Genomic DNA, 576716 nt, shown 5'->3' on the forward strand with positions numbered 1-576716 from the left:
TGAGTATCGGAAAAATATAGGCCTTATATCTTCAATATGGGTAAACTTCAGTTTTTGGTTTTTGTAATACTTTATGTGATTTGAAGTTGGAAAGTTCTTGCTGTCAGCAGAAGTTACTGAGAAAAGAGCTCTTAAATAACCTTAAAATAGCACTTGAAATACCTTAAATTCTAAAGAACCAATTAAGCAAATCAATTTATAAAAAAATTGTTAATAAAATAACAATAAATTAATGAAATAAATGAAAATAAGTAATTATTCATAATATTATGAAAGAAAAAATCACTAATGATGAATCTTTTTTATGAATAAAAAATCCCTCCATATGTAACCCACTGTACTTGTTGCTAAATCCAGTTTGATTCAAATTCTTCATATTTTCTTTTGCCTTTGCGTTGCAGTCTTCAATTTTGGAAATTGTCATAAACAAAGTGAACAATTTTTCATGAGAAACTACATATTTATTGCCATTTTCATTTTCCATCTGCTGCATTTGCACAATCCCATTCCATTTTCTATTTTCCATGTTGCTGTTGCAAGTGCAATGTCAGGGCCAAACAAATGCACCGAAAAAAAGGGAATTTATTCGCGAATTTTGCCATTCGCCGGGCAAAATTTATGGTGCACATGCTAGAAACATAAAACTATTTATATTCAAATGTGTGTGTGTGCATTTAATTGTTGCCACTGTCAAGCACCTCGCCCAGGGTCACATTCGAATAGTTTGGCCTATGAGTTATGAGTGGGCTGACTTTTATGGCCCACTGTGCAGCCCAGTCCAGTCCAGACACCCCACTGTAGAACCGAATGTCTTAATGCAGGCATTGCTTATTTATTTATTTTCTTTATTGTTTTATATGCATAAATTATAAAGCGGGTAGCATAAAAAATGTGGGAACGAGAAGGCACCAAGACTAACACAAATCGAGCGCGTCAGAGTATTTTTGGTGTGGGCGAAGAAAAGTTTTCAGAGGCAGAGAGGTATCGGCAACGGCGAAAAATTGAAAAACATTTTTTCACCGTGCGAAAGTTCTTTGGTGCTTTTACTTTGACGTCGTTTCATAATGACGAAACGGCGAGCATTTAGTTTTAAAGCAGCTATAAACAAAGATCATCGGGAAGACAGCGGGAAATTTCAAGATATTTTCGTGCCCCCCGCTCAAGAAAGCCTGCAGTTAGACCAACAAATTCAAAACTAAGTAATTTGCATTTCGAAAGGGAAATAAATACTATAACATATGAGTTAGTTACGTAAACTATATAAGAAAAATTAAAAAAATTAAATATAGTAATTTGTAGAAGAATTATAAAATTGCTTAGATAAATGCTTTAACATCCTTAAAACAATTTATAAACGTCGTAGTTGTTATTAAGAAAAAATGCATGAACAATTACCATAACTATTCCAGTATTGTTATATTTTTTTTAATCCCAAAACAATGAATTATTATATTAAATCCATACGTATATTTTAATGCTAATTTTAAAAAACCTGTCCCCAAGGAGCCCAATTAAATTTCCAAAAAAGCTTCAAAAACAACAGCCGATTTCGCTGGCTGATTTCATAATCTGCGATAATTTATGTGATTACTTAAATGAGCAATGTTAGATCATGGAAAGATGTGAGAAAAAACTATGCCAAGAACATCTAATTGGTCCAAAACAGAAAAAAATAACGCTGAAACATTAAATTTGTCTACACTGCCAGTGAAAAGTATGCCTTCAGTTTTGTGGGTGGTTTAGCAACAGGTAGAGATCACACGCTTTCAGTAGGCACTGTTGGGCGACAACAAGCCACAAAATAGATTAAAAAAAACCTGAGAAAAAATAGGCAAATGGATGACTGACAACACGGAGCACAGCCGCTGCAATAAATAAATATTCAAATCGACTAATAATGTTACAAAATACACAAAAGATTTGTAAGAAAAATATGGGAAGATAAACGAATACTGAATACTCTTTGTGTTTATAGAAATGCTGATTATATTCTATAAAAAACAAGTAAACCAACTGCGGATACGCTTTATAATTTCTTAGATATATTATAATTCTTTTATTTTCATTGGGTTTAGTGAGTGGATAATTATTTCTTATCAACTTTCGGATTGCAACAAAGCCTTAGCATTTATTCTTGTATCAATATCAGTACATGTACCGAAGCAAGAGCTGAAGGAAAACTTATAATTCATAATAACTGCGGTTAGCAAGTATAAATAATAAAAAATATACAAATCCGAGATATTGACACCTTAACCGCCGTAGGCACGTAAAAAATATAACACTTAGGAATAAGTTATCCGAATACACTACATTGAATGTATTTCTTTTCAATCGACCTTACTTTAGAACTATACATATTTATTAACTAGTGTTTTGTTACTCTTTTAAACACTTTTTATCATTTTTTCCACAAATTAATAATTTTTTTGATAATTTAAAATGTGTAGTTTCAAAACTGAGGGACTAGTTGGCTAGATCTACTCGGCTGTTGATGCTGATCAAGAATATATGAACAAAGCATAAACCTTATTGGGATTGGGGTACCAAGCCAGACTCCAATTGGAAAAAGGGCGTCGCAGCAAAAAGAAGAAAATGAAACAACAAACTCGTCGAAACGCCGGCAAAACAAAGACGCGAAGCAGAAGCACAAAGCGGAGCAGCGAGAGGCGAATAAGAGGGGACAGCGAGCCAGCGAAAACTTTGCGAATCCCACGATAAATGATAATAAAACACACATAATGCCAGTCGTACACACATAAATGTACATAAATGCCATTAAATAAAAGGGGGCTGCATGAGAAATTCGTGCAGAGCTCCAAATTGCACTGAAAATATCACATTTGAGACGGGGAGCACACGCACATTACACACACGCACCCACACAATCGCGCATCCACAGCTATGTATATATTTAAACAATAAAACAGCATAAAAAATAGCAAAATTACCTCATTTGTGCCCACTGTTATTGTTGCTGCAGCTGCTGCACTTTTCGGGTTTTCCGCGACACGTGGACGGCCGACGATGCGTGTAATTGTTTATTGCACATTGGGGGACCGAACGGAGGCGGAAAAAGCACTTTAAACAATTAAATGTTGTTAAAATCGCCTTTTTTGTTGTATTTTATTTTCGTTCCGGCGTTGGTATCGATTACTGAAGACTTTTTTTTATCGAATAGTCGATTAAGTATTTTGATCTGGCACTTTTGGTCGCTCGTGCACTGACGATCTGGTACTTTTGGTCGCTCATGCACTGACGATCTGGCAACTCTGGTCGCTCGTGGCATGAGCAACCAGCGTTGCCAGACTTCGCGCGAACAAGCGACCAAAAGTGCCAGATCGTCAAGTCCCAGCGACCAAAAGTGCCAGACCTACATTTTGCTTTGATTCAGAGTGACCAAGCAGAAAATATAAAAAAATATCAACAAAAATGTCGCGATTTCGTTATTCGGGCAAAAAAATCAACAACTGCAACTAGGGTTGTCGAAATTTGAAAAAAATATCGTATCGATGATATTTTTTTTTTTTGGAAGAGATGATAATAATATTTAAAATATCAAAAAAAAATATCGATATATTTGAAATTTTTGATATTTTTTTGTTAAATAAAAAAACATGGTTTTTACTGCACAATTAGGGGATTCCTTTAACTGTCGACAATTTTTCTTGAATTTTCAAAGATTCTGCGATTCAACAGTTAAGGGAATACTCTAAATAAAAAGACGACAAGTTTCTGCATGTTTATTTCGCAAGTGCGACGACAAGTTTGATGAATTTCCACTCGTCTTAAACACTTTTTCGCAAAGCTTCGACTTCGCTGTGCCGTTTGTTATGTTTATGTAATTAGATTTTACATTCATATTCTTTTTTTTAAAGAAGTTTCCTTTTTCCATCGAAAGAAAAAGTATCAAAAAATATCATAAAAAAATATCGTGATTTCGATATTTGGGCAAAAAAAAATTACGATATAAATATATCATTTTCAGAAAAAAAATATCGATATATTGATATTTTGATATATTATCAACAACCCTAACTGCAACCCTGTGGAGACGCCGACTGGTAAAAAAAAAAAACGAAAAAAACGAGCACCGGAAAATCGGCGAGGAAAAGAAAGTAGCACTGAAAAGCGAGCCACAGGTAAACGAATCGGTCTGGCGAGGATTGGGTGACAAGCCGGCATAACCAAGAACAGTTGCAGACTCACTGAAAACGTGTCCCAGTCCGAGAAATAAGACGCGTCTGCGAACAAGATGTCGGACATCTCCAGCGAGGACCTGCGCCGCGAAATACAGTCGGTGCTAAAGGATGCCGACCTGTCCACCATCTCGGCCAAACGTGTGCGCGAGCAGGTGGAGGGGAAGCTGAACTGCTCGCTGCTGAACCGCAAGAAGGAGTTCGACAAGATCGTCATGGATGTGATCAACGAGCAGCAGGACGAGGAGGATGACGAGGACGACGACGGCAAGGATCCGGACGCCGATCCCGACGACGAGAGCGAGTCCAGCGAGGTGGAGAACAACAGCAGCAGCGAAGAGGAGGCCCAGAAGCAGAAGAAGAAGCCGGGTCCCAAGAAGCGGGGCCAGCCCATCAAGCACAAGACGGGTCCGAAGAAGAAGCGCAAGACCCTCAATGCCGACGATTCGGGAACGGAGAGCGATGCTGGCTCCGACTCCGACTACGAGGTGGTGAAGAAGCCGGCCGCCAAGAAGAAGGCCAAGTCTGCCGGCGGAACTACTGCCAGTGGCGCCGCCAGGAAGAGCACAGGCTTCACGCGCGCCTACAACCTGTCGCCGGAACTGAGCGCCCTCATGGGCGCCCCATCCCTGCCACGTCACGAGGTGGTCAAGAAGGTCTGGGCCATCATCAAGGAGCGGGATCTGTACGATCCGAAGAACAAGCAGTTCGCCATCTGTGACGACGAGCTGATGAAGGTGATGAAGATCCGCCGCTTCCGCACCTTCGGCATGTTGAAGCACCTCAAGCCGCACTTCCTCGACTAAGGCCCCACCCATCCTCTCCAGCCTACCAGCTCTCCAGATGCAAATACGCCACACACACTAGCTTAGTTTCCACCGCTGTCTGGCAAACTTTCGGCTCCGCTTAGATTCGTTTTTTCCACTTTTGGTTAAGACTTAGTTGGCATGTGTTTTTAGCATTAACCATTAATTAAGACGCGTCTACACAAGCATTTTTATGTAGTCTACGACATTTTAAGTAATCTAAAAAAAGAAAAGTTTATACAATTATCAAGAAAAAGAAGAACGACGACAAAAACGAAGAAATTAAGAGAAAGAAAGTAACGAATACAGAACGATTTGTATAATTTTTTGGTAACAAACAAACTCTCTTGTGTAGTTTACATTTAATAAAAGTATCAAAGAGAAAATATAACAAGTTTAAGGCAAAAATATTGATTAATAAAAAGAGAAATAGACGAGTGATGCATCTGAAATAAACTCGGTGAAAAAGGTTTCTAATTATTTTGGGGGGGAATTTTGGAATAACAAGTGAAAGAGCAATTCAAACACGTTGTATTCATCAAATAACATCCGTAAAATGAATACAAAAGCAAAATATACACATTCATTCTCTGGTTAAGTTTTATAAAAGCAAAATATACATTACACATGCTACGATCTTTAAGCTCAAAGCCCATCTATGATCTCGAAAGGTTTTTGCTCAATAAAGAATCTGTTTTTTTTATTGTTTTTGCGTTTCTCACAATTTTTCATACAAACATTTTTCACTTTTTTCTTTCTAATATACATATAAGGTGTGTATATGCAGTGTATATATATATATAATTCTCGATCTGATATATATGCCAGCGTGTATATAATTGAATAAATGGAATTACTTTGCACTGCATTTCAATCAACACTCCTCTTCGGACGAAACGAAAGGTGAAAAAGCGGGGAGCAGCATAAACGTTTAACAAATTAAGTACGTAAACAAATACAAGAGACTAAATATCGATCACTTGGCATAATTAGTACAGCTTGAAACTAGTTAATCCTGACATTATCCTGTTATTCAGTTGGATATTTCAACCAGAACTAATTAGGCAAGCGAACGAACTATCTAAAATAAATTCAACCAGCAATATAAAACATTTCAAGGGGTGTAAATTCTCAAGGGGCAAGATTAGTTAATAGTTAAGTAAGAGAGTCCAGGGGGGGTTAGTGAACAGAGACAATACTCCTGCGGCTAAAGCGAGTTCTAAATACTAGATATCGAAGACGTTGTTAAATGCTAACAAAAAAGCAACCAAGAATTCTGCTCGAGCTAAACTAAGCGATACAATGGTAATAGTAACTTTGTGTTCTCCTTCTCCTTATCATTTTGTGTGTTCCGTGTGTGTGTTTGTGTGTGTGTGTCAACAATTGTTTAAATAGTTTTACTTCTTCGCAAAGACAATACTTTCGTTGGCGTTGTTTGTTGTTCTTGTTCTTGTTGTTGCTTCTTCTCATAATTGCTGGTGTGTTATTGTCCGCATCTGCGCCTCTTGCCTCCCCTTTTTAGTAACGATAGTAGTTGGGCTTGAAAGGACCGGCCTTGTTTAGACCCATATACTTGGCCTGCTCGTCACTCAGCTCCGTGAGATGAGCATCGAAGGTGGGCAGGTGCAGGCTGGCCACATACTCGTCCATCTTCTTGGGCAGCAAGTAGACATCCGACTTGTATCGACCGGGCGGGGCATTAAAAAGTTCAATTAGGGCCAACGCCTGGGTGGCCGATGTGATGGACACGGCAAACGAAGGGATGCTGGAGCAGCTCAGGTTCACAAGCCTGCCCTCGGCCAGGAGGATAATGTACTTGCCCTCGGGCCAAATGATGTGATCCACTTGGGAGCGCACCTTCTCCCAGGTCAAATCCGGTGTGCGTAGACCGTTCACATCGATCTCCGTGTTGGAGTGACCCATGTTGCAGACAATACAGCCACTCTTCATCTTGTCCATGTGCTCGCGCACCACCACATTCTTGTTGCCCGTTGCCGTCACCACGATGTCCACGTTGCGGATGACCTCGTTCAGCTTCACCACACGGAAGCCGTCCATGCTGGCCTGCAGGGCGCAGATAGGATCGATCTCGGTGATGTACACAATGCAGCCCTAAAAGAATTGAGTTTTATATACAGAAAATTTGATGCAATTCCATTTAATTCTCACCTGTCCCTTCAAGGCCTGAGCACAGCCCTTGCCCACATCGCCGTAACCACAGACAACCACCTGCTTCCCGCCAAACATCACGTCCGTGGAGCGCTTCAAGCTGTCCAGAATGGACTCCTTGCAACTGTACAGGTTGTCGAACTTGGTCTTGGTCACCGAATCATTGACATTCATTGCCGGCACCGTCAGTTTGCCGGCCTTTGACAGCTGATAGAGTCTATGGACTCCAGTGACGCTCTCCTCCACAATGCCCTTCACCAGCTTAAACATGGTTGGGTACTTCTTCAGCATCAAATGCGTGGCATCGCCGCCGTCGTCCAGTATCATGTTGGGCTGCCAGTTTTCGGCATTTACGCAGCGATCGATGCACCACCAAAAGTCCTCCTCCGTTTCGCCGCGCCAGGCAAAGATTGGTATACCAGATTCGGCCAAAGCGGCGGCCACTTCATTCTGGAAATAATTTCGTATTATAAGTGGGATTTTATAATGCAAATTTAAGATTTTATTTGCGAATTTTTAAATTTTTTGGTAAATATTTTTTGTTTCTTTAATTTTTAATCATCTATTCAGCCAGTTTCTCTTTTATTATTTGTTTTTAGTGCCTAAGTAATATGCATACATTAATTTATCATTCTAAAACACTTTTATACCCGTGATTAAGTTGGTTTCTGACGCACAATTTATTTTTTAGCAACCTAAATCGATTTCTCATTGCCTTGAAGGTCATTATTAAATTTAGAACTATTATTGCTGAATACAAATTGATCTGAATGTTCAGAGAATCTAAAAGCTATATAATCTAGGGTATTATGGGGCTTATATGGGGTTGATAGGGTATATAGGGATCGGCAATACTACTAAAGTAGGTTATTAATACCTACAATTCGTCATTTAAAAACATAAAATTAAAGGTAAAATTTAAGAGAAACCATTTTATCGACAATATCGTCATTTTTCCGATTGATTTATCGATAAATCTGCCCATTCTCCGCTATATAAACGTATTTGGAAACATATATTTCCGAAATCTATTTCAAAAACCCTTGTTTCCTATAGAAAATGAACCAATTAAATATCTCAAGACTTGGAGTTTATCAATGCAGCAAGAAATCTTAAATAAATATGTCTTAGTATGTTGCAAAAGTCTATATATTTTTCTGATAAATCGAATCACGCAAATGCGGTGTAAACATGGGGTAATATCGGGCTTATATCTGGACTGATAGGGAATTGGGCTGCACCCTCGCTAAGCACGGCACTTGGCACTTGGCAGTGGGAACTCAGAGCTGATAAGCCTCCAGGTGATACAGGTGAATCAGCGTGACGGCCTGTCGGGGACGTTTGGCGATAAAAAAACCTGAGATGGATAGGGTGGAAAGAGTATGTGCCCTGGCACTTAGATCGCTTCATTAGAGGACCCATAAATTGCTTAGAGTCTCTCACTCTCTTAGCAGACTCGTGATAATTGCATCAGTTACGGAGCAGGAGCAGCGAATCGATGCTGGAAATGGAACTGCGGCTGCGGCGACCCAATTCAGGGCACATCAATTACTCAGCGATTGCCAAACACTTGAGCCGCAGGCGCTTAATTGATTAACATGGGCTTGATTGATCATTTGTTTGCGCCGCCGCCGCCACCGCCTGGCATGACAACAATTGCCTCCAAGCAGCCAGCAGCCAGATCAAGTGACCCAAACTCGAATATAAATATGAATTTAAATAGATTTAAATGGAATAGAAATGAGTACAAATCTTGGCTATCTGTTTTCGTGACGAATAATAAATGTAACTGTTTGTCGATTTACATTCAGCACATGACATTGCAAATTCATGAGCAGTAAATGAATTTCGGACCGAATTCCCATTTAAAACATCATAAAAAAATGTAAAATGTGACGTTTTAGAACTCACCTGTGTGGAATAGATGTTACAGGCGGCCCAGCGCACACTGGCACCCAGCTCCACGAGCGTCTCGATGAGCACAGCTGTCTGGGCATTGATGTGTGTGCATCCCACAATCTTGGCATCCTTCAATGGCTTGTCCTCGGCCGCTCGCTTCCTCAGCGCCATAATTCCCGGCATCTCCTGTTCCGCAATCTCGATTTCCCTGCGTCCGAAGGCATGCTGGGCGGCAATGTTCCTTACACAGAAATCGGAGCTGCCACGCGAGTTCTTTTGGACTTTTTCGCGTGGCGGCACATCGTCTCCATCCTCACTGCTGCCCGTGTAGCTGGCGGAGCTGAAGGAGTCCGTGGAGGAGGCACTTAGCGAGCGGCTCCGATAGCGACTGGTCTTCTTCAGAGCAGAGGATTGCTTGGTGGCTGGCGGTGGCACCACCACACTGGCATCCTGCGGAGCTGGTCCAGCCTGTTGTTGCTTGTCGCCGCCGCCAAAGCCGGGATCAACGACAACGGTGTCGGCTAGGTTGTTCATGGTTATGGTAGGGGAATATTTGCGGTTACTATTGAAACTCTTTTGTGCTTTGGTAAGTGCTGCTTTCCCTGATCTTTTCAAGCTCTTTTTGGTGCTGCTTTAGGTCCTTTTAGTTGGTCTCTTAGGGCGGGTGATATTTTAAACTAGTTGCTTTACTCAGCTCCTTCTTTCCCAATTCTCCTTCAATGGGTCCTGCAACCGCCGCAGATGTTATGTAAAGCCTGAAATCCAAGCAGGATATCTAGGATATGAACAGAAAAGGCGCTGTGACACTCCCAGGGATAAATCGAACCAACTTTCGCTGCCCAATCACGTGATATTCCGACGTTATGTCGCCGACAAATCGACGCTTTAATTGTTTTTAAGTTGGCTTCGGCTTCTCCTTTGTTTCACCTCTCCTCTGTTATTGTTCTTGTTGTTGTTGCTGCTCCGCCGCCGCTGCTGTTGCTGCTTCCTCTTCTTCGTACGTTTTTCGGTGCTGGTGGAAGGCAGTTTCCGGGATTGCGGGAGGTGGTTATTATAGGCTATGGCCGTCGTCGGATAGAGCTGGCGACGTTGTTGCGGGTGCGGGTGAGCCCAGGCGGCGATCCAATGGCCGATCGTTTATTGAAGTTGATTTTATCTGGAGAAAGAGAACTAAACGGAACCGAACTAGAGATGGAATAAAATCGATTGCACAAGAGATGTATCGATGGCTAAACTGTGCGATATCGAAAACACGATAGGATTTAAAAAATTGAATATTAAATAAAAAATAAATTAATTAACTAATTAATTAAATTATTAATTTTTTTAATTATTAAATTAAATTTAATTTAAAATTAAAAAAAATATATTTTTAAAAAACTTTGAAAAACATATAAAAATTTGTTTTTCTTTCGGTGATCAGGAATATATATGGTTATATGTTCAAAAATGACTCTTGATATATTAAACAAATTTAAAAATATTCGAAGTTTATTTACATGTTACTGTCATTGCAAAAAAATAGTTAACATATTCCCGCCTACATCCCCTCCCGCATGTAACCGCACAGCTCGTAGTCATCCGCCGTGGTAACCAAGCGCGCCTCCGTTGTCAGTCCCTCTTTGTAGGCCTCCCTCTTGTCCACCACCCGCGACAGTTCCTCCAGCGCGAGTGGTCCTTGCTTGGCATGTTTCTGTATAAAGTCCGCCACCAGTCGGCGGTCCACCACGGACATCTCCAGGCTGCGGCTCCAGGCAAGCAGGGCCAACGGACGCTCGGCACTGAGAGTCTGTGAGGGCGAGATCAAATGGCGATACAGGCAGCCGCTAACCATGTGCTGCAGCTCCGCCACTTGGCCGGGAGAGGCGCAGGGATGATGGAGCATCACAATGGCGCCCTCGGCCAGATTGCGCAGGTAACGTTGTGGCGGCAGATAGGAGTACACGCCATATTCAGCGGGCAAAGGACGATAGGGGCCACTGGAAATTCAATTCAAGATTCAAATTAAGGAAAGTGGATTCAAAGGAATACTAAGTTCGTTGGTTTACTTGGTGACTGGCAAATGGGTGTATTCGATTGACTCATTCATGCACTTTGCTGGCGGCAAATAGGCGCTGGGCAGAAAGTGCTCTGTGAGTAGGGCCTCTCTGGTCAAGTCCGGCTGGTACTGACTGCGATTGCTGCTGATGCACAGGTAATTCAGGCTATCCCGGATGTCATTCGGATCGTAATCCAGGCGAAGGTTACTCTGGAATATAAAAATAACCACCAAAATAAGTTTTATTTGGGGGAAATCCCTTATTTTATCACTCACCTTTCCATTATCGCAGATGATTTCATTAAGGGACTGAGTGTTCTCCTCGACGAGGGGCTTTTTGTGTACTTTGTGCGGCTCATTTGGACTTTGGGGAAAATATTTGCCTGTCCAGCTATCCTTTGGAGTGGTGCTGCCCTCCTGCGGCGCCACCTTAACCACATGCGGTTCTCCTGGCACATAGGGAAACCACTTGCCCGTCCAATTATCAGTAGGTAAAGTCGATGCCGTTGCCTGCACACGTTGCACATTCTGGGGGATGTGGGGCTCGCCGGGAGCATAGGGGAACCACTTGCCCTGCCAGTCGTCGTCCGTGCCCAGAGTTGGCTCCGGCATGTTAACATGCGACTTCTTGATGGACTTGGCCTCGCTGCAGGCCAAGCCAAGGCACAAAACGGCGAACAAAGTCAACAGAAACATGATAAATGTAAATAAAAGCCAAACAAAAGAGAAAAACAACCGAGAACAAAAATATAATTAAGAACTTTTCGTGCCAACAGCTGTTCTTAGACTTGGCGGGTTTACCAACACTGGGAACAACAGCTGCTCGAGGCCATTTGTTGCTGCAGGAGAGTGACCAGGTGGCAGCAACAGCTGTTTGGCCTGGAATAAGGAACAAGCATCGTCTGGTCACATTGGCCCAGCAACAAAAAAGAGAAAAACAAGACTTTTGGAACTGCGCTTTATTTATTCATTATTTTCACTATTTTGCAAAAATAATGCACATATATTGGCGCCAGCAGCCGCCACCAAGCAAAGAACACCCTAAAAAGTAAGTGGCGAGACCCGAATAGCGTTTAAACTGCGTTTATTTGCCACATTTCCGTGTTCCCTTAAAAGAAAACAATAACAAAGGTCTGGTGTTGTTATTGTTGCTGCTGCTGCTGCCCTCGCTGGAGAAATAAAGTAAAACGCACAAAGCGGAAAACCTTGGGATTGTGATCAGAGCATTGACCATGTCGTGGTTCAATCCCTGGGATGGCCTCAAGACCAAGATGTGTCGCTACCTCCTGCAGCGTTATTTGGGTCAATTTTTCGAGAATAACCTGAATTTGGAGCAGCTAAAGGTGGATCTCTACAATGGCAAGGCGGTGGTGGAGGATATATTCCTAAAAGTGGACGCTTTCAACGATCTCTTCGAGGATCAGGGCTGGGCCTTTGAGGTGGTATCGGGTCACATCGGCTGCCTGACCGTGGTCGTGCCCTGGAATGCCCTGATGACCAACGACAGCAGCCTGGAGATCTCCAACTTGACGATAACCCTGCGCCCTGTTACGCGACACCAGAGCGGCACCACGATGCTGGAATCCATGTGGTCATCGGTTAGCAGCTCCATGCAAATGGCCGAGGAGTGCATGAAGCAGGTGGATGACGATGTACCCTTCCTGAATCACAATAACGCCCTGATCGGGCTGGAGAAGTTCGCGGAGACCATTGACAATGTGCTGAATCGCATTCGCGCCAAGCTAACGAACACAACGCTAAATATTGAGTATCTGCTGCCTCGCTCGGACCGGAAACTGGTGCTCTCCGTCCAGGCCAGCCATGTGGAGTACAAGAATAAGACGGGCTACGAGATGATGTCCATGTCCACCTCCCAGAACACCGATACGGAGACGGAGACGCACGAGGAGGATCCCAATGGCAGCTTTAATGCCCTGCCCATGATAGCCAAGCACAATCTGGTGATCGAGGGACTGAGTCTGCACACCTCCGAGGTCCTGGACGTCTACCTGCCCACTCCCTACGAGCAGCTGTGCAAGATCGTTGAGCTGAAGGGCGCCCAGAACATACAGATCAATATCAAGCAGACGGAGAATATAGTGGGGCCCAAGGTGAGCCTAGAACTCAGCCTGGACGACATCTACTTTATGCTCACGCCCCGGCAGATACACCTGCTCGTGGAGCTCTCCAAGGGCTTTAATAGCGGCGGGCAGCAGGAGCGACCGAAGAAGGGACGCAGCCTCAAGTCAGCGCCGCCCAGTGAGTACCAACAGCAGCAGCAGCAGCCCACCAGGATGACGGGAATCCTTGGCCAGAATGCGGACTGGTCAACGGGTCTAACGGAGCCGGAACCTTCGGAATACTCGGGTGGCGGAAGCTTTGCCCCCCGCAGCGTTTACGCGCGTAGCAGAAAAATGAGTGAGTCCACCAACAGCATGCTCACATCCTGCACAAATACGCTGCAGCAGGAGCTGGGCTACACGGAAAAGTCCGGGGAGATACTCAAGTTCAAGGTGCAAATCTCCAAACTATATGGCGTGGCGCTGCACAATGATATTCTCATCCAGAATACCGCCCACATTGATAGCTGCAGCAGGGTCTTTGATCAGGCGAGCTACCAACGATATTCGGACACTGCCAGTGGTTTCTTTCGGGGCGCCCTCCTCGAGCATCACCTGCCCCTGGAGCAGCAGCATTATCTCCTCTTGCGCGCCGCTCCGATCATAGTGAGTGGCAGCCAGCAGCGTTACTTCCAGGAGCTCACATCGCGAACAACTCTGTCGGCGACGGCGGTGGATCTCTGCGAGATTCTGGATGAGGTCCGCGAGCACCTGCTGCTGTTCGATCGCCAGCGAAACTGCCCGGATGGCTATCACATCCGACCCGAGATCGTAATCACCCAGAGTTCCTCGTTTATGTTCAAGCAGAACCACAATCGTTGCACCAACAAAATCGAATGTATTCTGGATGAATGCACAGCGGAACTGGATATATCCATTTACGATCGACTGGGAGCCCTCTTTGGCAGTTCCCCCTTTGCCAGGGATTCGGAGGCAGTTGCTCCGGCTGAGGTTTATCCTGATTCTGATCCCAATCAAACGGAGTTGAGTGTAAAATGCGAGAATCTTCGCCTGCAGCTGCGTTTCCCAGTGGTAGATGGCAGGGCGGCCAATGATCCGCAAAAGATACCCTGGTGGCAGAAGAACGTACGTCAGGATTTCCTTGCCCTGGAATTCCGTTCGCTGGTGGTCAGCTTCAGGTCTCAGATCAGCATTGCTTCGGATGAACTGGAGGCGTATTACTGCGATGCGGAGAAGCAGAGTGCCGTGCATCTGCTGAGGTGCCAGCAGTCGAACAAGAAGAAGATCCAAATCGATGTGCTCCAGCTGAGGGAGAGCAGTGAAGCCGGAGCAAAGAAGCCACCGCGTAAGTCACCCTTTAGCTCAAAGTGTACCTTTGGTTATACGTCCCACGTGGAGGGTTTGGACAGTAGCTTGGACAAAACGGATTCCCTGTTGCCCGGGGAGACGGAGGAGATCAATGAATTTTGCGATAGCTGCACTCAAGCCTCCAAGCTGAAGATCTTCGCCTTCATTCCGCTGGTCAAGGTGGTGCTGGAGTCCAAGGAGATGTACGAGTTGATATACAATCGCCTGAATGGTGATCTCTTCATGTGGGAGCCACGTTCGCCGCACTACGAAATTAACCCAGAGGGGGAAACGGGAGAGGGTAGGCACTTGGAGGCTGAGCCGCAGCTGGAGGAGTTCCGGCGGAATCAACTTCTCAGTACCAGCGCCATGGAGAGCAGCATTTACTTTTCCATGGCGGCTTCTAATCCTCCTCCGCCGCCGCCTCCTGTGGCCAAGATTCCCAATGAAGCCTTCTCCTTCGAGCTATTTGTGGAGGAGGGTTCCCTGATCCTATTTTCTCACTTCCTGGATCCCGAGACCAATCAGCGGGCCAAGGAGTGCGGCAAGTTCCAGGTGAATCTCAAGGAACTGCGTCTCTTCACCGTCAATGGCCTGGATAACGATGCGAACAGAAGCTTCTTTTGCATACAGCTGGGCGAGATTGAGGCCCTGCATTGTGGCCACACTCGACAGGATCTAGACCTAGCTTGGAGTGATTTACCCGACAAGAACCTACTCCCCACCATCCACAATTTCCCCAAGACTCAGCAGGCAGGTGGCCGAAGGAGACTGGAGGTTCTGTCCGTGGTGGCCGAGATCAAGAAGCAACCGGAGCAGCGGATAAAGCGCATGAAGATGTCCTTTGGCATTACGGGAGCCATTCTGCAGCATCACTCGTGCCACTCGGAGCACAGTTGGCTGAATCAACTCATGGACTTCATGGACGTGGCTGACTTTCCCATCGAGGAGTACGAGCCCTTTGCCGTGGTCTCCGAGCTGCAGCTGCATGTTTGGAATTCCGGCATTGACTACCGGCCGAGATTCTTCCCCCAGCGAGCCTTCCTGGACCTGGGCTATTGCACGCTGAGCAGCAACATTATATCCTCCATGAGCGGCTGTACCCTGCGGCTCCTGGCCGAGGACTGTGTGCTCCAGTTGGGCTGGGTTGCGGCGTCCCAGGAGGCGATGATACCAGTGCTGAACCTTGGCCTACTCAACATATCCTTCAGGTTGAACGAGGAGGGCAAGGGACAGCCGCGGGTGGATTTGCGCTCCTCCATTCACGACATGCACATGATGACCTGCTACGACTCGGCCTCGGCTCTGGCCCAGCTAATAGCTTATGTGGCCAACGATAGGGACCTGACACCGCCGCCCGAGGAGCCCGTGCTGAATGAGGAAGCCGCACAAGCCGCAGAGCCCAAGTCGTTTGAAGATCAGGAAGTGAGCGATCAAACCCAAAACCATGTGAACAAACTAATGGCCGATGCTGTGATGGATGTGGAGTGCTCGCCCAATCCCAGGGTTACCAAGTCGCCAAACGGAGGAGAGGAGGGCATTGAGATCTTCTACTTCCCAGATGAGCCCAAGGAGAAGAGAAAATCGACGCCGGTGAAGCCGCAAAGCAAATCCCTGATGGTGGAGAGCCCCTCGGTGATTGGCGACATCTTGGACTTTGAGTCCAACGTCATCCTGCAGTCCTACTACGAACAGAGTCAGGTGCAGCAGTCGCAGGATAGTCTGGGTCTGGGGTCCGAGGTACAACTGGAGCTGGGATCACTGGGTAACGGTTCCCTTCTGATGGAGGAACGCGACTTTGATATTATCCACGACGAGGAGATCTCGCGCATGGACAAGTTCGGGGTCAAGCAAATCTACGTCTCCGAGGAGCCGCTCCAGATTGTGGACAATCACTTCTGCTTGCCCCACGAAAAGGTGGATTTGCTGCGTCCGCCGGCCAACTTCCCGGTGGCCGAAAGCAGTTATACCCTCTGCGAAATGACCTTCACCTGGCATCTTTATGGCGGAAGGGATTTCCCCGATGAATCGCCCAAAAAGTCAGGATCTACAACCGCCTCATCCAGTGGCTTTGGCATGTCTGATACGTACAAGTATGGCGTGTCCCAGGCACAGGATCAAGAGAAGCCGGAGAGAAAAAGCTCAAAGAGAGGATTGCCCAAGGAGCCCAAGGGCTCCAATCGCAATTTGGAGGTTCTGGTGGAGATTCAGCTGTCAAAGATTCGATTTTCCTACGAAACCTATCCCCTGACATCCATTTACTCCTCCCGTCAGGTGCTCCTGGTCTCAGAAATCGAGATCAGGGACCGGCTGCGCTCCTCGGACATCAACAAGTTTCTCTACCATCCCGCTGGCAACAATTTGTCCCACAAACCGGACGAGAATATGGTGATAGTAAAAGCTCTAAATGTGCGTCCCAATCCGCAGAAGAGCAGCGCCGAGGAGTGCTCCCTGCGCGTCTCCATTCTGCCCATCAAACTTAACATCGACCAGGATACGCTGCTCTTCCTCGAGGACTTCTTTTCGGGTATGTTCCGGAATTCCAGCAGCAGCAGCAGCTCCTCCAGTAAAGCGGGGGGCAGTGGCTCCTCCAATTCGACAGACATGCCAGTGATGTCAGTTAGCAAGCTGCCGGACGATCTAACCGACGAGCTGCCCGCCGAGTCCGAGGTCAAAGAGATGGTCGAACGAAATCTGAATGTGCTGATTGAGGAGAACAGCCTGGACACGGAGCTGGAGGAGGATCCGGCCACTGCTACGCCCGTGTTCTTCCGCGAGGTGATCTTCAGTCCTGCTTTGCCCATTTGCTTTGATTACCATGGCAGGCGAATAGAACTGTCGCGGGGACCCGTCACCGGACTCATTATGGGCTTGGCTCAGCTCCAGGGATCTGGGATCTGCCTGCGTGAGATCGTCAATCGTCGGGGCATCCTTGGCTGGAATAAGCTGTGCGAATTTCTGGCCAAGGAGTGGCTAAAGGACATCAAACGCAACCAGTTGCCCAACATCTTGAGCGGCATTGGGCCCACAAATGCAGTCCTGCAGCTCTTTCAGGGCGTCTACGATCTCTTCCGCCTGCCCATCGAGCAGTACAACAAGGATGGCCGAATCATTCGAGGCTTCCAGCTGGGAGCACAGAGTTTCACGGCTCGCACAGCACTGGCCGCCTTGGAGATCACCTCGAGGATCATACATTTGCTGCAATTCACAGCCGAGACCACCTTCGATATGCTCTCGGCGGGACCATCGCTGAAGAAGCGGAAGGGCGGCCGGCATGGCGGCAAGAGGCGGCGACAGGGACGACCCAAGGATCTGCGTGAGGGTGTGGCCAATGCCTACACCATAGTGAGGGAGGGCATCAACGATTCGGCCAACACACTCATCGAAGCGGCGATCACGGAGCACGACCAGAAGGGTTACAGCGGAGCTGTGGGCGCCGTGGTGCGCCAAATCCCTCAGCTTGTTGTCTGCCCCGCGGTGCTGGCCACCCAAGCCACCACCAATATTCTGGGCGGCGCCAAAAGCTCGCTGGTGCCGGAGGCCAAGCTGGAGGCCCGTGACAAGTGGAAGCAAGAAATCCACTAAAGGGGAGTTAGGTTTACAGTAGCTGTAGTTCACACGGGGCTAACAACACAATAACGTAATGTTTTCTATTGTTTTACTAACAATATTTTACATAAAATAATGTATGTACATAAGAGGAGGCACAAAGACGAGGAATGCCGAGTGATGATGATTCCGGAATGGGTGTGATTGAACTTATCCTTTCTATTAAGCCATATTTACAGTACATGAAAGTTATATTTTTTATTATTTTACCAAAATAAAAGTGTATATAAAAGAATGTATTTGCTTGGACAGGGGATTTTTTTATTCACTCCGGGGGAAAGCAGCAATAACATCTTATAAGGTTAAGGTACTTAATCGTTTTAAACTTTTTAAAACATTTTCTTTAATTATTTCTACTGGTACTCACTTTGAAATTTTTTTTTTAATTTTAAATATTTTCCTATTTTTAATTAAAATTTTTTTTTTTTTTAATTTGTTCCATGTTAATGCTACTCACTTTGAGCTTTTTTAATTTTAAATATTATTTTCGTTTATTAATATTATTTTTAGGTTTACAATTGGGCTTTTGACTTACAATTTAGATACAAAATCTGGACAAATTTTTTTTTTAAATATAAACGCCACTTGGGTACCTCAAAACATCTTATCCTTAAATGAATACATTATATTTTTTGATATCACAACATTCTGTGGACAGTTGGGACAGGCCACTCGGGAGATTTTCTAACTTCTCTGCCTCTAAATATTTTTCGATATAAAATTTAACACAAAATTGTTTAATTGTTGTGTAGTAAATGGATTTATTAAGCTAACTTTAGCCGTTTCGACACAACATTTTTTAAAAGGTGACCCTAAAATAACCATAATTAACTTTGAAAATTTTGAAAGGGTTACATTTAGAAAAATAGTAAAAAACTTTGCAGATAAATGTTCATCCTTCATAGTAAAAAAATATAATATACAGATTTGTTAATCTAGACAAAATCAAGCACAGAGAAGCTTTTCGAATACAATTTGATGCATTTTTGGCATAGTTATGATCGATTTTTTATTAAAAGCCATGAGATTCTATGGGAAACTCCAACGGTATACAAATTTAGCTTCCCGAAGTTTTCTTTCTTGTTTTGAAAATTATCTATAAATAGGGTATTTGGGGTGCAATTCATTCTTTTTAAATCTTAATGTATTTAAATGGCGCCAATAATACCTACAAATTAAAGGTGTTAAAAAATTCCGAAACTGTATTGCCAAAATGAACAGTATTATCAAAAACAAAGGACCTGGAATTATAGAGAATAGAAAAAACAATGCCACAAGAATTATTTTGAGAATCAATATTTCTTGATTTGAGATTGTATCAAGCGACCAAATGCTGGCCTGCTCCTTGAAGCTGTATCTGTTCAGGAGACGCTTGAACTCATAGAATAGCCTCTCCAGATGAGCGTTACGGAGTGGGTCCGAAACTGGCTCCATTTTGATCTGCAATTGTTTCTTTGCCTGATACCATGTCACCGTCAAATAGGCGCGTACGTTGACCGCATAGGCAGGATTTCCAGGTCTGGTCGTAGAGAACTTCCTCGATTGCTGCAGTTGGTGAGCTAGAAATGATTGACTCGCCATCGGGATAAAATTGCGACGACTCCAAGTGTCTACTTGGCCACTGATAAGCATCCGGCTGCTGCCCAGTTGATTCTCCTGTGATTCGATCTTCAAGCCGTACACTTCTGTCAGCACATCAATAATGGTGGCCAACTGGCAAGCGTGCCAGGTGAAAAACGTGGCCTCTTCTTTGTCAGTTTTCATTACTTCCCTGATTGGAAGTAAACCTTGGTAATCTTCTGTTGTGAGCTGGATAAAGGTAGTCATCGGAATGTGCGGAGCACTAGTATTTTGCATTGCATCAGGTACCCTTGTTGGCTGTCTGACTATTTGATTATCCGGAGTATATGTCAATTTTTCCGCTATTCCGAAGAACAGGTAGTCATAGAGCTTCTTCGGTTGCCATTTGAGATCCTTATCACTATATGCCTGAGCCGACAGCATTAGACATTGTCTAAAATAATCCAAATTTCTTTGACTGACAGACTTGGCCAGATTCAGGTTCAGCTCGAAAGGATCCTGAACGCAGATGTTTTTGCAATGCAGTTGAAAGGCAAGATGCTCATTCTCGTGTCTGTTCAGGCAACGTCCCAAAAATGGACTAACCACGAACTTACCAAAGTCGAAGGTAGTGTAATAACCAAAGAAATTATTAATTAACTGCTGGGTGGACATATCTTCGGGAATCCTTGGCGCCGGCTGCAGCTTGTATGCGAAATTATTGCCCTCATAAATGATCGGTGGACAGGTCGCCTGCATCTGCTGTACGGAGGGCAGTAGTTGATGCACCTGCAGGCTGAAGATGATCATGCTGACCAGGCAATGGCTGGTCAGGTGGTGACGTCCAATCAACTTTAGTTTCGTAGCCCAGATCTTCAAGAACAAAAATAGGTGGTGTAGCCGCCGATCGCATTTCAAAAGCTCGGCCACAAATCGAGAATTAAACACGCCATGTGAGTTGGACATATTGAGGTCCATTCTGAGACCAGTCGCATTATGAGCGCACCGGATGACAGGCACTCGGGCCTTGCGAATGGGAGTGACCCTCCAGAAGCACTTGGAGCGCCGAAGACGCTTTACCACGTCGTCGTAGAGGATGGGCGGGCTGGAGATGGGCCTCAAAAACAAATCAATGTCGCTCTCTGTGAAAACGGAAGATATCAGGCATTTTATTTATTTATTTTTTGTCAAAGAAGTCTAAGAACTCACCCTTCAGGGCCAATCCTGTCACCACCGATCCATACCTATAGATCTCGACTGTGCCCTGCAGCTCCTCTAGGACGCAGTGTTCCGCCATGTCGTGGCAGTATTTCCCATTTTCCAAATCAAAGGCGTAGAATTGCAGTACCGTGAGCAGGTGGCCACCAGGATCGGTTTCCTCGAGAGCCTTTAGCATGTCGTTTCGAGATTCTGAGGACATTACTATGACGTGGACTTGATGCACTTTCAGATGATCCGCTAATTCGCCAATATCGATGCCTTTTGTGATGCACTAATACACTGGGGAAAACGGGGCTAAAAACAAATGATTTTGTTTACATTAGTTGAAAATATAAAAAAAAAGATAATAATAATATGTACATATACATATGTATATGCAAGTCTAAAGTTAAAAAATAACAACTTTAAATTTAATTATAATTTTAAATAATTTAAAAGTTTCTGATATATTTGATATCGATATTCTTATCGATAGAAATATTTCGGGGCGAATGACAATCTGGCGCATGGTTTACGTAAAGGCCCGGTGATTTTTTTCTAATAAAATACATAATTAGAAAGATAAAGCTCAATATAAAGCTAATCCCAAGTGGATAACTATGTCCACTGGCCTGACACGTGTGTGGGAGCGCTTGCCCCTCAAAAAACAGGCGGCACAGAGCGGCATTCGTGTCTTCTCCCAGCAGCAGCCAGAAATCGAGGATGAAGAAGGTAAACAAATCCATATATGTAAATAAAAAAAATAAATAATAATGATTTCCCTGTCTTCCTAGAGTTCCGTGTTTTGAATCTGCGTACCGTAAAGCAGCAGTTCCAGCGACGACGGGAGGTCAGGCGCGATCCTGTGACCCCGCCGCGCACCAACCGCATGGCAGTGGACCAGGATTGGACGGCCGCATGGCCAGCACCCAGATCCTTCCATCCGGCCAGTGTGCCGCTGCCACTGCGCCAGGGCTTCACGGAACGCGGAGCAGCGGCACCCTCAAAGTTCGCCAATGCGGAGCTAATGAAAATCCCCAACTTTTTGCATTTGACGCCGCCCGCCATCCGTCAGCAGTGCGAGGCCATCAAGAAGTTCTGCAGTCCGTGGCCAAAGGGTCTGGAAACGGAGGCCAAGTGGCAGCGTCACTTTCCCGTCGAAGTCATCACCACGGACTACCTACAGAGCTTGCCCACCATCCGGAATTTGGAGGCGCGAAGGGTCACTATCTCGCTTAAACTCTCCGATCTTAAGTTCGATGCTCATGCCAGGGATAAGTTCCTGCGTCTCGTGGGCGATCGCTACAACAAGGACACGGACACCGTCACCTTTGTCACGGACAGGTGTCCGCTGAGGAAGCAGAACTATGACTATGCCATGTACTTGCTGACTGCCTGTTACCACGAATCCTTCGTCACCGAGCCCTGGGAGGCATCCAAATCGGAGGCCGACATGGAGGTCTACTTGTTCGAGCGCAATCAATCCAAGATCGCCGCCGAAGGCATCCTCAATTGGAGTGCCAAGGAGGGCGATAATAAGATTTCCCCGCCGCCCGCCTACGCGCAGTGTGTGGAGCAGTTGATCAACGAGGGCGAGAACGAGTACAATTTGGCCAAATACAAGGAGGAGGTCAAGAAAATGTTGAATGTTTAAGCATGAACCTTGAAGAGAACCAATAAAGCTTGAAGTTGTTAGTAATAAAGGTTTATTTTATGGTTTACCGGAAAGTGGTAAGAACAATTAATAGTTGGTATTTTCTAATTTACAATTTAACAAGTTAAAACAAATTTTAAAAATACTAAAGACGTTTTTCGTTCGTGGTGACTGTCTAAAACGAACAGCTGTTTGGCCACCACGGCGAACGGCATTAGAACAGCGCGCCTCCAAGAAGAAGCACCCACAGCAGCAAACAGAAAAAAAGAAAATAAAAAAACAAATTTCCGCGGACGTGGAAGCAAACTCTTGTTTTGCTATGTTAATTAGATTATTCAACCCAGACTATCTGAAGAGTTGAGCACAAAACAAACACTGCCACACGGACAGGTGAGAAAATCTCAAATACTCGGCCGCTAAAATCTACTTTTCTGATAAGAAACACACTCACCTGCCTTGGTGGTGACGTTTCCACCTGCTTAAAAACCCATAAAATTAGACAATTTCATAAACAATACATATTATAAGAAGTTATTTATGACATAAATAATCGCGATAAGGTCATGCCAACCGGAAGCTATTTAAGTGCTTGTTCCAACCAAAGTTTTTATCTCAACTTTCCAAATTGAAATGTCTCTCTTATCTTTGGGTTCTTTTTTTCTTGTTTTGTTGGTTTTGTTTTGTGCCATTTAAAGATATACACAGTGGGCACTCGGTACGGTGAACATGTGGAAAGTAATAATAAAGCATTTCATTTTTTATGAATTAGTTTTATTAAATAAAAACAATATATTAATATTAATGTTGCTAATTTATTTGATTTTATTATTATTATTTATTATTATTGTAAATTTAAGTTAACATCAAATAGTTTTTGTGTTTTTGAAATATATATTTATCATTTAAAGGCTTTACAACTTACTTAACATTTAATTTCCCATAAATACGTAAACCCAAATATACCCCACTGTACCCTGTATTTTGCAATATGCCTCTGAACTCACGTTTATTTATCTTTTTCTCTTTGACGTACATATTTCTAGATTTTTGCTGTCTCCGGGGGTAACCACGTCTGCAGCTGAGATACTGGAACCATTAGGCCACCAGAAACAGCTGGATAAACACCTGAGCTAATACACGAGGTCACCGCTATCAATTGTGAATTTTAGCTGCACTCCATGAGAGACCAGGGGAGTCGGAATTCGGACACGTAACCACGGATACCTCACGGATATCCATCCGACCAAGATGCGGCGACCCAATCTCAAATGGATTGTGAAGACGGCCCTCCTGGTGCTCGTCTCTCTCACGCTGTTCGTGCTTATCACCAGCTGGATCTCCTCCAGTCCGTACACCAACAAGGTGGTACATCATGGCGCAGAGCCTGAGCCGGAACACCACGGCGTGGAGCCTGTACCAGAGCCGGCTGCCCGTTCGGGTGATGTTCAGAAAGTGCCATTGCTGAAACCCAAGCAGCCAGAGGTTAAAAATGAACCCGAACCCGACTTTGAAGCTGAAGCAGAGCTGCAAAAGATCGATGAGCCCGAACCCGAGCAGGAGGAGGTGCACAATCCACAACCCGCGCAACAGCCAGAGAATGAAATACGGCAGGTGGCACCGCCCGCCGACGGGACGGTAAAGAAGGATTGGCACGATTACACGGCCATGGCCAGGGATGAGCAACGCGTGGGTTTAGGTGAGAAGGGAAAAAAGGCCAGTCTGGATGATGAATCGCAGCGCGATGTAGAGCATCGCATGTCCCTGGAAAATGGCTTCAATGCTTTGCTCTCCGATTCCATATCGGTCAACCGATCTGTGCCCGACATCCGTCACAAGCTGTGAGTATTTGTGAGGCATTAAATCACATTTTTACAGTAGCTTTGATAAGGTTTTAATTAAAATAGTCAGACTCTTCGTCTGAAGATTCTAAAAAGCTAAGAAATTTGGGTCTGAAAATTGGTTTTAGAGATTTTTCGAGTGAAAACCCTTCAAATTTTTATCAATATTTTTAGGTGTCGCAAAAAGGAGTATGTGGCGAAGCTGCCCACAGTCAGTGTGATTATAATTTTCTACAACGAATACCTAAGCGTCCTCATGCGATCCGTGCACAGTTTGATCAATCGTTCGCCGCCGGAGCTGCTCAAGGAGATCATACTGGTGGACGATCACAGTGATCGTGATTATTTGGGTCACGATCTGGAGGCCTATATCAAGGATCACTTCAGTATTGTGCGAATTGTGCGATTGCCAAGGCGCACAGGTTTGATCGGAGCCCGTTCGGAGGGAGCTAGAAATGCCACTGCCGAGGTTCTCATCTTTCTGGACTCCCATGTGGAGGCCAATTATAACTGGCTGCCACCGTTGCTGGAACCAATTGCTCTGAACAAACGCACGGCTGTGTGTCCCTTTATTGATGTGATTGCCCACGATACCTTCCAGTATCGGGCACAGGACGAGGGGGCACGCGGCGCCTTCGATTGGGAGTTCTTCTACAAGCGACTGCCTTTGCTAGACGAGGATCTGAAGCATCCAGCGGATCCTTTCAAGAGCCCTGTCATGGCTGGCGGTTTATTTGCCATATCCACGGAGTTCTTCTGGGAACTGGGTGGCTATGACGAGGGCCTGGACATTTGGGGCGGCGAGCAGTACGAGCTGAGCTTTAAGATTTGGATGTGCGGTGGCGAGATGTACGATGCCCCGTGCTCCCGCATCGGTCATATATACCGCGGTCCAAGGAATCATCAGCCAAGTCCACGAAAGGGCGACTATCTGCATAGGGTGAGTTTGATTTTTGTTTTTTGAAACTTATAATTAGCTGTAATATTTGGATATTTTAAATATTAGAAAAATGTATTTTTAATTTAAAATTTAAAATTCAAATTCCTTAATATATTCTTTAAATTTCACCTTTTCTCTTAACTTCCCTTTGCAGAACTACAAACGCGTGGCTGAGGTCTGGATGGATGAGTACAAGAACTACTTGTATAGCCATGGCGATGGTCTCTACGAGCGTGTAGATGCCGGTGATTTGACCGCCCAGAAGGCCATTCGGACCAAGCTTAAATGCAAATCCTTCAAGTGGTTCATGGAGGAGGTGGCCTTCGATTTGATGAAGACATACCCGCCCATAGATCCGCCAGCCTACGCACTGGGGGCCCTGCAGAATGTCGGAAATGAGAGGCTCTGCCTGGACACGATGGGCAGGAAGAAGCACAATCGCATGGGCATGTACGCCTGTGCCGATGATATAAGGACGCCGCAGAAGACACAGTTCTGGGAGCTGAGCTGGAAGCGAGATCTGCGACTGCGGCGGAAGAAGGAGTGTCTCGATGTCCAGATCTGGGATGCCAATGCGCCCATTTGGCTGTGGGAATGCCATGGCCAGGGAGGCAACCAATATTGGTACTACGACTATCACACGAAGCTGCTGAAGCACGGCACGGAGGGCAGGCGATGCCTGGAGCTGCTGCCCTTTACCCAGGAGGTGGTGGTCAACAAGTGCGATGCCGGCAATGTGTACATGCAGTGGAATTTTGGCTCGTTTAACAGATCGGCGCTGGATGACTACTCCAAGGAGCTGGTGCTCAAACTGTAGTCGCTGCACATGCAAAGCAGCGATTGGAATCACTTGCCATGTACTTAACGATGTTCGTGTAAATAATTAAAATAATTAAGATAGATTTAGAGGCTCTACTTGCCCCGATATACAATTTTCCACGACTCAAGCGCACATTCCGCATTGCCGCATTAAAGACTCTTCATATATATATTTTCATAAAAAATCGGATTATGTCTATGGTGTGCATATGCCACAAAGTCTACAATTATTTTAACTAACTTGTGGTGACTTCTAAAAGTTTTATTGGATTTAAAAGAAAGTAATATAGATTAAAAAACAAAAAAGCAATTCGATGTTTGCCTTGAAATTGTCACAAGTCTTTCGACTTGGATGTTTTTGTATTCTGACAAAATTGTTTTCATTAAAATGTAGAATTAATAAAATAATATAGACCTAGTTACTGTTTTATTGAACTTCTAGAGGTTGGAGTCCTTAATCGTTACAAAGTTCTATTACTGAAATGGACCTATGATATAAACTTAAAAAAAATATATTTTCGGTCATCATCAGCTTCCCAAAATTACCTTCGTTTCTTGTCTTGACCCATTTTTTGAATTACCAAAAAGAAAAAATGCAGTTGTGCGAGTTTAACTTTGTTTTTTGTTTTATTTAATATTAATATCTGTTTGCTTTCCATGCGCGTACTTTAAATAAATATAATTTATGTTTTGCTTTCTTCTCATCCATCATTCTGTATATACGTTCTGGGTTTTTTGTGTATCGTTTTACAATATGTATGTATGTATCATCGCTATATGGTATCTTCCGCTGATTCCGCACCCATCATGTTCCCCCATATCGGGAGTGCGTGCCTTATCTTTGTTCTCATTTCTGATTTCTGATTTCCACTTATTACTTATGCTGCTCGGCTTAATTGGGTTTTTGTTTGCTTTATCATATGCCAATATGTGTATGGTTTTACATACTATATATACTATATATATAGAAGTGTTTGCTGGGCGCCCCGCTAAACTCAAAAGTCGGGTGAGGTGTGTGTAACTTATAAATGGCAAAGGATTTGCTTTTATTTGAAAATGATAAAAAAGCATTTACAAACTATAATAGTTGCTGTTGGCTTGCATCGTAATCAGTTAATCAATTATCAATTATCATAATTTATATTAATATATATATATATATATTTATATAAACATTTAAATATTTATCAAAACATGTTTTTTCTTGTTGCTCAAAAGTCTTCTTCGCTGCCTTACATTTACATTACATTTACGTACAGTACGCACCCTACGCGTACAGTTTACATATACGATCTGACATGTCCTCGAAATTAAAAATCGTATTTATCAATAACCGTTTTCATTTTGCTTATCCTTGCTTTCCATCTCGTCTCCTCTCGTTTCTTTTGTTTTGTGCAAAATATATTTATATGTATAATGTTTGTTTCTTATGTTTTGTTTTTAGACTAATTTGATTTGAAATTCAGTTGCGCTGCCACATTTGCATTCTAATCGTTAATCGTTAATTGTATTTTACGTTTTTTGGATGGATGCAAATCATTCATTGAATTTTTTATACAACAATTACAAATTGGTTAGGCAAATAAGTTTAGTTTTAGTATTAGTTGTTGGTTGTTTAGTGCTTAATACTTGATTGGTTTCGAGTCTTTTTTGGGTTTTTTGCCTTTGAAACTAAATCTTTCAGAAATAATAATAACTAGAATAAACCCTTTTCTTTATTATGATTTTTTTTTCTTGCCTTCCATTTTGCTTAACATTTTTGGGCGCATAAATAAATATATAACTTTCGTTTGTGTGTGTGTGTGTATTTTTGCTTAAACTTAGTTTAAATTATTATTAAAGTTTTAAAAAATGTCTTGCTGCCTTACATTTCTTTCCATCTCCTTTCTTCCTTTTTATGGAGCTTGTGCCGCTCTCACGGTTTGTCTCTTTTCCTCAGGCTCAAAAATATCCTTTTCTCACACTCAATATCCTCTCAATTCTTCTCTAGTTGTAGTTCCTCTAGTTGCCCTGCTCTAACCCTCACCATTTCAAACTGCGCTTTCTTTTTCGTGGGAGTGAGTGAATGATCTGGTTTATAACGGTAAATCATCTAAGCTTATGCCAAATTTATCTCAAGTTTGAGTGCCAAAGAGCGCATTCAAGGAAAAGAGAAATTTGGAACACGCCCTCTCTTTCGTTGGATCAATTCAAATTCGATTGAGACTGTACTTGATTCGAAGGCAATCCCAAAGGACAGTCAAATTGTTGAATAGGAATAATGCAATTGAACTAAATTTTAAAAACTGTTGTAGTGTATTGTAAAAACGGCTTTTGGGTTTACCAACTATTTTCATTTGTTGTCTTGCGAAATTCTTTACGTTTTTCTAGTTGCGTTTTTTGTTTTGTTTAAAAAATGGTTTATTTGTACTTTTGGCAATGATCTTTCTTTTGTTTCAACTTTTCCACTAACTCTTAATATGATTTCTTTTTTCTTTCTTTTTAGTTTTGGTTTTTGTTTTTAGTAGTATTCGTTTTTGCTGTTGTTCTGTAGTTTTTTGTTTGCTCGTAGTGTTTTGTTTACTTTTTTGTTTGTAAAAAATAACTCATTTAACAGAAATCGTCTTAAGAAACTAAAGTTAATAGTTGATATTTAAACTAGCTGCATTTATCAGTTTAGAAACTTGTTATTTTTGAGTGATTTTAGCTGTGTTTTTGTAGAGAGATTTTAATTACTTTCTTTTTGTGGAATGGTGACAACTCTGGCCTGGCAGCGTCAACTGTACTTTTTCGACTGCAACTCCTTCTTATATTTTTTAGGGACTTTTCTATGTCTTCTCCTATGGCACACGAAATCAGATGCGTTTACAAAAATAATTAATTCTCCGGCCACCGTTTCATTTCTTTACTTTGAGTGAATATTCAGTCCTACAGCCCTGCTCCTAGTTTCCATTTCGATTAAAGTTTTGGCGATTTGGAATTCTGGAACAACTTTAATTACTTCTAATTTCTCTTTTTGGCTTTCAGTAGTTCTGAATAAAAGAAAGTCTTGTAAACCTCAAACATTGTTTAATCAAATTGAATAATTCGATTTCGAAAGTTACTGGGAAAGTATTTTCACCCTTTTTTTTTGTCGAAATTGAAAGCCAGAACAGGGCTGCTTTAGTGTGGATGCTTATGATTAGCGCTAACTCTCGGGAGGAGCTTCCCAGTTACCAGTAGTAGCCCCTCAGGCGTAGCAGATTCAGGTCTGCTGCTGCTGCGGCAGCTGCTGCTGCTGCTGTTGCTGCGGAATGGGCGCCGCTCCGGGACCAGTGGTGATGGGTGGCTGGACTGGCCCATTGCCAGGCGGACATGGCGGAGGGCCACCACCGTTGGGTGCGTTCGTGGACGAGGTCGGACTGCTATTGCCCTCCGGATAGGTCCCCGTAACCACGCACGGATGCATGGGGAACAGGGTCGTCCACGACGTAGTCGTCAGTGTTGGTGCGTGGAGGGCAACCTTCTCGTTTTTTGACTGCTCACTGGATTGCGATTGCGACTTCTTTGAGTCGGCGGCGCTTCCCTTCTTCTTTTTACTGCCGCTGGCGCCGTTCTTCATCTGCTGTCCATTGGCGGCGGACGTAGAGGATTCCTTTTTGACGACCGGCGAGGCCAGTTCATCCTGCATCATGGCATCCTCATCGAGATCGTCCAGATCCTCGCCAGCTGCCTTCTTTATCAATCGCTCGCGCTCCTCTTTGGCTTTGTTGTCCAGATCCGTGTTGATCTTCTTCACCCGCATCTTCTCCTCCCACTCGTCGATGCCATGACGCGATCTGTTGAGGTTGCGATGCTGGTAGAAGATGAGCGTCATCCGCGTGGGATGATGCCGATCTGGCCTACGCACCGCCGTCGTGGCATGCATCTCGTGCTTGGCACACTCGATCAGCACACTGCCATGGTTCAAAGCAATGGCCACGCCGCCCATCTGCGGATCCTGGAAGGCCTCGATGTTCTCATTGATCTCGGCCACCTCGCCGATGGGTTCGATCTTGCTGGTGTTGGTACTGCCAGGAGATCCGGCAGGCGGCGCTGTAGAGGCAGCTCCGGCAGGAGGAGCAACTGATCCCGCATCGCTGTTGGGCGCCTCACCCGCCGGCGTGGGTGTAACCACATTGTCGCCGCTGCTTTGGCCATTAGTCAAGTCGGGTAATATCGTCTGCGGGGCTTCCTGTTGCTGCTGCTGCACCTGTTGCTGCTGCTGCTGCTGAACCTGCTGCACCTGCTGCTGCTGCTGGTGATGCAGTGGAGCAGGTGCTGGTATACTGGGCTTTTGCAGACCCACACCAGCCGCTGGAGCCACGGCTCCTCCATGAGAGGCAATCAGCGAGCCCGCTCCGGCTCCTCCAGGAGCTCCTCCCGAGCCGCCATAGCCAGAGCCTGTGGTCTGATGATGCCCGTACATGTTCCAGTTGGGCGAAGGAGGCGGCGGCGTGGGCGGTGGCGTCTGCTGCGGATACATCCCGTAGGGTGAGTAGGCCTGGTGATGGTACCCATAATTGTAGTTCATGTTCTGGTAGGCATCGTAAGCGGAGTACGCCGAGTGCGGCGGCGGCGGTGGTGGCGGATACATCTGGTAGTTGTTGGGATACTGAGCCGTGTACTGGGCCGTGTAGTCGCTGGGCGGCGGCTTGGGCTTCACGAATCCCTCCTGTGGATGGTGATGCGAGGTGGTCAGCGGCGTCATGGCGCTCATCGGCTGCATGGCGGTCAAAGCGGTCAGCTTGCTTTCCGTCAGATTGGGATGATGTGAGGTGTGATGGTGATTCACCAGAGTGGTTGAGTCGGGATTCTCCTCTCCGCTGATTAGGCGGCTTTTGAGATCACCGGGAAGACCACCACCGGGCACTAGGGTGGCGCCAGGTCCCTGCTGCTGTTGCAGTTGCTGCTGAGCCTGCTGGAGTTGCTGCTGCTGTTGCTGCTGCTGCTGCTGCACCTCAGTGGCTACTCCACCTGGATTGCTTAGGTTTCCGGCGGGATTTCCTCCAACTAAAGTCTGATAGCTTGCAGAGCCATAGCCATTGCTGGTCTCCAGCTGCGTGGGTGTGACTGCAGAGGGAATGCTCGCGGGAAGGGCTCCTGGTGGGGCTCCCACTGAGGTTCCTCCTCCACCTGGAATTGCTGTTCCTCCAGGTGGTCCTCCTAGTTGTGGCTGTGCCGTTGGCGTTGTTGGTGTCAGTGGCGGCGCTGCACCTGCTCCGGCCACTCCCCCGGCAGCTCCCACCTGCGCCTGCATGCCCATGGGAGCATGTGGCGTTGGCCAGTTGCCGTAGTAGTTCCTGGAGTCGATGTAGGAGCCGGTCTGGTAGTCGTACGAGTAGGGTGAGTCCAGGACTGTGCTCGAGATCTGGTTGGACTGCAGTTGGGCGTCCGTAAAGGTGTCTATCATGGTGGCCATGTTCATGAGGCTCGAGTTCGAGCTCATCAGCTGGCCGGGTTGACCTGCCGTCTGGCCGCCATTGCTCTGAGGATTGGCATTGGGATTGGTGTTGGGATTGGGATTACCGGCATGAACCGGTGGCGTGCTAAAAGCACTGCCCGCCGGACTGGGATTGTTCGTCACTGGGGTCTGGCAGCGCGGCGAAGGCGTTGAGGGTGGCGCCGATCCCGGCGTGGAAGCACTGGAGTTATTCGACTGACTGGACTTGCCCTTGGCCTTGGCCTTGCCACTCGCTCCATTGGCCGCCACTCCCGTGTTGCCATTAGAGGTCTCCTTCTTGATGTGGGCTCCGCCCAGGGCTGGTGGACTGCTTTGCTGGCTGCTGCTGCTGTTGGCTTGCGTCTGCGACTGGGCACCATTGCTGGAGCTGCTCTGGCTGTTGCCATCGCCCACGGCATCCTGGTCACCGTCCGGCGGCGCTGCATCATCGCCATCCTTTCGCTTTTTGCCATGCCTTCGACAGGGTATCAGCGGGGTTGAACGCACTCGTACTTCGCAGGGGAATCTATTTAGGAAACACCAAGAAAAATTTATATATATTAGCCCAGTTCGGTAGTGACATCCTTGGAGCCTGCTGCTCAAAACTCAACGGTACACTCACTTGTCCAGCATTTGCACCGCTCCAGTGCGGTGCTTGTCCCTCTGCCCCTCCACACTCTCGAACTCATCCGTTCCATCCATCGTGTACAGAGGCAGGACATGGAATTGCTCATCGTCGGGCAGACGGGTATCCCGATTCCCTGGCTTTAGCAGCGCCACATGGACCGTACATCCATCCTGCATGTTGTGCAGATCGCGATGCGAGTGGGCACAGAAATCCAGGCAGGCTGTCACACCGGAAAAGGGTTTTCCAGGCTCCAAGCCCAGCCGACAGTCGGAGGCCTCGTGCTCGTACTTGGTCTGATTGTCGTAGGAGCGTGGACACACCTGCTTGAACACAGGCGCCAGCAGGGTGGCAATGAGGTTCATATGATCCTCGATGGCTGCCTCCTCGCTCTTCACCGACAGCCGGAACTTGCGCACCGTCTTGGAGCGGGCGTACTTGCAGCCATTGTAGTACATGGACCAGGAGCAGCCAAAGCTGTACGAGGCTCCAGATGATTCCGGATCGAGTCCTGGAATTAGTCATGAATTTAGAGATTATTTTATTATTTTAATGAGGGAGGAACTCACCTTGGCAGGCACAGGTGCGATTCTCATTCGTGGCGCATCTTCGCGTGGTGGGCAGTCCATACTTGTTGAGCTTAGGGATCAGATTTTTGTAGGCATTGTCCGCCTCCAGGCGTGGCATTCCATCCCAGGCCACCATGCAGACCACTATGTAGGCAGCTATGCATCTGTGAGGGGGAATAAGAATAATATTTAATATCATAATATATTTTGTAAATAACTTTAGAGAAAGCCTACCTGTGACCTGGTCGTTTCTTGACCACCACGAGAATCTTCTCTTCGAGATCAGCCCTTCGTATAACCCATTTCGCCACGGGACAACCCTGCGAGGTCTTCCCCTCCTTGCCCGTGTAGACAATCTTCTCTATTCGAAGCTGGCGACCCGTGAGGTTGCATCGCTCCTCGAACTCTCGTCGCAGTTCCATTAAGGAGGAAGCCGTGCCTGGAGAGAAATTTAAATAAAATAAGAGTAAGTTTGATTAAAATTATGTTGAAATAGTGTTTTTTTTCTGTTTACTTATAATGATTACGGTCCCTGCTTTTATTTACAAATTCCAAAAGGATAACTCACCAAGGTGCGTGTAGTAGGTACCCGGCTCTGGAGGATTCTTATCAGACTGGAAGCACTCGCACTCGGGTATCTCCGTCTTGTTGCCCTTCTCCAAACGATCCGTGGTATCAAACATGGGATTGATCTTCTCGTGTTTCACCACAATCTCCGGTATTTCGTCGGGCTTCTGCTTGCCCTTGATCTTTCCAACACCCACCACGGGCTTGAGGCCATTGCCATGGGTATCAATCAGCTCATCCTCATCAATCAGCTCCTCTTTGGGCTGGATACCCAAGCCCAGGCAGGTGCCATCCTTAAGATGCTCGGCTGTTGGAGGTCGCGTGCCCCCCTGGCGACAGCAGGAAAAACCATTATTTAATGGCTTTCCTTCGCTGCCCAAGTAGGCATAACCACCACCATGACCCAGCATGCCCATATCCTCCAGCTTGGGCTCCAACATGCCATGATGACCATGGAGATGCGGGGGAGCTCCATGCCCCAGGGCATAGCGGTGTGGTGGTATGGGATACGCCGGTATATCCTTCTCGTAGTTCGTGGGCAGTGGGATGATGCTATTGGTGTCCGGCTTGCGGTCCAGCTCCATCAGACTCTGACCATGGCCATGGATCTGATGGATCTGGGGCTGATTGCTTGGCGGTTTCGCTCTGCTTCCGTACGTGGAGTGCTGGTAGCCGGGCACAAAGTTCTGCTGGAAATTCTGCTGAAAGCTACTCGCCCCGGCGCCATAATAAGCGGAATTGTGATGGTAGCCAGCATAGTCCTGCTGACCATGACCATGGTGCTGCTGCACCGGCTGCCCCTGGCCATCGTTCTGGCAGAAGTCAGCGTATTGGATAAAGTTCTGGTAGTTACGCTCATAGCCCTCCATTTTGTTGGGCTGTCCCAGCAGACCCGGCTCCGTCTTGATGTAGTGCCCCTGGTAGTCCTGACCTGGCGGCACCGGACCGGCACTGTGTGGATGCGGCGGGTAGTGGGCACTGAGCGGCTTGAGCGACCCACCACCACCACCTCCGGGATCTGTGGAGTTTCGATCTCGATCTATTTCGGCCGCTGCTTCTGCTGCCGCCGCCGCTGCTGCCGCCGCTCGGCTGGCCTTGCTCCGGCTGCGTGATTTCTTAGGCGGCGCCACCACCGTCTGGATGGGATTCGTGGCGGGTGCGGGCAATGGTTGCGGCGGATCCGCTGCATGGCTGATGGTCGTGTGCTGTCCTGGCTGGTGTTGCTGCAGTTGCTGCAGCTCGGGATAGCCGCTCACAACGGATGGTTTCTTGAAGGAGTTACTGTGATGCGGCTTCCAGATGTGATCGCCACCACCTCCGATGGGCTCGGCAGAGGCCACTGCTCCACTAAGTGATTGCTGCTGTTGCACCTGCTGCTGTTGCTGCACTTGCTGCTGCTGCTGCTGTTGTTGTTGCTGCTGCAGGGGCAGTGGATGTGGATGGGTGGGCGTGACACTGCTCGGCCCATTGGCGCTCAGCGCCGCCTCGGGTCGGAGATGGTGGCTATACGATAAAAAATGACCGGTCTGCTGTTGCTGCTGCTGCTGCGGCACTTGCTGCTGCACTGACTGCTGCTGCTGCTGCAGATCCGGCGGTGGATCCTTGGGATCGCTCTTGCGCATGATCATGGACTTGATGCGAGTGTTGAGGTGCACCCGCTCGCCCTGAGGATAGCCCTCGCCCACCTGCTGCTGCTGCTGGGCATTCCAGTTCCAATCCTGCATTGGCGGCGAGGCAATATGCTGTTGTTGCTGCTGCTGGGATGGAGCCACATAAGGCTGAAGGCCATTGCCTGTGGGGGATTGATGCTGCTGCTGCTGCTGGAGGAGGCTGCTGCGGGTGGGCGACTGCGGCACTGCCTCCACCGAGGAGGCTGGCTGCGGCACTGCTATCGCTGGCGGAGCTGGTGTGGTGGTGCCACCGCTGACCGGGGCAGGATTGCTGGGATTTGAGTTACTGGTGTTGTTGTTGCTGGCGTTGGTGTTGCTGGCGCTGGAATTGCTGGTGGTTGTGTTGTTGGAACCGCTGAAATCGCCTGAATACCCGTTACAGTTGAGTGAGCGCGGCGGCACGCTGCTCACCCGCGGATATCCAGGCGTGTCGTTTCCCGACATCGTCTTGTTCAGTTCCGCTCCCAGATGTTGTTGCTGCTGCTGTTGTTGCTGCTGCTGCTGCTGTTGCTGCTGCGATGGCGGCACCGGAGCGGCAGTCACCTGGCCGGCATAGCTGGGCGCAAAACCCGCCACACTCTGGAGACCCACCTGGGGACCCGTGGACAGCTGCTGGCTCTGGAAGTCGTAGCGCTGCACGGGCGCCGCATACGGCGATCGTCCATAGTTGGGATCAAATCCCAGGCCCGACTGCACGTAGCCGTTCGAGGGATAGGCGTAGGATTGCGTCTGGAAGTCCAGTGAGTTCAGGGACGTGATGGCCGGTGTGTTCTGTGGTATCTGCTGTATGAACTGGTTCTGCCAGCCCTGCGACGGATCCGCCTGCCATGTGGGATAGAAGGCCATGGGTGCCTGAAAATATAGAGGAAAATAAAGGTAAATTTAATGAGGAAAATTTATAAATTTCTTTTAAAAAATGCTTTTCTCAGTTTATCACATAAATCAATCTAATATCAAAACTCCAGCTGTAATCTTCTCCCAAAAAACCTCTGTAATTTCCAATTTCCATCATGAAAATGGCTTTCTTGTTTAATTTCCATTAAAATTCCTTAATGATTTATGGCTACTTGAAAAAGCAACTCCTTCCTTTGGTGACTTATTACAGGTTTGTACAAATATTTGCCCATTAATTCCAGTCAGGTCTAGACGAGGCCGAGTCTGGGTTTTATTAGCCTTCCCCCAGCTAAGGCATTTCCTGCGATCCTTCATAAATAAACATTTCGACCATAAAAACAGTTCAAAAACAATGAATTATGAAGCCGAAAGCTGAAAGCCGAAAGCTGAGCTGCCCTTTCATAAATCATATTTTGTGTGTGCCCTAATTAGGCTCAGTCTAATTGGTGGGAAACTCACTCTCCACCCTCCGAGAGGAAGGTCCTGAGAGTTACAACTTCCGCGGCAGTTTTTGTACACAAAAACCCGGAGTGCCGGCAACTGTTGTTGTTGTTGTTAATTAACACGCCTCAAATTATGCTAGGAAAAATAAACAGGAAAGCCCCAAAAGAAGAGAGAAAATAAAATGAGGGGGAAAAAAACAAAATAAAACAAAGGCAGACTCAACCCGTTTTCATTTGCATTTTTACGAGCTATGCGCGCGACTCTCATAGGAAAAAAAAGTTATGAAAGTGAAAGCCGTATCGGTGGGGGTGAGTTTTGCAACAATAAAATCCGAAATAAAATACGAAAAATTAAAACACAAACAAACCAACAGCTCGTTGCGTTTAATAGGCAAGTTCAACCGCCTCGCCGATGGCTTCCTGTTTTTGCTGGAATTTCATCTATCCCTGTGTGTGCGCTCTACGCTCTGCGGTTTGGTTTTATTTTCAAAAAGCATTTAGCCAATCATTGATAAAAATCGACCAAATCTTTATGAATGAACGAGCGATATATATACATATATGTCGGAGATATCCGTTATTTAATTTAACCGTAGTCGAGCCAGCGAGTTCTGTTCGCCTGCGCAGTCAAATCGAATCTGTCATCACGCCACTTTTCCTGTGGCCCTTTCACCTTTTCTTACTTTTCACTCAGATGTCATTCCTAGACAATCTCAAGCTGTCTCTCTCATTCTCTCCTATTGTTGCGACAGACGAACAGACCTCACTCAGTAACACTCCTGTTACCGACTCAACTGTCATTGCGCCTGCGCGCCAGCGACACCTACAGGGCTACCAATACCTGAGCATGCCGAATAACTCTGTTGCCATAGCAACAAGCTTTCCAAATTTGCACTTAGCAACCAACTCGCCGACACGGCCATCCTGACAATTCACGCGTCCTCGCGTGACGTGTCTTCTAATAGCTCTAAACATAACTGTCATTTATCATTCTCTCTTTTTTCTCTCTTTGGTCTCAACTTAACATTTCATTTTATCTGTTTTATTCATGTCAAATAAGCTTTACTTTTATTTCTTCTCGCCACTTCATTCTCTTCTCGTACCAAATCTGTATCTTCTTTCTCTGCTCGTACCACAACTCTTACTCAACATCTCTTCATCAATTTATACTAGAGGTTTACGCCGATGGTTAAAGGCATCGGCGGCGGCGTAGAGGTCAAAATGACTCGGCGGCGGCGGCGTAGTAGTCAGAAAGAACCGGCGGCGGCGGCGCGTCAAATAAGGCAAAAAGGCCATTTTAATGAGTTATTTATTTTTTTTAAAGTTTTATAAAGAACAATGACACTGAAGGCCGCGCTGAAGCTGCGCCGATGCCGCACCAGCGGCGCGCCGCGGCGCGCCGTTATTTTCATAATTTGGCGGCGGCGCGTCAAATAAGGCAAAAATCGGCGGCGGCGGCGGCGTGGCGCGGCGGCGTATATGTCTAATTCTGACCATAGGAACAAAGTAGGCCCCGTTTCATGTGATCCGACACGGCCTTCCTGACAAATCACACGTCCTCGTGTGTTAACTTTAAATCACAGTATTCTAAAATTTCGGTACTCGTTACATTTTATTGTCAACAAACATTTCATTAATTTTCTAAACATAAGTATTGAGGCATTTAGACAAAATAAGCATCTTGGTTTCATGATAACATAACAAATTACATCTTCATTTTAATCATAATTTACAATTCAGACTTCTCTAATTACATAGCTTTATCAACTGGTGTATTTCCTTTTACACCCACTAGAGGTTTACGCCGATGGTTAAAGGCATCGGCGGCGGCGTAGAGGTCAAAATGACTCGGCGGCGGCGGCGTAGTAGTCAGAAAGAACCGGCGGCGGCGGCGCGTCAAATAAGGCAAAAAGGCCATTTTAATGAGTTATTTTTTTTTTTTTAAGTTTTATAAAGAACAATGACACTGAAGGCCGCGCTGAAGCTGCGCCGATGCCGCACCAGCGGCGCGCCGCGGCGCGCCGTTATTTTCATAATTTGGCGGCGGCGCGTCAAATAAGGCAAAAATCGGCGGCGGCGGCGGCGTGGCGCGGCGGCGTATATGTCTAATTTATACAGGCTCTTGCTGCACACTTTGCAACGCTCACACGCACCTCTTGCGTCACGGTCTCTCTGGACCCTCACAGCCTTATAAATGATTCCACCAACGAGTGCCTCAGTCGGCGATCTCTCGCTTACACTTCTAGTGTCTTCAAATGTTAGTTTGGCAGGATAACCTTTCGAAACCATAGAGTACAAGCTCTTTTCGTATTTCAAAAGGCTCCGCTTCACATATTCTGACCATAGGAATAAAGTAGGCCCCGTTTCATGTGATCCGACACGGCCTTCCTGACAAATCACACGTCCTCGTGTGTTAACTTTAAATCACAGTATTCTAAAATTTCGGTACTCGTTACATTTTATTGTCAACAAACATTTCATTAATTTTCTAAACATAAGTATTGAGGCATTTAGACAAAATAAGCATCTTGGTTTCATGATAACATAACAAATTACATCTTCATTTTAATCATAATTTACAATTCAGACTTCTCTAATTACATAGCTTTATCAACTGGTGTATTTCCTTTTACACCCACTAGAGGTTTACGCCGATGGTTAAAGGCATCGGCGGCGGCGTAGAGGTCAAAATGACTCGGCGGCGGCGGCGTAGTAGTCAGAAAGAACCGGCGGCGGCGGCGCGTCAAATAAGGCAAAAAGGCCATTTTAATGAGTTATTTTTTTTTTTTTTAAGTTTTATAAAGAACAATGACACTGAAGGCCGCGCTGAAGCTGCGCCGATGCCGCACCAGCGGCGCGCCGCGGCGCGCCGTTATTTTCATAATTTGGCGGCGGCGGGTCAAATAAGGCAGAAATCGGCGGCGGCGGCGGCTTGGCGCGGCGGCGTATATGTCTAACACCCACATACTGACCCCCGCCATAACAATTCCTTCTGTTATGGTGCGGTCTCCACTGACCCCCGCCATAACAATTCCTTCTGTTATGGTGCGGTCTCCACTGACCCCCGCCATAACAATTCCTTCTGTTATGGTGCGGTCTCCACTGACCCCCGCCATAACAATTCCTTCTGTTATGGTGCGGTCTTTATATCCCCTCTTGGGATTCCAAGGCATCAACCGTGCCATCCATATCATCATTCCCCACATGGGAATCAGACGCATCTCCACTTGAGTCGTCTAAATCTTTATCAATCAACGTGATTGCTTATTTGTCTATTTGGCAATGCCCTCAAAAACTCATGCGCATACTTATAAGTTCTTTTGCTTGTTAAGGATTTTAAAATGTACCGATTTCCATCTTCATTTCTTTATCTCTTTCTTTCTCCTCTCTCTCATTCGTAACAATTTCAATTTCCAATTTATCCATTTTAAGTTAATCTTGCCTTAACAAAATTGTGCTCTTACTTCCATAATTTTACCGAACCGGCATAACGTAACTTTAAATTTCTCTTTCTTTATACTTTTCTCTGTGTCATGTGGTGGTATCAAGCCCAAAGGGTGGGTCCGATTGGCATCTCTTAAGGGCTTGCATTGGTTGCACTACTAACTGTGCAGTTCGCCGCAAGTTGCACCCCGCCAAGAGCATCTTCCCATCACCTCTGCGGTCCTGGTATCCAGCCAGATGACTACTTTACAACTTTACACATGATACAATTTTCAACAATCTTTAAACTTAGTCATTTCCAACAATTCTGATAAATATTGCTGAGTCTATTTTTTCCAATCCAAACACATAACGGATTTATAACCTTGATTAATAACTATCCAACAAAATTTAAGGGACACTACTGGCAGATAACATTGCCTCACACCTCTCTGTATTCTTTAAAATCCCTCTTCGTAACTCAAGTTAATTTCAATTATTTTTAGTTGTTTATAAACTATACCAATAAATCCTGAATCCTGAAGTTGATCAGTCGGTCATTTGAGATTTCCATTCTAAGTTCAGACGTTTTTCTGTCAATTTATTTTTATTTATCGGAGTTAAATCAGTCATGTGAATTCTGGACACAAAAAGAATTCCACAATTGCCTTGCGCTTTCTCTTCCTCTACTCTATGATGCACTTCAGTTAATTTTTTTTTTTTTTTGTTTAGAAATGATTACATCTGCAATAAGTATAGACTACAAACTCTCATCTGAGCAAACAATGCCAAAAATGTCAGAATAATTGCACGCCAACCAATATTTCCAATTCATACAAAGGCTACTTGGACTCCACAAGACACATAGTTCTACCAATATATCCACCAACATAAGGGTCTCCATTAATTAGGTGTATTAGCATTGGACCATATCCACAAGAGCTTATATCTGTTTCAAATTTGATCAGATGTTTCGAACCCACAAATAACGATTACAGGCTCATTTGTAATAATATTAAAAACGTTCGTTCCAATTTCTGAATATCGTCATTTCACTTAAAGATACTTGAAGCCGAAGAATCTGTCTCATGATCTGAGAAAATCGAGGCACACGTTTTTGAAAATAAGGCACCAATTCAATAAATGGTCTTACGACGGTCTCTTAATTGCACCGATTAAAAGGACGGACCTTTAACGTAAGGATTTTCTAGGAATTGGGTCTGATTTCTCCACCGCACACCTCATAGCTCAGATACTGCGTAGTAGGTTCAAGAAACCCACATTTGGTAACGTTAAATGGCAACTCTGGTACAGTCAACACATTTAATACAACCTTCAGCCTTCGGAAAGCCTTTTCTTCCGAGTTTGCCATGATTAACATGCATCTATGTAAACTATCGCAAATAATCATGATAAATTCCAAACGCCTTAACAATTGCATGATGAAGGTAGAAGATGCACTCTTCAAACCAAACGGCACGGCAGACCAAACAGACGGCAACTCGTAATTTTTTTAAATTAATTATTTTTCAACAGAAACATTTTTCCTTCACAGGGTCTGACATAAGCGGCAAAGGCCACTGTCCGAAACCATTTTCGAATATTGCTTCCGATAGTCTAAGCACAACCTATCGTAGCACAGGGCTCGCCAATGGGAAGGCAGATGTGCAAACAACACTGCAATCAAACACATCTCTATTCCCATCTTTTAGCCAATTCAGCTCCCAAATCAAAGAATAATTGGAAAGGGCTCACCCGATACTGTCACTGTTGAATCACACAAATCAACTCGCTTCTACATGCAGCTGATGCTGCCGCTCGCAGCCGCTGATACCCATCTCGTGCACACAGATGCAATGTGACCACCGTTATCACGCCTGAAGTGCGTCACTCCAGCTCTCCGCACTTCAGCCGCAGTTCCGCCAGTGTGCTGTTGTTGTTGTCTTCCATTCTTCCCCAAATTTTCTGGCCGACACTGATGACACTTGCAACCGTCCGGCTCAACACGCGACCAGTGCATTTGACTGCCTATCACGACTCCGGTGTCTCGCACCACGCGGCTGCGCAAGCCTTCGATGCGCCACTGAATTTAATATCGACCGAAAATCACTTTATCAGAATGCCCGCGAGGCTATGGTGAATCCCACTTCTGATGTCGGAGATATCCGTTATTTAATTTAACCGTAGTCGAGCCAGCGAGTTCTGTTCGCCTGCGCAGTCAAATCGAATCTGTCATCACGCCACTTTTCCTGTGGCCCTTTCACCTTTTCTTACTTTTCACTCAGATGTCATTCCTAGACAATCTCAAGCTGTCTCTCTCATTCTCTCCTATTGTTGCGACAGACGAACAGACCTCACTCAGTAACACTCCTGTTACCGACTCAACTGTCATTGCGCCTGCGCGCCAGCGACACCTACAGGGCTACCAATACCTGAGCATGCCGAATAACTCTGTTGCCATAGCAACAAGCTTTCCAAATTTGCACTTAGCAACCAACTCGCCGACATATATATATTTCATACGCTCTCTATAATGTACGTGTGTGTGGGCACAGCTGCAGTTGATTGGGCCTCGGGCAACGTGACGTATACGCAACGTGGCTGAATGGATTTATGGGTTTGCCAGGCTGCCGGCTGCCGCTGCTGCTGTGTTTTGCATTTTGTATATTTTGTATTTTGCATTTTGCATTTTGCTTTCTGTTCTGGGGCTGCCTTGAAACGGAAAACGAAATGAAAACCAATTGATTGAACTAGCAGCGGGGAAAAAGGCTGCGAAGGTCAATGGCTTTTAATTGGAAAATCGAATGGAAATTGAAATTGAAACTGAAACTAAAGTGAGGCGGGGTTTTGTCACTGTTTGCTGGGATTGCGTCACTTAAAAGTTTATAAACAATTGGGAATTATGAATAATAATAAAATTAATAACAAAGTTCACAAGTTCTTCGAAAAAAATCAGTAAGAAAAATCTAAAAAAATATTTAAAAAGACTCACCATGGGCTGTTGCGGTTGATCCTTCATGGTTTGGATTTGTGCGGTTATCTGGTGCTGCTGCTGTGGCAAATGTTGCTGCTGCTGTGCGTGCTGTTGCTGCTGCTGCTGCTGCAAGTGTTGCTGCTGCTGAAAGTGCTGCTGTTGCTGCTGCGGCTGTTGGTACTGCTGATGTTGCTGCGACAGGAGTTGCTGCTGCGACAATAGTTGCTGGTGTTGCTGATATTGCTGCTGCTGCTGCTGATGCTGCAGATTGCCTGTTGCTGCTGCTGCTGCGGCTACGGATGGTGTATTTGGCGATTGCTGCGGCAACAGTGTTGCTGCCGGCACTGGACTTAGACGAGGCGATGTTGCTGATGCAGCGGCTGCATTCAGTTTGTTTGCTTTGGTGGAGTTTTTGCGGGCGCGTGACTGCTGGAAAAAAATAAATAAATTAATGAGATATTCTCCAGTTAGTTTTATTTGCCAAAAACTGCTATAAACTGCTGATAAAGTTGGCTAAAGTGGAATAAATTACTGACGCTATATAAAAAGTTTTTCCTTATACTCTAATGATTGCTCTCGTAATTGCATAGTTTAAAATATATATTTTTTAATTAAGGAAATTTTCTAGTGGCACAAATATTTTAATTGCCTCCTTCCCCTCTTATAGTCCCCCCCCCCCCCCCAACTGATCGCATAAATTATGCCCCGGCTTCGTTCACATAATTTCCAACTTGTTTTCAGTCTACGAACTCACGCCGGCAACATGTAAAATTTATGTTGCCCACGATTTATGCGCAATTTATTTGTGCAGCCAAAAACAACAACAAAAAGCAGCGAGGTTAAGGGGGGAGAATGTTGCAAAAATTCATAGGAGCAACAGCTGCGGTTGCTGCACTAAAATATGTGGCTCTCGCCATTAAAGGCTTTCAAAATTTATGTTCATAAAAGAATCGCGCTGGCTGTCGTTGCTTCTCGAGTTTTATTTTTGTGTTTTGGGCCAAGGGATGCAAAAAGTCTATGCAAAAATAGTTTTACGCTGCTCTTGGCAGGCAGGTCAATCGATAACGGTCATGTATATATGTATATATATTTTTTGCATAATACTAGAAAGTTTTTCACTCTGCGGCAAGCCTCAAACTATTTGTAAAAATGAGGAAACAAAGGAAGGAAGCCTTAAAAAAAATGTGGCAAGTAAACCACTTTTGCAATGAACTACAGTTTGTGGTTTTAAAAAATGTCAGAGAAAATTATTAATAAGGTAAACAAGTAATTAATATTATTTAACAAAGAAAAATAAGATTTCAAAGCAATTAAGCAATATTTTCTCATCTCAGTAACTTTATTCCTACAATTAATGAGGCAAAAGACAATATACACATAATTTTTGTGTAAACTTCAACTTTGAACTGATGGAAAAGGAATTACTTGGGCCTAACTGACTGGGTAAACATTTCTTGCAATAAATCAACAGACACAACACAACACACACTCCTTGGCAGCAAATACATATTTCTGGAAATATTTCTGCTAATTGCGAAAGGCACAAATCAAAAATGGAAGGGAACAGACAATAAATACAATTTGCATACAACAGAATGGCAAACAGTCAAAGCAAATCGTTTGTGCAAATTGGCTGCAATAAAGTGATTTATATTTTGCACATGTGTGAAATAATATTTGCCACCTTGGCAAAAGGGAATATCTCTGTATCCTGGGCATAATGCTATGCAAATAAATCCAACAATGCTAGCTATGTAGCTCCCTCCCTGCTCTCTCTTATCTCCGACACCAGGTGGCAAACGAAGCAGCCAAATAACTTGGACAAACACCGACTAGGGGGGATTTAACCCCTTTTCAGCTTTCTAAAAATATTTATATATTTGTATGTATGTATGGGTATTTGCATTGCAAACAAACGAGGGAAGGCAGGCAGGCAAACGCAGGTGCAAAATTAAAATAAATTTGCACGCAATTTCCAATTGAAAATTGCCAATTATTTTTGCTTACATTTCCCCAGTCCTTTATATATATATATCTTGTGATTTTTAAAGCAAACAAACTGAAAATAAATGCTTATACAGTTGTGTTCAGTGAGGTAGGAGCGATGGTTGGGGAATATATTTTATAGAGGGTTCTTAATTTTTGTAAGAAGGATTTTTTGTAAGAATTTTAAATATAAAATAGTTTTATTAAGAAATTAAATATTTAAAATAAAATCCCTACCCTCATATAAAATAAAACATAAATATTTTTCTGAAGCTTTAATCAAGTTTTTTAAATAGGAAATTTTTAATTCATTTAGGAAGAATTTTAAACTTATTTTAAAAAAATATCTACATTTTTTTAAATATATTTTAAAACATTGTTTTAGTTTAAATATTGATTTAGAGTATTTGTAAATTACAAAAGCATTTTAATATATTTTATAAAATGTAAAAAACATATATAATATTTTTGTATTCGTTCAAAAACATTATATTTCTTCTACCAAGTTCTTGTGATATATCCTTGGTTCCATTGTAATTCTAAAACCCACTGAGCACCTCATAAATATATGCATTGAAGTATTAATTAAAGTTTTGCAAACACACTGGCAAAAAAAAAAACATTTGCTTAGACCTCGACAAGCAAGCTAAAGGCAAACAAACACAGAAATAAACAAACATCGAGCAAATGAAAAATCGTAAAGAAAGTAAATAAAAATTATTTTCAGCACCGCCGGAGGGATATGGGATCTTTGGGTAAATGTTTTTCTAGTTTTTCCAGCTCGTGTGTGTATGTGTGTGTGTTTTAATGCATTTTCCCCACTAGTATTTACCCAGTTCATAAAAGTTAATTAAATTTTTATGATCGCCGTATTTGTTTCTTGGTAAAATAAATAAAACATGCCAAGATATACACTATATATATATAGACACGCACACGTATGGCCTGAGAGATAGTGCGAGATTAGTGAGTTGCAACAGAAACAACAAAAGCAACGGCCAATGGCCCTGAGTTCTTAGCTCCCCCCACCTCTTTTTTCTCTGAGTGTTGAAAAGAAAATTGCGCGCTGAGTAAACAGCAATTAGTTGTGTCTCTGTGTGCGTTTATCTCCCTGTGTGTGTGTGTTTTCTTTGGGCATGTGTGCGTTACATTGCCTTGATAAGCAGCAAACGAAGCGAAATAAGGTTAAGTAAAGGTAAAAACCTTGGTGAGGCACTTAAAAATGTATATAGTTTTTAAAGATAAAGATTATTTTGGGTTTTTCCTTAAAAAAGGTTTAAGAACAATTTTTTAGAGAGTTTTTTAGAAGAAACAGTGCTCGCTAATTATACTTTTAATACAAGGATTATTAATTTGTGGCGTTCTTATCTTGAAAATCGGTACCCAAACTAGTTTCAAGATTGTATTTGCCTTATTTATATATTTTAAAATATATTTTTTAAGAAAAATATTACGAAAACAAGTCCTAGTACCATTTTTTATTTATGGATATTTAGTACAATTTTTCTATAAATATTTTTAAGCCTAAAACTCTTAGATTAAAAATAATATTTTCCCGTAATTCTCTTGACTTTAATTGAAGCTAGAATATATATATATATAAATATTTTTTATGCTAATTCCTCTATAAAAACCCCACTAGTATTGTTGCCAGGCATAACTATTTTCCTATATCTCCTCCTCCACTATACCAGTCCCACTTTTACGCTGATAAGACCCATCATATAACACCTCTCTCTCCCCCTTGTCTCTGTGTGTTTTTATAGTGTGCTCATAAATTACACACATAACAAAGTATACAATATAAATTATTTACATGTCCCCAAAGTCAAAGTCTGCTGATAAGGCGGAGGGAACGAGAGGAATAAAAAACAAAAACAACCAAACGAATGAAAATAAGTAAGACAAGGTAGGAGGAAAAAAAAACGAGGCAGCGAAAATAAAGAAAATGCAGCGGGTATTGTAAATATTGTAAATAAATCAAATATTAGTTATCGTTTATTTCCCTACTCCACGAGCGATTGTGTGCGCCGTTTCTTATTTATTTTAAATGTTATCAGCAGGCTATTTATCTAGTGTCATGTTCGAACTTAAATTGGAAAAAACAAAACAAATAAATAGGAGGGGAAATTAATTAGAGTTTAGAAAGATATGTAAGAATATTAAAAAAGGTAAAATAGAAAGCGAATTAAAGCTTCCTAACTTGTTTTTATATTTTAAAATACATTAGAAATATTTATTTGTTCCTATTGAACCATTATTTAATGTGTTTAAATATTTACTTGCATACAAGTTAATTTTCAAATGAGTAAAACCAATTATCCTTCAAAGGAACCAATTTTCTTTTAATTGCATAATCCATTCAAAAGAGTCTCCTCTTTCTTTCTTTCTCTCACAAAAAGCTGATTAAATGTCTACAATTTCGAGTGGGGAACAGAAACATATCCCTTTTTGCAGGGTTAATGGCTAGCAATTAAAGCAAATCTTTATCGAGCACATTTCTGCTTATGCGGCAGAATATTTCATTTTGGACCTCTAGTAGACTTTAGCAAGCACCATTTGCTCTAACGGCAAATGCAATTTCTATGATTGCATCCAGACATTGCCTGCATTTTCCATTTTCCTGCCGGAGCGAAGCAAAGGTTTTCCCCATTCTTATGGTCGTTTTCCCTGTCTTGCTGCCTCTCGCCCACTCCCCTTTCGGTTGAAACACACCTTTGGGCTGCTCAAATATTTAACTTGTATTTCGTATTCATGCTAATTTTGCATTTTCCACAATTTTACCAAAAAACCCACTAGCTCCACCTTCCTCTTGTGTGTGCCCAGAATGTTTCTTCTGGCGGTCGTCGTTCGCCGTTCTCTCTTCCTGATGTCCTGCTTTATTCCATTCTATTATCCTGCAGCATTTTGGAATAGCTATGGCACTTTGCACAGTAAAAAGTTGGTGTAGTTTTCTTTATATTTTTCTTTTTAATTTTTTAAAGTTTTAGAATAGTTGTAGTCGTAGTTGTAGTTAGTTGTGGTAAAAATACTGCTAAAATATGATTAAGTTCATCTGTTTTATAACGAATAAACGCTTAAATTGCGCTATGATTCTCAACTGGTTCTAGCTACACCGGATACTACAGACAGTGATGCCATATTTTGAAAGCAGGTGTTTTTGCCAGGATCTTTGTGTGATTGTTACTTTTTTATAACATTTTTACCACACATACAATTTTAAATAATTTATCTTCATGCCTAACATTGTCTCTATTTTCTCGCAGTGCCTTTCTGCTGGTGGCTCTTGAGTTTCTGGCGGACTGTCTGGACCTACTATCTCCGCACACACCCGCACACCCGTATAAGTAATTGCAACTACTGCTGTATGTGTGTGAGTGTAGGTGTGTGTGTGTGCAGTGTGTGTTTGCTGTAATTGTACGTGTCGAGTGTGCGCCGTTGAGCAGGCTACACTTTATTTTCCTCTCTTTTTTCAGCTGTCTTGTTAGCATGTGTCGAGGGCTCCTCCATCTCACTCTCACCCAAGGGTGTATATGTGTGTGTGGTGTGCCTGCAGTGTGTGTGTGTGTTTTATTCAATTTAGCTTTCAATTAGGCTGCAATTGTTCGTCCGTTGCTTGAACAGTTGCATTCTTAAACAGCCTCGCCTCTGCAACGACGACAACGACAACGGCGGCAGCTTAACCAAAACCAAAATCGAAATAATCCAAAGGCCTGACATTTGCCCCCAAAGAAAATGCCCAACGACGGCTGACTAATTCAATTTACGCCCTCTGAATTATTAAATTCTCAGTTAGTCAATTGGTTGCTTTTCATCAAGCCAACATTGATTGCAGTCAGTAGTCACTCACTGCCACTCACTGACTCTGGCATCATCATCATCATTTTGATTGCATATTTGCGATAAATTAAATTGGAAAAGGCCAGTGGGAAAGAGTACATATAGAACTGGAGAGGCTTGAATGGGGAATTTATTTATAATCAGGGCTAGGTACTATTAGGGATTTGGTTAAGAGAAAGTAGGTACAAAATATAAAATGGAGTTACCAGTGAGAAAATATCCTTTATTTAAAGTTATCTTAATATTAATAGTGTCTCCGTTTTTAAATAAGTTTCTCAGATACTTTTGACTTAGTTTTTTTCTACTTAATTCTAAAAAATTTATAAAATTTTTTTAAAATAAGAACCCAAGCTTCTGATCTTCTTAAAAAATTTAATAATATAAAAATGATAGTACCTAGATCAGGTAACCCAATATATTAATAAGTACCCATTCATCACTGCGTTACAAAGCATTTTACTGGCTGGTAATCAATAGAGCAAATATTTGCAAAATCGCGTTTGGCAAAAGGGCCTGGGGGGAGTTCGAAAAATGTAAAAAAATGGAAATCAACAGACTTTACATCCCGAAAAAGTCATTTGGAAATGGATGGAAATGCTCGTTACATAATGCATTTCGTTGCGCTCCGCCCTCGCTTTTCTTCCTTTTTTTTTCAAGGAAACTTGTTTGGATGCTATGTGTGTGCCTTCTCTTTTCTTTTCCCCTCTATCTATCTCTGTCTGCTGTGCTCTGCTCATTTTTTTTTCTGCAGCGTCAGCTTCGTGCTGGCTTGTTTTTGTTTTAATTATTGCCAGGCATGCCATTAATTTTGGCATGTCGAGTCGTTAACGAATTCCTTGGCAGTTCTCTTTTTTTTCCGTTCCTTATTTATATTTTTATTTTTTTTCTGCTTTGCTCTCTGCTTTTTTCTTTGCTCTTATTTTACTTATTTTATTTTCTTTACATTTTGTTTTTTTCTTTGACACGCCATGGCATTCTTTATTCTATTGTTCTCTTTTTGGCTTTAATTTTCTGAGCCGTGTCTTTAATCTGTTTATAAGCTGGCGTCGCTAATTGTTGCATATTTTGTTTGTTATTCTTTTTAAAGAAAAATATAAGTAATTACTTATGCCAGCTTAAAGAGACTGCATTTTATTTTCTATTCCATGAGAGTCCTCGAAAGACTTTTGGCATCGCTCGTCGTCGTTGTCGTCGTCGTGACAAAAGTTAATTACAAAGTTTGCAGCGCGGAAACTGCCAAATGAACACGAACAAAGCGGAGCCCCGAAACGCAGATACTCGGTGGCATGCAACAGCAACTGCAGCAGCAGCAGCAGCAACATTGAATGCAACAGCAACTGCAACACATTGAAAACGATACAAATCCATAGGTACAGGGAGAGAAAATAATCAAATGATTGCTAATATAAAATTTAGTTAATTTTTGAAGACCTAAATGGGCTATAATATGGTAAAGGATTTAGGTTTCATCTCAAGGAATTATAAATATTTTTATAAGAAACTGATTTAGTTAAATTTAAGCTTTAAATGATACAGATTCTTATCTCGATCAGTAACATATATTTTTAAAATTTTAATATTTATTAATTTATATAAAAAAACATGATTTCCTGCTACTTTCTTTTCTTTTTAATTATTTCAAAAATTTCCCTCAGTGTTTTGAAGATATAGAGAATATCCAGCAACGTCACAGGCAGTTAGGCATTGTGGATATATGTATATTGTACTATATACACACACACATGGATAGGGAATTGGCACACACCACACACACACTCGCAAACACACATATTCGGGCCAAAACAAGTGACTGGATCGCATTGTACAATAGAAAGTTAGCACAGCTCGTTCAAACCCGGCTTTTTGAGACAGGAATGGGAAATGGAAAATGGAAAATCGTAATGGAAATGGGGACGGGTAAAGGGGATTGGAACCTCAACTTGTTGGATTCGCAGGGAAGATTGTCTACATCCGACAGTTGGACGACAGCCGAAAGCTTAACTTGAAAAAAGCGATCGCAGAAGTTGACACTAGTGTGAGAAATTTGTCATGATCCGGGTCTTAAAATGCTGTGAAAATGTATAAACTAGGTGGGAAATTCTTTAGAGAGAAGGGAAACAACAAGGGAATAAATATTGCAGAAAATAATTAAATGAAGTAGCAGTTTCATTCCACTTCATTTAATAATTTAGTACAATTATTTCCTACCCTAAAATATTCCGACATTACAAAGTTAATTTGAGCATAAAGACAAAAGCTTCTTATTATAATTACCCTTAGCTAACACACATTTGCAATTAGTTTTGCCCGAGAAAGTCTACAATTTATGGAAAATTGTCCTGTGTTCCTGTGTTCTTGTGACTTAAGAGGACTTCCGCTCAATTTACCTTAATATCTTCAACTATTGCCTTTGCCTGGGACAAGTACCTTACCACAACATTGGAAATGTCCGAAATTAACCATTATTATTTAGAATGGAAAACTCATTAAGTCGAATATTACAATTTATATGCCAAAGTGCCCTGCTGTTGGGCTTTAATTACTTTTGGCTTACAACGAAATGCGAAATACACGAAGTAGCCGAAAGTACTCAGAAGAGGCGTTGCTTTCGTTTGGCAGCTGCTGCAAAGTATAAACAATTATGCTAAAATGCAATATTTACGGCCTCGTCGACTGTTATGCTAATCACGTTGTTTATGCTGTGCGAGAGTGTGTGTGTGTGCCATGGCTGTTGTTCTGCGTGCTGCTGGTGTGTGCATTGTCGATTGTATTTGCATACAAATTGCAATGTAGATGAAGAAGCAGCAACAGCAGCAACAGCAATGCAGGAACAAGTCTCGCATAATTACAGGCAGAAACGACCAAGAAGGAGCTGATTTTTGCAGGCCAACATAAAATAAAAATATTTTCTCATTTTAGTCAGTTGTAATAATAGTGGTTAGCAGAGTTAAGCAATATTTTTGAAAGGTTTTAATTGACAAAAATAATGAATTTCTAATAAAATAAAAAATAAATCTGAACTAGTTAAAAATGTACAAAATAGGAGTAGAAAGAATATGGCTTTGTCACCAAAAAGCATGCAATGATATTTTATTTTAATTTTATTTACCTTAAGTTTTCTAAACTGAAAAACGTGTATTCTGTTTTTTTTGTTTTATTTTTAAGCAATTTTTTTTTAAAGAATTATTTGATATGAATTTAAATATATTTTGTGTAATTTTTTCGTCACCAAAAAGTATGCAATGATATTTTCATTCTTCATTTCTTCATTTCATTTCTTTTTGAAATAAAAGTTAGGGTTTCTATGCTCTGTTTATTTTTGGTTTCTTAAGTTTTTCTGCGAATTTAATTTAAACTAAAATACATTTCCCCAATTTCCCCTCTCCTGTCCTGATAAACAATTTTAATTGTGTATTGTCTGCGATAAGTAACTACCTCGGATTCATGTGATTGGAAAAAGTAAATTGAAGCCAACAAAACAGCAGCAAATGTAGCAGCAGCAGCAGCAACAACAGCAGCAGCAACATCAGGCAGTTGCTGTTGTTTCTGCCTCATCGCTTATTTATCCTTTTTAGCTGCACGCGATGATTTAATGCCTTGTGCCACTTCATTTTCAGGCTATGCTGGCCATATTTAAATTATTATTATGCCAGGCCATATAACAGACACAACAGCAGCAACAACAACAGCAGCAAAAACATAATTAAAAACTTGTCTTCAATTGCCATAAATTCACGTCAAAGAATCTCGTTGCAAAGTTGCCAAATAGTACAACAATTTCCGAGCTGGGCTGCTCCACTCTGCTTTCGTTATTATTATTACTATTTTTTTTAACAACAATCTCTTTGGCAGGCCGGCCTGAAAATTGAAGTCATTATTATAATACTAGTTTCTGTTATTTTTTCTATATATCTTTATTTTTTTTTCTTTTTTTTGTGTTGTTGTTGGCAGTAACCGTTTGTGCCGCATAAACTAAACTAGTTTTGTGGCTTGGCCGCGATTTGGCCAAGTGGAAATGTAAGTATTTGCAACAGTTTTTCCCCGCACCAGATTTCCCACTTTGGTTATTAGATCAACGTGGCTAAAGATAAAGCAAATATCTACCAGAGACTGAGTGTGAGTCATGATGAATGGGGAGGCTTTTAACTCTTTTTTGCTCGAACGGAAATGCCAAACTGGCAACTCAATTTGAGAGCCATCTTTAGGGGGTAAATAAAACTTAATTTTTGCACTTTTAGACAGCCATGAATCACTTTAATCTGATATTTACTTGTTTGCATATTGCGTATATTCATTTTTTTGTTGCCTTTGGCGAATGCTCATTTATTATTATATTTTGATGGGCTGCCAGCGTTTAGTCATTTAATGAGTAAATTGTTTTTGCAAATCAATTGAAAGTCAAATTAAGTGTTTTTCTAATGAATGGCACAGCGCAAATTTGCATATTTTATTCAATTAAATGGGATTTGCCTCAAAGTTGCTCCAGCCGGTCTACATAATATCGAATTTATGTTAGATAATTGCTTATAAGCCATAAACGTGTTCTATATGGCCATAAATTATACTTTAATTAGCTTGCTACCAATATATTTCTCAACTAACTGGGTTCAACTTAATTAAAATTAATTGTATTTAATTTATATTTTTTTTTCTATTGTTTCTGTATTGCAGTTTTCTGTATTGCTTGATTATAAATTACTCCAGCATTTGCTTTTTTATTATTTTATTGATAATTTACTTGATTTCCTTTATACATTATCTCTTGTTTTATTTCCTTATTTGTTTTTTTTTCGTTCAATTTGTCTTCATTTACTTTGCATTTTTGCACTTCCCTTCTGCACGATTATTGATTTACATTCGCTTTTACCCCACTCAACATTCATTTTGCACACCTGTGTGCCACGCCCCCTGCTGCCCACGTGCCTCCATTGCTCCCTCGGAAATTGGCAACGTCATCGGTTACCAAGTCGGGGAGAACAACAAAATAAACAACGAAATCAAAATAAATACATTTTTCCCTCGCTTTTTTTTTTGCTTGGCAACGCGAAATGATAAAAAAAAAAAACGCGAAAACAACTGACAGAACAAAATGAATTTGTTAAAAATAAAGCCACAAAAAATTAAGGCACTTGAAGAAAATATTGATGATTTTTTTAGAATTATATTTAAGGAATTTAGAAGATAATTTAAATTTCAAAAATTAATTGGTAAAAGTTCCTCTTAGCTTTGCCTTTTTTTCAGGTGGAAAATTTAAAATATTTTCAATTAATATACATTTTTATTTGTTTATTTAGTAATAAATAATTTAAAAAATAGTATCTACTAATATTTCTCTCTGTACTAATAACTAGATAGCCCCAAGTATAAAAAAACAAAGTAAGCAAATCTGATAAATATTTATAAGCTATTAAATATTGAATACAATTCAAGTCATTTCAAGTAATATATTTATCTAATTTTTTTCTATAAATTCTTATTATCAATTAATCAATATTTATTATTTTATTATTTATATATGTATATTATTCCCGTGTACAATTAATTTGCAAATAAAAAAAACTACCAAAAAGCGAACAGAAAAAAGAGCAAAAACGGCACGTGAGTCGGCGTATCAATAGCCAGGGGCCAAAACCCCTTCCTCACCGCACAATGGCCTTTGGCTAAGCAAATAAAAAAATAAAATACAAGAACTACACAAAAAAATACATTGAAAAAAAGGCAAAAAACACGAAGGTACATACATATATACGTTTGCAAGTGTTGATGAATGAGCTGTTTGGCTTGATGTTGCTGCAGTTGTGGCTGTCGTTGTTGCTGATGTGCGTTGTCGTTGTCAAGTGCATAACAACGATAACAATAACAAAAAAAAAAAAAAAAAAAAATACAAATACAAAAACAACAACAAATACTAAAAAAGAACTACAACCAAATGACTCAATTTACAATTGTAAAAAAAAAATACGCGTTGTAAATTGTAGAAAATGTCAACGACAACAGCGACGTCACAACACACACATTTTTTTTTGCTGCCTTGTTTTTTTTTATATTTTTTATGTGAATGTTAAATTTTGTTGCTTTTGTTGTTCTGTGTAGTTTAAAGTTTTGCTTGTCTGCCGCTCGAGCGCTGTGTGTGCTTTGCGTTTATTGAACTCACTCGGCGGCATGAGGTTAATTGACCTCGTGCTTAATGCAAAAATAAATATAATTTTTAAACAGCAGCAACAACAACAACGGAGTCAAATCGAGAAAAAGGGTCGCAGTTGCCAAGTGCGTGTGTGTGTGTGTAGTTTGTGTATAGTAAGAAGTTTAAAAAAAAGAAGGTAAAGAGCAAAGCAAACAAGTCAAAATGAAAACACGTTTAAAGTGTTTAACATACAAAACTGATATGCGTAAGTATGTGAGCAGTGATATGTATCTAGCAACCGCAAGAATATATACAGTATAGGGTATGAAAGGGGTTAATGGGGCAATGGGTTAAGCCTGGATTTGGAAGGAAAATTTAAAACTAAATATTAAAATTCTAATATTTACAAAAATCCATAGAAAAAGAATATGAAAATATTCTGAATTTATAAAAATATTTTATCAGGTAAAAAAATATGTTTAAGAAATTTCCAAATGATGGAATAGAATGTACTTCTTTTTAAGCCACAAAAAAAGGGTTTTTAATAATATTTTTTAGGTAAAAATATAGAAAAACTTTTTGTTTAACAATTTGTAATGGATTTTAAGAAGCTTATTATTTTTAAGTACAATTTTTAATACCAAATCTCAAAAGAAATATAATTAAATGCTTAATTTGCAAAATATTTTATAATTTACTAACTTTTGGTTTGTTTTTTAATTTAGAAAATATTACAAAAAATATTTAATTTTTGTACCCTGTTTAAAATCTATCAACACTTAATTTAATATTAAATGTATAGTTTTTATTTAATATTAAAGTCACCTCAAAGGGTTACCACTTCGTTGATCCCCCTCTAAAATAAAACTTAATGGCATTACTTTTGGGCCAAAAATTGGTTCCCTCCATCACTGAAATTGCATTTACATTGGACATAATAATCCTGTGGCACTCGAGTCTATTTTATATGCACGTCACACTGCCATCCACATGCTATATCCACCGAATGGTTATTTCAAAAATTTCATTAACTCTAAGTCTATGCAAATGAGCCACGAATCGATGTCGAAACCAATAATACACACACACGCACACACACTCGTCCCATCCACCTGCCACACCCAAAAAATCATTGAAGAATTTATTCTAAAAAAAGGCGAATAGCAGAGAATTATCTTGGATTATTTGCTTGTGCTCGTTTCGAGTACTCTCCCCGCCTTGTTTTTTCTTTATCTTTTTTATATATATATTCTTGGATGTTTGTTTTAAGCTAAAATAAAACAGTTGCCTACTTATGGTTCATTGAACTTTCTTAGAAACTTTCCGAAACTGAAATATGTATTTATGAATAATTTATAATTGAAATTTATGAGGCAATAAAAAATGTATAAAATATATAAGATCCTGAGGGGAATTCACTCTGATCTCATCAAGATTGCGATTTATTTCGATTTATTTCAATTCAATTTCAATTCCAATTAAATGTTACTTTATGGGACAATCAAGAGATTTTGCCATAATAAATCTAAATCATTTCTGTGAGTCAAGGAGAGTAATAATGCCATGCCATTGCCTGACATGCATAATTTATTTGCTAAGGTTAATGCCTTAAAAAATAAGCTCAGTAAAGTACAGAAAAAGTGAGTTGAAAATGCAAAACAGCTTTTAATTATGCATAATTATTTCGGTTAGTTGGACGTGGCTTCGAGTCTAATTAAACACAATTAAAATGGTTCTTTTCCCTCTGAATTGTACAATATGCAAATGAGGAAGCAGAGAAGAGGGGTTCAGTGACCGCCGAATATAAGTGAACTTTTGGCCAAGAATTTTTCATTGAGAGCTCTAGAGGGTTTCAAGTTTAAGAGGCGGATCAAGAGGCCCGATCATCCATTTATCCATTTAAGATTCAAGTGGAGCCCCCGAAATCCTGCTTTAAGACCCTCGGGGATTTCTCTTGTCACATTTTTGGGATTACATTTTGGGATTACTTCCAGCTTCTAAGCCAAACACACAGCTCTCGCTGCTGTGGCTTATCCCACGTCATTAAGTTACTTAATCACTGTATTTAATTTCCTTACGGCCAGGCTCATTATCTCGTCGAGAGTTACTGGAGAGTAAAGTGGAGTTGGTAGGGGCAGGGGAAACCCGGTGTGAGTTGGAGCGTACTAAGTACAAAAACGAAAAAAAAAATGTATAAATAAAAGAAAAAAGCCAGCGCATGAATCACTCATACTACCTCCGATTCGGCCAGCTGGTTTTGGCCTTTTCTCTCCTGTTTCTCTCTGTCTCTCACTTTACCTCACTTTATTTATTTTGCGGAAATGTTTTCCTTTCCTTAGAGCGTTTACACCAGAAACTCGTTTCGCTAATTGGCCCCAAAAACAAAGAGCTTGAAGAAGTAAAAAAAAATGCGAATAAATTGGCGACAGACATTAAGTGACTTGTCTTGTTAGCCCGATTCCGATTCCGATTCAGATTCAGATCCCCCCGATTTCTTACCAACCGGCTATTTAGGTTAAGCACAACATCGCAAATGTCCAGAACACTTACCTGCAAGGGAAAGCGAAAAAGTGTTAATTAGTAAAAGTCGTTGAAATCAATAAAAAGTGCTTATTAAATATTAAGGTTTAAATGCAATTGCTGCCGAGGGGAGAATGTAAGCGATAAGTGGCCTAAATTTAAACTATAAATTAAATTAAAATATTTTAAAAATATATGAGGTTAAGTATTCAGGTTTACATTTCGTTATAAATAATAATATAAATAAATATATTTGTAATTAATTTCTTGAGAATATTTTTCCTTATTTTAATTTGCATTGAGGTTGTTTATCATTTCTGAATGCAGGTCTCAATCTTCTTCAATCTCATTTTAAGACAAAGAGCTGATGTTTAATATTATATATACCAATATATATGAATGGTTTATACATATAACCATTCAGATAGAAAGCCTGTCCAGTACTTGTTCTGAAGGCCTACAAGTCGCAAATCGATGAACGTTTACATTAATTTTGTACGATAAGGATGTATATTTTAAGTTGTTAAATTATACAGTTAAACTAATTCTTATGTTCTAATTTCCCTGTTTCTTGTTTTGACTGTTATCTATTTAAAATATAGATTTTTTTCATAATTTTCTGATTAATTTTAGAAAGGCGGAGTTTCGGTTGAAGATAAAATTTTCATTATATTTATTATTATCGTTCAGAGAAAGTTAAGTTAAGAGCCAAGTTTGTACGTAAATACAGATTTTTTTTAATATATAAAGAAATGATATTTAATCAAAGGATAAAAAGAAAATAACCTTTGGTTAGAGGTTCGCCTGTCAGTAGTAAATTATTAAATATTAAGTATTTATTATTTTTGTTCAAAGAAGTTGAAGTAAGGAGAAATTTTGTATTTTTTAAGTACAACATTTTCAAATCGTTTCCTAGATATTACTATAAAATCCAACCCCGTGCTCCTGATCCCAAAAAATAACCTCCGGTTAAAAGGATTTATTAAATAATATAACATATATTGTCTTAATAAGAAAGATAATGCTCTCATTACTTCCTATAACTCCAAGAGTATCAATCATTTCTCTCCGTGTTTTAGATTTAACCTGGGGGCCCATATAGCCCTCGTAATTATACCAATTGATTGCAATTTATAGGAAAATACTCTTCGCAACACCGAAGGCCAGTGCCAGTGCCTCGGCTGGGGACAAAGGAGCGCAAGGAGCGCAATAAAATAACCTCGGGTTAGTGGTTATCCTTGAAATAGTACAATGCCTGCCATAGCCTCGGAGGCTGCGACGCCGGCTGCGACTGCGCTCTGCCAGCAAAGACGCTGCAGTGCGACAGAGATGGGGGAGTGCAGATTGAAAGAGACAGAGCGGGAAAAAGAGAGAGGCAGCATAAACAGGCTCCAGAAAGAGAGGGGGCGAGCAGCGACGACCATTAAAGAGGAACAAAAAATGAGAAGAAGACAAACTGCTTTCAGATTGAGAATCAGATTCTTTTCTTCTCGTGCTTCGTTTTTTTTTGTTTTTTTGTTTTTTGCTTCTTTGTTCGCTGCCAAGAAAAAAAAAACAGAGGAAAAAACAAAGAGAAAGAAACTGAGCAGCAACAACAAAACTCGATTAACTCGACATTAATTTTAATTCGACATTTGCCTGTTTCTGCTTCTTCCTTTACCTTACTTTTCTTTTTTTTTATTATTGTTTGCCTTAATTTTCTGTTTTTCTTATGTCCTCTTTTTAATGTTTGTTTGAGTTTTAAACCCCATTTTAGGTGGAATTTCTTTAGATTTTTTTTTCACTCCCTTTACACGAAAAGAAATTAAGTATTTATTTAGTATATTTAAATATTTTAAATATAATTTTCTTTATTTATGAAACAATTTTTTATAAAATCCTAAAGTCCTGTATATATAAATTTATTAAAACCTAATTTCTTAAATTTATATTTCCCATTTTCATTTTTAATTTTTCTCTCTGTAAAGGCAATTAAATTCGGGGTTTTTTGTTTTTAATTTGAACTTTTTCTTTTGGTGTCTCTTTTTTTTTATATTTTGTTTTTGCCTCGAGTGTCTGCCAAAATGCAAAGTGTTTTTTATTAAACGAGTTCTATTTCCGTTTTTGGTTGACTTTAACGATCCGATCATAAATCATTGGAGGGTTCTTCTGTGTTTCCACCTTTCAAATGAATGGATCTCTGTTCTTGGTTAGCAGATGCAATCAATGGAGTCGTAAAAACATATTTAAAAGCAATTCATATTTATATTAACGACTTCCCTTTTCAGAGGCCCAAAGGAAAGGAAGCCCATTCTAATAAAATCAATTGAGGGTTTCCAGAAGAGGGCTCATTATGACTATGATTAAGTCATTTATTTAAGGCCTGCAGGTTAAAAGAGGCTATAAATAATATAGAAAATATTTATAGAAGAGAGCTAAGGGGCTCTTATTATTTTTTTTTACTATTAACTAAAGTTAAGAGAAAATACCTAAAAGCCAATCGATCATCATTAAATATATTTCTAGCTTCTAAACATATTTTTTATAAAAAAAAGTGATATTTTTATAAGCTTCTTGGTTCAATAAAGCCCAATTAAATATACAAATTCAATTTAAATGACTGCCATAAATAAATTTTAATTACAAAAGAAATATTTTAGAGCCCAGGGAAACCCCCCTGAAGAATTTCCCATTAAAACACCTGGGATATTCCTCCCAAAAATTACCCCTCAACTCCAGCGGTATCTTCCCTCATATTTCACGATATTTTCGCCTTGGAACCCGAGACCATATCATACATCATATTACCAAATAGAGAACGCTTATCAGTAGAACAACAGTTGCCTTCAACAGAATGTTTTATGGCACCCTTCCCCTTATCAAAAAAAGAATAAAAAGAGCAGAGAGGGGGTTCTTGTTTTGTACAAAAATCTAGGGCAATTAATGTTTTCACTCAATTAGTTTGTTCAATGCCGATTTGAGAAGACATTTCATTAATTCCGCCTTGCTGGCAGCGGAAGTTGCCAATTACCAGCGTACAGTGTACATTGAATGAGTCACATAGTCACCGTCAGAATCGGATAAAGGTCTATAAGCTATATAAACAGCACACACACAAACAGAGAGAGGTTCTATATTCCAATTCCTAGCCAAAAAGGCAATTAACAATTGAGGGACGCATTGTTTATGGGGCCACGAAGTAAGGCATTTTCGTTTAATTAGATTTACTTTAATGTCTCGGAGCTTAAGGGCTCTACGAAGAGATGCAGAAGAGCTTGGGAATACGACTTCGAGGGCCATAAATAACGATAATGCCTATAATTGCCAACAATTCATTATTATGGTAAGATAATTTGATATAAATGGAGTCTACGTGACCCCGACACACAGCACAGCCTCGAATGGAGACTCCACTCCACTCTCATCCTCCCCATTAAACCTCGGATTGCACACATACACACAAAAAATGGGGAAAAAATACGTTAAAAGCAAAAAAGAAGAGGCTCCCAAGGTGTTGGGGTCTCTCCTCGAACCTGGCCCCAAACACTTGCCTCGAATCGTGGACACTTTTATGGCCACATTCGCCACTGCCGATGGGCGAATCAATTATTCCAGCATCATTTAACTGCAGTTTTTTTTTAGCAAAAGGAATTCTCTAATATTTTTATTGATTTTTTTTATGTCTTAATATGGTTAAATAATTAATTATGATTTTTTATGGGAAACTTTTTGAATGGGAATTATTTTATTTCTCTAGTAAAATTAGTAAAAAAGTAAAACCCTGAATATTAAATAACTATTTCAGGTTTTTTTACCCAGAAACTGCACTATATATACATATAAATTATAAACATTATCTCCTCTTTCATTTTATTATACAAAAATACCCCTAATTGTTTTTAAGAAAACATTTTCCTATATAATAATACCCCAACCTCAGCCAAATGAATGCTCTTTGGCTAATGGCATTTCCTGTTTCGATTTAGTTGCCAATCAAGCGATGACTTGAAACTTTTTCCATATGCACTTTTATACAATTTAATGCAATATAGGGTCTTTCCCCCCACCACATCCCTTCGTCTTCAGGGCTTAATTAGAGCTTGCGCTTTTATATCTCATTTCCTGTGTTTTACTAAGCGGCAACAAAAGAAAATTTCAATCAGCCAAGGCAGAAAAGATACAATAAGAAAATGTTAATCAAAGTATATAAAAATTGTCCATTTTTAAGGTGGCAAAGAAGTGAAAGGAAGGACCAGGTAAAAATATGAATATTAATAAATGTAAATGACAAACACACAAAATTATCAAATATCATAATGACAAGCATTAAAAAATGTATACAAATGTCCCAACAGAAATTGTTTTTTGGCAGTTTTGCAGTTTTAAAAATAAACAGAAAATGGCAGAAAATTAAATATGCAAAATAGGCAATTAAATAATAATAACCTTGGTTATTTTTTATAAGCAAATTAGAGAGGTAATAAATACTTTAAAATAGTGTATATATCTTGTCACTTTAATTTCAATTCCTAATTTAAGGGGTACTTTTATAGTCTTTACTTCATTTGCTTTGACACTTGAATTTAATTAAAATAAATGCAAATGAAGAAACCATAAAGTTGAAAGTTTATTTACATTGTTATTGCAATTTTGTGATTGTCACTTGAATTGTTGTTTGCCGTTGTTGTTACTGCGGTTGTTATTTATATTTTTTCTTTGCCTGCAGTTTTTCCTTGTGGGATTTGTATGTAGCTCTTTTGTTGTTAGTTTTTGTCTTTTTTTTTGACTTGCGAGTCCCCCATTGGCATTAAATGAAAATTTATTTCACTCGTTGTTGTAAATGTGAAAATTGTTTCTCATGTGGAAAACTATTTTTGCACCGAAACTAAAAGGAAGTGAGCGAAAGAAATGTGTCAATTAAATTTGAAGTCTGACAGCAGTTGGCCTGGGCCATTGACTACAAAGTCGATGTATCTAGTAGATGTATCTCTCACCATCTCTTGGCTAGTCAGCTTTCTTTGCCAATTTGCATTTTGCATTTCTTGTACGTCTCCAATTTGTTGGCCATATTTGTGGAAAATAAAATTAAACTGCAGTTTAAACAAAGCAAAAATTAAAAGCAAATATTGCCCAGCCAAAGACAGAGAGAAGGAGCGACACATTTACATATGCAAACATGACATAAAATGTTTCCCCACTGCCACGCCTCTTTTATGCACTTGGAGAAGATATATAGAGGTATATATATTCTATAAAATATATTATATATTTTAGATAAAAAATTATGTAAGTAGAACCTTCAATATATTTATTTTAAAATATTTTCTCAGCAGAAATAAAATTATTAAAAGTTTTAAAATTGAATCAAATGATATAATTTATATTCTGAATTACCTAATTTAAAACCCAATATTTTTTCTCGTTAATAACTTATTTAACATCACATTTTCCCCTTCATTTTTCTCTCTGCACATCTCCTTGGGTTCAGAGTGTCTTCGGTTGAGTTTTTGCCCCATGCCGTCTGAATCTTTGGGTCTTGCCTTGGACGCTCTGCAGGAATTTTAATAAACGAATGTCAATATTTGCCCAACATAAAGCAGAAAATACAACGAGCTACGGAATGGGGATCCACAATTGTGTAGTTGTAGTCGTCGGAGTGAAAGCTGGAGAGAGGGAGGAAAAGTGTGTGGAAAATCAACCAAGGCCCTCAGTTAGAATTTGTGTGTGTCTCTCTTCTCTCTACTGTGGTGTTTGCTTGAATTTTGTATATTTTTCAGCAGCTCCTTCGATTTTGGGCAATTCAATTAATCGACAATTGGAATGCAATTGCTGTCACAGGTGTTGGAATCGATAAGCTAAGCTAAAAATCGGACTTTGAATTGCCTACAGAGTGTATTTATTTGTTGGGAAAATGTTGTGCAGAGTTTAAAATGTAGAAGTCGTTTTAGGTTGGCCTATAAATTGAGGCAATCGTTTTTATTGTCTGTCATTTAGTGTGTTAATGAATGTATAGTTTAGTTTAGTTTCTAATTATTTTAATAGGAACGAAATGCTAGAAGACAAGACATTCTACCATCTATCTTCAAACTAAATTAGTTTTCTCCCCTTTCTAATTTGTTGCCAAAGCATAATTGTTGAGAAATGTGAATTCGATTTCAGGTAAATTGTTCTGCAATCCAGGAGTAACTATTCCCTGATAATCAACCTTTGCATAAGGTCCCGGAATAAGCAAACAAGTAAACAAATGCCAAGCAGTTGTGTTTCCATATCTGTGCATCCATCACAGGAGATACTATTGGTTGGGCGGGAAAAACACAGGAGAGAAGCGGGCAAAGAGTAAACATTTCTAGGTATAGATTACAAGGCAATCACCTAACACCTGAGCTAAGACTCTGATAAGGCACAAACTATCCATTCCGTTTTTACCTTTCCTATTTCCCCATTTGTCGATAAATGTTTCTAAATGCACAGGGAGAAAAATCATGAAAGAAGGGTTTTATATTTTCAAGAAATTAAGAACTTTTAGAGGGTAAAGTTATGAAGAAAATCTTGAATGTTTAAAATTTGTGGATTTTTAAGGAAAAATTTTTACCTAATATTTTGTTACAGGAAAATGTAGTTATTTGTTTATTAAAAAGCTGCTGAATTTATCAATAGTTTACTTTTTCTAGGAAAAACTTTTTTAAAAACTTGTTTAAATATTTGATAATAATTTTTATAGTAAATGAAAAGTTGTATCACCTCTAAAATATCTATATTTTGCAAAAGATTTACCTTTTTCCCGGAATTTTCGCTTTTAAACATTTCTTTTTTCAAGTGTAACCTTAGTAAAGTGTTTCCCATTTGGTATCTTTTTCTGCCTGCCGTTCACTGTCTCAAAAAAAAAGAAGAAAGAAACCCCATACAAACGCACTCGATAATCGTTAGCAGTTATCATGGTTTTTGGCACTACACGACAGCTAAAAAAACCTAAAAAAAACGATACGTACTCGTACGTATGTATATATACAAGATATAACCAAAGAAGTGCTTTGGCAACACTCCGGGGCCAAGAAAGGGCACTCGATCTCGGTTGCATCGTCTTCTTCCTGGCAGAAAAACACTTAACTATATGGTGTTTTTTTTTTCCTTGACGATTTTCGCTAGCAGAGCCGTTGCTGCTTTATCAATTTGACACATTGACGTTGAGCGCTGAAAGTGCATTAAAGTAGCTGGCAGGATGCATAAGATACAAAGTGTAACTCGAAAGCAAGTTTTCCACTTTTTCTAGATTTTCCCTCGAGGCGTTTTTTTTATTTTTTATTGACACCTGACCCGATTCACGGTCAAAACCGATGACAAATTGTGGATTCCGGGAAAAGAGAAGGGAGCAGGGAAGACGTTGCTGCGATGGAGATCTGCTTGTTAGCGCTTTTGGCATTGTTTGTGCACTATTCTTGTGCCTTTTTCCTAGCCTTATTTTTTCTTCTTTTCCTAGGCCACTCTTTTTCCCCTTTTTCTATACCTTTTCCTCCTTTTAAACCCCCTAGTTTAGTTGGCTTTTTTTGCTTTTGCACGCTTTTTTCGGTTTTTTAGCCAAGTCATGGAGCCGCATTTCTCACATCAAAAGTGGGGATCCAGGGCGACGGGGGGTTCCTTCAGTACTCAAGCCCAGACTAAAGTCTATGGGCGCAAAGAGCCCCCCAGACAGGATATGAAAAAGTGTCGGTGTATAATGGGCTAAAGTCGGAGGAGATATACACACACACAGCACAACAAAACAAATACACCAGAGTGCAAATAAAGATGGTAAAATGCACTTAAACTCAAGTGAACTCTGTCTCAGAAAAAAGGGGGTAACTGAATCTAAGAAGTTTCTTGGAATAAAAATTGGATTTAATTGAATATTCCCTGAACTCATTGACGAGCCAATTTGCCATGACTCACTATTATTCGAGGGTAATTTGTATGAGTTTTTATTTCTTTATAAAGTTTAGTTTATCGGCTATGCTATCTTAGGAAAGATAAAGAATATTTCCTTATCTGATTTATTGGTTTTGGTAATTTAAAAATGGGCATTACCAAGCTCTTTATAACCAGGAAAGAAAAAAATACAGGGTTATCTTTAGAAATTGATTCAATTTTTTTTATCTCTATGGTTTTTAATAAAGATTAGGTTATTTGTATTACTTATTTTTGAATATCTTATCTGATTTATTGATTACGAAACTTTTTATATACCCGATCAAGTTATGGTGAAATTAAATATCTTTAAAACTATAGCTTTATCTAGGGTGAAACCCCAATAAAGATTAAGGCTTAAAAATACTTGAACCTTAATTATTTAAGCTTTCTGCTGACATTTTTTTTAATGACAAGTATTAACCAAGTTTGGAGCTCTTAGTGGAGCATTAAGGCTGTGTCTCTATAAGGTCCACTGGGCCAAATTGTTGGCCATAATAACCAAAAGGCAGTGCAATAAATTTTAAATAATTACCTATTAAGGCTTTACTTTGCCCGTTGTCTGTTACGTGCACATGAATCATCCGTACTTGTATATATATATCCTGGTATACAGATATATATACAACTTGGGTTTGTGGCCATAATGGTCTCAAAGCAAAGAGGAAGAAACATGGGGAAAATGGTTGCTCGAAATTGCTGTAATTTATGATGATGTCCTAGATTACATTGCAAAATTGTTTTCTTTCGATTACAGTTGCAACAAATAGAGAGATATATATTTACAGATTTATATGCAAGCGTAGGCAGTAAAAAAAAAAATTAAATTAAATGTAAATATAGTAAACGTGTAGCATAAATCCATGCGTGACAGTTTTGTGCTCCCCCCTTCCACATAAACCTACTGCTAAACTGGTTGCGACAACTTTCTATATAGAGATAGAGATACTTAGATACATCTGGCCGCGGCTTCCTTGAGCTGAGCGAAAAGCGGACGAAAAAATTAAATGCAAAACTAAACCTAAATATTTGATCTAAACTATGCCAACCTGGTTTCGTTTCGAGAATACAAAAAAAGTTTCTATTATGTCTTGGGAACTTAAGCAGTTGATTTACGGCCTCGAGTAAGTACTTTCCACATGTGTGAGTGGGTTTATCTGCCAGAACCTTGATACACACACATATATATATAGTCTATATCGCATTATTTATGAGTTTGTTTGTGTGTGGGTCATATGCTCGACCGTCTCCCCTATCAGCTCATTACAATGATTTATATTCGGCATTAGATAAATGCTATTATATTGTGAAAGTTGTAAATGCCGCTGCCTAGTATATACTTGAGTATATTTTTGTATTTATCAAATTTCCCCTTTCTAAAATTAGTTTTCTGCAAAAATTGCGCAAATTTCTTTGCCAAGAAATACATCTTCAAATCTGCCAGAGAATTATAATGCGGAATGCAACAATTTCTGTCTGAATAATAGACACACAGAAAGGCAACATTGTTGGAATTGCTTTTGAATGCTAATTCAATACGCCAATGTCCTAATGAGCATTATTTAAAGGCTAAATGGCTTTGGTCAGCTGTCGTCTGCATATACATATATTTTCTTTGATTATTTTCAAGGAGTATTTATAGTTTGAGGCAAGGTTTTCTTGTATTTATTATACAATTAAATATATAATAAATAAAGGAAGGCAATAAACAAATTAGCAATCAATCAGAAATAATGACAAATCTAAGAAGAACAAGCTTTAGGTAAAAATATATTTAATTCTTAATTTTATATAATTATTTCTGATGTTCAAAGCTCATTTAAAAATATTTCCACTCAATCATTCCCATCTTAACAATTTTTCAAAATTAGTTATTTACAAAATTTCATCAATTTCGTGTACATTTCCTGCATTTTCTTTTATCCCAGACATGCAACAGCATTTTTTTCTCTCTGGCTGCTTGTTAACTGCAACTACAACATGCAGCTGCCTTTCTCACATTGGGATTTTTTTTTGTATTTTGTTTTTATTTCTCATTGGTTGGTGGTGTTGCCTCTAATGATCTGCACGATGTTAACTTTAATTTATGTATAAATTTAATTTAATGCCGGAAAAAATGCATAAAAAATGGCTATATTTTGTAATGAAAATTTGGCAAACAAGAAAAGTGGAGAGAAGGAAGCGAAAATAAAATAAAAAAACTTTTGTTCGTCTCCTCAAATGCCAGGCATTGTCATTGTTGGGGGTTTTCTTTTTTTCATTTTTTTCATTGATTGCTACTCTTAACTTTTACGTTATTTAGTTTATGTAATTTTCTTCGAGTTTCGTTTCATATTTGTTTGATCAATTTCGGTTTTTGTGTGTGTGTGTTAACTTTTTTGTGGTATTCAATTTGTTGATCAAACAACTTATTGTTTGTAAAAGTATTTATTTTGTTTTCTTTCCCTCGAATTTCACCCATTTAATTTGGTTTTCTGTTTGTGGTATTTGCTGAATGAAATTGTTTGGTCAGAGCTTGTTAATGCTTTATTGTTTGTCATTATTGTTTGCTTAATTTCTTTTATTTAAGTTAGCTAATTCGATTTAGGTAACTGAGTTATATAGAATATTTTTAATATTAAAACTATCTATCTGATTTATTACTTTACTTTCTAGCTTTTTTAATCCCAAAACCCTTTATAATTTCAAACATTAAATGGCGGCGGGAAATCTCTAACCGTAATAATCGCCCATTAATTCTCCTCAGACTGTGTATAATGAAGTAATTAAAATTAAAATTCGGAATGAGCGCACCTATTTATCCCACAGCCAATCAATTTAGATTACACACACATACAACATCCCAAGACTAGGGATTTATGGACCGTGGCCTTTAGGAAGGGGAATAAAAGAGATATCCCCTTCTCTCGGAGCAGCTGCAATACCTGAGATTAATGAGGGTAGAGGGGCCCCGAAGACAGTTGTCTGTATATATAAAAAAAGGGTTGATAAGGAATTTCATTTCGATTAGAACAACAAAAAATACACACCGCCCGAGGGGTTAGATAACCTTCGCTCTCTCGTGTCTTGAAATTCCTTTAAAAACCAGAGGGAAGAAATGTATATAGATATTAATGAGAGAATTCTTATAAAGACATGTGATTCTTGATTGCCAAAATTTGTTTTTACTCTCATAATTGTTGGCAGCTATGTATATACATATATATATTTTGTACAACGTACAAAAGTTGAGAAATTGCGTGTGTATGCAAAACTTTTACATGGATTTATAAGCTGGCAAAAGTTTTCCCCACTCAAAAGTTTCTTATGTGGAAAAAAATTTATGACAGTTTGGGAAAAGTTTTTTGTTCATTTTTTTTTCTCTCTTCAGAAGAACAAAAAAATTACTTAAAAAATGACAACGAAGAGAAGAAAGCATCACAAATTGAAGGCGTTTCGGTTCTTCTTCCAAACGGGGCGTGGCAGGGCAAGTACAAATACGGGAATGGTAGAAAAACTAAGGTAGAGAGAAAGCAACTTTTATGAATTGAATTGCATAAATCATGTGGGGAAAAGTTTTGTTCTCTCTGCTCAGAGATGAGATGAGAAATGGGGAGAGCAGAGCTGGTCTTGAGGATGCTCAAGGTAGCGCCTATTTCAGGCAAATAAATTCACAGAGACACGCGGAAATGCAAGGGAGGCGACCCGGGCGTATACTTGATATGGTAATTTATTATGTTTTTATTGCCTTTTGTTGCTGTTGTTGTGTGTGTGTGTGTGTCCGTTGTGTGCGATGAGCCAAAGCTGCAGCCCTTGCCTTTGCCTGGTCATTAATCTTTGTTATGCCACTCGTTCTCACACACACACATGTGAGCCTTACATTTCCCCCTTTTTGCAAAAAAGGAAAACCACTCACTATAAGTTATCCTTTTGCTTTTGTTTGCAACTTGAGTCGCGGCCAAAAATGCCGCCACGCATAAATACGAGTCTATTTAAGTTCTTTTATTTTGTATTCTTTTTTTTTTAAATTAAAAGAGGGGCATATCAGGCCCTTCAGACAGCTGATAAGGGTTTTCAGATAAATGGCAAAAATATTTAAATTGTGCCAAGAAAAATTGTAAATTTAATTCCATTAGCGTTTACCTTGTTTCTTTTTTTATGGGATTTTGCATAAGAATTAAGGTAGTAAATAGGTAAGGAAAGAAGTAAGGGAGATACGGGATGTATTATAACATATTAAATGAATTTTTTAAGCATTTTATAGAGATTCCTTTAAGATTCTTAGCAGAAAAATAAATAAAATAGAGCAAACCAAGCATAAAATTTGAAATTATATTCCTATAATTGCTAAAGAAAATATTTCTTGAAATATAAAATTTGTTTTTAAAAAAATATTTCATATTTTTCTATTTAAATCCTTTTCCTTTTGAAAATTAAATTTTTTTCATAAAGATTTTTGCTGTAATTTAATGAGTTTTTAATTATTTATAATAATTTCCTTATATCCACTCCCCAAAAACCAAATAGGGCATCCCTTAGTCGACACATTAAATACAAACATTACTTTCTTCCTGCTTTTGTTGTTGTATGCGTGTGTGTGTATGAGTGTGGCGCAAAAAAAAAAGAAAATTAAATTGCGCAGATAAATTTGCGCAACGCTAATAAATTAATATTTATGGTTGCCTGCCCTGCATAATTGTAATTCTGGCTTCTCTATCTCCCTTGCACGCTTAGCTCCACACAAAACGAGTATATGCTGTAATTTTCGCCATTTGAAAGCCTGTTTATTTCTGTTTAAATGTATTTCGTACTTTGTATCTTATATCTTGAATCTTGTACTTTGTATCTTTTACTTATTAAGGGGATTTGGTAAACTTTCTTTGGTATCTTTGAGGCTTACTTTTGTCTATAGAGTTGATTATACTTAGATTAAATTTCGATTTGCATAGCTTATAAACTTTCATAAGCTGTTTTCAAAACTTAAAAGTTATCATTTGAATTTGTTGCGTAATTTTATATTCTTTATTATATTCTATATATTTTGTTTTAGAGAAACATTGTATGTTGTCTCTCTGTGATTTATTAAACCCATTATATCACATAATTTGTTGTCTAGAATGCTGTTTTCTATGTGCAACTTGCAATTCTCGAGCTTGGTATCTTTGTATTTTTTTCTAGATTTATTTCATATTACTTTTTGCACATTTGGCTCTTGGCCATTGCAAAATTAGTGCAATCCAACATAGTAAATGTATCGCGACGATGCACATCATATAAATCTATATATAAACCATGCGATCTCGTTATTTTATCTCTTACGTTTGTTGCTTGTTTTTTCGCATTTTTCTTCCTCCTTTTTCGTAGTGTTTTTTATGTCGTGCCATTTCAGCGAAGCTCGGCAACAAAGCATAATAAAACTAATTGTCTGCGCTTCGCTCTCACACACAGATACTCAAACACACACACACATGCGACCTCATATTCGCAGATAGTTTCGCGAAAAAAGCAAGCGAGAGAGAAAGATGGAATGGGAGAAAAGGAGAGACCACATGTTTGCCATTCTGAGTGTTTCCTTCGTCTGGAGAATTCGCCAAAAGACATAAGAACAAAAAAAGAAACGTGCAAAAAAATAAGAAAAATTCACATCTCTGGCACAATATTTCTTTGCTTTCCCTTTGTTGTCGCACTTCATTTTCCTCTTTCTCTGTGGGTTCTGTTTTCCTTTTTGGTCTTTATGCCACTCGCCATTTTGTACCCCTTTTTACGCCCCCCAAAAAAGTGCACACAAAGTTTATTTGTATTTGCAAACTCCAACTTTGTGGCAATTTCTCTTCTCCGGGATTGGGAAATCTGATCTTCCACAACAAAAGTTCCTTTTTAGGAATTTATTTGAATTAAATTTAAAGAAATTTCAAAGAGATTAAGAGGATCTTCAATCTTCCTATTGAAAATAAGAAACATTGTTTCCCACTCGTAAAATATTTATTAATAAGAAAAAAACTATATAACAATTATCTTTATTGTCTACGGAAACTTTTCAACATTTATAACTTATAAAGTTTATAAGTAAACTTGTAAACTTTAAGTGGGTTTTCCATATAATTTCAGGTTACAAAACGTATCTGAACATTATTCGTTTTATCTGCCACAAATATAATTATATATTGGAAGTAACAAAGACCTCAAGGTTAGGAAATTAATGAGCAATTAAATTAATGGAAGTGAATAGAGTGGATTTCTTTACTTATTGAAGCGTAGATACTATTAAAGATATATCTAAAAACTCCTTTGAAATTTTATAAATAATATTTTTTATTCAATTATTTTAATAATAGTAAAAAAAAACTGCCTGCCAGTACTATCTAATTTACGAAATATTTCCCAACCATGTAATCCCCATTTCCCAACTTGTCTTTCCCCCGCCGCCCTTAGAAAATCCAATTTCCCGCTCTGTTGCGGCCATGTTGCAGCAACGCGCATTTTCGCGCGGTGCATGCCTCATCGACGTCATGCAATGTGCAGATACAAAGCTTCAAAGTAACACAAAGTGTATCTGGCGGGATCTGTGCCGCTCTTTTTTTTTTTTGGCCACTCGCTTTGCGAGCGGGAAACTTAATTAATTCATTAAAAATGTAGGAATTGCATGCTTTGGTCCGCTTTAAGTAAATGAATTATTAATGGCAACACCAAAAGGATGGGGCTAACGCTTCTCTATACTATATATATCTATATATCTAGATATTTCTAGTATATATTTATTCTTGAAAAGGTTCTCCCGGATGTCAGCACTCTTTTGTGGCGATTTTTGCAAGTGTAATTTTTTATTTTCTTGATTTCTTTTTCATTTATCTCTTGTCTTCGATTCAATTTCGTTTCGTTACGCTTTGATTTTAATGCAAAAAAGCTGTTGTTATTTCACTTCTTTGATTTGTTTGTTCACTCGAGTACATTTATTGATTATATCGTATCGCCGTCGTCGTCGTTGTCTCTGAGTGATTGAAGTTGCCCCATTCAGCGAGTCTGCCATGACAGACAGAATGTTATTTCCCAGATGTTGGTTAGTCAGCAGCAAAAGCAGCTGAAAAATCCGAGAAATCGAATATCGAAGTTCAGAAATCAGAGTCTCTGGTGGGATCACAACCTTCGACATCCCAGAAGAGCCGGGCTTTCGTTCGGGATTCGATTCGATCATCCACAAAAAACCATTGTCACGACCTGGCATGACTTTTGATATTCTCAGGGCAATGAATTTTGGGTTTAATTTCTTGATTTTTGATTAGTTTTAATTGGCTAAGTTTAAGTATATTCTGCTGAATAATTTTACAAAGAAATCAATAAATTTTCGGAATATATTTAGGAATATTTGTTAAGGCTGATATTCCATTTAGAAAATGTATTACTTTTTATTTCTGATTTAAGTAAAGTTAAGTTTCTTTCCTATTTATAATTACCTCACCCTCCACAAAAATTAAATAAATATTTTCCTTTCAGAAGAAGTTTTTCCCCGCGTCACTTCTTATTTTTCTGGTTATTATTATTATTTCTAGCAAGTTTTAATTAAAAAAGTTAAAATTAAATTCCTTGCTTCCATTCGATTCGAATTTCTCAACTATTTTCAAGGGTTGTTTGTCCTCGTTCCCTGCCCCTCGTCTCTTTGTTATTTCCTTTGCCACCTTTTAAGGGGTGGGAAATTCGATCAATAATAATCTACATAAGTTCACCTAAGTCCCAGAGAGGTAAAGGCTAAACATAAAAAAAATAATAATAATAAAGAACCAAAGAAAATCCCACCATGATTGATGCGAGTGTCGTGTATCGATTTGAAATCGGATTTTAATAACGTAAAATCGCAAAGCGAGATCACTTACTTTTTATCACGTTTTCTGTTTGTTAAAGCTGCTCGAGTATCATATATCTGGGTAGGGATATATATACATCTAGTAATGGTATATTTATATGGCAAGTCTAGGTTGGATTTAACGATTTGGATTTGCGTTTTGCGTTTGAGTTTTGCGATTCAATTTGATTCTTTTGCTCTTATCGGGTCTGCGTTCTTGAGTTATTAATATACTTTATTTTTATGGCTGTTGTTGTTGTTGTTGTTGTTTTGTTATTGTGTTTTGTTATTTTAGAAATAGATTGCACGGAATTATCAGATTTGTCGTTATTATTATTATTATTATCCTACTACGTATTCATTGAATATTTATATGTACGGTATAATTAAATTTTATTTATTGATCTTTTTTTGCTGCGGCAAAAAACACACAATTAAACAATTAAATTGTTTATGTTTGAATGCTATTTACACAATTATTATTATTTACTTTAGTGTTGTATTGTTGAACAATTTTTCTTGTTTTTTATTTCCCTTCATTTATTTATTGCTTTTGTTGTTGTCGCTGTTGTGGCCGCCGATGTTGTTGTGGTTTCTTCGTGCACTTGGAATGACATTTTGAATACGATTTCGAAGCGCGCGCAAATTAATTTGTATTTATTTCGATCTCCTCAGTGTGTGTGTCACTTGTATTATTTATTTCTACCTCTCCTTCTCCTTTCTTTTTCCTATTTCTATTATTTATTTTGTTGCCGCTATGTGGTTGATAACGAAATCACATTTTTCAATTGGCAACTGCCCCAAATTTCATTTAGTTGCTTGTGTTTGTTATCTCCCTTTATTCGTGCTCGAAACGGAAATAAACAATCAATTTTAGTTAAAGAATTTACGCGCACACACACACATACACTGCGATCAAATATGCATTATTTTCGGGCTGCCGGAATTCCCAATTTCCTTGAATAGATTTATTTATTTTATAATTTGTAAGCCCTCGTTTCTTGTATTTATCTTGCAGATACTCGCGTATCTTGTAGCTTGTTGTATCTTTGAGATGCACACACACAATGCACGCGGGGTGGCGAGGGGCGGCCGCTTTCGGGGGGTGGTGGTAACCGTTTGAGTAGCTGCTCTGCTCTGCTCTGAACCGGGGCGAGAAAAACACCGGGCAAAAACCGACGTTTCACGTTACGTCCTCGAGGAATCGCGTTTACAGAATGAATCTGAATCTGAACGTGGAGTGTAAGCAGCGTAAAAGATACAGATACGACGGCGACGGCGGCAGCGACGTTCGTCTTGCGCGACTGTGTGTGTGTGTGTTTGTGGGGTCTGTGGGAGAGCGCGGCGCGCGAGTGTGAGTGTGGAGAGAGCGCATGCGAGAGAGAAAGCCGAAGAGGGCAGCAACAAAAAACGTGTTTGCCGCCATTGTGGAGCTCTCTGCTGTCGCCCGCTCTCGCCGGCTGGCCACGACTGCGCTGCCGGCGTCAGCGTCAGCGTTAGCGTCTTCGTATTTCTATATATGTATGTGTGTGCTTGTGTTGCTACGGAAAAAAGGCAGTAAAAAATAACTGCGGTAAACCGAAAAAGGCACAAAAAAAAAGAGAAAAGGAGGAGTACGAAGAAGCCGAGCGGGGAACGACCGAAAAGAAAACAAAAACTGAAAACGAAAACGGGAGGGAAATTCCCAACACCCCCACGAAAAATTCTTTTCAATTTATTTCCCCCAAAAAAAAAAAAAGAAAATACTTCTTAAGATTAGTGATCTTTGCACCTTTGTTGCATATTTTTAGGCCACTTACTGCGCGCATTTCCCGTATCTTTTTTTGGCAAAAACATCGCGATAAAAGCTGATTACTCACCTGAAACGAAACGAAAGAAAAGCAGGAAAATGAGATCGATTAGATAAAGCCAGGAGAGGTAAATGGGAGGAAAATCAGGAGGTGAACATAGTAAATAAAATACAAGGGGAAATTTAAATCAAGATAGGCTGGAAACTTCCTTTGATGATGATTGGATTTCGGAGCTACAAATTGCCAAGGAATCAGGTTTCAAAGATATAAATTCCTATTTCACATACAAGTACATAAATTAGGTCTTGCAATAATTTTGACTCGAATATGAGGTGTATGTATTTCCTATTTAAAAGCCAATTTGTTTACATGAATACTGATAAAAACGATTTACTGTTTTGTAAATTCGTGAAAATCCAAGGGGATTTGCCTTTAACAAATTGTTATATTAATCAAATGGTTTATTTTCCTATTATTATTAGTTCTATTAGAGTTCATTTTCTTGAAATTAAATAAAAAACTTGCCAATTAATTGTTTAAAACTACCTAAAATTCAAAACTTCCTAGAAAACTAAATTAAAATAAATTAAATTGAAATAGAAAATTCATAGAAATTGTCCAATTATTTCCACAGAACATAGAATCCCAACTAACGTTCATTCCAATTGGCAAACTTTAGGTTCCCACCCGGAATCAAGATCGAGTGAGTTTGAATTAACGATGAAACTCCGAATGGGTCGGGTGTTTATCTATTGCCATTTATATTGATTTTGGTTTGGGATACATATACTATATATATCGTTATGGCAGCTGGGACGACAACGACGACGATGATCAAACTCAATTTAAATTGGTTTCCTTGAATTGCCATACCCCTTAACAGCTTGCAACTTCCCAGTTGCTCTTTGTCCCTTTCGTTTCTATCCCTACTTTTGTTTTGCTTTTGCTCTTTTGCCACGCAACTCGACTCATTTTGAAAAAAAAAAGGAAAACTTTAGCCGGCAATATTTCATGCCACCCATTAAGCCATGCCACCCACCCACAGCCCCCTCCTTGCTCTTCCTGTTGGCAATTTCCGCCCCTTCGCACAGATACAACAACAGTTGGGTTTAGAATAATAGTACGAAAGATAGTTTTAGTCAAACGAAATATAGTCAACTTGAAAAATATTTACACAAAATTAAGACATAATATTTACTTTTCCAATTAATAAATATAATTATATTTTACTTTAAAGGTATATTTTATTTGTTGTATATTATTTTTATTTAGAGCTAATATTTTGTTTGCTGCTGTCAGTTCCTTTATGTGCGTGGGGTAAAAAAGTGGCTTCATTACAAATTTCAATTTTGTTTTATTATTTTCTTTTTGCCTGCCTTTTGCACATTCTATTTATTATTATTATTATTATTATTATTATTTTGCAAAGTTAAACGGAAAAAGTTGAGGGCCTGGAAAATGCTTTCCCAGCAAGCACACACACACACACAGTCACAAAAGGCAGCTGTTGTCTTGCATTTATTTATTTTGACTTGGATTTTTGTTTTTCCCCACGCTGCCTTTGCATTTTCCTTTTCGGCTTGTGCATTTATTTTTCTTAATTTTTTTGTTGTTGATGCTTTTCCTTTGTGGTATTTTTGTGTTTAGTTTTTTCTGTTTGATTTTTGCCTTTGTTGTCTTCGCTGACGCTGCCTCATAAGTATTTTAGTTTGCTCCTAGCTTTTCCTTTTTTCGCAGTCTCCATTTTAGCTGGGCTGCGTTCTAACCTTCCGCTTCGCCGCCCCTTTTGGAGGAAACTCCCCCTAAACTCCCCTCAAACCGCCCTAAAATCCCTTTTTTTAAAACCCCCCTAAAACCTCTCGTTTGGGTCCATCTCCTCTTTTTCGGCCTGTGTCTACGCCTTTCACGAGCCGAGACTGCCAGAAATATCTACACTGGGAAAAAATATGACTATACATCTTCAAAAAAGAGAAGCCTTTTTCCGAAGGATCCATTCATATTATTTTTATTTCATCTGCTTTTTTTTCTGCAGTGCTGGCCACCATCATCGACCTCTTTTCTGCAGTTGCAAGCGAAGAGCGGTAAAAGGGGGGTAGTTGGGTGCTGAGGGGGTGGCAATTGAGGGGGAGTGGGTGTGTTTGGGGTATGCGCGTGTATGTGAGTGTTTTCAGCCGCAGCATATGCCGGCTTCTTCTGCTTCTTCCGCTCGCTGTCGCTGCGATTGCTTCTACTTATTCTCACTGCTGCTGCCTTGCTCTGCTGCGAGCAATAACAACAAAACTGCAACACTCACACACAGAGAGTGAAAGAGAGAAGCGAGCGGGAGAGCGAAAATAGCAATAAAAGCAGCAAAAGCAACAGCAACAGCAAGGGGGGCAACAACAATCGACAAGCCTTTGGGGTCATTATTCTCTTCGAGTCGCTGTCGCGTCGCTGCAATATCTGCTGCTCGATGTCTGTGTGTGCGTGTGTAGCCTTGGTGGTTGCTGTTGCACACACAAGCACAAGTTGGGGCGACTGCACACACACACTCACAAAGCTCTTTTACACTCTGGCCCTCTCTGTTGCTCTTGCAGCTTTTGTTGTTGTTATTGTTGTGCCTCTCCAAACAATGTAATAAAATTCAATTATTCTCGTGTGCGTCTTGCACTTTGTTTCGTCTTTTGTCTGCCCATGTGTGTGTCTGTGTGTTAGTCTCTCTGCACGTGTGCCAGTATGCGCGCATTTCGCGAATATCGCCGCAAAATGCCAAAAGCGAAAAGTACAGGCAGCAAGGCTCTTCTGGCTTTTCGGGGGAGCAGCAGCAACAACAACATGTCGCCTCTGCCTCCTGCGCCGCCAACGCACACACACACATGAAAGCAAATTGCACAAATACTACTGCAGGTCCGTGCTCTTGCACTTTCTTAGCTTGCACTGTGGGGTTCTTAAGCGATCAATTAGCTTAAGTTCGAGATCAATAAGTATAAAGGGGAAGAAATTTTCGCTCCATATTTATTCTTAAATATTTCTTTGATTTTTAATACATAAATTTTTAGTATGGTGTAATTGTATCTTAGAAAATTTTAATAAGGAATATAACAACAACAAAAAACAAGATCAAAGAATGAAGGATCACTAGATTGTGGCGCTACTGCTTATGTTAAATATTTCAGACATTCGCCAAAAAGTAGGCAATGCTTTGCAAAAGTGATATACCGGTTTTTATTAAGTATACGGGTTCACTTTTCTTCTATGGGTTCCTAAAGTTTTGTAAAATATCTGTCATAGGTTTTTATTTTATTATGGTTTTGTGGCCCTATTTCTTGAAAAATGTATTTTCCGCATATTGCCCCACCGTGCATTGTCGCCGAGCAGCTGCTTTTGCCTCATCTGCTCTTTCTCCTCCCTTTGCTGGTGCTGGCCCAGCTACTGCGCTGTCGCTGTCGTCGCAGTCGCTGCATTTTGGCGTTGGCGTTCTTTTTGCGCTTTGCCTTTTGGCTTTTCCTCCTCTTGCGCTGGCTACTCCTGGCTCGAATGCTCCTTCTACTTCTCCTTATCAACGTTCGCCTTCTCCACCTTGTCCCACCTTTCTATGTTTCTGTCTCTGTTGGTCTTCTTTGTTGTCTCGTCTGCATGCTGTTTCTGTTGTTGTTATTGTTGCTCATTTTGCATAAGCAGCATCATCTCTTGTCCATCCTGTTCCTTCTTTGCCGCCTACTCATCATTCGACTCCTTACTTGGTGCCCTTTATATTTGTGTTCTTCCTTGCTCCCATCTTCTTCTTTGCATTGCCAATTTTCTTATTTTGTTAATTTTGCCTTGCCCTTTTTGTTGTTGTTTTCGCTATTTGGGGACTTGCTTGCACTTCCCGCTTAGCCGCCTCTATCTCCACACCAGAAGAGTTAATGCAGCTGCTCTCTCTAAAGGGGGGCCGCCACTCTCTCTCTCTCTCTCTTGATGACCTGCGCATGCGTTGCATTGATTGTTTGTGTAATGTAAAACGCTGTAAGCCGCCGTCTCCCTTCTTCTTAATCGCCGCCCCCTTCTTTCAACCCGGCGATCCTTACTTTTTTGATTTTCCATCTCTTCCTTAAATTTCAAGGCTCTCTTCTGGCTTTTACCCTTTTTTTTTTTTTGGTGATTTGCTGGCCAACCTCAACATTCATCACTCCAAAAAGTTTAAATGACAAAACTAAAATAAAAGACAAAAAATAAAGAGAGAAAATAAAGAAAAGAAAACAAAGCAAATGCAAAACAGCTTGCAGGGCGTCGCTGCCGGCGCCGCTGTCGACGTTAACGTCGCTGTCGCTGGTTTCCATTTTGCCTGCAGCGTATTTTGTAAATTACATTTCCGGCAATAAATTTGCATACCTCTGGCATCTTCTAAATTGCTATCGTTTGTTAAAAGCGCCACCCGAATTTTCACTCAGTCACCCCCTTTTTTTGGTCGACCAAAGGCAGGGGGCGGGGACGAAGGCGATGGTGGGGTGCACCTTGCCACCCCCGCACAACAAACATTCCTTGGAAAATTCCTAACCTGAGCCGCACCTTCTTTTCAATGCGGAAAACCAAGAGGGATGAGTATACACACAGAGCGCAATAAATTGGGCGATATTTTATATAATAATCGATTAAGTCTTAAAAACTGAATATACAAGACTTTTAAGCCTTCATTTTAATAACAATTTCTTGGAGTATTTGGAGTAAAACAAATATTTATAAATTAAATAGGTATTTTCCTCTGTGCACATGTAATTGTACAAATGAATAGAAAATAAATGTAGGCAGGGTGAAAAGCAGGGCGAGAGGGTGGCAAAAACTGCGAGGGAATCAAATTGGGGGTTGGGGGTGCAGAAGAAGGCCTCCAGGGGTTGACTTCTTCTTATGGCTGCTCTTCTCCCTTTGTTCTGCCGAATTCAATATTGATTGTCCTGCAATTAGAAAAGTTTCTCGTAGCCGTGTCTCAGCTACATTGACTTTCACTGCTCAAGGATTTCGCTTTGGATATTGCAGCAGGATAACAAGAATGAGCCGCCAGAACTTTTGCTGCAAAACTACCCCGGCTACCGAAAGTCTGGCACTGGCACTGGCTCTGACTCTGGCTGTGGATTTTTCCCAACAACAGGTTGTTGCATTTCGAATACGTGACGACCCCAAATAGTTGGAGTTGCTGCCTCCTGCCTGCTGCTGCTGCTGCTGCTGTTACTGCTGCTGGTGTTGCTGCTTTGAACTTGCATTACACGTATCCTGGCACTGGCACAGCATAGAGAGAGAGAGAGAGAGAAAGAGAGGAGCAGGATCCAGAGGGGATTCGGATTCCAGCGCTTATATAGGTCGACAAACTTTTGCGGCACGCTTTCCTTGTTGTTGCTCTGCCGCTGCATAAAAATTCAAATTTCGCGTCTGGCCAAAGCCAAAGCCAAAGCAACAATGAGCCAAATGCAGCTTGAAGTAGTCGACTTGACCAATATCCAGGAAAAGTAGTAGGCTGGAGATAAAGTATTACCCAATATCAAAGAGTTTAAGATTAAAAGCTAGCTAAAATTATTATATTTCAAGGGAAGGAAAGAATTTAAAACGTTTCCCATAAATATTTGCAGAAATTATTTTTTTCTTGTTCCTAAAAGCCTGTCAAATGAGTCTGTTTCTAATATTCACAGTTTAAAATCTACTAAAAAAAACATCCTCACAGTCCCTGACTAAACTACTAATTCACCGCAGTTAAATAACCCAAAAGGGCATTGCATTTTCCCTCCGAGTGCCGGACAACCCTTTGCTGCTGCATTGCACATCCCTTTCGACGCACTGGACGACCAGACTGCCCCCGTGGTGTGACTGAAAATAAAAGTGCAAATGTCCTCGCCAGCCGGGAAATTGGACAAGGTTTTAGCGCGCGGGACAGACCCAGCGACGCCGGCAAAGAGCACTCGCACCACCAGTGTCGAGTGGAGTACGCCAGTTCCAGGTCAGGCAGTCAGGGAGTCGGGCATCCACACAGCCGAAGAGCCGGTTGCATTTCCAGAGCAGAGCCACACAAAAAAAAAGTAAGAAAAAAAAAACGCGTTGGCCCAAAAAACGTTTCTCTTTCGATGGCCGAACTTCTTTTTTATGGCTGCACCACGCGGCGTATGAGTGATGCTCTCCGGGTCCGCGTATATATGTATGTGTGAATGAATCTGTGGCACTGCACGCGTTGCATGCGAGTCAGTCTGTTCATTCATCGCTGGCCAGGCGAAATCAATCGGCAGGTGCTTTGTTTTGTGATTTCGCGGCCTTTCCACGCCTACTCTATTTTGCCACGCTTTTCCTGCCCCACACCGCCTCCCTTCCGCGAATTTTTGTTTGCTGATAGTTTTGACCTGGTTTCAACTCACGAGTTTGGTTGTTTTCATACCCGTTAGTCGTGCAAAACAGGGGTATATCTCTAGGGTATATATCGTAATACCAAACAGAATATTTCTATGAAAATTTATAAGGATTGCATACTTTTAGGCAGCTATTAAGTTGTTTTTAAATCTCTTACTGAAGCAGAATATTTTTTAAAATATTATTTAACATTAGAAACAATAAGAACCATCAGGTACATCCTAGTCGGGGCGTTGCCTTCGTGTTTTTGTGGCTATGCCGATTGCATGCGTAATTGATGGCCGGCCCAACAGCTGACATTTGTTTATGCCCGTCCGGCCAAAAGCAAACCAAACCAAAAAAATAAAGAGAAAAAAAAAAGAAATATGGTAAATGGGGAAAAAGGGAGCGTCAACCGCTTGGCGGGCGTCATGGAAACGGAGAGTACATGTGGCCAGGACACCTGGCGTGGCTGCCACCGCATTGCCGCACCGCCCACATGCATTCATTCATAACAATTTTGCCGCTGTCGCTTTTTTTATGTACAACTTTCAAGTTCATAATGTCAACCTTCGTACAAACTACACTACATACACACTTACACAGACAGACGGAGGGGGGACACACAGGGACAACGCACAGGGAAAACACGCCCGGGAAAAGCGGCTAACACAGACAGCGGAAAACGTTTAGCTGGCGGAGTTTGAGGTCCCAGAGTCCCAGACACGGGATCCCCGAGATTTCTTTGTGCCAAGGAGGGTTTCCCTTTTTTTTTTCCCAGCTCCATTCCTTGTCGCGCTGCGAGTCCTTTTTACTTTCGCACGCGCTGCCATGACGTTGCATCCACATCCTGGGCCCGTCTCCACTTTTCCTCTGATGAGAAACTTTATTATTTCTTCATGTTTTTTTTTTTTCGTTGTATTTTTCCTCCTCATTTGTGTGTTGCAACAATTGTGTTCCTGACTCTGCCCTGGATTTCGCCACTTTTCCTCGCTGTTTTCCCTTTGTTATGCAATTTCTTTTTTGGTGTGGCGACAAAATGGAAAACTTCTTGTCTACAACGGAAGCTGCCACTTAAAGACAAAAGTGACTAAGTTTTTGATACTTTTGTAGTCTTTTTACTAATTTTTTCTTGCCACTATAGTAGCTTTTTTCGCACTTATTTTTCCCTTTTTTTTGTGGTCTAATTTAAAATGGTTTTGTGATTCTGGGGCTGTTCTTTTTTTTTTTTTTGTGGTGTGTCTTAAGTGCTTTAAAAACTTGATATATGTTTTTCTCTATAATTCTTTAAGCGTTTCTTTAATTTAAATATTTAGTAATTAAATACCTAAATAATTATTAACCTTTTTATTTTCAATTTGTAAAATCTTCTTTAATTGTTTGTTTGTTCTTTTGACTTATTTTAAGGCTTTTCTCTATTTTTTTAAGCTTTTTAAATACCTTCCTTAAAACATTTTCCCCACAGAATTTTTATATTTTCCTTTCTGACTGTGAATAGACCTGCAAAGGTAATTAAACTACGCTGATTAACAAATTGCAATCGTTGAGGTTCATTGACATGGCCGCCCCGCTAAAAATAGAAATCAAAACAAGGCAACAACTTTTCGACGCGAATGAAAAGCGTTTCCTGGGAGACGCGCCCAGAAGGAAAAGCGCACGGGTAAAAAAAAATAATAGAAAAAAGAAGCAGCGAGGAAAATAACGAGGAAAACCCTGTGGAAGGCGAAAAAATCGATATGCCTCAGACATAGACAGCAGCAGCAGCAGCAGCCGCGTTGAAAGTTGGGGGTTGGAGTTGCCAACCAAGGGTAGCAAAATGTTGTGCAAACTCACGCGGTAGACACACACATACACCCATACAAATACTCCAAGCACACACACACTCGAAGCTCGTCATGTCATCGTCCCTTTTTGGCACTTACTTTCATCGGCATTTGCGCTTTGGCTTCCTCTTTTCGGCGTTACTTCCGCTTTTGGTTCTCTTCCGCTTTCCTTTCGGCTGGAATTTCCTTTGAGTTTGCGCTCAATTTTCGCTACTTTTGCGCTTCTTACACTGGGCAAAAAAGTTGGCATTGGAGTTGTGACTTAAAATGTAGCAACAACTTTTTTTATAGAATTCAACATTAAGCAAAGAAAAGGTTATATAATAGGTCCACAAATATATTAGGTTTTTAGTTGTTTATTTTAGATTTTTAAATTAAGTTTTTTTTTGCAAAGTGCTCGCTGATTTTGCGCCTTTGTCTCTTGTACTTCCGCTCTTGCCAATTTTTTTGCCCATTGATTTTCGTAGTAATTATTATCGGGGGGGTTGGGCTTGCAGGGGGGATCTGTGTGTGTGTGTGTGTAAGAGAGCCTTGTTTTTAGGTTTTTGTTTTTATCTAGGGGTCCCTTTTATTGCGCCTCAGTTCCTTCCTCTGCCTGGGCTCTCACCTCTTCCTCTTCCGGTATTTCCCCCGCACATTCCTGCGGCTTAAATTGCTCTTATTGTTCGGTGATGTTTTTTTTTTGTTTTTGTGATCCTTTGGGGGTGGATTTCTCCACATTACTTCCTTCACCGCCACCTTCCTTGGCCGCCATGGCGTATACGTTATTTTATTACATCAAATGTTTTACAGGCACTTTTGCCTGCGCTCTTCTTCTCGTCTCGCACTCTCTCCAATCGCGTGCTCTCGCTCTCTCTCTGTGGGGGCTTTCCTCAGCTCGCCTTTCTCTCTCGCAGGCGATGTCGCTGCCGCCGTTGACGTTGGCGTCGCGACGCTGCTGCCTCTGCCGGCGCCGATGTCCTGTCTGCTTCTTCTTCCTGTTCTTAATTGAAATTTGCGGCTTGCATCAATATTTGCTTTTTCCTTGTGTTTTCCACGTTATTAAAAACCTTGTGCAAGTTTTCTTTTTTTTGTTTTCTCTCTCTCTGTTGTTGCTGTCTTTGTTTTGCCGTACAATATTATATTGCAAGGATGGGAGAATATATGTGAGGAAAAGGTCCTTTTCCTTGCCCCCTGGAATATCTTCTCCCTTTCGTTTTGCGGCTTTGCCGATGTTCTCACTAATTTGTTTCGCTTGCGAGGGAATCAGTTTTATGCATTGAATATATCTCATTAAAGTTTTACGGATTTTGGTGCAAAAATTGATTAAGAAATAAGTTGCAGGATAAGTTGAAAGAATAGAGACGATATTTAAAGATAATAGAAGGGGATATCTTTGCAAAGGAAATGTTTTTCTTAAAGATTAATTTAAATCTTTAGGGACTTAAAATCATTTACAAAACTTCCTAATCGAGGCTTTAAGTATTATTTCAAAGGTTACCTAAGATATATATTTTTTCTTGAAATAAGTAAATCATTTTCTGCTTTGGGTAACGAAATTATTGATTTGATATGTTGGAATTATTGATTGATAAATAGTATTTATAATTAATTTATCTTGTAACTTTGTTGAATTCATATTCGAGACAACACAAAATTTTCTAAATAATTTCCAAAATACCCAAGTCAATTATAGAATATATTTCATGCATTCATTCAAAATATAATATGCATTCAGGGCCTTAACTAATACCGAAATGAGCCCAATCAAAGCCCTTGGCTTCATCGTACATCACGTTCAAATTGGATATGTTTTCACACATCACTGGATGGAGGTGGTGCCTAGGCTAGTGCAGGGGTAAATTTATATACGGAGCTGTCTGAAATTATGCCTAATTGAAAATGCATTTTAAAGCAGTTGCCGGGCGAGTGCATCGCCTCCTCCACAGTCGGGGGCACTCCGACAATGCCACGGCCAACGGAACTTCAGCTTCAGCTTCCTTCTGCAATAATTGCCATTCGCCCAGGACATCTCTCTTTCTCTCTCCTCCTGCAGACTCCAGAGCCGCCCTCGCTCCCCCGTTTGCCTGTCTGGCACTCGAGAGGAGCTGAAGGCTAAAAGCTGCAGGCTGAAGGCTGCCAGTGAAGGCCGCCTGCCGCACACTCCAACTTCGCTACTACACAGAGGAAAATAAGGATTATACGGCTTGAAATTTAAAGTAAATCTTGAAGAAAATTCAGGGTATTTATATACCAAGGATTACATATTTTAGTGACTACTAAAAGGGTTTAAAACAAGCGGGGAGTGGCATTTCCTTCACCATAAATAATATCCTTAATTAATCAACATCACCAGGCGAATCGATTTAGCTCACACAAAAGTAAAAAACAGTTTTTTAATGTTCAATGTTTAAAAACTATCCAAAACTTTTCTCTAGTGCACTTTTAGCTCTCGCATATGGCTGCTGCTGCATTTCTGCATGGGGGAATTTGCAACTGAAATGCATTAATCAATCATTCATTAAATCAATCAATCAATTTATGTATTCCTCGCGGTTTTCTTTCTTTTTTTTTTGTATTTTACTTCCCCCGTTCTCTTTGTCCTTTGGCCGCCGCTTTGTTGTTTAGCTTGAGAGCGTTTTGCCAGTTTTTGATTGATTGCCATTAATAACTCATTTTTTTCCTCGTGGCTTAGCTTTGTTTTCCCTTATTCTTTTTTTTCTTGTTTTTTCTTGCTTTTTGAAAATTTATTTGTTTTGCTTGGGAGCTGAGTCGGTTTTGATGAGTCTGGAAAACTATGGAGTTGTTTGGCATTCGTAATTGGACAGGGACCTTGGGGTTGTGATCCATGTGCATGTGGGAGTCGAAGAGTCCTAATCTATTTCTTGTTGAATTTAAAATATTTCCTTAAAATGGAGCTTTCTTCTTTGTATTTAAAGAATTTAAACCATTACAAAAATGTAAATTATATTTAATTTCAACAATATTCTCTGTCCTTTATTACCAATAAATTACTTATGGCCATAGCAACACTGCACATTTTCTTTACATTATATTAATGATTTATATATATAGGTATTTATTATATATATGCATAGCAATTTGCAACACTGTTCGATGGGTTCAGAAATTGGTAAATGCATTTTGCTACTTATTTGCATATTTGAGTGAACATTTTCTCTCTTACCCCTACCATATCTCTCTCTCCTGCCGCCTGATTGTGCTCTCCAGTGTTAAGGATGCGCAGAATATCCTGCGGCAACTTGCCACACAAGAAGGAGAAAGGGGTGGTAGGAGGAGTGCACAGGATTGCATGTAATAAAATGCATGGCAAATTGCATGCAACATGCCAAAGGAGTTGCTTTACACACAAATTTTAAAGGTTTTTAATGAGAAACAAAAACCTTAAGGTCAAAGGATATCTTAATGAAGCTTTTAAAAATATTTTTTAAATAAGATTTTGTATATATAAACTAAGGAACATTTTTAAAATAATTTCCCAAATATTAAAGAAATTAAATTGATCATTTCCCCATCTCTTTTATAGATTTTCAAGTCTTTTCAATTGGAAAAAAGTAAGAACTCCTTGGCAATTATCCAGCATTTACTTACGCCTCTCCTGCAATTGTTCAATTCGCATTTCGGAAAATGAAAGGAAACTCACCTGGAAAGAGAAGAAGCAATTAAGATAATGATTAGTCAAATGTAAGATATGGCCTGGCAGATGAAACTAATTTCGAACCGAGGGGGAGGAAATCGATTCCGGGGAGAAGAGGAATACAGCTCGCTGGAGCGACAGGTAGTTTAATTTATGTGAATGCCCGATGTGGCCACCCCAACCCCACTCCACCCACTCCTTTTTCATCTCCTTATATATATATATATTTATTTTTTCCTTGTGCATTTTCGCTTTTTGTTTTGCCCGCTCGCCTTGCCTGTTCCCTGCCATTATGCTGCGTCGTTTTAATGGCCAGCAAAAAAAAAAAAAGAAGCAAATAAAAAAATAAAAGAAAAAAATAAAGGAAAAAACGAGCAAGTCACGAGCTTCCAACAATGGCGATGCCGTCGGCAGCGGCAGAAGAACAAAAAAAAAAAAGGATAAAAGGCAAATAAATAAATAAATAAACATTTTGCCAGAGAGCCCGAAGAGCGGCACAAAAACAATTTCGTCTGCGAAGTTGCCCCAAAAGAAGAACAACAAAAATTATGCGCTCTAAAAATAAAATGCAAACCAAACCAAAGACTCAACTAAAAAAAAAAAGTATAACAACAAAAAATAAGGCAACAAAAAGAAGCAACAAAAATAAGGCAAAAAACGTGACCGCGCATTTTTCAATGTCAGACGAAAAAGGTTTTTCATTGCTCCGCTGATTACTTCAATTTTCAAGCTTTTTTAAGGGTCAGATCTTGTGTTATATAAGAGTCACCATATAGTTGTATTTCCTATTAAATGTATCATATATAAATATATAATATAAACCCAACCAAAAATGGGGTAAAATCCTTTTTTCAAATTTCTCATGTGTAAGGAAATTGTTGTTTGCGTTCGCTTGAATATTATTTTTTATATTTCTTTTTTTTTTTGCCATAAAGAATTTACGCTACATAAAATTTAATAATTTCATTTTTTATAGTCGCTTGGATCCTTGTGTGCATGTATGTGCCTGTGTGTGTATGTGTGAATTATAGCATACTTTTAGGCGTGTGCCAGGGCAGGCGCATTATTTCAGCTTTTATGGCTTACATAACGAGCCAAGCGGAAATAGAGAAAGAAAGGCCAAAAATATGTGTGTGTGTGTGAGTGAACACAAGATGATATTTTTGGGGCTGGTTTGGGGGGAGAAATGTAAGGAAAAATAGGGGAAAATTGGTTGCTGCGAGAAGCCGTGAATAGCTACTAAAGAAAGACCCCATTAAAATAATGTAGGTAAAGGTATATATGTATATTAAAATTATTTGAAAAACCAAGAGGGTTCTTGAAAAAGTTTATATGGAATGTTTGTGTAATATTTTAAATTGGTTTTTCTTTGTAACCATGAAAATAATAAAGGTATGGATAATGACTTGCTAAGATGAGTATTAAAATTTCTGTATAAACAAGAAAGGAAGCTAACTTCGGCACACCGAAGTTTGTATACCCTTGCAGATTGGTTTTGATGTTAATATTATAAATTTAAATGCTGAAAACACTCACAAAACAGAGTTTCATTACATTTTACTTATACTTATTATGTTTACAGTTTGACAGTTACAGTTGTACATTCCCAGCTTTACATTTTCTTCACATTTACAGATCGTTTATATGACAGCTATATGATATAGTTGTCCGATTTTCATAAAAATTTTACCAAAATTCTGAAATAATAAAAGAAGCTTATATAAGATAAGAATATGTTGAAAAACAACGAAGTTATAATTTTTTTCCTATTCTTTTTCCGATCGTTCCTATGGCAGCTATAAGATATAGTCGTCCGATTTTCATAAATTGTTTACCAAAATTCTGTAATAATATAAAATGGCTATATCTCAAAAATGATGCAAAAATATTGAAAAACAGCCAAGTTATAATTTTTTTTCTAAAAATTTATCGAACATTTGTATGGGAGCTATATGATATAGTCGTCCGATCCGGCCCGTTCCGACATATATAGCAGTGAGAGTATATAGAAGACTCTATGCAAAGTTTCATTCAGATAGCTTTAAAACTGAGGGACTAGTTTGCGTAGAAACAGACAGACGGACAGACGGACAGACGGACAGATGGACAGACGGACAGACGGACAGACGGACATGGCTAGATCGACTCGGCTGTTGATGCTGATCAAGAATATATATACTTTATAGGGTCGGAAACGTCTCCTTCACTGCGTTGCAAACTTCTGACTGAAATTATAATACCCTGCAAGGGTATAAAAATGGTAATTTAAGGTCTTTACTTGGGAATTTCTTGTAATCCCTTGAATGGTCTTTTCCTTGTAATTTCTAAATTTAATAAAGGAAACTGTAAAGCACTTTAAAATAATGAAGGTTGGAAAATGTAGCCTGAAAACTGAATAATGGAATTATTAAGTATAGCAAGACTTAAAGATTTTTTCAGCTAAGAGATTAAAAAGTAGATAGACCTTCAATTCTTTATAAGAAATATATTTAATAGTTTTAATTTATTGAATAAAATCTTTATAATAATAAAAAACCTTTTTTAATATAAACTGTTACCTTTAAATGTTAAAAACCTTCATATTAAATGCTTCTTAAATGTTTTAATTATGGTTTTCAGTATCTCTCCTTTGCTCTTCTCCTATTTGTAAATCTTTTAATATCTTAATGGATTCTTAAAAACTCAATTTCACAGTAAATAAATGCTGTATAAATGCTATAAATATATTTGTATTTCCCCCTGAGATCCAATTGCAACATCGCGAACATTTGCCATATTTTTTTTCCCAGAGCCCTTTCTGCCTCAAACATAATTTATCCAGCGCCTTTTTCGTATCGATTCTGTGGATATTTCTCATCTCGCACTTGGCTTTTCTCTTATATATTTTTTCGTGCTGCTCTTTTCGCGTTAATATTTCACTAATGGCATTGGCTGGCGAAATTGCATTACGCTCAAGTTGACTCATTTTAATTGAATTTTAACTTCAGTTCGAAATTGAATTACGTGCCATGGGGCCAAGATGAGGTGCGGGCGGGTTTGGGGGTGGTATTTTACCCGAGTTTGGTGAGTATCCACATGTGTGTGTGGGTGGAAAATGTTGGCTGTTACTAGTAATGAAAATTCATGGCGCGATCTGAGCGAGAACGAAAAGCGAGAAATTGCATTAAGTCAGTTGCCATCATTTTGGGCCAAAATGAAAGCTGTTTTTCGGTTCCCTCGGAATGGTTAAATGCAGCTAGCCAAAAATGTAGCAAAGTATTTTGCAGTCATTTACCATTTTGCCAACCCCCTGATTGCAACCATTTTCCATCAGCTTTTCCCCACGAGAGCTTAGCCGTAACTAAATGGCGCATTTCGTGCCAGAAAGTGACCAAATTCACTTTCCTTTCATTCTGGCGAAAAAAAATTTCATAATATTGCACTTAATTAAAAACATGCCCGTACACTCAACAAAAATAATATACAGTATTTTTTAAAAAATATACTATTTTTCGAGAAGATTTTATGAAAAATAAGAGAGGACTTTTTTTAAACTTTGTATATTTTCAGAAATATCCTGCCATACAAAAAAATGTTAATTTATTCTGCGTGTAATCATAAAAAAGCGCCGCACAAATATCAGACTTTAAGCCATGGTCCAGACCACACCAGACTGCCCTCGCCTCTGGCTCCTTGTTCCCTTCATTCTCTCTACCCTCTTCTTTTCGCGCTTTTAGCCTTTTTATTGTTTCCCTTTTTTTCATGCCGCGAGCCTGGTCAACTGGAAAAAAGGCAACAGCAATAACAGGCAACGCGGCGGACTGGTTCGTCGTCGTCGTCGTCCACCCATCTCCTGCCCCCCTTTTGGTCCCTCTTGTTTTCGCATTGCCGCGTCGCTAAAAAAAATTTTTGCTGTTTGATTTTGGACTTTGGCAAAATCCTTTCGCTTTCATCCATTTAAATAAGCGAGTGTGTGAGTGTGGGATGCGGAAGCCAGTGGAGTACTAAAAGCGGTGGAGTGGTAACTGCGACCAGACACAGACACAGTATTTGGCCAAAAGCCACACGGCGAAGGACACTAAAAATGGGCAAAAGTGAAATATGGCAGGCAGAATAGGATAGAGCTTTCATTTGGTTATATTTTTGATATTTTTTAATATAATTTGAACATGAAAAATTGTGTCTACTTCATTTTAAGATATTTGTTAACTCCAAACTGCGATAATGTGTCCAGGAATGTTGTCATTTTGTTAGGAAAATATATACAAAATTGTATAACTAAATTGTATGAACATTGAAAAGAGTTTGCTTGCTTAATTATTAATTTTTAATTATTTTTACCATCAAAATCTTTTCTTTTTCTGCCTCTAAAAATACCTTTAATTCCCGGGTCTAAAAACTCCACCTTTCCCGCCTCTGTCAACCCATTTTTTAATTGCCTGTCTCGGCTGAGTTTCTGCATTAATTTTTATATCAAAAAGTGAACAATAAAAGCAAAACAACAAAAACCTAAAGTAACAACAACAAAGGAAAAGAAACTAAAGAAACTAATTTTCCATTTCGTTTCTGACACCGACTGAGCCTGAAGATGGGAATCTTTTGGCGGCAGAGACTTTTGCCACTATTTTATTTATATGTGCCTCAAAATGCAAAAAGGGCAACGAGACGAGACGAGAAATGGCAACAAAAACACGAGGCAAAATGCGGCCATAAACAACAAATCATGCCAAGAAACAAAGCTGGGACAAGAGGGCCAAGGGAGGGGGATTACCAGACGGTCTAAAAATTCAACATAACCTCGAATGATTTATGGATGCCTGCGAATATTTAAAAGGTACAAGGCGAAATCCACACACACACACACAGAGAAAAAAACAAAAAAGGCAACACAAAATTGAGCTGGATTCTGGAAAAAACAAAGGGAATATACAAGCAACGAAGAGGAGAAGGGGTGGCAAGAGGATCTGCAGCATCTTTTTGCCTGTGGAGCTTAAGTGCATTTTGCAGCGAACAGAACAGAAAGGACATAAAAGCTCAAAAAGGGCATGCTACAACACCAGCACAGAAACGCAGCTAAGAAATGTGCGAAAAATTGAGAGAAAAAAAGGGGAGGGAATGTGAGCAACAGTGGTTTAAAAAATATATTTCAAAATTAATTAGGTAAGAAAATGTTATGGGTTTAATTTTAATTATATATTTTATAGTTTAATACTATAAAAATAATATATTTAAAAATACTATTTAAGGTTAAAGATACATATTCTTTACTTTGAAGATTGTATCTTAAATATTTAAAAGGAAAAAAATATCATATTAAAAATATTTCTATATTTTGTAGGTTTTCCCAGCAAATTGTACTGTTATATAGACAAAATATTTAATTAAAATATCTTGAAAATATTTATTAATATTTATTATAGATCCTTTATTATATCCTCTTAAAACCACTGTATCTGCAGGCGCAAAACTCTATAAAGGAATTCTGTTAAAAATTTACGACAAAAAGGCGTTAAGCTTGTTGTTGTGACTGTTGCTGCCAAAGGAGACAATGGACACATAAATTGCATTTTCACTTTTAATATTTTCCCGAAGCCAGGCTTTAATGAACACAGAACACAACAATTGTTTATACTCTATAAACTATACTCTTCAGTAAAAGAAAGTTTTTAAATTAAGTACAAAAAATCCTATCCTATAATTTGGCCTAAAATCGCAACTAGTTTCGTGTCTATTGATTGTATCCCCCTCGATTTTTGTTGCTGTACAATATTTTGCGCCTTAAGAACAAGTCAAACGAGTGCTGGGGGTCAGCTAGAGCTAAAGCCAGCATATCTCATGAGTTTGCTGCAAAAGTAACCCCAAGGCGCATTCTTTTTCCTTTATTTAATATGCATGCAATTGTTGTCTGTCTGTGCGAGTGCGAGTGCTATGAGAGGCTAAAAATATGTTTAAATCGCGCCCCGAGAGAGCCAAAAAGGCGAAAAAGTGGCCAGAAATGCTTGAAAACGGGTTTCTTTAGTTTGTTGCTGTTGCCGAGCCACAAGTTTCAAGGCAAGTTGCAGCTGGCCAACTTGCTCTTAGCTCTCTGGCTAGCTGGTTCTTGGCTCGCTTACATTTTGGCCGTGACCTTTGGCGCTGCCTTCGTTACCCTGGCATCGCATGGCATCGACTTCATTAAAGCCCGCATAAATATTAATTAAATGATAATCCCGCGTTACGCTGCATACTTTGTGGCGCCTAATGATCATTTTGGCCAGGTAAAAACTGGCTACAACAAAGGGCGGCGGCAACTGTTGATAATAATAATAAGCATGTTTATCTTTCTCAGCAACAGCGAGGGCGAAAATCGGAGCCAAAATCGAGAGGGAAATCCACACAAAAGCGTACAATTTATCAGGGTTTCTATGGAGCTCCGCGAGAAGCTTTCTTCCTTCTCGAAAAGCTCTAAAAAAAAAATAAAAAGAAATAAAGAAAAATCACGCAGGACTTGAAAAATAAAAGAAACGACGGCGAAGGCACAAGCAAATTGAATTTTCCCTGAGCAAAATTAAATTTTCCAAGGAAATTGAATTTTTTGATTAGTTTGCTTTTTGCATCTCCCTCCGACACACACAACACATACACACAACGGGCAGGCGGGGAAAACAAAAGTAAAAACTGAAAAGCGTAAGGAAAATGGCTGTAGCAGAAGACGAAGGAGCTGCCAGCAAGCTTTTGATTTAAAAGTAAAATGAAATTAAAAACACAAGCGAAAAGCCTTGCTCTAAATTTACAACATTTTGTGAAAAGAAAATTGTAATAAATATTTTGAGAATTATGTACGCAACTTTGTGAGAATGTATTTGGAAAGTAAAGAAAGTTTTTTAAATATTTTAAGTAGTTTTAGAGACAGGAAATATATACAGGATTTTATATTGGAATAAAATGAGTTTTCTAAATACCAAAAATAATTAAGAATACCTTAATTAAACTAAATTAAATTTTAAGAATTTTTAAGGTTACATTTAAGAAAAATTAAACCTTTTTCTGTGACACATTCGTTGCCTTTCTTTGGAATGCAAAAGAGTCTTTTAGTTTGTTTGCTCGTCTTTATCGAACTCAATGTTGATCTTTAGTGCTTGTGCTTTGTTTTTGACTTTGCTTGGTTTGTTTGTTTATTGAATAATTTGATTGCAAAAGTTGATTGCATTTGGAAATTGTGTTTTTTGGCCAAATAAATCAAGCTGCGATAATAAAAAAGGAAGGGCCCCTCACAGCGGGTGAAAAGGTAGAACACCGCAGTTTCTTATTCTTTTCTTTATTATTTTTTATTTTGTGCTTTTGCTCTCATTCTCTTTTTTAATGACGTTACGCCCGCTTCCTCTTTGGGGGCAACGAAGATGGAGAATATTTTTATTTAAACTTCTCGATCCATTTCAATTGAATTCCCCTTCTTTTTTTTTAAGTTTCTTTGGCTTGTGTTTCACGTTTTAATACCCGGGAGTTCAATGGGGTATATTGTATTACCGAAAAAAGAAGCATAAAAGCAGGTTTCTAAAATTCCAATCAAAATGGTAAAGGTTGTATAGTTATTAAAATATTAATAATACTTTTTATAATGTATAGAAATATTATAAATATTTGCGGATGTGAAACACAGCCCCCTAAGGTATGCACTATGTTTGTACCAGCAACCACCGGGTATCCAATAGTCGTAGCTTTCCTTTTCTTGTTTCAATTTCTCGTGTGTTGTTCCCCTTTATGTTTTTTTTTATTTTTATTATTTTCGTTGGCTGTGCACATCGAAGAAGTATTTTTAATTTTCTGCCTTTTGCACTTTTCTCAGCGTTTTTACCGGGCCATAAAAATCATAAAAATAAAACTTAAACTCGAATGAGCGAACGAACAGAAAGGAAAAGCAAAAAACAAGCCAAAGGAGAAGGAAAACGAAAATGGAAACGTGTACGAAATTTTGCGATTTTAATTAAATGATATGAAAATTGCAAGCAGTCGAAAAGGAGGAAGAACAAAAGCAAAAATAAAGGCGGTTTGAAGTGTGGGTTTTATTTCGGCTTGTATCTATATATGTGGGCGTAGGTGTGGCCGCGCCCAGTTCCTCTTCCTTTCTTAGAGGGGGAGTGGCTCCTTTGAGCGTGTTTCGTGTTTGGCAATTATCCCGAACTTTGTTTCTTTGGTTCTTTGCTCTTTTTGGCCCTTTTGCGACACTTGAACTGCATTGCGCGGCCTTAAAGCCAACACAGAGAGAGAGGAAATAATGGAACCCAGCATTGAATTATATGATGTACATATTGAAACCCATAAAAACATCCGACAATTCTGCAGCACAAAAAAAAAAAATATATATAAAATAAAAAACTGAAGAAGAAATCGTGGGGACGGCGGAGGTAAAGGGCTACATGCACAAGGAAAAACAAACAGACTCAGACTCACACAAACAGTTGGCAATATTAAAAATGTTGCTGTCTCTGTGGGTGCACTGAGAAAAAAAAATGTAGTAATAACTCTTAGAATTTAAAATTTGTTTTTAATATTTTAAAATTCTATTTGAGTTAAGCTTAAGTTTTAAGAGTGTTGGAGAGTTTTATAAGGAGAAATAATGCAAAACTCTGTTGGGTAAGGCTTACAAAATCCAAATATACACATTTCCAGGAGCACTTTTGGTGATTTTAATTTTTGAACATACTTTAAACAAATTTCTATAGCTTTTTTTATCTGTATCTTTGAGAAAAATAAAAATAATAATAACAATAATAATAATAATGTAAAATGGCGGGCAATGTATGCAGTTTGTGCTGTTTTTTTCGCCCATTTTTTGTTTGCTTTTCTCTTTGCTCTTCAGCTTCAATTCTTGCTCTTCTCGAATGCAATATATATTCTGCGTAGCGTTGATGTTGTTGCTGCTGTCGCTTTTATGGCTTTAGTTTCTTGTTGTTGCAATAACAACCAGCAGCAGCAGCAGCAGCAACAGCAACAGCAAAAACAGCAACAATATGTGGCAGCAATGTTTGCCACGTTTTAATGGAACATTAAGAGCAGCTTGCGCTCTTTAAAATAACCCCATCTATAACCCCATGCGTAGAACCCCCATAAAGCCGCCTCCCCCTTTGGTGGTAAAACCCCTTTCTAGAAGCCTCCCTTAAAGAACCCACAAAATGTTGCGCAGCTCGACAAAAGTTTGAAATTAAAAGCGAAAACTGTTTTATATCTGCTTTTGTGCTTGTTGGCCAAACCCACGTTTTGTGCAACAAGATGTTGCATTTAGCTGGAAATGTTTAATATTCCACTTGATGGTTAATTGTCTGTACAGCCAAGAGGAACTTGATATTCTGGGATAATGGTTATAGCTAAACTAAAAAGCTTTCTAAGCAGTTTCATGGCGTGTTAAGGTTCTTTAATGAAGGTAATAGAAGAGGTAGTTGTATGAAATAATGATGAATAGTTTTATTTATTAAAATAATAAATGTTTAATTAGGTAAAACTTAGATTTTTATATTTTAAAAAATATTGTTGCTATCTAAAAATATTTGAAAATTATTGAAATCATTTTAAAGCCTACCTAGAAGTATAAAATATTGTAAAAAAGGTATTAAACAGGTTTTCTGAATCCATATTTTATCAGTAAGTAAATAATTTTAAGTGATATTCTGTTTTTATGTAAAAATTCCAAACTTTTCCTCAATTTTACGATTTTAATCCTACCAAACATTTCCAAATAAATCTAATTTTTCATCCTCTTATTTACAACACTCAACACTCTTGCAATTGACAGAAAAAATGTAAGTAATCATTTTGCATCATTATTTGACAACTTCCGACATCCGGTTTTAATCAGAGATAGAGAGAGAGAGATAGAGGGAAATTGCAGCTAAAGTAACGCAAAGTAAAGTACAGAGAACCTAAATAAACATAAACTATGCCAGTTTTTATCAACGTTGCTAGGAACAAACATTATTTACTCGTAATATCTTTCTGCTGTGTGCGCTCTCTCCTCTCTCTCTCTTTCTACCCCAATATTGCTGTCTTTATTTGGCCTGAGCTCTTGTTAGTTTTGTGGCTGTCGTTGTGGACATTGTTGTTGTAGCTGCTGCTGTTATTGTTGTAAACTTTATGCATTAATTTTACATTTTCCTGGACCAACATTGCCTTCTCGGTCCGCATTTTCCCAAAAAAAAAAGAAACCCCATCCAGAGGTTTTATCTATGTATATCTTGTGTGTGTGTGTGTGTGTGTCTGTGTTTGCATTAACTCGCCACATGCAAAATTCACGTTTATTTATTATGACCCCCTCTGAAAGTCCCGTTGCCCCCGTCCCTGCCTTGCTGCTATGACATCACGCCCCCCTGAACTGCATCCTGCACTTGCAATAAAAAATTGTCCTGGAAACTAATAAAGCCGGGGAAAGTGTGGTAAGCAAGTTAAAAATCAAAATTAAATTATAGTTTTTGCGGGAAAAGTTTATAGATTTTTTTCTGGTTTTATAAATTGAAAAAATATTAAGAATTAAAGCCACAAAAGCTTTGAAACTTCTTGCTAGAAAATAGCCTTTATCCCAAAAGTATAAATTATTTAAATTTCCTTATAATTTATACAAAATCTCTATCAAATTTCTAATATTCAACTTTATTATTTTTTTCTCAGTGTCCCAAGCCTGCGGCAAAAATGTGCAGCCAAACATTTTGCGAGATTTCATATACATAAAAGTTATGTAATTATCAAAGTTTTAATGCACCTACAGCCGGAGATCTAAAAGGATGTGGATTCGTGAGGGGCGGCTGGCGATGGAGCGGAGAGTTTTGTGAACTCTGGAACACATATATCACTTAACTTATATCACATGTTTCATTTTCCCTGGATTTTTATTTTTTTTGTATTTTTGTATTTTAGTGCTGGGAATGGGTTTATGGTGCTGACCCTTTCTTTACTTCTTTTATGGATATTTTTCTTTGGCCAAACAAAAGTTTTTTCGGGAATTAGCTTTTGGGAATAGTTTTTGGAAGAGGAAATTGAAGTTGTCCTGGGAATGGGAAAATAAATGAGAGATTTTGATTGAAGGTAAAAGTTTTGAGAAAAAGAATTGTTTTGAAAAATATGATTTGTGTGTTCTAAGAATTCAGAAAAAGTTGGAGAGACTTTAGAAATGATATTTTGTTTAATGAAAATGTAAAATTCAGTCAAGATATTTCCTATATAATTATCTTTGCTGATTGTTTAATATATTTATCCCACAAAATAAAGTTTTAAAAGACAAAATAAAGCCTTTTAATTGGTATCATAAATGTTTAGAATTCCATAAAATATTCAGATTCCTTTGAGAGTACATAATTAGCCGCTCAATTTCCTCGACTTCGATTGCAGTTGGCATTTTCCTCAGCCTCATCTGCTTGATGCTTCCCGATGTTTTTCCTCGTCTTATCTCGTCTATAAATATATCTCATTTGCATAAAATTCTAATTTAACTGCTGCTTCTTCCTCTTACTTTTCCTTCTTATTCTTGCTATTTATTTTCTGCCAGGCAGCTTTTCCTCTCTCTCGCCCTGGCCAATGGCTCGGCTCCTACTTTCGGCCCGTTTTTATGATGCAATTTATTTTATTTTCTCTTCGGTTCGCTTTCCAGCAGAAATGTTTCCTTTTTTTCTTGTTATTTTTCTTGATTTCAACATGGTTAAGGGGAAGAAGTAGAAACAATTTTCGTTTATTTATTTTTGTTTTTCCTACTTCGTCTTATTGTTTTTCTTCTCTGAAGCTTCGCTTCGATTATTTTTCCTTCATTTCTTTTTGTTTATTTTGTTGTGAAGTTTTCCTGATGGTTGTTGGTGTTCTTGTTTTTGCTTTTTTTATTATTATAACCGTTGTTATTGCTGCCTTTTTGTATCTGTGGCGACACACACACACACACACACACAAGCTAAAATAACTTATATTTATATGTTTATTTTATAGTTTATTCATGCAAATTGCAATAAAAATTGCCTTTATTTTTACATTTTTATTCGCCTCAATTTTTAAAGCAATCATTGGGGGTTGTATATATAGATATATCTATATGTACAGACACGTAAGAAAATCAATAAACTTCCTCCGAGTTTTTCAGTTGTCTTCGTGGCTTGTTTTCTTCTCTTTTTAATTTCTTGTACGCGCAATTCGTATGAATTATTTATAAGCCTCGCGGAAAAAAATAACGAAGGAAAACCCCCCACCAATCGACATAAGCAACAATTTTTATGGCCCTGCCATACAGCATTATTTTCTTTTTATTTATATTTTTTATTATTAGCCGCTGCTGTAATTTCTGGCACAAAAAAAAAGTGGCCAGCAATTTTCTTTAATGCAAAATGCAGAAACCAGAAATAAAATAAACAGCTAAAAAATATTCCACCCATAAAATATGCAAAATATTCAAATTTTCCTTTTTTGAAGTGAATGGGAATTTTAAGCAAATGAAATGCGGCATATTCTTTTTTTTTTTTTTTTGGGTGGCTAAAAGGGTTGTTTGAAGGTCTTCTTGATGTTAATGTTAATGACAAAACGTTGGGCCAAAAAGTTGGCTTCAGGAAAATACAAAAAGCATTTGTTTATTCAGACTGCGGTTTGAGGGCTTCCTTCACCCTCCATAAAGAAAAATGATTAGAATCTTTACCAAGAACTCAGTCATGTATTAAAGAACATTTTAAATGGAGCAAATTCGCTGGCAAAATTTCAATATTTATGAGTCAGAAAATGCACAAGAAATGGGATGTCTTCATAGCGTTTAATTCGTTAAAAAAAATATTTGATATGATTTCTTTTGAAGAATTTGATTTATTTTGGTAGGAATTTGAATTTAAAAATCTTTTATATTCAATTGAATAATAATTCGAAATTTTACAAAAATTTAAGGGGTAGTAAATGTTTTTTTTTATATTTTTCAAATATTTTTTAAGGGGATTTTAATGAAATTCTGGGGAATTTGAACTCAATTCTTAGAAATATAATAAATAGGTAATAATAATAATAATATAGGAAATAAAATTCCATAAATTCTTTGAAAGAAGAGTACAATTTTCGAATAAAAAAATTACATTATATTTTAGTCTTTATGTCAGATAATTCCCTAAAATATCGCTATAATAAAACTTTACATTACGAATGTAATAACACACAACGCTCTCTTTAATTAACTTTAATGCTGTAATTTATTTTAAAATGTTAGTAATTTCCAGACTAAAAATGTAAAATCAACTCCTGAAAACCCCATCAATTGAGTAATAATTTTTAAGTAAACAGATTTATTTAACAGCCGCCTTTGGATGTTTTCTTAAAGAACTTGTCAATCTGGCGACCAGCACTGGGGGTTCCACCTCCCAGGCCACGCCTCCTTTTGGCATTATGGCCCTGTAATTTACTGCAATTTACTGAACGTTTTTCCTTGCACTTAACTCCACCGCGAAGGCCCCTCCCCCCGTCCTTTAGTCAACGCCCTTATTTGGACTGAAAAAGGACAGCTGCCTGCCTGCCTGCCGGTCGCCTTTTGCCGCTGCTCAATTATGAAAAATAATTTTTTAATATGTTTGTTTTCTGTTTTCTGTTGGTTCGGTGCTGTGGCATTTTTATTTTTAGTGAGGATTTTCGTTTAATGAATTTACTTTTGACATTTTTTTTATTTTTAATATTGTCTTTACATATATATTTGTATTTATTTTCGTGCATCGACGTCTTGTGTCTGCTGCTGCTGCTGGGGCTTCTCCTTTTCGTGTTGTTAAGCATATAAATTATTAATTTTAATTTTCTGCATGCATACTTCAGTGCACAGTCAGGACTTTCCAGCACACACACACACACTAGTAACTACTTCCTCCCATTCTCTTTTCCCCACCCATTTTCCTCGCCCATTTTTCCCCCCGTTCAGTTTTCCCTTGTCATCAGTGTTCTTTGTGTGTCTGGCAATTAATTTTAAATTGGGCGTGCATACGAAAAATATTCGTAGTTTTCTTTCCATTTTCCCAACACTTTGCACTTGTGTGTGTGTGTGTGTGTGTATGCGTAGCGGATAAAGTAGAAATAATTCAGCATTAAATGAATTTCTGTGGTGTTTTTATGCATTAATGCGATTTCGCCGGGAGGACTTTACATTTGGCCTCCATTGACTGTGAATAATGTTGGACACATTTTATTTTTGTTTTTTTTTTTTTCTTTTTATTGCTGTTGAAATGTAATTTAATTTCTGAAGATTAAAGCGGAAAAATGGGGAATATTTGGAGGTTTTTGTAATACATTTTGGGAAACTTTTAACTGGCAAGACTTTGGGTTTTTGAAAACAATATATTTTGAAAGGACTATTTAAGGACCTAAATATTTGTTGAACATTTTAAAAACACATTAGAAATATTTTTACTTTATTAAGTAAACTAATTATAGCCCAAATAAATTTTTCTTATTTTTTAAGAATTTCAATTACCTAAAAAAAATCTTACTACTTTCTCAGTTTAAAATATTTTCCCCCCAAGAACCTTGTACCACTATTTTAATTAGTCTTGCATTTATTTTCAAGTTTTCCCACGATTCATCTGCTGAAAGTAGATTTCTTGTGGGCCAAAGAAAAAGTTTTCCTTTTTATTTTTTTGTTTAAATGACTGGCTTACATTTGGTGCAAACCGCAAGACAAAAAACATCAGTGGTAAAACAATCGGCAAAAGTCCAGTAAGTTTCGTTTCGTTTCGTTTGTTGCTCCCTTATTTATGCGGATTTTCTTTGCTCTTTTTTTCTTGATCTTGTTGTTGTAAACTATTTTCCTGGTTTTTAATTTTTTGTTTTGCCACAAGTTCTCGTCGTCCAGTCCAGCCCCGGCAATAAAAATAATAACAACTACAGCAGAGAGGAATGCGTACAACGTACACTACACAACGTCGAACTTTAATTGCATAATTATGTGCAGTTTGCAATTTATCATTTTCATTTTTCCATGTTGTGCCTGGCTTTTTTCATCTTCTTCAACTTCAACTTCAGCTTTTTCCCTTTTTCTTGTTGCAGTTCGCTTGTCTGTAATTTATGTGTTCACTTCTCAGCTTTTTCAGCGTCTACTTTTTGCCTCGAATGCTTGGTTTTCTTGTTTTTTGTTTTTAAGTTTGCTTTGTGGCAGAAAAAGTTAAAAAAAAAAAGGTAGAAGAATTGGAGATCGAAGCTGGGAAGCAGCTGAAGAAAAATAAAATTTAATGCGGGACAAAAATGGGGAATACTTTTTTGTTTAGTTTGAATAGAGATCTTGGGGTTTGCTTTGTTATATTTTAAGAACACCTGCTTATTCTGCTTATTTTAATTGCCTTTGATTTCTTCTTAATTTCTTATTTAAGTTTCTTTTATTACCCTTTTGTTGTAATTGTTTAAAACTTTTAGCTCTTATTTCCCTTTTCTTAATTGTTTCTTGTCTGCCTTTAGTATTTCTCTATATTTGCAGATCATGCTGATATTGGCCTTGATGTTTAATTTATTTTTTTATGGCTCCACACCCTACCCTTTTGCTTTCCCTTCCAATATTGCCTCGTTTTTTTCGCAGTCACGCCCTTTTGGGTCGTGATCTCGGGGCGTGCATCTTTATCCTCATCTCCGACCGATTCCTGCGTGTGTTCGTGTTCGTTGCCTTTATTAATTATAATTTATGTTCGACTCGGGCAGGGATTATCAACGCTGAAGAATCGTTTGAAGTTTCCAGCAGAGCAACCAACCCTTGGACTTGGACTTGAACCGGGAGAGAGGGTGTGGGGGCGTGGGAACCGCATTGCTAATCAAGCAATTAGCGAATGCCATCAAATGTGCATTAGACAGCAGACGAGCCAGTCCAGACTAGACAGATTTCAGCCCCCCTGCCGCCTTTCTTCCGGAATTTTCAATGATGTCTATGACCGTTTTGGCAGCTTCGTCGAATTTTCGGAGCGACCAAGCGAGCGAGCGAGCGCCGCAGGACAAAGAGAGAGACTCGGACGGAATATTGAAAAACAAAGGAAATTAGTTGCGGTATGTATGTGTCTGCACAAAAAGTTGACTTCGCCACAAGACGCAGACGGGGCAAAATGGCGAGGCGAGGCGGAATGGCCGGCAAAAACGTACCACGTTCAACGGGTCGTATGAGCAATGCAGCCATTTTAAGGGTTGCAACTAATCGCAGACAAAAGCCAGTCTTCCTCAGTGGGTGTGTGTGTGTGTGTGAGTGAGTGTCTGTCTGGCAGACTTCACATGTGAGTAGAAGGCTAGATCCTGCACTTAGGAAAAAAATAGAGGTCTTTGAATAGATAGAGAAAATATTTCAATCCACCATTTATTATTTTTATATATTTTTAATAAGGTTTTAAGTATATTTTTTAATTTTTAAAAACCTTTAGTAAGCTTTGTAACTATTTTTTAAGGTATAAATTAGTTTAAATACACTTTGACTAACAAAAATGCCTTGGAGTCATGATATCTCCCTTAGATAAATCTATTTCCCTGGCTTAGAAAATACTTAAAAAATCGAAAAACCTTTTTCTTAATTTCTCAAGCCATATTTTCTTTAAGAAACATCTAATCCGAGTGTGCACATGTGTTTTCGGAGACCATGCACTTATTGGCCAACATCAAATGTGGTCGAGCAATTAGCCAAATGCCCGCCTAAGTAGGCAATGAAAAATTTAAAGCTACGCGGCAAATGCAAGGCGAGGGAGAGAGAGGGGAGAGTCCAAATAAATAAAAATAAAAGCAAATGAAATACGGAGAAAAGTAAAAATATCCATGGAATAATAACGGGGAAACAACCCCCAGGAGCGTACTTAATGCATGCCAAAATTAAAGCGAGCGACTGCCCCAACCCACCCCACCTCGCAAAAAACCACCCAACCTCAACACCACCAAAGCACCGAGCACTCAGACAGACACACACACAGATACACAAACACACACACACATACACACATGGGAGGGGTTGGCAAAGAGCAAGAGAGAGAGAGAGTTGGTTTATATAAGGCATTATAGACGCGCATTTGTGTTGGGGGTGGCAATTGAAAAGCTTTACTGCTCTGGCATTGCCATCGCCACCTCCATTTCCATCTACAACTTGCGGAATACCCTTTTTTTGGAAATTGGTTAGAAGAAAGGGTATGCTCAAATAGTAATGAATTATTTAAATATAAATATTTTTAAAATTAGTTTTCAACTGAAAGATAAGCAGTGAATAAAGTAAGGGGTAGTTTTCACTTTCCAAAACCTTAAAATGATTTTTTATAACCTTTCAAGTCTAAAAGAATATTTTAAATAGATTTTTAACCAATTTCTACACTTAAAAAAAACTCTTTTTTAAAATTCCCATAATACCCAACATAAAACTGAACCTCATTTGGTATCACAATGCCTCCTGGGTATCAATTGAGTTCAATTTTCTTGCCAGTGTTTTGCCTTCATTTTCTTTGCTTACTTTTTGTCCAATATAGCTATATATATGTATATATACATGTACAATATATATACGCATTCGCATATATATACATATATCTTGAACTGTACGTAGTGCTATGTATTCGGTTTTGTGTGTGCGAATATAGCTGCCATGCACATTTATCAAGTGTATATATAGAGGAGGAGGAAGCTGAATCCGAAGCTGCCATTATGTACGGACCATGAAGTTGGTGGAAAGCCATGCGAAATGCGGGGGAAAATGGGGTGTGGCTGGGTCGTAAGACACAAGAAGGCAGTAAACAAAAACAAAAACAAGAAAAAAATAGAAAACAAAAAAGAAGAACGACGGCACACACACAGAGAAGAAGAAATTAACGAGCAAACGATTTTTATGGCAGTATTTTGTGCCTTAAAGCGCTTAATGCGATTTATGTGTGTGTACCCGCCAGTGTTAGTTGAAAAATGTTTTTTAAAAATGACAAGCTTCGAAAGTTGAAGCAATTTATGTTCATTTTAAATTGAATTTCAAATTTATTGCAGCAATTTAGCCTTTGTAAGTCTCCTGCCTCTGTGTGCGTGTGTGTGTGTGTGTGTGCAGGAAACGGAAGTGCTCGGCTTTGTTGGCAACTGCCTCTGTGTATCTCCGTGTGCTTCTGTGTGTGCGTTAAAAGTTGTAAATTTCATTGTTGCCAGCAAAGAAAATTAATTACGCAAAAAGACAAGTCAAACAGAAAAATTAACGAAAATTGAACTTGCAAATTGAGTTGAAGTTTTTCCTTGGCAAAAGCTGAAGACACACACACACACTGGCATTTAAATTGCAGGAAATAAATCTAGAAAGCTCCAAGGATATTGGAAAAAAATAGTTTTGGAATTTATACACAAGTTTCTAAGTAAATTTAAGATAAATAAAATTAGACTTTAAATATAAAAAAATATTATTTATATATAATTTTTACGAATTTTTTGAGGCCTTAACATATAAAATAATATATAAATTTATTTATTATTTATTTATGACCTTTAAATATATTTAAATCTAAGACAGCATATAAATTTTAATATTTTCTAGCTCCCAGAATAAAGTTCCTATTTAATTTCTTGTAATTTCAAGACCTTTATTAGTTATATTTCTAACTAGATAAAATATAAATATATATTAATCTTTTTATAACCATTAACCAAACATGTATTCCTCACTTTTCCCAGTGCTGGAATTTTCCTCAACTAATTAAAAATGAAAATAAGAAAAATGGAAGCTAAGAAGCCGAGGAAAATGTCAAGCTAAATTCCGTTGAACTTTTTCTTTGCTGCCCGGGCCAGAAGGTCAATCAACTGTGCAGCCAAAAAGGAAACCTTTTCTACGGAGGACGACTTGTCAGACGCTCGGCAGACTTGTCTGGCCCGAAAAAGGGGATATCCCCGGGACGCCCAAAAAGGACATGCAAATGCCGCCCTCGAGCAACAGTTGATAAAAGGGCAACGCAACGGCAAAGGCAAAAGAGGAGAGAACACAAAGTTACGAGTCACAAAAGGTTGACGACACCGAAAAGGATGCGGATACGGATGCGGATGGCAAGGACCTTTTTTTTTAGGTTGACTGACTCAAGGATGTTTTGTGCCGGGTAACGAAAACAGCAACAGTGTCGGCAAAAGGGTCAAGTGGCAGCGCGTGGCGTGAAGGACGACGCAGGACGGCAGGACATCAACCCGGCGACGAAAAGGGTTAAATTAAGCCCATTGACCTTTTTATTATTAGACGAGGCAAGGCGTTTTGTATCCCTTTTCAGGGGGCGTTCTTTTTTATGGCCAAACAAGGCGACCTTGACCCAAAGCCGCAGCAGCGGCAGCAGCGACCTTGACATTGAACTGCCTGTCGTTGGTCTTCCCTGCTTTTCCACTTCCCTGGTCTGTTTTTTTTTTATTTATTTCTATTTTTTGTTGCTGTTGTGGCTGTATTTTTTTCCCTTGGCTTGGGTTTCAATGAAGGTGCCGCAGGCGTGTCCCGTTCGGTGGCAGTGGCAGTGGCAACGGCAACGACAGCAACTGTTGCAGGTTGCGTGGCTCGCTTTCAGCGCTTTCATTGTTCGACTTAAGACCCACACGGACTGCGAATGGCAATGGGATCCGGATCCCGGTCCCATTCGCCGTCTCTCATAAGCGGGGAGAAAATATAAGAAATAAAGACAGCCAAGTGGCAGAAGCGGCAGCAACCGCAGACAGGTTGCCTTTACTCTGCGGATGCCGGACGACGACAACGACGACGGGCTCACGTGCTGCGTGTGCCAAAAGTCGCCCTGTCGCCGGGGCTCCTCTTACAGTTTGGGACATCAGGCCAGGGACACTGAGAGAAATTTATTAAGGGGTATTTAGTTACATTTTCAAGGAGAGAAATAGGTTTTTCCTGGGAACAGAATGTTTGTTTCTATTTATTTTTCCCACTCAATCTTTGTATATTTTCTTTGCCTGCCTTATTCAAAGTTGTTTCTTAATAACCGTGGGATATTCATGGTTATTTTTTGCTGTGCAGCAAGTGTTGCTGCTGCTGCTGTGTCTGTTGCTGGTGTTGCTCGTTGCTCGTTGGTGCCTCCAATGCGGACAGTTGGACGACAAATTGTCTGACTGCCGCCTGCTGCTGCTGTTGCTGCTGCTTGTGGGTCTGTTTTTTACGAGCTGTTTTGTAAGCTCTCTTGTATCGCCATCGCACGTAGGAGTCCCAGTCCCAGTCGCAGTCCCAGTCCCAGTCCGGATCCCAGTCCCCCTTCGTGTGGATGTTGGCTGCTGCCTGTTGCTGCCGCTGTCACGGTTGGTGGTACTCTGTGCCACTGAGGTAGCATTCGCCAGCCGACTTGGCGCCGACATCTTGGCATTTACGATTATGTCTGCCGGGCTGCAGTGCAACTTCTGTACCGTCTTTTGGCCTTTTTTGAGCGATGGCCAGGCCAAGCGGCGGAGGTGTGGCCAAAGTCAAAGTCAAAGTCTTAAAGTGTCTTAAAGCCTTCGGTAAGAGGGGAACAAGTCGTTGAGCGGCTTTTCAGCAGGCGCCGCCTAATTAGACGCTAAGTGAAGTGAAGTGGCTCTGGTGTCGGCTCCCCTGGCAGTTGAAGTTGCAACTTGGAGCCATGCCGACCCCCTCTTGCGTGCCACAACCATGTCCAAACATTGTGACAGGCTGATTGCATCGCCGGCTTGCTGCCGCTGCCTTGCTGCCATGTGTTGACTAATTGCCACTGGCTATGGTCGTTGTACCGAGTGTACCCTGGTGGCCAGAGGATGGCCCCATTCCCAGCGAAACCAGAGTCGTGGGTGGTTCATTCATTGGCAACGACGGGGTTGTGTTTTTTGCAACAAAAAATGCAGCTGCTATGTGTCAAGACACCAGGCAACAGGGTTAAGGAAGGATTTAAAGTAATGAATTATTAAAATTGGAATAATCTGATGATTATTATGTATTTAAAGTTAAAAGTCTTAAAAATATAGAATGTTTTTCCTTTGAAAAGAAAAAGTTTGTATTAAATGATGCCAAAAAAGCACTATAATTTTTATAAATATAAAAACTGTTGCTTATAATACATAAATCTATGTGTAAAATATATTTTTAAAATTTTTGTAAGCTTGAAATATATTTTAGGTAAATATTTTCAAAGGTTTAGTAAATTTTGTAATTCCTAAAAATTATTAAATAATTTATAAAGTATTCATATTTATAACTATAAACTAAAATACCCGAAAAACAAGACTATATCCCTTACATATTTATATATTTCGATCTATAATCCCCACACCTTCTGTCTGTCAAAGAGAAAACCCTTATCCTGCAGCCTAGTGTTGGCTTTTGGATGACAAACTTCAGCCGCATTCTGTATAAATCCAATCTACTGTATGCAGATTTGCAGTCAAAAGAGGAAAATAAAGAAAAAAAAAAAAATTAAGGAAACGAACTTATGGAAGCCGAAATTTGTATACCTTCCAGTTTGTCTTAGGATCGTAGCATCGAATCAAAAATAGATCATAACTCTGTCAAAAAAGCACCAAATTTAGTTTGGAAAGTTTTGATATGATGGTTGTTGATGCTAATCAAGAATATATATGTTTTATGTGGTCGAAAATGACTCCTTCACTGCGTTGCAAACTTCTAACAAAAATTTTAATACCCTGCAAGGGCATAAAAAACAAGAAAAAAAGAGGAGAGGCAGGAGCAGGGAAAGTGCAACAAGTTGTTGTCGCTGTCATTGCCTTTTGGCCAAAGGACAGGGCCGCCGCCGACCCGGACTACAGAGTCCCTGGCCTGACATAGACTGGCGGACACGGGTCTGTGGCCGACTGTGGCCTGGAGCTGTGACTGCAACTGCGACTAGGCGAGGCGAGGTCATCAAAGCCAAAAACCCGACTCAACACAACGCGACCCAATCCGACCCGGCCAGAACTGAACAGCACTGAAACGGAGCTGAACAATGGCCAACTGGCTGGATGGCAGGCTGGCTGGCTGGCTGCTCTGGCCCAAAAAATGTTGGTAACTGCATGCAAACATGAACATGAAGGCCAACAGGTGCACAGGAAACAATAAGGGATAAGTCAATTTAGGGGGAAAATATATAACTTAATAATAAATATTTTTTTACAAATATTTTTAGATTACAAATAACTCCACTTGAAAAATATTCCTCGTTAAATTTTAGAGGTTCTGTAATGTTCATTTTATAAACCTTTTATCATACATTTTTTAAACGATATTATCAGTTATGTATACCAAATTATTTCCAGTGCATGGGATGCGATTGCCCATGGCCGCAATGCAGGCGTCAAAGTGTGCCGCCAGGGGAGTTTTTCAGCGAGAAAAGCGCGGATGGGGCCGAGGCTCGTAGGGAATTGGCGTGGAGAGTCATGCAGTTCAGAGTGGATGCCATGGATATGCCCCTGACCGTGGCAAGCTCGTCCTTGGCAAATCCCGTGCCGCAATGCCAATGGATTTTCCTTTACCCAGCTACGCTGTTAATTTCTCTCCTCTTCCTTCTTTTTTTATTTTTAGTTCCTGGCACTGCACCGCGACCTGAATTTTCCGCCCAAAAACAACAACAGCAACAAAAAATAGAGCAGTAGCCGTGTTTCTGTTGCCGTGTCCCGGGTTCTGTGTCCTCCGTGTCACTGGGCCACCAAATACCATCGAAAAAAAAAGAGAAAGAACCAACTTCAGTGCACTTCACTTTCCCCACTGAAGGGGAAAACTTTGCAAGTGTTGCAAGCACAGAGATTCTGGCGGAAAACTTGAAGGAAGGCTCCTGTGGAGCCCACCAACCCGAGGGGTTTTTCCTGCTTCATCGTCTTACCAGCCAGGAATCAGACACTCAGACACCCAGACAGCAACCTGTTGCGTGGCTGATTTTATGGCTAAAAGGAGCCACGCGTGATGCAGCTGGCTAAGAGGATGTGTCTTTTTATGGGTCGACAAGGAGTCCTCAAGTTCTATATGTGTGTGTGTGGCACAACAGGGAGTCACCCGCCTTCCCAGTGGTTGTGACAACATAATCAACGCCTCATTTGGCATGGCGAGTACCTCCTCAAGAGTCGCAGATGTTGCCACAAGTTTCGCTTGCCAAACAAATCGCTGGCAACGGATGAGAGAAGCCAGTGTGGGATGGCAGGCGTTCATGAAGTGACTTGAGTGATGAGCTAGATGGAGGAGCTAACACCAAAGGAAAGTGGAAAAGTGGAGTTTATTCCATTATTGAAGCAGAAGCTAACAGAGACTCATAAAGTGGGAGATTGCCTTGGCTTTTAGTCATAAATTAAATTTAATATGTAAATAGCTGGGTAATATTTTAATTTTCAGATAGAAAATCTCTTTAATAAGAAATATCTCCAAAAAATTCCACCAAATAATGACTAAGCATTCCTATCTCAACCTTCAGCTTCTAGAATTCCTGTTAAATCCCTGTCATATTTGTGGTTTTTGGGGAAGGTCTCTATAATAAAACCCTAGACCCTTTTGCCTATGTCATTCACTGTATTAAGTGGCATTCATTCACATTCACACAGAGTGTATTAGCTTGTGTCAAGTTTTTACGATGTCCCGACCTTGAAATCCCAATGACATCGAGCTGGGGATAGCTGGCGATGTGGAGACGTGGCCCTGACACGGAGCTGGGATGGCCTGCGTGCTGCTGAAAGGGAAATCCCCTCTGGCCGCATCCGCAAAAGGTCAAAGTCACTGGCAGCCGGTGGCAATTTCCCGGGTTTCCCTGGCTTTCCCAGACCCAAAACGCAAGACTCAAAAGGGCGGCGCGGAGACCGAGACCCAGTCTCTTGGCAACAATAAGTAGCTGCTTCTGCTGCTGCTGCTGGTCTCTGGCTCCTGGCTTTGACTCTGACTATGGGTCTGTCTCATGGCCTGGGTCTGGGTTCGCTTTGGCTCGGGTATCTGGCGCTGCTACGTGCGGCTTGTGGCTGCCACATCCTCTGGCATAACACAAGTGGCCTCGCCTGGCCTGGCCTTCCTTTGAGCAAGTCATCACGGCACCCGGCAGCAGGCAGCAGGCTGCCGGCACCAGTCACCAGTCACTGAGCAGGCACAACTTTGTCTGTTATTTTTCTCGTTTCTTTTTTTGCTGGCAGATTTTTATGGTGGTGACCCCCAGCTATGTATGTACGTGCGGTTGGTGGCCTGCGGCGGAGATTATGTCTGGATGTCTGGATGCCCTGGGTCTGGGGATGAGATTGGGACAGAGACTGGGTTTGGGTTGGCATCTCGGGGAAGCCGATGACGAACAATGCACAGGGAATAAATTTGAGAGGGAAAAGTAGGACTTTACCTGGGATAAATATTCATATATATTCATATATTCTTAAAATATATTTCTTTAAAAATTTATATAAACGGGAGAGCTTAAAAAATACCTTGAAATATATATCTGACTTTGTTTAATTTCATTTTAAATATTTTCCATAAAGTCTTAAGAAAATAAATCTCTATCCTTGAAATTCCACTCCTAATAAAATATTTAAATGTCCATTCAACCTAGTATTTCTCCCCAGTGTACCCCTGCCTTGGCAAAAACAAAGCAAGTGGCGACGGGCGTGATGACGTGGAAAATGTGGCTCTGGCATGTCGCGCGCACAAAAAAAAAGGGCAAGCCATGGGGTCCCGGTCCCTGTCGTTGGGGGTCTGGTCTTGGGGATCCGGAATACGGAATCTGGGGTTTGGGTTTCGCTTTCTGTAGCCGGGCTTGGGCTTGTGGGAAATCCCTCTCGGCCGCAGACAGACTGTCTGCGAGTGCCGTCGCGTGACTTAATTATTTCCCATGAATAAAATAAAATGCGGAGAGGGACGAGGACGAGAACGAGGCTGGCAATAAAGTCAAGTGGATGGTCGTCACTTACCCCAGTTGTTGGTGTCCCATTGCCGGCGGCGATACCTGTGGCGCTTCCCGCTCCATTGCCGGTGGCAGATGACTTTCCCTTGCCGCGGCCGCGCTTCGAGTCTGGGCGAACGGGCTGACCATCGGCTCCATAAACAATCTGAAAGGAAAAACCAGGAATTGAATACATTATATCAACTATTTTTAGTAAATGGCCTTAATTTAAGCTCTTGCCTTATTTATTTTTAAGCAAAAGAAACTGCGATCCTTGTTATTGTTTACGTTTTTAAACCGAATCGCATTAGAGAAAAAACCCCGAGCAAAAACACTTAGTTTATCTTTCACGAAATCTATCGACGCTTAACAATATATATCGACGCTTATCGATATATATATCGACGTGTATCGATAGGAACGGAAACGAACTGCTTTCTCCAACAAAGCCAAGACGCAAGCCACTAAAGTCAAACAGTCATCCGCTAGAGTACGCTGTATGTGTAGGTTCGTGTCCGCGCTGTAAAGCAGTGCGTACTCCAACTAGAATATGTTTCGAACTGCTTAGCCGAACTGCTTACGAACTGCTTACTTTTCACTGGGAAAAATATTTTTAATGTCCTTGGAAAACGTCAATTTTAAACCAAAATAATAATAATTTTTTATCTCTTGATCGCATAGCGCAAAAAGTATAAATGTTAAAATTTTCACAAAACTATGATTAATTTTATTTTACATTTACAAATCAAATAGATTTATAAAAGAAAGTTGTTTTTTAACCTTAAATTAACCTGTAATTAATATAAAAACAATTTAAGAATTACCCATTATTTTTTGAGGGAAAACCAAAAAAATTTTAAGACCCTTTATTAATAATAAAAGATGCTATACAAGTACAGATGCATTGCTAAAATATTCAAATCTGTATAAAAAAAATTCACATTCCAATGCTATCCCCAACCAAAAATTAGTTTTCTTCTCTTAAAATCACTGAACTGAGAAGAACTAAGACTAATGACATTTGTAGAGGTTAACTACAAGGAACCGGCTGCCATATTAAATTACTTTTCATCCATATGCTTCCCTGTCTATATAGATCGAACGAAATCCAAACCATAGATAATTCCAATAGGCATGAAAAAGGCTACCTCGAAAGTCGCTTCTTACTTATGTAAACCCAAAATCCCTAGTCTATTTCCGGCACAAAGTCATAAATATCATCAGAGCCGGAGTATGGAAGAGCCTGAGACTCGGTCTTGGGTCTCTCAGAAGAACCATTAATGCCAAGTGCTGGGAAAGTGAGTGAACGAACGGTAAAGTTGGAAAATTAAATGTGAAAATGTGGAAATTGAGGGTAGTTGCGTGTGTGTGCGCAGGCGTGCAGTGCCTGGCCCCAACAGTTTTCGCTAAAAATAGATCGAAAATGCTTGGGAAGAATGAGGCGAGGGAGGCAGAGAGACGACATATGGGCCCCAGTTCAAGATCGAGAAAACGCATCCAGACAGCTTCGCAGGAGTGCCTGTGGAATGCCCTTGTCTGCCTTGTGGCTGAGTCTTTTTGGCGGCTGATTGACAGCCGCGGCGACTTAACGGTAAATAAGCGACGCCATCACAGACACGGAGAGAAAATGAGGGTATTAAATGGGAGACTTAAAATACGCTTTAAATAATACTCGAAAATTATAAACAAAATATATAAATAAAATGTAGAAAATCTTAGGTATTTTTATATCTAAAAATATGGGTATTTCTGAAGAGTATCACCAGCCGACTAAATCTAGAAACTTTTTACTAGAATTTCTTTGAAAGTACAATATAAACAAAAAATCTCTCCATCTGTTCTCTTACTTTTTAATATATATCTTGAAAGTTGTTGTTGAAAGCTGTAGATGTTTAAGCCTTTTAAAATCTTGTTTTTCTTATTGCTTAATATTTTTCCCAGTGCCTGTACTTCTCCCCAAAAACCAAGCCATACCACACCATTTCCATTTCCATTCCCATTTCCATCTTCATCTCCATCGCCAGGCTGCATTTACATTGTTGGCACGCGCAGGCGCGCACACATGTTGCCAGAACGTCAACCTCTCTCTTGGGGGAGGATGGATGCAGATGGGGATGCGGATTGAGGATCCCAATCGGAATCGGGATCGGGGAACTGGTAACGAAATGCGTCTGCGTACAGGGCGTACTTTACAATTTTAGCATCCACCAGCAGCAGTTGTCATTTCGGAAGCAATTATTTTTAAAGGAGAGACCGAGTAGAAGTCACACAGTTGCAGTTGAGAGCGTGCCAGCCCCCCAATGATGAGGCAAAGGGACTGGGAAAAAAGATGGAGACAATGTCACTGGGGCCGGGGCCCTGGGATTACGAGATGGGGTTCTAAATTTAGTTGGGAGTCTTGAGAGCTCTTGAGGTGTTTTTTTGTTCTTCCCTTGAAACTGATACAAAGACAAGAGTGAAAAAGAGCATTGAGGTACAGTTGCGTTTGGAAGAGGCTTTGGTACAGTTGTGATTAGAAATGGAGGAAAAATGCACAAAAAAGGGGGTTTAAATGTGGAAAATACAGGAAAAGGAATAATTTTAGGAAAATTTTCGCAATGGCTGACTTTTAATATAATTTTATCAAGAATATTTACCTAAAGAAGCCGTAAAATCTGTGAAAACGGTTTTTGAGCAAACCAATTTTAAATTCTTTTAAAATTTACCCATCTTCATTATCACAATTAAGTTAATAACTCCAATTTATATTAACATAACCTACACTGTCTGCATATTAAGTCCACAAAACATCCTTCAAGGACCCCCTAGAAAAGCAACAGAAAGCCAGACAAACGACTTAAAGTTGCCCCCGACAAAACTCAAAGCAGAAGCCGCCGAAAAACAAGGCCAACGACCTATAAAAATGGGGCCAAAAGTAGGCAACCAAGAAAAAAACAACACAACAACAAAAAACCAAATAAAAACAGACAAGCAAAAACCCACAGACACATGCATAAAATCCGGCGATGAAAGCTTCCTTGGCAACAAAACATAAAAAATCGATGACAGTTTACGAGCCTCAAAAGAAACCTTCTTGAAATCAATTTTTTTGCTTTGTATTTTTTGTATTGTGACCAGCTTCCTGTGTTGAAAGGTTCCTCTGCAGCGCTGTTTTAATTCGATTCTACCATTAAGTGCAGTGGCAGGACTCCTGTTTTTCCACCGAACTGACTTTATTAGCGAGCTTTAACAATGCAAAACAGAAACAAAACAGAAGATAAAGCCAGACTAAAGCAAAATGTTGAAAGAGGCACAAAACGCATGTTGACTTAATTGGGGCTATTAGTTTTTTATTAAAAGGAAGCCCACAATGATGACTCTGGGGCAGGTGGCAGCTGCTGCGATGCCATAATGAGCCGATGCCGTCGGCTCTCTGCGTTTCTTGATTATTTATTTTGCGGGAGGGGATGCAGAGGAAGGCATCGGTTATTGGCAACAACGGGAGCCGAGTTCGAGTTCGGGAGCAACAGGTAGTGGGTAACCGCAGGCCACACGCACATTCAAAATGAGCCCAAAACGGAGGACTGACCTAGCCCAATTGGGTTTGTGGTAGGATCCGAAGTACTAGAAGCCAGCGGGGCATTTTCGCTTTTTATGACACAATTTTTGGGGGAGAAGCGAAGAAGAAGCAAAACAATAACAACAGGGAGCCACAGTAACAAGAGCAACCCCTCGGCACTTCCTCTACCCCTCCTAATGAGCCATAAAAAGTTCCCTTGCTACCTGTTGTCCCCTTGAGTGTGTGTGTGTTTTTGGGCGAGACTTTGGGCAACCCTTCGACGTCGTCAAGGCTGATGTATCAGCTGAGGCACCTACTTACATCGAACCCACAATGGGATTGCTCCACATTTGAGCTTACACTGAAGGGAAAATATGAGGACTAGGGTAAGGAAGTTGTCAGGGAATAAATGGGATTTTTAGTACGAAAACTTAAGGGTAGATAGAGTCCTTAAAAAAGGTTACAAATAAATTTAAATGCAGCCTGCCTCTTCCTATAATCCCCTTTATTTTCTGTATTTTTTCGCTTACTTTGATCCCATTTTTAGTAGGAAACCTTTAAGGTATTAAGAGTCCTTGAAATATTGTACAACCTTTTCCTAAAATCTTCTTCATTTTCAGCACTTTTCCTCTCAATTATTCAAAGCCATCTCAACCCCCCAAAAATTAAACTTTGTACCACTTAATGCCCTGGACGACAACAACCTTGACCTGTGCCAAAATAAAACCCTCCCTTCCCCCCTCGCTCTTAATTACAACCCTTTTGTGAGGCACACACTCTGAATTCGGTCCCAGGGAAAAGGCAAATCGATTTTCGTAGGCAAAACATTTCAAGGTTACACAGCAACAAACCCCTCCAAACCCAGCAGCCGAAAAATGTTTGCCACCTTAATCTCTGTTTATTTTGATTATCACTTTCGCTGGAGCAGGGGGGGGGGGGGACAAAGCTTCCGCTTCCGCTTCCTGATTAGCCCCGTCGGCGACCTTGAAGGTTGTCGAAAATACAGACTGGGGAAGTCGTCCTGTTGATGATTCACTGGGACCACGAGGGGGAGCCACATGGCCGCTTTGCTTTTTATGGCTTATATCCCATTTTGATTGCGGCTGTCAGACTTTTCTCCCGTCTCTTCCACATTCCTTCTTTTTTTTGGGGGTTGACTTTCTTGGCAATATGTATATGCGTATATGAGGGTGGGTTTTCGTTTCATTTGGCATTGTAATTGCAGCCACCCCTATGCCACACACATATAAATCAGTGTGTATATAAATAAAGAGGGTATATATGTACCTACACTTTCTCCGGGCAAAGAGATGCGTCATCCAACGATTTGTTACACGTAATTTAGATGCGAAATTTTCAATGTCAATCGTGAGAGAGAGAGGGGAAGACTTGGTGTGCGCCCCCTTGAGATGTAACCGTTTTGATATGTGCTAAAAAGCTCACTTCACAATTTCCACCAAGGTCAAGTTCAACGGGGGGAGCAGAGCGAAGAGAGCTCTTTATTGTTTGCATTGAGGTAGCGGAAAAGCGGAAAAGGCAGCCCACGAAATGAGTGATAAAAAAAAGGGGTAAAGCACAAACAAAGCGCAATTTGTGTTGCCTTGTGACACAATTCGAGGGTTTCAATGGGTTCAGCTTTTATTATTATTATAATTTCCCGTTCCGATTTCGATTCTTAATTCAAAGATGGGGGCGCATCGGAATCTTGAATGTTAATTGAGGGGATTTATGGTATTAGGTTAGCTTTTGGGAAGAGTGTAAGGAAGGAGCCTGGGAAAGCGGAAAGGAGTAGGAATTTTCGTGAGATTTACTGGGTTAAATATTTGTGGGAATTTAAAGGATACTTAGACAGATATCTAAACCAGATTTGCATTATTTTTTCATATTTAAATGTCCACAAATTATCGGCCAGAGTAATATTAAATCTACAAGAAGAGATGAAGCTATTCTGCATTAATACATGTGTAAAATATAATCTATAAGAACTTGCAGAGGTTTATCCATTTTTAAATAAACACCAAAACGCATTTTTAGCTAAATATATACAAATATTAAATTTTCTAAATTGAAAATAAAAATCATCCGAAAGAAGATAATTAAACAACGAATTCTTTGAATATTCATGGGGAATGCTTATTTAATTTCAATTATATTTTGTTTTTTAAGTATTAAAATATAATCAGACATCCAATAATCGAAGCCAAGATATCATATATAATATTTTAAAATATATCTTACGAGCTATTGTCAAGCATACGTTTTTCTCTGTTCATTTAAAAATTTATAGATTTCTTAATTAAATGCGGGTGCTCTCTGTATAACCCTAACAATCAAGAACAGCTGTGTAACTCAAACAAAAAAAAATATATATCCCATGAGAAAATACCGAAAAACAAGCCATTCAATTAGCTTGAATTTGGCTTTCGTGTTACTTTAGATGCATTAGCACTGGGAACAGGATCTGCAGGACCACTAACCGAGGATAATGAACTAGATAGTGGAAGTAGAAAAACCCAAGGGCTAATAATACAACAGAAAGTGAGCAAAAGCGAAGCGAAGGAGAAAAAGAATTAATTTGAAATTCCATTTCGTAGATTTAATTGAGTTGAAATCAAATTAAAAGCAATTTATTTTCAACCCTCATTGCGAATTTTTTTTGTTGCCTTTTCTTGTGTCTCCCTTTTCAACGCACGCACTATCATCGCACCACCCCCACTCCCTCACCCACTCACACTCCCTCTCCCTCCACTCTTCACTGCCTTTTTTCTTTTTTCTCAGTTTTTCCATCGTTTCTGGTCTTTTCTAAAAGTGCGTCGTGTGGTCCATGACAAAGCAAGGGATGGCTGGAGTTTCAGTGCAGAAGTAGAGAAAACAGAAAAAAAATGAAAGAATTCCGGACTCGTTTTTGGGGTTGCAAAAATTGTTCAAGCGCCTGCATTTGCCAAAAGGAAAATCAATAAAAATGTGCCGGTGCCAGGCAGAGAGAAAAAAAAACAGAAATCATCCTTTTATGCTCTATCCTTTATCCTCTATTCTCCGAGTCCTGCAGATCTATGACTCTGCTGCATTTTTTGGCATTGCATTAATTTATAATTCGTCGCGTGGCATCCGCTAAAATGATTTATGCAACTCGAATCGCAAATTAAAAAGCCATTGCCGAGTTGCATATTCAACAGCCAGGAGAGAGAGAGAGAGAGGCAAGGCGGGCTAGAAACTTTTTTTTTGCACCCACTGTGGACCAAACAAGAAATGCAAATAATGCGCTCCAGTTGACACACAGCTCCGTGAAGTGAGAAGAGGAGCGAGTGCTCCAAATTGCATTTGATGGAGCCACCGAGTTGGTCGTAGAGCCACTCCACGTCCAAATGCTGACCATTAAAATGCATTAAATGGGAGAAGAGAAGAAGAATTCTTTTTTGTAGGGTTTTAGGAAACTCTAAATACCCTTGTGATTGAGGAGGTTTAAGTATCCTGTCAATATTTGGGATAAGAAATATAAAGAAATTATTATTTTGTGGTTTTTGACACAATAAAATTGAAATAAAACCTAAAAGAGATGTTAAGGTTTTATGATTTGCTGTAAAATTTAAAAATATAAATATATATGCATATAAGGATATTTTTAAAAACAAATCTGAGACCCTAAATCTAAATAAAACTTAAGGAATTTATATTCTAGAAGCCTAAGAAGAGCCCTAAGTTAATTATTCTCTTTCATTCTGTGCCTGAAGATATAATTTTTATTCAATTTCCTTTTAAATATAAACTTAAATTCTTTTCCTGTTTACAAGACTTTAAAAAATATATAGATAATACTATTTATTCTATTAAACAATTAACCCAAAGCAAAACTCTCGTAACATGCTAAAACTGCTTTCAAAATTCTTTAAAATTTATAAAAAAAATAAAAAAGGGAATGAATAACTCCCTACTTAACATAATTAATACATTTTTGCAATTAAATCCCTCAGCTTCATAAATCCTAATAGAATTTAAGGACTCCTAAAGCGCGCAGGCAGGGCAAATAAATTGAAAATAAAATTCAACAACGCGCTTTGGCAGCAGCAGAAATGTTGTTTAATTTGGCAGCATCAGCAGCAGGAGCAGCAGCAGCATCAGCAGCAGCAGTTCGCACAAACTTTCGCAGCAGCAATCGCAGTGGCTGCTGCGGAAAATGGCAGTGGCAGTGGCAGCTGCTGCAGCAGCAGTTGCTGGTGGCGCAGTAAAAGTGGCTTTTGTACGTGCAATGACCTACCAACACATAAAAAATGCAACGCGAAGGCACGAATCGCGCTAAAATATGCAAAGGACGATGACGATGAAGAGGAGATGTGATGCCCAGGATGCCGGCAGGATGCCAGCAAAGATGTTGCCTTTGCCGCCTCATACCGAAGGCCCCCCAAGGCAAAAGTTTCCCTACAGCAGCAACAACTCCATTTGCAAGGACAAACTTGGGGTTCCTGGCAGGATTCTGGCAGGATTCTGGCAGGGTCCTGGCATCCAACTTCAATAATAGTCAAGTGCAGTGAAGCGTTTTGCCAACTGCAAACCTTCCTTTCCCCTGCGAGACAAAATCAAAGCCGAGGCTTCCTCCACAATTCTCTTCATTTTATTTGGCGTTTTCCTTCACTTTTTCTTTTCTTCTTTGGCGTTTTTTTATTTTTCTTTCTTTCTTTCGTTCTTTTTTTTTGCAACATCCTTTTGGCCAGCACGCATTTCCCTCACTTTACTTTAGAGTGAAATTTTCGCTTGCCACTTTCACACACAGAAATGCACTTGAAATAATAATTTACGCCTTAAACTCATTTCATTTTATTTGTTAAAAATATTTTAGGCTCAAAATTCTTCAATTCAAATTGTAAAAATCTATTTCCCAAATTGTTTTGTTAAAGAAACACTTTAGAATTCCAATATTTAATACCTTTTTAGGCTAAGAATAATTTATAAACAATTAAATTAATTTAAATTATACTTTTAAACACCCTTTTATCTTTTAATAACTATTTTTCGCAGTGCTCGAGTGTGTGTGAACTTTGCATTTACCCTTGGCAAGGACTTTCCTTTTGCAGCGAGTGGAAAGCCAACGAAAGCAAAAAGTTTTATTTGCACAGTTTTCTTTTTCTTAAACTTTTGTTGTGAAGAAACCCTCCAACCCCACGTTTTTGCACAGCTCAAACTGCTGGCTTGCAATTTGCTCAAACAAGTCTAAATATATATATTCTTATATACTTTCTTGTATATATATATGTACATATTTCCCTCGCAACAAAAGCTGCCGCCAAGGCGAAATATAAAGCGGGGAAAAACTGTAGCACGCTTTTGAGCGCTCGCTTAGAAAATTCCCTCCCACTTGCTGAAAACGAGGGGAAAATGCAAAATTTTTATAATTAACGGCGACAAAGTAGCACAGCAGATGCAGATGCATCGCCCAGCATCTCAAAAACATGGCGAACATGGCAAACATCGGCTGTGTTTATCAGAGCCAACAATCATCGGCGGCTGCTTGGGGTTAAAATGCCAAGGAACATTGCAACACTAGAGGGAATCTCTCACAAGTTTCTTGATTTCTCCCCATGTATATATATACATTTCTTTTTTATTTTTCCTAGAATATTTTTAGGGTGCCGACTTCTTCTTCTTCTGGCTTTTCCCCACAATTTTCCGCCTGTCAACTACGGGCTCCGCCAGCCTGTGAAATGCAAATATTTATACCCAACTACTTGAAAGCGCCGAGGGAAGAATGGCCTTACGCGCAAAAGTGCGTCATCCTTGGGCCACACAGTGAATATCAATTAAGTGCAACGGCTGCAACTCATTGACACTTTAGCAAATCAAAAAGGGCAAACAAGGATGTGGACTTAAATTAGCCGGTTTCAAGGGTTCACGCCGCTTTGATGTGCGTTTTAGGTTTAAGAATTTTTCAAAGGGAGATGTGTTTAAGGAGAAGTGCTTTATAAATAGTTGGGGTGAAGTTTTATGCTTTTAGAAATGTGATAAAAAGGATGCACTTGGAATTAATTATTGTTATCTTTGGCGGTGATGTGTGAAGAGCAAACAAGGAGCTAAAGAGCTCAAGAAGCTCTTCAGAAAGCTTCAAATTAGCTGTAATTTCTAGGGTAAAGAGTCTTGAAATATTTTATCCACATTTTATAAAGAAAAACTAAGCAGTTCCTGTTCCTTTAAATCAAGTACAATTATTTTCTAAAGTCTCTCTTTAAAGTTAATTTTAATGCTCCTTCACTGTAACCTCCTGAGTGGTGTGTATGTTCTTTAGAACATTTTAGAGACTGGGTAAATATGGAGTTCAGTGCGTTCAGAGCCAAGAAGCCATTGCAGTGCGTCTTTTCTTCTTTCTTCCATTTTGTTTTTCTCTTTCTTTTTTTTTCTTTGCACCCTTAGCTATGCTAGTTGTTGTTGTCCTGTACGCAATGTGCGTAAGGAGAAAGCTTGAGACCAGGAAGAAAGCTAGAAATGTGAAGAGTGAGCAGAGTGGTGGAGTGTATGCTGTAGCTGTATATTTGCACATGTTTCTTTGGCGTGTGCACATAAAGAAATTTATTAAAATATATTATTAATTAATAAAAAAATTAATAAAAACCTATTGGAGATTAAGATTAAGAATATCAAGAAATTAATTATGAAAAAAGTATAATCTTGAAATTGTTTTAACCACATTTTGAAATGAAAGAGTTCTTTCTTTTAAAGATAAAATTAATAAGATAAGATAATTAATAAGAAAATATTAACACAAGTAAAAAAATAAGAAAGGAAGCTAATTTGGGAAGCTGAAGTTTGTATATCCTTAGAGTTTGCAATTGGATCAGAAAAAGGAATCATAAATCTATCATAATTGAGTTCAAAAAGCAAGAATTGTAATTTGGAAAGACTTTCATGATATTTTTTAGATTAACAAAGCTGCATAATTAATCAAATTTAAACTTTTGTTAACTTTTAAAAATTTTTTTAAGTATTTCAACAAAAAAATCTACACATTCTAGTTCAGTAAGTCTTTGGATTTTATCTTTGATTAATTTTCAGCTTGTCCTTTTTTAAGATTTTTATTTATCAGGCTTCCCTTTTAAAAATCAAAGTTATTTATTTTATATTTTTAATATATATTGAAATTCTTCAATATACATTTAATTTACAAATTTATAAAATTTTTTTCTTAGTGCAACTGCTGTGCGTGTTGAGTTGGTTATTTTCCTTCCTCTTATTTTTTCCTATATTTTTTTTTTTGCATAAAAGCATGCGTGAGTGGGGTGTAGGTGTAGGTGGGTGTATGCGTGTGTGCGTGCATATTTATGCGTATTTGTTTGCATAGCTGATGAACAGCAACAGCAACAACAACAACAACAACACTTTATGAGTGCGTGCCAGCAGCATTTCCCCATAGATTTAACCCCCTTTTTTCGCAACCCCTTTGGCACTTCCTCCCCTCCTGATCTGCACTCCTCCTGATATCCTTTGGGGGCGCCATTGCAATTAGAAAACTTGCATTGCAACTTTTTTTTTTCCTCTTTAACATTTTTTTTTTTGCGGCAGCAACTTGTAATGCAATGCGCTAAATTGTTTGATATCACACGGACATACGCACACCCCAGGCGCGGGCTAAGTGCAAAGTCCTGCTAAAAGTTTAGCCAATGCACGGGAAAAATATGAAAAATAAATATGCATTTTTGAGATCCTAATGAGGCTTGAAATTTAAGGTGTTTTTCGAAATGTTTTTCATGTTAATTAATTGTGATTAAAAGGAATTTATAGAAGGAGGAGTATATTTTCAAGAGAACACAGCTAAGAAAGTATACAAAATAAGGTAAATCCTTAGATAGAATTTATAAATTGCTAAACAACTTAGAACAATTTGTGGTTGTTGTATTTCCCTTTTATTTAATTTCTTTGATATATTTTTTAAAATTTTAACGACTAACTATTTCATAACCTTTTTTCATTTTCTTAAAACAAACACGATTATTTTCAGGATTTTGGATTAAGCCAGGCTCAAACAAACCCTATCACCTATACTTTATTTCTAATATTAAGTAATATTCCCAGAGTCCCTGCTATTTTTAAGCACCTCCTTATCCCCATTTTTCCCTGTGTACTTGCCAGCTACGTGCTGTGAAATTCTTTTTAGCGCATTTCGTGTTGCACGTACCGCTTATTGTTGTTGCTGCTGCCACTGCTGCTGTTCCTGCTGATTCTGTAGAGTTTTTACTTTATTTTATTTATACATTTTTTTGTGTTGTTGCTAACGTTGTTGTTGTTGCTGTTGAAAAACATTTCTTTAATTTTTTTCTTTTTGCGTTTCTTTTGCTTCTCGCTGTCTTGACTGCAAACCACCCCCACACGTTTTAGGGGATGTTTATGCGCGGCAGGACTTTCGTACTTTCGTACTTTGGCAAATGACTTGACTTTGGTCAGAGAACTGAGACGAACTTTTAGTTGTTAGCTGCGGAGGCAGCAACAATGAGTCGTGGAAAAAAACCTGAAATTAAATTGATTTTTTCCACTCGCTGGCAGGGATAACAAAAACCCAAAAAAATTGCGCACACAATTCTCTCTGAGAGATCCCTGGCAACTCTTTTCCAGAAAACAATTTATTGTTTCAATTATATTTTTCAATTTGCGCCGACAAACAAAAGTCCGCCAAATGCAAAAAAGGCTCTCAGCTATAAATAAAATAAATAGCAAACGAACTGAAATTTGTTTTCTCACATATTTTTTCCATCTTTTTCCTGTTGTTGTTTGCCAGGTTTATGCGCGGAATGGAAATTTTCAAAGGAGGCGGAGTGGGGGCTTATATGAAAGTTATTGAAAGTAAACATGATAAAATAAACTCTGGCAAGCGAACAAAAAAATGTTATTCCACACTTTCTGTGTGTAATGCAGGCAAAATTGTCTCAAATAATATTTAAAGAAAATTAAATTGACTTTACGGCGGTTCCTTGTTGGAGGAGGAGGAGGAGGAGGGTTTACGGAGTCCTGAGTCCTGGCAAAGCGGGAGAAAGGAAGGAGCAAACAGAATGATAAGCAAAAATAATCAAAAATCGATTTGGCAAGTGCCTGCTACTCCCGCTTGTAACAATATGCCAGAGAGTTTTCCATTTCCCATTTCCCGAATTTCTCTGTGTGTGTGTATGTATGTTTGTTGTTGTCAAAATGCAATCATTCCATATATTTTGTTGTTGTTTCAGCTTGATAGGCACTTTGTAAGCAAAGCACAAGAAAATAAGCAAAATAAAGCAAAGCAAAAAGTGAAAAAATGAAAAAAAAGAACATCGAGCAACAACTTTCTCTGTGCGAAACATTTGGAAATTGAAATTGTAAGTCAGGCTTTTTGGCCTTACTTTTCATACATATATTTTGTGATTTTCTTCTCCTTTTTTTCTGTATTTTTTGATTCACTTGACTTAAACGGATTTAGAACGGAAAAAAGGGAATATCAGCTAACAGGAATGCGGCAGCAGAGAGCAGGAAGCGACAAAATTGGCAGGCAATACAGGAAATGTTCTACATTCATATTTTCAGGGATAACAAAAAATTGAGAAAAAATCAAGAACTCTAGATAATTTTCTTACAAGTATTTTTAAGGTAATATTAAATACAAAACTCTTTTTAAACCTTTCCTTTGTAAATAACCAATTAAAACTTATTATTTCCCCCCCACAAATCATTTAAGAAAGTCATACCTTCAGCTTAATTATTTAATAAATATATATAATTTCTCTACTCAATCGACTGTGATAATTACGTAAAGCTTCAACCCCGTTTAGTGCCCCATTTAGCTGACTTTTTCTAGCATTTTGTGCCAAAGGCCTTCTAGCAATTAGTAAGTTTTGTAACCTGCTGACCCTCTGAGTTAAGTATTCTCGCTTCGGTGTGTGTGTGTGTCTGTCCTGTGGCCTACGGCTGCATTTAACCCCTCGGAAACTGGACTAAATGACAACCGCTTCCTCGACTCCTCCCCTTTCCGACATGGCCCTCATTTTCCAGCCAGTTTTGTGCCTCCTGCTTGGGGTGCGAATTTGCTTAGTTTGTCGCGCAGTTAGGAATAAGCTGGAAAAAGCTGTGAAAAGGGTCCAACAGCAACGACGACGACGACGACGAGTCGGTCAAGCTGAAAAATGCACTGCAATTGCACCTTGCACACACACAGATACACATGAACAGCAGTTGTGCACTTAAAGAAAATATTCAAAAAGAATTTCTTTATTGAAGTTCCAAAGAAATATTATTATAAGATCGTTTTTGAGCATTTTCTTCAAGTTTTATATTAAAAATTATATAAATTTATGTTTTCTATTTAATTTCTAAATTATTTATATTTTTTTTAATGTAAATAACTATTTCTTTTCATGTACCATTTACCCCTTTTTGGCCATGCATCGCTGGTATTTAAATTGAGCCAGCGGGCAGTGAAAAGTACCGAGGGTTCCCGGGGCTTGGGACTGGGTGAAATGCACTTCAAAAATAGAAAAAAAGGGTTCCGTGGATTGCACGCTCCTAGGACTCTGCATGTGCAGTCGTATCCTTGATCTATTTGAGCTCTAACAGAGGTCTCTCTCTCTCTCTCTCTCTGGTTTTGTTTTCCCTGTTTTTCCGACTGGTTGCTGTGGCAATTAGCGCCAGAGTTCGGTCTCGGTGTCTCGGTGCTTTGTTGTTTGTTTATTAATAAACAATAACAGGAACAAATTGCTTAATTGCTACATTGCACCTGCCCAGGCCCCGCAAAAAAGGATCTTGACTTAATGCTTCAACAATCACCCACTCTCTGGGCCTCATTACGAAAATGGATTTGTTATCTCATTAAAGCGGACTGATTTTGCACTCATTAACGGGGGAATAAAGGTGTGAAATAGAGGTGGAAAGGGGGGAATTAAAATAGCAAACTAATATATAGAAATTAAATAAATTAATATCAATAAGTGTGGTATAAATTATTGTACATATTGATATGATATTGAATTCATTTTAAGAAAAATCAGAAAACCACTATCTAAACCTTTACATATATTTGTATTAATTTTAATTTATAAAACCTCATCAAAACGATATATTATATCGTTTCAAAAACCACATCTCTAGTTGCAAAATCGAGGGGGAAAATGTATTGCTATGCGGTAGTTTTGTCCTTTGACTCTTACAAGGATACTTGTGGACGTTTTTTTTCCCTCGCCTTGTTCGCATGCAAATTGTCATCAAGTATACGCAGCGTGTTCGCTGCGTAATTATATAGCATTAATTTGCATGCAACTTGTCTCGTTTACTCTCTCTCCCTGTCTCTTTTTTTTCACTATTTTCTCCTCGTTTTCTGTGCTTTAGTGCAATCAATGCAAATGTTTTGCCCGCTGCTGGCAAACTTAACAAGGATGTGAACATTTATTTATTAAAATTTAACAACGCTTTACGATCAGCACAGATTTATATAAATGTGTGCACACTGCTGCTGCGGCCTGGCTGATGATTGTCATCATCAGCAGCAGCAGCAGCAAAGAACCACCACCAAGCAGAGGCACTAGTCCAGCATCAGATCAACCCAACCAACCCAGTCCCAGACCATCCCATTCCCATACCCCTAACCATACCCATTCCATCATCATCCATCCACATGAGCAGCAAATCTGTTTCATAAATACACCAACAAAGGCATTCAATTGCGCAGACACAGACACACTCTCGAGCATTTTATTATTTAATTTATGCGGAGACAACAGAACAAAAAAAAAAAAATAAAAGTTGCTGCTGGTAAAAAAAAAGAGCACCAAAAACTACCACACAAAATCTGCCGGCGCACCGTCATAGATAAAAAGATACAATTGTATCTTTGTATCTGCAGTGTAAACAATGGAAATTGTGCAAGGCTAACGTCCTAATGTTCACATTAACTATTAAAAATTACAATTAAAGAGGAAGCTAGCCACAAATTGTAATCAGAAAGGGGAAGGATTTTGCTCAGAAAGGAAATTATTGGGTGTGAAAATCTTTTCTAAATAAAATTACCACTAAATAATATATATTTTAATGCCACAAATATAGTTTTTCTTGGAACTTTTCAGGGAGATTATTAAATAATTCCTTTCTTAACTTAAAAAACCTTGAATTATAATACTCTCTCTTAACATTTTAATATAAAAACTTGAAAGCCTTGTGAAATCCTATTAATGCAATTTAAGAATATCCCCCTTTATTAAACAGATTAAATGTAATTAAAAATATAAAATATTTATGTGTATATATTTACCCCATAATTATTTAAAAATAATTATTTAAAACCCCCATAAATGCAAATATAATTATATATGAATGTGTATACATACGGTTTTGGCTTTGGGTTCCTGCAAGTAGAAAAAAATATAGAAAAATGAAAATAAATCAACTGTAAATACAAATAAGCTCTGATGCATAAAATAATTAGCAATAATTACAAAATAAAATAAATCTGAGGGGCTGAAGCGGAGGTGGGGGTGCCAACCAAAAAATTACTCAATGCAAAAATGGAGGAGGCTGGCAGGGAATAAAACCCTATATATATGAACCATATACTATGTATATAGCGACTGGCGCGGGCTATCAAAAAATAAGCCCACTAATTGGCTGTCATGGCGGCAATTTGCGTGCCCAACATCATCAGCAGCAGCAGTGGCTGGAGGAGAACCCATTAAAATGATAAAAGCAAATGCAAAAATATTAAATTATGGTTTTTAAAGTTATGAATTAAATTCTGGCAATTAAAAGACGCACTCACACGCACACACAAATCCCGGCCTAAGCGGCTTAAAATACGAGTAAAATAATATAGAAAAATCATTTATCAATTCCATTTGTTGTTCGTGCCTGGTCCTTGTCTCAAAAGGACGATGCCTGCGTGCGTGCGTGCATGTGTGTATGGCAGAGGGCTTAAGTTTTACTCCAGGATCTGGCTTAGGATTCGATATATACAATGCGAACAGATGTGCAGGCAACCGAAATAGAGACTGAGAGGAGCTGCAGATGTACGACTACGAATGCGATTACTAGTTTGTGCTCCCTGCAACAGATGAATATGCAATCCTCCTCCGTGGAGGAAATAAAACAACGGGTGCTGCCAGGAATTTTCAATCCGATTTTGTGGCCAGGCCACTGGACACGAGCTGGGAGATACACAGGAATTAATAAGGAGATATTTTTTGGGATTTATTGATGAAAAGAAAATGTATCAGGAATCTCAAGCCTTGAAGCCATTTTAGTTTACTTTTCTTAAGAAAATAAATTAGTAACAATTGACATGATTTTCTTTCGGTGTAAATCCATCTGAAACCTAAAACAAAAACTTTATCTGGCCATCGACTGCTCACAGAGAGCATTGAACTCGCCAAACCCGAGCCCAAACTCAAACTGAATTTTGGTTGAGCAAATGGGAGGCATGCCTGGCAGCATCTTTTGGGAATTATCGAATGACAAACGCACGTATTGCTGCCTATAAATTGAATGATTGAAGACAAGGATGGGCTGAATACCAAACCAGGAACGAAAGAGATAGAGAGGGAGGACAACTTCCAGTCGTGTGCCTGGCCAAGAGCGACAATTAACCAAAAGACAACATATTTTTCAGTTTCAGTTTTTTGGCCCACAAAACAAAAAAAAAAAGAGGAAAAAGCAAGCAAAAGAGATAGCAAAAGGTGAAAGGGGAGGGCGGACACTGGCAGGATGAAAGAGGATGCCCAACTGCAACTGGATATCCCAGGAGCACGACCACGATGGCCGAGTATCAGATTGCACAACATAACATGCTCATAATGAAGACCAGCCGAGAGCATTATCGGCAACGTCATCATCATCATAGCCATCCTCATTGCCACCATGCAATGCAGTTGTGGCTCAAGTATCCTGTGTGTGTGTGTGTGTGTGTGAGTATTATCCTGTTTTCCTGGAGCAGGCAAGCCAACGTGCCAAAAACGTAGCACAAGGAGAAACACTTAATTAAAAACAGATTTATATTAAATCTTTAAAAGTTAAACTTAATGAAATTCTATATTTGAAATATCTGTAATTCAAATTTAATATGAAAAATTTAATCCTCTTAATTTTTATTAACATTTATTACCCATTTATTATTATTTCCTTCCAGTGCATTGGCCACCTTGGCAAGAGCCCTCGTGTTTACCCACTCTCCCACACTTTGTTTCTTGTGTGTTGTTTGCCGAGAGTGTGTCACGAGGGAGAGAGAGAGGAAGAGAGAAAGAGTGGCTTCCCGCAGGAGCAATGCACTCGTCCTGGCCCAAAGAAGGACCCCGGGATAAGGATACGGGGAGTGATTCGCCTGTGCTTATGAACATATGCATTTCGTATGCATGAGGCGAGAGAAACCTTTAAGTTGTTATGGCTTGGCTGTTAGTTTTTAGTGACTTCAGTGCATTTGGCTCAATGAAGTTGGACCGAGACGTGAAATGAAAATAAGAAAAATACGAGCAAGGAAGAGGACTCTTCTCTGAATAGCTTCCTTGGACAACCCAATGAAGTCAATCACTCAAACTCCCAGACTCCAAATGGACTTTCGGGGTTGATTCCAACCCAACTTTCCTTTCACTCCCAGACACTTTTAATATTTGCCTCGTCTTGTTGTTGATTTTCTTTTATTTGTAGAAAAAAAAATATATATATATATAAAAAAAAACGTGAAAAAAATGTTCAAATTTTAATGAGAAAATTCCTAAGAAAAACTGCATGTTTAAAGAAAGCCAGCCGAGGCTGAGGAAAGAAAAACCCCAGACAAATTGAGCAACACAGGAAATATCCTCTTAGATAGGCCTGTCCAGATATATTTTTTCTCTTTTTTCCCCCTCATTTTTTTTTTTTACTGAACGATGGAAAAACTGAGGTGGGAGTGAGTTTGCCCGGCAATTCAAATAGCCAACTTAATGACTGCGCCCGAAGGTCTTTTCAGCTGATTTGTGAAAGTAAAAAAACACTGAAAATTACTTACAAAAAAAAAAAATATTAAAAAGCCAGGAGGAGGGCCGAAACCCAACTTAAAGTTTAGCTTAAATAATGAGATATTTGCTCAAGAGATGAGAATACCCCAAGGTGCACTGATCCGAATTCAATGCGAAACTCAAGAATGAAATAATTCACCTTTGAAATTTATAGTCATCGAGTCTGGAATGAATCTCTGAATGAATCGAATGGAGGGACAGGACCAGCTGTGAAATTTAGCTGAGGAACAGAAGCAGAATTTACCAGTTAAAGCTAAAGAAAAAAACTAAAAGAAGGAAAGCCCGCGAAAACATTGTCATTATAAAGTCCAGGGACAAAGGCATAAATATATGAGTACATGAGTAATTTCATTTTTACACTAGACAGCAAGGGAAATTTTTTAGGGAAGTAGAAGATATTATTAAAAATTGAGAAACTAATCTTTTAATTTTTTTTTTTAATGATTCCTCTTGTTTAAAAGTGTTTTAAATATAATTCTTGTAACCTTGTAACCTAATCTACCCAAACTTTCTCATATATAAAACCCAAGTTTCCCTAAGCGATAATAACCCCTCGATAAAACCCAAACCCAGTGACATAGTGTCCCAGTGGCGCACAGCCAACATGTGAGGCAGTTGGACAATGAAAACCCTGATAATGATGTTGCGGATGGCGATGATAAAGCAAAGGAAGATATAAAACTAAAGCGTCAATTGTCCAGAAGGAGAGAGGGAGCTGTAGCTATGCTATCTTGACTCGTATCTTGTAGATACAACCCGTCCATATTGACATGTCAAACTGTTGCTGGCTCTCGTCTCGCGGTGAAACTGCGAAATTTACAACTTTATCTATGTGTGCCGTCTGTATTTTGTATGTTTTTTTTTCTGAAGCGGTAGAGCCGATCTCTGCGTGCCATTTTCTCGTTTGACGGCCTTTTGTGTAGCGCTCCTCTCGCTCCTGTCAACCTTAATTGTCCGCTCTCGTCCCCTCTCTTTCGCTCCGGACATATTCCTTCTCTTTCCAGGCTCATATATTCTCTTCTTTTTTTTTTGTTTCCTGTTTGCAGACCGCTGATCGCGAGAGACAGAGAGACACAACGCGGCGAGCACTCGCTTATTTATTTATCTCTGTCTGTCTGCAGATACAGATACAATATGGCATAGTATCTGTGTGTGCCGTCTTTGTTTGCTAGTATGTGTGTGTGTGTGTGTGTGCGATCAAAAGCCGCGTTTGTAACTTGTGAACATCTGCTCCTTTTATTGTTGTTTTCGTTGCCTCGTTTTCGTTATTATCGTTATTTTTATTGTTGTTCTTATTTTATATATATGGCATTTTCTGCATTTGGTCTTGGACGTCTGTATTTGTATTTGAAGAAATAATATTATATCGAAGCAATATGGTAGTGTCTCTGTCAATACGGGAAATAATCTAGAAATACCTCAAGTATTACGAGTGGGTTTTAAGATTTGGCAAACAGGAAAGGGAGAATTAGGACAAGGCCAGGGAAAATTATGTAGAAGAGTAAACAATATTATAAAATAAATATAAACAATCCTTGTATACATTTTACAGAGATTTTTGGTAAAATTTTTCGGATTATAGAAATAAATTCTGTTAAAATTAAGATCAAGACTTCCTTTAATTCCTCCAAAAATCCTTATAAAATCTATTTCAATCTCTTTGTTAATTAAAACCTCCTAAATTCCAATAGTTCCCCTAAAAATCTATAAAATTAAGATGCTTTTCTCAAGCATCCCCTGCTAGTATCTTTGGTTACTGATCACTTGAAACTCCTTAGTGGTCCTTGGGCCATTGAACTTGTACCCGAACTTCCACTTCACTTGGAAACCAAACCAATCCCGCAGATTCGAGTGACGACATGCAGCGCAATTTGAGAAGCAAGATGTGAGGTTCCGAGGTTCTAAAGGTTCGAGGTCCTCTTGTACACACACATGTGCAACCTGATTTCCTTTCCAAAAGGACACGCTCTGCCTGCGGCAGCGGCATCTTAAGTGATTTCGAAAAGGAGCTGTGAGTATCTGGAGGATGTGGATGCGCGGATGTCGGATCACTCAGCGCAGATACTCTCGAGTGCACCTCGTACGCAATGCCGGCACTTAGGCACACACACACACAGACATCCAAAAGCAGCTCCTCTCATTGTAGGTTACTAGTTAAATCGAGGCAGCTGGAGACGGGAAGAAAGAGCCTGTCTTGGCACTTGGCTGCGGAACATCTGTTGCGCTGACATAAATCCTGAGTGACTGACCGCTGGTGCGAAAGACCGCGAACGTGAACGTGAATGTGGATGCGAATTGCCCGCTGGCTCTCTCTGTTTCTTGAGAGGAGTTGGAGTAGCAAAACCAGTTTCATAAGATTTCCAGCTGCCCGTTTTGGCACAGTGGTTAAAATATTACCAAATATCCTGGGAAAAGCAACTATGCAGGTGAAAAGTATGACTAGAAAAAGAGCCTAGTTAAAAATAGATATCAAAGAATAAACTCTACTAAAAATCTCCTTAAATAAACCAATATATTCTACTTCATTTTCAGTAGTTCCTATTTTGATCCTTTTATAAGAAAATCACCTATTTTATCCCACAGTAACCTCCAATTTCATTGAGTAACTTCTGGCATCGCCCTGAATGAATCTGTGGGATACTCCACATGGCCACGCTTTTCGGTGGGAAGTAGTTCTGGGGACCTAACTTATCGTAAAAAAAAACTTGAACTCACCTTCTTCTCGGTGAGCTTCTCGCAGCGACGTTGCTTGCAGATCTGGTGGCTCTTGTCGTTCCTGCAGGGAGCACATTCGCCGCAATTGTCCTTGCGCTGGCATCCCACGCATTCGCCGCACCGCTTGCGCTTCTTCTTTGACTGAAAGAGAGAGCAGGAAGAGGAGTTGTTGTCGTTGGAGTGGTTGTGGTTGTGCGGATGTTGTTGTTGGTGTTGATGTTGGTTGGGGTGTTGGTGTAGTGGGTGGTGGGTGCATTGGTTGTGGACGGTGGTTGGCGGGGGCAGTGTGGGTGGCGGAAGATGGTGGCGACGACCGTAGTCCTGTTAATCGCAGCGGTTGCCAGTTCGCCCCCGTTTCGCTCGTTTATCGATGGGGTTGTTGAAAAAATGATATGAATATATCGATATCTTTAAAATTCTCAAAGGGTTCTAGGAGTTTTAGGCTTTACTTTATCAATCTTTATAATTTCAATTTTTTCAGTTAAAAGTTTCCAACAACCCCACCTGTGAGAGAGACACCTATACACCTACCTGCTTGTCACATCCACTGGCATTGGCATCGTTGCTATCCCCCATTCCCAGAGCACTCAACGGACTCTTGAAGTTGGCCGTGCTGGAGACGGCATCCACTTGGCCAGGATTGCTTGGGTCTACGTCCATGCCGCTGGCCTCGCTCTCGGCACTGGACTCCAGCGAATTGGGCCGCTGTTTCCGCCTTTCTTTCTTTCTGGCCTCCAGCCGTGCTATCGGCGACTGGAGCAGCTTCTCGGCCTTGACCGGTGTCGTGGTGGTGGGCGTGGGCTGGCTGGTGGTGTGCGGTGTGTGGCTGCCACTGCCACTGCCACCAGTCGCCGCCTGCGGATAGCTGGTGTTGCTATTATTTCCATCATACGACGTCGGCGTGTGCATGCCCATCGGTATGGGATGGTGTCCTGGCTGCTGCTGCTGCTGCAACGGATGGTGGATCAGGCCACCGCCTACGCCACTGTGGCTGAGATCAAAGTCCTCCTTCTTCAGCAGCATCTCAAAGTCGCTGCCTCCCGTTACCGATCCGGCGGCCTCCTTCTTCACGCCCAGCGGCGTAAAGCCCGGATAGAGCGGTATCTCTCCATAGGGATACCCAGTGCTGGTCCTGTGATGATGATGCGGATTGAGGGCATGATGGTGGGCAAAGGCATTCGGCGGCGGTGGTGCCGGAAAGCTGCCCGCCGATGGCGGCGTAATGCTGGCCTGCAAGCTCGAGAGTTGGGTCAACGGTGAGCCCACACTCATCATGCCCGGCGAGCTCACAGAAATGCTGGCCGGTGACATGGCCACCGTTTGCAGGGAACTCATAGTGGTGGGTCCAGTTGGGGGTCCTGGAACTGCTACTGGTCCTCCTGGCACAGCTCCTGGCACAGCTCCTATGGGCACTGGCATGGGTGTTCCATCGGGCAGCAGCTCATTGAAGCCATGGAATTGACTTTGGAACGAGGGCAGCTTGGAGAAGGGTTCAAAGCCGCTCTTCATCTGCTGTTGCTGGGGCTGCTGCTGCTGCTGTGGACCATTATCCTTGGACTCCATTTCCCAGGGACGCGTATAGCTACCGTTTGAATTGGAATTGGAGTTGTTGGTATTCGTATTGTTGGTGTTGTTGGCTTGACTTCCTACTGCGGCGGAGGCGGCGGAAAGGGCATTGGCATCGGTGTGCCGCTGCTGCTGCTGCTGCTGGCCAGGATTGCTGGCGGCAACGCTAGCATGGTTATTATTGCTGCCATTGCTGCTGCTGCCCAAGGGGGCTGGAACCGTAGGATTGCTGCTGCTGTCGTTGCTGTTGTTGCTGCTGCTGTTGTTGCTGGGATTGTTGTTGGAGCTACTGGTTGAGTTGCCGTTGGTGGCGGCCGCTGGCTGTTGCTGCTGCTGCTGCTGTTGCTGCTGCCTGGCATAGTAGTCCCAACGTTGCTGCTGTTCTTGTGAGTACTGCTGCTGCTGCTGGGAGTGTTGATGCTGCTGCTGCTGTTGATGGTATTGCTGCTGCTGTTGCTGCTGCTGCTGCTGGTGGTAATGATGTGTTGGATGATGGTGATATGGCGTTGTATAGTGCTGACTCAAGCTGCTCAATTGATTCAGATGCGTATTATGCAAACTGGAGACAGTGGCCTCCACCGATGTGGCCGTAACACCACTGGCTGCTCCGGTTGCCAAGTTGCCCACAGAGTCTACAGGAACGCCTGTGCTGCTGCTGCTGCTCTGGGCTAATATTGAAGACGCCATTTAAGCACGAGCTTAAGCATGGCTATGCAGTGTCCTTCTGTCCTCAGATCCTTAGCAATTTGTACTGTGTGAGAGAGTCGTCGTCCTTAATGGTTTTGTACACTTTTCGGTTCACTACTTATGCTGAGGTAGTTCTTCTATTTAAAATTCTTGTTCTTTTCTGGCTAAATGTCTCGACCTTAATTCGTTTTGTATAACTATGTGTATAAGTTGAAGCTACTCTTGTTTGTTTTTTTGAACTCACTGGCTTTGCTTGGGTGTACGTACGATTAATGCAAAATTTGATTATTATTTTGTAAAGTGCTTTTATTAAATTGGTATCTTTAATTTACTTTATTTCTTGTTCGTTTTTATTTGCTTTTAAAATTTGTAAGTTGTTTGTTTGTTGGTTGGTTTGAAAACTTGTAAGATTTGTTGGTTTAGGTATTTTGTACTTTACTTTTTTTTGTTTGTAAAACGGCAGCTATGCAAAAATTTGTATTCTTGATATTTGATTTAAATTTGTTTAGCAGACTTTATTTTTTATTATTAAAAATTCTTGTAAATTTGTAATTTGTAAAATTTGTATTTTGTATGCGTTGTTTGTTTGTTTGCTTTGTTGTTGTTCTTGTTGCTGTTGTTGGTATTTAGGTTTATTAATTACTTGCTGTTGATTATTTATGTTGCTTGCTTTTTTTGTATATAAATTGATTAAAGATTTTTGTACTCTGGTTTTTGCTTCGTTTCTCAATTGAATTCGCCGTTTTGCTTAATATGTTTTCGGATATAAAAATAGTTGCAGCTTTTGTTGAAATAATTTAAGTATTTTTTTGTTTGTATGTCTAGTAAATTGTACTTAAAGTGTAGGCTTAAAAATCTTTGTCTTCCGTTTGTTTGTTTGTTTTGGGTTCTTGGCTTAACAATTAATTAAACATTAGCGCGTTTAATAGTAATAATATTATTTATGTATATATTTCATATAAGTTGGTGTGTATTATAATTAATTCATTTTATGTTGATTCATTTTATGCTTTTTGTTTGTTTTGTTGGCTTAGTTTCAAATTTTGATTGTGGGCCGAAAGGGATTTAAAGGTTTTCCAAAGTATTTTCCGTTGTTTGTATCCTTATTCCTCAAATCCTTTGACTGAAAGCTGCAAGAGAAAAAAAAAAAACAAATTTGGTTAGTTGAATTGACAGAAAGAAGGTGTTTCTGGTGTTTCTGGGAGTTTCTTGGAAAGAAATATCCTGGCTAAAAAAGTTTCCTATTTCTTGGAGGCTCTGTTTTCCCGTGTTCCTGTTCTCCTTTTTTTGTATTTTTTTATATTTTCCTTTTCTTGCTCGCTCAGTCGCTTTAAACATCTACAAACTTCAACACATAATTATGGTCTTTGACTATATAATGAGCGGCCAAGTCAGCGAGGCAGGAAGCGGCAAAAAAACAGAAAATAATAAAAAACGAACAGCACAAAAAATGAGCTAAAGGACACTCACTTCTGGCTTTTTATTGCCGCTGTTTTTGTTGTTTTTTATTATTTTTTTTTTTTGCTTGTAAGTTATGCTGCCAAGTTGGTTTTGTTGTACACTCGCACACACACACACACACTCTTGTGAAAACACACTCGCAGCCGCGTATTTCAGTTGCCTTCAACGCCGTTGTCATTTTCTTGCCTTTTTCGCCATTTTTTAGCCCCACTGTTCTCTTGTATCTTTTTTTTTCTTATTTTTATTATTATTTTTTTCTGGCACAGGTGTACTTTTGGTTTCTTTCTTTTGTGTTGTTGTTGCCTTCCTCATTTTTGCCGTGCGCGTCCTTTGGCTTTTTGCATTTGGCCAGCGAACCTTTCGTTGCGCTTCAGAAAGTTCATTGGGCTCCGGTCTCTGGGCCTTTTCATCGTCGTCATCATGATGATGATGATTATAGCCAGCAAGATAATGGTGTTATATGCACTGGATGTGCCGCAAGCTGCACCAGTTTTCTGTTTTTTTTATGTATGTGTGCTTAGCAAGGAAAGTTGCATAAATGCAGGGCACTTGAGGTGTTAAAGTGAGTGCAAATTTGTTATTGATACGCTAAGGTAGGGTTTAAGGATTGTGAGGGAAGGAAAAGGTTACGGGAAATTGTTAAAAAAAATTTATAATTTATTTAATGAAATATTTTCCATGTAGAAATAATATTTATAATAATAATTTAATTAGAATCTATACTTAAAAGCATTAAATTAATTTTGGAAAAATTCTCATAACAAATTCGTATGTTTTACGAACTACTACATATTTTTTAGAGTTCCTGCAATTAAGTCTTTACTGATTTAGGTAATTTTCGATTACCTAAAAACTATTTTAATAGTTGAAATAATTATTAAAATAAATTTGCTTGCTTGATGAGATAAAAAACGTACTTTCATTCAATTTTCACTACTTTATTTACTCCAAAAAATAATTGTAATAACATTTCTTGTTTTAAAACCGAAACAGCATCTCCTAAAAATATTTTAATCACTGCTTAAAACATTAAATTTGACTCCAAAGTTGCCTCAGGGTCATTGGTGCCAGCGGGTGTAATTGTGGTTAAAATTCCCACCCATTTAAGTCGCAACCTTCATGATTTCCCACACCCACAAGATTGCAATTTGCTTTAGTTTTTTATATCTTCCGAACAATTCCACCCTCGAGCCTTGGAAATGGACCAACTTTTCACCCGATTTTGGTTGACAACAGCAGCAGCGAGTCTTCTTCGCGTGGCATTGCTCGGGGGTCTGCATTTCCTTGAGCTCCTCCCTAAGTTCCTTGAGGTTCGGTTCCCGGACTTAGTCTGCACATTGTTGCAGAACGACAATTAAAGTCTGATTATTTTGTCGACTGCAATTTGCGTGCTGCAATTGCCTTTACTCTCTCCTTCACTCCTTTTGCATTAGTTCTGCTTCTGCTTTTGCTTTTGCTTTTGCTTTGTTGCAAGTTGCAGTGCCTTCAATAAAAAACGGTAAAAGGCCAACGGCCAAGCGAGGCAACAAAAACCAGAGAAAAAAGAACCTGCAGCGGAAAAAAATAATAATAAAAAAAATATACGAAGAAGAAACACAAAATGTTGCAGCTGCCACAATTTGCTGCACTTTCCGTTTTATGCGATTCCGTTTCGCGTTTCCACTTCTTCTTCTTCTGGCCTTTCATCCTGTCCTGTTCTGCAGCTGTAACTGTTTCCCCTCCAACGTCATCTTCAGTCCTCTCTCCTTCCTCTTCCTTTTCCCTGGGAGAGTTACGAGTCTTACGCTTGACATGGCGCGATAAAGATCCCGATTCCGGACCCGATCCCGATCCCCATCGACCACTCGCGATTTGCCGAAATTGGGCCAAAGAGTTGGGAAAAATAATGGCAACATCTGCAGGCTGCAATTAGTGCTTCCTTTTCCTTGACCCAAGACAAATCGGGAATGCATCGGGAACATGTTGCAATATCATATGATATAGAGGTTTGTTAATATCAAATATTATTCTTTATATGTTGATTAGCTTAAAAACGTTTGCTGAACACGAACCTCACATAATAATCAGACTGTATCCTATTTTTCAGATCATTTCGATGGTTAGTTATTAGGATATGGATTTTTAAAGTTATCAACAAAATTATATCATCTTTAGACCTTCAAACTAATATATTATATAAAGTTTTATTAACCTCAGATATATTTTAGTTAAAAATCTTAAAAAAAAGATTTTATAAAATAAATCTAAAGAAGAGTTAAATTTTTCTCACTGTCTTTATACCGTTTCTCTGAGAGATGGACACTTCCTTCTCCTTAGCTTCGTTTCCGTTAACCCCCTTCAGTGATATAACACCAAAAATTATATAAATTATTTACCCAACCTTCTGGCCAATCGCATTTCAAAGTCCTTATCTTATCCAGCCTTATCTGGTTGAAGCTCTCAAACCAAGTTTCAATGTTATGCATGGTCTCTATAAACAGGGTTTTCTATTTCCAACTGCCCCAGTATGTCAGTATGTGTGTGTTCAAATAATATAAAAAAAAACATACAGAAATACAAAATAAATAAAAAAAAAACGCTGGAAAGCAGGAACAATGACCGCAATTCACTTAAATTTCTTGTTTGCTGCTTACGCTTACGCTAAATGCAGCACATTTTTGCAACATGTACGAACAATGTACATACAACATTCTTTATTTTTCGCATTTTGAATTTAGCAAATTAAACACGCAGCCCAGACGGAGGCACTACTCTGTATGTACTATATATGATGTGACGGAACAATGCGTCATTTTGGAGAGAACAAAGTTGCTTTCGCAGAATGAAAATGGTAGCAGTAGCAGGCGGCATAGAATCTAGGTGACTGCGAGGGCTGTTTTTTGGGTGTAAATAGCTCTATATACACACATATATAGAATATATATATAGCCAGGGGTAGGGAGTGGCAAATGCATGTGCGAAAAGCGGAGGAACAACAGAAACAAGAGCAGAAATCTGGCACAGGATCAGGGGTCTCAGGTGTTTTCCGAGGGAACAACCAAACCATCTACCTGGGCGCTATTTGACTTTGTATTTGTTTGAACTCCAGCCAGAGGAAGAGAGAGGAAATGGTAGAGAAAAGTGGAAAATATGAATGAAATTTAAGAGGAGTTTGTGGAATAACAAATGCCCTGGTTAGCTAGTCTTTATATTAAATTAAATCAGTTCAAATTCTTACAGATTAAAAACTTTTCAAATTACTAAATCAAATTATAAATCATGAGAAAATCTTTGTAAATATTTCAACAATTTCTCAACTTAAGTCTATAAAACACTTTAGAACTTCAATACCCCTTAACCCCAGGCTAGTGTTTCTGATAGCAAGTGCAGCCAACGACTGTTGAGCTGTGCAGAGCATGTTCCCCAGAATCCTGCTGGCATCCTGCAGGACTCTCTCCCCTTTTCCCACCCAACTGTCTGTCAAGCTGACGCTCCATTTGTGCAAATGAAGGGGCACTCCTCCCCCCTCGTACACATCCGCTTCAATGTAATATTTTAATACTTTATCTGAACATTCTGCGCTTGTTTACAACTTTTGCTGCTTTTCATATATGAGAATTGTTTAAAAAACAGTTGGACTAAATATTTATTAACATTTCTCCCTCTCAGTAGCATTTACTGCAACTATTTCGGTGCATAATAAGTTTGCATATTTATGCATGTTGTACAATTGCCAAATGCTTCTGCAACTGCCAAGTTAATGAATAAAATTCCTGTTTTGATGGGGTGGAATCATTTTGTTGGCTAACATTACATGGAAGAAGCCCTGCAAACCGGTTAGCGGGTGTGTGTGTGGGGGAAAATACTTTTATTTTATGTTAATACTTTGAACTTGCCGGCTGAAATTGCATTTCTTGTGAAGGTGGTTGAAGACGTACTTGATCAAATTGATATTGCTTGGGTTTTTAGGTGAGGAAGTGTTTTCAAAGACACCTGATAACCTGGTTAAGGAAAGTGGTAGAAAGGGAGGGGTTAAGAAGAGAAGTTTGAGGGAGAAATTAGAGGTAAATTTTGGGACAAAAGAATATGGAATTTATTAATAAACAAATATTTAATGTATTGAAAGTACCTTCTTTTCTTAGAAATCAAAATTGAAAGAGAAAATAGGGTCTTAATATTTTGTAGAAGTGTTAATAAAGGTTGAAGATATCTTAAACATTTTAATCATGAAAATCTATGATCAGTATATCTAAATATATTTTATTTTAGGCTAAATAACTTAAGAAACAAAGTATAAATAAATGTAGTTAATTATTTCTTATAAAGCCATCATATTTTAATATCTTTTTAAATACTCTTCCTGCATTAATTCGCTCCATATCTGTTTTCTGGTGTGTGTCACGTGTAAATTGAGTTGTGCCAAAGGGCTGGTGGGTATGGCATTTAGGGGACTGTGGGGCTGTGGGCTTGAGGGGGGCAGCAGGTGTGGATGAAATGAAACGTGCTGTGCGGCACAATGAAGCCATGCAAGGAGCCAAGTGAGTTGTATAGAGCTGGAAAGGGAAGTGGAAGCGGAGGAGGCGGTGGTGGTGGCAGTGGAAGTGGCAGCCTGCCTGTGCATACCCAGCTGAGTATTAACCGTGTATGCGATGACTACGGTTGAATGTACGGAGAAGGATAGGGCTACACACACTCGGTAGGGTACTTACTACCCAGCCTACTTTCGCTACCCGTGAGTGTGTTGAGATTTACGAGTTTGTCATTTACCTCGCATGCTTTCAAAGTCACGCACGTTACTGTTAACGAGGCGGGAAGGTTTTGGGGGGGCTTCCATGTTTGTCTGTTGTTTATTTTTCTCTAGGTCAAAGCCTTAATTTGCCTGCCCGTCCGCGTGTCCTTTACCTTACTCCTACTTGTATATGTTTCTCTCTTTTCCTCGTTTTTTGGCTTGTATTTCATGAATGAAAATGGTCGGCGAAAATGTAAACAAAAACCCAATGAGCATTCTGTGTTTAGTTCCTTGGATAAATATAGAATGTATCTGCTAAATTCATTGGGGGTAAAAGGCCGCCGCCGCTACTGTAGATGCTGCCAAAGTCATAAAATTGCAGGCGGCCGTCGACAAATTGCATCCAGCAGATACAGCTGCAGCCATGCAGCCCGAGATCCACAGATACAGATACATTAAGTCGCCGTTGAACTTGAACTTCTTACGCCGGCCTGCGCCTCAATTTGTTTGGTCTTATTATTTATCTTTCTTTAAATTCTCTCTTTATTGCCATGTCAAGGCAGTGCCAAGGAGTGGGATGTATCTGCAGTTGTACACTGGGCGGAAAAGTGATAAGGAATACCGAAGCCTAATAATGATAATAAGAAGAGTTTTAAGTAAATTCATTATAATTAAACCTATTCTTTTTCTAAACTCTCTCTATTCTCTAGTTAAGTACCTTATACTTTCTGTTCATTTCTCTCTCTGTATCCCTTGTATATGTATCTGTATCTGGCGGCCTCCCTTTTAGGTTCTTTTCTTTTCGCTTTCTGTTGTGCTTTGATTTCTTTTCTTTTTTTGCTTTTTGCTTGTTGTGTGCTGTTTTCTTTTTTTTTGGCGCTTCTGTTTCTGTTCCGAGCGCGCCAAAAAAGTATCTTGAAGATGTGCACTCGTGTTGCTGCCTTTGGCGTACGCACGTTACTGTTAGTTACGAGTATCTGAAGCCTGGCATCCGTATCTCTCAGCGACTGTATCTCTGTATCCGTATCTGCGGCCTTAGCTTTAGCTGTGCCTGTGCCTGTATGTCGCTGCTGCTGCTGTTTTCATTTGGCGGCACGTTTCCAGGGCCTGGGAATGGCATAACTCAACTCTTCAGATCCAGAACTTTGGCTCCCGCTCCCGCTGCTTTTTAATTTAAGTTGGCGGCAGAACGCGAAATGTATCTAGCAGTTCGAAGCTTCTGACAGCAACAGTTTGCGTTGTTTTTTCCGTTCTGTTGTCATTACTCATTTCGTGAAATGTTTTTGGGACACGCAGAAAAAACTAACTTACTTGAGAGTTATTGGGTTTTTGGAAGGGAATATATATAATAACCTTATAATTGGAACTAACATCTTCATTTTATATCAGACAACCTATCTAAACTAAATAAAATTTAAACAAAAATCAACCTTATTAAGTTTCTATAAATTCTTTAAAATAATCTCAATTTTCTTTCGGTGCCCCAAAAAAGAGATGAGCAAAAGTTTGTCTTGCGGCAGCGGTTTACTTATACGTCAAATTTATTGTTTTATTTCTGTTTGTTTGGCCTGCACTCCTTCGCTCATCAAATGGCGCACAAATAAAGCTGCTTAGCTGCCGAAATTGCCCGTTTAGATGGCTGTGAGACTTTCAGTTTTTCACCGGGGGCTCCCCTTTTGAGCCTGCACTTATTGTAATTTGATCCTCGGATGACCAATAACGAAACGAATCACAGTGGCAGCAATAGCAACAAATGTTATCTCGTTGTTTATGTGTTTACGTCTTTAAAAGTGTTTCCTGTGAGCCAAATAAAAACAAAATATAATGCAAATTACAATTGGAACTTTTGTTTTTTCTTGACAGAGGCCTAAGGTGAGTTGTATTGAAGGGAGATTTTTGTTTTTACTGAAGGGGAATATCTATTAGTTGAATAAGTTTAAAGTTTAGGGGTTTATAAATGGCTTACTTTCTTCTTTCTGTCTTTTTTTAACAAACTATTATACTGAATGGGATTCAATTTATTTTGTTCGTTTATTAGTTTCAGATTTTCTTAGAATATTGACAAAAGTTGTACCTATTAGGCTTTATTTTTTAAATTTAGTTGCAACAAATCTGTCAAGCTTGTAATATATTTAAAATTTTTTTAAAAAAGTAGCTGGTAATTGTTTAAGATCTCCCTTTCTATTTTTATTATTTCTAAAAATATTTTTTATAAGCCTTTCATCGCTTTCTTTCTTTGCTTATTTTTTTTTTATCAATTAAAAAATATCCTTGACAAACCTTTGTTGTTAATCCATATCCTTTTCGCTCTCCTCGAGCTCAGCTGCCTGTGGAAATTACTGAGGCTAAGTATTTCTGGCTATTGGAAATGCAGACCAGTAGTTTCCTTATCCATGCGAAGAAGACCCGTGTTACCGTTGGAAAAGCCGCGAAAAACCGCACGAAAACGAAAGTAGACAATAACAAGCCGCGTCGCGAAAAACGAAACGAAAGGGGAACGAAAATGCAAAGGAAACTCGAAACTCGAAACTGGATTTTCCGAACCGAGATGGAAATTGAAATTGCAATCGAAATCGAAACTTAGAACTCGGGCAGATGCAACATCTGCGTTAAATCTCGTTTTTATTTATAATTATTTTGTTGTGGTTTTCGATCTTGTTTACACTGGTCACATTTGGTAGATTATTAAACGAAACTGGGACAAGTTAGTTGGCGAGTCCTTGAACTCTCTGTAGATCACATCCGTGGGAAAGTGTGTGTTGACTTGCAATGGAAATTATATATAGTTGTAGTTAGTTTAGTTTAGCTAACTGAAAGACGCGCTCGGCAGTCGCACTTCGCACTCGCTTCTCAGCGCTCGAACATTTTATTTAGCGACGGCAGCGGTGCAAAGTTTTTGTTCGTAGGAAACTTTTCACCCGAAGGATACACAACAACTGACGACGCGAGCGGCAACAAACCAACCCCGATGTCGCCGCACAGCCGCACGCAACATCGAACTCGGGCGAACGCAGCATGTTTGTTGCTAGCGGGGTGTGTGTAAGTGTGTGTGGGGTTGGCTTTGCCATAAATATTATTTTAATTATTTTTAAATTAACAAAGATTTTAGATAGGAGGGTAAAGAATTTATTAAAAATATTATATTAAATATATTAATAGGATAATTGTAAGGATTGTAGCTGTAAAAATGGAAAATATATTTAATTTTAATATGGTTTTTACAATTATTTTTAAAGATTATTTGAAATTTATATTATTTAAAATATTTTTAAAGTACCAGTAATTTTAGTGAGGAAGGTGAATAATTTCTTTATAATATCTTAACGATAGTAATAGGATAGTAATATGGGCAAACCCCCTATTATAATAATTATTAAACAACAATTATAAATGTTGAACAAGTAAATAAATTATAGAGATTTATACAGTGAAAATCTCTATAATTTATTATTTTTAATTAATTAATTAATTAATATAAGCTGTTATTGTAGTGGAAAGCCATAAACCCGCATATACATATCCATTTTAATATCTTATTTATTTTATATATTTTTTTTGTTTATATTTAACAATTTTAATTTTACTTCCCATATATATATTAAATTTTTAAACAATATTAAAATTACTCTAAAATATATATCTTTTAGTATTCCCCAAGATATATTACCCTGATACCCTGTGGTTTGACGTTCGATCTCTCTTTTGCTGCTTTGCAACCTGCGATCTTGCTGCCTGCTGTTGGTGTTGCGGTTGCAGCCGGTTTGGCTCGAGTGTCCTGGCGCAACACACATACACACACACTGATGGATATCCACAGCTGCATGTCCTCTCTCTTTCATTAACACACACAAATGCAAGGAGCCAGAGACACGGATACGGTCATGCGGCGTTTGAAGTGCGCTTTTGTTGCTGTTGCTTCTCCGGTTGTAGTTGTTGCTGCTGCCGCGACTGCTGCTGCTGCTGCTGCGTCGCTGTACAGTTGTTGTTCCAATTAAAAAAAATTTTCTCTAGTTTCGCGCTCACAATGCGAACTTGCAATCTAAGTGCACTGAGAGCTAAATAAGAAAAATGTATATAAAATATAAAAATTCTCTGAGTTTTTGGTATTATGAAAAAGATATCTTAAAAATTATAGGTTTATTTAGTTTAAAAAACGTATTAATTTCTATATTAAGAAGACATTAAACTGTTGAAAGTTTAATTCAGAAAATGTTTTATAGGATTAAGTTTATATTTTTAAAAGATATTAGACATCCTTTAAGATAATTCAATGGAAGCAACTATTTCTTGAATGCAACTTTTTAGCTTAAAACTTAAAATACTTAAAATCCCTCTTAGCTTAAATTTTTTCAAGTGTTTCTGATATTTTCTGGTTGCTTTATTTTTTTGCTCAACGGTTGCTGTTGCTGCGGTGCTGTTGCTTTTGCCGCTGCCACAGCTTCTGCTCCTGCTGCTGTGCTCATTTTTATTTCGTTGCTGGACGCAGGACATGCAGCAGGACCTTGTGGCTGTGTTTCTGTGGGAGGTTGGGTGAGTGTGCCATATATCCTGGCATTGCACTGGCTGCTGCTGCTGCTGCTACTGCTGCTTTTGCTGTTGCGGGATTTTGGTACAATTTGCCTTCTATGTTTCCCCCTAGCCTCCCCCCCAGTGGGGGTGGCATCTCGTTGCTGTTGGCTCTATATGTCAGTTGATTTCATTTCACTTTTTTCTTTGCGGGCCTTTTGCAACCTCGTTTCATGCCAACTATTAGTCGAGTATCCTTTATTTTTGTATTCCTGCAACCGGCATTGTTCGGGCCGCGCGTTTGCACGTGGATGCGGGAAAAATCGCAAAAATCCTTAGCGGAAAATGGAAAACCTTGACGGGTTGCATTGTTGCCTGGCGCTGACAGAAAAAATAACAAAACAATAAGAGAAATACTGGCGCTATTTGCGTTTTGCGTAATGGAAATACATCCATCCATAGTGGGCTACGAAAACAAACCCCTATCCCTTGTGCGAGACACTGACCTGTCCCATTCGTGAAAAAATTCCCGGGAATTGAGCTGCAGGCGGGACAGGACAGGATAGGACCATCTGCACAAATAGAATTGACTTTGGGTTCCTAGATGGTCTTATGTTCGCGATCCATGGTCCTTGATACTAGAAAGCTGTCTCAAACTCACTTAACTGCGATTTCTCGTGTGCATTCTGCTCTTTTTTTTTTACTTTTTCACCTCTCTCTCTCTCTCTCTCTCTCTCAGTCTCCTTGCTTATTCGCTTTCTGCGTGTCCTTTGTGAGGACAGCAAAGGACATTCACATTGCAAGCAGCCACAATACAAAAGAAGGACGGCAAAGGAAACCAGAAATGTATCTGACAGTTGGTGCTGTTAAAGTATTTGAAAAATGAATAAAATGTGCACCAAAAATAGCAACAAAAAGATAAGAAATACACCAAGAAATTTAATAAAATTAATATTTAAATACACTTTAAATAAAAAGAGTTCCTTAATGATTTTTTGCTCTTATTATAATAGAAAAAAACAAGCGTAATAGTGAGGGGAATTTCTAAAGGACTTAATAACATTTTTAAATGTATCTTGTTTACTGTTTATATCCTTCCAGAATATTATATTTTCAGTCAGAATGCAGTGAAGGATTCATTTCCGACCCCATAAATCATATATATTCTTGGTAAGCTTCAACAGGAGAGTCTTTTTAGCCGCATTAGAAAGAAAACAATTTTTTTTTTAATTTTTTCAAAAATTGATAAGGGGTTACATCGTTAAAATGTTCAAAAATTGGAAATAATTTTGATTTTGTAAATTATTAAATTCGGTATGCAGATTTTTAAGCCCTATAAAAACTAACTCAGAACAGCTTTCCGAATTAAAATTAATGACTTTTGGCTGAGTTATGGTCATTTTTAAATTGAAATTTTACCAAAATTTATGGTAAAATTATGTATAAATATTTTAAATACATAAAAACGATAAAAATTTAACTAGAATCTGTTCAGCTGCTTCCTTTATTAATAGAAAAATTGTATTTTTATGTAAACTATTTTTAAATACCATGAAAAATAATTATCTTATTGAGAGGATACTAATTTGATTAAACTTTTCAGATTTATTTCCTTAAAAATAATTTTAAAGTAAGCTTAAACTTTAAACATAAAAGCCAGCTTTATTATTATTCAATTTTTTTTATATTTTGTTCAGTGTAACCAACTCTCCGATCGATTAAATTTACCCCTGCCCATTAAAATCAGAGCTCCTCTCCAAGGGCAAGGAGTAGTCAGAGAGAAAAGTAAAAAATCTGGCGCTGAAGTTGAATGCACCAGTGGATGCATCGCAGCAGAAAAAGCAAAAAGGACCAAGGTATCCTGCGGATGCTGCATCTTCTTCGCTTTGACTTTAATTTATTTCATTCCGCTTAAGATCTGCCAGTTGGCAGCTTCTTTCTTAGTATCTGCAGCCGAGGAGTATCTCCGCATCCGAGTATCTTTCGGCATCGAGTATCCGAGCATCCGAGTATCTGCGTATCTGCGTATCTGAAAGCGGCAAATGCACGTAATACGAGTAAAGCAAGCCAAATGCATTAACAGCAACAACAAGCTGCTAAGCACGCACATACAGCGTGCGAAAAAGAGAGGTGTATAGCTATGCACTGAGAGAAATTTGTAATTATTTGTGGTTATTATTAAGATTTTTGAGAATTTCGGATTTGATTCAAAATATACTTGCAACATTTACAGTTAAAAAAATAATTATAGATAAACCCAATTCATAAGAAACTATTTTCATTTTCAGACATTTTTCTACAATTCTTTTACATCCATTTTAAATATTCATAAATTCTTTATTATAACTTGCCTTACATTTCCTTGAAATTATAAATTAACTATATATTATAAAATTATTTAAAGTAAATATTTTAGGGCCGAAAAATATTTAAGAAAAAAAAGAAGCTTATGCTTTTAAAGATATAAATATATATTATATATACCTATTTATTATTTAATTATTAATTGGCTATAGAAATACAGTGAACTAAATTTTATCACCCATAAATTGCTAAAAATTCTTCTCAGTGCAGAATGAGAGGGATAGAGAGACCAATATACTCACATATTTATATATTTGTGCCATTACAGCCCTCGTCGTTGTTGTACGAGTTTTGAGTTTTCCGAAATCATGAAAGGAGCAGATGTTAAATTTTTATACACAACGCAGCGACGCTGGCAGCACTGCTGCTGCTGCTGCTGCATTGTGTGTGTGTGTGTGTGTTTGCTGTGTGGCTGTTCTTGTTGTTGTTTTTGTGCCTCATTCTGCAGCATGTAGCAGGCCATCTCTTTCACATCTCTCAGTTGCCAGGCAGCCGCCAATTGCTGCCCTCTCTTTCTGTTTGTTGGTCTTGGCAGAAAATTTCAGCTGCTCGATTTTTACGGGGGTTTTCAGGAGGTTCAAGGAGGAGAGAGGTGAATTTTTTTGGTCAGCAGGGGGCTAAGCAGGCAGGGGTGGGGGGATCAGGATCTGGACATTGACCGTCCTTAGAGGAGCCTGTGGATGGTTGTTGCAGCCTGAAAAGTTGAAAGTTTCCCCTAGGAGCCCACTTTGGGTTTGGTTCTATTTTGGAAAATTAATTTTTATAAATTTATTTGTTAAATAAGTTCAAATATTATATTAATATATAATTTACAATTTTACTTACTAAATTTTTTAGTTTTTATAAATTTAAATCCATCCAAGCCTCATTCGGTAACATATTCTCTTCATTTATGACTTTTCAATCCTTAAACTTTAATTGCAACAATTTATACCTTTTCAATTCCCTTTCCCTTACCTTCCTCATGTTTTGTTATTTTTTCTGATTTCTGTTTTGTGACTGCATTCTTACCTGATTTGTCAATGCCTTTTACCTGGTTCCTCGACTGCGTATTGGAACAATAGTTTTCCATTTCGTGATGCTAATCATTGCTAAAACTCTGCACAATACACCAATCCCCCTCTCTCTTTCTCGATCTCTTTCTCTCTGTCCCTCTTTCAAAATATCCTTCGGCAGGACACAAATTAACCCTCGACAGAGTCACGGGGTGTGAGATGAGTCTCAATAGAGAGCTCGGTGGGTGGGTTTCGGGGTTCCGTCCCACTGTGCCAGTTTGAATCGCTGGCAGCTGAATTTCTACAACAGGTACAAAGCACAGGACACAGGACGAGAACGAGGCTGTTGCTCCTTCGGCTTAATTGAGATTTTCGGCCAATGCTAACTCGGACTCGGACTCGGAACTCGAACTCTGACTTATCAATACATTTGTTATTTCTTTGCTTAGTTATGCAATGCGGTGGAATATTGCACAACCTGGCAGAAAATGTTCTCTATTTATTTATCATGTCACCTGGGACATACGTACATACATATATAGAGGAATTGCTTATGATATAACCAAAGCTGAGTTGTGGAGGGTTCTCCCAGCAACCTGAATTTCACGTGGCTATTCCTTCGAAATGGCAAAATAGCTAAGCTATATTTATTTACGATGTGCACTTATTAAAGTGCAAGGGGAGACCATCCACTGACCCCGATTTAAAAGCGTTTTTATAAAAAAGTAGAGCACTTTAAAGAAATAGGATTATATTGGTAGATCTTAAAGAGACAGAGAGCTGTTTAAGACTGTAAATGAAATGTTAAGTATTAGTTTCGGAATCTCTTAAGTTCTTTAAATCAAAGGATACTTTTGTATATTTCTGATTAATTTTTAAAAATATTTTGGAACCTATTTTAGTTTTATCTCTTTACTTATTTTTATAACTCAAAAATCTAAGAATTAGCCAAGAAAATACTTCACAAAATCCCAGAACTTCCTCTTCTTTCAAATCTATAAAAACCATAATTATTTGGTGACTTTGAAGCCTCAGCTGCTGCTGCTATGCCTTCCTATATCCTGTCACCAACTGCGGCCATCTGGAGCTGTTTTAGTGCCACACAAATATACATATGCCGGGGCATACATCATCGGGTTATAGCATCGACCATCAATGCATCCAGGCAAGGCTACTCCTGCTCCGTTTCCATATCCTCCGAGAACCGTTTCCCCCGCACAGAGGTCCTCGCATGAAGTGGCCCCCTTTTTTGAGCCGCGATTCCGTGCGCGTGACACCTGATGTTATTTTACGATTATTGTTTCTGGATTTATGGAACGCAATTGCATTTGCAGCAGGCAGCAGGCAGGTGTTGTTGCAGCAGCAACTCTAGCTGGAAATTCACATTTCGCAATTCCACAATTTCACAATTAAAAGTTGCGAATTGTCCTTTTGGGGCCAAAAAGGAATAACCATATTAATTAAAAACCACAAAATCCGATTTGCACTCTATGCCCGGGGGGCTCAATTAAATTGTTGTGTACAAAATATCTTCCTTTGCCGAGTGTCATTATGTGTGTTTACAATACTGTGGGAGATGGAAATGATGGCAGATGAGAATTGAGATTTATGGAATGATGATTGGCCTGGAATAACTTGATTTATAAATGGTCAAGCCTTGGTTTTAATTTATGTATTATAATTTAATTAAGTTAAAAGCGATGAAGTGCGATTTTAAGATAGATAAGAATGTGTGAATAATTGTCTAGGATAATTTATATATTTAAGAGGGGATTTATTGTGATTTAAATAATTAATAGTGTTAGCTAAGAGGATATTTTTAAGGGGAAAAAGCAGCTCTAAATAAAACTATTACTCTTTTAATTTAATTTAAATATTAATAACATTTTCTAGCTTATTTTAATGACTACTTACCCTTGATAAATACCTTGAAATACCCCTATTATCAACCTCTAAAAAATCAATTAAATTAAAACCAACTTTCATCTTGTAAGTTTTAAAGAAAACATCGTCTCTCGAATCATTGTTTATTTGATATACATTTTAATCGCTCGCACAGGGTAACGCTAGTTCCACTAAACAAAACTGAAAGGGATTTGCGTGGCATGAAATCCAATTTAGCATGCCTCACTCGATGTTTTCCGATTTAAATTACATTTTTAAGAACTACATTGTGTGTGTTTGTGTGTGTAACTACATGAGAGAGTGGTGTTGTTGTTGTGTGTGTGTGTGGTTTGTTGTGTTTTGTGGTGTGTTGTGTGTATCGTTTAGTTATCAGAAATGAATTTGCAAAAATCGCCAGCCGCTGACAGAGAGATGATGATGTCCTGTCCAGAGCGATAGGAGACTTCAAAAAGATAATATCCTGGACGAGACACATTTAATTGGCGGCTATCGTGCAGACACAGCAACTGGGAAACCAGAACGTGTCCGTGTACAGATTCTGCCCATTGCCCTGGAGCGCAATTAAGCGTTTTTGCACAAACTTCTGCTCGCATCTCGAGTTGTAGCCGTTGGGCAATTCGCACAGGTTCGAGCAGGTGTTCGAGCTGAAAGAAAGGTAAGAATGCAAACGGCATCGAATCGAGTCGAATCGAATTTCGAATTTCAGTAAGGTAAAATCAACAATTGCGGCGAATTTAGTTGTGGGCTGCCAACATAAATAAGGTGTTACGCACCCATCTGCGACTCCAAAAAAAAAAGTAAGGAGGGGAAACCCAAGATCCCGAGTCGCAGAAGGAGCAGAGTTGAAAGTTTAACGAACTCGTTAAAACGGGAATCGTACGTAATTGATAAGGAGTTGCTGGTTGAGCGGAAGCAACGGTACAATCACTGCACTGCGAGGATAGTAAGTTGACTTTAAAACTTCGAATTCTATTAAGAATCGATCGATCAATATTTCTTTTTCTAGATCTATTTTATATCCTTAAATATATTTCCTTTTTTATGAATTCCCAAAAAGTTCAACTTAATTTACTTGTTTTTTCTCCGTGTCCATCTGCTCCCAGCTGTTCTTTTTTGGCCAAGATTTATGCGCGCCTGCGTAGGTCCTCCATTTGGTTAAACAAATTGCGCCAAGTACCGGACTCAGTCCAACAAGTGGCAGCAACAGAGGGGTACAGGGGCAGAGCCAAAGGACAATTAGGGCAATGCGTTGACCCAGCCCAAAGGATCACAGGAAGCAGAGGAACCAGAAACGGGAACAGAAACAGAAACCCCTCCCCATTTGTGTTTGCTCTTTTTTTTTTTTGAAGAGTGTGGAAAGGTTTTTCGAGTAGCGCACGCATCGCATATAAATACAAAAAAATAAAAAGGGGAAGGACGCGTAAAACAGGAGGGGGACAAGGACATGGCCTAATGGCATCTCCAGCGCCCTGCTTCGGTATTTTTCTCTCTCTCATTTTCGGGGTGTGATAATTCGTTTAACCGCAATTATGACACCGAATAAACGGGCCTTAGTTCGACCTGCAACTACCCACGTGCCCACGAGAAGGAAGGAAATCCAGGCAGGGGAATTCCCCTAGTCACAAATATAAAAAAAAAAAAATAATAATATTGAAGGGGGAAACCTTCTCGTCGTCGTCAAACGTCCCGCTGCGAATTATTAACGCCGGAATGGGGTTGACGGAACACCTCGCCACTGATTACAAGTGCCGAAAGGCGACCCCGACCGGCCAGGGGTGTGTGTATTTCCACCGAAGGTTTCAAAATAATGAGTGGGAATGAAGCTACTTCAAGGACGCGCTGCACAAGTCAACCGGCTTATCCCCCTCTTCTAATGCTGCCAAATAATTAGAGTTATGATTTATGAAACGTGAAGAATAGAGAAAAAAAATAAATGATACAATGGCATACAAATTAGAGTGGACGTGGACTGCAAGGGGTGCAATCGAATTGAAAGTAAACTGGATTATTAGAAGTTCTAACACTTTTATTTGTGCAATGGAATTTATATATTTATAAATTTAAGCTGTAATTTATTTAAACCTTATTATTTTTAAACCAATTTTTTCGTTTAAAAAGGAAGTATTTTAAAATTCAATATTTAAAGGAAGAATCTAAGTGAAAATGGAACAATTATATATTGTATCTCTTGAAATGAAGATTAAAACTATTAAAAGAAAGGCCTAAGTTAAGGAATCTCTTTTCAAAATCCGTTAAAAATTTAAATAAGGTATGGAAGGTAAATTATAAAATATATTTCTTCTCGTAACTTAAGATTCTTCTTTGTTATATCAAAAATATTTCCTGTGAGGGTACTATTAATTTTACAAAGTCTTATTTAAAGTCGAATAATATTTTTTAGAATTTTTTTTTTATATTTCTAAATATTTGATTTAAATGGAAAAATGATAAAACAACACTTTTGAATTTACATCAATACATTTTACATCAATACAGTTTACATAAGGTTTGAGTCTAAACTAAGAATACATCAAGCAGTGAACTGCTTGTGTAAAATGTATATAAATATAGAATATACATACAAAATCTAGAACATAAAAAATTGTATGGAATTTAAAATCTTCCCTAATTATTTCAAAATAAATAATTCTACCAATTGGTAAATATTCCACTTAACAAATTGTCTACAAAAAATTATGAAAATTCAATAGAGCATCCCTTCCTAAACCATTTTCCTGATTAAGAATAAGCAATCCTGGCACCCTATAAATTTCTTAATTAAACCCAAGACTTGTGGTAATACTTACGCGCACAGCTCCGCCTTGACCATCTGGCGGGCAGTGTTCTGCTCATTGACCACGAACATCCAGTTGCCCCGACTGTTGAGGGCTGCCTGCGGCGTGATGAACTGCGACGTGGTCTGGCAGAGCGTGGAACGGCCGGGACTTTGGCGCTTGGTGCGCTTCTTCAGCTGGTTATAGGGATTGGGGGCATCCACGCTCACGATATCCAAGAGATCCATGTTGAGCGAGACGTCGCGCTTGCTTTGCACGTGCTCTTGAGCCTGATCCTGATCCTGATCAGGTTCCTCCTCCTCCTCCGCTTGCTCATCCTCCTGCTCTACCACTTCCTCCTCTACTTCTTCCTCACCGATCTGCCTCTGCTTTCGACTTAGATCCCTCACCAAACGCTTGAGCCAAAGTGTGGCATTGTACGGCGTGGATTTGCCACCTTGATTGAAGTACAAACCACCGGCGACAGAGGAGGAGGAGGTGCCTCCTGGGGGATTGTACCGACCATTTGGACGATGGCCTCCACCGGAGGAGGTGTACAAGAGATACCTGAGGGATTAAGGGGGTATCAGTAAACTATTTTATTATTTCTTTTGTTGCTTAATACTCACGTTGGTGCCTCCGTCGATGGACTGCTGACAAATAGAGAATTACCACCGCCACTTGGTCGCTGGGGACTGCCTCCAAATGGCGTCTGATAGCTGTAACCATTAAAGTCCTGACCATTGGGATCGCGTGGCGGGAATATGGACTTAGGATCGTAAAAGACGGGGGTGTCGTGCCACGCCACAGCCGCGAAATCCTCCCAGGTTTCATCCACCAAGAGAGTGGCTGCCTCATAGCCCCACTTGCGAACGAGGCTCTTGATGAGATACCTTAACAAGGGGAAATATATAATTAACAGTAAAGAGTTTTAAATAAAACGTGAAGGAAAATTCTGGGAAATATTCTATAAGCTGTAACAACATTTTAAAAAATAAAAAAATATATAACATAAAATGTTGTCCTTATTTTTCTAAGACCTCTTAATTTTGTAATTTGTTTAGATTTAATATTAATATTTGCAATATGACTCCCTTCCTTGCGTAACGAACTTCTAACTAAAATGATGATAATACCCTGCAAACGTATACCACAAATTTCGCAAATAATCCAATGAATATTCATGGCAAAGCAATAAAAATATATCTTAAATGATGAACGAAGAACTAATAATCAAATGGATATTCATTAAAACACCATAGAGATCACAATAAATGTTTATAGCCTAGCATTTATATTTATTTAAACAAAATAAAATGACGTTTTGTTATATTTATTAAATTTATGCATACATACAGTTATATTTATGCTAAAGGTATGAATTTATGGTTAATAAATATTATTAAAAAACTAAAATTTAAAGAATTTACATTTGTCTGTAGAAAATCGTTCTTGATTATCCCAATTATAAGAGATATTTACTATTTACTTTTACTTACTCTCTCAGCTTGTATCTCTTAATCACAGGTAGGAAAATGACCTGATTTTCCCTCTCAACTTTTTCTGCGTACGAAAAGGAAACAATGAGTGATGCAAGCCACGATGATTAACAAGCTGGGAAAGCGAATATCATGCACTTGTCTGCGCATCAGGGGACTTATGCAAGTCACACACCGACCGACTGACTGACTGACTGACAAGTGCCTGGAAATCGCCGTCATGGAAATGGTAATTGCGGTGTTGCTCAAGCCAAATCAAATATGAGTATCATAATTAATATGCGGCTTCGGGGCAGGCCAGAAAAAAGCCTCCGAATTGGTAGGTGCAGACATCGTAAATAATAAATTGGCAGTTCCGCCGAAATAATATTGTTTCGCTTATCAACGCGAATCGCATGCCCGTCACGTGCTGCCGTGAAAAACACAGGCAGAGAAAGGTGAGGAGGGCACACCTATGGTTAAAACCAGCTTTGGGCTTTCCCATATGATATCTTTTTTTTTGAGAATTATGCAACGCACAGAAATTCCAATGCAAGCCTTGTAATAAAAATGCCTATTTAATTGCCCCGACGGCGCCGAGGGCTTATCACAAGCCCATTCGCATTACCATTACCGCCCTAACGCACATTTTATTTAAATAAAAAAAAAAAGATTGAAGAAATTCTCTAAAAATAGCAGCCACAAAAACATGGCTAACCAGTCCAGCGAAGGCGGATGGTTGATAAACAAACAAACAAAACAACAAATTCGAGTGCCATCTTTGGGAGCACGTAAGACAAAAGATGCAGTTTGGAGCTCGATTTGGGGAAAATTAAATGCTCTTTTGTCAAAGAAAAATATAAATGTAATTTTTAAAGATATTTTAAAAATATTTAGGGTATTTTATATCAAGTAAGAGCTTGGGTATTAGGTTTTTTAAAGGGGTTTTCAGTGGGTTAAGGATAGCTTAAAATGTTTATAGAATTCTTTTAATGTTTCTTAAAATTGGAAATCATTTCTTTTTTAATTTAAAATATGTTTCTTAATTTTCTATATTATTGTTTTTAATGAAATTAAGTTAACCTCTGATATCACTCAATTAAAATACTGATAAAGCTAATGACTAAGTCCTTAATATTGCAATTATTTTGCCTTTATTAATTTCTCTTCATGGTTTAATTAATGATTCATTAATCAAACCGCATTTGGCCGAGCCCAGTACTTTATCACAGCCTGGCTATCATAATAATTACTGTTTGAATATAATAAAAATAAAATTGGTCATGCTTCTACATTTTCTAAATAATTTTATTTAGCTAAAAAAATTTACAAAAAATTTCTTTTAATAAAAACAAATATTTAAGACATCAAATTAATTTAATTTCTGGTATTTTTAATGTTAAAATTAATTTATAAAATATATAAGTTTATTAAAACTGCTCTGCAAAGTAAAAAATAACATATTCCATAACTTTTTTGCACTACTTTTAAATTTTTAAATATTTGTAGCTAAAAAACAAATAACAAACAAATATTCATATTTAAATCTTGAACAAATATTTAGGAATATCCGCAATACCCTAGCTCACGCGCCAAGTGCCGGTCTGGGCAACTTATGATGCCCCGAAGACACGATTATTCATTGGAGGCATTCATAAATATTCGAGAAGCACGCGGTCAGCCGTCGTCGTTGGATTTCTGAATTTTCGTATCTCTCGGCATCGTCGTCGCCAAAGTTTTGTTTGTGGTAGTAGTAGTAGTGGAGCCGGAGCCAAACACAAAGTGTCTTGAACTGTCAATTCAAGTTTATTGGGTCAAGGAATTCCCCCAGCTGGCTGAGAGTTGAGTGGCGAGAGCCAAGCATCGAGTATCTCAGTATCTGAGTATCTGAGTATCTCTGAGTAGCTCCGAGCATCATCGCGGAAGCAGCCACAATAGACACTCCACGCTATGCTAATGCGAACAAGTTTCGATTTCGATAGCGAATTCAGATTGAAGCCGAAATTGTCTCGTGGCCGAAACAAACATTTGTTTGAAATGCAGTCGAAGTCGAATGAAGTGGAAATTGATTGGACGGCTGATATTTTTGCAGCGGACTTGGTTTTTTTTTTGGTCTGCATAAACTCGACACCACAGATAAGCTAATAATGATGTTGTATTTTGGTTAGATTATCTTTGAAACTTTCAGGTATCTGGTCTTCATTAAATTCAATCATTTATAAATTATATTTGTGGGTATTTGGGAAACTCAAAGGTCTTTAAAAAGGTGGCAACATTATACTTCTATTGTTATACCAGGGTATTATAATACAATTTGCAGGGTATTATAATTTCAGTCAGAAGTTTGCAACGCAGTGAAGGAGACGTTTCCGACCCCATAAACCATATATATTCTTGATTAAATGATTTATTAACTGTAGAAAATCTTGCACAGAACAGTTTTCCGATTTAAAATAATTGCTCTTTTGGCCGAGTTATGATATTTTTAATCAGATTCTATAATATTTTATAATACAAATTAATATTTTTCTAAGTCAAGGAATCATTTCCGACCCCCATATATATTCTTAATCAGCATCAACAGGGGAATCTTTCTAGATATGTCCGGAAGAAATCGATTTTTTGGCCATTTTTGCGAAATTTGATAAGGGGTTACATCATTAAAATTAGCAAAAATGGCCAAAAATTTTGATTTCTTAAAATTTTAAATTTGGTATGCAGTTTTTTTAAATTAATAAAAACTAACCCAAAACTGCTTTCCGAATCGAAATTAATGCATTTTTGGCTTAGTTATGATATATTTTAATTGTTACCTGCAAGGGTATACAAACTTTGGCTGGCCAAAGTTAGCTTTCTTTCTTGTTTTAAATTGATATAAAAGAAAACTGAAATCTCTAGAGACTTTTGTGAAGCTCTATGAGTAGAACCCCTTGTTATATATTTTTATAAAATAATATGTAGTAATCACAGACCTCTTAAAACTTGAAATAATATAAACATTATTTCCTACTTACGTGGGATAATTATCAGCATGCTCGCAATATGTCTTTCCTGGCCTGGCACAGCTGGGAGTTTGGCCTGGTGGCGCCGGTAGAAATTGGCAAGGCGGCGCTCCGTATAGGCCGCATGGCGGGGGCGAGCTGTGTGCTGCTACTGTATAAGCTAATATCTGGGGAATACCATCGGTATTTTATGCTTCTTTAAATTTTAAGAAATAAATCAGTTAAAGTACTCACCACATAGGTAAGGAGAACGCGGTTACAACTAAAAGCGGGCGACCATTTAATACTCTTTGTCATTGTCAATTCATTCGCCGTCGATTTGCATTTGCATTCGACTCGCTTGCGATTCAGCAAATGTCTTTAATCTGAAAAGAAAGAGAAAGAGAAAGCCATTAATAACATTTTTTGGAAATCTTAAAACTAAGAATATGCCACCTAAAGATGCGTTTTTCAATTCCCTTAAAAAAAAACCTTATTTATTTCGTTTTTAAAATAATTTCCGAAGTAAAATTTTCCGCAAACAAACCGTCTCTCCGTTTAACATTGCATAATTAGTTTAAATAAAAACTACTAATAACTACTAATAAACAACTTATACTAGTGTCATTTTGACCAAAATACGTAAAAACAAATGGCAAGTGCTTAACACTTTTCACACCATTTCCACAGAGTGACACCCCTCAGAAAACAGAAAAAAACTAATTTTCCTGTTGGCTTTTCCGCGCACAGGAAATGTCCCAAGTGTTTGTTCGCCTGCCTTTATGACCCAAAACTCGACACGGAGTTCACTTGAGCTTATTGTTAAGCCAAACAATCGGTAACTAAAACAATAACATAAACACCAACCAACACGGCACCGACAGCAGACAATACACAAGGCAAACACAACACAGAAAACAGCTCGAACAACTGCCGTAAATAGCGAAAATAAATTGCCAAAAGTGAAAGTGACGAGCAGCCGCAAGACAACGACAACGAGATTAAGTATACGTAGATTAAGTATACGCCACCGCAGATAATGGACTGGTCACGCCCACAGCCACTGACGGGGGCGTTCTCAATTGGCAACCCGAGAGCTAGCTGTCGGCTAATGACAATATTTATAAACTCTAATGATTTATTAGCGTTCTTAAACCGGCTATCAACGGCCGGCAATCGGTTGAAAAAAAGTGGAACTTTCCCAGTTAATTTTTAGATGGATTTTTTGATATTGTTAAAATGTAAAGTACCTTTTTAAAATAATAATTTATTAATTTACAAAAAGTCTTTTTATAATATATTTATTATATATTACTTTAAATATAACATATAACTTTGGGAAGATTATTCATAAGCTCTAAATATTTTTAAACGTTTTTTATTGTGGTTTTAAGGTGTAGAAAATATATTGTGAAAATTTGTGCTTAATATAACAAATTAGTAGCAATTAAAGTAAAACCTTCCCATCATTTTCATTAACACTAATGACATATTAGCATTTCGAGCAAGCCTTTACAACGGATCAATCAACAAATGAGTATTTTATAACAATAAAATGGAACAAGTAATTAACATTAATCACAGGCAGAACTCTAAAAACAAAAATACTTTACTAAAGGTTATATATTTAATATGTAACCCTTACTATTAATATTTTAAAATATTTTAAGTTTATGTTCATGCATCAATGTATTATTTATAATTAAATTAAAAGCTTTCACATAACATTCCCACTGAATTTAAATAATTTAAAATTTTAATAAAGTGTTAAGCTAAATAATAAGCACTCATTAGAGGGAAAAAATCCCAAATATAATGCTCAATTGTGCTAATACTCTGCTGCTACAAGTGATCAAATCAAAAGCTGTCACACTCTCAATGGTAATAACCGGATTTCGTGTCAAGCTTTGCTTTAGTTTTTTATTATAAAAAATGTATAACACAATTATTTATAGAACAAACACCAGCCAGCAGCAACAACAATTCAACAATTAATAGCATGTCATTGGCGGCCAGTAAAAACAGCAAGTTGTTAAAAGAATTCTTAAGAATTTATGCTCATAGAAAAAAAAAAAGAAAAAAACACCTGCCACGAGCAACGATAGGATTTCCGGGATCACAGGCTCTTTTGGCCAGTTTCAAGCAAACAAATCAGTCAACAATCAAGCGCCAATGACAAAGTGTCTAGGTAAAGTACACAGAAAACAATTAGAGAGCTTGGATATAAAAAAATATATAGATGATTGATAGGTAAGTGCAGATCAAGTTATTATGCTGAGTATTATAAAGAAATAAGTAGATTATTGTTTGTGCAAAATATGAATAAGAGCACATATTAAAATTTAAAAAATAAGGTTCATTATTGAATTTCCTATTTGAGTTAAGTTTTCCAAGTTTTAAAATTGTTTGAAATTTTTTTAAATTAATAAAGGGTTTTAAAATTGGTTTTAAAATTGTTGGAAATTTTTAAAATTTATAAAAGGTTTTAAAATTGGTTTTAAAATTGTTTGAGTTGAAATTAGAAAGATTAAATAACATTTAAATTTAAGTAAAATATAGCTAAGTATGGATACTTCAGACCGACAAGAAAAATGTTTAAATTAAAACCACCTTCTAAAGCTTTGAAGAAATTAAAAATACCTAAAACATTTGTACCCTTTTTCCTTTTCAGTGCATGAAACACAGCTTAGTGTTTGGCTTTTGGCGATGCTGCTAATGGTGTCTTGCACATTGGCTACACCCACGTATTAATGGTATTTCCCCGACTGGGCCAAATGTTGCGCCAGGCGCGATCACCTCATAAATCATAAAATGTGGCCGAAAAAGAAGTTGGTAAAGTCGGAGACAGGCCAAAAGTCTTAGCAATCTTTTAGTGCGAGTGTGTTTTATGGTGTGTTTGGGGCCATTTGCACATGATTAGGCCGTTCGGGCCAAAAAAGTTAATGAAATTGTTAAAGATCTTGGCTTGGGCTAATCCATTGGCCGCGGCATCGTTTTTGGCCCGGTCCCCCAAATTGAGTGCTCAAAATCGCCGGGCCCTATTCAATTTATTTGAATGATTTGGCCACAAAAAAAAAAAAAAGTCATATAGCTATATTTAATTGATTATATGTTTGGGTCGTCTGAGTAATGATCGATTGTGGGATCTTTATCTTTGTCTCGTCGGGCAGCCAGACATTCTGCTCACTTATTCACGAGATTGGAACTACGAATCTGTTGGCTAATTGAAATATTTGCGGAATAAAAAAAAGCTGAACTTGAAATGCGGTTAATTAATTATGCGGCTAATTAAAATGTTTCCTTAATAATAAAATATAATACTTGAATGTTTTTAGAGGTTTTTATTCTTGGGAATTTACTTTTTTCTCAATTTTAATTTTTGATTTAAGCTCTTTATTCATGACTAAATGTAAAACAAAAGGCTAAAGAGTCTTAAAAATTGTTTAAAATAAATAAATTGAATTAGTTTGCCTTTTCTTAATGATTTCCTCTTTGTTTTTATAGGAATTTACCCTGATAACCATCCAAAAGCATCTCAGTTTGATATCAATTTAGTTAAGGAATAAAACAATAGATGCCAAATAGCTAATACAACTTCATTATAATTTTTTAAACATATATTTAATGCCTGCTGAGTTTAGCTGAGAAATTAAGCACGACTTTTCAAGGTTACTACCCATTTTTATATGCATTTTGTTTTTATTTTGTACCCAAAAGTGTTGTCTGCATTTTGTGGATTTTGTTTTGTGAGCGCCTTGATTTCATTTATCTTGGTTGGTTTCTTAACATTTCGGTTACAGACGGAAACATATATACATGAAGGTGGTATATATATCGATGTTATAATAAATCAGACCCGCTGCGATGACAGATTAATTAAATTTATTAATTTATGGCAGGCCAGCGAGAGTAGATTAAATTATTCGCTTTATTAATTACTCACCAGCTTTGTGTTTTGTCTGGCTTTAGCTTTTGTTTTAGCTTTCGGTTCACCATTAACTGAACTTTTTTGTCACTGCACTTGTTTGCCTTTTTATTTTGTATATTTATTTATTTTTGCTGAATTATTTTCTCTTTTGCTGTGTGTTTATTTTGGCCACACAATTCACTTGAAAATTCTACTAATTAAAAAACTTAACACGTACCGAAGAGCAACGCGGTGGATACAATTTCGGTTTCGGTTTTTGATTTTCGACTTCTTTTTTGTATATTTTGTATATTTTTTTTCTTTGTTCCGTTTCTCGCGTTAGCCAATGCTCACGGCAGCAGCTCGTAGCCAACTGAGCAGCGGTCTAAGCCAGGCTAGCCGAGCCGAGCTCTGGGCCCACAAGTGAGAGCTCTGCGAGCGTGTGTGTTTTAAAGTTAAAAAAAAATCCAAAATCGAAGCAAAGAGTAATGCCGGCTGAGGGCTAATCTCTCAATTTAAAACCGCGCTCAACTTTGAACTTTGTGTAGTGATTCATATAGCATAATATCACATCGGCTTGCGATTTTACCCCCGAATCAAGACCGGAAGTCGAGCGATGCGGGGCAGACAATGAGCCGGGCCTTATTTATTGACAACCTTTATTGTTTGTTTTACATTGTCGCCAATATGCGAAACTGCAATAAAGTGAATTTATTTAAATTGTTAATTTTTTGCCCGAGGCGGCGCGGTGCGGTGCTGTGCGGGTTTTGGCCCATAGAAACGATTCATTGTTCGGGGCGATGATTTTGGATTTTTATGGCCAATGAAGGTCATTTAACAGCTTTTATCTGTCTCAGATTTGTATTTTTTTGTGACGGCTGCCGTTGCCGTTGCTTTTTTTGGCCCAGACATTGGCATATTGGCAAGCAAGAGCAGGAAAAAAAAAGTCTTTTAATGGCCAAGACCACGCACAATTGTAGGAGTTACCTGCCAGCCTTTGCTGGCCATCTTTTGTCTCTGCTCGGAAGGCATTTAAATCAATTTATGTGCGTAGCCAAAGCTAAAGGGAAAAATATATAATATTTAAGCAGGGGGTAGATCTGTTAAGGTGTAGATTAATTCGCAAAGATATGGGATTGAAAAAATATTGTAAGAAATATTGTAAGAATTATAAAGATTTACGTAGGACTTTTCTAAGGTAATTTTGTTTGTTTTTAATATATTTTTGAGTACTTCAATAAGATAAATAGTTAAATTAGAAATTAATCAGAAGCTGGCCTATACAAAAAGTAAAGGTTATGATTCTAAAATATTAATAGGATTCTAAACTATATTTTTATTCTTATAATTTCAATAAACAACGATATTTTCAATTCAAAAAATTCCCATAAAAATCCAACAGCTTCCCTAACCCACATATAAAGGGTATCTTCCTAGTTCATTTCAAAAATCTCTGCCATTATTTATGTTCACAGCTGATTGCCAATAGGCAATGTCCCATAAAGCAAGAGCTTTGCACTCTCAAATCTTTCGAGGCGTTTTTTTGGGAATTTTATTCGTCGCCTTGCTGGTTTCTTCGTTTAATTTTGGTTTTTTTCTGTATTTGTTTTTGTTTGTTGGCCTTTTTGGATTACATTTTTTGTTTTTTTTTGCACAACTTTCACAAATACGACCTAGACCGCGAGACGGCCAGGAAAGTACGGGAAAACCCTTGGCCGAAATCACGCATTGGGAAGGGGAGCTCTTATCGAAAATGGTTTTTAATGCGTTTTTAAGTCAAATTAGTGACTTCATCAGTCGAACAGGCTCGCCAGAGATTCGCTGCGCCGCCGACTCGAGATTCACTTAAGCCGCTCATTAATCAAAACCTAAAACTCCCAAGGTGCCCACGTTTAGTTTATTTTTTTCTTTTCTCTCTTTTTATAACTAAAATCGAAGCGCACACTCCCGCCCCCCGGGCCATTTTAGGGCCTAAGCTGGGCTCTGCAATTGCGAAAGGGTTAATTAGAGGCTAGGCCTTTTTTTCGGCCCCATTGGATTGGCCAATGAAGCTGAAACCCAAAACTCAAGACCGAGAAATACAAACATAAAAATCTCTGTTACCCTGGGGCCAATTATGTCTCTCAACCGGTGTAATTTGACAGTCTTTTGGCCGATTAACCTGGAGAACATATATTTGTGCATATTTTGGGCGAAAGTGCCAAAAATTTGGTATAGTTTGGATTAAGTTTAGATTGTGGCACATAGCAACACTCGGGAAATTAATAAAGAAAAATTATAGCTTTGTAGTTTTTTAACATATTTGAATATACTTTTAGATATGATTCATTTTCAGAAACTACGGGTTGTATTGATTGAAACCCTATATAAAATTCAATAACTAACTACGAAGGTATTAAGACTTTGTCCTGTCGAAGCTTCCTTTCTTATTTTATAACAATTTTAAGGAGCTTTAATTTACAATTTTAAACTATTTTTTTGTGTTCTTTAAAGAAAGTGTTTGGTTTATTCAAGTATTAATTCATATCTTGTAAGCGAATCTATTTTCTGAACGACTCTTTTAAGAATAATAATTTTAATAAATGGGTTCAATTTATGATTAAATAATATAAATAATAAAATAAATAATAAAATCCTAAATTTAAGAAAACAACGCATTAAAAAACTAAAAATTAAAATGTAAAAGTTAAACCGCCTGATTCCAGTGTCATACCAACAAGCTTTTGTTAGCCAGAGATCAAAGATCAAAACCTTATGAACAACCTTATCAAAATTAAATTAAATTAAAAAAAATTATAACTCATATATTTCAAACATATATTCATAAACTCAGAGAAATACACATTTCTAAATATATATTAATTTTGTGTTTATCGCTAGAAAATTAAAATCACTTGCCAACACATTTGATACAGCCTAAAAGTGTGCTATTCGCCTCGAATTAAGTGCAGCCTATATTCAATATACAATTATTTATAAATAATACATAATATACATTCTTAAAACAAAACACTATTTACTTAACACTACCAAAACCATTATTTAAAACCCCTTTAAAGTTATTTAGAGCATACCTAACCTCCTCCTCAAAAATTTAAAACCTCTCAGATCCCACTAGCCCCGAAATCTTTTAACAGTTAATAAAAAAACATTCTGAATTATGTTTTCATATTTTTCCCCAAACTCTCGCCTTTCGCCTTGCCAACAACTATGTATAAAAGATCTGAAAACAATTCGGGCCGGGTGTTCTTTATGATTGTTTAGCCATAACAACGGCAGCAGCCTCCTCCTGTCACTTAGGGCATAATTTATATTCATGACTGGTCAAGGCGACGACGGCCAGCGAAATCCAGACTTTGGGAAACAGGCCAAGCAGGGCAGGAAGAAGTCTTTCAGCACACGTCGTCCTCTGGACCCATATGCTCTAGATTTGAGCTTCATAAACTGTTGTTCTCTTCTCTTTCGCTTAAACCAAATGGCCATAAATAATGAGGATTTAATAAGTTTGAATGGGTGTTAAACTAAACATTTTTTAAATTCCAAGGGTCCATAAAAAAGGAGGTTATGGGTGTCCTAAGGGATGCATTAGGGAAACTGTCTAGGCAGGGAAACTACGGCTGATTGCGTCATTTAAATTTAATTATCTTCTTTTTTAAGTTTTAACTTTATTATTATTATTAATTTATATTTTGTAATAAATGAAAGCAGAGGAAACCTGAATATAATAATATTTATACCCTTGCAGGGTATTATAATTTCAGTCAGAAGTTTGCAACGCAGTGAAGGAGACGTTTACGACCCAATAAACCATATATATTCTTGATCAACATCAACAGGGGAATCTTTCTAGATATGTCAGGAAGAAATCGATTTTTTGGCCATTTTTGCAAAATTTTATAAGGGGTTACATCATTAAAATTTGTAATTTTGATAAAAAATTGAATTTTAAACATTTTTAAATGAAGTATGCAGATTTATTACCTGTAAAAAATCTTGCACAGAACAGTTTTCCAATTTAAAATTAATGCTCTTTTGACCGAGTTATAATATTTTTAATTAAAAAAAAATCAAGAAGTTTTTTAATATAAACAAGAAAGGAAGCTAACTTCGGCACGCCGAAGTTTGTATACCCTTGCAGATATTATTTCATTACATTTTACCTATACTTATTATGTTTACAGTTTGACAGTTACAGTTTTACATTCACACCTTTACATATTCTCTACATCTACCGATCGCTCCTATGGCAGCTATATGATATAGTTGTCCGATTTTCATAAAATTTTTACCAATATTCTGAAATAATAAAAGAATCTCATATCTAAAAGTAGATAAGAATATGTTGAAAAACAACGAAGTTATAATTTTTTTCCTATTCATTTTCCGATCGTTCCTATGGCAGCTATCTTATTGCCGTCCGATTTTCATAAAATTTTTAAGTAAGCAGTTTTGTTAAGCTTGGAAAAAGCAACTCAGAACAGCTCATAACTCGGCCAAAAAGGCATGAAATTCAATTTGGAAAGCTGTTCTGAGTTGCCCTTTCTAAGCTTAACAAAATGAGGGTTTTTAATAAATTATAGGAATCTTTTTTTCTGAATTTTTAAATTTTTTTCTGAATTTTTAACATTTTTTTAAGATTTTTTACATTTTTTTAAATATTTTAACTGCCAAATTTGAGTTTGAATTTAACTGCCAAATTTGAATTTGAATTTAACGACGATCAGTTTCAGTGTGCCCAGGTGCAGTTGTAAAATAACACCTAAATTTGGATTCAAAAGGTTTGAGTCCCCGCTAACTTGCGGCGGCTCCTAAATGGTTTGAAACTTGGACCAAATTTACAATATGGTCACACTGGCACGTTTTTCGTGGCCCAAAGTTTTTATAACAGTTTATACCAGTTTTCAGTTGCTTGCTGCTGGTTTCTGTTCGCCTGTTACCCCAGTTTGGGAAACGGGCAAATTGCATGGAAATGTTCGAAAATTTGGATGGGCTGCTGTTGGGATGTTGTTGTAAAAAGGTTGTTGTTGCCATCAAGCTGTTGTTGTCGGCAACAAATAGGTATAAATGCATAAAATGAAATATAACAGTTTATGCCAATTATTATTTATGCCCAAATGTTTTTATAACAGTTTATACCAGTTTTCAGTTGCTTGCTGCTGGTTTCTGTTCGCCTGTTACCCCAGTTTCGAAAACGGCCAATTTGAATGAAAAGTTTTGTTCACTTCCATCAGTGATGCTCACTTCCATCAGTGATGCTCACTTCCATCAGTGATGCTCACTTCCATCAGTGATGCTCACTTCCATCAGTGATGCTCACTTCCATCAGTGATGCTCACTTCCATCAGTGATGCTCACTTCCATCAGTGATGCTCACTTCCATCAGTGATGCTCACTTCCATCAGTGATGCTCACTTCCATTAGTGATGCTCACTTCCATCAGTGATGCTCACTTCCATCAACAAATAGGTATAAATGCATAAAATGAAATATAACAGTTTATGCCAATTATTATTTATGCCCAAATGTTTTTATAACAGTTTATACCAGTTTTCAGTTGCTTGCTGCTGGTTTCTGTTCGCCTGTTACCCCAGTTTCGAAAACGGCCAATTTGAATGAAAAGTTTTGTTCACTTCCATCAGTGATGCTCACTTCCATCAGTGATGCTCACTTCCATCAGTGATGCTCACTTCCATCAGTGATGCTCACTTCCATCAGTGATGCTCACTTCCATCAGTGATGCTCACTTCCATCAGTGATGCTCACTTCCATCAGTGATGCTCACTTCCATCAGTGATGCTCACTTCCATCAGTGATGCTCACTTCCATTAGTGATGCTCACTTCCATCAGTGATGCTCACTTCCATCAGTGATGCTCATCTAGCTATATTGCAATATTGGGAGGCTATAAAACCGGGCTTAATGGCAGTGATGCTCATCTGGCTATATTGCAATATTGGGAGGCTATAAAATCAGACTTTGCATCAGTGATGCTCATGTAGCTATTTTGCAATATTGGGAGGCAATATATCAGGCGTAATAGCAGTGATGCCCATCTAGCTATATTTCTTTATTGGGACAAAATAGATAGATGAGCATCACTGATGCAAAGTCAGTTTCAGTGTGCCCAGGTGCATTTAAGCAACATTTTAGCCAAAAAATTTACAAGATGGTCACATCTGGTTTGAGTCTTCGCTTACTCCAAGATCAATGGTTCGAAACTTGGACTTTTTATAACAGTTTATACCAGTTTTTAGTTGCTTGCTGCTGATTTCTGTTCGCCTGTTACCCCAATTTGGGAAACGGGCAATTTGCATGGAAATGTTCGGAAATTTGGATGGGCTGCTGTAGGGATGTTGTTGTAAAAAGGTTGTTGTTGCCATCAAGTTGTTATTTTCGGCAACAAATAGGTATAAATGCATAAAATGAAATATAACAGTTTATACCAATTATTATTTTTGCCCAAATGTTTTTATAACAGTTTATACCAGTTTTCAGTTGCTTGCTGCTGGTTTCTGTTCGCCTATTACCCCAGTTTGGAAAGCGGTGAATTTCATGCGTTAACTCGGCCAAAAACGCAAAATTAAAAAATTAAAGCATACTTTTGGGGATTTCTATTAAAAACGTGGCATCTTTTAGGCATTCATCCCCGCCCAAAAGTATACCTTTATATTTTTTATCAAAGACTTAAAAATTCTGCCCAAAAAATGCCGCAAAAATTACCAAATAATATTTAAAAATGCCTAAAAGTATGCAATTTTTTTTACTATTTGATTTGAACCAGGAAAATAAAAGAAAAATTAGGAAAACGCCTTTTAAAGCGGCAATAAAACTAAAAAAATAATTAAAATACACTTATGAGGGTTTTTTATAAATTATAGGCATCTCACTAACTGCCAGTGATGATCATTTCATTGTTCTTATATAGGAAAAATAAAATAAAACAAAATAATATAAAATAATGTATTTTATTTTGGGTTCATTAACAAAGAATAAAATAAAGTATTTTAAAATTAAAATGTTGCTTGTTGTGTTCATTGCTGTTGTTGTAAAAGTAGCCGGCAGACCTGACTGGCGGTGCTTTCTCCTTATCCCTGATTCCTGATCCCTGTTCCTTGGTTCTTGTCCGGGGTGGGTGTCAGGTCTACTGCTACTGATGACTAGTAGCGATGGCGATGGCAATGACGATGGAAAGTCGGTAATTGAACAGAGAAAAATAGCAAATTAAAAACTAAAAAAGGCATAATTCTGTCAAAAATGCCTTAATTTGCATTCGGAAAGCGGTGTTATGTTAGTTTCTATAAGGTTAACAAATCTGCATACTTAGTTAGAAATTGAAAATTTTATCAAATTTTGAGAATTTTAATGATGTAACCCCTTATACAATTTTGAAAAAATTGATAAAAATTTTTTTTTTCCGGACATGGCCAGAAAGATGCGCCTGTTAATGCTGATCAAGAATATATGTGGTTTATGGGGTCGGAAATGACTCCTTCTATGCGTAATGAGCTGGAATAATATAAAATGGCTATATCTCAAAAATGATACAAAAATATTGAAAAACATATATGATATAGTCGTCCGATCCGGCCCGTTTCGACATATATAGCAGTGAGAGTATATAGAAGACTATATGCAAAGTTTTATTCAGATAGCTTTAAAACTGAGGGACTAGTTTGCGTAGAAACAGACAGACGGACAGACAGACAGACGGACAGACGGACATGGCTAGATCGACTCGGCTGTTGATGCTGATCAAGAATATATAAAAGGAAACGTCTCCTTCACTGCGTTGCAAACTTCTGACTGAAATTATAATACCCTGCAAGGGTATAAAAATCCGATTTTATAATACAAAATAATATTTTTCTAAGTCAAGGAATCATTTCCGACCCCATAAACCATATACATATGGGCATTTCCACAGAAAGGTCAACCGCGGCCAAAACACTAAAACTTCTGTAAAATGTTTTTTTTTCCAACATAGTAACATTAGGAAAAGGCCAATTGATTAAATTTGAAGGGCTTTATCATATTCTAAAACAAATTTCGAAATATTCGAATGCATATTCGCGCAAACACGATTTTTCATTATTTTGATGAAAAACATCATAAAAATGGGCCTGTTTTCTTTTGTTAATTACATCCAAACCGAGGCACTAACTGTTGACTTTTGTTTACTAACATCACTAGAAGAATGCAAACTGTCGAAATAAAATAGATATATGCTCTTCCAATTTACTTATAATAGTAAAAATTACATGCAAAGTATGATGAAACAAGAAAGGAAGCTAACTTCGGCACGCCGAAGTTTGTATACCCTTGCAGATATTATTTCATTGCATTTTATCTATACTTATTATGTTGAGAGTTAGACAGTTACAGTTTTACATTCCCAGTTTTACATTTTCCCTACACCTACCGATCAGTTTATATGGCAGCTATATGATATAGTTGTCAGATTTTCATGAAATTTATACCAAAATTCTGAACTAATAAAATAAGCTTATATCTCAGAGTAGATAAAAATAGTTTGAAAAACAACGAAGTTATAATTTTTTCTATTAATTTCCTGATCGTTCCTATGGCAGCTATATGATATAGTCGTCCGATTTTCATAAAATTTTTACCAAAATTCAGAAATAATATAAAATGGTCATATGTAAAAAATAGTGCACATATGTTGAAAAACAGCTAAGTTATATTTTTTTTCTAAAAATTTATCGAACATTTGTATGGCAGCTATATGATATAGTCGTCCGATCCGGCCCGTTCCGACATATATAGCAGTGAGAGCATATAGAAGACCATATGCAAAGTTTCATTCAGATAGCTTTAAAACTGAGGGACTAGTTTGCGTAGAAACAGACAGACGGACAGACAGACAGACGGACAGACGGACAGACGGACAGACGGACAGACGGACATGGCTAGATCGACTCGGCTGTTGATGCTGATCAAGAATATATATACTTTATAGGGTCGGAAACGTCTCCTTCACTGCGTTGCAAACTTCTGACTGAAATTATAATACCCTGCAAGGGTATAAAAACATGTCGCGTGCGAATATGATTAAAATTAAATAAAAAATAAACTACGCTATATTTCTGCTTGTAAATTAAAGCATATGAAAGTGACATTATTGCATTATATTTTAAAATTTGTTTCATTAAAATAGTCCCTGCCGTTTCGTTGAAATCAGTGTTTAAACAGCTCGCCGCGAAAGTGACTTCTGTTTTTGTCGCGTGCGAATCCTTCAGTTTTTTTTAATTTTCTTAAAATTGAGCAAACACTCAAAATCAACATTTGCACCAATTATAGTCCTAGGCAAGAGCTATAAGTTAACATTTATAAAAATAAAAAAAATTAAATGTACCACACTTTTTTTTTGATTTGAATGCGTACGAATGTCGCGTGCGACATTATGGAAATGCCCATATATTCTTGGTCAGCATCAACAGGGGAATCTTTCTAGATATGTCAGGAAGAAATCGATTTTTTGGCCATTTTTGCGAAATTTCATAAGGGGTTCATAAGGGGGTCATTCAAATTAGCAAAAATGGCCAAAAATTTTGATTTCTTAAAATTTTAAATTTGGTATGCAGTTTTTTTAAATTAATAAAAACTAACACAAAACTGCTCTCCGAATCGAAATTAATGCATTTTTGGCTTAGTTATGAAATTAAATTTTAATTGTTACCTGCAAGGGTATACAAACTTTGACTGGCCAAAGTTAGCTTTCTTTCTTGTTTCCTTTCATTTTACCCAGTTATTTTTCATCTTCATTGAATTCTAATATTTTTTGTTATATATTTTTATAAATTTGTTTGCCTTCACGCCACCCCCTTGTTGCGCAGCCCCTGATTCTGTTTTTGTGAAATGTTGAATTTGGCCATCAGCTGCTCTCATTTTCCACCACAGCACTGCCTTGCTCCTCTCTCGGCTGTGGAGAGAGCCCAGTCGTTAGCCTTCGGTTCGGTTCGGTTTTTGTTGAAACCTATAAATACAAGTGCAGGCAAGCCATTCGAAACAAATATTTAATTTTTTCAAAATTTCGACGTCACGGCCGGTACACTACAGATCCTTCGTTTCGATATACTTCGTGGCGTGAGTTTTGAACAGTGAAGTGAGGGAAATATAAAAGAATTTTAGACAGAAAAGATAAAATACAGCTAACCTGGAACATAAATCTCAATAAATGTACCAGAAATTATGATTTTGTAAACATATTATTGTTTTGTACACGTACTTGACACAATCAAACTAAAATTGAAATAGTCTTAACTCAAATTTGACTAGAAAAACGCTGAATTGGCATTCGTGGCCGCCTGCCAGCTGAGCTGCAGCGTGTGGTGGGTGCCGTGAGATCTCGTGTGTGGCACATGGCGTATACTTGATGCTCGTTTCGCGGCTCGTCTTGACTCGTTTCATTCGCCGTTCAGTTGGTGAGCTAGTCACTGAGTCAATTGGTCGGTCAGTCGGTCAGTCATCATCTTTAACAGCAACTCCATGGCTCGCTCGCCTTGGGAAAGTCGTGTGAAAAGTGCCAAAAACCAAATATACATAAGTGTGTGCGAGAAAAATCGTGAGAAAATGCCGAAAAGAAAAATAAAAGAAAATCAAATAAAAACCAATGAGGAAAAATTAAAAATTTCAAAAATAAATCAAGTGTGACAAGAGGAGAGATTTCGTTCGAGGAGAAAGCTGGCTAAAAGCGAATGCCAAAACGTATAATAATCTCGAAAGCCGAAAAATTCTAGTGACGCGCGTTCAAAAGTGCAGAAAATGTGTGGCCATCGCAGTCAATCAATTGATTTTTCTTCAGGCGAAAAGTTGCTAGACTCCACTTTCCACTTATTCCGTTTGCTTTCTCCCTTTCCCTTTTTCCCTTTTCCCTTTTCTTTTTTTTTTATTTTGGCGAATCCCAAATGGAGCGTAGGACATTAATAATGCTGTCGCAGCATTTCAAACGATTTGTATCGGCGAAACTAAGATAAACACAGGCCGGGGAGAGGCAACAAAACAAATTGCTGAACGGAAGCCCAAAAACCAGATCACAGCCCCGAAACGAAGCCCCGAAAAACAGGGTCACCCAGCATATTATGATTGACAATGGCCAAAAGCGAGGGGGTTGGTAGCAGCAGCTGAAAACCACGGCGGCAGCGACGGGGGTTGCTAGTTAGTTCAAATGGCGTCAGGCGGGAAAAGTCGGGAAAAGCGTCGGCAAAAGCCAGACAACAGACGCGGCGTCGCAATAATCATAAAAGCAATAACAACACCGCCGCCCAAGAAATCATAAATTCATGTGTCAGCGATTGGGCTTCTTTATTTTCCAGAGGGGATTATAAGCGCGCGTGCTGCCTCCAAGGGTACGATATTCTTCACCCTTGATTATTCATTCAGCAGCCTTAATTAGCCAAGTAGTTGGTTGTTGCAGTTCCTTGAATTATTTGGCAGCTTGGCCAATTAGCGCCCAGAAAACCCCCAAAAAATATGAGAAAATACCTATAAACCGAGACAGGTGCCGCCACTCGCACACAAGAACGCACACTGTCACGTTTTACACTTGACTAAGGTCAAAAGTTGTCTCTCCAAAAACAGATAGTCCCCTGAAAATGAGAAAAAGTGAGATCCCATCTGAACTTGATGCTGTCGCTGAGGCTGCCGACGCATCGCGAGGCTATGGGTGGCTATTTTTAACAAAAAAAGCACGCCCGCACGGCCAATAAATTTTCCCAGAAAATGAAAAACCAAAGAGAAACAACCAAAGAAAAAAAGAAAACAAAAAAACTAAAGAAAATTTCGACTATGCAATACCCGGTATTGATCTTAGATAAATTATGTTGCATACCTCTGGGGGGGTTTGCTTAGCCTGGCTTAGAAAATATATAACTTTCTTTAAACTTTAAAGAATGAAGTAGAAATTAATGTGCTGCTGCTTTTGAGTTTTTTAATTTAATTTTAAAATTATTGTTTATATATTTATCAAGTTAAAGGCCTGTGAAATAAGGTAGCATTTTCTCTACTAGATATATTTGTTTATTATAGTTCAAAATATATATTTATCCAACTAAATATACCCTTGATTTTCCTTATTTAATGAGTATAAAAACAAAATAAAAAGAAAAACAGAGAGACTGAAAGCTGAAACATATATGTAGGCCGAGACATTCATATTAATTAAACTTTGCAAGTAGGGAAGCTTCTTTGAAAACTTCAAAACTCATCTTTTTCCGGGGTTGGAAAGCGCAAGAGGGGGAAAAGCGCGAATGTAGTTGTCAAAACGCACGCACAATAAACAAACCGCACGGCAAAGAGAGAGAGCGACAGAAAAAGTGAGAGAGAGAGGAGGAAAACCCCAACATGGCAGAGACTTTTCCGAGAGAGCACTTTCCAAGGAGGCTTCCGTTTCGGTTTCGCTTTCGGGCTTTGGCTTTGCTTTTGGGCCTTCCAAAATAACACATTCCTCGTACAAAGGATTGGATTCGCATTGACATTGGAAGCCGCTCGTTTCTCGCTCGCTTTTCCTGCTCGCTCGCTCGAGTTTGGAGTTTCCCCGACGCTTTTCAGTTCGTGGCTAGACTTTGGAGCGTGCTGTGCTTGGAAAAAACTGTGTGCGTGAGCGGCGGAACAGCGGAGTCCCCAGAAAAGGCCCCCCCACACTCCCCCAAAACACACACGAACACACACACACATACGAACACACTTTTACACCGCATTTTCCACCAGGCCAAATGTGTAATAAAATCGAAACAATGGAACAGCAAACAAAACAACAGAAAATATAATACCGAATTGAAGTTCACGTTTGAATTGTGAGTGAAAGGGGGCCCCCAGAAAAAAGAGTATTCCCCCGCAGTGAAATAAGGCGTGTTCCATCCGTACAAATACAAATACAAAAAGAAAAGCAAGAAAGCAAAGAAAAAGTATAAAGGAAATGCCCAAAAGGCAGACAGATAGGCTGACGGAAAAGGAAAATCCGCACTAGGACTCGCGCATTACCATAATGCTAATGCTACCGGGAGTGGAATATAAGTTTCTAGTTTCCTCGAGCCAAATGTGTAATTCGAAAAAGTTTCCCCTTCTATTTTCTAGCGCGTGTGTCTGTGACAAATAATTTCCTAAGGTCACATAAATGAAAATTCCCCCTAATACAATTTGGAAAATGTAAAATATATAAATCTATTCCTAACGCTAAACAACAAATAAACACAAGATCAAAAACTTAATCGACGCTTAACCGAAAATCCTTAAAATCTAAACAAGCAAGTGAAAATAATACTCTTTAGTTGGTGAGTTTATGTGTAATTTTTGTAAATAAACATTAAGAAATTTAAAAGTGTTTAACTATAAATAAAATTCTATGAATTAAGCAAGCAGTTTCAAGGGTTTAGTTAAAATAGGAAAGGCTATTTATATAAATTATCAGACATTCTAGAAGCTTTGCTTTTTATTAGTAATACTTGTGCTTTCATTATGGTTTTAATATAAGAAGTTTTTGATTATATACATTTCAAGTATTTTTTAATAAAATTTAAAACCTTTTCTTAATAAAAAGTTTCCTGAAAACAAATTAATTATAAATCTATATTTTTGTAGTCCTTTTAGAAGAAGAATACAGCTCATTTGTGTTTTTAATTTGAGTTTTAACTTCAAATTCTTGTCTAAAAAAATATCTAAAAAATAAAATAATTATTAAATACTTAAAAACAAAAATCTTAAATACTTTTCCCACTATACTTCTACCTCAAAATCCTTTTATTTAGCATTTCAAATGAAAGGCTTCACATTGCTCTCCGATTTTCCTTATATTCCCAAGCCTAGGCCTTATGAAATTATGCTAATTCAATCGATATTTCGACTCGTGCCGCACTTTTGGCAACTTTACGAGTCAATTAGCGTTTGTAATTCGACATGCTACTTACACAGGTTCTCCTCAGCCTTTCCCTCTCTTTGGGTTGTGTGGGAAAAACCTCTTTCGTTGCGTTTCAATTCGATTGCGGTCGGGGTTTTTATCGGCAACAATTACCCAAGCTGAGCAAACACATTTCCAAAGTTGTCAAACGGCCTTAATGGCACCTAGGCGGGATCCTAGATAAGGAATAAAAATAATATAATACTCATGCTAGTTGACAGACAAGCCAATAATCAAGTGATGTGCCGCAAATATTGTGATAAGGCGGATGCCGCCGCCAACTTGGCTCCCCGAGAACTTTTTCCCCAAAAAAAAAAAAAAAAAAATTTATGGGCACCGACAATTGGTGGGCGGGTGACGAGGCGTGGCCGGGGCCCATAAAATATACTTAGTCCAAACATTGTTCGCAGGTGATAAAATTGCTTTGGATGTGTAAACAACAACAATGCACGCTTCTTAATGGTTTGCCAATTTTGGTTCCGTGTTCGCAAAGGCGTGGTCGTCCTCGTTGTCTTCGGCTGTTGGTTGCCTTTCCAAAGCAATTTTCGCCAAAAGCTAAAAAGGTTTTCCAAAGGGATTGACGGGATTGTTGAGTGAATTTTGTGCCCGAGTATAAGAATAACCTTTAAGGATTATGGATAAGCAGTAAGTGCACTCGACACCGTTAGTGTTATCCATAAATAAGCTTAAACTAAGTGGATAAATAGGTTACCATTCAATGATATTGGCTATTTGTATTTAAGGTTGTTTAGGTTTTAATAACTTAGGTTTTTAGTTTTTATAAAGTCTTTAAATCATTGTCTTCATTGTTTTCTGTGTACTAATGGACTCAGAAATCAGATAAATTCCTTCGCGCACACATTTTATAGTTTAGGTTTATAATAAAACTATTTTACTACCCAAGTGGAAAGCTCTCTCGTGCTCCCCTTCTCTCTCTCCATCTGACAGTTACTGGCTGAATGGACAAGTCCGTGCCATTCATTCGGCCAAAAAGTTGGTCATGAAGGTTGTCCATAAATTTGGTAACGGACTTCTCTTCGCGCTTGTACTTATTTATCTTTTGCACAGTTGCCAGTTAAAGGCTATGAATTGTGTTGGCTGTCCAAATAAATACCAGACCGTTGCATTCTGACATTTTTATGGCACAGGAAATGGAAAATATGTTCTGATGATGACTTTACAATTGTTGTAAAATGTATAAAATGCGGCTTACAATTTTGTAAAACTCCTTAAAAATTCATTGAAATTCATATATGTTTTCAGGCCATGTTTAAGTTATTTGTCAACTCATTGAACACAAATTGCATTCTTGCTGAAGTTGAATCTCACTCGGAAAAGTCGGAAAATAAGTTTGTGTTGCCCTTTATCCTCGGATTATTTGTTAATTTTCATGGCCCATTAGGCGGGGAAGTTTAGCTTTCATTAGAGTTTTCCAAGTGTTGACAATCTCTTATTTGGTCCATTAAAGTTGTTAACTGGATTTGTGGCCACCACAGAGTTGCCAAAGCATCCGCTTTAGATATGGTTTATTGCAGGCAGAGAAAGGCATGTACTTAAAGGAAAAAATAATGTACTATAAACTATGTAATGCAATGTGCTTAAAAGAAATCTATAAAATATGCAGTGCACTGAGCGAATGGTAAAAGTTGCATTTGTAGACTACCTTCTTGAAAAATAAACTTGGAAATTATAGGTATAATAAATTATATAAATTCAGTTTATTTTCATATTTATAAATTCAGTTTAGACAATTTACAATTATCGTTATTATTTCAATAACGTTTTTTTTTTTCCGAAAATGCTTTTGAAAATTATAAAAAAAACTCTTAAGATATTTAAAGACCTAAATCTATTCTCTTTTGTTCTACGTAGTTTGAATTCTCATAGAAAATTTAACAAATCCTAAAGTTTAACTTAAGTAAATTCTATATTATATTACTTATATATCTACATATACATTTTCCTTATAAATCTCTTCATAAATTTCTCCAAGTGCAGATAAATTGGCTATGGATAGGTTTCTTCTGCCTGCACATTAGTTATACCGGATGTGCTTTTTTCTCAGCCTGATGACGTGCATACGTCGAAGTTTTGGGCTTATCTCTCTGCCCCTCTCTACAATACGTACATATATATAAATTTTTGTAGACCTTCTTAGTCCCCTTCTGGAACCCCGTTTCAGCCGCCACTTGAGCGGAGTCAGCGAAGCGCGCTTCCATTCATGTTTGGGGGCACATAATCAATATTTGGCAAGCAGCCGAATCGCATATGACAAACAGCGACAGGCCGAGAAGTACACTACGCGATATATGTATATATGTATATATGCACCACGGATATCCAAGTGTTACGGGGATCGGGGATCGCGGGAATGGCCCATTGCCATCCCATCAGCAAAGTGCATCAGCCCATTGAATCCTGCCTGCCTGCCTGCCTGCGAGTGGGCTTTTGATGATTTACAAAAACGGATTTTGTTTTTGCCGAGCTCGATACCCTTTTGCATAAATAAGATTCGCTTAGAGTTGATTTACTGAGTAAATTTGCCATTGAGTATGCAATTGTAATGTAAAGTGAAGGAAAACTAGGGGAACTGGGTTAAGAAAGGGGTTTTTATTCAATGAAAAAGGGTAAGAAAGTATTAAAAATTACTGGGGAGAGTAGAAAATACTTAAGGCATGTTTATTTTGTAAATAAGCAATTTTTAAATATTTATTTATGATTATTTTAGCAAGATCTTTCTCGTGAATAGCGAATATAACTTGTATTTAAAGTCTAAAAATGGAAATAATAATGGTAAAGCGTTTCTCCTAAGGCTAAGAACTCCCTAATAATTTTCCAATTTTCCTAGTTAGAGTATTTTTGCATTTCCTATAGACTTTTCACCGCTTAATTCCGCTTTGGGCATTTCAAATCAACTTCTTGTCGGAGTCTCGCTGGTTGAGCTTTGTGCCTCCTTTGGGTCCCGCGGCGATAACAATCAATGGCAGCGACAGTCAGCGGGTCGCTAGCTTTAGATATTATTGCTCTGGCCGTAGTTTTTTGGCACACATGCAATGGAAATCCATTTTCAAACGCCCACCCACCACCATGACTTTCTCCAAAATAGAAAACGTGGGAGTTCAAAAGTCACCGCTTTGTGACATGAGCCGCAAAGTGCATTCTGCATTCGGCATTCAGCATTCTGCAGGTGCAAGATCCTAGCGTGGGCGTACCCAGGCGCTCTCTCAGACGACAAACACAATTGGATTTAAGGGAAAGCTGACGGCAGCAACATTTTTTTTTTTGGGGTAAAACGGAGAAAATCGCGGCGAAAAAGCAGCAGCAGCCTGAGCAGTCAAAACTTTTGGGCTTGTTGTCGTCGTTCCCCCCTTTTTCCACTGGGCCTTGTTTGTCAAGGCGGCAGAGCTGCCAAGAAAACGGCAGCGTGCCACAAATTTTCCCTTTCAATTGGACAACTAGAGCGGCAAGAGGGGTTCCAGAGAAGTAAACAATTGCACTGGAAATAAAAATGGCTTTTCAGCTTAATGTAAAAAGGGAATAATCAAGAATGTTTATAACCTTTAAAGTCAAAAAGTCTCCTAGTTGGAGTGTAAATAATAATAAATAAATATTTTCAAATGTAAACTAGTTATTCAAGAATTTTTCAAGTACTTTCCCTCAGCGTAGGCGAGTTTAGATCTCGTTTCCGTATATGGAGACTCCACTCCCGGGGCTGTCACAGACTTCTGGAGCCTTAGCTCCAATACCGTGCCGGGGGCCTTGTGCCTGCTGGATTATTTATTTATGTACTTCGAGTGGATTGCATTTGCCTGCGCGATGGAGATAGAGTGCCAATTGCTCACGCCTTAGGGATTCCGCTTCGATTTGGTGCGCAACGCGGCGTATACGCAATGCGATTAATCTTTGCCACGCTACAAGGGCCCCCCGAAAACGAGAACGGAACAAGAAAACGAAGCTCAGCTCATTAGCATGGAAGTGTTGGGCGTAATGTGGGCAAGAAACTGTGCAAGATTAATTGTGGGTCGTCGTGACTGTTCATCTCCGCCTTCGAGGAGAGGAGAGGAGATCTCAACCATTTTTCGGCCACTTTTGGCCTAAGTGCCAGCGCATTTATGCTAAATGGCCAGCAAAGAATTGTCTGCGGCAACAACTTGAAACTAATTGCCTCTTGACTTTGTGTCCATCTCCAGGCAACCCCTCTCTTGTTTAGCTTTTCCAACTTTTCCACCCACCACCCCACCCTCTATGCATAGTATCTCGTCCCGAGGTCGGTAATTGTTCATGGAGAACTGCACTTAAACACACAACATTACCGGGAATGTGTGGCAAAATGCTCAAATGCAATTGCTTTTGCGGTTGTGCCCCGATGTGCGATGTGGTACACCTCTAATGACACAGCAATGACCGCAGTGACTGTGAATGTTTACTGGAAAATAGATAAAAGGGGACAGCCAAGAAGAGGCCAGGGGAAAAGGCGAAGAGCAAAATAAGAGCAAAACTTTAATTACTTTAAAAGGTATTTTTAATGTGCACTATTTTCTGACATTTTCTGTGGGGTTTTTTAGTACAGTAAAGCAATCTGGGATATAGAAGAATTAAATAAGTAAAAGAGTTGATGATTTTTTTATATTTTCATTTTTTCTATAATTCATAAATATTGTAATCATCATAAACAGGAGAGTTTTCTACCTATATTTGAAAGGAAGCAAATGTTAAATATATATTAATATTTGTAATATATATTACACCGTTCCCTTAACTTACAAAGCTAATTAAATAAACTTTAACAATCCTTTCCAACTATTCTCCCTCCCAAAAAACCTAAATAATTAAAGACCAAAAAAGTAATTATCGCCATAATCAATCACCGCAAAACTTCCTCAAGCTAGTTTCATTTTGCGAAATTAAACTTATTTTCATGGAGTGTTGCTTCCTGAAATCTATCTGCTGCATCCCAGTTTTGCCCCAAGACCGACTTCAGCACCAATGGGACCACGCTTTTCCGCTTTTCTTGGCGGGTAATTGCAGCCAAGGAGGCAGGGGGGGAAAAGGATATGCCAAGGCTGTTGCAGCCACCATTAGCGTCATCAGCGTTGGAGCGAAATGATAATGAAACTTCATGATGGTGCCCGCAAGTGATAAGTACCTAAACATGACTCGAGTCTCTTTCTCTGTTACTCATACACTGGCATAATTCTTTTTTAATGGCGTTGAGATTCAATTAAGTGAGAAACCCTTTCTCTTGTCACTGCTGCAAATTAAATGAAAATTCTGCTTCTTGGGGCGTGCTCGGAAAAGTGGGCGTGTCGTCGTCGGCGGCGGCGGCGGCAGTCTTGCGTATGTTTGTGATATCTTAATAAAGTTAAAAGCGCTGGCGCTTTTTGTTCAAACTTGTTACTGTCATCTGCACACACACACACATGTACAAGGGCACAGTGAGAAAAACGATTGGGAAAACTCGAAGGGTGCAGAGTGGGGGGAAAATGGGGAAAAAGTCTAAGGAAGAGGCCATGGGGGTAATGGAAAAACTTTGTAGGATGGGGTTGGATGGAGGTACAGCCAGTGCCAGCAACATCTTAAAAAATAGGACAGATACGACATGAAAAAGCGGCACATTTTAGGATGAAGAAGGTTTTTCTAGGGAAATTATGATTTTAGATTTTTGAACCATGGAGATGGAAATGTTTTTAACATAGGAAAATGTAACAAAATAAATTTTAAAAATGTTTTTTTAGTGTCTCCAAATCATTTTGTTATTAATTCTAAGGCCAAAATCTATTTTAAAGTATTTTTAAATAAAACAACTTAAATCAATTATTTGTTGTTAAGGATTTTACATCTAAAAACTGTCAAAAATAAATATAAAAATCCTTAAATAATTTGTAATAAAATATATATTGAATTCTAGACAGCAAAGAAAAAGCTATACATTGGCTGCACTGTTTCGACTTGGTCTGTTTCGCAAAACTTTTTAGCCTTTTTGCTGGCGACATCCTGGCCTGCGCCAGATCAAAGACGCTCAAGGAAATTGAAAAATAAAATTTTACCCAGAACAGAAAGGAAAAAGCTGCCTTTATTTGGGGGTAAAGAAAAAACGGCGGCACAAATCTGTGAGGCTGAAACAAGGCTTAAATTTCGTGTTAAAAATCTTCATAGCCTTTGTCTGTCCCACTCTTGTGACCCATGTCTCCATTTCGCTTGCTCCCGCTGAGAAAATGGTCACGCGGGCCTTGTGTCGCTGCCATTTTATTTGTATCTTAACTTTACTTTTTTGTGTGTTGTGCGCCTTGTGTTGTGTTGTGTTGTGTTGTGTTGTGCCTCTCTCCCGCTGTGCAAAATGCTAAAGTTGCTGGGAAAGCGATGGAAATGTCTACGGCGGTTGGCTTTTTCTCGACGGTTCCTGCTTTATTTATGGCACAGCTGCAGCTGGTTTTCCTCCTGATTCGGTTTCTGTTGCACCCAGAGGATGTGCACCGTCATATGTGCCCAAAGGATACAGGTGGCACTGGCTAACAAGGAGGATAGAGAGAACAAACTGTAGGGATAGTTTCTGAGACTATATTTCCTAATGAAAACTACCTTTTTGTATAACTTTGGGTTGTAAATAATTAAAAATTCAATTGAAATTTAGATTTCCTAATCAAAACTACCTTTTCGTATAACTTTGGGTTATAAATAATTAAAAATTCCATTTAAATTAATTTGTATATTACTTATGCTTGACAAACTTTCCTTAAACGAAGTGTAATTACAAACTTTGTGGGAAATGCTCCTGTGTGTCTTCTCCTTCATGGTTTTTTAATAAGGTTCAGAGCTGGGAATTATTAAGCTTATAAATATTTAAGGTGGTAGTTTTTCTTCTATAATAATGTAAGCTGAAGATGTACTAAATGTACTAAAAAACGCATCTGTAAAAGCCAAGAAAATATTATATTTCTCATATCTTAGCTCCACTGCTCTCACAGTTGCTTTGCATACATATGACCTGGCTGCAAGTCTGTTAAAGCGGAATATATTGTTCCACTTTAACTGAAAAAACGACGTTGGCGGCGAGTGCTAAAAGGATGGAGCGCCACAGGACCTGGAGGTGACTCCTTGGGCCTGAGCAGCGCCAAGAAGTGACATCTGTATCTTGTATCTGGGCATATTTGCACTCAAGGTGCGCCAGAACCACGAATGCAGATACAAAAATACACAGACACACAGAGATACGAGAACAACACGGATGCTTCCTGTTGCTGGCAGCGCTTTTGGCCAGGAGGATTCCCAAGGAAAATACAAAAAAAAAAAAGAGAGATAGAAAGAGAATGAGAGAAAGAGCGGCGGGCAGGACACGAATAATTAATAGTGTCTGGGCTCGGTCAATGTGTGCTAACGATTCCAGTTGGCTGCCTGCAAAGGTAACTCGGGCTTTTCCCACACGCTCTCCACCTGTCTGTGTATAAAGGCACTCGAAAAAAATGCTAGCTCTAAAATTTAATAGATTTTAATAAAGGATGAGTAAGAACAAATGTCTTTAGCTTTATAATAAAATAAAATCCTCTATAAATCTATATTTTCTTTGATAGATTTTATATCTTATAAATTGTTCTATTTTTTTCTGATGCTTATACCATTTTTCTGTTAAGTGTACATGTGTCCTTTACTATTTAATGAGCACTCAGCCGCAGGTATCTGTGGGCGTGTTGGATGCGAATATTCCATTCCATCCAGCGGATTCTGCCAGTCACCTCTGGAGGAGCCAGAGGATGGCTTGGCCGAAGCCTTGCCTATTTTTAAGGCGCCTTGAGTGGAAAACTTGGCTGGTTTACGATGCCATCGCCGCCCCGCCCTTTGTAATTTTCTAATTTTACCTTTTGGGTGCATTTACGGCCGTGCGCTATAAATAACACAGGACGACTGACGGGAATCCTTTTCTTTTTTATTTTCTCTATGGAAGTTTTCGAATTAATTTCACTAAGAGCTTTGTCATTCTAGAAAAACCTAAAGATAAAGACAAGCCCCCTGCCGTAAATTGATTCAATATAGATTTCCTGCCGCGGCGGCGTCAGACAATGGCCAATAAAATGGGAAAATTGGAAAATCAACAAACGAATCAATAAAATCGAAAAGTTTATTTGATTTAAAAATATACAAATCAATTTTTACGAGCGCCTTCTGGCTCCCAGAAGTACTTATCGTAAAAATTATGAAATTATGTTTATAAGAGAGAGGGCAACAAGAGATCGTGAAATCATAAGATCATCATAAGTCGAGCGCATTCCACAATCGAGTGATTTTTCATCATGAAAAACTTCCGCCCAAAATTTGTATCTTCATTTGTTTGTTTGAACATTCAATCGTTGAACCGAAAGTATAAATATTAAAACTAAGATACATAAAACACAAGAGATTGCTCATAAATTGCTCTTGGCTCGTATTTATTTATGGCTTCATCATCATTAATCGATGTATACATTTGCCATTTCCTCAATATGCAAATGTGCGTTATGGCCAAATGGAAATGGAAAGTGGCTCGGGGAAATGGGAAAATTGACGCCACTAGACATAAGTTGGCTTAGCCGCAAAACAAGCTACGAGCGCCTTTAAGCCAAATCCCAAATGGCATTATGTCTAATAGGCCCACTACTGAAAAATCCAATTGAAATGGCTTAGCAGGAGCACTTAGCCGAGAGTGTCGTTAAATTTTCTACATATTTGCCAAGAGTTTTTGGTGAGGTTTATGCGGGGTTTTGAGTTTTAGGTTTGCTGTTGTTGAAGTTTTCAGGTTCTCTAAGAAATATTTTAGTATTTATTAACTATATTTTATGTCAAGTTTTCTCTCTTTGAAAGAGAGTTTACTGAACTCTTTTAAAAATTACAAATAAATATAATACAAACTTGTTTTAACTAAATCTTTACTAATTTCTAATTAAATATAAACCTTAGCCTTATTATTTAAATAATTAATTGATTAATTTTGTTGATGCCTTATTTTTTAATATTATAAACAAGATATTCTTGAATTTCTTACCGCACAAACCCTCTTCATTTAAATCTTAGGATCCTTATTTGCTCATCTACGAATTTGTTCGCCTTTCTGTCTGGCTGAGTTTGAGTGTGTATGTATGTGCTAGTGTGTCTATATGGGTGTGGCTTCTGTGTGTATGTGTTTGTGCATCTCACTCGAGAACTCTCGAGGCTTTAAGCTTCTCCCCATATAATCACACTCGACACAGTCATCAACAACATTGACGTACTCATCATTGCCGTCATTCGTGGCGCTTGAAAAAATCTTTCTCAAATTTTATGCTTTTATATTTTCACTTATTTTCTATTTGTGTGTGTGTTTTCTCTTTTTTTTTTTTTGTACTTTCTTTTTTTGGCACTTGAGAGGAGAGATTATCAAAAACTGTTTACTCGACTCGAGACTCGAGTGCGACGATGCCAGTTGGCAGCTCTCTTTCCTCGATTCTCCCCACTTTTTTTTTTGCCTCTGGATTTCAGCCACATGTCCTGACACTTTTTTTTTTGCTGCTGCTAACTTGCCACTGACAGACGCCCTTCATCGCCAGCTCTCTCCCCCCTTTGGACATAATTTCCATGAAATTGATTGACAATTGCCGCATTTTGTGGCACATTTGCAAAACAGTCGGCCGCCCGTGGCGCGTTGTATCGATTAGGCAGGATGCAGGATTGGACACACCGCTGAGTTCAGTAACTACCCTCTATCCAGTGGGTAAATTAGAGGTTTGAAGGGCCGGTCCTTGTTTTGAAGTTTAATTTGGAAAAAACATCAAACTAGAGAGGAATTTCCAAAACGCTTTTTGGGAAAGCTTAGAAACCTTCCATAGATTTTTCAAAGTTTTCTTACAGAATAAAATAACAATTATCACATCTTTTGTCTTAATTTACTCTCCCATTTTTTTCTCACATTCTCTAAGCCTTGTCCCGCGAGGATTCTCACAAATTTGTGCAATTTGCGACACAGCTGCAGCTGCAACTCAAGGGGATGTGCTGTGCCGCCAGATTGCAGCAGATTATCTCCGTCGAGTCCTGTCAAAGGACTCAGCCAGGCAAGAGGCCGAAACAATTACGAAAAGCGAGCGGCGACGGCATGTGTGAGTGTTCCTGAGCGCCATGCATGGGCATCCATGCGAGAACTGGCTGTTGCAAGGAACAGCTTGACTTTGGCCATTGTTGTCCGGGGCCCAGGGAATCCCGGCGACAAGTTGGGCGTGGATCCCAGGCATAACATCTTGATATTCGCATTGTAGCCCCGTTTCGACGCTTACAAAAAAAAAAAACAAGCATTTAATTGTGCAGTCGCCAGATGACAGATGCACTCCAAAGCAAACTCAACACAAAAACAAAAAAGCCAGGGGAATAGGGGAAAAGCAGAGAAAATGCAGAGTGAAGAGAATAAAATGGGTTGCATCAAATGGGAAATTCTTTGGCCATTGTAAACAAACTGAAATTGTTTGCGCTTCTCTTCTGTAGTTCCTTTTTTTCTGGAAAATTTGTTTCTGGTCCATTGAAGTTGCCTGATTGAGTCCCAAGAAACAGGGTGATGAGCAAGGAAATAATTAAGAATTACAATTAAAACTTAAATTAAAATAGTAAAGAATGTCTATATTATTTAATAAAATAAAGTTGATGAGAGAAAAACGTTTAAATAAATTACATTTAAATATCTTTCTCCCCAAAAACCCCTTAATAATTTAATAGCAATTTTAAGAGCTTATTCCATAAATACAATTTCTATTTTCCCATAAATTTCAAGTCTAAAAAAATATACAAAACACTTGTGCCAAAAAAAATCCGAGTCATTTCCTATCTAGTCCTAGGGCTTTTCGCATAAAAATAAACAAAACTAAGAACGGGAAATAATACAAGAAATATGTGGAAAAGGAGCTAAGCACTGGGAAGTTAAAACAAACAAATTCTGGGGACCGACTATGCGTGTGTCTTTGTCTGGCAGAGAATTTCCATTTATCAGGTGGTTTCCCAAAGGCCTAAAAATAGCATTTGTTTTCAATGAGACTTCGCTCGCTTGCTCGCTTGCTCACTGGCGGCCTCTCCATCGGTCGGGGCTATGTGGGCCACAAAAAAATTATATATATAGATATAGCCGGCTATTCCGATTCTCCTCTAGATGCAGTCTCTCTTGCTACGTGTGGATTTTATTTTTGATTTAGCGAAATTGAACAAAACGCTGCTGACCACCAAAATAAACTCTTACTCATGTTGTCGCCTTCGGTGCTTGTTTTTAATTATTTACAAGAATGTATAAATAATTTTCGTTGGCGGATTTTTTGATTTTTATTCCATGGCTGTCAACGCTGCGTATGCGCAATGCCCAAAAGTGCACTCGATTTTAACTTTTTGGCTTTTGTTATTGTTATTGCTTTGGGCCATTCACGCTCTAAGACTTTGAGTATAAACAATTCAGGCGAGTTTGTTTATGTACAAACACATCCACAAAGAAAAAGCCGGAGAGGCGTGAGTGTAGATAATTTTCCATAACGCAATGAGCAGTGTTTATGGATAACATATGCTACTTGGCCAAATCGGCTCTTCCGATATATATCCGCACTTGTGTACCCATATATTATTTTCCTTTCATTCTTTTTTCTTATAATTGTTTATTGCGATATACGGCTGGGCCTTTTGGCAAGCGCCCCGGATAAAAATTTCACTTTGCCAACTAGGAAAAGCTCACAATTTTCACATTTTCACAACAATAAAGCAGCAGAAATGCAACGATTCATTCTGGTCTGATTTGGTTTTCTTTTCAATGGCGTCATCAATTTAAAAATGTGTGCAGCTGATAAGGAAGCCGCCGGTGGAGGTGGGAAATGAGAGTGCCTGACTGCCGCGGTGAATTTCCTGCGGGGAGCACATTATTCCATGGCGCTGCGGGTAGGAAGGTCATTGTGTTTGCTGCAGTTGCAGTTTTATTTTTGGCCAGCACAACACCTACACTCGTCGGATTCCTTCCCTCTCTTGTGAATTTTTGCACTTTGCCGCATGCGTCTGCGAATTTATTTCCGTTTAGATTGTGTCATTTCGGTAATTTTGGCCCGCGTTGCGTATACGCAATGTGTGCAGGAAATTTGCACGTTGCTAAATGTGTACACGGTGAGAAAATTAAAAGGAAATTGCTATGTAGCATTTTGTCTAAATATTTTTAAAACCCATTTAAATTTTGAAGATATATTTAATATATCTAAAAATATTTAATTATGACAGAGCTATAAATTTTTTTTGAGTATCGTTTTCATATAACTTTCTATAGTTTTTGTTGCATTTTCTATTCTGCAAACTCAGCTTATTGGTTGGCAAATGCCGAGAATGATGGAAATGTGACTGGCACAGGTGAGAAGCTTATGAAATTCTCGTTAATGACACCTGCCAGCAGCAGCAGCAGCAGCAGCAGCAGTCATCTTGCCAACTGACACACCTGTTTAATGCACTGTTGGGGCTTTATTGATTTATGTTTGCCATTCAACCACTAATGACGTCATCAGCGGTTGCAATAAATGACAAATAGATGGAGTGACAGAAAGCATTCTTTGTGTAGGATGGAATGATAAGTACTTAAGCCATAAACTAATGATACAATTTATTTATTAAATAAAAGTATAAACTTATTTAATAAATATATTTAAAAAATATATAATGACCTAAGATTAAGTTTAAATTTAACTAAATAATAGAATAATATAAATAAAATGAAATAAGAAAATATTTCGCGTTATAATGGCTTCTTCCTTGAGCTTTATACTTCCTTTGATTTTATTTTATTTCAGGACCAAGTTCCTTGAAAATCCTTTGTTCTACAAAAGATAAACCCCTTCAGTCCCCATCCCCCCCTGATATCCATTCAGCGGACGCTGGGCAAAAACGCGTTTAAACATAAAAACTTAATTATGTGTCAAAAATTGTTGCCGGCTCGTTAACGCAGTGTTCAACATTGCGGCCACGGGCGTTTCATGTTTGTGCATACATTGACGCCCCTCCATTTCCCATTTTCCCACCCCAACCCCCCAGAATTTTCCGTATATGAGTGCGAGAAGGGGAAACCTGAAGCCTGGGCATGGAAATTGGCGAATGGGAAAACGGGAAAACGGGGAAACGACCGCAAACACAAACAAAATAAAGTGAAAAACAAAAAGCGCCAGCGAGGACAGGAAAACTGAAGAGAAAAAAGGGGGGAAAATCGAGAAGGAGATCGGAAAATACTAGGTAGACGGAGGGGGCTACGGTGTTTAAGGGATGTGCATGGCCAATAAAAAGTAGCTGTAAAATGGCATTTACGGCATCCAACTACACGAATTTATGGCCCTGTTTTTGCCCGGGTAATGCGCAATTAAAACTGCCAAGTGCATTACATTAAATTAAAATTAAAATTAAAAATGAAAATGCAATGACAACGAAAGACCCACTGTCCATGATAAATCGCAGCGACCCTGACAGATTCAAGTGACCAGAAAACAGGTCCTATATATTTCTTTTTATATATTTGTATACGGAATGTATCAAAAAATATAATTCAAACGGATTTCACTGTCACATTGCACAGCATTTATCTTACCAATTTAACGCATAAATTATGGGAATACATTATTGCAAATTAGCATTCCAAAGCAAAGTTTATATTAATTATTATAATTAGCTCACAGTGCTTAGTAATATTTGAGCAGCCCATAAATACTAGAGTTTATTCTGAATGCACTTTTAATGACTTTCATAATATTAATTAAAACTTTATACCAAAAGTAGCTTTGTATGGGGACTTTCGTTTTAATTATGGAAAAACACTTTTTTAGTTGTTGTTTCAGGTGTTTTTGTTTTCGTTCATGGGGGAAAGCTGTAAAGGGTAGAAAAACTAAAGGGAGAAAAACTATAATGAAATGGTTGAGTCATTTATTTTGATGAATCCATTAAAGGATAATGTGTGTATTTGTTACATAAATATTTTAATTAAACATGAAAATCTGTTATAAAAAAAAACGAAATGAAAGATGATATTAAGCTAGTCAATAAAATATTTATTCAATGCTCAAATGTGCAGAAAAAATTCTTTTAAAAATTTATAAAAATTGTATTATATGCAAAATAAATAATAAACGAGTCCTAATATTAATTTAAAGTTTTATAGGATACAAATTGCCTAATAATTGTATAAAAATTATTTGTTTAATTTATTGTATACCCCTTTCTTACACCCAAAATAAAATAAAAAAACTCAAATAAAATGTAATAAAACAATATTTGCTTTCTCAAGCAACATATTGCGCTTTCTATTTCCTATAACCCCCCCAAAAAAAAAATTTCCCATGGGCCCACGCTGCGTATGCGTTATTCATGCAATTCATTCATCTGCTGCTAGCATCAGCTGTTCGCTCATCGATTCGCCATAAACAATCGGAAGCGAGAGAGGAAAAACCAATTAAAATCATGCGTCGAAATGCACGACAACAACGACGACTTGCAGAGCTGGGAAATTGGGAGAAAATGCTGGGGAAAAATCGAGGCAGTGCGGGGACACAAATAGCCAGCATCGTCAGCTGGTCCATAAAGTATTTTGGCCTGCCTACGCGGCCATTAATGCTGTAAAAGCATTGCGACGACATAGAGATATGCAAAAAAAAAGAAAAGAAACAAGACTAGATACGAAAATAAAACTGAAATTGGTTCATTACTGGGGAGAATGGTCTCTCGGGGGTGGCGGCCACCTTGACGTTGCTGCTTGAACTCGAGCCAGAGAACTATTGAAGGGTGTTGCGAAGGCCTACAGAACGGGCCGGAACGGAACGGAACGGAACCGGCGGTGATTTGCACTTATTACTAATGGGAAAGTTTCCCATCCGTTTTCCCCCAAGAAACTGTTTCTTATGCTGGCCGCTTTTCCTAATCTATTTACACGTAAACAAATTACACGCTGCCGGCCTTGAACTGGACTCGAAGAGTGGCTATTTGCTTAATTAAATGACAGCTTTCAGTACGTCAAACCAAAGTTTTGATATTTTGTTACACATTTGTTTAGTTTTAAGGCTTTTGCAGAGGGTTAATATAAGGTTTAAGCTATTAAATAAATCTTGGCTTGTTTACTTACACCATTTTGATAAATGTGTACTAAACTCTTATAGCAAAAACCATTTGATAACATTGCAAATAGCCATACAATTTATTTGCCCATAAAAATGCAAAGGAATTCCTTCAATCGTCCGAAATTGTTTAATAATTTCGCTTTGTTTGAATAATTCCGTTGAACGATCATTACAAAGTGCTGAAAAATTCGTTGGAATTTGTTTCGGCGTCTGTTCGCACGATTCCGAATTGTTATTCGCAGTCTGTAGTAGCTGCCACTCGAGTGTGCCACGGAAATGTGATTGATTAGGAACGAATATCGCACATGAATCACTTTATTTTTTTTTTCAGAGAGAGCATTTGCATCTGGCGAAAAGTTGCGGAAAACTTTTTGCCCATGTGACTGCTACGTCATGAGTCTCGTCCCGGGTAGCCAGCCATTTCCATTGGTCCACCTCAGGCAGAACCCCTCCGGAACCCGGAAATTGTCCGCCACTTTTGACGGGACTTCAAAAGCCAAAAAGGAAGGCAGTTGGCTGGCAATGTCGAGGCGACTGTGGTGGGACTTAAATATTTGGCGCATTTATGTTGTCACTGCGGACAGACGGACATGTCACAGCCAACAACACACACACGCTGTGTACATTAAAAACAATTTTCAGTATCTAAATATTGGAGGGGACGTAGGTACATTCATTCTCCTTGGCAATTGGCCCAGATTTCTTTCGTATATCTTTTTTTTTTTTTGTGTTGGGGGAAAGGCGACAAGCCAAGGGCCTGGATATATCTGGAGCATCTTGTCCGCAATTAGGTGTGTCAGCTGCAATTAGAATTAATTTGGGGTAATGGGATAAGGTGAGTCACTGGGTGTTTGTTTAGATAAATATAGAGAAATATAGAGAAATGTTATAGAAATTTGTGTGGGATTTTATATACCCTTGCAGGGTTTTATAATTTTAGTCAGAAGCTTGAAATTTAGTGAAGGAGTCATTATCGACCCTATAAATCATATATATTCTTGATCAGCATTAACAGGCGAGTATTTCTAGCAATGTCTGCAACAAAAAGAACATTTCAAAATTTTTCGAAATTTTAAAAATTTGGGGGTTACATCGTTAAAATTGACAAAAATTTGAATTTTTTAAACTCTTAAATTTAGTATACAGATTTATAAATCTTACAAAAACTAGCTTAGAAAAGCTTTCCGGATTTTGACTGAGTAATGATATTTATAAACATAAAATTTCCTTAAAAAATTACCACAATATCGATTTAAACCCCTATAATGCACATATTTCAGGTATTCTTAAAAAGTTTGTTTACTTTCTTTAATTCCAAAGAAAGAATACTTTAAAGCAACAGTAAGTTAAAGTAAATTGGTTTCCCAAACATTATTTCATTGTTAAGTATTACCTCATTCCACTTATAAAAAAATATATATCCTAATAAACATAATGTGGTTTGGCGATTTAAAGAATTGCCTTTCATCCTCTCCTTAATGCTTTCTTTTCACCACTAAATCTGTCCGCGAATTTCCCACAAACTGGCAAGACTTGCTCTATTTAATTTGGCTAAAAGCCCATTGCCAAAAAGCAAAACCCGTCGGCTGTCCATTGAACCAAGAAGAAAAATAATGTGGAAAAAGGCAGATAAGTGAAATCAATCAAAGGGGAAATCGAGCTGAAAAGCAAAGTGTTAGGTTAATCAATAATTTTGCAAGCAATTCAAGAAAATAACAATAAATATATTTATTTTATCAGTATGCAAATATTTATTTTTTTATAAAGAGATTTGTTTTTACCATTAATTATCTTCTTGGTATTTATTTTTGATCTCTCTTTAAGTAATGACTTCCTTCATAAATTCGTAGTTTCCATTGATGTTTATGTTTATTTGGAAAATGTTTAAAATTTAGTTGTTATTATTGAAGAGTCTTATATTTTATTAGGCTAAGTATTGGCCTTCAAAATGGTAAACCAAATTATATTGTTTTATTTCTCTCTCTTTAATTTATATAGACTCTTAAGTAGTGACTTTTGGCCATCAAAATTGATTGGTTTCTTTCATTATTAACAAGAAAGGAAGCTAACTTCGGCACGCCGAAGTTTGTATACCCTTGCAGATATTATTTCATTACATTTCAACTATACTTATAATGTTTACAGTTTGACAGTTACAGTTTTACATTCACACCTTTACATTATCTCTACATCTACCGATCGCTCCTATGGCCGCTATATGATATAGTTGTCCGATTTTCATGAAATTTATACCAAAATTCTACAATAATAAAATAAGCTTATATCTCAGAGTAGATGAAAATACGTTGAAAAACAACGAAGTTATAATTTGTTTCCTATTAATTTCCCGATCGTTTCTATGGCAGCTATAAGATATAGTCGTCCGATTTTCATAAAATTTTTACCAAAATTCTGAAATAATATAAAATGGCCATATCTAAATGGTGCAAAATGTTAAAAAACAGCAAAGTTATAATTTTTTTTCGAAAAATTTATCGAACATTTGTATGGCAGCTATATGATATAGTCGTCCGATCCGGCCCGTTCCGACATATATAGCAGTGAGAGTATATAGAAGACTATATGCAAAGTTTCATTCAGATAGCTTTAAAACTGAGGGACTAGTTTGCGTAGAAACAGACAGACGGACAGACGGACAGACGGACAGACGGACAGATGGACAGACGGACAGACGGACAGACGGACATGGCTATATCGACTCGGCTGTTGATGCTGATCAAGAATATATATACTTTATAGGGTCGGAAACGTCTCCTTCACTGCGTTGCAAACTTCTGACTGAAATTATAATACCCTGCAAGGGTATAAAAAGCCAAAAGTGCTCTTCATTTCTGTCAACAGAACAACCTCTGACCCCGCGATATAAATTGTGGCCATATATTTCTATATATACTATATATATTTCTTGTTGCGGTAGTTTTTCGCTGATCTGTGGGCTCCAGTCAGTCCAGCGGTTTGTGCCAAAAATAGCAAAACGATATTAATTTTTGTTTGCTTTGTTTTGGTTTCGTTTTCGGGCAGGAAATGAGAATTGAATACAATAAAAATCATTCAATAGTATCACTCCGGCTGCCGCCATTGTTGTTCTTCGAATTAATAATAGATAACAATGAAGGGAAAAGCGGAAAAGCCGTGCCACCAACACACACACACCACACTCATATCACATATAATGGGAATAAACGAACAATGGACGAAATAAAAAGGCAGAAATAAAGAGGAGACAAGTGGATTATGAGGACCGGGGGCAGGACCTGAAATCCATCCCTGGTTTAATTAACTCTCAACGCCGAGAGACCGTGATTTTCCCTCGCTGCGCTGTTGTTTTTCCATTTCATTTCGGGACCGAAATAGTGAGTGTTGGTGGATGGTGGTCAGGGGTTCGTAATTTGAAGTTATGTGCGGTCTGATGTAACAACTTTCGTCGAGGTCCTGCGAGAAATTTCCATTTTCGCCGGGGAAGCATAACGAACTGGGCTTGCTCTTCTTTGGCAGTAAATCACAAGCAAAAGGTTTATATTTCTGTACAAAAGCTACAGACAAAGTTTTTGAAATTCCTGTAGCTTCAGGAGTTTCCCAGCAAGAAATTTCCATTTAAAGTGAGGATGGGAAAAGCAGCGGCAAGTCATAAACAAAAGGTATTAATCTTAGACAACAAAAGCCTCAAAGAAAAAGTCTTAAAATTCTTCTTTTAATACCTTTCAATTTTGTATTGAAGTTTCTATCTCAATTTTAGCGTAAAACAAACACTCTACCTTTTTAATAGATTTTTATCATTGAAAAAGGGATAGCTTTGCACAAAATACAAAAGGATAAGCCAAGGAAAATGTTTTTAAATTGTTTTAAATTATTATTATTTTCTATTAAATGTATAAAATAATCCTTGTTACCTTTTAAAGAGTTTAAAGAATTATAAAGTTATTTCTTTATATCAGCTAGTTTTCAGTTCAAAAGGTAACTCCTCTTTGGTAACTAATGAACTCCCATTTATTTCCTTCGCCAGGACAGTGTATAAATGACAGGTCATAGGTGGCAGGATGCGGAACGAGATTTAAGCCTCTCGCAATGCGGTTGAACGAGGCTTCTTGTTCCTTGTTGATGTCCTTGAATCAGACACTCGAATGGCAGTAACTTCCAACTTGAACGGGGTGGGGTGGCAACCGAAAGGTGCTGAGGCAATGGGCAGGTGGGCGGGTGATGATGGTGACCTCGCCTCGGCGACTGCACCTTCACCTGTCACACGGGGGCCAGAAAAACGAACTCGGGTGCACGAGCACCCAGCTGAGAAAATGAAAATGAACATGAAAAAGAGGCTCTGAGATTGCCAACTAACCAAGTTTCATGGCATTGGTCACAGCAGCAGCAGCAGCAATGGTAGACACAAACGAAGGAACATGGCCTTAGAAGCCACAACAATACACTGAAAAAAATGTTTATATACTGAAAAAATATATAGAATGTTAAAGTTATAGTTTACTTCAGGGAAAATATATTTAAAAAGTCAGCTTAGGAATAATGTTTCCAGAAAATCAATTTAAATCATTAAGATACAAATTTAAGAATCAATCTTCTTAATTTAATAGATTTCTATTAAAAAATACTGCATTTTTGTTTAGTGTAGTGTCCTGTAAAAACAGCAACAACCAGCTCTTGACGCTCAGAGTTGTATCCTGTTTCCAATTTTCATTCAGTATCCCACTTCCACGCGCACTTCGTGTGCTCCTCCATTTACTCACACACCACCCGCTGCCACCCACTTGGGCAGCCCCTTGTCGCCCACCCTCCACAACCCTCTTCCCTCCTCCACAAAACACACCAAAGTAGGTCGTCGCGTCGCGTCCTTGCAAAGGAGCAAAAGGAGCGAAGGCAGGCTCAAAAGGCGAACAAGGAGCAGCAGCAGCAGCAGCAGGCGAAAAATGAAGGAAAAACTTCACCTAACCTCATTACGAGGTCTCCTGCTACGCACACACACACACAGAGCACTCTGGGACTGTGGGTTATGACGTCATTGGTTCGGCTGTTTGCCTTCGCCTGCTCATTCGCCTGTAAAGGCTGCGCAGCGTTGGGGCGGCGGGCGCTGAGAATGTCAAAGGTTAACCACCAAAAAGAAGCCTGATTTCGCTTTCTACAAAAAAAAAATATATATAAATATTTAAAAAAAATCTGTGACTAGTAAAAAGTGTATTTAAAAAAAATACATACGTTTACGGCTATTAATTCACGGGCGGATCAAAGGATCTAAGTCGCCCAGAGCCAGTGAATGGAGCAGGCATCCTGGAAAGGACCTGCGCAGTGGGCCAAAACGAGAGAGCGAGTTATTCGGAGTCCGTCGGCTTTTGTATTTTCTGGAAGGACAACAAACGACAACAACAAATTGCAGTAAACAGTAGAAAAAGTAGCCAAAGCAACCGGAAAGGTGAGGAGCAGGGGGGATTAATGGGCGGTATAACAAGGATACCAAAGCGGGGGAGGCGGGGTAAAAGGGTAACATGCGTAGCGGCAACTGAGACATTGGAATTATTATTACATTTTACTTGCTTTTATTGCGTTTCAGCTGGGTCCCTGACAAGGTCCTTCCCTCTCCGTCAATTTGTTTTCGAATATTTTTTTTCTGGGGGCTTTCTTTTTTTGGTTAATATTATTTTTATGAGAGGGAAAAAACTGCCAGGACACTCCAGTCTCCGTCTCCTGCCAGCAGTAGATGACAAAATCGTCACTAATCCCATTTGAATTTCATTCAGCTGCCAAATGGATTTAATTTTAATTTCGTATTAGGCCAAGACAAATCCCTGCAATGGCTTTGAAGCTTTTAGCCAGCTTTCGGTAGCCGGAATTTAAATGCGTTCGCAGCTGATTTGCATGCAAATAAGCCCGGCATCCAATCTGAAATCTCATATACATACGACAACGACTACACATTCTATATATCCAAAGGTGTAGACTCTATCGCAAAATATGCGGGAATGTCATGGCTCATCGCTTTGTCGCTCAAATAAAATAGATAATTAACATATCTATGGGTTATGCGGGAATACTAGTAGTGGGTTTCGCAGAAGGGGGTTTCCCTAGCGATTGAGTCTCCGTTCGACTGTAACTAATTGAAGTTTATATATTTACATTTGGTTTTCATGGCATGAAAAATTCTCTAAATTTTTTACATATTCGGTTCAATTTAAAAGAAAATTGTTTGAACACGAACACCAAATGAAATCAAACACTGTGTGAATATATTAACTTTGGCGTTTGAAACCCATTTCATGACTGGCTGGCGTGTAATTTCCTCAGGGAAAATATATTGTTTTTTATATTGGCATTTAACATATATACATTTATTAGTGGATAAAGGTTTTTATAGAGAAATAAATAAATGGCATTGAAAAATGATTCAGTATTTGAGAAAAAAATTCAATATTTGGTTAAATTATTTCTTTGTGTTTTGTATTGTTTATATTATATTTATTTAAACACCAAAAACAAATTGAATCATGTGATTAAGTAAATTATTTATACATTTCTTAATAAATACTTTAATATATATACTTTAACGGTTATTTAAGAATATTTATAAAAGGAAATAGTATTATTCTCTCTCTTACTAACTCTCTCTCTTACGAACTTTAAAGGAAGCCTGAAAAAGCAAACATTTTTATATAAATATGTAAAATCTTTTCCTGAAATAAATATACAAATTATGATGCTAAATCACCTGTTTTTTAAACCTCACCTTCGTTTTGATGAACTTCCCCTAACTGACCTCAGCTCATCGGGCTTAAATTGCCATTTTCGCCAATATCAAGTAGCCGCCACTTGGGCCGCTGCCGCTTTTTAGGTTAGTCATCCGCTTTCCGCTTTCCGTTGGCGCTCGCTTGTTATTATTTTTATTTTTATTGTTATGAATTTCAATTTCGACTGTCTCAAGGACGTTGCACGAAATTAAAGAGCCGAAATATGCGCAACACTTTCGCGTCACTTGCGCACGTATAACGTTCTTTGTGTGGGTTTTTGGGTGATGTCCTTGCGAGCAACGCTGCGTATACGTGATGTGTGTTTTAAGCAATCCCTGGCTCTTCCGATTTCTGGGGTTTTTCAATTTCCTGTTGCTTCTTTCATGCATTAAGCTCCTTTTCGAAAACAGCATGATGAGAGCCCGACAACTAATCCGCAAAAGGTACATTTAATTTTTGGTGAATTAATATTCTGGGGGAAGTCCTTTAAAGACGCTGAAGCTCTGACCCGAGTTTGTGTCGGTGTCCTTGGCATTATATACAATTTGTACTTGCTTTTATGTGTATATTCTCCTTTTTGGATTTTTTCTTCCTTTGTTCGAGGCTTGCAGTTTCCCCGGCGGCAATGGCGGCAAGCTTTTCCGTTCTCCGTTGCGTGCTCTCGTTTTTCCAGATCAGTGCCTTGCCATATTTTCCTCTGGCATAATTGCAAGAAACGGAATCCTCTAAGTGCCAGGATATGGCAGGATGACTGAAGGATGAGTGTTGTCCTCGTCGTGCACTTGGCCAAATGCCAAGGGCCAAATTTGCAGATTGAGTGGCCGACTCACAACTGCCAAGGAAACAAATACCCGCACACTCTGCCTATTTTCCTATATTCATTTTTCTAATATTTTTGTAAACATCAGTTCGGCGATCTGTATTCCATGACGTCACCGAACGTCAGAACGAAGACGTAGAAGATGGTTTCGTATCTGTGCATCTGATGGATAAACAAATCGCCTGCGTGCGCTCATCGATTTTTATGAGTTCAAAGATTTACTTTCTGCCGCATTCCAGCACCGAAAATCCCTGCACCAAAAAAAAATCCAATGTGCATTCGCCTGCCAGAGGAAAACCAGAGTGAAAACCGGCAGAAAAACAAAGCCAAAAACCCATGCAAAAACAAAAGAGCAAAACAGAAATATTAATGGCGTCATTTGTCGAACAGAGAAAAAGACCCCCGAAGTGCTGGTGGGAGAGCGGAGGGTGGTGCTGTAGCAAAAATTTGTTGCTCGACAGGGAAATATACGGTAAAAATAACAAATAAAATGAAAATATTTGGTAGAACGAATGGGGGGCGGTGCTCTTTGAAGGACGCTTATTAAAAACAAAGAGGGGGAGCATGTTGAATACTTATAAAAACGTAGAGAAAATAGCGGAAATTACAGTATTTATTAGGGAATTAATCTTGGAGGAGAGGAGTTTATAAAACATGTTTTAAAATATGTTTAACTTTTACCATCTCATAAAACTATATTTATTTTTTAAAGGGTAATTTCCAATTCATAAATATTTTGGCATATTAAATATTTACTATGAACATTTTGTGGAATTTTTTCCGGATAGATAATTCCGCGGGAGATGATGATCCCCCCTGGTCAGTGCAATGTACCCCCCGGAAAGTACCAATTAATTTGCAATTAAAATGCTTTCAGCCTGAGATTATTCTAGAAATGTTTTAGTCGCATTTAAATTTAGACCAGAAAGTAGGCCCAAAAAAGAAATGTGTGTTTGTTGGGGTCAAAAGCCAAACACGTGCTCGAGCGAAAACATTTGACTTGGACTTTAATTGCAAAAAGGCACGCGAATCCTCGCCCACGAACTCCGTTGTTCCCGCCTCCAGGAACTCAATCTCAGTCGCAGCGGGTTCCGGCCAACTATTTTCGGATGCCCAATTAATCTCTGGCCAGCAGAAATTCACTGCGTGCGGCGTTGGTGGAATTTTAAGCGATTTGCTAGCCATTATTTATTATTTTTTGTGTTGTTTCTTACATGCTGACATGGCCAACAGAAATCAAATCGCGCTAAATATAGCACCAAAAAAAAGAAAACAAAAACCAAGAACTTGGCCAGCAATGAACTTACACGCTGGCAAGTGAGGTGAACCGGCGAATCATTTATCATTATCAGGGGACAGCGGACAGTTGAAACATTCATGAGATGGTTAATGCCACAGACTTGATAAATGTTTGGAGCCAAGGAATAAATAAATCCACAGGGCGAGAAGAGATCAGAGAGTTTCTAATAATAATTTATATTGGACATAGACTTTAAGGTTGGATTTTTTAAAGTCTGAAGAGTTTTTATATATATTTTATTTACTTTCATAAAACAGACTTTACGTTATATAACTATTTATTTATCGATCTAGCTAACTAAACTAAAAGTATAATGGAATTTCTGAAATCAGTAATAAATGTGTTTGTTTGGAACAAAATTGAAAGAATAATAAAGCCCTTTGCAATAGACCAATCGAAGACATTATCAATACTCGATTCGAATCCAAATGGCTTGCATTATTTAGGTGCCCTCCCCAGCAACGTCTATGACTTATTAGGCCAAACACGCACGGCTAACAGGTTGGCAGGTTCACTGAGAGGAAAATATGGGAAATTCTGCTAGGTTTAGTAAGAGAAAATAAGTTATGAAATTCAAAAATAAAGGGTGAAGAAAATAAGTTTTAGAATATTTAAATAAAGGATAAATATGAAAGGAATTCAAATAGGTTATTCATAATTTATTTATACAAAAAGTAATCTTAAAATTGAATCCAACTATAAATACATGAACTCAGAGATTCAAGAATAGTAAAGAAAAAATTCTTTATAAATCCCATTTTCCTTCCCAATACCTAAGCTAACACCACCTTTAATTTAGGTCAAAAGCATGCTTTTGCATATAATTTTTCAAGTGTACCCATTGAAGGGGTGTGCATTGGCCATAATCGAAAATCAATAGCACATATGAGTATGGGGTGTATGGTACATATTGCTGGTCAGGTAGACCGTTAGCGTTAACGCAAAACGGGCAATGGCCCAAAGTTGATTATGAATATTTGATGCGCTCCGTCGAACTGCGCAGTTGACAGGGCCAAAACAGAGCCACAGCCCGAGGAGGTATAACATAAAGGCCCAAACACAACAGCAACAAGCGGCGGGGACCTATTAAAGTGACGAACGCACTGCAGATATTAACCATGGAGTGGCGTGGCGTCGCTTCGCGGCAGACAGCAATTTGTGCCGTCGGGTTAATGACACCTTCCTTGCCAGGCACACCCCGTTGCCATCGATTTTGGTATCCAGGGATCCAGGGGATAAATTCAAGATGACGCCATGTCGGGCTGCAGGACCTTGGGACCATAAAGCCGCGTAATACCCAATAAAAGCAATTAAGTTAATACACGAATGCCCCGGAAAGTATGCTCTCTCTTTGGCTGTGCCAAGTGCAACAATTGAAGCACCCACACATTTATATATAAATATATGTACATGTGTATGCTTAAATGTTAGCCAAGGCCAAGTCAAGTTGGTCAAGAGGAAGAGCAAGAAGCAGCAGCAGAAGCAGCAGCAGCAGCTTGCATGCCAATGGCCAATAAGTCGCTGTGGCACGCAAAAGAAAAGCCCGAAAAGTCATGGAAAAGGGAGAGCAAAGCAAAGGCAGCGAACACAATTAGAGTAACTCGCTTAAATTTACAGAAAATGGAAAGTGTGCTGCCGAGACGTGAGTGTTAGTTCCACTAACTTTCCTTCAAGCGCCCCTCGCACATTTTCGTGGCCAAAATAAAATTAGGACAAGACACTGAAAGAAACAAGAAAGCTAAAAAGTCCAGTCATTATTTTAAGATTTAGATTATATTTTAAACCTTATCACTCGCTTATAGTCTGAACATTGTTCGTATAATTAAATGATCACATTTTTTCCTCAAGACTGACCTTGCTGTTGTGCATTCTTTCCCACTTTCCTTGCCTAAACTCTAAGCAAACTATTTGACATTTTCTCTCTGTGATGGCCGGCGGATGTGGCCTGTGGCCGGAAGTCAATGGCGTCGAATTGGGGAAGACCCGCCGGCGAAAGGAAGCCCGGCCACACACCAAGACACCGAGCATTTTCGCACGGACATCTAGTGTTGAGGTTGCCGCTGACGCACATTTCAAAGGGTCGCCCTTCGCGGCAATTGCAGAGCACTTAAAAATAAATGCACTTGACTTGCAAAATGCTTGCACCAAACAAAACAAAATGGCGCCCATAAATTTAGACAATGGCAATGGCGACGCTGTAGAAAGTCGGCAATAAATGTTTGCCACTCGCAAGCGTAACAACAATGGGAGAACACACTGTAACAACAATTGGCATAACAAGAGCTACGGGCTGGGCAACATTGACACGCTTTTTGTACATATTTGTATTGCCTTTCCCTCCTCAGGCGGCTTTAGTTGCCTTTAGTTTTCGCTTTGTTCTTATTTTTGTTTTTCGTCCTGGCCATTTCACTCAACCCCTTCGAGTTGCCCCCGGGGCGAAAGCAGGAAACATTCCGCCATGCAATATGCAAATGGAAAAGCTCGGAGTTCGCTGCTTTTAGCACTTAAGTGGATTTTTGGCATTTGATGCAATGTATCTTGTCCTGCGGGGGGTTTTTGGTTGCCAAAAAGGGGCAGGGGACGAAGGAATGGCAGTTTCTTTGAGCCGCAAGTTTGACTTAGTTGAGCGAGGCAAAGTGTCTTTAAATATTTTATAGATTTAAAGTTCAGGTTGAATTTCAACATTTAAACATTTAAACTTTAAGTTATATAAAAATCTTTAATATTTTATAATCAATTTTATATTTTTTATCAATTATAAATTCACTTACAAATGAAGTTAAATAACCCATCGATCATCACCTTCTCCTGCGTCAGATTTAAAATCTTCAATCAGTGCCTGAAAATACACCTCTCTCACCGACTTTGCTAATTATTTTCACTGATGTTTGGCCAACATTTTTCAATTAGCGTCAACAAAGCAAAGAAATCATTAATCACACATGTGCGCTGCCGCCTCCCTCAGACTTTTGGCTTTGTCATCAAATTTAGCCAAAGCAACTTTACAGAGTCGCCTTCTTTGTGTGTTTATAGTAACCCGAGAAGCGACGCCTGGTTGGGAAATGTCCGGGAAAAGTCAAGGCTCCGGCGGACGCCGATGGACAATGTCAAACAATTTGAGGGCAATTAAGTGGCCATTTTGTAATGTTGTGCATACGTGTTAGCAAATTATGTTTGCAGATTTATGGCCCCGCACTAAATGCTGTCTTTGGGGAGTGTGTGTGTGGGTGTGTGTGTGGGCGTTGTCATAAATTTTAGCAGCCATTATCTGGCCGAGTTTTTATGACAAGGCCAGAAGCAGTCAAAAGAAAATGTGCTCGCCTCGTCCTTGTCTTGTGACCAAGTTTTGCTGGAACAACGAAAAGGTCTCACCTCATTAAAATGGGAAATTAATTGCATTCTGCCACGGCGTTTTAGCCTCAAGGCAATTCAACAGGTTCCAAGGTGAAGTTGGCCACTTCACACACAAACACACACGCACACACACACACAACACTTGTACACATCCTGTGCCCGAGAATTAATTGTCGAGCTGCGGGGCTAACGTGTTGCATGCATTCCAAATAACAAAACAAAACAAACAGAATAAATAAAAATAAAAAACATAGCTCGCAGAACTATGAGTTTGCATGCAGTTTAGTTTCATTTTGCGCCAGAAATAATTGCAATACAAAAAAATAAAGAGAAAAACTTTTGCCTTTGGCTTCGCACGCGATTAAAATAAATGAGAAACTCAAGCAGCGCGAACAAAAGCTTTCAATTTGATCAAAAAATGTGGAATATCAACTGGAGTTGTACCTCGAAAAAATAAGCTATATAATAAAAAATATAATTACAATAATTTTATGGCAGAAATAATTTTTTTAGAATTTATTTGCATTGAAAATGGAATTTTCTCAAGTAAAAACCGTTCTTACAATTATTTTTACCTTGAAAAATATTTTAAAATATGAATTTAAGAAATATTTTCTAGGGAATTTATTTAATAAAACATAAAATATTTAAGATATTTTTAAAGAAATACATTTAAAATTTTTTTGGGTTAGTAGAAGTCAAATATAAATTTTCTATGAATTTATAATTGAATCCATTGTAAATCTTGGAAGAAAAAACTTTGTTACTTCCCTTTATTAAACCAAAATAAATTATTAAATGAATTTAATTATATTTTATTATAGATATCTAAAATATAATTCCTATACTAATTTCCCTGAAGTTCATCACACCCTTGGGGGCAAGAACTCCACCCATTAGCTACAAACTCGCCAGAAATGTTGTCAAAAATGTGAGTACTTGAGCTTTGGCATTGCCATTCTCCAATTATATAAGGCCAAAGTGCCCACTTGGAGCCAGGGGAGTCGGGGGGGTTGGGGCTAATAAACAACAATTTAGTCCGGCTAAAATGCAGCAAAACTATATGGTTTGAGCGTCATAATGCCATAACTATAACTCGTATAACTCTTAACCCATGACCCGTGGCACACGCGAGGCGAAAGGGCAGCGAGAGTGACAGGTGGCGCACAAATCTGCAATCTGCATGCGAATGGCTGGCAATGCGACTGCGACTGAATACCAAATGAAGACGTTATTCGGCTGAGGTCAGTTAACATTTCTTTCCCGGCGACTACGCATGGGGCAATCCATTTGAGAAATGCCCGGACCTTATTACTTGCCATTTCCGGCGGTTCGTAAAAATTCAAATTTGATTGCAATGCGGCAGAAAGTAGGAAAATCCAACTGAAAATCGGACTGAAAATCGTACTAAATCTGGGCAAAGGCCAACAAATAACAGGGCAGTGTGCTGGCTGACCCCAAAAATAGACGCATTTAAATGCAAAGGCACAGCCTTCGGCGATTGCAAATTAACGCTAATAAATAAAAGAGACGCGACCTCGATTTTCGCCGAAGGGGTAAGAATTCTCCAAACAAACGCAGTATTCATTTGCATATGCAATTATGCGATAATTGCCGCTGGCCCTAAAAAGTATGCTACGGCTCTGGCAAGAGGGTGAAAATGGGGGCTGGGAAACTTCCACCCGCTGATTGGGTTCCCTATCTTATCAGTTGTCCGCAACTATTGATTTATAGTCCCACTGATGGGGCGCACAGTGGGCGTGGCATTTCAAAATAGCGTGATTCAATAAGCGAGTTTCTGGGTAAGTGATTCATGGCGGTGACCTCGAAGTGATATTGGGAATAGTAATGAAGTGGGTGGGGTTTTTTTTTTTTAAGTACTTTTTTGGCAAAAAATATTTAAGTTAATTTTTTCTTATATATATCTTTGTACATATATATATAATTTATATAATGTATAAATCTATGTATATAATCTATAGAAAGTAATCTAGCTTTCCCTGTGTATCCCACTGTCCACCTGGAAAGCTTGATTACACGGCACGCATAATTAAGGTGCTCGGCATTTACGCAGCTTATCGACCATCGATATGCGGTCAGATATAATTGCTTTACCATAAGCAACTCTTACTGATATTGCTCTTCGTTTTCCCTATAAATTGCAGCTATTGCCCCCACAAAATGCTGCCAAACCACGCCTGAGCCTCAACCTCAACTCAACCTGAACCTGGGCCTTTCAACCACGAATCAAGGCCAGAACACAAACTGTGATCATAGACATAACAACGAGAATTGCCGCTGGAGCACTTGGCCCGAGAGAGTTCAATACCCAGAAGGACATCGTCACGACCACAAAGAACACAGTCAGTCCCGGAAGCCAGAAAGCCAAAAATGAGGGAGGCCGACAGGAGTACAAAGGACATAGCCAGCAGCCTGCCAGACCGCAATTGAAGGATTTATAGAGCCGCAGATATATATATAGATATATATAGAGACCGGGCCGGATAATCGGAATCAATTGCCCCGGCGATAGCAATCGGAGGAGCAGCAGCAGAGGACCAGAGCTGAGGAAAAGCGGAAAAGAGGGGCAGCACACACACCAACGGAGGCTGTAATGACGACAATTGACGCGATGTAGCGGTAAGTTCGAAAGACACTAAATTACACTAGAAGAAATAGGTTTTATAAGCCAAAAAATATTATACAAAATATTTTAAAATAGTAGAAGTTCCCCCTTATAATTTCTCTCTGTTCTGTTTGGCTTATAAATCTCTTTCTTTCTCGATTTTACAGCAGACTTATGGTCGGCGAACGCGACAGGGACCGTGAGGCGGTACGCTGGGCAACGGGTGAATCGACACCGCTCCAAACCAATAATGGAGTATTACAAATGGTCGGGCAATTGCAAGGTGGACAGGCTGCTGGCCAGCAACAGCAACAGCAGCAACAAGCGACTCAGCAACAGCAACTCTCGAAACAGCAGCAGCAGCAGCTTCAGCAACAGCTGCAGCAGCAACACAAGCACCAGCAGCTGCAGCAGCAGCAGCAGCATCAGGAGCAGCAGCAACTCCTGTATCAGCAGCATGCAGCTGCAACTAATGCAACCGACATGGGCGACAATCAGCCGTACTATGACACCAGCGGCAACGTCGACTGGGAGCGGGCAATGGGAGCCGCTGGAGCTGGTGCATATGGTGGCCTCGGCCTCGGATCTCTCCCAGCAGCTGGCGGCGGTGCTTATCACCTTGGGCCAGCTGGTGCCGCTGGTGCACGCCAGTTGGATTACGCTGATGGCGGCCACCTTGCTGGCCCATCCGCCGGAAATGCTGCAGGTCTTTCTGCGGGATCTACAGCGGGAGCGGGAGCAGCAACAGGATCAGGTGCAGGATCAGGAGCCACAGCAGGAGGAGCAGGAGGAGGAGGAGGAGGAGGAGCAACACCAGCAGCAGCAGGCAAGGAGGTTCGCTACGCCCCATTCCCAGTCGCATCGCCAACGCACTCGATTCCCACAACGTCACAGCAGATCGCTGGCAGCGTCGGTGGCGGGGGCGTCGGTGGCGGAGGCGGAGGTGAATCAATTTCAGGTGGCATGCCCACCCAGAGCCAGAGCCAGAGCCAGAGCCAGAGCCAGACCACCGGCGCCCTGCAGCGGACACATTCCAGATCCATGTCCTCCATACCGCCGCCCGAGCCATTCATGATAGCCCAGTCCAAGGCGGTGAACAGTCGCGTGTCCATCAATGTGGGCGGCGTCCGGCACGAGGTGCTGTGGCGGACGCTGGAGCGACTGCCCCACACGCGGCTCGGGCGGCTGAGGGAGTGCACCACCCACGAGGCCATCGTGGAGCTGTGCGACGACTACTCATTGGCCGACAACGAGTATTTCTTCGACCGCCATCCGAAAAGCTTCAGCTCCATCCTGAACTTCTATCGCACCGGCAAGCTGCACATCGTCGACGAGATGTGCGTGCTTGCGTTTAGCGATGATCTGGAGTATTGGGGCGTCGACGAGCTGTACCTGGAGTCCTGCTGCCAGCACAAGTACCATCAGCGCAAGGAGAACGTTCACGAGGAGATGCGCAAGGAGGCGGAGTCCCTGAGGCAGCGTGACGAGGAGGAGTTTGGCGAAGGTAAATGCGCCGAATACCAGAAGTATCTGTGGGAGCTGCTCGAGAAGCCCAACACCAGTTTCGCCGCCCGGGTAAGTCCAGTCGGTTGCCCCGACTTAAGGTATTATAGTGTCCTGTTACTCCAATATCCCAAAGAAAAAAAAATGATCCTAAAGATTCCCCACAACAGAGAAAAATTTGTAATTGCTTAAGAATTATAAAACTAATGTTCTGATACTTATTTAAATTTTGATAAATATAAATTTTTCTCTGTGTAATACCTTATTCCCCAAATCCAATTACCCAACGATTCTCATAGATGTGTTCGTATTGTGTTTCTAACCGTTGAACTGTGAAACTGTGTCAATGTCAAGCGTAAGATATATATATCTCTTTAGTTCGATAACCAGATAATATCCCCAGATATATCCCCCTCCCAACCGAGTTATTTTGAACCTCTTGAGTTCTTCACTTACATCTTGAGTTTACTCTTTTGTAGTTGAACTTTGGTTCTGTGCAAAGTCACTATTATTTTTACACTATCGCCAAGTACTTTGCACTCTGTAATATATATAACTCAGCCAACGAGCAGATCAGAGTATAGTGTAAGAATAACAGCAACATATCTCTATCTCTACCTCTATAACTCTCTCTATATATAAATATTTATATATACAATATATATACCACTCTCTCAATGCTGTACAAAAATCCGCCAAACCATCACTTGCTTTTGCGACTCAGATACAAAAAAAAAAAAAAAAAACTACAAAGATATGCTTGCACTCTGAAAAGATATAATATACATACTCGTTACTTATTCTCGTTACTCGTTACTGGTTACTCGCTACTGGTGTTAAGCGCTACTGGGAATGTCCGCCAGTTATCTGTACTCAGATATTATCCCATATATAAATGCCGCTTCCTGGCGCGCCGATCCTTTGGGATCCACATCAGTGTTTTTGTACATACCGCTGGCTCATGTGTGAATATCCCATATACAAAGTGCTTCCAGCTTTTGTGCCGCCCACACACATATATCGTACAGTTTGGAACTGGACCTACATCGGACAGATAGAGTCTTCTTCCCTCGAACGGAACCGGAAGTTCCCAGATCTGCGATTAGAGTAACCTCACAAATACAACGTTGAAAAAAAATGAGAAAGAGTTTTCGGCACTTTTTTGAGTTTGATTTGAGTTCAGTTACGTTCACCCCATAATTTCTGCTTTTGCCTAAACCACTCCCACCCTTTATTCTAGACTAAGATGCATTTTATGTTTTTAGTTTGAGTTTCTTCGGTTTTAGTTCGAGTCTTAGTGTAAACGAAACACGCGACGACACCCAGAGAAGAGTTCGAATCCTCAAAAGGCTAAAAATACAAAAAGATCAAACTAGAACTGATCCAAAATTGTTATTACTAATAATCGTTTCTAATCTAATCCAGTCTTTTTTACATCACACACAGTTTTTTGCGAAATTGACAAGCCCTGTATACATACAATATATATTATATATAAACCTATTTATATCTCTACTATAATTAATACGTATATCTCTCTTAATTGTTGATGATGATGGTGAAGTTAATCTCTCTCTGTTTCTCCCCCAAAACCCCAAACAACCCCATGTAACAATGTTTGGGAATGGGCAATAAGCGATATGACCAGGCGGCAGGTGTGCTGTAGAAATCCTCGAAAATATTGTAACGAACAAGGACTCTGGGGAGAAGTGGCCATCTTCGTGTTGTAATACATTTCCATTTTCCATGTGCTAGGGGGGAAAATACCACTAGGTCTTGGGTCGACGGGTCAGAATGTTTCGGGGGACTTTTATACAGTTCCCCATTCTGCCCCCGACCTTGTACCATATATCCTAATAGTCCCGATCTTAAGCTTAAGCTTTTCAAGTCCCGGGCACAACACATTATCACACACACACATACATACACATCTATAAATAACCCCATGTGAAAAACACTCGCATAATACCACGAATTTTGAGGCTTCAGCTTGTAATATACAGCCGATAATTTGCCCCGATTTTCTGCATTAGCTTTGGCTTTAACCAAAAATATAAATATATATCTTTTGGTGGGAGAATGGAAATAATTACAACATATTTGGGTGCATCTCCTATAATTTTTCATTCGATTTTCGGTTCAATTTTTATTTGAATTATGTACTTTTTATTTTCATACTCTCATTTAGGTTTAACTTTTTAATTTTCTCTTTAGTTTGTTTAAAATTCATGGAAAGCATTCCCAGAAATTTCTAAAAACTTATTTAGATTTTCGCAAGAATGAGATCTCTTTTCGTGATTTTGATTTCAAGAATTTTTAATTTAAAACTTTTCTGTTGCATTTTAAAAGGTAATGAAAAATTTCCAGAGCCCTTTGCCAGTTGTACTTTTTATCGTATTTTCATTTTTACGTTTTTCTTCGACAACTAACTATAGTTTTCCAGTCAGAGAGACAGAAGAAACTAACCAAAGATTTTTTAGTTCTGTACTTTTTTGGTTTATTTTTAATACCACGCCTAAACACATCCTTTTTTCAACGAAATGATAAATATGAGAACCAAACAAATCTAGCTCTGATCTAATAACCAAAGCAGTTAACAAAATCCGACTCAGAAAACTCAGTTGAAATCTTCGCCTCGTTGAAAGCGACAAACAAAAGCTCGCCCACAAGACAAACAAAACAGAAAATAATACCCGAAAATACTCCAAAAATATTCAAAAACTTTTAACTATATTTTTTTTCTTATACTATAAATACACTACGAAAAGCAACAACAACAATAAACAAAACGGAAACTAAAATATCCAAAATTGTTGTTCAGTTGTTTGTGTGCGCCTTTTGTGTTGACCTTTTCCGTTTCCGTTACTGTTCCGTTCCGTTCGTTCCCATTGGCGGTATACTATGATATATGTACATATCTCTCTATGTCGTATATAAACCGTATATATTTTCTATATTTGAATATTTGATGTCATGTTGTAAACTCGTGTGTATTGCATCTGGAAGATAAATTTATTTAACTCTCCTTGTTATTGTGTTTTAACCGATTTCCTTTATAGCTATTGGTCAATTGATTACTATCTCCTTCCACACACCCCCAACTCACACACAAACACACAGACACTGAAACAAACACACACAACAAATTATACACGAATTGAAACACTTGGAGAAACGTCTACTACGGTGTCTTTGAAGTCTCTTAGAAATCCTCTCTTAAAGTCAGCATCTTCCAATCAGAGTTCTATCTTTCATCCTTAAAGTAGAGAAAAGAAATCTCCCCGTTGATTTCCCCTTTTAGTTTTAGTCTTTTGATTTTTCGGTTTACGAGACCTCCCCGTACCCAAAAAAAAAAACAAGAATAAAAAGAATATCGATCGAACAAAATCTCCAACTTGAAATATTAACCCACCAAATTTGCTGCATTTGAATGCCACTAGTATAGAATTTCGTCGTAGTCGATTCGTACTGAATTCTATAGCCGTTTGTATCGAATTTTGTTTGTTTTTTAGTGAGTCGAACAAAGTATGCGAACCAACTCATGCACCACCCACCAAAAAAACCACCCAAAAACACCCCCTACAATCTCCCACCAAACCTCCCAAAAAGTATAAAAATAAAAAACCACCGAAAAACGAAACCGCAAAACGAACAACCCGTAAATAAAACACTTCACGTGAAACCAAAATGCAAAACCTGATCAAATATTTTTAAGCCGGAACTTGGTTTCCGAACGACACACAGATACACCTAAACACACACACAACCACACACCAAACACGGCGACACACTGAGCAAAAAACCAGCTCAAGTCTTGCACCCTTTTTGAATTTCAATTGAATGTCATTTTCCGTTTACCGACCCAAAGTTTACCCTTTTTGATCTAGATTTAGTTTAGTACGGATTGTAAATTTGTATATTCCTATAAATATCGTATATATCTCAATATATTCGAAACTCTTTTGTCCCGATTTTCTTGTCGCATGTCTTGTTTTTTGACTGTTTTTATGACTTTCCTCTTTATTTCTCCGTCCCCCAACTCTCAGTTTCACCTTTTTCACCTGTCTCTGTCACCTTTATCTATCCACACACTTTGCTTCACCTTGCCCTGAGATCTTGTCCTGTTATCCATCGACTTTTCATAACTTGTAATTCAAGTGGATTTCAGCCAGGTTCAGGGAAGTTAATTCAAATTTAATATCCTATTTTCGATGCGATTGCAAAGGTTGTTTGATTTTTTAACAATTAAAAATATGAAAAATTATGTACGTTTAGATAGTTTATAAATTTCAAATTAGGAAATAACAAGCTTTAAAATATAATAAAAAGATTAAACGTAATTTACAGTATTTATTTCCGATTTTAAAAGCTTTATTGGCTTCAAATAAAATTTCCTACAATTTTTTAGACCCAACAAATCGAAAATATAACATTTTTATACCCCCAAAACCTTTGCAAAAGTATCCTTTACCCTTCGGACCACCGATGATCAGCTTCCTTTGACGCTTTGAGTTTCCCCTCATTTTTTATGTAAATCTTGTGGCTCTGTTGTCCAGCGGCTTTATAGAGTACAATTTTTTGAGTTTTTGTAGGCCTCGAGCAGCAGCAGCAACAGCAGATACAGCTTTTGGCGACTGGCTTCGCTTTGAACTTTGTAGTTAGTCTGTGAGTTTTGTGCATATTTTCAGTTACCTCTTCAGTTTCGATTTAGTTAACCAAACCGAGACTGTGATCAAGTAAGCCAGCTAGTACTTGGAGTATTTGCGATATCATGTTTTACTTTCAACCCAGCGAACCCTGTATCAGCTAGAAACCTCAATCCCGGAACCCTAGAAACCAAAACCAAATACCCCCCAAAAACCACCTCCATGACTGAGCAGCAATGGTAGCAGTTCCAAAATCCAAAACCCAGTAATGCCAAAGTGATAATTCGCACACAACTTTTTTGTTTACGAAACATCCCTCCAATGCATTCTGTTCAAATCGAAAGCGAAATAAGAATCGAAAGTAAATTAGTTTGTAAAGTACAAGTTTTCATCACCATCTCAAGTAGATTGTTGTTACCCTCCGCCTCCGCCTCAATCCCACAATCCCCGAATTTCCTCTGGAAATTTAATTAACTTTCCCGAAGTTTGAAACAGACCAAAGACCACTTCAATTGCAATCAGTTCTCTCTCTCTCCCCCCCCAAACTCTCTTTCTGTCTCTGTAACTATAGCCATAACCCCTTACTATCTTTGTCTCTTTTTAAGCCCCTGGTGTGACCTCTTTCGCACTTGTATCTTGTATCTGTACTACTCTTCTTCTCATCGTATGAAGCTCTAGCTAAATAGCACCATCAAATTATTTTCTCTCTCTTTTCGGTTCTCCGTTTTCTTTTACGTTTCCTTGTGAGTTTGTGTATCTTTTAGTGTGTGTTTCGTTTATCCTTACGTAATGACTCTCCTTCTTGACTATATGTATCTTTTGTCTAATAACTGCATAATATCTGTATCTTTAACCTTTTGTATCTATATACGTAGAACAAGCCATAAGCCATAACTAGAGAAGTCAGCTCATCCAACAAGGAGGCAGAAATGTCAAATATAAAAATTGAACCTCAGCTTTCCCCCCCGCCCCCACATTTTCCACGATCCAGTTCCAGATCCCAATTCCAGATCCGATTCCGTTTCCGAAACCAGAACTGCGTGGTTGCGTACAGTGGCCTACTATGGTAGATCTGGACACTCACAAAGAGTTATCTATGCATACCACCACTTTGGGGGCGTGGCATGTCCAAGATGTTCAAGCTCTATAACTCTATAACTCTATATCTCTCTATCTTTCACTCTGCCTCTCTATATATCTGTCTTCTTTTAGTCGAATGCCATTGGCTAATTCCAAGGGCACACTTTTAAGCAATTGATATTTATCGATAAATGATTTATTTTAGTAAACAACAATATATTGGTAAATAAAAATATATCTATATATGTTTTTTCAACACTGAAATGTTTCTTTTTACCCAAAATAGTTTATGATTTTAATATTTAGACTTGTTATTAATTTTAAAATTATCGATAAATTCGATAAACAAGCCAAATTTCAGATAACCCAGAAAATGTAAAAAGTTGTGCCCCAGGAATTAGTCACACACTCACACACGCCTCTTAAGACATAAAGACATACCACACTTCTCACTCAGCCTCTCTCTCAGACACACACACACATAGACACCACATGACCTAAAGCCCAGATACAAATTCGGATTCGGATTCAGATACAGTCTAAGGCCCAATGTGGCAATCAGGAGGCGCCTTCCATCTTTCATTTTCCATCTGGCATTGAAACTGCAAATGAAATTTTGCATTCGCATTTGTGACAGGTCCTCTCTGCCCTCTGAAAAATCCAATTTTCCACCCTGCCCCCCTCCGCAACACTTCCAAACACTTCAATCTCTGCAATTGGCAGTTTTTTGGTAAATTAAATGTATTATTTAGAACAAAACCAATAATTCAAATTGTTTATGTGTGTTTGTGTATATTGAAAGGAATCTATCCGTCCAATAAATGCATCATTTCAGGGCTATCTGTGTGACAGATGCAATTATTTGATGGCCCAGTTTTCGATTTCTAATTTCTAATTTGTAATTTCTAATTTACAATTACTCACTTGGTTTTTCGTTTTTCCTTTATCTCGTAATTGTGATACCTTTTAGCTCGTTTGCTACGAAAGTTATGCATTTGGATTTGAATTTGAATTTGAATTAAACTTTGACTTTAAATTAGAACTTCTTCCTTTTCGTTGTCATTTGCTAGAACTATCATAAAAAAAAACCCATCCTTGAGATATGTACTTTGATTTCCCACAACCATAATTTTCCAATTTTTCCGAAACAAGAAAAAACCATATAAAAAAGAAAACAAATACACATACTCGTACAGCGAATGAGCAAAACACGCCGATAAATACAAAATTGTTTGTCCAATTGGTATTCAAACGAAGAACGAAGAATGGTGATTAATTTGTAAGGGAATATATTTGAGATTTGAAAATAAAAAAAAAGATTTTAAAGTCGACTGCAGTCCCCAAGGGTAGCGTCTCTTATTTTGACGACGGAGTGCCCCCCCTGGTTCACCCTCATACCATAATATATAGATCCAATTAGACACACACACGTATAGCAAATATGTATGTAGGTGTGTTATGTCCTTGTGTTGCGTCATGTGATCTGTCCCCACAACAAACTCTAAACAACTAAACACACACACTAAACAACCAACCAACCACGAACCACCAGAGCCACGAACCACGAACCACTAACCACTTACCACTAACCACTTGCCACTTACAAACAATCAACAACCACTTGCCCCACTCACAAGCCCACACACTCAGAAACACCCAGAGAAAGAGTTGATCTAGACTAGAGACCCACTGAGCTCCAAAAGCTTCGAGACCTAGGAAAAAATATACAAAAAAAAATATACATTAAATGAATATATAATAAAAACCCAACCCATGTTTTCGTTTGTGTGTTTTCGTTTGTTGCCAACCTTTGATTTCAATCTTTTTTGGTTTATTTGATGAAGAAGGATTCACGACAAATAAAATATATACTTCACATATAGTACAGCAGCCTTTGAAAAGTACAAAAAATAAAAACCGATCAGGAAAGCCAACCAAGTCCCTGAATGAAACGAAAAGGTTATAGGAAACAAACCCCTTTAAATAGAAACTGAAACGAAATGAAATAGGAAAAACGATCAGGATAAACTTCTCAACTAAACTTCGATTGCAGGTTAAACCTGCTTTAGGAAAACAATTTTTAACAGGCCAAGATTCGACTAACAACCTCGAAAAGCTAACTAAATGTTTGCTTAACCCCAAACAAAAATCAAACCAAAAAAAAAAACAGAATCAAAGTGAACTCTTTATGAGGAGAACTCGCTGAACTTTGCTGATTGTTGTAACCATGTTTTTTCGATTAATTAAACAAAAAAAAAACCAAACCAAAAGTAGCTGTGTATAAATGACAGACTTACTCGTACTATATTATTGAATGAACGTATCGTGTTATGTACCTAAATACCAACAAAATACCTTTAAAAAAAAAAACAAAAACAATACAATACCCTATTATCGTTGTGATTTGATTGCATTGAAAATTGAATCGTTGCTGAATCATGGTCTCGACAAAGTCTCGATTGTTCTTTACCGTTCGCAGGTTATCGCAGTGATATCCATACTATTCATAGTCCTGTCTACCATAGCCCTGACGTTGAACACCCTACCACAACTACAACACATTGACAACGGTACACCACAGGATAATCCGCAATTGGCAATGGTTGAGGCCGTGTGTATCACGTGGTTCACTCTAGAGTACATACTTAGGTTTAGCGCCTCGCCGGACAAGTGGAAGTTCTTTAAGGGCGGCCTTAACATAATCGATCTATTGGCAATACTCCCATACTTTGTTTCGTTATTTCTATTGGAAACGAATAAGAATGCAACGGACCAGTTCCAGGATGTGCGTCGGGTGGTGCAGGTCTTTCGCATCATGCGCATCCTGCGAATCCTTAAGCTGGCCCGTCACTCAACGGGCCTGCAGTCGTTAGGCTTTACGCTGCGTAACTCATATAAGGAACTCGGTCTACTAATGCTGTTCCTGGCCATGGGCGTTCTCATATTTTCTTCGCTGGCATATTTTGCCGAAAAGGATGAAAAGGATACAAAATTCGTTTCAATACCGGAAACATTTTGGTGGGCGGGTATTACAATGACAACTGTTGGCTACGGGGACATCTATCCCACAACTGCACTGGGAAAGGTTATTGGTACTGTGTGTTGCATATGCGGTGTTCTGGTAATCGCTTTGCCTATTCCCATCATCGTTAACAATTTTGCTGAATTTTATAAGAATCAGATGCGACGCGAAAAGGCCCTCAAGCGCCGTGAGGCACTCGATCGTGCCAAACGCGAGGGCAGCATTGTCTCCTTTCATCATATCAATCTGAAAGATGCGTTCGCCAAGTCCATGGATCTCATCGATGTGATTGTCGACACAGGTAAGATATCAATTACGTGCCCTAAATACCTACCTTACTATCGATGTATCAATATATCTATGTGCCTTGCCTTACTTATCTACTAAACCAAAGTCCCACTGAAAGGGAACTATCTCCTAGCCTTCTAGATCCTTGAAGCCCCCACAATCCCTCGCCTCATGCTATGCTTACTATGTCCCACCATCTGTGTTGTATCTCCATAGAAAAATATAACTAAAGATATATATTTTTCTGTGTTTATACCTATATTTTCCCTTTCTAATTAAACGCTTACTCTTGTGTAGATTTATGCCTTGGCTTTCCAAGTACACTTTTACTTTCAGCATGCACTTTTGTTCTTCGCTTTTTCTCTCCATCAGTTCAAATTGGTTTATTTCCGTATTTCGTTCAGTTGTAAGCTGTATCTCTAGAATCCAGCCAAGAGGCGTGTAAATAGCATATTCCACAGGAGTCGGACGAGAGTCCTGCGACTGCGCTGAGCCGTAAGATGATAGAAATTGTTGAACCGTTCAGAGACTTACGTTCGATTGATCAATTGTAAACTAGTTAAGCGATTTGACTTACTCTTAAGTTTCGTAGCTACAAAATAGACCCACAAATAAAAAACACCCCAAGAGACAAAACACACAAACACACACACAGATAATGGTCAATTAGGCAAATGCTTTTGTACTTAGCGCATTAAACGAGGAAATTAGTGGGGTTTTCACTTGTACAAAGCACACCGTCTCTCTCTCTCTCTCACACACACCACCTCTGCTGTACAAAAAGCCCGCGCGCCTTCAAGTAGGCAATGGAATCTCCCACAAAAGCCGCTGAAAGCCCAAGTTAAACCCTAAAACCCGCTCAACCTCTCAACCCTCCGACGTGTGTATTTTATTTTAGGCAAGCAAACAAATGTCGTGCATCCGAAGGGTAAAAGACAAAGCACCCCCAATATAGGCAGGCAGACCCTCGATGTGCAAAGTGCTCCAGGTGACTACATTGCGTATACGTAGCCTAGTCCACACTATATCCGTACCGCTACAAAATGTATCTATATAAAAACTATTCTCCATAAAATGCCACTTAAAAGTAGTAGCCTTTGACAACCGCTAGAAACACACACACACAAAGAAGACACTGACACGACACGAAACACGCGCCAACCTACAGCCACACTATATTGTACTATATTCGCACACTATCTCTCTGGAGTTCTCTCTCTCTCTCTCTTTCTCTTTTCTCTGGTATCCTAGAATATATTTTGGTATACAATATAGTCCAGTTTTAGCTTAAATATAGGGAGAGAATCACACGGCTTTAGCTTGTATTTAGCTTTGGCTTAGTGGAGAAATTAGAAAGGATGTTGCAGGTGTGCTGGAAAATAATTTTTAAATGTAAAAAAAAAAATATTTAAAAAATATATATATTTCAAAAATATTTAAAATGTCTTAAGAGATTACTAAAAAAATATTTAAAATATAATCAAAATTCTATAATTAATATATATATATACTAAAAATTAATAAAAGAGAAAGGGTTTGTTTTTAATCACAGTAATCCTTAGAAATATATTTATTAAAATGTGGGATAACTTTTTGGTAAAATAATGTTGAATTTAATTTAAAAATCTTGTTTTATTATCCTTTTACTATTCATTTCATAACTTTAATTAAAATGTAGTTAAATATATATTTTAAAATGGAAATGTGATAAAATCAAGTAGTTCAAACATTCAATAATTTATTTATTCATTGACATCCAGCACAGTTGCAAATTCAAAATAATTATAATAACTATAAAGTTTTGCCCCCTCTCAGTTGTGGTCATCCTGTATATATAGGAAAAGGATATATAGCTAGTGATTAGCTAGGCAATTGCTGTTGCAATTTGTTGCGTTGTTCGGTTTTCAGTTTGCCTTCCGTTAAATTGAGTTTGCCTAATTGCTGACTTGAGTTGGACATTTGCCAAAAGTGAATTGTGTGAATTATGATGATGATAAAATTTGCTACTCATTGCTTGATTCTTTGTTTTTCGAACCGCCCCACACACAACCATAGCAAATTTGAATGCTCAACATAGAGTTTAAACATTTCGAATCTGAAAAAAAATATATATATATTTATATAAATACAAACAAACATTTTTTGAAAATTTTCAAGTGCTGATTACATACAATTACGATATATAAACACGACTACACACATAAGCCCATAATGATGTATATGCTCATTCTCTTAGCCAAAACGTAGTTGTACTTTAGCGAATCGAAGTCGTTGGGCTTACAACCCCAAGGCCTAGAAATATTAGACTCCAAATATATCCTACCTACAACGTGTTCTTTTCTCTGCTCTCTTCTTTTTCTACTTTCTGCTCACGATTTTCGAATTTTCCCGAAATCATACCAAACATTTTACACTCACTCAAAACACAAATACAAATATTCGATCCAAAAAAAAAAAAAAAATGCAAAATTCAAAATTACAAAAATAAAAAACACTGAAAAAAACAAACAACTACTTAAAATAAAAATTAAATGCGGCTGATTTTCGAAATAGGCGAGAAAAACACACTGATCGAGGCACCGCCGCTGCCATCCTTTGGCACACCGCGCCGGCGTGCCCTCTCCGCCAGGATCCAGGAGCTGAACCGCAGCCTGCTGGAGGAGCGCGATGCCCAGCAGCAGAATAGCTCCAGTGACAACGAGGACAGCCGCTAAAAGGATCAAAGGGGCCTCGAACCGCTGCAACCACAGCAACAACAACCAGACCCAAGAAACTAGCAACCAGAAACAAAAACTGTACACTAAGCGAAACTAGCTAAGAGAATGATATATGTAAATTAGACGAGAAGCAAATGCAATTTGTTACAAACACACACCATACACACACACACACACCAATCAATCACACACACACACAACCAAGTCCTAGACTTAAGCGAAAGTACTTCCAGAAAAAGCCAGAAACTATCCATTGGTTAGCAGCTAGCCAGCTTGCTTTTAAGCTTCGAATCAATCAGAGAAAATCAAACGAATTGTGTACTTCCATTTTTGATTTCATTTCCAATTGAATGTTGTGATTAAATGTAACTGCTTTTAGGCGCCAACTCACACACACACACACACACCACAAACCAGCTCCCATACACACACACACCCATGCTGCTGCTTATGAATATTAAGTATACGTAATTGCGCATACGCCATGTTGTACTGTATTCGTATATTGAAAGTTTTGCTAAATGTCCATCAGCACTTGAAAATAAAAAATAAAAAAAACAGAAAATTAAAAAACAAAATAATTAAATTTCCCAAAAACCAAACTCAATGAAAATCCGCTCAAATTTGCTATTGTAACTTATTGATTGCCTTTGCCAGTTTGTGTCTACCTTTGCCATATCCACATTTGGTTTGTCCTCAAGCAAAACTTTCAAGTGCCCAAAGAAAAAAGACAGTTTATAATTTCTAGTGGGTTGCAGCATGTGTGTGTGTGTGTTAGTGCGTGTGTGGGGAATCTTCCAGGAATTAATACATTCCCCATAATATATATTAACTTATATATAAAACCCCTCTAAGGAAATGCTAACACAACACGCCAAAACTCTGAAAATACAATCCGCGTAAGCACAATTTTGATTTAGTCTAAATCTTAGCGATTAACTAGGCCTAAACCTCTATGTAAAACTCCAAGAAGGCATTTATCGAGCGCATTAGTCAAAAGAAAATTCCCTCCATGGACATCAAAAGCACTCCAAGTGGTGGAAAATAATATATATATTAACAGAGCAGAAGTCAGCCTTATTTATGAAATTAGTTGTTGTAGCTGTGAGAGGAGGAGGGATGCTTAGTTTATAATTTAGAGAGTGCATCAGCGATATATAGTACTATATATTCAGTAGGTATACAAATGAAATATACTCGTTCCATATTAGAGATGAGAGAACTTAGCGAAACGATAGCGTTTAACGATTAACGATTAACGATTAACTGGCGAAACGTTCCTAAAACAACGCGCAAGACACAACGGAAAACCAAAATGAAAATTGCCTTATTTAAAGCAAATTGCTCCTAGTTTGCAGCCATACTTTAAGATAGAACAGCTGAAGTTTTGTGTTAAATTGTAAGCCCAACATAAAAAAATATATATAAGCGAGCCGAGCAGTTTATACAGGTTTTAAGTCCCCTTACTTTCGTGTGTGATATATATTTGAACGATTTTAATTATGATTTGCATTGTGTTTCACATAGTTCAAACATTTCTATCATTGCGCTCGAAAAAGAAGCTACCAAAAAATGAATACAAAACCAAATATAAAGAAGCCTTTACGTGCCTTTTACTTAATGTTTTCTCTCCATTTTTCATTCACCATTTTCCCCTCTTTTCCTTAAAATCTCTTCTCTATATATATATACCCTTGTATGTGTGTGTCGTGTCCCCCATTTTAATTTCACATACTTAACGCTTTCGTTCCGAAATTATATCAAATCTTACGCGCTGCATGCTCTAACCTATGAACTATAATCTATAGAAACTGTGTACGCTCTCTTTATGCTCAAGCCATATGTATGATCGATCAAAAGAACATATAGTAAATATATATATATCGTACTAACCCAAGCAAATGTGCTGTACCGTACTGTACTGTGTCCTGTACCCATACTTTTGTGTACTATACTGTTAAAGCCGTAAACAAATTTGTGTGTCTGTGAAATTAGCAATAAAACCAAAAGCCCAACTGCGCTGTATTATTTCATTGTGCTAATCCAAAACAAGATAAGCCCCATATATATACTTGGTGTGTTCAAGGCTTGACCAGATTTTTGAGTTGAAAGGAAAGGTATTTGGGAAAATTTTTACTCATAACCATCATCGTGAGGAACGTTTTCCTCTAACAGTTCAGCCCATTAACTCTCGTTTTTTGTGTTTAGTGCTAATAATACAAGATCACACACAAGAACCTGAATGGCGTAAATGACCATGAATCGGAATTTTGTCTTTTTGGTAAAAATAAAGAACTCTATGTTTCTCACATTTGTTTTGCCGCGTCCACTTGAAGCACTCAGACACTCACAAAGGCCACAACAAGTTTTTAAATGATAATTGAAATGCATTTATCAAATTTTCACAATCAAAATATATCTAAAAGATATTTTTAAAATATATAAACAGTTAAATTTAATTTTAAATTTCACCTCAAAATTTCAAGATAAAATTTAACATTTTTATCAGGGCTTTCCCCTTTCCATTTCCATTTAAAACCCTCTACTTTCAATAGAAATAAAACTACTAACTATACTCAAACTACTATTTAACAACTCTAGTTTAGTTGAATTAGTTTCTAACAGCCATTTTAGCATCACTAAAATTAACTAAATGTTGTTCTAATTCATCTAATCACAAGTACAAGAGTAAGCCCTTAACTTAACCCCAAGTTATAGACGTCGTTCTTCAATGTTGTTCTCACTGTATCCCACTAAAAACTTAAACTTAAAACTAAACTTAACTTAACTTAGCCCTCAACGTTCTTGTGGTCTCCGTCGTCATCGTCGTCGTAACAATTATTAACCCCTCAAAATACAGCGAACGATATAAAAAGCATTCATGAAACTCATTTTCTTTCTTTTTATTCCCTCTTTTGATTTTAAACGATAAAAAAAATCAAAAAACCAAATAAAAACACATTCAAACCAAACCAAAATCCGCTCTAACTCATTACCAAATATATATATATTATATATATTTATGTGTGTGAAATATATATCCCTGTGTATATATCAACACTGGCGTCTGTCGGCTAAACAAATGCGAAACGAAAATGGCGACAAAATGCATTCATGGCTTCTTTGCGCGAAACCCAAAACAACAACAAAACCATACAATCGACATACGATAAAACACGATAATCCGATAACCCGATAACACACACACCTCCCACACACCACTGATCCACTGATCCACACAAAAAAAACACAACACAACCCCGAAACCGCCAAGCAGAAAAGCGCGAGAGTCACACACGTTCACTGAAAAATTGGCACCGTTTAACCCACGCGCTCCGCCGATCGCCCACAGGCCACAATCTCTCGCAAACGGACGGCAACAGCACCGAGGGCGAATCCACCAGCGGACGCAACCCGGCCACCACCGGCACCGGCTGCTACAAGAACTACGACCACGTAGCCAACTTGCGCAACTCGAACCTGCATCACGTAAGTGGTTTCTTGGGGAATTCCCGGTGGGAGTTTCAATGTCTCGTTGTCGGGGTTTTTCGAATCAATCAGAGGGGAAGATGTATAGGAATATAAATTAGGGAGGTTTTTAAAGGAGTTCAAAGTTCACTCTTACTTTTCTAAAATTAAAGATGCATTTATCTTACATTTAGAAATTTTTTAGTTTCTAAGTTTTATTTTTCTTGAATTAAGAAAATATTTAGTTACTTTAAGGTAATAATTTTTGATTTTAAATTAGTTAAGGAACTGATCAAAGCGAATCAGATAAAAAAAAGCCCTACATTTGAGAAAAATAGATTAATTAAGCCCACAAAATTATATTTATGGTGTCTTGTATTGATTTTAGGTTGATTTAGGTTGAAGATTGAAGAACAAAACCATAGAATATTGGAGGGAGTTATGGGTATCACAGATTTGAATAAGTAAAAGTTTAAGCAAAGGGTACTGCCAAGCCTAGAAAGGATTAAGGATTATTTAGGTAACTTTAAAGTATAATATAATTATATTACATTATAAGTTTAAGCAGCAAACTAACAATGTTTCCTAAATAAAATAAGGGAATAAAAGGGGCTTTTACAATTGTAAACGGTACCAAGTCTGACTGCTTACAAAATCTATAAGGAAACCTATAATTACCATTTAATAAAACAAACAATATTGGCAGCCCAAAAAAATCTTTACAAAAATGGGCAAAGAACACCATTTTGGTAAAGGTAATTTATTCATTTATTTTCTTTCTACCAAAACCTATCCATCTGAAATTGATTCGAATAATTATTTGATATATATAATATCCATAAATGTTGTGTGTGTTCCCCTTGGTCCCTGGCCCCTTAACCAAATTGCAATGGTGTCCTTGTAAGTACTCTGTCCGCCATACAAGTAGTTTGATTTTCTATGTGTGTTCTCTCTAAGATATATACTTAGCCAGAAGGATACTAAACCATTTTTCCTCTCGTTTGGCCAGCGTCGCGGATCCAGCTCTGAGCAGGATGCAGTGCCGCCATACAGCTTCGACAATCCAAATGCCCGACAGACCTCGATGATGGCCATGGAGAGTTATCGCCGCGAGCAGCAAATGTTGCAGATGCAACAGTTACAGCAGCAGCAGCAACAACAGCAACAGCAGCAGCAACAGCAGCAGCAACAGCAACTTAAGCCACCGAATGGCGGAGCAGCCACATCCGGAGTGGCCAACAACCTGGCCATGGTGGCTGCCTCAAGTGCAGTCACCGCTGTGGCCACCACCGCCAGTACCAGTAATCCCGGAGGTAATACCCAAGGATCGGAGGGTCCCGAAGGCGCCGAGGGCGGCGATGACGAGGACAACCTCTCGCAGGCCAAGGGCCTGCCCATCCAGATGATGATCACGCCCGGGGTAAGTCAGAGATTCGCAGGATAGCAGCGGCCATTACCCATAACCATATACTCGCAAATTCGTATATCTTGAATATCTTAATGTTTTCAAAGTTCCTAAATCGTATCCGTATCCTTATGTATTAGTAAATGTGAAGCCGTTGAAGCTGGATCGAAATATACTCAAATAATTCCAATTATTACCCCAATTATATGTATATTTCTCACGTTTGGTTCGTTCTCATTTGCCAGGAAGGAAGATGGTTGAAAATTGTTTTTGAGTTTCTTCGTATCCCAGAGTATTTTCCTTAGTTTTCCAATATATTGGCAGCCTTTTTTTGTAGTCCTTAGTCTCTACCCCTAGTTTAGCTTCATGTTCTCTCTATCTTTTGATTTGATTCACCACAAATTGTTGATTAGAAAGAAATTTACAAAAAAAATAAAATAAAACTCTTGAGAACAAAGCCAAGTTCTTTAACAACAACAACTATACACATTTCAACTTTTAGATTTTACGGGGACGCAGTAAGGAGGTACATTCAAAGTATACACAAAGAACTCAACTACTCTAAATACTCTCTACTCTACTCAACTCGAATGCATTTGTGCCACAGCTAAATATCCTTAAATGTCCTTGTCTTTGATTGATTTTGAATGGATTTGCGGATTGATCTTGTCTTCTTTTCAGTGGCTGAAACCAATGCTGAACCTTATCCTCTTTTTTTATTTTGTAACAGAACAAAGAGCATTTGCAGAAGGAATGCTGCATAGAATTCTATTAATTTCTCTTATTATATAATTTAATAAATATATTAAAATAATATATTAATATCGATCGAATGTTCTTTCGGAGCTGCATAGAATTCCCCTGATTTCTCTTCTTTTTTTATTGTTAAATAAAATATTTAGCTTAAATTGATTTAAAAGTATTTTCTTTTCACATCAATAACTTGGTTATAGGTCCATAAAATTTATTTAAATAAAAATTTCTATTTTTTCTATTGGATTTTGATGAATAAGAAATAATTTTAGAAGCTGCAGCCGCCTTTGGAGAAGTGTTTCATATGTATATTGTAGATTTATAAAGAACTGAAATATATAGTTTTAGTTTCTCATTATTTATAATTCAAGCCCTTAACATTTTCTCAGTCTGTAAGCCAATATTTTTGCTATTCTGCTAACTCCATTATTCTGCTAACTTAAGTTCATCAAAGAAAATGCTAAACAATTTTGTAACATTTTCCAAATTTATATTTGGTCTTTTTAACCAACTTTTCGTTTTATTTAACCAAACACACTCACAATTATACACAAAATCAAGACACTAAAACATATTAATTTAAGTGTTTATTGAATAATATTTAAAAAATATAGATTGATAAGTTAATGATAGGAAACAAAGGGGTTATATAAAAACTAAAGCTTCAAAAACGGAATAATAATAATTAGGCTCTTAGGAAACCTCTATTTCTGATAGTTTTCCAAGTTGGAAAAGCGCTTTCCTTTGGGGACAATGCCACTGGCTACATTCCATGAAGTATCCGGCAGCCGATTCTGTCCTGGAAACTGTCCCTGACCCTGTGTCTGCCACTGTTGATTCTGCTGCTGCTGATGCGAGGCCATTCCCGGAATACTCTCTACAATGGCCGGCACGGGCGTGGGATGATCATTCTGCTGGAGCGGCTGCTTCAGCTTATCCAGCAGCGCATGCAAATCTACGGTAAGCTTAGGCTGGACAATACCCTCGGCTGCTTGCAGTCCCACCATTTGTGAGGATAGAGCATCCACATCCTGGCGAGCGGCAAAAAGCAATTGATCGTGTGCCGCCAGCTGGAGCTGGGCAATCTGTGCCCGAATGGCCGAGGCAGCCACCTCCTGCTGGGCAGTATGCAGCGAGGCAGTGACGCTGCGCACTTGGTTGGCCGACTCCTCCAACTGGGCCTGGGCCGATGAGGCCACCGCCTGTGCCTTTCTTATTTCGGTAGCCTCCAGCTGAACCCGCGCCTGGGCCACATACAAGTGCTGGACAAGATTCCGCAGATCCTGACGCCGCTGTTCAGTCTCATCTTGTTCGGCATAGGCATTGGGCACTGTGTCGGAGATTCTTTCTGTGGGAGTGTTTACTTCCTGATACAAAGGTGCCTGATGGGAGTAAGTGATTGGAAGAGAGGCACCTTGAGCAATGCTTGGATTCAGCTCCATTTGGCCAGAGTTAAGCATATTTTGATCTACAGCGGGTAGGCCTATATTGGAAGCTGGGAAATTAATTAAAAATGAGAGAAAAAGTTATTTGGGAAGTGCAGAGACTAACTTAAAATAAAAACTTAAATTTAAATTTAAATTAAAAATATTTTTGGAAGTCTCCTATCACAACTACCTACCTTGAGAATAGGTATCCATTAGATTAGCACCAGTGTCCGTTCCTTGTGATCTTTTGTGTGTTTTTATTAGTTCCCCTTTTGAGTGTAGATCTGCTTTTGCATCCTTAAAATGATTATTTTCATTTTTCCATGAACTGGCATAGGGATAGGGCTTTTTAGTACCATCATACATCGGTTGTCCCTGGGCACAGAGAACCACAGAGACTAGAACTGGTGATAGCATCGATATATAGTATATAATATATTATATAGTTTTTATTAGATATTCTTTAAGAGGTTCTACTTACCGATCCAAAAGAGTTTTACAGCAGCAATCATTGTGGAATTGGAATATAATATATTCTTTTTTAGGTTTTCACTTTAAGTATTATGATAAAAGTCTGAGAAATATACATTGACCTACTTAGCTTTGGGATTTGATTACAGATTTTAAATCTACAGGCAAATTGTTGAAGTTTATAAGCCAAAAAACAAGTAAATATATATAAAGAAAAGGAATTTTTAGTAGGGGAAATCGTAAGCATAAATGGGTAGAATTAAATGATTTAAAAGGTTACTAAGGCAATTAATAATTTATTATTTTAAATACAATTTAACCTAAGTGAGAAGCTATCTCTAAGAATAAAGGGAATCCCCTTAAATATAAATATCACCCCCACCTTGGCAGGCACACCCCTCACACAGCTTGAGCCGCATGCGATAACACAGGACCTTTCGATTTATTTTTATTTTCTTTCCTGCTAACCCTACTACTTGTAACCCCAAGAGTTACTTTTGCATGCGGCATGCCCTGCATCCTGTGACCTTATTGTACATATTCCAGCCTAGATCTATACTATATATATATAATCCGACTGCTAAAGTTCGATGCGTTTCGAGTCATTCACACGCGTTGCAATGATCCCACAACCAACTATTTATAGGAAGTGGCCGAGCTGCGACGCCAAGTGGCGCTGGAGAACCTGCAGAACCAGCGGATGGACAACCTGGAGCAGGATGTGCCCGTGGAATTCGAGTGCTGCTTCTGCACGACCAAGGTAACCAGAAACCGATCCGAATTCGAATTCGAATCCGAATCGGAATCGGAATCCGTAGCTGTGCTCACTCGATGTTTCCCGTTTGCAAATGTTTGAGATGCTTTTCCTGTACTGTGCTCTGTGTTAGTCGCATGCTTGCACTTTTAGATTTTCCCTACGGCTACTCTTTGGTTCCATTTCCGTTACCGTTACCTTTACCAACTAACCCCAAAAACTAAACCCTTAACTAAAAAGAATTCTTAAATTAAAATCATGCTAAACAAAAAAACCTGTACATAAATAAACCGCCTAACCGACATTGGCAAAGACTGTGAAAATTGTTAACCGCCGCAGAATGAACTCCGATCCTGGCTCAACTTTGTAATTTGGGGGTGTCACAGGAGTAGGTTTCATCAGGAAATGTTTAGGTTTATGTAAAACCACAAATGATTTGCGTTTTTAAAAGCAACCTTTTCATATTCTTCTTTCCTTTCTGGGAATTTAAATTTAAGTCAGAGATTTGCACAGCAGTGAAGGTGTCATTTCTTAATTTTTTAAAATTTTTGTACACAGTTTAAAAAATCAATCTAGAAACCTAAAAAGTAGTCCGAAATGATGTAACATTTAAAATATAATAAGATAACAAAAAACTTAACTTTTTACACAAATTTAAGCTGAATTTAGTACCGAAAACAATTTAAAAAATAATTTGGATATCATTTTAAGGGCTTTTATTATTAATTTTAGTAGCAAAGATAGGTTTCTTTTTTAATAAATTTCTGTGACATCTCCGATTATACTTTTTGGTAGAGACTTCAGCTTCTTAAATAGGTCCTTCTAAACATTAGGCCATCCCGTACTTGTAGTTGGATTGGTAGACCAGCGATAACGATACCAATACCGATACCGATACCAAAACGAACATTGTTGCAGGATCGCATTTGCGTTTTCCACGACAAGGAGTATAGCATCAAGCGGCTGGCCCGACCGCCGCCCTCGCCCAAAAACTATATGGCCCTCAAGAGGATGCTCGAGGAGGGCACCATCGATATATACTATCTATAAAGCCAACAACAGAGAGAACCAGAGAACCAAGCAACACAAAGTGTGAAATTGTCCTTGTCCCCAGTTTATTTTATTCATGGAGAAAATCAGAAATTCCAAGAGATTTATAATCAATAAAAAAGGCTTAGAGTAGGCTTTAAAAATATATACAAATTTTTAAATACTACTCTCAGGTTTCATTTAAATTGATTTGATATCTCTAGAGATTTCTGAAACTCCTAGATATTTTTTTACATTTTTATTTTGTTGGCTTCCTGTGTGAGAATTGGAATTGGATTTGGAAATGGAAATTTTTATGTTGACCTTGTTTCTTTTTCGTTTCTTTTCTTAAAGGGTTTGCCGGGATGTCATGGCGAGTGTATTCCATTGCGCGCGAATAGCGTTTAGCCAGATTCTCAAGACCCCCCTCGTTGTGGATGGGTTCGATATCGATATAGAAAATCGGAATTGAGATCCTTAGCAGGTCTTACACTTCCGCGGCGCATCGAATGCGCTGAAACGGAACTGCGAATTATGATTAGCGAATAACTTACTTAGCTTTAAACTACCAACAACAAATTACAACTAAATGTTATTATTATTACTATTATTATGATTACTACTGTTACTACCTACTGTCGTTATCAACCGGGCCTGGCGTGACGTGATTACGCGTGAAAGCTAAAGAAAGACATAGCGAATTCTAAGAATTTAATTAAATTAACCAGAAACCTAATCTCTGCAATCTAAGAACGCAACCAGGAAAGGAAACCAAAAAGCAGCATGTGTTATTATTTAATTTAATGTGTAAACGGAGGGCTTGACGAAAGTTTAAATCGATTCTTTTTATTTACACTAAGCACGTAATTACAACTCTCTAGCCTAATGCCTCTATTTATATCCTAGCAAAATGGCCTAAGCCTTAATTATAGTAGCTGCAACTTGCAAAACGCCAAACCAATAATAGTTATCAAAACAAATTACTACAATAAAAACAGAAATACTATATTGTTTAGTTACTTGAACAACCAAATATGTAAACGTTATTATTTCCTGTTATCACTCAATCAAAAGAACAAAAACCAAAACAATGAAAGTCACAAACAAGCGAATAATAAAATCTTGCAAATAAAAACAAAATACGAAACAATGGAATCTATATATTTTTTTGTTTATCAACTTTATTCGCACTCGACTATCTGGCACTCCACTTCTTCTTCTACTGACTGTTTCCGTATTGCTCGCCTAGAACTTTTCTGTTTCTGTTGGTTTCGGTTTCAAATTAGAGTATTTTAATATATATTTAATGTTCGAGTAATGGAACCCACTTCGAAGGCAACTCCTCGCGGTTGGCCCAGGCTGGTAAGTAAGGCGATTACAAAATTCCCGAAACCGAATCTTTAAGTTTATGGCGTTTGCTCAACTTGCGTGGGGTTTTATCTAGAAATAAAATTAATAAAAAATAAACTTAAGTAATAAATATTATATTTCATATTATATTTCTTTTCCTTCTATCTTTAGTGCTTTAAAATATAAATTACTTGTTAAACAAATGCCTCAAAATAACAAGTTGAGAACTCGCACTGCCTTTGTTTAATTTACAAATTAAATAATAACAATAATAATTATCTAAAAACCTTCACAATAATATAATAATAATTATAACAATTAGCGCTGCACGTTTGAGTTTTACTTGGCGCCTCCTAGTTGCATGTTAATTTTTATTATTCGAGCGAACAACCGACTCGCACACAATTAAAAAGCTAACTCCAGACAACAGGTACACCCATCTTAACCAGACACTAATAAGCAGCTAGTAAACGTTATAAAACACACTAAAACGAGGTGAAATAAATATTTTTAAAGGGAAAATACGACAAGATTGAGGTTTAATTGGAATTTTGGATTTTTAAAAAAGTAAAAGCCGTTTAAAATATATTTTAAAAGTATTTTTATGAAAAAAAAATGCCTAATAAACCTTTTTTCTAGAAACTAAATAAATAAATTATTAAATAATGGATATAATAAATATATTCTTTATAAATAAACAGAATCGTAAATTAAACCTCAACCACATCGACTTGATCCCTTGGGTTTCTGTGTTTCTTTGTGTATTACAAATAATAAATCCTAGCTCCCATTTACTGAAACCAAAAATTACCTGTTCGTTGCAGGACTTCAAGGAGTACACCGATGCGGAGGGCGTGATCTCACTTCCAACTTCCGACTTCCACAAGCCAATCTGTCTGGAGATGCGTCTGGCTGCCGCCAATCGCCAGGCGGGCGTCTTTGGACTCCTGGCAGGAGCAGCACAACCACCGCCACCTCTAATGCAAGGACCCTTGTTGGCATTGCCACCACCGCCTTTGCCGCTGCTGCAGCCACCTGCCACCTCCACCTGCCCGGCTGTCCTGCTGCCCGCCATCTCACAGTCTTCGTCCACTTCCTCCTCGTATGGCACCACCACCTCCACCACCATTGCCCTACCCCTGGATGCTTCCATGCGTTACGGGGCCGCCATCTGCAGTTCGTCGAACTTCAATCACAATTTCAACAACAACTTCAACACGACCACGGCGAACGGAATGCTTCTCTTCGGTGGCGGCAACTACAATGGGAATAATAACAACAACGCGGATCTGGCCAGCGTGGACAGCTCGGACACATATGCCAGCTGCCAGACGCATCCGTTCCTGTCGCAGGGCGATCTCACGGCGGACTTTAACGACGAGGCCTGCGCCCTGGACATCGATATGGACAACCTGTACATAAATCCCCTCGAGCGAGAGCAGCAGGGCATCAGCAGCTCCACGGGCTTCATTGTGGGCCTGCCGGCCACGAACTCCTCGGGCGCCCTGCGTGCCCAGGTGAAGAAGAGTGCCTCCGGCGACACGGCGCTGAGGAACCTGGCCTCGGGCGGTGCCGGTGCCGGCGGTCTTAGTCCCCTCGACGATGTCTATCAGAGCTTTGATGTACAGGAACGCGGCAGCCGGGTCAGTCTGAATGAGAACTCAGTGCCAAAGCACAGAAAGACGCGGTTCCAGCAGAGTTTCACTGCCATGCGACCGACCAGTGCTGCCAGCTCTGGTTCCGGAATGGGCCTACGTCCACGAGCCCGATTCGAGGACACCAAGCTGGACGATGAGACGATCGGAAGATTGGAGGGTATAAGTCAGGCTGCAGCCGGTGCCTCTAGTAGTCCAGCGACCAGCGGCTCGGGGGGATTCGGAGGCGGACCAGGACTGGGACCAGGACCCAAGAAGAAGCGCTCGGTATTCATGCCGGGCAAGAGCTTAGCCACTGCCACCAAACTGATCAACCAGCATTTGTTTGGCATACAGAATGTGGGCGCCAAAGGTAAGCTATAATTTCCTTATCCTTGGAAATTCATTGCTAATCCTAATCCCTTCTACAGCCAAGTTCGAGAGCAAGCATTCCTCATCGATAGACTCGATTGACGCCTCGCCCAATCTGGAGCATCATCGACGCTCCAAGTCGATCCTGAAAAACAAGTCTGATGTCTCGCGCGTCCTGTCCGATCCGGAAAGCGAGCGCCTACTCGCGGACAACATGTCCGGTTCCGGTGTCTCCGACAATGGCACCGTTATGGTAAGTCCTTCTTATAACATATATAATTAAATATATATTTATGGCTTATTAAATTTTTGTTAATATTTTACAGGGCGAATCCGGCAGCGATTACTCACCGAATAAATTACCTCATTCAGTTTTAGCTAAGTCTATATCCCCACCACCCCTCAGGCACCGCACCCTAATGCACCAGCGCTCAGGACCAGCGACCTTGCAATCGAAGCCCACAAAGTTCCAAACGCCGCGCTATCCCGAAGAGCAGGCTTTACGCCAAGTCAAGCCGCTCTTGTCGCGCACTGTACAAGCCACATCCGCTTCCGGTTCGGCAACGGCAGGATCAGCGGATGGCCAGCAGACCAGGGACAGCAGTCTGGGTAGGTGGTAGTTTTTGCGAAAGAGGCGAAGAGCTGGCAGTGATGGGATGTAGATATATTTATTTATTTTATATTTATTTGAAAAATATTTGTTTTGTTTTACAAATTTCTTTTAAACTCCCATCACTGCCTTGTCTCCTTCGCCTTTCTTTCCTTCTCTTTCTTCCTCTGTCTCTCCCGTCTCTGTCTCATATCCTGTAAGTGCGTCTTGGTGTCCTTTTCGGCCTTGACGATACCAGAAATCATCTACAACCGTATCTTCTCTCTCTCCTGTCTCCCCCACTATCGCTTGCTGGCTGGCCGTCAGTCACCGTCTTCGATGGCGCCTTCTGAATCTGAATCTGAATCTGAACCCGCATCTGCATCCGCATCTCCCGACATCTGCATGAATCCACATATATACAGATACAGACACAGACACACTGACACCCCGCGGAGAGCAGCGGCGATCTGTTCGTATTACTTGTAACTCCATCCGATCCGAGGGGATCCGTTCCTCCTTTTCGTTCAGCACTAACTCACCCTGAGCGCCAGGCTCTTTGTTCACAGATTGCGTTTTAGCACACGGCTAGGATTAGCCTCCGAGCTTCAAATCGATGTTAAGCTTTGACTCACAAACTCATACAGACATCACTTTTAGAATCCTTACACGTACATGCCGCTTTCTGTCTAGCACTTGGAAGGAAACTAAGGCCATTTTAGGTGGCAAAAAAATCAATTTAGAAGTTAAATTATAACTAGAAATAAAATGTTTCCAACAAAGACCTAAAATGGCTTTAGAATCCTTCACTCATCCTGTGTAAAATCGGTTGTGATGTAATTATCTTTATTTTCCAATTATTAATAGTTTTTTTTTCTTAAACCTAGATTCGGAGACGACCTTCACATCGCCCGTAAGCAGTCCGCCGACTGTCACTGCCTCGACTTCCGCTTCCGCCTCTGCGTCTCAGACTGCCGCCGCCTCCGCCGCTCAGGATGATCGCGAGGAGGAGGGCGAGGCGGAGGCGAATGATGAGCAGAGGGCCTTGCTCCAAGGAGGCGATGGCGAGACGGCCAAGGAACGAGCGGAGGGGAAGCGTGGAGCGGGCAATGAGGGCACGTAGCAATTAGGGACACACACACAGAGCGCCAAGTATATGTAAGAGAGCTGTGGGGGATATCCTTTGGCAAGGATACACCACAATCTACACCACAAAATACACCACACAATACACAACAAAATACACCACACAATACACCACACTCTACACCACACAACACAATACAACACCACACCAGAAACCATACAAAAGGGAAAACTCAAAGTGATAGCAAAGTTAGCAAACATGGAATGTGAATTATATAAAAGCAATGAACAGTATCCTAGTCTAGAGATGGTGGGGTCCCAGGCAGATCCAAAACCAGATCCCTGTCTCGGTTCGATCTGCATATTTTTACAAAAAAAAAAAAAAAAAGAAGGAAAGGAAGTAGGAGCAGGAGCAACCCAAAAACTATGTTGCAGAGCCGCGCATGTCGTACAAAAAGCAGCATATATATATATATATAATATATTATACAATACGATATAATAATGCTACAATTGGCAGAGTCGTGTAAATAGCAGAGCCCAATCCAAACTCGTGTACAGAGCAAATGAAACCTTTATTTACCGCCTTCAGGACACAGCTAACAGAACTAAAAAAAATATATAGACGAAATCACCAGAAAAGCCTAAATAGCAACAAATGAAACCGAAACGGAAACGGAAATATTCATATTTTGAATGCAACTTATAAATATATACACAATATATAGAATATACACGCATCGCAATTGCAACTCGCATATTTACACATTATATATACAATCTAAGGCGCCTACGATTTATATATACTTATATATATAAATAAAGCTCCAACTATTTTTCAAACCACGCGCTAAACACCACAGAGATCGGCCAAGCTAAGGAAGATATATTATAGTCGGCATCACACCCTATAAATTAGAGATCCATGCATATGCATAAATCTGTATGTAAATCGTTCGTTCGTTTCATATAAAATGTCAAGCAAAAAACGTAGTTGAAAATCGTTGGGCCAAACCCCCAAATGTTCGTTTCTATATCTATAAGTATATGTGCGTGTGTGTACGGCTTAGGGCTTATCGATAGAGCTTGGCTTTTGGCTTTAACTTCCCGATAAAACCTGATTTGCCATATATGCACAGAGAGATGGGTAAATGCTAAGAGGCTTGAATGTAGATGTTGTTATTTATTATGGGTTTAGGGACGAAAACGTAAAGATCTCGGGATAAATCTCCCTCAAAAGGTGTCTAAAAGTATGCAGTAAAAAAGGAAACAATTTTGTTGCATACTTTTAAGCACTTTTTTGGTTGATTTTAAAGTGTAAAATGCTGAAATCTTGAAGAGAACCTGGCTATTTAGCATGTCCCTGCCCATATACTGTTAGTTAGTTACTGAGCGTGTATGTGTGCATGTTAGTTAGTTGAGTTAGTTAGATCTCTACCCTTTAGGCAGTTGACTCGATGTTTAGTTCCTTAGTTGTTGCGTTCTCCGAATACGTAAGCAATAAAATTGAAAGATCGTGTTTAGTCAATTATATATTTGCAATCCCAAAAGTTGTATGTCCACCACATTCCATTCCGTGTATGCGTGCGCGTGTGTGTAATGGCCTAGGTGTATTCTATATATATCCTCCATATGGGTTATCCGTTATCCCGATCGATGATCTGTCCAGCAGGCTTTTGCGTTTATCCTGTTTAGTTGCCATTGATCAGCCAGCGATGAGCCAGGATGCGAGTAGCCTCTTAGAAACATATCAGTAAAGGGAATTCGAACTCACTCACACCACACCACACACTCACCACTCACACACATACACCACACACCAAACACCCACACCCCACACACACACACACAAACCTTGCACTGTAAAGAAAAACAAACACAAATTTTATTACGAGACGATAATAAAATGTCTCAACGTCCGCTTTTCGAATTGATAAGAAAACACTGGCAAAAAAAAAACACACACACGAAACATTATTCGATAATTAATGTTAAAGCCAAGAACTCGAAGTAATATAGTTAAACATTTTTAGAACTATGTGTACGTATACATATTGACAAATGCTTGATGCATCCAAACAAATTTTGTAAGCAATTCATTTAGGATTATCCACACGGTCTTTTCGGTGAGCACAGGACACATTCCATCATTCCCCTAATTTAATTGTAACTTTTGTAAATATTTATTTTATATACAAAGCCCGGCCACCAAGTGTTTTGTTAAGATTATCATACTTTTTATTTTTTAAATTTATTTACGCCGCAACTGCAGACGAATTGAACTAAGAACTTGAATTAAAACTAACGAGATATTAAGTAACACGCAAATGTTATTAATATTTAAGTTATTTATCTAACGATACATACCTTTTAACGACAAAGAATGTAAATCAGCTAAAAACAAAATCAATACCGAACATCGTTGACAAAACCATACAAATTTATTAAAGCGTATTTAAATCTATATGAGCGAAAGGTCATGAAAATATATATAAACCATTGAGTAACATTTAAAGAGTGTGTTTTATTAATCTATGGGGAGGGAGTGGGAGTTTATATATATTGTATTTCTTGTCTACAGCCGACGATATACGAAGTATGCATTATCAATGAGCTGTTTCTGAAATGTATCAGTTATAATAATGAAATATATAAATTGAAAAATTAAAGATATTTACATTATCATCCGACAGTGGGGGATCCAGATAAGAATACAGTTCCAAAGGTTTTTGGGTGCTGGGATCTCGGCTTGACTTGATGGCCCTGAAGATATTCGCTATGGAGCTATGCGGCTGATCAGCATGATCTATATAGTAGCAGTACAGAAATTCTAACTTCCTGCAGTTCTCAATTATTTCGATAATTTCCCTTGCAGATATATAACTCAGCATACTTTCCAGATACAGGGATCGTAGTTCAGTGAGTTTAGTTAGTGGTGCCAAGGAATTTTGCCCGCCAACGTTCAACGCAAGTTTTGTCAAATTTTTGATTTGTGAAATCAACTCAAAATCACTGGGATTTTTGAGGCTAGCTCCTCGTATGGAAAGATTATCCAGCTGGGGAAAGCATCTGGCAATTACTGAAACACTTTCAGAGCATTTGGCAAAACCAGAAACTCTTAATTCCCGCAAGTTGGGGATAAGACGGAAGAACTCCTCCATGTAGCAAAGGCACGAAGGGATATTAACACTCAAATAGCCGCGACCTTTTTAAATTGAAATCAATTTTAAATTAGTTTTAAAAAGTTTTAATTTTACTTACTTCTAAGAGAGGAAAATCGAAACATGTCATCGATTCCAGGCAATTCTTTCCAGCAACTCCGGAAATTAATTTTATTTCTGGTTTCAGAGAGAATTCGAAAGTCTCGAACTGCATTTCCTAGTTCCTCTTGATCGTGGTAATGTCCTTGTATTACACCCAGTGTCCTGACGTTATTATTCAGAACCCTGAATAGCTGAACTGCGGATTTTGTGTAATATAATACAGGTTTGTTGGTATGAAATGTCGGATAAATAGCCTTGGACTGATCCATAATAATTTCGAAAAACCTAGAGTTTGATTTGGATAGATTCACATGATCACTGAGACTTAGGTATTTTAAAATATTTAAAAGGCAGTCGTCGTTTAAATCGATTATGGTAAGCATTTCAAAGAAGATCTTTACTAGAACAGGGTAAAATTGAAACTGAATATAAGAGGCTGTGAGTGGTAGCAATAAATAGGCAGGTAAGTCAAGTTATCCGTCGAAAACCACGGGGTTCCACACGATACGACTTATCAACTTACAGCCTTTATCTTACTCTCTCTTTTATGTAAAATAATCTATATAATTCGAGATTTGTTTATCAGTTTGAAAGATAATTTTGGAGATTCCAAATACTTGGATAAGAAGTTTTATTGGGAAATTATTGGGAATGTTTATAGAGGTGACAAAATTTGACTTGTCTGCGGAACTGTATTAGTAAATGTATAATTTATAAATGTAAAATATTTTTATTGCTATAATAATTTGATATGTATTTTATAGTATGTTCTTCCACCCTTTAAATATAAGAATTCATCCTGCTAAAAGCTTTTAACCTGAACTTAAAGCTGTGCCATTCAAAACTTCAACCCCAAAGGAACTTAAAAAAGCTCCAAACTCTTAACCAAAAAATCCTTTGAGCTTTCACAGGACTTGCTAGCTTCTGAACCTGTGAATCTAATTATAAGTAAGGCTAATTAACCACAGGACATGTCGAGAATCACTCACCCCTCTCACCATTTTTTTATCCTGCCAGCAGAAAGTATTTCAATTATTTAGTCTAGCTTTGCTCACGTAATGAGGCGTGGTTTTCTGTCTCTGAACTATCTAATTATGCCCGGCCTTTGAGCCACGCCCCTTCGATGGCCTTATAAATGCCCGATTAACGCAATTAGCCCTCAATTAGGCACCATGTACTCACCGGAGGAGGCCAGGGCTCTGGAAAGGCGAAACTACCACAGCATCCGTGAGATGATATGGCTCTCCTATACGGTGGGCTTTAACCTGATGGAACCGCATCCCTCTCGTCTGAGAATGTGAGTGATTTTGAGGGATAAGGTAGCTGTATGATACATCTTTGCTCTCCCAAGACAGATGGACTGTGGTGCTTAGCCTGAGTAGTCTGGCTTCGCTTTATGGTCACTGGCACATGTTATTAAAATATATCAATGAAATTCCACGCATTGTTGAGGTGAGTTATGAATTTGGTAATAAAATTTCTTAATTTATTTATTAAATTATGTCATATATATATTTTCTATAGACTGCAGGCACTGCCCTACAGTTCCTTAGTTCGATTTTTAAAATGTGGTATTATCTCTTTACACATCGCCGTATATACGAACTTTTGCGTAAAGCCCGCTGCCATGAATTACTACAAAATTGTGAAATCTTTACAGAGATGTCAGGTAAGGATATATTGCATACATAAATTCCTTAAGAATTTTTTTTAATAATTTATTCATAGATCTGCCGGTGGTAAAAACCCTCCGACAGCAGGTGGAGACCACAATGGAAAGGTATTGGGCCAACACTCGTCGCATACTCTTGATATTTCTTTACAGCTGTGCTACCCTTACTTCGACATATTTTCTAAGGTCCTTTTTAACAAGTCTATATCAGTACTTCTTTCTACCTGCAGGAAGCTTTGATATTGTTTTGCGTGAGTTGAGAAAGCAACTTAAATATAAAGAGTACTCTTAGTTAATTTATTTTTTAAATTAAAAAGCTTTCGAGTCCCTTTATCCCTCCTGGAAAGGCAAGGGAATGACTTTTCCGTATTTTCACATCCAAATGTATATAGAAACCTGTTCCCTTTATATCTGCGGAATGGGTGAGTGGCTTCCAAACATATATTCTAATTTACTAGAATTAAATATTCAATTTTTCTCAGCTGCTGTAAGTTTTGATGGAGTTTTCATTGTCCTGTGCCTGCACAGCGTCGGCCTGATAAGGTCTCTTAACCAAATGATTGGATACTCCACAACTGAGTTGGTGCCAAGGGAAAGAAGGGTTCAGTATCTAAGATGTTGCATTTATCAATACCAAAGAATTCACAGGTAAATATTCAATATTTACAGAGTTTCCTCACCCTTATAATTGTTTCCTAATAAGTTTTGCAGCGGAAATCAATGCCTACTTCCGGCAAATCACCTTCTCGCAGTTCTTGCTCAGTCTTTTTGTGTGGGGCCTGGCGCTGTTCCAGCTGAGCGTGGGATTGGTGAGTTTTCCGACCTTTTAAAAGGGAATTTTTACCCAAAATGTCCCCCCAACTTTCCCTGCAGAACAGCAGCTTTACGATAATCCTGATGAGCATGTACCTGCTGGCTGCTGGCTACCAGATAGTTGTTTACTGCTACAATGGCCAGCGATTCGCGAATGCTGTGGGTGACGCAACTGGGGAATCCCCCCATTCCAGATGTTCCCCCTCTTCTCCTGCCTAATTGCGCGACTAATCTCTCTTTCCGCAGAGCTCCCAGATTGGCAGGGCCTTCTACGAGTGCGAATGGTACGGGGAGTCACGGGAGTTTCGCCAGCTTATCGGCATGATGCTGATGCGCACGAATCGGGATTTCAGGCTGGACGTGTCCTGGTTCATGCAGATGTCCCTGCCCACGCTAATGGCGGTGAGTTGAACCCCTCCAATCCTCACCTATACCAGCCCCTCTCTCACTTGATTGATTTGCAGATGGTCCGGACAAGTGGACAGTACTTCCTGCTGCTGCAGAATGTCACCCAGAAATAGGACTAAAAGTTCACAGAACAAAAAATGTGCTGAAAAACTTTGGTTAGTTCTGCTTTGGGACATATTGAAATGGCGGTGACGGTTAATAAAAGTTATGTGGGCACTGGAAAAAAAAATTTGGTATATTCTTAGGGTATTTTTATTGAGTACTTTTATATTTAACTAGTTGGATGAGAAATTTCCTATTTTAAATTTTTAAATATTTAATATCTTAGGGTCTCGCCTAAAATCTGGCTTATTTGTTTACTTACTCAACCAAAACTCTCTTCATTAATATTTTGCCTTAAATATTAATACATTAATTTCCTTACATTTCATTTAATAATAATAAATAATAATTTAGCTTGAAAAATGGCAATATGGTTGAATATTCTTCTGCGTGGCTGAACTGAAACTGTCAGTCTGAAATTGTTGACAGGATGCGGAGTCCGGTCAATCAATACTACAGAGTCCAGTGTCCAGTGCCCAGTGTCCTGCGTCCTGTCAGTCAGATTGGTGCGTCCGCCCATAAGTTTTGATGGTCGTGATGCGAAGCATTAAAATAATGAAATTGCCAGCAGATAAGGAGCATCGATGCCGCTGCCATTCCCGTTTCTAATCAATTTTATTTATTTGGCCGGACATTCAGCGGAGCGAAACAGAGAACTTCGGCGATTGTCTTTATGTCTGCTGTGACTGTATATATAAATATATTTATATCTATATGTACTGGCCGCTTTAAATGCCTTTTTCTTGGCCGCCAAATCGCGTCTTTAATTGTTAGTTTCGCTTTTATTCCCAGCTCGGGGAACGGACTCGGTCTCTCAATATTTTTAATGCACGTTCGCTGTTTGCGCTGCCTTTGTTTGCCTTTCTTTATTTTCTTAACGTTATTCTTTCTTTTTTTTTCCTTTTGGTTCCTACTTTTATCATGCTTCTTGCCTCACTTTAGTGCCTCGAGTCGGGGTGCTGGCAAAAAGGACATCTTTTCTTTTCGGTTTATTGAGGCACATGAATATTCTTTAGCTGCTTATATCTCCTCCCTTGGCTGTGTGAGCATCTCCTAAAAGGAGACGCTTTTTCGGGCATTTATTTTTCGCATTATGTTTTATATTTGTCCAACGACAACAATACTTTATGCATTGTGGAATGGCTGTTATCCAGTTTGGTTTTCTGTATTTTTTTTCTCTTTTTACAGACATTACTAAGGAGTGAAATATTGGTAAAGAACAGTGGGAAAGTGAGCTCAAAGGATGTGGGTTTTATTTTAAAAATGTTTGGTTTTTAAAGCTTATTATAATTATTTAAAATTAATATTTTATTTATAAATTGGAATACACTTCTGTGGGATATCGTATATTATTATATATCTCTTTAAAATCTTAAATTTCTGCTTGTGTATTAAATTCTTTGATATGATTCTTTCCTCGTTCCTCAAATGGAAGCTCAGTTTCCTTGGCAATTTATTTTATTTTTTTTATCTACCCACTTCTCACTCTTCCCCGCTAATTGTCCAATTAGAACAACAATAAAATAAAAGTTGTTGACTCGCCACTGGCCACTGCTCATTAAGGGCATCTTTGTCTTCAATGTTTGTCGCTTGTTCCCTCTGGAAAAATGGATTCATTCGCCTGGTAAATGGGGAAAAAGTTAGCGTCAAAGGTTGGCATGATAAATGAGCTGCACTCGAATGCACATGTGGGAGAGAACCAGGACTTGCAGGACCACCTGCCGCCTTCCTTCTTTCCTCTAAATGGCCTTTTTGTAAAGTCGTACAATTGTTTGTCTAGCACGAGTGTATGTGCGAGTGTATGTGCGAGTGTGTGTGGCCTACTTGTCAGTCGATGGAGTTGCGCCTCGGGGCGTATGCGTGATGCAGCGTATATTAAGCTTTCGTGGCGTGAAAATTGCTGTAAACGAGATTCTCGTTAAATGAAAGCCAAATATTTTCATTAACACTTTGATGGCTTTATTTGTTAAGCAAATTAAGTGCAAAGATATACAATATTAAGCAAAACAAGTCGGAGAGGAAGAAAGTATAGGAAAACAATTGGAAAGGCAAGTCAATGTGGGAATTAATTGTTGGTAGGAGTTTAATTATATGAATACAAATAATATTCAAAAGCTTATTGCAATTCTTAAGTATTGAATTTAATAAAATATATGGTAAGTTGGCATATTTAAGGGATTTAAAGATACTTTTCAAGCAATTATTAAATGAAATTCAAATGCATTTACTCTCTCTTTAAGTCACTTTTAATTTGTTCCACTCATTGACCTTAAATTAGTCTTAGTTTTCCCACAAAACTATTGTTATTTCCAGGTCATTAGTCAACTGAAATAAGACGAAAATCCACAAACCTTTGTATTCCATTTTCATTTCCATTTCGCAGACAGCCAGCCAATGTCCCAAAAATAAATCAGTTATATTTACTTCCGCCAAACTTCTGGTCAAAAAACATTCAGCATATGGTCAAAGTTTCTTTTGTGTTTGGCCACGTACAAAGTATCTCTCGGAGTATCCTCTGGACACAGGACATACACACATATTGACAGTCAGGATGGCAAACAATATTCGTGTTTACTGTTTTGTCCCACCGGAATTGAAAGTGGCCTGCTTTTCTTTTTCACTCGCAGCACTTTGGCATTTGTCGACAATTTGCTTACGTTCTCTACTCCCTACACTCTCCATTCCCATGGCACTTGATGCGTAATCAGTGGGACAAACAGAATCCATCGAGGAATCTAGGACCATCTGCCCGGACATTGCTGACAAATCCGGATTGGGTGTCGCATTAGGAATGTAGGGAATGGAAGAGGAGTCCCCAAGTACTGACTACGCCAACCCAGGCGAAAAGGGACCCCCGTTTCGGCTCTATTAGCTGGATTGTCTTGGCCATAATGGAGTTAATATGTATGTATGCAGGACCTGCCTTTGATCCCACCACTCGAAAAGGCAGCAAAAAGGACGCCTAGAACGGGGGCGTGCACGTGCTGGGGAAATGTATATGCTCTCCACATACATATAGACGTTACGTCGACTTTGGGTCTTTATTCGGCAGTGCCAAGAATATTAGTCAATTGTGTGAGGGCCCAAAGTATACCATAAATGTTAACGGAATTCTAACCCAACAAACTCGTGCAGTTTTCAGAGAAAACATGAGGGGGAAAACAAGCATTTAAATGACGATTTAAAAGACAATCTGTCATTGGTTTTGGGCTTTTAAGTTGGAGCTTTTCTCAAGGCAAAGAAAAGAGGGGGAAATAAATAGATGATTATGTAGGTTTAATACTTGAAATTCAAGGATACAAATTTTATATAATAATGTTGCTTGTTTTGTTTTAAAAAGAAGTACACTATCTTAACACCTACAAGGTTTAACTCTGAGAAAAAAGAAAAACGAATATTGGAATTTCCCTGAGGAAAATATTGTTAGCCTAAATGAATTCGAGAAAATGCCCTTGGTGCACAGACAAAAGAAATGCCAAAACCGTTCAAGATCTGAGCACACACAAAGGCCAGATACGATAGTTGTTGCACCGATTTCAGTTCGGAGACGTGGCAGCATTTCCATGTAAATTGCAAGGAGACTCTTTCTCTTACGATTTTCATTTTTTTCCTCTGTTTCGAGGTGTGCTACGGGGTTTGGGGAGGGCCACTTGCCAAGGCCTACAACCGGAAGTGCCCATGAGCCGTGAAACAATGTGCTTGTCCTGGGCCTCCCTCTCGTTGGCCCCTGCCATTCCAGGCCCCACCTGAAGTGGCCGGCTTTTGTATAAATGCAGGGCACCTAAAAAAAATCCATAAATAAAGAATAAAATAATAAAAAAATAAATAATATATTGCATATATTTTAGGTATATTTGCAGCCATTAAACTTGTACATATTAAAATCAAAACTGGCAATTTTTTATAAAATAATTTATGAATTAAATTAGATCAATTTCCTATCTACCAAAAATATTAAAAATACATTTAATAAGTCTTATGCATTTTAGTAATACTTTTTGCACTTTACAGTACATAGTTCCCCTTAATTTTCATAGTGTAAAGACACCTCTGATTGTAATTCCGACACCACAGCTCTGAAACTGCGGCCCTGCCTTGTAAATGCGGCCAAGAAAGGCTGTTAAAAGTGTGCCTTAAACTTTCCGGGCCGCAATTTAATTTGCTGCACTTTAAGCTACAGGCGCTGCTTTACTCTATCCTTTATGCTCTATCGTTCTTTTTTCTTTATTTTTTATATACATATTTTTTGCCTTTTTCTTATTTGACTCCTCCGCGGGGCAGCCTTCATTTTATACAGTTGCTCGCTCTGCGCTGCTAGAGTTTTCATGCAATTTCTTTTTTAATTTCGCTCAACTTAGTCATGCGAAATGGCACTTGATGCTCCTTGGTTATAAGAGAGTGTGTGTATGCTCTGCGTGTGCGTGCCACTCTGCACATCCTTTCGAGTTTCATGGGAATTAACGCTAAGCTGCAGCAGCCGCGCATCCGTTTCCGGCACCGCCCGCCGCCATCTTGTCTTCAACCGCCATCTTTAGCAGCTCCTTTTTCCTTATATTTTGCACATTTGCAGTGCAAATAAAGAGTGAGAAAAAAAAGAAGAAACAACAATGCAAGTCCTTGTTCCCAAGCAGCAACAGTCAATTGTTATTTCAAACTCGGTGGCAACAAGAACGTAATGCAAATGCTCACTGCCATTCTCCATTGCAGACACACACAAAAACTTTTGCCACTTTATGCGATATGCCACGCCCCCGAACTGAAACTTTATGGCAACTAATGTTTAAGTAGAGGATAGTCGTATAAATTAAACAAATTTCAGCTGTGCAACAGAGAATATAAGAGGAAAAAGCCAATGGAAACGAAATTATATAGAAAAAAGTATATTAAAAAATTTGAATCCCATTAAAAAAGATTTTATAATACGTCCAAAAAAGTTTCAGTTATCAAAACACTTGGAAATTTAATTAACAAAATTCGCTTTTCGATAAAAGAAAAAACTAATTTGGGAGCTTAAACAAGTTTCTGAGTTTAGATTTTTTGATTATTTTTGCAAGTTTTTTCTGCTACAAAAAAATTATTTTTGCGGCACTTTTGTGGCAAAAAGCATTTTCATGTTTAAGTAAATTCCAGTTTCAAATGGCAAAAATATGACATTTTAAGCTGCGGGGGATATTTTTAGCTTTACTATTCTTTTTTATTGAAAGCAAATCTGTGTAAAAAAATGTTAAAAAATAGTTAAAATACGTCAAAGCAGCTTAATGAATTTTCAAAGAATTTTTATATTATTTAGAGAAGAGATTTTGGTTGTTTTTTGTGATTTATATTTTTATGCGCCATATCCTTTAGTTAACTTAAAGTTAGGTAGTTTGTATATTAAATTATGTATAACAAAGGAGGGATTCCATATTAAAACTATTTACTTATTCACTTTTCCTGAAAATGTAGTACCATAAATACATCTTGTAAGACAAATCCTGACAGCTAGATCCCCAATATAGCCCAAAATACCTGCACAGCTTTCAATTTAACCAGATTGATTGCTGTGTCCAGGTATTTATGTACCTCTTTAAATAAATAAACAGACATATATACTTCCCAACCCAGTTGAGTTGACAACTGTCCGGTGCAAAGCAATTTGCATTCCAGTCCTGGCCAAGAACTCTGGCCCCCGTATGACGTGTGTAAGTGGTTGGGAGCATCATGCCAGCCTCGGGAGTCAATGCAAATGCAGTAAGTAAAGTGCAGCAAATGCAGGACTCTCTCCGTCTGTGTCGTGGCGGTAAATATGCAAATAAATGCATGGATCCAGCCGAGTGCAATCACGTGCCCTCACAAAAATGCGACAGAGCTGTGTCCTCCTGTGTCCTGCGTGTCCTCCGTGTCCTGCTTACTGTATCCTGCATCCTTGGCATACATAATTCAGTGCAAACCGCTTGGTTGTGTTCTCTTATTTGTTTGATTGCATTTCAATTTGCGGGGGACTTCCCTTTCGATTTGCTTCTCCTGCGGAAATTAAGCTGCAATCGATTGTAAATGCAATAATAGAAAAATAAAAGTATTTGCATATTTCAATATTTATTTTAAATATAAAAGGGGGACTTTAAGGGGAGATAAATATAGAGAAATTAGTTTAAAGCTGTATATGGTTGCTGAAATGGTTTACGAAAGCACGTCCTTATAAACTAACTATAAATCACTATTTAGAATCATTCTCTATATCCTTTGACTGATCACCCAAAAGCTTTTGTTGTTCCTTAACAACTCCCTTTGAAATCCATTCAAAAACTGTCATAGCAATTTCGAAAATGACCCTTCAAAAACAAAATGAAACAAAACAAAACTTTCCCCGTAAATCTGACCCCCATCCCTCTGTCCTTTTTGGATTTTTCCACTCAATTGAACATTTTCGGCTTTGGCTAAATGAAAATCGTTTCGAAAATCGTTTTGCAATTGCGAATGACGGCCATTGAATTTCATTTAGCTGCGGATTCCGCAGCTGAAATCAGAAAATCCACGCAGAGGGACACTGCTGACGTCACTGGCGAAATATCCATTAAAAGGACTTGTATTGTTCGCTAAAATAACACAGACATATATGCGGCCATTCGAAATATTTTGAGTGATCAACGAAAGACCCACGAATAAATAAAACATTCGAGTGACGCAGCAAATGGTGAATTTTGGCCTATTTTTCCAGTTTTCCTTTTTTGCGACTGACGCAAATAGGCAGCAGCCATTTTGTTATTTTTAGAGAGAAGCAGCGGTCCGGCGCCTGTTTTCATAATTTATGTGAACTTGATTTATTTGCGGGCATTTCCGCTCGTTTCGATTCCATTACGATTGGCGTGGAAAACGGGCCTTCCCCCCTCGGCATGTCCTAGACTTGAGCCTGATTAATGGCCGCCAGCACGACATGTGAAAAGTGTTGCCTACTTGGCAGCGCCGCGCACTCAAACCTGCTAATTGCCGGACCATAAAATGTTGGCCAAAACGCTCGCCGGCACGCGAACTGGGCGCTCGGAAATGAAATCAAACAATTCAATCTGCTTCGGCGGGATGAAAGTCCAGAAAATAACGAGCTGCGAAGGAGCAAAGCACAAAGTACTTTTTCCCACCACATTGCCCAGTTTTCGGCTCAGTCGGTCGGGGAAAATTAAATTTACAACAAACAACATCAGTTACATGTCGTCACGGCGGGACTGGTGCTTTCTGGGGGTCAGGGTGGCAGGGGACAAGGCAATACACTACAAAAACATTAGAAGTAATATTAAAAACAAAATGTTATTAATAGCACAACTTTTTGTATTTCTTTTGCACCTGTAAGCTCATTAAATATATTTTTAAAAATTTTAAAAAGTTATTTTAAGTCTTAAAATCTAATAAATATATTTTAATAAAATATTCATGGTATTTCCTTTGACTGATCATCAAATTTTAATATTTTTCTAACATTTTTTAGAGTCTGAAATGAGGAATTATTTTATTATTTCTTACTCCATGTTTTTCTTCAAGTGTATTCAATGTGTGGACTGGAGTTCACATGTCGGCGCCGCTTCCTTGCGGGTATCCTGGGACCTGGCGATGGCTTTATAGCAATTTAATGTGTTCGTGCTGCCGGTCTGGTTCTTTTAACTGTTGTTTCATGCTCTTGTGAAAAATGATTTCAGCCGCAGCCAAGGAAAATCATACAGAAAAAAACAACAACAAAAGAAAAAAAAACCCACAGAAAAAAAATAAAGAAACAAGCAATTTGTCGGAGCTTCTAGGAAAATCATCTTCAGAATGGTGTAGTAGGCGGAAACCATGATTTAGCTCCTCCGCAAGTCACAGGAAATTCGCGTTCATTTACATACATGCATTGGATTATATATGTACATCTGGTAATTGGGCTGGCCATTAGAGTTTTTCTAGATTTCCTATGGGCCTTGATTTTAAGCCACATGTGGGCTATCATTATGTTACTTCTAAGCAGTTCCTTGGGAATTAGGTAGCAAGAAAAGGAAGGATAAAGAATTTACATTAAATGAAAACGAGGAAAATTCATACTAGATACTTGCCTGAATACTGATAGCGATTCTCTGCAGTTTTTCTAGATTAGCTTTTATATACATATTTATTTTAGAAAATCGGATCTGAATATAACCAAATCTTATCCCAGAAAACATAAAATATTCTTTTATAATGGTGTATTTTTGTAGATATCAAAAAATATAATATTTCCTTTCCATAAAAGTCTAAATAATATGAAACCATAAATGTTTAACGATAAAAACACTTCACTTAAAGCTACACTATAACGTCCTTACCCTCAAAAGGATATCAATAAACTCTTGGTGACATTGAACCCTGGACATTGTTGACTTCAATCGAAGGACTCTCCCAGTGCCCGGGGAATGCCTGGCCTGTTCCTGGCGTATATTAATTATCCTCCCTGCCGGTCATCGCTCGTGGCTGGCCATAAATTAATGACAAATTTGTGGCCCACGAGGAGTTCGGTGTCCCCGAAAATTGCTGCAATTATTTGCATTATTTACTTGCTTAAACAGTGGCAGACGGAACGGAGACGGAACGGCTGGCAATTATGAAAATTAACATGTTTTGTGCATAATTGCACACAAGAGCCGCAAATTGCCGGCACCTCCTCACAAAAAAAATAAAAGTCTTTACATATTCATCACCCTGAAAATCTTTCAGGCCCCAGAAAGTGGGCGAAATCAGGTTCCTGTGTGGGTCTTGACTTAATCTGCTTGGCTTTATTTGCTTTATTTGTCGTGCACGTCCAGGTTGGTGAATTAAATTTGAATTTTCGTCGACTGCCTGAGGGGGCAAGAACTCGACATGGTAGCGAGGAAAATCCAAGGCAACCAACCGGAATTTCCCAGACTTTTCAGCTTTGTTTTTTGTGTTCCCTATGGTTTTGGTTACATTTGATTTAGCCTTTAATCTGAAAACACTGAGGGAAAACATTTGCCAACAATTCTCTTGGAAAATGTATTAAAAACTGCTCAACAAAATGTATATTTCCTCAAAAATAATTAAATTTTAAAGGTTTTCTTAGCAACTTTTGCCACAGTTCAGCCTGAGTTATGTCCCCCATTTCTTGGCCCATTTGGTAGCCATCTCCAATATGGTAGGAAACGGCCATGTCAATGATTTGCTCGACTGGAATCCGACATTTATGCTGAGCCATCTATGCAAATCTCCGTCTGCGGCGTGGCAGTGGAAGGACACGAATCCCATTTGCCATTTGCCATTGTCATCATGGTGGATAGCAAATGGAATTTGCCTGTTAACTCTTCCGTCTGGCCAACACGGTTTTTTTATTTTTTTATTTTACGATTTTTACGCAGTTGCCAACCCACCGAATGCGACACCTTTCCGGCCAGGTTTTTCAGGTGCGAAAAATCAAGATAAAAGGATACCAATTCGGACGTCCTGCAGCGCGTGCTGGAATGGTCAAAAGTTTTATATTGTCCAACCAGTGGACTCTTGAAACAAATGTTGATTTTTACGTTTAAAAAAACAGGAAAAAAGGAAGGGTTTTTAGAGGGTTTTTTTACGGGCATCTGGCTGTGGCAGTTGAAAGTTAATGCCACGGTTCTTTGTTAATGAGTGTGGAGATTGTTCAAGGACCCTTGAATTGAATTTATTATTTATAACGTAAAAAAATACAGGAAAAAATGTAACTAACGAGGTCTCGAAAAAACACTTCATTTGTTTCATGGAAGTTTATTTATTCCGATTTATTTTATGTATCTTTATTAAAATATTTTTAAACGATTGGATTAGTTTCTAATGAAATGTGAGGCAATTATTGTCCATATTTTATATTTATTCAACTGCTTAATTGCCTGAGCTTAATGAATTTCATATGTCAACAACACACATGTCTCATTTATTTAAATGATTAATTGTTGGAATTACATTTTTAATAATCACTTTTGCAATCACTTGACGGAAATGAAATGAAATTTCGAATTAACATTATTTGATGGCATTAACATAATCAATTCAATGCTGCTGCTGCTGCTGCCACAGAGCCCTTTGGCGTTAATGGGAAATTGAATTTCCACGGAAATCGGTGGCCTTCTGTGGCCTCTTTCACATAAACTTACTCGCGGGACGATGGATGGATGACCTTTTGGTTAGCATTTAGCATTCTCGAGGCACATAGCTGGAGGGAGGGGAAAAGGGTTCACCGGAACCCACCATGAATTCCGCATAATTTCGCACTTCTCCCACAAGGACTTAGGGATCCGTATCCCTTGGCCCGTTTTTAATGCGCTTCGCTTTTGCACTTTCGCCGGCTTGTTAAATATTAACGCAATTTCACTTCGCCCAATTACACTGCAACCCCATCCGCAGTTACATTTACATTCGCATCCGCATCAGCATTGGCATCCGACGACGACGACGACGACGATGCCTCTTATGGAAATTTAAACGGAAAGGGGGAATCCCCGCCACTTTACTTAATTTGAGGAATGGCGAAAGGTGGGGCATTTTATTTCGCTGGCCAAGGATCCGAATCGATGATTTTCGTACTCTCGTTAAATTCGACAATGCATAAAAATTTTATGCGAATTTTCATTTCTCTCTTAGCTGCGTAATTTTAGTAAGCCCTTTATTTATTTCGCGCACCTGGGAACAGTGACCGGCAAAGCCGGTGGAATAACCAGCACGAGCTTTTGACCCACCACGTCGTCTGCAGGATGCCCTGACCCCTCTTATTCCTCCACCTGTACTCCAAAAAAAAAAAAAAGGAATCCGTAGACATCAACAGCGTGGGGCAAACAAATAAACGCCACTCCACGCAAATGCAAACAAAAACGCTGTTTATCCACGGACCAAAGTCGCCAAAGGGTGCCTGTGTGCCCCAGGAAAGGTGAAAGGACGCTTAAGCACTTGAGCACCTTCGAACCAAGCAAATCGATGGGTAATTGCCATTCCTACGAGTATAGCCCTTGCTTTGGCAAATTTTAAAGAGTTATCGGCGGGGCTTTAAATCAAAATGGGGGTTAAGTATAGCTATGTAAATTATTTGTAAATGGTTTGTTATTTAATAGTGAAATATTAGAGTACTTCATTTAAATAAATTTATTTTTTGTTGACAAGAATTCAATAGAGCTGGAAATTTAATTAAAAATGTGAACTATAGAATAAGTTCAATAAAATAAAATTGAAATAGTATTAATTCCTAATTATACTAATTCTCTGATTTAAGTAATTATAAAAAAAAAATATATATATATATACATTTTACTTAATTTTTAAATATAAGAATAATTAATTATTAAAACATCAAATTTAATTAAACATAAAAAGAGATAACTTTAACTTTAAGTTTTTCTCTAATAAAATATTTTTTTTTTTTATATTTTAAATTTAAAATAATTTAATAATAAATAACAGTGAAATTTTAAAATCCCATCTCTAGCCACCCCCAATTTTTGCACCCTAGCACTCTCCCTCATATCGATATATCGATAACCGCGATCAGCTGAGATCGGCCAGCGGCGACAGCTGATGTGGCTCTCTGCTTTCGCTGGTTTGTTGTTGTTCTGTTTTGGACTTTGAGACTCTTAAAGTTGCAGCTTCTCAATTGTTTATAACAATTGTTATTCAATTTAAAGACACTCAAGTGGCGCGCGATGATGTTCCGGACACGAGTGCACCGAAATCTGTCGTGGATCTCAACGAACTCCTCGCGAACGACGACAACGCACGGCCAGCACTATCAATACCTGCAATGTTCCAAGCTGCCAACGCTGTATTTCCAGCGCTCCCTGCCCCGTCTGCCCATACCGCTGCTGGAGAACTCCTGCAAGAGGTTTGTGGAGGCCACCAAGCCGCTTCTGACCAGTGCTGAGCAGGAGCAGACCCAGCGGACGGTGGAGGAGTTCCGTCAGGGCATTGGCATGGAACTGCATGCAAAGCTCAAGCAACATGATGAGGAGAACAAGCATACCAGCTACATATCGCAGCCCTGGTTCGACATGTACCTGGCCGATCGGGCTCCTCTGCCGCTGAACTACAATCCTCTCCTTGTGATGAAGAGCGACACGCGGAAGGAGTACCAGGACCAGGTAGTGAGGGCCACCAATCTTATCATTAGTTCTCTACGCTTCTGGCGGTCCCTTCAATCGGATCTGCTGGAGCCGGAGGTCTACCACATGAATGCCAAGAAGAGCGACACCGCCAGCTATCGGCGGTGGATGAAGGTGGCCCCCAAGGCCTTTGCCACCTATGCCTCCTATGCTTTTAAGGCCTTCCCGCTGGACATGAGTCAGTACAACAGGCTCTTTGGCACTGCCCGTATCCCCAGGTTGGGCAAGGATGAGCTGGTTCAGTCGCCAGACTCCAAGCATATTCTGGTCATGCGTCGCGGGCACATGTATGCCGTGAATGTCCTGGATTCGAGTGGCTACATAGAGAGTCCCAGCGTGATTCTAGGCAGACTGAGGGCTGTGATTCAACTGGGTGCTGATCGTGAGGCTGCCAGTGTGCCACTGGGTGTCCTGACCTCGGGACAGCGGGATGACTGGGCAAAGTCTAGGGCACACTTTGTGAGCAACCCAAAGAATGCTCAGCTTTTGCAGAGCGAGGTGGATGCGGCGTTATTTTGCGTTTGTCTGGACGGCGAGGAGGATGGCGTTTTTAGGGAGGACAACCAGGAGCCGCTGCTTAAGCATCTGCTGGCGGGAAAGGCACAGAATCGGTGAGTTTAAAAGGTGACTTTTATGTAAAAAATCTGGCCATAAATAATAAAGTTAATGTACTATAAATTTTATAACTATTTCACTTTTAATTGCCTAATAAAATATTTACATAAATGTCACAATTTGCTAGCTAATAATGTGGTATTTAAATTGTTTAGACTGTTTAATTTATAATAATTTCTATGACATTTAATTATTCATTTAATTTCTTTTTACTTCCCTCTCCAGTTGGTTCGACAAATCCATTTCCCTGCTGATCAGCTCTGATGGCACTACAGCCATTAACTTTGAGCACTCTTGGGGCGATGGCGTGGCCGTTCTTCGCTACTTCAACGAACTCTACAAGGACACCCTCCAGCAGCCATTTGTATCCACGGAGACAGTGCACACGCCCGCGGAAGGAGATGCTGCCAATGTGCGAGCCATCAACTTTGAGATAGACAAAACCACCAAGGCGGCGGTGACGGAGGCCTACGAAAAGAATGCCAAAATCGTAGACAGTCTGGACATGAATGTGCTCAAGTATCCGCATATAAACAAGCCCATCTGCAAGCAGTTTGGCCTCAGTCCCGACTCCATCATTCAGCTCTCCTTCCAGCTGGCCTATAGGCAGGCTTTCAATGGCTATGTGGGCAGCTACGAGTCCTGCAGTACCTCCGCCTTCCGGCATGGACGCACGGAAACAATGCGTCCTTGTACCAATGCCACCCGTGACTTTTGCGAGGCTGTCCTAAAGCCAGAGAGCAGCAAACCAAGTGCAGGAGAGCTGCGAGCGATGATCGACAAGTGCAGCCAGGTGCATGGCCAGCTCACCAAGGAGGCGGCCATGGGACAGGGTTTCGATCGCCATCTCTTTGCCCTGCGGCACACGGCCCAAAAGGAAGGCATACCCGTACCCGATCTCTACCAGACAGAGGCTTACCAGCGCATCAACAATAATATAATCAGTACCTCAACCCTTGGTTCGGATGCCCTGCTGGCTGGGTCCTTTGGTCCAGTGGTCAGGAATGGCTTTGGCATTGGGTAAGCCATTTGACTGGCCAACAATTGTTGACAGTTGATAAACGCATTTATTTTGCAGCTATTCGATTCAGAACGATTTTGCCGGCGCCATTGTCACCACATACAAAAATCAGGCTGATGGGAAGGTGTTCATCGACAGCCTAGAGTCCGCATTTGATAAAATTTGTGCTGTCATCCAGCAGAGTGCCAGCAAGAAATAGGAGGAGGAGGCTTATCTATCTTGTAGAACACCCCAAGGATTTCCAGTGCCGCCCCTGAAAACGAAACAAGGCTTTAACGAAACAGAGAGATTTATTTTGCAGCTTATACTCGATGTATCCCATGTGTCTCTGAATTGCAATATCTTATTCCAAGCTCTAAATTTATAGATAATACACTGAAAACATTCTATCCCATCTAAGGCAGCTGTGTCTCTTGCTTTAATGGCTTTTGTGGCTGGCTGGCACAATAAATTCAGTCGACATATTGTACAGGTCCGAGCACATACACACTTTCAAATGGAATAGAAATGTAGAAATTATTGTAAATTTTAAAGTTCAAAATTTTGTGTTTCGAATGTTTTTGTTTGTTTTGTGTTCCGGTTTATTTTCCGGTTCTGGGCGGCCTTCTGGGGCCTCTCACTAAATCGCTCGAAGGATATGCATTGAAAATGTGTAATTCCGGTGTGGAGTAGTCGTCCCGCTAGGCATTTGAATCAAGTTCAAGGTGACTGAATAAAAGCATCAGTTGACTCCTTCCGCAAGTGACAGGACGATTGAAGGACTGGGGAGACGCCTACCGAAAAATGTTTGGGTCAGGCTTTCTGTTCATAATCAATTTCGTCTTGCATTGTCTCACTATTGTGGCTGTTGTTATTATTTAGGAATTGCAGCAAGTTTTGGGAAACAGCGATGGTGAGTAGCGGTTCCTTAGCCTCCGCCCAGGCCCAGAATCCACTGAGCACAATGAGCATTGTTTTCAGATCCAAACAAACCGGAAATTCACCATATAAGTCAACAATGTATGTTCCACCAGCAGTCGCAGAATGTGCTGGACCAGAGCCATGTCAGAACCACTTGGTCAGAGCCGCCAGCAGGGTGATGGCGGGCAGCCTGAACGCGGAATTGGGCACTAGCTCCACAATCATTGGGTAACTCTCCCCGAAGAAACTCAGTCGCTGCAGATGCATCACTGTGCCGACACAGACGATCCACAGGTCTTCCAATCGGTCGAATTGCATGATGGAATACCTAGAACAATTACTATCCAAATTAATCTGAATTCTAAGAAAAAGTTGGAGTGGGAAAAGTTTGGACTTTGTACATATACTTGACTGTCTTTAAGAGATCTTTACTAAAGCTTTGCCGGAATTAAACTAATAATTATTATAATAATAGTAATAAATACAATAGTAATAAGAATAATAATGCTCACAATTTGGTAATTTAATTTAAGGTTCTTTCAAGGAAAGTTTATTTATTTTAATCTAATATTTTCCCAAGCATTTTCTTGAGTAATTTAATTTCAAATCCACACGTTTCTTGAATCCCCCAAAGAATTCAAAGCAGAAAAACTTTTCCCTCTTCTTGTTTTTACAAGTAAAACCAACAAAAGACCTCCTGAAACTGCATTCCAACCCTTTTGAGTTACTCCCAATTGTTTAAGTGAGTTCTCCTCTCTAGACATATGTAAACTTTGACCTTTCATTGTCACTTAACTTGAACAAGATGTGTGCCCACGCATAAGGCCCCTTTTTCCGTTTTTACCCTCAAAAGGGAAATGGGGAAAACCCACGCATTAAGCAGTTGCTGATTAAAGGTTTTCCGCACGCTGACCCAGAAAACTTTGCGCCCCCCAAAAAAGCCATGCTACCAAACCAACCCTTCGGGCCAAGTTTGGTTGCCTTTTTTGATTTGTGCCCGCGCTTATACGTCAATCGTGAACTCCGGCGCGCCGTCTAAACATGGCAAAGTTTGTCACAATATGCTCTTGGCTAGGATGTGGCCATGTTGCTAAATGTGCGTCGACATTATCAGTTGATTTATCGCCAAATTTAGTTGCCAACTGGCTTGGCGGCACGCTTGTAAAAACAAAACAACAACGAAAAAAACAAAACAATACATAAAGCCAAGTTGGCTGTAAAAATTAATTAACTTGCTGTGGCGTAGAGGCCTCTGCTCCTGCAGATCGGAGTTGATATATACACGATTTCCAGGCCTTAATGGGCGGCATTAAAAATTAAAAAGGAGACATTCCTGCCGCCAAGAGAGCTGAGAGGTCATTAAAGCCAAGTAGATGCTTCCATCCAGTGGCGGACAATTAAAAACATATTAAACTGACATGCCGGCAAGGATGTGACCGAGGATGTGGAGTGTGTCGTGTGTGTGTAAGCGAGGAAGGGTTCAGTCCATGATAAATGTGCGGTCGCCAGGATTTAATATTGCGCATACGCCGCCGTCGTCGTCGTCGTCGTCGCCGGGCAGCTCATTAAATTATTCAAAAATGAGACTACACTGCCCGTGTCCGTCCAGCTGGCTACATAGTTGTGGCATTCCTCCTATATCAGACTGGGTCCATTGTTGTGCTGGGGACATGCGACATGTGGCTGTAATAAAAAAGTCCTGACGTGCATTGCCTGCAGATGAGCCAAAGCGAACGCTCTCCTCTTTCCAGACAGTTTCCTATTTAATTTTCCACTTTTTATTCCAAACTTGAACTCGCTTCTCTCTCATCTAATCAGAATTCCGTAGCAAGCAAAGGCCGGCGGCAAGGGAAATCAATAATTATACCTCTAATTGAATATTAATATTTAATTTTGGGTCGGAGTTTACCTCTGCTCTCCTCACTTTGCCTTTGGGAAACGCATCATTAGCCAGCGGTTGGCCATTAGGCCTGTGTGAAAATTCCGGGCATCTGTTGCCAAACTTTTTGTCCCGGCAGTTATCCTTTCCTGCCAACTGATTTATGGTTGAATTTTCACCCCGGCAGCTTTAGCACTTGTCTTCCGTTTCAGCTCCAATTTGTGGCAGCAATAATATTTGTTTGACCGCAAAACCGCATTGCTACACCCGGTGACCGCACGGCGTATGCGTAATCTTGGCCAACCAACTGCGGGCTGTGTTAATGCACTTTGTTGGCCCCCCCAAAATCGAAAGCAAACATGAGCACACTTCCGCAACACCTCGAAGCTAATGAGCAATTAATATGGAAATCAGTTGAGTTCATTTCCATTACAAGGTGCCAGGCCAATTATGACAAGGGCCGAAATAATCGGCACAAGTTGGAGGGGCCATGTGTGTGTGGGGAAATTGCTATGCCAAAGGTGCAGGGATTTTCTGGGAATTTTGTCTTTAATTTGTAAGAAATTATGATGACACTAGGCTTTTCTGAGGTAATATTTATATATTAAGATGTAATTCTTTGATTTATATATCCTTTTTGAAACCTACAACTAAAGTCTTCTCAGAAGAAAGTTATTTCCTTGAGTTTCATTATTTCTACTAAAATCTTAATAACTAAAACTCCTTATTATCTTAATCTTTCTTTAAAAATCTCTCAAACTTACACCTTCAAAGAAATAATTATAACTTTTCCTTACTTAAGATTTTCATTAAGCGGTCACCGCAAAAGTCATCGCCTTAAATGCCTTTCCAGTGTCAAAATGTCAGCTACTGAAAAAGACAGCTTAAACACAGGCACGTGTTTTTTTTTTCGAAACAGGTCTACGTCCTTGTCCTCGGGTAATTAACATAAAATTTATGAGCAATTCATGGAAAATGTCTGCACAGGTGGCTGGAAAAGTACTTGGGACTCAATTTAACGCAGCTCGTGCCTGTATTTAGCATTCAAGTTAATTGATATTGCCGCAGGACATTTGGTGAGACATGACTCAACAAAAAAAAACAAACACTATAAATGCCAAAAACAAGGCACCAAAATCATATATAATTGCTGGTAATTATTTATAAATTTAACAAATAGTCAACGGAAATGAAAGCCAACAGAAAATTAACAGCAAAACAAAAACAATTTGCGTATTGATTCACAGAAGAAAAAGAAGGCAAAGAAAACTATATTCGTTGGGTTTATTTCATAAAGAAAAAAAGTCTTAAAGTCTGCCAAATATATTTTTTTGGGAATTGATTCAGTGTCTCATGGTTGGATGCCAGCCAGTTTTTGCCGGCCGAAGAATAACGTTGAATTTTTCAACGTGAGGTAAGTAGAAATCAGAAACATTTGTTTATAAACAAAACATAGTCTACGCTGACACATTAAGACTATGTACAATTCAGAAATACCGCGAATAATAGCAGGTAATTATTTAGAAAATTAACAAGTAGTCAATGAGTGTGCAAATGAAAATTAGCAAGCAAGTTTATAAACAAAAGCTGATTAGTAAAGAAACAAAGAAAATATATCAATATACAGTAAAGGAAAATATAGTTAGGTGTATTTTTAAAGGAGTTATATGCTTTGAACTTGAAAAAAGAATTTTGTATTAATTAAAAAACACAAATACTGACTTAAGGCATTGCAAACTTTATAAATAAATTCTTAAATAATATACGAAAATTATATAAACAATTTATACAACAAATTTCCTAAGTTTTCGAGACTAGCAAACATTTAACTTGGGGTAGTCCAAAAATACAGCAATTAAAAAAGTAAACATCACGAGTAGCCATATGTGTATTGAACGTAAAATTTACAACTAACTAATTAGTCTAGGAAGGAAACGAAAGATGAAAGAGAATGAGTGAATAAAGAAAAAGAGAGAAAAACTATTTTGAGTAAATAAAAGCAGAGGATATGAGGTAAGTGCTTTAGATGAGCATTTTTCAGCTTTGAGAGAGAATAATTTAATTCTAAGAATATTCAAAAGAGTGAAAATAAATGGCAACTAAATTGAAAAATTGTAAAAACCACAAGAGATAAATTATATTTCTATATTTACAAACATTCTCTCACCGCAAAACTTGGCTGAAAAACTACTTGACTCAAGTCCAAAAACAAACCTCAAAGACAAACGAAAGTAAAACCCATTTTGACTAAAATATATTTCTAAACATTTCGAGAGAGAAGAAGAAAAAACTTGGGGTAGTCAGCAACATTGTTGATAAATATTAAGAGGCCTGCAGCAACTTGTTTCCAAGACACTTGTTGTGTGCGCCTTGCCGCAACATGTTTAGCAGCACAGGCCAACGGAGCGTATGAGTCATTTTAATTAAGATGTCAGTCGCACAACGGTCTCGAGGCCTCGTGCCCTATCTTCCTGAAGCAACTGGAGCATAAGTTTGTGTGTGTCTATGGCTCATCCTGGACGATTAACCCTATGCATCCACCGGGCATCCAAAAAGGGGGGCCCAAGTCAATTAACTTGAGTCGAAGAAAGCCACTGCCGGCCATTGTTGTGCAACTCTTGTGGCAAGTCAATTGTGCCCCGTCACACAAGTGGCATACGTGTTTACATTTCCACTTGCCCTACGCTATTATTATCATCCTGGGGCCATCACTCAGAGGTCCTTGAACGCACAGAGGCGGAAGCCACGTTCTCCCAGGATGTTCCCCTTATTTTACTGGAAGGTTAATTCAATTTACTGCCTCCCACGGATGTTGATTGTCTTGACACACAGCGGGGAGACACACACGAACAAGTCAATCGGAAATGCAATATACCCCAGTTCCAGCCAAAAATCGCTGAAAAGTTTTGAATAATATTTTTCATTCTGCCGAAACAGTCGCGGATTGGCGCCGCAAAGTTTGGCAATTCACTGAGGCGAAAGTGCTTGGAGCTGGGAGCTCAATGCTCCATGCTCCAGCCGGAAGGCTCAGGCTCATAGAGTATTCATGAAATTTTAGTTGCCATTTGTTTTTTAAAAAAGAATTTGGGCTCTTATTCGTGCACCCTGTAATGTTGGTTCTGTTTTTTAAGAGGGTGTGTCTGTTATGAAGTCATATAATTCTTTAGTACCTTTAAACTATAAGAATTATATTGCTAAAATTAGTTTTCACCAAAGAAATCCGCATATTACCTGTTTATTTAATTATACAAATCCTTGCCAAGTCCAAAATTAAGTCCTAACTGTAAACTTTAAGCTTGAAAACCAACGTATATCCCTCTATTTATGTAATGAATCTTTAAATACATCAAATATTGCACATCTTAAATATAATTTTAGTTTTAACACTTACAAATTATTTATAAAATGCAATCAAAGACTTCAAAAAACCTATTTACCTTCCGTAAAATAAAAAAAACCATCAACTTTATGCTGTTTTATAGGCACATACATTTTTTTTTTGCAAAGTAATAAGAACTTTGTGCCCCATCTCCTGGCCGTTCTCGAATTTCCTCTTCAGCTATATATAGTTTCATTTATCTGGGAACCAAGGCAAACAAGCCAGCAACTTCAAAGCAACATTTGATTTATGGACAATGGGAATGTCTGAGGGCCCAAGAACAGGCGACAGCCAAATGGGAGTTGGCCTGGCTTCGAGCAGAAGTTATGATGGCCCCAAGGCGTCGCCACCACCATTGCCCCTATCCAATGTCCTGCCATATTCACCCCCCTCCCATTCAAGTGCGTAACTTTCCATTTGTAGCCGGAGTATTCGCATGTATGACAGGAGCTACTTATGCACAGAAAAAATAGGGAAACTATCACATTTATTCGTATTTAAATATTTAAAATACAAGTATTTCCGGAGAAGTAAAACGGAAATAATATAAGTTTAAATAAATTAAGACTTAAAGCCAAGTTTTTCTTTCCTTTTTAAACAAAATTATGGCTTTAATATTTAATGTGGCAAAGATGAAAGCTATTTAGGTTTGAGAATATGAAAAATGTGAAAAATTCCCGACATATTTATGGATTTTTTCCCCCGTGTATTCCGTCTGAATTGCACGTAAAGCGTTCTCATTCTCGTTTGCCAACTTTACGGCCGATGAAGGGGAGTGTGTGTGTGTTTGGGTGGTGTGTCTTGTTGTGCCGGATTGGTGGTGTTCCGGCGTATAAACAAAAAACACATTGACCTCGGCAAAGAATATTGCAAGCCATGCAATAATTCTGCTGCCTGCCCTTTATGAGCCAGTAGTGTTGCGTCTGGCCGGGATTTCATTACTGGGCATATCCTTTGTGTTTCGTGAGCATGAGGGTGGGTGGCAAGGTCCTGTTTTCAGGCATCAGCTCACCCTTAGGCAAACGTGCGGAAGTCACATTTACTTGAAGGTGCCACCGACGACGATCTAGGTCAAGTGTCTCGTTTTTCATTGTAGTAATTACATTTAGTTTTGCCTCTGGCTGTCCAGAGATCTGGAATTTCAGTCGCTTTATTTCCTGGAAAAAAATGTGATTTACCCATCGCTCAATGCAATGGAAATGCAGCTGACACGGACAAAAGGATAAAGGGATAACTGGGTGGAGGCGATGCCAAAGGGAATTGATTTTACAACCGCGGCGACCGAAATCCGCAAACATTTTCCTAGCAAAGTCAGAGCTTTGCACATACACTCAGGGCTAGTGCTGTCTGTTTATCTTTTTTTTAGAGAGAGGTTTTATCCTTTGTCTAGGATTTAGCAAATAAACGAATAAAAGTAATAGTGCTCTGGTATTTTATCAAGTTACTCGTAATATTTATATCAACTTATGCCAAGTTATGCCAATAAATACATGTATAAATACCCCCTTAAAAGTAATAAATTCCTCAGAAAAATATCCCCCTTATATGTAACCCTTTATTCTATCCTTTTTGCCGGCTTCTACGTAGTCTCTTTACTTCAGTTTTTCTTCGCAGCACTGCCAGTATCGTGGGTATTTTGACCTTCTGTACGAAGGACCCTTTTTCGCCACGTCATCGAGTGGCTTTGCTTGGCCAAGAAAATAGTGAATAGCATGTTTTCACCATAAAGCAGCAAAGCGGTTATTCCTGTAACCCATCAGCCAGCCAGCCAGCCAGCAACCAACATCCCTGCTCCGCCCGCGATGGCAATCAAAAGTTCCGCCATTGTTGTCGTCTCCAACTCGTTTGGCAAGTGATGTGTGCAAAATGGAGATGACGTATACGCCCCGTTTTCGCCATGAAAGAAACACACACACAGACAGATGACGAGGCCAGAGCTGCAGCGAAATGTTGCAAGCAATTAAACATTTAATTTGAAGGCAAACTCTAACTCGTCGTTTGGGTAGAGTAACAAAATTTAATTTGAAACAAGCTAATCAAGGGTTTGGGTTTAAATTTGTACACAGGGGGAAAAGGATATACATAGTTTATAGAACAATTATTACAAATATTCATTAATTTATTAAATATTTGGAATATTAAAGAGCCTAAATAAAGATATAAATAATTTTTAAGGTTTAAATATTTAGGTAGAATATTTATTCCTAAATAAAAATAGATCTTCGTTTGTTTAAATTAGTTACAATTTCGGTTAAAGACATGAACCATAAAGCGTTTAATATTTAATGAATATACAAATTGTGCAAACTTTTCAACTTTTTCTGCTATTAAAAATGAAAGAATATATTTTAAAATTATTCTACGAACCAACAACTTTTTTTTCTGACCCCATAAAATGTAAATATTTTTGTTATGCTACATATTGCTAATTTTCTCATCGTGTAGCCTATTTTTAGAAGCGAATTGGTGTGGAAGAGCCTTATCCTGGCAGTCGGAATACTAGGCAATTTGCATAAATTTAACATGAATCAATGCTGCGCGACGGGGGGGAGGTGGCGGTGTACAAGCGGAAGGAAAATGGTGAAAAACCAGGGAAGCCAGGGAAAGCCAGACGAGGGGGCCATAAAAACGGCGAACGCAGCGAAATGCGTGAGCGAACAATGAATGAATGACTCAAACAAGGATACACACTCATACATATGTATGACAAGGCAGTTATGAGCGGGCGTGAATGTCCTACGCCTTAATAAATCAATAGGAGGGAACCGCCTGCGTAAATTAAGCCACGCACACAGCGTCGAAGGAAAATTGAAGGAAAATTGCACTGGCATATAGTACACATAAACATAAAAGCAGCCAGAGGGCAATTTTCAAAACACGACCAGAAAATTTATGCAGATGCGATGAGGTGTCCCTAATGCCTGTGTAATTCTGACTAATTTCGAATGCGTCGAACGGTTGTAACAAAAGCATATCAAATTAAGCAATTGCAGTAAATTAAAGTCAACCATTAAACGAACTCAAATTGTATTATTTACTGGATTTTTATTTAGGGGGAAAATGGCAAAGAAATAAAGTCGAAATTAAAACAATTTAATTTGAATAATAAAATCTTTTAAAACTGATTTTAAATTGTGAATATAAATCGGGGCGAATTTCATTAAATGAATTAATAGCTTGCATTGCTATTAAAAAAGAATTATTTATTATTAAAAAGCGAAAAGCAAGCATAAATTAATTAAAATCGTGTATCAAATTAGTTTTGGGCTATTATATGTACACAAATGTAATACTTTTTATGAATGGTGATAAGTTTATTATAAAGAGAAGTTCATTTGTGGCTTAATTTACAAATTGTCTATCAATTATTACTGAATAGTTTACAAATTATAAATTTTTAATTAGGAAAAATGTTTTCATATATTAAGTATAAATATTAGATAAACCTTTTTAGTAAACTTCTTGTTTATAAGATTTTATATGCCCATACATTTTAGTTTTATTATTCCATATAAACTGATAATACTTTCTAACTAATTTCGTTGAAACTTTGGTCCTTTCTGTTTATTTTTTAGTGTCTTGGTTTTTTATTCTTTTGAAAAATCTTATGTCATATTTTATTGTTACACAACATTATGATGCTGCTTTAAATTCGTTTGTGTCTCTGTTACATAACAATAAATTATGTTCTTTTATTATTTTGGACAAGTTGATGGCCACTTGAGAGTTACAATAGGCCTGACCTTGAAGCATATTTTAGAGCTAACTCAAGGAGTAGCTTGGGTTTTCAAAGAAAGTTTTAAAGATAAAATATGATGGTTTAGATAAAGGGAAATAATAGAAATATAAAATATAAAGTAAGCTATTTAAATTACATTATTTATTTATTTCAGAAATTTTATATATTTTAAAAGCATTTATTCAAATTTTATTTCATACTAAAATACTTTTAATTTAATTTTTCATCAAAAGTTCCTCAGTTTTGCTTTAAATTTAATTTCCACTATATTCTTATACTTCTTATAAGCTTCTTCTATTTAAATATAATTAAAATATTGATGAAAATTAATTCTTAACAAAACAAACATAAGTATCTTAGGGTATTTCCTAATTCCAGCATAAAAGAACTTACCATTTAGTTGCCTTTGTCGCCATGTTGTTTATGGTATCTCATAACTACGGCTTGCGATTTGAATTTTTTTGCTATGTTCTCCTACGCCATGTTTCGCTCTTATTTTTCCGTTATTGAGAGACGGCACAGTTGGAATTTAAATATGTAATTAAGTCCGCGGGAGTAGGGGCTGTGCTGGTCCTGAACGGGCCACAAATGGCGAGGGCAAACGGTCGTCGTCGTGTTGCCAGGCTACGCATATTAAAATGAGTTTTTATTTTCTATTTGCCAACGTCCTGAGGAGTGCCAAAAATAATTTCCCGCCTGGTCGTCGATGACCGCATGCGGCTAATGAAAATTAAATTGAATAAGTGCTGGAGCCTGATATAATGGAATGTAATGGCCACATGATTGGGGCCGCAGTTGCGTGCAAAATCATGGCCCCGCGATTAAGTGCAAATGAAGCCTGATTAATTGCCGGGCCGAGCGATTGCCCTGCTGAATCCGATTTCACCCTCCCTCCTCCGGATTATACACCATAAAGATTCGTGGGTTTTAATGCAAACAAAAGGCTAGCAAATGTCATATTTTACGGCCACTTTTTCTGCTGCCCTAGGTCCGACGCCATTGTTCCGGTGGCACGACGCATAAAAAAGCCAAGTTGCGGCCATGAAAATTCATGGCGACCCCGTCATTTTCCTAGCTAGCTGGTGGGATTATTATTAGTGGGGGGTGCAAACATAGCCAAGGCACTGTATTTAATATCAGCTAAAAATCTGAACTGCGATTAACTGAAACGCAAGAGTGTGATAAGCAAATGCTGGGTTCATTAATTAATTTTATACTTTGATTGTGGCATTAAAATGTAATTATTAAACGGAAAACCACAAATATATTAACTTAATACAAGAAATTTAATTAAAATAAATTTTATTCTCTATAATTGAATTTTAAATTGAAGAGAATATTTTAAAGTTAAAAGTAAATACCAGGAATTAATTTAAAGGCACTAAAACCTCTTCTAAAAAATCATAAAAAATAATTCTAAGCCAATTCAGTTCGCAATAATATTTGTGTGCCTGTTTTTTATGACTTTTCCCTAATTCGTATTGATGTAAAGTATTAAAAAATCAAGTTCGAATGGCCCATAAAAAATATGATTTTCGAGTATGGATGGGTTTTACCGTTCAAGTGTTACAAAAGCTGCAAACTACACCAAATACAAGTCCCCATTGAATGCCGTCGATTGGCTTAAAGGCTTTCGCGTTCATTGCCAGGTCATAAAACCCTTGCCAGCAACAACAACAACAACAACAACAGCAAAGGCAACAACACTGTGTCAATAAAAGTGTCAATCAAATCAATGGGACAGCCCAGCAATTTTTCATGCTCCCTAAAATACACACGCACTAGACAGAGCAAGAAAATTTTAAGGAAAAAATATATAGGGATATTATAAAAATATTTATAAAATATAAAAATAAACATAAATCATTAAAAAATATGTTTAAAGTAAAATAAAAATTATCTTAAGTTATATAAGCTTTATAAATTACAACAAAAAATAAATAAATCAAAACGATTCATTTTTCTTATAACATTTTCAATTTAAAATTTTTGGTATTTAAAGTAATATTTTTCTCAGTGCATCACTTGCAAAGTCACACATCATGGCACCGGCTGTTGCATGCTTTTGGTAGAATTTTTTGAAAAAAATAGAAGAAGGAGCTACAAAAGGTCATAAAAACATTGTGGCATTTGCCAACACTGACTGACTGACGTTGGCAAAACGCTTTTCTCCCCGTTTTACCCACCGCATGTTGACTTGGCTAATTTTTTGTGATCACAGTTTCGGTTTATTTGGTATTGGTTTTTGTCTTTCTTTCTATAGATTTTTTTCTTTGGTTCTTTGAAGGGTCATCAGCTGTCTGTTGTCCTGCGAAACGTTGATTTGATTTCACGCTGCCTGTTCAGTGCACATCGCTGATATTAAGCTCTCTGATTATGACAGCCGCCCGACTAGGCCAAAAAACCATAAACCAAACCTTCGAATCAGCCAAATGAAGCTGAAAAAATGCAATGGACAGATGTCCCTTTCCCTCCGTTTTGTTTCATATGCAAAGGAAAATCTGGAACAAACTGCGTTCATTTATCAAAATTTGACTGAAGCAGCAGAGACAGACGACTGAAAATAAATCGCTTTGTCGTTTTCTTTCTGGGCAAAAGTTATAAATGATGCAAATTTTACAGGCGGCCAAGAGTCCGAAAAGAACAATGTAAAGGGTTAAGGGATATAGTATTAGAAGTCAAGGACATTAGCCAGGATTTTCATCAAATTACAGCCAAAAAAACAGGTGTTAACCGCACAGACCACATAAATTTTCGGTACCGCGCTCAATGAAAATGGCAAAGTATTAAGCAGCAATTTGTAAATCCAATACGAGCTCTTCGCCTCAACCCGACAAATTTATTGCCGAACGTGCCACACATAAAATTCACTGAGGCGAGACAGTTTTCCATTGCTTTCCGCTCCTTTTTTTCTCCTTTCTCTTGTGCTGCTGCTGCATTTGCGGAAAATTGTTTTACATTACAGCCAGAACCCAAAATTGAATAATGCGTCGGGGATTTACCAAAGGGGGGAGGGAGGTGCTTGAGGGGTTGGAGGACAATACAAACAAGCCATAAATTCTGGGGGCCATATGCAGACATTGTCGGATCTTAAGTGGCAGTTGTCTCAGAAGGCAGGCAGCTGCCAGAGAAGAAAATTTCCATTGAACTGAAAATGCAGCTGAGAAAACTGCAAAAGGAGGAAAAAAGAGGCCACTTTAGTACTCTAACAGCTGGCAAAGCTTAGTTACACATGCAAAAAAAAAATATTGATCAAGGAAACCTCTTCGATATAAACTAGGAAAATATTTAAAAAACAAACAAAAATGTGTAGAAAATAAATTAAAATATTTCTTAAATAGAAATTAAATTTAAAACATTTTCAAGGTCTTGAAAAAGTAAAAATATTTTCTAAGAAGAGTTTAAAAACTAATTAAACTTCTCATTGACCCTGCCATCTCCAAGTATCTCTGCTCTCTAAGCTTTTCGACAAACATTTCTTTAGATACTTCATCAGATGGAGAGCTAGTGGGCGAGTAAATACTGTCAGGACTCTGGCAGACTTCAAAGGAAGTAAGTGTTCTGGACTGTAACCAAATGTAAGCTGCTTTGCATGGAGTTTGCCCTCTGCCCACTTGATTTCATTTGTCATGCCGCGCCATAAATAACTAAAGGCTAAGACGAGGCGCCAAACGTTAATCACAGCAAGTGGTGGAAATCAACAACAGACAGCAGGACAGCAGCAGCAGGAAAAACCTGGGGGGAAAAACCAAAACCAACGACCAAAGTCAGAGTCTGACACCAGCATTAATTGCGCATTAATGTTTATTGCTTAACGGATGTGGAAGTGGCGCCATTTTGCCATTTGTCTGTTTTGCTTCGTGTCCTCTCTGCACTCCCCCGTCGCAGCAGAAAAAAAAGAAACAAAAGAAACAGAAACAGAAAAACCGCCGGAATACAGTTTTGATACCCTTCGAGGACCCGCAAGTCCTTGCTCAAAGCGTGATTTAACTTAATGCTCATTTAGTGGAACTATTGGTTTATCTCCAACAGAAGCAAAATAATTGGATTGGCAGATTGTGTGACAGCATTTAATTGGAGGCAAAGTATATTATAGATTTTATTGGTTTGATTTCAGGCTTACATTTGGGGGAGAATGCTTTAAGGAAAATAAATTTAAGAATATTTGCCTGGAAAAAAATATAAATAAATAATTTAAGAGTGGGTTTAAGGATTAAATTAATAATAAAATTTATTTTATTGGTAAATATAACATAAGTTGGGTATTAAATATTTTAAAAATGCTTTTATGCTTTAAAAATTCTTTCTAAAAAAATACTTTAAGTCATAGAAAATGTTACTTAAGTAGATTAAATAGTAAAATACCAAGTACAAGTCATAAAAAATAGTTAAAATTTAAAAATTTAATTTCCGATTAAAATTCAGTTGGTTTATTTAATTAAATAGCATATCTAAGTCTCGACTTGAGCTTTGCTTTAGTATTATCTTCTGGCATTCAATTTCTCGTTTTGTTTCATTAATTTCTTCTCGCTTCTCATTTTTTCCCCTACTCTACTCGGTCTTTTTCGTTTTCCCTATCTCCCTCTCTCTCTGGGAAATTTGTTTTGTATTTCCGGCTGAACTGAGCTCCAAATACTTCCGGTGACTTGCGCGCCATTCGAGGCTTAAATTTATGGAGCTAGTTTGCGAGCTGTTTCCGCCGCATTTGCCACATGGCTGCCACAGTTACACTTACACTTCCAGTTACAGTTACAGTTACTGCCATTGCCGCAGCCTGTGGCTTCCTTCTAGCTTAAAGCTCTATGGAATAAATGGGATTTTATACTGGGGAAGGACCTGGGTGTATTTTAAGCGACACTCTGATTGATTATCCCTGGGCAAATTCGCGCCTTTGGTGCGGTTTTTTGGAACGACACAGGTCCCTAATGAGGTGCGTATTTTCGATGTGTTTGCCTGCACGTGGCGATGACAGTGGCATTCGGTTAAAGGATACATTGATTGCATCGGTAAACAGCTTAAATGAGCAGGGGAAAATGAGTTAAACAAGTAAATACACATTATAAGGAGCAAAAGGATACCTGGGACTAATTTTTAAATTTTTAATTACATTAATTTGTATTTATTTTTAGTAAATAACCTTGGTAAGTTTATGTATTTATTTTATAAATATTTTAATGAGAATTTTTTGATATATTTTTAACCAAAAATATATTTTTTTATTAATACATAAATAAATACAAAATCAAATAAAACTAGTAACAAAGTTGGCCAAAGAATTGACACATTTTGTTTACCCACACATCAAACCCCGCCCCGTGTGCGTTATCAATCATTGTTTTCATTTTCGACAAAACAACTCTTCAAAATTCCAGCAATATTCCAAATATGGCTAGTAACCAGGAGGTAAGTTAGCCACGTTATTACCACAACCTTTAACCCCCCGAATTGACCCCTGCAGAACACATCGGTCTCGTCACGCATCACACTTTTCAATCAGGCAGCCGAGCAGCATAAAAACTGGATGATGATTAATCCCTTTGCCCATTACAATGTCAGTGACATGCCCAAGCGGAGTTTTGGCCAAGAGGAATATGGCAAGCCGCCGGCGGGCAGTCTCTCCGAGCAGAGGGTCCTGCAGGCCAATGTCCGGGCCCTGGAGCAGATCCTGCAGCTGTGCGAAGTGATACAAGATAATGGCGAGCCCGATCCCATTGATCCCAGTCTCAGAAGACTGGAATTTGGGCATCTTTTCAATCTCTACAACGATATATCCGACAAACTGATGGGCACCATGTTGGCTGCCCGGAAAAATGGTTTCGTGGAATTTAATGGCGAAACTCTTTTCCAGGGACGCGATGAGAGTGTTCCCGTTCGCCTGCTCCGTCCGTTTGAGCAGCTAAAAATAGAAATCCTGGCCAAGATCGAGGATTTGCGTTGCATTTCAACCGAAAAACCCCTGGAGACAGCGAGTGTCCTGCGCAAGGATTAGGTCACGTTTTGCTAGAGGAGGGGCTGCTGAAAAAATGTCACCGGATCGCACGTGTGCGTGCGCACCTGAGCCTTTTCGCAGTTAATTGAATTTAAATCTCGGCGCCCGGGTCCCAAAGCCTTTTTCCCTGCCGTCACCGTCACGTATACAGACAGGAGGCCCGGCCAGCGGCATTTCACAGTCCATCCGGCCTCCACTGAGCCCCTGAGATTGTATCACCTCTAGGAAATAAACAAATTACAGCCGACTTAGTCGATTTCATATGCCAGGGCAGGTTGGAAGCGGCGGCAGAGGCAGGGACTTCAAAGTCGGGCCGCACTCGCGTGGCTGACAAATTATGTTGAATTATTTACGTAGATGTTCATTCGATGGTTGATGGAGGTGGCACAGTGGGTGCAATGGGAAAAATTATGGAAATATCTTGGAAATTGGCTTTATTTTGAAGGGTTTTAAGTAGTTTAATTGGGTTTAAAATATTTATGTTAGCTTTTCATAACTCTAAAAGGCAGATGAAACACACTGACAATTTCCATTTTCTTGCAACTTTAAAATAATTCAAGAAAACTATTTGAGTGTAAGATTTATTTAAATAACTTACTTCTAAAGATTTAAATTATTTTCTTTGATATTTCTTACAAAGAAATATATTAATAGCCACATTTGCTGAAGTTTATTTTCGTTATTTTAATATTTATTTCCCTTGTGTCTTCCTCAAATTCCCACACATTTACCAATTTTATGTGTGACATTTTTCCGCCCACTGTTGGTATTCGGAAAATGCCACCAAACTCGTGGGCGTGGCGCAGACTAATGTACCGTTGATTTGATTTAATAACTCCGCCTCCCCAGAAACTCCGCTTTCCCATTGATTCTTTACCTCAAACCTGTCCGGAAAATTCCCCCGTTTTGGGTTTTAAAGCCCCAATAAATTCACACACAGGCGGCTGATGCTACAAATGATTGAATAATGAAGACCGAATATCTGAATTCTCAGTATTTGTGACACGTTATTATGATGGAGCGAGCGAGGCATAGAATGAAATGATCTAAAATAAACATGTCCAATGTGGCAAGGAGGATGGGTGGGTGAATCGAGCGGGGCCTTAAATGGAATTTGTTATGCAAATGTCATGACTCGGCTCGTTGCGCGCAACATCCGTTTGCCATTTTTCGGCAGAGCCAACAACTCGGGGGGAGGCGGAAGGCCAAATTCAGAGCCAGAAAAAGGATCAAAAACAGCAACAACGCCCACTTCCCCCCACTGGGTGACTCAGTGTCTGTATTCAGTAGTAGGTTATATATGTAGGTGCTGATTGCTCAGCTTGAAAATGGCCTTGGTCCTGCAGGTCCTGAGCTCTGTTGTCTGCCATTTAAATCACAGCCAACGCACTCATACGCCCCGTTGGCCCAGACAAAGGTAAACAAGGCTAGCAGTCCAAAAGCAAAACAAAGTACGAGTTGTTTTTTTTGTGGTCAAAACGCTTAACTTTTGCCCTCAACTTGAACTTTATTTATTTATGTGCATACATTTTGGATTATTAAAGGTTTATGAATTATTGATTTGCTTTTATTTAGGGGAAAAATACCTGGTGAGAGCTTAACCCAGTTACTTGAAATATTTTTGTTGCATTTGGGACTTGAATTTTGATAGATTTGGAATTCCTTTAACTGTTTTGAATGTTTCAAAAAAATGACTTAAAATTAAGTCGTTTTAAAAGCTCCTAAATACCAACGGAAATCTTTCCATAAAATAATAAAAGAAAGCTCCCTGAACTAATCATTATTGTAATTGTTATGGACCACTTCCGGTAATTGCAGTTTCATAAACCTAAATTCCATATAAAATCCCCTGGACCATCGTTTGGGGTCTGCAGCTTAAGTTTCCCAGCTCTTTTCAGCCAAGTTTTCCTCCGCCGGAAACCCTTTTGAGATTGTATAGCATTCCCGTTGCGCGCTCTTGGCTCTTGATGTCTTAAATTTCCGTCAAAACTTGCGGCTGATTTATGGCCAACGCGGCGGTGGTCGTCAAAGGACACGATGCCAGGCAGTGATGGCAAATATATAGATATTTATTTGAAAATAAATGGAATAATTAATAAAATAAATATAAATAAATAACTAAAGGTTCTAACATAAGCTTACTCGAAGAATATATTATTAACTGCCTGAAATGACTAACATCTTTCTCTACAAAAAATCTCTGTTCCCTAAAAAATCAAATTTCAACACTCAATTTTCACAAATATCTCTGATTTGATTATTCATTTCCATAACAACATTTTATTATTTATTTTTAAACCCTATTTCTGTATCCCTTTTTCTTCTATAATATCCTTTCATCGACCTTGTCCCGCATTTTGATGTAGGTTATTAGGCAGCAACACTGTCATCGCATCTTCGTAAACTGAGCCATCTCAAGTCACTTCCGCTTGCTTCCGAGCTGCGATGGCTTCTCGCTTTGGATTCCCTAAGGATTCGCCCACAAACCAGGTAGAGTAAGCTCTTTTTGATTAGCCACCAAAGGTTGCCGGAACACTGCAGTTGATAAGCAGGCGAAATCATAAAACTGTCGTTTTGGCCAGTTGATAAGAGCGGCGCGTGTGGCCCCAGCTGGCCATTGTCGACGCCATCAACCACGACTGGCACCGGCACCAGACCAACCATCAACACTCAGGTCAATTCGGGGTTATTTTTGGGTCAAGCGCCGCTGCGGAATTCATTTCACGAGCCTTTCCACCAACTGGTGCTGGGTTACCTGTACAAAAAGTGGGGTATTATGGTTCTATAAACAGAACCAGATTCGGAAATATTTAAGTCGTTATGAAAGCCTCAATAATAGGGACTTGAAATAGGTTTAATAACAAAACTCTTTAAAACTAAAACTAATAAAAATACAGACGACTAATAAACCATTAAAAACTTGAACTTAATCTCTAATTAAGCTTTCCAAAATTTAGTACTTGTTAAGTCCAACAATAAAATGATCCCAGCTCAGACTAATCCATCGAAATACCACAAAATAGGGTAAGCCCAGTGCCCGTGGCTCCCTTCTTATTATTATATTCAAAATTGCCAGAGGGAGGATGTAATAAACATAAAAATTATACATACCCAGCGACATATTTATGCATATTAGTGTTAATGTCTGGAGCTTGGGCGATGGCGACGTCTAGATAAAAACTAAAAATGGGAACTCCTCCACTGCCCCGTTGTCCTTTCCTCTTGTGAAAAACTTTTCAGACGCATTGCAAACAATGACGTAGCTGCTCCTTAGACGCTCATTTATGCAAATGGCCGCCATTTGCAGGAGCAGTAGCAGCAACAGCCGAAACACAAAGGACACGGACTCGCATGTCGGAGGATTTATAACGGCAAATACGTTATTTATTTGCTGGGTTATTGTTTATGAGTGTCGGCACTTTATTCCACACAATACAAAACACAGTATATGGTTATATATTTACTGTCAGACATTTACATTTAATTATTGGCTAGCCGTCGGCTCGAGAATGCTTTCCATTTTCCAGTCATTATTTTTTTTTGTTTTGTGTCGCTGATGTGCCAAGTTTTTATTTTATTTGATTTCAATTTGAATTTATTACCCTCACACCCAAGTGCAAGTCAAGCCTTCAACTTGAGCTGCCAGCAGCCCGAAAAAAAGGCAGCCATGTAGAAAGGTCACTACGGATTGGCTGAGTCACTCCTGAGCCCGGAGTCCAAAGTCCTGCGTCCTGACTCCTGAGTGGCGACTATGATGGAGCACTTGGCAAGTCAACCGCTCTGCGGCAAGATATGTGTACATATATGCAAAAAGGATAAATAAAAACGAATCAAAGTCCTTTGATAATCGAGTTGAAAGGGGTGTTCGATCAAACGAGGGTAAAGTCAAGAAGCAAGCAATAAACTACTCTTCAGTTTATATAGATTTTAATACATTAAAAGGGAAGACGATTTTATGCAAGGATTTTTAAGTTATCCTTAATATTAATGTAATTTTTAGCAGGTAATTTTTCTGTATTTTTTATATGGCCATAAAACATAATTTCTTTAACTCGAAAACCTGCAATACTGAGTTTAAACTTAACCATTTCTCAACTTACTTTAAGCCCCTTAAGTCCATTTTTGTTTTAAGTAAATAATTAACTTTCCTAAAAGTTTTTGTTTTAAATCAGTTTAAATAAATCCAATCTCTGACACCTCTTTTTGAACTAAAGCTCAAAATAGCCTCCATTACTCCATCACTTAAAATCTAATTTGTAACCCAAGTGAAGGATAAAGCAATTTCCTTTTTTGGCTCAAGATTGATTTAAATATAATTTCTTGCATTTGCATTTTCTTTGCTGATTTCAGCAACTTTTTTCAATCACTGCAATATATTTTAGTTTATAGCTAAAAAGTCAATTTTAAATCAATTGCCACCTGTCACGAGCCACAGCAGCAGATTGGAGAAGCCGTAGCAAGGCATTCGAGTTATCCATCTTGGATGGCACATGGTTATGGCACTTGGCATTCCTCGGTGTCTCCTCTTTCTCTTCCTGTCTCCGGTATCTCTACTTCTTTATGCACTTTCCGGTTCTCGAAAGCGCATCGTTCTAGTTGGAATTTTGCGGGGAGTGCAAGTATAAACCAATTTGAATCTGGCACGAGCTGTCGGAAAGTGTCGACATTTCCAAGAGCTTCAGTTTGCCTTTCCTGCCGCTGCTGCTGCAGAAAAAAAATAAATAAGGAAAAAGAGAAAACAAAAAGGAAATGCATAACAAGGCAGACAGTCAACAGCTGCATCTTGGTATGCAATTTCGGAAACAGAAAAAACAGAAGCCAGAAATTGAAAATATGTGATCTTTAGACACTTGTACTGTTCTTATTTTTAGACAAGGTCAAGCTGGAGATTTTTCTGTAGGCCGGAAATGGAATTTTTATAGAGTAAAGAAGTACTTGAACTTTTATATTGAGTTTTCATGAATAAGTAAATATTCAAAAGCAAAGGCTTTAAAGGTATTTACTTTAACGATTTAGGCTGTTTAATACGATGAAGACTCTGTAATTAATTTAGAAATGACATAAAAATGTTATAAATATGCCAGAAATATTTTATTTATTATTTTAATGGTTTATTTTCTTTATAAAAAATTTATTAATATGGTTTAAAAACCAAACAAAGTAAATTTTAAGTTCAAATCTAACTAAATCGCACTTTGAACAACTGAATTCCTTCTTTTACTGACCCAAAAATGTGATTACCTTAAGGGGGTCTTCTCATTGGGCAACTTTTTTTTTTCGATTTTTTTTTTTTTTGCATTTATTTATAGCTTGGGATGGTGTGTATATGTCCCCAAAAGGATTTTTAGAAATTCGAAATACTTTAGAAGATACAGCCTTTTTTGTGAAGCAAGATCTATGCAAAATGAGCCTTTTTTCAAACTTCAAACGCGTTTATCTCGAAACCACGTTTTTCGAACTGGCGGCCATGATATCTCCAGTTCAACTGAACCGATTTTCATGAAACAAAATGGAATCGACGCAGAATTGATGTCATTTTCGGCTGACGGAACAGATTTTTTTTAAAATTTTTTTTTTCTATTTTTTTTTTACACTAAACTACAAAAAAAACGCCCGAAATCGAGTTTTTTTTTTTGAATGGCCGCCATTTTGTTTTAAAAATTTAAAAAAAAAATCTGTTCCGTCAGCCGAAAATGACATCTATTCTGATTATAACCCCGTTTTTATTTTTCATTTCGGACGTTCTGGAGACCCTGAATCGTGGCCGCCAGGACGACACCTTTTTTTTCGACCACCAAGTTTGAAGTCTCATTACTCTTTGAACAACCCTCGTATCGAGGCAAGAACAACTTTTTTAGTTACTTTGAACATTTTTGAATACAATAAATAAAAAAAGTTTTCAATTATTCTTTGCGTTTTCAAATAAGAATTTTTTTAAAAAGGGTCCAAAAAACGGCTTTTGAATGAGAAGACCCCCTTAAGAAAAATGCATTAAATTATTTATATTAATTTTAAAAACAATTTTTTTAACTACTTTAAAATATTTTTCTCTACATTGAAAGCGACAAATAGTTGAGTTTTGCCTTTTAAGCCCCTGTTACGTCCGTAAATCTGCCACTGAATCCTTATAAAGTTTGTCCCGTGTTTTTTGTATTTTTTGTTTCCTTTTTTTTTTTTTGTTGGTCTGTGTTTAGCTGCCAATAAATTTCTGTGTGCCAGTGGGCGTTCCCTTTCGGTTTTTCCTCTCCAGCCCCCCAGGTTGTGTAATTGTGCGAGTCAAGTGAGCCCGCAATGGGACTGGTCATAAAGGTTAAGCCAAGTGGAAATGTCGGGGTGATTAATCTGAAAAAGCTGAGCCCAAAGGTTACGTTCTGCCCCGGTCAGCAAAGTGTTGTTTCTATTAGAAAACTTTCCCGGGAAAGTGTGAAAACAACAAGAAAATAAATGAAAACTCTTTGGCGCGTCATGCAATTGATTGGCATTGCCACCCACGAAAATCCCCGAAATTGTTGTCTTGAAGAAAAAAGGGAAACATCATCTGTCAGACAGCAGCAGCAGCCAGTCAGGCAGCCAGGCAGGCGTCTTATTGGGAAATGAAAATATTAAAAATATATACCAACTGTCTCGCACTGACAGGAAAAAGGAAGCACTGGGGAAATTCAAAGGGAAAATAAATCAGCGAGCCATAATCCGCAGCGTTGTCTCTGAACCCATTTTCGGCGCCTTTCCTATGGCTTTTCAGCCAAAATCTAAAAAACTGAGCCTTTGGTGGCAGGCTCAAGTTTGAGGGCTTCCAGGGAAAGCCAAAAAATATATATAATAATGTCCAAGTAATGTATATGAAGGTGGAAATTGTTTGAAATTTAATTTAGTATTTTGCAGCAGTGAAAAGGCTTTAAGCGCTGAAAGGGAAATCCTTGGAAAATCCATAAAAAAAGAGCGTATTTGTCAAGTTTGATAAATGCATTTATAAGGGCATATTCCAACCATTAGAGTAGGTTAAAGTTCAAAGCCTTATTGAGTTGAATGTTGAAGTTCAATAATGTCATCGGGGATAGAACTGCTGATACACCAAGAAGTATAAGTAAAAATAATACAAATGGTATTTAAAATAGGAGGAAAAATATAAGAAAATGTTGATGGTTTCTTTCTTGATTTATATCGACACTTTCGACAGTTGTTTGCTAAACTTTTCCCTCCCCTTCAAAGTAATTAAAATCCGCTAATGACTTTTGAACCGCAGCCCATGCTTGGACATGGAATTTTATTGGCAAACTCTCTAAGCTTATCCTTCACTCCCACACACACACACACATTTTGACAGCAAACAAAAGCCAAGAAAACTTGTGACCCACCGGAGAAGTGAGTTTCCAACCGCTTCTTGAACAATAAACATTAAATTAATTTCCTCGGGCGATGGCTGCCCACGCAGAAAGTAAATTTCACTTTAGCCATCCAGACCCATAAAATGTCTTTGCTGCATTTCCGGCGGGGCGAGGAGAGAGAACTACTATCTGCGGGCTCTTCAATTGCACAAAACTGGGTCGTTGTGGTCATTACAGAGTGTATAAAACTTGATTGTTCGCCTTATGGCATTTGTCGGTCTTATAAATAGATGTGAGTAGTGAAAGTGCAACCGAAAAGTACTCAAAAAAAAAAAAAAAGAGAGGGTGCTGCAGCAACATGCAGCTTGCAGTAACGTTTATGAATGAATTTCCTCGAAGAACCAACAGCGATGGCAACATTTCTTTGGCGCATGCTCACTGGGTGACAAAGCAACATTGTTGCTGCCACATTGTTGATGGTAGGCAACCGGAAAAACTGGCGGAAAATTCGGCGGCACAGTTGGCTGTCAGCGTTCAACGGATTCGAAACGGAATCGAAGAAGAGTTTATCGAGGCGGCAGCGGTCGTTTAAAAATATCACTCATACGCACGGGAGAGCCGAGATAAAGAGAGAGCGTTAGTGAAAGTGCAATGATATTCACTCCCTAAATAAATAAACATCAAGTTTTGTTTATAATCAAATAAAATACATATAAGTTAAGCAGAGTGTTTAAAATTCTACCTATAAATATGTATAATCAAGTGCCAGCCAGCAACGCATTAATTTATAAATAAATATATTAAATATATTAGCTGCTGGTCAGTGTGAGTGAGCGTCGATAAAAAGCTCCCCCAAAAGAAATTTTTGGGAAAAGGCGAAACGTGAAAACAAATTGGTGAATTATCTCTATACAACACACGCGCAAAAATAAATAAAGGAAAAACCGACGAAAGCCAAAGAACTCTCATCGAATCGTGGCGAATCGTAGATCATCCGTGTGACATATCCAATATAATTAACCCCATCGAACCGTAGTGAGAATACCTCCCTTGGCATTGATTGTTGACATTCTCATGAGACAGATATGCAAATGGGAATATGCGAATCTTTTGAGGAAAACTCGCACAGGCACACACGAGTTGTAAATTAAATTCCCAAGGTAAGCAAATAAGTCTTAATAAGCCTATTAAAAAACACACCCAAAAGAAGGAAAACAAAAAGAAACGTGTGTCATAAAAAAGAACGCGTTTTGCCTTAAGAAAGCAAAATGTCAAGTGGCTTTTTTTATTAGCATCCTTGGGTGTGGGAATCCTCATGATTTCCATGTCGATAAGCCCCAGCATGTTGAATATTAAAAAGATTAATTTATTGCTGTGGGAAACCTTCCATGTGGCGGCATTTTCTTTCTTATTTATTGTTCAAGGAGGAAAAAGTGGAGAAAAGTCTGCCTTTGACGAGTCATCCATGAGATGCAATTCGATTTTTGCATCCTCAGTTTCTGGCTTTTATTATGACATGAGGGGAATTCCTTAGAAAAAATACACCATGCTGGGAATGCTTTTGTTGAAAAGGAACCAGGATTTTTCTTACAAACAGCACACAAAATACAATGCTGTCACTTATCAAATTCTTTATAATTTTATCACAATGCTGTGAGCTACTTCAGACATACACCCTTCTCTTTTATCAATACATAATATATAGTGCTGTAAGACTAGACAAGGTATTATGTTGTCAGCTATTGAATTTTTTATACAAGTTTGTAACAAAGCTAGAAAAGTGGCAGCTTGTAGTTCAGGAGTACTTCAGAATTTAACAAGCTTAACAAATAATTTGATTTAATATTTTAAAAATATTTTAAAGCAAAATATAAATGAAATAGTTGTAGGAAAATAAGCAAACACGCCTGTGACACCTTTGTACTTCCACAAAAGCAAGTTAGTCTTTATTTTATTTCATTTTAAAATGAAAAAACAGGTGCTCTAGTATTTCTATGATAAATTTTAATTACTCTTTTACTGCCTTTCTAATTTATTTTTGCTAAACTATAACACTTTGCCATATTGCTAAAATATTTTCCACTTTTTCCTGGCAATAACCAAACGTTTCCTTTGACTGAAATTCCCTAGTAAACTGCCAATTTTCCAAGAAAACGTAGTATATCCTGTCAGTTACCATTTTATATTTCCTAGAATATATTTCCTTGTAATTTTTACTCACGTTTGCTACAGTTTATTAAATTTAAACGATGTCAAAGAAATTTAACAAGAATTTTAATAAAATGCACCGCCTTGGGGCCTTAATTTCTGCGACAAAACTACATTAGGAGTATTTAATTGTTGCCAAAAGTTTGTTTACAGCCAGGTTTTGGCGAGTGGCTTCCAGCATTTACATTTTAATTAAATGCAGGAACCTAATAAAAGATAATAAAAATATTAAAGAGAGAGGGAGGGAAAAGGAGGAAAGTGGTCTACAAATGTGAATTAAAAAGTTTTTGCCCCCCAAATTCCTTGGCCTTGAATAAACACTAAAGGAAAGTGCAAAGTAAATTCCACTGCCTAAAGCAACAACTTTATTCGTATATAGTATATCCAGGTGCTTCCATTCAAATTTATTCACATGCAAAAATAAATGTGTGTTCTCTTATCCACAAACTGCATATTAATTAACTCAAATTGCAGAACATTCATTTGCATACGCCGCTAAAAAGGAAAAACGCATAGAGAGTGGGTGGAAAAGGCTGTAGATTTATGTTTGGCCTTGGGTTAAATGCTGCCAGCAAATAGATCTTGAGCCTTTTCTTCTCCCTTCGCTGCTACTTAATGTCTAAATGATTAAGTATACGTCGCGTGGTACTCTGCAGGAAACAATGCAGCGATTATTTACCCTAAACGCAGCATTTTCAGTCTAACAAACAACCGCGTGGGCCATTAAATGGAAAAATAGAAGAGATTACACAGGCAGGAATTTTGTAGGGGTTTTAAGTTATAAGAAATTCATTAATACTTTTAAGGAAATCAACAAAAATACCCATAATACCATAAAAAGCAAACAAAATAATTTCAGAAAAAGATATACATTTGAGCTACATTTTTATATATTTATTTAGAATGTTCAATTAATAATTTAAGTTTAAATTGAGTATTTAAAATAAATTCCTATATTTATAATAAATATTTTAGCCTAAAATTTAAATATTTTCCTTGGAATAAAAATTGTATAAAAATTATTAAGGCCGGAGACAAGCTTTAAATTATTTTATGACATTAATTCTTGTATTTTCCTTTTATTTTTTTATCTAAAACAAAAACAAGACCTGTTTTCCTAAGTGTAAAAACACCTAACAAAGACGAACGCGTTGGGGCATAAATCAGTTGCTTTACGGAGAGAGCATTCAGCACCTGGCCATTGAGCAATCAAATTGTGCGAATTCCTACAATTAGAGAAGCTGCCTTTGGTATTCCCTCTGCAGGACCTCGGCGGCAGGATGCTCATTAAAACCGAAAATTGCACCAGAAATATGCAAATGACAGCGGAGGCTGCTGAGGGGAAATGAAGAAATTGTTACAAACCGGGCTGGACATCCATCCACATTCACATACCCCAACCCTGGTCCGGGGGAAAAGTCGCATTTCTTTATTATTTTTTTTTTCTGCCGCTTTTCTTTCGGGGTTCCGTCTGCCAGATTCTCGAGAGCAAAAGCCTTGAAACTGTCAACTAAAAATAAATCGCAAAGAGCGAGAAAAGCTAGCTCTTGCTCTACGAAATATTATAATTATAATATTTTTTTTTCTGTTTTCATTTCATGCCGCAAACAAGATTCTTCGACTTTTATATGTTTTATTTTGTATTTTTTTTGTTCTATTTCGCTTTATATGCTTTCAACCGCATGGCTCTCTAGCTCTTCTATAAAATTTCGCGTGCAGAAAACACTAAATCCAAAGCTAAATGTCTTATATACTATAAGTAAAACCGAATTCCTTGGGCAGGCACATATGGCATCACAATGGAAAAGTGGCCGCAAGCATAAGTTAATATACTTAAGCTGCTTAATTAAATAAATTTGGGGGAAGAATGCCAGAAGAATATAGTGAAATATGTGGCTGTGCAGGGGGAGAGCTCTAAAAGGGGCATTTTTTTTTTATTTTCTAGCTTTGATTTGTGGAATATTACTTGTTTAAAAATGTACATTTTGCTGGTTAAGTTATTACTTATTAAATATGGAAAAGCTTTTCTTCGAAATGTGTAAAATATAACTATCTATCATTATTATTATTTATGTAAAACAATTAACTAATTATGCCCGTAATTTATGCATCTCTTAATTAATATCAACACCCTGTCAAGCCACATTTCCATACCCTTTTCAATCAGTGAAAACTCTGGCAAATATTAAGCTTAAAATAAGGAAAAGCGAAATTTTTGGCATGAAAAAGCACAGGCAAATGGCAAAACGACACACAAACGACGCAGACAATCCGGCGCCCAGTTAGACAAACACAACTACAAGTATAACATGGATTTTCCACACCCTTGGAAATCCAACAAAAACCAGAGAAGGAAAATGGAAAAACATAAAAAAAACAGAAGCAAAAAAGGATTGCAAGGCGAATTCCACATGCAAATTGCTTTCTGAATAATTAAGTCGAATGTCGCTCAGGGAGAATGAAACATTAATTGAAACTATTTGTCCTGAAAGGATCACACAGCTAGACGTGACTGTTCTAATTATCCTTCTGGCATTGATTTTGGCCGTAAATAACATTCCGCTTAATTCCTGTACACATTCGTTTTAATTGCTCCTGGTAGTTGAATGTGCAATTAGCTCTACGGTGTGTACTGTCTGCACTTTATCCATAAAGTGTTTAAGTGTTTTCACATCCCCCTTTTGGGTGTAAAAAAATGTGAAAACGTTTATACCTTTGGTGGGTAAAAAACTGCACACGGTTCACTCAAAGTTCACACAACTCATGCTCTTTTTTTCTTTTTTGTAAGCAAAAGCTTAAAGGTTTTTTTTTTCAGGAGAAATGAAATGCAATGTAGATTTTTGTTGGGCTTTCAGTGTTTTAGCCTTGTAATCCAAGCCGTATTTATGGTCAACCATTCAGAAAGCAGCATAAAGTGGCTTCCCGAAACTTTAGATTGTTTAATGGCTAAGGAAATGGGTGAGAGTTCTAGTCACTCGTAGAGCCATTCTGATTTACTTGCAATATAAACATTTATTTTAGGAAAATCTAAGGCCTAAGAAAGGGTTTCCCTGAAAAATTAACATTTTAAAGGCTTTATTAAAATTTAAAATAAATATTTTTATATTATCTAAATACTTAAAAATATGTAAAATTGTTAAATAAAACCATAGATTATTTCTTGTGATAAAACATTTAATTATTTATTTTTCAGAATTTTCTAAGGTATTATTTAAAAGAAGAGAATACTTTATAATTTTATATTATTTATTATCCTTTTTAAGTTAAATATTTCCACAATTTTAAGAAGGATATCTGACAGTCACCTGCTCAATTTTTATTCCCAAAATGCCCTTTGATGTTTGGTGTTTTTCCAAAGAACATGTGAAACAACAAAAGCCGGCCAAAAGTAACAAAGACCGAAAGGCAGTGAAACCGAAAAGGCCTCTGTGTTTCCTCCACTTTTTTCTCTCTCTTCTCGGGACTGAGCCGGGTGGGTGACAAAAAAAAAACGTAGAAGAAATGGTGGGGAATTCCGAATTCCGGAATACCGAATACCGGCGATGCCGCAATAAAGCCAGCTGTGGGGAAAAAAATTGCCGGCTAGGCTAGGATCGAGTGTGTTCTTTCGGCTGGCAAAAAGCAATTTTGGGACTGGGTCGTGTGGCCGATTTACCAATGTCAGAGGGCCGTAAAAAATAGATGTAGAAGTGAGGGTGGAGGCCGGAAGGAAGGACGACAACTAAAGCAGGACACGTGCAGGTCGTCAGGAGTGGCAAAAAGGGTCACAAACATTAAAGATAATTGCTGTTATAATTGCCTCGGACAGTTGCTGCCCCGTAGGAGAGAGCACTTCAATTCTCGCCTCTAATTGAGATAATCGCATTAGGAGGACCTCGAGGTCGAAACAATGGCACACACACACACAAAACGGTACTAAAGGACACCTGCAGGACATGGACACAGAGACACAACCGCAAATCGCTGACCACTTAACATGCTAACCTGCAATGGACGCTGTGCGCGGCAGTTAATCAAGTCCTGGGACACTGACCAGAGAGATAACAAATGCATACATTTCCACAGATATCACGCATACGCAACGTGTGACCGGGCCATGTGTCATCGCCAGGAGGAAACCCTACCATTTATCAGATTTTCTTTGCACTCAAATGCATTTTCTGCGGTTAAGGTAGAAACCGCAAACATCACAAACACTCACAATGGGAATTACACAATTATATCATATCAGAAACAACATTTGCGGCTCTTTTTGTTTCACTAACTTGGCCATAAATTACGTCAGCGTAAGTCGGAAAGGGAATATATATATATATATATATATTGATTTCGCTATGCAATCAGGACATAAGTCACACAGTAGTTCTGTACTCAATCACTATGAGAAAAGAAAAAGTAAATAAAGAAATATATAAATATTAATTTGAAATACAAACTAGGAAGTAATTTCTATAAATTTTAGAAACTTTTCTCTCAGCAAAACTTGTTGTAATTATATATTTTTTAAGTGTCTAAATATTGTTCAATATTTTTGAAATTATATTTTTATCTAGCTAATATATAAATATAATTTTTACCATTTATTTTGATTAGCTAACACCTAGCATTCATTTTTCTAAACCAAAGATTAATATTATGGAATAAATAGCTCTAAAAATAAATTACTTAAAATATTATTTCATTAAACACACTTTGTCCCCTTTTTACTTAATATTACAAGTTATTTGAAGTTATTTTTCTCAGTGCCCTTCAAGTAACAAATACAATAATTTATCTGCTTTCATGTTTCCTGATTTTCTTGGCCACTTGATGAGCTATCGCATTTTGGCCTCATTCACTTTGTGTGTGTCTCTCTGTTTGGCCCACAAAATCGCCGGAGGTGTGGCTTTATCCAATATATATATATATTTGTTTTTTTTTTGGCCACTTAAGCCTGATTGATGTTTTAAAAAAGTGACATTTAATGCTCAGGGGTTGGGAGGTGTGAGAATTCGTGACATTTACACGTGGCAACGACATATTTAGTACGATTCCAGTCAAACCCTTAAATGATTTAGTGCCTACACACTTGTTGCCAGACAAATAAAGTGAATTAAATCATTAGAGGGTGACAAACACAGGACCTTCATTAAGGAATAATGGCCAATAGAAATTGGAACTCTCTACTCAGCCAATCCACTTTCAATGGCAATTAGCCGGGACAATCCTTTCACCGGACACGCAAAATGTTTTCTACTAATTTGCTGTTAGTTTTAGTTTGTATTTATAATGGAGATTACACACGTTGTGGCTTTATTCGGTGTTAATGTTAACACAGGGTCATATAATATATAGTTAAGATAGAGGGAGCCTGATAGGAAGAGTTGATTGTGCGTTGATAGCCAGATAATTACTATATGAACTGATACAAAAAGATATCGGGGCAAAACTAAAGTGTTGTCAAGGGCTGATTATATGGTTGCTAGGAGAAAATTGGATTGTTTTATCGTAAATTAATTAACAAGTGCGATTTAATAGGTGTTTTTTTACTATTTTTTAAGAGTGAAAGCAAGATGAGCAGGTTTTAACTTGGCTTTCCCATTTATCACTCAATTTTGTGTAATTTTAATATTTAATATTATTTTAAACTACAATTTCTATTAAATGCTTAATTAGTTAACTAGAAATTCAATTTAGCTTCCCTTTGACCATCTACTCCCTAGAAGTCCTTTTTCTACAAACTGTAAGAGAATACTCTAAACGCGCTCATCCTTACTCATTTTCTGGGAATAGTTAATTTTCCAAGCAAATTAAATTTCAGCTAAGGGCAGGGAAAATTCTAAGAAATGGGGCGGCAAATCATTTGAAACGTTATAACCTTGTCCTAATTATAGAACTAATTGTTACAAATTCACCTGCAAGAAGAGGGCATCAATTAGGTTTCCTTTTGCTCTAACAACACGAAGCCAGGGAGCAATTGACACCAAAAATGTATTTATAATGCCAACAGAATGGAAAGACTCTGCATATATATGTCTTACTTGTATATATTTTACTTATTGCCACACCTACTGGCAAGAAAGTAGGGAGTAGAGGCCGAAAAGCCCTACAAATTTCTTGTTTTTAATCGATAAAACCTTAGTTACAGAGAAAACTATTTAAACAGAATATTTAATCATGCAATTATTATCTAGAAAAGGGTAAAAGGTTATAAATATTTTTTTTTATAATTTAATATTTAATATTTAGATTATTTTATTTATCTAAATATTTATTTAAAATAATTATTAAATAATAAATTAAATTAAAATATATACAATATTATATTCCATATTTTATCTACACAAAATAATACCTTTGTTACAATTTACCTTCCAATTTTTTCCCTGTGCATTCTCCGCAAAAACATCCTTGGACTAAACGACCCTACCATTTTTCATTTCCTATTTTGCAGCTTAAAGTGTCGACGACGCCGGCCAAAAGCCAGGACAAAGGACACAGTCGGAGAACAGGTGCTTGTGACCTCCTGACCCGTGACCAAAGAGGGGAGAGGAGAGGCCAGGACCGACAGTAAGCACCGCAGAATTGATGTCCGTGCGAAAGTTTGCCGGCAGCTGCTCAAATGTTACGCCAAGGACTCGACCATTGCGAATAAGGATCCTGCGAGTGGGCGTGAGAGCAGGAACAGAGCCAGGATTGCCTCACTAGATCCCAGCACTCAGCAAGGATGAGTGCAGCGGCACGGCTGCTGCTCCGCCTGGAGCTACCCTCGCCGGGTGTGATGCCACCGCCGCCCACGGACTATGACTGGGGGCCCATCAGCGAAAGTGACTTCCTGGCCAGCGCCACGGCCACCGAGGTGGCCACTGTGCGTTACGAACTCCTGCCCCAGCAGAATCACTCGGTATCCGGCGAACACTTTTACAACTACACACATCCCGATCTGCCGTATCCCCACTACGATGACATGGGCCTGGACATGGATCCGAATTGGACGCGAATCTGCGATGATCGGTACAATCCCATGTTGGAGGACAACAAGATAGAGTTTTGGGTGTGCGGCGTTATCCTAAATATAGTTAGTGTTCTCGGCATCCTGGGGAATATCATATCCATGATAATCCTCTCGAGACCCCAGATGAGATCGAGTATTAACTATCTGCTGATTGGCCTCGCCCGCTGCGATACCCTGCTCATTTTGACATCGATGCTGGTGTTTGGTATACCCGCCATATATCCCTATACAGGGTACACTTTCTTCTACTACAACAACATATATCCGTTTATAGCGCCAGCGGTATTTCCCATTGGACTGATTGCCCAGACAGCCAGCATATATATGACCTTTACTGTGACTCTGGAGCGCTATGTGGCCGTGTGTCATCCCTTAAAGGCGAGGGCTCTTTGTACCTATGGCCGTGCCAAGATATACTTCATTGTGTGCGTGTGCTTTGCCGTGGCCTATAATATGATACGATTTTGGGAGGTGGTTACCATAAGCTATACAGATCCGGCCACAAATGTGGTATTCCACTGTGTGATACCCTCGAAAATGAGGAGATCAGAGGCGTACATCAATATATACATTCACTGGTGCTACCTCATTGTGAGCTATATAATACCCTTCCTCACCCTGGCCATCCTAAACTGTTTGATATACAGGCAGGTGAAGAGGGCGAATAGGGAGCGCCAGAGACTGTCGAGATCGGAGAGAAGGGAAATCGGTCTAGCCACCATGCTGCTGTGCGTGGTGATAGTCTTCTTCATGCTGAACTTTCTGCCTTTGGTTTTGAATACCCTGGAGGCATTCTACAGCACGATAGATCATAACATCACCAAGATCTCGAACCTGATGATCACCATCAATAGCAGCGTCAACTTCTTGATCTACATCATCTTCGGGGAAAAGTTCAAGCGCATTTTTTTACTCATTTTTTTCAAGCGCCGCCTGAGTCGTGACCAACCGGATCTTATCCACTACGAGAGCTCCATATCGAACAACGGCGATGGGACGCTGAATCACCGCTCTTCCGGCCGCTTCTCGAGGCACGGCACACAGCGGAGCACCACAACCACGTACCTGGTGGCCACCGGCGGAGGTGGCGGCGGACAAGGCGGCGGCCCCGGCAATTGCGGTGGTGGCAGTAATTCCCTTAATAATGTCCGTCTTACCCAGGTCTCTGGTTCGCCGGGTCTTGTGAAGATCAAAAGGAATAGAGCTCCATCGCCGGGGCCGGTGGTGTATTTTCCCGCCCGCGAAATGCAGAGATCAGTCTCCACGAATGCAAATTCGGCCACCAATAATAACACCTCCATCGGTTATGATTGGACATTACCGGACAGCAAGAAGCTGGGTCATGTCTCCTCGGGATTCTGAGGGCAGGGGTTGGCTAGGGGACAAGCGGAGGCGATGCGGCACTGGGAGGGGTTAGTCTAGTCTAGTCATGTAAATATATAAAACAATAAAAAGAGTTCCCGCAAATGGACTGTGGTATACAGGGGAGGTGGAAATAATAGTTGGGAATTGAAAATAAAAAGAGTCTTTTTCCTACTACTATTTTGACCACCTTTGTAGCCATATTAACCTGTACAGAAGGCATCAACTAAACGCTCCAAGCGTTGCGTTACTTTGTGATAAGCGTTAAGTGTTTCCTTCCCTTACAAAAACTTCTCTACTACTCCTTGAAAAATAAAACTTTACTCGTTGATATAGCTGTTAAGAAAAGAAAGTCAACTTCTTTAACGATTAAATCAGGCTGAAGATAACTAGTTTCTTGAACCCATAGATTGCCTCTTCAAAAAAAAAAGAGTTTCAATTGAATTTGTATCCATTTCGCAGTAAATTAGTCAGCGAAACTTTTATTCTGCAACCAATATCGTTTCACTTTCCACTGGCCTTTGGGCCAAAAGTTTTATTTATTAGCGTGAACTTTGCTGGCCTTTAATTAAATATCCTTTACAAAGCATTTCTTCGCTGGCACCCGAACTTGATGAATGATTTTCCTCTTCTTTTGCTGATTTCCCAGCAACTTTTCAATATCTCTCTCTTTCTCCTCCCGGAAACTGGGGCTTTTTTGGGTTCGCAAAAGAAATGAAAAGAAAAAGAATAAGAAGGCCGAACAATCTGTCAACTTGTCAGAAAGTTTTTAAAATGCCGCTCAAAGTTCAGTCAGCTCAAAAGTTTGCCAGCATTATTTAGTCGCCCTCAACTCAAGTAGCTCAATTTAACAGCCACTGCAGCCAATAAAATACATAATAATGATAATACCAACAAAGGAAAAAGACATTTTCAGGTGTTCCTCTTCCCCGAAAGTAAAAAATAATCCTCCGCTATTCTGTAAATACATTTAAGTGTTTTTTGTAAATATTTCTGAACTAGCCTGTATGCAAAGCATAAACGAATCCCAAAGATAATGTAGAGTTCAATTGAGATTACTGAAAGTCCAGGCAATGGGGATTGTAAATCAATGTTTAAAGGTTATAAAAAATATTTTTTTTAATATAAAAAGAAAGCAAATATAAAAGGATTGAAAAATAAATTATGAAAAAATATTGTACCCACTTTAAAAAATTATTTTAAATTTTATTTTATTTCAAATATTTGAAAGAATTGTTAGACTTGCCTTCTTGGAGTTCTTTATATTGTCTTTATATTATTTACAAAATTAAATACTCATTAAAAAAAAATCTACACCTTTAAATCATTGATTTAGAATCCTCATTTCCTATCAAATTTAAATATTTAAAATAAATTTAATTTAGATTTAGTATAGCTTTAAAAACTGTATAGATCTTAGAGAATACGTAATCGAAACTAATTAATAAATAAATTCAACGATTGTGCAAATAAATAATGATGATGAGAAATGTAAATGGATTTTAAATATATACAAAATTATACCCTAATGTGCAAATAATTTAACACATTTTCCAAGCTTGATTTGCATCGATTTTCAGATTTTTTTTTTGTTTATTTTGCGCCACAACCAATTACCATTACGGGGCCTGGGCCATAATAGCCAAAGTTTACTAGCCAGACGCAGTTTGGAAAATGATAACGAGCACTTAACTTGGCCACTTGCAATTCAATTTGGGAAAACCTCTATCTCTCGGCCGGATCCTGTCGGATAATTGCCAACGCAGTGTCAGTCCGATGCTTGAAATCTCGGTTGAGGAAAATCTAAACCGTATTTTCAACAAGAGCACTGGGAAAAAAAAGGATCTTAATAAGCTTAAAATAATTTTACTTAATTTTTTTAAAGGTTTGTTTTTAAGTTTTTATTGTAGGTGGAATTTTAAGCTTGCTTTGGGCTCTTGAAATATTTTTATTTATTATTTTAAGACAAAGTACTCTTTGCTTTCTTTATTTTTAAAAATATTTCAACTCTATGTATACAGTTTTAAACTTTTCCTTTCCTTCAACTAATTTATTTAGGTCATAAAATGCATTTTTTTTTAGTGTGCCAGCGTGGGAGGTGCGAAAGGTCCTTGCGCATTTGCGTATCTTATGCTAAGCACGTTGGCAGGATGTCGACTTTAGTCAAGACAGTCGAGAAGCCGGTAATAATGCCCGGGACCCGACCCACAAAGGAATTTAAATAATAATAACCATAACAATAAGATACAAACACACACGACAGACCCGGGGAGTGGGTGAGAGTGTGTGCGTGCTGTGGGGTTGCTTAAAGGTTTGGAGGGGCAACCTTAAGGATGTAAAGGTGGCCAGGATACTCTCGCCCAGGTGGAAACCTGCCGAAGTGAATTACCGTCCGCACGTGAGCCCTAACCTAATAATGGGGATATACAGATTTCAGATAGCTTCAAATAATTGGAACAAAGAGGGAGCCAACCAAAAGCAACAACCCATTAAAACTGGAATATTATTGCGTGTTTCCTGAAACTGTGACGCACACAAAAATGTGTGTATTTGTGTGGGAGTAGTGCTAAAATACATATATTATTTAATTGAAACCAGGGATTGCTAATTGGAAAAAGTAGTCAGTTATTAAGCTAATAAATTAATAAACTGAATGGGAAATAATTATCCTAAAGGTAACTACTTGTTAAAGGTTAATTATGAATACTTTTTATATTTTAAAAAATAAATAAACTAATAAAAATATGATTTTATATTTTTTTAAAATAGAATCAATAGAAAGAGAAACATTTTCAGGTTATATTCTAAATATTCAAAATAAATCTCCCAAGCTACTAAAAACCACTGCTATTATTCAAACCTAAATAACTTCCTCAACAACACAGGTAAGCACTTAATTAGAGGTAGACATATCAGAGCTGCCTGGCCAACCTCATGAAATACTTTAATGCCTTGGACTCAGCGATTTGAATCTTCTGTTGAGGAGGTGCCGAAAAACAAAAGCTAAGATCCTAAGCTGGGTGGGAGAGGACACTCTATTGTTCCTTTTTCTCGACACCGACACCGACACTCGGCCGGGTGATAATAAATCAGCAACGGATAATGTCAACAGCAAGGAAAATCGCCAACATTGGGTAAATATTTTACTGATGACTTTGTTGGTGTCACCGCCGCCGCCGCCGCCCTAACTGTTTGATGCGTTTTTGATGCCTCAAGGATTATCGTTATTCTCTGGTTGCCCTCAAGTGTTGATGGGCCTTGGATTGAGTGAGTGAGTGAGAGTCCCTTGACAAATGACAGCAGTTTTTTGGCGACAACTAAGAGAGAGAGTCCCGCGCATCGATGACAAACTGGCAGCGACCCTGTCATTCTATTTTGCTAATTAATTAGTTGCCTTTGTCCAACGCATCGAAGCTATGTGTAGCGTCAAAAATTTAATTAATGTTGGCCATGTGATTCGCCGGAATTCACCAAGTTTCGAAAAGTTTTCTCCGCTCAGCAGGACAATGGCAAACAATGCCAAACATCGGGCCAAGGCATTGTGCTGCGTAACAAGGAGCACTTGTTCTCCATTTAATACACAACTAAATTCCCCAGGCCCTACTTTATCCCGGCAATGACAATGACAATGACGGAGGGAGCCGGCGGCGGAGCCTGACAGCTATCCACACTCGAGATCTGAAGGGAACACTAGGGTGAAGTGAACCCAACCACGGAAATTTCGAGCTCATTTCTAGCTTTTTTTTTGCTTCCGCTTTCGCACTTTTAGACTGTGAGAAAATGGGGAAAGAAAATAAATGTACTTATTATTAAATTCTTATTTAATTATTGAATTGTTCTTATTAAAATGCTATTAATTAATTGGTTATAACCTTATTTTTTTTCCTTAATTGTTTTCATTGAAAAGGACTTGCATTTCGTGGATATTTTCATTATATCACAAAAGCAAAAACAGTATTAATTAAAGGCCTCTTATAATAATAAAAAATTTTAAAATTAACAAATACAAATTTATAAATATATTTTCTATGTGTATTTTGTATGTAACCCAACACTCGTTCACTCGCATAATTAGTTTTGAACGCCGCGTAATTTCTGGGCAACGCAATCTCATTCCCGCACAGGATAGTTGACAATTGGAAGGGCAGATGCTGCAAACAGACAACAAATGGTGCTCATTGTAAATAAGGATCACTATTTCCTAACCTCAATTAAAGAAACAAACAACATATAATAACAATCGAATATAAATTACAGACTTAATAAATGAGAATTCGGGAAAATAGTTAATAATAATCATACAAACAAATTTAATTTACAAAAAATTGAAGGAAATATGTTTTACAGACTATCAAACCGGAAAAGTATTTAAATAAACGTATTTAAAAATATCCCTAAATTTAAAATTTAAAGCTGATACCCTTCCTCCAAATTTATATTTTTATTCTTGGTTTTTAGACATGCCTTTTAAATTCCCATACTTAACTTTTACGACACCTTTTACTGCAGTCCTAATGGACAGCCAAAGTACCCAAAAATCATATATAAATAAAAAGAGGCTCGCCGCAACCCGAGCATTAAATACTAGAAAAACAGAGTGTGGAAATTATCAAAAGGAACAGAACAGAACAAAAATACACCATTGAAAATACAATGTGGCAAACCCACTCGATTCGCACATTATTTTCCCATTGACTCTCCAGAGGACAGCTGAAAACACAAAAACAAACACAAATAGGCGAATATAAATAGACAATATTTACAAATTGTGACATTCAATAACTTCGATACATGCTGACCTGACACCTCTCGCGACCCCGAAGCAGGACATAGGACACAGGATACGGGCCGAAAGAAAAAAAAAAGGAAAACAGCTTGCGAAAACAGAAACACACTTGGTGACGCCGCTAAGTATGCCACACGTTTTGTGGCCCATCTTTTTTTTATGCCCCTCAACAAATGTCTGGCGGCGCAAAAACCGTTTTAAACACATCAGAGGAGTGTCCATGGCAGCCATTCGAATTGCCTGTTTTGGAAGGATGCACTGGGGAAAATTTTATATGAAACAAGGCTGCATTTGGGTTCTAAATAATATTAATTGTTAGTTAAGGCTATAAATTTCATTAACATTTCTCTAGGTAACTAAAAACCAATACAAAATTCAACAACTCACCAATAAATTAGACATCTAAAAGTATGCTATGAAATATTTTCGTCTAAGATCTATTATTAAACTCTACCCTAAAGATTTTATGAATTAATTTAAGAAAAAACCAATCAATTTAAAATGTATATTATCAGGATTAGATATAAGTTTGTTTCCAGTGCTGGGGGACAAAAAGCAGTCGAACCCACCATCCCAGACCGCATCCGTCGGTCACTCTTAGCGCTGATGGCGATGAAGTGTCGAGTCCGTGGCGTCCACCGCCTCTGACATTGCTGTGGGGACTGCAAGTGTTCAACGTTTGACAAGGGAACGAAACCCTACAATGCCGCCAGATTTGTGTTGTGGCTGACACTGGAAAGCAGGCCGCTTTTGTGGTATTGATTTTATGCAGGAATCGAGCAAGCAAATGCTAATTTACAATTTGTATGCGGCCACAGGCTGCTGTGACCCTAGCAAAGGAACTCCCGCAAGTGGCCAAAACTGGGCAGATACGTATCCGGCACTTGGTCCATTTTCTGGGGGTCACCCTCATCAACGATCTTGGCCACATCCTTCCGGCTGTTGACCCCAGTGCCCACCAGTAGGGACTGGAAACCGCAGTTCTTGGCGAAGAGAATGTCCGTCTCGAGGCTGGATGGAAAAGAGTTCAATAATAATAAATAATTAACAAGGATTAGGATATTAATAAAAATACAGATACTCACGTATCGCCCACCATCAGCGTACTCTCTGGCTCGATGAGACCCTTCTGCGTCAGCTGGGCCACCATCCATGGATTGGGTTTTCCCAGCACCAATGGTGACCGTCCAGTGAAGGTCTTAATTGCTGCCAACATGGCACCAGATCCTACCATTACCCGGTTGTCACCAATGGGATAGGCTGCGTCCAAAGAAGTGCCCAAAAAGATCACCTGAGGATTCTGTAGATAGGAGCCGACGCGCATCACCTTGGCCATGTTAAAGCACTCATCCCGGCCTACCACAACAGCCCCCACATCGGGATCAGGCTTTAAGTCCTTGACAAACTCCAATATCGGCCTGTCCATCTTCTCGTTCACTCTGAAGCAGCACAAACCCACCTTCTCCATCTCGTACTGAATCCCGAGTTCTCCCATGTAGAACACCTTCTTTTGGAACTTTTTGGTGGCCAGAAAATGGGCACAGGAGTACGACGAGGACAGAATTCGATCTTCATCTATATTCATGCCCAAATTGGAGGCCTTTTTTTGAAAATCCGCTATCGAGAGTGCCGCATTATTGGTCACAATGAATGTCTTTCGACCCGAATCGCTCAGCAGGTTGAAGGTGTCCACCGCGCCCTCAATGGCATCTTTTGAATGCCAAAGCACTCCGTCAGCATCGCAGATCACCGATTTTATGGAAGGTAGCCATTCAAGGACTTTCTCCTTGGGCAGCTTGGTCAAATCTGAAAAACTTTGTTTGAACATCGCTAATGAGAATAGAATCTTTATATTGGATTGTTTTATGTTTTTTAAATAAACAAATTTTTACAGGAATTTGGCTTAAAGATGAATGGAATCTAGACCGAAATCTAGGAGTTTCCTATAAAAGGAAATAAAATCTAGTCAAAAACCACCTTAAAACTGCCTTAACACCCTTTCAAAACCCACTCTTAGAATCTCCTCAAAAGCCTTTCCGTGTCGTTAGTTCTTTACTGCAAAACACTGAACTGTTTCTAGTTTTGAATAGTTATTAATATAATCAATTAACATCAACAGCCGCTTCAATCTAGCCATGACTACAGTACTTTTATCTTGAAATTATCTCAACCATATAATAATAATATTAATTAAAAATAAATTAACCTCTTAAACATAAAATTATAATTTTCAATATAGGTTCCCTAAAGATTTTCAAGAATTCTATACTAAACCACAAATAAAATTTTACATTTACAATATTTCGTATGATTAGACAGTAAACTTCTGTAGCAGATGACGCAGCTCCTCATTCTGGCGCCGCAGGAAAACCACCTCCTTATCGTTCTGCACCCGCTGCTTGAGCACCTCCACGTAGTGATTCAAGCCATGCTCCAGAGTCTTCCAAAGCTTGCACTTGGCAGGCGGAAAGCAGGCTGCAAACTGACGCCAAAAGTTACGAATTTGGTTGTCCGTGATCTCGATGAGATTCACCGCATTCATGGTGGCGCCGGGCACATGCTCGTACATCTGCTTGTGCATCTTGGAGGTAAACAGATTCATGGCGTGCAGACAGAGAGCGGGCTCCATGACCAAATAGTGGTTGTTGCACTTTTTGACCACATCGTCGCGCTTGATAAGGAACTTATCCGGTAAGACCGAGGACTTGCGGCCGCTGCCCAGCTTGTGGGGCTTTGTGTCCTTCATAAACACCTCGGCACACTTGCGTGGACTTAGACCCTGGGGCTGGCAGGTGGGACAGTAGGTGTAGGGCATAAAAACCTTGGTCAGCTCCTTGACATCCCGCAGATGTCGAATGCGCAGGGCCGCAAATATATTGTCGATGCGTACCAGACAATTGTCCTCCTCGGAGTAGGGCTCCAAAATCTTTAGCAGACGCTCCTCGATGAGAAAGCCACCACGATCGGATAGCTTCCGCATTAGGTTACGCATCAGACGCAATGAATCCGGTGGAAGTTCCTTGATATCTGGACGTTGCTTGCCGCCACCAGAGGCTCTATTCACCACTCGATTCTTGGGCACCCGGCCAATGCGCATGTCAAACTTCTCCAGGATATTTTGGCGCTTCCTCTTGGCCTTGTTGATGTTTGGTATTGGGGGAACGGGGCAAGTCCAGGGCAGGAACAGCTGCTGCTCATGAATAATGCGATCAATGTGGTAGACACGATCCACCAGGAGATTCAGCTCCTTATAGTTGATCTCCCAGATGCGATCGAACTTATCTCGATTATTGAGCCGCGCATGCAGAGCCTTTGATTCCATGTCGTTGATGTGGGCATGCAGCTTGTAGATTTCCATGGATAACTTCGATATATTCCGCTGGCCAGACTCGATGAGGTTCTTTAAGGACTGCCTAGTCCGAGCAATGATCTCGTGGAGGCGGGCCACGCGTCGCTTTTGCTGATTGTTGATCACCACATTCTCCTCGTTTCGCTTCTGCAGCACCTGGTAGTTGTAGTCCAGCTTCTCGGAGTTCATCAAAGCATAATCCCGAGCCCTGCGCAGTTCCAGCTCCAGCCGCTCGCACTCCTTCTCCAGCCGGATGCGTGTACTCTTGGTCAGCTCCTCCTGGGACTCGTTAATCTGCTGGGTCTGGGCGGCATAAAACAGCTCTCGGGCCCGCACAAAGTTCGTTTTCTCCACCAAGTTCATGTTCATGGCATTGAAATAGGAGCGCCACTTCTCCTCCGCGCCCATGGCAAAGATCTGGCGCTCCTCCTCGATGGTGTTGCTCAGCATCTCCAGGTGCTGCTTGTAGGCCTGCTTCAGGGTCTCCACCTGGTGCTCCACCCGCTCCACGAGGCAGGCCAGATCCTGTGCCTGCGCCTGCCTATCAAAATCGTACTTGGCATTCATCCGGTCCACCTCCTTCTGGCAGGCCGCAATTATTTCATCTTTGTGAGCCATGATCTCTGCTACGTTTCGCTTCTGCTCCTCGATCTGGTCCCACAGCACCATCGGTTCGGTGTACTCTTCCAGCTCCGTCCAGCGCGATTTGACATCACTAAAGCGAGCCAGAGTCTCTATGGTCTCGCGCTGCAGCTTTATCTGCATGTGGCCCCGCTGCCCCGCCTCAAACATCCGGCGATTGAGTTCGCGGCGCTCGTTGGCCACCCGGACATTGGTCACCAGCTCGTTGCCGAAGCGCACCAGCTCGTCCAGACGCTCGCTGGACAGTTCCAGCTGCTGGTCAATGGGCGACTTTTGGGCCTTGCATCGTTCGGCCACACCCTTGGGTGCTTCGCGGAACTGCTGACGCACTCGGTTGAGGATATCCAACCGGCGATCGTCCAGCTTTCGCACTGTCTTGTCGCAGTGCTCGTTGAAGATTAGGCCCTCGACACGCTCGTTGAAGGACTCCCAACTTTCGATCGGTCCTACGGGCTCCTGATCGCCGCCCTCATCCTCCTCCTCCTCCACACTGCCGTCGGTGAGCATACCCTCGGGATGCTCTTCTAGATCGTCCTCGTTATCGTCCATGTTGGGGCGTGATATATATGTTTGCGGGAATATAAATGAAGGATTCTGGTTTCAGAAGCGGCTACGATAAGTCAGTGAATTGGATTTATTGTGTTTAAAATAAAAATCACAGGTTGCCTCGATAGTTTAAGGAGCAACATCGAATTCAACTTTTGAAAAGTATTTCTTAATTTAATTAATTTAATTAATCCCTAAATAAGACATCTTATCTATTTTTAGAGGTCAAAAACGGCAACAGATTGGACAACTCGGGAACATACATATCTGAAACTTGTTAATACATCAATTGATCTTTGGAACCGTGAGCTGCCATGGCCTCCTGGTAACTGCTAACTCCTGTGCCGACTAGCAGAGTTTGAATGCCGCAGTTGTAGCCAAACTGGATGTCAGTGTGCATCCGTGAAAAGGTAGCAGTAGCGCCTTCTATGGGTTTATCGTAATGCCACAGGACTCCATCGCCACTGTAGACAATCGTGTCAATGGACTTTAGCCATTTGGAGAAGACTGTACTTGTTTAGGTTTAGCAACTGGCAGCCGCCTCTCCGAAAGCCAGATTCATGTTTAATTAGGGATGAAATATTTTATCTTTACAGTAATCAGTGTCTCCCTCCCTACTAAGTAAAATATTTAATGGAAAAGCAACCCTGATAGTCAGTGTAACCCTTTTAAAAAATACCTAAGTAGAAATCTTTCACAATCTGTCAACGAAACCTGTCGAGAAAAACTAACTATTTAACGACGAAAAATGGAAAATGAAATGAATTCAACACCTCCTACCTTGGCAAACGTTGGCTTGCACAGGGTGACTGAGACCCGTAACCGCCGTTTCAAGGAACCTAAGAAGCTGGTGGCATGTTCCACAGATGACGAGTTGTTCGTAAAGCGTCCACATTTCACAAAGAAAAACCTTTCCGAAGACCAGGAAATGGAGGAGGAAGGCGGTGAGAATTGGGTGACCAATGACCTGGAAGGACCCAACTCTACACTCATTGCCCAGAGGTTTGTAATATGTAAATATTTAATAATAAAATCTAAAATACTATATTACTATATTACTACCCCAACCTGGCAGGCTGATGAACTTCCTTATGATGGCCTCATCACACCGCTGGATCTGGCACGAGTTCGGGGACTCCTTTATGAATGCTCCCATCCTGCGTGGAGCCTACGACCTGGGCAGCTTCTCGCGCGAGTACTATCCGGAGTTGAAGACTAGCTTCTTGCCGCGCCGCGGATGGCAGCTGCTCCGCCGAAGTTTGGGCAAGGCTCGCCGTTATTCGCCGTCCTTCATTGAACTAGAGCTCAAGGAGTATGGCCCCAGTGTGCCACAGGCGCAGCAGTCCAAGGAGCGGTATGAATACAGCAGCAAGCTTCTAGAGTCCATAGTGTTGGTGAAGAGACTGTTAGCCAAGAAGAAGAAGGCTCTACTGGAGATTGCCTCCAAAAACGAGGAGTTTGAGAGCGGCAACGACTCCAAGAGCTGTAAAAGTTCCAAGGGCTCCAAGAACTCTGGCGGCTCCAAGACAACGTTGCAACTCTGCTTTGCTACTCTGTATCGTGTGAATGCCGACATCATGGCACCCATGACTGTCCTTCACGAGCACTTGGCTCAATTCCGCAAGGAGCAGGAGGAAATGGAGGCTATGGAACGCAGCGCCCTCGAGATCTACGCCAAGTGTTGCCACCGGGCCGAGATGGATCTCCAGTTGGCCGAGAGGCATAAATCTCTAGTGCTAACTTCGCCTGCCACCAGAGATTTGGTTCAGGCTCTTCAAACCATCCTGTATATCACTGGGGAGTTGGGAGGACCGAACAGCGCCGAATTGCTGGTCATCCAGGACAACCTGATCTCGCACTTGCAGGACAGTCTCCCTCCGGCACTGAGTGCCCAGCTTAAGAAGACGATGAAGGAACTGGAACCTTACCGCCAGCGCATGAATGAATTATTCAAGATCGTCCCGAAGGAGAGTCCCATAGAGGAAATGCAGTGGGATATCCAGTAGTAGCTTTACTTAGAGCCTCTTAGCAGAGGATACCAACAAAAGGAACCTAACCAGTATGTAGGAAAACGAAATAAAGCCTCTCTCTTATTTATGGCTCAATTAGCAGGAGTGTCATGTGCATTGGGAGCCACAAGGAGCTTAACGAAGTTTCCTCCCCCAGAAGAATTTGCAGCATTGCAGTCTTCTTGAAATACTTATATTGAGGGTTGTGGGAGGAAGCTGATGAAGAATATATAATGCATCTCGTACGCGGTTATAATTATCAAAAAAAAGAGGCTTTCAATATATTTGTTTCTCAAATAAGAAACTAATTGACTTTCAAATCGAAAGTTTCGACACCAATAGAAATGCATTCTTCACCGTAAGCTGAAGTCCCAGAATAGCACAAAATCACCGCAGTATGTCCATGGGCTTGGAACTAGATTAGTTTCCAGCAGTTTTGGCCTGTGGCCTGTCCAAATCAATTGAAACTTTTTGGCCCGGGTGTGTCTGGAACAGCTCAGAGTTGGAGGCAGGGCCCAGGGAGTCCTCCCTAAGAGCGCGTGGCAATGTCATCGGCGACGCATTTAATTCACTAAACTTTGCACATTTGTTATTTGGCCAAAAAGGAGGGAAAAGGCAAGGACCAAGTTGCGGTTCGGTGGCGTGGCAAACGTCGCGGACAACTTTTAATTGTGCGCAATGAGTGAAGGTCAAGTCAAGCGGCGAATACCGGGTGAGTTTTCCACCACTGACCACCCTTAGCTAGAGTTTTTCCCATTCTCCGGGCCTGCAGCCTGAGCTTTTCTCACTCCAGTCCAGGGCTAACCTCCCTGGAGAGCCACTTCTCTCGTTTGGGGACGAATTTTCGCCCTGTCATTGCGGAACAGATATAAAAATATTATATTATTAACAAAGAGTTTTTTTTTTAAAACAGAAAATCAATTTTATACTAGAAATTCCTTTATCTAAAAGCAAAAAATTAAATATATTTATATTTAAATATTTTTAAAACATTCCTTATTATTATATTTTCTAAAATATATTTTTTCTAGTGCACATTTGAACTGTCAGCTGTCTTGTGCCCACTGCGCCAATTAAAATGGCATTCGGCTTTATTGTTGACAACGCCATGTCGCCTTTCCTAAAGCAGCGTCCCCCAAAATCCGACACTAGGAATAGCTGAGTCCCAAAGTTGAGGCCAGAAAAGCGGGACCAGATTCCACCGCACCTTGACATAAATTCATTAAATCACCCCTCCCGGCTGATATTCTGGCAGCTTAACGAATTTCTCGAGCTCTATGAGAGAGCCCGGCGGTCAAGAGGAGTCCCTCTTGTTTCCTCTTCGTGCCTCGCCGGATTCGCGGACTTTAAAAAAGCAACGCAAATTGGCAAAAACGAGCTGAATTTGTAGCGGAGTTGCCTGCGGGGGAGAATCAAAAGCTAACGAGCGAGTTTTCGGCGCTTTTCCACCCGACCAATGGACAAAGGGAAATTTCCGCTTGCAAAGGAGGAAGTTTTATGGATATAGTTAAATATTTGCAAAATGATGGGTTTATTATTTAATATTTTTAAAGTCAATAGCAAAAGAAATATGGGTATTTGTATAGGTCAACAAAATCAGGCGATTTTATAAAGAAGAGAGTTTATTTTTAGATAAGTTTATGAGCTCTTAAGCAGGTTTTCAAGGTTTTAAAATCTTTAAAAATAATTTTAGAAGGCACTTAAAATCTTTTAAAATTGAATAAATCATTAAAAATTGTTTTAAAAAAATGTAAAATCTAATCAAATTCATTTAAAATCATTTGCAATAATTTAAAGTCAATACAACCTAACCATTGTGACTTAGATACCCTTTTTATAACTCTAGTTGACTTTTAAAATGCTGAAAGCTGTATTGAAACTACAATTTTCCAACCATTTTTAAACCAATTTTCGGTTAATTACTGCACAAAATGCCCGGGAAAACAGCCTTTGAAATGCTGACCGCCTGTACCCAGGCCAAATTGGTTTTACAAAAATGTTTATGCTTTTCCGCTTTTACCTGGGAAAGAGTTTTAGAACAGGTGGGCAAGTGGGCGATGCCTAAAGAGTGTACTCAATTTGCTCAAGTGGAAAACGCTTGGGATTTTCTCCATTTGCCTAGGTCTCAATTTATTCGAGTATTGGACTTAAATGTACACTAATGGATGGCTGTATATAGAATGAATGCACTTTGCAGAGGGGAAAACTCTGTGGGAAAAGGCAACAAACGAATTCCAATCGCCAGACATCGAGAGCAACAGTAACAAATGAAATTTCAAGCGAAAAGTTTGCTCAACTTTTCCTCACTTCTTCGCTGACCCAAAAAAAAAAAAATGAAAAGAAAAACGAACCGAAGCCTGAAACTTTTTTATTAAGTTTACAAGGCCAAGTTAATTTCCCGAACCCTGGGGCCTCCGCCTGTTTTCCCTAATTAATACCTCGAGACGAGGGCCTGCCCCCGAGAAGTATAAAAAGAGCAGAGATGTATATATAATAAAAACAAATCCACTTGATTTATATGCTAATCAAGGCGACTGCGGTGAGCAAAGAACAACTAACACTTCGGGCCATTGACAGTTGCTTAAATCAAATTAAAGTTCGTTCTCTTGAAGGCTGAAAAGTCCAGGAAGAAACCCCTGGACAGGACTTGCAGGAGCAAGTTTAAATTATACGCTATCACCAAATAAATCATTCGGAGATAGCATCATCAGCTGGGTCACAAGGCGCAATTATTTGCCGAGAATGGATTGCCCCAGCCTGCTGTAACTGCCGTTTCTATCGGACTCCAGGGAATGGTCAGTTTGTTTTTAAGAATTCAACTTAATAGTACCCTGTAAAAGAAGGAATTCATTATTTTAATAATTTAATATTATTTATTTTAAATTTAATATATTATAGTTACTTAAAAAAATGATAAACAGTTGATATAAATATGGATTTACTTTTATAAACAACTTTTGAAAGTAATATAAAATTATTTCCATTTCAAATTGTTTGCTGTAAATATGTTCCAAGTTCTTAACTACCTTTACAACTTATATACCCTTCTATAAACCCTCGATCTCGAACTAGACATATACGCCGCCGCGCCACGCCGCCGCCGCCGCCGATTTTTGCCTTATTTGACGCGCCGCCGCCAAATTATGAAAATAACGGCGCGCCGCGGCGCGCCGCTGGTGCGGCATCGGCGCAGCTTCAGCGCGGCCTTCAGTGTCATTGTTCTTTATAAAACTTAAAAAAAAAAAAATAACTCATTAAAATGGCCTTTTTGCCTTATTTGACGCGCCGCCGCCGCCGGTTCTTTCTGACTACTACGCCGCCGCCGCCGAGTCATTTTGACCTCTACGCCGCCGCCGATGCCTTTAACCATCGGCGTAAACCTCTATCTCGAACCCAGTATAATCTCTCCTGAGTGGTGACTGATGGACAGGCTGTTCGTCTCGAAAGCCTTCTTGTTGCATTTCACCGGCTTACCAATGCTTAGCACAATTGAATCGTTTTGCTGTTTTACAAATAAGACACAAACCTGGCCAGCGGAGACGGGGGAAAGGAAACTGTTGGAAATGAAAAATATGAGGCACATGCCGTTGCCAGGGGAGATTTCCATAAATGCGACAGACAATTATGCGCTCGTGCCTTGGAGTAGTTTAACAACTCTCAGTGTATCAGTATCTCAGTCATACTCAGTTCTCAGTTCAGTCTAGGATTGAAATACGAGGCAGGATTTTTATGCAGCATGCAAAGTGAAAGCCGGAAACACATGCCTGATGTCAGGGTAAAGATACTGCAGATCCTTCAGCATGTCCTTCGATTTATTTTCTATGAAATGAGAAACTGCTACGATGCTTAAAAATAGTACAGTGCTTGTTGGTAATGATAGTTTATAGGGTTGTAAGTCCTAAATTAAGGTTTAAATAATTTTATGATTTATTTTCCTAATTTTCCTTATTGATTTCTGCCTCGTTATTCCCTTTTTCAAAGCAATTTTAATTGTATAAAATGCAGTTTTCCATTTAATATCAAAACCAATCTATATTCCTGCACAATATATTAAGACCATAGCTTGGTGGCTTTCAGTTTTGTCCCTGTTCAGCATTGACATTCACATCGACCCTGGCCATGGCTCACGCTGCGTATGAGCAATGCCAAAGCCGTAGTAGAAGCCTTGGGCTGGCGAAGGCAATAAAGGACCATTGGCTTTGGTTTCACTGTGCGTACATTAAACCAAATTACAACACATTATAATTTGTGTCAAAAGTGTGTCCCCCGAAAATTCATTTGAGAGATTCAAGATTTGACAGTCAGGCAAACTTGAAAATGTACATGGAGACAGAGAGAGAGCTTGGTAGCTCAAGGCCAAAGCATTTGGCAGTTGAATAAATAAGGACGACGAGAGATTGTGGAACCATCGACAAGGCTATCAAATGTCCAGGCTGAAATGTTTGTCCAGAGCTTAAATTTTGTGCCTTAGTAAGCAAAATTAAATGCCATTTAAGCAAGATTTGCAGGAAAGCAAAATAAACATCAAATGGTTTTTGATTTTATGAATTAATTATCTGGGTTTTTGCTAGGAAATTGGAATTGGATTGTAATTATTGTTTGATTTTGTAAATAAATTTTAAAAATGTAAAAGTTTGATTTATATATTTTTAAATTTTAATTAAAATAGTTTTTTTACACATTTCTTTCTATTTCTTTGATTGCTTTTAGTTACTTTTCTACCCCCTTTTTTCCAGCCACCTTAAAGCCCTTAAAGCCAACTTTTTCCCTGACATTTGCTTTTCCAATTACCAATGGCAATATGTGTGTCACAACCCATTGGCTTGCCACAAAAACGAAAAGAAAAACTGTGGCTGGAATGCCTGCTGCATTGATGCCTTCTAATTGCTCTTCGGTTTTTCTGTATATTCTGTTTGAAAGCCCAGATTCCTGGCACACATATTCACGTGGATAAGTTCCGAGAAAAGCCCCGGCAGGTCCAAAGTTAAATATTTTCACATATCATCGATTCACAGCTCAACGCTCAAAATAAATAGTGGGACATATTTCAGGCATAATTAAGGCTGCGGCCCCCACACAACACGCAACGTCAATCATTGTAATTTATAACGCAAGCGAAAAGCGTAACCAAAACTTAAGCCATTATTTCCGCTTTTATGGAATGAAAGCCACCGGCCACCGGCTGTCCGTTTGTTTTTCCACTCATTTTTCACCATTTTTACCCCAGCGTTTTTCCGGCCTTTTCCTACTGTTTGCAGTTACTTTGGCGCTCCGGTTTTGTGTTTGTGTTTGCCTTTGTTTTTGCTTTTGTTGTTCTTCTTGCACATTTGCATTTCGTGTCCCGCTGACCGCTGACCCCGAGTCCGTTACTGATTCCGGTTCACACGAACCCATGCCACAAAACGCTGCCCATTTCATAAATCATTTGGCACACACATGTGTGATGTACAGGGGGAAAAAATGTTTTTAAAAATTATTTGTTGAAGAAAATATATATTTTTAATTTTTAAAGATTTAATATATTGTTTTTATTCCTGAAAATTTAAAAATAATTTAGTTTTTAGCCGTTTAAATTCCTTAAATAATATTTTAACCCTATCTTTTTAGTTTTTAACTCTTGCTTTGAGTTTATTTGGTTTTAAAAACATTTTTAATTCATTTTTGGACTTTATTTCATTTTAGAAATATTTTTAAATTAATTATTTTATTAAGACTATTTTAACTCCAAACATTCTCTCTTTTTTTGTCTGTGTTTATCGCTTTGAGGGTTTTGCCGCGAATTGATTTACATGCCCACAAAATGCTTCTCTTACGGCTTTTTGTCCAGAACTTATACACACTCACGTTCATTACCCATGAGAGGCCATATTAATTTTGCGTTGAATATGCAACCGGCCTTTTCAAACAAACCAATTATGCATTAATGGCCATAAGCTGATTAAAATCAATATGCCCAGAAGAGAAGGCTGCATAAAATGTTGCTTAAATGGCGGATATTAAAAGGGCAACATTTAATATAAATAAAAGAAATTGTGCACTTTTTTAATAAATTTAATAAATATTAAATTAATAATGCTAAGGCATTTTTTGTATAACAATGAAATCATTACAATAAAAAGGTCATATGTTAGGCTTTAATTTCACTCTCTTAATTTTTAATAAATATATCAACAAATTATAACGAATTTAATAGCTAAATTTGATTTAAAACCTTAAATAATGACTTGTCTAAAGACATTTTATTGCCAATTTTGAATTAAATTTAAGAATTTCTCTTAGAACCTCCATATTAATTATGCAGATATTAAGATTTGTTGTAAAATCCTTCCTTCCTTTCGTCGAACTATAATTTTTTGTCAAGCAAAAATCCAGCCCAAATTGGACATCGAGGTATCCTCCCGTTGAGTTTCGGCCCAAAATTTCCCGGAAACCAAAACGATTAATACTTAGCCCATAGCAAAAGAACTCAACTCAAGTGGCTTGAATCCACGCCCACTTGGACTTCCCATTTCACTTGTGACTTCCACTTTCACTTTTCCACGCAAAGGCTTTCTAATAAGCGGCACTTGGTGACCCAATTTTTGGTATCCCCATGACATAACCGAGCAGAGGAAGCCAGGCCAGGACATAGATGGCAATTTAATAAAGCAAATTGAGCGGCTTGTGGCGAAAGTTTCTTTGGCTGTTTCTACTTCTATTTGGATTAATCCGCCTCAGAATTTCTCCTTCCGAAGTCGTTAATCAATTAGGTTTTCGCTTTTATTCGATTCCTTGAGATATATATACACACTTATGTGTGTTGCCACTTAAGCTGTTATGTATTGATTCAATTCCATACACTTATAAACGATGCCCCGCCACGCGCAAATATAATTAATGATCAAGTGTCAACGGAACAAAAAAACTTAAGTCATCTCGAATGCATTATGTAAGTCGTCGGCATATTGAATTTCATTTAGCACGCGTGGCCATTTCGCTATTCCCTTGGCCAAGCAGCTCTTTAGACCCCAGCCAGTTTTGGCCAAGTCCAGATAAAGTTGTCGTTTATTCGCTGTCATTTATTTGGCTTGCTTATCCTGACGGAGGATAGATCCTTGAAGTCATGTTGTAGTTAAAGTTTTACCAGGAAATTGGTGTGTTAAAAATAGATACTTCAAGTTCATTAATCAAGTTCATGTTTAAATGAAAATTTGCTCAAATTTTATACCTACAGAAGTGGTTAAAATATTAGGGATTGCGTTGGGATTTGAAAAGAATAAATAAGAAGAGGATTAAAATTCAAAATATTTAGGTAAAATAAAAGTAAATCTGAAGAAAAATTAATTAAAAATGCAATACTTATATACAAACATTCCACTAATTCTTCCACAATTTCCTTTATCTTTTAATAAAATTATAGTTATATAGTTATAGTTTATTGTTTACTATTTCCACCACCGCTGTAATCTTGGCAGTCTCTGCGCTCCATAAATTCCTAAGAGCAGTCCACGGCCCCTGCAGCTTCAACGCATTAGAAATATTTACGAGTCGCCCAGCTCGAGAGAGAGAGACTTCGAAAGCATTCCACGGAGGATACGCACATCCTGCCTGGCTATATATTTATGTATGTGTGTGTGTGTGTGGGAATCCCCTGGCCAAATGGCCAGTGACCAATCCCGCAGGACACACGCCATCAGTTCCTTTTGCCAATCGTTTTTTTTTTTTTTTGCCTTCCCCAGGACGCAGTGCAGCCGGAGGCATATTAATGATGTCTTTATGGCGGCCACATGGGCGTTGCAAAGTTCCTCCATGGAACTTAGTGACTTAGCCCACACAATTTACGAGCACAGTGCATCCATCTGGTAATTAAAAAATAGAAAACACTTTAAATGCTGATTTATGGGAACTGCAAAGGCATGAAACAATGTGCGGCACAAAGTGGGGCTTCCAAACAGGACAATCTGAGGTTGATAAGACTTTAAATAAATAAAAGTTCAACATTTTAATGATTTTAAAATTTAAAAGTAAAAAGCTTCTTAAAATGCATTTAATAAAATATTTAAGAATCCAATAAATAAATATATAAAAGCCCTATTTTAAAATTCAAAAGCCACTTGGTGGCATTTTCTTTTAATGTGCAGTCCTAAAGTTCCCCATTCACATACGCATTACTTATTTGCCTGCCAATCTGTCAACTGTTTTACGGCTGACTTCCTTGACGACGTGCGGCCAGGAACCTTTACGTATTTTAAGTAGGAGCTGCAGAAGAGAAATGCGAGGAACACGTGCCTCTGGCCCCCGCCCCCAACCAGCCCTTCGATATAAGTACTTCAAGGAGACTCTACAATGTTGCACCTTTTTCTGGAGGAGGAAACTTCGTTAAGCTCCTTGTGGCTCCCAATGCACATGACACTCCTGCTAATTGAGCCATAAATAAGAGAGAGGCTTTATTTCGTTTTACTACATACTGGTTAGGTCTCCTGGTTGGTATCCTCTGCTAAGAGGCTCTAAGTAAAGCTACTACTGGATATCCCACTGCATTTCCTCTATGGGACTCTCCTTCGGGACGATCTTGAATAATTCATTCATGCGCTGGCGGTAAGGTTCCAGTTCCTTCATCGTCTTCTTAAGCTGGGCACTCAGTGCCGGAGGGAGACTGTCCTGCAAGTGCGAGATCAGGTTGTCCTGGATGACCAGCAATTCGGCGCTGTTCGGTCCTCCCAACTCCCCAGTGATATACAGGATAGTTTGAAGAGCCTGAACCAAATCTCTGGTGGCAGGCGAAGTTAGCACTAGAGATTTATGCCTCTCGGCCAACTGAAGATCCATCTCGGCCTTGTGGCAACACTTGGCGTAGATCTCGAGGGCGCTGCGTTCCATAGCCTCCATTTCCTCCTGCTCCTTGCGGAACTGCGCCAAGTGCTCGTGAAGGACAGTCATGGGTGCCATGATGTCGGCATTCACACGATACAGAGTAGCAAAGCAGAGTTGCAACGTTGTCTTGGAGCCGCCCGAGTTCTTGGAGCCCTTGGAACTTTTACAGCTTTTGGAGTCGTTGCCGTTCTCAAACTCCTCGTTTTTGGAAGCAATCTCAAGCAGAGCCTTCTTCTTCTTGGCTAACAGTCTCTTCACCAACACTATGGACTCTAGAAGTTTGCTGCTGTAGTCATACCGCTCCTTGGACTGCTGTGCCTGTGGCACACTGGGGCCATACTCCTTGAGCTCCAGTTCGATAAAGGACGGCGAATAGCGGCGAGCCTTGCCCAAACTTCGGCGGAGCAGCTGCCATCCGCGGCGCGGCAAGAAGCTAGTCTTCAACTCCGGATAGTACTCGCGCGAGAAGCTGCCCAGGTCGTAGGCTCCACGCAGGATAGGAGCATTCACAAAGGAGTCCCCGAACTCGTGCCAGATCCAGCGGTGCGATGAGGCCATCATAAGGAAGTTCATCAGCCTGCCAGGTTGGGGTAGTAATATAGTAATATAGTATTTTAGATTTTATTATTAATTATTTACATATTACAAACCTCTGGGCAATGAGTGTGGAGTTGGGTCCTTCCAGGTCATTGGTCACCCAATTCTCACCGCCTTCCTCCTCCATTTCCTGGTCTTCGGAAAGGTTTTTCTTTGTGAAATGTGGACGCTTTACGAACAACTCGTCATCTGTGGAACATGCCACCAGCTTCTTGGGTTCCTTGAAACGGCGGTTACGGGTCTCCGTCACTCTGTGCAAGCCAACGTTTGCCAAGGTAGGAGGTGTTGAATTCATTTCATTTTCCATTTTTCGTCGTTAAATAGTTAGTTTTTCTCGACAGCTTTCGTTGACAGATGCTTTATTTAATAGGGTGACACTGGTCAGAATGCAACAGGGTTGTTTTTTAATTTTTACGATTTATTTATTGGGGCAATGTTAGCAGCATATAAATATTTCTCGTTTCATGGCACGCTTTCAGCATTTACTTTTATCCTGCTTTTATTGCCAATGATATTTTCTTAAAATATATTTTTAATATAAATATATTGCCTCTTTGTTTGATTAAATATTTAAAAATCCACTCAAAGAGGTTTTTAAAGTTGTGGGAATACGACACCTGAAAACATAACCCAAACCAAATTGGATTATTTTCCTTTATTTTCCATTTAAAATCTGTATGCATTTTATTGGCTATTTTCTGTTTTGCAAGGCGAACAATCACCAATGTTCATGTTTTATTTACTGGTTTTTGTTCCTTGTTATTGGCCACATGCTGGCGCTGTTGATTTTCCGAATGAAATCTGTTGAATTTTTAATTTGAAAAAGTTTTGTTTGATTTTTCGCTGTTGATGTGAATTGCACGAAAAAGGCAATTGGCAGGGTAACTCAATCTGGTGAGAAAAAGAAGTAGTAAACAGCTAAAGTTTTTGCTTGGACTCCTCGTGGCACTGGTCATTGGGGCGCGTAATTAATAAAGTTTGCATACGGCAACACGGATCGTGTTTCCTTGGCCTAAACGACCGTTGAGTCAACAAATTTCGACTTATGTAAGTGCAGCGCACTCTTAGCCTAATTTCTGTCTGTGATGTGGTAAGTACTGTTAATATCCAGGAAAAGCACTGAAACAAATTGGTGTTAGCTGTTTTTTTCTGTTATTATAAGAATAATTTGTTTAAAAAATTATTTAAAATTTGTTTAGTGAATCCTAAAATTAATATAATTCTCTTCTTTTTTATAAACGACTTTCAAAGCCAACAAAAGGCTACACATAATATAAAACCACTTCTTAAATATATAAATAAACTATGTTTTTCTAAAATATATCATACTCTTTTCTAAAAACATTTTTAAAATTTATAAAAAAATCCTCTAACACTTTAAAGTGTATTTTTACCACAGGCACGTGTTGGTGCTGATTTCTGGGAAAAAGGAAATTGGATATCCAGACTTAAAGGAAGCAACTTTAAGACTTCTTCTTCCTTCTCCCATCAGGATATCGATTGCCACCTCGTCTCACCTCATTTCATTTGCTCCGTTCACACAGAACCACCCGATGAAGAGATACCCATTTTAATTTGCATTCCCTTTGCAAGGAAGGAGGAGCTGTGAGAACAGCGGAAACAGCAGGATGTCCTAATGCAGGACACCTGCAGGTGATTCTCATTTAATCAGCAGACAGTCGACAGGTGGAACAACTTGCTGGAGCTGAGGACCAACAACCAACATGCGCTTAAAATTAAAAAACCCAACCAGACAAATGGCACACACATGCCAGGAACACAAAACACAACATTGACATTGAACTAATGAAAGCTGCAGGCGACGACGCAGCAGCCTTCTAGTCCTTCCCCAAGAGATTTTAGCCAGCGGAATGGGCCATGATATGTCGTGCCAACGGGTTATTCATGTGCACACGACTATATACGTATATTCTTGGGCGGATATTTGTGTTTATACTATATACAAGCGAGCGGCTGCTGGCTTTCTGGCTTGACTCCGCTCTCTCAGACTGCGGGACACTTTTACAAAAAAGCTGGCTTTTGTTCGGGCTTAAATGTTTCGACAATGCCCCAAGGCTTGTAAAGGAAAATAAGCCAGGTTAAAGCAGTGAACCCAGAAAAAAGTGTGGAGTTCAAAAAGACAAGAGCAAGGTGTTTTAAGAATTTTAAAATTAATGCTGATTAAAGGTTAGATATTAAAAAATATTTTAAAAAGTGAAAAAACGGATTTAATATTAAGGAAATTTAAGAAAAATGTTGCTTAATATTTTTATTTAAAAAAACATCTCTTAAAGTATAAATATAAAAGCTTTTTCAAATTTAAGAAACAATTCCAGACAAACTACCACTAAAGTCCTTAGTTATCTTCCTATATGTAATTATCTAAAAATATAGTTAAGTCCGTCTAATTTAAAGCTTCTTTCCTTAATTTTATAGATTTTATATTCTAATTATACTACCCTTTATCTTCCGTGTATGATATCCCACACAGCAAGCGGTCCCAAGGAGCCTGTCGAACTTAAATTCTTGGCCTGACAGCTCTTTGCCAGAGCCTTCTCCTCTCTCAGAAGCATCTTTGCCATTTCCCAAGCTCCGCCCCGTCCTTATACTTATGACTTTGGCTGTGCATTTACAGTTTATGACAGTTTGCGGACATTAAATTTTTTTTGTGAAGCTGTTTGTATCGCCAGCTTCCAGCTTGTGGCACAAGTCCCACATGGAGCGATGCTGGGCTTATCGCCACACGCCACTTTCATGGCCGAAACATATTAATTGATTCGAAATTGTGGCCACTGGCCAAGTGGAATTTTAAAGCGAGACTCCACTGGGAGAGAGTCTTTCCAAAGTCATTGACTTCTTGGGCAAGTCACGTATTACCCAAAAACAGAAAAAAAAAAAAAGAGCAGACTGGCAAAAAGAAAACAGGACTCTATATATAGTATATATAATCACACATATTTGTCGCCTTAATTGAAAGCGCGAAAGTGACAGGCCAAAAAACTTTTTGCTGTAGAAAAAAAACAAATTGCTTTGGTCTGGACAAATTTTTGCCTTTTTATTCGTTGCTTTTATCAAAATTCATTTGACGCTGGCACTCTCGACCGTTATCATAACCAAAAATAAAAAAATATAAATAAAAAAGGGTCCGAGTGTACCCTTGAAAATGCCAATAATAATTATAAATATATGTGCCATTGCAACCCACATCAAAGCGAACAGCATTTGGAGCCTGTGGGGAAATACAACGAGCAACCGCAATAAAAACCCCAAAAATTGGGTAAATAAAAAACAAAATAAACACACCATTGACGTGTAAAATATCACCTTTGAGGATTTAGTTAGCCTTCGAGCATGTCAGAGTTTGAAATTTGCTTTTATTCATGGAATTAAAATTGGCTGCCAACGAGTTTACATTACATTTTCCCTGAAATCAATAATATTTAAACTGAAAAAACAGAAAATACCCAACCCTTTTTCCTGGAAAAACTTTAATTTATCTTTGCTTTCTTTCCCAGAATTATCAATTTTCCAATTTCCGTTTTGGAATCTTCCATTTCAGCTGCCAAAAGTCAAATTTTAATGGGATTTTGTTGTCATGAAATTGAATGGATATTATCAGTTCAACAAAACCAATAATATGAAAAATTCCCATTAAATTACCCTTCTTTCTGTTTATATTTTCTACATTTTCTGCTTAAACAAAACTTAAACTGCAGTTTTTCAAAGAATTAGCTTGAGGGAGCTACTTTTTCTGAGAAAGTCTCGAAACGATGACAATGATTTCGTGCATCGAATTTCTTCGGTTTTTCGATTTCAATTACTATCGCTTTTATTTCAATTCATGTTCAATTTTTCCAGTTACTTTACAGCCATTGTCTGCGGCCAAGTCGCCTTGTGACTTGGCTCTTCTCCTTGCTCTTTATATCTCCTGCTGCTGACATTGGCTTTTTATCGCAGTTTTCTTTCTGTTCGCCGGCCCGTAAAATGCTCGTGTGATTGCATTGTCTAAGGCAGGCACTGGGAGAAAATATTTTGTATTAAAATCAAAACAAAATAAATAAAACAGAAATTTTTGGTGGTTTTAAAACCCTTAAAAGGGTGTCTAAAAGTATGCAATACATGTGGTAATGTACAAAATTTAATGTACATTTAATTTTTTTGGAATAAAACATATTGTAACCTAATTTTTAACACCTTTTTAATAATAATTTTTATAAACACCAGAACTCTTTGGAAAAATCCTTTTTATAATATATCATTGCATACTTTTAGACATCCTATTTAATGATTTCGAATCCATAACAATACATCTTCTAAAAATCTATAAATACAAATTCCAATTACAATTTCTACTACCATACCTTTACCTTTTCTCACCGTGTACCATCGAAATGGCTGATTCAATTGGCGAATCCAGTTTGCCTGATTTCAACGGAGACAACGTGGCGCTTGGCTGATGGTCGGTTGGACAATGCAGCAGCAAATCCTCTTATCAAATTGTCATCGTCATTAAATCGCAATTAGCCAACACCACAACGGTTGGTAGTAACAACAATCTGTCGAGGATTTCGGGCGCCTCAATTGCTGACGACAGCAACTGGAAAAACAACGACACAGAAGGAAAAACTTTTAAGCGGAAACACGCGCCTGGCCATCTCTGAACTTTGCTGTCCTGCTATGTCCTGTGATGTCTTAAGATATCCTGGCCCTTGTCTTGGCTCTCTGAGAGCCAAACACAAATTGACTTAAGCGCAGCCCCTGTCCACTTTCATTAGCCAAAAAAAAAAATAAAATAGGAGTGGAGGAGATGCTGGAGTCATTGACACCGCCACCGACGCGACGTTGTTTTTGTTTGAGTTTGTGCCTTCTGTTGCCAACTTTCATTGAGTGGAAAGCTGCTTAAATCAGCTTAGCTGAATCCACGCGATCTTGGCCAGAGCCTTGTCCTGTGCTGTCAACAAGATGCCAAGATGACGGATGATGGATGGCGGCCTCCCGACTGCTCTTTTTCCTTTTCCTTTTTTGGGTCCAAGAAGTGCAAATGCGGCAGCAAAATTAGTGATAACTTCAAGTGGCTCTCTCTCTACTCTCTTTTTTCTTTAACTTTTAGAATTTAAAGTTTTCAAGTGAACTTTTATTTTACTTTAGAAATTCCACTCTTTTGTAGAATTGCTACTTAGTTTTCTTAACTTTAGAATCTTGAATTTTATGATGACCCACTTTTAAAGCTATTATTTTGACCGCATCTGTGAATGGCCAGCGGCTATGGGATTTATGTCACGGAAGTTAAAAAAAAGAAGCTTTCGGCTTGTCCACCAAAAAAAAAATGGATTCCACTTCCCATTTGCATACCCAAGGGTCTCCGGCTCGTGCCTGTTAAGTGAGAGGCTATTCTTGGCAGCATCCTGAAAACTTAAACTCAATTTTACTTAATGTCTAAAATCTCAAATGGGGAAAATGTTAAAATGCACAAGGAGCCAAGCAGAGGCGGGCAATAAGGCATTTGCCATGTTTTGCCAACCGACAAGAAAAGCGCAACAATCGCCACCACACACAGAAATATATATATATATTGGAGAGAGAAAAGTTGCCACAGCAATTGTGGGTGTATTTCTTTTTCAAGGGGTTTCCTTGCCAAGCATTTCCGTTGAATTATAAACATTTATTTCGTATCGCATCGCAAGCTGCAGTGGCAATGCCAGTGGCAGTTGGCCCAAAAGCCCAGCGTTTGGCTCTGCTATTCCCGTTTCGATTGCGGAATGTGGTCACATAAGGTTGGAAACGTGACTGGCGGAATATTGGCCAATCTCTTGGCCAGCTATGCCCAGACTGAGCCAATTAAACAGAGTGCTTATGCAGCTAAAACACACGAAAAATGTGTGCTGGAGAAACCAAGGCAGCTGCATGACGAGTTATGTTTTTAATTGAAGGATTTATATGTGTTATACATATATGATACATAACTGGTTAACTTTTGATTTAAGCTGCTTTTTATACAAAATAAATATATTTACTTTTAAGCTTGATGGAAAAGCAATTTAATACAATTGCAAAATTGAATATAAATAAATAAATATTGTTTACTCTTGCTCAAAAAACTATAAGCTTCTTAGAGTATAAATATTTTCCAAGGCTAAGGCAACGCTGCGTATACGTGATCAACTGTTAAATCCCTCTCCTGAATGCCAAAATCTAAGCTTATTTCTGCTTGCTTCAGATTTCCAAGAAAATCCTTTTCCAGAAAATAAAATGTTTAGCAAAAAATGCATATAATATATATACTATTTCTACTTTACCAATTTGACTTTACCCTCACTTTCTGGAATGTATAAAGTTCTCATTTTCCCCGTATTCGCGATAAATAAAATGCATAATAATAAGTATAAGTATTAACCCGCTTTGCATTATGTTGGCTAACTTTTTGCGGTTTTCACGCTCTTGGATCGCCTTACGTGTTTCGCTCTCAACTTTTCAACTACTTACGGATATAAAGTGTTCACCGCACACTCGCACGCAAAAGAAAAACTAGAAATTTTCACACAAAGAACGTGACCATTTCCATGTCTACCGTTCCTTCAGTTGCTTCTTGTTGTTCTTGTCGTTGGTTTACCGTTCAAGTTGGTATTATTCCACAGCTTGGTAACAAGAACAACAAATTGTTTCCAAACTATACTATAAAAAAAGAAGCTGACTATTGTCATGTTGCAGAAGCCAAAAGCATAAGGCACTGAGAAATAATATGTATAAATTACAGTTTATACAAGGTTATTATTATGTTAAATAAATTGTTTAAAATTAATTCTGAAATTATTTTATACAAATTTTAAATAAAATTTATAAAAATATTTATTTTAACAAGAAAGGAAGCTAACTTCGGCACGCCGAAGTTTGAATACCCTTGCAGATATTATTTCATTACATTTTACCTATACTTATTATGTTTACAGTTTGACAGTTACAGTTTTGCATTCCCAGCTTTACATTTTGTATACATCTACCGATCGGTTTATATGGCAGCTATATGATATAGTTGTCCGATTTTTTTGAAATTTATACCAAAATTCTAGAATAATAAAATAAGCTTATATCCCGGAGTAGATGAAAATACGTTGAAAAACAACGAATATATAATTTTTTTTTCTATTAATTTCCCGATCGTTCCTATGGCAGCTATATGATATAGTCGTCCAATTTTCATAAAATTTTTACCAAAATTCAAAAATAATATAAAATGGTCATATCTAAAAAATGGTGCCAAAATGTTGAAAAACAACAAAGTTATAATTTTTTTTCTAAAAATATATCGAACATTTGTATGGCAGCTATATGATATAGTCGTCCGATCCGGTCCGTTCCGACATATATAGCAGTGAGAGTATATAGAAGACTATATGCAAAGTTTCATTGAGATAGCTTTAAAACTGAGGGACTAGTTTGCGTAGAAACGGACAGACGGACAGACGGACAGACGGACATGGCTAGATCGACTCGGCTGTTGATGCTGATCAAGAATATATATACTTTATAGGGTCGGAAACGTCTCCTTCACTGCGTTGCAAACTTCTGACTGAAATTATAATACCCTGCAAGGGTATAAAAATACATCTTCAATTCAAATTAAATTTATTTTAGATTTTTGATGATTTTTCTATGCCACGCAATTTAAACTAGCAGAAAAGTTCCCGAATTTCCCTTGAAATGCAACCTAAATCCAGCTAATTTTTTCCAGTGCACCCACACAAATGTGGCCAGAATCATCGTCTGCAGTTGCCGCCAATTCTCTTTCTTTTTTTGTTGTTGTTGTTGTTTTGGAGTTCTCGCAGCTGCACTTTGTAAATGTCAGGCCAGACTCGATGTGCGTGGGCGGGAAAATGGAGAAAAAGCAGGAAAAGCAAGCGGGGCCAAAAAGGTTATGGTGGCGCCACATGACATTTTGGCAATGCAAGCGAACGAGTCCTGCGGCGGCCCAAAGATTTTTCCTATTTGAATGGCCATAAATTATAAGCGGCAGACGAGAAGATAAAAGCAAGAGTTATACTTGCAGAGGCGTCTTTGCGTTTACTTTATTGATTACTGCGCTCAAAGTTCAACCGAATGAGTGATAGGAGGTAATATATACACAAAGCATAAATCATATTTATACCTAGATATTATAGTTCAATTCTGAAACATTTTTCCTTAAAGATTCCAAACATTAAACTTCTTGTAAATAGAAAATTTCCTTCTTAATCACCTCTTTAAGCGTTAACACCTCTATCAGAAACCACAGTAGAAAATCTGCCCTTTTACACATAATTCAACATTTATTGTGGCACCCACACCCTACCACCCTTTTGGGTCTCTTTAAATTTGAACCCTAGGCTTTGGCAAACAATTCCTTGTTGCTCTTTATGTGCGCAATTTATCAGGCCAAGACCCAAAAAAGAAAAAGAAAAGAAAACGAAACCCCTTGGAACTATAAAAACACAAATCGTTTGTGTGGAATGCAAAAATAATTTGCAAATCAAAGATTGATGCAGAAAAGCGGCAACAGCAAACCGGAGCGAAGGACAAAACAAATTCCAGACCATTTGAATTTACCACCCAGCAGAACCCGGCGAACATTGCGTATCCGCAGCGTTGTCGTCGAGAGTTGATGACATGACCAACAAATCGTAAATTCGATAAAAGGAAATTAGAAGGAAAGGCATCCCAAGGCAAGAAAAAAGCAAAAAAGGGGGAAGAAAACAAGCACTGGGGGGGTAGGAAAGAAGTGAGTGTGCGAGATTTTCCATTTGTTTGTTTGTCTGCAAGGGGGAATTTAATTCAGCTATGAATAAGAAATTTTCCACGCTCCAAAGCCATATGGAAATTGAAAACCGAATCTGTGTCTCATCGAGGATTTTGCAAATTAGGTGTCGTGCAAAGCCATAAATTGATTATCTCAAGTATGCCTTTGAAATATTAATGCTTGCCTTCGATTAGGTGCCATCACGTAGCCCCTCGAATTATTCAAGTTTCTTATTGGTGAATAATAAACGGCAGTTTTATTGCTTTAATGGCATGACTTAAAGTTTGTTAAATATGATGTAATGATTAGTTTATTGCTTTAGTTTTATATACAACATTTATTAAAGTTCTCTGTTGATAATTCCCAAACATCTTCAATCCTTTCACCTTCAATTAAGTTCCATCACGTACCCTTAAATAACTCAACTTTTATCAGCAAATTATGAGTGGAGTCTAGACATTGTTCTCCTCTGACTGGCATTTTAATCAGGCGCCGTTGTAATTCCAATTTACTTCTGATTTGCCAGAATGTTAATTGGCCAACGCCTTGACCACTAATTGAAATTGCTGAAATGTGTAAATTATCTGAAATTATAATCTCTGCCGGCATGGAATTCCTTGCTGTCGATAGGCAATTAAAACTTTATTTATTGCAAAGCCAAAGAAAAAAGACTGCAACCAACAATTTTCACAGTTGTCCAAAAGTCCTTCGGCGGCTGCAGGCTTCTCCAACTTGGCGGAAAATATAAAATAAAGGAATGGGGAAAATTCCTGCCTTCATCATAAGGGAGCCTCAAGTTAAAAGGAAAACTGAAAAACAAACAAAGCGATGAGCAAAAGCCTGATTTATTTCTTTCCCGCCGCCACCCCCATTGATGTTTTTTAATACTTAGGTAAAACATTTTGCGGCCTGCTTATGGCGTAATCTTCCGGTGAAACTCAATTAGTGAGAAAACCACAGGATAAAGAAAAGATTAAAAGCCTAAACAATCAAGGTGCAACTTGGAAAAGTGTGTCAATAAAATAAGTAGAGGAGGTATTAAGTAAATGTGGGTTAATTAGGGGTTACATTAGAAAGCAGAATACTTGTATAAAGAATTATCAACATTTCTGAATGATTTCTATGATTCCAATCACAGCTAACCCTAATAAAAACTCCAAAGTAATTAAGACCAGATGATGCTGTAATCATAAAAGAATGAAAAACTATTCCTATAACTTCCCTCCCTCCCTAAACAGTTTGCGGAACCAAAAACAAGAATTCAATTCAAAACGACCTTCCCATCTTCTAGGCTCTGTACTTGGGCCCCCAAAGCTTTAAGATCGTAAAAATTTACAACTTTTGTAATTGCAAAATAGTTTGGGCCTAACATGGGGGATATTTTGTAGGGATACATGGAAGAACGTACACTATATATTGTATATATATTGCCGATAACAGACACCTATCCGGGGACACCTACACACACACCTATCTATAAAAGATGGGCCGGCAGATTTTATTGAGACATTATCAGGCGAAATAAACGGGGACAATTTGGCGAAAATTGGGAACTGGGACAAGGGAGTCGGTTTTATGGACAACATTCTGTCAGGAGATGACAGCAAAAGGCGTTACAAATTGCCGGTCGTGGGCGTGGCAGTGGCAAGTGGGCATAGTTTTTGGCTCTGGCCTTCGTTCGGTGCTGTAATGAATGGAAATGTATGAGCGATAACCAGGCACTTGGAGAAATATAACTGAAAAATAACTAGAACTTATTTATAATTATTTTAATTATAAAGAAAGCGGGAGAGAGTTGAAATAAATTTAAAAAGTATCTAAAAGTATGCAATAAATTATTTTTCTTTTTATTTATTGGGAACATTTTAACAAATAAATTTGCTTATGGATAAATTTAAATTGATTTAAAATAAATATACATTTTTGTAGCATTCCTGGATAATATTTATTAAATTATAATTTATTTTAAATCAATTTTAAATCGAATTGAATTTTATATATTTTATAAATTAACATAATTCATCCAATTCACATTTTAAAATAATTTTTCATAGTGCTATTTTGTCGGATCCAACTTTTATGGCTCATAACCTCAACTGCATGGATGGAAATCGGTGAATGGCGGCATATTTGTGTGCGATTCTTCCGATTTATCATAGCCAAGGCCGCCAGGGCACTTTATTTGCTCTGCTTTCCTGCCCAATTAATTGAGCCATAAAATGCAAAACCAAAACAAATTAAACATAAATAAAAAAGTATATATAAACCGTGGAAAGGCAAGTGACTCCGCCAAAAATATTTGTCATGGTTAAAGTCTCTGACAGACGACTCGGTGACACTTCGATCCACAGAAAACAGGACCAAAAAGGCGAAAGAAATTCATAAATAAACATTTGCCCGGTGCAAACAGTGAATTTTCCAAAGGGAGCTATTAGTAGGAAATGCGGCGGTGGGTGGTGCAAGTGGGTGGTTTTTTTGGGTGGTATTTCGGATGACTTTCCGGTGGTTTGGGCTGTCAGGGCGGCGCCAAGGGTGCGCGATAGCCCGTTGACAGCTAGCTGGGAAAGCGGATATGGAGTGAGCGACAGGTTTTTCCCTCCGCTTTTCCTTTTCCTCCCTTTGGACGTTCGTGTTTATGCAAAATTTAATTTCGAGCACTTACTCAAATATTAGCAGCAGGAAAAAATGCTGCGGCGTTTAGTGGGGGAAGAGAAAGATAGTCACAAGCTTATAAAATTTTCATTATTATGACTAACAAAGCATATTATAAATTCTATTTTTAAGTAATTTATACAAGAACTAATCAAAAACGACTATTTAAAAAAATTAAATAAGGGGGAGTTTCAGAGTTTCTTAATAATTAAGGAACATCCTGTACAAAATTCCCTAATGCATTAAACAAATAAATTTTAAAATATAAAAACACACATAAGTGACATTTATAAAGTTTGTATCAATTATTAAAACATAAATAATTAAAAGACTTTAAATTTATGAATATATTTTACACAGGATTTTACATTACTGTGGCGACACCTGGCGACGTCAGTTATTCCGTTAATTCCATCAGATGTGGTTTAAGTATCAGCTGTGGTTCGAATTTAGGGATTTTTGGATTTTTTAGGGCAAAATTTGAACTATTTAAGATTTTTGAAAGGGAACAGCAAAATGTTCATCTGGCCACACTGAATGTTCTAACTGTGTTTGTGCGCGACTATTTTTTTGGTCGCTATTTTTAACAAATAAACTGGAGAACGGCGATCGAACGGCTTTCGCAAATAGTTTAAGTCTGCTCGATCAGGAGTTTGTCCATAATGTCGGCTGTGATATCGAGTTGTTCGTAAAGAAGCGCCTGAGTAGTGGGTAAGAATCGGAAAGAACATTTAGAACTTTTGCCACGAGCATATTAAGTGCGTAGGTGTGACTGTGTGAGTGTCTGTTTTCGTCTGTGCGTGTGAGCGAGCGAGAAGGGGCGAAGTAATCCCCCCATCAAGCACAACCCCCTCTTTTTTTTTCTTTTTGGACACCAGCTGGTGGCCTCTCTTTAAAACACAACAACAAAAACAAGCAGAGCGAGGGAGTGCGCTAGAGAGTCTTGTAACCGGGTCCCGTTACAACAACGAAAAAGTGCCAACACGGAAATGTGCAACAGAAAGAGTTACCAACAACAACAACTACAGTATCAGGAGAAGTAGTACGAGTTTTGTGTGCCTTTCGTGCAGAAATTACCAGTTTTTTTTATTTCCCTCTGCACAAATGCCACAAAGTCGAGTTTTCCCAGCTGCTGGTGCTGCAACAACAACAATAGAAGCAGAGCGCCGCGCAGATTTTCCGCATTGCAGTTGCGCCAACTAACACCATTTTCTGCTGCTTCGTTTGCTGCCTCTTCGTGTGGCTTTAACATGCAGCGCGCGTTTAATAAACAATTAATCGTCGTGCAATAAACAACCCGCGCATACTTTTCAAATATTACACCACGCGCTCGCTTCCCTAGCTAGTTACATAATAATTTACAAGTCGCGCTTCAGTTTCGTGCTTCTCATACCTTTGTTGTTATTTCGTGCTTCTTGAGGTTGTTTCTTCTACATCTTCTTCTTGGCTTCTAAGAGTGAATACAAAACAACCTGTTAGCTATTGACTCTAATTGCCTCTCTACCTCTAGCCGCCGTTTATGCGGGGTAACTTTTGAGTGTTGGGGATCCCTAATTGAACAGTTAAATAGGGAAAAACAATACAATGGAGGTCAGACCAACTGTTTTTGACGGTTTATCTTATATAGACCACAGCTGTTTCTATATGTTTTCTATTCTGTTCTGATGTGACCGTGGTTGGGGCCAAGAATGTTTCAATTCGCTCAATTAACGCTGATGGCATTCCCGCATAAACGATTCGTCACACTCGTACACACACATCACAACGCACGCGATCGATATTGAGTCTACGTCTCTCACTTACTCTCCTTTTTGACCCCCCCATTTCTATCTCTATCTCGCCCCACAGCGTGCTGCTCTTCCCACCTGTGGGCAATTACCGCCGTTATCTCATCCATCAAACATGTGAGAACTACCGCCAGCAGTACGATCTGTTCACCTTCTCAGTGGGACAAGGAGCGCTGCGGCGCACCGTCTTATGTTTTCGCAATCAGCTCCTCGATCCGCACGGCTTTGAGGCGTGAGTATTGATTACATGGGTTTAGACTTAATTGATTTTTATACAGCTTGAAATTAATAATTGGCTGATGGGACATTAAGATCATTTTTTTCAGTGTCATTCTCTTTCGATTTCCACAAGAACCCCAAACTAACTAAACACTCATAACTGTAATCTTCGCAGTCGCAAGCAGCAGCAGCAGAGAGAGAAGGAGCGCGAAAAGCACCAGCACCAACAGCAGCAGCAGCGGGAGCGAGAGGCAGCCAGGCGAAGCTGGCGGAGCAACGCCAACGCCACCGTTAACGGCAACAACAATTCGCACGTCGACGCTCACAACGGCAGAAGCAGCAGCGCCAGCCGAAGACACATAACGGAGCTCTGTAAAATGGGCGTTAAGAAGCATATCAGCGAAACACCATGTGAGTAAATACAGCATAAATAAAAAACAAACTAAAAACATCTTAAAAAAAAAAAAAAAAAGAAACAAACAAAAACAGACGCTATTTTTGATTAACTTGGCGTGAAGCGATGTTTCGGCATTTGAGTTTAGCAAGCAGCCATAAATTCAAATACTTTGCAAATACGCAAAAGATGCAAAACAAAGAAACTCGACAAAATATTAATCAGAGGCAGTAGAAACAACGAAGTGTAAATACCCTGAGGAATGTATTCTAATGAAATTAATATTGCTGAATTCAAGACAAAAAATTAAATTAAATTTACTTTAAACATTAAACACGCAAATCCAATAATTCCAAAGATTTTTTTCATTAATTTATTTGTCATTCCATTTATAGAGAACATTGAAAACAAATGTACATATATATTTCTCATCAAAAAAATACACTCTCCAGCTTAGAGTATATTCAATTAAATATTTGACTAAAAATAATCAGCGACGACGTCGACGCAGGCAGTGACCGGAGCTGAGCAGCGGGTTCATTCAAGGTCGCCCTCTTTCCCGAGCGGATTTTTTGGTGCTGTTGCATCACAAACACACACGCACAAGGGGGAACGATCACAAACACGCATACGCTGCGCACGCTCACTTGTGCTCTGCTCCGCTTGCTTCTCCCCTCCCACTCTCGGTGGCCTCCCATCCGGGGCAATCCCCTTACCCCCTGCGGGTGTCCACCAATACCACTACCACCTGCCAAGTTCGTGTTGACATTCACGAATCTCGAGCACAAAACGTACCACGAAAAATTGGGTCGACATAAGTGAATTTTGTTTTAATTTATTTTATGCCAAATCCGTTGCTTCACCTTAGTCTCTATTTTTTTTGTTCGGTTTGTTGTGTGCGATTGCCAACTATTGTTGCTAATCGTCTGCTTAGGCTCCCCTCACTTTGTTTTGCTACTTTTCTATCTTTGCATCTATCTGTGCGTCTTTTAAAGTATCTCAAAGATATTGTGATAATTTGCTACTACAGTGTGAAGTCTTTAAGGGGAAATACTTTTATTTTTGCTAAAAAGTGTCAGTCAGAAGTGAATCTTTATTAGATGTAATATTTTAAATAGGTAAATATAGTATTTTTATTTTAAATTAATTTATTTGTGTATCTTTTTCCATCTTTCAGTAAGCAAATCAAACTCAGTGGATTTATACAGACCTCCAGCACTGAGAAACAGTAGTAATAATAACAACAATAGCAGCAGCGAAGAAGCAGCTGCAACGAATGAAGCAACAAATACAACAAGCACTACTACAATAAAAAAAATAGCTGCAGGCCCAGCAACAACAACTGCATCTACAACTCCTACCTCGAAAGAATCCCCGAACAGGTAGGTAACCATTAGTTAGCACCTTTTCAGCATTTAACCTGTGAAATATAGAAAATAATGAAGGCTGAAATAGGAAACAGCTGAGAATGATGATAAATTTTCTACCAAGAAGTGATAATCTTTGAGATACAGATAAATATGAATAGAACAATAAAATCAACCCTAAAATTCCAAGAAATCTAGCTTTCTAGTTTCAGAAAATATTTTAGAAACTAAGAAACCTTTTAAACTAGTAATATATAAATTTTTTCAATTATAAAAACTTGATCAGTGCACGTTCTTATAGCTAAGGTGTCAGTTTCAGTGGAAGTTTTACTGTATCTTAAACACTTTGTGAAATTCTTTTGTAAGCTAATCGATTACGCTTCTCTTTTTATTTTTCTTACTTTTGTTACCTGTGTTTTGCTCCGCTCTTTCGTAGAGAGCAACAGGCGGCGGACACCTCTGCAGCAGCAGCAGCGGCGGCAGCAGCAGCAGCGACTCGTCGTGAACGCCGTCCCGATCGCGCCGTTTATGTGCCAAGGGCACGTCGCAGTCAAACCACACCACCGACCGCAACAACAACGCTTACAGCAGCAGCAGCTACAACTACAACAGCAGCAGCAATGGCGCCAGCACCAGTACCAGCGGCAGCAGCAATTACAACATCACCAACGACAGCCGCTCTGCCGGCTGTGGAATCACCGCCAGTCGCAGAAATGAACTCGTCCAAAGCAGACGAAGGTACTAACGGTCAGCAGCCTAAATCGAAGAAATCCAGGTCGCATCGCGATCGCAGGGAACGCGGCAAGAAATCGGCAGCGGAAAAGTCCACTGTGCTTGTAATAGCAGGAACTGAAAACGACTCTGAATCAAACCAAGACAACCGACCGGCCAAGCCAGTGGACTGTGATAAGGAGGTAGGTTCTTGAAAGTTTATTAAATTATAAATTCACTAAATAAACCTTTATTTTCTTTACCTTCAGATCATCATGAGCGGCGCCCAGCGTACAAAGCCAGGCAGTGGCCATAATAAATCAGCCAGCAATGGCAAACAACAGACATCCCCGTCATTGCGCATTGAGGATGTGGCCGTGGCCAGGACCACCAATGGCGAGGAAGCGGCCAAATGTGATAACGATGTGCGCGAGCTGCAACGAGCCTCAAAGGTAAATTAAAACCCTAATTTAAATTTTAATTTTAAACTAAATTAAATTATAATTTGTTTCCCTAAAACAGGAAATCAACCGCAGCAATCGACGCATCATGAAACAAACCTTCGACTCGGATGTGCTGGAGATTCCAGAGAAGATCGAGACAGGGCCCAAGGCAAACCCATTAGCAATATCCTCAGCGAAACCACCTGCAGACAGCACCACCGAAGACGATGACGAGGAGGACGAGGATGACTGGGAGAATATGTTTGATGAGAGCGGCGACTGTTTGGATCCCAAGATACTCCAAGAACTGAACGAGTCCGTGGGCAAGTGCAAGATAGAACTGCCTAAAATGGATTACACCGTGAGTATAATTTCTAAAATATTTAAAAACAATGTTTTAAATATTCGCTAAAATATTACCAGCTCTTTCACATCAAACAACAATTGCTCAACGAGGAAGAGTTCCCCCACGTCCTGGAGGTGTCCAATTTCCCGGTAGAGTTCAAAACTCCTGACCTGCTCATGCTGTTCTCCCAGTACAAAGGCAGTGGCTTCGACATCAAATGGGTCGACGATACTCATGCCCTGGCTGTCTTTAGCAGTTCCCGCATCGGTAGGCAGTTTATATTTCATAAAAATAGATTTTTTCTGAAACAGATTCCGTTTTGCAGCTGCTGAAGTCCTGACAATGGGGCATCCGTTTGTCAAGTTGAAGCCACTGGCCGAGGCCACACTAGAGTCGCGACTGAAGGCCAAGAAGTCGGGGGCTACCTCGCTGCAGCCCTATCGCCAGCGTCCGGAAACGTGCACAGCCCTGGCCCGGCGTCTAGTGTCCGGTGCTTTGGGAGTTAAGCTGCCAACGGCGCCGCAGGAGCGAGAGAACGAAAGGCGCGTACTACGTGAAGCCAAAGGTGAGTGTAGCTTTTAATGATCCAGCTTCTCTTATTTATTTCTTGACATTTTTATTCACAGAACGTAAACTGTTAGCTGCCAAACAGCGGGACGAGGTCTGGGAGAGCTAGACTGTCGCGAAAGCGGAAGCGGAAGGCTAGGTGCATTTTTTCTCACATGCGCAACGCATGCCCCCCAATAACTGCAACAGCAACAACCACATGAAGATCAACTGGAACAACTTACCAACCATGAAAAACCCACAAAAATACACTTTCTCAATCAAAGCTAGCAAACTAAGAGAGTAATTTGCATGCCAAGCAATGAATGTACTTTAAATGTTCGCTTTTTGTGCAATTAACACAGATTTTTGCTCAATTTGTTGTAGGTTTTAGCAGCGGATGCATTGATGTAATATTATGCATAATATATCGTCTTAGGCCGTAAGAGAGAAGTATTTATTGGTCGTAGAAAATAAACATGCATCTGCGTGTGTGTACGTGTTGTTTTAACTCCAGGCGTAAACCTTAATTTTTAAGCGCGAGCAATTTATATATATATCTATATATATATTTTAATAAAGTTTATAGAGTCTAAGTGATAAGTAATTGATTATATGGAGTTTTTAATTGTATATTTGGGAGGTGGTGTGTTGTTAGGATGTAATTCATTTACGTTTTGCAAATTTTAAGCAAAATGATTTTTTTTTTTTAATTTTTGTCATTTGAAAAAATGGATAATTTGTTCAAGCAGACTTTGTTTAACTCGATTATTAATGCTGATCAAGAATATTTGGCTGTTTTATTTGTAATTTAATTTATAATTCGAAATATTGTGAATTAAAACCCGGTTTCTTAATAGTTTTTAAAAGATTTAATAACATTTGTACTAAGACGGTAAACATATTTGGGCAGACATCAAAGTTTTCAGAGCAAAAAGATCTAGTTGATAATCAAATATAAATATTAATTTAAAAAAAATATTAAACTACTGAATTTGTTTATATTATAAATAATTTTGAAACCTTTCAAAAGTAGTATGTCAAAAATATCGCCAACGAACATCGATATATTTATTGGTTTCAATATCCTGGACCATCACTATGGTCATCGAAGTATTTCCACCTCTAATTCCAAAGCCGGTGCATTTAACACAAACAAAAAGAGTTAATTATAGCACTTAAAAGGTAACAGATGTGCCCGAGTGTTTACCTGCGATGCAAGCTCAATTTTTCGCCACATTTTGAATAAGTTAAAAGGGAGTTAATATATCGAAAAGTATTTAAATTCCAGTTGTTGCTTCGAAGGCATTCTTATTACATTAAAAACAGTTTCGCACCAACGCCACACTGACAACTATAAAATTTATAACCAGTGAATGAAATATTGATAAGCTTATCATCTGCGGAAGCCCAACAACAATTGGAAGGGTTATATATAGCGAAGTCAATTGTAGTTTCTTGGCAGAAGAGAAATATAAATTTTTTTGACTGCGTGGCCAACAGTTGTGTGTGTGTTCGTGTTATTTTTTTGGGGTATGTAAAGTAGTGGATATTGGCTTGAAAGGATTGGAAATTACTAAAGTTAAAATCTTAATAAAAAGTTTGTGAGAAGTCTTGGAACACCTTAGAAACTCTTCAGTACAAAAAAAAAATTATAAAATACAAATATAATTATTTATCATTATTTTATTACTATTATCCACTGTAGCGTCGAGTTCATAAATAATAGTTTTTGGGGGCGGCAATAATTGTGAAAATATCGTGTCATAAATATCAAATAAAGCGAAACTAATTGGATTATATTTGTACTTACCTACGTGTAATATCGTTTTAGCCGCGTCATGCTTAAGCACTTATCAATCCTACTGCTATTGGCGGCAGCATTTGTGGGGGCTGCCAAGCCGGAAGATAACGATTCGTGTTACTCCTTCGCCGGCGGATCCGTTTATCCCGCCGAGGAGCCCAAGAGCGATCATCAGCTGCAGTACACCAAGGCAGTCAGTGAGTGGCAGCAGCTCTACCTTTAGATTAAAATTTAATTTGTTGTATATATTTCAGTTTCCAAGCCAGCTCCACAGTTTGAGGGAACCGCTGTGGTGAACAAGGAGATTGTAAAGCTATCGCTAACCCAATATCTGGGCAAATACGTGGTGCTACTCTTTTATCCTTTGGATTTGTAAGTACTTTATTTACATTTTAGTTTCAAATTATTGAAATTTCTTTTACTCCTTTAGCACCTTTGTCTGCCCCACGGAGATCATTGCCTTTTCCGATCGCATCGCCGAGTTCCGGAAGATTAACACCGAGGTTATAGGTGTTAGTGTGGACTCGCACTTTACCCACTTGGCTTGGATCAATACACCGCGCAAGGAGGGCGGTCTGGGCAATGTGAAGATCCCCCTGCTCTCTGACTTGACGCACAAGATCAGCAAGGATTATGGCGTGTATCTGGAGTCCAGTGGTCATGCTTTGCGCGGCCTCTTTATCATCGATCAGGCTGGTGTGTTGCGGCAAATAACAATGAACGATCTGCCTGTGGGTCGATCAGTGGATGAGACCATCCGGCTGGTGCAGGCTTTCCAGTTTACGGATACCCATGGAGAGGTTTGTCCAGCGGGATGGAAACCTGGAGCCGATACGGTAGGTTTTGGATATTTAATTTAATTAAAGGAGTCTTTAAAGATCCTTTTAATAAAAAACTCTTAAAGAGCATCTCTTATAATACTCCTTTTCTTTCTTTTCCAGATCGTCCCCAATCCGGAGGAGAAAACCAAGTACTTTGCTAAGAATAACTAAGAGTTATCCATCCATCCTGCTGCCGCCCCAAGCCCAGTAACATTCCAGATGTTCACCGACTGACAAGACACCGAACAATAGGCCCCGTCGTCGCATCATCAGTCGTCCTTTGTACATTACACTTTTGTCATTACCCCGTAAAGTTATCCATTCGTTTTTGTACAAAATTTATAGGTTGTTTATTTTACAGCATAACAGAGATAAATAAATTGATGAAGTAAATACATTAAAGTGATGATAGAAATGCTTGCCGCCAACCGGGACGCGACTACAAAATGGGAAATCGGCAAGAACCGATCCCGAAATGCTTTGAAAGAAGCCCTCAAGTGGCCCAAAAATATAAATGGTTAACAATTCGATTGCGATTAGGTTCATACAAAAATATATATATATATATAGATGTTGTGTAAAATATTTATAATAGTAAATCATTAGTTAGGTACGCCATGGTTGCATTTAAGTAGTCATTCCTGTGTGCTTTTACCTTTGGGTACAACAAAGCTAAGTATGTTGAGGTATATAAATCGGGGAAACGGGACGTCATAAGGCACTCGTTCTCGTCTGTTTCATTTTTATATGTGGTTAGATAGTCTGTGTTTCTTGTGCGCGTTTTTAAATGCCAAAATTCAAGTTCATAAAATTAAAAAAACGAAAAGTGCCGCGGCATATTCGATCATGTTTTGTGCGTAGAGATTCTGCGGGAGAGATTCCAAATCGAAGAAAGCATTGCACTTCTCAGATTCCCGGGAACTTGGTTCAAAATCAAAGTATTGAAAAATAACCTTAAAGCTAAAGTCGATGCAATACGTCGTTCCATTAAGCAGTCGGCGTTTTAAGTGAGTGTCTTGTCTGTTGTTTCTTCGTGTGATGAATTGATCGAATGTCCCAACTTATTGCTCATAATATACCACGTCCTGGAAAATAAAATAAATACGAATTAGTGATGTAAATGTGGAAACTGGTAAGTTAATCTATATTACATTTATGTACATTTTTTACTTTCATTATTACTCATTATTTAAAAAACCCATTTTGAGTTCTGATTTTAATGATGCATACTTCCTCAAATATATTATATATATAGAAAAATATCACAAAATTTACTACTCACAATCAAGAAGAGTGCTGCAAATACGAGTGCCTTCATGCGCACATCCAAGTTCAGGGGGAACGTCACGCTGAAGTAGTCCGCATCGGTGAACAGCTCCCTGCCCAGGCCGGACCATTGTTTGGTTATTTTGCCGATCTCCTCATTATTGGCGCTCAATACCTACAAAAATGTGAAAAAAAAAAAGGCGAGAGATGAGTTTGTTGTGTTTATTTTTCGCAATAATCGGGAATTCGCACAGACACACACACACACACACAAGGTTCGCAGTATCTGAATCTGAATTAATTGACTCGCTGTAGACAGTCAAGCATATCGACGACCATAGTGACGTCATTGCCTCGGACTGCAGTATCTTCTGTTAGCTTAATATGTACCACACAGTGGGGGTCACAAAAATAGGGATGCCTATTTCAAATATCACGTTATAACAATTAATTAAATATTTATGAATTTAAGGGTCTCACGATAAAAAGTAATGATTTAAAATTTAAATTTAAATAAAATAAATATTTGAAATGTTATAAAATTATAAAAGATACCTATTTAAAAAATCTGTTTTAAACAAGATATATAAAACACTCAAATATTTTTTGAAAATAATTCAATTTCAATAATAAATATAAAGAATACCTAATCTTCTGACCGCCTGTGTTTTATGTACCCTTCTTTGAAATATTTATTATTTATTATTTTTTTTGTTTAACCAAAAGGACAATTAATGTTATTGTCATGAATGATATCATTAGAAATGAAAATAATATTAAAAGAAAAAAATGGATGAGGCAACTTCATTGATATATTTATAGGTTGACCTTTAAGGTTATCGAAATTTCCGCTATCTTTGCTCTAATTTCATACATCTGTAGCTCATAGCCTCTGCTATTCGACTAACCGTCCCTGTGTGTGTATATACTTGCTTAAATATGTAAGCGGAATCAGAGGAATTAAGAAATTCCACCACAACTACAGATGAATAACCACTTGTTGGCAACGCACTGACCTTGAAATTGGTATCGCTGAAACACTTGCAGGGGCAGAGGGGTCCCTCGATGTGCAGGACGGTGTCGCCGAACGAGTTCTTTATGTTAAACTTGGGCCTCATAAAGGTGCAGACCTGCTCCACTGTGCCGATCACCTGGCCAGGTGGCGCCGACACCTCTACGGCATTCTGGCAGCTGGGGAAGCAGCAAAGGATGTCGCAACGAAATGGACGGTTCAAATGGAGCACCTCGTTCTGGAAATTGTCCAGAATCTTCATCTCAAAGGGACGCGATCGTCCAAGCATGTTCCTTGTGCAGCAGTCGCTCTCCTCGAAGGCAGAGTAGACGTTCTGCCCCAGCGAATTCTTCACCTTGAAGCGATTCTTCGTCTCGAAGCCGGTAAGTAGCTCCAGCTTCTCGATCTTCTGCGACACCAGCAGCTGGTCCAAGGCGGTCAAGTATTCGAGGCCCTGGGGGCAATTGGGCATGCCCACCGGTATCGACATCCAGTTTTCTGCAATGAGACAGGGCGTAGTTTCCGATAAGAAATTTAATATTTGTATATAAGTAAGTATGTCTTCTATAGGGTATGCATTTGATATGCAATGTTAGTTAGCATAAGTACAGTTGTGACCGGATTAGTAGGGCTTTTGATTGAAAATAATATTATTTATAATATTAATGGATTTAAAAATAAGCACGGTATTCTACACATTTTCTTATTTATATTTCAGATTAAAATTTTAAAATTAAGCTTAAACTATAAAAAATTTAATGTATTTTTAATTTTCAATTTCACTTTAAAACCTACACAAAATAAATTAAATCCTCAAAAAATGCAATACTAGAAATCCTGTTAGATTCTATTAACACATCCTCTGCTGTACTTTTGCACACGCCCAAACAAACACACACAAATGCCTGCGCCCAGTGCCGTCTGTGTGTGTGTGTGGGAATTTATCCATATAAAGTGCGGGTTAAAACCCCCGCAGAATTTTTTTCCATACGCAAGGAGAGAATACCCACCAGCTCCGTTGCCAGCCATGCCACCGGCCACCGGCTGGCGCACGACGGTGTCGTCCTGAGGCGCATCCTGGGGCACCTCCTTGTATTCCTTCATCTGCATCATTTTCGTCGATTCGCTTTGCGTCGCTAACACAATTCTAGTTGAGAATTCAACACAAACAGTAACAACAGTGTGGCCGAAGGCAGGAATATTAAATACGCCACCGTTGTGACTGACAAATACCGTTAAATGCAATTTCAGTTTCAATGAAAATGTATTAAACTTTTATGGAAAGAAGTACAAATTTGGATGAGAAAACTGTAATAATAGACGTAAATTCATATTAAATACAATCTTTAAGCATCCTGAAAATAATGCAATTAGCAATAAGACCGTACTCTCTGCAAGATGCAGCTATCGATATCGGTTAGACCGATTACACACATCGATAGCAGCTGTAGTGATAAGGGAGGCAATAAAAACGAACATTAGAGCTGTAAAAACATCGATAGTGCCCCTACTCGATGTTTTCGATAGTGATAGTCCAAACCATCGATATTTTCGATAGTATCAATCGAATTATTATTTAATTTTTTATTTTGTTATTTAAGGGTATTTGCTTTACATTTTTTAATTGCGAGGTATGAATACAGCTGTGACAAAAACCATATAATTTATTAAACTATTAAAAACACATAAAAACACAAAGGTTAAAAATTTAAAAGATTTTGACTAAAATAATAACTTATATACTTTTTTTTATTCATTAGTTAGAAAACTTAAAAATTCTCGTATGTCGTTATAAGCCATTATCGTTTGCTTTCTGATGCTAAAATCGAGAACATTAAAACTTATAATGAAATACCAAGCAATGAAATGACTAAATGAATGAATTTTATTTTTATTGATTATAATTATAAACGAAAACATGATTATAAATTAAAAACGCGATACATCGATGGTGGAAAAAAAAAATCGAGGTATCGCGCAGCCCAGCCACTATCGATAATATCGATAGTACCATCGATGTTTTTACAGCTCTAACGAACATAAAAATTTAACATGCTGCAAGGCAGCCGAATCTCAAGTGAAAATGAACGAATCTCATGATAAGACTAACAGCCCCAGCCGGGCCAGTTCCGCGGAGGAGGGCCACGACGTTAGCGACACCTTCTACACCAGTCAGCGGAAGGGGAGCCACGTATTTCGCGTCCGTTTGGACGCCACAGGATTCACGCTCCAGCGGGAGAGTCCCGGTGGAACGGTGATCAAGGAGCAGCATGTGCGGATCGGCGACATTGTCGGCGGGCGGTGTATGCGTCCCAAAAAGACGCGCCGTTTGGCCATGTCCGGTGCCTGTGCCTGCAGTTCGGGGAATCCCAACTCACCGGCGGTGTCCGCTTCCGGGGATCGCCCCGCTGCAGCCCTCAACACACCCAGTAAATGCAGTACCGCCAGCAAGGAGGATCACCTTACGGACGGCGATGTCAGCGCCTATTTATATGTCTTCGCCTATGTCCTGAAAAAGCGTAGTCTCCGCACAGAGCTACACAGGGAGCGAACGGTGCTTACGCTACGCTTTCGCTCCTTTGACACCTTCGAGGATAATATGCGGGAGGCTGACCGCTGGTATCGTGCCCTCCGCTGGCAGCTGCATCGCACCCTGGAAGAGATCTTTGTGGCACCCACGGCAGATGAACGACGTCGCCGGGTCCTAGTGCTGTTAAATCCCAAATCCGGATCGGGACGGGCTCGTGAGGTGTTCAACATGCATGTGACACCGGTGTTAAATGAGGCGGAGGTGCCCTACGATCTGTATGTGACCAAACATTCCGATTTTGCCATCGAATTCATGAGCACACGCTGCCTGGACGCCTGGTGCTGCGTGGTGGCCGTCGGCGGCGATGGACTCTTCCATGAGATCATTAATGGATTGCTGCAGCGCGAGGACTGGGCCCATGTCTTGCCCGGACTGGCACTTGGCATTATACCCTGCGGTTCTGGAAATGGACTGGCCAGGTCCATAGCCCACGGCTACAAGTAGGTCAACCGAGACTTGTTTCTGATCAGATTTCTTTCTCTACTCGAATTTCACTTGGTTAGCGAATTGAGCAGGTTTTCCCAGTTTTTCACTAGTTTTTTTCTTTCAGTTAATGTTTTTTTTTTTTAGTTTTTCCTGGAATACATAGTTAGGTAAATATTGGGTACAGTATTAATTAACATAAAAATTGGATTCAAATAAAATTTCAGGAAAATAGGGGAATGTGATAGAAGTGTATTTAACTTTTTCCCGGTTGAAATTTATTAAACTGATAACCTAATCATTATTTTATAGCATCATTTAGAACTAGAAATTGATAAGAAATTCAAGACCAAGCTATGTTACACATAAACAATTATAAAGGCTAAGAAATGTAATAATATTTTTGATTATTTAGCTTTTTCCCCTTATAACTTACTACTTTCTTTATTCCTCCCCTTTCCAGCGAACCCTACTTCAGTAAACCAGTACTAGGAGCTGCTCTCACCGTCATCAGCGGCCGCAGCTCCCCCATGGACGTGGTCCGTGTGCAGCTGCAGCAGCGCTCTGTCTACTCCTTCCTCTCCATTGGCTGGGGCCTCATCTCAGACGTGGACATCGAGAGCGAGCGCATCCGAATGCTGGGCTACCAGCGCTTCACCGTCTGGACCCTGTACCGTCTGGTGAACCTGCGCACCTACAACGGACGAATTAGCTATCTGCTCACAGAGCAGGAGGATTCCCCTGTGCCGGGTTATGCCAATCAGCGGCATAGGATGCAGGGCAGTCGAAGCTGCAACACACACATCGACAAGCTGGCACCGAGCTTACATCACTCCAGTAGCGAGTACCTGCCGCAGGAGTTTGCCGACGTGATCTCGCTGGAAACGTCCATTAATCAGTCGTTCCGGTCACGCTGCGACAGCTGGCTGTCGGGGGGATCGAGGCGTAGCTTTTACTATTCCATATCGGAGAGCATCTACCATAGTTTGGCGGACGACAGCGAATTTAATGGACAGGCGGCTGCCTCGCTGGAGAATCGCCAGCAGAACTTTGGGCCGGCGAGTGAGCTGCCGGATCTGGATGAACCACTGCCCCAGGATCAGGGCTGGCAGGTGGAGGAGGGCGAGTTCGTCATGATGCATGCCGTCTACCAGACGCATCTGGGCATCGACTGTCACTTTGCGCCCAAGGCCCAGATGAACGATGGCACCATTTTCCTCATTCTCATTCGCGGCGGCATCAGCCGGCCGCATCTGCTGAGCTTCCTTTACAACATGAGCTCCGGCACCCACCTGCCGGAGGTGAACAACGAGTACGTAAAGGTGCTTAAGGTGCGAGCCTTTCGCCTGGAGCCGCATGACAATCAGGGCATCATTACTGTAGACGGGGAGCGGGTGGAGTTTGGACCACTGCAGGCCGAGGTCCTGCCGGGCATAGCCCGTGTCATGGTGCCCAAGTAGTAGCCGGAGGAGGCGGATGACGACCACTAAGCAATAGTTAACTCAATATAAGAATCTCTGCATTTGTATCTGTAGCTAATACTTAGGGCCTAGAGTTGTGCATTCTTCTAATTGTTTTTTGTGGTGGAGTTCTTGCTTCTGCCAATCGAATCGTGTATTGTTAACATTTTAAAATCTAACTCCAGTTATGAACGAAATATAAACGTGTATATAAGCGAATGTTAATTATTTATTCTTGGAAATAGTAATTTAAATAAAATTAAATTTAAATTCAACTGTCAAGAGCTTTAACGGTATATTTCTAGTATTTAGCTTGTGGTATACGTTTGGTATGTTGGGCCAAACTTCTCAACGGTCACACTGGTCGGAAAAGTGAAGAAAAGAAAAAACAAAACAGGCTGCGAAAAAAACATTTCGAACGCAAATTAATTGCCGAGCTAGCATTTAACAGCAGTGTCAGCGCATTCCTTCCTCAAATCCAGGCTCCCGACTGAGGATAGATACAAATTAAGCCATTAAAAATCGTGTCAAGCGCTGCAATATGTCGTCCGAGGAGCTGGCGCCAATCAACGAGCAGGACCTCAAGGATCTGAAGGAGCGCATGAAATTGATTGTCGACGCTGATCCAAAGCAGTATCAAAATGAGTTTTCGCTACGCCGCTATCTGCGCGCCTTCAAGACCACGGATGACGCATTCCAGGTGAGCCGCCAATCTATCCTAATTTGGAAATGTATAAAAAATTATTAAAGCCCCGACAATGAGGTACCCGGTGGGTAAAATTGCTAACTAACAGATGTTTTATCTACCAGAAAATGCGTTGTGAGCTTAATTTTGCATTCCAAGTCATTAAATTTAGTTTGAGTTATGCTTAATTCATAAAATAATATAGAAATATTTACAATTTTCCTAATAAATTTACTCATACTAAGGGAACAGATTAAATTTTAATGCATAATTTTAATGAAAAGTCTAAAAATAGTCTGCATTCCAAATTTCATAACATTAGCTGTACCAGTTTCCAAGATCTCATAGGTTGACTCAGCTAATGAGGCTTATCGGGAGCTTTGAATGCCTGTACAGGGTAGGGAAAAATGTATATTTTTATTCGAATTTTATGTATATGTATGAAAATTGGTTATTTAGTCTAATTACACCCCACTAAAACCATATTTTTAGGGTAAAAGTTCAGAGTATCTTACTTTTAATATTCCTTTTAATAAGAAACAATAATTTATAAACATAATTACCAGCAAGTAAAGTTGCTTTATAACGTTTTCCATATCTAAAGAGATTTTTAAGAGCCTAATATGTATTTTTGCTCCTTTAAAACATCGACTGATATCTCATCTTTTCCCCCCAGGCCATCCTAAAGACCAACAAATGGCGCGAGTCTTATGGCGTGGATAAGCTGGTCGATATGGATCGCAGCCACATGGAGAAGAAGGCTCGAGTCCTGCGCCACCGCGACTGCATCGGTCGTCCTGTCATCTATATTCCGGCCAAGAATCACAGCTCGGAGCGGGACATAGACGAGCTGACCCGCTTCATTGTGTACAACCTTGAGGAGGCCTGCAAGAAGTGCTTCGAGGAGGTGACCGATCGCCTGTGCATCGTCTTCGATCTGGCCGAGTTCAGCACCAGCTGCATGGACTACCAGCTGGTTCAGAATCTCATCTGGCTGCTGGGCAAGCACTTCCCAGAGCGTCTGGGCGTCTGCTTGATTATCAACTCGCCGACACTGTTCTCCACCGTTTGGCCGGCCATTCGTGTCCTGTTGGACGATAATACCGCCAAGAAGGTCAAGTTTGTGGCTGATGAGGTGGAGCTGTGCCAGTACCTTATCCCAGACATCCTGCCGACGGATATGTAAGGCATGGACCAAGGATCAGGCGTCACTTAGTCTTAGACATATCTTCAAAAAAAAAAAAGAAAACAAATACGACCCGAATCCAGTACCGAAGACACGCAGCTTCTGAGAGAGCTTCTAACCCCAGTACAGTACTCGTCATATGTGTAAATCGATGTGTTAAACAAGTTGATTGTAAAATGTATTTTATTGGACACAACACTATTAGTACAATGGCAAACTATTTTAGATAAAGGTTTTTCTTGTTTACGGCAAGTGTCTAGAATCTACTATATACCTGAATTCGTACCTATATACTACTATATATATATATATATATATATATTTATGTATATGCAAGTGTCTATGTGTACAGCAAATAAAGTTGTCAAAGAAAAGCTTTGAAGATTAAGGGCGATGAGGCATGGCACACGTGAATAATCATCACCTGTGTGTGAGACCGGGTCGATAGTGCTCTAATTTTAGCTGGCTTATCATTATCAGTATGTTTGTGATAAGAATCATAACGGCCTCTGGCTGGCATGTTGTTATTTTTTGCTGTTTTCAAATTCTGCACCGATTAGGGTTGTCGCTGCGATAGCAATCGTTGGTGTGTTTATCAACACTGTTTTGGGCTTTGCATTTTGTCTCTTTTATAGCTAAATTAAAATAAGAAATAAATACATTAAAAATAAGATTTCTGCTTCAAAATGTAAACATTATTTATCTAACTTTCGCTTAAATAATTATTTAAATTTTGAATCATAATATAAACTAATTTTCATTTACATAAATAACATTTTATTTTGAAGCAGAAATCTTGTTTAAAAAATGTAATTTGATATTACTAAATACTAAAATAATTATTATTTTAACGATTGCTTAAGAAAGCTAAACATTTGCCTGGAAACGGAAAGAAAATTATAATAATAATAATGACATATATTTCAAACATTGAACAGAAGATGGGTATCAATTTTTAATATTTGTGTTTATTTTTATTTATTACTTTATATATTTTCTTCATAAATAAAATATATTTTCTTCAGTGTAGCCCCACTAGATCCCGCCAGATTCTAGCTACTTTCAAGCTAACCATACCGAGGCTCCCTCGCGAACAGGCGACAACCCTGGCGCCCAACTGGTTATCATCTGGACACAAAACACAAAAACAAAAGTCGAGCACTTCTTGATAAGGAAATCTGAATCGCGCACTATGAGACGTCGAAGCAATAACAATAACAATAACAGTTGCAATAACACCAGCAGCGAAATGGATAAGTCGATCCGCTCGACGTTCTCGTTGAAGAATCAGTGATCGACGAGGCGTGCGCTGCGAAACATGTCGTCGGCGCCTACAGAAGCAACTGCCGCTCGAAAGGAGGCCCAGGATGTGGGGGCAGCAGTTTCGGCGCCTTACAAGGAGGCCAAAGGTGGCGAAGGAAGAGCCTTTATTGCCGCCCTGGACGTTGGCACCACCTGTGTGCGCTGCTTCATTCTGGACGAAGGCTGTGTGGTGCGGGGTTCAGCAGTGGATGCTGTAAGTGGTGCTTCGCTCGCTCAACCAGCGGGTGCAAAGTTAATTGGCTAAATAACTTTAAACGTTTTGTGACCTTTGTTGTAATTATAGGTGAAGCTGCTGAATCCACAGCCTGGCTTTTTTGAGATCGAGCCAGAGAGCTTGTGGCGCAAGATCGTCAATGTGATAAGGCAGGCGGTGAAGGGTGAGTGTGCGGGGGGTGGCTTGGGAGGGAACCCATTAAAAAGCGTGAGCTGGGAGTTAATTTAAAATTTAATTAGTTTTTTAAGAAGCAAGGGGGATGAACAGAAATAAAACTAAACAAAGGAATGTTTTTGTAGGGAAGTGTTTTAAGGTAGGAAATGGTTTTAGCTTGAGTTATTAATAAACTTACCAGTATATTTATAATATATTCTATTTAAAAACTTCATCAAAACTACTAAATTACTTTTTTTTAGTAGCTTTACCAACAAAGTAATGATATTAGCTATATTATTTGTCATTAAAATTTAAAAAACAAACCCTTCTTTTTACAGCTGCCAAACTAACCCCCGCCGACATCACCTGCCTCACCATCTCCACGCAGCGCTGCACTTTTCTCACCTGGGATCATCGCACTGGCGATTACTATCACAATTTTATTACCTGGAAAGACCTGCGTGCCGACAAACTCGTAGATGATTGGAACTCCAGTTGGACGAAGCGTTCGATGAATGGTTTTTCCTATGCCCTGTACTTGCTCACGCGCCAATCGCGTTTCCTGGCCGGCAGTGTGCTCAAGCTGATGAATGGCCAGGTGACGCCCAGGTTGCTCTACGAGATTAAGCACAACAAAAGACTGCGAGAGGCTTTAAGCAAGAAAAGAGCTCGCGTGGAGCTACTAGACTCCTGGATACTGCACAAGCTAAGAGTGGGCAATGGGCAGGACAAGGATGTAGATGTAGAGCACATAACCGATGTTACCTCCAGTACGGCAACGGGATTGTATGATCCCTTCACGCTCACCTGGTCGCCGCTGATAAGTTGGCTTTTTGGAATCGATGTAAGTGAGGAATTTTTTAACATTTTGTATCTCTTGTACTTTATTTTTATTTTATATTAGACCAAAATCCTGCCTCGTGTAGTGGACAATGGCTACAAGGGCTTTGGTCACGTCCATCCCACTGCTTTTGGTCCCGAGTGGGCCGACACTAAGATACCCATAGCTGCCTCACTTAGTGACCAAACGGCTGCCATGTGGGGTTCGCAATGTTTCAAAAAGAACGATGTCAAGGTCACCATGGGTACTGGAGCCTTTCTCAATCTGGTGACGGGTCCCAAGTGCCATGCTGCCATCACTGGGATGTATCCATTAGTGGCCTGGCAGGCTCGCCATGAGAAGGCCATTTACTGCATCGAGGGTGCTTCACATGATTTTGGCACCGTGGTCACCTGGGCGCAGTCCTGTGAGCTCTTCGAGAATCCAGCGGACACGGCGGCCATAGCAGAGTCTGTTGCTGATACCAGCGATGTGTTCTTTATGCCTGCCTTCAGTGGTTTGGGGGTGAGTTTCAACTAGTTTTAAGTTTAGAGATTACAGCTAATCCACCTCTAACTTATCTTTCGACAGCCCCCAGTGAATGATTATCGATCAGCAAGTGGATTCATTGGCCTTACACCGTCCACAACCAAGGCGCATATGGTGAGGGCCTTGCTGGAGAGTATTGTATTTCGTTTGGTCCAACTGATAGAGGCGGCGGAACAGGAGACCTCTCAGCAGCTTGAGATGATAAGGTAAGGTTTCTTGGAAAATTGAAATAGAATTGATATTAATATTTCTCTTCTTACAGAGTTGATGGTGGTGTTTCTCGCAATGATTTTGTTTGCCAGTTCCTAGCCGATCTCAGCCAGCTGAGAGTGGAGCGGGCTGAGAATGCCGAGAGCAGCATTATGGGTGCCACCTTTATGGCAGGCCTCAACCATGGCATCTGGCGTAATGTAGAGGATCTCAAGTGTTTCCGACAGGTGGAGCGTGTCTTCGAGCCGCGACCCAAGGAGCACCCAAAGATAGTGGCCCGCATGGACAAGTGGAGTAGGGCCATAGCCCGCTTCAGCGACTGGTACTAGGTTTCATACTTTCCCTTATATTTTTTCTTGTTTGTTAAAAGCTAAAAAGTCATTAAATACTTAGAAGGCTAAGGTAATTCGGAGTGGTGGATAGAAATGCTGCCTTATTCAGTCTTTGCTTAGTTGAAGCGTTGCTGGAAATTCTGTTGCTGATTGAACATCATTTGTTGTTGTTGCTGCTGCTGCTGTTGTTGTTGCTGCTGCTGTTGTTGTTGCTGCTGCTGCTGAGCCTGCTGCTGGTGATGGAAGTCCTGCTGCTGACCAGCACCAGACAACCTAACACGCTTGGCATTTGGTTCAGAGTTCATTTGCTGCTGCTGCTGCTGTTGTTGCTGCTGTTGTTGTTGTTGTTGCTGCTGCTGCTGTTGTTGTTGCTGCTGCTGCTGCCGCTTGTTGTCCGACTTGTCCTCCTGGTCATCATCAGTAAGGAACTCACGCTTGGGATAGGGTATGGGGCAGCCAGCAAACACATCCTGCGTTGGCAGCGGCTCCTCCTGGAAGTACTGATCCTGCATTGCCTGCTCAGAGGTAATACGCTTGTTGGGATCCATCAGCAGTAGCTTTTGCAAAAGATGAAAAGCCTTGCTGTCCGGCTTGATTTTATGACGCTCCATATACTTGGCCAGCGAGCAGGTGGAGTAGGTTGAGCGCTTAAAGTCCTTGGTCAGCGTGTGATGCTCCGGCATCTTCTTGATGTCCTCCCAGTCCTTGTCCTGCGGAAAGCCCATCACATTGAAGATGCGATCCAGCTGGTCGTGATGATACGGATTACTCGTCTTGATGTCCTCCTGCCGGCAGTGGAATATCGGCTCCGAGGTGAGCAGCTCGGCAAAGATGCAACCAATAGCCCAGATATCGATGGCCTTGGTGTAGTGGCGAGCGCCCAGCAGTAGCTCCGGGGCGCGATACCAAAATGTGACCACCACGGGATCCAGATCCGCCAGCGGTTTCAGTGGAGCATTAAACAGACGTGCAAAACCCATATCGGCGATCTTAACACGTCCGCGTTCATTACCATCCCCCATCACCAAAATATTGGCTGGCTTCAAATCACGGTGCAGAACCCAGTTGCTGTGCAGATAGTGAATGCCATCAAGGATTTGGTAGAGCAGACTCTTCACCATGCCGCGCGGCACCACCACCTGCTTCTTGGTGGCCTTTGCCGCCCGATGGAACTTGATGATGTGCCACAGGTCATGCTCCGCGTAGTCAATCAGCAAGAACACCTTGCGGTCGTTGTGCGAGAGGAAAACCCGGATGAGTGTGATTACATTCTGGTGCTTTAGTTCGCGCAGCAGTGCAATCTCGCGACAGGCGGACATGGACAGTCCGGTGCCATCGATCTGCTTTAACGCATACTCTTTACCATCGCTGTGGGTTTGGGAAAAACGTTAATGCTTAGGTTTCATGGCCAGATGCTGCGACTCACCTCGTCTCCTTCCACTTGGCCTTGTATACGTGGCCGTAGGTGCCGCGTCCCACCTTGCAGCCCTCGTAGTTGAACAGGTCCTCCACCTTGGTCCTCTCCATCTGCGTTTTCATCTTAAAATCGTAGTCCATTTTGTATGAAATTCGCAAATTTCCAAAGTTTGTTTATAAATTTTGCTGCCGCCAGTCAGCTGTCTGCCGATAACAAAGCGATAGCACCGGTGATAGTGATGGTCCAGTATTAATTTAGCTATTTTACCCACTAGATTTCTTGCTATCGTTTTTACGTGTATAATAATAATAAAAATAAATTGTTAGGGGGAAATTTTAGAGACTTTTTAAATTGGATAAACTTCGCTTAAAATATGTTTAATTTAATTTGTTTAAAAATGAAAATTGTATTGGTTTGAGTCTTCGATAGAGTGTCTATTATCGATTACAGATAATCAACCAATTACCGATTTTTAATCGCTGTTTCACCATCTCTTGCAAGTTGGCAAAGTTTTCGAAATAATTTTCAATTTTTTGTAAAAAGAAAATATGGAATTAGATCTCACGCCAGCCGAGCTGATAACCTGCGATATATGCGGGAGAACAACCCTTGATAATGAAGAGGAGAACTTGATGTTTGGCGAGTGGATGCGGCGCATGCAGCTGAAAGTGCACTACTTTTGCCTGGTGAGTACCAAACATAGATGTCACCAAAAATAATACACAAAACGTACTCTTCCTTGTTTCCTTTGCCTTGGGGCAGCTGCTGTCCACCAACCTGCCTCAGCGGGGCAGCGATACCAGCGGAATAATGGGCTTCCTGGTGCGTGACATTCGCAAGGAGGCGGCCGAAGCCCGAAAAAGGAAGTGCGTCTACTGTCTAAAACCAGGGGCCGCCATCAAGTGCATCACGTGCGGCCAGTACTTCGATCTGGTCTGCAGCGTCGAAAATCACTGCACGACGCAGTTCTGCCATCAGTTCCACAGCTACTGCAGAGACTGTACGCCCATGGACGAATACATGCAGCAGTTGGCAGTCAAGCCACCGAAGGACGTCATTTGCGACATCTGCTTGCTGCGAATCTCGAAGTTCGGGCCCCATCACATTGTCTACCCGGAGTGCTGTCGCCTGGGCTTTGTCCACAGGGTGTGCATGCGGAGGTACGCCTTTTCCTCGGGCTACTATCTCACCTGCATGTGGTGTCGCTCGAATAAGTTCCGGGAAACCATACGAATGCAGGGCATCTTTGTCCCTGACCGCGATGCGGTGTGGGAACGTCAGAAGAACGCCTACCGGGAGCTGCATATGCGAATCCTACGCTGCGACGAGAAGGAGTGTCTGTGCAGCAAAGGAAGGAATTACAACCAAAACGCCTGGTGTATAAACGCCTGCCAGGTGTGTGGCTCCACAGGAGCTCATGCCAGATGCTTAGCGCACTCGATGCACCTACGTATGGGAATGGAACCCATGAAGTTCACGTGCAACGGCTGCAAGGAAGTGGAGAAGAAACTAAAATCAAAAGTCAGAACCCCAATTGCAAAGAATAAGGGGGATCAAGTCGACACCTCTTTCTTCATGACCAAGGAGGGACCAAAGCTGCCCACCTCGGCTGGCAACACCGAATCCGAGGGTCCCTTGTTCTCCGATGATGAGTCAGATTTAAGCTCAAATGAGAGCGTTGTCACAGTGGTTCCCAACAGTCACCAAACCACGTCAAGCTTTATTGCACCCAGCAATGCTTCCAAGAGCTCTATAGCGTCGCCACCGCAGGCGGCGGCAGCGATTGACCTTACAGAGGAAGATCCGGTGCCTGAGAAACTTTTGGCCTTGCGCGAATCCTTCAACTGTCCGGGCGAACCCTTCTTTTATCTGGTGATCTACGAGTTCGATGAGCAGGGCACGTGCAAGGGTTCCTGCACGCTGCGCTTCGATGAGAAGGATCCTAGGATCCAGGATCGCTCGGAAGAAGCCTTGAGGCGACTTCAATTTCGGCCAGAGGATGTTTGGTTCCGCAACAAGGACTGCGGTATATATGCCATAGTTCACAAATATCAAGACAAGCCTTTAAAACAATTATTATTGTGAATGGTTGAATCTGAAAAAAATTATTATATTATAATTATTAATTTTATCTGCAAACGAACCAGTCTGAGACCTATTAAGTTTTGAAGTACTTTTATGGATTTAAGAAAGAACAAGAATTTAAAAAAATAATAAACAGTGATGAAACTTATGTGAATTCTTCCTGAAACGTTTGGTATTAGGGTAAGCCTTAACATTAATAATAAATAATAATATATATTATTAGTTTATATATAAAAGGTTTAATTTTAATTTTACAATAATTTTAATTTTTAATTTTATTAGATTACGGTTTTATTTTATTTGCAAGAAATGTAACCCTTTTCAATTCATTTAACAGAAAAATTAATAAAACTTTTGTTCTTTTTTTTGGAAAGAGAAAGTTCGATTCTGTACCCAGTATTTCTTATTTTATACCTAAAAGACTTCTTAAAAAAAACCTAACTAAATGTAAAATTAAAGAATACAAAAAATACATTATTTTTTGTTCTTGCATATTTTTTATATTTATTTTTAAACTTTTATTTACCAACACAATACTTTGGCTTTCTTGAGCTTTCATGAAAAGCTTTATTCACAAAGAGTTGGCAGCACCCAGCACGTAAGAGCAAGCTCATAACAGTGGTGTCATTCCCGTCAAATTAAGCTTATTATTAAGTGAAATTAATTTTTTAGAAAATTAAAGCAGACTTCTAATGAATTTTCGTTTCTTGACGAAATATCGATCCACTGTATATATGTCAATCTTTTAAAAAAGCCGCTCAGTTTAAGATATTGCAATTTAGCTTTGTTTTTATTCGTCATTATTTAAGTTTGAAAATAAAACTTTTTTGTAAATAAGCTTTTTTCCATATGAATTTGGCTTTTTTAGCTGCTTTGTTTGGGTAATCTAGCTTTTTTGCTCTGAAAAAAGTGACATCACTGGTTCGTAAGTAAGATTTTGGTTCGTTGCGCGTTCGCACATGCGCGCGCGCACAGTATATATTCCGATCGCGGCCGTCTTCTCCATTTCCCTCTCGCGCTAATCAGTTGGATCTGCGTACTTTGCGGCTAATTTTCAACTCAAAGAAGTGAAAAAAAAACAACGAAATCAAGCAAATAATTGAGTAATTAAAGTTAAATGTAAGAAAGAAGTGCCTTGTGTTTTTGTGTAACGGTCAGCCAAATGGTTTTGGAGCCAAGAAATTAAGTGATTGCGGCAAAAGTGTTCCACTAAATTGATAATGGCATAGTTTTGAAAGCCTAAGAGCATTTGGGATGCGATTAACTGACCGATTTGAGATTTAATGCGACAGGCAGGAAGCAAATATCGAAAAGTCATTCAAGTGGCTGGTATTAGCTTGCAATATTTTCCACCAGCGGAAAAGAAAGTTTGATTTAGGAGAATCGGAAAGAGATAACACCTAAAGAAATTAAGCGGGATATTAATTGGAGTGGTTTTTATTAAAGAGATTTTATTTTGTTAAGAAAAGAGAAATGATAATTAAATAAAAAATAAATATAAATGATAATAAACTGAAGAACTTTGCTAAATAAATAACAGTAAACATTCGGAAGGTCTGAAAACTCATTTTAAAATTTCAAGCTTCGGCTTTCCAAAGTAGTGATCTTTCGCCACATATTGAAATACAGATGATCTCACTGGATTATCACATATTTATTAGCATCAAATGACATCAACTAAAAAGGAAAATTCAATTGTTGATTCAACCAATATTAATAACGACATTTACCTAATATTTAAATATTTCCCCAAATAATGAACAAATCACAGTTCTCTTCAGTTGAACTCCTAGAAATAAAAGAAATTTATAATTAACATGTACAAATGTATATAAAAAATAAATTATTAATGAAATATTTTCAATAGAATAATATAATCCACTTTTCTTTGTTTATAATTTTCTTGTTAATATTTAAACTCTCTAATTTTTCAACCCATCTTTGTATACTTAAATATTATTACTACCGAGGAATAACAATAAAATAACAACAAAATTACCGGAAGTCTAAATTAGTTAATTAATTTACTTTCAGAGGATATCAATAGACCCTCTCTATCTGTAAAAATTTCATTGAACTTTTACATTCAATAAAAAAAACCAGTGGCATCCAAAATAAAAAATAAACCTAAGAAAAAATCCAATCAACACCAGTTGCGACTAGTTACCCGTTGCAAAAATTGGCAACTTCCTTCAATTGGGCGCCAAGTCATTAGCTGCCCCCCCCCCCCCCCCCCCCCCAACTCCTTACCTCCCCGTTTACCCCTTACCCCTTGGGAGCCCACTCGAAGTACCGCTATGACTAGACAGGCCTTGTCCACATATTTCTTTATTTTTTCTTTTTTTTTTTTTATTCGTATGCAACCATTAGCCGCCGCATCAACAAACGAGACGCCACACACACACTACTAGTAAATCTTAGGAGACACACACAGATACACGCAGGTGGATCGCGGGGGTAGAGGTGAAGGGGAAGGGACCTGGTGACGTTTGCTCTGGGGCCCCTTCACTTTTTGTTGTTGCACTGCAAGAAATAATATTAATATACCTATGTACTTTCTTCGTGTATTAGTAAGCACTTCCTTAAAGTCCAGTTAAGGTGGCAGTTACTTAACTGTCGGTTTAATTTAACGAATAGTTAGCTAATATTGGTGCTTTCTTCGTCTTTTTTATCTATTTTAACTTTCTGAAAGAGCTTTTGATTTATTTAAATGACAATTATTTGTCCCATAAATATTAATAGGAAATTAAGAAACAGGAAAATATATTCTTTATCTTCGATTATCATACTTTTACTGATAAAGAAAGTTTATTTAAAGTTCTTGTTAATTAATTTTAAAAATATTCGATTCGATAAAGCTTACTTTTGACAGGACATTAAAAAAGTGAACCCTGAAAACCTAAAAAACCCGTATTCTTTTATTTTAGAATGCATTTAATACCCCAATTAATTATAAAAGCCTTGTGTGATTTGTCTCAGTGTTCTCTTCGTCTTTTTGTTTCGTGGTTGGATGAAAAAGTTGCCGCAGCAAGTGCAATTCGCGATTCGCATTCCGCTGGCCGAAAGTATCTTTGGAGTTTTGCATCTTGTGGATGTCTGCCGCGCTTAACTGTAAATTGAGGCATGTGCCTCTCGCTCCCTCTCCTTCCATCTTTCTCTCAGTCTCAGTCTCAGTCTCCGTGCTCTGAGAGCTCTCTTTTGTTTGTCAAGTTCAATGTGCGTTGACAATTTTCCCCATTTCCCAATCCCAAATGGGCGACGTTTTCCACATTGATTGTGTGTGTGTGTGTGTGCGTACTTCTTGCACTTGGTGCCTCCTCATTGTGCTTGTGCAACTGTGCGTGTATTTTAATTTATTTTAAATCGAACGGCAATTTAAATTTAAAGCTAAAGGTAGTCAGTGGTTCAACCCGGAACTTGTAGAGTGTGTGGATTTTAGTTTTTCTGCTTTTCAGGCAATGTATCTATGTATCTAAGTATCTACGTATCACCATCTCGCCGTCTCGAACGCTAACGCAAACGCAATGCATAAATCAGCCAAAGGAAAGAAAGAAGAAAAATCTTTGCCTCGTTTTTTGTTAGTTTTTGTGAAAGCGCAAGTCGTTTTGGCTCTTTCTGTGTGTAGCGTAATTTTTACACTTTTACCAAAGAGAAAGAAAACTGAAAGATACATAGATACTGTATCTTTACATACGGCAATGCTGCTGCTCATAAGCATCTTTTCTCTATTACCAACCCCGACATACACGATTCCATTCGTTGTTGTTTGTCTTTAAGCCGCTTAATTGAAAGTCTCGATTTGACTTATGACTTTGAAGAGGAGCTAAAAATATATATACAAATGTATAAAAAAAGAAGAGGCTTTCCCAGAGAAACGATGAACAAATTGAAGTTACATTTTATTGATATGAGAGGAGGCTCTTGAGCTTTCAAAACAAGCCAATTTCAAACCAAAGTTTTCAACAGTTTCTTCTAGTGCAATAAATCATAAATAAATTCAACTAAAACATAACTAAAGTGTATAAAAAATATGCAAGAAAAGCTTATAAAAAGTGCCTAAGCAAATGTTTTTATTTGCCAATCAAAGTGCATGTGCTCAAAAATCAACAATCCGACAATCAGAATAAATCGACTACAGACAAGCCGCTAAATAAGGTAAGCTCCAAGAAAATTAATTTTAATAATCTTTGCCCAGTTTAGTCTTTATTTATATCTATATTTTTTTTTGCATATCCATTTGTTAACTCGTTTGCGATGTCTATTAACGGCATTCAACGCTCCGGGCTGTGAGCTCATCTCGCAACTCAATGATATTCATTCTGATCTGAGACCGAAAACTTGTTCGCTTGCTGATTCACATTTTTCACAGCTCCGTTTTTTTTTTGCCCTGTTTATTTACAGTTTACAGTTGTGCGATATTGTTTGACTTTGCATATCTTGACAGGCACATTCAAATATTTAATCAGTTAACTGTCTCGGTTTGCTTTCCAAATCGCTGCACATCTTTACCCACCCGCACCTGTCGTGTTGTCAGCCCCAATGTCAAGGTTGCCTTTGTTATCGTTGTCTTGGTTTGCTTGGCTAAACAAATCTGAGGTTCAGAGTTAAATACCAACAAAAAATAAACAAATAAAAGATAAAATAAATTTTAAAAATGCCCAAGTAGCCGGCTTATTGCCAATTGTCTGCTGCTAATTGAAGCTCAACACTTCTCAAGTGGAACGAACGCCCCGTCGTTGTATCTCTCTTTTATTTTATTGTATAATTTGTAATTGCTTCATTTTTCGGACAAGCCATAAGAGATATTTTACAAAAATAAATTAAGTGTGGCGAGCAATTAGTTGAGTCTTAAGCTGGCTATTTACAAAACGTAGGCAGATGAATGGCCGTCGAAGACGATGGGAACGTGCTCTGAGATCTTGGCAGGTAATGAAGATTTTTTAAAGATTATACACTCCTGCCCACAATTATACGACACCCCGAAAACTTTAGTTTCGACCCTCGTAGGAATGTCGGGAAGCATATTACAACAAATTCAAGTATGCTGAATTAAAGCTTAATGAATTATGCTTAAAATATGATTTTTTTATCTCTGATTGGACCACCCGTTTTTAAATAGCGTTAAAAAAAGCAGAAAAGCCCGATTTTTGCCATGCCTGAAACTGTATCATAGCTATACGACACATGTCAATTTTAACGGCTAGAGGTAATTATTTGGATTCAAATAATTTTTTTTATGTTTCTGGTAACATTTTAATGATTTGGAAATAAAATGCCAAGTGGATGTTTGTTATCCGACGAAAAAAAGGGAAGAATAAGGGCTTACAACGATGCTGGCTTTAATGTAAGCGAAATATCGCAGAAAATGTATCAAATACGTTGTTTTATCGCAAGTTTTTTTTAAATTCGGATTAATATGGAGTGAAGCAAAGCTCTGGAAGGATCCCAAGTTGCCCGACCGCCATGAACGTCGCATAATTCTTAGATTTAGCTATTCGATTGCTTGGAGCGCCACACTTGCCGCTAGTTGCAGTCAGCCTGTGTCACGAATGACTGTCTGGCGGACACTGAAATCATCGTAGTACATAGTCAGAGTAGTCTTAAAGACGGCTCCATTCTTAAAAATGAGCTACAAAACAGAACAACTTAAATTTTTAGGAAAAAGTCTTGGAGACACTGGCCTCAGTATGACATTTTAACTTATTTTTGATTATACAGTTTTTTTTCAATATTTTTTAGGTAGATAATTTTTTCTGACGAAAAAAATGTTTATCTTGACGGCCCAGATTGGTTTTGACACTATTGGACAGATTTACATGAGGTTAAACTTATTTTTTCAAAACGCTGTTTTGGGGGAGCCTTTCATGCGTCTTAAGCGCTTGATCTGTGCTTCCCAGATCCAAGATGAATAGTGGAGAATACAAAAAAGTATTTCATGATCGTCTTCTAACATTTTTGGAACAACATATGGAAAAATATCATGTTTTTATGCAGGATTCACCAAGTTAGAGAGACCCAGCGCTTCATAAATAATCACAATATAAGAGTTTTGGGTTGGCCACCGTGCTCCCCTGGCTTGAATTTAATTTAAAACATTTAGTTTACTTAAGTCAGGCGAGCTTAGGCCAATAACAAGAAATTTTAGAGTGTCAAGACCCTTAAAAGTGATATTTTGGGTCAAAAGTTTCCATTACACCAATATTTACCAAAAAAGTTTGTTAATTCAATGCCTAAGAGACTTTTTGAGGTTGCCAAGGCTTAAAGTGGCTCTATTAATCATTAAACAATTTTTTATATACCATTAAAATTATAAAATATTAAGTAAATCGAAAAAATTGACATGTGTCGTATAGCTATGATACAGTTTCAGGCATGGCAAAAATCGGGCTTTTCTGCTTTTTTTAACGCTATTTAAAAACGGGTGGTCCAATCAGAGATAAAAAAATCATATTTTAAGCATAATTCATTAAGATTTAATTCTGCATACTTGAATTTGTTGTAATATGCTTCCCGACTTTCCTACGAGGGTCGAAACTAAAGTTTTCGGGGTGTCGTATAATTGTGGGCAGGAGTGTAGCAGGTATATAAGAGAAAATTATCTGCCTTTTTACGTGATTTAATTTGATGAGTTTCCGTGTAAATATAGGAAAATATCTCACCATGTTGAGTTGGAAATATTTAAATCTTGAAAATAAGAGTATGACATTTTTATAGGTTTTTTTGTTAGTTTAAAATTAAATTTAAATTGAAATACTCTTAAAATAAATTAAATGAAATATTTTTAATATTCCTTTTAAAAATAAAATCAAGAAAAATATTTCTTCAAAATAAAATAAAAGAAAATACACATTTTCAAGCAAATTTTAAATATAAACATATTTTGTAAAGTCTCTTTCCCATATTTTATTCTTCTTTTTTGATTAATTGTCCTGCTAACATTTAACTATTTGTAGGAAAAATTAAAATTTAATAATCTGCTAATATCTACATTTTTTTTTTAAGATTTAAATATAATAATTAACTTAAAAGCATCACCATTTTTCAAGGTTATGATTAAGTATCCATAATTGTGTCAAATGCATCTATCAACATCTGTTGGAACCGCCAGACTTTAACATATTATTAACCATATAAATATCTACGAAATTGTTGGTCAATTAATAAGCCATTAGGGCAAAATCTTTAGTTCCAGCCTAGAGCAAAAAAAAAAATAGAAGGCTATAGCTAGCGTTTATCAATACCGTTTGCTATTCTTTTGGGTTTTCTTTCTTTTTTTCTAAGAATTTTTGCCCCAGACCCGAGATGAGAAACCGTTAAGCATTTCACCTAGAGCAAGTCACAGAGAAAAGAAAGAGAAAAAAAAACTATCATAAATTTGACTTTTTAATGTTAATAAAACATTTTTACGAGTCTTTTATGTGTGAAAATTACGCAGAAGGGCATCAAAAATAAACGAGACCACGAGCTGCAGAACAGTTAGCCAGCTGCTGGCAGGTGTAAAAGCCAAGTTAATATAATACGTAATTACAGCAACCTCAGACGAACCTACAGCACACACATACCTTACATTTTTGCTTCAACTCTCTACTGGGAGTTCCCTTCCTAAAGAACACAGACAGAAATCAGTACTTGAAAGTATTTAAATAAAAGTGTAAAAGGAACATAAAAATTACTTTCTGAAAAGCTAACAGTATAACAATATTTTCTGAGTGCATCTTTTACCTCTGGATCATGACTTGGAGAAATGTGTGACTTTGGTGTGAGGTGACACCGCCGGAGAAAGAGAGAAACTAAACCGAAACTACTGAATAACAAGTGTAGAACAATAAGACGCAAGACGGTAGAAAACTGGCCAAGTAGCTGGAACGCCAACAGCAGGTCACTGAACTTGGCCGGACGACGGACGCTTCAAATATATATTTTACACCAAGGCATTAACAAAAGCAAGTCCCCCTTTTCAGAGCCATGATAGAGCGGTATTAAGTTGGCCAGTCTTGTGTATATAGTTCTTTTTCTTTTGTTTCCCGTCAAAGGCTTTTATTTATGTTGGCCAAAAAGTAATGCTTGGTAGATCATAAAACTTGCTAATATGGGTAATTTTAGGTAGTTTTTATTTCCATTTTGCGTATTTTTGTTTATTATGTCACATGCCTACTTGTGGGTGTGAATTGGGGAACCTGTTCTGGAGATGAGTCAGTTTATGATTTTTTTATATTTATTATAAAAAAGAATGGATTTCAGTTTGACTAAATATTTTTTAGATATTTATTGTGCCAAGGAAGCAAGGCTTTTAATTTTATTTTTTAATTAGAAAATGTTTTGTTTACTTATAAGTTTTAATAAGGAATTTATTAATGTTTATTTTAAAGCAATAAATATTAAAAAAATTCTCATTAAAACAACAGAATTAATAATAAATATTTTAAAAAAGGTTTTCCTTATATTTATTTTATCAATGCTTCCACGAAAAGAAAATTTCTCTCTTTCAAAAATTCAATCAGTAAAATTTTGTAAGTTTTTAAGCTCCCAGATATATTTTTATTGTTCATCAGTGACTTCAATCCGCTTTGCTGTACTTTGCTTAGATCCTATTCTCTGGCATTCTAGAACGCTCCCGAACAAATTGCGTTATAATTGATGACACTCTGTGAAATTGGTCTCTGCCGGCGTAGAATGTCCGGCTATGAACCGCTGCCAATAACTGTAACCAACTTGACGAACCTCGTTCCCATTAGCGGCAAACTCAACCACTTGCTTGACCCACTCTGGAGCATCCACCACACACAGTACACGATGCCGTACGGTGCCATGCGATGCCAGGCGATATACCATGTCATCAGACAGACGACGTCGATGGTTAATCGGCCGGCGTTCTCATTACGCTCTCCGCCGCGGCCATTTCCGCACCTACTTAGCCGTGTGTAATCCCTATTGACCCCCATTTCCGTGTTGGCCAACTGGTAATGCATCCATCCTCCTCTTTAAACCCTTTGCATGTGCAACCCAATAGATGGATGCAACAATTGGTATTGCCCAGTTGGCCTTTTCATTAGCTTCAGTTTCAATTTGCTATTGGCTGCGAGTATTTTGCTGTTTTCTGCCATTTCTGCCTTGGTGTTGTTTGGGCCAAGAAACTTGTTTATGGCTCCTACAAGAATGTGGAAAGCAAAAAAGCCAAAACGAAACGAAACGAAGAAAAAAAGAAGTAAACAAAACTGGGTTAAAATTGTTAGACAACCTGAAGTTGCAGTTTGCCGTTTCTGAAATATTGCATAGCTCGGGGGTCTGCTATTGAGTCTGGGTCTGGTCCCAAGAGCGTAAATACTAAATAATAAAAAAAAATAGAGATATGTACAAAACGGAAAACTCTGATGTGGAGTGTGTATTTGAGTGCTAAATAGAATGGAATGGAATGGAATGCTGCCTGCTGGTTATGGGAAGAACCCGATCAAGCTCGATGTACTCCAAATTTAATTGACCAAAACAGATTTTTATTGGGTAGGAAAATCCAAAGGGGAACTAATTTAAATTAAAGAAGATATAGAGAGGGAATTTGGAGGGGTATTTGGACATTAAATGGTATAAGAAAAAGGTGTTTTGTAAGATTGTGGAAGATGTATTTACTCCTCTTTAAATTCTATTAAGTTATTATTTTATGATAATGTACGTGACTTGCTTAAAAATATTATAAATAAATAAAAAATTATTTATTAAATTATATAATATTTTATATTATTAAATATTGTATTCCATATAAATATAAAATATTTAAATAATTTTTTTTATTATTATTTGAAGAAAATTTATAACATATTATCTCCTTTATTACAAATAATAAAATTATGGCCAGTAAATGGGTAATTTACTTTGTTTAGTTCAACTAAAATTGCTAATTAAGTTAATTAAATAATAATAATATCTATTTTATCGCGTTCTTTGTTGAAGTAAGCTTTAAATTTATACAATTTTTAATAATTCAAAGGACGTGACAAAATAATTAAATTCTTGCTCGACAAATTAAGCTTTAAACGTATACAATTAAAAGATAATGAAAATTAATAACCAATATTTATAGATTATTTAAAAAGGAAAATATTTATTTTTCAAGTTTGATTCTTACAAATATTCATAAAATATTTCCCTAATCAGTAAAAAATCTCAATTTAAAATCTTTTTAAGTAGTCAAAGCTGATTACATACACAAATCAATTTAATTAAATTTTCAACAACTTGACTATACATTTTAGGAGCTCCTCCTTAACCCTCATTTGCCGAAACCTAATCCCTTTTATATTTTCGCCACAATTCGCGCCGGTTTGTATTGACTTTTGTGTTGGCTTGCGGAGCCACTGCACTTGCGCAAAAGCCCAGCTAAGCACCGAAACCCTACAAGAGTTAACCGAAACGAAACCCGTCTTGGGTATGGTCAGTAATGAAATAAAGCCGAACTGAGCCAACTATTGGCGGCTACTTAGTATGCCCGGCCCGAGTTCGACACTCTAAAAAAGGCGGCGCAACGCAACGTTTCGGTTTCTATTGGATTGTTGGTGGTGGTGGTGGCTTATTAATTACCTCACAACCACACAATTGCGTGGCACATACAAAACACCCACCAGAAGGATAGACAGGGAGAGAGATCCGGGGACCTGGTGGGGCTTTTCAGTGGCTTTTGTGTGTGTAGAACCCACAAAAGGCGTTGGACAGTGGCGGGTAATACGAGTAATCCGAAAATGGTTCCCCGGCTGATGAAGTCAACAGCCTGAACTCGTTTGAAGTTTAATTTCCCTCCATCTCTCTCTATTTCATTTATTATTTAAATTGAATTTTGATTCGCTATTTGGTTTTCCTCCATATGCGAATGAAGAGCTCAAGAAAATTGAGAGTGACTTTGTTGATTTTTGTACATTTTTTTTTTATTTTTTGCAAACTCGTTTTTGCATATTTCTCTGTCGTTTGCTGTTGGTTACTTTCAAATGTCAAACGAAGTTGAAGGTGGTCCACAATGATATTTGATTTTTTCCTCGGCTACTCGTGTATAATATGATTTATATTGAGTCATGTTGGAAATGAACGCAGCAGCAGTGCCTTGAGAAAACAAAAGACTTGAGCAAAAAACTTGTTTTTGGATTTGGTTTTTCTTATTTTACCTTTTTTAAATACTTGAAATACCTATAAAAATAAGATAATAATAGAGTTAAATGAAGGTGAAGGAACTGTTATTTCAAAAGATTTATAAATATATTTAACTAAACGATTTTAGCAATAAGTATTAATTTTTTATATACTTATTTTTTTAATAATTAAATTAAAATATTTTATTATTATTATGACAGTTTAGACATTAAATTATCATATTTTAGTATGAATATAATTGTGTAGACGTCATAAAATTGACATTAAGATATCCTTAAAAATACATGAAATATTAGAAAAAATATTTTAAAAGATGATTTATTTATTCAAAAAATTCTAAAAATGGCAAAAATAAGGCGTTCAAATGCAGTTTATTATATTTTCTTTAATAAAAAACAAACCCAGATTTATCCAAGAAATTTATTTAAAATAATAGCGCCATTCAAATCAAAAGAGGATATCTGGTGAAAACTCTGCAAAATTTACCTTTACACAAACCCAAACAAATTGCATATTAAAATCGCATTAAAATGTTTGGTTTCAACCATTTATCATACCTTCACTTACGGATTCAATTAAATTCAATGCACGATGCGCAGAAAATCCGCAGATGGCAAACAATTCCAAAAGCGATTCCGAAAAGTCATAAGCAAAGTCGTGTCCCGGGGCCCGGGTGAAACTTAATGAAGCCTGAGAAAGTTGCTCAAGGCTCTACGCAGGTGACAATCATTAAAATAAAGCAACAAATAGCTAACTAACTAACAAAATACAATAACCACAAACAAAACTGAAAACTGCAGGAAAAACTCCGACATAAAAAAAAAAATGCGATAATTGCTAACAAATTTGTACGACAAGCGCATGCCAAACATGCAACAAAACAAAAGCCACAATGCTTTTGAAGAGCTCCTCTGACAGGCTTAAGGCTAACTAATTGCATTTTTATTTAGCTTTTTTGGCCAGGTCTTAAGAACACTTTAAGCCAGACGTCAGCTTAATGCAACTTTTCCCTCCTGTCTTGCCTTAACTTCTGGTCTTAACCTGGTCTGCTGTGATGTGTGTGTGTGTTGTTGCATCTTCTCGGTTTCTGCAATGACCCAGTTTTATGCAAGTGGAACGCTTTGACCAACAACTGCAACACGGCAACACAGCTATTGACCATAAATAGTGAGCCGTGGATCTATGGCCAAGTCGAAGAATAATGAAATAGGAGAGGATACCGTTCGCAAAATATCAAAAGTCTTAATGGGATTGTATTGGGGAAGAAGTAGTAGGTTTTTAAAGAGATTTTTTGGTTAACAATTTGAATGAAGAAGAGGTTTTTAATTGGTTTAAAGAAGGAGTTTTTAATTAAACCAATTAAGGTGTTAGTCTTTTATATGAATCTGGCTTATTTAAAGGCTTAAAATTTGTGTAAAATGAATATAAATTTAATTAAATGAAGTTACTTGAACTAAAGTGAAAATGGTTAGAGCCGTGTTTATAATAATAATTCGTCAACAGTTTATATTTAATTTTATAATTTTATATTTAAGAAAACAGTTTTAAACCTTTTTCTTCTCATTTCTTATTTATCTAATCTCTAAAATCTTTAAAATATCATCGATAACTTTTTCTCCAAGTCATACAAAAGTGGCTGCCAAACAAACTCCTTTCCCCAAGACACACTCCACTCAATGGGGCTTCGACTTGAAGTCTTTCTCAATGAAGGCTTATAAAGAATTGACTCTGCCGGCCAGGTTTCAGGTTTCGTTCTGAGTGGAAGAGAGCTGGCAGAGTGGCTGAAGAGAGAGAAACCAGTTTCTTCTGGGATGCTGGAAGAACTTTCTTCTCATTGATTCTAGGCGGCCTGCATATAAATAAATAAATTAAGAGACTTTCTTTATGGCAGAGTCTGTGTGTGTGTGTGTGTGTGTGTGGTGTCATCATCTATTCAATTCTCGCCGTTGATCGGCTCCTAAGCTAACGCCTTACTTCGGCTGACCCAAATACTTGGTGGCTCTTTCACCATAGAGGTCAGAGCCGAAGACTGGGCCTGGTCTGGGCCTGGCTTTCGTGCACCTTGTGTCATTATGTGACTGGGTATCCGATCTCTCGGGTCTGTTGGGCCAACAAGCGGACAGATTATAAACACCAAGCCATTTACAAGTATTTCCAGTCCTCGGGCTGGGGCTCGGGCTCAAGCTCTTTCGATTATACGCATCTTTATCGGCATCTTCATTAGTTTGACCCAATTTCTGGGGAGTTCTTTTTACTTTCTATTTTCCCTCGATCATCTTAAGAATATATATATGCATATCTTCTTTTTTTATGGGTCTCTTGTTAAGCTTTTGATTTGGGGAAGTCGATTTACTTTCATTTGAGGAAATCTCTTTCGTTTTTTTGTGATTTTATCGGTTATTATAATTATTATAGATGTGTGTATGCCTGGGCGTTAGCCATGGCCACTTCCGTTTCGTTGGAGAAATGAAAACGAAAATTGGTAATAATTATTCAAATTTTATGGATAAACTGAGAGAAGGAAATTTAAATTTAAAGAGAAAAGGAAATGATTATTAAAATTAGGTTTAGTAGAAAAACTACTTTAATATTTTTCAATTTGTTTCAAGACCAAACAGAATTAACCTTTATTAACCTCATGTGGTTAGTCTTTTTTGATGAAAAAAGATTTCCTCACTTCACATGTGGCTTAACCTTTAATGTTCCCATCAACCTTTTGGCTCAACATGCGTGCTCCTATCTGGGTCGCATATTGCCAATTTCTTTTGGCCATAAAAATCCATTTATTTATGGGTCAAAACAAAACAAGAGTTATAAATCTCAAGAGCAACATATAAATCCCACAAACTGAGTGCTCTAATCGATCGGCTTGGGCTTCGATTTCGGGCGAATAGAAAGCTGATCGGACAATTAACATAATGATTTGATAAAGACAAAAGATGAAATCACTTTGCCGGCCATCAAAGTTCTTTCTTTTTTTTTATTTTTTTTGCCAATATTTGATATTTTGGCCTGATATATATTGACAAATGGTTTCGGCTGCTTGCTGTGAAACCAGGTCAAGTGGTGATAAAGGGCTTTCGATGGAAGAAATCCGACTGATAAAATGATTTGATGGACAGTTTTAGAGGCTTCATTAAGTTGTATTTAAATATTTAAATATTAAGATGGATCTGTTGGCCTATAAGAGCCGTTAAGTGTCCGGGCCAGCTCCTCAGTTCTCGTTCGCTACGCGATTCGTTCGGTCGGTCGGTCGTTTTCGCTGGAAATATGAAATTCGATCCGCCGTTTTTAGTTCTCCTAGCTCTCCTAGGGAGTTGCCATCAGAGCTGGGCTGGCCGCCAATATAATTACAAGCCGCCTGGTCGCGGTTACTTCTACCCAAAGCCAGCAGCACCACCAGCAAGATTGCCACCTCTGCCAGTCAATGGATCTTTGGTTATAACCTCACCATTGCCATCGCCACCGCCGGGCGTGCAATCGGACTTCATTGACGATCTGATCGAGGGCCATAAGCAGCAAATCTTATCGAATGTCCTGGGCGTGGCCAGTGAAACTCCCTCGGATCCGGTCTCATCTTCAACCGCCTCCCAATCCCAGCAATCCTCGCCAGCCGCCCCATTTCCATTTGCCCCCCTCGAGGGCGGTGGTGCCAAGGCGTTCCGCGTTAATCGCTGTGCCAGCTGCAGTGAGTTTGGGGATAATACCCAATACCATGCTCTATAACACTCCATAGAAGTGGTTTGAGGTCTAGTGCCGGGGGAATGAAACGATCCCGGCTAATCGCTGGCTAATAATTGCGAATTTCGAGTTGGTTATTGTACGCCTATCGGGGGAAACGCATTAAATCGAGAAACGTGTTTACGGAACGTGCTGTAAACATGGGCAAACAACTTAATTTTTGCCTTTTTTCTGGCCATTTAAACAGAACTAATCGTTAAAGGTTATAACTTTAATGGTTTGGCAAGGGAAAAAGTGAAAAATAGTGCAGAAATCAAGGTTTAAAATAACAAAATATTTCATTCTAAAAAAGAATTATTTTTTATTTTATTTAATGCAAGAAATATTTCATTTTAAATTCAGAAAACTGTAACAATTTTGAATATATTTCAGATGAATCGTTTTTATCAAACAGAATTTATCGCTCATATATCGCAACTATTTGTATATCGACTTTTGCGTTTAATATCGATACAGTATCGTTATACCTAAGTTCTGATAAATCTTCTTTTAAAATTAAAACTAAATGTCTTATTAAACAGATGACAAAATCATTAGCAATTTATTTTCTTTTATAAGAAATTCATAAATAAATATTTTTAAAAGCAAAGAGCTGCTAAAAGTTTTATTAAAATGTATTTTATAATACAATTTCAATCAGTTTCTTATTCGATAAATCTACAAAGTTCACTCCGTTTCCCCTCTCGATTTCATTCCCCCTCGACTGAGACACTTTTCCATGCTGAAGACCACCCAAAGATCCAAAGAACCCTGTCGAATCGCAAATCCTCTTCTTACAGCCTGCGGCGTGCCCAATGTGAATCGCATCGTGGGCGGCTCTCAAGTGCGGACGAATAAATATCCGTGGATTGCTCAGATCATACGCGGTACCTTCCTGTTCTGCGGCGGAACCCTAATCAACGATCGCTATGTCCTGACCGCCGCCCACTGTGTCCACGGCATGGACATGAGGGGCGTGTCCGTGCGCCTGCTGCAGCTGGACAGGAGCTCCACCCATTTGGGTATAACCCGATCGGTGGCCTTCGCCCATGCCCATGTGGGCTATGATCCGGTGAGCCTGATCCATGATATCGCCCTGCTGCGACTCGATCAGCCTATACCCTTGGTGGATCCAATCCGTCCCGCCTGCCTGCCCACCAACTGGCTGCAGAACTTTGACTTCCAGAAGGCCATTGTTGCTGGTTGGGGTTTGAGCCAGGAGGGCGGCTCCACTTCGAGTGTCCTGCAGGAGGTGGTGGTGCCCATCATCACGAATGCCCAGTGTCGGGCCACGTCGTACAAGTCGATGATTGTGGACACTATGATGTGTGCTGGCTATGTCCAGACGGGCGGCAAGGATGCCTGTCAGGTGGGTGTTTTAGAAAAGAGTGGAATTTCCTTTTTAAATAAAGATTTTATCCTTCATTCCTTTTTCCTTTAATTAAATTTTTCTAGGGTGACAGCGGTGGTCCTTTGATAGTCAGGGATCGAATTTTCAGGCTGGCTGGTGTGGTGTCCTTTGGCTATGGCTGTGCCAAGCCCGATGCTCCTGGCGTCTATACTCGCGTCTCTCGTTACTTGGATTGGATAGCAGTGAACACAAGGGATTCCTGCTATTGCATTAATTAATTTAGCCATAAAAAAAGAGCTTATTTATATATTAAAATTGTGAAATAAAATTATTTAAATGGTTTATTATTTTAAAATTTAATTAAACATTTACAAACCATAAATAAAATTGCCTAATATATTTTTATTACTAAAAATTAGATCAGCAGCTGCCCACACAATCTTATAAAAAATCCAGTTCTCTTGTTCAATCGCGGAGTTGTATTACTTTATTTTCTGACCCACGCAACTCCCTCTCAATCGACATCTGGTTTTACTTTCTTAATGCAAAAGAAATACAAAAAAGGTACAAATTTTACAAATATTTTGTGGAAACAGGTTATGGAAACCCTTTCACTTTTTAAACCCGCAAAAAAATCAATATAAATCGAAGTTAAATCTTGAAAACTAAAGCCAAGGACATTGCCTGACACATTGTTATCACATTTGTGCCACAAGCTCTTCTTTTTGGATTCCTTCAGAGTTGACAAAAGTTTTATCTTTATCCCTTTTCGGACCTGGTCTCGCCGGCCGACAGTTGTTTAATGGATTTTCAAGTTATTTCTGGTATTTTGTTGTAGTTGCCGCTGCTGCATGTCGCAGAAATACGGCGAAAACAAAGATATCTCGGCGGAGGAAAGAAACTCGTTTGTGGCTAGGGGCCAAAGAAAATGCCGCATAATTGCCGCCGCCACGGGGGCGGGGCCTTAAAGGGGAGGCCGGGCAGGGTCTATACCTAGGACAGGGACGGACATCAAGGGGATCAACTTAGAGGGGATATGGGGGGTAGGGGATATGGAGCCACCGAATCGACAATGTTGTCAATGCTGCCAGGCTGCCCTGGCATTTGATTTTATTTTTAACTAGACTATAATTGATGCCCGGCATTGCTGGGGTTATCGAGAAGGCAGCACGACACCAGAGGGGAGGGAAATCTGCGACAAAAATGAGGCGAGTTCAGGGAACAAGGTAGTTCATATATAGAAATGTACTACTAAAAATGCTCTAGGAGTTTTAATGATTTTTCTTGTAAGCTTTTCGAATCGATTTTACTTTTAAGAAATAGTACAAGTAAATGAGTTTTTCATTTAATTTGTTATACAATAACTTTTTTTAGGTTTATTTCTAAATATAAAATAGAATATATTAACAATTTTAAGATTCTTAGCACAGTTTCTTTCTGCACTAAAAGCAAACTTGTTTGTTTTGATTTCATTTTAAAAACTTCATAATATTGTTAAATTCTAACAACTGTTGTAGAAGCGGTTTATAATTTTTCTATTTTTTTTTAATTGTCCTATAGATAACATTCTCCCATCATCCTTGGCCTAAAATATCAGCTAAAATTAGCCAAGATAAACAGATAAAACTTATTACGCTTAAAGCAACTATTAAAATTAGTTATGCTGTAAAATTACCTTGCCAGAAACTAGTTTACCTTCAAATTTCTTGAATTCTTTTTTTTTCTTTTGTGGTTTTTGATAATTTTATCAGATTTTTAGACTACCTTGAGACGAAGAGGGTTTTACTACGCTTCGCTGGCTAATTTAACATAATTCTCACATAAATCTCCAGCGAGTTTGGGTAGAGAAATTTTCACGCCTCGCTGAGGGCAAAGTAAAAATCCATTTCTGGGCTTAATTTCCTTGGAGTTTTTAGTTTTTATATTATGGCAAGGAGTAATAACAAATGTCCTAAAATGTGGCCAACACGAAGTGCTAACAAAGAGCCCGACGAGCATCATCAATACGGCACTTTGCTGCCAAACCGCAAAACATTTTAATAAATTGCCAGTTATTAGTTACTTGCGAAGCAGAAGCGGAAAAAGTGCAATTAAAATGCATTCCAAGCCAGGGAGGGAGGGAGGTGGGGATGTAAGAGGGGACAAAGGAAGTTCCGCAGCAAAAGAAAATTAGCATAAGCATTGACTTTTTTCCTATAGGGGAGCTACCATAAAAAAAAGAGAAGAAAAACACTGTTGCGCTAGTTTCCCATAATTTGCCCCAGCAAAGATAATGAGCAAGAAAGAGTAGTCAACGGTTGCAGGGGGGGGGTCTGTGTTGGAAAATGGGGGGAAAGCCCCCCCTGAAGAGGCGGGAAAAACTGCGGTCAGTCGCATAGCAAATGGTGTGAAACTTTGCTAAGAGTTGGGGGAAGTTGGGGGGGTTGCATTGTTCAGTGGCGGCGCACTTGCTTTTTGTTTTTGTTGCTATTGCTATTATAATTAGCCAGCGCTCCGGCAATTTGCATAAATGTTTTTAATTAAACGCATTTAAAGCATATTTTTCAAACACTCACACACACAGCCAGCAAGTGAATTTGCTAATGAAATCGAATTGAGGGGGAAATGGGAAGTGGCTTCAAGTTAAAGGTTATTAAGCCTAATATGGGAACACGCCAGGGAAAGTAGTAAAAAAATATTAAACAATTGCTCTTCGTGGGGCGCTAAGATAAGAGATTTTAAATTGGACTCTTAATGGGATCATTCATGGCTAGGCTTTAAGCAGGAAATTGAATTAAAGATGGCTTTAAGCCGGGCTTTTCTTTTATGGCCAGAAAAAGTGGTTTTCAAACCTAGATGTTACGGTTATTGAAATTTCTTTTAAATATGTTTTAATTAACACATAAATTCCTGAAATTAAAAATATATATAACTATCTAGGGATATTTAAAAGAAATTCTTATAATATATAATATATGAATAAAAATATCGCTTTTAATATTATATTGGAAATACTTAGATTTTTTAAAAAATAGATAAATATTGCATTGCGTTATTTGTACAAATTATTTATTATATTTTAAGTCTATTTATAATTATATAATTTTTATCGATTTGGCAACGTTATGTGTTATATCGATTTATTTATCGAAAGTAATTTTATATAATTTTTAAGTAATGGTGGATATCTAATCGAAAATGATAATTTAATATATCAATTATATATTGTATGCCTATATATATAGATATATTGTATGTTATATATTATATGACTATTATTATAGTTTTATATATCGGTATTATCGAGAGTAATTGGTTATTTCCCTTTACGATTATATTATATTAAATAAATAAAAGAAAATATTCTTTTATTGATAAATATAAAATTATATAAATATTTTAAATCGAATTTTACGTCAAATACTGACACAGTAATTAAGAAAAACATATATCACTTGCCATTTTCATGTAATTTCTCTAATTATTTACCTCTATCCATGTTTTCGAGACATTAAGCTTAGAAAAAAATGGAAACTAGTTCAATTAGTTACCAAACAAAACCCGAAACACCTTCATTATTATATAACACCAAAGGGAGACAAAAAAAAATCAACCTCAATCAACTGCCAACCCACGTATCACTCCCTTGTCACTCTAAACTAACCGCATCCGAACTAACCATAAAATCAAGTCAGAGACGGAGGCGATTAACTTGTTCCATGAACTTTCAAAATGCAACGCCAAAAGAAATGAAACGAAACGAAAAGAAACCCCTCGAAAAAAAAGATCCCACACCAAGCTTGCCAAAAACTCGATTCAGCCTCGGTTATTTCCTTCCTGTGTGCACGACAACCGCAAACTCTTTTTTAGTGTTATTTTTTAGCTACCTCAAATGTGCAAAAAAAAAAGAAGTACGCAACAATTTATGTCAACTTTCTTTTTATCAAACAAAAAGAAGGAATCAACGTGTTGCGGGTAGACAACAAAAATTCCAAACAATTTTCAAAGCCACCGCAAAAAATCTTGCAGCACACAGACTCCAGCTTCGACTCCGACTCCCACACAAAGTGAGGCCGTCAGGTGGGTTTTTGTTGGACTATTGGGCCTGGGCCTGTGCCTGAGCCTGGTCTTCGCTTCGAACAGATGATTTAGCGACGGGTTTTTCAGTTTCCACCAGTTGCGGAGTTGCCTCCAAAAGAGCTGCAAGAAAGTTGCCGAATCACGATGGCCCGACTCCTGCCCCTTCTTCATACATACATTTTTTGGGGGAGAGTAATCGAAAAGTATGCGCTGCCTTGGCGGACAGGTGACCAATAACCACGACACTGGTTGGTTCAGTTCTTAAACTTGTTTCAATTTACTGTATTTTTTACCGCTACCGTTGTTGTTGTCGTTGTTGTTGTTGTTTCTGTTATTGGGGCATTGAATACCCTTTTTTCGTTTGGAATGTTGGGTATTTTCTGCTTCAGGACATTCCCAGGATTTGCTTATAATTGAAAAGGTGTGGAAAAGTATGCTAGGAAATATTTATTGTAAATTGAAAACGATTCGAAATCAACTGAAATGGTGTCGGAAAGTATGCAATGAAAGGTATTTCTTGTTATTTAAAAGGTGTGAGCAGAAAATTTGTGAAAATAATTTTAATTGATATTTAATTAAAGGGGATTGGAGCAGAGAAAGTATTCCATGAAAAGTATGGATATGTTTGATATATTGAAAATATTTTAAGACTGATTTTGGATACGTTGAGAATTTCATAGCATACTTTTAGACAGCCTTTTTAGGGGTTTTCATAACCCAAATACTTTCTATAGCATCCTAGATATATTTTTAATTTAAAATATTTTTAGCAATTTTTAAAATATAATAATATTAAAAATATAATAAAATCCTTTAGGGCAATTCAATTTCTACAGCAAAAATAGCAGACTTTTCACTTAAGTATTTATGTAGCTTGTATTATTTTTCAGACTTTTCTCTGCGACTGTCCTTATCACGTATTTTGTTCTTCTCTTTTTTTTCTTGCTTTACTTTTTTATTTTTTATGTGGCTATAACTGTTATTTTGGCCAGTTGGTGTGTGTGTTTGTGTGCCCGGTAACTACCAATGACGGGAGCAGGAACAAGAACTGGACCGGGATTGCGATTGGCAAACGAGTCGAGTTGGGTCCCTGGCCTGGGCCTGGAACATCACAAATCTGAAATCAGTTTCATTATATAAATGGTTACCTTTAGACAATGTGGCAGACAGTTTGGGCTGGCTGGCAGGCCCAGTTTTTTTTTTGTTGCTCCTCTAAATTGCACACAATTTGTGCTGCATAATGTCAAAGTTGGTTTCGCGCGAGGGCTTGGTGAATTGGATTTGGTATCCGTTGGATGAAAGTAGCTCAAAGTAACGCACTTGACTTCAATTAGACAGCGAGCACTTACCAATTGCCCGGCTTGGGCTCCCTTTTCCCGGGTGGGAAGTGTTTTTCGTTGGCCCATCTCAGTCGCTGGTCAAACAGCTTCCTCCTTGAAAATGGCAAACTGTGTCAGTCAGCAGCGACTTTGACTGGCATTCGTCTGCCATACCCCCACCATCCACCATCTCCCATTGCATCCCATTTCATGGCATCCGACTCCAGTTCCTCTGTACCCGATCTTTGCCAGCGCCCATCTCGGCCTTTCTCAGGGCCCCATTTGGTCATTTTGTTTGTCCCCGACACTGAGAAATATTGGGCTTCAGTTAGGGAATTAATTTAGATTAAATTGGAAATTAAATATTTTTATTAACACCAAAGAAAATATTTAAAATAATTTTTAAAGAATATTTTAAATGTTTTTAGGAGTTTCTGTTTCCTGAATTTTCCTCTCGATTTTCCCCTCTGTTTTTTTTGTTTTCTGTGCGCCTGTCCAGCGGCTGCCAGTCAGCCGCCACTGTCCATCCAGAACCCGCTGCTCCTTCTCCCCTGTCCCGGATTCTGTTGCTTTGTTTGGCTTCCCCTGTCCTGCCTGGCCCCGTGGGCTCTCTCTAACTGTTTGTGCTATCCCAAGTGTTGACTGACAGGTGCCGCCGGAGAATTTTGGCGCTACAAAGTGCATAAATAAAAATTTTTCTGCAACTATGTTGACAGTGGAACATGGCAGCTAAGGAAAAAGAGCCGAAAGAAAAAGAAAATCAAAAAAGAAAAGCACGATTCTGCCATCCATTAGTTAGATGAGGGAGCAAAGGAGAGAGTGCAAAAAGCAGGAAGCTGGAAGAATTATGGCGACGAGTTGTGATTGCGGATTAAAGTTTGGCTTAAAGTGTTTTTTTTAACTTGCTTAAAAGTATAAATTAAACGAGAACTTAAAGTGTTTATATTTTTATGGATATTGTAGTGACGAGAGGTGAAAATTGAGCCATAAATAAGAAGTATATATATCAAAGGTTTAATGTTGCTCAAAAACAGTTTTTGCTTTGCTATTTACTTAATAATATAGTTATAATTGGTAAAACTTAATATATAAAATTCTAGAGGTGGCAAAAATATATATAGTTCTAAAATAAAAGTGTTTTTGGGAAGCTTCTGATTCAATCAGATCAATAAAAAATCACTCTTAAAATTTATCCAATATTTTAAGCTTTTATTTAAATTTAATTTAATTTATTTATATATTTTTAAATATATATAACACTAAGTTTCTTAGGTCTTATTTTCTACATAAAACTCTTGCGACCTCTATTGTTTCCTTACGTAAACGCAAAATTTTACATGTATCTTACATGCGACTGATCGACAGTTTTGGTTTGAAACCTTGCTTACACCAACATTTCAACAACGATTTTCAAGTAAAGACACACACCACTGCAGTAACCTTTTAAGCAAGATCACCAACCTTCAGTTTGAAATTTTTACAATATTTTACTTTTACTTAAATATTTGTTAATCATTTATTTGAATATTTTACTTTACTTTCATTGATTTTTTGTTAATATTTAATTTATTTTCCCTTGCAGATTCTCACTTAAAGCGTGAAAAATGGCCTCTGCAACACAGGCCAACGGCACAGCAAAGACCGCCACCGTGGCCGATAACGACAACGATAACGACTACATAACAGTTGTAGAGGTCGATGACCCCACATCGTCCACAAAGGATCGCCTGAAAAAGCTAGTCAAACGGCAATCATCCGTGGCGGAGGACTCCTCCTTCATCACAGTGCTGACCATCAACGAGATGGAGTTGCTGCAGCAGCGTCGCCAGGAGGAGGAGGAGGAGCAGGCGGAGGCGGGCGACAGTTCCTGCATCCAAATAATGGAGGATCAGGTGGAGGATGTCACAGTGTTCCGGCTGCCAGGTGAGCGTCTGGGCTTCGGTTTAAAGTTCCAGGGCGGCACGCGGAGCACAGAGCTCGTCCAGAAGCTGTACATACAGTCCTGCGCCGCCGACAGTCCCGCCTCCAAAGTGGCCACCAGCTGGGGCAATCTTCGCGAGGGCGACGAGATCGTGCGGATTGATGGCCATGATGTCAGGGAGATGACTCGCATCGACTGTGTGCGCGGTCTCAAGGACAATGTGGCCATCCAGCTGGTGGTGCGCAACGGGCACGGCCAGAAGCCGCCCAGCGAGGAGGAGTCCCAGCAGCAGCTGGAGCAGCTATCGATCACACTCAATGCCCAGCCACCGCCGCCGCCGCCAGTGCCACCGAGGAAACTAGTGAGGCGACAGAACTCCAAGGAGAATCCTGGACAGCTGCAGGCCGTGGAGAAGCCTTTAACGCCGCCGCCGGATGCGGAGTACTACATCAATCTCCTCACCGAGTCGATCAAGGCCGGCTCCGAGTCAGATGACACCGCCAGCACCATATCCACAGTCATTGACAAGTTCTCCATGGGCTCCAACTACTCCTCGGACAGCAGCCTCAATGGCCATGAGTTGGCCAAGGTCCTGCAGCCCTTTACCCTCCTGGAGCAGGAGTTTCTGCCCTTGGAACAGCCGATGGGACACCCCAAGCTGCTCATACCCGGGAACAACTATGAGAACGTTGAGTTCAAGACGGAAAAGGTGAATGTCTACGAGAATGTGGTTTTAAAGAGTCCGGAGACTACGCCTACGCCAAAGCCCAGAGTCCAGTTGGTGGCCACCGTGGAGCCCAAGAAGCGATCTATTATACCAACTCCCCGCAAGATTCCTACGCCCAGTAAGCTGCCCATTGAGGTGGCACCACCAAGAGTGCCTCCTCCAGCCGCTGAGGAACCTAAGACTCCTACGAATGAGAAGCTGGATTCTCCAAGGACACCCACAAATGAGGGAGTAAAGGAACCCCCCACCAGTGCCACCAAAATACCCAAGGCCAACTTCTCGCGGGCCAAGACAGAGGGTGAGATCAAATTGCATCTTCAGCCGACGAAAAAGGAGTCTCCTTCGCCGGCGGTCAAGTCGCGCATACCCATAGTCACAACTCCCACACAAAAGGTGGTGTCCAAGCCAGTGTCGCCGCCGCTTAATGGAACCTCGAGCATCCCTAGGCTACTGCAGAAGCAAAAGTCCGAAACGGATCTCAAACTTAATCTATACCGAAGCAAGTCCAAGGAGGCGAGTCCCAGGCCACCCCTGCAGAGAGCCAACTCTGCCGAGGCGCCAGAGCGCACCTTTATACCCGTCCTCCTCAATGGCAATGGCAAGAGTTCCAATTCCCTGGAGAGCATCAGTTCGAATGGCAGTAACAGCAGCGGGAACAGCAGTGGAAGGTCACCCAAAGGACCCAAACCCAAGCCTCCAGAGCGAGTTCAGTCGCTGCAAAAGACTCAGATACCCAAGTTGCAGTCCCTGCCCACCACTCCGCCTCAGCAGCAGCCCAAGCTGAGCATGCAGACCTTCCGACAGAGTCCTCCCACGCCCAGGTCCACGCCAGTGGGTACTCCCTCACCCACAAGTAATCGCGAGATACGCTTCAAGATTCAGACGTACGAGAACAAGGCCCAGGAGGAGGATAAGCTGCCCAGTCTGTTTGACCTGGTGCACAACACCAACCACCCGGAGGACAAGGATACTGATTCACTCAAGACCCACAATAGTATCACGGCTCTACTGGCCGCCGCCGCTGCCGAGGCTGCAGATCTCTCACGGGAATCTCCTCCACCCCTGGTCGTGGGCAAGTGCATGAAGATTGCGGATGACAACCAGAACACCACTTGCTACTCCAGCTCTAGCAGCGGCGAAGATGAGGATGAGGAGGATGAGCTGGATGCGGCCAACAGGGAGTATGTATGCGAGGATGGTGAGAAGCTGGGACCACCGGAGCTGATCAATGGACCGGGACCCTCTGAGGCATACTTTAACATGTTTTGGCACTCCAATATGCTGCCCACCATTGGTGAAGTTGAGGAGGAATTCTCCTCTTTGGAACCACAATCCCTGACCAATGGGTGAGTAATGGGTGTTTGATTGGGGCTGATGTCACTTATGATATGGGATAAGATTAGAGAGTTTATATATATGAGAATAAAGTAACTATTAGAGGGTTACTATTAGAGGTTTGTGGTATTTTTTCAGGGTTAAAGAAATCTGTGTGTAATTGTTTGTGTAACATTACCGTAGGGCAGAGCTGGGAAAAATCGATGTCAAAATCGATTAAATCGATTCTTTCTATTCTTAAAATTTAAAAAAGCTAGCTGTTGCCTGCAAAAACCAGTGGTTAATGGAATAACATTACTTTTTTGTTTTTATATTATGAAAATATGTTGTTGTTATTTTTTTATGTTTTTGAACCTTTAGTTTTCTTTATTTAATAGAAATTGAGCTTAAAAATAAACAGTTGTGTTTTCGATTTAATCGATGGTATTTTCTAAAATATCGAAAAAATCGATGTTTTGAGAATCGATTTTTCCAAGCATTCCCAATTCATTTTTTGGGAAGCAAGAGATTTAAGTAGAAGTTAAAACAAATAAAATATGTATAGAACTTCAGTTAAAAATAATTCCCTAATGAAATGACATATCTTAGAGGGTATTTACTATTTCATATACCATTCATATTGCTTTATTTACTCGTAGTAGTTCCTATAGAAAACTTTTCAGACAATAAAAAAAATAGCTTGCAAAAACGTAAAGCACAAAACGAAAGCCGAAAACAATTGACGGGCAAAGTGGGTTAGGAAAAAGAGGGGTAACCCCTTCTAACAAAATAAAATCGACAACGAAAACGAAGCAAATAAAAAACAAAAAAACTCTGATAAGACAAAATGCCGGTGTGTTTACTAACACAGCGATAACTAACCAAACCGATAAGGGTTATGGCAAAAAAGGAAAATTAGAGCCATCATCAGTGTGATTTTGGTAACGTTCGGTGAAGGTTCGGCGGTAACTGATCGAACCTGTCTCCAGGTGTGAAGGCAGCAAATCAATTAGCATATCTCCAACTGATAAGAAAAGTCGTAATTGTAATTAACCAGCTTTACCTTTGTTTCGTTTTTCTTTTTTATCCAGAAGTCTTGTCAAAGCAGAAGAGCAGCAGTCAAAGAAGTTGCCCAAAATGGAGGTTAATGCTGGCCAAGTGACCCAGCTGACCGGCGATAAGATTGCAGAGAATGACGCAAGGGAAACTAAAGTGGAGGAGAATCACAGCAGCTCCACGGTGAAGAGCCAACGAACTTCGACCAGCACTACTACCACCACCAAACGAGTGACCACCACCAAGACTAGCTCTTCCAGCAGCTCAATTAGCAGCAGTTCCTCGACCCTCCTGCCCGACATAGCCTTCAAGCTGCAGCCGTACGAGGAAAGGGAGGACAAGTGTGGGGAATCACCACCACCCATCACGACCACCGTTCACGAGGAACGACGTGTCCTAAGCGAACAGCAAACACTCAGCGAACTGAGGACAAAGGATTCGATTACCGGAGAGGAGCAGCTGGTGACCAGTGCCAACTCGAAGTCGAGCAGTGCCCGGTTCAAGAAGATCAGCAGCAACGACAACCTGCTCGACCTTGGCGACGAGCAGGAGATGCAGGAGCAGCCGTTGACCGCCACGATCAGCCAGGAGTCGAGTCTGAGGGAGCGGCTGGAGTGTCCGCAGGATAACCAGAGTATCGAGCGCGGTACCCTGACCCTATCCGAGCGTGGCAAGCAGCTGAGCCAGAGCCAGGGTCTGTCCACCTACACGGAGTGCGAGAGCAGTGAAAAGGAGTCTTACCTGGAGGCACAACAGGTCCTCAATGGGAATGGTACTCCCCAGGAATTGGATGTAAATGAGCAGCCCACCTTCGAGCGGGAGCTGAGCGAGACACTGACGGTGACCAACGATGGGGAAAAGCAGGTCACCAGGAAACTGGAGCAGAGCAAGGATGTGGCTGGCAAGAAGGGAGCCAAGCTGCTCAAGAAAACGGATGAAGAGCGACGTCTTGAGCAGGAGGCCCAGAAGCTAATCGAGAGTTACCAGAAGGTCAAGAAGGAGGCGGAAAAGCTCTACAAATCCGAGCTAAATGACGATGATCAGGGCTTCGATTTGAGTGCCTTCGAACAGGCGGAGAAGAAGAAAGAGCAGAAGGATACTCCCAGCCAGGAAACTGTGGAAATCATTAAAGAAGTTAAAGCTGTCCCTCAGCAAGTCAAGGAAGAGGAAGTACCTCCAGCTCAGCAGGAAGTAATTAAAGAGATTCAAGTCCCAGAAGAGATCAAAGTCGAAAAGAAGGTGTCCCAAGAGCAAGTCAAAGAGGAGATTGTCTCTAACGAAGCCTGGGAGAATGGTGTCCAGACAGTCTCGCGCCAGGAGGCCAAGGTAGTTCATAAAGAAAGTAAAGTGATCAAGGAAGGCTCAATCCAAGTAACCGGGACAACGACAAGTCACAAAGTGTCCACCGAAAAAGTCAAGGTATCCAAAGAAGTAGTCACAGTTTCCTCAAAGAAGGAAACTCCCACACAAATAGAGATCATCTCACCGCCCCTGGAGGAAGACCTGGGCTATGTTCTGCACAAACACATTATCCAAACGCCGGAGAAAATCAAGCCAGTGCCCAAGCCCAAGCCCAAGCCACCGGTGCCCACAAACAAACCCAAAATGCCAACTAAACCCAAGACGGCACCACCGCCAGTGCCCAGCAAGAGGAGCGATGTGTCGGTAGCCGCTCAGGCTAAGCTCAGCTCCAGCTCAGGCTCCAGTTCAGGCTCAGTCTCCCCAGGAGCTAAGCCCACGCCCAGTCAGAGACGCAGCAGCCTGGAGAGCTCACAGCCGCCCAAACCACTAGAGCGCATAATTGTCGGCGTGGAGCAGCCAATTATCAACCTGGCCAGCGAGGATTTGCCCAATGTGGCTGAAAAAGTCGCGGCAACAAGTCCTGTGGTGGAAATGCCGCCAGATGACCTGCAATTCGAGAGTCACCAGCTGCCGGATGATGAGGGCAAGCGGCCGCAGCAGGAAAAGGACTCGCACCTGCTCAGCGGGTCGTCATTCTCGTCGGTGACCACCACGCCCATAACGACACCAATTCTGGTATCTGCCACATCATCGATGGACTCGGTGCAAAGTGTCATCGAGGTCGTCAATGGCATGCCCATCATCAGCCATCAGCAGACGGACGACGACGATGACAAGGATGGTGATGATGATGAAGACGATGATGATGATGCGGGTGATGAGTTGCCGTTGGCCAATGGATCAAAGGAGACGACGACGACGGCTCCCGTCGAGGAGGTGACAACGTTGCCGCCCAACAGAGAACACGAATCAGGTGAGTCAAAGTCATTTATTTTTGGGGGTTCTCTGTTGAGTTTTGGAGTGAATAGCAATGGGAGTTTAATAGGTTTTTGTTTTTCAGTCCCCTAAAAATTTATAAATATTTTTAAACATATATATAAAATCTGCAAACTATTACGCACAGACTTTTATCCTCTTTGCCCAAAAACAAAAGTTCTAGCAAACAGTTTATGGCAGACTGTTTTTGGCCAGTTGCAGTTTGGCCAAAATACCAAGTTGCATGTCGTGGGATTTACGACTTTTCGCCTGCGGTGGCCAAATCCATCCATCCGTCCATACCTCCCCCCATAACCCCCCTCTCCCTGCTCTGTTTACTTGGTTGATTTTTTGACAGTCTCCCAAAAACCGACGTCGCACGCAATTATCAGCCACCAAATGAGTTTTACAGCCCCGACTCTGGTCCCGGGACCCTCTGGCAACTTGTCGCTTTGACCGCAATTTTTAGCTTCCTCTAGCCTCCGGTCACGCCCACGCCCATGCCCCACAGCCCACGCCCCTGCCCACGCCCACTTTTGAGCCCATTGCGTATGCAAAACGGCCACTAATGGACTTTATGGCCAAAGTTTTGTTTGGTCGGTTTCGGGTTTTTATTTTCGGTACGGGCAGCTTTTAATGGCACCCTTCCACCATGTGTGTGTGTGTGGGAATATCACTGGTTTTATTTACTATTTTTTGTTTTGGGTATTTTGTTTTTATTTTAATTGTTGAGATTATGCTATGTAAATTGAGTTTATCTTTCAATTTGTTACGGGATGATGTTTAATTAGATTAAAGTTAATTGTGATGGAAAGAACAGAGGAAGTAAAGGGTTTGTCATTAGTTATCTTAATTTTTGTTCAGAATCAAAGAAATGTATTTGGGATTATTTAGAATGCCAATAGGAGTGAGTTCAATTTCCTATTAATTTAATATTAATTTTAGCTAAAAGTTTTTTAATTTCATTATATTTAATTGAAGATAGTTAAGTACAATGCATACTACAGGAAATAATTTTAAAATCTAGAGCACAAGCTCAACATTAATCTTTAAAAATTTATTAAAATAATATTTAATTTTCGTAGCCTAAATATTCAATCCCAATGAGATTTGCCGCCTGTCTTTACCTATAAAAACCGCACGAAATTTGCATTTATTATTTTGGAAAAAGGCATTGAAAAAGATTGCTCATCCAACTGCAGCCTATATAAAATATTGTGGAAATGTTTTAATTAAACAACAAGAAAAAATGCAAATATTGGCATCAGTTTTATACCGAAATATCCCTGCCCCCACATAGTTTTCCTGAGTTCTGAAGCACGCGCCAAAAATATTTACATACCAAAATGCGTTTGCTGGGCGGCAAATGGGACTCCAGGATTCGGGGACTCTGTGGGTTCAGATCCTCCTTGCTGGGTGTGAAATAATAATGAAATTTGCCAGGACAAGCCGCATCCCATTTGCATATTGCAGAAGAACAGTGGAAAAGCTGAAACTCTGTTGATAAAACTATTAAAGTTTTGCAATATTTGAAAAGGGAATATATTTTTGAGAATAAACAGGAAATTGTAGAAATTATAGTTAGAGTTTTAGGATATAAATAAGGTAATTTTGTAGCTCTTAAATGCAAAATATATATTTCCTATAATAATAACATGAGTAATTATAAACAAAGGTAGAGTCGAGTCATAGATAAAAAGAAAGACTAATGTAATTAATTATTGCTTTTCCTTTCCTAATTATATTTCAGGTATTATCTTTTATCTGATAAATCATTTACCTACATATTCCCATTGTAACCAATCAGTTTGTTATTGCTGTTTTTAAAAACGGGCCTCGTTGTACAACTTCATTGCTTTTCATGTTGTTTTCACTTGCCGCCCGATAAAAACTCTTAACAAATAAGATTTTTCCAATGGAATATCCCTGAATGTGTGTGTGTGCGTTTCGCCCATATAAAAATATGATTATTTTCTTTCCTGTGGCCGGTCTATGTCATTATTTTATGTGGCCACGTAAAATTTGCAATTAAAGCAGCACACAATGCAAAGCTTCATTTTTTTTGTGTGTTTGCTTTACTTTATTTTATTTCTGCCTTGGACTATTTCGCTGTTGGGCAATAAAAAGAAATTATTATATTTTTACGCCGCGATGAGTTCCGTAATTATAGTTTGTTATTCCCAGACAAATGCATTGATAAGGTTGAGTTCGATGGGGATATGGCCTTATCTGTTGGCGGGTTTGTGTGCCATATGGTCGAAGGCCCTTATCGAGATTGTAAATAATTGGGTTTCCCGAAAAAGGAAAAACTTATATATATTGATAAATGCAGCCCACTATGTGAGGGCCACCGATGTCGGTTCAATCTCGGACACGCTTTTCAATCGAAACTGCCGCTGGGGAATGGGATTGATTTTTGAGTCAGAGTCTGGCTCTGAATCAGAATTGGACTGACTGAGCTGACTGACAAGCGGCACCTCAGCTGCAGCTCTCTGGAATAATTGCTTCTGGGCGCCCCGAAAAACCCCCTGGAAGCTTGTTCCCCCCCTTCCGTTTTTGTTTGTGGCTAATGAACATTCATGGAACATGGTGCTGACAATGTCTGTCGGTATATTTGCAAATTGGTTAAGAGGAAGTGGTGTTCCTTGGGCCAAGTTCATATGGGAAATAAATCAAAATTTGTTTTAAGAGCTTCTAGATATTTTGTAGAATTATGAATTGTGATTTTTATTGTGTTTTGAATTGTTACAAAATATGTTAAAATTTTGTAAAGCCTTATAAAAACCTTTACTTTTTTATACCCTTGCAGGGTATTATAATTTCAGTCAGAAGTTTGCAACGCAGTGAAGGAGACCTTTCCGACCCTATAAAGTATATATATTCTTGATCAGCATCAACAGCCGAGTCGATCTAGCCATGTCCGTCTGTCCGTCTGTCCGTCTGTCCGTCTGTCCATCTGTCCGTCTGTCTGTTTCTACGCAAACTAGTCCCTCAGTTTTAAAGCTATCTGAATGAAACTTTGCATATAGTCTTCTATGTGCTCTCACTGCTATATATGTCGGAACGGGCCGGATCGGACGACTATATCATATAGCTGCCATACAAATGTTCGATATATTTTTAGAAAAAAAATTATAACTTTGCTGTTTTTCAACATTTTTGCACCATTTTTTAGATATGGCCACTCTATATTATTTAAGAATTTTGGTAAAAATTTTATGAAAATCGGACGACTATATCTTATAGCTGCCATAGGAACGATCGGGAAATTAATCGAAAAAAAATTATAACTTCGTTGTTTTTCAACGTATTTTCATCTACTTTAAGTTATACGCTTTTTTTATTATTCTAGAATTTTGGTATAAATTTTATAAAAATCGGACAACTATATCATATAGCTGCCATAGAAGCGATCGGCAAATGTATAAAATATGTAAAGCTGGGAATGTAAAACTGTAACTGTCAAACTGTAAACATAATAAGTATAGGTAAAATGTAATGAAACTCTGTTTTGTGAGTGTTTTCAGCATTTAAATCTATAATATAAACATCGAAACCAATCTGCAAGGGTATAAAAACTTCGGCGTGCCGAAGTTAGCTTCCTTTCTTGTTTTTATATAATTTTAAAAGGTATTTTGTGAGTTCAAGAACATTTGCTAAATAAAAAAACAAACCTTCATATACCCTTAATTATTTGGGAATTTAATAAATTACTAATTTTACTTGAATATATTTATGGTTTAATATTTTCTTTAATTTTTGTTTTGCATATTTCTGATCAATGTTTTTTAATTAAAAACTTAAATAAATATTTCCTAAAAAAGAGCATTTATTGGTTACTATTTCCCCATATTTTCAACAATTCTCCACCTATTTTCTTGTGTTTAATTGACTAAACATGCATTTTCGACATTTGCAGGTCAAACACCCGGGGAAACCCCTAAGCTTATCCCCTTTTCAATTTAGCTCCCCAACTCTGCCTGTGTCACGAATGTTGTGTAAAAATTTATTGCCTTTGTGTGAATTCGAAATTAATTTGAAATTAATTTTCAATTTCGCTGCAGTTGGTTCAGTTCAATTGGTTTCGTTTTGTTTCGTTTTCTGTTGAGTTTTCCTTGTGTAATTACATGCTGTTCTGCTTTGTTGCTGTTGTTTTTCCTGGTTGTCAATGGCGCCTCGGGGTCCTTTGATTAGATTTTGTTGCTAATTTTATTGTTGTGCGATTTTTGCGGCTTTTTCAATTGTTTTTGCCATGGCTGCGGCGCCTGCCTCTGCGCCAACAATGAGCAAAAGCATTCGCGGATGTTTGCAAATCCAAAACCAAATCGAAATCGAAACTGAATCCAGTGTAAACTAATGTTTCTATGGTAGTTTTGCCAGCCGTACTGTGTTCATTCGTTCGATTTGTTTTTCTTCCTGCTAAAGGATTTATCTTTGCCCCCTTTTTTGAGTTTTATTTGCTTTGATTTTCAGTTGAGGGAAGGGTCTGCTTTGTTTGCTTTGCTTTAACCGGGCCAAAGCTTTTAAAAGTGCAGAATCAATGTTGACCTGGTAACTGGTTTCCCCCTTTTTTGATGCATATTTATAATAAGGATAAAGGTTGTGACCTGACTTATATTTTCCTAAGAAAAGGAACTTTAAGCTATTCATTCCGTCACTCATCTTCAGGCTTTTGCAACTCTCTCAGCTGTCCATCATAATTTTTGCATATTTCTCTCATTTATAGAGCATCAGCATCATTAAGCTACATATAGCTTACTTTTTCATCAACTGTCAAATTAAATGCCATTTGAAATCAATCACAACGATTAGACATTTAGTGGCATTTTGTGGTTGCAGCTTTTTGGTGTTTTGTGGTTTTTCCTACAGGGAATTTTCCACTAAACAACTAACAACAACATTTTGCAATGAAAATGCTTCTTAAAAAAGGATTTTTCAACTTTAAACAAATAATATAATACTTAAAATTCATACAAAAGATCACCTGTGACCCACAAAGATTTCCTTAGCTTCTTTGGTGATCACCTCAACTCCCAATCTTGGTTCCCAGGCTTTATCTTCCACTGCGACCAGCTCATTAGCGGATCTAGAGAGAAGCCTTAGCGTCACACTCTTTTTGGCCGCCTTTATGGGCTTAACCCCGTTCGCAGGAGCCGGGCCTAATCAGCTGTCAGGTGAGAGCTGAGCAGGAGGCGAGCACGAGGAAAGGTGCCAACTGCACTTTCAAATCCAATTAAGAGTGTGAACTTGCCGGAGCTTTGGAAATTAACAGTCCGATACAGTCCGGGGGACATTGTCACATTAAATGCGAAATGTGCAACAGTAGCTGCCGCAGATAAGAGGCGAAGGCGAAGGCAGAGGCGGTGAGCCCAGCCCCAAAAACAGAACTCGCAGGCCAAGCCCAGCTGCACTTTGATGTCAGAAAGCTGGAAATGTTTTGTACAGAAGCAGTGTACATATATAGTAGAGAACCCAGCGAGTCACCTCCGAGCCTCATTACAGCTCCCTGGCTTGCGGGGCACTCGAAAAACTGCAAATAAATATGGGGAATAATATGGTTTATAGAGTGATTATTGATTCTATGAGTAAGCAATCACCGAAAGAGACATGAAAAATATAGATATAAATAAATGAGTAATATATTTTTTGCTATTTTCCATTGAATTATTTGACAGAAAGTATAATTGACAAATATATATATTTCAGGCAGCTTTATTAAGCCATATTATATCAAAGAGGCTTAAAAACTTAATAGGGTTTTTAAAACCTTAAAAAATAAGCATAAAATTATGCTACACAATTTTATGTAGCAGATTTACACTGCATTTGGTATCTAAAATATTTCATTGCATACTTTTAGACATAGTTTAAATGGGTGGTAAATAGTATTGATATCTAGAGCTCTGTATAATAATTAGTAAAAAAATATAAAACAAAGAGGAGTACCTTCAATGGACATATATTTCCATTTACAAATCAGAATCAGAATTTAAAAACACTATAATTTCTCACAGTGTTTAGCCTGACAGCTTGCTATGCAACCGGGGTCTGCTCGCAATTATCACATTTCCAAATGGTCACGGACCACGAAATCTCGAGTTCAGATATGGTGCGACCCCGTTCCCGATCCCGATCCCTATCCCGGATCCCTCTAGCTGCTCAACGACTTTATAAGCTCGACGCAGGAAAAACCAAAGACTCGGTCTAGCTCTCCTTCTAGTCCCCCGTGGAATCTTTGCCTGCGGTTCTCCCTTCATGCCCTGCATGTGTCATAATTCTCGCCAGCTTGACATTTATGATGTGTTCGCGCTCATGTGATTTTTCCAAGCCGATAAGACAATGGCCATGAAGTCATGATGACGAGAACTGGCCATGGTGCGAATTGTTAATAATTACCTACCTTATGGGGTTGGTTCCAAGTCGTGGTCATGCGGAGTAATTTGCATGAGGTTCCTTAAGAGAACTTGGGAAATAAGAGTATATTAAGGCAATGGCTCTTCATTTATAGCTTGTACTTAAGATTCAATAAATAATATTGCTTGGGGATACTAGAACCTCTTGGCTCTCTAATAAATAGGAACAACAATAAACCCTTTTAGTGCCCTGTTCAGGCGCGTCCTATAATGGCTTGATTTATGGCCCAGCACTCGAGGGTCCACAAAACTATTCAATTAAAGTGGGGCTTTGTTAAGGGTTTTTTAAGGACCGCCGCCGCCTTCGCCGCCGCTTCATCATTCTAATTATACGATCAGTGCGAATCTTTTAAGCACAAAACATTTCTATTCGCGAGCCAAGAAAGACGCTCTTACGACCAGATAATAAAGCTAGCGAGACTAGGCTCATAAAACACGAAACTCAATTACCGCATTTGTTGCTCAAGGCCACAAATAACCAATGTTACGATCCGTCAACATTTTCTCAGCTCAGCGTCCACAGGACTATATCGGTGGTCTAAAGGCTTAGGCCGAAGGAGCGGAACCTGCTGAAGGTCCAGTCGCCGCCTGCAGTTGATGATTCATGGCTTTATTACCTTATTCCCTCTTTCCTGCTTGCATAATTATGCGCAGCAACGCCCACTGTCAGCAGAAATCCCCCAAGTCAGGCTTTGAGAAACCTTTTGGAAATTATGAAGAAATTTTAAAAATTTTAAAAAGGTTTCTCTGTTTTATTACAGAGTATAATATATAGTTTTATATAATATATGTTTTTAATAACCTTGGTTAATAGTAAATCAAATCATATATTTATGTGTGGAATTCTATTTGTAACAGCCAATGATCTTAGGCGTACATGCCCAATTCATCATGTGGTAAGCTAGAGATTCAGGTACATGAATTTTACGCTCCCCGTTTCATATAAAATTCTGCACTTATTACATAGAAGTATATTTCTATCTGGGAAATATTATTAATGAAACTTTCTCAAGACCCTAGGAATTATCTCGATCGTTAAGCCCCAGGACACACTTAGGTGAAATTTTATTGTAAATAATAAATTTAGGGATTACTTCGTCGATACATATACCCTCTGAATATGAATTCAACTCTTATGCTTAGCTAAAATTTTCAAATAAATTAAATTAATTGTAAATAAGTATTCCCCTTTTCTCATAGTGCATTGCGTTCGGTTCCGGCGGCCTTTCTCAAAACATCCATAAAGATTGTCGAGACCAGAGGGAGATTCCTTAGCCCTTCCGGCGTGTTCCCTTTCTCCCCCTCCCCCATCCGCCGGACATTTAATTCCCCTTTTTAGTGCTAGTCTGTCTTGTCAGCAGGATTAAGCAATTTTCAGCTTGGCTTGCGCCTTTTTTTTGCCTTTGCCAGCTTTCCGCGCCTCCTACTATTTAACCCACGAGTGCCCTACCTCCCCGCCCACCAAGCCCCCGATGACTGCGGAAAACGCAGAAAAAAAGAGTAAAAAAGGAGTAGGTTGTGGAAGAAGTGCTAAAAATTTGCGATGCGTTAAATTTGGTTAATTTAAGTTGTGCGCAAAAGTTGAAGAGAAAAAGGAAAGAGGTTCAGGATCTCAGGCATTGGAAAGGTGTTAATGTGCTGAGCAATGATGCGAAATGTAAGGGAAATTAAACAACAAATAAAATCTAAAGATATTTGTTGATATTTTTAAAGACAGTTATAGGTTCTTTATAAAATCTAAAAAATATTTTCTTTGAGAAACAAGAATCTGTGGTTATATTTTCACTAGGAAAACTTTTTAGTTTATATTATTTGCAGCACCTCTAAGCCATCTGCCTAAAGGGAATATTTTAAATATGGTTTTTTCCTCTACTTTACACATTTTTATTTTATTTTGTTCCACTAATATAATCTTAAGCCATAAAAAAAAGCCAGACTCATCATCGGCAACCGCAAAACAATACAAAATTCGCGCCTCCTGCTCTTCTCACCCAATTACCACTCATTTTCGAAAAAGGGAAATATCAGAGACTCAGTTCTGTGGTCGTGGTCGTCCTGGGTCCTGGGCATTAATATTAAAAAATAATTCGCGGTTGAATTTATTCATGACTCGGCGCGGTTGTCGAAATCTTCCTGCATTTATCCAAAAAAGAAACGCAGTTCTCTCAATTTTTGTATCTTTCGGGTGTGTTATGCAAACGGAAAATCGGCAAAATCGGCTTAAACCGCAGCGTAGAAAAGGACAGCGAGGCAGTATGCAATGAACCTCGTCGTATACCGAAATCCAAACAGGGTAACGCTGACATAACTGTGATTACACTGAGAGAGATAATATGAAGTTATTAAATGAGGAATTACCTTGAAGGGAGAGTGGCAAGGAAATCATTTTTAATATTTAATTAGGAGAATAAATATTTAAATTAGAACATATTTAATTAAATTTATTTGTAATTAATATTTAATCTTTATTAATCAAATCAAAATTTGTTTAAGTGTGCCTGCCCTGAGGCATTTGGCTTCAATGGTTTCGATTCCAAACGATATTTACTCCACGCCGTTTGCTGTTGTTGTCGCATCCTGTAATGGCAATTCGCAGGACACCAGGCAAAGGCACCAGCAGCAGCAGCAACAGCAAGGGAGTACTGCAACCTATGGCCGGGAGTGTATTTATACAACAGCGCAGATATGTCGAGCAGGAGTCACCTCCCTTTCCCTTCCCTTTTCCTTGACTCCTCCTCCGGCTTGTCATCGCCGCTGTTGTCAGTAGGGGACAGCCTTGTGCATGAGTGCTTCAACCCAGCTGTGGACCACGCGATTTGCGAATCCTCCATATGGTCGGGTTGGTGGGATCAAGTGGGTTAAGTGGGACTCTGGCCAGCTGAGGGAAATTCAAGGCAGAACTGTGAAGGCTTAAGTACAGAAAAGTTTAAAGTTTAAGGTGAAAAATGATTTAGGAAACTGATAGTAAAATAAAATAAAATTATTTATATATTTCTTCAAATATTAACCCTTCCAGTAAAACCCCTTTAAGAACCTTTCCACCAATCCATTTCGACCTTTTCTGAGAGCATCCCAGAACCCACAGCATGTCAGACATCTGGTAAACGTTCCCCTCTCTCGGGGGCGATCTCGGTGAGGAATTAACCGAAAACAATTTTCCACTCAAGCAGAGGCTGGCAACCAGCTAGAAAAACGCAGCAGCAGCAGCCCCATCATAATGGCCCTGGGCAGGACGCATCCGCCAGATGCAAATGTATCTATTAAACAGAAATCAGGCAGAAGGCCCGCAGCAACGAGCCGGGCCTAAGCACTTCACACCAAAGTGTCAATTGCATTTTTGTGGTTGGCTGGTTCGGCAAATGGACAGACATTGGTCCAAGACGGAACCCTCGAGCACTTAATGCAACAATAAAACAATCAAAGTGCCTAGAAAATCGATGGAAACCAAATGCAGCCAAGCTCCAAGTAGCCGGGAGTTGGAGTTTGCCAGTCGTCCGGCCACTTTGTTCGGCCAACAGCAAATGGAAATTCAATGTGAAGTGTGCGTATCAGCGACTGTCGCACTGCAGTGCATCCCAGAGCTCAGAGATCCCAGCTCTCCAGACTTTAGACTTCAGGCGGCAGGCAGCAGGCAACCAGGCTTCAGATCCAAGGGACCCAAAGACCACACACTTGAAGGGGGGTAGCGAGGAGAGAGCGGCATTCTGCGGTTCGGTTCCACACAGGCACTTGACTTGGTCGAGTTAAGGATGATAGTGTGTTTGGATTTTTGGAAAATATCGCAGGGAAATCTACTAAAATTTGAAATATATTCTGGTTTCGAATTTTAAAAATTTATTTTCGATTTTAATAATTTATAAAATAGCAGAAAATGGGTTAGAGTTATTTTAGGAGTCTCTAAAAAACCTAAAAATATTTATAAATTTTAAAAGAAGCTTCTTTGGTTTTTAAAGCATTTTGGGGGGCTATCATCTCTAAGGCCTTGGGGCCTACAAAGTAGCATGTAAATGGCTGCAAGGCAGTCCAAGAGACCTTTTCACACCTCCACCCACACCCACTTGGGCCACCGGTTGGCTTAGTGTCAAGTGGTAGCCAGTGGCTCCAACTCTCCACTATCACGTGGGTGTTAATTACTCATGTCCTCGGCTCAGAAGCAAACCCATTGCCATCATCATCTGCATCAACAGAACTTTGTGTCAAGACGAGCTGGGGATCTCAGAGGGGCTTTTAATACCGCTTACAAAGGTTATGTAATTCCCCAAAAATAACCCTTAACTTTTGACCATAACTCTGTCAAAAAAATGTCAATAATTTGGCCCCTTAAAGTATGCAATAATTTCCAGAGGCTAGTAGCGGGTATCTAATTGTCGGGGCTTGGACTAACGCTTCTTGTTTGCACTTCCTTCGGGCTTTTCAGCAAAGAGTGCAATCAACTCTGCCGCTGTTGCCATCGCCTGGCCATAAAAGTTGCGCCCCGGACAGTTTGAACAGACATTTTGGACAGTTTCGGACATTTGGAACAAGTTGAGGCGAGCAGTTCAAGGAGACCGCTCCTGGCCCGCATCCTCTTCTGATCCGATCCGAAGGGGATTGGTATGGGGAATGGGGGGTTGGGGACACAGTTAAGGGACATCAAACAAAAGTTGAAGGGATTTGCGACCCGAAAATGGCAATGCCAGAGCCAGGCTCCACTCTCCTCTCTTCGCCTCTGCCCCATTGCCTATTTGACTTGGTCTCAGATTCGTTTTCGGCATTTTCGCTTTTTGATCATTTTTCAAATGCAGGTACAGCCAGGGCCAAGACGGTTCGTTCGTGCTTCTCACTCTTTTTTGTTTTCTGATGATGGTAGTTGGGGAATCGGGAAGTGTTCCTGCCTGTCTGCCTGCATGACAAATTATTTGAAGCCTTCACTTTTGGTTAATTTATGATGTAAAATGTTCAGGAAATTAATAAAAGCAAAGAGATTTATATATTCTATATATTCCTCTATTCAAATCGCTTTGGAAATATCAACATAAATTTAAAATTGTCCGCAGTATATAGAAACCAAAAGCCATGCTGATGAGTATCTTCAGATCGCCCGAGATGAGCTGTCCGGATCCCGATTTACCTACCGATTTGCACGGACATACGTTCAAGCCCTTGTATTCTGGATTTTGTACTCTGCAAGTAGAGCAATATTCACCCTTATGGTCCTTGGCCAAGACCAATTGGCAGCCCGTTATTGGCGACCAAGCACAGCAAATGTCGGCACCGACATCTGCAAAAATTCAAAAAAAATATATAGTACATGTGAATATATAATATCTAACCTCTCTTACCTATATGTAAGCCACGTGGAATGCATGCTTTTACATTTTCAATCATCGGGGCTATCTCGGGTATCCATTTTCTTTCTAAATCGGTCTTAGCTTGAGAAAAGTTGGCAGAACGTGCTAGAAACATAGAACTAGTTTTCGTAGCATCCGAAGGTTTTGTATAGCAACTGTATCCAATTTCTTTCTCAATCGTGCAAAGTTTCACATTCTGTTTTGCACAGTCTCCACATTTATATGGGAAATCAAAGCATTGGCCCAAACGGATTAAAAACAGAAAAATATATATTTTAATGTTAGAAGAGCCAAAGAACATTTTGATATATTGTTTAAGAGTTGACACTAAATTTGGGACTAAATTTAAAGTATTTATTTTCAGTGACATTTCCCTCAAAGGAAATTGCTACTCAAAACGACACGCTCACTTCCGTCAGGTCGTCAGGTGAACAAACTAATCAGAGCCCACGATATAGTAATGCATCTAGATCTGGGGAAGGGGATGGGGATGCGGATGGAAATGGGAATGGGTATGGGGATGGTTCTGAGGATGGTCATGCGAGTGGCAATGAAGATGGAGATGCAGCAGGAGCTGGTGCTGGTGCTACGGTGCTCTAATAGACCATGGGTTTGAACATCATTTCGCTTTCAGCGGCTCGCCACAGCCACGCCACAGAAATTGAAATGAAAATTGCAAAAATCTTTAGGAGCAGCAGCAGCAATAGGAGGAGGATGAGTAGGAAAACCGCCAGGCGGCACGGCGGCTAAACAACTTCATCTGTCCGGGAATTTAAAAATGAATTTCTCCAGGGCGGAAGAAGAAGCCAGAGTCCAAGAGATGGTCAGATGGTTGGATGTTCTACTAGAGAGGATCCAAAGAGGAGGAGGAGGAGCTGGAGTTGGGAGGCAGCGGAGCGAGCCCAAGATTGACACAAACCAATTAACATTTGTTCCTTTTATTTCTGGTCTTTGGTCTCTGAATTTATCGCACGTTTGACTGCGTTTACCAGTCAGATCTGTCCGACTTGAACCACGTTTTGCGCTTTACAACGCCAAAGAGCACCGGAGCACCGCTCGTCGTCCACTGCAAGATTGTTGTACTCTGGGCCTCGGCCCTTCCAAGATCTTGCGGCTCTCGGACTAATCCATTTATCTATGCCCATAACTCTTAAAATAGCCTGGAAAATTTGCACCACAATTCTGTGGATGCCTGTGGCCGGGGCCAAATACCGAAAGACGTTTAAAATGCACTAATTACCCATGAGGTTTCTTCAGTTTCTCTTACTTACTTTTTTTTTCTACACTTTTATTTTATTTTTTGTTAGCATTTTTGTTGTACTTTTTTTTTATGCAGATTACAGAGCTCTCGGGGCCGACACTTGGCTGTCCATTTGGAAATTTAACGCGCTTATCTGAGCCCGACTGCCAAGACATCCCGACCAGATAGGACACCGGGCAGGGAAGGGATGCCATGGGTCTGGCTCTGGCTCTGAGTCTGGGTTTGGGTTCCTCTCCAAGAAGTCGAGCGTAAGGCAGGCAGCTCGAAAGATAACCAACATCGGGCTAATTAAAATTATATAAAAAAAGAAAAGGAAAAGAAAAGAAAAAGTTAAATGAAAAGGCAGTGAATGGATCAGGAACTATGCTAAAGTTTTGCTTAAGAATGTTAAGCAGACAAAGTGGGATTTGGACATAATGAGAAAGGAGCAAAGCAAAGCAGGCAGAAGGACTTAAGTCTTGGATTGACAAAAGATCTACCTGAAAGTATTCGCAAAGCTACAGCGGAGAATGATAGAAAAATTAATCGTAGTCAAAGAGATTTTTAAAGTGGAAAAAAAAAGGAAACTGATAACAAAAATTAGTTTACTCTTCTTAAAGGTATATAAGTAAAAACAAATAGATTACAGAGATTTTTTATGAAATTAAAAATCACTAAAAATCTTAAAGAAACATATTACTTATTTTAAAGGTATATAAATAATAAGAAATATTTTTTTTGATATTTTAAGTTGATTTTTTATTGAACAAAAAATGAAGAAACTAATTTGAATGGGAGAAATTGTTCCAAATTAAGTAAAACTGCATTTTAAGCCATTTAAATTTCTAGATGTATATTTTATTTATTAAACTAAGTTAAAAACAATATATTTTCTTATTTATTTCAGGTAAGCAACCCACACAAAGGCAATAAATATATCATTTAACAAAGTAAGTTAATTTAAAATGTTTACTATTTAATTTGCAAATATTTTTCAGCTTATTCATGTTCAGTTTTTGCACTTTTATATATTTTATTGGCTTTTAACAAGGCTTTATCGATTCATTCATTTATTTATTTATTTAATTCTACATAAAAGCTGGCAATCATTGAAATCAAATTTTCACAAATTTACACACATTTATTTGTTTTTGTTTCTATAACAATCAAATAAATGAAGTTAAACTGTGTGAAAAAAAGGAAGAACTAACTCGGCTTTATTTGCTCCTACATGAAGCCATAAACTGAATAATTTCATTAAAGCAAATGGCACTTATTGTAAAATACAAGCAGCAGCAACTAAGGAGAGAAAAAAATCTATCTCAACTTTTGCCACTTGTAAATTATGCAAAAAGGTCTTCATGAAATTGCAAGCAGCTGCTCTTGCCACTGTTGCAATTTCGCCCCTTTTTTCCATTTTTCCCCATTTTTTTTTCTCCTCCTCCTCCTTTTTTATATCCTGCTTTCGAGAGGATGTTCTGTGGACCAGCCCAGCCCATCCCATTTAATTAGCCATTAAGTTTTATTGCGCGCAATTTTGTTTAATTTGCTTTAAATACAGAAAAAAACACAAGGAAGATACCAGAGAGCAAAGGAAAAAATAGTAGTTGCTACTTGGGTGGGCGGCACACCAGACTTAAAAAAAGGGAAATAAAATGATAGAAAAAACTAGGGAAAATGTGGAACTTCATGTTGAACTACTTTGAGTGGACCCATTAATGCTCTGGCAATAGAATTGGGAATTACTTCGAGCTTTTTGTGAGGGCTTAAATGTTTGCTCTCTTTCGAAAAGGAATATGTAAAGTGGCATTTGTAGATAAAGGAAATGATTATTGGATTAGCATTCCTTTTTTTCTGAAAAAGGATTTTAAATGTTCAATAATAAGGTGGAAAGAGAATTATTAGAAAGCATTTTAGGGAGACAACAAAATGTTTTAAATACCTTTCTTTCATAAATAAAGTAGTTAATAATTAAATTATTTAAATAATTTATTCCCTTTTTATTTAAAAAATATATATAACTTCCTTTTTATCCTGTCTAGATAACATTAAAATCTTCTAAGACAAAAAAAACCCTTGTCCCCTTTTTCTTTGCTGATCTCTCAATTGCATTGTCCTTTGGCATATTTGATTCAAGGCAATTTTCCTCCGGTTTCTTGTCTTTTCAATTTTCCTTCCTTAGTTTTTTTGTGTTTTATACGACTTTGACTGGTGCATTTCCTGCTTTTTTGCTGGCCCAGCGCCCCTTTGGCCTTGTTTCTGCGCATTTAGCATGGAAATTGCCCCTCTTAGACGGCATGGCACAGTCAGCATATGCAATTTTCTGCTGCAATTGTCTGAGTCCATCCTACAGCTCCTTTTTATTTTTTTCCCTACCAACCTCTAGTGCAGTCTGTCTTTTTTTTTTTTTGGGGACTGGCAGCCAGCATAAACTTTTATACGCAAATTTAATTTTATCGTTTATTGGAAAATTCTGCGCGTGCGAATCCAATTTCCCATCCCTTTCAACCCTGCCAGGCGTTTTTTTTTCGGAATTTTATTTTAGTTGGTTTGAAAGTTAAAAATTTATTATTGTTGTGCGGGGGGTGAAATTGTTGTGTGAGCGGTATTTTTTGCGTGGAATTTTTAGGGGAAAAGTTTGACAAACAAAAAGTTGATGGATAAGTAAGGAATTAGAATCAAAGGAGCTTTAAAATGGTAAAAACTAAATGGAATTGAGGGTGATTTTATTTACAATTGGGTTAGGTTAGGTTAAATATTCAGCTTTTTTATCTGTTCTAAAATTTAGTTTCTATTTTTTAAGAGCTCTTTTCATTTATTCTTAAAAATGTCTCATTTACCTAGACATTTTTTATAAATATCCCTTAAAAATAAACCATTGTCTCTCTTGCTCTTCCCTTAAATCTTATATGTGGCATCTTGGCCAAGTTGGTAGCAAAACAGTGGTGAGAAGTCGGGGAGCGGCACTTAAAATTCAAGTTCAATAGTCGCTGAAGGGACGCGATGACGATGGCGACGGACGTGTCTGCGCAGCATGTGGCGCGTTCTAAGAACTTGCAACAGTTTGCCGACCGCTCCAGGAGCTGCCTAGGGAGTAGCATTATTTTTAGGAAAAGCTTGTGACATTTTAAAGAAATTTTAAGAATATAAATTCGTTGAATTTAATTTTTTAAATTAAAAAAAAATACTGTTACTAATGTCATTAATACCTGTTATTATTTATTTTCCCTTGAAGGGTATTCAATTCTTCGTTTCCTGAACTTGATTATCCTTTCCTGCTGTTGTTGCTGTTGCTTGTTGCTCTTGGCCACCTTGGCACGAATGTCAACTGCACGAAAATGTTGCTGCAACATTGTCGTTGTTGTTGCAGCTACTGTACTTGCAACTGTTGCCATTGCTGCCTGCTGCTTTTGGCCCATTCTCCTGCCGCTTCTGTTGGCTATTTTTATTTTTTTTTTCTGTTTTTGTTCTATTGATCGTTAGGCGGTTGCATCTGCAGTTGCTGCTGCTGCTGGTGGTTGTTGCTGCTCTTTGGGGTCCCTGGTGATAGCATTTTGCTCCTTGGCTTGTCAAAAGACAACAGCAAGGCTCCTTGTTGTTGTTGCTACTGCTGCTGAAAAGGTTAACAACATTTTCGTTCGTGCCGCATCTTGATGTTGCTTCCTGTTGCATTTGTTGCTGCCGTTTGCCTTTTTAATTAGCAACTTTTGGGACTCGCGAGCGTCCCAAAGCGATGCAGCTGCCTCGCCGCCGCTTCCTTTGCTCGACTCTGTTGCATTAAGTATGCAGTCTTTGGTCTTCACTCTTCAGTGTTTTTGGTCTTTGGACTGGCTCCATCTTCGGTTTCCACCGACTTGTTGTTCTTGCATTTAATTAAATGCTCATAAGCATGTGACCAGCACCGAAATGGGGGAAACCTTTTTGGCCTTCGGTTCGGGCCAAAGCAAAGTCATTGTCTCTGTGGGATCACTTAAGGGGAAGCACACAAAAATAGAAGGGAATAGATAATGTAAATGGGTATGAGATATAGGGATGATGTGCCAGAAGAATCTTTTGTTGGTATATATCCTTTTGGAGCCCGAAGTTTATGGTATTATTATTTCAGAAAGTGAAAATTCTTTTTCAAATTATAACTTCTGTATATTATATCTTGTAAGTTTTTGTATTCTTATTATTATATTTTTATATTTATTTTCTATCTCTTTACATACTTTAAAATTCTAACTCCTGGTCTTGCCTTTGAAAACCCTTATACTTTGACAGCCGCGTCGTGCAATTGTCACATCAACGGCCCGATCGTAGCCAGAACAGAACTATTTAATGTCACTTTGGCACTTCCTTAAAAGTCAAGAGAGATCTGCCATTCCCGTTCCCGTACCGTTGTCAGAGGTCTTGTCGCCTTGTCGCTTCATCGCCGACAAAAATATTTTGCCTCGTTTGGTCTTCTTCTAGTGCCTTTTTTTTTTGTGAGCTAAGAATTTCTAATTAGTGGCGCCATATTGTTGCACTGGCCAATACATGGCCCCCCCCTTCCCCGTGGCATCCTTCCTGCCACCCTTGCACAACAAATGGCCAGCAATCACAGGCTCCTCTAACTGTTTGCCGATGTTGCTGGACAGTGGGATGAATGTGGAATGAAAAAGGGTATTAAATTTAGGAGTTTTGGAACTGTTTTAAAAATTAATAAATGTTTAAAGGTGTATCAAAATGTTTAACAATTTTATAGATTTTTTTCTTATATATGAATTCTTTTTTCGAAGATATTAAATGAAATAAAAAAAAAACCTTACCTAGGTTAGAGGCAAGTGACGATAGCAAAATCAAATAAACAAAGCGATAAGCAAAAAATATTTTAAATTAAATTACTTTATCTAAACCTTTAAAGTTAAACCTTTATTTTTATAAAATCCTTTAAAGTTTTTATTGTTATACCCTTGCAGGGTATTATAATTTCAGTCAGAAGTTTGCAACGCAGTGAAGGAGACGTTTCCGACCCTATAAAGTATATATATTCTTGATCAGCATCAACAGCCGAGTCGATCTAGCCATGTCCGTCTGTCCGTCTGTCTGTCTGTCCGTCTGTCCGTCTGTCTGTCTGTCCGTCTGTCCGTCTGTCTGTCTGTCTGTTTCTACGCAAACTAGTCCCTCAGTTTTAAAGCTATCTGAATGAAACTTTGCATATAGTCTTCTATATGCTCTCACTGCTATATATGTCGGAACGGGCCGGATCGGACGACTATATCATATAGCTGCCATACAAATGTTTGATAAATTTTTAGAAAAAAAAGTATAACTTGGCTGTTTTTCAATATTTTTGCATCATTTTTGAGATATAGCCATTTTATATTATTCCAGAATTTTGGTAAAAATTTTATGAAAATCGGACGACTATATGATATAGCTGCCATAGGAACGATCGAGAAATTAATAGAAATAAAATTATAGCTTCGTTGTTTTTCAACGCATTTTTATTTACTCTGAGATATACGTTTTTTTTATTATTCTAGAATTTTGGTATAAATTTCATAAAAATCGGACAACTATATCTTATAGCTGCCATAGAAGCGATCGGTAAATGTATAAAATATATAAAGCTGAGAATGTAAAACTGTAACTGTCAAACTGTAAACATAATAAGTATAGGTAAAATGTAATGAAACTCTGTTTTGTGAGTGTTTTCAGCATTTAAATCTATAAAATAAACATCAAAACCAATCTGCAAGGGTATACAAACTTCGGCGTGCCGAAGTTAGCTTCCTTTCTTGTTTTATTATTAATTTTTATTTATCATCCCCACTGTGCTCCGCCGAAAGAGATGGCACCATCTCTCGCTAGTCGCCATCGAAGACTTGTTTGCTGCCTTAATTCGACGCAAATAATTTACGAAGAAAGAGACGGACGGGGCTCTGCCTGCACTCCTTCGACTCCTTCGTCCGCCGCCTGCTAATTACGTTAAGCATTCGACGTGACACGCCTCCCCACCCTCCCCCTTTGGCGCCTTTCGCTCTCCTCTGGCGAAAATCTGTTATTTTGGTGTTAATTACATGGCATTTTGTTTTCAAAGTTGCTGCGTGAAGTTTACGGTTATGTGCGATGTAAGACAATGGCTGTAAAGCTTTGAAGCGAAAACTATTAGAGGAGACTGTAATTAATTATATTGAGTAGCTGTAGGGTTTATGTTGCACTTAGTAAACTATTAAAGAGGAGGGCTTTAAATCTTTTATAGACTTCTAACTTTCATAGGGCTTAAATATTTATGATTTCATAACTCCCACGTTTTTATTATTGTATTCTATTTACTGAAATCATTTTCATAAAGGCTCAGAAATCGAAATCGTTTTTTGGCAATCAACATTTTTATGAACTTTTGGTTTTTTTATTTTGTGGGGCCGCCTCTTTCATTCGCTTCTCCTTTGGCAACTCAAAGTCTCAGCTCATAAATCTCGCGTGCTGCAAATCTCTCATTTCATTTGATTTCGTTTTGTATATAAAGCTATAACAACAGCACCCCGATATCCCCCCTTCCAGTTCCCTTTGTGTTGTTGTATTTTCGCTATCAACTGGCGCAGATCGAAAAGAGGAAGAAAACCTTTTGCATTTCCAAGTCCCGAGTCCGAGTTCCAGTCCCTTAAGTCCGGAACCCGACCCCTCCTCCACTACTCCAGCATCTCGCCATCATCATCATCATGAGCTGCTTGATGTTTTGACCCTTTTCAAGATGTTGTCTTCATTGCGTGTCTTCTGTTGTCTGGATTTGTCTTGAACTTAGAGTAGAAATAAGGAAGCAGAAGCAACAAAGGCTGGAGCAGCAGCAGCCACAATAATGCCGGCTCTTTTTTTAGGGAGCCAAAAAATCGCGATAATAATATTTATTTGCTGTTTGCTTGGGGTATTGGGCAGAGGGCGCTAAGCGTGCTTCATAATTTATTATTTATTTTCGCTTTTTATGGAGCACGAAAGGCAAACAATCAAGGAACAATCAGAGGAATCAAGTTAAATGTGGAAAAATGGTTTTGAAAAAAATATAATAATAATAGTAAAGGGAATTGCTGGAACGTGACTGGTATGGGATCTTACTTTAATTGTGTTTTTTATAATTATTTAATTAATAAATGCTTTAATATCCTTAAGAGTTTTGAATATACAAGAAATTTAAATAATACTTTCACAGCTTTAAAAAATATTTGGGGTTAATATCTTTTAATAATAATATTATTAATAGAATTTTGTATGTAGAATTTATGTTAACCATTTTGCAGTCTAACTTTTGACTCCTTTTTAGGGCATTTAAAAAAAACTTGTAATATCTGTAGTATCACCACTGTAACTCCCCATCTTTCTCTCTCCCCCTTATTCCCTCCTTTCTCTTACAGTTTGAATCCAACTGAGCTGTCAGTCCACCCCCTCCCTCTCCCTCGCACCTGCATTAAATACCTCAATGTAATTAACATTACACCCAATTAACATTTTCTGCGGCTGCTAAACTCTGTTTAACTGTTAAACGCTGTTCGAATGTTAAACACGCAGCAGCTGCTGCGTTACTGCTGCTGCTTCAGCTACTGCAATTGCAATTGCTAGTTGCAAGTTGCAAGTTGCCACCGACAAAGTCAATAAACGCGTTTATTGTCTTAGCCGCTCCGCCCCCCTTTTCCTCAGATTGCCTCCCTTGTGTACATTGTCTGTGTTGGTGCCAAGAAAAATGTTGCTGTCGCGCCAACATTTTGCCATTGTCTCCCGTCTCTGTCTGCCAGTAGCTGCTGCAGCTCTTCCATGGTTCTTGTGCCAACTTTTGTCCATTTTAAGGCAGCTGGAATGTTGCTTTCTTGTAAATTGTTTAAATAAAATACAAATACAACAACAGGCGAGCGAGAACAAGAAGAGCTAGCTGCTACCCATCTTTCTCTCTTTTCCTATCTCCACCGAAGGGGGGGCTGCTCTCCTATTTGACTTTGTTGTTGTTGTTGTTCTCCTCTTGGAGCACCAATCAAACAAAAAGTGGGAGAGCGCATTATTTGCCTTGCTCCTTATGGGCTTAACCCATGTTTATTGTTGTTGTTGTTGTTGCTGGGATGATGGGTGCGGAAATGTTGCACCTGCTGTTAAAAATGCTAACAGCGTGGGGGATTAACATTTACAGCATGGGGGCCCCCATAATCGTGGGCAATGTTAACGGGAAACTGTTGAGCTAAATGCATCTAATCGGAAGATTGCTATTTCTTATTAGGAATTTCATAAACGGTGAACATTTTATGAGGGAAATATAAGAATTGTGGGTTATAAAAGATTAAAAAAAAGAGATTTATTCATTTTTATTTCAATTAAATTTAGTTAGTCTATATTTAATTATATTCATCCTTTTGTAAAGGGTCTGCTCTCTCTTTTTTCATCCAATCATAGTACCTTATAGAGAGTCTCCTTCCTACTGGATTCTGATTGGTATGCAAATGTTTAATGATTATTTATTAGCTCTCAAGTCCTTCTTAACTATGTATAGCTTATGTTAACTGAATATGTATTAAAAATTAAAATGCATTCAATTATTAAATTTTGCTACTACAAAGGTACTATCATAGAAAGACCCCTTATGGGCACGTGCTGCCCACAGGGACATTACTAAGTACACTCATATGTACATACATGTACCTAGAAAACCCTTCTAATTCACATTCTCATCTGGCGCAGAGATAAAGTTGCTGCTGCTTTAATTAGAATTCCGAATTCCGTTTCAAAGGAAGTTGGCGCTTGTGCAGACAGTATTAATATTTATGGTCTAGTCTGGAGCGATGATGGATCACACGAGCGACGAATGCCTGATGAGCTGCAGTCGCCGACAATCTCGAAGGCCCCAATCTCTACACACATCTTCTGCTGGCTTGTTGTGCCACGTTCCAAGCCAAGTGCACGCAATCTTTCAGTTGTCGGAGGTCATTCCTGGGAAGAACATTATCTAATGATGATGACGATGATGATGGTGGTGGTGATGGTGCCCACGATGGGGGATGATGATAATGCCTTTTCCACATAAAATCGCATCGCAGAAAATCTCTTCTCAGGCTAATATCCTCGCCTTCCAAACCAAAAGGCTAACCCATAATTTATGTGCCTCAAATTCAATTTTCATTCAGTAGAAATTGCTTAAAAATTCCCTGGGTGGTCGGTTGGTTGGTCGGTTGGGTCGCTCCCTTGAACCCAAGGAAGTTAAAAACTTGAACCAGAGCCAAATGTAGAGGAGTCTGTCTGGGATTGGGAGGACCTTAGAAGAAGTTTTTATTGTTTTTGGGTTTGTTTTATGCTTTTGTTTTGCCGCACTTCTTGGGACTCCATGGCGGATGAGTCATATATCCTGGGAGGGCTAATATCGCTGTCTGTTAATGGTACAGTGGCTGGAATCTTCTTAAATTATAAATAAGGTTTAATAAGAAATTAATTAATCCATAATATATTTTTAAATATTTATTTGTAATTTTAAAAAAAATCTTTAAAAACTATTCCAAGGGAAGTCCTTAATAGAAACTTGTATTACAATTTATCATGTTTTTTTTTAACAAAAAGTAATTTTTCAATACCTTATTTTAAATATCTAGTTTATTTATATAAAACAAATTTAATATAGATTTATTTAAATAACCATTAAAAAAGATTTTAGTTCATATACTCCACTTTCCAGTGTAGTTGCCTTAATGCACATTTGAGTCTCTCTTTTAGCCTGGCCAAAATATGCTCTCAAAAGGGCCCACACACGTAGTTTGGAATCCTCTTCCGCCTGCCAGTCAGTCAGTCAGTCAGTCAGTCATTCAGTCACTCTGTCCTCGGCTAACCCCTTCCGTCATTCAGTCATTCAGTCAGTAGCGCCATTCCGCCAGTCACTCATAAATTTAAACGCCCGGCGCCAGATCTTTTCCTTTCTTTTCATTTTTATTTTTTACTTTTTTGTTGCTTCCCCTTTTACTTTTTGCAGTGCGTGAATTTCACACCTTTTTCCACAGTTGTTGGTTTCCCTTTTTTTTTGTCGCTGTTAGTTGCGGGTGAAGTTAGATGGTGGGAGGAAGGGGGTTGAGGGGAAGACCGACAAAATTTCAATAAAACGCAGACGTCAACGGAAAGAGTTGGATGACTAATGCACTGCTGCAGTATGTGTAGGTGCACTGAAAGAAATAGGAAATTAAAAAAAATTAAAATTTAAATTAAATTATTATATTATTATTCTTATTATCGAACTGTGAAATGTTGCCAGTATTTATTCAATCAAAAACCCGATAGTTCAGTAAGGTAAACCCATAGCAACTGAACTTTACAATCATATTTACACACTTTAAAATATTTTTTAGATAAATTTTCCTAAAATGTATTAGAAAATTCCTTAAAATCCCCTTCAACTCGTACCCCTCTTTTTCTGCCAGTGTATATTCTGAAGTGCAGTTTTGCTACGAATCTGTTTCCCAGGCTACGCAATTTTGCATTTTTATGTCGTTCACTTTACGCTCTTTGAGCTTGAGCTCTCAGTTAATGGTCATTTATATGTGAGCTCTGGTTTTTGCTTTGCCTTTTTTCCAAATCAGTCAAAAAACGTTGGTTCTGCTAATGCGAGTGCAGTTCCAGGAATTCTGAGCCAGGGACCAAGCGACACTTGGTCCCGACACCCCCGACACGGTTTGCTTTTTAGTTTTCCCTTTTTTCAGATTTTTTTTTAGTTTTTTTTAGACCAGCATACACTGCTCAGGTTTCAGTTTCAAGTTTTTATTATGGCTTGCAATACTTTAGTTTTTGTGTTCTTTTATTTTTGTGAATTGGATTTTTGTTTTTATTTTTCTTATATTTTTTTTTTGTCTGCCTTTGGCCAGTGCCTTTTGTTGGGCTTAGCACGAACTGCATTTAATGGCAAGGAGGAAGGTCTCCCACTGCTGTTACTGCTCCTCCTACTCCTCCGATTTTCATTGTAAATGAAGTGTCAAAGACTTTAAATAGCTTTTGATGCTACTGGGTGAATGGAGCTGTTCTTTCCCAGAGCTCAGCGCATGAATCTCCAGGCGAGAGCTGCCCTTTGTTGCTGGGATTTTGCATTTAGTGGGAAATGCAATTAGCTGGGGATATAGACGAGAGGTTTCTAAGTAATTGTAAAGGGGGAAATATGCCTGAAGGGGGCTACTTTGTTGAGGGTAAATGTTTGCCGAACAATTGCTAAAAACCAATTAGCAAATGGGAAGTGTTTGTGAAATATCTATAAACCAATAGTTTAACATTGTCTTTACTGATTTTGATGACAGTTAAAATTCATAACTGATACTAAATGATTTTGTTACATCTATAAAAGCTATTTTAAAAAGTTGAATTCTTTATTTTATTGTTCGCCTTGAGCATCCATCAAAACTTAACTCCTTCCCATCATATTTCGGCTTCACTTCATCTTTTCCCCTGTTTGCCTTTGTTCTTATTGTTAATTTTTGTTTGTCAAATATTTTTAAAGTTGATTTTTTGGCGAAGCTTCCTTCACAGGTTGCTCTTCGTGCTTCAGACTTTAGACCGACTGACGACTGCTGATGGCTCACAGAAAATAAAACAAAAAATAAAACAAATAAAATAAAACAAGAACAAAAACATGAGATTTTTTACCTTTGCAGCTTGTTAATGCTGCTGCTGTTGATGTTCTCTTGTTGGACACTTGAAACCGGCAGCTGTCGCACTTCACTTCACTTTGCAATATGAATACCCTTCTCTCCAGGTCATCTCCTTCTTTTAAAACACACATATTTCCCCCTATAAGTAAGCCCATATGCATATTAAATGCTTTATAAAAAAGCTTCCGTATAGCCTTTTTGCAAATATTTACAGTTGGCTTTTATTTAATTACGCCAAAGACAATATAAAAAAAAGTGTGTGATAAAAAAGTAAACTGATAGCGTGGAAGCTTGAAGCTGATGCACTGGGGGAAATAGTAATAAAATTATAAAAATAATAATAATATGGAATATAATTAAAAATATATATATGTATTTATTAAAAAATAATTTCAAAATATAACATTGGTTATAAGGAAGGCTTGTAAAATATGTCTTAAAAATAGTTTTCCACAAAATATTCTTTCTTATTTAAAAGAATTATTTAATATAGCTTTCATGTCAAACTTTTATATATAAGTTTCTTTCAGTGTTGTGGCTCCCAAACTGTGCTTGAGCTTGTTCTTTTTTTTTCTGCCTCGTCGTTGTTGTCATTTGTGATGTATTGTGTGTTGAGCTTCGCCTGACACTGCGGTAGGTTGTTTGGCTTTTCAGATATATGAACTTATATTCGTATATATATTTTGGTTCTTTTTTTTATTATTTTTATTTTGGCCATCTGTCGTGCTCAAGTGGAATTTTTGTGGGCTGATGATGACGATGATGATGAGGAGGAAAAGGTGGAACTGCAACAGGGAAGCGTGTGAATGAATTCCTGTTATTCTCTGCTGCGGTTTTGTGGTTAGAACAGAAGCACTTTTGGTTTTGGTTCTTGGCTTATGGCTAAGTGGGGAAAACGAAGGCCTTAAATACTAAATACATACTATGTAGCTACTATGAGATAACGAAAGTTTGTGGTTAAATTTTTGGGTCTGTCAGGGGATTGGAATGCCATGAATGCTTTTTGGCACATTTATTGCCAAATTTTATCAAAACCGCAATTTTTGTTATCATTAAACGATAGGTTATCGCAAAAATTTCAGTACTTTCAGAAGCAAAAGATAAGTAAAGTTATTAATCAATAGTTTGTCAACATTTTTGGCAACTTTTTGATGAAAGTAATTGCTACTTTTTCATATTTATTATTAGTTTATACAGATATAGATTTTTAATGAGGATTTTCTAAGTAAAAAAATATTAGAAGAAATATGTTTAAGAAGAAAAATTATATTTTAATTGTTTTAGATCTTATAAATTAAAAAAAAAAATGTAATTAAATACCTCTTCGTCTTAAATCGAAATCTATCTACCTCTTAATGTCTCAAAGGACTCCCTAATAGCAGTCATTAATCTCGGAAAAACCCAACTTTATTTATTTGTTGTATATTAAAGACTTTTTTTCAAATCTAGCCAGCAATCATTGCCTTTATATTTTTTTTCTGCTGGAAGTACCTTTGCTGCCATCCATATCCTACCAATTGATCAAGCAAATAGTTAAAGCTCGCAGCTCCCAATCTGCATCGGGCCCTAAACTGCGGCCCAACCCAATGTCGATATTTTCCCGCTTTTCCTTTTTCACTCGCTTCCCTTTGGTATTATTATTTTTTTTCTTCTTTCCTTCCAGCTGCTGATCAATCGTACAATTGAGTAAAATCCTACTTTATTTGCAGGAAGGCAGCAGCAGCAACATCGCCTGTTGCCAGTTGCACGTTGCACGTTGCCCGTTTGCCTGTTGCATGCGGCAAAGCTGCAGAGAGTAGAGTCCCCGTCCAGGGCTTTTGTTGTTTTAATGGCTTTCGCTAACATAAAAACCATTAAGATAACATTTTTATAGGATTTCAATGGCAGTCACGGCAGGAGCAGCAGCAGTCGCAGCAGCAGCAGCAACAAAGAAGCTTTTGCCCTGGCATTGCCTGTTTTTTATGGCCAACTCGGGCTCGGCTGGCTGCAGTGCAACTTGTGCCGCTGCCACAAGCCAAACACCAAATGTCATTGACTATCAATAGAAGATGCTGCTGCACTGCTGCTCTAGAGTCCGCAGCCAGATTCAGGCTAAGAGCCGGGCCCAAAGCCCGGCCCAATCCCTCCCTGCGATTGGCAACAGGTTGGGTATAAGCCCATGGCCTTTGTTTCTGGCCCTACGCGCGCTCTGTGCGCTTATTAAACACAATATTTGTTGCAAGTCGCAAGTTGCAAGTTGCTGCTGCTGCTGCTGTGCCTGCTGCTTCACCATTGCGACCATAAAGCGCGATTTATTTTTGTTGATTTTTTGCGTGCTCCGCACCGCTTTGCCGGTTGCTTACACAAGGAAAAATATTAAAAATTTTATTAGGATTTTTATTAACTAATTTGTTAATGAGTTTAAATTTTTTATATTTCTTTAGAGGGTTTTTATAGGAGAAAAACAAGTTTTTATTAACCAAAAACCGTACTTTTTATACCTTTTTGATAATAGAGACTTTCTCAAGTTTAACAAAATATTATTATTTTCATTTATTTAATATTTTCTCCGAGTGCCTAAGGTAGTGTGAGTGGTTGGGGGGTCTTTTTCTACCCAAAAGGGATTTTTCTCATTTTTTACGTAGCTCATTTTTTCTTGTTTAGCTCTCACTTCCTACTTCCAGGTTTTTATTTTTTTTTTTCGGGGACCCAACCCTCTTAGTCGAAATACTCGGCCAGAGTCACACTTTTTCAGTCCATTTTGTAGCCAGGGCCAAAGGAGCAGGAGTGCTTCGCGAAATCCACCATCCACAATCCCCAATTCCCCAATCTCAATGCCACTCGATGATGCACTACGGATGCAGTCACTGCCACTGACTTTGGTGGCGGTAGACAGTGGGTGGGAAAGGGTTTTCTGGTTAATATTTACTGAAGGGTTTATTTTTGGGAATTTTTTTTATTTTTTAAATCAGGAAAAATTTTTATTAAATAGGATATATTTCGAAATTTAAGTTCTAAAGTTGTTTATAAATTATTAAATTAAGTCTTTACTTGAGGGAATTTTGTAAAGGTCACGAAACTTAGCTATATTAATTTATTTCTTTTATCTAAAAATTAAAACAAATACAAAGCTAGACAAAATAGATATCAATACCTTCCTAATTGATCAAATTATCAAATGGTAAAGGGTTTTATTTGTTATAAAACTAATGATTTTATAATTCAATAAGGTTATTTAAAAAAAAAAATGTTGTTTTACTCAATTCTCAAAATGTTCCGCTAATTTAAAAACAATAACCACAGTGCAAGCACTTCCACACACTTTCAACAAATCGCTTCGCATTCTTTTGTTTTTATTTATTTATTTTCTTTGTTTTCGTTTCGCCATCTATCTGTATCTCTAATGCCCGGCAATTGTTGCCACTTCTTCCTGCGAGTTGGGCAACGCTTTTCATTTCTTTTATACATATATATTTTTTTCTATTTTGTTTTTGGGGAGTTAGAGTGCTATGGCATATCCCTCCGGTTCATTGTCCATTATGCAGCATTATGTGATGCAGCTGCCTTGAAATACTTGGCTGCCCTTTTTGCATTGGCAAGCAGCAGCAGCAGCAACAAAAACACATAAATTGCATTTGTCGGTTTGTTGTCGTTTTCATAAATAAGATAAAGATAAACGACCAAGTTGCATATTATTTGTAATTGCATTTCTTCTACTCGCGATGCTGCCTGGATCTCCAACCAACAAGACTGCCGGCCATTGATATGGCACTGCGAAATGTTTTCCAGCATTCTGAATTTATTATTGACCAGCGCGAATCTCTAATGGGGCAGCAACAGGCAGCATCAGCAGGAGGAGGAGGATGAGGAGGAGGAACAGCAGCAAATATCTTTAATAAGATCCGTGGATGGAAAGCGAATGGAGGAAATAGTTGCTTGATGGGATGTGAATTCAAGAGACGGGATATAGAAGTCTCCAGTGTATCAATTAGCAAAGCAAATTACTTATTATCTGTCGTCGTACATATTAAAGGAAAAAGCTATTACAAGTATATATATATATCTCTTTTAAAATGTATCATAATAAATTATATTTATACCTTAAACTTCTTAAAAAAATATATGTTTCTATTATTAGATTTATAATCTCAACTTCTGGGTTTATATAAATTTCTTTTTCCTTAAAAAAAAACGCAAAACATTATTAGATTTTTAAAATATATATTTACCCATTTTAAGGTGTATATAAACCTTTTAAAAATTGTATTATCTACCTCTGTATTTTTCCCAAAAATACCAATTTTTCATTTCTTTCAAATCCTTCTAATTTATAGTTCCCCATCCTTGGCTATATTTCTTCTCTTCGTTATATTTTTACACAAAAAATATACAATTTAAAAGCAATTCCATTTTATTGACTCTTTATCTAAGCCAATGCAGACTATAAATCTCGTATTCATTTGAGGGAATATTTTTTTTGTAGCTTGGAACAATTTTTGCATAGGGCTGAGTCAACCGAATCAACAATTTGTTGGCTTTCCTCGATCCACGGACGTTGGGCGATAACAAAAGGCAGCAAATATAAACCAGCTACACCTAGTCTCTTGGTTATATATGAATATACATATATAGTATATGCCGTTCATATAGCAATGAAAACAATCAGGCAATCCTACCAATATTGCAGACACTGAATGGTTACTCTTTGAATTGTTAAAAGTATGCTCGATTTTTTAAAGATTTTTTGTAGCTGGGGAAATATTTATTTTAATTTTTAGGAATATAAAAGATATAATGAATTTAATTAATAAATATATTTCTTAAATGAATATAACTTTTTTTTAAATTTTTCTGAAGAGCTTAAAATAATTAGTATATTATTATAAAGACTTGCTTTTATAGAGCTAAATATCAAACTTAAATCTTACATGAACTGTCTTATATTTTTAATTTTTCCTTTTAAAATACTTGTGTCATCATACAAATTACTAAAAACTGTTTTCCAAGTCCCATGTTGTTCCCAGAATTTTTTCCAGAGCAATTCCCATTCGGTTTCCCTTGGTTTCTTAGGTTTCTCTTCCATTTTTTGCAAACAGTTTGCAAAATGCCTTTTGTTGACTTGACTGAGTGGAGTTGTGTCCGTTCGGTTTTCAGTGTTCAGTGTTCCAGTGTTCGGTGTTCTGTGTGTTTTTGTATATTTACCACGTTGTTGTGGACTCTCTCAGCGTTTTAGCGTAGGCTAAAACAACAACAGGAACAAGGGCGACAAGAATCGACGGCGCCGTTGCCGCTTTATTATGAATTATGGCCACGTTGACAGTTTAGGACCAGACGAGGGCGTGGAAAACTTGACAGATGCGCACACAGAATCCAGAGAATGGGTATCCAAACTGCAATACTATACACAAAGTCATATATATAAACATATATATGTATATCCCAGAGAACAGCAGAAAATCTTGGCAAATAAAGACCTATTCTTGGTATCGGCCAAGAGCCCTGTCATGGCTCAACTTCTTATTAATAATGTGATAAAACTGTCAGACAACCAACTGTGGGCCCCAAGATATTTCCATTGGCTGCCTTTTGTGTGTAAACTCTCGCAATCCATTCCACTAAATTAAGCAATTAATTTACCATTTATATAAGCCGACAACTACAACTTCAACTATAAATTATTATTTTTTTTTTTTGAATATGTATCCCCCTGAGATTAGGCCAAAAATAAAGAGTTATGCCCGCTGCTGTCACAGCGAATTATGATGGCTAACAAAAAAAAAATGAGGAAAAAGAAAAATATGTATATATTCAAACATTTTTCATAACAAAATTGGTAACTTTAAAATCAGTCAATTATGTCCCAAGCATTTCTGTGAGCTAACCGATTGTGACTGGCGACGCATGGCAGATAAAGGAAATTGAAAGTGATTCAGAAGGGGATTAAAGGGTTTATCTTGGAAATATTTAGAAAATTAGATGAAGTCTCAAGGAAATAAATATTTATAAAATATAACTAAATGTCAGACTTGTTTGAGATGTGTTTAAGATAAGTTAGAATTCACTTAGCTTTTCGTAAAATTTAATAAATATTTATTTTAATATTATACTTTATTAAACCTGTTCTTTTCTTTCTCTTTCATTCCAGGTGAGCTAAGAATCCCTTTCTGTAAGCATTATATGTCTTTCTATAACCCTTTGAACATAAATCATATTGGGGTAAGTCTGATGACCTCCAAAGTCATTAGTTCGTTTTTACTCTCCTTTCGCTTCCTAATTACATTCGGCTCAGAAAAATATTAAATGCAATTTCATTCTCATCATTTCCGAGATGAAAACACTGTGTTTTTCCCCTCCGAACAGCTTCTGTGTCTCACTAACCGAAAAAAAACCTAATTGAAATTACGTAACGTTCATTGACTTTAGAAAATTTCTCGGTTAACTTTTTAGGGTACAAAAACCTTTTGTGCACATATTTATTTGTGGTCACCGACTTGTCTTGGATTTTTTTTCACTTTTTATTATTAGCTGGACCTCGTATTAGGCGGCTCTTTGTCCAGAGAGGAGCCGGGGCCAAGACCTGTAATGTAATCGCATTAGCGAGGCTTTACTGCCGTCTTCTGGCCAATGCCAAATTAGCCATGAATGAGCCAATGGAAGTGAGAGAGAGAGAAAAAAAAGAGCCTGACTACGAAAAAATAGATTTCATTTAGACACGATCATTGCCCATAATAATATGAAGAATATCTGGAAATTAAGAACGATCTACGTAATGACAGTGGACAAGAACTTGATGGCTGAGCAAAATATAAGCTGATAAGAGTCAGGAAGCCAGAAGAATTGACAACAAGACTGGGGGGTATAGAGATTTGGGGAAGATGGGAACACTGAGAAGACAGTAGTCACTAACATAAATCGTGGAAGAAAGTGGAAGAGACCAAATTAGAGGGAGGGTCTAAGATGAGTAAATAATTTGAATTTTTTACTTTGATGCATTTTTTTTATTACCAAATCATTTTTAATGAAAAGAAGACATGGTTAATTACATTTCCTAATAGTGTACATTTTTATAAATATTGATTAACTTTATTAAAAAACAAGAAAGGAAGCTAACTTCGGCACGCCGAAGTTTGTATACCCTTGCAGATTGGTTTTCATATTTATATTATAAATTATAATGCCGAAAACAGACACTAAACAGAGTTTCATTAAATTTTACCTATACTTATTATGTTTACAGTTTAACAGTTACAGTTTTACATTCCCAGCTTTATATATTTTATACATTTACCGATCGCTTCTATGACAGCTATAAGATATAGTTGTCCGATTTTTATAAAATTTATACCAAATGTCTATAATAATAATTAAAGCTCATATCTCGTAGATGAAAATACGTTAAAAAACAACGAAGTTATAATTTTTTCTATTACTTTCCCTATCGTTCCTATGGCAGCTATAAGATATAGTCGTCCGATTTTCATAAAATTTATACCAAAATTTTGAAATAATACCAGAAGCTCATGTGTCAAAGTAGATTAAAATACGTTGAAAAACAACGAAGTTATAATTTTTTTCGATTAATTTACCGATCGTTCCTATGGCAGCTATAAGATATAGTGGTCAGATTTTCATAAAATTTTTACCAAAATTATGGAATAATAAAAAAAGGCTTCATCCCAAAAATGGTGGAATAATATTGAAAAACAGCCAAGTTATAATTTTATTTCCAAAAATTTATCGAACATTTGTATGGCAGCTATATGATATAGTCGTCCGATCCGGCCCATTCCGACATATATAGCAGTGAGAGTATATAGAAGACTATATGCAAAGTTTCATTCAGATAGCTTTAAAACTGAGGGACTAGTTTGCGTAGAAACGGACAGACGGACAGACGGACAGACGGACAGACGGACATGGCTAGATCGACTCGGCTGTTGATGCTGATCAAGAATATATATACTTTATAGGGTCGGAAACGTCTCCTTCACTGCGTTGCAAACTTCTGACTGAAATTATAATACCCTGCAAGGGTATAATTAAATCAAACCTTTAAAAAGGGTTTTATAATTGTCAGAAAAATATGTATCTTATCAAACCATTTTTCCACCTTAAAACTCAATTATTTATTCCAAAATTATTCCCAATCTTTTAATAATTTATCAACTCTAATTAAACCATTGAACTCTTTAAGGCCTAGAACTCGGCAAAAAGAACAACAAAATCCCAAATGGAAATTCAATAATAATCGACATAAATATCTGAATAAATGAGAAAATAAAGTAAATAAAGTAAATCAACCGAATAAAGTGAAGTGAACGAGAAATCTCAATGAGTGCTGAAGGTCAGAATGCTTTAGGCATTCCAAAAACGAAACGAAACCGAGAACGAAATTGAAATTGGAAGTAAAGAAGTGGGAATCGAAATTGTATCGATTGTTTGGCGGCTGTCGCCAATGAATTCTTTAACCTCTCAACGCAATTAAATGCCAATTGAAATACGCGGCGGCTTATAAATTGAAATTAATGATTGGAAAGAATCTTAAATAATTTATTTTAATTGTGTGACAAATTTGAGCAAGCTCTTTTGATTAATTTTCTTCTTTTTATTGATTTGCGCTGGCTAATCTTTATTTTTTCTCGGGCTCCCTGCCATCCCGAGATTCCATAATTTTTGTATTTTTAAAGCGATGATGTTGGCTAATGTTTTCTCTCTCTCCCAATTCGCTTATACTTTTATTTATTTTATTTTTTTTTTCCTTTTTTTCTCGCAGTTCAATGATCGCATTTAATGATTTTTGTATGCGAAAATAAGTAGATTTGGTACTCTATAGATGGGGATCGCACTCAAGTCTCGTCTGGCTTTCTTTTGTTTGGTTTTCGTTTGGGTTTTCGGTTTTCGGTTTTGTTTCCCTTTTGTTCGACTTCTTTTTAATTTTTTTTTTGCTCTTAATTTTTAAAAATATGCTACAGAAAATTCGTGAAATGTTTTTTCTATGAGGAGTTGGAGGAGGAGTACAAGATATCCGAATATAAAGTACTTTTTGCGGTCCATTCCACTTCAAGTCGAGTGGCAATTGGCACAAGGCACAAGGCACAATTGTTGACTCTTGAAATATGGCAGCATTATGTTATGTAATCAAGAATTGGCCAAAAAGATGTGTGGGGGATAATAAGTGGATTACATTTTGATTATCTCTTTGGCGACAAATTGTCGGGGCACTTGAAGAAATGAGTTATTAGATCAATTAATGATTTTATTTATTTTAATTTCATGAGTTTTAATTAAAAATCAACTAAGGGAATAAATACGAATTATTAGACCATTATTAGTACAAGGAAATAAGCATAATATTTCTTATTTTATTCTAATATATTTTAAATATTATATTTAATATTTAAATATTCGCTAAAAAATTGTTCTTTGTTTTCTAAACAAAGTTTTAAGTCTGACAAGAATATATAACCATAAAAAAATTAAGAAACATTTCAGAAATATATTTATTTGTCAATTTTCAACCTCATAGGCATAGAATCCAACACAATGCTAATAAAGCTCCCTTGTTTCGGCTTGAAATTTTTTTTAAACAAAATCTTCAACCAAAGATCAGCCGCAGAAACGCCCCCTACACCGAAAAACATAATCAGGTTCAACAAACTTGTAGAAAAACAAATGAAACTCGTTACCACTTTAAGACTGACTCTGCAGATATCTTTACGCATATATATCCCTTAGTCCAAAACCGAATTGGGTCAAAGTTTGCAGCCAAAGCAATTTATTTTGCCCCTACTGACAAAATATTTGATTTTTTTTGGTAGCTAGACACGAAGAAGAAAAGAATGAAATTTACATGGCAAAACCTGTGTTTTGGCCTCCGTGATTCGAGCTGAGGAAGATTTACAACCCGATGGTTGAGATAGAGATCTCAATTTACCTATGAATATATATGTTCTCACGCTTTATAGGTTTTTTTCCATGTTAACTTTTTTTGTTTGGGTGTTCTGCTAGATTTTTGTATTTTGGTTGAGTTGTCAAGACATCAACTTTGTTGCCACATTCGAAGGGCACTAAAAATGGGTAAAACGTTCTCCTCCGTAGTCAGTATCAATTTTTATTGGTTAAATGCAACTATCAAATCTCGGTTTATGGCTTATGGCACATTTGCTACGAGGATCGCTTCGGTTTCTTAACTTTTACGACTGCCTTTTGGTAGAGAGAGACACATACACAAGGGCCAAAGAGGGCTAATTTTAACGACTTTTGATGGCTCGTTTACACGCAACGACAACGATCTGATTATTGATTTCGAAAAGCACCTCTTATCTCGTTTTATGTGTCAACTTTTAGTTACGTTTTTATTGGATTGAAATTGTCAACTGCTTTCGAAGGGGAAGAGGTATTTACACGGTAGTTATAGATTCTTAAGCATTTTGTTTATGAACTACTTTATGGTTTGTACTTATTGGGAGATGAAATAGGAAAGGGACTTTCGTTTACTTTGTAGATTAATAGCGCACTTTGTTGTTTAAAAGATACGGGTAGTTAACAAATCATTAACATATTGCTTACTCGTTTATATTCGCATATTAACGTTAAATGTCAGTAGCTTGAAAATCAATCACAAGAAGATCAGCCACATATAACAAGGTCATGTTTTTGACAGACTTGACAAATTAATTTGTATTAAATGTCAAAGACTAAAGTTATATCCGACTTCTTAATGACAAATGAAGATGGATTTTAGTAAGTAAGCATCTTAAACAGGGTTATTTATAATTATGTTCTTAGGAACCCTATTACTACCATATTTTCTGGAATTTCTTTTCTAAACCAGGTATATATTGACCGTTATCTAAAGGGTTTTATATTATTCTTTAACCTGTCTTTAATTAGTTTTTAAAATCCTATTTATACACTTTTCTAAATGAAAACCCCTTGCAAAAAAATTAAATTAAATTAAATAAACCACAGTTCCCTTAGCAAAAAATCCCTTGATAGCTTTTTCAAGATCGCGACAACCTTTAACGCTTCAAGTTCACTGCCAAGTCGTTGCAAGTCCAACCTGTTCGAGCCGAACCGATCTAGCAAGAGGTTCACTTCGAACCGATTCTCTTAGCTCTCTCTTAGATACAAATGTATCTCTTAGCTTCAGAGATACTATACAAGTTAATGCCGGATCGCCGCACAAAGCCAACTATGGACAATGGAAACGAGTTCTTCTTGGGGGACCCTGCAGATACCCCACTATTTCTCTCTGGCGAGATTCTGCATTCGTTTTTTTTTGCTGCTTATAGCCTGTTTTGTTTACCTTATGCCTCGTTGAAGATCTTGGCTATAGTTTTTCGTTGCAAAAAAGATCGCTCTCAACGAGAGAGCCCCGAGATGGCCAAACAAGTTGCAGTTGCTTGTCGATTCTCAATTCTCGATTCTCGGGATTCGCAAACTCCTACACGAGGTTTTCGCCTCTTCGATCTCGAGATATAACATTTTTCGCCATTCTCCGCTTCGCTCCTCTCCCTCTGTTGCTTCTGGATTTTTTTTCTTTTTTGTTTTTTTGCAAGCTCAGCAGCAGGAAGTTCAATTTTCAGTTCAGTTCAATTTTGCACGTCATCTCAAGCGGTCCAAGCGGTCTCAAGCGGCATTCGTTACTCGATTTTTGTCCAGAAAAACCAGAAAACAGAAAACCGAAACTCTGAAACTCTGAGTGTGGCGCGGGTGTAGCTAAAAAGTGTTTAAGAATAGTTTTATAAATAGCCGGAGATAAACAATACAAGTCCTCCAACAATGAACTGTTCGGTTTTGTGAAGTTTTTAAGCAACGTTAACCAAGTGAAGTTCTCCAGAGAATACTTAGCAGAAACCCAGCAAACGAGATGTATCGCCTACAAAGACGAGCTGCTCTAATAGCCAAACAAGGTAGAAAATGTTTTTATTTAAATTGGTTTAAATTCATTTTAATTTTTTATTAAACAGCCTGAAAAAAATAAATATTTTTGTTGAAATTTATTGACTTTTTCTTGTTTACTTTTGGCTTAAGTAAAAAAGGGAATATTTTTGCTGTATTTTGATTTTTTTAAGATATAATAACATTATGTTTTGGTAAAGAAAAAAATATTTAAAGTTTACAATACTTAATTTTAAATTGCTTTCAATTTTATTTGATTAAATTAAACGTATATTAAATATCAAAAGTTGTAATTGTACCAAAATCTAATAGAAATAATCACTAAATATTAATTATTTTTTTTAATTAAATGAATTAACTATATTATTTATTTTGTGTTTTTTTTCGCTCTTGGAGCTGTCTTCCTATTTTAATATTTTTATTAATTTTGAAAACAATTACATTACATTACATTACATTATTTTCTGGGTTAAAATATTATTCCCAATCATTCTCAAGAAAATCTTCTTAAAGAAAACCTTTCATTCTTAAAGCTTACTAATAAATAAAAATTTTTTATTGGTTATTTGGTCATTGAGAAAATGACAATTTCTAAATACTTGCAAAATCAATAATCAAAAATCAAAGTCATGGACTTTGACTCATTGCGGCCGCAGAAAAAAAAGAAAAATGGTTTGATTGTTGACATTACTCATACGCAACGTTAGACGTGATAGACATTGTCGTGTTTATTTAAGCCTTTGCGGTTAAACGAATATAAATCTTGGGCTTTTGCGGTTTGGGTGAAATGTGTATTGGTGGGTGTGTTGATTGCGAAAGGTGTTCTGAAATGAGGTAATTGAGAAATGGTTATTAAAGCAATTAAAGTACAGTTTTAAGGCAATGAAAATCTTTTAAATTTTCCTTTAAATAATTTGTCTCTCAAGCTTATATATTTCTTAAAATTTAGTTTTTACCCAAGGGGACTTACACCTCTCATGGTAATGTCCAAACTTTCATCACCGCAAGATGAATAATAGAAAAATTGCAAGCAACTGGGTCATCTTCCTAGAAAAAACCCTCTACAAAAAAAAAAAAGAGTAATGAAACCCAAAACACGAAATCGCAATCATTTTACTTTTGATTATAAACAAAAATAAAATGGAAAGATGCCGGAGAAAGAGGATTAAATGGTTCCTAGCCACTAATCGCTGGCCAAAGTCGACCTAGAAAGGCCTTAGCCAGGCCGCAGAAGATCATCTTCTTTCTATTTCATTTTGGTTTGGACATGGGGTAAGCCAATGGAAAGGGACAGGAACCTCTAACTTGGACGACGACAAAGTGAAAGAAAAGCTCTGAGGTTTCCACCAACACGATCATCCCAGCATATAATTTGAAATTTAGAGAGTCGCGCGAGTCAGTCAAGATCGCATTTTGCATGCCAAATGCTGGGCGCAATTTGTCCCTCATGCAGATCCCAAAAAAAAAAAAAAACAAAGCAAAATCCAAAACCAAATCAAAAAACCGAAACCAAAACCAAAACCAAATCAAAAGCAAGTTCAAAGTCGTGCCCAAGTCCCCGCCCCGCCGAGTCTTTCGCCAGAACTTTCTGCACTTCACTCTACATCTCGGTCCAAAGAAGGTCATGGACAGATTTTTAGGTTCCTTCTGAGCCGGTCTTGGGTTGGTTTTGGCCAATTGACTGCAGAGATTTATTATGGAAATCTATAAAAAAAAAATATGGTCATAGATTGGCATACATTCCCCTCGAGTAGTACTCTCTGGGCTCTGATAGCTCTATAATATTTATCTACCTTTCTAAATCTGTCCTAATTAGGATTCAATTCAGCCGGTCACTCGATAAATTCTTCTAGTCTCGATTTTGCTTTGTTTTAGCCCGACTTCGATGGCTTTGTTTGCATAGGCTATCCGGAATCGGATAGGATATGGTGTAATTTTAAATTATCTCTTTATTAAATAAGAATTCTGTGATAAGTGAACACTTGTATTTATGACACTCATATCCTAATCCAATTTTTAATATTTTTTTTATCTAGACTTCTCGTAGCCCATTACTATTCCAACGGTTATGCATTGTACTACCTCGTTGGCTGGAGTTTTCCACTGGATTCAATTGATTTTATTGACCAGTAGTCGCCGTCTGTCGCTCTTTCCCTAGCAAATTCCCTCTGCCCGTTGGCTACCGACGATTCTAACTGTAAAATTACAAACTTGAAGCCCCCGACCCGCCGACAGAGTCTGGCCGATACTCATTTAATGCATTTCCTTAAGACGACAACGACGTCGACGACCAAGACCAAGACCAAGACCAGGCACTACTGGACACTAGACTGCGGACAGTGGACACTTGACTGGACACTGCGGATCGTGGACTATGGACAGTGAACACTGGACTTGTGCGCACCGACCGGGCCAGTGTCAGCTAAATTATTTCCACGGCTCGATTCGATTCCTCAGCTCGTTGGGGCTCTTTTATGGCCAACTTGCACGCATCTGTCAGTCTAGCTGGACTCTGCGGATCCCGCTCCCGCTCTTTATGACCTCTGCCAGCGGGCAAGTTATCTACCAACTAAATGCACTGAGAATAATTTAAGAAAAGTACAACAAAATAGGATATTTTTTAATTATTTAAAATATTTCTTTATTATTTTAGAGATTTGTTTTTGTTTTTAAATTATAAAAAATCGTATATTACAGATTTTTCCATAAAGTTTAGTAAAAGTCAATAAATTCATTAATTTTATAATTTCCCAGTGTGACCAAGTATCTATTAAAGGCAATCTAATCGCTTGGGCCAGAACAGGATGGGTAGTGCTTTTACCGTAATACATGGGATGCTGGTCTTCTCTAACGAGTGCAACGATGCAGCTCAACGGTTGTTTTCCCTTTCTGGCAGCATCCGAAAATAGCAAATCTTCGGGCAGAGAGGGAGACAGAGGGAGATGGCAACAGTTGGGGCGCGCATGCGTGACGACTGCTGCCCAATGTCTCTGATTCTTCTGCTCATCGCGGTCTCTTCCTGCTTCGGGTTTCTTCTTCATCTGCATTTTATGGCTCTCTTTACGGCCGCCTCTTCTCGCGTTTCTCTGCCCCCGTCGCTGCACTCTGTTGCAGTTAATCAATTATAACGACTCTTGATTTCCTTCCTGATCTAGATCGAGATTTTAGTTGCCCGCTTTATTTATTTTTTTTTCTTTTTTTCTGCCTTCTCCGGTTTATGCGGGTTCACACACATGTTGCATGTGGCATGTGGAACTTTTTACAGTTCCACTCGCATTAAGTCATTTGGCTATCTTGGGGATCTCCGCTCGAGTCTCGTCTCATTCGTCTCATTTATTTGGCTGATTCTTGATGATTCCTGATGTTATTAAGTCATTCCAAGTGCTTGATTTGTTGATGGCTCTATCACTTCCATTCTTTTAGGAGCTCTGTTTTTTTTCTTACTCGGGAATTGCACTTTAATTGACTTTTATGCTGGGAGAGCAGCAGATAAAATTAGACTTATTAACGGTTATGGATCATATAAAAGGCTAGATTGAGGGGACTGTTACCATTTTGTAGAAATATACTGACTTTTACGATTTGTTGTAAATTTTGTATACTTTTTTTATATAAAAAATTAAGTGCTTGCTAAATCCTGTTTGATTTTCTTGATTTGTGGTTTTTACAAGATATTTGAAAGTAAATTTGAGACACTTGGCCACACTTTCTATTCTATTCTAGGTCTATTTAATCAAGGATTATCCGTTATTGTTTTACTGTCGTTAAATTTAAGTGTTTGTGTTTCCTGTTTATAGTTTGTTTTATTGTGGTTTTTACGAGATAGTGTAGTAGAAAATTATAATAACTAAATTTGTAAATAATCAACTTTTGGTCACACTGTCCTAATTCTCTTTTTATCATAGAATTATAAATTCTGGTTTTGTTTATAGATATTTTAGTGCTTACCGAATATTATTCATATATATTCTCTTGTTATGGTGGAAATGAGGATATTTCTTTTAAATAAAAAACCTTCTTGTTCAAGTACATTTTAAAAATAAAAGCAAAATCCCACAAGCAACAGCAATAAAACTTCATTTATTACATTTCCCAGCCATGTCAATACGTTTTTCTGTTCCTTTGAAATTCTTTTCAAATCTAGCCCCTTTCCTTTTTGCTTTTTTGATTATTTAACATTTGTCATGGTTACTACTAGTCTGCCTTAATATTTCCCCTTTATTGCCGACATTTGATACTCCCTGCAAATGTTGACAAATGACCCAACAAGAGGTTCTCTTTGCATCTTCTTCGTTTGCATCCGAGGAATTGAAAATGTTCAATGCATTTGGCAAATAAAGGAACATATATTTTTTTGTTTGCCTGGAATGTTTGTCAGCTTGTTGCGAAGAATTGTGGCTGAGAAGGAGAAAAGATTCAACATTCGTTCTGTGTGGTTTTTTCGCAGAAAATGATGAGTGTGTTGTCTAGCAAGTTGCTATAGCTGCTACGGCTGTTGCAATAACGGTTTCCGTTGCTGTTATGTAAACTTTTGTTGAACTGTTGCCAAATTAATTAACGCTAAAGAAGGCTGTGCGGGCCGTTAATAAGTGACCGAAGAAGCCAGATAAACATAAAATAGAAAGGGGGAATGGAATGGGAAATATAACAAAATAGGAATACAACTTGATTTGGGTTTATGGGAAATGGAAATGGATTCTAGGAGAATCTAGTGCCATTTGAAGATAAATGGAATTTCATTTAAAGCATTTTATGTTTATATATTGAGTTAATTAACAGGGAAATTTGATGTAAGTCATGAGATTTGTTTAAATGAATTCTAAATTTCAAAGATTTTATTTAAATAAAATATATAAAAATAATTGTGCCTTAAAAAATATCAGGAAAAGAAAAATATTAAGGTTTTTTTATGGGAAATCATTTTGAAATATTTTTAAAAATTGTTAAAATTATTTTTAAAAATGCCACTTTTGATTTTTCGTATTATGAGATTCCTTTGGGGGGGCGCCAGGCCAGTCAATGATGATGCTCAGCGATAAGGAGGCGAAGGAGGAGGCCTTCCAGTAGCCGGAAAGAATCTCTGGACTTGTAATTATTAACTTACGGCATATTAATTTATTGTTTGCTATTTAATGTGGCCAGCCCCCAAAAGACGCTTCGCCTTGCCTTCCATCCTCCACAAGCTCCTCTCCTAGAGAAAGAGAAGCTCCTGCTACTATCTTCTTGGACTTGGCTGCCGGGGCTTCAGGCCAAGTTCGCTTTTTTTGACATTTGATGTATTTATGTTGGTCTGGAGGAGGCCCGACCCGGCTTCTTCGCTTTCCTCCTGCATGTGCTCGCTGTGAGCGATTTGTGGGAAACTGTCCTGTCATGTGCCGAGTCCGTCTGGCATTCGCTTTTCTCTATTTTGATTGAGTGATTTATTCGGAAATTGTTGTTCTCGCAAAAAGGTATAATTAAATGGGCATAATGATGCCAAAGGGAAAGGCCAAGGCAACGCACAGCAGCAGCCTCCCGAGGTCCGTGGGCAAACTGGATGAACGAATGGATGGATGGATGTTGGGCTAGGTGGAAGGGTGGATGGAGGAGTGAGTGAGTGGAGTGCTCCTGCAGCAGGTGTTCCTTTGGGAAATTGCTTGGACTGGGTAATGAAATCAGATTGCAGTTGCCTCACATTACAGGGAATAAAATCACTTTGGGGTTCAATTTTCAGCAAGGAGTAAGAAATTATATTAGCAACACGATTGGGGTTAATATCGATAGATATTCGTGTACTTGTAAAAGTGAAGATACATCTAGAGATGAGGCTAAAAATATAATAAATGAGGTAATGAAATATTTATCAAGGTGTATTAGTTTCAAGTATATTAAGGTAATTTTCAATTAACTTCTCATGCTTTAATTAATTGTTTATTATTTTCTTTTATTCATTTAAAAAAGAAATAAATTACTTAGAACTATATTACACTCCCCTGAATTGCATAATCATAACCTGCTACCGATCTACCCACATTTACCTGTTCAAATACACCTGCCTCCTGCTTTATATTTACTCATAGTAACGGCCATTCGTGGTAAATAAATATATAAATATAAGAGCAATGATTTCTTTGTTTACACAAACATAAGGAAGTTATAGAATGGTCCGATGTGCTATAAATAAATGCATTTAACGTGGGGGTTTTCCTGTGGGCAACTTCTCCTGCTTTTTCCCCCCTTTTCTGCAATGCTCTTTTCTTCTGCTATTCCCGTTCCCCTCCTACATTCTCCTACTTTTATTTATTTATTATTTATTTTGTTTTTGTTTTGTTTTTTAGCCTAGCTTCCGGCGACGTAAAACTGCCGTTTGTTCTGCTTTTTCCTACCAAACGAGGAACCAGAGAAGCAGCTGCCCATTGGCGTTTGCTCCGCTTGAATAATCCGCGTTTTCTTCTGGTTCTTTTTTTTTGTTGTATTCTTCCCCTTCTTCTTCTTCTTTATCGTCTTGCAGTTGATTCTTTTTTGTGCCTGTCCTGCGATTCTTCTGCGATTCTTCAGGGGCTTTGGTCAATCTATAAGTTGTGCAAGTTTTGTTTTGAAAGTAATTCGTCTGTAGGATAGCCTCTGCCATGTGCCCATAATTATGGTTTGTGGGCCTGGGGAAAATGGTGAGGGTAGAGAGGAGCAAGAGGTCCAAGTTCAACCCACCCACATTTTATTGTTATCGCTAACAATGGCCAAGACAAAAAAAAATACAACAAAATTTAAAATAAAACACAAAGGGGCAAGGGCAAGAGACGAACAGCAGCTGTCTGATCTCTTGGAAAGCTTAAGGTCGATTTTAAGATTTAGTAGAGGAGAACCAATATACATATATCCGAAATATTGTTCAGAAAAATGGGAAACTAATTTGGAGATAATATATTTTAATAGTTTTTTTAAAAGTTGAATCAAAAAAGTTTTAATAATAAATATATAAATAATAAATATGTATAATAATAAATATAGTTTTAATAATAAATATAACTATAATAAAATATATAAGTATTATTTTTTATCACTAAAAAAGGAAGAGGAATATTTTGAAGCTTAACTAAAATAATTAAAATACTGAGCAAACTATTATTTTAATTTATTAAACATTAATTAACATTTTTAAATGAATTCTTAATAATATAGAAATTCTCGTTGAAGAGTTTGAAACCGTTTGGAAAAATCTTGATATGATGATCTTTCTGATCTTGAAATATAGTCGAGTCTCGGCCCAAATAGGCCTCTAATTCAGGTTAAAACCTCTTTACAAATTGTCAAATTGTAGGCATTAACTGAATTTCTTAGTTTTTAAAAGTATAAACATATATTTAGCAAAAGAAATATTTTTTTACCATTCTTAATTATTATCCAAAAATTTTACTTTCCTTTCCAAAGTTTTCCTATTGAAAACAATATCCTAGAAAATATTCCCAAAGTACTATTTAGCCTCATATTCCTTTGCCTCAGATAAACACCTCTCCTCCTCATAGAGATGCCCGGCTAGGGGTTAGTGCAGCACACTCACTCACTTCACGATAAAAGCAAATACAAAAACAAAAAGCTATAGACGGAGGTTGCAGCTTACAAAGCAAAAAAAAAAAAAAGGCAACAAAAAATTGCATAAAATGCCAGAGGCTCGACGCGACTGCGCAGTTGCAGCGCTGCTGCACTGAATGCTGCTGCAGATTCAGAATCGGAATCAGAATCATCGGCCGGTCGGTGGTGCATTGAACCCCGCCGCGGTCTGGGCCAGGTCCGCAATTCCATTCCACTGCACGCAAAACTAGAAACGCTCCTTTGGCCAGCGATCGGAGCCAGGCACTCCGCCATACATATGGGGGTAAGAGGGGTAAAAGGGGGGAAGAAAAAAGCTATAGACATCGGACGGACTTTCGCACGAATGCACAGGCCGACGTGTGCCCCAGCTGTTGGGAATATGCCACAGTGATTAGCCGTAAAAAGTAAAGTAAAGTTTCATTATATATTTTCTTACAGTATTTTCAAACAATATAAGAAAAAGGCTTTTATATTACGAACTTGTTTATAAAATATCCCAAGCCACACTAATATATTTTAAAATTTTTATAAGAAAATATAGTAGATATTTTTGTTCGAATCTTCACTGTATCTTGGCGTTGAGTCAGCCAACGATTAGAAGCCTAAAAGGAAGTAATGTTGCAGAAAATGCAAAAACCGGAGATGGCGAAGGGGGAGCAACAGAGCTGTAGGTATATATATACATACAAATATATATATACATATAAAGAGAGACTGAGTCGCAAGAAGAAGGGGAGACCATATAGAAGAACAGGACTATCCCCATCTCTATTGGCTGGCCGTCTCGTTCTGCCTGGCGATTTTTTTATGATGACTAAAAAATTGAAAAAACGAAGCTGCGGTAAAAGCTTAAGTGCCCCCCGATCTCTCCCCTGCGTTATTATTGTTGTGGTCTTGGGGTCTCTACCTCTCTCTCTCTCTCTCTGTCTCCCTCTTGGCGTGTGTGTAATTATCCAAGGACGCCGCTGAGTAATGAAACGACCTTGAGTGCACACACACACACACAGAGACTCTCACGCAGCTCGATGCAACTGTGTGAGCCTGGGCTTTGGGCGTGATTTTTACTCGATTTTTACACGATTTTCACTATCTTTTTTTTCTCAATTTTCTCAGCCAACTCATTTGTTACATTTGGACAAAGGAAAAGAACAGAATTTACAGAAAAAAAAGCATAAGAAAAAAGAGAACAGAGACTATAAACTGATATGCCCAACAATTTGTCAGCGTCAAAAGGGGGTGATCTGCAATGGACAATAGCAAACTCCCACCACAGATACAAACAAAAAAAAAACAGTCAGGAAACTGAAAGAAAAGGAAACAAATAAAATAAAAAGAAAATGAAAGAAACGAGAAGAATAGAACAGAGAAAAAATAAAACCAAGAATCGAAATGAATGTGAAAACGTTTGTATTTGTCTGGCTGCAGATCTCTTTGAGCCGCAGTAATCGATCTTGGCGGCGATACGCCAACTGAGTTATGACCAGAGTTTCTATTTTTGGAAAGCTTTTAGTTTAGTGGAAAAATAATATATATCTTTTTTATATTCCTTAAGCTGTAAGCTAGAAATGGAAAATGTTTTTGGGCTTATCTTAAATTGTTTAAGATTTTTGATATAGAATGTTTACAAAACGATTGATTTAACATTTTGTATTTGTTATATTATTTTAATTGTTTTTGTAGTTGTGTTATGTATTTTTGATAGAATTTAAGGGGGGGGGTAAGGTTAATTCGGTGCAAAAATGCCCACTTTTCAAAAAAATGTTGTGGCGAAACGGCTAAAGCTAGCTTAACGAATTAAATACCATATAATAACACAACATTTGAACAGTTTGTGATAAATTTTGTATTGAAAAATATTTAGAGGTAGAGGAGTTATAGGGAATCTCCCGAGTCGCCTCCAAAAAAAGTTGGTTTGCGGTGTACATCCTAACTGTCCACAGAATCATCCGATCTACAAAAATTATACCTCATTCGTTAAAGGATAAGTGTCCCGAGGTATTCTCGAAGCGTTTTTATTTTTAAAATTTTTTCCCTATTTTTTATCAAAATTTGAAATCAAAACCCGGATTTTTGACTAAAAAATTAAGTTAATTTGTTAAATAAAAAATATAAGAAAATTAAAAATTAAAAAAAGCTCGACGAGAATACCTGTAGAATTATCTAAAGAAGTTATGTTCCAAATTTCAAACCGATTGGTTCAGTATATTTTTAGTTATCGTGTACACCGATTTTCAAAATGGCATTTTTCAGGAGAGCGCTTTAAACTTTCTGATTCTCATGCATTGAACACCAACCGACCTTCGTTCAGCTCCGCATAACTTCGTCAATTTTACTATGATTGATGTAAAACTTGGACACAATATTCTTAAGATATTGAACTTTTAAAATAAAAAATAAAAAAAAAATTACGAAAAAAAAAATTAAATACCTTACCCCCCCCTTAAAGGAACTTCAAAACTATAGAAATGTTGGTTTTATAGATATTTTAGCCTTATACAAGATCCATTGAATTGCTGAAAAGTTCACTGCTATCCTACCAGCTTTTTTTTTTTTGTATCTTATCTCCCTCTCCCTGCCCCGCCCCACCGCATCGTCATTATCATCCCATCGACTGGGGGTCCTGGGCATTCAACTAATCAGCCACAGAGCAAAAATTATTTGCCATTTTTTACGCGCTGCTTCAAACGCGGCAGAAACCACAGCCACCAACAAACCGACAACTTACAGCATCCATACACTTGGAGAAATATAAAAAAAAAAAAAAATAAGAAGGCTTTACAAATTATTTTACAATTTTTAGATTTTTCGAATATTTTCTTTGCTTTTGAAGATAAAAACGAAAGACAAGAATCACTTAGTTTCTTTTTGAAATAACTCTTTAATTTTCTTCTATGTTTAGCTTTTCTTTTCAACTTTTTTTCGAGTGCATCTCTTGTTGTTTTGGTTATTATTATCCGCCGTTGCTGTTGTTGCTCTGGCATGCCAACAGGCTATCCACCATTAGGCCATAATCATCATCACACACGCCTTGGCCAAGGCCAGAAAGCCTCCTCTCTCCACACTCTACATTCCACCTCCTTCTCCTCGGGGAGTGCCGAATGGCTTTTGTCTATGAAGAGGTGGCTTTTTGGCCAAAAGACGAAGACGGGGGTTCGGATCGAAGGCAACTATTTTTAAGTATAGGTTTCGGTTTCATTGTTGCATTTCTTTTTGCGTTTATGAAATTAATGAACAGCTCTCGGCTGGCCGGGATCCTCCTCGGCAGCCTCTTCATTCTGGTAAACAGATTGGAGGCCAAAAAGCGTAAGAAAAAAAATATAAGAGGTTGCATAATAATTTGCTGATTTTGTATATACACAATATATGTATGTATATATTTTGTACTTTTTTACGGCTTCTTTTTATTGACCCGCATTTTTTGGGTCTCTGCGCATGCGCAATTTGCTCAGGCCCTCGGGCCCCTCAACTTATTTATACATTTTTTACAATTGAAATGTAAACAACGTCATCTCTGACGAATTCCAAAAGGCAAAGTTTTTTTACTCATTTCCATGTGTGATGTGATCGTCGCTTCCTTTTTCGCACATTTATTTATTTGTTTATTCTGCAATTATCCCACCATCAAAGATGAATAAGAAGCCCTCTTTAGTTTATATTTTCCATTTTTTGTAGCGCTTAAGAGATCAGTTTTTAATGACATATTTACTCACACTTCGTTTTTTATTTTTTATTTCATTTCAGGTATGTGTGAAATTACATTTTGAACTATTTTTGGATCCTATGATGACTGTGTACCATAGAGAGTGAGTCACAGGTTTGGTTGAGAAAAATATATATTAATTTTTTTGTATTTTGGGGACATTTTTAAAACACTTTTAATAATTTCTGGAGTTATTTTACAAACTAATTAAATAAAAAACAATCTATTATTAATTATATTAATTTGTTAAATTTCTGGGTATTTTTTTTTTCAATTTTCTGCTATAAATTTAAGAACAATTTATTTTCCTAGTTAGAAAAAAACAATTGAAGGTATAATACTCGTTGCAAAATATTAAATATATTAAAAGAAATATATTTTAATTATTTTATATCATAATTTCCTAAATTTTCCCATAAAAACTTTATAATATCATGTTCTAACCTTTTCAATATTGCAAAAAAAAAAACCACATCATTAATAATCGTCATCGTCATTGATCATATTTCCCGAGTGCCAGTTCCCACCCGCAGATGGCGCCACTGCCTCGATTTATGTCCATGTTGAACTCTGCCATGTTTTATGCGGAAATTTTGGCAAATAACCAATATGCCATGGAGGTGGACAGGTATTATACTAGAAGGGGAACATCATCGGATGTGTGTGTGTTTGGTAATTAGCGGGCTGTAGGGGTTTCGTGTTCCACTGAGACCTCACCTAGTAACCTCCGCGAAAACAATTAGAATCCGACACAAAAGCTGCCAAGGAACCAGAGATGGAGTGAGTCAGGTTGGGTCCCAATTTGGATGCAGTCCAACTAGGTTCCAGTTTCCCATTGGTCTCGCTGCAAATTGCATCGAATGCTACTGGGATTGTGGGCGTGACGACGCGTCAGCCTACACACTGACATCCAATTGGAAATATGAACAAAAGCAAAACAGCAACGAGGGGAAAAATAAGGGGGAAAAATTACATATAAGAAAATGAAAAGACCTAACCTAAAGCCAATAAGTGGCATTAGCCAAATGTGGTAAAAACCATTTGGCAACTTGTTAATAAGCAATTGCAAATCAGAAAGAAGGTGCGTTCCAGGCACATAAAGTCGGTTTGAAAATATATATTTTAGAAAGGGTTTTTATTAAGGAAATTATAAAGAAATCTTTAGGGGTTCCGTCTATTTTAAAACCCTTTACCTGCCTTATAAAACAGTTTAAAATTATATAAAAAATTGGTTTAAGGTTCATTTTATAATAACTTAAGTCATTTATATTTATCTAAACATTTATAAATATTTTTTTATCCAAAAACTATATCCAATTCGGAATATTTTTAAACCCTCCTAATGACATAATTTTCCATAATTTATGTTATTTATCTACCTCAATTCCCTTACTATTTATGACGGCCACTGTAATAAGTGCTTGCATATCTCAATGTGTGAGATTTTCCATCTTTGAACAGCGAATTTCCCACAATCGGTTTCTTAGGTGTGTTTTGATTTTAGTTTTCATTTATTTTTTTTACCATTTGTCTGCGCTTCACTGACCACAAAGAAACCGAACGACAACTGAAACGGAACCCAACCCAAGACCAAATCCAAAAACCCAAACAAATCCAAACACAAATCCATAACACAGAGCCCCAACCATATGCAAATATGTAAATTTTTTACGATTTGCAGAAAGGGGAAAAAAGAGGGGGATCTGGGGAAAAAAAAGATTAGTGTGACAGCTGAGCGACGATTTGTTGAGAAATTATGGACAGTAGTCGGCCGTCGTATGCAAATAACAATAAATTTATTTGTGGGGAAGTAGGAAGCTCTTTTGGTTGTTTGTTGATTTTTTGTTGGGGGTCCTGCAACGCCCACTCCTGCTACTGCCACTCCCACCGCGGCCTGTAATGATGTGCAAGACTAACGGCATTAGAAAGTCAAGATTAAGCCTTAATGCATGTGGAAAGTAGCCTAGGAGTGGACAAGGGAAATCCAAGGAGACAATATACATACATAGGGGCGGAAAATTATGAAAAATGAGGGGATAGTCTTTGGGGGAAATATGATATGGAAAATTTGTTTTAAGCCTTGATTTTTGTCTTGCTTTAAAGGAATAATTTAAGGGGGTCTTCTCATTGGGCAACTTTTGTTTTTCGATTTTTTTTTTTTTGCATTTCTTTATAGCTTGGGATGGTGTGTATATGTCCCCAAAAGGATTTTTATAAATTCGAAATACTTTAGAAGATACAGCCTTTTTTGTGAAGCAAGATCTATGCAAAATGAGCTTTTTTCAAACTTCAAACGCGTTTATCTCGAAACCACGTTTTTCGAACTGGCGGCCATGATATCTCCAGTTCAACTGAACCGATTTTCATGAAACAAAGTGGAATCGACGCAGAATTGTCACCATTTTCGGCTGACGGAACAGATTTTTTTTAAAATTTTTTTTTCTATTTTTTTTTTACACTAAACTACAAAAAAAACGCCCGAAATCGAATTTTTTTTTTTGAATGGCCGCCATTTTGTTTTAAAATTTTTTTAAAAAAATCTGTTCCGTCAGCCGAAAATGACATCTATTCTGATTATAACCCCGTTTTTATTTTTCATTTCGGACGCTCTGGAGACCCTGAATCGTGGCCGCCAGGACGACACCTTTTTTTTCGACCACCAAGTTTGAAGTCTCATTACTCTTTGAACAACCCTCGTATCGAGGCAAGAACAACTTTTTTAGTTACTTTGAACATTTTTGAATACAATAAATAAAAAAAGTTTTCAATTATTCTTTGCGTTTTCAAATAAGAATTTTTTTAAAAAGGGTCTAAAAAACGGCTTTTGAATGAGAAGACCCCCTTAATGCAGAATATTATTTATTATTATTTAAATTAAGTTGATTAATGTGTTTACCATTTATGGCTTAAAGATAAGTATGGATTTTTTTAAAATGAAGTCTACAAGATCCGGCTCGAAGAACCAATTAAGATTTGAGATAAAAAAGTAGGATTTTTTTTTCATAGAAATAAAGATCTGTTCTCTTTTCAAGGCTTTACAAAATATTTGCCACTCTTAAATATTAAATTAAATACACTTAACAAAACAATACTTTTGTGGTACATAAATAAATCACAACATTTGTGCTCCAAGAACTTTTGACCTACAAAACGTTTCTTTCCTTTTATTCGCTTGTTGATTTCCCACCATTATTAGATAAACTCTCCGAAAAAAAAAAAACCAGACAAATATCAAAACAAAGAAACCTCGAAAAAACTTTTCCAAACCAACTGCAACTGATTAGCCCCGGGGACTTCAACTTTAATTTAAAACAACATTTCAATTTCCACCAACACTGACAGCTATCTCAATTGCCCCCTCAATTGCCTGGGCCCCCTCCCTGCCGCAGACTCCGAGCAGTTGATATGCCATTTAGCTAACAACCGACTGTCAAAATATGCTTATTTATTGTAATAATAATTCATTTGATTAACTCGCAATGAAAAAAATCCAAAAAGCGGAGCCCAAAAACAACAAGCTAAACTCCCCATTAGCCTTTCTAAACCGTGGCCAGCCCACATCTCCAGCTCCATCTCCATCTCCGCTCGCCTCCTTCCCCTCCTAATTCCCGCCGTGAAAACTCCCCCATTAAAAAAACGCTCACGTTTAAGATGTCCGAATATAAAAAAAAAAGAGAGCGACTTGAATTGAACACCAAAAGTTGACTACTGTGCGGAAAAGATATGGCCGAGAGGAGCCTTTATTTAATGTTCACAGGAATATGACATTTGCCAAATTGATGGTTGAGTAAATGTATTTTGTTTATTGTAATTGTAAACAATTACTTAGATATATATTTTACGATTTTAAGCTGCAATAATAATAAATAAACTAAAGATACCTTTATAGTTATTGTTTTTATATAAATTTCTAAAATATCTAAAGACTGACATACTTACTTTTTAAAGTTATATTTATTAAATTCCTTAGGGAAATATTTAGAAAATGAACTAGTTAACTTTTTAGTTTAAATTTGAGTTCAGTAATATTTAAAAAAATATTTTTATACAATATTAAGGATAATCCTTAACTCAAAATCAAATTATTAAAGAACTATTTGAGTTCAACTTATAATGTGAAATGTTGTTGTTGTTAAAACACTCCTCTTTTTCATGTGAAAAAATACAACAAAAAATCCACAACATCTAAGAAAATGTCCAAGATGGCATTACTGGGAAAAAAGAGCTGTTGCTCTGCCTTCGCCTGCAGCAGGAAAGGAAAAACTCTTTTCTGCTGGCTGCGGATTTGGTATTTTATTGAGCCATTATTAAGTTATAAACACGCTGCTATTAATACAAACACAAATAAATATCGGCTAGTGTCTATGTATGTGTTGGTTTTGTCTTCGCTCGGACAGTCGGAAAAGTCGGAAAAGCCAAGTGAAAGGTTTTGCCACTGCAAGGACCCTGGCTCCCCGTTTCTTTTCGGTTCGTGGAAAATGTGTGATAAATAAATATTGGGCCATGCTTTTGATATTCTGTGAGCTCTGTTAGTGGGCGCAACGCTTTGGCTCAAGTTTTTCCTTTTTTCTTTTTATTATTTTCCCGTTCGCTCCGATTTAATGGCCCATTTCGAATGGAGTTACCAACTTTTTAGTTGTGTCAAGTGGGCGGCTAGCGAGGGGCGTGGCCCCGCTTTTCACAGTTCAATTTGTGAAGCATCATTCCGTTGTTCAGATTTTGAGCTTCGATTATACCGTGAGCCCATCAAGCTGTTGGAAAAAAAAAACAATTAGGCGAAAGGATTTTCGAAAGGGCAGAATCCAAGCTCGCATGTGCAAAGATTGTCATACAGAGCACTGAAAAAAATGTATTAAATAATAAATAATATAAATAAATAATAAATATATGTAAATATATATATTTTTATTAATATTTTAATAAAACATAATGACCAAATTATACATAATTACTCCTCTAAAAAATTAATACACTTTAAAAACTGAAACAAAAAATAGTCAAATAACCTAAAATAAAAATTTAAAAATTCACCAAACATTTAAAATTAAATATCCTTTAAATTTTCACATTTATCAACTTGATCTTAACAATTTGTTATTACTTTCAGGCCTTGTCGCCTTTTTAAATGTCTTAAAGCGTTGCAATTGATGCGGCAATTTGTTTCCTGTTAAATCCTACCAACTAAAAAATGGCAAACGGAAAATGCCTACGAAACCGTTTTTATGGCCGTTTTCATTTTCGTGTTTGCCAAACATTACCAAAAGTACCGCACAGTCGTCGTCGCTTTGAAAACATTTGGCACACTGAATTTAAGAACCATAATTTGCCGTTAGCCGCAGGATAAACCACGCAAATTTATCATGAGAAAAAACAAAAAATAGGCACAGCAAAAATAAAAGCAGCAACACACATAAAAATGTTGAGAAGTGAAAATGAAAAGCGTTTGCAAAGTGCTGAGGGGAAGTTAGATAGTGTGGCCAGTGATGCTGCGGAATATTATGAAGTTTAGGGTCACTCTAGAGATGGTGAAAAATGTATATTTTGTAAAGCATCTTTGAAGGTTGAAGCAATTATTTTAAAGTAATTATTTTAGCTTCCGTCATTTTGTAATTTTAATTAATAAATCTATTCTATACACCAAATTTTAAATAAAATTAGTGACTACATCTAGTAGTTTATCAAGGTTGAATTCAGGACAAAATTAGGCTAAATAATGCTAAAATCCTGTTAAATTCAGGAGAAGTTCAGGATACATTCTGGATAAATTTAGGATAGATTTAGGATATATTCTAGAGAAATGCAGGATAAATTCTGCAAATTATCATAATAAATTCAGGTTATATACAGGATAAATTCAAGATAAATTCAAAATAAATTCATGATACACTAGGATTAATTTAGATTTTAAAAATTGCAAAATGGAGGAAACTTCACGACTAATTCAGATTAAATATAGGATAAAGTCAGCAACATTTCAATATTTTTTTCAAGTTCAGACTACTTATATTCAGGCTAAGGTTACTTTAAATTTATGTCAAATTAGGGCTAAGATCATACCATAATGATTATAATATAGGGCTAGTTTCAACCAATATTCCAACAGGTAAAATCATTTGAATCTAAAAGCAGCCTGAAAATATTTCCCGCTAACTGGGCAACACTGATTAAGCGCTTTCGAGGGACATTTGTCGGGTCCGGGTTAGTCTATAAATTACGGCTGCTAGTCAGTTCTCTCTCCTTGGGCTTATAATCAGAATTTGCGCTTTCACACGCCAAAGGGAGTGGGAAAAGAGGAGGCTGGGGAGGAGGAAGAGGAGGAGGTGACTATATTATGGCGGGGGAGTGGGAGAAGCTTGGAACTGGGAACGGACAGAACGGAGTTCCGCTCGTTATCGCTCTGACACAATCAGCGGGGCCAACTAGGGGCCAATGCCTCTAAAACTAGGCTTAGTCTGTGCGAAGTTTTTCGCTTTTTTTGGCAGAGTTTTTTTTTTATTTTCAGACGCTTTTGATAAGCAATCTGCTCTAAATTCTTCTTTTTTTCTTGCACTTTGTTGCTGCCTTATACATCTTTTTTTTATGGCGCTTCCTTTTGTTGAAGTTTGGTGCTTAGGCAATTTATGGCGAAGGCTTTTTTTATTAGTTGATGATAAAATACCTTTTTAAACGAGGGTGGACTGGAGAGTTCTTATGAGGAGGTTTTTTGGGGGGTTTTTAGGGGGATTACTTAGTAGGATTATTTAAGAGGCTTTTTGCTTGATTATAATAGTTAAAATGAAATGAAAAGCTTTGCTTTTGGAGAGTTGAGATAACTTAACTGAGATTTTTAATTTTTATATTTAATATTTTTTAATTTAGAATTTTTTAAATACTATTTTATGGCATTAACACTTTATAAATTTTACCTTGAATTTTCATTTGTTGAACTTCAAAGTCTTCTTACTTCCTATTGGCTTAAATTACCAGCTTAAAGACATCCCTGTTTATCTCTTCTTGACCCTAATAGATAAATCACAAACTGTTTCGACAAGTTACCAAAAGAATATTGACTTTATCGTTCAGTTTTTTTTTTCTCCACCAATTGAAAGTTGGAGCCGATTTTTGGTTCGATCAACCCCATTCAATGCTTATCAACTGCCATTTAAACTCGCATTTAGACTCATTGTACAATCTCCGGGCCTGTCCTCGGAGTACGAGTAGTATTTTCCTTTTTCCTTCTTTTTTTTCCAGCATTTTTTGCTGTGTTCTCCTCGGTGTGTTTCCTTTTCGCGGTGTCTTTTTATCGTTGGCGTTCATCTGCCTCATTTATCATCATCGAAAATGTTGAAGCGTGTTGAGTTCGGTTTCGTTTCGAGCTCGATCTTTATTATTTTCTTTCTTTTTTTTTTTTGTTTTTTGTTGCTTTTGTTTTTGTTTGGACAGGCCAGACTGCGGCTGCTGACCCACATTCAACCCCGCATTGCCCCCCGTGCGATTTGGACTTCCTTGTGAGCATTTTCTGTGTTTTATTTCTCGACTTTTTAGCCTCGGCTGCTGCTGCTCGGCTGTCGCTTTTCGGTTGATAAATATATGTTACACTTTTTTACTGTTATTGCCGAACCGCATGTGGTTTTGGCATTTCTCCTGGCCAACAGAGGTTCAAGTTTTTTTTTTTTTTGGTATTTTTTTATTATGGTGGCGAGTGCAAGCAACTCTTCCTTTCGAAATGTGCATTCGCCGCAGCCCATTAATCGTTTTGCGTCTTGTTTTCTAATTAAATTGCGGCCACACTAGGCCCACATGTGGGTGTCTTGTCTCTGTCCGGGGTAATTATTCTACAAGCAGAATTATTGAAATGGAACTTTTACTTTAAACGAGGAGAAACGGGCCTAAGAGATATCCCGTGGCCAGGCGAAATATGTTTGTATTTCCCTGCCTATGTCGCCATTAACTGGGCCAATTAGAGAGAGTGAGAATCACACGATGTAAAGCAGTTGGTGGGAGGTTAAAAAATATGTTTGGGAATGGTAGTTACGTGTGGGTTCCCTGGGTGGTCTCCCTGGTCAGAGTCGGGCAAGTGCTAATGGATTTGATCTTAAGTTGGTGAAGGGGTTTTGGGAAGGCCAGTTCTCCAGAGTAAGGTAGCTAATGCTTAGATCTTTTAGAAGTTACTGGAGAATTTTTAAAATTTTCTAAAACCCTTTTTTAAATAAATCGTATCCCAACCCTTTTCCTACTTTCCTCTACATTTTCCTGACAATTCTTGGACATGACTTCCTTAGGATTTCCTTTAGAGCCACACTTTCCCATGACCAAAGCCATTTCGATGGCCTTCTCCTTCTCCTTAGTGGAAGTCACGCTCGGTTTTTCCTTTGGCAAAATGGTCCAATAAATGGCAACCATAACAATGAGAGAGGAAAAACAAAAGCGAGGACCCTGGCCGGGAGAGTGTTGTGAGGGCCTTTTTTCGGCCAAATCGAAAATCCCTAAAACCATTCCATTCCGGAGTCACGACACCCACAGAGGAGTCAAGGTAATTCCCAGCCAAATTTTTTGCATTACCCGAAAATAGTGTTTTTACCTCTTTTCGACTCGCTTTTCATCTGTCAGTGGTTCGTTCGCGTCACGTGTGTGCATATTTATTAGGTCATCTAATTGTGTTTTCCATTTCCACAGCTTGCTCTGGCATGCAGCGGATTTTCCCAAACGGTTTTCCCACACATACTGACAACAGTTTTTTTTCCCCCTCGTATTTGGTTTGGCTTGTTTTCGTTTTTTGGTTTTCTCAATGAGTTTTTCGTTTCCCGAAAAAATGTGAAATGGAGTGCAGCGAGAAAAGATCGATAGTTGTTTAACTTAGTTATCGATACCGTTGCTGGTTTCAATTAAAAACGGTTTTAATGGTCCCCGTTTGAGTTAAGGATTTTTAAATTTTTGGGAAAAGTGCTGAACAGCTTGAATTTTAATGGAAATTTGTTAGTTGAATGCTTTCCTTATTATATTGGCGGTTTAAAATTAATGTAAAAAGGGCTGAAAATGTCGAAAACCAATTAAAAATCAAATTTAAATCGATAAAAAAATATTATTTGGATAATTTTTTTTATACTTTGCATTATTTTTATGTTTTACATTCTTAAAATATTTTTTTTGTTTCTCTTAAATTATTAACGGTTTCGCTTCCGTTTTGGAAATGCAAATTATCTCACCTTACAGGTACAAAGAACCTGCTCATTTCTTGACCTAACTGAAACCTCAATTTGTTAGCCGGAGGTGTAGGCCACCTACTTAATATTATTGGTAAGACGAAACTCAAGTCCAAGCGCTTCTTTCTGGCCAAAGAACCCAACTCTGGCCAGATGTTGGCCATTGCCACGCCCCCCTTTTCACCGTTCCGTAGGGGGTTTCGATCCAAGAAATAACACGACATGTGATGCACACACCTACTAAAGCGAGAAAGTCTTCAATTACACACGCACCCACACACACAGCACTTTCTGTCTCAAGTTTACCTTGCTGCAGATGACGTTGTCCTGGGTGTTTACTCTGTTCTTTTCAGTCTTTTATTTTTAATTAAGGAATAAAATGTAAATTATTTGGATACCCTTTTTGATTAGTGAATTTATATAAAAAACTCAACCTATTTATATTTTATAGAACTATTTCAGTAATAACTCCCAGTCACTTTTAAAAATACGATGATTTGGTTATTTTACCTTAACAAATTTCTTCCCTAAACATAAAGATTACAGGGTATTTAATTCTTCGACAATTGTATATTATTTTCTTTGGTGTCGTGCGCGCTGTTGCGTTTTCTTCGATTTTTTTCTCCTTACATGCAATCGTTCGAACACCTCGGGGGCAGAAAAGAGATCCCTAAGAGAGATGGGACAAGGGGATCGGGTGGGTTTCTTTTGCAAATTTTGGAACTCGGAGACGGAGACTCAAATTACAGTTCATTGAGCCATTTGGGCAGCGCAAACAAGAGCAACGCCAGAGAATCTCTCCCGACACTTGACGGACTTCCTGACCCCATTTCCTGCAGCTGCAAGGAGAACCTTATAAGCAGCAGGGTTGGCTCTTATGCGATACTCTCTTCCTACACAAGGAAAAGTTTAAGGTTATTACTAAAAATAAGTTAAATAAATATTAAAATATTTAATATATTTTTTATATAATTTTTAGAATAATGAGAAAAGTACAAAATTTATTAAGGAATTTCTAGGGAAATATAAAATCTACTTATATCTTTATTTTCTTTACAATTGTCTTAAAATTTGTATAAATTATTTTCTTAGATTTTTTTCCAGTACATTTTCCTCTTCTCCTTGCCTTTTCCTTATGATAAATGAAGAGCCTGTGCCGAGTTTCGTTTTTGGCAAACATTATTATATAGCAGTTACTCATATTCTTGGCCCGCTGTTGTTGTGACAGTCAAGTGTCTCCATGTCCGCCTTCCCCTTGGCCCCTCTTGCAGACTCTTTCTCATTTTTTTTCGGCTCTTGAGTTGAGTGAACATGATGTCCCCGTGATGTTGGGGTCCTCATCATCACCATGTGATTTATGAAGCAAAAGCGTTAAAGTGTTTTTATTTTTTCCGGCTTTTCCCTTTTGTTTCTGGCCATTTATCTGTTTTCGTTACCTACTTGTCCGCACTTCGTTGAGAACATTTCACTTTTTAACCCGAGAGAAGAGCTAATTGCAACTCCTGCTGCCGCTTGATGTTGCAGGTTGTTGCGGCAGGTTGCCGGGGTGCGTTGCCCCGTGTATCATCATAAATCTTCAAACACTTTCACATCCCATTCAGGCCACTACATACGCACCCAGCCCTGTCCTCGTCGTCCCTTTCCCTTTTTTTTTCAGCGCGACAAACTCATTAGCAAGTCGCGACGCACTTTAAGTGTTTTTCCTCCTTTTCATTTTCCCCTTAAATGGGAAGGAAAATAGGTACTGTCACAGGATGTGGCAAGGTCGTGGAGTGCCACCAACCTGCTGGTTCATTCATACCGATATCAGTTCCAATTTGTCACACTTGAGAATTGGGTTTTATGGACGCAAAGGTCGTAAATAAAGTAGTTTCCATTTTCAAAAGATTTTCGCAAGATTTGTGTGAAGTGCATTTGAAATAAATGGGGATTAGGAAGTGATGATAATTATTCAAGAAGTTACTTTAAAATAGTGTGAATTTTATGTCTTGAATTACTAATATTTAATTTAATTTTACTCTTGGAAATGCAAGATATTACTCTTTATTTTATTTAAATATTTATCTTTATTTTCTTTTTATTTTAAATATTTATCTTTCTTTTCTTTTCACCCTCAAAACAATTTATTCTAAGGACTCTCCCTTTGCTGACTTTACTTACCCAAAAGTGCACCATTATTCCCCTCAATTACTCGAGTTCAAGTAGAGTAATTCCTGCAATAATTATTGTAATCAAGTGTAATCAAATTAAAGACCAGATAGTAGTAGAAGGGAGTCTGCACAAATTTTTGTTTAAAGTACATTTTCAGGTAAACTTGAACGAACCGAAACGATTCCACACCGTCGTACAATTTATTTGCATTTAACCTGCTTTCACTTGGCCATTGCCGTGTCATGACCAACCCGGCGACTTGCTGCTGCTGCCAACTGTTGCACATTCAGCCTGGCCTGGCTAACGGACACAACGGACAAACACGGACAGATGGACAAAGCGGACAACATGGACAGTTAGACGGACTGGAGACCCGGACAGGCGAAAAACACTTCTACTTCAACTGCGGTTTTTAAATTCCGTGTGGGTGGGCATAGCAAATTCATATATGCAAAGGTTTTTGACACTAGGAAAAATAAAGGGTTAATGTTTTGGTTGAAATAGGTAGCAGGGTTAATTATTAGAAATAGAATTAAGTTTTTGCAAAATTTTAAATAATTTTTGGTGGTTTTTTTTTTATCAGAAAAACAAGTTCTTATGATTTACATAACCTCTGTTTGTCCTGGAAAATGTAACATTTTCTCTGTCTTTTTATCTTTCTTTAAAAGTTAATATTTCTTAAAATATGTTATTTATTTTTTATTTATTATATTTTTTCTCAAGTGCTTTTACACCTATTAGCTTGAATTTTTGTCCATAGGTGTACACTTGCACTGCATTTTAATCTCTCAATTCAAATTCCATTTGGCGTCGTGGCTCCTGCGGTTTTTGGGAAACGTGGCAAGGAAAAGCAGAGAGTAAAGAGTGTGGGAAAATGGGGGGAAAAGGCAACGGAAAGCGGGTGGCAGCCACGCTTAGCGGTCGCTGGTTTTTGGCCAACGCTCGATGCCACTTTTATCAGTGGCCTTACTTCTCCCACTCTTCTCTGCCAAGTGCTAAAAGCCAGCATCAACAAAAGCTAAATTGGTTTTATTCATCAGGCGATGGCCAACACTGATTGGGTAATGGATGCTTTTTGGAAAATATTAAAGGTAGCTTAGGATAAATGAAGAATTATATAGTAAATATAAGAGCTAGATTTTTCTATAAGCTTTTTTTATACCCAATCTCCTTCCTACGCCAAATTTCCTTTTTCAAACCACTGAAGCCATCTCCACTTGTAACCATTTTTCCATTACAACCAACTGTTGCTTTTTTTTGCTAGTTTTTTTTCTCCGATGGGATCTAGTTTAATTTCCCGCACGCGTTAAGCCGATTTCCGCCTTAAGTCCCACACACGAAATACCAAAAAAAAAAGTATAGAAAAAGTCTCCTCTATGTGCATTTCGAGTTGCTATTTCAATATCCCAGTCATGTGGGGAAAAGAGTAGATAACCAAAGGAAAATCGGTTGTGGTGGCATCAATCAAGCTTTGATTTTCACATGTCAAATATCGGCGATGAACATAAATTCAAATCGCAAAAGGAGAAAAACAAAAACATGGAAGGAGAGGAAAAACACAGTTGCCAACTTTCTAGCGGCAACATTCTCATTCAAATGATTTCAAGCGTGATTTAAGCGATCCCCATTCGATCGAACGATCGATCGATCGACGGCGATCTTGTTCTGGTGAGAGTCCAAAGGTTTCCCCGCCGATCTGCCGATTTTCAGTGAGTTATCGCCGCGATACAATCACTTGTCATAAACATTAATTGAGCGTGAAAATCGCCAGAGAGTGATCATAATAAAGATGGATCGCTTTCAATCGCAATGCGATCGCAGCTTCCCCTCCGCCAAAAAAAAGAAAGAAAGAGTAAGAGTGCGAAGACTGGGGACTGGAGACAGGAGACTGGGGAGGACCAAGGAGAATCGGCCTTTGGCACCCCATTAAACAAAAAAAAAAAAAAAAACAGAAAACGAAATTGGGTCACAATGCCATGCCGTCTGATCTTTTTCCTCCTTTCATCCTGTTTCGGTCTGTGTGTGGATCGTGTGTGGATCGCATGTCGCTGACTTTTTACTTTCAATTGTGACCTGCTTTGATCGATCGAACGATCGATGCCTGCCTTTTGATCATAATCGATTTCGATTGATGTTGCCAAAAAAAAATATAAGCATATTTATATATACATTTTTATATGGATGAATGCACTGAAAGAAATTATAATGAATAATCACAAGAGATAGAAAAAAGTTTATGAAAAAAACAAGCTTTATTTTTAAAACTTATCGCTTTATAGTGAATGTAATAAATATTTTATATAAATATATAAAAATAATGGCTATAAAAACATCGATTGTGGTGTCATCGATTTTTGTTCGATATTTTTATGTTGTCAAACAATTATCGATAGTATTTTTAATACCCCAGATTCTTTACAGTTTTTCTTTTACAGTGCATAATGTTTTCTTATATTATATAAAAAACGTTTTAATTACCCCGATAATTAGAACAAAAACATTTAATTCTGTATCACAAAATCAAGAACCTCAATTCACTAGAATTTCCCCCTGTGTAACCATTTAGTTGTTCCTTGAACTGGGTCGAAATTTCTCTGGCTTACGTTTGTTTCCTGCTGCCCACTCAATGCCACTTCACCCCACCCCACCCCATCCCGCACCTCTTGAGGAACTCCACTCCCCCCTTTTGATATTTTGTTGCTCCGGCCTGTGATGTCTATTTTTGAGTATTGCCTTTTGCAGAGAGATGCTGCTGCGCCCACTCGATGGCCACATGTTGCATATGAAATTTATGCAAATCAGCGGACAGGCGAAGAAGCTGCCAATAAGCCAAGCATAAATTACATTACCAAGATCCTTTCGGCCGTGTATTAGCATATAACCTGAACCGTGGGGTTTTTCGATTTGGATCCGCCAGTTCCTCCGGCAAATGTCTTCATCGCGATTTCCAAGTCCAACTCCCTCCTCCATGCTCCCCTTTTTTCTTTTTTTTTTTTGCTTTTCTCGATCTGTGGTGTCTGTCATTTTTGCCTGACACAATTACCGCAGCAGCAGCAGCAGCCTCTCTTTGCATTTTATGAAACAATTCAAAATCTTCTCAGGCTTCTGAAGAAGACTCCTCTTCTCTGTCGCCAGAAGAATTGTAGCGAGGGGGTAGAGACTGCTCTCATTAGCCGGCAGTCGCGAGGCATTATTAAGATTGTTCATATTTTTGCGATTATTAGTTCGCCGCTGAGTGTGGGAAATGCAGTTGAAAACGGGCGGAAAATGAAATGTGCAAAAAAAGCTAAACTAGAAATGTTTGGAATTTTCCTTGGCTTTGACTCTTTTGGGTTCTGTGTGTGTGTCTCTGTAACTCTCTACCCGGAAGTTTGTCAGCTAAAGTACTACTGGAAATCATAGGCCCTCTAATTTATGATTAGCAGGTATTACTCGAATAACGGGTCCAAGGTACTTGAATATATCACAGTTTTCTGGCTGTAATTAGCAGTTGCAAGTGGCAGAAGGGAGGAGGGGTTCCCTCAAAAGCCAAGAAGTGTCTTTGGATTAAGGGGAATTTGCATATGGCTTGGGAGTTATCTTTAATGATATTACAAAAACCATTAACATAATTTTGTAAGGGCCTTGAACTTGTCCTGTAATTTAGTTTAATTAATTTGAAGAGAGATTAGATTATTTGTGGTAGGTTTTGAACAATCATTAAAGGAAATATTTAATTTCTTTGTACAAATAAAAATATAAATATTTACTAAAATAAATAATGATGTGTAAAGACTAACATCTATTGATACAAAAATGCCTTATTTAATTTTTGTAATTTTTATCAAGTTATGGGCTACTTTTTCGGTTGAAAATAATAACCATTTAAGGCAATAAATAATTAATTATGACGAATTAAATTAAAAATGTTTAATAATATAAATAAAAAAGTGAAAAACTAAATTCTTATAGAGTATATAATTTTTTAAGTATTTTATTTTATCGAAATGGAAACCGATTTTCCTAGTTTTTGCTGAAATCTAAATTTTATTATTTTTATTTAATCTTTACACTTTCATTTCAATTAATAATATTTAATTTATCTTTGAAATTTCATATATTTTCTTCCTGTGCATTATGCTCAACCTGTTCTCAGCATGATCGTTGCCTGGGCTCGTGCCTTGGTCTCTCTCTCTCTCTCTCGCTTGGTCTCTCTTTGTAGTAAGTACTCTCTCACAGGTAAGCCGGCTAACCGGCTTTTCTTGCTCTCTCCGGCGTACTCTCTTTCTCTCTTTTTCTACCTGTATGTTTACCTGCAGTTTGCAGATCTCGCGATGCGATCTTCGCGGCTTCGTTGGTCGGAAAATGCGCGCTGACGATTTATTCCGTCACTGCAGCTCCGCGTTAACAGACGTCGACTGCGCTGCCCCTCAGTCGCCGCTCTGCTCGCGCGTGTTTTCCATTTTCCGCAACGAGAATTTTCACTTTAGTCGCAAGTATTTATGGAATTTGCCAAGTGAACAATAAGCAAAGATCGTGTATCGCAAAAGAGGAATTTATGTACGTTTAAAACTTGTAAAGAGGAAAGAAAAAGTGTGTTTTGAGAACATTTAAAAATACAAGAGATTTGATTATATATTAAAATTTATTTGAAAAGTCTTTTTATATTAACAAATTTTGGAAAAATAACATTTGAAATTTAGTTAATCGAAAAGTCAGCAGTTATTATAAACTTTTGGCATTATTTTTTAAAAACTGTTTCTTAATTTTAATTAAGAAAAAACTCAAGTGCATAATTGATAAACATATTTATTTTTTATTAAAAATATATAAAAAAACTTATAAAAAGTGAATTCTTCAATTAAAAAAGAAAACTGCTTGCGTAAGTTTAATTTGATTTTATTTAAATATTAGTATGTTATTAATTTATTTAGAATGCTATACAAATAGTAAGAAAATTTATATAAAACAAGAAAAATATATTTAGATTAAATTTAAACATTATTTTCTTATTTTTGTATTATTTATTTAATATTAATTTCTATAGATACTTTATTCTTCTTATTATTATCTCTGCGATCTCGATCGTATCTCAAAATCTAAATGTTAACTTAAACTTAAATTTAAATAAAACAAACAACAACCTTATTTTTGATAAATACTTTGACTATACTTTTGTAATCAATTAAGGGGTTATCCCATCTATAATCTACAGATCGAAAAGATAGCTATGCCAAATCAGGCATTTATTAATTTGCTCCACAAAAGAAATTTACATAAAACCACACACACACACTTTTTGGCATGTGAATTTATTAATTTTTGTATGTTTTGTGTTGTTTGTGTTTCACTAAATGTTTAAACTTTTGGCGTGGGCGTTATTTGGTATTTTGAGCTTTTATCTGATTTATGTGTGACAGACGGCCGACAAAAGTTGACCGATAATTTGAAGTTAACAACGGTTTTGGAAAAATTCCCAAAAAGCGGTCCAAAACAATGTTGACCTCGTTTTAAAAGGAAAGACACCACAAGAAATAACTGCAATTACGCAAGTGACGTAACCCGGCGGACATAAGTGTAAGTGTGCGGCAATGGCACACGACACACACCAAAAAAAGAAAGAAAAAACTGAAGAAAAAAAAAAGAAAAGAGAAAGAGACGCGGCGGCAATAAAGCAATTAAAATGTCATTGAAGTGGCCGAGAGAGGGAAATGGGTTATAAAAACGGATATGAAGGCATAGATACGGATACAGATACAGATACAGATTCGGCATAAAGATATGGAACGAAAACCTTTAAATCATAAAACCTTTTCCTTTCCTCCTCAGTGGGTGCAATTGTCGGGAAATTAGAGCTCGAAAAATAACCAAAAAAAAAAAAAGTTTTATATATCTGAAAAAAGCAGTGACGCTTGGCGGCTTCGTTTGAACGGTCAAAGGTACTAAGTAAACTGTGGAAAATATACAGGAAAACGTCACGAGCTGATCAAATTTTCCACTGACATTTTTTTTTTTCTCTTTCCATTTTGACTTTGGTCAAACTGTCGAAGTAAATATTTGCATAAAGTTTGAGTTTGGGTTGCGTTGCATTGCCCTTTGCCCTCGCACTCGCCTGCACTTGGTTTTTGTTGCCCGAGATTGCATTTACCGATTCCGTATTTCCCCCCCACTCCTCTGTTTTCCCAATTTCCCAAACAAACCCCTTCCTCTATTCAGGAATAGCACCATTCTTCTAGTGTTTGCTGTGATTTGAGAAATGTTGTGAGAAGTACAAACAGCGATGGTTGGATAAATACATGTTGGTGAGATGAATGTGTGGAATGTGTGTAGGTCCTGGGTGTATGGTATGTATGCCCTGAGTGTGTGTGCACAATTGTGTTGTGTGTGTCCCTGTTCAAATCGAGATTGTGCAGAAGATTGTGTCAAAGGATGATTGGATGATTGAATGCAGCTTGGCATTGGATTAAAGCGGTTATATTGAACGAATAAATTCGAATTTAGGTGGGGATTTATTTAGATAACTTGAGGAAATTTAATAAATAATATTTAAGGCTGTGATTTAGCTGGAAAATATTTTAAATGAATTTACTGTTACATGTGCAAATTGATATTGATTAATATTGAGTGGTAATGGGATTCAGAAGAATTTAAGTATGACTTTCCTTGTATTTTTTAAACTACAAAATATATTTTTTAAATTTATTTATCAACTTCAATTACCAACTTATTTTCTTTTAATTTATATACCTTTATTTTCCCTACAAAAATCCTATAAAATATTTTCTTACCTCCAAAATCTTACCACTGTTCCAATTTCCCTTGTCTCTGCCCTGTTTGCATTTTTCAATTTCAAAGAAATATCCTGTCTGTGCACTATAAAGCACTTCCAAATCAGAAAACAACCGCATAAAATAAATACTACTGACCAATGCAATTCTATAGAAATATACATAGCACCGAAAAAAAAGAGACAGCTCAATATTTTGACAGCTCGAACGGAACAAACCGAACTCGGACTCTGAAAATAAAAAAAAAATTGCAAAGAAAACTGCATGCCAAACAATGGCAAACAATTTTTATGCATTTATGCAAAAGGCAAACAGTAAACCCCCCTTCATACTCCCCCCTTTGTTGGGGGCAGCTGTCAGAAAAGTCACACCAGAATTCTCTGTTTCCCTACAACTCTTTCTCTCGCCATGTGCTGCTGTCAAAGAAGTGACGTATGGAATTATTTATGTGGCGGGTAAACCAAGGAGAAGTATTCAAAAAATATTTAAAAAAAAAAGCAAGTAAAAACGGAAATAACAAGTTAAAAATTCAGTAAAAAACTACCAAGGGAAATATGCATAAAATATTATCAAAACTAGGAGATATGTAATAAACCAAGTGCTTAAAGTTACTACAAAAAATTCTTAAAATTGTGAGGAAACCTATAAACTATTTTCACACTTCTATCCAGTTTTCTATTAGCAATTTTTCTTTGTGTGTTGCCTTATCCTGGCCATTTTCTTAAAGTCAACTATTTTCATACCGCAGCTAATTCAAACTTTGAAGGCCAGTCATTATTATTTTACGCTCTTTCCGCTTCTCCGATCGGTCCTAAAGGTGTAAGTATACTTTTCATAATTACCGCACATTAAAGCCCAAGTGTGTGGCTAAAAAAAAACTTAAAGAAAAAGGGGCTGCACAGGGGCTATCTACAGCTACCGGCTACTGTATCTGGCGGATTAAGCTACGCCTGAATTCGTCACGGTGACGCCTCGATTCCCTTTTTGGTCCGGCGCTTCTCCAGCTGCTGCTGCTACTGCTGGTCATTCACATTATATCGGGAGTTGGGGGGATAAATGGGATAGGGGGAGAGACTCCATCTCCGCCTGCTTAGAATTTTTAATTGCAAAAAACCCCGCTTTGGCAGCAGACAGAGTTGCACTTTGCACAATTGACTCACTGACTGACATAATAGAAATGTCAAACGAGGCGCGCCGCTGATTTGACAGCGAAAGAGAAGGGGATACTAGATGGAGAGAGAGACAGAGAGACAGCTTGTTTGTTTGTTTGCATTCGTTTTAATTGATTTTAATTGTTGTTGATTAGAGTCGGAGTCGCAAAGTCGGGAGTCTGGGATTTAATCCGCAAGCTGGAAATTATATGGAGGAGTTAATGGGGAACAGGAACAGGAAGTTGCTGTGATTTATATAGGGAAATGGTTATTTTATTAGTAAACTATAATTTTAAGGAGAATATAAGAAGCCTGGCTTATAAAAAAAACCTTAAAGAAAAATTATAAAGAATTTCCCCCAACAGCTAACAAATTTTCCCAATCAATTTGTTGACATTTTCACTTCATGCTCCTCTTATCGAGTCAATGACCACAACGACAAAGGCAAAAGGAAAGGAAAACATCTTTAAAATTGTTTCCAATACTTGAAGTGCAGGCAAGTTCTTCCCTCTGTGTTTTTGTAACTCTTTTTTCATCGGGGAGGAGAACTGAAGAACACACTCCCCCGACCCATGTCCGTGGTCAGTATCCATCATTAGACTCAATTTGTTAGCCGGGACTACGCCTTAAACATGACCCAGCAGATAATTCAATAATTTCGAAACCCTCCTCGATACGATTCTAACAGCATGACAAACAAAAGCAGCGGGTAGAACAAATTAAAGAAAAAATAATGCATTATGCATTCATTATAGAAATATGAGAAAAAACTGTCAACACTCGGAGCGAGTGTAGTGAAAAATTGATGAAAACTGGGAACCCAGTAGCTAAGAAAACAAACACCGAACACACTCGATAACCAGATCTCTCTTGGGCAAGTTATCCCATAAAAGGGACTGAACCTATATATCTAGTATTTATACAATTCCCAACTCGAGTCCAATTCCCTGCCAGCTGTCAAAGCGAAATGTCAAAATGTTAGCTTTGTAATTAGCTCGATAGGAACAGTTGACAATTTGCAACTGTCAGGGTGACATTTTGGGCAGCTAGCAGCCGGCAGCCGGGAGTCGAGGGTTAATGACACCTCGCCGCCACACATGACAGCTCAAAAGTTTAAGTTAATTTTTCTTATTGATAAATATTTTTTATAAATTTACTTGACTCGCCAAACTCTTGACTCCCCGTCGCTGGTTCAGCCTTGAAGTTATCCAAAATGTTATTACTCGGAATTGTTTTCGTACGCTTTTGTGGTGGCCATAATGTCAAAACTATTTATAGTTGAGCCAATGCGTTTCGAGAGCTTTGATATTGACTTCGGATAGTGCTACTTGAAATATAAATCAAAATTAAATTGGACAGACAGCTAAAAATGGCAAGAGTGTGGTTTTCCTTAAGAGCGAACTCGGTTAGAAAATGAATAATAGTTCAATCAACTGTTGATTTGAATTTAAAAATAGCTAAAGACATATTTTTCTACGAAGTCTATTTAAAGATTTAAAACTTGGCAGGGTTTCCTTAAACTCCAGGCGTTAATAAAATATGGCACTTAACTTTAAATGGGTTTTAAACAAAAAACTACATTATTCGTTTAAATTCCCTCTCACGATATAAACTCAAATCGAATCGAATTTGGACCCCCATTTATATTTACACGCCTCTCAAAAGCACTTAACAGTCAATAGTATAAAACAAAAGTTCATTGCAATCAAAAGTGCAGTTTAATCAAAAGTACAACACCCTGCCACGAAATATCGTTTACCAAAAACAAAAAACGAAAAAAAAAAGTGAAAGTTTTCCCCCTTAAAGAATCTACCAAAGAGCTGTCTTTGGGGCATCTTTAACACCTTCGGGAATGGACATCATTTGGAAATGATAGATCATTAAAATGAGCTTTTTTCCTCTTGTTTTCCGCTGTTTATATATTTTTTTTTTTTCGTTTTGTGGGAGTCAGTCACGACCTTCGCTCGTTGGACTGCCGGTCGCCGCAGCTGCCAACTGGGAAAGTCATAAGTTGAAAGGTCGTGTGAATGCCGGGAAAAGGGAAAATAAACTGCATCAAGAGCTTGGCTTAAAGTTCCCCCCAAAAAAAATAATAGAAAAAAATGTTCATTACCCCAGCTTTATTTTGTAGCTATTAGAATTGTGAGCAGGAAATGATTAATGTTTTCTTTGTGATGTGACAAAGTTGGATAGGAATCTTAGAATATTTTTGTGTCAGCTGAACCGGATGGAAATGATAAGGCTAAATTAACTGATTGGGGAAAAGAGTTGGGAAATCAGCTACATTTACTTTTGGAAAAAAGAGTTGGGAAGTCAAAGGGAAAATTGGAAAATACAAATTAATATAATAATTTTAAGCTAGAAATAATCAAGTAAAGCAACCCCTATTTACAAGAAATATTATACCATATTTTTTATTCAAGATTAAAAGCTTTTAAAAATACTTAAAATTTTGTCAAAGTCCATCAACTTCTAAGAATATCCGAATAATTCTTCAAAGAACTTTTCTAATGAATTCCCAATTTCCCATTTTTCTAACTCCCCTCTCAAATGTCATAACGGTTCTCAATTTTCCAATGCTCCTTTCATTCTTCTCTCCCCCAAAAAGATCGACTCTTCCATCAAATATTTGACATGAACTGACGAAAAGCATTTTCAAGATTGACTTCCAAACTCCCTCGAACAATCACTTAACGGGATTTTGTGGGGAGAAGCAGCAAACACAGTTGAAGAGAAGTATTCTCTATGCAAACTAAGTGCCGCCCCCCTTCCACCCCAACCACCTTCAACGTTAACCCTACAAAGGCGGCAAAGTCAGAAAACGCACCCATCAAAAGGCGTTACAAATTTTGATTTCTTTTGAAAAGCAGCGACGCCTCTTTGCAACGCAAAGAAAGCTGGCCAGAAGAGGGTGTTGTTGGGAAAGGTGCTGAGCCCCAAGGAAAAATATCAATTACAGCATAATTATGTGTGACGCAGAGAAGAAGGGGAAAATGTAGAAGAATTCTGACAGAAAATGATTGATTTGTGAGGTTAGGTAAGAAAGGAAAAGCTTCTCTCTCCGAGATGAACTTTTGACACATCGATGGAAAATTCTTTTCGTTTGTCATCGTATAATTTAATTTTAAACGTTACGTTGACTCCCCTAAACAACGGTAAATGATAGTTCTAAAGGAGAAAAGGAAAGAATGGGGGGAGGGGGGTAGAAGAATTCGGGTTAGGGGATAACGATTGTCAAACATGAAAAGATCTTTTGCCTGTAATTGCATATTAAACAACATTTAACCAAAAAGTTAACTGGTAAAAGGTATAGCAGCGGCCCGCCTCTCCTCAAATCTTCTACCATTCAAGGCCCGTCTTTCAACGATTCTCCACAGTCTCCTCCACTCTCCACTCCCCACTCTCCACTCTCTTCTCTCCTTTACCATATTTCCTGTTCAATGTCAATGTTGTGACCTTTGTTAAGCATTTTGTTTGCTTTGGCTTGGGGAATCTTTTCTATCTTTTTTTTTGCCAGGCTGCCTCTTTATTTCAGATTCTTCAAGTACCGTTGTAATTGTTTGCCTAGGCTTCTCTTTTTTAAAGAGAAAATCAATTGCATTGTTGCTGTTAAATAATATTGCGCAATTTTTATTCAAACAGCCCAAAGGAGTAGAAGAAAAAGCATTTGAAAGAAAAAAGATTTATAGAAAGTTGCCAAAGGTAAAGAAGACATAACATGAGGGGGAGTAAGGTGAGGTGGAAATCTTTCAATGATGTAGGTTTTTTTTGTTTGTTTGTTTGCTGCTCAAGTTGCTTTTTTTTTTGTGGGATGCTGATGTAAAAAAGAGTTGTAATGCTTGGATGAAAAACCAATGCGGTAAGGTTCGATACGGTTGTTGGGTGAAGTTCATGGACAGGTAACAGGGACTTTTTTAAGAGAATTAATGCAATTTCCTTTAAATATACAAAGAATACTTTATAAAACTAAAAGCTCATCAGATTTATTTATTAAAAAATAGTAAACTACTTTACTATTTAATTTAAATTAAATCATCTCTTTAGCTTTGATTAAAATAATTTATTAACTTGCTTAAAATATAAATTAAATAAGGTCTTGATGTATTTTCTATGATAAACCATTTAACAAATCAAAAATACAATATTTCCTCCTTCAACTTTTTTCATTTCCAGTTCCGTTTTCCCTCAAACAAATTTCAATTGCCAAAAAAAAAAAAGAAAATCCGCCCCTAGTAACGAAATCTCTAATAAAATCTTCAAAAATTTCTCAAGTGCCAAGTCAAATACTTGACGAATAATGAAAATATTGAGCCGGATGAAAGGCAGAGTGATTTCAATAAAAATAAATAAAAACGGAAGTCCAATAAAAGTCAATAAAAGCAGCAACAAAATTTGAATATTTGTGTAAAAGTGCGGCAAAGTTGAACCAAACTTTCCAAAAAGAAGGTAGCTTTTTTTTTCTTTTTTTATTTATTTATTTACTAGAGTTGTGGGTGAACGAAGTCCAATGCATATTTTATTAGCTGTAAATTTTATTAATGTGGCCATAAATTCAGGAGAAGCCAAACCGAAACAAGCTGCAAACAAACCCAAAACAGGGTTTCCACAGACGAGGGGAGTAGTTGCAGATGCAGTTGGCATCCACATCAATATGGCCGCAATGTGTGGCAACGGAGGACACTTGGATTTGGGCAGTGTGTCGTTGCCGTTTTTGCTTTTGGGGGGTTAAGAGGGGGTTTCTAGGGGTCTCAGTGGGGGTTTCGTGGGTGCCAAGAGGGGTGGCATTGCATGACCGAAGCGTTGAAAAGAAAAAACACGAGCGTTAAATTTATTTAAGCCAAAGATAAGGCACGCTAAGCCATGGCCAAAAGGAGTAGTGGCTAAGCCAGGTACACCGGGGAAAAATTATATGGCTGGGGAATATTAGAGAATCGAAATTTTTTAAAAATAATTTTAATATTAATCTATAATTTTTATAAAATTTATAACTTAAAATAATCTATAATTTAAAAAAAAAAACAATCTAAGATTTTTTGAAAAAATGTCAAGACAAAATTTCTTTCTTGCTTTTAAGTTTTCATTATTTAAACTAAAAGAAAATGTTATATTAAATTTAAAAAGTCAAAGAAAATCATTTTGTCTTATTATTAATATTAATTTAATTTTTTTAAATTTATTTTAAACCTTACAAATTCCTCTCAGCGCTGCCTTAGCCACGACTGAAAGGAGCCTATTGCATATATGCATAAGACTCAACCCAGTATAGCTTTTGGTTAGATCAGAAAAATTTTCTTGTGGAACCAGGGGATTTACTAATACTGTTTATGTTTCTATATAGTTAATACCCGGTACTTGAGAAACAAAATGGCATTTTATATTTGTGAATAGATATCCTTTTTTGGTACTTCGAGCCGGATCTTACAAATTATCTTGGTTATTTTACTTCTTTTAATTATCACAAAAGTAAGCTTAATGTTCAAAGCTAATAAGAGGGGTATTTCATAGTCGTGGCTTTCGTGTTTAGTAATTCTATTTTTTTTATCTATGTGTACTGTGTGTGTGTGTGCTGGTGGGGACAACAAGTTTGCCGCAGCAGCGACAGGAACTAAATCACGTGTTTGTTGCCGCGTTTTTTGTTGGCGCTGTTTTTGTTGTAACTTCTAACTTGACTTTGGCCAAGTCATGACGACAGGTTCAAAATCTTGCTGGGCAACTTTAAAGGAGATCTGTGGGGCGGGATGCGGAGAGGGGAGTTCGGGATAAAATAGTCGGGAGTTGGGAGTTGGGAGTCGAGACTTGGGAGCTGGAAGCTGGAGGAGCTTTGGGGTCTTCCAACAGATCGAAGCAGGCTGCTTAGCAGCGGCTTACACATGTTTGTTTTGTCTTCCTCTGTCTTTTGTTGCAAGCTGCAACTTACCGTTAGCTGGATGTGTGTATATATAAAGTAGTAGAAGTCTGGTTGCATGTGGCAAGTTTTTTTCTCTTTCTCTCGATCGCCTGAAATAATATCTAATAATGCATATAATTTTCACATGCACAGCAAATCGCGGCAAAAAATGGAGAGCAAGGAGGCAGTAGATGCCATGACTTGTCTGCAATTTATGGGGATCACGGGGGGAAGGTGGCCGCTCTCGTAACCCGGCAGGGGCTTCAATATCATTAAATATTATGATCAAATATTGCTGAGCGGCATTTTGAACTAAATTAGCCACGATGATAGGAGATCAGCAGCAGCAGCATCAGCAGTGTGTCGGCATCAAAAACGAGGGGGGAAAATCGTGAAGAGCATCTAATAAATAGCGATAACATTCAGCTTTAGTGCCTGAAATAGCTGGCGATGATGGGAAACTCACCAAGATTCGCTCTTATTTTAATTATCTTAACTTAAGACTTAATCTTGGGATGAAAATAAACTTGTTGATCCCAGTGATTGATCAGAGAAGAGCGGCAACATTAAAGAGAGCCAAGAAGAAGGTTATTAAATATTATTATTTAAAGGGAATTAATCTCTGAAGGTAATGGTTAAAGGGAAATTACATTCCTAAAATGCCAGAAAATCTTAAAATACAAGATTTTAAATAATAAATTACAGGGTACTCGAGTTCAAAGCTCTCTAAAAATGATTTCTCCGTGCAAAACCTTACTACCTTTACCTGTTCTATTTCAATTATGACATTATGGCATGACAACTGCAAATAAAAAACATAATTTCACCTCTCTTCTAGCGAATTTGATATTTATTTTCTCATTTTCTCGCCGATTTCGTGGCTCATAGTGGTATTTAATATGAAATTTCGCACATGCAAACTCACAAATCTTTTTTACAGCATCCGCAATAATAAATAACACCGAAAAACGCAACAAAAGCTTACCAATAAAACCGAATCGAATAAAAATTGCCACCAATCTCATTCGGCGCCGTTGCTAATGTTAAGTAATTAATTAAAAACAAATGCCCAACGAAATTTCGTATAATTTTTCACCAAAGCCCGCATTATTTATTTATTTAAAAAATATTAAAACAAATTGCACTCAATTCACGAAAACAAAGCAACAGACGAACAAAATTTTTGGCAATCGAAAAAGGGAGAAAGTGACTGAAGGGTTTTTCAATTGTATAACACTCGCCGTTAGATTGATAAATTGTCAATAATTAAAGCGGTGATCAAATTGATGAGCTGATCCGAAGCGAGTCTCTTTCAGCTCTTCATTTTGATTGATTTCAATGGGGTTTCATGGCTGCCAGTTATGCAACGTGTGGGCCCCAGAAATACTACTTGTGAGATAAGTACAAGTAAGGAAATTAAAAATAAATTTATTGGAATTTTTTGTTTTTTGCAATAGCAATATCGTGGCCGCGCCCATTGAAATTCAGCATCAACTGGTGCCCAATCTCCTGGGTAATCAGCAAATAAAAAACACAAAGGAAAAGAGCCGTGGAAAAGGGAAACCAATAAAAGGAATTTCCTCTTATCGCCACAAAAGTCCTCTTGCCAATCTTCAAGTTACTCTTCCCCTCTGCATTTCTGCTATATTCTTTATTCTGGATTCAAGTGGGCGCCCGCAGACTCTTCGATCTAGACATTGAGAAGGAAAAAGAAAGAAAAGTCGCGAGACAAGTGACGGTTTGCGATAGTGGGTTACATTTTGATGGCCAAGAATATATATTTAAAAAAACGCATATTTTCGTTATAAAAATAAAATATTAGCCATGTTCTTTAATGTTAAATAAAATTATTTATTTATTAAATATGAATAATAGTAGATGAAAAATATTAAATAATTGTTAAGAATTATTAGTTTGTATTTTATTTTTATTTTATTATTTTTTTTTATATTATTTACATATTTTATTCAAGCTGAAATTAATTTCTTAATTTTCTTTCTCTTTCCAGGTAATTAAAAAAATTCCCCAAAATGCTACGAATTAACCGTTATAGGGGTGAGTTTACAGGTTTACTTAATAATGCAGAATTAAGCAAAACATTTTTCTGCATTCTTGTAGATTAAGTATTCTTTTCTTTACTCATAGAAGAAAGCCACACCTTGAAGTTTTTCTCTTTTTTTCCTTTTTTTTTAAACTCAAGACATGCTATAAACAAAAAAAAGAAAAGATCACGCTATCAATTTAACAGCATCTGTCTATGATGCATGGGATCGAATTCCCCGCTCGGCTCTGATCCTCTCCTTGCGATTCTTCAGCTCCTTTTATCTCCTTCACACCCACACAGTATTGAGTATTGAGTATCGAGAGGTTTTTTTTATTTATTTTATTTTTTTTTTGCAACTTGTCCTGGACAACATTTTTCCAAGGAACCTGCATGCACTCACACTCGCTTACATACATAAATAGCAATCGCTGTCTATTTATAGATACCTCAGATCCTCTAGCCAGCGAAGTCCTCCTTAGCTCTCACTCTCTTTCAATGTTAAGGTACACTGAAAAAAAAAATATAATACTAAATATATGAGGTTCCCCTTTTATAAACACTTTCCAATAATTAATTGTTCTCTTTCATAAATAAGAAAATTTTTAAAAATAGTTTAACTAAACTAATAATCTATACACCAAAAGAAATCCCCAAAAAAAATATTAAATTGTCACATTAATTGCTTATTTGTTATGGATTTATTTCTTGAGCTTCTTTTTTAGCCTTGAAGGCAAATTCCCAGATAAAAATGCAACGCGGCTGTCAACAAGCTAAGACAACAAACAAAAGGCTGTAAATTTATTAAGTTTTTTTTTTTTTCACCCTCCCTGCTCTGCCTTTTAATTTCAGCTTGTAAAATAATTAAGCTGAAAATAATGAAACTTAATCCCAGCCACAGGCGGCGAAAAAATAAGTGAGTGGGGGACGGCCAGAGCTTTAACTGGGTTGCCTCAATAACCGTTGGGCGGGATTAACACGCTTTTTTTCTTGCTATTTTTCTGCTTCTCTTGGCTGTATCCCGCGGCATTTTAAACAGTAGCCGAAAAAAGGTAAACAACATAAAATAAAAAAATATATATATATATAAACACAATTGCCATGGCAAATTTCCCTTCACAACTTCACTGTGGCTACTGTAAAAATGCTTTTACATGGGAAATAATAATTACCTGGGCAATAAGCAGGACAAATTAATGTGCAACTGTTTAAGCTGAGCTATAAGCCGATCTTGACCAGAACAGCCCTTAAAAAATATGTATTTACTACAAATGAGTAGCAATTCAAAGGCTCAGATACATATGTATCTTTTGATTATCAAAGAAAAGTTTTCGGGGTTTTGAGCTATCTTTATATCTGATTTTATTTATATTTGATAAAAAATATATATAACATATTTCATATTTAAATTAAAGCCCACATTATACTCTCTTACCAAAAGCACTGAGCCCTGGCATCGGGTTAAGTAAGCTGTTACGTTAGCATTAAGACACTTCAAAAGGGGGCTGAAACTTCCTCTTAAATGGGGCGTGTCATGTGTTTTAATTAGCCCTCGGGGTGCTGCAAAATAATGTTACCTTTCATTGCCCCGAAAAGCTTGTCAAAAGTGCAAACAAGTTTCCGACAGTTAAAACTTTGATTCGCTGCAACTCCCACAGCAATGATTAGCCATATAAATTCGAGATGAAAATGAAACCGAAGAAATACCAATTGTGAGGATGAGTAGCCACAAAACTCGTGTCCGCATCACCTTACCCATTTTTCTATTTTTTTTTAAATATTTTTTTGTTGCATGAAAATGCCATAAAAGCCAAGAAGATATTGAGACGGCGGCAGTGAAAATAAAATGATTTAAAATGAAGCGCAAACTTTGAACTCGGACTTGAAAAAATTGAATTTGGTTTTTCCTTAGTTTTCTTTCTTAGTTTTTTGCATCTTTGAATTTATAGCTATTTTTCGCGTGGTCGACTTTTGTTGTTTTCCTCTTTTTGCCTGTCGGAGATTTCATAATAATACAGTCCGTTTTTTGTTTTGTTTGTTAACCTGAAAAGTGAAATGCATTTTCGTTGGTTGGTTTTTTTTTCGTGGCAAGGGGGAAAATTATCGCTTTATCACGATTCAAACGGTACCACTTTCTCAGCTTCATTTGTAGCAATAATTATGCAATTTGCTCTTCGTAGCTACGATTCAGAGTCCGATTCCGAATCCGAATCGTTGGCCCCTGCAATTGTGTTGCATTTCCCTCGTTCGTTCGTTTTCTTTTCGATTCGATTTGAAGACTCTGTGCATTATAATTTCTGTTGTTATTTATAATTGTTGGACATCTGAGCATTGTGGGTGCTTACTTACTCTTTTTTTTCTCCTTTTTGTTGAGCTTTGCATAGTTATCACTCCGGTATATATCTTTACTCGAGTAGCCATAACAACATAATTGTGAAGAAAGAAACGATTTTGGGGCCGATTTTTCGGTTATGACAAATTAATTGGCTGCAATTGTTTTGTCTGGGTCTAGGGGGATCGGGAAAGTTATCGATGGCTTTATGGCACACAATTGCTGCTGTATTTTATACGAGTTTATAATATATTTATCTGTGAATGCAGATTAGGTGGTTATGGGTTGTAAATGATATACTCGAAGTGGGAGCAATTGTTAAAATTTTGGGATTAAGAGAAAAAGAGTGTTTGTTTATATAAGGGAGAGGTAGCTTAAATAATTTTGTTTATTGTAAAGAATAGGAGTTTTTGAATGATTTATATATTTAAATACAATTTGTTTATATTCTGTTTATATAGGAAATTATTTATAAATATGTAAGCCGTAATAAAGTAAATAGAAAAAATTTGAATAAACATTTTAAATCAACTTATATTCATTGGACAGCCCTTAAAATAAAGCTCTGATAATTTCTCCACTTCTTCTTATTAGTAAAAATATATAAAAAAATTTAAAAATACGCCAAAAAATAAAAGAAAAATTCTAAACAATATCTTCATATATATCTTCACTTGTTGCCACTATCAACTCTCCCAATTCTCAACAGAAGCCAGTCTAAGATCCTCTGTCGCGTCGATTATAAAAAAATGTGAGTGCCACACAACAATGCGGATAAAAAATAAATAAAGAAAAAAAAATATATAAGCAGTGAAATCCGACAAAAAAAAATTCGTGTCAACCAAAGTGTGTCACAAATTTGGCCAAAATAACTCTTAACCCATTAACTTAAACTCTGCGTTCCGTATGATCTTCCATTGATTGCCCCGCAGACGAAATTTGATCGATCAGCGGTGGCAAATATATATATATATATTTTTTTTTTTGGCCAGCCGCAAGGCAAAACTTTTTCTTTTCTTTATATTTTTCTCTTTTTCTTTTCATTTCGTTAAAATTTTTTTCTTCATTGTCTGCCTGTGTCTGCCGGTTATTATTTGTGCACATTTTTTCCTCGACTTGGTTTGGTATGTGGACCACTGTAATTGGAGATGCGACGATGTCTGGGGGCCCTTTGCTCGCTTCCTGATCGAAGTGGTATATATACCGACTCGTAGGTATTTATTTTCCATAACCAAAAAACGTGAATCGAATTGTTAGATAAATGCTTAAGGTATTTGGCAACCTTCTTCCTGAAAACAAAACAAAAAAAAGTTTACTTGGTTCCGTCAACGAATTAAATTAAACTTAAACAATTTAATTCGCTGGCAATTTCATGTGCAAAGCAAAATTGTTGAAATGGCTTAATTAATTTGCCCAATTTTTTCGTGTTTTATGTGTTTTTTTTTTTGTATTTTTGTGTCTCTTTAAGTTGGTCAAGTCAATTGCCCAATCCCAAAATGAGGCCCAGGCCCAGTTAACAGCAAAACAAACCTCGACAAGCCCTCAGATAAACGCCCACCAGCAGCCTTACTTCCCTATATATATATATATATATATACATGCCTCGATTTGGTGCGACTAACTCACGCCTACGATTTTACAGCTCTCCGGTTGTTGTCTCGACTTAATTTGATAAGATTTATTTCGATTCGCGTGGAGAGTCGAGGAAAAGGCCAAGAAACCCAACGAACATCGAACATTGAGAAATGTTTTTTTGCCCTCAATAAATTGTAGGAGGAATCAGAGTGCAGAGAAAGAAAAAAGAAAAAAGCAGGATCTTTAGTCTTTTTTGAGGTAGTTTCAGTTGTTAATTTACTAGTTTATGAATTATGTACTCCAAAAGTCACTAAAAATGTTATAAAGTTTACAAAAATGTACCTAAAAATATGAAATACAAGTTTTTAGATACGAAATTCAGTCTAAATTGGGACTTATAGGATTTAAGGATTTTTTAAATTGAATAAATGTTAATGCTCTGTTCAAAATTATATATTAAAATGAATATTAAATCTTTTTAATATTTAAAATAACCATTTCCGGTTCACAAATATTTTTCCCAGTGTCTCCACAACATCGTAGCTAACATTTAAAAAACAGTTGAAATAGAAATGTAAACGTTTGTCTGATAAATGGCCTAAACGGGCCTTGTTTCGCCGCGTTCTCACTGAACACTCGAGAGTCGAGACTTGAAAGTCCAGAGAGTGTGGGTGATCTTTATGTTGTGTCTTTTTGTTTTTTTGTTTTTTTGTTTTTGCCCGTTGGTGGGTGTATCTATTGGCTACTGATTGGATTGGTTTGGATTGGGGGGAGCTACCGATGAGATCTTAAAAAAAAGGGAAGGGGTATAAAAGTGAAGTGCATTTAAATAAAGGTTATTTCGAGTTTTGTAAAGTGCCTACATATTGCCAGGTGGGATGAAAGAGAGATGGTTTCGATTGCAAGTGTTTTGTTCAAGTATCTGATAAAGATATCTGGAAAACCAGGAACTTTGAGTATTAAAAGAGTAAATTTAAATATATTTATAAAATATTTTTAAAAATATTAGCTTAATATTTATTTATTACCTTTTTATAAGTACATTTCCTTTCTTATTTTCCCACAATAATCAGCTCTTATTCGGTGTTCTTCCATCAAATTGTCAAACGTGAAAGTTGGCAGCTTGTTTCTTTTTAAGCCTTTTCCTTGAGTTTTTCTTTTGGTTTTTGTTTAGCCACCCGCCTTGTACATTTTGGTAAATGTTGTAAATGTTTTTTTAGTTGGTTTGACCCTCTCCCCTGCTTACTTCTTCCCTCCCTCCCCCCTTCTAGTTCAAAAGTTCATTGTCAAGTCTAATAAAATGTTCAAATGACACGTTAAGTGTCAGCAGCTACAAGAGAGTTTCCCTGGCTCTGGTTCCCTTTTTGCATTTGCACTTTGTTTGAAAGACCGCCGCGAGTAGCAGCGATCAGCCTAAACAAAAGAGGGGGGAAAACTGCAGGAAAACTAGGGAAAACCGGCAAGCTGAAAAATACCGTTTACCGCTCTATCTGTGTTGCCCTCCTCGCTCTGTTCCCTTTTTGTCAAATGATGATAAATCGTGACCCGCCAAAAGCCTCAGTGAAAATGTTGCTGCATTAGCATCCTCCCACTCCTCAAGCACTGAAAAAAATTTGTAAATATTTTTAAATTAATTTAAAGAAATTTAAAAGTGTTAAAAAAGCAAGAGAAATTAATAAAACGAATGGGAAAATAATTATAAATATAATAAAGTGATTTAAAAAATCATTTTTTGAAATATTCTGTAGACATTTTCTATAAATTATATTTATATTATTTATATTAATGAATATTAGTATAAAAATTCATTTTTTTTTACTGCATCCTCCTTCTCCTTTTTGAGTGACGTGGAGAGACCTTCAAGAGAGCTACCAATTTTTTTCCATCTTCCAACCGTTTTTCACCATCGGATCCCCAGGATCCCCAGCAATCGAAACTCGACATTTCAGTGAATTATGTGGTTTTTTTAGATGATAAATTTGCAATTTAGCCAAGTGTATGTGTGTGAATAAGTAAGTGCACTTGGTTGGCGCTTAGAAATTAGGCAAAAATATAATTTATGAGCATTCAAATTGTCGAATGGATGGGATGCCCTTTGGCTGAGCCGCTGCTCTGTGTGTGGCTTCCCTTCGGTTTTGATTTAAATGCAAATTACTGATTTTATTACGAGAGGAAATGTCACCTTTTCGCACCTTTAAATCACGATTCCCATTGAGTGACAAGTAAATATAAAATTTATCTATTTTGTATTTAAATTTGCATTTTTTTAGAGAGGGGAAATCAAAGCAATGTAGCAATCGATGGCGGCAAAGTTGAGTTTTTAATTGGAAGGGCTTAAAATGTGATTAAAATTAAGTGATAATAGCCTTGATTTATTATAAAGGTATTAATATTTAATTAATATTTATTTAGGTAGTAACAAAGTCTGTTTAAATGGTATAGAAAAACCATAATGCCATTGGTAAATATTGCTAATTAATTTAAGCCTAAGCTTGTCTTCTGGGAAATGAAAAATAAACCAGTTCCAGTACCAATAATTGCTTCGAATCACCAACCACCTTTAATCGGTTTCAATTTTGACATTAACCCTGACTGAATGTCAATTAAATTTCATCATAAAAGCCGATGACAAATCCCCATCAAGGTCGTCGAAAAAAGCAAAGCAAACCGAACCGGTGAACGATAACGATCCATTGATAAAATGCCAGAGCTATCTGTACAACTTCCACTTGCGACTTACAAGCTCATTTGTCACTAGAGTTCCCAGTACCTGTATCTTGCGAATACGCGCCCCGGAGTATCTGTATCTTTGCATCGCCAGCGACCTTGCCTAGTGAAACGGCAAAAGCAATCAGCTGATATGTATGTCTTGAGTGTAACAAATTAGCAAATAGCAACAATAATAAACAACAAACTGCAAAATAATATAAAATAAATGAAGTGCGAGGAACATGGAGCAGGAATTTTTTAATTTAGATAATTGAAAAGAGAGGAAAGGAAAAAGAAATTCGCAGAAAAGAAGATTCGAATCGAAACTCAATACAAACACAGATTTAGAACTCAATTATTATTTTAAGCATTTGTTTTCAATGGTTTAATCACCGTGAGATATTTAAATGATGAACAATTTAACCAATATTTGCCCAGAGTTCTTTGCTATTATTTTTAATAATTTAATGAATCATTTTCAGGCAAATTTCTGTGGTTAAAATTGTGGGTATTTTATTAATAAAGCAATTTTGTGTTGTGTTTTTTTTTTTCCTTTTTTTTATTACTCTTTGATTGATAAATATTTGATTAACATAATTTGCTGCAATGAAAAATGCGTGCTTGGGGGAAAACAAGGAAACGGGGAAACAAAATTGCTGAAGCGGAAAATATAATGCGGCAAATTTTTGTTTTTTGTTTCCCCGCTGGTTAACAAGGCGTGTTGTGTATAGATTAAAATTGTTCAATTTGTATTTGTTAGTTATTAATAGAGCTATTTGTGCAGCCAGATTATTTCACACGATATTTAGACCTGGCCAAACCCGAAACTGCGTCAATTTCGTTTGAAATGGAATCCAATCTCGGCACCGCCAAAATGTCAAATGCATCAAAGAAATCAAATCATTAGAAACACGATCAGACTAATTAAAGAAAATGAAATAAATGAGAGTCACAGTCGACGACAAGTCAAATTAATTAAAAACAAAAATACAATCAAAGGCAAAAAACAAATGCCACTTGTTGGCCAAAAAGGTCCCCTTGGCAAAAATACAACAAAAGAAATACGAAAATAGAAAACCCAGCCCAAAACTGAGGGCCTCGATCTACAGATGTTTTTTAGGTGTGTCCTAGCCAAAATGGCCACGCCCTATATATATTTTTGTGTCTTAGCCCAAATCCAATCTGCAATCCAGTTGTTGTTTACTTTCTAATACATGATAGCCGGGGCCAGAATCGCAAGCCATGTGAACTTGGTCAATTTGCTGTCGGCAACTATAAAGGTCAGATGCAGTAAGGGGAATTACCCAGAAACATAAATAAAATAATACACCAATTACTCTTTAATAAATGAAATATAAAACAATAAAACTTTATATAGAAATAAATTCAAATAAATTTTGTACTTAAAAGCTTAAGAAATACCAAGAAAATGCTAATCTTATAGCCATATCTTTTGGCAATAAAAATATTTCTCTTACTTGATTTTCATTCAAAGACCCTTACAAACCTCAAGCTAAACTTGAAGCACCCTTTTCTAGGGTACATTTATAACCGCACTAATTTATGTTTATTGTTTATTATTCAGCCAATACTGTTTTTATTGTGCTTGTATCTCCCTTGGGCAGAGGAAAAAATTGAATTTAATTATATGTAATGGTGTTTTTTTTTAGTCCAACTGATTGAAATTTATATCAGCCTTTGTCCGCAGAAATTTATTAATATTTCTATTGACTTTAATGTCTCTTTTTGCGTGGCCGAGATCCTCGTAAACCTTGCGGATTTAATGGTACAACGATTTTTAGTGTTTTTCAATTGATGTTTATGGATCTATTGCGGCTTGTTTATGTTTATTGGCTTAAAAAAAAACTCACACACACAGAAGATTATCAATAAAAGAGGCGAGAGTCTAGCTAACGCATAACTCCCACTGCCAAAAAAAAAAAGTGGGCACTCTTAATGAGCTTAAAATATATATACCATATATATAAATAGAGTTTTCTTTGCGGTCAAGTGATTGTCCGCATTTGGAATTCCGTATTTGGGTTTGTTTTATTTAAATATCAAAACCATAAATTCGAATGCAACTGTCAAGTGCAGGAGCATTGTTAGTGCGGGGCCTTATGGGGTTAATGTGCTCATTGTGCGACCATTTATTTTGTTGTTCCCGAGCTTGCTCTAGTTTGCTTTGGGTTTTGAGAACGAAATCAGAGTGCAAATATATTGGAAGTGGGTGTAAACTCTCCCTTATTGATGGAAATAATAGAGAACTTCTTAAAAATATATTACTTATAGTTGATTAATGGTTTTAAAGTCTTTTTTAACACTTAATAACTTAGCTTTGAGTTCTAAAAACGAAATTAGGGTGAAATAATAGGCGTGAACTCTGCCTTGTCAATAGAAATAATATAGAAATTCTTTAAAAAACTAATTAAATGTTGTATATTCTAATAAAAGCTTCAAAAAAATGTTTTTTAAGAATAATAAGAAAATAGAGAACCTGAAAATAATAGGAGGGACTTTAATTTACTGTAGCAAAAATTATAAAATGCAGAATTGAATCGTTAAGAATTTATATAAATATCAAACCCTTAATATTTATATACATTTTACCAAGATTAGCTGTGATTTCTTAATAAAACTACAAAATATATATGCAAGTATATTTTTTATCTCTAAATAATTTCCTTAAATTTATATAACAAATTCATACCTTTGCCAAAAATCCTACCTATACCTCAATAAAAATACCAATTATACCCCAGCTCCATCGACACTTTTAACATTTAATTTCAAACAAAACATTTTGACGAGTTTCACAAGATATTTTGGCCAACCCCCCTAGTAACATAAATAAATGTAAATGTAAATTAAGAGGGACGGGTAGGTTGGTTCCTCCTCCTCGAATGTCAAAATGATTTCTGCCTTTTCAAGTTGTGCCGCCAAAACGTCGAACTTTTGACGCAATTTGCATTTTATTCGCAATCTATATTGGCGCCGCAGCTTCTGAGCGGCAAAAATATAAAGGAAAGGAAAAAATTGACGCAAGCCCCTGCGACATATTTTACAATGTTTGCCATATTTTTGATTGATTTGTTTTGCCAGGCGAGATGGGGGCCCTGGCGCCAGATTTTCGTCCATTGATTGAAGGGTGAGAGGAGCCTGAAAATTGAGCCCAAGGTCTGTCTACTGGGGGGAAGAGAAAACGATTTTTTGCAGCTGTTCACACACTTGTTTCATTAGCCAAAGTGGCAAAACTTAAATACACAACAAATATGCTGGAAAAGTCTAACCGTAACATTTGGTTTCCATTTCAGTCAGTCACAAAATCAAATGAAAAACATAACTCAAAAATGGAGAAGATGAATGATAAATGACAATTGGGAATTTTAGAATTCTCTAGGCGAGAAACTCTTGATTTTTTCTCATGTTCATGTTGGGGGAAAGAAAGTTTCCCTGGGATTTAATGATTAGCCAAAGGTCGGTGTCGGTGCTTATGCAATATTCTGTAGGGACCCGAAGGTGAAAGTTTCCACGCACTTTCGGTTTTTCTTAGGGAAACTCCTATAGCGGGTGAAAATGTATTTTTGTATTTTCTTGTTGGACTCCCAACCGAGCATCATCTCCATCACCATTGGAGTGCCATTCGAAGTGATCCCAAATGCTCAAAGAGATCTTTATCCAAGTGGAGAATTTTGTGTGGGCAGCTTGAAAACCCCGTCTGGAGATGGCTTATTAAAAATTCTAATCACATGCAATCACCACAAGAGCTTGAGGTTTTCCCCTTTCCATCCCCTTTGATCGGTACAATGGCTCGAAGTCGCCGACGGTTATCGATTAATCATCAAATTAAAAATTACCACTGCCAAAGAGAGCGTGGAGCGTGTCCAAAACAACATGAAACACCTCGAAAGGCAATTGGAGCTGTTTTTTATTTCTTTTTTTTTTGTTTTTTGGCACTTACAGTACGTTTGGGTCAGCCAATTTAAACAATATCTAGAATTTCGTGGCTGGAGCGGGGCGAATACAAAACAAAAATAATAATAAAAACCACACGAACTTCGATTGGAATTAAAAGTTTTTTTCTTTTTATTTTTGGCAATTGTCTGTCTTGATTTGTGGGGGGTTGAAGGCAGGAGACGTGTTGTATAACTAGCTATAAGGACTGATAATTGCCAGAATTCGTGGGTCTTCGAATGGTGAATGCCTGGGAGAAGCGTGGTTAAGTTTTCGCTGGCTAATCGATTTATTTTCGACCGAGTAACGTGAGGTTCTTGGGAGAAGCCAATAATCTGTAAGAAAAGTTTTTTCATCAAGGTCAATATAAATCGAAAGGTATAAACATATAGGTAAATAATTCTCACATTTTTGGTTTGCTCATCGTCTTTATTTTGCAAATATGACTCTCTCTTTTTTCTATTCTTTCAAGGTTACTCCCCTTTTTTTTCGCTGACCCACCCATTTCCAGGGAAATTGAAGAATAGAAAACAAAACAATTGAGGCAATCGTTACATAAACAAATAAATATTCACAGATATATGTATATTAAAGTCGTAAATTAATTTAAATATGGCAAATAATTTCCTTTGATTGTTTCAGCAATTTTGTCTGTCTTCATAAATAAGGCTTTTGAAGAGCCCGACAAGAGTTTGGCAATTAAAAATAATTATAAAACAGAACATAGTTTAATTTCTCAAGAGCAGAAATCATATTTAAATTGTTTATTATTTTATATAATTTATTTATATTAATACTTAGTATTATTATTAATGACTTACCCAACTATGAAGAGTAATTATCCCAAAATGAAATATAAAATTTCCTTAACTGTATTATGTATCTTTATATTTTCCCTGTGTATCATCTTACACTTCTCCCCGCTTCGCTCCATTCAAATTAATTAAATCAGATTCTTCTCCCAAAATTTCTTATCACAAATTTGTCATCAGCTTGTAAACAGACGAAGAAGACTCTTGCCACATGCTGATCATAATGAAGTTAAACCGCTGATACCGATCGCTCGACGCCCCAGACAATTAAGTTGAAGAAAGAGGGAGTGAGTGAGAGAGAGCCCCCAGAAGAATTGCATGCAGAGAGAGAGAGCAGCGGCAAAGACTGGCAATCAGCTGATGTCTCAAAGTAGCTCTCTTCGGTTGCCAAGAAACCCGAAGCAGAGAGCCGAAGTCAAGCCGAAGTCGCACCATAACCGGGCAGAAGTCTCCGGCTCAAGCTCGCGATCAGTTCGCTTTCTGCGATCTTCGCGCACACAACGTTCAGTTAGAGCTGTCTATATATATAGAGCCGCCTTGGACGCTTCGATCTTTTAGTGGCTCCCACGCCTTCGTCAAGTTTCGTTAGCCTGACCGTGAAGTGAGTTTCGTTCTGTTCGCGCAAATTGTAACCACTGTTGTGCGCCAAGTTCATTCACGTTGCGCCATAATTAATGTAATGTAATGTAACGTAACGCTTCGCATCGAAATCGAATATTATTCGAACGTTGAATTTAATTGCAATTTGCAAACTGTTTATTTTTCGTACATTTTTGATTTCTGATTTCCATTTTCGGGCATTTCCGTTTCACTTTTGAGCGCGCGCATTCGAGCGCAACAATTAATTGCAGGCAATGCAAATTGTCCGTGATTGTTTATGATTGCCAGTTTGGCAACAAGAGAGGAGAGCCTCGCAAAAGTGAAATTTCCCCTTAAAAATAAATTTAAAAAAAATAAATAATAATGCCAACAAATTAACATAACAAATTTTTGCAGCTTTTGGCAACAAATTGAAATACCGTTAAATGACAACGTAAGCCCGAAAAATAATTAACCATAAACGATACAGCAAAATTACCCACCGAGTGCCAACAAACCAAAAAGCAAACTGTTTAAATATTTTAACAAAAAATTCTGAAATATGTCTGCGGAATCGATGCAAAAACGAAAGTGCTCGAAGCGGATCAGCGGTTAGAGAGAAAGGCAAGTAAAGTGAGTGAAGAGAAATGAGAGTTGGGAATTCTACCGGGGAATTCCATCGGTGAAAGATCGATGTTCGAGTGGAAATAATTCAGGAAGTTCTTTATCATTTGATCTCTGGGTTAATGAATAATGATGTTCAATGGAAAATGCAAAGTGAAATGAGTTGAAAGCGAAGTGAGAGAATGTTTTTTATAGGGAACGTGATGAAGAGAGTTTTTAAAATGATTTATAGTTCTTAAAATCAATTATAAATATTTTTAAAATTCCAATAAAAATTTTAAGAAACTTATTATTATTTTATAAGGAGAATCTTTCTACTTAACTTTATTTTTTCTTAATTTTTTTTTTTAATTGTTGTACAATCTGAATCAATGAAATATAAATATTCAAGAATATAGAACAATTTAAATACCTAAAATACAAGATTATATTTTTGTAAAAAAATCTATTAAATAATTTGATTAAAAAAGTTAAAAACATATTTAAATATTTCAGTAAAAATTAAAATTTATTAAAATAAAATTTATTACTCCTCCATTAAACTTCTTCTTTATTTAATAATGTAAATACATTGATTTTCCCTAGTTTTCCTTCACTTTCCACACAAACAACTTATTGTATCCGATAGATACACATTAGATTGTCGCTGGTCTCTTTAGTCAAATTGCATTTTCTTTCACTAATTTTGCTGCAATTGAAGTTTTCCTTGGATCACTGGGCTTATACCTCTCCCCCCCTCACTTTATTTTCATTTCATTGTTGTGCGAAAAACGATTTCCCTTTGTGCGAAAAGCCTGTAACGTATTTTCCCCTGTTCCTCATCAGCAGCAACCCACTAACTTGGTTTCTACTCCAATTTACTTTGTTAGCGAGCGTGATGATGACAAACACAACCTTTCACACTTAGCCCAGTCAAGACAAATGCACTGGGAGAAAATATAACTAAAAAATGTAAACTTAAAATTTATTTTTAAAAGTATTTCTGAACTATATAAAATTTATATAAAAAAGAAATAAATATTTCTTTATGGAATTTCTTTCTGCTTTGTTTAGAGTCTCAATTGGAATGCAAATATATTTGTTTTTTCCTCTGTAAACCTTTAAGTGAGGCTTTAAATTCGCCCTGTCATTCCCCGTTGATCTCTTGCTTGGCCCGTCCCCCACCTTCTCTTTTCCTGCTCATTTGTGACACATTTCCCTCGACAGCAGCAGCAGCGGCCAGTAAAAGTTCTCCAAGACGCGATTTGTATGCCATGGACAAACATTTTGGCCAAGAAATTGAACTACTTTCGTTAAAAACGTTAAACAAGGGGGAGCAGGGGGATTACGGAAGGGGTATTAACATAAATATTTGATGCGATTTTCCACTGAATTTGCTGTGTCAAATGCACCATAAACACTCAACTCAAACTCACCTACTTGGCTGTCTGTCAGCTTTCATTCAATTTTTTTACATAAACAGGCAATGGAGAGGGGTGTCCGAGAGGGGGCTTTACTCTTTTTAAATGCAACTCCAGCAGTTTGGGCAGTAAAATAAAAAATAAAAAAATATTTTCAACCGTAAAAGAGGCCGCTGCCGAATAGTTGAAATTCGCTTGAAACAAAAATTGTTGGCTTTTTGTGACAAGAATTTGCAAATGTCAACGAAAATTGCGAATTTCGCATTAAAGAGAATTTGCCAAATGATGAGAGGGAATTGGGGGAAAAAGGGGTAAAGGGCGAAAGAGGGGAAATACCAAAAAGCCCCAAAAAGCGAACCAATTGAGATTGTTTTATATGGTTTTACTTGAATTTATTTTATTTTTTTTATTTTTTGCCGTTTCTTATACAACTTTTGCATTTCTTTCTGGGGCAGTTTTGTGTCTGGCATTTTTAAAGAGTTTAAAGCAAATGGATCCGTAACGGAATCGGAATCGGTAACACATCAAAGTCGGGACATGATATGCCCCTCAGATATATATACCTTACTTTGATGTGAAAATATGAGGAGAATGTAAAAGGGTTCTTTTTAGGAAATGGTTCCAAATTAAGGGAAAGAGATTTATTAGGATTATAAATTAATAATTTTATAATTATTATTATGATTAGAAAATATTTTCTTGAATTTGTCTAATAACCTCTTACAACTCTATAATATTTTTTAGACTTCCTGATGCAATTCCCTATATTTACCTTGGCCTTAATTACATCAAAACAATACACTTATTAATAAAAAATTTAAAAATAACACTTTACTTCCCGTTTTCCCTTGAATTGAAGCTCTCGAATTTTAAACTTGATTTCCCTTTAACCATTAAGCATATTGAATTGCCATCGGATCTTTGCCTTTCCACTTGTTATCGTTCTTTTCGTGGACAGTGTATGTGTTTGCCTTCGAATGTAACACTTGTGTTGGACTGACACTCTCGGTATCCGTCAGATACATTTACAAGCTCGGTATTTCCATTACTTCCCCCTTCTTGTTAATGACAACTCTGCTTTTTTTTTATTGCGCGACAAGAAACGAATTCAAAGGCTGACACTTGAATAAATCGAAAAGGTATATACATATATTTCGGTGACCTGTCGACACAGTCTATCTTTGCCAATAAAAAAAAAAGAAGCAGCCCAACAATTGTTGTAAATTCAATTGTTATTACCTATTATTATTTACGGACCGAGTCTAAAATCGATTTCTGACTCAATTACAGAGGATGTTTCGGGAAGCTCATCGAGATATTTACCGCTTGATTACCTAATTGATATTGTTATGGTGTCATAAGCATTATCAGCCTTTCGTTAGATAAAGCAAAATTTATTGGCTGGGATCAGTGAAGTTCGGCTGTCATCGCCGCATATATATACATAGAAATTATATAGAGAGTGACTCTGAAGATTTCTCCACTAATTAGACCATAAAGGAACCCCGAATGATTCAGATAAAACCACAACAAAGGTCACGCTTTAATTGATAAGAAAACAATGCTGCTCTGGCTCTGGGTTCGCTTCTAGTTCGTTACTTTTCAAATTTTCTGCTCACTCGCTTGGAAATCCTCCTACTCGAGCTTCAGGTGACGGGGCCCTGCCCCGATAAAGATCGCACCCCAGAAAACAAAAAAAAAAAAAAACAGTCGGTGTCGGCCCAGAACCCAGACAGGTGGCAGGGGTTTTCGAGTGCACTGCCGCAAAGGAAGCCCAGCGAAAGATACAGATACAAAGATACAAAGATACAGGGAGAAACAGCAACAGAAACAGAAACAGAACCAGAAAACAGAAACACTTTTAATAGTTTTGAACCTTTTGTGCCTCCGCCTGGGCCTCCTCTCCACTTAAAATGTGCAACGGAGCGTGCCTTTCTCTTGGGGCAGAGAGTAATTAACCCATGTTGGCCATTCTTCTCCTTCACCTGTGTGTGTGCAAAACATTTAATTGTGCCGATTGCATTGCCACCATATCTGAAATGCCAAAACACACACAAATTAACTCGACTTCGACTCCATTCCACCAGTTTTCATGCCATCATTCCCCAACGAGATCAAAGTTCTTTCCGCCGCTACGGTTCTTGACATATTCAAAGCATTTCTTACCCATAGTCCCGGGGTTATTAAAAGTACCAACTCATCATCATCATCGTCGTAAAACAACCGAGTCTCTAGTTATATAAGCCACAGAGAGAGATCCATCCACAAATGTCACACTCGAAAAATTAAAGCAGAAAATATAAACAAAAAGAGAAGACCCCCAGTAATCTCCACTGAAGCCAATTAGTTGCTTCCGTAATTTCTTGGTATTATTTTAATTAGCTCTTTTTCGGGTTTACTTTTTGCCTTTTTGGTTTTATTTAAATTACTTTTTAACAGCTTTAAGATTTATTCTCCTCATATACCGATTTTTTTAAACAAAAATTAAAGCAGAGCTTTAGAGCTCAGATAATTTATGGAGGGAATGCATTTTTTCGTTAGACTGCTGATTGTATAATTTCCCAAGAAAATTAGCTTTTTTTGGTGTGGGGCGAAGCCAAGTTAGTTTCTAAGAAATTTATAAGTCCGGATTTTTTTATAATTTTTTAAAATTTTGTTTAGTTGCCATTTTAAGGGCAACGGGCAGTGAGACTTAAACTTGATACTAACTTATATTTGAAATTAAAGAATAATTATAAAAAATATATTTACTACCATTTCTAGTTTACTTGTGTATATATATAATATTTCCCTAGAATATATCCACCTTTACACTCTAAACATAAACATTACCTTTTTTGCCATTAACTTTTTCCATTATTTTCTCTAAGCCTGTCGTGCATAAATTGTTTTTCCATGCGCAGGCATGGCATATATATTTTGTACACAAATCTGAAATATAACCAACTATCAAATAATTCATAACGTTCTTTGCCACACATTCCTTTACGCACCTGGAGGTCTTCGTTGGCAACAAACAACAGCAATAACAACAAGGAAAAATGCGTTTAAGTCAAGTTTGCCGCGAGCTTCTCGAAAAAGAGTCGCCGCCGGCTTTAAGTGTGTTATGTATGTTAGTTACAGTAAAGAATACAGAGAGAGAAATACTTTAAAAAGAAAATAAATGTATTTTTAAAAGGGAAAATATTTTTTTAAAATATTTAAAATATTTTTAGATATTTAAAAGGTTTTTAAAAATGCTTAAAAAGGTGTTTGCTCTTAGATTTTATACCATAACTAAGTAAATATTATTTTAACTGTTGTCCAAATTTTAAGTTATATTTTTTAGTCTCTAGTTAATATTCAAATTGGTTAGTTAATACATAAAATTCTCTAGAATTCTTCAGAATTCTCCTTAGAGCAGCTCTACTGTATCTATGCGTTGGCTTCGTGTGTGGCAGCTGCGATCCGACCTCAGACAGTGACTACAACTTCCCTCCAACCCCTCCTTTTGGCTGTGGCACTTTAGCTCGATATTTATGCAACGGCACACACTTCATGCCCCTACCCGGCCACCTGTCCCCCTGCCTCCCCTCTGCCGCCTCTACTCACCTTTCTCAGCTGCAATTTAAGCGCACATTTTTCTTGGCAACACACACACACATATTCCCTCTTGCCGCATTAGGAGTAGTTTTTCCAGGTTGCCATCGCTCTCCCACTCTCTCCCATTGTGTGCAACACTTGGCGCTTGCCACATAACGACAACGGCAACAGAAGTTGCAAGTTGCAACTGCAACATATGCAACAGCAGCAGCAGCAACTGCATCGTAGCATGACACATTAAATGCAAAACGGCAGCAAGGTGCAAAAAGGGCAAGGGAGGAGTTGCTGCCCAAAGGCGGGTTCTCAGAGGGTTAAGGGGTTACCGGAGGAGAAGAAGGTGGGCTCTTGGGCAGCGGTTCCACTCCTGTGGCTCTTTATTTAATAAAGAAATGGCTTGAACATTTTTTAAGTTGCGCCATAACCAGATGATCCTGGTATGTGAGGGTATTCTGGGGCGTGAGGGATATATAGGAAAGAGATAGTGAAGATATGTGTTAGATATATAAATCAGAAGATTCTTACTTCTACATTCTTACTTTCAAATTAATATTTTAAAATTTAACTTTAAATTCTCTACTCTTTTTTCATAAAAATAGGGTATCACCCTTGTCGATCATGTATCTCCTTGTGTCCCCTTTTCACCCTTATCCATTTTACGCATAATAAACCGCTCTTGCTGTTCCTGTTGCTGTTTTCATATCCTTCTAACTGGCTACGAACCTGAGAAGCAGCTGTTGCCACTTGGCTGCATTCCTCTTAACCCCCTGTTGCCATATGTGCCTCAGCTATGACACACCAATTTAAGGGACCAGCTGTGACAAGATGGAGAGAGCTCAAGGAGACAGGTGAAGATGGTAAAGATGCCAGAATTAAGGTATTAGTTTTGCCAAAAGAGCTGGCCATCAATCAGCTGTTGTGGGGGAATTATGCAAACATATTGCATAAAAATCATTAAATGGCATTAAATAATAACACCACCTTGGGCCATTGGACATTTCAGCATCGAAAACACTTTAAATAATTGCACATTATGCCCGGGAGAGAGACTTTAATAAAATAATTAAAATGAAATATGCGGAGCTCGCGCTGCTTGGGAAATACAATTCTTCGGCACTTTAGAAAATTGCTAAAAAAAAATAAAGAAAAGAAAAAAAAGGAAAGGGAGAATGAGAAGACTGAGACAAGAATTCTGCGGGCTACCAATCTACGCATTTTTTAACCCCACCTTGCCCCCGCTCGCTAATTCGAACGTCAAAGAAAGACCGACAAAGGCAGGCGCGTTAAACTGTGTTTTCATTTTATAAAAATTCGTTGTTGAAAAGCATAAAAGTTCAACGGAAAATATTAATTTCAATTATTTAGCTACGCGCCAAGCTCCGATTTAACGTTTTTTCCCACCACTGAAAACCTGAGAAAAAATTTTATATAAAAAGGAAGAAAGAAGGGGAGCCCGGCACTTTGTTCGCTAAATGCGAGCAATTTGTTACAGGATTTTCATCGGTTCTGTGGGAAAATCTTCTTTTTTGCAGTCGAGGGAAAAACGAAGGCAATTTATAATTATCAACTGTAGGTGGCGCATTGGTAGAGCTTGGGGCTCCAAAGCGGAAGTTATTACAGGAAAAACTGCAGTTATTTTCCAAAGAACTTGACATTGGCAGGCGGCTTCTTCTTGTTCGTCTTCTGACGTTCTTCGGCAGCTTTGTCTTTCATTTCTGCATTTACCACCTATTCTTTAGCTTCTTGTGCTTCTATTTTCTTTGGTTTCACCTGTAATTAAAGACGACACTTTGGCATGTTTTGTATGGCACGGAAATGCTTGATGAAAGACCAGTTAAGTGTGTAAAAGAACTCAAATTGTCAAGTACCAAGAACTAAATGATCGGGCAGCTGGGAAATTGATAGAGCTCGTCACGAGAATGATGAGGAAATTGATTAAATTGAATTTATATATGTATATAAGAAATCAATTCCCCACCTAATTAAATTAAAATTAAATCACCATAAAGAATTCCTCTTGAAATTACCTTTCCACACAATCTCTTATCAGGTTATTTTTGTTATTTTTTTGGTTCAATCTAAAATTGGCAACACTCATTATATGAATACCGTATCAACAACCTTTCACACAGACTCTCACTCAACCGCCCGTTGATTTTTTGGAGACCCCCTGAAAATTACAATTAAATCCAACTGCCAGAACCCCAAACTCCTGGCGATCAGTTCGCAGCGGGCGCTAATGTGAAATAAAATTAAAGATCTGGGAAAGAGAGGCAACACATTCATACATAATAACAGTAAATTATGAAATCTTATTTAGAACTGTGTTATTTAATTGCTGAAAACCGAAACACAAGATAATGAAAAATTACACACAAAATATGGCAAAAGCTCTCGAACCTTAACCCCGCCAAACTTGATTCGATTAATGCTCGATAAGCAACGAGTTTTAGTCGAATATTCAAATGTATCCATAAATACCAGGCAGCGTCCGTCGCTCATGTTACACTTGCCGGGGCTGAAGATTAATCGCTTGACATCACACTCCGCTACAAAAATGCGAGACCCCAAAAATATCTTACCTAATTTGATTAATTACGTATCGCGGGAACAAACAATAAACTCTTTTTCTTTCGTGAAGATTTGTCCGATAAATAATTACAATTATTAGTCCGGGGGTTGAGTCTGGTGGGATGGTAGCTGAATTCAATGGGAAATATATGTAATTGGGTGATATAATACAGGTGCGTTGATGGCTTTCGAAGTTCCGTCATCGAATGACGTCGTTTAGAGGGGTCTGACTCAGTCTAGAGGGATATAGTAAGTTGGCGACGATATGGCTCATTGAGCAAACAGTTCGATGAGTAAATATTCACATTTTTGCCAACAGTCGTGTGAAAACTGAGCAGCGATCAAGAAGGGGTATGTCTTTGACTAAGAAATAATATCGTTATATATTGGTATGTAATATAAAATATATTGTGAATTTGTTGGCAAAAAATCTCATGACGAATTCTTTCAACCTTCAAAAAAGCAATCTGCCTTTTCTTTTTCATTTATTTTTTTATTATCTTACCAAGGTCAAAGTTCTCTTCTTTAGGCCCTTGACTTTACATTTTGCAATTTTTCACGCACTTCTTCGCTGTTTATTTTTTACCATAACCATTTTTTTTATATTTTTCTGCGTTGTATTTTTTATTTCGGCACATGCAAACATGATTTTTTGTTGCCTTTCTTTTCATTAAACAATTCTTCAGTATTATTTGTTTTTGTTTTTTTATTTTTCGCTACTCCCCTCTTATTTTTTTGCAAACTTTACATTTGCTAAAGTTCATTAACATCTCAGGCGTGTGTGTGGGGCCCAAAGCAAAAAAAGAGAGAAAAAAACCACGCAGCGTTTTCCATTTTAATTAAATTTAGCCTCGTTTTTTTTCTATTTTTTTAGTTCAATTAATTATGCAAATTGTTACATGACCATAGAAGAATTTCTTTCCTATTCTGACAAATTCAATTTCGATTAGAAATTAAACGCTGATTTTTAGAAACTCTTCTTCCACTCATAAACCATAAATTAACCAAATAGAAATTAGCCATCGAAACTCCCCCGAGTGACCTCAAAAAACTAATAAAAAACGTAAGAAAAGAGGTAGCAGAATTTAGTTAAATTTTTTGCATAAAGGTTTTTGTCAACTCTCCGCTTGAGGGAGTAGCCGGACCATTCTTTCTCCTGCTTTCGCTTTTTTAAGGGGGAAACCTCTTTGTTTTGTTTTCATTTTCTAGTTTTGTTTTCTTTAGCATATAATTTGTTTGCCTAAATCTTTGGACCGACCTTCTCTTTCCTTTCGTTTAGTTTTTTTGTGTGCGATTTTTGTAGAAACGTTTTTGTGTCAACCACAAGAGTTAAACGAATTTTTCTTCTTGTTATTGTTGCGGTTTTTAATTGCTGGGATAGTCGGTGGCATCGCATCCGTAAGATTCGCTTTTGTTTCGCTCTCGTCTCCGGTTATCGCATAATGACAACTATTTGGGGGCTTGCTGGGAGCGAAAGTTCGGATGGATGGATGGATAATTATTTGGGGTTTTGTAACAGAGAGGAAAGCTCTCCCCCGAAAACTAATTGACCATTATTTAAATGATTTTTTGTTGGTGTTTCGTAGTGAAAATTGTTTTTTGAATATAGATTTTTAATACATATTATATATATCTTTCTTTTCTTTTTCTCTCTATTTTTGTGGTGTTATCTTGTGATTATCCAACAGCTTGTTACTCCAATTCCTATTACATATAATCAGATTATGTTTACCTTTTCCTAAAGCCAAGTTTTAAAGTCTTATTGTGCCTAACATGTGTTTTTCCGTAATTTTCTTGGATTAATATATTAAATCTAAAACTAAAATATATATTATATATATTTAAAATATATTATAAATTATATGAATCCCTTGAATCCCTTAAAAACTTCCCAATATCCCTTGTTATGTTTCCCTTTGTGAATCCCTGTGTTTTCCGTTTGACTAACCGTATCCTTTTCCTTTCTCTTGTCTCTCCTCCAACCCTTACAGATCTTGGAACCCTTAGTAGCCACCACAGCAGCATTGGCAACCTCAGTGCCAACAGCAGCAGCATCCCATCAGTAACCTTGATCACCAGCAGCAGCAGCAGCAGCGGCAAGAAGACATCCTCCGAGCTGGTAACACCCACCAAGCCGCCGGCTGCATCTGTAAATCCCAGCAAAATGGAGCTGCTGAGCAGCAACATCAGCAGCAGCACAGTTACAGGAATCACAACGACGACAGCCACACATCACCTGCACCAGGCGACGACCACAAAGCAATTGCTGGTGCAGGATTACCTGAGCTACGCCTCGCCACCGACCTATTCTCGCCTGCCGCCCGACGGCCATGAGTTTCCGCCCAACTTTAGCGAGCCCCTGATCATGCACAGCAGCCATCCCCTGAAGGTGACCAGCACTGAACTGGGCTATGAGATCCAGAATGGCAAAGATGAAAGCTCCTCTGCGGCACCGCCACTGCCCAAAACAGGGCCGCCGCCCACAGTTCCCCGGAAGGTGTACCGTCAGGATTTGGTGATAAATGTGGAGCCAGCTCCTAGCTTGACCCGCGACTACCAGAGATCCCTGAGTGGCGGGGCACCGAGGAAGCCTAGTGATTGGCGGAAGGATGAGAAGTCGGAGAAGTCGGTGCGGGACAAGATCGCCATGTTCTCGTCCAACAACGAGCTGGATGCCATACCACCGGCTCCGGCCACAGCCCCTATAAGCAACTCCTCTTCCTCCTCCTTCTCCCGAAAGCCGATGAACCGCAGCAGTGAGAATCTGCTGGACAGCTGCTCATCCCCGGCAGCTCCGTCGCTCAAGACCCGCGCCATGAGCGTGGAGAATCTGAACGATGTCCAGCGACAATATCAGTTGGCCAAGCAGCTGCCTCAGTTGCATGTGGCCGACTCTATGTATTCCCTGAATACGGCCTCGTCCCCGGTTTCACAGAGCTACGCCTCCCTGCCCAGGAGGAGTCACGGCGGATCCTATTCCGCGGGCGTAGAGCGAAGGATCAGCTTTTCCGGCGAAGGTGGTGAGGCGGCCAATCGCAAGGCGGCCATAACCAATATCCTAGAGCAGCGAAGAAGGAGTCTATCCAAGCTACGGGGTCTGGTCATACCCGAGAGACCCCAGTTGCTGGAGCCCATTCTTGACTTACCCGAGATCAAAAGCCAGGTGAAGGCGGCCAGTGGCGAGGATAGCACGGACAGTGGTCTGGGAGAGAGCCATCGCAGCACCACAACCGCCAGGAGCAGCCAACTAGGAGCTGGTAATGTGTCCGGCAGCAGCTACCGCAGCATCTTTTCCAATCAGAGGAGACCTGCCCTGGAGCAGCAGCTCTCCCAGCCGCCGGCCAAGCCGCCAAGGACCTCCCTGACGCCGCTCCACCCGAGGACCATGATGATGCCGCCACCACCGCCGCCTCTGGATCAGGAAAGCGATACGGACTCTGTGTTCTCCAACACAGCCCGTGTGGCCACGCCGCCGGAGAAGTTTGCCCTGACCCGAACCCTTAGCTCCGAGACGAACACTTCAATAGCCAGCTCCAACACCTCGACCCTGACGTCGGGCTCCTCGGCTGGTTCCCAGGCCAGCTGCAGTTCGCTGGGCAGTACCCCGGCCGTGGACCTGACCAGGCGAGTGCTTAAGAGTCAGGTGAGCGGCAATGGCGGTGACTCCGTGGTGCTCTCCAGCCGGAAGAGCATACTGGCCTCGGCCAAGTGTCGCAGTGCCAAGAGCCGGGGACAGGAGGAGGACAACGACAGCACCGATGGTGAGGCCTGCTCTTTGGCCAACCGCCGAATGAAGCCCATTTCCAGCTACAAACTGCAGCAGCAGCAGATCCAAATGGGCAAGCAGCAACTGGTGGTCGATAAGCTGATCAATGTGGCTGCCTACGTGGAGCTGACCTCGGATACGGACGACAGCAGCCGGCGATCCGATACGCCGGCTAAGATCAGTGCCATGTTCATCGATGAGGAGCGCAAGGCCAGCTTCAAGGGTGATCCCGTCCAGCAGCAGCAGGCCAAGGTCAAGGTGGAGCCAATGGTCAAGCCGCTGGTACCCATGGCACTGCCCTCTCCAAAGCGGGAACCCCTGAAGCAGCAGACCACCGCCGAGCTGCGCGAGAAGTTCGAGCGAAGTGCGGCCCAAGCTCAGGCTCAGAGCCAAAACCACTCGCCAGTGATCCATAAGATAGCTCCGAAGCCGCATCATGAGCGCTTCTCGTCGCTGGACTCCCTGGCCTCCAGTTCCTCGGGCGTGAGCTCCACCACTCAAAATGTGAGCACCACCCAGGAAACGGCCACCGAGTTCGGTAGCTTCTCCTCTTTGGGCAGCAACCAGAGCCTGATCACCGCCCAGGATGTCCAGCAGATTGTGGAGGAGGCCGATCCGCCCCTGAAGACCCCTGAGGCGTTCATCATTGTCCTGCAGCGGGATAATCCGGAGAGCAGCATTGGCATTACTCTGGCCGGAGGTTCCGATTATGAGGCTAAGGAAATCACGGTGAGTTGTGGGATTTAAGATCTTGAGTTACCTTTATTTATTTCTTGTAATTCTATTACAGATCCACAAGATCCTGAGCAACACTCCAGCGGCCAAGGATGGCCGTCTCAAGAAGGGCGATCGCATCCTGGCCGTCAACGGAATGAGCATGCGGGGATTGACGCATCGCGAGTCCATCAGTGTGCTAAAGGTAAATTTCAAAACCCAATTATAACTCAACTTAAAGATTAATTTAAAAAATCTCTCCCTTGTCTAGACCCCCCGACCCGAGGTGGTGCTGGTGGTTACCCGCTCCGAGTCCCTGGTGGTAAAGTCTCTTACCAAAAAACGCTCTTCCCTCGGTTCGCTCAGCTCGCTCAATGAGAAGCCCACGGAGCTGGATTATGAGCGCAAGAGGAACTATCACAAGGCCTCCCGATCTCTGGACTTGGACCTGGACATAGTGTCCAATGAGGCGGGCGGTTCGCCAGTGGCCACCACACCCAGCACTGGATCAGTGAGTCCACAGCAGCCGGCTAGCTTGCACGACGAGGATGCGGAGGCCACCATTGCGGGAATCCGAGCCAGAAGGCAGTTGTCCCGCGGCGATGCCGCCAAGCTGAGCACAAGTGAGCTGCTGGAACGAGCGGCGGAGGCAAGGAATGCCATTGCGGCGGAGATTCGGGCACAAGGTAAGTTGAAATGAAGGATAATATATATAGATAAAATGATGGCGGATAAATTCCTCGATAATTTAAACCGCATAAAATTATGGCTTATGAAATTCATTTCAATTCTGTCCAAAAGTATGCTATAAATTTTTACAATTATAATACAAAATTTGATGGCTTATAAACTTTGAATAAATATTTTAAATTATTTAAAAATAAATATTTATATATATGATTTAAGATTTACCTTGAAAGTTCTAAAAATAATATCCCCTTTTCTTCTTCAGCGGAGGATGCGGCGGCCAATGGAGCTGGAGCGCGTTGTGTGGAGATTGTCAAGGACAGCTGTGGTCTGGGCTTCTCCATTGAGGGAGGCTTTGATTCGCCCTTGGGAAATCGTCCCCTTATTATCAAAAAGGTGTTCATGGGTAAGCGAGTCATTTGTCATGCTGTCTCCCCCCGAAGAAATTAATTAATGCTTTTGCTTCTATAACCAGGTGGCGCCGCCCAGAAGACCAACCAGGTGCGTAATGGCGACGAAATCCTGAGCATCAACGGTGCCTCGACAGCGCGAATGACGCGCGTGGATGCCTGGAACTACATGAAGCAATTGCCGCTGGGACCGGTCAAGATTAGCTTCGCCTAGAAGAGATTTGGTCGTAAATTATAAAAAAAAGAAGAAATAATGCCAACGAAGAAGGGGAAGAATGCGCCACAATTTTTGTTAGATTTAAGCTAATTAGTTTGGTTACCCCGCAATCGGTCTAACCTTGTTGGGGGTCTTGCCAATCCGATGGAATGGATGCTGCGAGCGATTTGTTTTTTGCATTTAAACGAAACCCTTAATTGTATGCCTAATTTTATGAGATATTTTAATTTAAAGTGCAATTGTTTAAACTTTTACAACGTTTTGATGCCCTATATAACAGATCGATGATTGTAAATATAACTAATCGACACTAATTTACGTATTTAAACATAAAAAATTTAATTAAAGCCGGTCCTTTGTGGCAGCGCCTATTTCCTTATACAAAACTTATTAATCCACAAAATACATAACGAAAAAAAAAAAAAACGAAACAATTATATTTTATGCCATAAATTATACGGGAACGTTATACATGTATATTATTTTAAAAATTTATTATATTATTTAAAGACCAACAAAAACAATAATTACGTATACAAAAGTATTTGCTAAAATAAACAATATGAACTTATATCACTGAAATCTGGAAAAGATGTTTTCAATTTAAATAACAAAATTTGTCAGGTTTGTATTTGCGGTATTTATTCAGAACAACTTCATTTTATGACATTTTGTTTATTAACTTAGTAACAAGTTATCAGCTATTAGCTAATTTATTAGCTATCACATTTTTATTAATATTAGCATTTGTTATTAAAATTATTATTATTTTTGTACTGAGCATAAGTTCAAAAAACGGTCGACTTTATGAATGTTCCTGTGGCTAGGGCTCCAGCTTTACAGGCGAGGAGGAAACCGATACGATTTCATTGGCCACTTGCGAGCGGACGTATGATGTGGCCATCTCGGGGGCGAATATCTCACCCAGCAAATCGTAAACGCGACGCTTGAAATGCAGCTTCTGATTAAAGTTCATTCGCTCGATTTCGGGAAGCAGACCTTGCAGGAATGCTGCATCAAAATTTGGCTATAGATAAAGAAATATTAATAATTATTAAAATCGTTTTTATGTGTATGTGAAATGGTTCTACAAAATATTTTAAGATTTATATATATTTAAGATATAGTAAGCTCTCACCTGGACATTCTCTTTGTTGTTCTTGGACAAAGGCAATCTCTTCCCAGCCATGCAATTTTCAGAATCCTCCTCGGAAGAAGTGTCGGCATCTTCGGGTCCGTTTGTGTTGCGACTCTGCGCATGCCTTAATAAAGGCTTCTGGTTCTCATCAGTTTGGTCCTGCTGTTCCTCCTGACTACTGACCCTAGTCCGTCGACCTTTTGGAGGAACGGGAACACCGGGTGTTATGTAATTCCGAAGAAACTGCAACTCTTTGTTCAGATAGTATGTAGATGCTCCGGAAGGCTTTCTAATGGAACGAGCATAGCTGGTGCGCAGATTGCACCAGCGTTGCTGACAGGTTTTAGCTGAAGATAAAAATAATAATAGAAAATTAATGAATTAATTAATAAAAATGAATAAAATTATAAAATAAGCCTAAACAGCAATAAAGCATAGAATGAGTATTTATGTGTACTTATAATTTTTAACTGTTTAAAATGTCGTTTAAAAATTTAAGGATATGGGGTACATTTTTTAAAAATATAGTCTATAAATCCTAACTTACCCCTCATGTTCATTTGCTTTCCAATCTTTTCCCACACATTTTGCACAACCGTAGCCTTTAAATAATTGGCGTCTAATCGGTCATAAAGGCACGGATATTGAGAAACCAAACGACAGATATTTGCGTTGGCGGTGAATGCTTTCGGCGGTTGGGCATAACTTTTGGTTTTTTTGCGCGTATTCATTTTATTGATATGAAGAATAAACTAAAATAAATAAATGTTCAAGTTATTATATTTTTGTAAAATTTGTATTTCCTGCATTTATAAAAAAATTAAATTTTGATCGAATTTAATTTAAAATCATTTAAGTTTAATTAAACTCCAAAATATTCACTAAAGATTAATTAAAACAAAATTTTTTTTTTCATTTTATTATTATTATATTATACAGGCGATGCTGTGCTAGACGTCCAAAACGACTCCGAAACACATGTCGCCTGTGCCGCCGACAGCTGTTTGGCGCATCAAGGCGTCGCGCTGCAACAGTTATTTTACGGCTACGCTCTAATATTTACCTGAATTCAGTTAATAATAGTTATATTTAATTTGTGACACTGTTTCTACGAAGTAATTTGCAATTAACTACCGTTCAGTTGCTGCGGTAGTTAGCTATTTGCAATTCAGTTGATTATTTTGCTCCGGAATACAAATATTATATTGCTGCTGCAATATTTTTGTGACAATGCGATAGAAATGTCAGTCGCCAAAGGGACACTAGATAGCTTAGCTTTCATTTAAACAGCTGTTACGAGAAACAAAACAATTTTGCCGGCAAAATAAAAGACTTTTAATTCGGACAAGTACAGAGGCGTGGTGAGTGGACGCGAAATAACAACAGGGTTTGTGTTTACGTTCGGCATGCAACCCCCAAAGAGAGCGAGAGTTCATGCCACGCCACTGGCACACACACAAACATAAGCTGCTTTCAAAGAGAGCGACAGCGCTGCCAGACTCAAATCTAAGCAAATGTTGCATTTTTTAGGCTGGCAAGGTGGTTCGATCAGTGAAGAAACTACTAACGTTTTGCCAGCCCTATAAATTAAAAAAAAAAAATTTAATTAGCTGACAAAATACAATAAAAAATTTTCGGTAATAGAATTGAAAATAAAAAATAAATTAAAAATTAATAATTAGCTCTTTTTAAAAGGATAAAGATTTTGATAAACAATAAAAATAAGTAAATCTGTCATTAAAAAATTAAAATAATCCAATGTTTTTGTAAAAAAAATTGCACTAGCTTTTTATAAAATGAAAAAACTGAGTAGTAATGGTGTTTATGTATAAAAATCGTGTGCCCAACCTGTGAAGCTAAAATTAGTGAGCTGTTCCTGACCTTCCCTGGTATTTTGTTTTTTGCAACCCTCGTATCGACTCGTCGACTGGCCTGCAACCGTGCGCTCTTTCACTCCCTGGCTCTCTCTTGTGTGTGTGTGTGTGTTAGCTCGCGTTTGGCAGTGTTTGCTGCCATTCGGTGTTTTGTTTCGGCTGCTGCGCGCGTGTTGTTGCGATTTTACGTTGCGTTTGTGCTAGTGATTGCAGCTCGATTCTAGCCAGTTTCTGTCGATTGAAACGCAAGGACGGTGAACAGTGATGAGCGGTGCGACCAAGGAAAACAGGCAGCTGCTGCAGGCGGTGGTGAAGCACCCCGTGCTGTACGATCGCAACGACGAAAACTACAGGAAGCGCTTGCCCAGCGAGAATTCCTGGGACTTGGTAGCCTCGGAGGTTGGAGGGTCGGGTGAGTAAGCGAGATGGGGCGACGGTGTTGCGTAGCAATGGGGGCAGTGTTGTGCAGCGGCAAAACGTGCACACTTATCGGCCGTTATCGGTTTTCGCATACCGATGGAGCGCGCGAGTTGGCAGCTCCGCCGCTCTTTATGAGTGTCTGTGATGGCAAACATAAGCAGCTGCCATCGATTAATTCGAAAATAGCGAATCTCCTGTTGAATGCGGTTGCCCTTTGGCTTATAACTCACAAATGCAAACCGGCCATATATTGGGGACAAGCTGTAGTGTTTGGGGAAGGTAATTAGGAGTCATTTAATATTGTTAATTGACAGTAATTGACACCTTTAAAGCACGCTCTATTTACCAATAATTATTATTGGATTATTAAAAGGAAATAAATAATTTATGTTTAGCTAGAAATATTATATTAATTGATTTAAAGACTGAAAGCTTGAAAACCGATTAGAGGTATAAAAAAAATGAATAATATTCAATAAAACACATAATTTTAAATTTACATTATTTGCAACAAATATTATTGAACTCAAACAAATAAATATATAAAAAAACCTTTTAAAATATTTACTGGGTACGTAAATTTAATATTAAAAACAACTGATAGTTACGAAATGCCAAATTTACAGAATTATATTTGTATTGTGTTTTAAAATTGTAAATATTCAATATTTAAATATAAAATTTTTATATAAATTTGACATTAACAATTTTGTACATTTTATTTTATATTCAGTTATTTTAAATTTAGTTGACATAAAAAATTACCTGTATTATACCCTTTCAGTCGAAAGTTTGCAATGCAATGAATGAGTGATTTTCGATATATTTGATTAGTTTAAAAAGCAGTATAAAATTAATACATTTAAAATTTATTTTTCTGCTTTGTCAATAAAAAAAAGACTATTAAAAAAGTTGTTCAATGTAAATTAACTGAATTTTTAATTTCCAATTCGGTCCCATGAGCCAACAAAAAACTTTAAGCTTTTTAATCTTGGACTGGCCGAAGTTAGCATCCTTTTTAATTTTTAAATTAATTTGCTTTATTATATTTGCTTTAATAGTTTTAATACGTTGATGATTTTTATTCACTCTTGTTCATACACAAATTTAAATTACTTATACTCTTATTTATTTTTCAATCAAAAAAAGTTTTTTTGTAGTCATCACGTTATACAAATTTATATTTCATAATATTTTTAATATTTATATTTAGTTATATATACATTTATAGTATAACTTTATGCTAACTCTGAGCCACTTAAGCCGTTATTTGCAGCAAGGGATGAACAAACGTGTATGTTTATCGATGCTAGTGCTGATATTTAGTGATGATGCAGAAACTGCTTTTATTGTAGATGTGTAGACATCGATAGTATTGCCATTGAAGATCTGACAGCTCTATTATTTTAATTTAAAAAAGTTAGTTTAATAATACAAAACGGTTAAAGCGTTAATTTACTAAAATCTATAACCACCAAATAGAATAAGTCAAACCTCTGAAAACAATATTACCAGAAGCACCATTTGTTTTATGGTCTCCTATCGATATATTTATTTAAAACCATGCAAATGCAACTCTGTCAACGTGTCATCGGTGATCCCTCCCTGGAATATTTCTTTTCCTTTTTCCTGTCGTCCAACGAAGTCACGTTTTTTAGTTCTGTCAAAAATATTTAACTGTGAGTCTTCTAACTGTGAGTGTTATTTTTGTTTAAGTTATAAAGAAATGCGAGTGAGAAGCATCTTTATTGACAAATGTGATTTTAACCTTTGTCTGTGATTGAAATTTTTGGCAGTTCTCTGATGTAAAACAATAAATAGAAAAATTCCTGAAAATACTGAAAATAACTGTGCCATCAAACTAATTTGTAGTTACTTTGGTTTGCGTAGTCCTTCACTGATTTAGTTTGATGTCAGAATGTTGTCTGTGCAATTTATTTGTCATATTTCCATTTGTGATCTTCTGACATTTACATAATGTACATGCATATGGATGTATGTATGTATGTATATACATATGTACTTAAGTGTTGGTTAGACATTTTTGCTCAGTATATTTTTTTAACTTCATGTTATCGATGGATCCTGGAGCTAGTATATTTTTGGAATTTTTGCTGCAAGATGTTAATAATAATTTTTATTATTATTTTAAATTATTAATTGTTATTAAAACCAGGTTCTGTTGTTATTTATTTATTTTTGTTTCTTAAGAAAAAATCTTAAAAATACCTTAATTTAATTATTTATTATTATTAAAACCAGGTTCGGTTTTTATTTATTTATTTATTTTTTTCTTAACAAAAAATCTCTAAAATACCTTAGTAAAAAAATATATATATTCTTCAATTTCTAATTTTAAGTTTTGTCCGCACTTTGAATGTTTTCTCTAAAATGTTTTGTTGTGTTGCGTTTTTTTATGAGAGTATACTAGTTTTTCTCTACGACGGTGTTAAAGTATTAAAATAAGTTTTAGTTCAAATTTAGTTTTTTACCATTCAGGCCAAAAATAAAAAAGGGAAATATTTAAATAATTATAAATTAATTAATTATTTATAATTATAAATATTTAATAATTAAATAATTCATTAAGAAATCCATATAAATTAATCCTATTGTGCAAACTATTTTAATTAAAATAATTAATTAAATTAAATTTGTGGTTTTAAATTATGTGAAGATAGACATCGTTTGCAGATACAAACATCTAATTGAAAATAAAATAAAAATGAATTTTCTGTTTAAGAAATATAGAATTGGAACTTAGGTACGTAGCTTTTTGAAATCACTGCTGATTGTCAAGCCTTGTCCCTTGCAGGTCACAAATAAGATCAAGAATTTGGGATTTAAGATGCTTGCCTGGGATTTTTGGTAACTTTTCCAGCCCAATCAGGGGGTGAAAAATGACAGCTGCGGTGCATTAATTGCTACCTGATGCAGCAGGATTTAATTTAATTTTTTACCTGTCTCCTCTAACTATTTCCCTCCTTCGTTCCGTTGCAGTGGAAAAGTGCAAGCGACGCTGGCGTCAGTTGCGAAACGATTACACCCGTTGGTTGAACGCAGACGCTAGCCGGCGACGACTCGGACAGCGCCGCTTCCCCTATTCCTTGGCGGACGATTTCAGCTTTTTGGACCCCCACCTGAACTTGGCCGACGAGGAACGCAGCGGATCAGAGAGGGATAGGGACAGCAACAGGGACAGCGAGAGCAGGGACAATACAACCGCTTCCCTAAAAGGAGACGCCGCACGGGACGATAAGTCAGTCAATGAAGAATCGTTGGTGGCTCAACTTCTCGGGGAAGAGGATCCTTCAACTAAGGACTCGGAAAACGATAAACCTAAGGAAAAACCAAAGCAGGAAAAGCCCATCAAAAAGAGCGCTCAGGAAAAATCCGTAGAAAAGGAGCTGGATGAAGTGGAGGAACCGCAGAAAAGTCTCGAAGAGGATAGTTTTCTGCAGTCCGACCAGGAAGGTGACGAGCCCATAGAAGAGGAGCATCTAGAGCAGCTGGATGACTTTGAATTCGGAGAAGAAGAAGAACTGATGCAGGAGAAGGAAAAGGATTCATCGGAGAATACCGAAGATTCACCGGCTAGCCAGTCCGAGTTTTTTATCAAACAAAACAAGGAGCCTCATTTGCTGATTATTGGCAAAAAGAACTCCACGCTCTCAAGTGGTGAAGCTCCGGAGGCGGAAGCTGATGATTTAAATCAGGGGGATCCCCTGGAAGACAGTATGGAAGAGAGCATTGACGAAACCGCCGCAAAAACCTTAAGCAGAAGAGACAGTGCGCAGTCTCCCAGTCGTCGCCTTCGCCGGATCAAGACCGTTCCCCTCAAGAAGCCCACTCAAGTGCCGAGGGTCACGCGCTTTCAGCGCACAAAGGTCATGACTATGGCTGCAGCGCAGAGTATGAGGAGCTCTACATCGCCCGTTAAGTTGACACCAGTGCCCAGACCAGGGGGCACTAAGAGTGTTCAGGTGAAACCCTCATCAGTGCCTCTCAAAGATGGCTTGTTCTCCCGACCTGAAATGCCTTCAGGTGAAGGAAAACAAGGTGCCAACAGGCAGGGTTTGACTCCAAGCCAGTCGCAAAGGCCACCGGTAATGAGACGTCTTACCACTACCGGCAGCAGCCGTCCGGGCATGATAACGTCCGGGCATGATACTCCGCCAAAAAGAGGCAGGCCGCCCAAGGTGATGCACCGTTTGGTGGGCCGACCAATTAGAAAGCCGTCACCGAGTACCCCCAAAGTGTTGCCCATCAATAAGCCCAGCAGTCCCACCGTCACTCCTGGCACCAACATGGCCCATAAGGCCAGTAATCCCGCCACCAACACACCAGGAAATCTAACCAAAAGGGTGCCCAACCCCACAGCCACCACCGCCACCATTGTTAAACCGCTGGAGAACTTAAGTGTAAGGAACTACAGTCCCATCTCCAGCACTGATTCTAGCCCCGGCATCTCAAAGAGTAGCCTCTCTGGTGTGGCCACCACCAGCACCAACGTAGCTTCAACAAATTCGGTGGCAACCAAGACACCCAGCCTGCTCAAGCGATGCGAACGGACAACCCAAACCGATAGCCCGGATATCTTCTCCGATGAGCATTTCCTGGATATGATAAAGCCACAGATGAAGGAGATGAACCCTCGCCAGAAGATGCATTTCAAGAAGAAGGTTTTCCAGGCGTTGATGGAGACTTTCGACGATGCCACCGATTTCCCAGAGGCCGGCGAACTGCAGCACTTCAATATAAACACACCGTCGGGCTTTGAGCACGTCACATCACCAGAACTTCGTCTAATTAGGGAGTTGGTGAGCCTGGTAAGTGCGGCCAAGGTGTCCGCACGTGGACAGCCGCTGCCGCAGGCTAAGCCGTCAAGTCAGGCGCCGCCGCTGAAGGAGGGATTTTCCTATGCTGCAGTGCCCAGCTCGGATAGCCCGCGAGGACTCCAAACACTAAGCATTCCACGTCATTTGGTCCAGAGGGTCTACAAGCCAAGTCCCGGGGCGGAGAGTACCCCCAACAGTGCAGCTGCTCCGGGAGGAGGCGAGAAAAAGATGTACCGCTTTCTGCAGTCGACGAATGGCAAACCGAATGGTAAAATCAGTGCTTCGCTGGAGGATCTGCGCAAGGACAGCGTGGACAGTGACCGCAGCATGGTGAGCTCCACTAATGTACCGCCAGCTAGTCCCAAGGGTGCCACTGTTGTGGCCGCGGTGAGACCACAGGGATCAACGATGAACAGCCTCTTTGGATCATCGGGCAACGTGACAGCTGTCAGGGCTGGACCGTCGCTAAAGGCGCGTGCCATGGCCCGCCGGTATTCCACATGCAACAATCAGATCACCAACTCCATACCCATCAGCCAGACTCTCGGCTATCCCAGCTCCCTAAATACCAACCTGACACCGATGGAGGCGAATGCACTGAAACGTCGTCTCATGGGAGCTGCCCAGCCGATGGTGCCACCCACACAGCGTCCTCGCTATTCCGGCGGACCTGGGGTCCAACAGATAGTTACGCCGCAGGGCAATAGCTTGCTGGTGAGGAGACCCGCTGGGCCTAGTCCTGGCGCCCAGAAGCAGCAACTCTCGCCCACCGGCGGAGTGGTTTTGACACCCCAGAAAACACCGCAAATAACCAATGTCCAGGGAGCCGCCTTTAAGGATTTTGTGCAGCCCAAACCTACGTCAGCCGCCTCACCGGCTTCCTCGGCATCCTCCACCTCCTCGGCATCGCCGGCAGCCGGTGAAGGAACGCCTCAGTCCATGGCACTTAAGCGCAGCTTGGTGGTGGCCAATGCCAAGAACTCGCTCCTGGTCGAGAAGCCGGTCAATAAACCCCAACAACAACAACAACAGCCCCAGGTCCAGAAGACCAACCCAAGGTATTCCTCGATGACGGCAGCCACCATTGCAGCGGATGACTTCTCGCTGGCCAGTCTCAAGCGAGAGCCGGTGGATCACATGGATGACCACGACGATATCTTGGGCATGTAGGCTGCCATCGAAAATACAAGTTAAACTTCTACGACGAATCTTGATGAGAACAAAAAACCCAGACAAAGAGTTACTAGTTACCCTTCAAATGTAGTCTTAAGATAAATTATTTTTAAGCTCTAAAATATTTTCACAACCACATCGTTTGCTGCGAAAGCTAAGCCTTATTTTTCACGTATTACCAGATAAATAAGTTTCAAATTTGTAAAAACATTTCATTTTACTAAAATGGACAAAAGAAAATATTTTAAAAAATAATACAACAAATATTACTAGTATATTAACCAATTGATGTAATTAGAAATCGAATATATATCAGTTTTATTTTTTTCTTTTCATAAATAAACGTTGTAAAAATAAAGATAAAATGGTTTAATGGTGGTTGGTTTATTAAAAAGGTTACGTGGGTTGAGATTTTACAGAAAAAATGGATTTAAATCTTCATTTGCTGATGCAATTTTGCAAATGAATCATGGATCCAAAGTATATACGTGGATTTAATACCTTGCCACCACGTCATCGATAGACAGTAGATAAGATATATACCCAAACATAGATAGTGTACAACAAATATAATAACTAAAAGATATTGTTATTATTTTATGTTATCAGTAAATATTTACAAAATTAAAAAATATATTGAAAATTTTAAAATAGAAAGAGAAAAGTAATTTTCAAACTAGGATATTGTAGATATATATTTTCTATTCTAAAAAAATGCAAATCAATAAATCCATAATCCACTTATCATTCTCGGACACGTTATTGGGTTCCATTACTTCCCGTTTTGGGTGAACCACCGGCCAAGATTTACAAGGCATCGTCTCACCAATCTCTTGCTCTTTTCGCACGCTATGGGACTGGGAAATCTAATCTGGAGAGGTCTGCCCGATCGGGGCCATAAATAAGGGAGTCAGCGCGCCGATAAGGCCACTATAAAACCTCAACTCAAGTGGCAGCGTGGCTCAGTCGATTTTTAGACGATCAACAATGAAATACTTTGCCATTTGCGCCCTGCTCATCCTTCCGCTGGTCAGCGGAGGGTATGTGCCCCAGCCCAGGCACTTTGTGACCTACGAGATTCAGCCAGCTCACCAGCATTTGCCTCATATGGAAGGTAAGGCCAGATATTTTAGGGGATTGAAACAAAAGAAAACAAAGCCCAGAACAGTGACTAATGACCACGAACAATTCAAAGGAATTTATTATTGAGCTATCAAAGTTAATAGCCACAAAGAAAGTGATTCAACAAATTTGTGTATATTTTTTGCAAGTAAAAAAATAATAATTTATAAACCTGGTTTTATGATGTGAAATAAAATCAGTCAATATTAAAAAATTTTATATTAATTAAGCAACAAATTAAATATTTAATTTTATTCATTTACCTTTTAGAAATTGCCAGAAAGATGCAGGCCATGCTCCAGCATATGAACCCGGACATGTCCGTCCTGGCCGATGCCATCAATGTCCCCGATATGTCCGTCCAGGCCGATGCTGGCATTTTGCCCGATATGTCGGTGGCCACCGATGCCGATAACACTCCCATTAGGCGCGCTGCCTGGCTCAAGGCTGCTCCCATTGCCAAGGCCGTCGCTCCCAAGTTGTTTGTGATCCCTGATATGTCTATGCTGGAGGATGCTGGCCTGATTCCAGACATCTCGGTGGCCACCGATGCTGATGAGACCCCCAAGCGTGGCTCCTTTGCCCTGAAGAAGCCCCTGCTGGCCCAGGTTGCCGGAGGTATCCCCAGCGTTGATGCTGATCTGATCCCTGACATTTCGGTGGCCTCCGATGCGGATGAGGTTTCTGTAGCTAAGCCCCAAGTCAGTGCCGATGCCGACCTGATCCCTGATATCTCTGTGGCCTCCGATGCTGATGAGACCCCCAAGAAGCTCATTCCTGGTCTAAAGACTTTTCCCCAGTTGGCCAAGGTTTCCGGAGCCGAGCCTCAAGTCAGTGCCGATGCCGATCTGATCCCTGATATCTCTGTGGCCTCCGATGCTGATGAGACCCCCAAGATGCTCATTCCTGGCCTGAAGGCTCTGCCTCAGCTGGTCAAGGTTTCTGGAGCTGAGCCTGTGGAGGTTCCAGCCGATGCCGACCTGATTCCTGACATCTCTGTGGCCTCCGATGCTGATGAGACCCCTAAGAAGCTCATTCCTGGTCTGAAGTCTCTGCCCCAGTTGTTCAAGGTTTCTGGAGCTGAGCCCCAAGTCAGTGCCGATGCCGATCTGATCCCCGATATCTCTGTGGCCAGCGATGCTGATTTCGATCCCAAGAAGACCCTGGCGGCCCTTTTGGCCAAGCTTCACTAAACTGACTCGTGAAACTATCAGCAAAGCCTGATTAAATCGGAAACGGTTGTGTGTTTTTTGTATTTTTACGTTATTATATGATTGTCATTAATCAATAATTTTTCGAGGAGAACGAAGAGCAGCTGGTTTTTATTTTGGTTTTCCAGAGTTATCAGCGATGCCTTGAAGTGGTCTGATTGGTTTGATTTAATAGAAATTTCCTATCGCATGAGTGGTTGTCTTTTTGGGGTTCAATAATAATCGCAACTGGGCGAACGTCATCGATGGAATTGGTTTTATTTAAAAAAAAATTGATAGAACTGCAATTATATTTAATTAATTATTTAGGAATAAGTAATATAATGTGATTAACTTGAAAAGTAAGCCAAATATAATCATATTAAAATGCCGTATTGCTATAATATTAAAAAATTAGGACATAATTTTATTGTTTTTTTTATTTATTGTTCATAAATTGGCCTTGTATATGATTAATATCGATGAATATGATCGATATTAATATCGATTACATATTCAGTTACTTTTTGAATTTCATTAAATATAAACATTCATCTTGTTTTAGTCCTTTTTCCGAAAGGTTTTCCTCGTTGCCATCCTGCAGTAAGTAATTTATATATGAAACTGTCTGAACTTGGCCTCTGCCATCTCTCAAGCTGGAGATACAACAAAAAAAGGCCGGTCTTAATCCAAGTCCAGGCTTTGCAGCAACTAGCAAAAATAGCAAATAAAATTAGTTTTTCGCTGCGACTGATGGCTGAGGGAGGCGGGTTTTGGGGCATTGTATCGCTGGCTATTTATAAAAAGGAATTAACGGCACAAACCGGACCTACACACAAAAGTGGCCCGAATGTGATCCCGATGTGGCACATGGCCATAAACAACGCCGGGGCGGGGGTGCAGAGGTCGTGCAGAGAGTGGTGGGTCAGCGATGCCAAAGAAATTAGTAAGAAATATATTTAATTTATGTATTTATATATTTATAATAAATTGTTTAATTTTTAAGAAAAATATTGTGTTTAATATATTTTATTAAATTTAAGAAAACTTTTTTCTAGCTTTTTCGGTGATTAAAAATAAAATTAATCATTAATACAAATTATGAATATTTTTTATATAATTAAAATCGAACCCAAAAATCTTTTAATATATTTTAAAATATTTAAATATATTTTCTTACTAAAATAAGTTAGTTTCCGGCATCTCCGGTTTTTGTGACTGGAGTTTTTGGGACCATGTTGCCGCTGCCGTTGTGATTTTCACACAAAAGCGCTAAAGCGGCTACTAAATTACGTGCTCATGTGTTCTAGTTCGAGTCAACTCCCTCCTCCACAGGGGCGACTCTGCATCGAGAGCAAAATCGCATTTGGAGCCGCTAATGAACCGCAGTGGTCCCGACCAGGAGGCGTCCATCGGCGGTGGCTGGTGGCTCCGGTACTTCCACATATATATATATATGTATATACATATAGTGCTTTTGGGGTTCAGTTTCTGGTTTTTGTTTTCGGTTTTTTTTTTGCTTTTACCTATTGCCGCATATTCAAACTTAACGAGAAAGAAGACTGCTGATAACGACTCAAAAATACCTGGGTTATTAAAAAATAGCAAAGAAATTTTCGGTTGAACACCAAATTCTACTAAGTTTTTCCCCGATTTCAGAAGTTTTTATGTATTAAAAATATGTATTTGATTTTTGATGATACAAATGGAAATTTCTTGTTATTTTTATAAATATCCTAAATATATTTAATATTCTAAGATTTATTATATTTTAATATTAAAATATATATGTTAATCATAGCTGAAGATAAATCCAAAAAATCTACCTTATATTCTGGCTATATTACCACAGAGCTACCCAAATACCTTGTTGAAAAATACCGTTTAAAAGTGTAACAATGCTGTTAACTATTGTGGGCAGGCCGGCGGATTGAATTGCATTGCCTGGGCGGTGAGGGAGGTGGAAATCAGGGGGAGAAACTGCAACAATTGCCGCTTGATTAAGGTGAGTTACGTATGCATCTACGTTTGTGTGCGGGAGTTGAAAGGACGCTGCCGAAAATGTTTAATCAACTTTCAAGTCTCTTCTGACAAAAATAGGTTTATATCTTTAATTTGAACGAAAAAGTTCGCTAGCAACTAAATTATATACTAATATATAATATTTTTATTCAAAAAGCTTTCTTCATAGAGCCGTAAAACTGCTATCAATTACTTTTTTGGCAATTCCATATATTGTGTCAACTTTATCTGTGTCAGAAATGAAAATCGATCTCCCAGGTCCATTATGAAATTCTTTCAGAGTCATTTTCTCAAAGTCAATGCTACTCAGCATAAGAGAAATTTTCTCGAATGCCGGAAAAGATTTTTCATTTTTGTTTTTGGCTTTGCTATTCTCACGCAACGAAAAAACAAACCCCTCATCTTCTAAACAATTTTGATGCATCCACATCTCCAAAAGGCCAAAGCGCTTGGATTCTTCCATTTCACTTGTGTGCTGAAAATATTCCATAAAGCAGTCGATGCCCAGTTTGGCGGATTCCTGAAGGTCCATAGCGTCATCCTTTTTCAAAATCTGTAGGATGAGTTATTTTATTTAAGAGTTTTTTTTTTTTGGTTGGTAATAAAAGGCACTTACCGAAATTATCCAATTCATTAGGGACTCATTATTCACCTGATAGGATACTTCATAAATCTGAATCAATCTTTTTTCGTTTATTCCACTAATAACACAAGTTTCAACAATTATTTCCGGGCAAACATTTTCCACTTCAGCTGCAAGCCACATATTAGCACATTTCATGAGAGATAACAAATGATCCAGTTCTACGCTTTTCAAAAATTCCTTGTCCATGGTGTAAATGTAATTAAGAAATATTTCAAAAACTTCTGGCGTTGTGCCCTCCAAAACCACATTTCCTGTCTCCAATCCATCCTTTTGAAACAATTTCTCAAAGAACTCCGAGGCGCAGGCTAGGATTATCTTGTGACACTTGAAACAGGTGTTCTCCACACGAATGCAAATATCGGAAAATAGGCCTGATTTCAGTAGGTCGGCTCCTTTTTTTGTCCTGCAAAAAATAAAACAGAAAATTAGCTATTATTTGAATTTCGTTAATATATTTTTGGGATTCACCAGGGTGTTGTTTCCATTTTTGAGAGTTCGACAATCTGTTCGCTTCAACTGATATTTTGATACTGGCTAGGAAACTTGTTGGAATCGAAGGTTAAAACACTTTATAAAAAGCTTTATCACTATTATAAAAACTGAGCTCATCGGTTCAGAGGAGTCGTCAGAAATGTTTATATATTTGCAAATGTTTAAAATTGCTATAATTTAGGAAATATTCGGAAAAGGGAAATTGCCTTTGGATAAAAATATTTAAGATATATTTTTAAGGGTATATCTAGAAGGTGCCCCCCTTCTCCGAAATCTGGCTACGCCTTTGGCTTTTTAGAGGAAATACAAAGAACGGTTTATATACAATTTTTATTAAGTTATTAAAACCAACATTTCCGGTTGCTTGATAAGAATATTTGTGGCTACAATCTTTCACAATCAATGCAATTGAGGAAAGGTAGGACGAACACTTAGCTCTAAAGAAATTTATTCTTATGTAAACTTGATACATATTATTTATTACATTATTGTCCACACTGTATTTTAATAGTTACAAACAATTATAATTCCTTTATTAAAAGACATACACATTATCTAAGCAAGAATTCTACATACTTTTTTGTATTCTAATTATTATTATTATAACAACGTAAAGTATTTGATATTACACTGGGGATTATGAAGCTCTGTTCTTGGATCAACAACAATATCTACCCTTTTCTGTTAAAACTTCTACTCATTTACTCAGCGAAGAGGGCAAAGTTTCAGCCATTGCGTTGCGGCTTTGCAGCTGTCGCAGCTGATGTGCTTCCGCCACGCCCCCTCCGCAGAAACACCGCCCCTGTCCTGGCCTTTGGCTGCACTTATTACAAAACTTTAAACTTTCTTCCCGCTTTGCATTTTCATTTATTTCGCCGGCTTTCATTCACTTTCGGCTTTGTTGTTGCTGCTGCCAGAGCATATCACTTCACTCCCGAAGAAATTTCATTTCGCTTCCTTCCGTGCTTTTATCCAGGCACTTGAAATAAAAGTTTATAATATTATTAAAAATAAAAGAAATAGTTATATTTCAGAAAAGAGTCATTTAAAATCTAGCTTGAACCAAAAATATAAGAAATATATTTTTAAAATAATATTGCTAAGCGTTTTCTTTAAGTAGCTTGTATCAATTTTTTTCAAAAGAAAATTTGGATTATTTTCTTAAATAAAAAGTAAACTATAAAATAAATGCTATTCTAATAATTTTCTCTATAAATAAATATTTATATATATTTTTTCTAGTGCCTTTCGACTTGCTTTCTACTGCAAACTTTTGGATGGCTTTTGCCTTTTGATTTCAATACTGCATTTTGCATTTGAACTTTGTTCTTCGTTTTTGGAGCAAAACTTTTGCTTTCAGCCGGACACGAGCTTATATATATATTTCTCCTAGAATCAAATATATATATAAAGGGAGAGAGCGAGGCCAAAATCAATATATTATCGAAATTGAGTCAAAGTTTAAGTTCAACAAAAAATATAAAATGAAACTTGCGATTTATTTTAATCAGTTTTTCTTCGATTTTCTGTGGGCAAACTTTTTTAATATTACAAAAAGTTCTTAAGAGTCTGGCGTTTTGTTTAGAGAAAAAAAAGGATCCCCTGGGGAGGAGCATAGAAAGGGGTCAGTTCGTTGGCTAACCTTTTGCTAATGACTTCCTTGTCGTCGCTGTGGCCTCGCCAATAAGATAAGCCCAAAGTGCAATACCAACGGCCAGCGCAACGGGCAACTGGCAACACAAGCCACCAAGAACTAACAACATTGGCAACTTGCAACCAGCAACTAGCAACTTGCAACAACAGCAAACACTTTAAGAATGTTTAGCCAACACGCGATGACAACACAACTTCAAACTTTAAAAAACAGCCGAGGAATCTGACTTTGGGAAACCGAAGTTTGTATACACTTATGTTTTAAATTAATTAAACTAAGTAAAAAATAAGAAAAAAAGGTAACTTTGGCACGCTGCAGTTGTATATCCTTGGGGCTTAATTTTATATTTTATATAATTTTAGGATTGTCAGAGATGAAGCTGGAGGAGCGAGCAGATGGCTGGACAGATCTCAACCGGATGGCAGTAGAGGACGGTGATCGGATCTTGGCTCCGGGCTATATGAAAGCCTGCAGAATGCGTAAATAATTAAAATATTTATAAATACAATTTAAATATGTAAATGTAATTGATGGAACACACAAATATGAATCAATATAAGATGGTGAATTCAATGTGCAATTGTTTGGTGAAGGCGGCATTTATTTGGGATCGTTTGGGGAAAAATCTAAATTTTTAAGTTTTTTTTCTGAATTTTAAACATTTTTTTCGGATGTTTTACAATTTTTGTAAATTAAAAATTGTTTTTTCTAAATATTTAAAACTTTTCTGAATTCTTAAAATTTTGTCTGAATTTTTAAAATTTTTTTCAGATATTTTCTATTTTTTAGAATTTTTTTTTAGAATTTGTTAAATTTTTTTAAATTTTGTAACTGCCAAATTTGAATTTGAATTTAACTGTCAAATTTGAATTTAACGACGATCAGTTTCAGTGTGCCCAGGTGCAGTTGTAAAATAACACCTAAATTTGGATTCAAAAGGTTTGAGTCTCCGCTAACTTGCGCCGGCTCCAGAATGGTTTGAAACTTGGACTTTTTATAACAGTTTATACCAGTTTTCAGTCGCTTGCTGCTGATTTCTGTTCGCCTGGTACCCCAATTTGGAAAACGGGCAATTTGCATGGAAATCTTCGGAAATTTGGATGGGCTGCTGTAGGGATGTTGTTGTAAAAAGGTTGTTGTTGCCATAAGCTGTTGTTGTCGGCAACAAATAGGTATAAATGCATAAAATGAAATATAACAGTTTATACCAATTATTATTTTTGCCCAAAAGTTTTTATAACAGTTTATACCAGTTTTCAGTTGCTTGCTGCTGGTTTCTGTTCGCCTGTTATCCCAGTTTGGGCAACGGCCAAATTGGATGGAAAATTTTGCTCACTTGCATGAGTGATGCTCATCTGCATCAGTGATGCTCATCTGGCTATATTTCAATATTGGGGGGCAATAAAGTCGGGCTTAATGTCAGTGATGCTCATGTGCATCAGTGATGCTCATCTAGCTATTTTTTTGCATTATTGGTAGAAAATTGCATCTCACCAGTTGCCAGTGATGCTCATCTAGCTATTTTGCATTATTGGGACAAAATGGCATCTCTCTAACTGTCAGGTATGCTCATGGGCATCAGTGATGCTCATCTGGCTATTTTGCATTATTGGGACAAAATGGCATCTCTCTAACTGTCAGGGATGCTCATGTGCATCAGTGATGCTCATCTAGCTATTTTTTTTGCATTATTGGTAGAAAATTGCATCTCACTAGCTGCCAGTGATGCTCTTCTAGCTATTTTGCATTATTGGGACAAAATGGCATCTCACTAACTGCCAGTGATGATCATCTAGCTACATTGCATTACTGGGACAAAATGGTATCTCACTAACTGTCAGTGATGCTCATGTGCATCAGTGATGCTCATCTAGCTATTTTTTTGCATTATTGGTAGAAAATTGCATCTCACTAGCTGTCAGTGATGCTCATCTAGCTATTTTGCATTATTAGGAGAAAATGGCATCTCACTAGCTGCCAGTGATGCTCTTCTAGCTATTTTGCATTATTGGGACAAAATGGCATCTCACTAACTGCCAGTGATGATCATCTAGCTACATTGCATTACTGGGACAAAATGGTATCTCACTAACTGTCAGTGATGCTCATGTGCATCAGTGATGCTCATGTGCATCAGTGATGCTCATCTAGCTATTTTTTTTGCATTATTGGTAGAAAATTGCATCTCACTAGCTGTCAGTGATGCTCATCTAGTTATTTTGCATTATTGGGAGAAAATGGCATCTCACTAGCTGCCAGTGATGCTCTTCTAGCTATTTTGCATTATTGGGACAAAATGGCATCTCACTAACTGCCAGTGATGATCATCTAGCTACATTGCATTATTGGGACAAAATGGCATCTCTCTAACTGTCAGGTATGCTCATGGGCATCAGTGATGCTCATCTAGCTATTTTGCATTATTGGGACAAAATGGCATCTCTCTAACTGTCAGGGATGCTCATGGGCATCAGTGATGCTCATCTAGCTATTTTGCATTATTGGGACAAAATGGCATCTCTCTAACTGTCAGGGATGCTCATGTGCATCAGTGATGCTCATCTAGCTATTTTTTTTGCATTATTGGTAGAAAATTGCATCTCACTAGCTGTCAGTGATGCTCTTCTAGCTATTTTGCATTATTGGGACAATCACTAACGGTCAGTGATGCTCATCTAGCTATTTTGCATTAATGGGACAAAATGGCAACTCACTAACTGTCATTGATGCTCATTTATTATTTTTAGGAAATTAAATGACTAAAAATATCATAACTTAGCCAAAACAGCTTCAAATTCATTTCGGAAAGCATTTCTAAGCTAGGTTTTTCTAGGTTAACAAATCTGCATACAGTTTTTAATATTTTAAAAAATCAAAATTTTGGCCAATTTTTAACATTTTTAATGATGTAACCCCTTATAAAATTTAAAAAAAATTAAAAATTTTTTTTTCTTTACAACATGTCTAGAATGACTCGCCTGCTAATGCTGATCAAGAATATATATGGTTTATGGGGTCGGAAATGACTCGTTCACGGCATTATTCGCTTCTGACTGAAATTATAATCAATAAATAAATATTTTTCTGACCCAAAAGTTAATGCTTTATGTATTATTTTTTATGTATATTTAATACCTTTTAATAAGATCATATATACCCTTTGGTAAAGTATAATAATAAGAAGTAGCTCAGCATTTAAAAACTTGAATGCAAGAGCGAGAAAGCAAATAAACACGACTGGGGGCTTCAGCCAACGGCCAACAGATGGCGCGAGCCATGTTATTTGCAGAAATAAAAATTCACTTGGAAATGGAAAGCAAGAAATATCTAATTCGCCGCAGGTGACGGTGAAAATGGAAAATTCTGCTTTCGAAAGTGACAGATAAAGGTGTCAGCCGGAAAATGTAGAAGTTTCTGACAGTGCTTTGAGGCGTGAAAAAACAAGAGCTTATCTTGAAGAATTTAATTCCATGAAAATTAAGCAAAGTAAATTAAATTGTTTCTATAAAATGAAATCCACTTTAAAGAAACTATGTTAAATTAATTTAGAAGATTCAATTTAAAAGTTATATAAGCCAAGCAAAAGGCATATATTAACAATCTTAAATATGTAAGAAATTAGTTTATTTTTCTATTTAAAAATTGTACCTTAAACTCTTGAATTAGTTTGCCCTCATTTTCCCACACATTTGACAGTAGTTTACGCTCAACCGCCAATTTAGTGATTACAGGTAACTGCTTTCCCCTCCTTGAACATCGCATGTGTAAAGGCAGCAGCAACATTCCCGAAAATAGCAGGTAAAACTGTTGCCATAAGCACTGTAATTTTGCTTGCAACATTTTACTGCCACCGTATCGCTGTCTTTTAACCTTTCCCAAAACCGAATTCGACATCTTTCGAGTCTCCCAATTAATTTGAATAATAGTCAAAGTTATCATTTTCAGCTAAGCTTATTTATTTTCATTGAATAAATTAAGTCAGATGCGAGAAATAAATACAAATCATGCGGAAAATGACACTAGTGGCGGAGGAGTTCAACAGGTTTTCCCACCGTTCAGGCATAACTCATTTTCCCATCGCCATATTATGCAGCTTATTTTCTTTGGATTTTTATTGCCTTGGCAATTTTGTGCTCGTGACCTGCGGACGATTCATCTTCCAGTGGGTGCATTTCGGTTTTACTTTTTTGGGTAAAAATAAATTTAATTAGCTGGCGATTTCATAAAGTTTTGGGGCTTGCGGATGGCTGTCGGAGGCGCTGCAGTTGCAACTTTGACATTTTGCCGCATTAGCAAACGATTGCCGCAGTACGTGATGTCGGACCCCGCATCCCTCTCCCGGAAAAGTCTTCCATCCCGCAAAACCCCCGATGTCGTCATTTTGTCCTTGGTTTTATTTTCATCTCTTTTTCGGTTGGCGTTTTCGCTTTCTGTGTTTTTTTTGCAGTGTTTTTTTCGGTTGCCCCTGCTGGTAATAAATATTTTATTAGACGCGGCTTGAAAGGTGTGCAAATTTTACACCACCACCAGGTGAGTTTAGGGGCTGCATGAGTGGCCCCTTTTTTTATTCCTGGCCAAGTCATTCGCAGGGATTTGCATTTTTGGCCATAAAAAATTGAGTTGGCAGCTCTTTCTGGCATCCTGTTTATGGTGGATTTTAAGGCCCCCAAAATTTGTTTTTCCTTTTTATTTATATTTATTTTCGGGTAATTTTTTTATGTCCCCTCTGTCGCCTGATTTCATTGAGTTATTTATAAGGAAAGAGGAAAGGATACAGGCTTCGAGTATCTCGATATTATATATAACTTAAGAAAGTCCCAATATTGTTCTTTATAGTTTTTCCCCTCATCAATTCTAGGGTGACAAATGTGTCCCAAATTCGGAAAGAAACTCTTAATTGAGGCAACTCGCAGGAGGCACCAATTTCGACTCCTATTGCCTTTCCGTAATTTTTCCCTCCAGTTGACTTCGTCCTGGCTGAGTTGCGTGTTTGCAGCTTGTAAGTTTCGCACTTAATGACACATACTTTTGCCAAAGACTGTTGCTGCAGCTGTTTAACCCAGTTATTTATGACACTTGGTCACACTTTGCCCCCTCCGGCAACCCACACATGCACCACCCGCATATTTATGGCACTCCTTGGCACATCCTTTGTTTTTGCAAATTCCTTTTGGCAAAATGAAAATTCCTCTCTTGTAAATAGTTAACAGGACATTGGGAGTAAAGGAGTTGTAGTCCCGTCTGGATGAAAATATTTGCGCACTTGCATTTTATTAAGGCAGCACTGGGGAAAATCGGAAATACATAAATCTTTGATTTAGTTGAACTTAAATACTAAATTTTTTGTTTTAAACAAATTGTATAAATTATTTTTATAATATAGCAAATTAAAGAGACATTTTGAAGGAATTCCTTTAAAACTTAAGGAAAATTAAGCACTAAACTCGAGTTAAAATTAACAAATAAACTATATTTTTAATAGAACATTTTTTAATATTATTTACATACGGTTTACTTAAGTTTAGAACGATTTAAAATTAAAAAAAATGGAGTTTAGATACTAAATAATTTATTTTAAGACTTAACATTATATATATTGAAATTTAAAAAATTATAATAATACATAAATAATATATTTAATAATATATTATAATAAAATATAATATTCTGATTGGTTTATCATATTTTTTTGTGTGTTATGTCGCACCAGGTGATCCCCCAGCAGGGGTAACATCGAGTTAAAAAGAGGTGGCAAGCGGCACAAGGAATTTATTATCATTGTCGCCTGGTCAATGCACCTGGATGCCAAGCGGGGGAGGAACGTTACTGAGGGATGCCCTGGGATGTCCTGCAACAAATGCTCAGGCATAATTAAAGCCATTTGTTTTATCCAGGATCGTTGCGGGTCAGGCGATTTATTGTATTTTCCAGTTAGTTTATGCTCGCATTGAAAATCGTGTGACATTTACAGTCACTGAAAAAAATGATGTTCAACATTTTAAAGGATTTTTAAAGATCTCCAGACTTTTACTAATTTTTTAAAATTGAATTTAAAATTTAAATCCTTCAAAAATAGTAATTCAACGAACTTGGCTTTAAGTTCAATAATTTAAATTTAGAGTTTCACGACTTTACAATATTTTTGTAATTGTATTTGTATTATTTAAAATATTTTTATTATTTTACATATTATTATATTATGTATATTATTTACTTTTAAATACAAACCTAAATTTCCCTCTATTTTCAGTGCAATAAAATTGAAGCTGCAATGTCCTCATAAATTTTCAGGAGCCAAACGAGCAGGGAAATCAATTAACAAAATGCTCGATGCTCATTAAGTCGACAAACCGAAACGAGTTATTGTATTATAAATATTCTTGTTCTAGCCATTAATTTCCATCCACGGATTGTTGTTAAACAATACAAAAATGCTTGCCTGCCTTCAAGTGGCAGGCCGATCAATTTTGACAGCAACAGAGTTTTTAAAAGGGATTTATGTGCCAACATTATGGTTACTCGGTGTATTTTAAACTCATGTTCAATGGTAATTAATGCGTGCGAAATATATTAATAAATTAAAGGGAAAAAGGCAAGATGGCAAAGATTACAGAGGAGAGTGTTCTGAAAATGATTTAAAAGGGGAGGATTTTAGTAGAGTTACTAAACTTTTTAATATAAAATCAATATCTTATTAAATTACAAGGTTGTGAACAAATTTCTCATTAAATTTATATGTTTATGTTTATGACAAGAAAACCTATATATATTTTTTAAGTTTAAATATATTCGATTTAGGCTATGGCATTATCAGAACTCGATTCACAATGCAAATGTAAAAAAATACAAAAGGAAAAGCAACCTCAGCTCTCGGGCCTATTGGCCCGTTCACATTAATTTGATTTAAGCTTCGCTGCTTTTTTGACATTTTTATTGTTATGGTTTTCTGGTGCGCTTTTTTCTTTTTTTCTGTTGATTTTCTGTCTTGCTGTGTGCTATCGGGGGGCTGCCATCGCTTATTGTTGTAACGGTGCCCCTGCATTGTTTTTCCAACATTTTCCAACACAAATTTTATCGTTATGTTTGTTTTTTCTCCGTGTCCTCCTCAGCGCTTTTGTTTTTATTTATTTGGGCCATTGTTAAATGGCATTTTCATGCTTAACTGGCGTCAAATATGGAGTTCCCCTCGAAGGATGGATGGCGGTTCTGGTCCAAAGTTTCTGCCACGTGCCGAAATTCCATAGCCTGAAACAGGTGAGCATTTAAATTTGGTCGCTTTTCTGTAATAAATAAATAATATGTTATTTTGTTTGTCCGAAACACTGCAGATAAATTCGCTGAGCAAAAAGTGTGTGTGTGCACTGTTCATTATTTTTTGTTTGCCACTGTGCCGACCATAAATTCCATATAAAATATTCAAAATATAATTCTGCATATGAAAGCACATTGTATTTGTTTTATTCGAACTTGTCTATATATTTTTTTGTTTTGTTTTTCGGCCTCTGCAAGTTTGTAAATATTTTTGTGCAATTTGCAACACATTTGTTTTGCAATTTGTTTATGCATTTTGGGAGGGCACAGAGAAGGACGTCCCGCTGGCTACAGTGGGAGACAACTGTTTGTAGACGTTTGAGGGTAAAACAAATTAAAATAAATATTTACTTGGCTTGGTAACATTCATGTGATTCATATGGCAAAAATACAGAAAGTGTTTCGTTTATTTATGGTAATTAAATTTCAGAAAATAACAAGTTGAAGTTTGACGCTATGAACAGAGTTTAGTATATATTTATTGATTTTATTTAGATTAATATTATTTATATATTTTTTTATTTCATTTTCTAGTTAGTTATATTTTTGGTAACCTTTTAAATCCAAATATATTTTGTAAGCAAACTGTGTCGTCTCCCTTCATGGTTGTCAGACTCTTGGCACTCAACGTGCTGTCACAGTCTCTGGGCTAATGCAAATTTAAATGGCAATTTGTTTAAGCCTCTCAACTTTAACCCGACGGCAATCCACTGGCACCCCCAAAAAAAGAAGAGCTGGGTGGGAGTGCGGAGCAGATGTAAAAAATGCTACTCACATTTGCTTTGGAAAAGAATTCGCAGCTCCCGGAACTGGAAGAGCGGAACGGGAAAAGTTCTGGGGGGGGGGGGGGGGGGGGGGACGGGAAAGGAACTCAACTAAAACGCATAAATCTTCGTAAAGTGTCAGTGTCCATATTTTTTGTCTCTCGCCCCCCTTCGTGTTGCTCTTGTTTCGCTTTCAGTTGCGCACTTGTTGTTGTTGTTTTTTGTCATTGTCAGCAGCAGGCAACTTTTTCCCAGCAGTTTTTACAGGTCAAGTTGTTGAAAATGGACAATAAAAGTTTTTAAATTATATTTTATATTAAAAATGTATAAATATATATTTTTTTCAGATTTTTTTGAGCTTTTTATGATAGATTAATGAATTATTTAATAATAATACTAATTAAATTAATTAAAATATTATGTATTATTTGTAATTAACTTTTAATTATGCAAATTAATTATAGATAAAATATTATGTTATAATATTTCTTTATATTTTTCCAGTTGAAGCTACTTTTACAGTACAAAGGCTTTAAAATCACTCATACGACCCGTTAGCCAAAGCTCTTAAGTCTTTATTAACATAATGAAAAGTCTTTTATTTATATTAAGCATATCTAGAATCGTATTATGAAATTAATTTATAATACAATATCATTATACAAACTAGAATGTAACCTGTATTTTTCTTCACTTAAATTAATCATACGCCCCATATACCAAAATATACCTCAAAACATTTCCTAGTTTCATTTTTATTTATTGAAATAATAATTTTATTATTTATTAAACGTAATAGTAATTATTGAATTATTTGTATTATTATTATATTTTTTATTTACATTAAATTAAGTTCTACTGTATCTGTTGCCGCTGCTGCTGTTTCTGTCCATTGCGTTTTGGGGTAATTTGTACGCATTTCTTTTGTCATTCTGTGCGACTTTTGGATTTTTTGGATTTGTTTGCTTACCCCAACAAACCGTAAAAAAAAAACAACAAGAGCAACAAAAATATGTTCTGTTGCTGTCATCGCCACGGTCGTTGTTGTTGTACTGTTCGTTTATTATTGTTATTTCATTTGTTTATTTCATTTCCATTCGCCGCCGCCACCAAGTGTGTGAATAACGAGTGGCCAAAAAAGCGGAAATTAGTTGCAGGCCCTCACCCTCAACCGAAATAACTCAGTTAGCCACAAAAAGTCGAGCAAAAATAATTATAAAAATGGCATAAAGTGTTGCTAAGCTCGGCAAACTAAAAACAAAAACAATTAGGTACAGGCAAGGGGCAATTAGTTGCAGAGGAGAAGAGTCAAGGATGCAAAAGAGGAGGTGTAAACCAGAGATGGACAGCAAATAAATGCAAATGAGTTGCGCAGCAGTTGGCTTTTTGTCTGCCTGCACTTGCAAAGCGATTAGCAACATTTATCCAAAGTTTTTCCACCCACCAGCGCCACCCCCTTTGGGCCGAAACTTTTGAAAAGGTTGCAAAACGATGCGAGTTCAGGCAGTTAAATGATAAATAAACAAGTGTGCGGTGGTCATTCTTACAGCTTTTGTTCTTGTTTGCTGAATAATGGCCAAGAGGGGGAAAAGATATTGTTGTGCTGCAGATTCATTTACAGTACAAGGATTTCTTGTATTTAAAGCATTTAGTGCAAATAATCCCCCTCTTAACCAGCCAAGTGCTGATGAATGTGGCCAAGAAAATCAAGGGAGTCAGGAGTTGCAGTGAAAAATTATGTTAATTTATCAAATGAACCAAAAGGAAATACATTATCTTTCATTTATTCTGTACCATCAATAATATAATAATACATTTTGAGCCCCATTTCCCATATTTTCATTTTAAAAGAGAGAGAACTCATAATACCAACATTTCTCTATATAAATATATTTTAAAATCCCACATAATGATACTTTGTAAATAATTATATTTTCTAAAATTCCCGTTCAATTATCTAATACAAAATCAATAAGGTAAGTGCGCTAATTGAAATTACCACAGAAGAGTTCGCTCGAGTGACTGAAGTGGATGCATATGTGGAATTACCAATTAGGCAGGGAGATAGATGGCTAATATATGTGTAAACCATATGGTCTGTAAACAATTTAATAATCTAATTTCACCCACATTCCATCAAGCAAACGGAATAAAAAGTGGTGGTGGTATTCGCCCGGCTAATAAGCACTTAATTAAATTACCGCCGTCGTCCGATGGCCCGAGAAATATCAGACAGAATCCCTTCATTTTTCAGCTGCTGCTGCTGATGCTGCGGCGGAAATAAATGCAATTAAAAAATATATTAAAATTATATAACAGAGACGACGGAGCACTATCTATGCCAGCACAAAAGGGGGTTTCCCTTTATTGACGTTGCTAGAATTGTGTGGTTACCATAGGGGGGATGGCCACAATCAGAGTTTCAACTTCAACAACATCAGGGGGTGGGCCAAAAGTGTTTGCTAATTATTTGCAAAATATTGGTGGCTCCTGTTTACACAATTAGTCATATTACAAGGGGGGGCTGTGGTGTTGGCCAGCGGGATTTAATGGCAGTAACCCCCGAAAAGTTGTTTATTAAAATTACACAAAATTCCATGCGAATTTTCAGGGAATTTTCACTGCATGGAGTGGTGAATTTCCGCGGCATTAGGGAAAACAAAGTAGAGTAAATAGGCAAAGGGTTCAAATTCGAGAGGGGGATACTCAAACAGAAGCTAAAAATTATCCCTAGAACTTTTATAGTTGAAAACTTTAAGGGGAAATAAATAAAAAAGAAAAGGTAAAACCGCAATTGCCACCTCCTATAGCAGCATTTTAATTCCACCCCAATTAGAGTTTAAAACTTGATAAAAGTTTCTGTCTGTGTCATTAAGTATGCCACTCATTGGAACCCCATCGTCGTCTGGCATAGTATATATCCTGGGGTGTAGCTCTACTCTCACCCGTTTGTCCCTTTGGGAGAGGACCAATTCTAATGCTATTCAAATTGCGTATCCATCTTCATTTATTTCATTTTCCTGTAATTTCCTGAAAATTCTTTCTTTGCCCATGGCACCCCTCCGTATCTCTCTCTCTCTCTCTCCTGGGTGCACTCTGCTGCTCTTTCTTCCCGGATTTTTGCCTTATCTATCGCTCCCCTATCTCCATGGTCGGCACGTCTTTTTCAATGTTTTTTTTTTTGGTCGGAAATAGAAAAGTGCGCCAACTTTTCGCTTGAATTGGCAACGCTTACACCTCCCAACGCCCAGTCTCCCCAATCCATCAGCCTCCAGTGGCTGCACTTTGGTCAGGAGTCTAATGCACAGAGAGAAAATAGCTTTAATAAAAACTAGAAATTGAAAAGGAAAGGTTTACGTAGCTTATAACAATTTAAAATTTAAATACTAGCTGTATCTTTTTTTAATATTTTTCTATTTAAAAATACTGCCCAAAAGGAAAAAAAATTTTTTCCGGTTCATTTCCGCCTCTTATCTCCTCCACCCTGCGGTTTTTGCGGTTGTGTGTGGGTTCAGTGCATCCATCGGACGGATGGCAACCTGTAATCGTTCTTTTGCGCCACATTTAAAATGTCTCCGGGTGTCTTCTTCGTCTCCTGAATATCTCCGCCCTTTTCCTCAATTTTTCCCTTCTTTTTCCCCACTCATTTTCCACCCCCAACACCCCCCGTGACCGCCGCCAATGTACATCTGTCTGCGTGTCCATTCGTTCATGTCTTGTTAGCGTAAATCAAGCGGAACAAAGCGACGGCAGCCAGGAAGAAGAATCCGCCTCAACTGCAGCCGGCGGAAGCTGTGGGTCTCCCTGGATCGGGATGCAGCTCCCCCCGTAGCTGGAAGCCCTTCTCCCCTCGAGCTTTGAAGTCAAGTCGCTGAGCTAGAATTTATTACGGCGCTCAGAACGGAAACTCGCTGGCTAAACTGCGCCTCTGGGATTGGGTTACGGATTGCAGTCCGCCGAGGAGACATCTGGGCTGGGATGTCCTTTTGCCAGGACCTCCTCCTCCTTCTCCTCCGTGGTTGATTAAGCGCCGCGCCAAAGCCATCAAATGGCTTTGTAATGCGGTTGGATAAGGTGGACCGCTTAAATTGATAAATTCCGCCAGCAGAGCCAAAAGGGAATCGCAGGGATCTCTTAAGATCCTGGAGATGATGTCTTTGGTTTTGAGGGATTGGGAGAAGAGCTTGTGTTTTGTAATAGGTGTTTAGTAGATGAGTTTTCATGTAAGTCAAAGAGGCTCCTTTTAATATAGAACTATAACTTTTATATTCTTTGATTACCTCCTAATTTTGTATTAAATATCTTTCTCTATACCAAAGATTTCCCCATCTAATCATCATTAGTTTCCCAGCTCACACTTTTCACTCAACGGTAACCTCTTAACCCTTCCAAAAGCTGTTTTACAAGCCCCTTAAGTTTAGCCCCAAGCTGTTTGGCCTTTCACCGAAATCAGAGCGGTTTGCCCTTATCCCCCGCCCCAACTCCCCTGGATTCGTGTAGACAAGGTGCCAAACATCAGGAGGTAACTGGAGGAGGACCTCCAGATGACCCAAGCCCCTGGCTGGCCCACGCATAAATCTGCTTCTCGGACTACAAATGCAAATCAGCTTGAACTGGGGGGGTGGGGGGCGGATGTGTAAGCCAATTTCGCTTGCCAATTAGTGGAGCGTATGGGCCGCCGTGTTATTCCGAAATCTGGATACTCCCCTGTACTCATAAACATTGAACAAAGGCCTCGCCAGTCAGCGAGGAACAATGCCGGGATCAAGAATGCTCGTTGGAGGAGATGAATGCAATTTATTGATTGCTGGGGCCCCGAGCAATCGGTAATTAGAGCTTGTGGCAAGTGTCCTTCTTGAGTTATTGACAGGATAAGCGTAGTCCTGCCTTCAACTTTTCCGCTTGCCTGTGGGGAATCGAGAAGTTTTAAATTGGACAGATCCTGGTGAGGTCTTAAAAGGGATTTAAGTGGGCGATGAATCGGGCTTAAATTGCAGCCAAACTTAAGTCTGTTTGCTGGGCATTCTGTGGTTTTTGGTGAAAGTTTAATTATAGTTTTTGATACTTGCAAATTTAATCAAGTTTGTCTTCCAAAAATGCGAATAGTTGGTCATAAAAATAAAATATTACTCATACGCAGGGGGTAACAAGTGCTAGCCACGAAGATTCATCTAAAAGTCTACACATAATCCTACTTATTTTCTTTATTAATATCTATATGCCCAGCTCTATTCTATTAGTATTTCCTAACCGATATTATAATAATACTCAATGTTTACCTAAAGGTTTATGCGATTGTGGGTTGCATATTAATGCAGAATGTGTAATAAACAAAAGTAGCTCGCTTACGCAACAACACGCTTACAGACAAATGACAACAACTACGACAACATGGCAACAACAAGTTCAACAAAATATGCATCGCCAGCAGTGAAAACAATAATAACAATTTCCATTGTCTGTGCAGATGTGCAACTATATGTGTGCCATGTGTGTGTGAGTGTGCTGTGGCATTAAATTTATAGACTTCTCTGTTGGCCCGGGGCCATGACTTTCTTATAACTCTTCGCACTTTCGAGCTGTGATCAGGACACTGAGATTAATAATTTTATAATAATAAATATGAATATTAGGAAAAATTAAATTAAGCAGTAACTGTAATTAACGGGAATATAAATATACTTTATTGTAAATAATAATATATATATTTTAAACTTAAAACACCAATAGTTTGGAATTTATAAACAAAATTAAAAGGAAGAATTATTTTGTATGTATTTTTGTTAGCTAACTAATAATTATTATAAATTAAAAAAAATTTCATTTAAATATTTTTAATAATTTTAAGCCAAAAAATAGTTCAGTTAATAAAGAACTTAAAGCTTTAAACCAATTTTAGAATAATTCCCAATAAATAATTAGGTTTTATAATTAATTCCAAGCTCTAAATTTGTATAGTAACCCCAAGGAAATTCATTTAAAATTATATAACTTTTGTTTCAGTGCATTTCCAGTTGCCAGACAAATGCAAATTGCATACATAATTGAGTTTTGCGGGGCGCAGGGTGACAAAAGGGGGACCCAGGGCAGCGAGGAATTTGGAATCTCTATTGGAGGACCCTCTTGCATGCATGTTTCATTACTTTAATTGAAATTATTCCACAATTGTATTGAACATATTTGTCTGCAATCAGAGCATGCAGCTACAGCTACCCACTCACCCGCCTCTCCGTTTTCATTTCCCTTGTTTTGTGGCCAAGGCGGCTTAATTTGTGAAACTTGTGTTGAGAAATCAATTAGGTATACGTATACGCCATGTTGCCAAGAAAACTGCAAGCTAGTCAGCTGGTCTGGGCCAGTGGTTTTCAATATTCGGTTCTATCGTTTATTAGAAAATTAATAAGCACAAATTAGTTCTCGGAATTTCCCCAACACCTGCTCCATATTTTCCATCTGATTAAATACATTCACACCTCAGCTGGGTTTCCTTTTTGTTCGCCTTAAAATAAATGTTCGCTCGCTTTTCCCTGATTTATGTGACATAATTAACGTTATCGCATCGCTCGCAGACTTCGCACGCGCATTAATTTAGCAAATCCGCATGAAAAGCGCATAAAAATATAGATTTAGCACGCATCGAATGCGCGATTTGCCATTCATCGGAATTTAATGAACTGTCAACGCTGGCCGGGTGCAACGTGGCGTATGCGTGATTTATGGAGAGTGCATCAGTTGCAGATAAAGAGAGAGAGAGCATGGTAACCCCCCTGAAAGCTGACCTGGCAGAGTCAGAATGCTGGAATAAATGTGACTAGATGGTCAAAAATTAATGCAGCGGATATTATAGGGGTGGTGAAATCATATCTCAATTTAATTAGAATTAATTAGAATTTCACTTGCAGTGAAGTTTGATAAAACAAGCTTGAATAATTTCATAATTTCTTTGATAAATCAAAGCTTAAAAATGCCATAAATAATTATAATACTATAATGTTCGATATATTTAAAATAATCTAGATATTTAAACCTTTAAATATTTCTTAAACGTGACTTTACAGCTTCCCATAAATCTTACTTAAAGACAATTAAAGCACAAGAGAACTCCGTTGACTTTGATTATGGATTAACATCACTAAATTCAGGTTGCATCATCTGATACCAGGACAGATTTAACTGTTGCATACGCTCAAAGGATAATCGAGAGGAAGGAGATGCCGGAGCCTTAATGCATTTCCGTCTTTGCCTGAATGTGAGTAATATTTTAATGAAGACACGGCAGCATGGCGGGGCTGACATGCCGCGGAATTCCTTTGCCTTGCCAGGCACTTTATCAACTTCCGGCATGTGAGCGATGACAACAAGGACACTCTAGGGCAGGTGGATCGGTGGGACGGTGGCCTGAATATGGCTGGGCGCAAATCAAGCGCAGCCAGCTCCTTGGCAAAACTTCGGGGCAGAGAGAGAGAGAGAGAGAGAGTAGGGGAGAAAAAGCCCTGGAAATTCGCGTAAACTTGCCACATTGCAATGAGGCGTGGAACGTGGTGAATGTCCTGCTGCCACCCACATCCTTTGCATATTTTAGGAAGTGATTGCGCAAATGCATAATTTAATGACAGGCGATAGAGATGGATGGGAGTAGTTTTCGGGAAAGCAGTGGAGGGTACAGAGATTTTCCTGCTATAATTTTGATAAACGTTTGGCATTTTCCAAATGAGCTTGAGGTAAATTTAAGGGGATTTCTTTAAGTAAAAGTTTAAGAATTAAATAAGTGTATTAAAAATATTATTTATATAGGATTAATAGTAGATATCACTACATATATTCCTTACCAAATAAATGAAAACCTATTTCACTTTCATCTCATATCCATATCAAATCAAAGTCAATCCCCGAGGGCTTTTGGCAATCAGCATTTTCCCAAAAACGACCTTAACCCCATAATGGCCCCTTTATGAGTGCTCATTGAGCAGACAAATACCAAGCGGGAGCCATCAGATACCAAATGGCAAACAAAACTCAATCAAAATAAACTCAACTAACTCCTCGGCTACCCCTTCTGATTTTGGGGAAATTGAAGGGAACTTCTTTCGGATCGAAAAGAAGCTCTCAGCAGCCAACTGTAATGCATATTACACAACAGACATGTTTACCCAGCGCCCCCCTCTCGCCGCTGCTGTGAATATTTCCTTTTAAATTCAAAGTTATTTATATGTCAGATGAAATTGAAATTGCCGCGAATGTTGGCAGGAGTTGGGTAGCTGCAGAGCTGAGCATCGCCTGTCACGCTATCGATTCATCATCGTCATCGCACCATCAGCATCACCATCGACAGTGTCAGTCGTCATCATTAGGAGTGACATTCAAAAGATGAAAGTTTCCGGAGAGGTGATGGACTGGCTGAGGAATTGAGTTACTGGCAATATAAAATGCATTGCATTTCATCCGGGATTTAAAAACTAATCACTTGTGATGGGTATAATAGAGTTGTGACTATAAAATAACGTGAGACTATGATAAGTAAAGGAAAATGATAGTTTAAACATTTTTAAGAAATTTAAAATAAGTAAATAAGTAATATTTTAAATTTCAAGGCTTATATAGCAAAAAATGCATTAATAATTAAAATACAATTTTAAATATACTGTAATAATAATAAATATATTTTTTTTGTACAGGAAATACTAGCTAAGTTAAACAAAATTTTAATTGCATTAAGAATTTAATGTTAATAATTATCTAGTATATAAAATAAGATTTCATTAATTTAACTACTTAATAATAACATTTTTATATATATTCTATTTGATATTCATTTTTAAAATATTATAACCCTCCATAGTCACAGCTCTCTCAACGCTCATCACTATTTGCAAATCCCGGAGCAGGCGACTACTTACGTCGACATTCATTTGAGTGCCGTGGAGACTATTGTAAAGATATTTTCAAACACATCGAAGTAAAAAATATGTGCGACTGCTGACATTGCTTTCGAAGCTTTCCCCCTTTCAGTGCCACTTTCCTGTCAGCGCCCCCTAAGTCCACACTTCTTTGTATGAATGTCTCCCATATCAAAGGACCAAATTGCATAGCATTTGCTCTGGGTCGTTGGAATACACAGAAAAAATTACAAGAAAATTTTAAAGTACTATAAAAAAAAGTTAATAATAATAAATAATAATAAATATACAAAGAAGAGTTAAAAACTAATGATTTATAATTATAAAATTAAATAATTCATAAAGAAAGTCGAGCTACTTTGCCATACTGTACCTTTTAAAAATCCCTTAAAAATAAGAACACATCCTAAAGGTATTTTTATATCAACTATTTCTTTTAGTGCAGCAAAGAAGCTTTGGTTTGTTGGCGTGTCACTTGAAAATTGCCAAGTTGGGGGCGGGCAGAAGAATAGAAAACAGGAGTGAGTGGGTTTTCTCGAGGGCTTCTGTATGTGTGTCTGTGTGCGGTTTCGGTTCGGTGACATATTTAATTTTAAGCTGTGACAGATATACATACTTGCGGAAAATGTCCTGGAAATAGCTCAATGCATTCCCCTTCTCCCCACTTGCATTTCGGTTATAAATAAACCTTATCCCGATGCTTATTCACTTCCCGATTTGTTGTTTCGCATCTATTATGAATGCCAAACCCACGTAGATGTGCAATTATACTTGGGTAATTAGTTAAAATTGGCATTAAGGCTGTCCCTCTCCCTCCCATTAAGGTAATTAAATTGCAAATGTATTGAGAGAGTCCTTTTTAGTGCTCGATTTCGATTACGTGCTTCCGAAGGAGCCGCCACGAGGGGAGTGAGCGCCCGAATGTAGGCAACATTAATTTGCATATTATAATTTGCAATGCGAACATATTAAATGCATAATTTTTAAGGGAGCATGGAGTGGCCGCTGCTGTGCGGACTCTAATTAAAATTGGCTGATTGGTGGAAATAAATATTTCATAATAATTGCAGGGGATTGGTAGCGAACGTGATCAATTTACTACAACCAGTGGGGCTGTTACACCGTTGATAGTGGTCTTGTGGGCATGATTTACAGACCTTTAACTGTGTTTCTGTATATAATTATAGTAGTAGTAAGTAATTTTATATATTTAATAAATATTATACATATTTAAAAATAACCTTAAACCACCCAAAAAACACTTTTGATTTTAACAGAGAGTCCCCCAAAAAGTTATTTCCCCAATCCAATCCAAAACAAAGCCGTCAATGGCACCCACCAAAGCTGTGGAATATTATTTGAAGCATATTTCCCCCCAAAAACTTTTTAGCGCTTATTTACGACACTTGCCACCAGCTGCTGGTTTGGCGAAATAACAATATTTAATGACAAATGCGCATAAAATTTAAATCAAACCCCATTAAAACTGTCGCCTGGTTGCCCTAATGGGCCATCAAGTCCCATATAGATATAGTACGAGATATGGCAACAGTCCGCTTTTATGACAACTTATGGAAATTGATGGCCATCTTCTTTTTCCCGGGGAGAGCAAAATAATCGCGGCCCTCTGCCTGTCAGTCAGCAGGACCACAAACAAAAAATACAATATATACATATATACAAAAAGAAAGGAAAACTTCCAGCTCAACTTGAGTGATGTCCCGAGTGGCGGCAAGAAGTGTGGTTTTTCCAAAGAAAATCGGTAGGGGGTGGTGGCATGGTGTTGCCACTGACATTGATGATGACGTTGGCCATGGGCGTTGACAATGTTTGTCAGCCGAGCAGGCAACTTTGACGGGACGTCAACAAATGGAGACAGACAGGAGCCTTGGCCCCATCTATAACTCTACCTCATCCCTTGATCCTGCCGGGAGATGAGTGGCTGGGCGTGGGCTGGTTAAGTTTCAAGAAATCCCCCAGAGTGGCGGAGTTTTTGCCGTTTCCTGTGTAATGAGCTGCTCCGTGGTCTGCGCTTAATTGTGGTCCACTCTAAATAGGAAATGAAGGAATTCTATAGAGGGAGAAAATTTGTAATAATTTATTTAAGCTTGTATGTATCTTAGAATTATTTTAGAAATTTTTTAAGCTCAACCTAGAGTTAGGAAAATTAATTTCCAAGGAGGAAGAAAGGGACTACTGAACATATATTTTATTCAGAGTTCTTTGGAATATTTAAAAATATTTTAGAATAGATTAACTTATTAATTAATCATTTTTAAATATATTAAATTATATTTTATTGTATTTATTTCATCTTATTTTTATCAGTGCCACTTTACAGTCTGCATTTGAAGCTGCACTCTATTGAATCTCTCATTGTTCCTGGCAGTGCAATTCCCACTAAAACTTCAACTCAAACGACCAAGTTCCGAGTACTTGCAATGAAAATCAAACGATAAGAGGCAGTTTTTCCCCTTTTCACCGTTTTCCCTAGTCTGCAAGAGCAATTAAAGGAAAAGTTCGCTTACAATTGGGGGGAATGAGTCTTAGCTGAAGATAACTTTTGCGGAAGTAGTAAACTGTGAGGATTAAGTGTTTAGGAACAATATTCTTAGTAGAATTTAACACTTTTTGTTCTCTTAGAAAAATGCTTTAACAGCATTAGATTTGTTTATTTTTTAACGAATGTTTTTAAACTAAAATAAAGTGAGTTTACGTTGAAATTTAGCACTTTAGGGGATATGTGTTAACTCTACTCTTGCACTAAGCCAAGGCTACTTCCAGTCACGTCTCGCTTTTTCCCACTGACCCCAAACTCGGAATCCCACTTTTCAGTTTTCAGGCCACACAATTAGCAAGTGGAGGCGGCGGGTTCATAACTCAACACTCGAAAGGGGAAACTATTTAGCATGTAACTAAATATTTTAAATATATTCCCGTCACACACGCACCAAGCCAGGCATAGATCCAAGTTGGACTTGGAGTCGGACTTGCATCCAGGCACGTGCTGGGGAAAAGTTGCCAACGTCGGCCGAAAGAAGTAACTTTTCCTTGCCTCATTAGCATGCGACACCAAAGGGCATTAAATCACATTTTGCATTTGACGCAGCAGCAACTTGCAATTGCAACAGAGGCGACAGCACGCTGCAGCGGGGGCTTTTCTGCAGAAAAAAAAAAATGAAGGAAAAAAGATGGACTATGAATTCTGATGACTTGACCGAGTTTTCATGTGAGAAGCATTCAGAGAAAAAGCTAAAGAAGATGAGAGGTAGGGAAGATGGGAAAAATGTGTACAAAAATGTATTTTTTATTGGATAATTAACTTTTTTCTCAAATAACAAATCATAGAGGTTCATATAGTATTTATTATATTTTTTTCCTTAAAGAAATTTCCTTTTAAATATAATTTTAATATTTTCATTTCCTTAAAATGTTCCCAATATTAATGAGTATTTTTTAATTTGGTTCGGAATTCTTGAATCGCATTCCCCGTGAGTCACGTTCCTGCTGCTCCTCTCAACTCTCAACTCCCAGCTTTTGCTTATCCTTCCTCGTTGCCTATCTCGCCTTGTTTGTTTTTGTTTGGGCTTTCTGTTTGCCCGTGTATCGCGTTCCTTTTATCTGCTGGCTGTGCCGCATGCAGGATGCATTCGGAATCCGTTCATCCCGGCGGATCCTTGCGCACGTTCCTAGCTACATTCCCGGGCTATATTCGCCCCGGAGGAGTAATTCCAGTAGTCTGCAGTTGGCAATGAAAACGTCTTGCATGTGAAATTGACAAAAACGCGAGGCAACGAGTATAAAAAGCATGTGAGGGGTTTTTAGAGGAGTTTTTTGCGACTAGCAAATACCCGGACGAGAAGTGCTCTTTAGAAAATAAATTTAGATGAATTTTAAGTTGCAAAAAACCTGATAACAGAATTTATGAATAAATTTTACTTGTGATATTTCAATTGTGTTAGAAAGTTCGTTTAAATTTTAAATGAGTTAGCAAAAGGTTTTTATATTCAATTGGTAATTTTTTGTATTTATTTTGAAATCCTGTCTAATATATTTTAATGGTTAAAACTTCGCTGAGCTCATCAGCTATAAAAAATACAGGGTATAAAATACTAAAGAACCTGGCGAGCTCATTCACAGACTCAAAGTACGCCTCGAAATCCTCCTCAAAGCTATGAAAGCATAAATACGGCTCCATTCATCTGCTCCTTCTTGGCCCAAGTTACCTCGGGGCCACAAGTTGTTAAGTTGTTTGGGTGCGCCAAGAGGATCGATGGCAAGGAGTGGAGAGTTGCCAAGACCAAGAGCACCACGACCAGGAGCAGCAGCCTTCAACCCGTAGCCAATTCCTGGCCCGAAACTTTAATTTCTTTAATGCAACTCCACTTGGTGGTACTCACCCACTTCGGTCCAGTCCGCTCCATTGGGAATTTATTTCCCTCGGCTTTCTGCTCGTCTATTTGCCCTTTCGCTGCTCGGTCCCTGGTTGCATGTCCTTTCGTTGTGATTGCAAATATTTTATGGTTTTAATTTGTACTCGTGCCTGGCCGGGAAGTCTTCAGTTATTTGCCAAGCATTTCATGCCCGGTATTCGTATTTCATTTTGCGGTTAGCCAGAGCAACTCCAGTCGATTCCTTGGGGGCTGCTTTCTCCAGTCAGTTGATGAAACAATTATTCTGTTTTGTTTATGTTGCGGTGCATAGTATGTGCATACGATTTAGTGGCTAAAAAGGATACAAAAATGTATATTTTCTACCGATAAAGTAATTGGATAAATGTTTAAAAATACCTGAACCACAGAGAATGCGGCTAAAAGATCTTTGAATGGAATAATAAATTGATTTCTTGTTTACTTTTTACCATTTCTCTTAGATTTCTGTTGGATTTTCCCATTTATTTTCTTAGTTAAAACTTGACCTTAGCCCTGGACTCCATTTATCATCTGCAGGCATCTCTCTAGATCCCCCCAGAGATTCTGCCAGCCATAACTATAACGAATTCAATTAATATGCAAAGTAAGTTTGTCAAAAAAAAAGTATAAAAGCTGGAGCCAACTCCAGTTAATTCTTGTGGCTTCCAGCACAGCTCAGCTCAGCACAGCGATTCAATAATTAAAGCGTGGCCAAGAAGATTTACCCACACGCACTGGCCATGGCCCCTGTTCTCCATCCCGAGAGCTGCTTCAGGTGAGCCAAACTGATAATCACTCAATTTGCTTCGGGGCACAAAACTATGAAGTTAACTCGGCTTGTCGAAAGTTCGAGGTTGCACAAGGGGGAGAGCTGAAAGTGCACTGGGGAAAATATTTCTATAACAGAGAACCTAATTGGTTTTAAAATAGTAAACAGTGAAAGGAAAAATACTAGGACTTTATAAATTATGAATATAATAATATAAAAAATAATATTAATATTTATTAGATCTAAAAATCTTTCAGTGTAAGCTCTGTTATCAAGCAGGGCAAAGCCAAAACCAACGCAAAAACCCAAAGCAAAGGCAACGACGAAGCCAAGGCAGGAGCAACGCCTGCGAGCCATCCGTGGAGAGCAAGTGGAGTGCACCAAATTGGCGTTACCAACTCGGGAAACGGGGCTGAGGCTGGGGCAGTAGCTGGATCTGTAGCTGGAGCTCTAGCTGAGGTTCCTCAGGGGCGGAGCAGGAGATTGCCATGCAAAGTAAATGTAGCAAGCGTAAACATCGCTCGGCACTGGGGAACAATGGAGGAAAGTCGTTCGCCGCTCTTTTTTTTGGCCAGCAAGATGCATAATGCAATAGCAAAGCAGGCGAAAAAAAGAGCCACAGAAAAATAAGAAGGCCAAGAAAGCACAGGAGAAAAATTAGTTACGCCAAAAGCGGAAAATCCAGTGGAAAATGCGGGGAAATTCCGGGGTTACAATGACTTGATGATGCTATGCTAAATGCTAGCGGGACACGAATATCAAGTTGGTGGAAAAGGTGATGAGTGGGGGAAACAGAGGACATACCACAGATACTTTTGTATCTTTTAGGGTTTCTCTTAAACCTCAGAGATGTAAGATATAGAAGAAATAATACATTATAAATTTGTATTTCTATTTATGTAGAAAAATATGAAAGAGCAGGGGACTAGCTTTCTCTTCCTTTTCGAAACCACCAAAATCCATCTCATTCCGCCAAAGAAATCCGCAAAGCCAGGCGTCAACCGAAATGTGGCCAGAAACAGAGCGACACAGGCAGAGTGTGTTCGGGTGGTGTGGCCTTCGCTTCAAGAGGGTTGAGATGTACCAAGTTGTGGTGGCAATGCTTAAGGATGTCGACGGCATGGCTCATCGCGCCTAAGCTGCGTCTGATGGCGCGCCGGCTGATATTTGCCGCCGAGTCCGCAGGCAACTGCTGGAGATGTGCCCACAATCATCGCAGAGACTGGAGTGGCTCCAGTGGCTGGCAGCAACTCTGGCTCCATCTCAAACTCCTTTGGTTGAGTGGCTGTGGATGCAACATTGTTTGGTGCGGCGGCACTTGCAACACTTGGCCGCGGATTTGGCGACAATGTCTCGCTTGCTCCAAAGATTTCCAGCTGGCGACAAGTTATCAAGACGAACGTGACTGGCAAATAGTTTTGGTTTAACTTCTGTTTTCCAGCAACGAAAGTTTTGACAGGGCTTAACTGAGTGCAGGCAGGGGTGCGGGGGAGGAAAATGAATCGAGGTGGAAAAACTTTTGTGGCTGCTTTGGACATGTTAAAATCCTGACACATCGAAGGTGGCCATACTGAGGGTGGAACTGTGGAAATGGCTGGGCAAATTGTGAACATAAATTGGTAGTTATTTGAATGAAAACCAAGATTTCCGTTCTAAGACTTGCCAGATAATAGATTGATAGAAAACCTCGTTACCATAATTTCTAGACTTCTCTCAGAAGTCTCTAGAACTATGTTTCTCTTCAGTATCCATCGACACCTTTGGCCCCGTACCACCTCTCTCTTCTAACCACAACAAATTTAGCTATTGACCCTGTTTGACATAATTTATGTTTCTTGTCGCTGGTAAACGACCTCCTCAAAATGAAACCATGAAATTTGTAAGTGTCGCCAGAACTACTTTTCCAACAACCCGTACCTAAGCCCACCTCCAAACCCAAAGCTCCAACTCGAGTCGAGCGTGGCTAATGAAAAGAAATATTAAATTCTCACGTTCCAAGGCGAAATGGAAAAAAGCGTCGAACAGCGAAAATCCCTGCAGCAATCGAGAGGTAAGGGAATCAAAAGAATAGAACCAAGTTGTTCTCATACACAAAAGGTAAATAAAAATTGCAGGAAACCTCGACTCTCGGCCGGCTCTCTGACCTTTTCAGCCAACTCGAAGACGAAGTCAGTCAGCCATTGAGCCAGTCTGGAGTTCACTCCCCGGGCCGCCTCCATCGCCAGTCACCAGTCAACAGTCGCCGGCACTCCAGCCAGGCAGAGCGACTGCATCGTTAAAGTCCGAAGGCAAAATAAAACGTGATTCATGTTACTTATCACCCGCACAGCATCGACCATCAAGAATGGCCAAGGGAACAGTCGGGCACAATGGTTTCCTGGTCTGAGGCATTGCCGTCGCTTCCTTAGACACTCGAAGAAAAATACTTGAAACTGTGAAAATGTATATTATAAAATAAAGAGAAAAGAAAATAAAGGGAACTTAATTCTTATGAAACTAAATAGGGGGAGAATAGGATTTTTAGATCCTAAAAACTTCTAATAAAATATTTTCTAATCTTCTAGGTTGTGGAAATTAATTGTGATTATATATTATATAATTGTTATAATAATTTCCCTTCAATTTTCTTATAAATTAATAAACAGTAGTCATTTCTTTGAGTGTACTCCCCCAACTCTATTGGTTTGTGGCACTCCAATCTGCACCTTTCTTAGCCATAAGTTGCCCTGTGGCATATGGGGCTCTGGCTCCGTCTCCGTCTCCCGTCACTCCCGCCTCATCCTGACGTACTTCATCAATGCCGCGCGCGTCGAGGCCAAGAAACAATTTTGAAATTTATGCTCACGACCCTTACTGTACGTACGTACGTACATACGCCCTCCTCCCATGGAATTATTTTCATATTTCTTCTGCCTTGGCCCCCTCTCTATTCTCTATATATTTATTATTTATTTGAGCGGCAGAACTCTGGCCAGCGGAGAAGCACTCTTAAGATCGTTAATGAGTCTCCATTGTTTGGATCGATTCGACTCGATTGCTTTCGACCTCTGACAGCTGAGCCTCGACATGAGATCACTCACAGTCCCAATGGCTTTTCATTATGTCTTCTGGTTGAAGAGAAAGAATGTAGGCCCAAAGTCATTTAATTATCTATATAGATTCCGAGGGGGTTTTCGTGAGCCTTTAAAAATAATGAAAGTTGCCAGGTTATACCCAGGAAGTAATGAATGAATTAGTTGGTGGATTAAAGTACTTAAGAGGCTAGTTAAAGAGTCTATATTTAATTGTAATAAAATTATTAAAATTATATAGAAAAAGCAAACCAAATTAAAAACGAAAAAATATCATAACTAAGCCAAAAAAGTTTCAATTTCTATTCGGAAAGAATTTTTATTTAAGTTTCTTCTCTGTTAAAAAATCTGCATACTAAATTTGAAATTTTAGAAAATCAAAATTTTGGCCAATTTTTGAACATTTTAATGATGTAACCCCTTATAAAATTTTTGAAAAAATTAAAATTTTTTTTTTCTTTCTTACAAGGCTAGAAAGACTCGCCTGCTGATGCTGATCAAGAATATATATACTTTATAGGGTCGGAAATATCTTCTTTACTGCTTAGCAAGCTCTAGACTAAATTTAAAATACCCCTCAAGCCTATAAAAATACCAATTTTAAAGCCTTATTTAAGTCAGCTTTAAATACATTTAATAAGAAAACAGCTTGGCTTTTCGCATACTTAAACCAACTTGACTTATTTAGCTTGAGGACATAATTAAACACATCTCACACAGTCGTTATAATATTTCATAACCTTAAATGATTTTTTTTCTCCCCCCCTCACCAAAGCCATTAAAAAGTTTTCCCATTTGACAAATTTGCTGCCGCCAACACCTCCCCCTCCGCTGAGCTATACTAACATAATTTTGACACATTTCGAAAGCGCTAAAAAGAAATTATGACAATTAAGAAAAGCTCGTGCGGATGTCGAGGAACCGCAGTGTAAATCTGATTAGAAGCGACTGGCTCCCTCATATATATATATGTTTTCTTTTCTGGCTTCCTGCTGTTTTTAGGATTTTTGTGGCTCTTTTGTCGCAATTGCTTTAATTACTCAGAGGAAAAGCCCTAAGAGGGGGCCACCTGCTGCAAGGTTTATGTCCCATTGAAGCCTCACCTCGCTGCAGGAGTTCGTAGACCAAACTGATTTATGGCCAACAGTGAGAGAGAGAGAGAGAGAGAGAGAGAGGTGAAAACCTGGCCAGCAACTTTATCAATAAGCCACACAAAAGTTCGGGCTAAAAGGGTTTTTATCAGACTGAAATGTTTTCAAATTGGCAGCCGCCACCCCACAAATAACTATAAAATTTGACAACTTTTTCAGCAGAGCTCCACCCCGCAAACTATTCATTTCGATAAACAACTCGATTCGATTATTTGCGATGCCATTAGAATCGATTTTCGGGCGAAAACTTTTCGACAACTGTCATTAGGCATTGTTGGATTAGCCGGGCCAGCGGAGCGGGCGTATCTGAAATGGGGAAAACTTTATCAATTTGTGGGCGTGGCGGGGCATAATTTATGCCACCCCCCCTGGAGCTAATGGAAGCTGCTTTTCCGCCCGCCCCCTTCCACCGTATGACTCATCTCTATTTGGCTGAAATTTCCGGATTCCAACTCGATCCCTTTCGATTGTTTGTCTTCATTTTGCAGCGCTTAACTTTGATTGACATTCATGCTCCATCATTTATTCATTTTCGGCGCCGAAAAGTTTTTGGAAACCCTCCTCTTGGTGAAATTTAATTGACTTTTCCCGGCGAAAAATTAGCAGCTACTTCGGGCATCTCCTGCCTGATTTTCCGGGGGGGCATAACTAAGGCAAATATTGAACCAACACCCCCTGCCAGAGCCCTCGAGTCTCGCTCTCCTTTAGCCGAGATTTGTGGGGTGACTTGTTATTTGGCCTGGCAATTAACTTTCTTTTGTTTGCGGTGGACTTGCAGCCTTTTGTGTGATTTCAGCTAGTTGGAATTGGCCAAGGTTGGACGGGGGTTTTCCAGGGGGTTGCAGCCCCTTCTTTTTGGGCAATGAAATTTCATTGCTAGTTGAGCGCAGCTGTTGAGATTCTGGTGCCCAGTGGGTTGAAAACGGATTGGATCCAGCCTTAAGCTCAATTAATTTCATAAGCTATTAGTAAATTTATAGATTTTTATATAGAATATTATACTTCGATATTTTATTAGTAAATGTCTATATTCATTTAAATATATTAATAATGAAAACTAACACAGAAACGCTTTCCCAATGGAATTTAATGCGTTTTCGGTGGAGTTGTGATATTTTCAGTTTTAGTTTTCCAAAAATTAGTATATAAAATTATAGAAATTTATTAAAAATAAATTAAGTATACAGATTTGTTACACTTATAAAAACGAATACAAAAACGCTTTACGAATTAGATTTTATGCATTTTTGACTCAGTTAGAGACTTTCAAAATTTAGATTTTTACCCAAAAAATATCACAAAAATTTACCCATTCTTTCAAAGTTTTATGATTTATTTCTTAAAATTAATTCCTTATTTTTATTTCTATATTTTACTTTGTCATCTAGCCTTAATCTTGCTCTGCTAAATTCATTTAATCCGTTTGCTGCCATTTTCCTCTTTGGAAACCTTTTCCATTGCCCACTTTTTGGGGCTCTATTGAGTGTCTCCCTTTTCGGGGGACGAATCCCCGTAAGTCCCCCGTCTGTAGAACATTAATTAAGTAAACTACACAGCGCAGTGCAGTATATTCTTTGTTGGTCTATTTTGTGCAGTTACCTAATTGAAAATGGCAATTAAATTGCAAACTCCCCCAGGCGGGCACAAAGCGGCTTCCGTTCGGGAGAATCTTTTTTTTTTCTCGCTCTCAATTGTGTGGCATCGATTTTGGCCAATTAATTAAATGGAACTTCGTTTTTGGCTACTTTAAAATGGGTTTTTTGGTAGTAGCCCAAAAGGGGATAAGGAGAGTTATCAACAAATATTTATTATACATTATTATCTCTTTTTTCGCTCTTGATCCCTTCAAAAATTTACTGATTATTTTTGTAAAGTTCCCTTGAATGTAACTCAGGGGATATAAACGCAGTTCCTACAAAAATTCCAGTTTTTTAAAGTCCTACCAAATTGTTCTGATGAAAACCCATTGCAAACTGCTGTTCCTGGCTCAGGCTCTCTTGATTAATTCCCACTTTTATGAAAGATGAGAAGCTGCAGAAAATATGTAGTGGCTGATGGCCTGACATGGCGGTTCAAACCCAAATCCGCTTCCATTTGGAAATCCCTCAGGCTCAGGGCGTGCAGCCGCATTTCGACGCTCCTCGTCGCTAGTGTCCTATTTGGGGGGCGTTTATTTCTGCTCCAGGCCGCGAGTTCTTTTCCCTTGTTTATGGCTTTTTTTAGTAACTTCACATCTACTCATATGTTTTGCTTTATGATTTTCACGCCCGCATTCAGCGGCAAGCAAACTGCATTGCAAATAATAAAAGTTGAGGAAAGTTACAAAGGAGAAATATAACGATGGAAGAATACTCTGCTTTGGGTAAGAAATTGTTTGATTTGCTAGAAAAATTTCTTATATTTTTAACTTAGAAAATACATTTTAGATAATAGAAGGAGGCGTAAGATTTTTTAAAGGAGGTATGACTTTTTTAGGGGTTTTATAGTAAGTTTAAACAAAGCTCTTAAGGGTATTTAGACTCATAAAATATTTAAAATATTTTCTATTAAATTTTTATAAACTGTATAAAGAGCATCCTCATTCGGTATTTTACTAAACAATTGTCCTCGCTCTGAAACATTTTTTGCCACATTAACGCCTGCACACGCCCGCGCCATTTTGTGGCTGTGTGCAGCCAGCTTTCCCAGCTTTTCCACTTTCCCCTCATGCTCGCTAACCTCCTCCCGACCCACTCGCACTCCTGAAAACCCACACATTAATAACTTTTTTATGGTGGTCGCATAAAAACGCAACAAAACTCACCGCCGAACATTGGATTCCATTTTCGTGTGCAGTTTTCTCTGCTGTTTTTTTTTTCTTTTTTTGGGACGTGTGTGCGCTGCTGAAAAGTTTTCCGTGTGGCCGTTGTAGTTGTTAAATCGCACACGTGTTTTGTAAAACATTGCCATATCCTTCATATCCTTTAATACATGTCCCTCTGCGTGGGCTCCCAGAATCGGGGAAGTGAGAGCCAGCTAGAGTGATTTTCCCCAACCACTTTCTCTATTTTTTAACTGCAATTTGTTGCCAAGGAGCTTAGCGACTGACTAAAGGCTACACAGTAAAAAATAATGGGGAACTGTAAAATAAACAATATTAAAATTGTGAATTATTCAAGAATCATTTAATTGAATTATTAAATATATATTTTTTAATTGAAAAATATTTCTTATTATAGAAAATTTTCAACAACGAATTACATAATTTTTCCCAGCGCTTTTCCCCCCTGAAAGTACAGTTTTGGTCTGGATTTTATTTCGGCCTTTTCACCGCACACATGTGCTTCGAATGCCTTTGTTTTTGTGTGTTTGCCGTGCATTTTCCTTTTTCCCCAAATGCTTTTGATGTCTTTTTGTGCGGTTTTTCTGGGCGAGAGTATTTAGAAAACAAGTGTAATCAAAATTATATGGGCGTGGATTTCTCGTTGGCACTCGTAAATTTTCAAGGCTTACGGCCATGTGTTCCAAGTGTTTTGTCGGTACTCTTGGCCAGCGGGTGTTGCCAAGTTATGATTGAATTTCTAGCTGTCCGTTTTACATGTGTAGCTGGGTTTAATGGGAAAAGTTTTGGCTGTGTGAAGAGTAGGGTTATTCTTAAAATAGGTGTGAGGGAGAGGTTTTCCCTGGTTATTTAGTTGGGTTTCAATTATTTTTAAAATTCCGCAGTGAGAAAATATTATATTTCTTTTGATTTAAGGTATATATACTGACCAGTGACAAATATTTTAAGACTTAGGAACATCGTTCAATGAATATTTCCCCTTTCCAGTTTCCCCCCATACAAATAACAACACTCTTTACATTTTTTTCAGTCTTTAACAATAAAATAAAGTTTTATTTTTGCATTTTCCGTTTGTTGTGAGTCATGTGTGTGTGAGTGTGTGTGGATGCTTCCATTGAAGCTCTTAATGTTTTATGCTGGTTTTATACACTTATATAATTGTTCGCTTGCACTCGCTATGTTACACCGACTATCGATAGTTGCTATATAATTAATATGCATTCCCATCGGCTTAAATGCTACACAAATCTGGCTTGGACATTAATTTCACATGTGTATGTATATTACTAGTGCCAATTTAATTCGAGGACTCAATTAAATGCGCTGAAAACAAATGCTCAACAGTTCTTCCCCCTTTTCGGTGATTTTTTCACGTGTCTACAAATATTTAAATGGCAGTTTCAACTCTTATTTAATGAGGGAAAAAGACGTAGTGGGGGGTGAGGGAAAAAATTTCCATAAAGTGGCAACAAAAATGTCATCATTTGTTTTTGCTTTTTGCTTTTGTTCACTTAGGTGCTATGACTACAACGTCAGTTAAAAAATTGAATTACAAATTACAAATTATTCCCATACGCGTTTAGAATTAATTAGTTCAACAAATATACAATTACAGTTAGAATTACAGTTACAGTTAAGAGTTACAGTTATAATTATAATAATCGTATTTGCATTAAGTTTAGCACATGGAGGACATTTATAGCTACATAATACATTTAAATAGTTTATGGTTTCCTTTTCTCGTTTATACATTAGCTGTAGTTTTGTGTTCTGTGGGAAGTGACCTACTGCCTGTCTACTGTTTAATGCCTAACACTCATTTCGTAATCGTAATCGTATCTATACGCTATATCCACTAATTGTAGGGCACATTTAAAGCTTTCAAAACAATCAAAACCCAACATACAAGTCGCGTCAGAGAAAACTAAAGGATCAAAAGGGAGATACTAGTTCGTATACGATGAAAGCAAGGACTTATGGCTAGAGTCTCAACTTATATGCATAGTTTTGGTTCAACAAGCTTGCTTCCGTATCAACTAATATTACATCTCAAGGTTCAAACAATAGCCTAGGGTCAACTTTTGATTTTCTTCTCCATTTTTCTTTGTGGAAAAACAAAGATTATAAACTTTATACAAAGCTACTAAGAACTACGACTGCTGTGTGTGTGTGTGTGTGTGTGTGGAGTGTCTAGGTGCTAAACTCTAAGTAACTCTCGTTGGCCGCCTCCGGATCGGGCTCGGGGGTGGTTATGGGCGCGGACTTGGCCGGACCCGTCTCATACTAGACATACGCCTGCGCCCGTGTCCGGGGCTCCTTGCCCTGCAGCCGCTCCACGAAATTCCGCCAGCTGACCATCGTCTTGCTGGAGTACAGCCACACGCTGGACGTGACCCCCACCAGCATCGAGCAGAGGTACTTGACCATAAAGATCTGAAAGATGGGCCTCGCCTCCGCCGATCCCGGCGCCCTAGCAGCCGGACAGGGTATGGAGAAGGGCTTACAGATGTCCCTGTGCCACTGGATCATCCATTCGTCAAAGTTATAGTACTCGTAGAACAGGCAGCCCAGCAATCCCAGAGCGGGGAGTATGAACAGGCCGGAGAAGAAGCCAATCCTTAGCATCAGGCGCTCCAGCTTGTCCGTTCGCTTGCCGTCCGTCTTCATCACGGTCCGGATGCGGAAGAGCGAGATGAAGCCAGCGAGTAGGAAGAGAGCTCCGATCGAGAGGTAAATGCATAGCGGCAGGATGAGGAAGGCGCCCAGCGAGTGGGTGTCCAGTTGGCCCACAAAGCAAACGCCGGAAAGGATGTCGCCTGGAAGGATAAGAGGAAAAGCAGAGTTTATTAAATTAAAATTAAAATTGTAAAATTTATTGGCTTCCCCATTTAAATATATAATTGTTTTAACAATAAGCCAACTTATTTTTAAAAAATGCTGATTGAATTATAAACATTTCCCGCCATCATCATCATTTGTTAAGCAAACAAATACGTGAAAAAACTTTCTTTTTAGCAAATTTCCAGGTGAACTTGTTGACCTTTTGGAAACTCAAACATTGTTTGAATGTCAACAATTGCATGGAATATAACTGTTGATTGCAGGGTGGTAAAATAAAACAAGGCAAACCGAAACGGGAGATAAACATTGTTTAATTTTACCATTTCATGTACCTCTTTCAGGGTAAATATTTACACAGCGATAGCCTCGAAACGGCAGCGTCGATAACCGCCGCCCTTCTTCAAAGTCACGCCGCCTGTTTAAACATTTAACGAGTTGAGGGGGCCTCCTCCTCCACCTCCCTCCTAGTTCCCTCCGATCTGCCCGCTGCTCATTAGCGTTATTTATAAACATGTTACAATATCCCCAGCTCGCACCTGCCCCGGTCCCTCTCACGCCTTTGATTTCTCATACCCCTAATGAATCCATCATTCGTTCGGCGTGCCATATTTCCGCTCATAAATTATCGATTAGCCCCTCGTTGGGATCTGGCTTACATATATTTTTTTCCTCCTCCTTAGGTGACATGTTAATTTTGGTTTTTTTTGTGTCTGTGAAAACTTGTCGCGCTTTTCCAGGCTGTTGACACAGAACAATTTCGTATGCTTCACTGAGTTGTAAATACTTTCAATTAAAGCGCTTCATTTCACTTCTATTTGAGTTTTTTCAAGGAGGAAGTGGCCTATAATTTCGAGGTTTTTTTTGTTACTTAATTTATTTTTTAAATATATTTTTAAAGATTTTAAAAGAGATAGTTCTTCATAACAAAATAAATAAAGATTTTCTAGGAATTACCTAAAAGGAAATATATTTCTAACATTTTTTAGAGAAGAAATACCTTTACATTTAAGTAAATCATCTTATAAATATTGCAAATTATTCAACATATTATTTATTTAAAATTTATTTATTATTTTAATCACCCCCTTTAATATTTTAAATTTAAATCCCCATCTTCCTCTAGCAATTCCATGCCTCAGAGTGCTTAACCCAACTGCCAGTGCAGTTTTTATGCTGGAATCTTAAACATAAATCCTTAACCCATCGATGGCCCGACATTTATAGCCATTGAATTCGCATTCCCAACGCCAGATGGCGCCTTTACAAATCGCCTGCCTTTGAAGTTATCTACGATTGGGGAGCCTGAAATATAACTTTATGCCATAAAAGTCATGTCATGCTGACAAGCCAAGAGCCCGGTCTAAAAGGAGTTAGACAGAGATGGACAGAGGCAAATTAAGCGAGCTGAGAGCCAGGAAAATGCCGGTAAACGAATACAATAAATAACAGCGGGCAGTCAGCGGGGCAACTTCCTCCAAGAAGAATTCACAACCAATTGAAAGTTTTAACCGAAAGAAAGAAGGAAAATCTGGAAACGAGTTAAGCCCACGTTTAACACTATTGAATATAAATCACAATTCTGGGTCTGGTATCATATCCAGGGGATATATCTATCCCAGAAACCGATACGAAATGCCACCTGCCGTTGGCTTCTTTCTCTGCCAATCGCAGTTCCAGTTTCCCTTCCGATATGGATCTTAATTTATATATATATCTGAGCCTGAGAATGCTTTTGCAGTCCGAATGGAGAGAAATCAAATGAAATGCACGAGGCAGGGAAACCGGACTTTCGGTCTCCGATCGAGTATTGATAAATGAAGAGCAGGGCTCAGGCACAGAACCAGTTCTAGTCGGTGTCCTTATTGCGAAAACGTTTACAGAGAGGGAAATATTATAGGGAATTAATAATTGGGAATATTATTTAAATAAGCTAGAAGCAGACAAGAATTTCTTATAATTTCAATTTGCTTTTTAAAAATACTTAACCTTGTAGAAAAAGTATTTATAATATATATTTATTTTTTAATATTATAAAAATATAAGAAAAACTTATTTAACTTTTCGCAAAATTAGATTTTAACTAATATTCAAGAAGGTTACTATTTTAAACAATTTTTTGATAAAGTAAACTTTAAATATTTACAAGTTCTTGCTGTGTCGCCACCATAAAAACCAGTTTTATATATTTTTTCACTTATTTCGCCTTCATTTTGGAAAACTGCAAGCGGCACAAGTTGCTGTGACAATTTCCGAGGCTCTGCAGTTGAGAGGCTGCCAGGAACCAGGAGATCCAGCAGCAGCAACATCCCAGCAGCAACAGCCACAATGCATGTCAATTGTTTTGTATGGCATGAGGAATGCATGTTGCACTGAGAGAAACGGGTTCTTTGGGGCAGAGAGAGAGGGGACTGTGAGGTGACTTTTTCAGCTGTCAGTCAGTCATTCAGGGCTTCCCTCCACCTCCTCCTCCTCCTCCTGCTTTGCCTTATTCTTCGCTTGATGAAGTGCAGACAGCAGAATTCCATTTTTAGCCAATGCCACATTGCATTTGATTATGAGGCCGACGAAGCCGACGCATTTGCTGCCTTTGTTCTGGCTGGGGTAATACCATTTGGTATGGGGTTCAGGCCATTGTCCACTGGCCAAAGGTGTTAATCTGCTGGGCAAATACAGGAATTCAGGCAGTGCATTGAGACAAAGAGAGGTCTTTGTGTAGGTAGAGTTAACCCTTTAAGACAGGCAACTAACTTTAAGCAAGATTGAAATCCAAAAAGACAAAAGAAAGCCTTTATAATAATTAAATCAAAGATAAATAAACAAGTTTGTGTGAACTATAAATTCTTTAAATTTTTACAATGATTTTAATAGTTATTTTTTGTAATCAACTGATTTTTAGTGGGTTAAGCATGCAGTTTAAAAAATGTGGAAATATTTTCCTTCAGAAAGTGACTTTTTGTCGCTTGCCTTTGTCAGTTGGCTGACAATTCCTCACATTTTTGGTGTTTGTTTTGCTGGGTTTATCTTGGAATTTGACAAATGCTGGAACTGTTAAGCAAATATTTAAATAAAAACAAAAAATAAAAGGTGTTAAGGTAAGCCTTTTTAAAATAAAAGATGACAAAGTGTTTGATAAAGGTATGTACAATATAAAGTTAAGGGAAAAAGGTAATTAAGGTCAATAAAGGCACTAAATTCTAAATTGTATTTAGTTTAATAACTATCTTTAAAGTATATTTTTCTATATTTAAATAGCATTAAATAGACTTTCCCAAGTTTAGACTTATTCAAAAATAAAACCATTACTTGATGTACCCTCATTCTGTCACCTCTCTGCTCTTTCTGCTTTTTAGTTTCCGCCGTAAAGTCAATCTCATGTGACATTTCACCTGCTCGCCAGTTCCTGTCGACATTAACCCTTCTTTCACTATCTGGGGTCTGGTATCTGGACTCCATATCTATGTAAAACTCTTGTACACATGCTGATGATGAAACTGTCAACTGTCATTTAAAATTTTAATCGCATGTTCCCTCCCAGTTCCTGTCCCTATGCCCCCCCCTCGCTGGCCGGCGATTATTGTCGCCCAGCAGAAAAGCAACGAGAGTTGAGTTCAAGATTTTTAATTACTCTGCTGGCACCACAGCCGCGCTGACACAAGAGTCCAACCCCGACAGTTGCTTATCGCGGAGCTTTATAAAAATAATACAGGGAGACAGAGCGGTTGTCGGTGGGTTCTGTTCTGTGTGTTCTGAGTGTGTGTGTTTTTTTTTTTTTTTTTTTTTTTTGCTTCCATTGCTTTTGCTCTGCTGCTCCATTTAGATAAATGACACATAAATTAAGCAATTTTCCTTTTATGCTACCCGCTACTCAGTGGCCACTTTCGCGGGCATGTTGGGAGAGTTCAAATGGGGGAAAATTCTGGGTTGAATGGTTTTACTTTCAAGTGTTTGGGATGGTAGTTAGATGTGATATTTTTTTATAAATTAAGAGAATTCTAGATTAACAGAGAATAAAGATAAAGTATTAGTTATTATCAGAACGTAAAAATATCTATATAATTAGTATACTGATTTTTGTAAAGCCTAGTCAGTTTTACTCTAGGGTTTCTTGTAAAATCCTAGACTCTGCCTTAGAAATTATCTTTAAAAATAATTTAAAAATATTTCTCAAACTCATTAATATTTAATACATTTAGTATTAATAATATATTATTTTTCAAATTAATTATAAGGTATTAAACATTTACAAATATTTTTTATTCCAAGCCAAAAGTTCCCTTTTCGCCATTAGCTTTTCCCTTTGCTCATGATGAAATAATTATAAAACAATTGTCAGGCTGCTGGCTTTGGCTCCTCTCTTTCTTTCTATACAAGCTTAGATATATATTTATAAAAAAACCCTACCCCTTATAACCCTCCTAACCCCAAACTCGTTACGATCGTTCCCTTTACTATTTGTTCATTGTGAGCGTTGACCCATCCAGGGAGGCGAGCTGTGGGGCACATCTGTTTTAGTAACGAGAATTCTATCTCAATAAAAGTTTATTTGCTCTCTTAATGCGTTTTTTTTTCTATCATTTTATGGACAGCGCTTCTCAAGTGTTAGATAAACATTTTGACAACAGAGTCATAAAGTTTGCCTTTGGCCTGGCAAAGGGGGAATCTGAAGAGGGTTCATTGTGTGTGTGTGTGGGGTTAAGGGAAAAGCTGTTTATTATGCAATTTGTAATTTTAATCATCACATTTAATATGATAAGTTTAATGGGGGAAATAGAGATTACAAGGGGTTTCAGGTTCCATGAAATTATAAAAGACTCAATAATATTATTTTAAAAAAAGATCAAAAATAAATTAGAATCATAAAAACTATTATTTTTCCTTCTCTTATTTCATACTTTACCCTCCCACGTAATTCTCATTAAACTCAAATGACTCAATTATTTTTTTTAAAGCCACTTTAAACCTTAGAATAAACTTTTGCTGAAACTAAAGTTCAACAACCTGTTGCACAAGTGCTAAAAAATAAAAAAACACCAGTGACTAAGGCACAGAAATAAAGGAAAAGAGTACAAAAATTACAGAAAAAAAAGAAAAAAAATAAAACACTGCGACACGCGACATTAAAAACGTGGCAGGCAATAAAAATTGAGGTCAACAGCGACGGCGCAGCTAATGAATAACAAAGAAACGCGAACCCGGAGTGGAGCAAGGAGGAAAAAGAGTTGCCGTGTCGCATAATTTCGCATTGAAAATGTCAACAGCAAAACGATGTTGTAGAAAAGCGAGGAAAAACGCTGGCAAGCGGGAACGCGGGCAGCCACTCTCTTATCAAGATGCGCAATTAAATATGGAAATGTGCAACGGAGACGCGAAACACACACAAAATGGAATGAAATGCAGGGAAATTCAGAGTAAAAAGCACCAGCAGAAACATAAAATCTGCACACGCGACAAGTGTCATTAGCAACCCACTACCCAAAACCAAAAAAAAAAAAAGAGGGAAAAATGTGTTTTATATTTTTTTTGCAACAATTAAATGTCATTTTGGTGGGACATTTTATTTAGTAAAAGTTCATGAGGCAACCACAGCTGCGGTGCAGTTAAAAAATTAGGTACCCTAGATTTTAAAGTTCGAAATAAAAATTTAACTGATGTCTTTTAGTTAAATTTATAATTGATAAGGTAAATTGATTCTAATATAAAATGAAATATGAAATAAATAAAAATATATATTTAATAACATTTTATTTGAACTTTAATTATTTATTTTCTGTCTCATATATTTATTGTAAAATATTTTCGTGATATTTAAAATATTTTTTTTATACTTTTCAAATCATGTTTGGCAAATAATTATATTACAAATTAAAAAAGGCAACTAAAAATCTAAAATATCAACTCAATTTAATACAAAAACCTTTCTCCAAGTGCATTTAAAAATAAAAGTTGTACGAAAGGTTTTATATAAATAAAGTGTCGTTGTTGCTGTTTGTTGTTTCACATTTATAGTTGCTGTAAATATTTGAAAATTAAACATGAAACAGCGGGGAGGAGTAGTCTCCTTTCATGTCCCCAAAATTTGTTCAGAATTTATATTACGTGTCGACATCGGTAACAACTACAACAACAAAAACAACAATTAGGAACAACTACAGCTGGTGGCAGCAACATTGGCCAAGGTTCAATTCGGTTCACACACTCAGACAAGGCAAACAATTTCAATTTGCATGTAGAGGAAGCCCCCAACACACACCAAACACACGCACACACACATACTTGGTCAGAATTGAATGTCGAAAGTTCAAAGTTGTAAGCAAGTGTCTATGAGAAAGGGGATGAGGGGTGTTAACTACAGTCAAGACACTCTATGAATATTTAATTATTTTATATAAATTTAATTTGTTTTTTTTTCATCTAGTTTTTAGTTCTATTAATGATTTTTTAATAATTTCAAAAATAAGAAAACACCTTAAATGTATATTAATTGCCTTAAAAACATCATCCAAATTTGCTTTTTTAAGTTAACTAAATAAAAGAGATCAATTTAAGTATAATTTTAATAGATTCTCCCAAGAAATATGTCTTTAAAAAAATATAACATTTATATCCATAAAGTTTTTAAAAAAATTGTATTTAAAATCACCCATGAGGTCAATATTAAATTTGTAAAAATAACAATAAACTTATTCACTGACTCTTTTCATCACAAAACTTTTACTACCCATAAATGATTATGATCTTTGCATTTTGCAAATAAAAATCTTTACAACCTACAATTGTCGGTCATTAAATTATAATTTTCAAAGGCAAAAAAAAATGTAAATCTAATTAAATTCCTCGTAAAGTCTAGTCTTTAGTGGCTTCACTGTTGGCGTGAAGTGTTCCAAAGGGGACCAAGTTCTGTGCTAGTTTGTGGGGCATGCAACATATGGAATGTTGTTGATTGTTGAATGAACATGTTTTGTTAGTTGAGCTTGCGGAGGGTGCCAAAGGGTGGAGGGCGGTGGGGTACTCAAGTGGGGGCAGGGACTTATAATTGCTCAGAGAATTGCTGTGGGCTCGGATTCTCTTCAATCTGCCATCATTCATTCCTTCATCTTTTCTGCTCACAATACAAAGCGAAAAAAAGCACTTCACCTTTCGTTGTCCTCGCTTTCACCATTCATCAAATTGCACTTAAGGGCAACGAGGAAAATAAAAAAAACATCCGAGTTTCCCTTTTGTGTGGGGAGGGAGAGAAGGAGGGAGCACTCTTTCTATTCCTATTCTATATTCTATATACAGTGGCTCACAGCTTATTTCAACCAGACCCAATCAAAAACTTTAAATGCCTGTAAAACATAAACCAAAGGGTTTTTCCAAAAAATTTAAACGCACAATGATAGATTTATGTTTAAACTTAAATATTTGTTAACTTCGTGTATTTTTATATATTTTTTTATATATTTTTTTTTAATTGACAACAAAAAACAACGAAAAACAATGCCACAGCTTATTTCAACCAGGTCGGTACTTCTATGTATTTTTAATGCTTAAAGATTACCAATATTTTTTTTAATATTTGGTATGGCCACCTTTGCTATCCATAACCATTTTAAGCCTTTTTGGCATGGAATCCACCAGTTTTTGGGTTGTTTCTTGGGCTATTTTTGCCCACTCCTCTATCAACGCCTCTTTCAGGTCCGATTTATTCGAAATCTTTCGTTTTCGAATATTTGTGTCCAAAATTGCCCACAAATTTTCAATCACATTCATGTCTGGCGACTGTGCAGGCGGCTGCATAACGTGCGGGCAGTTCCAGTAAAGCCAAGCCTGAACAATGCCCGACTTATGTTTCGGATCGTTGTCTTGGTAGAAACGAAAATCTTCCCGAATACCAAGTCCCTCGGCGCTTTCGATCAATTTTTTTTTAATCTCAAGATATTGAGTTTTTTTCATTGTGGTATCAATAAACTCCAGATTTCCAACACCTGCTGCCGACATACAGGCCCATACCATAACGCTTCCCCCGCCATGCTTAACTGTCGCTTTTAGAGTATTTGTTTGCAGCTCAGTATTCGGCTTTCGCCACACATAGGATGCACCATCTGAGCCAAATATATTGAACTTTGACTCGTCCGCAAATATGACTGTATTCCAGAATGAAGAATCCTTTTCTAAGTGCTCTTTTGCAAAATTTAAGCGTCTCTTGATATTCTTGGCACTAATGATCGGCTTCTTCCGTGCTATTCTGCCATTATAGTCATGCTCTCGGAGCACACGACGAATTGTTTCTGGGTGGCAGGACTTGCCCAACTCGGTCTCCACCTCACTTGCAATTTTCGGTGCCGATAATTTGGGATTTTCCCGAATTTTCCGGACTATATGGCGCTCGTCTGTTGGGTTCAAAATTTTGTTGGGCGCCGTTCTTCCCTTATCGTGCACCCTATTCTCACGGACAAAACGGTATATGATACTACGGAGCAGTGGAATCACTTAGACCAACCATTTCGGCAATTTTCCTATGCGAATGTCCATTTTTTAAAATGTTTTATCACGAGTTCTCGCTGTTCGATTGTTGTACGTGGTCCCATTTTTCTTACCGAAAATTCTTGCCAAATTTTCCAAGAATAAGCTTGAACCAACTCCGAATAGATTGACCAAAGCACAGAAAAAATTAGAACCCCTACTTTTTTAAGTCACAGTGTATAGCAAAACTGCAAACTTTTTGGTTGAAATAAGCTGTGGCCTTGTTTTTCGTTGTTTTTTTGTTCTTAATTTAAAAAGAAATATTAAAAAAATATATAAAAATTAACGAAGTTAACAAATATTAAGTTTAAACATAAATCTATCATTGTGCGTTTAAATTTTTTGGAAAACCCCTTTGGTTTATGTTTTACAGGCATTTAAAGTTTTTGATTGGGTCTGGTTGAAATAAGCTGTGAGCCACTGTAACTCATCCTCCTTCCATCTCAGCTTCAATGCCAAAAAGCCTGTTTAGACATGCATAAATTTCCTGCGACAGCGAAGGAGTAATTTTCATGCAGGGAAAAAAATAAACAAGTTAAAACAAAAAAGGAAACTAACTTTGGGAAACCGAAATTTTTATACCCTAGCAGTTTGCCAAAGGATCATGGCATCGACTCGAAAAATGATCATAACTTAGCCAAAAAAGCTTTAAATTCAAATCGGAAAACTTTTCTTTGCTAGTCTTTTCCAGGTTAACAAATCTGCATTCTTATTTGAAAAATAAAAAAAATCAACATTTTTTGAAATTTTAATGATGTAACCTCTTATCAAATTTTACAAAATATACAAAAATTTTTTTTTTCTTTTTAAGATGTCTTAAAAGATTTGACTGTTGATGCTGATCAAGAATATATATGGTTTATAGGGTCGGAAATGACTTCTTCACTGCTTTTTAAGCTTTTAATTGAAATTTTAATAACCGGAAAGGGTATAAATATATTCAGGTTGTTGAACTATACCAATAATTTATAGGAAATTAATTGATTAGGGCTTGATAATATTATATTTAAAATAATATTTTGCCAAGCCAATGTTTTAAATAAATATTATAAATATTTAAATGCAATTTTTGTATAAAAAAATAATTTAAAGTAACAAAAAACAATGTAGGAAATATAATCAAAATTTACAAATAATATTTTATCGAACCTATTTTATCAAACATATTTGATTTCTTATTTATTTTACTATTTTAATATTTTCTTGCCACCATGGCGTATGATTTATTTTTCCGTTCAGTGTGCTGATCCTGCCTCTACACCTGTCTCTATCGCTCTGATAGCGCTTGTCAACGCCAGGAAAACACAAGCACATGAGCACGCACATAGTTTCATTCGTTTTTTGTGTGTGCTTAGCATTCCTCTGCTCCGCTTTTCCCTTTTTTGACATATTTAAATGGAAACGAGCAAAAGAATGCCATATTAGAGGGACAGGGACAGGGACATAACGATGCTTAGACAGAGGAGGAAGATAGTTAACCGCAGGCGAGCGAGCGAGTAGTGAGCTTGGGGCATATGCTTGACACTAAGTGCGGCGCTCTCTGTCGGTGAGCACTCTCGCCATCTCATAATGCGCTGAAGGTGGCAAAGTAATTAGTGAGCAGCCGAGAGAGAGCTCCGCAGGCTCTGCTCCTCTTCGTTGCTGTCCCTCTCCCTCTCCCCGGCAATTGTTGTCGTGGTCATGCAGTTAGTTACATGATAGCAACTATGCACTGGAAGAAAGAGGGGGTTCTGATTTGTATAACATTTTTGGGGTCTTGTGAACACTATCATAGAAGATAGGTGAGCAAGAGAAGGTGAAATTTATATTTTAAATTATATTTTATTTATTATTAATATATAAAATTTATTATTATTATTTTAAATGTATTATTTTATATATATATTATATTTATTATATTATATATATTATTTTACAATGCACTTTGATTTAATCCTTTTCAAGCCTCAAAATATGAGATTTTCTTGAGCTTCAAAAACTTTTTCAAAGACTTTTTTCTCTATGTAAATTTTCCTAAGAGGTTAAGCACAGCTTTTCATTCTCTTTTCAGAGCAGCCGAGTGTCTCTTTTGGCACCCCTTTGCCAAGCCCCACGCCGCACGTGCTACGGAAATGAGTTTTGTGTATTTCACTTTCCATTTTCCGCGTCCCCTGCCCATTTTACTTGTCTACTCGCTGCTGCTGCTGCTACCTGGGCAATAAAAAAGGATTAAAATTTATGAAATTGCTTCGGTTTTTGGTATTTGTGGTGGCGGTTGGCCGACAGAAGGGGAGAAAATGGGGAAGAAATGGAATTGGAACGTGCTTGTGGGTTAACTTTGGGTTAAGCTCAAGATGTGTGATCCATAAATAAGCGAATGGGTGTCCTTTGACATAAATCATGATATATGGTGAATTTTTTATAGAAGGTAGATGCAGGAATTAATGGAAATTCCTTGCCCTATCTTTTCTCTTGAGAAAACTCAATTAAAATGGTTTAAAAAGAGTGTGTATTCTTCGTATTTTGGTTTTTAAAATGTTAATTAATGGTTTACAGTTTATCCGGAAATAGAGTTCTTCTTCATTAAAATACAAATATACAATTTATAATTGGAATAACCTTTAGAAACCTAAAACGGAAACTGATACCCGCATTTTGTATTTGCAGATCGTTTCCTGAAATAATTCCCAAGTATCCTTTTAATTCCTTTCCCCCCTTTCTAAGGCAACCATCACCATCAGATTTATTTCCTTGCTCCGGCTGGCATTTTAATTTTTATCCTTTCCCCTTTTCCGCAGCAGCAGCGGAAAATAAATCTCTTCGGTCGTTTTCTTATTACTGGCCCACGTTTGCGTGCGGTTCCTGCGGCTGACCCATAAAACCCTTTTCCACATCCTTAACCCTTCGCGTGCTGTGCTTGTGAGCTTCAGCTCAATTATCCAGCGACACGACCACGCATAAAAAATCAGGCAGCGCCGTGGAGAGGCAACAGAAAAATGTTCATTAGGGGAAATCCCATTTAACGAAATTGTTTTGGGGCCCCCGTCGAGTTCTCCTCTCTGAAACTGAAACACTTGACTTTCACTCACGCTGAGTGCTGAAAAATGCTAAATGTGAATTGTTAGGTGTCGCCTTGGAGATGAGATCCTAACGATTATGGGGCCCCGGTTAAGGGAAGATAATGTCTGGGAAGTTTATAATAAGTATAAAGGCGGAAAAGCAGTGTTATTTTTGTTGGGTAATTGCATATATAATGTAAAGTAAATGTTCAGGAAGTAAACTCCTTCAAGGACTAACTATATTCGTAATAGTAATGTTTATTTTTATGGTTTCTGCTTACGAAGAACATGTCTATTTTTAGTTAGAAGCTTTTCTTGCTTTTCCAACTTAATCAGATTTTGGCCTAAATGAAACACCAAGAGCCAAGGCCAAAGCTGGCCGGAGCCAGGCTCCCGTTCAGCCGCATCAGTCAACACCAGCGGTGTTGGGACCCACGAGGAACCTTCTAGGTAAGCAGTGCCTTCCGCATCCGCTTGCCACCCCCTTTTTTACTGGCACTCACCCCCTTTGGGGAAAACTGCTGCTCCCACTGCTGCTGGGAAACTTTTGCCAGAGTTTTCTCCCCAAGAGTTTTGCTTACATTGCTCGCCACATCCTGAGCCGGTCTTAGAACAAAGAGTCCTACCGAAAATTCCCGAGGTGCGGGAGGGAAAAGCGCAGCCCAAAGAAAAATATCAAGTATTATATAATATGTATTAACACTGGCAAGGAGACGCATATGGAAAATAAATTAGAAAAGTTCCCGTTTGCCCTCGCGCACTGACAAAACTTTCGCTCGCCCATCTATAGAAAATTTATTAATATTTTATCAGACGAACAAGAGTCCTTGTATACATTCAATTAAAAGTTGCTTCGGCAACATTTGTTTACCATTTAGTGTCCGAATGGGGCATGGAAGGCGGGAAATCAAAGTTTATGAAGGCGTCAGAGGCGTAAACACAAATGGAAATAAATTCAAATGATAACAAATATCGTGGAAAGGTCAAACAGCCCGCAAAACCAATTTGTTGCCTACTTCCTGCTTAACCGGAACAAATTTCTACTTGTTTTGTGGCTCCTGCATTTGTAATGAGATTTCTGAGCAGTTTTGGGGAAAAAAGGTTCGGGTATCAATTGAGGAAATATAAATTTGTTAGGCCGAAAGGTCGGAACTCTGATTGATAGACAAACAAGTAAAGCTTTTCCGCTGGGGGGTTTACTTTTTCTTAAAATTCAATGGAGTAAACTTGGCTTTTAACTGACTTTGGATAAGTAATTAATTATAAAATAAGCTGAAGAATATTAAATAATTAATTCAAAAGCTATAATGCTTCTTAAACTTACTTTATATACATAAATTTCCTCATTACAACATTTTCTAAACTTAGTTAATAAATAACAAAAAACAGGCCTCATTTAAAAGTTTTATTATCCTTGTAAAAAGTTTTAATTTCTCGCTTTCAATTATTTGTAAAATTTGGAACTCTCTTTGTAACTTTTTCCATCGTCCCTGCTGCCCTTTGGAGTATTAAAGGATGCATCTCACAAATTATTAAGAAACATTCTAGCAAACTGCAGACAAAGTTGCAAACAAAAGGCAACCCGCTTAATTATACACACCATTAATAACTAAAACCAATTTGTATGTGCAGAAGGGATGCTCTGAGGAGGTGCAGCAGGACCTACAAGTGCAATTTATACACACACACGCACACCCAGTCACCCACCCACATGTGCATGTGTGTGTCAGGATCCATAAATCAAGGCACAAAAGGAACAATACCAAGAAGAGGCGACAACAACAAAGGCAACTAAAAGGGAATGCAATTTGTACTGAGAGACTTCCCATGGATCCTCGAATGAATGAAAGCAGCAAGAAAAAGGATGCAATGGGTTACAGGGAGAGAAAAAAAGGGATATTTTAAAAGCTGGTTAAAATCTATATCATAATAATTAAGCCAAAATATATTTAAAAAATGTTAAACTCAAAAATAATTACTATAAAATCTCTATTCAAAGAAACCACTGCCTCTTCTTTTCCCCCAGTGTCTTAGTTAGCCACAGCAGCATCAGCAGCGCAATTCAGGGGAAAAACCCAGCACCCAGGAAAAGCCCGTGTTGCAAATAAGCAATATTGATGAGTGGAACGCCCGCCCCGAGGGCGCCAAGACAATGCCAAGGCGATTGTGGCTCCTGGAGGGAGGAAATCGGGACGAAATCGGGGAGAAAAACGGACAAAAGCCAAACAAAAGTCTGGCCAAAAAAGGCAACTGAAAATGCAAAATGTGCAACTAACGAGTAACTGCCACAAACTCACACTGAAACAAAAGGTAAACAAAGTTCTTATGGAAGTGCTTGCGGAGCGGGAAATCCCCATTTTCTAAGCAGCTTTTGTCGTAACTATAAACCGCTCCTCGAGGGGCAAAAGTTTCGCCGCCGCCCACAGCCTCCAAAAATCTACTTGTTAGTTTAGGTTTTCCTGTTTTTCTTGACTGCTCTCTCCTCTTTCGTTTTTCCATCCAATTTTATAGTATTTTTTGGGGTCTTCCGTTGCTTGTTTCACATTGCGGCATCATTATAGGGTAGCAATGCCGAAAATGGACACAACAGGAGCAACGTGAAACCAGAAGAAAGGTTAAAATAGAGGCAGAATCTGGAAATCTACAGTCGGCAGGCAGCTGAGCTCATTAAGTCCAAGTGAAGCGAGGCTTAGACCCCTCTCCTGGCGCTGAGGATTTCCTTTTCGCCTTCACGCTTTTGTGAGTTGTTCCTGTGTAACGTGTAATTAACATCTGAAGTGTTTGTTGTTCTGCTTTGTCTGAAATCAGGGGGCGAGGAAAGCGGAAAAGCTCCGAGAGGAAATTGTTGCCATTTGAAGGAGTTTTTGAGAGCCGGAGGAGACGCTTTTCCTTTGACTGCCTTTCGAGGGGTTTGCAGCGTGTTTGCAGTTCGCCACTTCAGCTTGGGAATTGTAGTTTATGAAACTAAAACTCAAACATAAAGGCTTTAAAATAATATTTGTGTGAGTTTAAATACCAGGAAAAAGAATGTTTTTAAAGACAATGTACTTAAGCCTCTTGGAAATGTTTTACATTTTATTATTCCTTATTTTTTCTTTTCTTAACTTAGTTCTTGGAATATTAGCCCTTGTGCCAACTGCATTTATTTCACTTCGACCTTTTCAATGGACTATCAAAACGCACTTAACACAATTGCCAGACACAAAAGTTCAAAGCTGTAAAACTAACTGAGGAACTTAGTAGTGCTTCTCCCATTTACATTTTCAACTTTTCAGCACGCTTTTCCCCGCTTTCCCCCACTCTAACAATTACCAACAGGTGGCTTTTCCTCTACCATTTCGTCGATAGTTTTGACACAAAAGTTTTTGGCTCATTTGCGTAAAAGTTAATAAGAGTGAAGGGGGGAAAGGAGGGACAGAGGTGGGGAAAAGTCAGAATTGAAAGACCCTTGAATGACCCTGTTCGATGATGAGGTGCTGGTTGCTGGCTTAATTATGAGGCTACACAGAAAATAAGGGGAGTTGGGCCTTAAAATATAATTTAAAAATATATGAGATAGCAAAATTTAATATCTTAAGAATTTATTTTAGTTTTTGAAATATATTAAATTATTAAAAAATTGTTAAAAAATGGAATGAGATACTTTAAGGCATTTTAAAAATGTATTTTAAATCTTCAGAAATTTCGGAACCTTCCTGAATATAATTAAAGTATGGTACTGGCTTTTGTTTCAATATAAACTTGATTCACCTTCAAAAAATCCCTATTTCTTATACAATAAACCATAATTTTTAATCCCAAACTAATTGCATAAACTGTTTTCCTCGGTGTGCGCCCCTTCACCGAGTTGATTATGCAATTTGTCTCGCTGTCAAAGCCGCCTTCAGCCCGCATTGATGATATAGGAAGATATTCGCTATCTGTGTCCTGGTCCACCTTCCTCCTTGCCTCCTGCCTTGCATCCTCTTGTGTGTGCCTGTGGCTGTGTGTGTTTGTATCTTTGTCCCCACGATTGGCAAATGATTAATAATCGAAATGTCAACGCTGTCCCTCCGTTTGTCTGTCAGTTATAAAGTCACTTGACAGTTTAATCAATTTGTGTGTGCCTCGACTTTTCCGACTGAAATCTCAATGCGGGCAGAAAATTAACTCAAGTGGCTGGCTGCGAGAAGGTGGGCCCGGCTGGAAAGCCGTATAAATAGAAAATGTATATAAAATGTTGACCGAACAAACAGTTTTGAAAAGTTTACCCGGCAAACAACACAGAAATTGTCGGAGCATTGTTAGTTTGGCAAGATGAGCAAGTATCGCACAAAGGCATTCGACATAAGGCTAAGAGCATAAACAGCTGTGCCGGGTTCCGGCCTGGAGATATATAAATGTATATATCCCACATAAGTCCCAGTCCCCGCCCCTCCGTAGGAAACCCCTCTATTAGCTTTGTTTTCTCAACAAACAAACGAAGAATGACGGCGGGTGGCAAGGAAAATAAACAAAAATTATGACAAACCGAAAGCGAAGCGGAAGGAAGAGGGGAAAAAGCATAAAAATGCTTAAGAAAAATAGGAAACCGCAGTTGAAAGGCCCCATATATCTATGTATTTGCAAAAGCAGAGAGAGAAAATGGGTACAATATTTATTAAGAGAAAATAAAGGTGTTAAATGAAGTAATTTTTAAAATGAAGAAGCTCTTGAAAAATTCCTAAAGAAAGACATTTTTATGAACAGCTTTAAACTATTTTAAAATTAGTTTAGATTATTTCAATTCCTTAGTTTTCTGTGTATTAGATTGCACTTGTAGGTGGCCAACTACTAATAAACAGGCCTGAATCTGTAGAGCTGGAAAATGGGGGAGCAAAGGGGGGACACAAGTCAGCCCTCTGCATGCATTAGACATAAAAATTCCAAGGCATAAAGCCAACTAACATGTAACCAGGTTAAGACGGCGGGTGCCAAGGGAATCCAAGCTTTAAACACATAAATATGGGGACTTAATGTCTGTCGGGGGAGGAAATCGGGGGGAGTTATACCGAGCGTTGGCGTATGTCCCAAGCTAAAGCTTATGATTTTATGCTCATGGAATTAAATGCAATTTACAGACAGTTGAACAAACGTGCGAAACTGTCATAACAAGCTGCGAAAGCAAAACGCAATAAAAAATCGTGTTTGGCGTTTTGTAGAATAAATGTAGATTTTTTTTGTTAAGAAGTCTTGGAAAGTGTAAGAATATTCTTAACTAGAATTCATAGAATTCAAATTGTTGAATGTTTTATTAAATATTCATTTTAACATTATTCAACCATTAAATAATTTAAACTTAATTCTCAAATATTTCCCAAACTCTGCTACAACTAATTCACTTTAATCTCAAGCTTAAAATGTTTCCAACGTAACCAAAAGACCAAAAATAAAACCTGTCAACTTTTCACCAAACTATTATTTATACCTGACGTGCCGCAATGTTGCATTTAGCTGTCATGGCCGGCTCTCCTGTCCAGGCACTCGGAATGGTCGGTTCCTGTCCGGAAAACTCCTGTCCTCCTCAGACCCTCCCCCCACCACACACAGGCAACAAATTTTCCCTGGCCCTGCCTGTTATACACACTGTTGTACATCGCCCATCAGAGTCCAGTGCAGATGCTACTTGAGTCTCCCACCTCCGACTCCTGCAAATGTGCCTCTCATCTTACTGCCTCCTGATGACGTTGTCCTTGCATGCAAATTTCTTGGACTCTGCTGCCGGTGTGTTCCCACTGTGTGCTCCTCACTTGTAACCCCCTTCCACCAATCAAGACCTAATGCCCATCTATGGCAGAAGTTATGACCCTTACCTGACTGCTGCCATCGGCAAGCACACATTTATGGGTGTGGACAGACGGGGGAGAAATATTAGTAACGGGTATTTAAAGGGGATTTTTAGGGGATTTATAATATAAATATTATAATTTACAAAAATTAAAATCAAATAGTTTAAATTTTAAACTTTCTTGAGAAAAATCATTGCCTATTTTTTGGGGCAACCTACAAAACATCCTGAACAGGATTTCTTTTGACCTTAATAGATATTTAAAAAATCTAAGATATGTGTTGTTTAACACTGCATTACCTTAGCTATTTTCTATAAAATGTACTGTAATTCCTACTATTTTCCCCTCTGCTGTTTGCTTGCATTTACGGAGACTTCTTTGCATTCAAGAGACGCCCCCTCATCAATGGCTCGAACTCACCGAAAAATGTTACGTTTTGGCAGGCGGAAGCTGCCTGTTTTCAGGATGAGGAAGGGGAATTTAGAAGGGGGGTTTGAACCCAAGTCCGGGTATACATGTAAAATGGCCAGCCCTGACTAAACATTCACATCAGACTCCGAGTCTCGCAGACACATATGGCCAAACCAGCAGAAGCACAACAACAAAAAAAATGGGAAAAACCAGACAATAGATACTAGAGAGGGGGCTCCTAGGGGGAGTATAACTCGGGGAACAGCCGTTGACCATTGCCTGACATTTGAGCCATGTTGTCAACGTTCGTTCGCTTGTTTGCCGTTGTTGCCTGCATCCATTATGGCTGTTTTCTGCACCCCCCCCCGTGCCTTAACCCCCTTTTTTGTTGTTGATTCGCATTTTGCCAGTTTTGTCTCGTTTCATTGGAAATTTTGTCTGGGGTCTTGTTTGATGTTGCTGCCATATATCTCCTCCTCCTTCTCTGCTTCCCCGAAATACCTCTTCATCTTGGCCACAATTTAGCATATGCTCGACTCACTTAGTGGCTTGTAATGAGCTCTGGTGCTACTACTTCTCCTGCTCCTCCTCCTCTCCCTAGTTGTGCTCATAATTCAGCGTACATTAAATGTGCACAAAAATAGCCACAGCAGCAACTGGCTTGTTTGCTTTATCTTTCCACAAAATTAGTTACAGACGACAACGACGACATCACATCGTCGTCCGTCCACTTCAAATGTTGTCCGTCATCTTCAAACAGCTGTCACTGGTCCAGCTCCTGCTCCGTCTCTCTACGATTCGGTGCTCTATATGGTTATGGCCTAATAGCCAACCTAATAAGAGACCCAAACAGACTGGCCCTGGCCATGTTTTGGCCATTTCCCATGAGCCTCATTGGCAAATTATCAACTTGACCACACACACAAAAGAGCGGAGAAAGGAGGACTCTTTTTTCTTTTATTTTTTTCTGCTGCGGCTGACATCCATGTCGGATTGATGGAACGGAAATGAACCACTAGATTGCTTAGCCCCTCTCAGTGCTCTTTAATTTTTTAATTAATTGCTTGTCACGTTTGTCCAGCAAAAAGAGAAATGGAGCGAAAAATGAAATGGAACGCGAAAGTCACTGAGAGAAAAGTAAAGATAAAAATTATCACAAATTTTTAAAGTGGAAAAAATAATGAAATCAAGTTATTTGTGCTTTAAAAAAATATATATACATCGGAAAATTTCCTTGTTATATTTTCCTATCTTTAAAAAAGAACTCTTTAATATAAATTCTTAACTTTTGCTGACTGTTTAAACTCAGTTTGGTTGTGTCTGGCGTCGGGAAAATAATTGTTGCCTCATCGCTGCACGTTGCTTAAAATAATAGTAATAAGTGGCGGTTAGTCTGCGGTTTTTCCCTCATCACCTCCCCATTTCCCATCCGCGGAATGGAAACCCATAAAAAGTGGCCCCGGCCAGACGACACTTTTGTTTGTGAAGTGGATGGGGAAAAGGGAAAAACCAAAGGCAGAGATATCCCATGACAATGGCAGGAGCAGGAGCAGGAGACTTGCTGGCAAGGAAGCCACTGCAGTGGCAATAATTGTCATCATCATCATCTCCAGCCTCCATCTTCTGGTCAGTGGCAAGTGGGCGGCTCTAGCTTGGCCTCCTCCTTTACAGATCCAACTGCAAGACCAAGCCAAGTCCAGAGACGACAATCAAAGTCCACGACAGAACCGCAGAAAAGAAAAGCAAAGTAAACTGAAAGCAAGTTAACCAGCGACATTTTTGAGATGCCGCTGGAAAGGCAAAAGGCCCAAAGAACAAGCAACTAAATGGCAATTCGCCTGGACTTGGTGCAAAAAAAAAAAAAAAAAAAAAATAAGAAAAACCAGCGGAGAGGCGCAAGAAAAATGACCAAACATGGGTAAAAGTGCTGGCCAGGGGCTGCGGTCTAGGCATTGGGGGCTTTCTGTGTTCGTGTTAAGTGGAATGCGATTGACAATAGTTGTAAAACAACTTGAATAACTTTAAAGAATATATAGAAAAAGCATTAAGATCAAGACTAGCATTTCCAGTAAAGGAAAATCTCAAGTATAGTATTGAAATTCTGTCTCAAAAGACTTCCTAATTATAAGCTTAATCTCTAAAAACTTCTTCTCTTTCTGATAGTAATTCAATAAGACTTTTCCACAAGTATTAATTTGTTATCTCTCATAATAAGCCCCTTGACGGGCACACCTTTCGTGCGTGACTACGCCCTTGTTTTAGCTCCCGGGACTGGACTGCGCCCACAGTTTTTCCTGCCATCCAGTCCTTGGCGGTGTGTTGTGGGCAATCAAAGCAATTGCACAGATCCCCAGCTCCTGTCCCAAGTCCAATCCCAATCCCAGTCCCAGAGCCCCATCCTATTCCCAATCCCAATTGCAAGTGTCGCTGGACTCTGGCGATGAGATGACAACGGGGCGATGCTGAAGGAGCTCAAGATGGATGCTCGGGTGGTGGCGGCAGGCAAAAATAATGAGCTGTGTAACCCTTTTGGTCCAGACAGAAAAAGGGGGGAGGGAAAAAGGGAGCAGAAGCCAAACGGCGGCAAAAGGAAAATTAATTAAGGCAAGGGGCCGGCCGAGCGATTGAGGCGTCGCACTCGTTGTCCATACATACAGAGGGAAAAATGGGTAGTAAGACAAGTAAATTGAATAAAAATAAATGTATACAAAAAATCTCAAGTATTTTAATATTTTTAAAAGGTTTTTGAAATGAATAAAGTTTAATTTAATCAATAAAAGTTTTTTTCTAATTCAAAGGCATTGGAATTTTTCTCTATCTGCATCTCAAACTGGTAGTTTGATGGCGTTGTCGGGTGGGTTGTTTGATTTCTGCACGACCTTCGTTCGAGGCTATCGCGAAACTCGCATCTCTGGCTCCTTCAATCTCGGTCCTAATAAATCTTCAGCTCAATCTCGTGCCACGCCTCAATCCCCTGTCTTCCCCCAAACCGGACAACCTGCTCCTTCAGTGGCTTCTGTTCTACTCTAATTTTTATGCATGACAAGGCCCACAGAAAGTCTTTTGACCGAAATGTACGGCCCACTTCAGCTACCCATATCCTTGGCCATCATCATCTTCCATCCATCCATCCGGGTTTTTGTTGAATTTTTCATGCGTTGCGTTGCCCTCTTTTGGGGCGGCAAAGTTTTCATTAAAATTTGATTAAAAATAAATTATTGGTTATTAAAAATGATTAGTTTTGGCCAGATTGAGGATGAGCGGAGGGAAGACGAGGACTCTATGCTCCTTTCAAAAATTCAGACAGAAGCAATAATGAAACTGTTAATGTGCCTGCAAAATTAATGAAGCTCTGTGGAAGCTGGCAGCAAGTTGAGCGAGATAAGCGAGGGGCGTTTGATGTCATCTGAGGGGTGAGAGGGTCTAAATCGGGGTCACCTTTGGGTCAGGCTTTGTTGGTAATTACGCAGGACTCCGAGGGAGATAATTGAAAATTATTTCAGCCTTAAAAGGCCACATCTATTATGCATAAGCTTAAAGTTTGCCATGTCTTAACACATTCTTGTCTTTATAAATCTTTAAACACTCGGAAATCAAGGCCCGAATAACACATTTCAAACCTATCATGGTGACAATTCACCAAGTACAGTTAATCAACTAGCTTTTCCCGTTGTCAGGTGGGCCAGTTACCTTTTTGACAGGCCGACAGGGTGGGCATAACAACCATAGTAGCTCCATGACCACCTCGCCATCTTGGCCATGTCAGAAGCGAAAAACTCAAAAGCCAGCGCCGAATTGCACATGAAACGGTCGCGTCAAAATGTCGCTCAAAAAAAATTGAAAGAAAATGGGAAAAATGGTGGTATCACCTATCTAAGTCTAGGCAAAAGAGTGAGAAGGACAGGTGATGGACAACTGCAGATGCAGATGAAAAGATTGAAATAGAAAAGATGCAGATACAATCACTGGGCGAAAAGGAGAGGACTTAGAACCTTTAAGTTATTACTAAAAAAAGAGCCTTCAAGTTATTTAAGTGTCGTATTTTTATGTAAATATTTCAGATAAAATAAAGATTGTTGGTGGATTAAATACTTTATTAAATTATTATTATTTGCCCTGTGCTTTATCACCAAAAAAAGTACTCAAACAAATAAATCAAGCCAGGCAATTTTTCACTTAAAACCAAAAGAAGAAAATCATGGAAAATAAGGAAAACTGGCGACGCTTTTAAACGCACAACGTTGTACAACAATTTGTTATCTCGGCATTTGTATCTAAACGTTGCAGTTAACGGTACTCAGACACTCTGGCTGAGCCACGCACCGGCTCCAAGTTGTTAGCAAGTGTTGTTTGCCAAAAAGAAAACATATTGAAGAAAAATTAAGAAAAAAAAAGAAGCCTTGCCAAAAACGCACATATTTCTCTCTTTTGGCTGCAGTGAAAAATCGTATCTAAATTTGTAAATCAGCAGCCGGCAAATGCATCCGAAAGATGACTTCCCTAACCGGATCTTGGAATATATATAAATACAGCTATATAGCAACATATAGCAACTTCCATATCGGACCCTACACATGTCCAACATGCACACGGCGGCGTGAAAGGGCCCTCGACTCTCTCACATCTGGCCATTAAAAATGATTTATATGCAGGCAAGGCAAAAAAAAGATACGTATGCATAAATATATATATACCATATATAAATACATATATTTATATCCAGTATTCATAAGCCGACTTTAGTTTGAGCCGCTGCTGCTGCTGCTGCTGGCTTTATTGATGTTAATTTATGTATGTTTCACTTGGCTTTCTTGCCACGCATGTCTCTCCAAGCTCTTGGAGCTGCAAAGTTGATTTACAGCTGCAGTTGGGTTGGGTTAGGATTGCCTTCGGATTTGGGGGTTGGGTGGGGTTAGTCCGGAGTCTGGAGTCACCGTCTAGGTGGGTAGTCGCTTAATTGGTCGCCACCTAGCCACATGTTGCGCCATGTCTGCCGCATGAGTTTCGATTTCAGCCTAGGCTTCAGGTAATGCGAAACGCACTTTCAAAATCGGAGGGAAAAATAAACAAACATAAAACAAATGCGACAAAAAGCATTTATGATTTATTTGAATGGGCGTCTTAATGCACGGGTCATAAATGGCCTATTGATAAAGTTGCATGAATTATTTTCCATAATTTAGTTGAACAAAAACTTCAATTGTTAATGGCTTTTAACTTGGGCCATAATGTTTCTTCATCTATATTTGCTCTAAGCAAATTTATTACTGCCAGTTAAATTAAAAATTTTAATGGTGTTTGGGTTTTAAGTGAAGGAAAGGCTTTAATTTTGGTTTTTAAATAAAATCAGCTACTAAAATTTATAGTTTATTTAAAGACATTTAATCTGTAACCAACAATGAGCTATATTTTTCAACAGAAATTATTTTATATATGCCTAAAAGCTGTTTTAAATATATTCCTAATTAAATCTTTAGCTAGTTTCTTCACCTGATATTTATTTTTATAAAAAATTAGATCCAGCTTTAATCTTACATCACCTTTTCCCTCTCTCAATATCATATTTAAAATAGGTAAATAATATCCCCATCGACAAGGCAACATAAATAAAATTGGAATTCGGTAAGCGATCTCTCCGCCATCGGGGCAATTTATGTGTGTCTGAAACCATTCCAAAATATGACTAATGGAGCGCCAAAGATCTTTTCAGATCGCCTCGGATCACCAAATGCAGCTCACACAGATATACATATATATATATATATATTTCCTATACACCGATCAGTGTTTATCTTTTATGTAAATTTATGAACCAGTCTCGGCGACCACTCAAAAAAGTTGACTGGCAATAATTATGATTTCTTCAAGTGAGCACCATAGCATATAGGAGTGTATATAGTGCTGGGTGCTTATTTTTTTATTATTATTTTGGGTAGATATATATATTTTACACAAGTCATGGCAAGATGTCTATTGACAGCCAGCCCAGCCACACAGAGACACTTGACGGGCAGCTCGAGTGGCTTTTTGAGAAACCAGTCTCGAGTCTCGAGTGCGTTAGAATACCAGCTTGAGTGGGCACTGAAGGAGCACAGACAGATGGGGGGATTGGATATGGATTCTCTGGCTAGCAGGGATTTGGCCGGGGATCAGCAGGAGCAGTGTGGTTGGGTGCGTGGCCATTGGGAGAGCGAGAGATTCCCATTGGCAAGCGCCGTACTTCAGATGCCGGCAGTCTGCAAATGGAATTGAGACCCAAACCGAGACCGAGATTGAGCTAGTCCCCAGAAGACGATGATGGGGAATACACTGAGGAAAAAATATGTATAAAATAGGGGTAAGAAGGGAAATATGTTTAGCTATAGAAAGGTAGCACTTACAAAATATTTAAGTAAAATATTACTACAATTACCTTACTTTATCCTTTACTAAAATATTCTTTTATATTTTTCTTTCAGTGCACTCCCCATTTAACCGGTTTCCCTTACAACAACATTCCCCTTTAGCTCCTTTAATGTCTATGATTAAATTTATATAGTTATAGTGGCAGGGCCAGCGGCTATTCAGCAGAATCAAAGTAAATTAACTTTATGGCATAATTGCAGAGAGGGAGCTGACAGTAAAGTAGAAAATGAGACCAGAGATCGAGCTTCTGCAGGCCCAATTGCATTTTAAACTAATTCATAAATCTGAAAGCTGGCCGGGCTCTAATTGCCTCCATTTGTGGTGGCTGGGTCCCCATGTGTGCCGGCGGGGCAATGTCAAGTGAGTGTCGGCTAAGAGGGATTCGAGTGCAAATCGATGTTGGCAATTTAACCAGTAAATATATATATATAAATATTTAGTGCTCTTTGGCCAGCCAGTGTTTGTGTGTTTATCGTGTCTAATTATGGCAAATTAGCTAGAATAGTGCCATAAATCAATGCAGAGTCCCAAGGGGGGAAGAGCGAGAACTCTCGGCTCCAAAGGGTCAATCGGTGGGGGAATTTACATACCTGGAATGAGAAGAAAGACAAAGGAAAAGTGGGTTAGAGGTCAATTTATATTAATAAGCTAGAAGTTCAGAGTATAAATGAATATATTCACTTGAAAATTATTAAATTTTAAATATTTTCTTTCCTTTTCCTGTGGTAATTCTCAACTTGAACTTTGACTTTAAGCACTTTTTTATTTATTTCACTTATCGATTTATTTGCCACCACAACTTGTTCTCTGTTGTTCCCTGGACACAATGGCACCTTGAACCCAAGGAAAAATGCCGCTGAAGGGGGTTAAAACAACACAGCTTCTGCTGCTGAGGAAACACAGACGGAAAATGCAGCGAGCCAAATTTGCTTGACATTTACACAACCAACTCGTCGGGCATCAGGCATTTACTGCCCCATGTACTCGAGACTCTCCTCCGGGTCGCTCTCTGCCATTTTAAGTGTTTATAGGTATTTATTTTTATTGTTTTTTATGCTTAACGATTTTTTAAGTGGAGCCTGCCAGCCAGTATGCGACTTGTATGCAAAATGCTACCGACTTTCAGCATTTTTGTGTGTGGTTTCCTCTGTTTTTGTTTGTGGCTCTTCTTGGTCGAGTTAACAAGAAGGCGGCATAGTTAATGCTGGAGCCAGAGTCAAGTCAGGGAGCAATTTAAATGACCAAAACCAGAAAGCCAGGCAGAAACCGAAACCGAAAAGAATACGGCTTGCATTCCTTCAGCGGGGCAGATTTATACGTCCTTTGTTCTGGCGATTACAATGCTCCTGCGATGCCGCAAACAAAATTTTCCCTTTCAATCGGCCGACCAGCATCACCGGCCATATTTCAATTAATTCGTGGAAAATGCGCTCACAATGAAAATATCATTAATGGAAAGAAGAAGGAGGCTTTTGTCAGGAATGGAAAATTAATGAGCATCGAACTCTGAAGTGGCCTATAAAAATATATAAGATTGTCAAGGAAAGTGTTAACAATAACAAATATGGCAAGCTGTGCCAGCTTAAAAATTAAATTAAATATTATAAGAATACAGAAATATTTTCCACTTATTTATATATTCTTTCTAGTTCTTCTCTTAATTTATTTAAATGTTTAAACTGGGTATTTCTTAGGCCATCGTATCCCTAGTTCCCTCTGATGTCTGTGCAGTTTTTCCCTTTCATTAAGCACTTTCAGTTCGATGTCATTGTTTCAGTCTTTAACTTGCACACAAAATCCCCTCCCTTGAGTTCAGCCATTTTAATTAGTTGACGCATTTTCGCTTTTCATTATTTCATGATTCATCTTAATTTATGAGAGCGAACGAAAGAGCAACTGAAAAGAATTGTAAATTATGCAAGTAAAGTTGCCAGCCAGGTGAAGCCCTCCACGACTTGACTTTACTTTTTTATTTCCACCCCAGAGAAGTGGCGAAAAAGTGACACAAAAAGTATAAAAAAAAAAAACACAAGAACGTGAAAATAAAATTATTTAATTATGTGTATAGAGTTTCACTTGTCATCCTGTCAGAGGAGTCGTGCCGTAATTTGACATTCGAAATTAATTATAACCGAAAAAGGAAAATGAGAGAGCCAGGCGGAAAATCTGTTCTTGAGGTTAAAGGTTGGCAAATTTTGCACGAAATTAAATTCTCCATTAAACGAAGCTGATAATCCTGCTGGCCAAGACGAGGGTAGACATTTCATTGCTCTCCACTGATGATGACCCCTTGTTAACGCACTAATCTAGCAGATTTTTATTTCATTTCCCTTTCGCTTTGGCAGATTTTCAGCTGTGCCAAGTGGACAGAAAAGCTTAAGCCGCAGCTGGGTGGGGGAGAGTGGACAAAAATATATCCCATGTCAACATTAATTAGGGTCCAGCATAATACCCATCTAATGCCAGGGGGCATTATTGTCCAGGGTCCCAGATAAACATATGATTCTTTCCAGGGGACAGAGGACAATTAAGAGGTTAAGTATTTGAAATATTTTCTAGGGTAAATATGGAAAGAGAGAAGGGGTTTAGCTAAGAATTTCTCTCTTATAAATTCTATATTAATTTTAATTGGATAATTATCTCTTGAATTTAATAATAAACAAAAATATTTTCAAGTCAAATTCTTTGCTATATAGAAACTTTATCAAAGTCTTAGTCAAATTTTAAGCCAAGTCCTCTTTTAGCCGCCAAAGCAAACATCTTAATAATAATAATGGAAAGACCATTTCTGGCTCATTCCACATCTGTTTCTCAGCATTTATTCCCTCAGTCTTCCCCAGCCATTCATAATTTAAGCCGATTTAAAAACTGGGCGCCAGTTAAGTCGACCGTGGGCTTATATATATATATACATATATACATATAGACGACACTGAGTGGGCGTGGCATTGACTTGCATCACAGTACCCAAACACAATAGAGAGCAGATAAAGCGCTTTAGATGCGACAGCTTTTTGGCCCAGCTGGACAGATGGAGATATAACTTGGGCACAGGGAGAAATTGGGGGTGAAATTTTATAGTTTTTTATTTAAATATATGTAAATTTACACTTTAAGAATATATTTTTTTTAATTGTACAACTAAAAAATTGATCAAGGAGCTCAAGGAGCAACTTTGCTTTACCCCTAAAATATATTTTAAATATCTAAAAATATTTTATATAATTTAGAATTTACTTAAAGGCAATGATTATTAAAAAATCTATGAAATAATAATTTTCTTTAACAAGTTTCCTTATTAAACCACACTTTTCTCTCTGTGTAATAACCCCTAGAGGTGTCAACTGATGTGGGAGAAATTTCATCCGATTATTACATTTGAATGAGTTGTTTGACATCATGGTAAAATTTCCTACTTTTTTTTTTAGTACCAAGAAAATAATCGTTAGATAGAAACGTGATTAGGCCAGAGAGAAGGAAGCACTCCCGAGTGCGATTTTTTTTTCCATTTCCATGTTCCCGTTCCCATGGCGGGGAGATATAGGTTTTTGTTCACACATATCGTGAAGGAGATCGGCGGCGAGATGGGAGCTTCTGTGGCTGGAGAGTGAGGCTAAGTAACCATAAATAATGCCAAGAGCAACAATCGAAGCCAAGGCAGCTGGAGGAACTAACCCAGACAATGGGCAAAGCTTTTTTGGCCATTACCGTTGGCTATACCCTCCGCGCTCTCTTCCCCCTTTTTTGATATATGGCAAGGCATTGATTTTGCCTATATAAGAATATGCGATATAATGTCCAATTAAATTCTACAAAAAAAAAAAAAGAAAATAAAGTAAGCCAAAAAACAAGAAGCCAACATCGAAGGCAGTTAGGACTTCCAAACTGGGTCCCCTCATAAATTTATACAATTTTATGCCTCCTCCCACACACACTCGCCGACTGGCTGGCTGTCTCCTTTTATTTATTTTATTGTATAAAAAAGGCGCTCGCTCGCTCGACTTGTGCATAAAAGTTTTCGCCTCTTTGGCTTTATGGCTTCTCGGCTGTTGCTCTTGCCGCTTCTTCACTTTATTTTATTTTATTTTATACCGCTGACCCCCCGCCCCACCCTTTTGCATATTATACTACCAATCGTCGAGGTCGAGGGCATAAATCTTGACTTAAGGCGCCATAGATCATTACACGGCTGCAACTAAATCGTATGGGACCTGGATCTGGACCTTGGCGAGAATCTGGGTTTGGAGTAGGCTTGGAGGTTGGAGGCTGTGTGCACTGGAGCGGATTATTAAATATTAAACTTTATTTGAAATGGTCAAAAGGTCGAGGAATATGCTGTATGACAACAAGAGGGGCAAGTGGTCATTTTATTACAGATATTTGAAGCCAATTTTGAACTGACACGTGTCTTTTTTAAATTTTAAATAAATTACCAAAAAGTTAAGCTTCTTGGAATTGGTTTTAATCAAAAGTTTTTAGGGGAAAATCATTAGAATATATTTTTTAGCAAGCTATGGCCATGTACGGCACTAAATAATGATAACCTTTATTTGTTTAATTTGTAGAATATATTTAGTAAGCCATAAAGTATATATATATTTAGTAAACCAGCCAAGAACTTAACAGTATAAATTTAAATAAACCAAAAACTACTTAAAAATATAAATTTTAATAACCACAGATACCACTTTATTTCAAGTACTTACAGTTCCCCCTAAAACTTTTCTAATATGCACGCACGATATAGAAGAGAGTTATGCAGGCACACACCTACACCTACATCATGAGAGACCCACAAAAAGCATGTAAGCCTGTCAGCAAACTTTCCGCACCCACTGTTCATAAGTCTGGCGTCTCTTCTGTTTGCATATTTCGCTCACCTCGGGCCCAAAGTCAAATATATATGCCACATATATAGCCGCTGTCTGCGACTACATCGAGGCAATTAAAAAGTTCTGCACAAGTTTAATCAACAAATTTCCCACACCACACAGATACACACGCACACTCAGACACACACATAGAGACCCCTGGAAAACTAAGTGAAAAAGCGCGTGCGTGGCCTTTTCCTTTTTTTTCCGCTAGAGTGACATCCGTCGACTCTCGCTCGTCTCGTGTTCATGCATTTCATTTCGCACATGGCCAATTCCATGCAAGAGAGTGAGGGGGAAAGGGGAAAAGTTTAACAAGTTGATTGGGAAGACGACTGAGAGCAGGAGGATATTGCCAGGCAACTTTGTTGCCAACTTCAACTGCTGCCCCGACAGGGCCAACAAATTTACATTTCGTCAGAAGGCTTCGTGAGCGCAAAAAAAAAGAAAAATTATGATGGCAAATTAAGGTGAATTAGGAGAGATAGAGAATGGGTTTTACACAAAAAAAAAAAAAAAAGTTAAAAACATTTATTCAATAAACAATCATTAAATTTATGCTAGAAATTATAAAGAAGATTTTAGAAAATATTTAAAAATATTTCTTTTTAATTTTCTGAAGCATTTTTCAGTTTTAATCAATAGTTAAGATACTAAATTTAACTTGAATATGATTTTCTATATTATTTTATATCATAAATATAATTTTAAATAACCTTAAACACAATATATATATTTTTAAAAATATTTAAAGCCAAGCAAGTGAACTCCAGAATAGACTGACTCAAAAACCCCTCTAGATTCTCCTATAGAAAAAATTCTTTACCTCTATAAAAATGTTCCTAGTGCACCACTCAACGTTCTTTTTTCATTTTAATAAACTCTTGTAATTAGCATAATTTTTGCTGCATGTAAAATGAAGGCTGAGGCGCAGGAAAAATGCTGCAAATTAATTTGCATCGAGGCGCATGCGCAACTAGTAGCCATTTCAGGCAAAGCCTGTAAGTTGTTGTTGTGAGTTGTTGTTGTAAGTTGTTGTTGTTGTTGCTGTTGTTGTGTTATATGAACATATTATATACATATATAGACCCCCTCTCAACTCTTCTTATCTCCTCCTCCCCTGGCAGCTTCAGCTTCCTCATTTGCCTGCTGCTGCTGCTGGGTTGGTAACATTTTAATTATGCCTCGCCGTTAGTAGTTGTTGTAGATTTTTCCAGCACTCCGTCTCAAGTTGTTTTTCCCCGATTCCGCCGCACTCTACCCCTTTTACTCTGTGGAGAAGAAGGAGCCTCGTAAATTGCAGGCGCAAATAAATTTGTTTGAAATATGTTCGGAGGAGTTCGAAGCGAGGGTCCCGAGAGCTGTTCTTTTAGCCAAATGAGAAGTTTAATAGCTTGTTGCCTGTTTGGCGGTGTCCGGATAGTTGCCAAGATTACAGTTAGCAAGAAATAGAGACACAAAGTATAATAATTAAGTAGGAGATGGGAGTAAGTAGTGATTTTAGCAGTGATTTTAAAATAAAATTCCTGTACTAGGGTACATCTAGTCTTTGGTTTAAGTAAAAAATATTTGTAAAATTTAAAGTACAAGTTTAGGTAAGTTATATAATTGTTAATTCTATTATTTAATATATTTTATTTTTATTTTATTGAATTTAAATCAAGATAATGTTATAATCTCTTATTATCTTCTTAAATATATCCCTTTCTCTTCTAATGAAATTATGATTCACATTCTCTTGGAGTTAACTTTGTTATTAGCTTAATTTTCCTGCGACAAAATATAATTAATTAATGTTGATAAACTTTGAGTAAACTTTACCATCTCCCTGCTACCTTTGACAGTCTTAACCACTAACTGTGTGCCTTTCCCACAACGTTTCTGCGCTGACTTTTCAAACTGTTCCCACAAATACCGCCTGGGCCCCCAACCCAAAGTCGCTGTTGTCTTGGAAAAGTCGCAGTTTCCTCAGGCATCCCTGGCTAAGACTTGGCCATGATTGGGACTCCTGGCCAACAGAAAAGGGGGAGAGAGGGACGTGGTTGTGCTAACCTAACGCCAAATGCAGTGGCACCCGCAACATAGCCAGGTTGGCTCGCAACTTCTGCCACAGTCCCCAACAATGGTACACGGTAAAAAATTTGTGTCTATTAAAAATGGTTACTAAATAATTTTATAAAATTTTTTAGGGGATAGTAAAGAGGCTTAAATATTTTATCTAATTTTTCTGTGAGCTTAAAAAATGGAAACTGAATTGCAAAGTTAACTAACTAAACAAACTTTAACTAATGCGTTCTTTTCCTTTTAGTTTTGGTTAAATTTTTATAATATATTTTTTTATTTTCTTAATTTAATAATGAAATAAAAAATTAAACATTTTTTTCAATTTAGAATGTATTTATTCGAATAAAATATATATCCTAAACCACATTTCCTGCTGTGCATTGCAGCTGCAGGCTATTCTGCCTCAAGCTGGAAAAGTCGGAAAACTCGGTGAAGGAGAGGAGATTTCGAGGGGCGGCAAGTCCCCGGGCCTGGCCAGAAACCGCTTGTCAATCGTGTGGCACGTTTCTTGTTGTTATTGTTGCTGTTTCGCTGCCTGCTCAATAGAATTGCAGCATTATTTCTTCATCTCATCTCTCCACCGTGGCACGTTTTCTGTTTCCCCCGTTTTTTTTTTATATTTTTCCAGCTTTTCCACACAGAGTTCAAGATCGCTGCGAGTCGATAGTGTCGCCCGATTCTTCCTAACAAGTCTCCGCAGCCTGTTGCTTTTGTTGTTTCATTAAAAATGATTGATTGCCAATTAATTGAACTTTGCCGATATGTTAATTAACGGTCAATCGAATGCAGTCAAAGGCTTTTGCTCAATATTCGTTCATGATTTATTAATAAACTTTTGATTAAATAACAATACACCTTATTGAACTTTATTTACTTGTTAAAGTGCAACATGTTGGCTTTGCAATATTTGTTTGTTTAAATTTTGATTGCATTTGCCGGGTTTTTTTGTGAGTTTTTTTATACATTTGTTTGTGCTAAAAGTGGTTATAAAAATATATTTCCTCTTTAAACAATCAACAAAAATATTTTATAAAAGGCATTAAATCTGTTGGCATTTTCCTGCTGTTTAAGGCCATAAAGTCAGCCCCAATAAAAACCATTCACTTTCAATTAAAACATTTCCCTAGCCAAACGAAAAAATAAACAATTTCTTCATCTCAGGTTTAAAGGCGTCCAATATCCCAGCGTATAAACAAATCTTCATCTTACTCTTGCCGAAAAACTTAAACATTTTTATGTGCACCGAAAAGTTTTCGGCAAAACTAAAAGCGCAAAAAATATTTTCACACGCGATAAACAAAACGCTGGAAAAACGAAGACCGAGGGAAGTGTCTGATGAAGGCCAGAGGAGGAGGAGGGGAAGAGTAAACAGAGCTGAGGTAAACCTGGCAAAATATCACAAGAGCAGCAGCAGAAAATACGCAGACTATAGAGGGGGCACTGGGAAAAAATTTTATATAATCATTGAAAATAATAATTAGTTTAACTTTATTTTTAAGTTATAAAATCTGAGAAATTTAATAAATTTTTATGAATTTAAAACGAATTTATAAGAATAATTCCTATTTATTTTGCCCTTTTTTAAGTCCCCACATTATAACCCATTTCCGCTTAGATTTAATCATTAATTTTACTAATAAAGTTAAATTAATATCTTACATTGCTTTTCTAAAACATTAAAAATTATTTCTAATATATCCAAATTTTCTCTCAGTGCATTCCAAAAGGCAGCAAACTTGCAGCTACAGAGCTTTTGGTTTACCTGAAGTGAACCTCAGACAAACATGTCGAAGTGGCGAGCCAACAACAATAACAAAAACCGAAACTTAAACAACAACTATAACACCGCGACAGTGCCGGCAAATTGTGTCATGTCATGTAAAAGAGGTTTTTTTTTTATAGTGCAGAAAGTTGGCTTTTATGTTTAGATTTTGCTTAAGCGCGCGGCCTTTCTTATGTCTCTTCACACTTTCCCGGCCCCAAAAGGTGCACTAAAAAGGGGTGAGAAAAAGGTGCAAGAAACGTAGAAACATCAGAGAACAACTACAAAAAAAAACAGGAGATGTAAACGAACACCTTAAAGTGGTTAACTATATGAGTTACTTATACACTTTTCTAGGTTGCTTACACTTGGGTGTAGCTCGAAAAATTTCCAAGATGCCAGAGAGCTTATGTGTGAGAGGCTTGTGCGGCTTCGCCTGGGCAATATGATACCATCTTTGGTTAGGCCAAGAAACTGGCAACAGAAAAACTGGCAAAATGTGGTCAGAAGGTTAAGTTGCGATTGGAAAAATGTAGGTGAATGAGTGCTAAGAAACAGAACGAAGAGGAAAAACTGGAAATAAAGCTTCATAAATATTAAGATGAACGAGGTTATTAAATGTTAAAAGAGAAAAGAAAAACCAGATTTTCTTTAAACAAAAATATAAATTTCTAAAAATGATCAAAGGAAATATGATCTTTCCAGGATAAAAGCCTTGTTTCTTGGATTTAAAACCATTTTTCAATTATATTTTAAATATAAACCCATGATTATTCTTAGTATTTTCCATTTCAATTAGAAGTCAAGATATATAATTTATTTTAACTAGATATTTTCTTTGAATATTTGATAGTCTTGTACTCTACTCAAAGCCGATCTCCTTCAATCAACATCACGCATCACCAAGCAACTTCAAAAGACTCTGTCCCAAAAGAACAATTAAGACTTCTTAGAGCTCGCTGATATGTAAATGTTAACCAGAAACTAAATTAGTGGCAATGAGCTAATGAACACAAAACACTTCAACTTCAACATCAAAGACACATCACATCACATCACAGACCATCTGCCATTCATCTTCATCTTTTCCCATCTCCGCGAGCTGTCCGCGATCATTTCCATTTCGAATGTGTTCCGAGTTCCACGGATGAGTTCCCCAGTTTGGTTTCCTCATTTTGCCTCCAAACAAATTCTAAGAAAAGCAGAACGATGGCGGCATATCAAAAAGGGCAGACAGGGACTACACACCTCACCACAAATTTTGCTCTCATTTTTGTTAATGTGGCATATAAAGTGTATTTTGCATGGTCTGGCGGGAATAGCAAATAGTTGAATGAATTTAGAGAGAAGATTATCTGGGGAACTATTAGAAACTAGTAGGTGTTTCAAGGTATTCAATGAAAAGGTCTAAAAAATATTGAGCTTTTAGGAAATTAATTTTTGAAATTAAGAAAGAAATATTATAGCAATTTCTAGACCTAATACATTCATAAGAAATATATGTATTACACTTCAAACAAGACTTCGATTTCCCTTATAAAATATATTTCTTTAACTAGAATTCTTTGACTTCATTTCCCCATCTTTTTTTTAACCCTCATAAAGTTCCTTGATCAATCTCATTCCACTGTCCATCGCCTTGCCTTTGATCTTTTCTTAATGAACATCAACGCTTGCATCTCATTCAATGAGAATTTATGATCAGCCAAAGGCAGAGTTTTATCCCCCTGAAAAGTGCAAGTGAAAACGAAAACAAAAACGAATACGATCCAAGATCGGTGAGATTGAAATACCGATCCAACGGAAGCCCCAGAGCTGAGTATTTGAGTAATCATTAGGCAGTTAACACAACAAGCCAATTAATTGAAAACAAATTGCCCATTAACTTGGCCAAAAAAAAAAAAACCGAAAAAACAAACGATAATAAAACCGATCGTCGAGTGAGAAGTGAGCGTGCGATCAGTAAACGAAACCGAGTACACTTGGCGATCGCTTCGATTACGGAATGGCCACTGCTAAATAGAGGGAAGTTTAATGCACAGAGAGAAATTAAGAGATAAAATATATAATTAAATTAAAAAAGAATATACAAGACTTGTTACATTTTAAACAAAATAAACAAGAAAACTTCTTGGCTAAGTTTAGACTTTGACCCCATTTCCTGTTCAATTTTCCAACTCAATAGACTGGATAATTTTTTAATCAAATTTGTTGCTGTGTATTTAGTAGACTGAGTGTATGTTATGAGTGCCACCAGATCGCTTGATCAAATCGGACCCTGGCTGCAACAACATCAAACAGACGGCCGCTTCAATGGCTTGATTAATGTGCCCCACATCAATCAGAGGGTACTGCAAAAGCCGGGGGGGATTTTTCCCTCTACATAAACACACAAATCTTTTGCCGGCGCTGCACAAACAGAAGATAGAAAGAGGTAGATATATGCCCGGGAAAGAGAGACGCCCACACAATTTTGCTAGAAAAAAATCAGAGCCAGCGGCTTTGTCAAAATAAATGAACAAACATAAATCGAGCAACACCAAAACAGCAAACCACAAAGTTTTATTCAAAGGAAGTCTTCTCTTTCGCTTTTTTTTTTCTAGGCCCAAAGTGACGACTGATCGAGTCAGCAACAGCAGCAACACAAAAAACAAAATAAAAAAAAGGGAAAAATAGTAGAAAAAAACTAGAGGCAAGAAAACAAAGCAGAAACAAAGTCTTTAAGCCACGGAGTTGCTTAGTTTAAAGATCACGATCTTCCACAGTCTTTGGAACATTTGCCAAAATGAGCAAAAAGCTCGAAAGCCACGGCAACAACAAATCACGTTTGTGATCTTGACTTTAGACATCAGGCTTGGGCCAGAAAAAGAGCACACCAAGCTAAGGAATAAAAAAAAATAAAAAAATAAAAATAAGGCTAAGCGAAACCGAACCAAAGCCGGCAAAGAAAAGTCATTTAAACGGCCTGAAGCTATAGCCAAAGTTGGGAGTTGGAGTCTCCTTATTTTCTATAAGGTCCATACAAAGAAATCTCTCGAGGGAAACATTTGTTTCCAGCTAGAGATCAGAGGTGGAGGTGATATAAAAAGGGGATAATACTGTCTTATACTTATGAAAACTCTAAGAAAATACTTTGTACATTTAAAAAGGGTTTTAAATTATTAAGGAATATATAAACTTGAATTTTTATAACCATTTCCTGGCTGTTCCATATTTATTTTACACAAAATCCTACCCACCTTTTATTAACCTTAACCCCCCTAATCCGTAACCCCTTTTCAACTCTACACCACTGGATTTAGGCCTAGACAAGTTCTACTTGTTTGGCTTGGTTGTGTTTACTTCTCCTCCCTCGGCTTTATATTTTTTTTTGGCTATTTGTTTGTTGGCCCCATTGGTTCAGGCTCTTTGTTTGTGGTACCTCGGCTACACATGCAAAGTGTTGTTGTTTTTTGTACCTTATAAGCTCTTGTTGTTGGTAGTTGTTGTAGTTGCTGATTGTCGACTGCTGAAGCGATTTGAGCTACATGACAATGAGATATTGGGAACGCTGCTCACACAATGCCAATGAGTTCATTTGAAGGTTTGTTGTTAACGTTGAAAACTTTAAGGCCCGGCTTGATTCGGTCATTTCTTAGTAGGATTTCTGGGCTTCCTTCAATCAGTAATTTTGCTCAATTGTTAGCTGGTTTTTTTTTCTTGGCCTTTTGCATTTCGTGCTCGAAATCATAATCGGAATTTTCGTATTGCGGAACTCTCCTTAATTAGAGACAAAAGTCTCCTGGGAGAAGCCATTGGCAAATAATTTTCCAAAATAAATGGCAAACAATCAAATGAATCACCGCCGCCACCCTCAAAACACTCAACAGCCGAAAGAGGAAAATGGCAACTCATCAATTTTCCACGTGTGATTTATAAACTAATTTGCCTCAACCGCATTTAAATGCGCTTTTCACACAGGCACGTACAAACCACAAGCCGGAAAAAGGGAAAAGGTGTGCTAAAGAGAGGGTGGAGAGAGGGAGACGTGTCGACACGTGGAAATTCATTAGACAAAAATGCCTTTCATTTTCTTATTTTTCACATTATTAGCGGCCCAGGGCCTCTTGAGAAATATGCGAAAATCATGAGCCGCCGGCAAGAGAGCCAAGAAAAGTGTTTAGGCATTAATTATTTCGGCTGGAGGCTCTCAGGGAAATTCGCCTGCTACGAATTAATGGATCTGGGAGTCGGTGTTATATGCCAATGAATAATTTTTCAAATTATTTCCTATAATTTACAGGCTTTGCCCCAAGGAAATCCCAAAAGCTTTTACTTTTCTCAGGGAAATGTTGGGGAAAAAGGAAAACAAAGGGTGAATTTCAAGGCAAGAAAATTACAATACATGAGATTAAGAGAGGGTTGAGCTTAAGCAATAGAAAACTAAACATTAATAAATATTTATATTTGAAAATTAGCTTAAGAAACTCTAAAATATATTTTAAAATCAAAGGCCTAATAATTTATTTAAAGAAAATTGATGTCTGATAATTTATTTCCATTAGTGTAAAGACGTGTGGGTGTGCTTTTATTTTCCTATTTTTCAGAAAATGCATACCTCCCACTTGGGCTAATTTAATTTTTATGACCATTTGCGCTTTAATTCATTTTCCCCTATTTTTCCTTGCAGATTTTCTTTTGTTTTTTTTCGGGGTCCAGACTCCACTTGCATGATTTATGTGGGGGATTTCTTTGCACTTTTTGTTCTTGCAGTTTTCTCTGCGCTTGGCGTAAAAAATATTGCCAACTTGCCATAAATTTTATTGTATTTTGACAAGTCATAAAAATGCAAGCCACAGACCCAGCAAAAAAAATTATGGAAAAAATATACATAAAGCAAATAAGAGGAAAATGCATTTCGAGGGAGATAAGAAAATGTACAATGTTGGAAGGAGAAAAAACAGAAAATAAACAAGTGATGAAATAAGATTTCGTGGGCCAAGAGATAAACCATTTTGTAGCTAATTTACATTTTATATGCCAAGAGTTCGTTGGGCCTTAAACTGACATGGACAAATCTCATTCGTCTTCGGCTTTGGAATCGATGAAAGATTTATTAACCAAATGGCTTGAATAGATAAAACTTAAAAGCTCTCCCTTTTGCGTTTCGATCTTCATTCAAAACTAATTAGCATCATAAATTTGTTCTTCTCCTTTTGAAGTTATCACTCAATCAATTTTATTGTGACTCAAACCATATAAAAACAATCAAGAGATAAGCCTTAAAAAAATACGATTTAAATTTCAACTCAACTTGGCAACTTTGTGTTTAGTTTTTATGTGTTTCTCTGTGTTTATTTCGTTTGCCTTCGTTTGGTCAGCAAGTCAGGCTTTTATGATTTGAAAACCAACTGAGTGGGTCTTTTAGGGTCTTGAGACTAACTGTTTTTATTTGGGTTTCAAGTCAGGTTCTGTTTATGAGAGGGAATAATTAGAGAAGCTGAAATTCGAGTGGCTTTTAATGTTTCTTACACACTATTATTGGGGTTTCTCTTAACAACCCAAAAAAAAAGGCAGTCAATCATCTGCTAAATTCCTTTCCTCCAATTAAGAGTCACAAAATCCATTAGCTGGTTTTTATACATAAATAAAAATAATAAAAACTCTTGCATAATCTGGCGAAAAACTTTTTCAATTTTCCTAGGCAAAATCAAATCTGAAACGCTGCGTGTAATTATCATAAAGCGAAATCTTGTAGCGCCAATATGAGGCTCATAACTTGTCAGACAGGGGCAGTTTTCCCTCCCTGATTTCCACAAGTTTTTCCCCCTTTCCCCAACTCTGTAACGATGTAACTTTCAATTTGCGTAATTTTCAAAGTGACTGCGATGAAGAAGCGTGGCCAACTGATCCCTCACCTAATGACTTTTGCCTATGAGAAATATGTTTGGCCAAAAGCCTCGACTCCAAAAAAAAGTATATATGTAGGGGCGCCTGGCCCAGGGGCGTGGCACCCCGTGTGTGCGTGTGTTGTGGCTGTGTGTGCTGAGGTGCACGCTTGTCATAAAATGCCGCTTATTATGTTGGCTATTAATTTTTACAGCCTGGACGCGACGGTCGGTATCCAATGGACTGCGGTCGTCGGTCTGAGGCTTTTTTTGGTCTGACTTGGGGGTCTTCACTGGCCACTAGGGATGGGGGCTATAAGGCTATAAGTCACGATCCGGAAATTGAGGACTTTATTCCATGGGAGTATTGTGGTTTTATGGGGGTGTTAAATGCGGTAGGTCTTTAATATGACTCTTGTAAAGTTTACTTTTAATATATTTATTGTTAAAATAATAAATTAATAATAAAACAAAGTTAAAATTATTTAAAAAAGCGTTGTAGGATGCACTTTAGATTCTTTAGATTATTTTCTATATATTTTTTAATCACCAAATTTTAATCTTATTTTATTTAAATAATTTTCTAAGTTTTCCCACTTAAACTTCACGCTTCCATCTCTAAGAAAATTCCTTATAGAACGCTCCAAGTCAAAGGAAACTTGTTGTTGGCGCTCTATGGCAATTTATGACAAGCAGGCAAAATGGGCAACAACGACGTTCTGGCCATGGCCTACCGAGTGTTCTCTTGGCCATGGGCTTCCATATCGCGGCTTCTATCGCAGATGTACATATTTATTTTTGCGTTTTTTCCGGGGTGAAGAGGATTATACAGAGGTCTGGGGGCCGCCGGGTCCAGCCCATCATTAGTACTAACAAGCGACATTACGCGGCCTTAGTTTGGGACTAGTTTTTCGGAATGCGTACTCGATTTGGCCTGGCCTTTTGTCTACCAAGAGTATGTTTATTTAATGAGAATTTTTCGTGGAATTTTTATTGCCTCCTTGTGGGAGGATGAGGATGTGTGTATCGTATTTTTGATTTTTCATGGGTTTATTAAATTATTCCAAGTACACAATTCCTGCGGACTGAATTCCAGAAATTGGCTTTGATTGTTATGTGATTACATGATGGGGTCGTGAGTGAGGTAATGGATTTCTTCTCCCCGATTTGATTGCGGTCTATGGCCGTCTCGCCCTATCAGTCTCTGTGTTATTAACTGTACTTTAGTTGGGTAAACTCATTAATGGGCCATCATGTCGAATTGACGATCTGTGTATGAACATTTCATTACTTACTCTACTCATAACTCTGGTTTATGCTGTTGTTCAGTTGGGTTAAGTACATACCTGAAAAGAGAAGGAAGTTGGGGTATTAGTTTTTCGATTGCCAAGGGAAATGTTTGTCGATTTAGCCTAATTAACATGTACATAAAGTGTGCTGCCAATGAACTTGAATTGGGTATAATTTTAAGATTATAAGGATAAGAAATGGGGACCTATGGCTTAAGGAAATAAGTATAGGACTTTTTACTCTCTTGGCGCCACCACAAACCTTTCAAAATCTCTGATAGTATCTTATGGATGCTCCAGCATCTCTGCCTTTTATCTTCTTTTATAATTTTCACCTTTTTCTGGAAGGTTCAAAAAGTCAACACTTGGCCAACTATGAAAAGCAAACAATTTAATTACGAAGCAACTTTGACTCAGACTTTTTTCCACACTGTTGTTTTTTCCAGCATTTTCAACTTTCGTGGCAAACTTGGGCCTGACTTGCCATATAATTAAATACAAATAACAATTAAGATATACGCAGCGTTGAAGCAGCCTCCATTTGTGGCTGAAAACATGGATCAGGCCTGGCCACGAGCATAATTTGAAGTTTTTTAATTAAAAGCAGGCAACTCGGTTTGAGAAATGGTTTCTCCCTCTACGACATTTATGAATTGAGACGTTAATTGTCATCTACTCTGCCACAGATTGAAGGAGGGGCGGGGCACTGCACTCCCAGGCCTGTCGAACTGTCCCATGAAATTGTCAAAAAATATCGCTGATAGGCAGCAGGCCCAAAATAATTTTCATATTTAATTGACAGCTGTGCGAGGCTTGGAAAAACCTGAAGAGAGTGCTCGAGTGTCACTCTAGACTGCTACCAATTCCATTAGAGCGACTTGTCAGCGGAATATCGATAGTAGAGATACCCTGGAAATGGCAAAGGGGTATATGGGGTAGGAGATGAGAGCGAAGAAATATTTGGCAAAGGTTTTAGGGTATTGAAAAGCCTAATCTTGCCTTCTTTTGATCAAGAAAAATAATTAAAATGAATTAAAAATTGCAGCTTTATTAGGCATTAGCATAAAGCAAATAAAAAATTGGAATGCTGTTAATTAGTGAGACTATAAAAGTCAAGTTATATTATTTATACTCTTTAAAAACGTTAAAATTAAAAAAAAAGAATATAAATATGCCAATTAATAACCACATAATAACTATTATAAATCCTAAACACTCATTTTAAGCTACTTATAAATTAAAACCTATTTTTATGTACCAACTTAATTCATTTATTTTCAGTTTGCCAAGATTTATGGCCAAAGAGTTAAAGGGTAAAGCCCACCTATACATAATTTTCAGCTTTTTACCTCCTGCCTTTGGGGCGTTTTTGGCGTCTGTCGCTTAACTTAATGGCAACATGTTTTACAACATTATTAGACAGGCCGAAAATGGAAGCAAGTTTTTTTTGTTGTTAGTATTTATTTTTCTGGCCGACAACTGGCAAATTTTAATTACCAATATTTTCCAGGTGTCGATACCCATACGACCCACGCCGGGGGCAGCATTTTACATTTTATGACAGGGCCATGAGGTAACCCACAGAGAAATACGAGTGTATATGGGGGCATTGAGTTTGGTAGCTCTGCTGTCTAATTAGCGTTTTTGTGACAACCGCAGAAAAATAAAAACACTTTGAAATGGTTTTGTAATTGGCAAACATTTTGTTTGACCCGCCCGGAGCGTAGTGAAACGAATCGAATTAGAAACTGAAATGATATTTAATTTCATTTGTGTTTATCGGCTTAGCAAATTGTTTCTGTGGGTGGTCTCTGGGCTCTCGGCTTCCGTGTCTGTTTGTGGTTTTCAAAATAATCTTCTTATTGGTTTAAAATTTCTTAATTATAAATACGTTAGAAATGGTCTTCAGACCAATCAACTTTTGATTTAAGAATGTGGGATATTGCATGACAAGCTTGTCGATTGTCTGAGTTCTTTGTTTTTTGTATGTTTTTTACGCTGTTTTTGTTTCATATCAATCAAGATAAGATAAGTTGCTATTTTAAAAATGATCGAGGAGAGTCATACATTCTAACTAAATGTCAATATGTAGATAGATAGAGAGATAACTATTGAATGGGTTATATAATATACATTTTCTACTTGTATCGATTTTTAACTTTCAATATCTTTTTCTATATCTTAAACAGGCATTTGATATTAATATTATTGACATTTTATAAGCCATATTGCTTTTTATAAAATATAGATAAAAATCTGGTGAAAAAACATGTCATTAATCAGGGTTTTTTCCCTCTCATAATACATACAGGCAGGAAATATTAAAAAAATTGTTTTTCAATTTTCTCTTGTAGAAATTTCTAGGATTTTCTCACTGCCAAAAGATATAAATATTGAAAATTCAATTTGTAGGTTTATATAATATATATTTTTTTTTATTTTTATATTTTTGTTGTCTTTTTTTTAGCATTTCTGCTTTGAAATAATAAATTAAATTCGTTTATAAATATTGCCACACTTCACATTCCTTTACATTTTCCTTTTCAAAATCATCATCAGCAGTGGTGATGATGATGATGATGCGGCGGTCCATGATGATGATCAAAGTGGCTGCTGTTGTGGTGATGATGATGCTCCACATAGTGATGTGGCGGAGGAGGAGGTGGCCCGTAGTGGTGGTGGTGGTGCGGCGGAGGTCCATGGTGATGGTGGTGATGATCGTAGTGGGGCGGCGGCGGCGGCGGGTGGTGATGGTGATGGTGGTGTCCATGACCACCCAGGCTCAAACCCAAATGGATGCCGAAGAGACCTCGTTCGTGGTGTGGCGGCGACATGTTAAAAATCCTTTAAAATCCTTTTTCAAACTGTTGTATTCCTTTAGAGAACTGCTCTCGCTGCTAGTCCAATGCGTACTGCTTTTCAATCCATTAAAATTACCAATTTATATACACATCCACAGCCAGTGTAGTTCCACACTTCAGATAAGATTGTTTTTGCACGATTTTATCTTATCGCAAGGGGTGTGTTTTCTGGTGACTCACTGGGATTCACTCCGATTCGATGGCTAATGCCCCAATAGGGCTATAAAGATTGTGCTATTTGTGTGTAATCTAAGCACTAGAAAATTACTCACACAGTGTACTTTTCTCTTTCGATTCACTCATAATAAGTGCAATCAGAATAAAAGCGCAAATAAGCAAAATAAAAGCATTTCTTTCAGACACAATAACAATTTGACATTGCAAAAAAAAATGTATTGAAGATGCAGAAGATGTCTGAGAAAAGAGAGAAAAAAAAACTGCAAAGACGCCGCCGGCAATAATTTCCGGCTTGTTTGCCAGACAGAGTAACCAAAAAAAAAAGAAAAGACAGAAGCAAATAAAGCGCGAAAAAGAAAAGCGGAGGGAAAACCCAAGGAACACACTGGAGACAGCCCCAGAAAAACCCCAAGGAAACTGCCATTGAGAAGGGTACAAACAGAGAGAGCTTTTGCATGGAGATTGGCTTGTGGGTTCATTGGTAACTCCCGGTTTTCCACATATCAATAAATATATACATATATATTTATGCAGACGGAAAAATCACCAAGGTTATCAAATTTTAAATATACTTAAATTTTTGATGTACCATATCTTATAGATTATACTTGTCAGTCTCATTTGTTATGGCATATTTATTGCTTGTATTTCTAAAATTGATTTCGTCATATGATGTACTTGATTTTTATTATCGAAACGTACGTTAGTTTAAATTTTTCAGTATTTTGTTTGATTAAAAATATATCAAGCTTCCCAGCATTTTGTCTGGTCTCTCTGTAGTTAGCATATTATATCAATTAAAGTCTAATAACACTCAAAATGGTACTAAAAATAAAAACAAACTTATTTTTTAAACCTACAAAGAAAAATATAATTACTTATAATATTTTAAGTCGTCAAAATATAGTAAAATATAGCTATGAAATCATTCTCAAGTGTTTTAAATCTGTTTTCATATTTTTTTGACCAATTCCCTTAAAAAACCCTCTATTATTTCTCTCTCTGCAGTCACACAACTCCACATGAAAGTGACTTTAGTGCGTGACAATAACTTTTGCCTCTCTCTGAGCCTTTCTAATGCCACCAGAAGACAGAAAGGTGGGTGGGCAGAATTAAGGGATGAGGGGTGCAGAGCACTGATAAACTGCGTTAGAAGTTATAAAGCGATTAGAATGTGTCTGGAGTGTGTCCCTGGCAGAGCTAAAAACGAAGAGCAGAGAAAGGGAAAACTTTCTGCTGTATCAATTTAATGCTTATTTAAAGTGCGACCAGAGATTTTGTCCTTTTTGCCGCGTTGTGGGAGTAAAAACGATACAGGAAATGAGTGAAACGGAAGCGGAGGTCCTGGGAAAAAGAGATGGGAGCAATGCAGGTAATACATAAATTTGATTTTATGGAGTGGCTTTTACAAAGAACTTCTGGCAAAAACTTTGATAATACATTTTATTGGCCTTGCTAAGGACACAAAGAACGAAGCGAAGCGATAATGGAAAAATATGAATGAATAAAGGAAAAATGTAGGGTCTGTGGGAAAAGTGAATGTAAGAGTTTTTGGTTTACAACAAGAAGGTAAATTATTTAGAAATAAGTTAATTATGTCATAATTGATTTTTAAGAATTTAAAATAAATTTAAAATAAATTTTTTAAGGCTGCAAAATGACTCTTAAAGTAATGAAAGGAGAATACTTTAAAGACACATAAATCTCGTTACTATAAACCTCTTTTTAAAATATATAAATAAATACCTAAATAAGGTTCTTTAAAACTGAATTTCATCTGCTCAAAATTCTTGAATATCTCGTGTCTCTTGATAATGAAATAATTTAAACAAAGGTCCATTAAAACACGGCCATAAAACCGAAGAGAACGTTGCTACCCACCAATGAAAATCATTTAAGTGCCTGGCACCGTTGGAAAAGCGCTCTGTCGACTTGCTCATCTGGCTCATTTTCCTCCCGCTGGTTGTGTTTACACATTCAATGAAAATTCCACTTTCAGTCTGGCACGTTCGTGAGACGCCCCTCGGAGAAGGGTTAATATTAGCCCACACTTCTCTGCAGACGGCCACAATTATGGCCTCTAACCCCTTTGTCAACAACTTGAGTTTATTTGAGCTTTATGTGCACATGCTGAGTCTGATTTTTGGCCAAGTCCGAAATGCCTTTGAGCTTTGTGTCCCCCGGATTTTCATGCCCCACGTTCCTCGTCACATAATAATTTTATATGCTTTTTGGCTGCTGCATTTTTGCATAGTCAGAAGAGACCCTGCCAGGCAGTCGGTGGAGCAGAGCAAAAGGGAGTTGATGGTGGTGCTGGTGGTGGTGCAGTAAGCGGTGGCAGGATGTGGAAGATTGCGACAAAAGCAGAAAATGTTCGAAAAAATAAACGCTGAAATTATTATGGTCTGTTGCATTTTTTATGCTTGCTTTTTATATATTTATATGTATATATATTCCGAACGGAGCGGTTGTGGGGCTGCTCTGAGTCTGCAAATGGGGAAAATGCATAGAAAATTTTGCGATTTACGGGATTTGGCTGGCTCTGATTTTTCTAGGGGGATTTATTTGTTATGTCTGCTCATGAGTCAGCTTTGGGATTTTTGGGGGAGATATATTTTCCAACAGTAGAAGATAATTTTAGTGAATTTAGATAACAAAGGAAGGGAAACTATGCTTTAAATTTCATATTAAATATTTCTATATGGATTTAAAAACGCCTTAAGATTTTAAAGAATTTTACAACTCCTTATAACAGCTGTGAACCCCCTTTAAAATCTTTATCACCCTTGTCTTGTTACTTTTTATTTGAATCACAACACACCCCATATACATGACAGCTCTGCCAATTAAGTTTTCAATTTCCGCAAGTCAACTTCAAAGACTCGAAGGGAAAGTCGAGCAACCACTGGTAAAAACAAAGCCCAGGGTCCTAGCCTTCATCCAAAACTCTGTACCAGAACTTCAGTTCAAACTCCCTGCCACATTTGTTGACATTTCATTATGCACAAAACTCACCCTGATCTGAGTTTTTGGGGTTGGCACTGGAGTTTCTTGATTTCTGTTTTGCCTACGCACGTAATAAAAATAATAATAATATTTGGATTCAGGAGCGTGTGTATAATTTACGATAATTGCCTCGGATCGGTGACATTTTCAATTAATCTGAGACGAGATGTGTGTGTGTGCTGGCTGTTCTCGTGGTTTTTATGGCTGCTAATACTGCGTGGACTTGGGTTTAATAACGCATCTAACACCAAGAAGTCGTAAATTCATGCCGTATCATCGTAGAAGCCATATAAATTAAAAAGATTTTACGATCGGAGAAGAGGTTGGACTCCCAACCGGACATTCATATCATAAATGTGAGGAAACAGAAGTTGCGAAAATCATTGCTTATTGTTAATTTATTTCCCCTTTGGCTTTTCACAAAAATTTCCTTTGCTTTAACCGCTTTTTCTTCAGCCTTTTTTTTTTCTCTTCCTCCTTATTGACTTTATGGACTCGTACACGGATGTGGCATTTCCGGCCAGGAGAAAAGTCTCTGCCACCCACAAAATCCTAAGCGCCACAAAGGGGCCGTTGACCATAAAAGGGGCAGAGAGTGCCGAACACAAAGTGGGACAGACCGGAGAATATATAACAAAAGGCTCTACTTTTTTTTTGTAAGCGCCTTGGCCTGAGCTTGTAATGAACTTTTATTTGCATTGTACAGCACACACACACACACACACACAGGAGAGAGGGGAGGGAATTGGGTGGAAAATCCAGACAAGTGTGCCACAAGTCGATACAATCCACACACTCACTCGTCTACACACACACCCATTTCAATTCATTCATTTAGCCCATAAAGTCGGATGCATCCGCAGCTAAGGAAAGCCCTGCACTGAGAAAAATAAGGTTTAGAATTGGATATAAATATTTGAGAAATTTTAAACAAAACAATGATTATTCGCATATTTTTTATAAATTTTTTAATACCCTAAAACTGGAATATATATTTTAGTTAAAGATTTATTTCAAGTTAACCTTACAAAGTCAATATCATTGCTTGTTACATTTTTTTTACATTTTTACATTTACATTTTTTTAAATTTTAAACTCAACACTTTATTTTCCATGTAGGGAAACCCTCTCGCACACAACACCCTCTCATCCTTCGATCCAATCGATTTATGGGCATTTCCGGGTTGAAATCACTTAAAAGAGTTTGCCGACGGATCGGGCAAGTGCAAAAAGGGGGGGAAAAGTCGAGGGGAATGTGGAACCGCTTGTTAGTTCCTTTGTGTTTTGGTTTTATGTTTTTCCTTCCTTTCGCTTCTTGCCATACAAACAACAAATATCTTATGCATTATTTTTTGAACAAATTTGTAAGCTTTATAAAATAAATATTAAGAGTGGGGAAGTCCTCAGATTTTTCAAGGGATGATATTATCCCAAGATACTCATGTGGTTGAGTCATCTTTTGTAACTTTGATTGAGTGATTGTAGCGGAGAGTAATTGAAATTCTGGGGGAGGCTACGAATTTTCCGGATAAATTGACCGATAGAAAGTCACCCTTAAGAAAATATAATCCCAAGGGGGAGGACACTTGAGAAATAATTCAATAAGAAGGCTGATTGGTAAATATATCTTATAAGTGTATAATCATTTTTAAGACCTTTTTAGAAACCTTTTACAATTTAAGAAATTCATTTGAAAATACAAAATAATAATAGGTTTTGCATTTAATATTATTTAAAAAAAAAGTCTTAATATAATTTCCTTTATTTTGATTAATTTTACACCCTGTTTTAAGCAAAGTTTCATAAGAAAAATCTTGCTTTCAACAAATCAGAATACCCCCTCAAGCAAAACCTCTTTTTGAAACCGATTTCAAATGCAGAATTCTCCTCGCAAAACCCCAAAACTCAACCTCAAATCAAAGTAAACTCTTCATGAAGTTGTTTACAAGCCCTTTTAAATATTCACTCGACCCAAATCACAATTACTTTTGATCCCTAAACTCGGCCGCCTTCTTCTCCTCCCAGTTTTTCATTTTTCATCTTTTCCTAACCCGTTTTCAATTTTGTTAATTTCATTCTTTTCATTTTTATAATCAATTTTGGCCAGAATTTTTTTCTTTTGAAATTTCATGCCACTTAATTAACCCTTGGTGGTCCAGGCGCAGGGCTAATTAACCCATTACCTGGCACCTGGCACATGAACAAACAAAAAAAACCAGGGAAAACTATTCAACGCGTCATGCAGGCAGCGTTGAAAAATTGAGAAAAGCGAGAGAGAGAGGGAAAGCGGGAAAGTGTGATGGAGTGAGCAACTTTTTGCACTTTTTATTCGTTGTGTGGGGCTGCCAAAAACATGTTAAAGGTGTTGGCCTAGAACAAAAGCAAAAACATAAATTAAAGCGAGTGTAAAAAACCCAAAAAATGTGGAAAACTTTTCTGAAGTTGTGCCAATAAATTGTGCGGGGCCATTGTGGGGTTAAGCGAAAGTTCTCCCTGCACTTGACAAGAAAAAAAAAGAAGAAGGCAGTCAACAAAAAAAAAAAAAATTATGACTGAACGTAATTAAGAAAACTTTTGCTTCGGCACAATTGAAATCGAGTGAAATCAAAGAAGGTGGAAACGAAAATCTTTTTGGCCCGCCAGCGATTTTAGCACTTTAACCCACGCCATCCAAACAAAAGGGAAAATGAGAGAGAAAACCCAGGATAAAGGAATTTTATACATCGACTTTGAGATACCCTAAAATCAGATTTAATAGGATTTTTTAAAATGGGAGGCTGGGTTAACTTAAATCTTTTTCTTGTGATATTTCAAATGGGTTTTTGTTGGCAAGAAAATATTTAAAAATATAATATATAAAATTATATAATATTTCTATTCAATACACCCCTTAAATCCAAGCAAAAAAGGTATAAAAAGCAATGGCAAAAGCAATTTACACGCCAAGAGACACAGATTCTTGTTCCTTTTGCTTATCAAATTAGACAAAAGGGAGAAATTTTCGGCGAAAAGCCTTCTGCGAATCCTTCTCCACCCCCTAAACAGCGGGTAAAAGGGGGCGTGGCAGGTCAAAGGTGTTGGCAAGCACCACAGGAAGCCTGCGAATTGCCCCCCGGCTGAGGGATATCCCATCGATATGGCGCCGTGCGAAACTTTGTGTCGAAAAGAGATTTTAATGACATCGATGCTGCGCTTTATGGCAGCCGCAAAAGACAATTTTCGCCCGCAAATTTCGTGTGGGCGTGTTTATTGTCCTCGCAAAAAAAAAGCAAAATACAGGCAGGATATTAGAAATAAACAGAACAGCAGGATGCCACCCGTTTTTCGGGGGAGGTTTCTGGGGGTAGGCATGAAATCAATTTGCCGGAGGTAACAACATTTTCCCAGCAACATTTTCTTAACTGCAGCGGATCGATGAAAAGTCATAAACATTTTGGGGATGCCTCAGGGAAACATTAACTTGAGTTTTATTTTAAAGGCGATTAAGTGTCTGGCTGAAGAAATCAAAGATAAAGATTAAGAGCATTTTTTTAAGGGTTCACTTTCTACTTTAGGGTTTTTAAAAAGAAGAAATCTTAAAGGTAAGTTAGACCTTCATTTACAACTTATAAATGAATTTCTTATATTTTAAAAATATTTCTTTAAAGACCTCTTTGAGTAACCATCTTTAAAAGCTCGGCTGTCGACCTCCACGCTCCGTTCATTAGTCTCGTTTTTGGGTTCTGCGAGATTCATTAACATGGCCTTCTTCACACTTGGCCCGCTCATTTTGGCCCGACTCAACCATTGTTCCCTTCTGGTCATTGGCCCATATGCCGCCGCCAATTCTCCTTTTACAGTTGCCGTTCTTTCTCTCTTGTTTGGTTTTTTTTTTTTTGCCCTCGGGCTAAGTACGGACAGGCTTTAATGCTTTTTCGAAATCATATTAATTTGAATTAATGAATTTAATTGCCACAAATTAGTGGGCACGCTGGACCACCGGAGCCGCCAAAAGCTTTATGACTTTATAATGATCCAAGCCGTTACGAGCTCTATATAATTATAATAAAATTTAGTTTCAGCCTAGCCGCCAGGCTAAATATCAAAGAATATATCTTTGCCGCCCAATTATCTAATAGGAAAAACCATCATAGCCGAAAAAAAAGTGGCAGACATGACAATCAAATTATGGCGCAAAACGGAATAAAAACTCATAAAAATGACATTAGCCAAATGGAGCACGTAGAGCTGAGATGCCAAAAGCTTACATATAAACAAAATATAAAAATGAAATCAAACAAATAATCTGCGAGTCAGGCAGGGTACAAGAAACAGAAGCCGCACAAGTGAAGCGTCGAGAAAAAAAGAAGCAAAACCTTGGAATAGGGGAATTATTTTAGATAAAATGTCGCCCTGGTAATACTCTGCCAGCTATGATATATTAGCTGATTAAAAGTCAGAGCTTTTAGAAATAGAGCATCTCAGAGATAATATTTATATTTTTTAATGAACTGATGAACTGACAAAGTCAAGAAATAATACAGAGGCGGTCAGTGCTTGAGTTATAAATAGAATGACCTACGCATGATGACTTTCAACTGCTGGTAATTGATCATTATTTAATAGGAAACTGGTTCAAATTATGACTTAATAAAGTTGTATTTCCCACTAAATGCTTTCTATATAAATTATTTCTCTTTTTTAAATATTTTTATATTTTTTAAAGGAATACTTTTGATTATACTTTACTGATTTCAGTCAAAGGAAGCTCAAAACTTGCTCTAAATATCATACAAAATTATATTAAGAGCAAAAATGTTGTCTAGAAAATTGCTAACCATAAATATTTGCTTTTCCCAGAATATTTTTCATATTTTTATAAACCCCTTTGAGGGTATCACCAACAACTGAAATTGTAAATGCAATCAAATGGATGACAGAAAAAGACTCTCTCCTTTGTGGTGTATTTTTTACCTTGCCATTTCAGTAGCCATGACAACGAGCAGCAAATAGCTGGTGAAGTGGATGCCCGTTGCTGGCCAGGGTAATAGCAACTTGTAGTCGTGTTGCCAATGTAGCAACAACATCGCGGTATCTCAAACTGCGTATCAGTTGCTGCTGTTGCTGTCGCCGATGTTGCTGTTGCCGCTGTTTGTTGGCTGCGGACTCACGCACACGTTTCACGCTTTTTGCTGTTGTCTTCATCGCGTCTGCGAACCCCATTTCTTGCCCCCTCGGTTTCGGCCATTTTAGCTACCGGTTTTACGCGCCAAAGTCTCCATAACTTTTGCCACATGCCATTCAACGCACATTGTTCGTGTTGCTATGCTGCAAGTTGCCTCCGATGTTGCGGTCAACTGCATTGTGGCCTCTTCGTATATATGGTTATGGATGGACTTTCAATCATTTCGAGGGCATATCAACTCGAAGAGTTATCAGTTATAGACAGCCAACAAGAGTGAACATTTTCGAGTGTGTTTTCCTACGATTAAATGGTGGATTTTATGGACCGTGGGATTATGGTGGTTAATGGATGTGATTAAAGTGTGTTGCAACACGAGTTTAATTTTAAATTTTAAACTAGGTTTTAGATTAGAAAAATATATAGATATTTCTTCCTGATATAAGATATTTATTAATATATTCCCTCTGAAATCCTAATGACTAATTTCTTACCCCTACAGGGTATCGACTCACTTGAGCTTCATTGCTTATTTAGTTATTCCCCTACTTTATTCCCACTGTTTGTGGATTCTTAGCAGGCAAAACTTTTGTCTCCAAGTATTAAATATTTTCTGTCTTTCTCTCTTACTGTCTTTTATCTCTTTCTATTTCTTCTCAGCGGAATCTATGTCCGTCGATTGCCTTTGTCCGTCCGTTTATGTGACTCGCATACGAGAAAGAAGCTCGCTTCCATGAATCGACTTTAGCATTTCATTTGTTGCCTGCTGTTGCTGCTTTTACTGCTGCTGTTGCTGCTGCTGCAGTTGCTGCTGTTGCTACTTCTGCAGTTGCTGCTGCTCATTTCATTTCATTTCAGTTTGGTTCTGAGCTGGGCCAGTGCGGTGTGTGGGTTATGTTTGGCACGATTGCCATGGAAACTGCAATGCCAAAGCGCATTATTTGATTATGCAGCGAGCACTACTCCAGAGAAGAGCGAAAAGGGAGTGGGACAGAGGTCAAAGTGCGGGCCAAGTTGGGCTTGGTGGTGATCCTTGAACGCTTTCCACTTGCATAAAATTGCCAGCGAACTTTCCTGTTCGCTCACTGAATGCATTTTGCCGATGCATTTTCCCCTATTTTACTTTTGAAAACCACTCTGTTTCATAAATCATTCATATGCCAGTATTTTTATGCCATTCGATAAGTGGCTCTCGATTGGCAAGCTCTTCTATTTGGCCAAATCCCTTAAAATGTGAGTACAGTGAGAGTTCGGAAAGTGAAATAGAAGGGTAAACCCTAGACAGAGGGCCGTAGTTTAAAATCAATTTTAAGCGCGCCTAAAAGTATGCAAGAAAATAGTTAAGGACACATTTCATTGGTGAAAAATGTTGTTGAATATTTTATATGTTTATCATTATTGTTATTATTAAGAGTTTTGTGATTGGTATATATTTATTTATAATTTCTTTACCAATTTAATAATAAAACCATATATTTTTACATCAAAATTAAAATAATATCACAGCTTTACCCTACTTAAAGACCTATTTCTTTATCTCTCTCGTTTTTTATTGGTTACAAAATGAAAACCAGCCTCGGATAAATTATGTTAATTTAGTTCTAGCCCCGCCTCTTCGCCTCGCCTTGGCTCTTTAATAACTTGACAAATGGAGAAACGAGAAAGGCAGTCAGAGAACTCTCTTCGCGGCGGACTTACGACTGCCAGGCATATAATTTCGCAAAAGCGCAACAAATTGTTAATTTTCCTTTGCTCTGCTTCGCCTGCGTCTCATTCTGTTTTCTGTTAATTTGCATATTTCCTTCGCTCGTTCGCCTTTTTTTTACGTTCTTATAAATGAAAAATAATTGTTGAGCGTGTCTACAAAATGGTAATAAATTCTAGACAAGTAAAGCAAATTGTTGCCTTTGGGTACGTTTTCTTTTTTTCCTAATTTTTTTTCAGTTTAAAAATAAAGCAATAAAATTTTAAAGTGAGAAGATACGAGATACGATTTGTTAAGATAAATTAAGTAGTGTTATTAATTGGCTAACAAATTGTAAGCATTAATAATAATAACATCTGTATTTTTGATTAATTTTTTAAGATAAAAGAAGGAATCGAAGATTTTATTTTCATTTGAAGATAAATTTTCTACTGAAAAAATTAATTCTTGTTAATACATTTTTCATAATTATATCCTATAATTTAATTTTATAATCTTATAATAATAATATATTAAAAATAATTTTAAAAATTAAATGAAAAATTTTCCTAAAATTTTTTTAATTTTGCGGAATATTTTTTCGTAGTGTTTGTATTTATTTTTCCTTCAGTTGGTAATACTACTCAACCTTGAAATAATTTAAATAAAATATTTAAAATATCTTAAATAAATTATCTCCATTTCAAGTTTAAAGGGCGTTATTCCCATTCATAAATTACTACTTTTCCCATCATATTTCTATATATTTTCTGTTGAATTCTCACACCTATTGTTCCTTGTGTGAATACCAGAACCAAAAATCAAAATGCCTACCAATTGGGCTCGCTTAATATTCTCGGCACAAAGCCAAATGGAATCCCTACGGAACTGGACATTTACAGGTGATGTGCCCAGGTGATTCATAGGCTCTGGCCCCATTTCTGTCCCTCTCCTTTCATCTCAAAAAAGGGAAATCCATCAAATGAGCTGCCAACGCGTTGTGGAGTCAATACAAATTGTTAGCTTCCCTTTTCGCTCCTGGATCCTGGTTCCGCTGTTCCTCTGTTATTTACTTTGCTAGAAGTGTTTAAAGGGGCGTGGCAGGTGGGGGGAGGGGCTTTTATGGGGTATATCTGTGAGCATTATTCAATGTTTGCAATGAACGTGCGCAAATTACAAATTCAATGCACGTAGCCGGCGGCGGACAAAGCTTCCAAGCTTTCAGCCTCGAGCGTTACAGTCTCTTCAGTGCTGCTGTCTCCTTCTGCCCGTCTATCCCTGTCTTTGTTTACTCTTTCCAACGCCATCATCAACGCCCAAGCAACAACTGTCTTGCTGTCTCTCTTTCCCTTGCCAAAAGGATGAGGATGAGGCATACCCCAACACTGACGACACATTAAAATAATGTATTTATAAATTTAACATTAATTGCCGCTGAATGGTTGCTGAATGGGCTGATACACTGATAAAATAATTATATAAATATGAATTTAAGTTTTAAATTTTGTAGGAAAAAAAAAAAACAGTGATTTGAAGTCTCTTTAGTATCCGCCTAAAAGTATGCAATGATAAAGCGTTCCAACTCAAGCCTAAAGTTTACTTTCTTTACTTTTAAGCCATTTAAAAATTAAATTTAACTTTGGATTTTTGTTTTTAATTTTTGCGATAATTCTACACAGTTATTATTATTTTTTATAAATTAATTTTTTACTTTATGAAAACAAATTTTTATTTTAAAAAATATTTTATGAGGCTCATCCAAATTCTTTAGTTCAAAAAGTTTTCCTTTTCCTTAAAGAAAATCCCTATTAAAATAAAATCTTACTAAAATTCCCCTAAATCTTTTCTTTAAGTGCATTATAGCTGCGCCTGTTCCTTTCCATTTACCGTTACTTTCTTGGCGAATCATCTCAAGGAGTGCCTCTTACAACAAAAGCGATTTTCGTCGTCTCTTCTTTTTTGTATTAATATGTATATATATAAATATTTTTGTGTTGCCCCTGGTCGCTGGCTTGCAGTGCATTAAGTCATCATTTTATTTT

The 576716-nt window shown here is 38.4% G+C and overlaps 36 protein-coding genes, 2 long non-coding RNA genes and 1 other non-coding gene across 69 annotated transcripts in view; 21 read left to right on the forward strand and 18 right to left on the reverse strand.

The window, feature by feature from the left end:
• Positions 1-4027: 4027 nt before the first annotated feature.
• Positions 4028-5461, forward strand: Non2 (upstream activation factor subunit spp27 homolog Non2). 2 transcript variants are annotated; one of them, XM_017167602.3, is made up of 2 exons: positions 4028-4142; positions 4198-5461. In XM_017167602.3, the coding sequence occupies exon 2, from the start codon at positions 4256-4258 to the stop codon at positions 5003-5005; it is 750 nt and encodes a 249-aa protein (XP_017023091.1). In that variant the 5' UTR covers positions 4028-4142; positions 4198-4255; the 3' UTR covers positions 5006-5461. The 2 variants fall into 2 exon arrangements, with proteins under 2 accessions (XP_017023091.1, XP_017023092.1); XM_017167603.3 differs by having other exon boundaries at positions 4204-5461.
• Positions 5462-5677: 216 nt separating this feature from the next.
• On the reverse strand, positions 5678-10263 carry AhcyL1 (Adenosylhomocysteinase like 1). Its single transcript, XM_017167601.2, has 3 exons — positions 9086-10263; positions 7175-7624; positions 5678-7117 (listed from the first exon to the last, which is right to left on the reverse strand). Exons 1-3 carry the CDS (start codon positions 9605-9607, stop codon positions 6524-6526), a joined length of 1566 nt encoding a protein of 521 aa, XP_017023090.1. The 5' UTR covers positions 9608-10263; the 3' UTR covers positions 5678-6523.
• A 272-nt stretch (positions 10264-10535) lies between these two features.
• LOC108075086 (uncharacterized) lies at positions 10536-11902 on the reverse strand. The gene is made up of 3 exons (XM_017167370.3): positions 11388-11902; positions 11122-11321; positions 10536-11052 (listed from the first exon to the last, which is right to left on the reverse strand). The coding sequence occupies exons 1-3, from the start codon at positions 11805-11807 to the stop codon at positions 10614-10616; spliced, it is 1059 nt and encodes a 352-aa protein (XP_017022859.1). The 5' UTR covers positions 11808-11902; the 3' UTR covers positions 10536-10613.
• Positions 11903-12010: 108 nt separating this feature from the next.
• On the forward strand, positions 12011-18387 carry Atg2 (Autophagy-related 2). Its single transcript, XM_070286126.1, has 2 exons — positions 12011-12159; positions 12228-18387. Exon 2 carries the CDS (start codon positions 12344-12346, stop codon positions 18122-18124), a length of 5781 nt encoding a protein of 1926 aa, XP_070142227.1. The 5' UTR covers positions 12011-12159; positions 12228-12343; the 3' UTR covers positions 18125-18387.
• A 116-nt stretch (positions 18388-18503) lies between these two features.
• Positions 18504-21209, reverse strand: LOC108075336 (uncharacterized). The gene is made up of 2 exons (XM_017167751.3): positions 20918-21209; positions 18504-20850 (listed from the first exon to the last, which is right to left on the reverse strand). The coding sequence occupies exons 1-2, from the start codon at positions 21126-21128 to the stop codon at positions 19241-19243; spliced, it is 1821 nt and encodes a 606-aa protein (XP_017023240.1). The 5' UTR covers positions 21129-21209; the 3' UTR covers positions 18504-19240.
• A 198-nt stretch (positions 21210-21407) lies between these two features.
• mRpS35 (mitochondrial ribosomal protein S35) lies at positions 21408-22611 on the forward strand. Its single transcript, XM_017167369.2, has 2 exons — positions 21408-21640; positions 21703-22611. The coding sequence occupies exons 1-2, from the start codon at positions 21529-21531 to the stop codon at positions 22560-22562; spliced, it is 972 nt and encodes a 323-aa protein (XP_017022858.1). The 5' UTR covers positions 21408-21528; the 3' UTR covers positions 22563-22611.
• Positions 22612-22779: 168 nt separating this feature from the next.
• On the forward strand, positions 22780-26577 carry Pgant6 (Polypeptide N-Acetylgalactosaminyltransferase 6). Its single transcript, XM_017167343.3, has 4 exons — positions 22780-22952; positions 23606-24400; positions 24575-25340; positions 25495-26577. The coding sequence occupies exons 2-4, from the start codon at positions 23811-23813 to the stop codon at positions 26155-26157; spliced, it is 2019 nt and encodes a 672-aa protein (XP_017022832.1). The 5' UTR covers positions 22780-22952; positions 23606-23810; the 3' UTR covers positions 26158-26577.
• Positions 26578-26767: 190 nt separating this feature from the next.
• Positions 26768-135547, reverse strand: Tet (Ten-Eleven Translocation (TET) family protein). Of its 4 annotated transcripts, none has more exons than XM_017167342.3 (10): positions 133032-135547; positions 132501-132641; positions 127131-127148; positions 111301-111438; positions 42783-43190; positions 33362-35882; positions 33028-33232; positions 32794-32957; positions 32222-32735; positions 26768-32125 (listed from the first exon to the last, which is right to left on the reverse strand). In XM_017167342.3, the coding sequence occupies exons 1-10, from the start codon at positions 134751-134753 to the stop codon at positions 29383-29385; spliced, it is 8574 nt and encodes a 2857-aa protein (XP_017022831.1). In that variant the 5' UTR covers positions 134754-135547; the 3' UTR covers positions 26768-29382. The 4 variants fall into 4 exon arrangements, with proteins under 4 accessions (XP_017022831.1, XP_017022830.1, XP_070142142.1 ...); XM_017167341.3 differs by having other exon boundaries at positions 42783-43193; XM_070286041.1 differs by lacking the exon at positions 127131-127148.
• An 11523-nt stretch (positions 135548-147070) lies between these two features.
• LOC138928519 (uncharacterized) lies at positions 147071-148507 on the reverse strand. The gene is made up of 2 exons (XR_011444938.1): positions 148035-148507; positions 147071-147457 (listed from the first exon to the last, which is right to left on the reverse strand). It is a non-coding gene; the product is annotated as an uncharacterized lncRNA (long non-coding RNA).
• Positions 148508-150807: 2300 nt separating this feature from the next.
• On the reverse strand, positions 150808-162179 carry spz5 (spatzle 5). The gene is made up of 6 exons (XM_017167399.3): positions 161869-162179; positions 158181-158311; positions 157959-158113; positions 154096-154359; positions 153500-154033; positions 150808-151336 (listed from the first exon to the last, which is right to left on the reverse strand). The coding sequence occupies exons 2-6, from the start codon at positions 158241-158243 to the stop codon at positions 151168-151170; spliced, it is 1185 nt and encodes a 394-aa protein (XP_017022888.1). The 5' UTR covers positions 158244-158311; positions 161869-162179; the 3' UTR covers positions 150808-151167.
• A 9690-nt stretch (positions 162180-171869) lies between these two features.
• On the forward strand, positions 171870-234495 carry Shab (Shaker cognate b). 18 transcript variants are annotated; one of them, XM_070285341.1, is made up of 13 exons: positions 174295-174443; positions 174925-175121; positions 205225-205699; positions 205853-207260; positions 215394-216237; positions 217123-217212; positions 222294-222430; positions 223419-223829; positions 227112-227225; positions 230423-231605; positions 231664-231857; positions 231931-232213; positions 233081-234495. In XM_070285341.1, exons 4-13 carry the CDS (start codon positions 205860-205862, stop codon positions 233314-233316), a joined length of 4893 nt encoding a protein of 1630 aa, XP_070141442.1. In that variant the 5' UTR covers positions 174295-174443; positions 174925-175121; positions 205225-205699; positions 205853-205859; the 3' UTR covers positions 233317-234495. The 18 variants fall into 18 exon arrangements, with proteins under 18 accessions (XP_041631451.1, XP_070141429.1, XP_070141430.1 ...); XM_070285333.1 differs by lacking the exon at positions 217123-217212 and adding an exon at positions 232619-232665 and having other exon boundaries at positions 222219-222430; positions 233081-233166; XM_041775517.2 differs by lacking the exons at positions 174295-174443; positions 217123-217212 and adding an exon at positions 171870-171936 and having other exon boundaries at positions 222219-222430.
• LOC108075217 (uncharacterized) lies at positions 225142-226632 on the reverse strand. The gene is made up of 3 exons (XM_017167558.3): positions 226476-226632; positions 226189-226398; positions 225142-226062 (listed from the first exon to the last, which is right to left on the reverse strand). The coding sequence occupies exons 1-3, from the start codon at positions 226504-226506 to the stop codon at positions 225272-225274; spliced, it is 1032 nt and encodes a 343-aa protein (XP_017023047.1). The 5' UTR covers positions 226507-226632; the 3' UTR covers positions 225142-225271.
• A 1359-nt stretch (positions 234496-235854) lies between the features above and the next one.
• Positions 235855-236925, reverse strand: LOC108075218 (uncharacterized). The gene is made up of 3 exons (XM_017167559.3): positions 236541-236925; positions 235958-236484; positions 235855-235899 (listed from the first exon to the last, which is right to left on the reverse strand). The coding sequence occupies exons 1-3, from the start codon at positions 236923-236925 to the stop codon at positions 235855-235857; spliced, it is 957 nt and encodes a 318-aa protein (XP_017023048.1).
• A 789-nt stretch (positions 236926-237714) lies between these two features.
• Positions 237715-239578, forward strand: Or63a (Odorant receptor 63a). Its single transcript, XM_017167414.2, has 10 exons — positions 237715-237839; positions 237898-237994; positions 238067-238211; positions 238271-238465; positions 238532-238636; positions 238697-238862; positions 238918-239023; positions 239088-239186; positions 239274-239429; positions 239492-239578. Exons 1-10 carry the CDS (start codon positions 237715-237717, stop codon positions 239546-239548), a joined length of 1251 nt encoding a protein of 416 aa, XP_017022903.1. The 3' UTR covers positions 239549-239578.
• An 11493-nt stretch (positions 239579-251071) lies between these two features.
• On the forward strand, positions 251072-254685 carry CPT2 (Carnitine palmitoyltransferase 2). The gene is made up of 4 exons (XM_017167689.2): positions 251072-252255; positions 252485-253279; positions 253338-254172; positions 254241-254685. The coding sequence occupies exons 1-3, from the start codon at positions 251189-251191 to the stop codon at positions 253477-253479; spliced, it is 2004 nt and encodes a 667-aa protein (XP_017023178.1). The 5' UTR covers positions 251072-251188; the 3' UTR covers positions 253480-254172; positions 254241-254685.
• Positions 254686-268438: 13753 nt separating this feature from the next.
• LOC108075123 (actin-binding Rho-activating protein) lies at positions 268439-269413 on the forward strand. The gene is made up of 2 exons (XM_017167405.3): positions 268439-268580; positions 268636-269413. The coding sequence occupies exons 1-2, from the start codon at positions 268563-268565 to the stop codon at positions 269164-269166; spliced, it is 549 nt and encodes a 182-aa protein (XP_017022894.1). The 5' UTR covers positions 268439-268562; the 3' UTR covers positions 269167-269413.
• Positions 269414-285211: 15798 nt separating this feature from the next.
• Positions 285212-288234, forward strand: FMRFaR (FMRFamide Receptor). Its single transcript, XM_017167378.3, has one exon. The coding sequence runs from the start codon at positions 285406-285408 to the stop codon at positions 287053-287055; it is 1650 nt and encodes a 549-aa protein (XP_017022867.1). The 5' UTR covers positions 285212-285405; the 3' UTR covers positions 287056-288234.
• A 4098-nt stretch (positions 288235-292332) lies between these two features.
• LOC108075121 (uncharacterized) lies at positions 292333-293769 on the reverse strand. Its single transcript, XM_017167403.3, has 2 exons — positions 292927-293769; positions 292333-292852 (listed from the first exon to the last, which is right to left on the reverse strand). The coding sequence occupies exons 1-2, from the start codon at positions 293667-293669 to the stop codon at positions 292672-292674; spliced, it is 924 nt and encodes a 307-aa protein (XP_017022892.1). The 5' UTR covers positions 293670-293769; the 3' UTR covers positions 292333-292671.
• A 273-nt stretch (positions 293770-294042) lies between these two features.
• Positions 294043-296482, reverse strand: LOC108075077 (dynein regulatory complex protein 1 homolog). Its single transcript, XM_017167359.3, has one exon. It carries the CDS (start codon positions 296379-296381, stop codon positions 294153-294155), a length of 2229 nt encoding a protein of 742 aa, XP_017022848.1. The 5' UTR covers positions 296382-296482; the 3' UTR covers positions 294043-294152.
• Positions 296483-297034: 552 nt separating this feature from the next.
• On the forward strand, positions 297035-298507 carry LOC108074968 (uncharacterized). 2 transcript variants are annotated; one of them, XR_005990885.2, is made up of 3 exons: positions 297035-297380; positions 297454-298437; positions 298491-298507. XR_005990885.2 is itself a non-coding variant. In XM_041775370.2 (2 exons), the coding sequence occupies exons 1-2, from the start codon at positions 297127-297129 to the stop codon at positions 298382-298384; spliced, it is 1185 nt and encodes a 394-aa protein (XP_041631304.1). In that variant the 5' UTR covers positions 297036-297126; the 3' UTR covers positions 298385-298483. The 2 variants fall into 2 exon arrangements, 1 of the variants encoding a protein (XP_041631304.1); XM_041775370.2 differs by lacking the exon at positions 298491-298507 and having other exon boundaries at positions 297036-297380; positions 297454-298483.
• Positions 298508-305407: 6900 nt separating this feature from the next.
• On the forward strand, positions 305408-306453 carry LOC138928607 (uncharacterized). The gene is made up of 3 exons (XR_011445012.1): positions 305408-305678; positions 305787-305990; positions 306106-306453. It is a non-coding gene; the product is annotated as an uncharacterized lncRNA (long non-coding RNA).
• A 341-nt stretch (positions 306454-306794) lies between these two features.
• LOC108075127 (uncharacterized) lies at positions 306795-308215 on the reverse strand. The gene is made up of 2 exons (XM_017167410.3): positions 307891-308215; positions 306795-307817 (listed from the first exon to the last, which is right to left on the reverse strand). The coding sequence occupies exons 1-2, from the start codon at positions 308142-308144 to the stop codon at positions 306887-306889; spliced, it is 1185 nt and encodes a 394-aa protein (XP_017022899.2). The 5' UTR covers positions 308145-308215; the 3' UTR covers positions 306795-306886.
• Positions 308216-319794: 11579 nt separating this feature from the next.
• On the forward strand, positions 319795-325568 carry LOC108075190 (coiled-coil domain-containing protein R3HCC1L). 2 transcript variants are annotated; one of them, XM_017167525.3, is made up of 10 exons: positions 319795-319970; positions 321108-321278; positions 321441-321676; positions 322837-323041; positions 323463-323940; positions 324007-324189; positions 324260-324541; positions 324604-324793; positions 324852-325091; positions 325153-325568. In XM_017167525.3, exons 3-10 carry the CDS (start codon positions 321643-321645, stop codon positions 325200-325202), a joined length of 1662 nt encoding a protein of 553 aa, XP_017023014.1. In that variant the 5' UTR covers positions 319795-319970; positions 321108-321278; positions 321441-321642; the 3' UTR covers positions 325203-325568. The 2 variants fall into 2 exon arrangements, with proteins under 2 accessions (XP_017023014.1, XP_070142113.1); XM_070286012.1 differs by lacking the exons at positions 319795-319970; positions 321108-321278; positions 321441-321676; positions 322837-323041 and adding an exon at positions 323272-323387.
• A 591-nt stretch (positions 325569-326159) lies between these two features.
• Prx4 (Peroxiredoxin 4) lies at positions 326160-328099 on the forward strand. Of its 2 annotated transcripts, none has more exons than XM_017167527.2 (5): positions 326160-326257; positions 326907-327073; positions 327131-327248; positions 327307-327712; positions 327818-328099. In XM_017167527.2, exons 2-5 carry the CDS (start codon positions 326914-326916, stop codon positions 327866-327868), a joined length of 735 nt encoding a protein of 244 aa, XP_017023016.1. In that variant the 5' UTR covers positions 326160-326257; positions 326907-326913; the 3' UTR covers positions 327869-328099. The 2 variants fall into 2 exon arrangements, with proteins under 2 accessions (XP_017023016.1, XP_017023017.1); XM_017167528.3 differs by lacking the exon at positions 326160-326257 and adding an exon at positions 326463-326605.
• On the reverse strand, positions 328019-331161 carry scramb2 (scramblase 2). Its single transcript, XM_017167526.3, has 4 exons — positions 330986-331161; positions 329980-330473; positions 328980-329138; positions 328019-328782 (listed from the first exon to the last, which is right to left on the reverse strand). The coding sequence occupies exons 1-4, from the start codon at positions 331086-331088 to the stop codon at positions 328759-328761; spliced, it is 780 nt and encodes a 259-aa protein (XP_017023015.1). The 5' UTR covers positions 331089-331161; the 3' UTR covers positions 328019-328758.
• Positions 331162-331999: 838 nt separating this feature from the next.
• Positions 332000-334667, forward strand: Sk2 (Sphingosine kinase 2). The gene is made up of 2 exons (XM_017167524.3): positions 332000-333005; positions 333452-334667. Exons 1-2 carry the CDS (start codon positions 332059-332061, stop codon positions 334446-334448), a joined length of 1944 nt encoding a protein of 647 aa, XP_017023013.1. The 5' UTR covers positions 332000-332058; the 3' UTR covers positions 334449-334667.
• A 133-nt stretch (positions 334668-334800) lies between these two features.
• Positions 334801-336386, forward strand: LOC108075194 (uncharacterized). The gene is made up of 2 exons (XM_017167529.3): positions 334801-335148; positions 335810-336386. The coding sequence occupies exons 1-2, from the start codon at positions 334990-334992 to the stop codon at positions 336317-336319; spliced, it is 669 nt and encodes a 222-aa protein (XP_017023018.1). The 5' UTR covers positions 334801-334989; the 3' UTR covers positions 336320-336386.
• Positions 336387-337532: 1146 nt separating this feature from the next.
• On the forward strand, positions 337533-339997 carry LOC108075286 (glycerol kinase 5). The gene is made up of 6 exons (XM_017167678.2): positions 337533-337835; positions 337926-338019; positions 338351-338856; positions 338917-339357; positions 339424-339587; positions 339644-339997. Exons 1-6 carry the CDS (start codon positions 337638-337640, stop codon positions 339918-339920), a joined length of 1680 nt encoding a protein of 559 aa, XP_017023167.1. The 5' UTR covers positions 337533-337637; the 3' UTR covers positions 339921-339997.
• Positions 339918-341584, reverse strand: Cdk8 (cyclin-dependent kinase 8). Its single transcript, XM_017167679.2, has 2 exons — positions 341350-341584; positions 339918-341291 (listed from the first exon to the last, which is right to left on the reverse strand). Exons 1-2 carry the CDS (start codon positions 341478-341480, stop codon positions 340040-340042), a joined length of 1383 nt encoding a protein of 460 aa, XP_017023168.1. The 5' UTR covers positions 341481-341584; the 3' UTR covers positions 339918-340039.
• A 135-nt stretch (positions 341585-341719) lies between these two features.
• On the forward strand, positions 341720-343582 carry pie (pineapple eye). The gene is made up of 2 exons (XM_017167435.2): positions 341720-342026; positions 342103-343582. The coding sequence occupies exons 1-2, from the start codon at positions 341889-341891 to the stop codon at positions 343423-343425; spliced, it is 1461 nt and encodes a 486-aa protein (XP_017022924.1). The 5' UTR covers positions 341720-341888; the 3' UTR covers positions 343426-343582.
• Positions 343583-347455: 3873 nt separating this feature from the next.
• On the forward strand, positions 347456-473742 carry bbg (big bang). 5 transcript variants are annotated; one of them, XM_017167428.3, is made up of 8 exons: positions 347456-347580; positions 366590-369001; positions 370061-372300; positions 469358-471861; positions 471923-472051; positions 472118-472532; positions 472799-472939; positions 473009-473742. In XM_017167428.3, the coding sequence occupies exons 2-8, from the start codon at positions 366612-366614 to the stop codon at positions 473155-473157; spliced, it is 7968 nt and encodes a 2655-aa protein (XP_017022917.1). In that variant the 5' UTR covers positions 347456-347580; positions 366590-366611; the 3' UTR covers positions 473158-473742. The 5 variants fall into 5 exon arrangements, with proteins under 5 accessions (XP_017022917.1, XP_017022918.1, XP_070142049.1 ...); XM_017167429.3 differs by lacking the exons at positions 347456-347580; positions 366590-369001 and adding an exon at positions 369865-369958; XM_070285948.1 differs by lacking the exons at positions 347456-347580; positions 366590-369001; positions 370061-372300 and adding an exon at positions 408496-408794.
• On the forward strand, positions 357795-359907 carry LOC108075151 (trypsin-1). Its single transcript, XM_017167436.2, has 3 exons — positions 357795-358246; positions 359079-359647; positions 359734-359907. The coding sequence occupies exons 1-3, from the start codon at positions 357829-357831 to the stop codon at positions 359905-359907; spliced, it is 1161 nt and encodes a 386-aa protein (XP_017022925.1). The 5' UTR covers positions 357795-357828.
• On the reverse strand, positions 383680-384459 carry LOC108075153 (uncharacterized). Its single transcript, XR_011445002.1, has 2 exons — positions 384037-384459; positions 383680-383975 (listed from the first exon to the last, which is right to left on the reverse strand). It is a non-coding gene; the product is annotated as an uncharacterized protein (transcript).
• Positions 473743-473854: 112 nt separating the features above from the next.
• LOC108075152 (uncharacterized) lies at positions 473855-475501 on the reverse strand. The gene is made up of 4 exons (XM_017167437.3): positions 475362-475501; positions 474846-475050; positions 474299-474645; positions 473855-474187 (listed from the first exon to the last, which is right to left on the reverse strand). The coding sequence occupies exons 2-4, from the start codon at positions 475027-475029 to the stop codon at positions 473984-473986; spliced, it is 735 nt and encodes a 244-aa protein (XP_017022926.1). The 5' UTR covers positions 475030-475050; positions 475362-475501; the 3' UTR covers positions 473855-473983.
• A 53-nt stretch (positions 475502-475554) lies between these two features.
• stwl (stonewall) lies at positions 475555-482951 on the forward strand. Of its 2 annotated transcripts, XM_017167433.3 has the most exons (3): positions 475555-475659; positions 476377-476584; positions 479593-482949. In XM_017167433.3, the coding sequence occupies exons 2-3, from the start codon at positions 476437-476439 to the stop codon at positions 482598-482600; spliced, it is 3156 nt and encodes a 1051-aa protein (XP_017022922.1). In that variant the 5' UTR covers positions 475555-475659; positions 476377-476436; the 3' UTR covers positions 482601-482949. The 2 variants fall into 2 exon arrangements, with proteins under 2 accessions (XP_017022922.1, XP_017022923.1); XM_017167434.3 differs by lacking the exons at positions 475555-475659; positions 476377-476584 and adding an exon at positions 478039-478271 and having other exon boundaries at positions 479593-482951.
• A 602-nt stretch (positions 482952-483553) lies between these two features.
• Positions 483554-485034, forward strand: LOC108075074 (uncharacterized). Its single transcript, XM_017167356.3, has 2 exons — positions 483554-483717; positions 483996-485034. Exons 1-2 carry the CDS (start codon positions 483591-483593, stop codon positions 484916-484918), a joined length of 1050 nt encoding a protein of 349 aa, XP_017022845.1. The 5' UTR covers positions 483554-483590; the 3' UTR covers positions 484919-485034.
• Positions 485035-486107: 1073 nt separating this feature from the next.
• Positions 486108-488105, reverse strand: LOC108075134 (kelch-like protein 41a). Its single transcript, XM_017167417.3, has 3 exons — positions 488052-488105; positions 487554-487986; positions 486108-487490 (listed from the first exon to the last, which is right to left on the reverse strand). Exons 1-3 carry the CDS (start codon positions 488066-488068, stop codon positions 487101-487103), a joined length of 840 nt encoding a protein of 279 aa, XP_017022906.1. The 5' UTR covers positions 488069-488105; the 3' UTR covers positions 486108-487100.
• A 31859-nt stretch (positions 488106-519964) lies between these two features.
• fz (frizzled class receptor) overlaps positions 519965-576716 on the reverse strand; it is a 98782-nt gene continuing 42030 nt past the window's right edge. The window contains exon 5 of one of the 2 annotated variants that reach the window (XM_017167497.3): positions 519965-521741. In XM_017167497.3, the coding sequence (XP_017022986.1) occupies positions 521209-521741 (533 nt within the window). In that variant the 3' untranslated portion in view covers positions 519965-521208. Of the gene's footprint in view, positions 521742-561654; positions 561766-576716 lie in introns of those variants that run through there. The other variant, XM_070285696.1, reaches the window with a different exon arrangement.
• Positions 563726-564698, reverse strand: LOC108075177 (uncharacterized). Its single transcript, XM_017167500.3, has one exon. It carries the CDS (start codon positions 564617-564619, stop codon positions 564341-564343), a length of 279 nt encoding a protein of 92 aa, XP_017022989.1. The 5' UTR covers positions 564620-564698; the 3' UTR covers positions 563726-564340.

This window comes from Drosophila kikkawai, chromosome 3L (assembly GCF_030179895.1).
Source record: "Drosophila kikkawai strain 14028-0561.14 chromosome 3L, DkikHiC1v2, whole genome shotgun sequence".
Lineage (NCBI taxonomy): Eukaryota > Metazoa > Arthropoda > Insecta > Diptera > Drosophilidae > Drosophila > Drosophila kikkawai.

Coding starts and splice junctions, on each gene's coding strand:
- LOC108075152 (XM_017167437.3), bottom strand. CDS start 475,029: ATGAATACGCGCAAAAAAACCAAAAGTTATGCCCAACCGCCGAAAGCA. Junction 474,646..474,845: donor AAAGCAAATGAACATGAGGG/GTAAGTTAGGAT, acceptor TTTTATCTTCAG/CTAAAACCTGTCAGCAACGC. Junction 474,188..474,298: donor ACAACAAAGAGAATGTCCAG/GTGAGAGCTTAC, acceptor CTTTATCTATAG/CCAAATTTTGATGCAGCATT.
- LOC108075336 (XM_017167751.3), bottom strand. CDS start 21,128: ATGTCCTCAGAATCTCGAAACGACATGCTAAAGGCTCTCGAGGAAACC. Junction 20,851..20,917: donor GACAGGATTGGCCCTGAAGG/GTGAGTTCTTAG, acceptor CCGTTTTCACAG/AGAGCGACATTGATTTGTTT.
- Non2 (XM_017167602.3), top strand. CDS start 4,256: ATGTCGGACATCTCCAGCGAGGACCTGCGCCGCGAAATACAGTCGGTG.
- Sk2 (XM_017167524.3), top strand. CDS start 332,059: ATGAACGAATCTCATGATAAGACTAACAGCCCCAGCCGGGCCAGTTCC. Junction 333,006..333,451: donor TCCATAGCCCACGGCTACAA/GTAGGTCAACCG, acceptor TCCCCTTTCCAG/CGAACCCTACTTCAGTAAAC.
- FMRFaR (XM_017167378.3), top strand. CDS start 285,406: ATGAGTGCAGCGGCACGGCTGCTGCTCCGCCTGGAGCTACCCTCGCCG.
- LOC108075190 (XM_017167525.3), top strand. CDS start 321,643: ATGGGCGTTAAGAAGCATATCAGCGAAACACCAT. Junction 324,190..324,259: donor AGCTGCAACGAGCCTCAAAG/GTAAATTAAAAC, acceptor TCCCTAAAACAG/GAAATCAACCGCAGCAATCG. Junction 325,092..325,152: donor CGTACTACGTGAAGCCAAAG/GTGAGTGTAGCT, acceptor TTTTATTCACAG/AACGTAAACTGTTAGCTGCC.
- pie (XM_017167435.2), top strand. CDS start 341,889: ATGGAATTAGATCTCACGCCAGCCGAGCTGATAACCTGCGATATATGC. Junction 342,027..342,102: donor AAGTGCACTACTTTTGCCTG/GTGAGTACCAAA, acceptor GCCTTGGGGCAG/CTGCTGTCCACCAACCTGCC.
- spz5 (XM_017167399.3), bottom strand. CDS start 158,243: ATGACAAAGAGTATTAAATGGTCGCCCGCTTTTAGTTGTAACCGCGTT. Junction 154,360..157,958: donor CATGCTGATAATTATCCCAC/GTAAGTAGGAAA, acceptor CCCCTTGTTAAG/GTATCTCATCAAGAGCCTCG. Junction 154,034..154,095: donor CCATCGACGGAGGCACCAAC/GTGAGTATTAAG, acceptor TTAATCCCTCAG/GTATCTCTTGTACACCTCCT.
- Pgant6 (XM_017167343.3), top strand. CDS start 23,811: ATGCGGCGACCCAATCTCAAATGGATTGTGAAGACGGCCCTCCTGGTG. Junction 24,401..24,574: donor CCCGACATCCGTCACAAGCT/GTGAGTATTTGT, acceptor CAATATTTTTAG/GTGTCGCAAAAAGGAGTATG. Junction 25,341..25,494: donor AGGGCGACTATCTGCATAGG/GTGAGTTTGATT, acceptor TTCCCTTTGCAG/AACTACAAACGCGTGGCTGA.
- LOC108075121 (XM_017167403.3), bottom strand. CDS start 293,669: ATGTTCAAACAAAGTTTTTCAGATTTGACCAAGCTGCCCAAGGAGAAA. Junction 292,853..292,926: donor ACGCTGATGGTGGGCGATAC/GTGAGTATCTGT, acceptor TTTTCCATCCAG/CCTCGAGACGGACATTCTCT.
- LOC108075074 (XM_017167356.3), top strand. CDS start 483,591: ATGAAATACTTTGCCATTTGCGCCCTGCTCATCCTTCCGCTGGTCAGC. Junction 483,718..483,995: donor GCATTTGCCTCATATGGAAG/GTAAGGCCAGAT, acceptor TTTACCTTTTAG/AAATTGCCAGAAAGATGCAG.
- LOC108074968 (XM_041775370.2), top strand. CDS start 297,127: ATGGAAAATGAAATGAATTCAACACCTCCTACCTTGGCAAACGTTGGC. Junction 297,381..297,453: donor TCTACACTCATTGCCCAGAG/GTTTGTAATATG, acceptor CCAACCTGGCAG/GCTGATGAACTTCCTTATGA.
- CPT2 (XM_017167689.2), top strand. CDS start 251,189: ATGATGTTCCGGACACGAGTGCACCGAAATCTGTCGTGGATCTCAACG. Junction 252,256..252,484: donor GCGGGAAAGGCACAGAATCG/GTGAGTTTAAAA, acceptor TTCCCTCTCCAG/TTGGTTCGACAAATCCATTT. Junction 253,280..253,337: donor AGGAATGGCTTTGGCATTGG/GTAAGCCATTTG, acceptor TTTATTTTGCAG/CTATTCGATTCAGAACGATT.
- Or63a (XM_017167414.2), top strand. CDS start 237,715: ATGTACTCACCGGAGGAGGCCAGGGCTCTGGAAAGGCGAAACTACCAC. Junction 237,995..238,066: donor AAATTCCACGCATTGTTGAG/GTGAGTTATGAA, acceptor TATTTTCTATAG/ACTGCAGGCACTGCCCTACA. Junction 238,863..238,917: donor CAATACCAAAGAATTCACAG/GTAAATATTCAA, acceptor TTTCCTAATAAG/TTTTGCAGCGGAAATCAATG.
- scramb2 (XM_017167526.3), bottom strand. CDS start 331,088: ATGATGCAGATGAAGGAATACAAGGAGGTGCCCCAGGATGCGCCTCAG. Junction 329,139..329,979: donor TCAGCGATACCAATTTCAAG/GTCAGTGCGTTG, acceptor ACATTTTTGTAG/GTATTGAGCGCCAATAATGA. Junction 328,783..328,979: donor TTGCAGCACTCTTCTTGATT/GTGAGTAGTAAA, acceptor TTTATTTTCCAG/GACGTGGTATATTATGAGCA.
- Shab (XM_070285341.1), top strand. CDS start 205,860: ATGGTCGGCGAACGCGACAGGGACCGTGAGGCGGTACGCTGGGCAACG. Junction 231,606..231,663: donor ACAGAATGTGGGCGCCAAAG/GTAAGCTATAAT, acceptor TCCCTTCTACAG/CCAAGTTCGAGAGCAAGCAT. Junction 231,858..231,930: donor CCGACAATGGCACCGTTATG/GTAAGTCCTTCT, acceptor AATATTTTACAG/GGCGAATCCGGCAGCGATTA.
- stwl (XM_017167433.3), top strand. CDS start 476,437: ATGAGCGGTGCGACCAAGGAAAACAGGCAGCTGCTGCAGGCGGTGGTG. Junction 476,585..479,592: donor CTCGGAGGTTGGAGGGTCGG/GTGAGTAAGCGA, acceptor GTTCCGTTGCAG/TGGAAAAGTGCAAGCGACGC.
- LOC108075134 (XM_017167417.3), bottom strand. Junction 487,491..487,553: donor TAATGAATTGGATAATTTCG/GTAAGTGCCTTT, acceptor CTCATCCTACAG/ATTTTGAAAAAGGATGACGC.
- Cdk8 (XM_017167679.2), bottom strand. CDS start 341,480: ATGGACTACGATTTTAAGATGAAAACGCAGATGGAGAGGACCAAGGTG. Junction 341,292..341,349: donor GCCAAGTGGAAGGAGACGAG/GTGAGTCGCAGC, acceptor CCAAACCCACAG/CGATGGTAAAGAGTATGCGT.
- LOC108075177 (XM_017167500.3), bottom strand. CDS start 564,619: ATGTCGCCGCCACACCACGAACGAGGTCTCTTCGGCATCCATTTGGGT.
- LOC108075127 (XM_017167410.3), bottom strand. CDS start 308,144: ATGGAAAATGAAATGAATTCAACACCTCCTACCTTGGCAAACGTTGGC. Junction 307,818..307,890: donor TCCACACTCATTGCCCAGAG/GTTTGTAATATG, acceptor CCAACCTGGCAG/GCTGATGAACTTCCTTATGA.
- mRpS35 (XM_017167369.2), top strand. CDS start 21,529: ATGTCCACTGGCCTGACACGTGTGTGGGAGCGCTTGCCCCTCAAAAAA. Junction 21,641..21,702: donor AGAAATCGAGGATGAAGAAG/GTAAACAAATCC, acceptor CTGTCTTCCTAG/AGTTCCGTGTTTTGAATCTG.
- LOC108075077 (XM_017167359.3), bottom strand. CDS start 296,381: ATGGACGATAACGAGGACGATCTAGAAGAGCATCCCGAGGGTATGCTC.
- LOC108075217 (XM_017167558.3), bottom strand. CDS start 226,506: ATGATTGCTGCTGTAAAACTCTTTTGGATCG. Junction 226,399..226,475: donor TGTAAAACTCTTTTGGATCG/GTAAGTAGAACC, acceptor TGCTATCACCAG/TTCTAGTCTCTGTGGTTCTC. Junction 226,063..226,188: donor AATGGATACCTATTCTCAAG/GTAGGTAGTTGT, acceptor TTAATTTCCCAG/CTTCCAATATAGGCCTACCC.
- Atg2 (XM_070286126.1), top strand. CDS start 12,344: ATGTCGTGGTTCAATCCCTGGGATGGCCTCAAGACCAAGATGTGTCGC.
- bbg (XM_017167428.3), top strand. CDS start 366,612: ATGGCCTCTGCAACACAGGCCAACGGCACAGCAAAGACCGCCACCGTG. Junction 471,862..471,922: donor ATGAGGCTAAGGAAATCACG/GTGAGTTGTGGG, acceptor ATTCTATTACAG/ATCCACAAGATCCTGAGCAA. Junction 472,940..473,008: donor TATCAAAAAGGTGTTCATGG/GTAAGCGAGTCA, acceptor TTCTATAACCAG/GTGGCGCCGCCCAGAAGACC.
- LOC108075151 (XM_017167436.2), top strand. CDS start 357,829: ATGAAATTCGATCCGCCGTTTTTAGTTCTCCTAGCTCTCCTAGGGAGT. Junction 358,247..359,078: donor TAATCGCTGTGCCAGCTGCA/GTGAGTTTGGGG, acceptor CTCTTCTTACAG/CCTGCGGCGTGCCCAATGTG. Junction 359,648..359,733: donor GCGGCAAGGATGCCTGTCAG/GTGGGTGTTTTA, acceptor AAATTTTTCTAG/GGTGACAGCGGTGGTCCTTT.
- LOC108075218 (XM_017167559.3), bottom strand. CDS start 236,925: ATGCTTACCATAATCGATTTAAACGACGACTGCCTTTTAAATATTTTA. Junction 236,485..236,540: donor TCGATTTTCCTCTCTTAGAA/GTAAGTAAAATT, acceptor CAATTTAAAAAG/GTCGCGGCTATTTGAGTGTT. Junction 235,900..235,957: donor CCCCACTGTCGGATGATAAT/GTAAATATCTTT, acceptor GATACATTTCAG/AAACAGCTCATTGATAATGC.
- Prx4 (XM_017167527.2), top strand. CDS start 326,914: ATGCTTAAGCACTTATCAATCCTACTGCTATTGGCGGCAGCATTTGTG. Junction 327,074..327,130: donor GCAGTACACCAAGGCAGTCA/GTGAGTGGCAGC, acceptor TATATATTTCAG/TTTCCAAGCCAGCTCCACAG. Junction 327,713..327,817: donor GGAAACCTGGAGCCGATACG/GTAGGTTTTGGA, acceptor TTTCTTTTCCAG/ATCGTCCCCAATCCGGAGGA.
- Tet (XM_017167341.3), bottom strand. CDS start 134,753: ATGGCGTCTTCAATATTAGCCCAGAGCAGCAGCAGCAGCACAGGCGTT. Junction 132,642..133,031: donor CCAGTGGATGTGACAAGCAG/GTAGGTGTATAG, acceptor TCTCTCTTTCAG/TCAAAGAAGAAGCGCAAGCG. Junction 32,736..32,793: donor TCGCACCTGTGCCTGCCAAG/GTGAGTTCCTCC, acceptor GACTAATTCCAG/GACTCGATCCGGAATCATCT.
- LOC108075286 (XM_017167678.2), top strand. CDS start 337,638: ATGTCGTCGGCGCCTACAGAAGCAACTGCCGCTCGAAAGGAGGCCCAG. Junction 337,836..337,925: donor GGGGTTCAGCAGTGGATGCT/GTAAGTGGTGCT, acceptor TTGTAATTATAG/GTGAAGCTGCTGAATCCACA. Junction 338,020..338,350: donor GATAAGGCAGGCGGTGAAGG/GTGAGTGTGCGG, acceptor TTCTTTTTACAG/CTGCCAAACTAACCCCCGCC.
- LOC108075086 (XM_017167370.3), bottom strand. CDS start 11,807: ATGTTTCTGTTGACTTTGTTCGCCGTTTTGTGCCTTGGCTTGGCCTGC. Junction 11,322..11,387: donor TCATCTGCGATAATGGAAAG/GTGAGTGATAAA, acceptor TTTATATTCCAG/AGTAACCTTCGCCTGGATTA. Junction 11,053..11,121: donor ACCCATTTGCCAGTCACCAA/GTAAACCAACGA, acceptor TTGAATTTCCAG/TGGCCCCTATCGTCCTTTGC.
- AhcyL1 (XM_017167601.2), bottom strand. CDS start 9,607: ATGAACAACCTAGCCGACACCGTTGTCGTTGATCCCGGCTTTGGCGGC. Junction 7,625..9,085: donor GTAACATCTATTCCACACAG/GTGAGTTCTAAA, acceptor AATTATTTCCAG/AATGAAGTGGCCGCCGCTTT. Junction 7,118..7,174: donor CTCAGGCCTTGAAGGGACAG/GTGAGAATTAAA, acceptor CAATTCTTTTAG/GGCTGCATTGTGTACATCAC.
- LOC108075194 (XM_017167529.3), top strand. CDS start 334,990: ATGTCGTCCGAGGAGCTGGCGCCAATCAACGAGCAGGACCTCAAGGAT. Junction 335,149..335,809: donor CCACGGATGACGCATTCCAG/GTGAGCCGCCAA, acceptor TTTTCCCCCCAG/GCCATCCTAAAGACCAACAA.